The sequence below is a fragment of the Bos grunniens genome, chromosome 16, assembly GCF_055505025.1.
Source record: "Bos grunniens cultivar Pamir isolate PY7600 chromosome 16, Bosgru_T2T1.0, whole genome shotgun sequence".
In the NCBI taxonomy this organism is placed as follows: Eukaryota; Metazoa; Chordata; class Mammalia; order Artiodactyla; family Bovidae; genus Bos; species Bos grunniens.
The window spans coordinates 4,136,950-4,617,358 of record NC_141180.1 but is presented as its reverse complement, the minus strand read 5'-3'; the positions used below and the strand labels follow the sequence as shown (position 1 = coordinate 4,617,358).

The window sequence follows — 480,409 nt, the reverse complement described above, 5'->3', positions numbered from 1 at the left end:
CCTGGAGATCTGAACCGAACATGGATTTCAGTTCGATACCCCTTCACTGCTGAGGGCTCATTCGGTTCAATTACTGAATCTGCAGTAATAGGACTTAAATGTTCTGAATTGAAGAGGGATAAGGATGATCAATTTAATAATTAAGTATCTGAAGCAATTAATGACCAGAATCACTGATTAGAGGAGATTCCAATTATGTCAACTTATTTAGCATTTGGTAGAATGGGAGGCCTTGTCATGGGGGAAAAAAAAAAGGAATAAAGACAATATTGTTTTCAATTAGAAAGTAAAATATGATATTGTCATCTGAATTGGTGAAAGCCACTTTAAATCATTTGAAATGAAACACAAATTAATTCCAGTCCCTCTCTCTTGAAGAAACTAGCCAAACACATCCATGTGATAAAATTACATTTATATGGATTAAATGGAGTTTCATAACTTACATGAACAGTGTGTTGGCCTACCGAATGCATGTCAGTAGATCTCACACCCGCCCTCAAGGGTTACTACTTCAGAGATGCGAGTATGTGTGCTTGGTCGCTTCAGTTGAGTCCAGCTCTTTGCAGCCCCATGGACTGTCGGTCTGTGGGATTCTCCAGGCAAGAATACTGGAGTGGGTTGCCATGCCCTCCTCTGGGGGGTCTTCCCGACACAGGGATGGAATCCACATCGCTTATGTCTCCTGCATTGGCAGGCAGGTTCTTTACCACTAGCGCCACCTGGGAAGCCCAGTCCAGCAATGAGACGACTGTCTCATCTCAGGTTATCTGGGTCTCAGATGAAGACCCAGAAGGGCTGTAAAAATGAACACACTGTTGCCATGCGTAGCTCGTCTTGCTGCCGCTACTGCTGCTGCTGTCGCTTCAGTCGTGTCCGACTCTGTGCAACCCCAGAGATGGCAGCCCACCAGGCTCCCCCATCCCTGGGATTCTCCAGGCAAGAACACTGGAGTGGGTTGCCACTTCCCTCTCCAATGCATGAAAGTGAAAAGTGAAAGTGAAGTCGCTCAGTCGTGTCCGACTCTTAGCGACCCCATGAACTGCAGCCTAGCAGGCTCCTCCGTCCATGGGATTTTCCAGGCAAGAGTACTGGAGTGGGGTGCCATTGCCTTCTCCAATTCATCTTAAAACCTATATAATAAATTTTCTCAGTTTGTTTAATGAGAGCTATTGTTTTAAAGAGGATTATTCTCAGAGGATATTTTTTTGTGTGTCCTTTGACCCAGAAATTAAAATTAGAGATGCTAAAACTAGGTGGAAAATGTTTCAAGATGGTAGATCAATCCTTAGGTCAAAATTCAAGCTAGATCCCAATAGGAATAAATCTGTGTTTAGGAATAAATCTGATCAAAAACAGTCACCTTGCATGAAAACTATTGCAGACAAGAGACTGAACGGACTTTACATTATTGAATCAATTACATAGAAAAGTAAAAACAGATTATTGGGATGCTGTGGGATTTTCCATCACTGTTACAAGTTAGATATACAAAACTCTTCTAAAGTCAGTTTATTTGCTCCCTAAGACCATAATAATTTCTCTTTTCTGCTGTCAGACACCAGTCAGGAGGTGTGGGAGGATGGCCAAGTGTCGATAAGACATCAGCCAGCCAGTTATTTCTCTCTGGAAACAGCTCTTATTAAAAAAAAAAAAAGAATATTTGTGATCATTAACTATTTAAAGCGATAACTGAAGAAGTGCAGCCCTGGATATAAGTATGAACTTTCCGACCAACTGTGTGTTGTAACTTCTGTTTCTCACCAGATTTCTGAGGATTACCTTCACAGTTGGAGGGTATTTTACTTTTCTGGGCCATATTCTCCTGGTGTTTATTAGGAAAAGATTCATCAACTCCAAGCCCTGTGGAGAACCTCTGCAACTCCAAATCCCTACCTTGTTCTTGGTGCAAAGCTGCTTTTTCCCATCTTAAGGAGAAATACCGATCAGTCATCTGGACTCTCCCCTCTTAGGCCGAGATAAACGGCAGCACCCCCGTCTCCCTGGAGGATGTTGTGTTGGAGGGTAGAGGGGGCTGGGGTCCGCGTGGTTCCCCAGGCTGTGCCGCCCTCCCAGGCGTCTCCTCTTGGTCAGGAGTGGTGTAGGGGCTGCAGCCCCTCCTGCAGGGCAGCCCCGACCCCCAGAGGCTGCTGCTGGAGGAGGTGACGGGACGTGCATGGTGGCCCCTCGATGTCCCTGGGCAGCAGCACTGTCCCCTCAGCCTGACCTGGAGCTCACAGGGGACCCTGCCACCCCATGTCCTCCGCAGCAAGGACAGAGTGACTCAGCTGCCGCCGTGCTCAGCAAGTCCCACCTTGTTCGGTTCACTGGAGGGTGAGACCCCCCCGCTGCCACCTTCTGCTGTCTTCACGGTCCTCTGCTCTGTTCCAGAACCCCCTTCCCAAGCACACGTCGCAGCTCCATCCAAGAGCTCTAGCATCATGCTCCACGTGCCCCAAAGGCCCAGCCTCAGGACACAGGGGCGAGAGCCTGGCTGCCTGGGATGCTCTGAGACAGACTCACACACTTGCCTCTGACGGCCTGTATAGTCGTGTGGCTGGTGAAACCGTCTAGCAAGAAGCTGCTGTGGCAGCGTAAGCATCCTTGAAAGAGGTGGCTATTTCTACCCCAGACTGCTGGGTCCCAGTTAACTTTCTCCTATGTCAGCAGAATCGCCTTTTGTAACCTGTGAGAGGACATGTCATCTGACTTTTTTCTTGCTTTGAAAAGTACAAAGGACTTTTCAAATGAATTCCTCTGTTCTGAGCTTAAAATCCATTCCTTGATTTCTTTATTTTCTTGTTTCTTCTTCCACTGAAAATAAGGAGGCAAACTGGATTAGCTGGTGATTCCTGGATCGCCAGTAAATTCCACAACCCTCACCTTCTAAGTATTCATTCAGTGAAGTTAAATATGTAAATGTAATGTTCCCTGGAGGGTGTCTTCCTCCTCTCCCCATAGCCCACGCCATTCTTTCACTGACAGTTTCATGGATGTCAAGACCTCCAAGGTTTTGGTTGTTGTTGTCGCTAAGTTGCGTCCGACTCTTGGTGACCTCGTGGACTGCAGCACACGAGGCCAAGGCTGTTGGCACCCTCCCAGGCCACAGTGAGGCTGCTCATGGTGCATGTTTTCTGAATCATTCAAATGTATCTGGAACATATGAATATGACTTTAAATCCAGTACATGTAATAACACTTCCTCACATTCATTCTAAACAGAATTTAAAAAAAATAAAATAAAATAAACAGAATTATTCACTTTGCTCATTTAATGGAAAAAAAAAAAAAACACCAAATATCTTGCACTTGGTGCCATGTACAACATAATTAACTGACATCAGACAAGGCATCTGAAATCTTAGCTGGGAGAAGACATGGTGGTGGAAGAGAAGATTGCAGAGAACATAACAGAGATTTCTGAAAGGAGACTGTTTTGCTGTCCAGGACAGAAGAGCCTCAGAGCTCCAAAGGAAATGTGCTCATATGTGGGGAGGGGGGAGGTATAATGGACAGAAAAGGGTGGAAGGGGAGAAGCCAATTATATAAATATTGGCTTGGTGACATTTAAAATGTGGCAGGAGGGGAAAGGTTAGCAAAAAAATGTTCATCCTGCAGTCAAGAGCACCCAAGACAAATCACAAAGATGCAACTAAGTAGGATGAAATTCTGACGTTGCTGACCACATCATTTAAAGTATTAATGATATCCAAAAATGAGAACATAACCTACTTTACAATGTGCCAAGGATCAACTATGGCCAGGATTCTATTAAATAATTAAGCACAAATAAGCTTTAAGCTTTAGATGACTTCTAAATTCTTTTCTATTATGCCAACACTTTCAAAGTCATTAAAGAAATGTGTGGAACAATTGTTAGAATAAACCAAATGTCAGTTGCTTTGTATATTATTCAGTACAAATCTGAAAATACACTATAATCCTTACTGTTAACACTTCATTAGTGGACAAAAAATATGTAAAGAAAGAAAATATGCTTAATAAAAATGTCACATTTACCCATCCATTGAAGCAAGAGAGGCTACTAAATAGTTAAAATAGCCTTTAGCTTGTGTATCTTTCCGAAGAACATATAATAATACCCTTCTATACTGTGTGGATCACAATAAACTGTGGGAAATTCTGAAAGAGATGGGAATACCAGACCACCTGACCTGCCTCTTGAGAAATCTGTATGCAGGTCAGGAAGCAACAGTTAGAACTGGACATGGAACAACAGACTGGTTCCAAATAGGAAAAGGAGTTCGTCAAGGCTGTATATTGTCACCCTGCTTATTTAACTTATATGCAGAGTACATCATGAGAAACGCTGGACTGGAAGAAACACAAGCTGGAATCAAGATTGCCAGGAGAAATATCAATAATCCCAGATATGCAGATGACACCACCCTTATGGCAGAAAGTGAAGAGGAACTAAAAAGCCTCTTGATGAAAGTGAAAGTGGAGAGTGAAAAAGTTGGCTTAAAGCTCAACATTCAGAAAACGAAGATCATGGCATCTGGTCCCATCACTTCATGGGAAATAGATGGGGAAACAGTGGAAACAGTGTCAGACTTTATGTTTTGGGGCTCCAAAATCACTGCAGATAGTGACTGCAGCCATGAAATTAAAAGGCGCTTACTCCTTGGAAGGAAAGTTATGACCAACCTAGATAGCATATTCAAAAGCAGAGACATTACTTTGCCAACAAAGGTCTGTCTAGTCAAGGCTATGGTTTTTCCTGTGGTCATGTGTGGATGTGAGAGTTGGACTGTGAAGAAGGCTGAGCGCCAAAGAATTGATGCTTTTGAACTGTGGTGTCGGAGAAGATTCTTGAGAGTCCCTTGGACTGCAAGGAGATCCAACCAGTCCATTCTGAAGGAGATCAGCCCTGGGATTTCTTTGGAGGGAATGATGCTGAAGCTGAAACTCCAGTACTTTGGCCACCTCATGCGAAGAGTTGACTCATTAGAAAAGACTCTCATGCTGGGAGGAATTGGGGGCAGGAGGAGAAGGGGACGACAGAGGATGAGAAGGCTGGATGGCATCACTGACTCGATGGATGTGAGTCTGAGTGAACTCCAGGAGTTGATGATGGACAGGGAGGCCTGGTGTGCTGAGATTCATGGGGTCGCGAAGAGTCGGACACGACTGAGTGACTGAACTGAACTGAACTGATACTGTAATTTGAGAGTTGGAATATAAAGAAAGCTGAGCACTGAAGAATTGATGCTTTTGAACTGTGGTTTTGGAAAAAACTCTTGAGAGCCCCTTGGACTGCAAGGAAATCCAACCAGTCCATCCTATAGGAAACCAGTCCTGAATATTCATTGGAAAGACTGATGTTGAAGCCAAAACTGCAATACTTTGGCCACCTGATGTAAAGAGCTGACTCATTTGAAAAGACCCTGATGCTGGGAAAGATTGAAGGCGGGAGGAGAAGGGGATGACAGAGGATGAGATGGTTGGATGGCATCACCGACTCCATGGACATGAGCTTGAGTAAACTCAGGGGGTTGGTGATAGACAGGGAGGCCTGGTGTGCTGCAATCCATGGGGTCACAGAGTCGGACACTACTGATTGACTGAATTGACCTGTTATTGTTACTGTAATTTGAGAACCTTTACCCAAAATTCATGCAGAAATGACTACAGGATTAACTTCCTCCTGGGCTTTGAGTTTTAGAAAAATGTTCCTGACTACATGCTTCATTCCATCCCACTTCCATCATAACTTCAGAATTAGAGACTTTTGGTTTTATCATTACTAAACTCAACACCAATTCCTTCTATTTTTAGTTTCGCATGCCTGGTACGAATATGTAGTGGATAGCCCATCTCCAAAGAAAGAGATAGTTAATTTATCAGACTCATTTGAGAGTTAACAGAGAGGTATCAGGTCTTTTTCAAATTCTGCCATCTTGATTAGTGAAATTCTTTTCAGTTTCATTCAACACAAAGCTATTAAGCACTGACAGTGAGACAGATGTCATGCTAAGAAGTGGAGATTCAAAGATGAACAAAGCAGGAGGTAGCCATGATAGAGTAGGAAGACCCTGAGCTCATCTTCTCCCATGGGTGCACCAAAATTATAGCTATTTACACAACAGCTGTTGATGAGCATGACCTAAAGACTAGCAGAAGAGATCTCGTACAACTGAAGATATAAAGAAGGAACCACAAGACAAGTAGGAGGGGGCAGAGATGCTGAGTAGTCAAAACCCACATATTCAGGTAGGCTTCCCACAAACTCGGTGACAATCAGAATTGCAGAGCTTCCTCCAAAGGGGCGAGGGGTCTGAGTCCCACATTGGCTGGGAATCCTACACCAAGAAATGAGCCTGCAGAATGTCTGGCTTTGAAGGCAAGCGGGCTTGCATTCAGGAGAGCTGGAGAGCTGTGGACACTACATAATGATCCAGGGGTCAATCCAAGAAGAAGATACAACAATTGCAAGTATACATGCACCCAGCACAGGAGCACCTCAGCTTATCCGCAGATATGAAGAGACATAAAAGGAGAAGCTGACAGTAACACAGTAATAGTGCAGACTTTAACCTCCCACTAACATCCGTGGACAGATCATCCAGATAGATAATAAAGATGTGAAAGTGAAGTTGCTCAGTCGAGTCCGACTCTTTGCAACCCCATGGTCTGTAGCCCACTAGGCTCCTCCATCCATGGGATTTTCCAGGCAAGAATACTGGAATGGGTTACCATTTCCTTCTCCAGGGGATTTTCCTGACCCAGGGATCGAACCCAGGTCTCCCGCACTGCAGGCAGACTCTTTATCTGCAGGAGCCACAACGGAAGCCCCATTAATAAAGATACATTGTACTTAAATAACAGACCAAATGGAAGTGACCCTAGTGGTAAAGAACCCGTCAGCCAACGCAGGATATATGAGATATAGGTTCAATGCCTAGGTTAGGAAGCCCCCCTGAAGGAGGAAATGGCAACCCACTTCAGTATTCTTGCCTGGAGACTCCCAAGGACAGAGGAGCCTGATGGGCTACAGTCCATGGGGTTGCAAAATGTGAGACACGACTGAGCACACACGCAAGTAGAGAGGCATGAGTTACGGCCGGAATTGGGAGAATTGTGCCAGAGAAGGTGAGGAGCAGTTGTGGGTGCAAAAAAGCAGGGGGCAGGGGGAAACTCCCGAGGAAAGTGGGGGTTTTAAGAAACGTTGCAATGAGTTTAGAAACGTAAAGGAGGAACCCCTACTTTGAACTATGGGCCAGTGTGTGCTTTTCAGGACGTCTCCATCCCAGCATCAAACCCCGCCCCCTGCCCGCCCTGCGCAGGTGCGTCTGAGGGGCGGAGCTCGCTCACCTGCGCGTGGGCCCTTTATTTAGGCGATACGAGGCTCGGCTGATGCGCCGTCTCCCCGAAACTCGGCGGGAGTGACTTTGGACCAGGAGAAAGGTAGGAAAGGGGGTCTTTAAACACTCTGGGTACCCCTGGGTAGGTCCTGCGCCTGGTGTGGGGAAGACGGGAGGGCTGAAGGCTGGGCCCGTTTTAAATGCGGGACGTTTATTTGAGGACGGGAGAGGCCTAAAGGGCAGGAAGCTCCTGGATGCGGAGCCCAGGCCCAGGAGCGGCCTCGGGTTTGCAAATATCGTTTCCTGTCGGTCCAGCCCCACGTGTCGCCCTCAGGGCACAGGAGACGCTCAGAGAACACGCCGCCCACCCTGCCCTCGGTCTACAGCGTCCCCCGCCACTCCGGGCGTTTAGGATCGCGGGAAACTGAAGGCGCTTTGAAACTCCCAGGTGGGGCATCGAAGACCATTCGGGAGCCTTAAACATGGGAACAATAAAACAATTCTTAGTTCCTAAATGAAGACTAAGATAATGCAATGGAGTTTTTGTCTTTATATTTAATTTTGATTCTAATTGAAATATCAAACGTCATCCTTCAAAAATAGTCTGGGAACCCCCAATTTGTCAGCACCCTAGGTCTGGGTCTACACTCAGCTGTGGGGTAAAGTTTTTGAGTGGCAGGTGCCATGGGGGTGGAGACATACAAAGGGTAAAGCCTCCGTGCGGAAACACGGGAGCATGGCTGAGCCAGCCCGGGCCAACCCAGGTGGAGGTGGTTGTAATTTCTAAACTAGATCTAATTTCTAGCCTATTTGTTATTTTCTCTCTGGTAGCACAAAAGAGAGACACAAGCTTGTCATAAGCACAAAACTTAAGACAAAGTTTTCCCTGATAAGTCTTCTTGGAAGTATCCACTATGACAGAACATTAAAATATTTCAAATCTATTTGTATTTCTCAACTTATTGCAGGTTATATTTCCAAAGTCCAGAGAACTGATAAAATAATCCTTATTACAGTAAGAAGGGTTTTACCAGAACAACAGTGGTGTGTCACAGACATCTAACACTGCCGTGTACTTTCAGCTCAGCCTCTCAGTCCTGTCCAACTTTTTACCACCCCTGGACTGCAGCACTCCAGGCTTCCCTGTCCATCACCAACTCCTGGAGTTTACTCACATTCATGTCCATCGAGTCAGTGATGCCATACAACCATCTCATCCTCTTTCATCCCCTTCTCTCCTGCCTTCAGTCTTTCCCAGCATTGGGGTCTTTTCCAATGAATCAGTTCTTTGCATCAGGTGGCCAAAATATTGGAGTTTCAGCTTCAGCATCAGTCCTTCCAATGACTATTCAGGACTGATGTCCTTTAGGATGGACTGGCTGTATGTCCTTGCAGTCCAAGGGACTCTCAGAGTCTTCTCCAACACCACAGTTCAAAAGCATCAGTTCTTCAGCACTCAGCTTTCTTTATAGTCCAACTCTCACATCCATACATGACTGCTGGGATCTGTATTTTACAACTGACAAAGAATGGGATTTCCCAAATATCTTCTCAACTGAACCTTGTATTAATTGTGTGATATAACAGAGTTACTACAAGTCTGGCAAATGAGTTAATGAGCCAGGCTCCTTCACATTTTAACAGGGACTTTCTGGAGATGGAATTTCTTTTACTATTTGTGATTAATTTTCTTTATTTTGTATTGGAGGACAGCCAGTGAACAATGCTGTGATAGTCTCAGGTGGACAGCAAGAGCAATCAGTCATACATACGCATATACCCATTCTCTCCCAGACTCCCCTCCCATCCAGGCTGCCACATAACATGGAGCAGAGTTCCCTGTGCTATACAGTAGGTCATTTTAGGTTATCCACTTTAAATATAACATTATGTACCTGAACACCCCAAACTCCCTTGCTATCTCTTCCTCCGTCCTTCCCTCCTGTCTACCACGCGTTCATTCTCTCTTTCTGTTTTGTAAATAAGTTCATTTGTATGTCTTTTCTGATTCCACAAATAAGAGAGATCGTATGTTTCTGCTTCTCTGACTTACTTCACTCACTGTGACAATTTCCAGGTCCATCCATGTCGCTGCACGTGGCATTATTTCATGCTTTTTGACGACTGAGTAATATTCCATTGTGTATATATGCCACATCTTGATTCTTTAGGTTGTTTCCATGTACTGGCTATTGTAAACAGCGCTGCAGTGAACATTGGGGTACGTGTTTTGGGGATGGAATTTCTTGACACCCAAGATCAAAGCATTGTTACAAATCATGATTTTAATTAACTTTTTTCCTGAGGACAAGGGAGACGCCTGGTTGGCAGGATAAAGAACACAGAGTAAAAGGTATCAGTATTCCTTTTCATAGACTCCTCATTGTTTAAGGCCTAGAGTAGCTATTACCTTCTCTGGGAAGCCTGCCTCACTGCCCAAGGAGCTTTCTTTGTTCTTGGACTTTCCTGTAACTCAGATGGTAAAGAATCTGCCTGCAACACAGGAGACCCGGGTTCAATCCCTAGGTGGGGAAGATCCTCTGGAGAAGGAAATGGCAACCCACTCCAGTTTTGTTGCCTGGAGAATGCCCCGGGCAGAGGACCCTGACAGGCTACAATCCGTGGGGTCACAACAAGTTGGACACGACCAAGCAACTAACACTACTACTACTCCCTGCTGCCGGAGGTACTCGATCAAAGCTTGTGTGTTTGTATCCTCCATAGACTATGAGCTCTTTCAGAATTCTTTTATCCTCTTGTACATGAGTAGAGGGCAACCCAGAGCTTATAGCACAAAGTGGATTTCAGTAAATAATACTGACCTATGACTTATATGAGTATGTGAATTGATAGATGATTCATAAGTGGGACCACGTCTGTGGGTTGGTGATGTCTCACCAAATCAGGATTTCTAAATTTAGCAAGGATTAATGAACTGGAGGATTAGGAGGGCTATAAAGTTTTAACTGAGAACCCCTCTTGTCAAGATCAAGTGTAGCTTGACATAAGCACCCTGAAAGCTGCATCTTTTGTAATGCTTCAGAGTCTGAGTAACAATCTTAAGAAATATGCAGAAAATTATTAGACTATTAGACATGTCTAACAGTCCCTAGGAGGATACCTAACAATTCTGTCCTTCCCATAAACTAAGAAATTCATAAGGGATGGAATGCATTCTGATTACTCTTGTAAATGCTTGCAAAAATTCTCAAAGGCAGCAGCTTGTAGGCAAGGCTCCTGGCAACATTCTGGTAATTTCTTAAGTACTCAGTTCTGAAGAAGGCAAATGTGGAGAGCATCTTCTGATGCCGCTGCTAAAACAGTGCTGATAAGCTGCTTGTTAGCACGGACTCCACGTTACATGGAAAAGCTGCAGGCTCTCCTCGCTGATTAGCACGAGAGCTTGTAAAAGGCTTTAATAGTGACACTTGAGACAGATCTCTGTAGCTTCAAACATGTAATCAACAGAGTTCTTTATGGAAACCCAGCTGAAGTTCATACTTCACACCTAGGTACATTAATAACATTAATTTCACTCTGCCTTTATAATCAGAGTCCCACCTACAGACATTTATTTGAAGATGATTGGATGGCATCACCAACTCAATGAACATGAGTTTGAGTAAGCTCCGGGAGTTGGTGATGGCCATGGAAGCCTGGCATGCGCGGTTCTTGGGGTCGCAAAGAGTCATGAATAACTGAACTGAACTGAGGGCCCACATGAGTAGGGAGGTAATAACACTTCTTTTAAAGAAAACTGCTCCATGGAAAAGGTAGAGATTGTGAAGAGTAATAATTTTACCTGAAATGTTAATAATTGCATATCTTTTTCTGAATTCTTACAAAAATTGACATTAAAAAATAAAATTGATTTAAAAAACTAGCAAAATAAGAGCACTTTCAGTGACAAATGGGCAGTTTTCTTTTTTGTTGCTGTTACTGCTAGTTTCCTGAGTGATTCTTCTGTAAGCATCTGGCACAAATGGCATCACATATCTCCTAGGATAGGGGATTTCTTGAAAAAGAAAAACAAGGCATTCAGTGTTTGGGGTTCTCAGTGAAAACCATCACTGTGCAGCTGGGTGTATGCTCCTCCTATACCAGGAGGGGAGGAACTGGGGGTTCAGACAGTTCATATTCATGGTAGACTCTTCAATTCAAGCTGGGGGATAACAGAACCTACCTTTTGGCATTTTCTCTCTTCACAGAAATCATGCAAGGAATATTATTCACAGAACTTGAGAGTATAGAAAATCGTCAAATGTCTTTAAACTTATTATGAGATAATATTAATGAAAATGGGAAAAGCTAGCATTGTAGGTTTTAAAATTCAATATAAAGGATCCCTAATCCTAATATGTCCCCTGGTAGCTCAGACAGTAAAGAGTCTGCTTGCAATGCGGGAGACCCGGGTTTGATTCCTGGGTCAGGAAGATCCCCTGAGGAAGGAAATGGCAACCCACTCCAGTATTCTTGCCTAGAAATTCCCATGGATGGAGGAGCCTGGCAGGCTACATACTATGGTGTTTCAAAGAGCCCAACACTACTTCCCTTTCACTTTCACAATCCTAACAAAGCAACAGACTCAGCTAAAGAACTCTAAACCTATAATATTTGCAGCATCTATATGTAGCTTCCCAAATGAAAGTTGTGTTTACTTAAAGTAGAAAGGAAATCAGCCATGTCTATTTCAGATTTAGGTTCAAGGGTATCCTGTCATAAAAGTGAAATTCCTGGAGGACTGGTGGGTTATGACAACTCTTCCCTTTGACCCTTGGCCAAGGCTAAGCTGGAGGAGGAAATGGCAACCCACTCTAGTATTCTTGCCTGGAAAATCCCATGGTCAGAAGAGCCTGGCAGGCTACAGCTGATGGGGTCACAAAGAGCTGGACACGACTGAGTGACTAAGCGCTCAAGGCTAAGCTAGTCCTGTCTAACCTGTGTTTCTGTCTTCTTCATCCATAGACTTATCTTCAATCTGGAAGGGTGAAGGAAACACGGTTAAGACTGAACTTTACATGTATGCAGATCTCCAGTTTCATATACATTACATTCCAAACCACTTAAAGATCTTAAAATGCTTCATGATGCTATTTCAGTAGCACTTAGAGTAATCTCGAAGAATGAGACGGTCATCAGAAAGCTGGAGCAATGCAATCACTATTTGAATTTTTTTTAAACCTTTTTATTGTTGAAAATTTCAAACATATTTGAAGATAGAATAATATAACAAAATCCCTTAAACGTGTTACACAGTATCAGCAATTGCCCACTCCTGTACTACACCCCGTTGCCTATAATGTAGCTATTGGGTTGGCCAAAAAGTTTATTCAGGTTTTACCATAACCTGTTAGGAAAAACCCAAACAGAGTTTTTGGCTAACCCACCACTATCCTCTATTGCCTAAAATGTATCTACTTCTTCCATCTTGTGAGCTTTTGAAGTGAATCCCAAACATATTATTTTCATCTCTCCATTTCAGTATATGTCTCTGAAAGAAGTTAATAATGTAATGAAAATGTCAATATTCTAGCTAAAAAGTTGAACAATTTAAAAATACTATCAATATCCAGTAAGCATGCAAATTTCCCATTATCCCATAAATGCTATAAATGGATTAATTTTATAGATTATAAGAATTAGAATGCAAATAATCTGTATGTGACAGAGATTTCTTAATTTCTTTTTCCTTTTACATACTTTTTTCAGATTCTTTTCCCTTAAAGGTTATTACAAAATATTGAGTGTAGTTCCTGTGCTGTCCAGTAGGTCCTTGTTGGTTATCTATTTTGTATATAGTTGTGTGTCTAAGCTAATCCAAAACCCTGATTTATCCCACTCCCCTCCTCCTGCTTTACCCTTTGGTAATTATAGGTTTGTTTCTGTGTGGATATATTTGTTATGTAAATAAGCTCATTTGTATCTTTTTTAAGATTCCACATATAAGCAATATCATGATATTTACCTTTCTCTGTATGGATTACTTTACTAAGTATGATAATCTCTAAATCCATCTGCATTACTACAAATACCATTATTTCCTCCTTTTTATGCCTGAATAGTATTCCATTCCATCCTGAGTAGTATTCTATTCCAATGGAATAGTAGTATTCCATTGTATCAGTTCAGTTCAGTTCAGTCGCTCAGTCATGTCCAACTCTTTGTGACCCCAAGAATCGCAGCACGCCAGGCCTCCCTGTCCATCACCAACTCCCAGAGTTCACTCAGACTCACGTCCATCAAGTCAGTGATGCCATCCAGCCATCTCATCCTCTGTCATCCCCTTCTCCTCCTGCCCCCAATCCCTCCCAGCATCAGGGTCTTTTCCAGTGAGTCAACTCTTTGCATGAGGTGGCCAAAGTATTGGAGTTTCAGCTTCAGCATCAGTCCTTCCAATGAACACCCAGGACTGATCTCCTTCAGAATGGACTGGTTGGATCTCCTTGCAGTCCAAGGGACTCTCAAGAGTCTTCTCCAACACCACAGTTCAAAAGCATCAATTCTTCTGCACTCAGCTTTCTTCACAGTCCAACTCTCACATCCATACATGACCACAGGAAAAACCATAGCCTTGACTAGAGAGACCTTTGTTGACAAAGTAATGTCTCTGCTTTTGAATATGCTATCTAGGTTGGTCATAACTTTCCTTCCAAGGAGTAAGTGTCTTTTAATTTCGTGGCCCCAGTCACCATCTGCAGTGATTTTGGAGCCCCCAAAAATAAAGACTGACACTGTTTCCCTATCTATTTCCCATGAAGTGATGGGACTGGATGCTATGATCTTAGTTTTCTGAATGTTGAGCTTTAAGCCAACTTTTTCACTCTCCTCCTTCACTTTCATCAAGAGGCTTTTTAGTTCCTCTTCACTTTCTGCCATAAGGGTGGTGTCATCTGTATATCTGAGGTTATTGATATTTCTCCCGGCAATCTTGATTCCAGCTTGTGCTTCTTCCAGCCCAGTGTTTCTCATGATGTACTCTACATGTAAGTTAAATAAGCAGGGTGACAATATACAGCCTTGACGTACTCCTTTTCCTATTTGGAACCAGTCTGTTGTTCCATGTCCAGTTCTAACTGTTGCTTCCTGACGTGCATATAGGTTTCTCAAGATGCAGGTCAGGTGGTCTGGTATTCCCATCTCTTTCAGAATTTTCCACAGTTTATTGTGATCCACACAGTCAAAGGCTTTGGCATAGTCAATAAAGCAGAAATATATGTTTTTCTGGAACTCTCTTGCTTTTTCTATGATCCAGCAGATGTTGGCAATTTGATCTCTGGTTCCTCTGCCTTTTCTAAAACCAGCTTGAACATCTGGAAGTTCAAGGTTCACGTATTGCTGAAGCCTGGCTTGGAGAATTTTGAGCATTATTTTACTAGCGTGTGAGATGAGTGCAATTGTGCAGTAGTTTGAGCATTCTTTGGCATTGCCTTTCTTTGGGATTGGAATGAAAACTGACCTTTTCCAGTCCTGTGGCCACTGCTGAGTTTTCCAAACTTGCTGGCATATTGAGGGCAGCACTTTCACAGCATCATCTTTCAGGATTTGAAATACCTCAACTGGAATTCCATCACCTCCACTAGCTTTGTTCGTAGTGATGCTTTCTAAGGCCTACTTGACTTCATATTACAGGATGTCTGGCTCTAGGTGAGTGATCACACCATCGTCATTATCTTGGTCGTGAAGATCTTTTCTGTACAGTTCTTCTGTGTATTCTTGCCACCTCTTCTTAATATCCTCTGCTTCTGTCCATACCATTTCTGTCCTTTATCAAGCCCATCTTTGCATGAAATGTTCCCTTAGTATCTCTTATTTTCTTGAAGAGATCTCTAGTCTTTCCCATTCTGTTGTTTTCTTCTATTTCTTTGCATTGACTGCTGAGGAAGGCTTTCTTATCTCTTCATGCCATTCTTTGGAACTCTGCATTCAGATGCTTAAATCTTTCCTTTTCTCCTTTGCTTTTCGGTTCTCTTCATTTCACAGCTATTTTAGTTCCTAGAATATTCTAATGATGATCAATTAACTCTTTTTTGAGTATTATAATAAATTCATGGAAATAAATGTCAGTACAATGCATCTGTTATTTTCATTGGTGTTCAAATTAAATCTTTTTAGCCTCTGGGAAGCTCTTCAATGTGGCTCTTGAGATCTTTTGAAACTACTTGGATCGTCTCGATAGATTCATGGCTGTTTTGTATCACAGCAAGTTTCAGGCATCTTGTAGATTTCTTGCCTGGACCTGGACAACCTTTTTGCTAAAGATGCTAGGGTTCTTCTCCATAGGAAATGGTTGAGAACACAGCTGGGATTGTAAGTCCTACTTGCATATGTCACACCTGGGTTGGTCATTGTTGCCTTTTCAGTAGACAGAAGTAGGTAACACTCCTTGTTTTTTTTTTTTTTTTTAAGAGAAAATATTTCATGCCTTATCTCAAGCTCTCTTTTAATATTCAGATTTTACATTTGCATTGTCTTTCTCCTATGATATCAATCTCAATTTTAAGAACATAGCGGTTTTCATGCCAGTGTCTCTAGTCATTTTTGTTCTTTGAAGCTCATTGTCTGGAGAGCTCCTCAGGAAAGGTTTAAGGGTGTTCACCATGAACCTGTATGCTGTTAACAATGTGTTGGTAACTGGATATAAAATCCTGTCTCACACTTTGTTCCTTAGAGCGTCTTTAAAAGTTACACCATTGTCTTCTGTCATTTCTGCTCTCGGGGGCATTGCCATTGGAAAGTCTAATTGCAATCTGAATTTATTTCTTGCTTACGATTTTTAAGGTCTGGTGATTTTATTAAGTGTTTTCATTGTATTTTTTATTACTGCTTTAATAAAATACCACAAACATAACATAAAGCAACACAAATTTATCATCTTAGTATTCTCTAGGTCAGATGTCCAACATGGGTCTCCCTGGGCTGAAATCAAGGTATCAGCAAAAATGCCTTCTTTTCTGAAGGCTCTGAGAAACACTGTATTTCCTTGACCTTCCAACTTCTAGAGGCCCCCCAGTGCTTTGGGTCAAGGATACTGTCCTTCCTCTTCAAAGCCAGCACCATCTTCAATAATCACATCACTCTCCCACAACAGCCAGGAAAAGTTCTCCTCCATTAAGGATTTGTGTGGTTAGATTGGGGTTTCTCAGGTAACACAGGATAGTCTCATCTCAAGGTCCTTAACTATTTTTTTCCTTTTTTTTAGTTTAGTTTTGATTTTATATTGGAATATAGTTTAGGTACAGTGTTGCATTAGCTTCAGGTGTATAGCAAAGTGATTCAATTATACATACACATATGACCATTCTCTTTTAGACTCTCTTTCCACACAGGTTGTTACAGAGTATGGAGTAGAGGTCTTCCTGCTCCACAGTAGGTCCTTGTTGTTTATCTATTTTATATATAGTAGTGGCTAAATTTTAGTCCCAAGCTCCTAACTTATCACTCCCTTCCCTACATTTCCTTTTGGAACTGTAAGTTTGTTTTCAAAGTCTGTGAGTCTGTTTCTGTTTTATAAATAAATTCATTTGCATCATCTTTTTAGATTTCATATGTCTTAGATTTGTTTGACTGACTTAGTATGACAATCGCTGGGTCCATCCATATCACTGTAAATGGCATTCTTCCCATCTTTTCGTGGCTGAGTAACATTCCATTTCCCATACATACCACATCTTCTGTATCACTCCTCAGTCGATGGGCACTTAGGTTGCTTTCCCTTCTTGGCTGTTGTGTTTACTGCTGCAGTGAGCATTGGATGGCATGTATCTTTTCAAATTTGTTCTCTCCAGATACATGCCCAGTCATGGTGGTTGGTTAGCCGACACAGGTTATGAAAGAATTCAGAGAGATTAGGAAGAGGAGAAGAGAGTTTTCATTCACTTTCTAAAGGAGGAAAGGGGGCAGGTATGTAGAATGGTGTTGGCACCAAAGGGTGAGGGTTTGAGTCTTTTACTGAGTTTCAAAGGGCAAGGTGCAGGAAAAGGGGTGGGTTCACGTCTCTTTGGTCCATGGTGGTATCTGGGCTGGCTGTGTCTCTACAGGATGGAGTTTTTTGGAGAACAGACTTGTAGTCGTCAGTAATTTCTCAGTTCTTAGGTGTCAGAAAGAGACTTGATAGTGGTCCTTGACAGGTGCTACTCTGTTGTGAACAATGTTCAATGGGTTTACATTTCCTCCCTCTGAATATAACTTCTTGAGTGTTACATGGAGCCCAGTTGGCCCATTTTAAAAAACTGGGATGGAAGTCTCTTCTTTCATAACTTCTTCTTGCTGAGCTGCACAGGGCTGTCCCTACCTGGTGGAGGCAGAGGGGCATGTGGGCTGTCTTGGAATTGAATGGTCTGAAAGGTAAGACCCGTGATAGAGGAGCAAGATTTGCTAAGGGCAGTAGACGTTTGAGAAAGAAGGGGAGAAACCAGATAAGACAGGGGCCAAAAAGGAGGAGGCAGAGCATGGCGGTTGTGGAAGAATCTATGATAAACACAGTCCTGGTGCCTGAAGCCAGAGCTGTGGCCATAGTTACTAGGACTGATAGAGGCTCTTGTTTAGTCCAGTATCTGAAAAGATGGGGGAGAAGCACAGGCCCAGTGCAGATGTTCATCTGGAGTAAAGGGAGTACCACAGTGCAGGTTCCAGTCTGGTTAGGAGGCATACAGAGATAACGCTGAGGTCCCACAGAGAAAGTGTAGTCCAGCTGTAGGGAGAATGCAGGCCATAAGAGTCGTGTTAAAGAGGTGGGTTTACCTGTGACCCAGCAATCCCACTACTGGGCATATATCCAGAGGAAACCATAATTGAAAAACGCACATGTACCCCAATGTTCACTGCAGCAGTGTTTACAATAGCTAGGACATGGAAGCAACCTAGATGTCCATCAGCAGCTGAATGGATAAAGAAGTTGTGGTACGTATATACAATGGAATATTACTCATCCCTAAAAAGGGATGCATTTGAGACAGTTCTAATGAGGTGAATGAACCTAGAGCCTGTAATACAGAGTGAAGTAAGTCAGAAACAGATAGCAAATATCATATATTAACACATACATATGGAATCTAGAAAGATGGTGCTGATGAGCCTGTTTGCAGGGTAGCAGTGGAAATGCAGACAGAGAGGAAAGAGTTGTGAACAGTGGGGAAAGGAGAGGGCAGGACGAATTGAGAGAGTCGCATGGAAACATATGCATTACCATCTGTGAAACAGATAGCCAGTGGGAATTTGCTGTATGATGTAGGGAGCTCAAACCTGGTGCTCTGTGACAACCTACAGGGGTAGGATGAGGTGGGCAGAAGGTTCAAGAAAGAGGGGACATATGTATACTTGTGGGTGATTCATGTTGACATATGGCAGAAACCAACACAATACTATAAAGCAATTATCTTCCAGTTAAAAACTTTAAAAAATGAAAGAGGAAGTTTGTATCTGGACCCTCCTAGTAAAGGCATATGTAGCAGCTGGAGCAAGTTCCACCAATGGGTTTAAGCAGGCAGAAGCTTTTGGGAAACTGGAGGTGTCGTTTTCCAGGTGAGAAGCTGTTGTTGAATGTCAAACCCTTGCGCATTTTGTGGAAAGAAAGAGCGGTGTCTGTGACAGGTCCTGGCTTTACCTGTGTAGGATGGGTGCCAGGCGTTTCCTATCCATGAGGCCGGGCGGCAGTCAGTGGAGCTGACAAGAGGACAGATGGCCCCATGAAAGGACCATGTGCTGAGAGAGGACGGGAGTGATTGCCTGATTTGGGAAGGTAAATTTGGTTGTTGGGGAAATTATTTATTTGAATAATGGTTCATTTCTTGGTCTATCCCACTGTCGGAAGGGGTTTAAGTATAGATTTGCTTGCAGTTGGAAGGAGCTACACTTCCAGCTGATAGAGGTCATCATAAGTTGGGATAGACTTCCAGTTGAGCTATTTAAAATCATAAATGATGCTGTGAAAGTGCTTCACTCAATATGCCAGCAAATTTGGAAAACTAGGCAATGGCCACAGGACTGGAAAAAAGTCAGTTTTCATTCCAATCCCAAAGAAAGGAAATGCCAAAGAATGCTCAAACTACCGCACAATTGCACTCATCTCACATGCTAACAAAGTAATGCTCAAAATTCTTCAAGTCAGGCCTCAACAGTACATGAACCATGAACTTCCAGATGTTCAAGCTGGTTTTAGAAAAGGCAGAGGAACCAGAGATCAAATCGCCAACATCCGCTGGATCATTGAAAAAGCAAGTGAGTTCCAGAAAAACATCAACTTCTGCTTTATTGACTACGCCAAAGCCTTTGACTATGTGGATCACAATAAACTGTGGAAAATTCTTCAAGAAATGGGAATACCAGACCACCTGACCTGCCTCCTGAGAAATTTGCATGCAGGTCAAATAGCAACAGTTAGAACTGAATACGGAACAGCAGACTGGCTCCAAATTGGGAAAAGAGCATGTCAAGGCTGTGTATTGTCATCCTGCTTATTTAACTTATATGCAGAGTACATCATGAGAAACACTGGGCTAGATGAAGCACAAGCTGGAATCAAGATTGCTAGGAGAAATATCAATAACCTCAGATATGCAGATGACATCACCCTTATGGTAGAAAGCGAAGAATTAAAGAGCCTCTTGATGAAAGTGAAAGAGGAGAGTGAAAAAGTTGGCTTAAAACTCAACATTCAGAAAACGAAGATCATGGCATCTGGTCTCAATCACTTCATAGCAAATATATGGGGAAACAATGGAAACAGTGAAAGACTAATTTCTTGGGCTCCAAAATCACTGCAGATGGTGACTGCAGCCATGAAATTAAAAGACGTTTGTTCCTTGGAAGTAAAGCTATGACCAAGCTAGACAGCTTATTAAAAAGCAGAGACATTACTTTGTCAACAAAGGTCTATCTAGTCAAAGCTATGGTTTTCCCAGTAGTCATGTATGTATGTGAGAGTTGGACTATAAAGAAAGCTTAGCACCAAAGAATTGATGCTTTTGAACTGTGGTATTGGAGAAGATTCTTGAGAGTCCCTTGGACTGCAAGGTGATCCAACCAGTCCATCCTAAAGGAAATCAGTCCTGAATATTCATTGGAAGGACTGATGCTGAAGCTGAAGCTCCAATCCATTGGCCACCTGATGCAAAGATCTGACTCATTGGAAAACACCCTGATGCTGGGAAAGATTGAAGGTGGGAGGAGAAGGGGACCACAGAGGATGAAATGGTTGGATGGCATCACTGACTCAATGGACATGAGTATGAGTAAGCTCCAGGAGTTGGTATGGGCAGGGAAGCCTGGCATGCTGCAGTCCATGGGGTTGCAAAGAGTCGGACATGACTGAGCGTCTGAACTGAAATGTGGTGAGGCCAGGGGACCGAGCAGGAGTTAATGTTGGCCATAACACAGATGGGAGGCTAAGGAAACCTCCTGGAAGATGGGTCCATGGATGGGGAAGGGTATTTGTAGAAGTGGGTCAGAGAGGTTCTTTAGGACCCATGAGACAGCCTGAGGCCAGAAATACCTGGGGTTTGGGGCCCGAACCAGGCGGCCGTGAGGAGGGACAAGGTTGTGTGTGCCAGAGGCGGTTCTAGGAACCCGAGAGGCCTGTCCTGGCAATATTAGCACATAGCCAATGACTGTGATATTGTGAGCTGCTAGCCTTTTGAAGGAGGGCTGTAGTTCGTTTTATTGTGTGGAAATGGGGTTGACGGGTGGCACTAAAGGAGGGGTGGCTGGTATGAAAGAACGTGGTTAAGTACAAGGTGAGAAAGAAAGCAAGCATTCTGTGTTAGCTGTCTTTGGGGCTGGTCCAGCAAGGGTCTAGGAACTTCATTCCAGGGATGAAAGAAGGGTTATGTTTGTAGTTATAAAATAAAGAATAGAAGGGGGAATAAGAGAGCAAGACGCATGTAAGTCTACCAGGGCATATTCATCTTGAGTTGTGCTCACGGCTCTGGTGATCTCTGGTGATCTCTGGGTTCCAGTAGATCCGTAGGCTGGTGTCAGATGACAGTTGACAGGTGTAGGGAGAGGACTGTGTTGAGGACACAGCAAGGGATCAGTAGATGAGCATCATGACAGGTGGATCCAGGGTGATGTGCTGAGAGCTTGATTGCTGTCGGAGTTGTAATGGACCCTTTCAAGGGCTGGGAGGGGTTTGGTATGTCCAGGCAGGTCCCTTAGTAGAACCTGCTCCCTGGGTTGTAGGATTGTAGATAGGAGCAAGTCCTGAGTTTGGGGTGGGTACCTGTTAACATGGAACCATAAAAGGCTGGGCATTAGTTCTGAGACTGAGATCATATGGTCCTAGAGGGGGAGGTTTCCTGGTAGAAAGGGAGTAAGAATTGCTAGATGTCCTACATGAGTTCAAAGGGACTGAGGTGTAAGGGACCTTCTGAGTAATCTGCAGGCAGCTCTGAGTCAGAGGAGAGACAGAGGAGTTCTAGCCTGCTCTCGGTGTCTCTTAAGGCAGTGGGACCCAACCTTCTTGGCACCAGGGGCTGATTTCTCGGAAGACCGTTTTTCCACGGATTGGGGGTGGGGTGTTGGAGGTTTCAGGATGATTCAAGCACGTTGCTTTTATTGTGCACTTTGAAGCTACTGCTGATCTGACAGGAGGTACTGGTCCGTGCCCTGGAGGTCGGGGACCTCTGTTTTAAGGGACAAATGAGCCTTTTTATTTTTCTTGAAGACTGGGGATGCCAAGCTGCATATGAGTGAGTGAGTGAAGTCGCTCAGTCGTGTCCAACTCTTTGCAACCCCATGGACTGTAGCCCCCCAGGTTCCTCCATCCATGGGATTCTCCAGGCAAGAATACTGGAGTGGGTTGCCATCTCCTTCTTCAGGGGATGTTCCCGACCCAGGGATCGAACCCAGGTCTCCTACATTGCAGGCAGATGCTTTACCGTCTGAACTGAAGGGTTTAGAGGCCGTCAAATGGACATGACCTATAAAGGCAATTTTGATGGCTTTACATAGAAATGACCTCTAATGGAAGAGAACACAAATGGGAACTATTTGAGATACATTTCCATGCAAAATGTAGTTTGCACATAATTCAGCATTTTAAATGAGCACTTTGCAACAGAGACCAAATATCAATCATCTCTTGAGGTTTTCTACTATGTACCAAGCTGCATGTAGTCTGTATTTAATGTCTAAAGCTTGAGACACCTGTTGGGTAATTTGAGAGGTGAAATCTGGGTCATATTTTTGTCCTAAGGGCCCCAGAGCCATCCCTTGTCATTCATGAGAGTATAATATAATACATAGGGCTTATCTACATTTGGGAGGGCTGGGCCGGAGTGGAGGTGAGGGCTGTCTGGAGTATGGTGAAGGCCAACTGCAGAGAGGAGTTCCATTCTAGGGGTTCATTTTTGGGTCCCTGGAGGACCTCATGAAGAGGTTTGTTGTAAGCCCACAGTGGGGGATCCAGATGTGAAAATAACCAGTGAGGCCCAGAAATATCCTAAATTCCTTTTTTCTATGAGGTAGAAGGAGAGAGACCAAAGTTCCTTCTATTTGTCTGGGTTTTTTGGTTTGTTTTTTAATTGGAGGATAGTTGCTTCATAATGTTGTGTTGATTTCTGCTATTCTGTGTTGATTTCTGTGTATCCGTTCTGTACATGTGCATCTCCATTCCTGCCCTGCACATACGTTCACCTGTACCGTTTTTTTGGATTCCATACATATGCATTAATATATATTTATTTTTCTCTTTCTGACTTGCTTCACTCTGTGTAACAGGCTGTAGGTTACTCCAAGCTCAGTTCAACTGACACATTAGTTCATCTTTATGGCTGAGTAGTATTCCACTGTATGTATGTACCACAACTTCTTTATCCATTCATCAGTGGACATATGGGTTGCTTCCATGTCCTGGTGTTGTAAATAGTGCTGCAGTGAACATTGGGGTGCAGGTGTCTTTTTGAATCATGTTTTTCTCAAGGTATAATATCCACTGGAAGAGGACATGGCAACCCACTCCAGTATTCTTGCCTGGAGAATCCCACGGACAGCAGAGTCTGGGGGGATATAGCCCATGGGTCACAAAGAATCAGACATGACTGAAGTGCCTTAGCAGGCACACATGCAAGGTATGTTGAGTAGCAATTGATCCTTGTACTGGGGACAAGAGAAATCCTAGTTATTTAACTATGATCTGACTAATTTGTGTTTTGGAAGGAGAAACTGTGTATCCTGATGAAGCAAAGTAAATGAGGAGGGGCAGTGGTGTTGGTAAGGGAGGTGTTGTGGTCCTGGCTGCAGAGGAAGTCATCAGCATATTGAATAAGGAGTGACTAGATCAGAGGTAGGGCTTGACCACAGAGGCAGGGGCCATCTCTAAATCACTGGGGGAGGGAGGTCCAGGTGAGTTGCTGGGAGCAGTGAGCATCAGGGTCCATCCATGTAAAAGTCAAGTGTGTCTTGGGAATCTCATGAGAGAGGGATAATGGAGAAAGTATCTTTTAGATCCAGAACAGTAAAGAGCTGAGTATTAGGAGGAGAGCTGAGGGTGGTATAGGGATTTGCAGCTGCAAGGGGAGAGGGACCACTGCCTCGTTAACTATGCACAGGGCCTGTGCTCGACAGTCGGTGCCACCTGCCTTCGTAATGGGTAGAAATAGGTGATGTGAGGGGAGCTGGTGGATCCAAGGAGTCCAGCGTTTAGACATTTTTTAGTGAGGGGTTTGCGTCTTCTAAGATCTTCCCATTTTATAGGGCATTGAGAGCAGTGGGGAAAGTGAGAGGGGTCCCTCCTGGGGATAGTGACAGGAGTCAGGGAGAGGTCCTCCGGGGGTGTTAATGTCCCACGCAATTAAGAGAAACTGTGTAAGTATTTCTGGTGGGAGAGGGAAGGGCCGAGCATCAGAGGGAGAGAGTCTTCTCAGATTCCAGGGAAGGAGGCTCTGACTGGAGAGTTACTGGAGTCCCTAGTCGGGTCATAAGGTCCCTGCCTTGGAGGCAGTGGGGCAGTTAGAAGGGTGAGCAAGGAATGTGAGAGGACGTGGTCTCCCAGTGAGCATGGTGAGGCAGAGGTTTGGAGAGCACGTTGAGGTTTGCCTTCTCCTCTGATGATGGTGAGGGAATCAAGGGACCTGAAAATTCAGGAAGAGCATAGTGAGTGACTCCAACATCAATTAGACTGATTTTCTTATCTGCTATGGATAGAGTTATGCGTGGCTTGGCCATGTCAGTCTTATGTCGTAGAGCCAGGTCCAGCGTTGGGACCTGTCAATCTGAAGACTGTAGGAGCCTTTGGGGTGGAGGAGGTCTTTGCAGGAGCGTTCCCTGGTTCCAGAAGGGGGCTTTGTCCCCTTTAATCAAAGAGAGGGTAGTCCCACTTCCACTGCCCTGTTTTACAAAGTGGGCACTGCCCAGGGGGTAGCCTTTTCCTATGGCATTCTTGACTCCAGCGCCCTCCTTGTTTGCAGCTGCAGGAGCAGCCAGTGCTGGGCCCCCATGGCTGTTTCCCTTTTTACGGGTTGGGGGACCTTGGCTGAGTCTTTTTACTGATTTGTTTTTGGCTGTGCTGGCTCTGCACTGCTGTGAGGGCTTTTCTCTAGCTGTGGAGAGCGGGGTGCACTCTCTAGCTGTGGTGTGCAGGCTTCTTATTGCGGTGGCTTCCTGTGTGCAGCGTGGTCTCTAGGGCCCTGGGGCTTCAGGAGTTGCAGCTTTGCAGCTCGCAGGCTGTAGAGCACAGGCTCAATAGCTGTGTTGCACGGACTTAGTTACTCCAAGGCATGTGGGATCTTCCCAGACCAGGGATCGAACCCATGTCCCCTGCATTGGCGGGCAGATTTTTTTTTGTTTGTTTTGACCACTGGACCACCAGGGAAGTCCTCAGCTAAGTTTTATTCTGAAGGGTGTCTCTGATTGTAGAGGCAATCATTTGGAAAGACTGTTTCTGCTCTTGAGACTGTTGTCAGTCTCTTTTCCTCTCGTCTGTGTTCATCTAGTTTATTAAAGACCTTCAGGGTCAGGTTCAGTTCAGTTCAGTCGCTCAGTCACGTCTGACTCTTTGCAACCCCATGGACTGCAGCGGGGAATCTGAGGGCCCTTCTGGAACTTTTGGAGTTTGTAATGGATATGATGGGCTGACTGGGAAATGAAATTCATGGCCACGATTGTTTTACTTTCCTCAGAGGTTGAATCTAAATTGGTGAAAAGATGTGGAGTCTCTGGAAGGTGAGACAGGAAAAGAGTAGGTTCTTCTGAGAAATTGTCCTTCCTTGAGTTCAGCTTGGGAAAGATCAGACATAGAAAAAGGAACATGGACACGAATGATCCCCTTGCAGTCAGCCACTTCACAGACAGGAAACTGGGTGGCTGACTCAAGAGGAGGCCGAAGGGGACATCCTCCGGGTGTGACGGGGGAAGGAGGGGAACTAGGGGCCGGTGGAGGAGAGCTTGCTGGGAAGGAGCAACGTGCGGCGAGAGGACCACCACTTGGGGTGTTGCGTGAGTTGAAAGAAGGCCTGGGCATAAAGAATTTTAGGCGATTTACCAAGGCAGCAACAGTCAAGATTGAGTTGGACAACAGTATTACAGTTGAGAGAGCCAACCTGGGGCTAGACTTCCTGGTCACCCATGTTACGCTGAGGCCAAGCCATGTGGCAGAAAAAGGCCATTTGTTTGGGTTTGAGGTCCTCTAATCTGAGATCTTTCCAGTGTTTGAGGTGGCATCCCAAGAGGATGGGTAGATAGCGGTCCATAATGAAAACTGTGTAACTCAGATTGGGACTTGAATCCCTGAGCCAGGACTCAGCCCCAGTCGAATCCCAGATTGGGACTTTTATTATGAAGAAGAGTAAAGAGCCAATTTTGAGGATGGGGCCTTTCTGGCAATCCTGGTGATCAGAAGGAGCATGGTGGGATTTAGAAGGATTCAATCCAGAGTTAGGCATCCCCAGATCTCAGAGATGAAGCAGTGACAAGAGGGAGATGGACAGGGGGCGTCCCCCAAGGCCAGATTCTGACCCGGATAGTGGGGTTTGCTGCTACCCACATGCAGGCACTGTTCTCCCAAGAAAGACCCGCCCAAGATAATACTTAGAGTTTGATAGATGTCCTGGTGGGCGACGACTAGGAGGACTGAGCTGGAGGTTGAGGTGAAAGAAATTAGTTAGTGAAGATTCCCACTGTGGGCCACCAAAATGTTAGGTGAGCTGGCATGGGTTGTGAAAGATTTCATAGAAATATTAGCAAGAGGAGAAAGAGAAGTTTTATTCACTTTGCAAGAGCAGACAGGGGACAGACACAAAGTGTGGCATTGGCACAGCAGGGTGAGAGTTTGAGTCTTTTATTGAGTTTCAAAGCGCAAGGTGCAGGAAAAGGGGTGGGTTCACGTCTCTTTGGTCCATGGCAGTATCCGGGCTGGCTGTGTCTCTACAGGATGTGGTTTTTTTGGAGAATAGACTTGCCATCTTCAGTGATTTCCCAATTCTTGGGTGTCTGAAAGAGACTTGATAGTGGCCCTTGAGAGGTGCTCTCTGTTCTGAACAATGTTCAGTTCAGTTCAGTTGCTCAGATCAGATCAGATTAGTCGCTCAGTCGTGTCCGACTCTTTGTGACCCCGTGAATCGCAGCACGCCAGGCCTCCCTGTCCATCACCAGCTCCCGGAGTTCACTCAGACTCACATCCATCGAGTCAGTGATGCCATCCAGCCATCTCATCCTCTGTCGTCCCCTTCTCCTCCTGCCCCCAATCCCTCCCAGCATCAGGGTCTTTTCCAATGAATCAACTCTTCTCATGAGATGGCCAAAGCACTGGAGTTTCAGCTTTAGCATCATTCCTTCCAAAGAACACCCAGGACTGATCTCCTTCAGAATGGACTGGTTGGATCTCCTTGCAGTCCAAGGGACTCTCAAGAGTTTTCTCCAACACCACAGTTCAAAAGCATCAATTCTTCAGCGCTCAGCCTTCTTCACAGTCCAACTCTCACATCCATACATGACCACAGGAAAAACCATAGCCTTGACTAGACGAACCTTTGTTGGCAGAGCAATGTCTCTGCTTTTGAATATGCTATCTAGGTTGGTCATAACTTTCTTTCCAAGGAGTAAGCGTCTTTTAATTTCATGGCTGCAGTCACCATCTCCAGTGATTTTTGAGCCCAGAAAAATAAAGTCTGACACTGTTTCTACTGTTTCCCCATCTATTTCCCATGAAGTGGTGGGACCGGATGCCATGATCTTCGTTTTCTGAATGTTGAGCTTTAAGCCAACTTTTTCACTCTCCTCCTTCACTTTCATCAAGAGGCTTTTGAGTTGCTCTTCACTTTCTGCCATAAGGGTGGTGTCATCTGCATATCTGAGGTTACTGATATTTCTCCTGGAAATCTTGATTCCAGCTTGTGTTTCTTCCAGTCCAGCGTTTCTCATAATGTACTCTGCATATAAGTTAAATAAACAGGGTGACAATATACAGCCTTGACGAACTCCTTTTCCTATTTGGAACCAGTCTGTTGTTCCATGTCCAGTTCTAACTGTTGCTTCCTGACCTGCATACAAATTTCTCAAGAGGCAGATCAGGTGGTCTGGTATTCCCATCTCTTTCAGAATTTTCCACAGTTTATTGTGATCCACACAGGCAAAGGCTTTGGCATAGTCAATAAAGCAGAAATAGACGTTTTTCTGGAACTCTTTTGCTTTTTCCATGATCCAGCGGATGTTGGCAATTTGATCTCTGGTTCCTCTGCCTTTTCTAAAACCAGCTTGAACATCAGGAAGTTCACGGTTCACATATTGCTGAAGCCTGGCTTGGAGAATTTTGAGCTTTACTTTACTAGCGTGTGAGATGAGTGCAATTGTGCAGTAGTTTGAGCATTCTTTGGCATTGCCTTTCTTTGGGATTGGAATGAAAACTGACCTTTTCCAGTCCTGTGGCCACTGCTGAGTTTTCCAGATTTGCTGGCATATTGAGTGCAGCACTTTCACAGCATCATCTTTCAGGATTTGGAATAGCTCAACTGGAATTCCATCACCTCCACTAGCTTTGTTCATAGTGATACTTTCTAAGGCCCACTTGACTTCACATTCCAGGATGTCTGGCTCTAGGTCAGTGATCACACCATTGTGATTATCTGGATCGTGAAAATCTTTTTTGTACAGTTCTTCTGTGTATTCTTGCCATCTGTTCTTAATATTTTCTGCTTCTCTTGGGTCCATACCATTTCTGTCCTTTATCCAGCTCATCTTTGCATGAAATGTTCCTTTGGTATCTCTGATTTTCTTGAAGAGATCCCTGGTCTTTCCCATTCTGTTGTTTTCCTCTATTTCTTTGCATTGATCACTGAAGAAGGCTTTCTTATCTCTTCTTGCTATTCTTTGGAACTCTGCATTCAGATGTTAATATCTTTCCTTTTCTCCTTTGCTTTTCGCTTCTCTTCTTTTCACAGCTATTTGTAAGGCCTCCCCAGACAGCCATTTTGCTTTTTTGCATTTCTTTTCCATGGGGATGGTCTTCATCCCTGTCTCCTGTACAATGTCACGAACCTCATTCCATAGTTCATCAGGCACTCTATCTATCAGATCTAGGCCCTTAAATCTATTTCTCACTTCCACTGTATAATCATAAGGGATTTTATTTAGGTCATACCTGAATGGTCTAGTGGTTTTCCTTCCTTTCTTCAATTTAAGTCTGAATTTGGCAATAAGGAGTTCATGGTCTGAGCCACAGTCAGCTCCCGGTCTTGTTTTTGCTGACTGTATAGAGCTTCTCCATCTTTGGCTGCAAAGAATATAATCGATCTGATTTCGGTGTTGACCATCTGGTGATGTCCATGTATAGAGTCTTCTCTTGTGTTGTTGGAAGAGGGTATTTGTTATGACCAGTGCATTTTCTTGGCAAAACTCTATTAGTCTTTGCCCTGCTTCATTCCGTATTCCAAGGCCAAATTTGCCTGTTACTCCAGGTGTTTCCTGACTTCCTACTTTTGCATTCCAGTCCCCTATAACGAAAAGGACATCTTTTTTGGGTGCTAGTTATAAAAGGTCTTGTAGGTCTTCATAGAACCATTCAACTTCAGCTTCTTCAGCATTACTGGTTGGGGCATAGACTTGGATTACTGTGATATTGAATGGTTTGCCTTGGAAACGAACAGAGATCATTCTGTCGTTTTTGAGATTGCATCCAAGTACTGCGTTTCGGACTCTTTTGTTAACGTTGTGTCCAACTCTTTGCAACCCCATGAATCGCAGCACGCCACGCCTCCCTGTCCATCACCACCTCCTGGAGTTCACTCAGACTCACATCCATCGAGTCAGTGATGCCATCCAGCCATCCCATCCTCTGTCGTCCCCTTCTCCTCCTGCCCCCAATCCCTCCCAGCATCAGAGTCTTTTCCAATGAGTCAACTCTTTGCATGAGGTGGCCAAAGTACTGGAGTTTCAGCTTTAGCATTATTTCTTCCAAAGAAATCCCAGGGCTGATCTCCTTCAGAATGGACTGGCTGGATCTCCTTGTAGTCCAAGGGACTCGCAAGAGTCTTCTCCAACACCACAGTTCAAAAGCATCAATTCTTCGGCGCTCAGCCTTCTTCACAGTCCAACTCTCACATCCATACATGACCACAGGAAAAACCATAGCCTTGACTAGACGGACCTTTGTTGGCAAAGTAATGTCTCTGCTTTTGAATATGCTATCTAGGTTGGTCATAACTTTCCTTCCAAGGAGTAAGCATCTTTTAATTTCATGGCTGCAGTCACCATCTCCAGTGATTTCTGAGCCCCAAAAAATAAAGTCTGACACTGTTTCCCCATCTATTTCCCATGAAGTGATGGGACCAGATGCCATGATCTTCGTTTTCTGAATGTTGAGTTTTAAGCCAACTTTTTCACTCTCCTCCTTCACTTTCATCAAGAGGCTTTTTAGTTCCTCTTCACTTTCTGCCATAAGGGTGGTGTCATCTGCATATCTGAGGTTATTGATATTTCTCCCGGCAGTCTTGATTCCAGCATGTGCTTCATCCAGCCCAGCATTTCTCATGATGTACTCTGCATATAAGTTAAATAAACAGGGTGACAATATACAGCCTTGATGTACTCCTTTTCCTATTTGGAACCAGTCTGTTCTTCCATGTCCAGTTCTACAGATGCGTTTATAAGTGGGATTGCAGGTTCAAATGGTAGTTCTAATACTAGGCTTTAAGGACTCCCCATACTGTTCTCCATGATGGTTATAGTAATTTATACTCCCACTCACAGTGTCGGAGGGTTTCCTTTTCTCCACACTCTCTCCAGAACTTATTATTTGCAGGTTTTTTTTTTTTTTTTTTTTGGACAGTGGCCATTCTGATTAGTGTGAGGTATACCTCACAGTAGTTTTGATTTGCATTTCTCTAATAATTAGTAGTGTTGAGCGTTTTCATGTGCTTTTTGGCCATCTGTGTCTTCTTTGGAGAAATGTCTGTCTAGGTCTCCTGCTCATTTTTCAAGTTCAATGTTTTGTGTCTTTGTTGAGTTGTATGAGCTGTTCGTATATTGTGGAGAGAAATCCCTTCTCAGTGGCTTTGTTCCAAATATTTTCTCCAATTCTGTGGATTGTCTTTTCATTTTGTTTATGGTTTCCTTTGCTGTGGAAAAGCTTTTAAGTTTAATTAGGTCCCATTTGTTTATTTTTATTTTCTTTACTCTAGGAGGAGGATCCAAAAAGATACTGCAGCATTCATGTCAAAAAGTGTTCTGTGTTTTCCTATAAGACTTTTATAATATCTGGCCTTATTTTTAGGAATTTAATCCCTTCTGAGTTTACTTTTGATGGTGTTACAGTTCTGATGACTGTGGCTTTGTAGTATAGCCTGAACTCATGGAGTCTAATTCCCCCAGTCCTGTTTTTTCTTTCTCAGAATTGCTTTGGCTATTTGGGTTCTTTTGTTTTTCCATACAAACTAAGAAATTGTTTGTTCTGAACCTGTGAAAAATGCCACTGGTAATTTGATAAGTACTGCATTGACTCTATAGATTGCCTTGGTCAGTATAGTCATTTTGACACTATTGATTCTTCAGGCCAAGAAAATGGTTCATCGTCCATCTGTTTGTGTCCTGTGTGATTTCTTTCACCAGCATTTTCAGAATGCAGAGCTTCCGCCTCCTTGGTGTATGTTAGTTGCCCAGTTGTGTCCAACTCTCTGCAACCCTCTGGATGGTAGCCTGCCAGGCTCCTCTGTCCAAGGGATTCTCCAGACAAGAATACTGAAGTGGGTTGCCATTTCATTCTCCGGGGGATCTTCCCAACCTAGGGATCAAACCCACATCTCCTGCTTGGCAGGTAGATTCTTTACCATTGAGTCACCTGGGAAGGCATAGTAGTATTTCATTGTTATTTTAATTTGAAACTAGTAAATGCTGTCAAACACCTTTTTTATGCATGTTTGCCATCCATCAACTTTGTTGAAATGTCTGTTCAATTCTTATTCCCATTTTTCAATTGGATTTTTTGTTTGTATGTTACTATTGAATTTTAAGAATTTGTATATTTTGAATGCAAGACCTTTATCATATGGATATTTTGCAAATAGTTTCATCCTTTATATGGTTTGTGTTTTTATTCTCTTAAGAATGTCTTGAAGTAGAGCAGAAGTTTTTAAGTTTTAACAAAGTATAAATTACTAATTTTTTAAGGAAAGTGCTTTTGATGTTGATGTTATATGTAAAAACTTATGGCCAAATCCAAAGTCATAAAGATTTTCTCCTGTATTATTTTATAGAAGTTTTACATAATTCTGCTTTACATTTAGGTCTATGATATATTTTTAGTTACTCTTTGTGAAAACTATAAGTTCTGTATCTAGATTTAATTGTTTTTTTCATATATGGATGTCCAGTTGTTTTAACATCACTTCTTAAAAAGGTGATTCTTTATCCATTCTTTATCCATTCACTTGCTTCTCTGTGTTCATATGTCTTCACACTCTGGATTGGCAGCCCCGTGATCTGAGTTCTCTGATGAATCTAAACAGTAATCGCTGATTTTCTGTTTGTTCAGCAATTTTATTTTTGTGTGGGAGTGATGGCTTCTAAGATCTTTCTGTGTTGGAGCTAAAATAAAGCCTTCCCTTATTTATATTTAATTCTGATTTATGTTTTTATTTTCATATCTCCTATAATATTTTAACTTCCTTTAACTGATTTTGAAATATGAGGTTACAGTTTTCACATTATTTTGTAAGCATGCCTTTCTGGCATTTTTTCCTTCTTATTAAGGGTATTATTTTATTTCTTATTGTTCTCTTGAAAGTGTTAATTGCTCAGTCATGTCCAAACCTTTGTGACTCTGTGCGCTGTAGCCTGCCAGGCTCTTCTGTCTATGGGATTCTCCAGGCAAGAATACTGGAGTTGGTAACCATTCCTTGCCCCAGGGGATCGTCCCAACCTGGGAATCAAAGACAGGTCCCCTGCATTGCAGGCAGATTCTTGACCATCTGAGCCACCTTTTCTTTTGCATATAGTGAAACTACTTAGGATTCAACCATGATTATTTGTTTTTGTTTATTCCTGCTTTCTGGGCCCATCACTTCATGGGAAATCAATGGGGAAACAGTGGAAACAGTGTCAGACTTTATTTTGGGGGGCTCCAAAATCACTGCAGATGGTGACTGCAGCCATGAAATTAAAAGACACTTACTCCTTGGAAGAAAAGTTATGACCAACCTAGATAGCATATTGAAAAGCAGAGACATTACTTTGCCAACAAAGGTCCATCTAGTCAAGGCTATGGTTTTTCCAGTGGTCATGTATGGATGTGAGAGTTGGACTGTGAAGAAAGCTGAGTGCAGAAGAATTGATGCTTTTAAACTGTGGTGTTGGAGAAGACTCTTGAGAGTCCCTTGGACTGCAAGGAGATCCAACCAGTCCGTTCTAAAGGAGATCAGCCCTGGGATTTCTTTGGAAGGAATGATGCTAAAGCTGAAACTCCAGTACTTTGGCCACCTCATGCGAAGAGTTGATTCATTGGAAAAGACTCTGATGCTGGGAGGGATTGGGGGTAGGAGGAGAAGGGGACGACAGAGGATGAGATGGCTGGATGGCATCACTGACTCGATGGACGTGAGTCCGAGTGAACTCCAGGAGTTGGTGATGGACAGGGAGGCCTGGTGTGCTGCGATTCATGAGGTCGCAAAGAGTCGGACACGACGGAGCAACTGAACTGAACTGATTCTTGCTTTCTAAACTTTTAAGAAACAGAACAGGTAAGGATAGCTATTCTGACTTTATTACACTAAACTTCTATGTTCCATTCTTTTCATGAACTGTTAAACTTCATATCATACAAATGAATGACCATCTCTGTCATCCCCTTCTCCTTTTGCCTCAGTCTTTCCCAGCATCAGGATCTTTTCTAAGGAGTCTGCTCTTCCCTTCAAGTGGCCAAAGTATTGGAGCTTCAGCATCAGTCTTTCCAATGAATATTCAGGACTGATTTCCTTTAGGATGGACTGGTTTGATCTCCTTGCAGTCTGAGGAATTCTTGAGAGTCTTCTCCAACACCACAGTTCAAAAGTATCCATTCTTCGGTGTTCAACCTTCTTAACGGTCCAACTCTCACATCCATACATGACTACTGGAAAAACCATAGCTTTGATTATATGGACCTTTGTTGGCAATGTAATGTCTCTGCTTTTTAATATGTCGTCTAGGTTTGTGATAGCTTTTCTTCCAAGGACCAAGCAAGCGTCTTTTAATTTCATGGCTGTAGTCACCTTCTTCAGTGATTTTGGAGCCCAAGAAAATAAAGTTTGTCATGGTTTCTATTGTTTCCCCATGTATTTGCCATGAGGTGATGGAACCAGTTGCCATGACCTTAGTTTTTTGAATGTTGAGTTTTCAGCCAACTTTCACTCTCCTCTTTCACCTTCATCAAGGTGCTCTTTAGTTCCTCTTTGCTTTCTGCCATAATGGTGGTGTCATCTGATATCTGAGGTTATTGATATTTTTTCTGGCAATCTTGATTCCAACTTGTGCTTCATCCAGCCCAGCATTTCGCATGACGTACTCTGTATATAAGTTAAATAATCAGGGTGACAATATACAGTCTTGACATACTCCTTTCTCAACTTAGAACCAGTCTGTTGTTCTGTCTGGCTCTAACTGTTGCCTCTTGACCTGCATACAGATTTCTCAGGAGGCAGGTCAGATGGTCTGGTAGTCCCATCTCTTGAAGGATTTTCCCATTTGTTGTGATCCACACACTCAAAGGTTTTAGCATAGCCAATAAAACAGAAGTGTATGTTCTTCTGGAACTCTCTTGCTTCTTCTATGATCCAGCGGATGTTGGCAATTTGATCTCTGGTTCCTCTGCCTTTTCTAAATCCAGCTTGAACATGTGGAAAGTCTCAGTTCATGTACTGTTGAAGCCCAGCTTGGAGAATTTTGAGCATTACTTTGCTAGCATGTGAAATGAGTGCAATTGTGCAGTAGTTTGAACATTCTTTGGCATTACCTTCCTTGGGATTAGAATGAAAACTGACCTTTTCCAGTCCTGTGACCACTGCTGAATTTTCCAGATTTGCTGGCATATTGAGTGCAGCACTTCAACAGCATCCCCCAAAAAAAGGGCTTATGCCAGCATGCCCTGGCTCTCAGGACCACTGTAGTCAGTGCCCCAGACCCTGCAGCAGGCCACTGTCAACCCATCCTTCACCAGAGACTCACAGGAAATGAACGCACGTCCTTCTACTCTGCCCTCTTATACACTAGCTAGTCCCTCCCATCAGGAAGCTTCCACAAGCGTCTTTATCCTTATCCATCAGAGGGCAGACAGAATGAAAACCACAATCACAGCAAACTAACCAAACTGACCACAGGGACCACGGCCTTGTCTAACTCAATGAAACTGTAACCCAGGCCATGTAGGGCCACCCAAGATGGACAGGTCATGGTGGAGAGTTCTGACAAAACATGGTCCACTGGAGAAGGGAATGGCAAACCACTTCAGCATTCTTGCCTTGAGATATGTACATACTCACCTATTTATATGTGTGTGTGTGTGTGTGTATTCTCACACACACACACATACACACACACACACATGCATTCTTTTAAAGATGTTCTTCCATATAGATCATACAGCATATTGAGTAGAATCATCTGTGCTATACAGTAAGTCCTTGTTGATTATTATTATATATATAGTACTGTGCTTATGTTAATCCCCAATTCCTGATTTATCCCTTCCCATCACTTTCCCCTTTGGGAATCGTAAGTTTGTTTTCAAAGTCTGTCATTCTGTTTCTGTTTTGTAAATAAATTGGTTTGTATCATTTTTAGCTTCCACATATAAGCAATATCATAAATATTTGTCTTTATCTGATTTACTTCATAGTATGATCATCTCTGGGTCCATCCATGTTGCTAGAAATCATGTGTGTATATATACACCACATCTTTATTCCTCTGTCTATGGACACTTAGGTCATTTCATGTCATTTTGAATTTTGGTTTTCCCCAGACCGTGCCCAGGAGTGGGATTGCTGGATCATTTGTTGTTGTCATTCTGTTGCTAAGTTGTGGCCAACTCTTTGCTACTCCATGGACTGCAGCTTGCCAGGCTCCCCTGTCCGTTATCTCCTGGAGTTTGCTCAAATTCATCAGTGATACTATCTAACCATCTTATCCTCTGCCATCCCCTTTCCTTTTGCCTTCAATCTTTTCCAGCATTAGGGTCTTTTCCAATAAGTTGGCTCTTCACATCAGGTGGCCAAAGTATTGGAGTTTCAGCTTCAGCATCAGTCCTTCCAATGAATATTTAGGACTAACTTCCTTTAGGATGGACTGGTTGGATCAACTTGCTATCCAAGGGACTCTCAAGAGTCTTCTCCAACACCACAGTTCAGAAGCATCAATTCTTCAGGGCTCAGCCTTCTTTATGATCCAACTCTCATATCCATGCATGACTACTGGAAAAACCACAGCTTTGGCTGTATGAACTTTTGTCAGCAAAGTGGTATCTCTGCTTTTTAAGACACTGTCTAGATTTGTCATAGCTTTCCTTCCAAGGAACAAGTGTCTTTTGTTTCATGGCTGCAGTCACCATCTGCAGTGATTTTGGAACCCAAGAAAATAAAATCTGTCACTGCTTCCACTTTTTCCGCTTCCATTTGTCATGAAGCGATGGGACTGGACGCCATGATCTTAGGTTTTTGACAGTTGAGTTTCAAGCCACCTTTTTCACTCTCCTCTTTCACCTTCACCAAGAGGCTCCTTAGTTCTTTTTTGTGCCATTAGAATGGTGTCATATGCATATCTGAGGTTGTTATTTCTCCTGGCAGTCTTGATTCCAGCTTGATCATATAATAATTTTTTAAAGAATCTCCACTGAAGTTTTATCAATCTACATTCCAACAGTGTAGGAGGGTTCCTTTTCCCCACATCATCTCATGCATTTATTATTTGTAGGCTTTTTGAGAGTGGTCATTTTGAGCAGTGTGAGGAGATATGGCATTGTAGTTTTGATTTGCATTTCTCTAATGTTCAGAGATGTTTAAATGAGAGTGGATACCCTTATCTTGTTCCTGATCTAGAGGAAATGCTTTCAGCTTTTCACATTGAGTAGGAGGTTAGCTTTGGGTTTTGTCATACATAAGGTTTATTATATTGAAGCAGGTTACCACTGTGCTCACTTTATGGAGAGTTATCATAAATGGGTATTGAATTTTGTCAAAACCTTTTTGTGTATTGAGATGATCATGTGGTTTTTATTCTTCAGTTTGTTAATGTGATATATCACACTGATTTATTTGCAGATACTGAGAAATCATTATATCCCTGGAATAAATCCCAGCTGGTCATGGAGTATGATCCTTTTAATGTGTTGTTGGATTAATTTGCTACTGTTTAGTTGAGAATTTTTGCATCTGTGTTCATCAGTGAACTTTACCTTTTTCCATGGTGTCTTTACCTGGTTTTGGTATCAGTGTAATAACCTCTTAGAACGAGTTTGGGAGAATTACTTTTTCTTCAATTTTTTTGAATAGTTTCAGAAGGCTAGGTATTTACTCCTCTCTAAATGTTTGTTAGAATTCCACTGTGAAGACGACTTGTCCTGGACTTCTGTTTGTTGGGACATTTTACATCACACTTTCAATTCCAGTTCTTGTGATTGGTCTGTTCATAGTTTGTATTTCTTCCTGGTTGAGACGTGGACGATTGCACCTTTCTGAGAACTTGTCCATTTTTTCTAGGTTGTTCATTTTGTTGGCATATAATTGTGTGCAGTAGTCTCTTATGATCCTTTTTTTCTTTGTTCTCCTTTTTCATTTATGATTTTATTGATTTCAGCCCTTTCCCTTTTTTATGTGATGTGGCTGGCTAAAGGTTTGTCAATTTTGTTTTCCATTTCAAAGAGCCGGCTTTTGGTTTCATTGATCTTTTCTATTGTTTTCTTCTGCAGTCAGGCCCCACTGGCCTTTAAAGCCAAACGCTCTGAGGGCTCCTTGTCCTGTTGCCAGAACCCCCAGCTGGGGAGCCTGACAGGAGACATGGAACTCTCACTCCGGTGTGAGAGCCTCTGCGATACAGTTATTTTCCAGTTTGTGAGTCACCACAGCGGTTATTGGATGTAATTGTATCGTGAAGGCGTCTATCCTACCTTGGTGTTGTGGCTTCTTTTTTTATCTTTGGATATAAAGTATCTTTTTTAGTAGGTTCCAGTCTTTTTTTGTCAAGGGTTGTCAAGCAGTTTGTTGTGATTTTGATGTTTTCATGCGAGGAGGAGTGCTCACATCCTTCTCTGCCATCTTGTCTCCTGTCCACTATCTCTGCAACATTCAGAGTCATGGCTGCTGCTTTTTGAAATGTAGTACAGTAGCAAGAAGGTTTTATATGAAGCCACCTCTTCAGATTGGCAGATGCAGTGCAGTCAGAGTGATGTTTCTAGACCTGCTCTCTGAGCCAAATTACAGCAGAGCATGATTGGTCAAATCAGGTCTGTTCACAACACAGGTGAGCCAAACTGTTTGCCAGCAGAAGTGTGTGTTTGTTTTTAACTAGGACTTCTATCTCCTTTGACTTATATGCTAAATAATGTTTCCCACCTGAATTCATCTTCTGAAGCCCTAACACCCAAAATGGCTGCACTTAAATATAGGACCTAGAAGAAGGTAGTATCATAACAAACTGTGGAAAATTCTTAAAGAGATGAGAATACCAGACCACCTGACCTGCCTTTTGAAAAAGCTGTATGCAGGTCAGGAAGTAACATTTAGAACTGGACATGGATCAATAGACTGGTTCCAAATAGGGAAAGGAGTACGTTAAGGCTGTATATTGTCACCCTGTTTATTTAACTTATATGCAGAGTACATCATGAGAAATGCTGGGCTGGAGGAAGCACAAGCTGGAATCAAGATTGCTGGGAGAAATATTAATAACCTCAGATATGCAGATGACACCACCCTTATGGCAGAAAGTGAAGAGGAACTCAAAAGCCTCTTGATGAAGGTGAAAGAGGAGAGTGAAAAAGTTGGCTTAAAGCTCAACATTCAGAAAACGAAGATCATGGCATCCGGTCCCATCACTTCATGGCAAATAGATGGGGAAGCAGTGGAAACAGTGTCAGACTATCTTTTTGGGCTCCAAAATCAGTGTAGATGCTGACTGCAACCATGAAATTAAAAGACACTTGCTTCTTAGAAGGAAAGTTATGACCAACCTAGATAGCGTATTAAAAAGCAGAGACATTACTTTGCCAACAAAGGTCTGTTACGTCAAGGCTATGGTTTTTCCAATAATCATGTATGGATGTGAGAGTTGGACTATAAAGAAAGCTGAGTGCCAAAGAATTGATACTTTTGAACTGAGGTGTTGGGGAAGACTCTTGAGAGTCCCTTGGACTGCAAGGAGATCCAACCAGTCCATTCTAAAGGAAATCAGTCCTGAATATTCATTGGAAGGACTGATGCTGAAGCTGAAACTCCAATACTTTGGCCTCCTGATGGGAAGAACTGACTCATTGGAAAAGACCCTGATGCTGGGAAAGATTGAAGGTAGGAGAAGGGGATGACCGAGGATGAGATGGTTGGATGGCATCACTGACTCGGTGGACGTGAGTTTGAGTAAACTCCATGAGTTGGTGATGGACAGGGAGGCCTGATATTCTGCAGTCCATGGGGTTACAAAGAGTCGGACATGCCTGAGTGACTGAATTGAACTGATGGTCAATTAACAATGTTGTGTTAATTTTAGGCATACAGCAAAGTGATTCAGTTATGTGTATACACATGTCCCTTCCTTTTCCCTATTTTCCCAAATAGGTTATTACAGAATATTGAGTAGAGTTTCATGTGCTATATAGTTGATCATTGTTGATTATTTTATATATAGTCGTGTTTATTTTCATCTCAAACTACTAATTTATCCCTCCCCTGCCCATTTTTCCCCTTTGGCAACCATAAGTTTGTTTTCCAAGTCTGTAAGTCTATTTCTGTTTTGTAAATCAGTTCATTTGTATCACTTTTTAGGTTTCAATATTAATAATATATATTTGTCTTTGTCTGTCTGACTTCACTTAGTTGGTAATCTCCAGGTCCATCCATGTTGTTGCAGATGGCATTATTCCATTCTTTATATGGCTGTCATATTCCATTGTGTGTGTTTTTATATGTGTGTGTGTATACATATATATATAGCTATATATATCCTCTCTATTTTTTCACCTATTTGACACTTATTGCTTCTGTGTCTTGGCTTTTGTAAATCCTGCTGCTGTGAATACTAACATGTATAGTGTTGAATTGTTTTTCTCTGGATATATGCCCACGTGTTGGACTGCTGGATCATGTGGTAGCTCTCCTTGTAGTTTTTCAGGAACCCCCATATTGTAATCCATAGTTTGTCCCAATTTATATCCCCACAAACAGTGAAGGGGTGTTCTTTTTTTCTCCAAATCCTCTCCAACATCTAGTATTTGTAGCCTCTGATGGTGGCCATTCTGACTGGTGTCAGATAATACCTCATTGTAGGTTTGATTTGCATGTCTCTGATCATTAGAGATGTTCAACATCTTTTCACATGATTTTTGACTATCCACATGTCTTCTTTAGAGAAATGCCTGTTTAGATATTCTGCATATTTTTTATTTTTTTAATATTGAGTTCCATGAGTTGTTTGTAGGTTTTGGACATTAATCTTTCATCAGTCCCTTCATTGGAAAATATTTTCTCCCATTGTATAGATTTTCTTTTCACTTTGCTTATGGTTTCCTTTGCGTGGAAAAGCTTTTAGGTTTAATTAGTTCCCATTTGTTTATTTTTGGTTTTATTTTTGTCTAAGATGTGGATCCAAAAAGATACTATTGCAATTTATGTCAAAGAGTGTTCTACCTATGTTTACCTCTAAGAGTTTTATAGTATCCAGCCTTATACTTAAGTGGTTAATCCATTTAGTTTATTTTTTTGTATATGACTTTAGAGACTGTAATAATTTCATTCTTTCATATGTAGCTGTCCAGTTTTCCCAGCTCCTTTTATTGACGATACTGTCTTTGCTCCATTGCATATTCTTGCTTCTTTCATCAAAGATTAATTGGCCATAAGTATGTGGGTTTATTTCTGGGCTTCCTATTCCATTCCATTGGCCTGTATTTTTATTTTTGTGCCAGGAACATTCTGTTTTGATGACTGTAGCTTTGCAGTATAGTCCAAAGTCAGGGAACCTGATTCCTGCAGCTGATTTTCTCTCTCAGGATTGCTTTGGCTATTCATGTACTTTGTGTTTCCATAAATTTAGGCAAATTTTGTTCTAGTTCTCTGAAAACTGCTGTTGGTAATTTGATAGAGATTGCATTGAATCTGTAACTTACTTTTGGAAGTACAGTCATTTTGATGATATTGATTCTTCCACTCCAAGAATAAATATCTTTCCATCTGTCTGTGTCATCTTCAGTTTCCTTCATCAGCATCTTACGGTTTTCAGAGTACAAGTTTTTGTCTCCTTAAGCAGGTTCATTCCTAGATATCTTGTTCTTTCTGATGTGATGGTAAATGGAATTGCTTCATTAATTGCTCTTTTTGACCATTTGTTAGTGTAAAAAATGCAAGAAATTTCTGTGTACTAATTTTGTATCCTGAAACATTACCCAATTCATTGATAACATCTAGGAGTTTTCTGATAGCATTGTTAAGATATTCTCTGTATGGTATAATGTCATCTTCAAACAGTGACAGTTTAATTCTTCTTTTCAAATTTGGATTACCTTTATTTCTTTTTCTTCTCTGACTTCTGTGGCTAGGACTTCCAAAACTATTTTGAATAAGTGGTGAGAATGGATGTTTTTGTCTGGTTGCTGATCTTAAAGAAAATGTTTTTAGCTTTTCACTGTTCAATTTAGCTGTGGGTTGTCATATATAGCCTTTATTATGTTTAGGTAGGCTCCGTCTATACCCACTTTCTGGAGAGTTTTTATAATAAATGAGTGTTGAATTTTGTCAAAAGCTTTTTCTGCTTCTATTGAGATGATCATATGTTTTAATTCTTCAATTTGTTAATGTTGTGTACCACATAGATTGATTTGTAGACTGAAGACAGATCCCACTTGATCACAGGGTATGGTCACTTTAATGTTTTGGGGGGGTTAGATTTGCTAACATTTTGTTGAGGATTTTTGCATTTATGTTTATCATGATATTGGCTTGTCATTATCTTTTTGTGTGTGTGGTATCTTTGTCTGATTTTGGTATCAGTGATGGTAGCCTTATAGAATGAGTTCAGAAGTGTTTCTTCCTGTGAAATTTTTGGAAGATTTTGAGAAATATGGGTGTTAATTCTTTTCTAAATGTCTGGATTCACGTCTGAAGGCATCTACTGCTGGACTTTGGTTTGTTGGGATTTTTTAAATCACCTTTTCAGTGCTTGTGATTGGTGTGTTCATATTTTCTGTTTTTCCTAATCAGTCTTGTAAGTTGTGCCTTTCTAATAATTTGTCCATTTCTTTTAGGTTGTCCATTTAATTGACATATAGTTGCTTGTAGTAGGCGCTTATGATTGTTTATATTTCTGTGATGTCAGCTTTAACTTCTTTCATTTCTAATTTTATCAGTTGAGCCTTTTCCTTTTTCTTCTTGATGACTCTGCATTAAAGATTTATTTTCTTTCTTTTCAAAGAACCAGTTTTTAGTTTCACTGATCTTTTCTATTGTTTTCATTTGTCTTTGTTTCACTTATTTCTGTTCTAATCTTTATGATTTCTTTTCTTCTACTAACTTTGGGTTTTGTTTTTCTGTCTCTTGTTGCTTTAGGTGTCAGATCAAGTTGTTTATTGTAGATTTTTCTTCTTTCCTGAGTTAAAATCATGTTGCTGCAAACTTTGCTCTTAGACCTGCTTTTGTGTGTCCCTTAAGATTTGGATTGTCGTGGTTTCACTGTCATTCATCTTTTTTCCTTTTTCTCATTGACCCATTGGTACTCAGTAACATATTGTTTAGCCTCTACATGTTTGTGTTTTTTAGATTTTTTTTTTTTTGTAATTACTTTCTAATCTCAGAGCATTGTGTTTGGGAAAGATGCTTGACATGATTTCAGTTTTCTTAAATTTTACCAGGCTTCATTTATGGCCCAAGATGTCATCTATTCTGGAGAAGCTTCCATATGCACTTGAGAGGAAAGTTTATTCAGCTCTTTCAAATGGAATGTTCTTTAAATATCAATGCAGTCTGCTTGGTCCACTGTGCTATTTAAGGTTCATGTTTCCTTATTGATTTTCTGTCTGGATGATCTTTCTATTGGTACAAGTGTTGTGTTATTAAAGTCCTCCAATACTATTGTGTTACTCTTTCCCCTCTTACTGCTCTTAGCATTTGCCTTACATATTGAGGACCTCCTATGTGGGTGTGTATATATTTACAATGTTTATATCTTCTTCTTGGATCAATCCTGTGGTCATTCAGTTCAGTTCAGTCACTCAGTCGTGTCTGAGTCTTTGCGACCCCATGAATCGCAGCACGCCAGGCCTCCCTGTTCATCACCATCTCCCGGAATTCACTCAAACTTAAGTCCATCAAGTCGCTGATGCCATCCAGCCATCTCATTCTCTGTCATCCCCTTCTCCTCCTGCCCCCAATCCCTCCCAGCATCAGAGTCTTTTCCAATGAGTCAACTCTTATGAGGTGGCCAAAGTACTGGAGTTTCAGCTTTAGCATCATTCATTCCAAAGAACACCCAGGGCTGATCTCCTTTAGAATGGACTGGTTGGATCTCCTTGCAGTTCAAGGGACTCTCAAGAGTCTTCTCCAACACCACAATTCAAAAGCATCAATTCTTTGGCTCTCAGCTTTCTTCACAGTCAAACTCTCACATCCATACATGACCACTGGAAAAACCATAGCCTTGACTAAACGGACCTTTGTTGGCAGAGTAATGTCTCTGCTTTTCAATATGCTGTCTAGGTTGGTCATAACTTTTCTCCCAAGGAGGAAGCATCTTTTAATTTCATGGCTGCATGTAGTGTTATTTTTTGTTTCTTGAAACTGTCTTTATTTTAAAATCTATTTTTCTCATATTATGTTGAAACTTCAGCTTTCTTTTGATTTCCTTTGAAAGGAATACCTTTTTCCATCCCCTCCCCCCAACACCATTTTCAGTTCCTATGTATCCCTAGGCTTGAAGCTGGTCTCTTGTACACAGCATATATGGGGTTCTTGTTTTTGTATCCATCAACCAATATTTGTTTTTTTGGTTGGAGCATTTATACCATTTACATTTAAGGTAATTATGATATGTATGTTCTTACTACTATTTTGTTGTTTAGGATTTGTGATCATAGTTCTTTTCTCTTCCCTTCCTCTTTTGTTCTCTTCTCCTATGATTTGTGGATATCTTTATTGTTGTATTGCTATTGCTTTTTGTGACTGTATCTATTGTAGTTTTTGGTTTGTGGTTGCCACAAATTTTTGATATGGCAGTCTATATATACAAGGTTTTTTTAAGTTGCTGGTCTCTGATTTTCAAATGCATTTCCCATTTGCTGCATTTTACTCTTCTTTTCTCATCATTACTTATTTTGGTATCATATTTGTTTGTTGATAATTTCCTACTGTTACTGTATGTTTCTCTTTACCAGCCTTACAGTTTGTGATTTTCTTGTTTCTGGTTGTGACCTCTTTTTTTTTTTTTTCTTTCCTATAGATGTTCCTTTAGCATTTGTTCTGAAGTTGGTTTGGTGGTGCTGAATTCTCTGATCTTTTGCTTCTCTGTAAAGCTTTTGATTTCTCTGCCAACTCTGAATGAGAGAGCCTTGTGGTATAGGGTATTCTTGTTTTGAGGTTTTTTCCCTTTCTTCACTTTAAATGTATCCTGTGACTCCTTTCTGTCCTGCAGAGTTTCTGCTGAAAAATCAGCTGGTAGCCTGATGGGGACTTGCTTGTATCTTATTTGTTGCTTTTCCTGTGTCACTTTTAATATTTTGTCTTTGTATTTAATTTTTGTTAATTTGATCAGTTTGTCTTAGCATGTTCTTCCTTGGGTTTATCCTGTTGTTGGTATTGCCGTGGGCCCCACTTTAACCGTGGGAATGCTGACAGTAGGCCCTGATGTTTCTCAGGTGTTTTTTTTAAAGATTGGAATATAATTACTTTGCAATATTGTGTTACTTTCTGCTTTACCACGAAGGTCATCAGCTTTATATATACATATATCCTGTCTCTTAAGGATATGTATATATATATCATATATCCCACAGTCTCCCATCGCACCACCCTTGGCCATCACAGTGCACTATGCTGAGCGCCTGAGCTGTAAGGTGGGTTCCCATGAGTGTCTGTTTTAATTCTCCCTCCCACAGCCTCCCATCGCACCGCCCTAGGCCATCACAGCGCACTGTGCTGAGCGCCTGAGCTGTAAGGCAGGTTCCCACGAGCTGCTGTTTTGCACATGGTAGTGATTAGAGGTCAATCGTAATCTCCCAACTTATCCTACCCTCCTCTTCCTCCCCCAACTCCGTGTCCACATGTGCATTCTCTGTGTGTGTCTCTATTCTTGCCCTGCAATGGTTCACAATACCATTTTTCTGTAAATAGCGTCCATATATATGCATTAATATACAATGTTTTTCTCTTTCTGACTTCACTCTGCAAGACAAAAACTGTAAGCTCTTCCACATCACTAAAATGACCCCCCCATTTTTTTAAACAATTGAGTAACATTCCATTATATATATGTATCTTCTTTATCCATTCATTTGCTGATGGACATCTAGGCTGCTTTAATGTCCTGGCTATTGTAAATAGTGTTGCAATGAACATTGGGGTGCATGTGTCTTTTTGAATTACGATATTGTCTGGGTATATGCCCAGGAGTAGGATTACTGGGTCATATTGTGGTTCTAATTTTAGTTTTTTAAGGAATATCCATACTGTTATGCATAGTGGCTATATCAATTTACATTCCCATCAACAGTGTAAGAGGGTTTCCTTTTCTCCACACCCTTGCCAGCATTTATTGTCAGTAGATTTGTTGATGATGGCTGTTCTGACTGGTGTGAGGTTATACCTCACCGTAGTTTTGATTTTCATTTCTCAAATAATTAGTGATGTTGAGCATCTTTTCATGTGCCTCTTGGCCATCTGTATGTTTTCTTTGGAGAAGTGTCCACTTAGGTCTTCTGCTCATTTTTTGATTGGCTTCTTTGTTTTTTTTGATATTGAGTTGCATGAAATGTTTGTATATTTTGGAAATTAATCCTTTGTCAAATGCTTCATTTGCATTTACTTTCTCCCATTCTGAGTGCTGTCCTTTCATCTTGTTTATGGTTTCCTTTGACATGCAAAATTTTTTAAGTTTGATTAGATCTTATTTTATTTTTGTTTGCTTCCCTGGTGGCTCAGATGGTAAAGTGTCTGCCTGCAATGCAAGAGACCCAGGTTCGATCCCTAGATCGGGAAGATCCCCTGGAGAAGGCAATGGCAACCCACTCTAGTACCCTTGCCTGGACAGAGGAGCCTGGTAGGCTACAGTCCATGGGGTTGCAAAGAGTTGGACAAGACTAAGCAAATTCACTTTCTTTCTTAGTTTCATTACACTAGGAGGTGGGATAAAGAAGATCTTACTGTGATTTATGTCAAAGTGTTTTCATGATGTTTTCCTCCAGGATTTTTATAGTGTCAAGTTTTACATTTAGGTCTTTAATCCATTTAGAGTTTATTTTCATATATGGTGTTAGGTAGTGTTCTAATTTCATTCTTTCACATATAGATATCCAGTTTTCCCAGCACCACTTAATGAAGAGACTGTCCTTTCTCCATTGTATATTCTTGTCCCCTTTGTCATACATTAGGTACCATAGTTGTATGGACTTATCTCTTGGATTTGTATCCTGTACTGCTTGTCTATATCTCTGTTTTGGGGCCAATACCATATTGTCTTGATTACTGAGGCTTTGTGGTATAGTCTGAAGTCAGGAAGGTTGATTCCTCCAGCTCCATTTTTCTTTCTCCAGATTGCTTTGGCTATTCAGGTTCTTTTGCGTTTCTAGCCAAATGATAAACTTTTTAGTTTTTGCTTCTGTGAAAAATTACATTGGTAGTTTTATTTGGATTGCATCGAATCTGTAATTGTTTTGGGTAGGTTAGTCATTTTTACAGTATTCTTTCAATCCAAGAACATGGTATATTTATTCCTCTATTTTTTTCATCTTTGATTTCTTTCATCATTGTCTTATAGTTTTCTGAGTACAGGTTTTTGCCTCCTGGGTAGGCTTATTCCTAGGTATTTTATTATTTTTGTTGCAATGGTAAATTGCAACTAGAAATAAGAGAGAGACTGTTTCCTTAATTTCTCTTTTACTCTTGTTGTTAGTGTATGCAGGAGATTTCTGTGCATTAATTTATATCTTACAACCTTACCAAATTCATTGATTAGGTCCAGTAGATTTCTGGTGGCATCTTTAGGATTTTCTATGTGTAGTATCATGCCATCAGCAAATAGTGATGATTTTATTTCTTCTTTTCCAGTTTGTATTTCTTTTTATTCTCTGATTGCCATGGCTAGAACTTCCAAATCTATGTTGGATAAGAGTGGCAAGCGTGGACATCCTTGTCTTGTTGCTGATCTTAAAATAAATGCTTTGCTTTTCATCATTGAGAATGATGTTTGCTGTGGGTTTGTTGTATATGGCCTTTATTATATTGTGGTATGTTCCTTCTCTGCCCACTTTCTGGAGAATTTTTGTCATAAATGGGTGTGGGATTTTGTTAAAAGCTTTTTTGGCATTTATTGAGATGATCATATGGTTTTTGTGTTTCAATTTGTTAATATAGTGTATCACATTGGTTGCTTTGCATATATTGAAGAATCCTTGCATCCCTAGAATAAATCCCACTTAATCGTGGTATATGATCCTTTTAACGTGTTGTTGGATTCTGTTTGCTGGTATTTTGTTGAGCACTTTTGCATCTGTATTATTCAGTGATATTGGTCTGTAATTTTCTATAATTTTCTTTTTTTGTGATATCTTTGTCTGGTTTGGGTATTTGGGTGATGGTGGCCTTATAAATCAAGTTTGGGAGTTTCCTTCCCTCTAATTTTTTGGAAGAGTCTGCAAAGGAGATATGTTAGGTCTTCTATAAATGTTTGATAGAACTTGCCTGTGAAGCCATCAGGTCCTTGACTTTTGTTTGTTGGAAGATTTTTAATTACTCTTTCAATTTCATTACTTGTGATTGGTCTGTTTATATTTTCTATTTCTTATTGGTCCAGTCTTGGAAGGTTGTACCTTTCAATGAATTTGTCCATTTCTTCCAGGTTACCCATTTTATTGGCATATAGTTGCTTTTGCTAGTACCATATGATCCTTTGTGTGTCTTCAGTGTCAGTTGTAATTTCTTCTTTTTTATTTCTAGTTTTATTGATTCAGATTTTCTCCTTTTTTTTCTTGAGTCTGACTTAAGTTTTATCAATTTTATTTTTTCAAAGAACCAACTTTTACTTTTATTGATATTTGCTATTGTTTTCTTTGTTTATATTTTAGTTCTGCTCTTTTATCATTTCTTCCCTTCTGCTAACTGTGGATCCTTTGGTCTTCTTTCTCTGGTTGCATTAGGTGGAAGAGCAGATTGTTTGAGATTTTTCTTATTTCTTAAGGGGAGAATGAGTCACTATAAACTTCACTCTTGGAGCTGCTGCTGCTGCATCCCATGGCTTTTGGGTTGTGCTTTCATTGTCATTTGTTTCTACGTGTTTTGTAAATTTCCTGTTTGATTTCCTCAGTGATCTCTTGGTTATTTAGCAGCATATTATTTAGCCTGCATGTGTTTGTGGGTTTTTTTTTTTTTTAGTTATTTTCCTGTAATTGATTTCTAATCTCATACTGTTGTTGGAAAAGATGCTTGATACAGTTTCAGTTTTATTCAGTTGACTGAGGCTTGAATCATGACCCGAGATGAGCTCTATCCTGAAGGCTGCTCCCTGTGCACGTGAGAAGAAAGTGGATGCCGCTGCTTTCGGGCTGGATGTCTTTTGTATCAATTAAGTCTGCCTGGTCTATTGTGTCATTTAAAGCTTGTGTTTCCTTATTTTCTCTCTTGATGATTTGTCCATTTGTGTAAAGGGAATATTAAAGTCCCCCATTATTTTTGTGTTACTGTTGGTTTCTCTGTTTTTGTCTGTTAGAATTTGCTTTATATATTGAGGTGTTCCTACAGTGGTGCATAAATACAATTGTTATATCTTATTCTTGGATTGATCCCTTGATTATTATGTTGTGACCTTGTCTCTTGTAACGATCTTGATGTTAAACTATTTCATCTGATTTAAGTGCAACTCAAGCTTTATTTTTTTAATTGAACATTTAAACAATTTATTTTTAATCGAAGTTTAATTGCTTTATAATGTTTTAATTTACACTGTATAACTACATGAACTGGCTATACATATATTGAGTGACTAAGCACATACATATATCCACCCGCTCTTGTGCCTTCCTCCCATGCCCCAAATCCCACCCCAGAGCTGTCCAGTTTTTCCAGCACTACTTATTGAAGAGGCTTTCTTTCCTCTATTGTATATTCTTGCCTCCTGTGTCACAGATTAGGTGACCATAGGTGTAGGGGTTTATTCCTGGGCTATCTGCCCTTTACCATTGATCTACATTGCTGTTTTTGTGCCAGTACCATGATGTCTTGATTACTGTAGCTCTTCTCCAGATATGTTTTTCTTTCTCAAGATTGCTTTGGCTACCCTGGGTCTTTAGTGTTTCCATACTAATTGTACAATTTCTGTCCTAATTCTGTGAAGAATGACCTTGATAATTTGATAGGAATCACATCGAATCCATAGCTTGTGTTGGGTAGTGTATTCATTTTCACAATATTGATTCTTCCAATCCAAGAATATGGTATATTACTCCATCTGTTTGTGTCATCTTTGATTTCTTTCATCAGTGTTTATATTTTTATGAATATAGGTCTTTTGCCTCCTTCAGTTCACTCACTTAGTCATGTCCGACTCTTTGTGACCCCATGGACTGCAGCACGCCAGGCTTCCCTGTCCATTACCAACTCCCGGAGTTTACTCAAACTCATGGCCATCAAGTCGGTGTGCCATCCAACCATCTCATCCTCTGTTATCCCCTTCTCCTCCCGCCTTCAGTTTTTCCTAGCATCAGGGTCTTTTCCAATGAGTCAACTCTTCGCATCAGGTGGCCAAATTATTGGAGTCTCAGCTTCAGCATCAATCCTTCCAGTGACTGTTTAGGATTGACCTCCTTTAGGATGGACTGGTTGGATCTCCTTGCAGTCCAAGGGACTCTCAACAGTCTTCTCCAACACCCCAGTTCAAAAGCATCAATTTTTCAGTGCTCAGCTTTCTTTATAGTCCAACTCTCACATCCATACATAACTACTGGAAAAACCATAGCTTTGACTAGACAGACCTTTGTTGGCTAAGTAATGTCTCTGCTTTTAATATGCTGTCTAGGCTGGTCATAGCTTTTCTTCCAAGGAGCAAGCGTCTTTTAATTTCATGGCTGCAGTCACCATCTGCAGTGATTTTGGAGCTCCCCCTCAAAAAAGTCTCTGTTTCCATTGTTTCCCCATCTGTTTGCCATGAAGTGATGGGACTGGATGCCATGATCTTAGTTTTCTGAATGTTGAGTTTTAAGCTAGCTTAAAACTTTGCCTCCTTAGGTAGGCTTATTTCTAGTTATTTTATACTTTTCCTTCCAATGGTAAGTGGGACTGTTTTCCTAATTTGTTTACTTTTTTTATTGTTAGTATAGAAATACAAAAGATTTTCATGCATTAATTTTATATACTGAAATTTTACCAAATTCATTGATTAGGTCCAGTAGATTTCTGGTGGCATCTGTTTTTAAGATTATTGTTTCTTGTGTTTTGGTTTTTTAAAAATAAAGGTCTCCAAAAAAATAGCACTCAGGGTTTTTGGTAAAACTTTATTTCGCTTTTATATATGTATACATATTATATATGTGTGTGTTATATTGTGATATAAAATGTATTTTTTAATCAAAAAAGTTTGCAGTCCACTGTAGTTGATTATATTGGCAAATAAAAGCACAAATTAACCTCAAAAACTTGTTTCTAAAAGAATTTGTGTATTTTGGGCTGTGTTGGGTCTTTGTTGCTGTGCGTGCTTCTCTCTAGCTGTGGCAAGTGGTGGCTACCTTTTTGCTCTGCAGTGGTATCTCTTACTGTGGAGCACGGCTTTAGGGCACACGAGCTCAGCAGCTGCAGCGCACGGGCTGGTATTTGTGGCTCCCAGGCTCTGTCGTATTGTGGAGCACGTGCTTCGTTGCACCACGGCACGTGGGATCCTCCCAGACAAGGGATCAAACCTGTGTCCTGCATTGGCAGGTGGATTCTTTACTCCTGAACCACCAGGGAAGCTCCTCTGGTGGCATCTTGAGGATTTTCTATGTATAGTAACATGTCATTTGCAAACTCTGACAGTTTTGCTTCTTTTTCAGTTTGTTTTTCTTTTATTTATTTTTCTTCCCTGATTGCTGGCCTAGAACTACCAGAACTACATTGAATAAGAGTGGTCAGAATGGACACCCTTGTCTTATTCCTGATATTTGGAGAAATGCTTTCAGTTTTTCACCATTGAGAATGATGTTTGCTGTAGGTTTGTTATATATGGCCTTACTGTATTGAGATGTGTTTCCTCTATGCCCACTTTCTGGACAGTTTTTACCATAAGTGGGTCTGGAATTTTATCAAAAGCTACTTCTGCATCTATTGAGATGATCATATGGCTTTTATTTTTTAATTTATTAACATGGTGTATTGCATTAGTTGATCTGCATATATTGGAGAATCCTTGTATCCCTGGAATAAATTCCATTTGATCACAGTGTATGATCCTTTTAATGTGTTTTGAATTCTGTTTGCTACTCTGTTATGAGGATTTTATTTTCTCATCTGTGTTCATCGGTGATATTGGCCTTTACTTTCTTTATTTTGTCATATCTTTGTGTGGTTTTGGTTTCACTCTACAATGGTGATATCATAGAGTGAATTTACTGTGTCCCTCCCTATACAATTCTTTGAAAGAGCTTTGAGAAGGAAAGGTGTTAGGTCTAACATAAATGTTTGCTAGAATTTGCTTGTCAAGCCATGAGGTCCTGGACTTCTGCTGGAAGATTTTTAATTACTGTTTCAGTTTCATTACTTGTGATTGTAATCTGTTTATATTTTCTAATACTTCCTGTTTCATTTCTTCCAGGTTGTCCATTTCATTGGCATATAAGGCATATAAGGATCTCTTATGATCCTTAGATCTACAGCATCATTTGTGATTTCTCCTTTTTCTAATTTTATTAATTTTAGTCCTATCCAATTTTATTTCGAGTCTGGCTAAAGGTTTATCAATTTTATTTTCTCAAAGAGCCAACTTTTATTGGTATTTTTAACTTTTTCTTCTGTTTCATTCATTTCTGCTCTGATTTTTATGATTTCTTTCCTTTTGTCAATTAATTGAATTCTCATTACCTTACAATGTTGGGCTGGTTTCTGCAGGACAATCAGAATCAGCTTTAGGCATAGAAATAGCCCCTCTGTCTGCAGCCACCCTCTCACGCCCCCACCCAGTCCCATCCTTCTAGGTTGTCGCAGGCCGCAGAGTCGAGCTGTTTCCCACTAGTTCTCTGTTTTAGACACTGCATTGTGTATATGTCAGTGTTGCTCTGTTTGCCTCGCCCTCTTTCCTTCCCCGCTGTGAACACAAGTGCAGTCTCTACATCTGTGTCTCCATTCCTTCCTGCACATAGGCTCAGCAGGACCATTCTTCTAGATCCCATAAACACGTGCGTTCATATACGACGTCTGACTTTCTCTTTCTGACTTCACTGTGTACGACACTTCGGCTTTATTCACATCGCGACAAACGACCCAGCTTTGTTCCTTTTTCTGGCTGAGTCAGATGTGCAGATGACACCACCCTTATGGCAGAAAGTGAAGAGGAACTCAAAAGCCTCTTGATGAAGGTGAGAGAGGAGAGTGAAGAAGTTGGCTTAAAACTCAACATTCAGAAAACAAAGATCATGGCATCCGGTCCCACCACTTCATGGGAAATAGATGGGGAAACAGTGGAAACAGTGTCAGACTTTATTTTTGGGGGGCTCCAAAATCACTGCAGATGGTGACTGCAGCCATGGAATTAAAAGACACTTACTCCTTGGAAGGAAAGTTATGACCAAACATATTCAAAAGCAGAGACATTACTTTGCCAACAAAGGTTCGTCTAGTCAAGGCTATGCTTCTTCCTGTGGTCATGTATGGATGTGAGAGTTGGACTGTGAAGAAGGCTGAGCGCTGAAGAATTGATGCTTTTGAACTGTGGTGTTGGAGAAGACTCTTGCGAGTCCCTTGGACTGCAAGGAGATCCAACCAGTCCATCCTAAAGGAGATCAGCCCTGGGATTTCTTTGGAAGGACTGATGCTAAAGCTAAAACTCCAGTACTTAGGCCACCTCAGGCGAAGAGTTGACTCATTGGAAAAGACTCTGATGCTGGGAGAGATTGGGGGCAGGAGGAGAAGGGGACGACAGAGGATGAGATGGCTGGATGGCATCACTGACTCGCTGGACGTGAGTCTTAATGAACTCTGGGAGTTGGTGATGGACAGGGAGGCCTGGTGTGCTGCGATTCAGGGGGTCGCAAAGAGTCGGACACGACTGAGTGACTGAACTGAACTGAACTGAATATTCCATTGTATATATGTAGCACAACTTCTTTATCCATTCAGTCTGTCCATAGACATTGAGATTGCTTCCGTGTCCTGCCAGTAAATAGAGCTGCAATGAACATTGGGGTACATGGGTCTTCTTGAATTATTGTTTTCTCAGAATATATGTCCAGCCGTGGGATTGCTGAGTAATATCGTAGTTTTATTCCTTGTCTTTTTAAGGAATCTTCATACTGTGCTCCATAGTGGTTGTATCAGTTTATGTTCCCTACAACAGGGAATGTAAACTTTTCTCCACACCCTCTACACATTTATTGTTTGTAGATTTTTTGATGGTGGCCATTCCAACCAGTGTGATGTGATACCTCACTGCAGTTTTGGTTTTTATTTCTCTGCATAATGAGTGATGTGGAACATACTTTCATGTGTTTGGCCATTTGTATGTCGTCTTAGGAGAAATGTCAGTTTAGGTCTTTGCCTTTTTCTTGATTAGGTTGTTTTTCTGATACTGAGCTGCACGAGCTACTTGCGTATTTTGGATACTAATCCTTTTTCAGTTGTTTGCAATTATATTTCCCATTCTGAGGGTTGTCTTTCCATCTTGTTTATAGTTTACTTTGCTGCGCAAAAGCTTTTAAGTTTAATTAGGTCCCATTTGTTTATTTTAGGTTTTGTTTCCATAACTCTAGGAGGTGGGTCAAGGAGGATCTTGTGGTGATTCATGTCAAAGAGTGTTCTATGTTTTCCTCTAAGAGTTTTACAGTTTCTGGACTTTCATTTAGATCTACAACCCATTTTTTTAGTTCATCTTTGTGTATGATGTTAAGAGTATGTTCTAATTTCATTTTTTCACATGTGGTTATCCTGTGTTCCCAGTGCTACTCATTGAAGAGGCTGTCTCTCTTCTCCATTGTCTATTCCTCCTTTGTCAAAGAGTAGGGGCCCATAGGTGTGTGGATTTTGGGGGTGTGCTTTTTTCCTTGTTCCATTGAATGATATTTCTGTTTTTGTTTCACTACCATATTATCTTGATTACTGAAGCTTTGTAGTGTGAAGTCAGAAAAGTTTATTCCTCCAGCTCCATTTTTCTTTCTCAAGATTGCTTTGGCTATTCATGTGTGTGTGTGTGTGTGTGTGATTCTATACAAATTGTAAAAATTTTTTGTTGTAATTTTGTGAAAAATGTCATTAGAATTTGGTAAGAGACTACACTAATCTGTAGATTGTTTGTGGGTAGTTTAGTCATTTTCACAATATTGATTCTTCTGATCCAAGAACATGGTCTCTTTTCTTATTTGTCTCTGACTTCTCTCAGCAGTGCCTCTAGTTTTCTAAATACAGGTCTTTTGTCTCCTCAAGTAGGTTTATTCCCAGGTATTTTATTATTTTTGTTGCAGTGGTAAAGGCATTTTTTTCCTTTTTCTCCTTCTGATTTTTTGTTGTTAGTGTATAGGAAGGCAAGGGATTTCTGTGCTTTAACTTTGCATCCTGCAGCTTTGCAAAATCATTGACGAGCTCTAGTAGTTTTCTGGCAGGATCTATGTACAATATCATGTCATCTGCACAGTGACAGTTTTACTTCTTCTTTTCCAGTCAGGATTCCTCTTTTTTTTTCCTTCTGATTGCTGTGGCTAGGACTCCCAAAACTATGTTGAATAACAGTGGCAAAGAGTGGGCAGCATTGTCTTGTTCTTGATCTTAGAGGAAACGCGTTCGGTTTTTCACCATCGAGAATAATGTTTGCTATGTGTTTGTCGCATATGGCCTCTCTTATGTTGAGGTAGGTTCCCTCTTTGCCTACTCTCTGGAGAGTTCTTTTCATACATAGGTATTGATTTGTATCAAAAGCTTTTTCTGTATCTATGAGATTATATGTTTTTTATTTTTCAATTTGTAAATATGGTGTATCACACTGATAGGCATTTATTGAAGAATCCCTGGGATAAACTCCACTTGATCATGGTGTCTGATTCTTTTAATGTATTAACGTTCGATTCTGTTTGCTGGTATTTTTTTAAATATAAATTTATTTAATTGTAGCTAATTACTTTACAATATTGTGGTGGTTTTGCCATACATTGACATGGATCTGCCACGGCTGTACATGTGTTCCCCATCCTGAACCCCCCTCCCACCTCCCTCCCCATCCCATCCCTCTGGGTCATCCCAGTGCACCAGCCCCGAGCACCCTGTCTCATGTGTCAAACCTGGACTGGTGATCCATTTCACATATGATAATATACATGTTTCAGTGCCATTCTCTCAAATCATCCCACCATTGCCCTCTCCCAGAGAGTCCAAAAGACTGTTCTGTACATCTGTGTCTCTTTTGCTGTCTCACATACAGGGTTATTGTTTCTGTTATAGTTTCTGGTCCATATATATGCATTAGTATACTGTATTGGTGTTTTTCTTTCTGGCTTACTTCACTCTGTGTAATAGGCTCTGGTTTCATCCACCTCATTAGAACTGATTCAAATGTATTCTTTTTAATGGCTGAGTAATACTCTATTGTGTATATGTACCACAGCTTTCTTATCCATTCGTCTGCTGATGGACATCTAGGTTGCTTCCATGTCCTGGCTATTATAAACAGTGCTGTGATGAACATTGGGGTACACGTGTCTCTTTCACATGTTTCCTCAGTGTGTATGCCCAGCAGTGGGATTGCTGGGTCATATGGCAGTTCTATTTCCAGTTTTTTAAGGAATCTCCACAGTCTTCTCCACAGTTGCTGTACTAGTTTGCATTCCCACCAACAGTGGGAGAGGGTTCCCTTTTCTCCACACCCTGTCCAGCATTTATTGCTTGTAGACTTCTGGATAGCAGCCATTCTGACTGGTGTGAGATGGTACCTCATTGTGGTTTGGATTTGCATTTCTCTGATAATGAGTGATGCTGAGCATCTTTTCATGTGTTTGTTAGCCATCTGTATGTCTTCTTTGGAGAAATGTCTGTTTAGTTCTTTGGCCCATTTTTTGATTGTGTTGTTTATTTTTTTGGATTTGAGCTGCAGGAGTTGCTTGTATATTTTTGAGATTAATTCTTTCTCAGTTGCTTTGTTTGCTGCTATTTTCTCCCATTCTGAAGGCTGTTTTTTCACCTTGCTTATAGTTTCCTTCATTGTGCAAAAGCTTTTAAGTTCAATTAGGTTCCATTTGTTTATTTTTGCTTTTATTTCCAATACTCTGGGAGGTGGGTCTGGGAGGTGGATCATAGAGGATCCTGCTGTGAATTATGTCGGAGGGTGTTTCACCTATGTTTTCCTCTAGGAGTTTTATAGTTTCTGGTCTTACGTTTAGATATATAATCCATTTTATTTTTGTGTATGGTGTTAGAAAGTGCTCTAGTTTCATTCTTTTACAAGTGGGTGACCAGTTTTCCCAGCACCACTTGTTAAAGAGATTGTCTTTTCTCCATTGTATATTCTTGCCTCCTTTGTCAAAGATAAGGTGTCCGTAGGTGCATGGATTTATCTCTGGGCTTTCTGTTCTGTTCCATTAATCTATATTTCTGTCTTTGTGCCAGTACCATACTGTCTTGATGACTGTGGCTTTGTAGTAGAGCCTGAAGTCAGGCAGGTTGATTCCTCTAGTTCCATTCTTCTTTCTCAAGATTGCTTTGGCTATTCGAGGTTTTTTGTATTTCCATACAAATTGTGAAATTATTTGTTCTAGTTCTGTGAAGAATACTGTTGGTAGCTTGATAGGGATTGCATTGAATCTATAGATTGCTTTGGGTAGTATACTCATTTTCACTATTTTGATTCTTCCCATCCATGAACATGGTATATTTCTCCATCTATATGTCTCCTCTTTGATTTCTTTCATCAGTGCTTTATAGTTTTCTATATATATATACGTCTTTTGTTTCTTTAAGTAGATATATTCCTAAGTATTTTATTCTTTTTGTTGCAATGGTGAATGGAATTGTTTGCTTCTCTTTCTGTTTTCTCATTGTTAGTGTATAGGAAAGCAAGGGATTTCTGTGTATTAATTTTACATCCTGCAACTTTACTATATTCATTGATTATCTCTAGTAATTTTCTGGTGGAATCTTTAGGGTTTCTATGTAGAAGATCATGTCATCTGCAGTGGGAGTTTTACTTCTTCTTTTCCAATCTGGATTCCTTTTATTTCTTTTTCTCTCTGATTGCTGTGGGCAAAACTTCCAAAACTATGTTGAATGGTAGTAGTGAGAGTGGGCACCCTTGTCTTGTTCCTGACTTTAGGGGGATTGATTTCAATTTTTCACCATTGAGGATAATGTTTGCTGTGGGTTTGTCATATATAGCTTTTATTATGTTGAGGTATGTTCCTTCTATTCCTGCTTTCTGGAGAGTTATCATAAATGGATGTTGAATTTTGTCAAAGGCTTTCTCTGCATCTATTGAGATAATCATATGGTTTTTATCTTTCAATTTGTTAATGTGGTGTATTACGTTGATGGATTTGCAGATATTGAAGAATCCTTGCATCCCTGGGATAAAGCCACTTAGTCATGATGTATGATCTTTTTAATATGTTGTTGGATTCTGGTTGCTAGAATTTTGTTAAGGATTTTTGCATCTATGTTCATCAGTGATATTGGCCTGTAGTTTTCTTTTTTTGTGGCATCTTTGTCTGGTTTTGGTATTAAGGTGATGGTGGCCTCATAGAATGAGTTTGGAAGTTTACCTTCCTCTGCAATTTTCTGGGAGAGTTTGAGTAGGATAGTTGTTAGCTCTTCTCTAAATTTTTGGTAGAATTCAGCTGTGAAGCCGTCTGGACCGGGGCTTTTGTTTGCTGGAAGATTTTTGATTACAGTTTCAATTTCCGTGCTTGTGATGGGTGTGTTAAGATTTTCTATTTCTTCCTGGTTCAGTTTTGGAAAGTTGTACTTTTCTAAGAATTTGTCTATTTCTTCCAAGTTGTCCTTTTTATTGGCATGTAGTTGCTGATAGTAGTCTCCTATGATCCTTTGAATTTCTGTGTTATCTGTTGTGTTTTCTCCATTTTCATTTCTAATTTTGTTGATTTGATTCTTCTCCCTTTGTTTCTTGATGAGTCTGGCTAATAGTTTGTCAATTTTATTTACCTTCTCAAAGAACCAGCTTTTAGCTTTGTTGATTTTTGCTATGGTCTCTTTTGTTTCTTTTGCATTTATTTCTGCCCTAATTTTTAAGATTTCTTTCCTTCTACTAACTCTGGTATTCTTCATTTCTTCCTTTTCTAGTTGCTTTAGGTGTAGAGTTAGGTTATTTATTTGACTTTTTTTAAAGACTTTTTTTCTTGTTTCTTGAGGTAAGGCCGAATTGCTATGAACTTTCCCCTTAGCACTGCTTTTACAGTGTCCCATAGGTTTTGGGTTGTTGTTTTCATTTTCATTCATTTCTATGCATCTTTTGATTTCTGTTTTGATTTCTCCTGTGATTTGTTGGTTATTCAGCAGCGTGTTGTTCAGCCTCCATATGTTGGAATTTTTAATAGTTTTTCTCCTGTAATTGACATCTAATCTTACTGCATTGTGGTCAGAAAAGATGCTTGGAATTATTTCAATTTTTTTGAATTTACCAAGGCTAGATTTATGGCCCAGGATATGATCTATCCTGGAGAAGGTTCTGTGTGCACTTGAGAAAAAGGTGAAATTCATTGTTTTGCGGTGAAATGTCCTATAGATATCAATTAGGTCTAACTGGACGATTGTATCATTTGAAGTTTGTGTTTCTTTGTTAATTTTCTGTTTAGTTGATCTATCCATAGGTGTGAGTGGGGTATTAAAGTCTCCCACTATTATTGTGTTATTGTTAATTTCCCCTTTCATACTTGTTAGCATTTGTCTTACATATTGCGGTGCTCCTATGTTGGGTGCATACATATTTGTAATTGTTATATCTTCTTCTTGGATTGATCCTTTGATCATTATGTAGTGTCCTTCTTTGTCTCTCTTCACAGCCTTTATTTTAAAGTCTATTTTATCTGATATGAGTTGCTATTCCTGCTTTCTTTTGGTCTCTATTTGCATGGAATACCTTTTCCAGCCCTTCACTTTCAGTCTATATGTGTCCCTTGTTTTCAGGTGGGTCTCTTGTAGACAACATATATAGGTCTTGTTTTTGTATCCATTCTGCAGTCTTTGTCTTTGGGTTGGGGCATTCAACCCATTTACATTTAAGGTAATTTTTGATAAGTATGATCCTGTTGCCATTTACTTTGTTGTTTTGGGTTTGAGTTTATACACCCTTTCTGTGTTTCCTGTCTAGAGAAGATCCTTTAGTATTTGTTGGAGAGCTGGTTTGGTGGTGCCGAATTCTCTCAGCTTTTGTTAGTCTGTAAAGCTTTTGATTTCTCCTTCATATTTGAATGAGATCCTTGCTGGGTACAGTAATCTGGGTTGTAGGTTTTTCTCTTTCATCACTTCAAGTATGTCCTGCCATTCCCTTCTGGCCTGAAGAGTTTCTATTGAAAGATCAGCTGTTATCCTTATGGGAATCCCCTTATGTGTTATTTGTTGTTTTTCCCTTGTTGCTTTTAATATTTGTTGTGTTTGATCTTTGTTAATTTGATTAATATGTGTCTTGGGGTATTTCACCTTGGGTTTATCCTGTTTGGGACTCCCTGGGTTTCTTGGACTTGGGTGACTATTTCCTTCCCCATTTTAGGGAAGTTTTCAACTATTATTTCCTCAGGTATTTTCTCATGGCCTTTCTTTTTGTCTTCTTCTTCTGGGACTCCTATGACTTGAATGTTGGGGCATTTAACATTGACCCAGAGGTCTCTGAGGTTGTCCTCATTTCTTTTAATTCTTTTTTCTTTTTTCGTCTCTGCTTCATTTATTTCTACCATTCTATCTTCTACCTCACTTATCCTATCTTCTGTTATCTTCTTATCTGTTATTCTACTGGTGGTTCCCTTCAGAGTGTTTTTTATCTCATTTATTCATTATTAATTATATATTGACTTTTTTATTTCTTCTGGGTCCTTGTTAGACATTTCTTGCATATTCTCAATCCTTGTCTCCAGGCTATTTATCTGTGATTCCATTTTGATTTCAAGATTTTGGATCATTTTCACTATCATTATTCTGAACTCTTTATCAGGTAGATTCCCTATCTCTTCCTCTTTGGTTTGGTTTGGTGGGCATTTATCCTGTTCCTTTACCTGCTGAGTATTTCTGTGCCTTTTCATCTTGTTTATATTGCTGAGTTTGGGCTGGCCTTTCCATATTCTGGCAGTTTGTCTTTCCTCTTTATTGTGGAGGTTCCTCGCTGTGGGTGGGGTTGGATGGGTGCCTTGTCAAGGTTTCCTGGTTAGGGAAGCTTGTGTCGGTGTTCTGGTGGGTGGAGCTGGATTTCTTCTCTCTGGAGTGCAATGAAGTGTCCAGTAGTGAGTTCTGAGATGTCAGTGGGTTTGGTGTGACTTTGGGCAACCTGTATATTGAAGCTCAGGGCTATGTTCTGTGTTGCTGGAGAATTTGCGTGGTATGTCTTGCTCTGGAACTTGTTGGCTCTTCGGTGGTGCTTGGTTTCAGTGTAGGTATAGAGGCTTTTGATGAGGTCTTATCAATTAATGTTCCCTGGAGTCAGGAGTTCTCTGGTGTTCTCAGGTTTTGGACTTAAGCCACCTGCCTCTGGTTTTCAGTCTTATTCTTACAGTAGCCTCAAAACTTCTCCATCATTTCTGAGTGTTCCAGGACTCAGACACACACCTTCTTGTTTCTTTCTCCTGAGTTCATCACCTGCCCTTTTGCCACAATGTTTGCTGGTATTTTGTTGTGGATTTTTGCATCTATGTTCATCTGTGAATTGGTCCATAATTTTTAAAATTTTGTGTGGCCTCCTAGAATGAATTTGGGAGTTTTCTTCCCTCTGCTAGTTTTTGAAATTGTTTGAGAAGGATAGGTGTTAGGTCTTCTATAAATGTTTGATAGAATTTGCCTGTGAAGCCATTTGGCCCTGGACTTTTGCATGTTGGAAGATTTTTTAATCAGTTTTGATTTCAGTACATGTGATAGGCCTACTCATGTTTTCTGCTGCTTCTTGGTTCAGTTTTGGAGGATTGTACTGTTCTAAGAAATGGTCCATTTCTTCCAGGTTGTCCATTTTATTGGCATATAGTTGCTCATAGTAGTCTGTTATGATCCTTTGTGTGTCTGTTACGTTCTTTTTCACTTCTAATTTATTGATTTGAGTCTTCTCCCTTTTTTTCTTGATTTGTCTCACTAAAGTGTTATCAATTTTATCTTCTCTAAATACCAGCTTTTACTTTTATTGATTTTTGCCATTGTTTAATTTCTTTTTCATTTATTTTGCTCTGATCTTTATCTGTCACTGCTTCCACTTTCCCTCATCTATTTGCCATGAAGTGATGGGACTTGATGTCATGATCTTAGTTTTTTGAATGTTGAGTGTCAAGCCAGTTTTTTCACTCTCCTCCTTCACACTCACCAAGAGGCTCTTTAGTTCCTCTTTATTGTCTGTCATTAGGGTGGTTTCATCTGTGTATCTGAGGTTGTTGATATTTTTCCTGGCAACCTTGATATCAGTATTTTAATTTTCAACAGATTTACCTAAAGCATATATGAGTGTAAGCAAAGAAACTTGAAAATCCTTTCATAATCTTGAAATCAAAATGCCCAGGAACCTTTCATTCACCTTACAGATATGGTTAAAAAATCAGTATTAATCCTCCACAACAACCTCCAAGAATAGTGTTCCTTCATTTTCATACAGTATGTTCTTTTCCTGTATGTGTATGGTCACCACACTGTTAAATATAGTTATTATTGATGAGAAATCATTTTAATTTGCTGTAGTTTTTTTTTTTTTTAAGACAAGTTTCAAGCGTCAATCAATCATCCTTTTCTTAGAAATTCAAATAGTTTTCTAACAGTTTTCCATTAAGCTTATCCCTAATGGAGGAAGTCTGTAATATAAAACAGAGAACTTCTTCCTAACATCTGTTTCACAAATTGAGATTTTTGCCTAGTGGGTTGTATCCAATTCAGACATTTATCAAATCTCTGAAAACTCAGCTCAATTAAAATTATTTAAGTTTATATTTTGGAGGAAACTGGATAAAATACCAAGTGAATACCATCAATGTATTTTGATATCTCAGTCTGAGTCCTCAAATTAGAAACTGCAATTATAAAAAGTAATTTGTAAATTTGAAAAACATTGTTGCTGTGATGTTTAAATGGTGTTACTATGAACAAACACCATGAATATGGAACAGTCATCATTTTTTAAAGTAGGTTTGATTTTAAAGTTAGAATACTAAAGAGTAAGAAGTTTGTCTTGAAGGCTGGTTCTTGAACATGAGCAAAAATGTTGAAGTAGTAGATAAACATGTGGAGATTCCGACAAGGACATTTAGGTGTTCTCAAAACCCCTGCATGTCAGTAACGGGCTCCACGGTAAAAAAAACCCCCATGGTGTGGCTTCCCTTGTCCTCAGCATCACTCCACCAGCAGGTGTTCCCTGAGTTACCATGCATAGACAGGCGGGGCTCATCCATTGCCCACAGAGGTGTGAACAAAACCAAGGGAAGGAAGGGGAGAAAGGGAGGGAAAGCAGCCACAGAGAACACGTGTGCACACAACGAAGATGCGTGGAGATTGAATTAATCCAGCTGGGGAGGCAGAGGGGCAATTAATTAATATAATACCATCTTCCAAAAAGGTATCGGGTACTCAACTTCCCCAGTGCACTTTGTCAAGAAGCCTTAATATTCACAGGAGAGAATGTGTGTTAGGCACGCCACCTTAATTTCCATCCTGTGTTCCTGCCTCGCAGCGTGAAGCTGGATCCCTGTCAGGCTCCCATCCCAGCCAGGCCGCCTGTTGCTATGCGACACGGAGGGCACCACTTGCCTCCTCAGTTCCTCAGTTTCTTCCTGTCTACAAAGGACTGATCACAGCATCTACTCCAGAAACCCTAGGAGCACCATCTAGGTTTATTTTTTCCATCCTTTTGTAAACTGCATTGCTGGTTCTACTGAAGAGGTAGGTTCAAGAGCCACGGGATTCTATAAAATGTAAGATGTTTCTAGTTCTGGCTTATGGTTTTATGTTCTAAACACCCATCCGTTCAAATGAAATCAGACACTTAGGCATATTTTCTCTCTCTCAAATTGCAGCTGTCCTTTGGGACCACAGGGACTGACGGCAAGGGTTGGTCTTAGGATCACCCTGTCTCTTGCCAGATCCAAGGATTCTCAAGTCCCTCATGTAAAATGATGTGGTTAGTCCCGTATAACCTATGCACATCCCCCGTGTACTTTAAATAGTCTCTAGATTTCCTGAAAGACCTGATTCAGTGTAAGTGCCATGTAAACGGTTGCCAGTGGGAGAAACATTTAAGTTTTGCTTTTTGGAACTTTCTTGAATTAGTATTTTCAGTCTGGGTTGGTTGGACCTGTGGGGACGCATGGATACAGAGGGCTGACTGTATGTGGCAGCTGCAATGTACACAAAGGTTTCTTGACATTATACATTCATTCTAAGGACAGACGTCTATTTTAAATAGAGGAATATTCAGGGAAATCAGGTGACAGGACCACACCAATGGCAGAACTTGGGGAAGGTCTTAATTCACCCAGAAACCTTCCATAGTACACTATTTAATTTTTACCCTATTAATACTGTATTTTCCATAAATGTGTAAAGTTTTGTGTGTTCTATAATTCATTGTCACTTCTAGGCAAGGAGATTCTCACTCACAGCAAAATAATACTCCAAAAAGAACACTCTCGTTTTCACACAAGGAAAATCCAGCCAGGTTTCTATGTCTGCATCTGTAAAATTAAAATTGCATCATTTTTCTCAAGACACTGAGAAAGGTACTGAGATCAACTCTGTGATGGTAGCAGGCACAGTTTTAAAAATTAAAAATCCATCAAAGTTAGCTATATCTTAGGATTTGAAGGATACTCTCTCTCTTCTCAAGGGAAGACCTTTGCTTCTATGCAAAGTTCAGCATATCATTCCCAGAAATTCTGCACCCAAGGGAAACTTTATGCTTAATTCAAGTTTGACTTTTGCTCTAGGTGGGCCCAAGAGCCCCTGGAAATCAGCACACCTTCCCAGGCTGGGGAGCGCTATTGACAACCCTCTATCTCTTATCTATCCATCTGCAGCTTTTCCATGAAGGTCAGTAAGTCCTGGTCTGGCTTGGCTGCTAGCCCTGTTCTGCTGACCTTACTGACACTGACGTACCTCTTCTGTCATTTATGAGCCTCATGAAGTTGGCTGCCCAGACATGAGACACTGGACGCCTCCCTCCCCAGCAGGCCTGCCAGAAGGGCTTAGACCTGAGTTTACACCGCAGCAGTCCTAAGGCTCTGAGATGAAGGGCCAGGGGTCCTTGTGACAGTTCACTGGGAACTCTGATGGGAGAGCTGGCCAGTCATTACAGAAGAGTCACCCCCGGGCGGGTTTGATTATGACCAACTTTATTTTCAACCTGCATTGTTGGGCACTTCATGGTAATGTGTTGTTCATCCAATATTGACTTTTGCATACATTTTTAAATCCCCCAAACAATACTTTTACACACAGCGTCCTCCCGACAGTAGTCAGTGTCAGAGATGATTTATCCTGTAGCCTCAAGGATGCGAGGTCTCGATGATGGGCAGGTGTGTTCAGGTACATCATCACATCTAAACAAGGCTCAAGCGTTTCAGTCCTTCCAGACAGTTATTCGTTTAAAGCAAGAGAAATAAGCTTTGGAAAAGTTCAGTTTTTAACCTCACATGTACCTTTTGTGTAAAAAGCTTCATGCATTTTAAAATGTAGATGTCATGCAGTTCACATTTGTTTGCTCTAAGGACTAAATTGGAACAGATTCAAGAAATCTCATTTTTGGTATATGATTATTCAGTGGTTCTCAGAGTAACCACGTGGAAACTAGACCATCTGAAGGATGGTGACTCGACACACACAGTGAACCCAGGATGCAGAGTCAAATTTTGTCCTGGAAGTTATGTAATATAGCAAAGGGCAGAGGTGTCAACGTACCTCAGCAGGGCTCTCTTCTGAGACATGGAGTAACACAGAGACGAAGAGGCTCAGAGGTTTCTCGTATCAAAGAGGTAATCATTTGTGACTTAGCAATCTTTTATGATAAAAGACTGCTATAGTTGAAATTACTTCATTTAAGTCTGGTTTGAAAAACATAGCTTTCTGGATAGAAAGCGTCTGCTTAAGTTTGCTGTTCAGTTCAGTACCTTATTCTGTTTTTTTGGTATGTTTGCAAGTCACATCCAGAGCTACAGATTTTCCACAGTGCTTTTCTGCCTCATTCAAGTATAATAAAAAGTAGAAATCTATAGAAGCTCTAAGGTTAAACAAACTGTACATTATACAAAAATTAACTTAATTTACAGTCAAAAAGTATTGGCAATGCCCTTTATAAATCTTACCAGAGATGCATCACAAAGAATATTACAGTCGACATAATGGTTCGTCATCACCGTACAAATGCCATCTCAATTTACATGGTACAGAACTGAGCATGTGTGAAACGTACAAATGAAGAATCAGCGTTTTGCACTATATACATTTCTTTCAAAGTAACACTACTGTCAATACTAATCTAAGGTTCAGGATTCTCTTATTGCATATTCATTGTTGCTGAGGCAGTTAGTTATGATACAATAATGCAATATTCATAATTATTTTAAATAAAAACATTTTTCCTGCCAACAGTAAAAAGTTTTTTTTTTCCCCTAAAATCACCTGGAACATTGCTACATACAATTCTACACAAATACTGAAAAACATGACCTTAAGGCATCTGCTTGAAAAGCAGATGTGCATATTTATATGAACTAAATTATGCAAGAAAAAAAATATTGCACAAAATCCTATATTATTTTCAAGATAAAATATGCTTCTTTCTAAATACACATAATTCCCTATCTTGACCAAATCAAAACATTGACTGATTTGCTCAAAAGAACTCTGCCTCTTAAACAAGATTTAAGAAACAGACACTAACGAATTCCTGGGCTAGACAGAGGAAGGACCAGTGCTGACAGTTTGTAAAAGCATCTCCTATAGGAAGAGCTGCTTTGGGGGATTAGGTTTGGGGTTCATTTTACACCCTTTATGTTCTGATCTACAGCTATCCAGCCAGAATCAAGATCTTGTATGTGAAACAAAATGGAATTCACATTAGAAAATTTTTTCGTGAAAATAATCTTTTCCTGAAAATCCAGATATTCTAGAAAAAGGAAGATCTACTAATTATGACAACAGTCACAGTTTTTTTTCCTCTTCACCTTACTTCAGAAACAATGAATTCATTAGCATTCCTGGGTCTCGTCTGTTAGGATACAAGCACAGACTCCACAGCAGCACTGTCACAGACAGCTTTCGAGTGTGTGGGATGCAGGGGAAGTGTTTGCAGAGAATGCTGTTATCAGGGTAAAGAGAACAGAACTCCTTGCCGTCGACAGGCGTCCACATGCTCAGTTCATCCTGAACAGAGTGGAGACTGGTCCCGGGTGGTCCCGAGGGGCCGCGTTCAGCACCAAGCCTCGCTGCCTGGGTACAAGGGAGCAGAGGGTGCTGGACAGCCAGCTGGACGAGAACACCCGGCTTCTCAGAGCCTCTGAATCGTCCTTTAAGAGCAGGTCTCCTAGACAGCAGCGTTCTTGCACGTCGTGTAACAGCAGAGAAAGATGGTACAGTGGTTCTGTACTTAGAGCATGTTTTAGTTTAAGCAGCTTTAAAAGGCTTTTTTTTTTTTTCGTGACAGAATCTTGGCTGAATAATTCCTAAGCAAAATATATTAACATCATTGTTATTATTAACAGAGATTCACAATTCCTTTTCCTTTTAACTAGCTCCTGCACAGCAGGCACTAGGCCAATTCTTTTCTTTCCTTATGTCCACTGTTACTGTACCTTGCCTATGAACAGTACCAAGAGTTGATAAACATTTCTTAAACAAATGAGTTATTTTTAATCAGAGAAATAGTCATGCTATATTTTGGTGCCTTTCTAAAATATGCTAAAGTAGGTAGCCATTAAAATATACCACTTAACGACACTTAATGAACCAAGAGTTCCTAAATTCACACGGGACTCTGCTATCCTCTGAAATACCATGGATGCAGTACCTCTAGGGTAAAAGATAGAGTGGGTTTGGGGAGCATGGTGACTGTCTAGAGGCTGCATAAAGACAGGCCCCAGAACCAAAGGTCGGAGTCGTTTGTACAGTTCTGCATAGGACAGGTGTTGCTCCTTCGGGGGAGAAAAATTCAAACAGCAGGGGAGTTTACACATAATAGAAAATATTGTCTAGTTATAATAGAAAATATGAACATAGGAAAGAGATAAGTTATTTCAGAACTCACCTTAATGTCCCTTCATTCTCCATACAGCCACCGTGATACAGGCAAGTCTAGTCTCAGAGCAGACTTTGAATACTCAAAATGTTAACAGTTTGAAATAGGAATACTTGCTGAGTTTTTGTTTTTAACGTGGACTATCAGAGCTGATTCTGTATGTTAAAATAAGGCACAAGTCCAGCTTAAAATACCTTAACACAAATGTGATTTGTCGGTGGGTGACTGTCCTCACCATACACCGTGGTGAAACACCCGGGGAGGTGACTAAGACAGAAGAACTCACATTTCTGAGGCTCTGAAGCTTAGTGGGTAAGTGGGACTAAAACCCAGATTCTATCAAGGCTACACTCACAGTGATCCCATTCTCCAAATGGAGAATTCTAAAGGAAAAAACGCCTCATTCCAATATTCGTAGTCAAGGACTATTTTACATTCTTTTCAAAAATTATGAAGAATATCTGCCCAGCAGATTGACAACCATAGTTACAGTTTTTCCTTCTCATTTAAAATAGCTCTTCTGATAAATGGACTTTTTTATATACTTAAATAAAATGGAATTTTGTAATGAGTATGTAAAGGCAAAATTTAACAAGAACCTTGAATCTTACTTTTGTGTTAAAAAAAGGATCACAGACTTTTCCCCTTAATACTTAGAGTTCATCCTTAGAAGGAAAACAAGATCTGTCTTCCTTCATATACATGAATGAATAACTGTCCTCCCAAAGTATATCCATTTAGATTTTGGAATCTACTTTAAAAAAGAAAACCTTGGTCATTTTTCTCAAATTATTTAAAGACTGATCTGAATAAGTATCTTAAGAAATATTTTTAACAAAGCCTCTTCCAGGATCTTGACTGAAAATTAAATTCTTATTTCAGTAAATATTCTAGAGCACAGTTTTTGACGGGAGTTCTTGACTGGCTTGTCAAACCTTTCCTAAAATGATAAATTAAGAAAACAATCATGACTGGGGATGCACAGAGTACATGTACTGAACAAGCGAGCAACCAAGGAACCACAACATCACTTGTTTTTTTCCTGATTGCTTCATGACTGGCTAGACTCATAGGAATAATCAATGCAGGAATCCTTCTGAGAACTTCCCAGTGTGACAGTGAATTTGAGGGAGGAGAGACCACGTCCCATGCAGAAGAATTCCAAGTAATGTGTGTGGATACCATGCATCAGACCGGAAGCACAAGCCCCACCCCAGGGAGGCCGTGCGTGGTGTCTCCTCCAGGAGATGGCAGGAGGACCGGAGGGAAGGCGCGGCTTTCCCGGGAGGAGCCCGACCAGCGCTTCCTCAGCCGGCTGACCCCGGCCAGCAGCAACGTTCGCAAGCCCCAGGGGCAGGCTGGGGTGACGGAGACGGCACTCTTCTGTTGTGAGCCCCTCCCCGGGACCCACGGCCCCAGCGCGACCACAGCAAAAACGCTGGACAGGTCCGGGAGCGGCGCGGCCGACAGCAAACCCGACCTGTCCTCCTCGGAACCACCCAGATCGTCAGAGACCAGGAGGGTCTAGAGACGGTCACATCCAAGAGGAGCCTGAGGAGGTATGACAGCCATGGGTAAGGTGGGCCCGGGCGGGATCCCGGGACAGAAACGGGATGTGAGGGGAGAACCAAGGAAATCTGCGTGAAGCACGGCGTAGGAACTGTGAAGACGTACTGCACGGATACAGGACCTTAAACGCCGTGGACGTGCTGAGCGGAGAGACGCGGGGACGCTACCCTGGCTCCGCGTGGGGCCTGCAGATCTACAACTTGCAAAATACAAAGTCAGTCATTTTAGCGGTAAGTCTGAGATGTCATGAAGCATTCTGATAGAGAATTATTAGGGGAAACACAGACAAGAACATTTTTCAACTAGGACACTTTGTTTCATCTGGCTTTCTGGGGTGACTCCTAGTTAGCGAAGGCAAAGAGAGGCTGTGAAGAAATTTAAAGTGTCGTTTGTAAACAGCAGTCATTACTTTCTCATTGTAATTCAGCACTTCATGGATCTCACTCAGTGGCAGGTAAATGTGTATACCTTTATACTTTTTGGAAAACATGGCTGCAGTGTCCACCAGAGAGCTTTTAAACTTTGAAAAAATGAATTCTGTCCTTGATTTGATGAATTGAAAAAGGCATTATTGCTCTGCAGAACACATAACTTATCTTTCAGAATTTACATGGAATCCCATAAATTAGGTTAAGTATGCTTAATATAGGCTTAAGATTAAGGCAATTAGTGGGTCAACAGTTTCAAGCTAGTTCTGATAGGTTTTGATATCTTGGCCAGGTCATGCTCAACCAGCTTAGTACAGTAGCTCCTGGTTATGTGTGCGGGTTAGATGCATACTTAATTTAAATAAGTGGCGTTAAGCACCGAACACTGGGAAATCGGATGTTCAATATATACTTGCAACATACATACATACAAACTCGTACCTGACTGAAGAGCACAAGAGGAGAATTAGCTTTACGTTTAAAAAATCAATGGATCATCGACATAGCATGAGACGAAAGCGCGGACAGTAAGTGTCCCAAATGAAAAACAACTTCAGACAGCAGGAAGAGTCACCTTTCCGACCACTCCTTGTTTACGACACGGGGTGGTGGGCTCCTGAATGTCTCCGTGGAAGGCTGGGTGCCTGCAACAGGCACTTCATTCACTGACTAAGCTTGGTTTCCGCTCGCCCTCCCTCCTGAGATGTGCAGGTCTTGTTGGAAAGCAGACGTGATGTGACACAAGGACACCACCTCCTGAAGCAGCCCAGACCCCTCTGCGGTCTCTGGAGCTTCTTTCCCTTCTTTCTCCCAGGGAACACACGTGGACAGGCGCCGCCCCAGGCCCGGCTCCGGCGGGTCTTCCACAGTCGGGCTTAGCGTTTCCTTCCTCCCCGTAGGGGGCGCTCCAGCGCCCGGAAGGGGGCCCGGCTGCCCTGGCGCCGGGGGCTGGCTCCCTGCGCCGAGGGGTCGCTCGCCTGCCTCCTCCTCCAGGATGAACAGAGGGTCGGTGCCCGCGCTGGAGGACAGCCGCTTCCTGGGCGAGGGAGGCAACTGCCGGCCGAGCAGGGCGCTGTCGTCCTGGCCCCGGTGCCACCCAGCCTGGTCCCCGGAGCCGCTGCACAGCAGGGCCAGGTTGCTCTCGCTGGGTGCGTTGGATTTGTTCTAAGAGGAGAAACGACACATTTAGAAGAAACGGAAGGCACGTTACTTCAGTAATATTCCTTCCCATTCTGAAATCTTTCTCTTGCCAGGCTTGGAACTCGAAGTCCCGCCCCAAGGAGACGCAGCCGCGACGGTGGGTTCGGAACACCGCCCAGGGCCCAGGGCTCCAAAGACAGGCACGGCGTGAGACGGGCACGTGCAACTGTCGCCTGCAGAGTTCAGCCCGCATGGTGAGTGTCGGCGAGGATGTGGAGAAGAGGGTGGGAGTGTACACTGATGCAGCCACTTTGGACATCGGCATGGACGGGCCTCAAGAAATTAAAAACAGAACTATGACGTGCTGCAGCAAGACGCAGTACCGCTACTTCGGGTGTGTGTCCACGTGTTCACTGCAGCACTGTTCACAGTATAGGGAAGCTGCGGGAACAGCTAAATGTCACTCACAGGTGAATGGATAAAGAAAATGTGCTGTGATTATCACTCACCTTTTTAAAAAAGGGGAAATCCTGCCATTTGGGATAATATGGATGCTGCTAGTGGCTCAGATAGTAAAGAATTCTCCTTCACAATGCAGGAGACCCGGGTATGATCCCTGGGTCAGGAAGATCCCCTGGAGAAGGGAATGGCCACCCACTCCAGTATTCCTGCCTGGAGAATCCCACAGACAGAGGAGCCTGGTGGGCTATAGCCCATGGGGTCACAAAGAGTTGGACATGACTGAGTGACGGGCCCTGCACTAAGTGAAGTAAGTCAGGACACAAATACTGCATGATCTCACTTCTCTGGGGAATCCAGTCAAGCTCGTATGTGTAGAGAGCAGAATGGGAGGGGTGGTCCCCAGGTGGGGAGGGGAGGTGCAGGAAGGCCAGGGCTCAGTCACGAGGGTGGCGAAGCTCAGGGACCTAGCATGCGGACCGAACTGGAAAGAAGGCAGGTCTCAACTACTTTGGCTTCAAAGAAGAGGAAAGAAAAGTGAACTCTGTGAAGTAAGGGAGGCTAATTAGCTTGCCTGTGGCCAGTACTTTGCAGTGTGTGGGCAAACATCAAATCATGCATCTCAGATGTGCACAACCTCTGTCATTACACTACAGAAAAGCTGAGAAACAGAAAGGATTTGCAAAAAAATCCTACCAGATAACTCGGAGAACAAGCCAACTCTTATATAATCAATGCCAAGTTCTGGAATTATTACAGTCAGAACAGGGTAGAAATTACTTCTCTCTCTCTCTGTTGTGTTTTTAAAGAATCCAGTTCAATCTGTTTAAAGTCTTAGGCATTTCTGAAGCAACACAGTGAAACATTACTTGAATTCATACCCTTACTAAAATGTTGTCAACAGCCAAAAAATACAGGAAAAACATGGGAACATTTCACATTTGAAAGTTCCGGAGAAAGACAACTATAAAATTAGGTTGTAGGGAAATAATACTGCTTGACAAAATAATTTGTTAATGATGAGAAACACTAGCATTTGATTGGATTTTTGTTATAGAAATCATGTCTTAATGATTAACTCTTACGATATTTTTGGAGTTTTGACACTTACCTTCACATCGGACAACACAGTGAGGTGAGAAAGTGTTCATTTAATGTTACAGGCTGGAAACGGACTCACCGTGGGCTTGTAGTCTATCTCATCCATTGATCTGAAGAAGTCCAGGCTCTTGGCCACTGCCAGCTTCCCCTGGTCTGAGCTGTGCGTGCTCAGCGTGTCCAGAATCTCACCCAGCAAGTCCATCTCACCCGGGGAAGGAGCCTTTGCTCTTGTTTCAAATGAGTCGTCACTTTCGTAGAAGTAAGCAGAAGCTTCTTCTCCATCTTCAGAGGACAACCTGGAGAAAAACAGGACACGTGCTGAAAACCAACGTGATACTTCTGTGGAGGGACAGTAAAGTGAGTAACTGGTTCATGGCCAAACTCTTTATAGTGACTGCTAAGTCGCTTCAGTTGTGTCCGACTCCATGCAACCCCATAGACGGCAACCCACCAGGCTCCTCCATCCCTGGGATTCTTCAGGCAAGAACACTGGAGTGGGCTGCCATTTCCTTCTGCAGAACTAAAACCTAGCGTGGTCGATTAAATAAATACTTAAAAGTAGGAGGCTGTTCTTCTGTCACCAAAAGAAAACTCCTACAACATTTCAATAAACCTAAAGATCTTATTTTGCAACTTCTCATGGTTGATAGCCAAAATTTTCTCATAGTGATATACACAGCAATTCAAACACTGGAAACCTTGAGTGTGTGCACTGAGAACAAACAGCAGTTTATGGCTCCTTACCCATCTGGAAGCACAAGCAGGGCTTTTCACAGTCTGATTCTGGGGAGTGTGGGGGCGACAGCCTTAGAAATATCAGACTGAACGCCTGGGACTTTCTACATTCTGAGTTCATTTTCAGTACTTTCGGATGGTTTTCCTTTATTTATTCACTTGTTTTGGAGAATACACATTCCTTTATGTAAATAAAGATATACTTAATGGGGGGAAAATTGATTCTATCATCCCCAAATAGCTTACTTAACATTGTTTTAAAAGTTCAACACACAGTACTATTATTTCCCTTATTTTTTATTAGTTTTTACCACTTTCATGAAATTTTCCTCTTCTGATACCTCCCATGGACTGAGGTCCTGCCGCCCCTCCCCCAGATCTGGTTTGTTTCAATTAACTCCTTCCACTGTCCTGATGTTCACCTGCCCCTCCTCTTCAGTCAGAGGGGAGGCGTGGGCTTCTGTTTGCCCTTGAACACTCCCCTGGGTATTTCTGCAGACATCACTGCTTCCAGGTTATTTCAGGCCTATCTTGCTTTCCCATCTCAAGATTCGTCTCCTGTGAACCTCCCACTAGCCCTGGATCCTCCTGCTGAAGATGAGACCGTGGGGAGCAGAACCTTTTCTCCAGACGTGCACGTGGTTTGAAATATCTCTTGCAACCTAGGGCTTCGGCTGAACAGAACATGCAACCCACAACTTACTTGCTGGCTCTCTCGGCGTCCTCCTCATCGTCAGCATCTAGGGCTCCGTCCAGGCTCTTCAGAGGCCTGAGGCGTGACTGCAGAGAGGAGTCGACACACTGGCGTGAGGAGTGAAGATACTTTAAATACTCCCAGAAACTTTAAACAGCATATTGATACTTGATATGGTAAGGAAGGGCTTCCCTGGTGGCTCAGATGGTAAAGTGTGTGCCTGCAATGCAGGAGACCCAGGTTTGATCCCTGGGTCGGGAAGATCCCCTGGAGAAGGGAAAGGCTACCCGGTCCAGTACTCTGGCCTGGAAAATCCCATGGATGGAGGAGCCTGGAGGGCTATAGTCCATGGGGTCGCAAAGAGTCGAACACGACTGAGCGACTTCACTTTTTCTTTCTCATGATAAGGAATACTTCTTAAAGACATACGCATTCAGGGCTTTTGAATATTACCTAGTAACCTGGAGGATACCAGGCAATATTGATCTGAATGCTTTCTTGCACCTCAAACCGATCAACAAAGTCCCTGGGCTGAGTGTATCAACACCTCTGTCCAGTGTGTCAGGGCCTGGTTTAGGAACCCTTGATTTACAGTCGCTCCACCAAGCACTCGGCCTCCACTTTCTATAATAATCAACACCTGAAGCCTTGTTTCTTTTATCCCCTACCCCACTCTCCCTCACACCCAGTATTTTACAGCAATGCTCAATCCCGAGTGTGTGTCTGAGTCTCTCCCTCACGCCCAGTATTCTACAGCAGTGCTCAATCCTGAGTGTGTGTCTCAGTCTCTCGGAGATGGTAAAGACGGAGGTTCTGAGTTTGTGCATCTCTAACTCTTCGGTGAGGTTGGTGCTGTTGGGTCTGGTGGTCACACTCTGAAGAGCAAGGTTTTGAATCAAGTCCAAGGTTTTGAATCAAGTCCAGGAAAACCCATCGTTTCATCTGTAAATACGTCACTATGTATCTTAAAAGATATTTTTTAGCATTACCATAGTTACTAATAATTATTTAATATCTCACATTCCCTTATTACTCCAAATACATTTTAGTGAGTTTATTTGGGCCGGAATCTCAACAAGGTAAGCACCGTATTTGGCTGAGATGCCTCTCGTCTCAGAGGACGACCCCTTCTATCTCCTCTGCCCCCGTGTCTTCTGGGACCTTGACTGTGTCATTGTGCCCTTATTTCCTGTAAGCTGGCAATTGCATCCGGAAGCTTGGCTGCCTTCCATTTCTGAGTCTTCCTCTGTTTCTGGCAGGCATGCCCATGGACATTGGTACGTGTTTCTCAGCACATCATGGCAGGAGGCACACAGTGGCTGACCCGGGTGCCACCAAGACTGACGAGTGGTTTCAAGGGTAGGTGGCCTGGAGCACCCACTACACATGTGACCAGTCTTTTACTTGATGGGTTTAGCATCCAATAGTTATACTTTTCAAAAGCGGCACCTCTATATTTGCTTGCTGGGATTCTATAAAAACTTTGTCCTATTAACTATTTGTCTATTCTGAAATACACCATGCCCTAGGAAAACAGGGTAATCCCTTCTTTCCTCATATGCAACAATGTTTAGTGCTGAGCTCAAGTTGTAACAGTCTGTAAAGGTGAGCCATGAGGGGGTCTTTAAAAATTATCATTTGTACATATTTGGTTTGGCTCCAACCGTCACAGTTATTACTCTTCTTGCTGTTCAGATCTGTCCCATTTTTACACTACGCCATAACCATGCTTTTGAAATAGTGACCTTTTTCAGGTTCATCTTAAAACACCTACAGGTTAGATTACGTGCTGCTGGGCATTCACGTCAGATTAATCCAGAGGTGGGGACAGCGCAAAAGGCTGGCACAGAAAGAAGACTGTCTGCGAGCTGACCGTTGTTGAAGCTGTATGAAAGGTACCTGGCATTCTTATAAGCTTCTCTTTACTTCTGTATGTTTGAATCAGAGAAGGACTACAGAAACAACCACAGTCAACAACATGGTAATAAGTACATACCTATCAATACGCAGTTTAAACATGAACAGCCTAAATGCTCCAATCAAAAGACACAGGGTCATACTGAGTAAAGTCAGTCAGAGAAAGACAAGTATCATGATGTCACTTGTATGCGGAATCTAAAAAAATGGTACCGACAGATTTATTTACAAAACAGAAATAGTCACGTATGTAGAAAACAAACTTATGGTTATAGGGGGTGGGGAAGAGGGCGGAGGGATAAACTGGGAGGCTGGGGATGAAATACACACCACTACACATGAGACAGGTGTAATAAGGACCCACTGTGTAGCACGGGAGCTCTATTCAACCCTCCGTAATTACATGAGACAGGTGTGATAAGGACCCACTGTGTAGCACAGGGAGCTCTATTCAGTCCTCCGTAACGGCCTATACGGGGAAGAATCTAAAGAGTGGACGTGTGTATATGATTCACTGTGCTGTAGAGCAGAAATGATCAACACTGTAAATCAACTATATGCCAATAAAAATTTTAAAAATAAGTAAATAGCATCTGACAATAAAAAATATATATTTATGTACCCAACACTGGAGCACCTAAATATATAAAGCAAATATTAACAGACGTAAAGGGAGAAACTGACAGTGATACAGTAATAGTAGGGAACTTACAACAGTGGACAGATCATACAGACAGAAAATAAGGAAACACACTGGCTTTAACACATTAGACCACGTGGACACACAGAGAACGTTCCACCCCGAAACAGAAGACGCATTCACGTGCACATGAACATCAGACATTCTCTGGACAGATCACATGCTAGGCCACAAAAAATTTCAAATTTAAAAGGACTGAAATACCAAAAATTCTTTCTGAACACACTAGTAGAAAACTGGAAACCAATTACCAGAAGAAAACTGGAAGCAGCAAAACTCATGAAGACAAAGCAACATGCTACTCATCAACCAGTGGGTCAATGAAGAAATGAGAGAAAATGTCAGTAAAGTGCTCGGGAATAGAAAGTGAAAAACATGGTTCCCAAATTGATGGGATGCAGGAAAAGCAGTTCTAAAAGGAAAGTTTATAGCAACACAGACCTACCTCATGAAAAAAAAAATTCATATACACAGTCTATATCTAAAACACCTAGAAAAAAGAAAAAGCCCTTAGTAGAAGGAAGAAACCAATACAGATCAGAGCACAAATGGAGACTATCAAAACAGAAAAGATCAATGAAACTAAGAATTAGTTCTTTGAGAAGCAAACAAAATTGATAAACCTTCAGCCAAAACCATCAAGGAAAAAACGGGCCCAAATCAATAAAATAAGAAATGAAAGAGAAGTTACAACCAATATGAAGACTCATGGGACTAGTACAACGTCTCATATACCAACAAATTGGACAACCGGGAAGAAACAGATAAATTCCTAGATGCAAGCCCTCTTCCCAGTCTAAATGGGGAAAGAGACAGAAAATCTAAACAGACTAATTACTAATAGTGAAACTAAACCAGTAAAAAAAAAAAACTCCCAAAAAACAAAAGTCCTGGACCAGACAGAAGTCTTCACCTATTGGTAGGTGAATTCTACCAAACATTTAGAGAAGAGTTAATAATACCTATCCTCCTCAGAGTACGCAAAAAAAAAAACTACAGAGGCGGGGAATACTTCTAGACTTATTCTAAAAGCCAGCATTACCCTGATATCAAAACAAGACAAAGATATTACAAAGTAGAAACTGAATTCTATTTTTTCAAAATAGAAAATTACAGGCTAATATTCCCGATGAACATAGATGCAGAAATCCTCAACAAAATACCAGTAAACCAAATCCAAGAATACATTAAAAGGATCATATACCATGGTTAAAGGATTTCTTCCAGAGATGCAAGAGTGGTTTAATACCCACAAATCAATCCGTGGGCTGACGAGTGACAGAAAGGAAAGAATGAATAGATAAATACGTCTTAGAACCCCTGCTGGGAATGTGTAGTAAGTTTCTGCAGAATTTTGGTAACTAGCAATGTTATTTGGGACTTGGAGTATCACTTGTGGCTCAGATGGTAAAGAATCTGCCTGCAGTGGGTTTGACCCCTGGGTCAGGAGGATCCCCTCCCTGGAGAAGGGAACTGCTAACCAATCAAGTATTCTTGCCTGGAACATTCCATGACAGAGGAACCCGGAGAGCTATACAGTCCATGGGGTCACAGAGAGTCGGACACGACCGAGTGACTAATTCTTCCACTTTACAAGTTTACGACGTGTGAGTTAAAGAGAAATCTGGGAAATGGCCTGGAAACACAACTATCACTTACAAGATTATTTCTCTGGGAAAAATGTATTTTACCCACTCCCTCCAGAACTCACAACATATGTGTCACAATCCTCTGATTCTAAAGACAAGCTGTTACTATTACACTGACCTCTGTTTACACTTTTATGTCAGCTGTGGGTGTTGCATTTAATTTTTGATTAAAAACAAAACAAAAATCAGAAACTATGAGGGAGCTGGAACTTCATGCTGCTGTTTAACAAATTATCACTGACTATGCAAGAAGATAATAAACATGTAACTTAATATGTACGTTTATAGCATACTTTGCAAAGCACTCTCTTTCACACACTGGGCTAGGTTCTGAGAATATAGAGTTGAATCAGGTTGAGTCTCTTTAGCAGCTCTAACGAACCCCACAGTAAGTCTGGAGGGACACCAGGGAGGCCCCATCACTGCTCAAGGTCACATACCTTATCAAGAACAAGAGCCAGAAAGAGGAACCTGGTCTGCTGCCAGCCCCCTGTTCATCTTCCACAAATTGCTTTCACATTCTCCAATCTGCCTGCGCATACCGCAGATTCTCAGTTACTGTTTTGCTAACTACAGCTTTTTCTCTTCTAATGAAGCTCTCGCTTTCCCACAGTCTAAGTCATTTAAATCCTAAGCATTTCCCAAATACCTCTGAATTTAATTTTACATTTTCTAGCCAGGCCAGGGTTCTATCAATTTCTACATACACAGGGGTGTTATAAACAGTGTAACTTATCACCACGACTTACATAAGTTTTCACAACAGAATGAGAATTAGAATGAGAAACAAAATTGGTTAATATAATGCTTTGCTTTCTATGAGTGTTCAGTTTTGGCTAACCTAAATAAGCTTCTAATTAGCAGCTATCACATAGGTAGATTCAGTAATTCACTAGGAGCGGCAATCTCCATACACGGAATGAAGTTAAGTGTCCAAACCCACAGTGAATGTGTCAACTGCTTGACTACTTCATATCACATAGCTGTTAAAGTCACACACAAAAAAATGAGGAAAATACTTACACTCTGATCAACATTAAGATAGAGGGAAATGAGAGCGTATGTAACAAAAGCACCATCAGCGCCGGAGCTCACATGAACCCAGAGTTTCTCTCCATCACCGTTTCCAGTGGGTTTGGACTTGGGTACGGTGCTTTCAGAATTGTTTGCAGCACCCCAGGGACATAGGGCACAGGCAGAGAGGCCTGGTCCCAGTTTTATAAACGGGAGTCTCTGATGGGGAACTGGCAGGAGGTCAGCCTAGACTGCAGACGGTGCGCTGTGTGCCCTTCAGGGTGTGGACTGCACACAGCCGACTCCAGGACACCTTCATCTGGACTCATGAAGCACAGGTGCAGCATCACTGAAAATGCGCACGGAATTAGACACACAGCAAACTACGACTAGGAAGCGAATACAACCTCACACGCGGAAAAAAGAAAACTAGATACATTTTAGTACGACTGACTACAGTTTTCAAAAACCTGTGTGTTATTTTTCTAACTATAATGATTAATAGATCCCAGTGGAATGGATTTTGCATACTGTAAGTACTCAGAGAAAACTATTCTCTTTCAGGTCTGGATAGGAACTTCACAGTAATGGGTGTCCATTGGGGGAGTTCCCAAGGGCCAATGAACATTTCATCATGAGTTATTACCGAGAACTCCCTGAAATACGTGCCAAGACAGTCATTAAAAAAAAAAAAAAAGTTGCTCAGTCGTGTCCGACTCTGTGACCCCACGGACTTGTAGCCCACCCAGCTCCTCTGTCCGTAGGATTTCCCAGGCAAGAATACTGGAGTGGGTCGCCATTCTCCTCCCCAGGGGATCTCCCGACTTAGGGATTGACCCTGGGTCTCCCGCACTGCAGGGCGATTCTTTACTGCCTGAGTCACCTGAGTCAGTTGTAACAGGGCTTGTAATTGGGAACTAGGAGCTTTTTTTTTAAAAAAAAAAAAAAATTGAAATAGATTGAGAAAGCTATAAGCAGTCAACATAGAGAAAAAGTGAGAAAAAGAAAAATTAAGTTGATTTCTGTCTTTAAAAAACCTGCATAAATATTATTTTCAAGTGTGTGCCAAAGGACGTGACACGGTGCCCACACCTGGAAAACCAGCCCGTGTGCCAGGCAGCCCTCCCCACCCCCCACGCCGGTCACCCTGCATCTGCTCCGTGCCGTTACGGAAGCTGCTGTCCTTTCTGCTCCATAAATTTTTATGAAAAAGGGGAAAGACTTCTTTCCTTTTTGATTGGGGTACTACTAATAATTGCAAGGTTTCTTTAACTTATTGACAAAAGAAAGCAGACTGTAGTCCTGTGTTTTGTTCCTCTTACGTCTGGGGAGCATTACTAGCCTGAAACGACAGTTTCTGCGTGTACACCTGGTTCCCTCTGCTCTGACCCACAAGACATCACCGAGGCCCCACCTCCCAGCGCCTGATGCCTGCTGGTGTCACTGCACGTGGGGCCTTTGCACAGAAGGTGCCCCTGCCTTCCAGCCCCCACTTAATGCTGGTCCCCTTCTCTCAACCCCACTATCTCTGTCAAGACACACCCACTCTCGTGTGTAAATCTGTAACTTAACACCCGCATCTAAACCTCTTTCCTCTTGCCTTGTAGAGCAACAGTCTCTGAACTGCTGACAGAGACATCTTTTAAAAACTACCATATGACCCAGTAATTCCACTACTGGGCATATACCCTGAGAAAACCATGATTCAAACAGACACATGCACCCCGATGTTCACTGCAGCACTATTTACGGTAACAAGGACATGGAAGCAACCTAGATTTCCACTGGCAGACGAATGGATACGGAAGTTGTGGTACATAGATACGATGGAATAGTACTCGGCCATAAAAAAGGAACTAATGCGAGTCAGTCACAAACTGAGGTGGATGAACCGAGAACCTGCTGTGCAGAGTGAAGGCAGAAAAACAATCATCATATATTAACACATCTTTATGGGATCTATAAACAGAAAAATGGTACGGATGAACCCATTTGCAGGGAAGAAATATGGACGGAGATGTAGAGAACGGATTTGTGGACACAGGGGCTTAAGGAAGAGGGTGGGATGAACAGAGAAAGTAGCACCAACATACATACACAACTGCATGTGAAACAGAGCCGCTGGGGACCAGTATGTGACACAGACAGCCCAGCCCGCGCCCCGCGATGACCTAAGGGGGTGCCCTGCAGGCAGGGGATGCACATACAGACACATGCACGGCTGAGTCACGCTGCTGACGGCAGGAACCAGCACGATGCTGTAACGCAGCTATCCTGCAGTGAAAAGAATAAATCAAGGCACACACGCCGCCACCCCCCTCCTCCTCAAAGGAACCCTTCAGTGGCTCCTCACTGCTTCAGGGTAAACCTCCTCTTCCGCACACTTCCAACCATCTCCCCTCCTGGGTGTGCGTGTGTCTGACAGCCTGCTCCCCAAGGGCAGGCCCATCGCTCGTTTCTCTCTCAGCCCCTGACGGCCACGCTGCGTGGGGTCCACACTAGTGTCAGGAAATCTGCAGAAGACTTAGAAAGGAGCTAAAGATGGCGGCGGGTCCTGTCAGCACTATCTGGATGATGCTGAGGAGACCCTGTGTGCGTGTGTTCACCCGATCCTAGCCTACAGGGCTCTGTGTCTTTCACTGTCACTAACGACCCTCCCAGGACTCAACTGCATGGACTGTGCAGCCAAGGCCTTATCTGAAGCCACCGCTGCGGACCATGGGCTGTAGATGTATGGAGCTGATGCCTGTGGACGCCCCTGCCTCCCGGAGACCCGCGCGGTCCCTGCCTCACAGCCTCAAAGGTGCCTTGCCCACTGGACCAGAGGACCTCAAGAGGAATTCACCCCAATCTGTCGCTGTTTCAGGTGAAACGTATTTTTACCGGGGAGAAAGCTTTCTTGGGCTTAGTTTCCTAACCTTCAGGTAGCAAATAAACAGAGACTTTCATTGGCCCAATCTGACACTTCTCATGAAAACTTCCAGAAAGAAGTTAGATTCTGTGGCCTTAGCTGGTCTACACCGAATGACTCTAGGTTCACAAAGCTCTCACGTAAATAATCAGGTTAAATCTAACAAAACAGCCGTCTTTCTGTGATTGAGAATAATCTCTGAGGTCATGATAATCACACGTGGGGAGACTGTCAGGAAAGCTGTTAAAGGATCCTGGAGTGGCCCAGATTGCTGGTGTGCTTTCCCGGGACCGTTATGGGTGCTGTCAGGCGTTTCACGGCGGGCTAGCCAGACGCTCCGGAGGTCTGCAGCGTCCACAGGCTCCGGTTATAACCTCGCGGCTGCCGGAGGCACCTGGCGGAGGCCTGATGGTGGCAGGAATGCCTCCTGTCCACAGAGATGCCCGCCCCGTGGAGCTGCAGTTACTGTGGTGCAGACAGGGGTGGTTCTGGTGTCTGTTAGCACGTATGTCTCAGGACTCCTGACTGTCTATGTCTCTGTTCTATGGACTACCCGACCAGCTTTTTGCATCTTACTGGTTTTCTCATTAGCTAATGAACCAAACACAAGGGAGTTATAATTCGACCCTTTAATAAAAAACTGTTTTTTAAATCAGGCCATTAGTGTCTCCTGGGTAAGTGAATACCTCCATAGTAGGGAGGTAGTTTTGGCTGAGTACTTCAATTAATTTTAAACTGATAAGAAAACAGTTCCATGCAGTTGTTCGGTCGTACCCCACTCTCGCTAAGTTGTGCCTGACTTCTCGTGATAAGAAAACACGTAATGCAGAAATGACGGCACCGTGCTAAGCGGCTGACGTGGGCACCTTCAGCATCTACAAGTGTTACGCTCATTAATTCAGCAAAGCTTAGAGAAACACTCCTTTGGAAGGACACCAGGCACTGGGCTACATGCCAGTATGAGGACGACTGAGAACAGGGCTCCTTGCTCTTGTGGAGACTGTGATCTAGTTAAGGAAATGTGAATTAAATTGAATAAAATAAGCCTACCAGGATGACCACAGGAGCTGGTACTAAATTATGGCTGCAGTGAGGAATCTGACCTCATCAGGGAGACCAAGGGATGGCTTCGCATGAAGAATGTCTGAGTTGAGCTCTGAAAGGTCAGTAGGAATTAAGTAGATAAGAAGAGGAAGTAAAACATACAGAGGCTCTGTGGAGGGCCAACCAGGGCCGACACAATGGACTCGAAGATGCTTATGGTGTCCCAGGGGTCAGAGCCTGGGTCGAGCAGAGGGTTACTGAAGGGCACGCTGGCCTTGCAGTTACCCTGCTGACCACTAGATGGCAGGTGCATACTAAGAAGGTGCAAGGCTGGACGAAGCTAAGTTTCAGGCAGGTCACAGGAAGTAGGGGGATCAGAGGCCCAGCAGGGAGGAGTGGGCGGGGACAGACCCGGCCTTTCAGACCCTGATTATGGAGGGCAGCGGAAAGCCGCTCACTGTTTCCGGGGACGTCCTGAAAGCCGCTCTGTGCTCCATGGAGGCAAGCAGCTACCCCACCTCACTGAAAACACTCTCGGCATCTCTTCATGCCACAAACACCCACTAAGCACCCGCTGCACGCGTGCTACCGTCTTCTGTGCTGCGAGGCACACAAGAGAAGACGATGTTCCTGCCTCTCGAGATTTTTTTAAAAGGATGAACATGCTGAATACTGAATGTAATAAAGCACCTACAAATATCAACACACTCTTCCATGGATATAACTGCTCTCAGCGTTTTGATCACAGATGAAAACTTATTAAGTGCCATTAATACTGATCATTACTCACGTCCAATTGTAACATTCCTAATAAGTAGGTGCTGTCAGCAGACGAACAGTACTAACAACACAGGATTGTGACTACGTCCTTTAAGTAAAGGTAAACTCTGCGATCAACAAGGAGGTCTCAAAGTCCCCCTGAGCTGTACAGACCCATGGTCACCCACCAGTGCCCCGGAGGCTGTGCAAACAAGCAAATAACTGCTGGCATTCGCAGCTGTCATGAGAGCCAGTTCTACACAAGAAAGGGTACATTTCTGGATGCAAAAAGGCATCACAAGGGAACAAAATTAGCAGAATTTCACATCCCTCTGATGCAAAGAATTACAAATAAGATGGGGAACTGGATGTCCCACCTCTTCATTCACAATCCTACTGGTAAGTTCTGAACACATATAATTACAAAATCAAAATTTTCTCACAAGGAAATTTAAAATATAAAGTATATATCCTGTATATGTCAAAACATTTACTTGTATAGAAGGGATGCTTACTAAAAATGTGAAAAAATAGTAAGTTAATGCAAAACAAACAAACAAAAAAAGGTTACCAGTGTGGAATGAAATTTATTAGAGAAGATATCCTATTAGAGAAGCTCAGCCTCTGGTGAGACCTCGAGTGAGACACAGAGAAGGGGCTGGGGAAGACCAGCAGGAAGAGCAGTCGCAGGAGAAGACAGAGGTAGGGGTCAGCTTACAGCTCCAGCAAACCTCATGTCTCATGAGGCCTCGAGAAAGGTGTCTGGCTCAGCTGCAGCAAGACGATGGTTCCCCCAAAGCACGTCAGAGCACACAGCGAGGATCCGACCCTATGCACAGGAGGCTGCTGCCCTGCAGTGACCATTTCCGTCACTAGATGGCGGACAGGTCTAATACTAAGGCAAAACGCTGGGTCAGCTGAAACCCGCAGGGGGCTGAGGGGCTAGGGATAAAAAAGTGATGGAGTCAGACGAGTAGGAAAATACAAGTTTTCAGAGTCTGTAAAATTGAGATGCTTGTAATATATGAGTTTTCTGAAAGCAGGTACTCTTTGTAGTACTGTCCCCATTTTAGAGTTGAAGTGACTGAGGTCCAGAGTGTGACTTGGCTTTTCCCAAGTCGGCAGCACCTCCTGGGCTTACGTATTCTGCAGCCTAAGACAAAAAATTACCTGCGTGAAATACGGGAATAAACTATAAAGAGACAACTATACAGAATTGCAATGGTGATACCTTAAAAATACACGGCAGTCTGCAATTGGAAAAGAGGCTTAAAAACACGCATGTTGTAATTTTTACAGGTGGTAAAAGCAGCACAGAGTTAAGTGACTTACTCATGACTTAACTGTGTTAGATGTGTTATTGATCACGCTTTAAATACCTGCTTTACCACACACTTCGGCAAGCCTTTCCCTACTTTGCGTATCAGGGAACCAAAACCTTAGTGAAGTAACATATCTTGAATAAGATCAGACAATTAGTGACCGAGCTAAGGCGGTGTCCTGGCTCCCTGAACGGTGCTCTTCATTATAATTACGCTAGATAAATCTGTCCTCGGAGACTCAGAAAAAAACAAATGTCTGAGAATTAACCTGAGAAAGACTTTCTTAAAACGGCAAGTCTTAACCTCAATTTAAAAACAGGTAGTAGTTACAAGAGAATCAACAATGCGACTGTCCAGGTAGATGAAATAGCAGGGTGAAGAGATAAAGAGATTTAACACACTTTTCCAAAGATATTTCTGTCAGGGCAAGAAAGTAAACTGGAAGGTTTTAGCAAGATATGTGTTTGGTGATATCCCATGAATTTGGTGATGAAGGGCTTTTTATTATCCGGGTGGTGCTCCTGCCAATGCAGGAGACACTGGCTCAATCCCTGGGTCAGGAAGATCCCTTGGAGAAGGGGATGGTAACCCACTCCAGTGGATTCTTGCCTGCAGAATCCTATGGACAGAGAAGCCTGGCGGGCTACAGTCCATGAGGTTACAGAGTTGGACACGACTGAAGTGACTAAGCACAGCATGTAAAGAGACACAGTGGAACAGAAGTACCAGAATTCTATTACTGAGCAGGTGAGTGTAATGTGAGACTAGCTCAGGAGGAAAGACTCTGGGCCAGATACATCTGCGAGCCTCTCGCCAGCCTCCCAGTCCACAGCCACCCTGCCCTCTCTGCCAGCTTTATCCACTTCGTTCTCTGTCACTCAGCTGTCACCTGATACACACTCTCTCATAAAAGCAGTGTTCTGTGAGTACATTCCTGCCTTACCAAGTTCTGGAGACCAAGAATTGTATCTTCCAATTCATTTTGCTTCTAACTCCACTTCCATTTTGAATGCAAAAAGCAGTGAAAAAGAATGCCAATTCCTACCACAACAATAAGAAAAGGCTGGGTGATATTTGAAGAAAAAAATAAATTCTTTCTTAAACCTATCAGAATGCTGAGTTGTAAGGCAACCAGTAAAATGAATTCCATAAAGTTACAAGCCCCTCCAAGGAGAGATAAGAGACAGGATCTATTTCATCCTTGGCAAAGCGCGTACACGCGTGCGCGCGTGCACACACACACACACACAGAAGGGCAGCTGGCATATAAACGGGAGAAGAAGTATGCTCAAATGTAATAAAGACCACGAGTGGACTAACACGTTCATCTGGAAGAGCTGGGAGTCTCAATGACAAGGGGTGTTTGTGCTCACAAGCTCTTCTCCACAGATAACACCGTGTAATTTCATTTGCCTTATCAGGGAACCTGACCGCCCGATGCTGAGGAGAAAGACTGGGCAAGACCAGAGTGTGAAAGAGCTCCATTGCGGGTGTGGGCCTGCAGGAGACAAGCAGGAAGCCCCACTGAGGATCACTGGCTTACACACAGCAGCAGCCTCAGCCCCAAGGCCAGGGGGGAGGCACAGAAGCACAGGCACGCTGGGGCAGGAGCAGGGCCTGTTAGGAACAGGGTCTCCATGGACGCCAAGCAGAAGTCCACCCCCACGAGCGAGGGGCAGGCAGCGCACAAACTGCCCAGGAACAGTTAGAGAGAAAGGGGGTGTGTCCACCATGGGGAGGAAGGGGGGTTGCTGAGAAGGCCCCACACCCAGGCCCCAGGGGGTGTGACCTGTGAAGACCAAAGCCGGACCAGAGCACAGAAAACCCCTGGGGTTAGGACCACGTGTCTGGTCAGCAACACACACTAACTGCTGAGGGAGGCGTGCAAACATCGAGAGAGACTTGTTCTGTGGCTCAGGAGAGGGACTGCTGACAGCTGAGAGTGAAGGAGGAACACAGAAACCCCTCCAGCACCTCCACAGGAAGTACTCCACGGGAAGGAAGTACTCCACAGGTACTCCACAGGAAGTACCCCACCCACGGCAGCCACTTCAGGGGATGACGTCAACACAAAACCCCGCCCAGCTCAACCTGTGGTGAACCCCACCTCTGACGGATGGCATCACAGCATTTCTGGGTGCGAGTACTATTTAACTTCCTCTACTGCTTTTTCACACAGGGGGCCCATCACTCAACAACCACTACACATAAAAACTGAAAACCAAAAAGAAGGACAATGTGCATAAACGGATGGGGTGACAGCAGAGAGATGGAATCTATGAGAGTTAAGTTGAACAACAGAAATGTAAAAGGTTATATGATATAAAAAATAAAGCATTCTTTGGGCTCACAAGCAATTTGAAACAGGTAAATAAAAATGATCTAAACTGGCATTTCTATACACTAACAATGATCTCTCTGAAAAAAGACAATGCCATTTACAATAGCATCAAAAACAATAAAATACAAAGAAATAAATTTAACCAAGGAAGTGAACGATCTATACAACAAAACCTTTAACACATGGATGAAATAAATTGAGAAAGATGCAAATAAATGGAAATATATCCTGTGTTCATGGACATGAAGAGTCAATATTTCTAAAATATTCATATGACCCAAAGCCATCTATAGGGTCAATGCAATTACTATGAAAATGCCAATGCCATTTTTTATGAAAACTGGAAAAATAATCCTAAAACGTACATGGAACCACAAAAGATGCCACATAACCAAATAGGCCTTAGAAAGAATAAAACTGAGCTAACAAAGCTGGACTTCCTGGTTTCAAACCATATTACAAAGCTATAGTCATCAGAATAGTATGGTATTAGTATGAAGGATACATACATCAATGGAACAGAATCACAAGCCTGGATATAAACTCATGCACTTATGGTCAGGTAACATTTAACAAAGGAGTCAAGAGTACTTAATGGTAGTCTGTATAGTAAGTGGTGCTGGGAAAACTGGATATTCACATGAAAAAGATGAAATTGCCTGAATTTAACCTGGTATCACTCACAGAATGGCTTCCCAGGAGGTGCCAGTGGTAAGGAACCTGCCTGTAAATGCAGGAGACATAAGAGACATGAGTTTGATACCTGAGTCAGGAAGACCTGCTGGAGGAGGGCATGGTAACCCACTCCAGCGTTCTTGCCTGGAAAATCCCATGGACAGAGGAGCCTGGTCGCTACGGTCCCTAGGGTTGCACAGTGTCGGACACGACTGAAGCAACTTGGCACACAGGCACATTCAAAAAATTAACTCAAAATTGGTTAAGGACTTAAATGTAAGATGTGAAACTGTAAGTACTCAGAGAGTAGAAGAAAACATAGGGAAAAAGCCCCCTGTTACTAGTCTTGACAATGATTTTTTTGGATATGACACCAAAAGCACCAGCAAAAAAAGCAGAATCAACAAGTGGAGCTACATCAAGCTAAAATGCTTCTGCACAGCAAAATAAATCATCAACAAAATCAAAGTTTCCCCACTCTCATGGGATGGAAAGAAGTATTTGCAAATCATGTATCTGATAAGGGATTAATATACAGAATATATAAGAAACTCATACAACTCGAACAATAACAATAGCAAAAGTCATAAATATCTGATTAGAAAATGGACAGACGACTTGAATAGACATTTTTCCAAAGAAGACAGACAAATGGCCATGAAGTGCTTTGAGGAGGTGTTGAACATCACCTGTCATCAGGAAAAGGCCAATCATGACCACAGTGAGATGTCATTTCACGCCTGTTAGAAGGACCATCATCAAAGAGAAAGGAGGAAACAAAAGCTGAAGGATGGCGCAGAGAAAAGGGAGCCCTTCCCACTGTTGGTGGGAATGGAAGTCAGCATAGCAATAACAGAAAACAGCACAGAGCTTCCTCTAAAGACTGAAATCAGTCCCCGTGTGAGCAGCAGCCCCACTCCGGGGTATTATCAGAAGGAAGTGAGGTCACTGTCTTGTAGAGATCCCCGTGTTCACCGCAGTGCTATTCAACAGCTGAGATACGGAAACAACTCAAGTGTCCATCGGTGGATGAACAGACAAGAGAAAATGCCGTACTTATGTATGCAGTGGGATACCGTTAGGCCATAGAAAGAACGAAATCCTGCTATTTGTGACAGCGCGGATGAACCTGGAGGGCGTTATGCTAAGTCAGTCCTACAGAGAAAGACAAACACTGCATGACCTCATTTACATGCGGAACCTAAAACAGCTCAACTCTTAGAAAGTAGCCCGCTGGTTACCGGGGCTGGGAACCAGGTGGAGGGGTTGCTGGGGAGCTGTGGTCAAAGGTTACAAACCTGCCCTTACCAGATGAGCAAGTCCAGGGACTTACAGAGCAGAGGGACCACAGTTCGCAGTGCCTCGCTGGGCACCTGAAAGCTGCAAGAGGGATCCTCACTATCACCCCAGTAAGTGAAGGGCAGTTAACGTGAGGCGAGGGACATGTGAACTAACCTTACTGTGGTAAACACGTCCCACCACGCGCGTGTACGAAACTTCAAACGGAAAACACAAACCGAATCACAAAGGGAAAGGGGGGGAGGGATTAACAAACACAAACTAGAGAAGCGCCAAGGGCCGCGGGGGACCCTCAACGGGTCCAAGTCCTGCTCCCCACATGGGCGGCTGCTCGCTGCGCCCGGGGAGGTGCTGCAGTCGCAGGCGGGCCAGGACAGCACCCCCTTGTACTTAGCAAGCATCCAGAGGTGCTGTAAGAACAGGTTCCATCACGGCACTAACTGGAATTTCTGCAGGGGATCTCTGTGGGCGTGAACAGAGGTAGCTTCGTTGTACCGACGCTAAGGCTAAGAGGCTAGAAGAGGGTAGGAAAGTGGCTCAAATTCAAGTGCCACGTGAGAGGCCAGGCCGGTTTCCTGGTCTTCCGGTCTTTCCGGTTTCCCATCCAGGTCTGTAATACTCAAAAACTTGAGATCTTGACACTCCCACATGGGGTGTTCCTGGTCAGCGAGGAGGGTGATGTTAAGGTGTGAACAGGAGGAGTAAACAGGCCGGTGAAGGAGCGTCTGTCAGAGTTGGTCTATGACGGTCATTTACAGGTCATCAACAGAGGCAAGTGACCCAGTCCGAGCACGTGGCGGAGATCAGAAGAAGCACAGGACCTTGGAGGCTGTAAACCAGCCACTGCAGGTACTCAGGTCGCTTTCTGTGGATCTGAATGTGATACACACTCCACGAGGGAGCTGTCCACACTTGGCCCACCCTACAGTACTAACTGCATCCACGGACGCTTACTTTAATTAACATCGTTATTAAGTTGAGGACCACTCTAGAATTAGACCAAAGAAATTGTCGCATTAGATTTCAGAGACAGAATAAATTGAATTCAGAACAGACCCTGGGACAGAAGTCCTTTTACTGATGTCAGCAAGTTCCCTCAGGTGGTTCTGACTTTCTTTAGGAAGTTCAGTTTGGCAAAAGTGTCTCAATATCTTCTAGAAACACAGTGCTTTAGAATTTGCCTCTCCAGGGCTGATCAGAGATGACGTGAAAACCTTTCCAATGGCCTCACCGGCTAAAGGCCCCTCTCTCCCCACCATGGTTACTGGGTGAGGGTCTTGTCCTGAGCTCACATGCAACATGGCTGTGAATAATTAGACCAGCTTTTTAGGACTGTCCAAATACCAAGTAACTTGTTCACTATAAGTATTTTTAAATACATTGTCTCATTATTTTTATCTTCTTTAATATTTCATGAGGCAAATTTTGAGGGAGATTTTGCAACTTTTCCATTCTGAAAGATTATTGATTAGTGTAAAAACAAGAGGTTGTAGAAGACTATTAAAACATTATTCTCAAAGCTAAATAAATAAGTTAATAAATAAATAATCCTTTGATAAATGGCAAACTATTTGCAATTTCACTTTTGCTGACAGGGGTTCAATAGCTCCACATTTTAAAAGGTTTCTTGGCACACAGCGAGTCCACACTATTTTCAATATAACCTAGCATTTGATTGCTTTCACCAGCTGAAGAGAAGATGATGATTCTAGCTAGAACAAGCAGCTAAAAAGTTGGCACTGATTAGCAGAAATATTTCCAACCACCTTAATAAACTATGTTTGTAAAAAGCACATGGTGAAGGAATAATACATCTAATTTATAAAGTAACTGTAGCTGGACTGCACTTCTCAGGTCACCGTACCCACACGTAATAAGCATAAATGTGTGTGTATGTGCGGAGTCACCAAACGGTTTCAGTACTGAGGGCAGCAAGACTCTAAGCAGAAACTGCAATTCTATCTGGGTTTCAAAAGCGTTATTTTACAAATGTCAGAGCCTGACGAAGGCCAAGAGGGATGAGAGTGCGGCACAATCGCCAGGGTTAGACTCGAGCGCTGGAAAGACTGTGAAGAACTTTGAGATAAGGTAGTCCTGTTGTGTAACTCGTTAAGGTATTTATCTACTATGCTAGTATTTTATGTTCTGCACCAGGAAATAGCACCATGTGTAACAGACATAAATCCAGCTCCAATTATAATCAGGTCCCATAATACTCTGAAGCGGCACGTCTATTGACACTCCTGACAGTTTCTCTCTCCTGGGGATGCTACCGGCAGCAGCAGGAACCCCTACAAAGACAAGACTGGCTTTTCTTTTCATGGACACGAACGCTGATCTCTGACCAACCTGAAAAGCAGTTCTTACACACAAAACGGGAAGACAGCCACCATTTCTGTACCGCAGGATGCCTGGCGAAAAAATAACAATCTGTCTGTAAAATTTGGAATAGAGAGCTGTCGTCATTTTCACCAGAAGCCCTTAAAATAATTAAAGATTCACAAGAAAAGAGTTAAAGGCAACAGAGAGATCTTTGAGGTGTGATTACGGATGTGAATTCTAGACTGGTCCTGAAAGTGGAAGTGTTAGTCTCTCAGCGGTGTTCAACTCTTTGTGACCCTATGGACTGTAGCCCCCCAGGATCCTCTATCCATGGAATTCTCTAGGCAAGAATACTGGAATGGGATTTCACTTTCTTCTCCAGGGGATCTTCCTGACCCAGGGGTCAAACCTACGTCTCTTGCATTGGCAGGTGGATTGTTTACCATCTGAGCCACGAGGGAAGCTCAATTTAAATTTAAGATTAAGCTCAAGATAAATTTATGTATCTTTGTTTTTGTCTCAAGACTGTGATAAGTGACACAGCCAATTTTGGCAATAAATCTGAAGAGTAAAATGATAACATTAAAAAGGTACATTTCAACCTAAAAAGATCTCATAGAATACAGGGAACATTGTCACCTAAGTCTTTATAATATACTAGGTATTGTTCATTTTAGAAATGAAGTCCTGGCCAGTTGGTGAAATAAGGAGTTGGTTTTGAATTATTTCTTTGAGAAGATAATGTTCTTGAACAATTTTATGACAATATAAAATTTTCAAGTGTGTATTCGACTGTGTCTCCAAAAGAGAGCGGCAGATCTTACGTCTGTGCAACCATGTTCTTCAAGGAAAGAAAATATCACGTGAACTCACTAGAGGGCACCCTTGTCACCGGTAACTGAGGTTTTGGGGGTGAGGGTGGGGGCACAGATGTGAACTGTAATCAAATTTGACATGTTCAAAATTAATATTATTTCAACAGAAAACAACAGAGAAAAATAGCTTTATTTAAATCAACAATAGGGTACCCAAATTTTCAAACTGAACTTAAAATATCAATTTTATAGATTAGTGACATTGCTATAAACTAGACCAAATAGATGCCACACACACACACACACACACACACACAAGTCGCTCAGTCGTGTCTGACTCTTTGCGACCCCATGGATTGCAGCCCACCAGGCTCCTCGGTCCATGGGATTTTCCAGGCATGAATACTGGAGTGGGTTGCCGTTTCCTTCTCCAGGGATCTTCCTGACCCAGGGATTGAACCCATGTCTCCCGCATTGTAGGCAGACGCTTTACCGTCTGAGCTATCAGGGAAGTCCATGTGAAAGTCTGTGTGAAAGAGTAACTTTTGGACAAAGACTGCTAAGCCATGATTCATGTAGGCAGTACTTCTTATGGGCATCTTTTAGTAGAAACACACTTAAGCTATTTTTAAAAAATATTTTATCATTTGAAACTCTCAGACTTTAATACTTCTCTAATCCTTTCTGATCACTTTAATTCAACATTTTCCTTAATCACAGTAACACAATTCTCAGCACTGAACCAAAGTAAACAGGGTGCTAAACACAAAAAATTAATGGTTTTTCTGGCTTAACATTATTTGGTTAAACTTATTTTTATTTCTTGGTAAGATTTATATTAAGTATTTTTTCCAAATACCTGGCCCTCCTTCACAACCCAGTTCCTCCCCCTTCCCCTGAAGTCACAATTATTCTTCTCATTGTGATTTACAATCTCTTTTTTCTTGCCCAGAAGAAGCAAGAGGCTACCTCCCTCTAAGCCAGTGACTCTGCCATTTCTTTCTTGACAGATAAAGCAAAGCTATTCAGTGGACTGTATTTTCCAAAGATCCCAACAAGTGTGTCACTTTCTGAAATCTATTATGTCACTTGAGCAAGAAACACTGTCCTTAATTGCACTGATTTCATCCCTGGGTTCTACTGAATTTCAATGATGAAAAGTGTGTCATAAACACACTATAAGCCACACCCTACTAGTGTGGATATCCCACCATTCATTAAGCTTAGGAACTAATAAGCAAGAGAATCTAAGTTTTTATTTTTTCCTGTTAATTTCACAGAAACGATTTCATTGGCAGGATTTTAAAACATGAGATTTACTCTGTGTAAAATGTAAACCACCTTGCCTGCTCATATTTAAAACATGCTTACACACGGGGATTTAAATTCCCATTCAACTGAAATGTGGCTTTGAAATGCCTTACCTGTAAGTCTCCACAGGCCAGAAAGGCATATGTAACTTCTAAGCACGTTCTTTAAAGATGAGGTTACATTACTCATCAATTATAAAATGGGCTCACTGCTGCTGTGCTGTATTCCAAATCCACCAGGAAGACTTACAAACCAATAAAAACATAAAGACTCAAAAAGACAGCAATTGCATTTGAAGTGTACCTTATCACCTTATATAACGGGGAAAAAAAAAAACGGAAAATCATGTAGACTGTATATTATGGCATAAACATCTTCCTTATTTCTGCACTCAAAAGAACTTTTTCTATCTTGGACTACTAGTCTGTGAATGTATTTGAAAAACAGAGTAAGTGGCCGCTAATTTAATAGTAGCTGGTCCATTAGGAGGAATTACGACTGTTGAGTGTATTTGTAAACACTGTGTTTGGGTTTAAGTCTTGACTGCATTCCAAGCGTGGGTATTTGTCAACAGTCACACAGCTTACAGTACAAATGCAAAAATAACCTTCCAGTCATGCTTCCTCACGCAGCTCTTACATAATTAACTAGATGGGCTGAAAATAAACCTGAGGGGATTGCCACTCGGCCCAGACGTGAAATAGTTAAGAGTGGAATATGTGCCGGGGTTTTAATGGGGCTGAACAACAGGAAGCCTCGACCTCCACTTTCACCTGATTTTACTGTGCTGGTTTTGCTTGCTCAGGGCCATCCATCTGTTAAGGCTGACACGTCATACGGCGACACTCCTGCTCACTGTTCCCTGGGCCAGTGTTGTGTGTGTGTGTGCGCGTGTGTGCGCACACACCTGTGAGGCACACAGACAACACACATTACGATGACTGGAGAAGTTAAAAAGGGCTAATATTATTAAATATGGAGCAGTATCTTAGGTTCATATAAATTTTGCATATGACTTAATTTCTCATTCTTAGAAATTCCAATGCATTTTTACAAGCCAGCACTTTAAACATAATTGTAGATGACAGACTTGGTCTAGACATTGTTCGCTAAGTCTGCAGTGTTTTGTTCTAAAATGAAGCGCATGAAAGGAGGTGGGGCTGCAGCCGAGAACAGCGCGGCTCCGGCCGTGACTGTGGCCGTATTCTCCCTGGACACGACTGGGCCTGTTCTCGGTAAAACCAGAGGAGGAGGCTCTCCCTGGAGCCCTGTTAGGCTGGGGCTGCTGCCCGAACTGTCATCTGCACACAAAAGGGAAGAGGGCTGGGGTTCATAAATGAGAAGCCTAATTGGGAGAGCACCATGGCTGTACCCTTGACATTTATTTAAGCCTCATCAACAAAACGGGAAATAACCCTACTAATTAGCAGACCAACACACAAATTACTGTTTGCTGGGAGTAGATACAGACTCACAATCCATTTCAAAATTAAGCTAAGTAACAGAAGCTTTAAACAACACACATTTTAGTTTCTGCTCTTTTCTACAGCACACAGATTATAAATTTTGATTTTTTTTTTTACTTTAAAATACATTCTTAGAATTTAAATGACCCAAATCTCATTTTCCTCTTCTGAAAAATGGACAAAGATAAAGTGTTGCAGTTACACAAGTCTGCCTGGAAAACTGCAAACAGGAGGTTCTTCATATAGTCAAGACTGTCTTCTCAAATGGATAAGCAAACAGACGAGGAGTGGATGAGTCAAGTCCACATTCTTTGTATTGATAATCTGACAATAAAATGACACTTAATGTCTTAGGAACTTACAAGCCAAGAGATTTCTTGGTCAAAATAAATAAATAAATAAAAAGCTGTGTATTTTTTTTCCAAATCATGAACTGGGATCTAAGGACATCTCTAGTTAGAATGAAGACAGATAATCTAGGGTCCACCGTGACTGCAGGATTGTTAGTGACTCTGGGAGTCACCGAAGGAGGAGAGAGTCAGATGCACCACTGCTGTAGAAGACCTAAAGCTCGACAAGCGTGTCTGTGTACGAATAGACAGCTGCCGATTGCTCAGTGCCTCCTGTATCAGATACTCTATACACATTGTCTATGATGGCCGCAGCATCCTAGGGAGATAGCGTGTATCATTACTATCATTTCACAAATGCAAAAACTAAGGCTTGGGGCTTCCCAGGTGGCGAAGTGGTGAAAGAATCCACCTGCTAAATCAGGAGATGCAAGAGACACGGGTTGGATCCCTGGGTAGAGAAGATCCCCTGGAGGAGGAAATGGCAACCCACTCCAGTGTTCTTGCCTGGAGAATCCCATGGACAGAGGAGCCTGGTGGACCACAGTCCATGGAGTTGCAGAGTTGTGTCTGGCTCCATGCTACATGCCAGTACCTTTCTCAAAGTTAAGTCTTTCTGGCTGTAAGGTCCATACCCCTGTCAAGAACAGCTCCTCCTCTGTGAGCACCCTCTCCATGCAAAGGCAGGAGAGTCGTGGCCAGGGACTCACACTCCAGAATCAGTCCATCTGCTTTTCCATCCAGAGGACAAGATGTTTGGATGGCATCACCGACTCAATGGACATGAGTCTGTGCAAACTCTGGGAGATAGTGAAGGACAGGGAAGCCTGGCGTGCTGCAGTCCATGGGGCTTCAAGGAGTCAGACAAGACAGCGACTGAACAACAACAGCTCTGCTATTTAATACTGTAGAACTTTGGGCACATTTCTTAACCTCTATGCTCCCAGTTTCTAGATCTGAAAAATCACGGGTAAAAAAACAGTTCTCACTCTCGCTTGGGTTGTTGGGAGTTTTAAACTAATCCTGTCGTACACACAAACACACATACACACTCTGCTAACCAAGGAACCGCCCCTGCTCCTCCTGGTTGCCAAGGCTGCTCGAGCACACTTCAGTATCACTTCAACTCTGTAACAACTCAGGTTTGGGAAACAGTAGTAAAAACATCAAAATTATCTGGATCACCAAATCCCACAGGTCTCTGGAGAACCTTGCTTTCAGGTACCTGAATTCACTACCCAGCCCGTCTTTAGAGAACCTGATCATGTGAGCACTCTAATGAAAGAGGCTGCCAGGCACAGGCCAGGACTAACAGGAGAGAGAGGAGGCACAGCAGGGAGGAGAGAGAATGCTGCAACAGGGCTGTTTCTGCTTGCAGCCTCTCTGTGTCTTTAAGTAGTTCAACTCTCACGTGAAAGCGGAGGCCACAGCCAGGAGGAGGGGGTGTTTCCGAGGGAGGCTCTGATGAGCCTGAGCCCCGCCCATCCATCACGAGGCTGCACTGGACCCTGTCTCTCCAAACGGGGATGCCCGTCTCCCCTGGGTGCGCCCTCTCCACTGTGAGCATCCGGTCCCAGGTCCCCCGATGGCGTGAGCCTGCTCGAAGGCTTTCTAAACCTGTGTGTGCTATGAATCACGGGAGCTGTGGGGTTTTTCCTGTTGTTCATGTCAGAGGCTAAGCACAGGAAGGGGGCTTAGCTCCTTACTACACTTGGTCACTGCAGTGAATCTTATCTAAGTGAATTTTAATTCTTTATTCCACAATTCTTTGTAAGATATTAATTTACTGTTGGAAATAATTAGAATGTAAATGAGATAAATGTTAGTGTCTCTCACATATTTACTTATATCTAGATTCTTTCTTTTACCACATCTAACCATTCTCAGAATTGCTTCTGTATTTAACTGAGAGTCTTAATGTGCTCAGATCCTACTGTTACAACTTGGAGGGCCGGGCGTGAGAGACGTGATGATTTGGGGAATCATCACAGAGTAACAGACACACGATTCTAGCATCAGCTTTCTGTCTCCTCCACAAGATACTGCATCATATTTTGGTTACATCAATGAAGCTGGATGATCTCCAAGAAGTGAACTGAGGAAGCGTCTGCAGCATCAGACCACAAAGAGAAAGCGGCAGACGGGGCCTGCTCCCTCCGGATGTCTGTGCCCAAATGCAAATACTGTACCCTAAGGTCCTTCTGTTTGTGTGCATGGCCCATCTCCTGGGAGAATGGAGGCCATGGCAGCCCATCAGGTAGGCTGACCTTGACCTTAACCAAGCTTCAGGTTTGTGGGACAAAGATCCAGCCTCTAACAATCCCAAAATATAGATGGTTCTTTTTTCTTTCTTTGCAAAGATGACTTTTTGGAAAATAGCATTATAAAGCAATTAGAAATAGCAAAAATCCCTTGAGATACCGTCACAATCCTTAGAACCCCTTCTCCGTTCACAGACACCCTCCCAGCACCCCTGGTAACATGGTCTCCCCGCATCCCATCCCTCAACGGTGAGAGCAGACGGAGCCAAAGACTAATGCCTGCTCTTCATGTGCTGGATTATGTTCTTCAGCAAGAACGTGGACTTGGGAACTGTGGTCCATTTCTCGAAGTTGTGTGAACTGAAGGCCTGCAAGCTCAGTGACGGGGCAGAGAAGCTGAGAAAGCTGATGTACAGAAGGCCCGGTGATCAAACGTGCAGAGCACAGACCAGGTGAGCGGGAGACCGAGACTGCTCTTCAAGGCCTCTCGCGCAGATCCTGCCCGGGGCCCACATACTCCTGCACTTGGCTGTCCTAAGGAACAGGGAGATACTCACGATACAGGGCCTGCTACTGTCTTACTCCACGTGCAGTTGTGTGTGTTTCCTAATGCCATGAGATTAGAGAGAGAATTCAGACCGGGGCTGGATGACAGTCTCAACTAGAGTGTACCATGGTCTGCTTTTACAAATAAGCTGCTGACCACAAGTTGGCTATCATTTCAGAGCACAATTAACTAGCTCAGAGAAGTAAAATTAGTACTGCAAGAAAACATGCATTCTGGCAGCTTTGGGGAAAACATAGTAAGGGTGGAAAGTAACAAGGAAAAAAACTGCCAAAGGGCTCAAAATTTACCTCTTTTGTTAGTGTGTGAATCTAAAACTAAACAATCAAACTTTAATTATAGAAAAATACAATCAAAAGGTGAAATTATAATAAATACTGGGATGCAAGTGGTTAGAAATATAAACAAAAAATTTAGCTGTGAGAGTACATATACAGAGATATGTGTCTACTTGTAAAATGGGACAGATACATACATATACAGTGGCTGCACACATTACCCGAAACACATATTTATCCCCCATAAAGTAAAGATAGTTATTCAGACATTATCAGCATCTGCACAATAAATCTAAATATGCTGGCTTAACAAATTCTTATATACCAAGAAGGAAAATAAGACTATAATTCGTAAAAGAACAAGCCCTACTTCTTTTAATTTTGTTAAAGTCATGTCATGTCATGTCTACCTGAAAACCATAAAATGCCAATTAATGAATACAGATAACTATACTAATGATACTATGATAACGCCATGACTATTCAAGGTAAGTGTGCAATGAATATAAAGCTATTATCCTGTAAAGTTTTCTATAACTTAATATAATTTTCTCTATCAGAAACTGTGTCTCTAGGAATTCAAAGAAAACAAAACCAGAAATCAGTCACATATTTTCTAATTAAATTATCATAAAAATCAGATCAGATCAGTCGCTCAGTCATGTCCGACTCTTTGTGACCCCATGAATCGCAGCACGCCAGGCCTCCCTGTCCATCACCAACTCCCGGAGTTCACTCAGACTCACGTCCATCAAGTCAGTGATGCCATCCAGCCATCTCATCCTCTGTCGTCCCCTTCTCCTCCTGCCCCCAATCCCTCCCAGCATCAGAGTCTTTTCCAATGAGTCAACTCTTCACATCAGGTGGCCAAAGTACTGGAGTTTCAGCTTTAGCATCATTCCTTCCAAAGAACACCCAGGGCTGATCTCCTTCAGAATGGACTGGTTGGATCTCCTTGCAGTCCAAGGGACTCTCAAGAGTCTTCTCCAACACCACAGTTCAAAAGCATCAATTCTTCAGCGCTCAGCCTTCTTCACAGTCCAACTCTCACATCCATACATGACCACAGGAAAAACCATAGCCTGGACTAGACGAACCTTTGTTGGCAAAGTAATGTCTCTGCTTTTGAATATGCTATCTAGGTTGGTCATAACTTTCCTTCCAAGGAGTAAGTGTCTTTTAATTTCATGGCTGCAGTCACCATCACCATCTGCAGTGATTTTGGAGCCCAGAAAAATAAAGTCTGACACTGTTTCCACTGTTTCCCCATCTATTTCCCATGAAGTGGTGGGACCAGATGCCATGATCTTCGTTTTCTGAATGTTGAGCTTTAAGCCAACTTTTTCACTCTCCACTTTCACTTTCATCAAGAGGCTTTTGAGTTCCTCTTCACTGTCTGCCATAAGGGTGGTGTCATCTGCATATCTGAGGTTATTGATATTTCTCCCGGCAATCTTGATTCCAGCTTGTGTTTCTTCCAGTCCAGCATTTCTCATGATGTACTCTGCATATAAGTTAAATAAACAGGGTGACAATATACAGCCTTGATGAACTCCTTTTCCTATTTGGAATCAGTCTGTTGTTCCATGTCCAGTTCTAACTGTTGCTTCCTGACCTGCATACAAATTTCTCAAGAGGCAGATCAGGTGGTCTGGTATTTCCATCTCTTTCAGAATTTTCCACAGTTTATTGTGATCCACACAGTCAAAGGCTTTGGCATAGTCAATAAAGCAGAAATAGATGTTTTTCTGGAACTTTCTTGCTTTTTCCATGATCCAGCAGATGTTGGCAATTTGATCTCTGGTTCCTCTGCCTTTTCTAAAACCAGCTTGAACATCAGGAAGTTCAGGGTTCACATATTGCTGAAGCCTGGCTTGGAGAATTTTGAGCATTACTTTACTAGCGTGTGAGATGAGTGCAACTGTGCGGTAGTTTGAACATTCTTTGGCATTGCCTTTCTTTGGGATTGGAATGAAAACTGACCTTTTCCAGTCCTGTGGCCACTGCTGAGTTTTCCAAATTTGCTGGCATATGCCATGTTAAAAAAAACCCAAAGATTTAAAAATTAAATATGAGAAGTAAAGGTAATTTTCTTAATTTAAAACTGTTATTTAAGATAAGCATCCCTCCAATTTAAGTGTTCTCTTTTTATCATAAAGCATCCTACAGTTAACAAAGATTCCCATATTTTTTTCACAACAAAGTCCAGGATGCCCACATAGTTCCAGGCAGGATAAATCCAATGAACACGCCAAGACACACAGTAATCAAATTTACAAAAATGAAAGACAAAAAAATGTTAAAAGCAACAAGGGAAAAACAACAAATAATATACAAAGGAACTCCCATAAGGTTATCAGCTGATTTTTCAGGAGAAACTCTGCAGGCCAGAAGGGAGTGGCACGATATATTTAAAGTGATGAAAGGGAAGAACCTACAACCAAGAATACTCTACCCAGCAAGGCTCTCATTCAGAGATGATGGAGAAATCAAAGCTCTACAGACAAGCAAAAGGTAAGAGAATCCAGCACCACCAAACCAACTTTGCAACAAATGCTAAAGAACTCTAGGTATAGACTGCTATACCAACACCTCACGGGAACAACAAACCTCAAAATTACAATAGACACACACAGAAAAGTAAAAGCAACCCAAACACAACACTCAAGATGGTGATCAAGCCACAAGAGAAGAGAACAAAAGAGGAAGAGAAGGAAAAAGACCTACAAAAACAAACCTGAAATGCTTAATGACAATCAGATCAGATCAGTCACTCAGAGGTGTCCGACTCTTTGCGACCCCATGAACTGCAGCACGCCAGGCCTCCCTGTCCATCACCAACTCCCGGAGTTCACTCAGACTCACGTCCATCGAGTCAGTGATGCCATCCAGCCATCTCATCCTCTGTCGTCCCCTTCTCCTCCTGCCCCCAATCCCTCCTAGTATCAGAGTCTTTTCCAATGAGTCAACTCTTCGCATGAGGTGGCCAAAGTACTGGAGTTTCAGCTTTAGCATCATTCCTTCCAAAGAACACCCAGGGCTGATCTCCTTCAGAATGGACTGGTTGGATCTCCCTGCAGTCCAAGGGACTCTCAAGAGTCTTCTCCAACACCACAGTTCAAAAGCATCAATTTTTCAGCGCTCAGCCTTCTTCACAGTCCAACTCTCACATCCATACATGACCACAGGAAAAACCGTAGCCTGGACTAGATGAACCTTTGTTGGCAAAGTAATGTCTCTGCTTTTGAATATGCTATCTAGGTTGGTCACAACTTTCCTTCCAAGGAGTAAGTGTCTTTTAATTTCATGGCTGCAGTCACCATCTGCAGTGATTTTGGAGCCCAGAAAAATAAAGTCTGACACTGTTTCCACTGTTTCCCCATCTACTTCCCATGAAGTGGTGGGACCAGATGCCATGATCTTCGTTTTCTGAATGTTGAGCTTTAAGCCAACTTTTTCACTCTCCACTTTCACTTTCATCAAGAGGCTTTTGAGTTCCTCTTCACTTTCTTAATGACAATAGGGAGACACATATCAGTAATTACCTTAACCGTAAATAGACCAAATGGTCCAACCAAAAGACACAGACTGGCTGAACGCATACAAACACAGGACCCGTATATATGCTGTCTACAAGAGACTCACCTCAGACCTAGGGACACATATAGATTGAAAGTGAGGGGATGGAAGAAGGTATTCCATGCAAATGGAAATCAAAAGAAAGCTGTAGTAGCCATTCTCATAGCAGACAAAACAGACTTTAAAATAAAGACTGTTGTAAGGTTCAACAACAACAAAAACACTACATAATGATCAAGGGATCAATTCAGGAAGGAGATAAAACAATTGTAAATATATATGCACCCAACACAGGAGCACCTCAATATATAAGGAAATAGTAACAACCATAAAGGGAGAAACTGACAGTAACAGGAATAACGGGGGACTCTGGCACCCTACTTTCATCAATGGACAGAACATCCAGGCAGGAGATCAACCTTAAATGACCAGTTAGACCAGGTGGTCTAAAGTATAAATAAAAGCATTCCGCCCAAAAGCACGCTCTTCTCAAGCACAGGTGCAACGTTCTCTATGGCTGACCACGTGCTGGGCCACAAGGCGGGCCTTGGGCAAATTAAGAAGATTGAAATCATATCAAGCATGTTTTCTGATCACAACACCATGAGATTAAAAATAAATTACAGGAAAAAGCTATAAAAATCAAACGTGGAGGCTAAACAATATGCTACTAAACAACCAATGGATCACGAAAGAAATCAGAGAAGAATTCAAAAATCTATCGTGTTTTATACACACACACACACACGATCTAAGTGCTCCAACATTAAAGCAGTAAACATTTTGGTTAAGTTTTTAAGCTATCAAAGTTTGAGAACAGACAAACGGGAAGTGAACGTTCTAATGATGGGAGAAGAATTAAGAAAGGGATTGCAAATCCATCATTAATTTATAAGTTTATGAATGTGTTCCAGTTAACAGGGGGAGCCAGAAAAGGCTCCTACCCCTGTGAGAAAATTATTTCATTGAAAGGCTTGTTTCAAGTCACAGAACGAGCATTCACTGCCAATACACTGCAATTGAGCCATACAAATGTATGACAATGTAAGCTTAACACATAAATCATAGAGAAGGCATTTTGTATGTTATAAAAACAGCCCCTTAAAGCAGAGAACTTTTAAGTTTTTCCACAATACCTAGGAAAGTACCTGATACATAATAGTCTGTTGAATGACCGAACAAACAAGTCTTCTTTACAAAGGCTGAGGTTCTAGAGCACAGCCTCGCGGCCCTTCCCCATCCCGAAGACGCAGGGAGCACTGCACTGAGTCTGGGGAGCCAGGGAAGCCACCTGCGCACGGAGGTGGGTGCCCATCCCGCCCGGCCACTCATTGGGCAAGCGATGTGACCATTCAGCAGTTAGCTTCCTCATGTGTAAACTGGTGGCTGTGATAAATGCAGCTTTGCAGCTGCTTCAAGTTCAATGGTTTCTTAACTTTAATCCACTTGTAAACTCCTTTCAAAAGGCAGTTTTCTAAGACCACTTAAAGTATGATGTGGTGTGTACAATTTTTGCTTCTTAAAATCCTACAAAAGCACACTTATGATGCAAAATCAGAGACACACACACACGGCTCTGATCCCGGACACATTCCTACTTTAGGACAGTACGTGAAGTAGCATTAGGTGGAAGCAGACGCTTTAAACTACTAACAGCAAACAAAACATCTAACTTTAGAAAAAGACAGACATACATTATTCCATGTTTTAATTTCTACAGAGTACTCTAGTGGTCAAATCCCCATGTATGAGCTTCACCTTACTTTGTAGTAAAGGAAGCCGTCATTAAGCTGCTCCCACTCCTGGGCAACCGCACGTGGCCCTGTCTCCCCGCACTCACCATGAGGCCACGACCCAGTGACGGGCGGCAGACTGGTTCCTGGACGCTGGGCTCGCAGGCCCTTTGCACCTGCCCAGACTCTGCCTACTCATATTGACCATCATCACAGAATTTCTTACCATATGATAAAAATAAAAAATCAGTGGGTCCAAAATTCTTCCTGAAGAAATCACTGAAATTAACATAATATCAGACTGTGGGAGACAGGAGGTTAGTAAATACTCTCACCTGGGAAAGCTTACGCCTGGCTAGGTTTGCTCCCCTCTCGCTGTGTAACGTGTAAACGGGCGTGTATTGCACGGAACCGGAACAAGTCCCATAGTCGTCCTCATTTTCCTGCACCCGAAGAGATACACGAGTGGTTATTCTAAAGTACTCGTTTCATTACTAAGGTTTTTCAATATAGACAGTATCTGAGACAGATGCAAATAACAAAATTAACACCTGGAGTGTAAGTTTAAACAAGCTCTTTAGGAAGAAAATGCATTTTTATATACTATGAACTAAAAACCTCCAAAATAATCTCTGACTTTTTTGAACAATTTGAATAAAATTTATATGAAGCCCATTCACGCTCCAGTACTACAATGAAAGTTCTAAATAGTTTCTTCTCTCCAGAGGTAGAAATTTAAAACGTAACTGATAAAATCTTCAAAAATATACTATGTAATCAACTCAAACACATATACACATACCTATACCTATTCACATATATGTGACATTCATAGATTCAAATACACCTCCTTTGTACATTAAGAACATGCTTCAATTTAAAATAGCTACTATTGGAAAGATCCGGTAAAGCCCAATGATGACATTCCTGCCTTAATTCTGCACCAGAGATCATCTTTAAAAAAAAAAAAGGTCTCAGCTTGAAGCAAGAATTTCAATTTTGATATCAAGGCAATCAACTTTATGAAGACATACATCCAGTTAAAGCACCTTTGAAGCTCTCACCACCTCTGCGATAAAATATGCAAACGGTAAAGAGATTGTTCGGGGGGTGTGTACAGAATGGCAGATAGCTGCCACGGGGCTTGTTATGAAAAATGCATCCTTGAACAAAGGGCTAAGCACATTTCAAAAGTCATTAAAAACATAAACCCCATGTGATTTGTGCAGGATAAGCTTCACACTAACACAGGAATTGAGGTGGAATGAGACGCTCTGGACGTACCTTGTGTCTAAGCTTGCTCTTCACCTCCTTTATCCCCTGCTTTGCGTGATTCTTGGCCTGGAAAATGACAACACCGGTGTCTGCTCAGAGCAGTTCCATCAAGTTTCAGGAATAAGTGTACAAGATCCCACTGAATGAAAATTACTAACTTGTCATGTTACACAGAAAAAGAAGAACCTATCATCTAAAACTCTGTTTTCAGGGACCCATTCTACCCACTATTACACCTGAATGAGGTGGGGAAAACATCAGTCTGTTTGCACAGGGATCATCCAAAGGCTAGCAGTTAGCCTACTCTGCCTCTGAGGCTATTAAAAACACCAGAGACCATCAGATGGCCATCGCCTAGCCATAACCTGGCCTGACAAATGGGGAAGGAAAAGAGAAAGCATGTCACAGCAGCGGGGTATTTTTGGGCAAACGTTTGGACTTTAAGAAATCCCTGCAATGATGCAGGAGACCCAGGTTTGATCCCTGGGTTGGGAAGATCCCCTGAAGGAAATGGCAACCCACTCCAGCATTCTTGCCTGGGAAATCCCATGGGCAGAGGAGCCTGGTGGGCTGCAATCCATGGAGTCACAAAGCAAGTTTTCCTGAATCCCAATCAGCTCCTAAGAATCTCCTACAGAGACAGAGGCACAGACACAAGTGCCCAAACAGAGGGAGGCCCACAGGGACTTTTTTTGAAGAGAACTAAAAGACTCTGATGCTGGGAGGGATTGGGGGCAGGAGGGGAAGGGGACGACAGAAGATGAGATGGCTGGATGGCATCACCGACTCGATGGACGTGAGTTTGAGTGAACTCCAGGAGTTGGTGATGGACAGGGAGGCCTGGCGTGCTGCAGTTCATGGGGTCACAAAGAGTCAGACACGACTGAGCGACTGAACTGAACTGAACTGAACTGAACTGAATGCCTAATCTAAAATAAACCTGTAGGATGATTTAGTAGGTGGACAGAAGCCAAGGAAAGGACGTCCCAGGCAGCAGGGATGGATTGTGAAGGATGAAGACACAGCAGAGAACGTCCTGCACCCATGGAACGAGAAGGATCTCAGACCTGGAGACACCAGGGCTGGGGGCTTCAGGGAAATAAGCCAGGACGGGAGGGGCCAGGTCTGAAAGGTCTCAGCAATCAGAGCGGAGAGACTTCCAGTTTGTTCATTATTTACTTGCTATGGTAGCTCCTGGTGGTGTTATTATTTTACTATAAGCCATGGGGTATCAATGGGGAGTTTTAACTTTGGAAAGTCAAGGGACCTTTGAGGCAAGAGGACTTGTCATATTTTTAAAAAATTGTTTCTAGTTAAGCCTCAAGTACACAATGAGAATTTAAAGTACGTTGTTATATAAAAGAATCAAATCTTTTAAACTGTCACTTCATTGTGGACTGTTTCAATCTGAGGGCGCAATTTTGCGGATAGCTTTTAAATAAAAAGCATTTTTAAATTATCTGAAAGAAACGCCCTGCCTAGACAATGATACAATTTTAATAATTGAGTTTGCTTTGGTCAATATTAACTCTAAATTTATTTAAAGGAAACCAGAAAATATTCTAGATTTAAGTGCATATCATCTAAGAAAATGTTATAAAATTTTATCAACAGAATTCTTAAACATCAAAAGAGAACTTACAAATTTATATGCTGTTCGTACAGCAGGGCTTGCTTTGGTCATTGCTGTGTTGAATAGTGCACCTCCTTTCTGCAAAGGAAAAACAGAAACATGTTCCTAAAAATTTGGGGCCTGACTGTCCTGAAAACAAAGCATTATTGGTAATAGAGAATTAACAGCTTTTCTCACAGCTTAAAGAAAGACCTACATAATTATGTCATGTTAAATGTTTTCAAGCTTTTATACATGCTATAGTAACTCCATACAAAACGTAAAAATTCTCCTCTATTCTTTTAATTGATGGAACACAATCCTTTCATCTTTGTGGTTTAGGCAGACGTAGGCAATGTGACCAGTATATATATATATGTGTGTGTGTGTGTGTGTGTGTATAAAGCTTAATAAAAAATAAATACAATCAACTGTTTCTGAAATGTTTTAGTGTTCGGCAATAAAGTCTCAATCTGCACAAGAGAGTTATGTTTTAAAAACACCATGTTAACAAAAGCACATTACCAGAAATGATAAAATTCCCATCGAGCCCTACCACTCCATCTAACTTCATCTTTTGGGATATATTATAAGGTGACAGCAAAATCACGATTTTCAAATCAAGCCATTTATCTTGAAAAATAGAAAGACAAAAGCTTTCCATTTAAAAATTTTCTTTATAAATACCAACAAACTATAAGCATAAAAATGTTTAAAGTGTGAGAAAATATAGAAACCTTTAAAATATTGCCCATAAACAGCATATATAAACAGCAGACCTGAACTGAACATTTTTACATATCATTAAAGAGGAAAAAAAAAAAAAAAGAAACTGTGAAGGTTTATTATTACCTTGACTGTATGCACCCATTGCTGGTATGACTTCGAGTTCCCTGGAATACATAAAAATAAGATTTCAGGAATATCTGATCAAAAATAAATCCATAAACCAAACTTCACCAAGAACTAGTGTTTCCAAGATTTTAGCAGGCAAATTTTATTTATCTGCAATGTTGTAAAAGAAGCAATTCATTGTAAGAACTATTAATAATAAATGCTCTAATTCTTAGGAACATAGTAACTAGCATTTTTAAGAACAGATACTTTTTCTTTACTCACATAAGAAGATAATATGTTAAAGTATTCTTTCATTGTACTACTACTTTTAGAGGGGAAAAAAATAACCTTTTGAAATCCAAAATTCCTCAAATGATTTTTCAGTATTTATGGCATTTTGTAAAAGTTTGGCTCTTTTACACAACTAGGGTTATCTTAAAACAATATTTAAAGTACATAAGGAGAGGAAAAAACCAGAAGGAAATTTAGCAATGGAAAGAATCTTGAGGACGAAAAAGATTCTTCTATGGTTGTTAGACATTGGTATTAACTGATAGCAAATTTTACTTTATTGCAATTAACCTGCAGAATACTGCAGACAATACTGTCTAGTTGTAAATCCAAACTGGAAAGGCACTACCCCAGGGAGATATGGCAGCAGCTCCTCATGGCTATTAGAAAGTTCAAATGCAGGCATGACCAGTCCAGTAAAACCAGCAATCATATATATTTGGCTCCAAATATGCTAATTCATTTAATCAATAAGATGATATAAGAAGGCAAAAAAAGGCCACACAACTAGTCTAAAGTTATGTTTGTATCAACTGACTTCAGTCAGATTTCCTCTACCTTCCTGGTTGTTTAAACCTTAAGTATTCCCACGAGAAGAAACAAAGTCCCAAAGGCTACTCAGACTGACCGCCCGGTAGAAAGGAGCCTGAAGCAGACTGTTCTCCCGTGTGTGGTTGTGGCTTCTTAACAAACACGTCCCTCACTGTTGTAACACAGAGGCAGAGGGTCCTTAGGCCGAGTACCTTTCCAGCAGATACCTTTGCATCCCTAACCAGCATCAGGCCAAAAACATCCAGCTCTGGATCCACTCTTGAACTTAACATTTCTCCCTAATTTCAAAGAAATACCAAGAAACAACTCCTATTCTGAAAAATGTCTCTTACTCTCTTCTTTCAGAAAAGGCACGGCACTGCAGCCTTCCTGGAAGAATAAACATGGGGGAAATAATACTTTCCTAGCCTTGTGAAATGATTATAGCAAAACGTATCTATCTAAAATAGACCATATAAAAACAACCTTCAGTGCTTAAAGGGCATGAGTTTCAGATGGTATGCGGCCTTACCAAAAAATTTTTAACCTTTCTCTTGTAAAACGATGAAAAAAAAATCCCAGTTATTCTATTCATTTACATCTCAAGGAGATTCTATCAACAACATAAAATAAACATTATGTCTTTATCCAGATTATTCATACAGGTTTACTTCTCTATTCAAAGTTCTCATCAGTTCATGTACTTTTTACTTCTCTAGGGATGGTATGGGGAGGGAGGAGGGAGGAGGGTTCAGGATGGGGAACACATGTATACCTGTGGCAGATTCATTTTGATATTTGGCAAAACTAATACAATTATGTAAAGTTTAAAAATAAAATTAAATTAAAAAAAAAGAAAGAAATCACATATTTATAATTTGGTTATTATTCGTGGTATTCTGGAAAGTGTTTTATTTCATTTCCCAAAATGAATTTAAGAAAATGGAAAGAAAAACACCAACTACTCTGTGATAACTATTTAGCATCCTGGAACACATGTGACTCCAGAAAACGTATTTTTAAACCTCTGAACCACAAAGAAAATAACCATCATAAAACTTGAGAGTAGTCACAGAAAGGTCAGTGTCTAGAGGAACAGTCGTGAGGAATCAAAGGAGCTCCTCTTCAGCTCTTCATAGGTTGTTAAGTGTTTTTACCTACGTTATGCCTCTTGAGTCGCACCCTTCCACTAAGAAACAGGCAAAGCAGGTGGACGAGAGGGCAGGGGGCTTGGCGGCCAGTGAGTCAGGCCAGCCTGCCCTGGGGAACCGAGCGCTGGGACCGGTCTGTCGCCCAGCAGCTGCGACGTGAGGCGTGAGCCCAGCACGCGGCAGCACCCCGCCGCCGGTCACGGGACAGACGGCCCGCCCAGGGGGACACTGGGGCTCTGAGGTGATACTCTGCCCATGCTCACAGAGACGGCAACTAGGGAAGAATCTTAGTATTTACTCTCAGTTCATCAGTCCCTCAGCTTTCAGGATTGCTAAATAAAATATAAGGTGAATCATACAGAGCTTTCCTCCGCGTCACTTCAGAAGAGGCTACGTTAGAAAGGGCAGGGGGCGGCCGCCTTGAGGGGAAACGGCTGAGAGAGAGAACCACTCAGTAATGACGTGTGATCACGGGGTTCCAGGCAAACAGGAAGTCCCTAAATACACAGCTTAAGGTAACAGAAAAACAGGCGGTACAATTTAGGTAGATTCCTATCAAAAAATATTTTAAAAGGCTAATTGTCTCTCAATTCTAGAGCTTTTAAGACTGAAGACACCTATTTCCATAAAATTTATGAGACAAGCACATTATTCTCTGATAATGTGTGTTTTAAAAGGCTAATTTTCTTCTCAAAAAATAAATGTGAATGCCAGGAAACACACACACACACAAAACCTTAGTCTTTCTTTTAAAGTAACTGGATTGTGGAAATAGTAAGCATGATTGAGGAAATTCTTAACATTGTTCTTGTTAATCAAACAAGTGATTTTCTCACATTCAAGGACAAAATATCTTGGTTTCTCACTTGTGCAAAGTCTTTCTTTTCAAATGTATTTGCTTAATTCCAGTAATCTGTTGTTACTTATCAAAAAATGTAAATTGGTCTAAATTGTTCAGTGAGGCCAGAAAAACGCCACTGAAACTAATGATTACTACCACCCCTTCAGATTCCTTTGGTTGCCAGTCAGTAAAGAAAGAAACAGGATTAAATAAACACAAGACTGACCAGACTCTGCTGGGGAACTAATGAAGAAACAAATGCTATTGATGCGGAGAGTAACCGTACACTCCATATAAAATCAACCTGAAAACGCGTCTACTTTTTAAAGTTTAGAAAACGAGGTATGGATTTTTAGTATCTATTTTTTTCATTTATTAAGTAAAAAAAATAGAGGACCAAACTATTAGGTATAAAACAAAGTGCAGCATACTGTACAGCCAATATCTTACAGTAACTTCGAAAGTGTGAAAGCATTAGTTGCTAAGTCGTGTCTGACTCTTTGTGACCCCAAAGAGTCTTTGGACTGTAGCCCGCCAGGCTCCCCTCTCCATGGAATTCTCCAGGCAAGAATAATGGAGTGGTTGCCATTCCCTTCTCCAGGGGATCTTCCCAAACCTGGGATGGAACCTGGATTCCTTGCATTGTAGGTAGATTCTTTACCGTCTGAACCACCAGGGAAGCCCCGAAAGGGTACAGTGGTGGTTTTTTTTTTTTTTTGGCCAAGCAGCGAAGCTTGTGGGATCTTAGTTCCCAAACTAGGGATGAAGCCCATGACCCTGGCAGTGAAAAGGCAGAGTCCTAACTAGGCTGCCAATGAATTCGTTAATAATAACTTTAAATGGAGTATAATCTATAAAAATACAGAATTACTATGTTATACACCTGAAATGAATACAGCATCGTAAATCAATTTAAAAAATTATGGGGGGAAAAATAAACATGTTCTTGACTCAATATTCCTTAGCTGCTTTTCACAGATTGTTATTTGTGTTGATCTAATGGCTCCTTCGTCCTTTTAACCCCATGACATTCTTCTCTTCACGTATTTCTGAATATCCTCTTTCCTTTCCTCTCAGGAGAAGATGGGTCCCACAAAAGGGACCAGGAGCAACATGCATTTCCTGAACAGTTCTGACCAGGCCGGGGTTCACCGAGACGGAGAACAGTTTTGGAAAACTCCCTGCGTTCATGGCCCTTAACCACAGCTCTAGATTCAACATGAGCGGACGAGGTCTGTGTGGGGCCGGCCTGCTCTGTGTTTCCAGCCAGAGCCACAGTGACGACAGGGCTCCACCATACTCGTATTCACGCTATCAGGAGCACGCACGCAGCACCAAAAACAGCGCGTAAACCGCCACATTAATGGCCCGGGGGGTGGGGGTGGGAATGAGAGGCTTGTCTAAAGTTTCTCAGCTGTTTTTGCTTAGAGAAACATAATGATTCCTTCAACTCCAGTGACTGTTGATTTCTCCTGTAGTGATCTTCCTGAGGGATATATATATATAAAATCTTCAAAGGATAATCAAAAGAGACAGGAATTTTGCTTTTATCCATCAGAGCAGAGAAGCCCTGAGTACTGCTCTTGTTTACTAAAGGCCTTCTAATTAAAACGATCTCTTATCATAAGAAGGCATATATCACAGTTATTAAAGCGAGAGCTTTGAAGCCAGGCAGTCACGTGTGACCTTGGGCAAGTTACCGAGGTGGGTGCCCTCAGTAAAATAAGGATGCTCAGAGTCCCTCCTGGGCGCTGGGAGGGTTAAGTGAGATAATATTTGGAGAGCTCTTAGAAGAGCTTCTGCCGCATACTAATTCAGGAAGCATGAACATTAATCACCATTTCCATTGTAACTAGGAGAGAAATGAAAAAGCTACAAAAGTTTACTTTTTGAAGAACAGTATCTCAGACCTATTCTTTCTCACAAGAGTAGTCCAGATAAAAAATGTTTCAGCTGACTTCTAGGAACTATTTTTTGGACCCTTATATACACATATATCTCATTAGTAAAAACACTGCTAATTTTTATTATTCGTCTATTCAAATCTTAATGATTTTGCTTTATTTTCTTCTAAGATGAATGTCTCTGTCTTTCTAAGATAACAGCTTAAAATTTAACAGTTAGAAAATCACACGATCACCAGGCATAATTTTTTCAATGTACTTTCTTGCTACACCTACTGAAATGCTGCTGTTGATTTTTACTTGCTCAGTCCTGTCTGACTCTTTGTGACCCCATGGACTGTAGCCCGCCAGGCTCCTCTGTCTATGGGATTCTCCAGGCAAGAATACTGGAGTGAGTTGCTATTTTCTTCTCCAGCGTAATCTTCCTGACCCAGAGATCGAACCCAGGTCTCCTGCATTACAAGTAGATTCTTTACCACTAGCCACTGGGAAGCCCCAAACTTACTGAAATGAATGCTTTCTTTTGGATCAGTACTGGCTCCCCAAAAGTAAAAGAAGTGTTCAAAACCTTTTTTAATTTTAAGAAAGAACAACAAAGTGGCTGGCATTAAGTTGTACTGAAAGTGCAGCAGTCTCTAAATCAGCGGCTAACTGGTGATAAATATTCTTCTATTCTTCTTTAAACAGTAGGACCTTTCATGAAAAAATTTGGTGACCCTCCTCCCACCATAAAAGCCACCTATACTCTCCTCTGTTACTGAGGTCTGCAGACCAAGGGTGAAGGCTACAGAATTTACTACACAAAAGGATCTCAGTTCCACCCCATTACTGTCCCACGGTGTCATCCCCAATTCCATACAGGATACCAGCCCCACGGGTCGTAACAATAATGAGATCGCAGTTATATAAATACTCAGGAGCTGCCGCAAGCAATTTGTCCATGAGCTGACAATATTCTGCTTGTCTGAGGTGAAAAGTAAGAAAGCCTTATTTTAACACAAAAGTTCCATTGAGGCTAAATTTTCTGCCGTGAGCTGAGGAAAGCAAGGGGCTTCTGAAGGACTGCACATTCAGCTCACTTGCTAGGTCAAGGAAACTAAGTTTTTCCCCAAGCTGAAAGCGTTCCATGAAACGTAACCCTACTTGCATCAGAGGGAGGTCCACAGCCACTCAGATCACCTGTACCTCTTTCAGTGAAAAGCGATCTCAACAGTTTTTGTATTTTGGGGGTGAAAAAATAAATTTTATTTAATATTAAAGTTAAATTTTGGGAGATTTGTAGACAAGTACTAATTATTCTTTGTCTTTTCACCTTTTATTTCTCAATTGTAACAACTATTTACTTACACACAGACTAAAGATTTCCTTCCCGATGAATTAAACCTATAGAAAACTAGGTCGGGGGGAGCACTATTACCACCCCGTGAAAATGAACACACGGGATTATTCACTTACTTCGTCCCAAATCTAGAACAGCGTCTGGTACATAGGAAACACTCAGCAAATACTGGCTGAAGGAATGAAGAGGACTCTTAAGGTTTCAAGCAAAACTGTCTGCCAGAGTCAGGACTAAGTACTAGATCATCAAGTACAGAGTCAGGACTAGGTGCCAGATCATCAAGTACAGAGTCAGGACTAGGTGCTGGATCATCAAGTACAGAGTCAGGACTAGGTGCTGGATCATCAAGTGCAGAGTCAGGACTAGGTGCCAGATCATCAAGTACAGAGTCAGGACTAGGTACCGGATCAAGTGCAGAGTCAGGACTAGGTGCTGGATCATCAAGTGCAGAGTCAGGACTAGGTACCGGATCAAGTGCAGAGTCAGGACTAGGTGCCAGATCATCAAGTATAGAGTCAGGACTAGGTACTGGATCATCAAGTATAGAGTCAGGACTAAGTGCCGGATCATCAAGTACAGAGTCAGGACTAGGTACCGGATCATCAAGTGCAGAGTCAGGGCTAGGTGACAGATCAAGTGCAGAGTCAGGGCTAGGTGCCAGATCAAGTGCAGAGTCAGGGCTAGGTGCTGGATCATCAAGTGCAGAGTCAGGACTAGGTGCTGGATCATCAAGTGCAGAGTCAGGACTAGGTGCTGGATCATCAAGTGCAGAGTCAGGACTAGGTACCGGATCATCAAGTACAGAGTCAGGGCTAGGTGCCGGATCATCAAGTATAGAGTCAGGACTAAGTATGGGATCATCAAGTACAGAGTCAGGACTAGGTACCGGATCATCAAGTACAGAGTCAGGGCTAGGTGCCGGATCATCAAGTATAGAGTGAGGACTAAGTACGGGATCATCAAGTGCAGAGTCAGGGCTAGGTGCCAGATCAAGTGCAGAGTCAGGGCTAGGTGCCAGATCAAGTGCAGAGTCAGGACTAGGTGCTGGATCATCAAGTGCAGAGTCAGGACAAGGTGCCAGATCAAGTGCAGAGTCAGGACTAGGTGCTAGATCAAGTGCAGAGTCAGGACTAGGTACCAGATCATCAAGTGCAGAGTTAGGGCTAGGTGCTGGATCATCAAGTATAGAGTCAGGGCTAGGTGCTGGATCATCAAGTATAGAGTCAGGACTAGGTGCCGGATTATCAAGTATAGAGTCAGGACTAGGTGCTGGATCATCACGGACCGAGTACCCGTTCCTAAGTCATTCATTTCCTAGATACTACAACACAGTTTCAATTACTGACATTTCAAACAATGTAACTGCTCAATTATATTACAGTTAATTATATTAAATAAAAGTGGGATGTCACTAATGTGTGTCACACATGCAAAATGAGATGCCTCCTCCCACATCTTTAAGTGAGCACTTATCACCCAGACAAGGGTAAGAACGTGGGACAGTAAACTGAAAAGTCTGTTCCTAAATGCTGCAGGGGCCTGCAAAGCAAAAAAAAGAAAAAAGGCAGACTTCTATAAAGACACTCTTACTTAAAAATGCAGCAGCAGTTGTCACGTTCAGACCTGTCTTTCTGGATTATGTTAAAAGCTACTACGTGCACCACAATCTCAATTCCCTAATTCTTACTCAAGTAGTATTGATAGATATCATTAGTATTTCTCTAGCAGAGAAAATTAGTCAGGAGGAACAAACTAACTGCATTTCTGTGACATTTTTTTCCAGTCGTATTAAGAGACTATCCAAGCAAACCACTGCCAGCTCATGAGACCATCTGAATGCCGAGCATAACATATCAGGCAAAGTAAGTCAACACTAGAGTTCTTTATATGATAAACTAATGTACTGAAGGCATCAGATATTTACGAGAAAATGGTAGTTTACAAAGTAGACATATGTGCCATAGGTGCAAAAACCATAGATAATTGTTATTCAGAAAATGGACAGCCACACTGGAACTAGTCTTTACCTCCACAAAAGCCACCGGAAGTGATCTCTTCTTCAAATGCATCAGAGAAACCCTTTCCTGCATTTAGTTTTGCCAGTCGACCATCGATAAACTGAAATTAAAACATGTCAAATATGTTAACTGTCATTTACTTCATAAGATTAGACTTTTACTTACACCAAAAGTACTAGCAGACACTCACGTTACATGTGTATAAACACAGATATACAACAGGAAAACGCAGACCACTGAGACAGCAGGTGGACCATAAAGAGAAGCTGGTTAGACAGACCCCATCAGTAAATAAAACAGTGTGGACACAAAGACCACAGCCCCTGGGAGGGTCTGCACAAGGCTTGCCGCCAGCCCAACTTTGGCCTGGGGGAGCTGAATCCACCCCCAGGCCTCAGTGTTCTCAGTATTTGCTTCAGGACATGGCTGCACACATTAAATTAACACAGGTTTATTATGGTTACGTAAGCATCCAAGAAATGTTAGATGTTACTATTTGAAGTTGATATTAACTTTATCCAGTAAAATAAAACACTCCAGATCTAAACTACTAGTCCTAAAGGGTAAGAGCACCAGATAGGTCTAACCACTTAATAATACAACAAATATAACTTCACAATTCACAGCAAATGTGTTGATCAAATGATCAAAACTGTGGTTACAAATATGAATAAAATTCAAAGTAAATTCCTGTTGACTTACAGGAGGTTAAACAATATTTTTCGGCATTCTGAAAGGAGAGATGGGGGTGGGAACTCGAAGCTACCAAAAGTACCCAGAGATCCTCTTCAAAACACAGCCCACCATCTGCTCTGCCCCGTTTCCACCCTGCTCCTACACACACAGCAAAGCAGAATCCCGGGGTTTCGGAAAATATCCTTAAGGGATAGTCTTGTTGACCGGCTCCAGGCATAAACCAGTGACACGTTTTACACACGCGTGTATCACTGGCACTTGGTTAGTTTTATATTGTTGGTCTGTGGCACCAGACGTGTGTGTTTCTTAGATTATGAAAAATCTTATAAATGTTTTGTGGTTTCCCCACTCATGATGATGGTGAATTGTCTTTAAGGCTCCGTTGCATGAGAGCCAAAGGCTGACATAAGGAAGTCTTGAGTGATGTCTGAAGAACAGACTTGAGACTGAGGATTAACGTTAAGAGGTTCCTCTTCATCTTAAGAGAATTAATTAATCCTGGCCATGATTTTTTCACCCTATAAATTTAAAGTTTAGATAAATAAGAGACCTTGACTTCTAAAACCTTCTCATGGTCTGCCCTGGTTTTCTGGTTAAATGGTTAAAGGACAAAACTAACCGAGAGGAGGGGTGAGGTCGGTGTCATTCCCCGGCAGAAACTGGAGGCCACTAACCACATGTTGGTGGTTAAGATGCTGAGACAGAAATCTCTTACAGACCCAAATTAGGAAAGAATGGCCAATGAACCAACAGGTTCCTGTGCAAAATGACGTTTAACTGCCTTTTTACCGTAGAATGGTTTTGGCCAAAAACGTGGTAAAATGAGTTTAAAGGGACATAACCTAAAAAGACACAGCCATGGCATTTTTGCCAAGAGTATGAGCTGCTCTCATAAAAATGAGAACTGAGAGCAGGGCCCGTAGATGGCCCATTTTAACACCCGCATTATGCTTGGCGCGGAGGAGGTACCGAGACTACAAACGAATGTGAACGTGGAGTCTGGCGTTTGAGAGGTTGCCTCTCACTGCCATCGTTAGCTTTATGATCTCGGGTAGCCTGCCGTCTCTGAGACCGTCTCCCCTTCTGTAAAATGGGAGTAACAACACAGAAACATCTGATGGGGTTTTGTGAGAGTTAGTTACCAAAGGGGAAAGGTGAGGGATAAATCAGGAATTTGGGATTAACAGATACACACTATTATACATAACATAAATAAATAAGGACCTACTGTATAGCACGGGGAACTCTACTCAATATTGTGTAATAACCTATGAGGAAAAAGAATCTGAAAAAGAGTAGATACATGACTGAACTGCTGTGCTGTACCCAGAAACTAACAACGCTGTGTATCAACTATTCTCTTAAAAATGTAAACGATCACATTTAGTGCCCGTGGTGCAGGCAAAGAGTGAACGTTCAATACTCAAATCCACTTTCCCCACCACCTCCACCCTTCCTGTCGCAAACTCCTGCACTTCCTGAGAAGGGACCACGGCCCCTTGGTAGAGGCAGCTTTAACGCCCAACACGTAAGTGGAAATAGATGCTTACCGAGGGACGGAACACACAGAAATGATCCTAAAGGGCACACGCTTCACGTGGTTTAAGAGTTAAATAGCTATAATGTGTGGAATTACTCATTTCATCTTGTGCTAAAAGGCAGTTAACTTACAATCCTGGGTGTCTTTGCTACTACCTACAATAAACAGTTAATTTGAAACTAATGTAGTTTAAAACGCCTGCAGAATTTGACTTACGCACATTTTCAACACAGTATGATAAATCAAACTAAAGTGATCTAATGTGACGGATTTTGAAAAAATAAGGTGAAGCACAATGATAAATTTAAAGTAATACATTACTGACAAGTGGAACAAACTAAGACATCCTTTTAAAGGACTTAATTTGCCTTAAAAGATTAAGACTACAAGACTGTTTAAAAGGTTTTCATTTTTGTGTTTACTGGAAATAATCCATTCATTTTAGTTTGAGTGGAACAGTTCAAGTCTAGAAAGAGATAAATCTCAAAACTATTTACTGATGATGCATTTTTGAGCATGACTAATTACTTTGTGTTACTAAACTAGTGATTTGAGCTAATAGAAATGCACCACTTGGTAAAACGCCCCATGTTATCACTGACTTTGCAAACAATCCTCTCAGTGACTGACACTTATCAACATACACACTTAATGAAAATGTTCTTAAAAGGTTGATTGTGTGCACACACACACCATACACATTACACACACACACATATACACCAACGCAGACCCCCAGGAATAACTGAGAAGAGATATTAAGGGAGAGGAATGCTGAACCTAACAGTTCTCTAAACTCCTTTTTATATTTTTGATTCAATAACAGCTTTTTTTTATTTTCCCAAGTGGGGTTGGTTCATGGTCACACCACTCTTATAACTGGAGCGTTTCATAGTAGGTGAAAACAGTAGCTACTGCTGTAGACAGAGAGGTAATTTTGAACTAAACAGCATTACTTGCAGGAAAAGCAAAGGCTACACAACACATATCGCTTAGCAAATGTATTCAAGACATACATTTTGGAAGAATTAGCTAAGAATGGCAAGTAGTAACAAGTAAAACTGTAAATAACAATGGAGGTACTTCAGATATAAGATAAAATTAGGTTGCAAGGAGGTTTTTAAAAGAGTGCATGAGTATGCTTTAAGATGATGCTTTTTACATAAATCTTAATATTTCGCTTTTTACTCCAAAAGGAAAAATTAAAACTGGAACTAAACATGTGCAACCACCTCCCAAAACTTAAAAACCGTAGCCGGAAATCTCAGAAAAGTTCACAGGCCTAATCCACAGAACTGATTCCAGAATTTAATTATGAAAAACAGATGAGATGTATTTAATAAGAATAAATGCATTCCTTAAAATCAATAACATCATCCCCTCTAAGTCATCAACAATTACAAGAAGTGGATCTGGTTAATCCTTAGGATGTGACCTTAAGATGGTTTAACAGGTTACAAGACAAGTGTAATTAGGCAGCAAAACTGCTTCCTGCTGCCTCTTTTTGATACTGACATCACTAAGGTTTTCTGAAGTGTCTTTATCTTCAGGTAACCATCTGAATAGGAGATCGAGTGAATCCAAAGAAACTACGCGTTGCTGTAAATGCACTTCAGTTTGCACGACTATCTAAGGGAAATGAACATGCACCATCCAACTTCTGAAACACAATCAAGATGAACGCTGTAAGAGTACAATAAAACATGAAGGACACACCTGGATGGCAAGCTTCTTCACAAAAAACGTAACAAATATGTTCTGATCAGATTCACAGGTTAAACTTTAATGGTAGGCCAGTGGACAACTGGGAACGTATCTTTCCTCTGAGAGACGAAGTATGTGTTTCTCTTAATACTTTGATAACTTCACTACTCAGCCCATTTCTGGCATTTAGTCCCCAAATCCAAAACAAGCTGCGCTACTAATCTGTGTTCTAATGACTGCAGTGCTTCAGACATATGTCCCATAAATATTTAATTGCAATCAATCCATCAAATCTCTGAGGATGACAGTGATTAAATTTCAAGATTCTTCTATCATTTTAAGAGAAGTATGTGATTTTTCAGTTAAAAGCTCGTAAGAAGGTTGTCCTGAGGAGAGGAGGCCAAACGAGGGGTGGGGAGCACTGACTTCAGTGCCTAAGTGGCAGTCTGGTCCCTGAAGCAAAGCAGCAGGGGCACACGTGCAACCCAGCACACAGATGTGCACACCCGCAAGAGCTCCTGATGAAAGTGAAAGAGGGCAGCGAAAAGGTGGGCTTAAAACTCAACATTCAGAAAACTGAGATCATGGCATCTGGCCCCATCACTTCATGGCAAATAGATGGGCAAACAATGGAAACAGTGAGAGACTTTATTTTCGGGGGGGCTCCAAAATCACTGCAGATGGTGACTGCAGCCATGAAATTAAAAGATACTTGGTCCTTGGAAGAAAAGCTATGGCCAACCTAGACAGCATATTAAAAGGCAGAGACCATTACTTTGCCAACAAAGGTCCATCTAGTCAAAGCTATGGTTTTTCCAGTAGTCATGTATGGATGTTAGAGTTGGACTGTGAAGAAAGCTGAGTGCTGAAGAACTGATGCTTTTGAACTGTGGTGTTGGAGACTCTTGAGAGACCCTTAGACTACAAGGAGATCCAACCAGTCTGTCCTAAAGGAAATCAGTCCTGAATATTCATTGGAAGGACTGATGCTGAAGTTGAAGCTCCAATACTTTGGCCATCTGATGCAAACAACTGACTCATTTGAAAAGACCCTGATGCTGGGAAAAATTGAAGGGGGAGGAGAAGGGGACGACAGAGGATGAGATGGTTGGATGGCATCACTGACTCTATGGACATGAGTCTGAGCAAGCTCCAGGAGTTGGTGGTGGACAGGGAAGCCTGGCGTGCTGAAGTCCATGGGGTCGCAAAGAGTCAGACATGACTGAGCAGCTGAACTGACTGACACTCCTTCGCCTGAAGAAAAATGTTGTTCAGTTGCTAAGTCCAACTCATTATGACCCCATGGACTGCAGTGCACCAGCCTCCTCCGTCCTCCACTGGCTCCCAGAGTTTGCTTAAATTCATGTCCACTGAGTCGGTGATGCCATCTAACCATCTTATCCTCTGCCATCCCCTTAATGACTATGTCTCAAAAATTTACTTATTAGAAACCCTTTTTGAGCACAAAGATAACGAATAAAGTCTTGAGAGCTAGAGAAAAATAATTTTTAATAAATCAGAAATCTTTAGAAATTTAAGTAAAAATTTAAATACAGTAAAAAAATTTACTTTTAAAACATATTAATTTCTTATGGATCTTTAACATTTCCTTTCTATATAATACTTTGGGGTTAAAAAAAATAAGTTGTCTAATTTAAATATTTCTTCTTACACAGGCTCAGTAAACCTTGACGGGTTAGTGAGAACCACACTGAAGTACTACAATAAATTAAATCATCAGATACTTACAGCCATGTGCTAAATGCCAGGCCTTCAGTTTGCAGCTATATATAAACACAGACTGCAATAAGTAGGAATAAGGCAGGTCAGCTTAAAGCTAAACCAAGAGAATGAAGTATGTAAAGGGACAGAAATAAACTATTATTTTTATTCCATTTCAAGGACTGGGTAATCACATGACTGAAGTGTATTAAATTAGACCACCATGGTACAAGGAATAGAAAAACACTCTGAAGGGTATAAAATTTACCACTCAGTGCAATTTATCATCAGAACCAGTAACTCAATGGAACAACAGTCCTTCTAAAATATATCAACAGACATGAAATAATTTGCAACAGGATTAAGTCCTTTGAACTTCTTGACCACCAGACCATGAACTCATTCATTCATTCAATAAACTTTTAATTGAGTATTTACCATATGTTGGGTTCTCTTTTAGACGTGTGAAGACCAGAAATGAGTGAAACAGACAAAGATTCAAGCCTTCATAAGATTTAAGTATCTAGTGTTGGGGGATGGCGTGGCAGGGCGCAGAGCAGAATGCATGAAATAATAAATGCAATAAGTGACGTAATACGTCAGAAGGGGATGAGTGTGGGAAATAGAACAGAACTGCCAGGGGAGCTCGGGGCTGGGGGCAAGGAGCTTTCAGGTGTGGACAGTGAGGTCCAGGGCAGACGTCACAATGAAGACAACACCTGAGCCGAGGCTAGAAGGCAGGGAGGCAGCGGGCCTGGGGTCAAGCAGGGAAGCGGACCCAGGAAACGGGGCTCCCGGCATCGACACAGGGCAGAGCAGGCTGGCGGGGAGCGAGCACCCGAGAGTCCCGCACAGAGGCCCAGGGATCCAGGGAGGAACTGAGCCGGTGTGAGGCCGGTGCTCTCCTGAATTCACAACCTAACATCTCAACAGCGCTCTGGGCAACCCCTTTCCTCTCCAGCCCACTCGCTCTCCATCTACTCTGCATCTCTGCTCCCCTTAAAGGTCCAACTGCCTCCCCCTCTCTTCAGCTGATGACCCTGCTTCTGAATCCCATTGATTAAGAAAAAGAATCTAAAGCAACTGAAGGAGGCGTTCTGCCTGCCCCAGGCACCAGCTCTCCTCCAGCCGCACGCCGTGTCGGCTCCGCGGAGGCCAGCTCCTCGCCCGGCCCACAGACTCGGGTGCTCCTCCTGACCCCACGTCTTCTCCCACTCTGTCCCTGTCAACGCTCCTCCTTAGGGGACAACTCAGACCAGCTGACTGCACTGCCGTCCCCACACCCTCCTCGCCTGCCCCGTAGTCACAAGGGCTCCCTCACCTCCCCAGCAGCGCTGTGCCCGCTGGGGCGTCCCATCTCCACGTGACCAAGCCCAGAGATCAGGTCCACGTTCTCCCGATTCAACCCGTCACCAGCATCTGACAGAGCCGGGCCCTCCTTCTCTCCTTGGCCCCACAGGTAACTGAACCCTCTCCCGTGTCCGGGGTCGCTCACTCAGCCCTCCTCCTTGGTGGCTGCCCTCTGCTCCTCCCCGGCCTCTGGGCCGCCTGTCGTTCCCATTTATACACTTCCCCTGGCCATCTCACTTGGTCTCCAGTCCAATGACTCTAGACACTACCATCTATCTACACGCTGATGACACCCACACGCATATCTTAGGTCTAATTTTGGCTTCTGCCTCTTTATCCATCTGCCTAAAGCGAAAGAAAGTGTTAGTCATCCAGTCGTTATCTGACTCTTTGCAACCCCATGAACTATAGCCTGCCAGGCTCCTCTGTCCACAGAATTCTCCAGGAAAGAATGATGGAGTGGACTGCCATTCCCTTCTCCAGGGGATCTTCCCGACCCAGGGATCAAACTCAGGTCTCCTGTACTGCAGAATCGTTACTGTCTGAGCCACCAAGGAAGCCCCGGATCAATGTCTTGTTTGGATGTCTAACAGACATTTCAGACTCATCATGTCCAAAACTAAATGCTTATTCTTCCCCCCAAATTTCTCCTCTCCACAGTCTTCCCCATTTCAGAAAAATTAACATACATCCTGCCAGTTTCTTGGTTGAGAAATCATGGATCCATGGATTCTTCACTCCTCTTTCTCTCACACTTCACACTAAATCTTTCAGCGCACCCACTGACTTTATCTTCAGAACAGATCCACATCTGACCTCACATCTTCCATGGACCAGATGCAAACTGCCATCTCTGCTCACCCAAATTACAGCACAGCCTTGGATACCGTTCTTCTGCTTCCTCGTCTGACCACCCTACAGGACACTGCTCAAATGCCACATTCTCCCTGAAATCTACCCAACTAATGAGCTACTTTAGTTGGGCTTCCCTCGTGGCTCAGCTAGTAAAGAATCCGCCTGCAATGCGGGAGACCTGGGTTTGATCCCTGGGTTGGGAAGATCCCCTGGAGAAGGGAAAGGCTACCCACTCCACTATTCTGGCCTGGAGAATTCCATGGATTATACAGTCCATGGGGTTGCAAAGAGTCAGACACGACTGAGCAATTTTCACTTCACTGCAAGCTACTTTAAGCTGCAATCCCACCCTGACCCCTGGTGATCCTCCTTTCCTGTTTCATTTTCTTTTCCACTGTACTCATCATCTCTGAACATGCTACATAATTTAGTTAACTTATTTTCAGTCCCCCTCATACAGAAACACAGAATTCACAACATCAGAAATTCTTTTCTGTCTTGTTCTCTAATGCAACCCGGCACCCAGAACACTTCCTAGGAGAGCAGCCACTCATACACTGTTGAATGAGAAGAGGAATAAAGAACACTTAGACGACTGCTTCTAAAACATAGTGTGGGCATCTTTACGGTGTGTGCATGCTTAGTGGCTCAGTCACGTCCGACCGACTCTTTTGCGACCCCATGGACTCCATGCGTCCCCATGCGACACCAGGCTCCTCTGTCTATGGGCTTTCCCAGACGAGAGTACTAGAGCGGGTTGCCACTCCCTCCTCCAGGGGATCTTCCTGACCCAGGGATTGAAACCACGTCCCCTGCATCTCCTGCACTGGCAGGCAGATTCTTTTACCACTGCGCCTATCGGTAAGCCCCCTTTTTATGGTATTTCATTAACAACGTAAATTTCTGGGTTTTAGTCCAGTGCCCCTAAACCACAAATTTGAAGGTGAGTGTCAAGGACATGCATCTTTAATAGACTTTCCCACTAAATCTGCTGCAGGAGGTCTGGGAACACACTTAGAGAAACAACGTTTAGGATGCTACTCAAAACTCATCAGCAAAGGATGCCGAAAAATGTATTCCTAGTCCTAATAAGTTCCCTCCTGACACACTCCTCCTCTCTACCAATAAGTGTCTGCATTTTCTCTAGGGCAAATGTTACTTTTCCACGTTATAAAATATGTGCTTGATACAGTTACCATCTCCCGTCCGCTCATATGTCAACTATTTCCTAATACTCCAGAACGCTTGACTCTTCAGCACTAGTGATGCATGTGCTGATCTGAGCTAAAGATGACATCCCATAAATAACAAACTATCATGCTTCTTTCAAAAAAGATTAACAGGAAAATGGAGAGATGTATAAGAATGTATTATTTATGTTAAAAGCTTTCTAAAGTCTCCAACTAACATAAAGCAAAATATGTTACTTTTGACTGCTTTTGTCCAATACCTTATTAAGTCAGAGAAACTGGGTCATGGCACAAAATACAGAGCACTGAGGGTCTCAGAGAATGTCCACTTTCACATACTGTAGCATCAAGCGGCTCTAGGTTGGGAATTATAGACACCACTCAATGAAAAACAGAAACACCTGACTCCTACAATTTAAGGATTTTCACAAATGAGCTCCATTATATTCAATTTTTCAAGTTTTTCATCTACCAAAATCATAAAGACATTTTGCTGCCTATTCCTTACAATAAGAATAGGGGTTTTTATTTGGTTTCTTTATTTAACAAAACTAAGTGTCTGCTATACACTAGAACGCCTGCATTGAGTAACGTGAAATGGAGACAGACAGTGCGGGCAGAGGAGACAGGGAGGCGGCCAGCACACGTGACTGTGTTCCTCATTTGCCCCTGGGCAGACAGGGGGTCTTAGCTGCCCTGTGTCTAAGTCCCAGGCTTCCCTGGTGGCTCAGGAGTAAAGGACCCGCCTGCCAACACAGGAGACATAGGCTCAATCCCTGGGTTGGGGGATCCCCTGGAGAAGGAAATGGATACCCACTCCAGTTTTCTTGCCTGGGAAATGCCATGGACAGAGGAGCCTGGTGGGCTAGAGTCCGTGGGGTCACAAAGAGTCAGACACGACTGAGCACATCCAAGTCCTAACTTTACCACATGCTACTGTGGACACTCTCAGCAAGTTATTTCACCTCCCCGTAACTACGGTTTACAAAGTGCAAAATGGCAGTAATAAAGTATGACACGCTGTGGCCACTGCAAAGATGAACCCAGATTAAAGCCTTCAAACAGTACCCAGCGTAAGTCAGTATTCAATGAACGTTATTTTTATTTATTCACAATTACCATCATTCAGTCTCTCACTATTTATTATCTACTGCAACTCAAGTGAGAAGCATAAAGACAAGAAATCATTTTCAGAGACCTAAGAGCAAACTCCTAGAATGGCTACAGTAAGGGTCTTTGGAGATGCAGGAGAGGAAAAGTCAGAGCCGTAAGACCCAGAAGATGAAGGCTTCTGTGTGCCAGGCTAGGGTCTGAGTGGCATCCTAGACACAGTGAGAAAGACTGAAGATTCGCTTTTCAGAAAGAACACTCTCAAAGCAGGCTGGAGGAAGGCTTGAAAGGGGGGCTAAATGAAAGAACACGAACCACTCCCCCAGCGCAAGTCACTGACACCGGAGCTGGAGAGAGGGAAAGAGGGAAGGCCAAAGGATGTTCAGAAAGAAGGATCAACAGAGCACAGTCAAACAACTATGTGAGAAAGACTGGAGACGATGGCGTGAGAAAAGATGGCGCCTAGTTTTCTGGTTTAGGCAACAGGGTAAAACTAACTTACAAACGAAGGGGTGCAGGATGGCTCGTATGTGAAGGTGCATCTATGTGAAAGGGCGTCACATGTGTGCGTGTGGGAGTGTGTGTGTGTATGCCCACACATACCCAAAGATACTATACACACACACACACACCTGCAGTCACAAAGAGTCGGACACAACTGAGCGACTTTCACCACCTGAATAAAGCCGTGTTCAAGACCCCTCATCATAGATAACTAAGGCAGTTAGTCCCTCGTGAGGAATCCCCAGGAGCTGGCACGAGTCAGAGACGTGGGAGTCTGAGTACAGAGACACTGGGGGAACAGACAGAGGAAAGCATAATGAACAAGGGCCCTGAGCAGCTGCCCAGAGAATCAGGAGGGAAAGCGAGAGCATCGTTGTTGCTGTTGTTCAGTTGTGGCCAACTCTTTGCAACCCCATGGACTGCAGCTCACCAGGCCTCCCTGTCCATCACCAACTCCTGGAGCGTATTCAAACTCATGTCCATTGTGTCAGTGATGCCATCCGTTCTCTGTCATCCCCTTCTCCTCCCACCTTCAGTCTTTCCCAGCATCAGGGTCTTTACCAATGAACCAGCTCTTTGTATCAGGTGGCCATAGTATTGGAGCTTCAGCTTCAGTCCTTCAATGAATATTTAGGACTGATTTCCTTTAGGATGGACTGGTTGGATCTCCTTGCAGTCCAAGGGACTCTCAAGAGTCTTCTCCAACACCACAGTTCAAAAGCATCAATCCTTTGCATTCAGTCTTCTTTATGGTCCAACTCACATCCGTACATGGCTACTGGAATAACCGTAGCTTTGACTATATGGACCTGTCAGCAAAGTAATGTCTCTGCCTTTTAATATGCTGTCTAGATTTGTCATGGCTCTTCTTCCATGGAAAGTGCATAGTAAAATGAGCAGAAACTTTAGTTCCAGGAGTCTTAACAAACAATATCCAAGAAAATAATTTCCTTTACTGTGTTAAGTGTAATGTGAGATAAAAGGAAGAGCCCTAAAAATACTGGCTCAAATCTCTGTAAAGCTTTGAGTTAAAGATGGTGCTGCCAGGGCTGTGGATTTAAGAAGCGGTTTCTGGGATTCCTTCCAAATCCATTATCTGAAGAGGAATTTATCCAAATGGAACCGACTCTCATCCATCTAAGCCGTGTTTATTCCCTGGTATCGTGGAATGTTAGGGCCGAAAGGTATCTCAGACCTAGTGACCCTTCAGTCTAACTCACGTTACAGACACAGAAACCAAGGCCTGAAGAGGATGAGAAGTCAGCTGTCAGTGAAAACACGGCCCATTACTGGTGGATCCATAAAGAGTGTGTGTGTATATATATATACATATATATGTATACATATATTATATATTTGCATGTATGTATGTATGTTTTGGGGGCTTCCCTGGTGACTCAGTAAAGAATCCCGCCTTCAGTGCGGGAGATCTGGGTCACATCCCTGGGCTCAGAAAAATGCCCTGGAGAAGGGAATGGCTACCCACCCCAGTATTCTTGCCTGGAGGATTCCATGGACAGAGGAGCCTGGTGGGATACAGTGCTTGGGGTCTCAACAGGTCAGACACAACTGAGCCACGAACACTTGCACTTTCTTTCACTTTCAGGTATGTTTTTATACAACACTTAGATTATAATTTATAGTTAAATTATAAATTAACAGCTTAATGCATAATGATAAAGCCAACTACCAGAACATGCCCTCCCTTACAGAAAAGATCAGAATCCTTTCAGCTTACCCTTCCCTTGTCTTTCTTTACAGCTTTATCACAAAGATGTTTCCCTAAATAGTACGTTATTTAGCTCTTCTCACTACAGAACATCATTACATAAAAGGACTCGTCATATCGACTCTTCCGCGGTGTGCTCCTTTCCCTTAATTCACTCACGTTCAGTCTCACTGCAGTGCGCTCATCTCTCTGCCGTGCAGCAACGTAACCACTTAGTCATCTTAATGCTGACGAACGTGTGAGTTCAGCGCCAGCGTTTTTGCGTTACAAGTAATTTTAGTGAATGACTTTTGCTGCCAAATTTAGAGTGAAATCACTAGGTCAAAAGAAATCTGCATGTTTAAGTTTCAGCGCCAAAGTGCTTTCTCAAACAAGCTGTGCAAACTTTCACTCCTATCAACAGGTGAAACTTGGTCCCTCGCTCCATGTCTTTGCCAAAGTTTGAGATTTTCAGGTTTTTAAAATGGGGCCAATCTGGTGAGTGTGAGGTGATATTCCATTATGTTTTTACTTGCTGTTCTCTGATTATAAACAAGGCTGAGCATCTTCTATGTCTTTATCAGCCATTCAGGGTTTTCAAGTGCATGTGCTTATCCATGTCTTATGCACAATGACATTGTTTTTATTTTTTTTAACTAACATGCAGGTTTGGTTTTTATATTCTGGACTTTAATCTCTTGGGTGGTTCAAAAGAATTGCAAATATGAAGTCTTTTGATGGTCAAAGCTCTTAATTTCAGTGAAGTCAAATTCATTAAGCTATTTTCTTATATCCTATATAACTTGTCTTTATACTCAAAGTAATGAAAGTCAAGTCAGTTTGGTGTGTTACTTTCTAAATCTTTATATATTTTTGGCTCAATTACATATGTGAGGCGTTCCAATGCTAAGAGATAGAACCTTCCTCAGAGAGAAATATTAATGTTTTAATATTAAGTATGATGTTTACTGAAAATCTTTAATCATATATTTTTGCTTTTATCATGAATATTATGAAGTTTTTGCACCTGTTGATCTAATGATCTAATGATTTTAGTCAAAGAGGAGAGTGAAAAAGTTGGCTTAAAACTCAACATCCAAAGAACTAGGATCATGGCATCCGGTCCATGGCAAATAAGATGGGGAAACAATGGAAATAGTGAAAGACTTTATTTTTTTGAGCTCCAAAAGCACTGCAGATGGTGATTGCAGCCATGAAATTAAAAGATGCTTGCTCCTTGGAAGAAAAGCTATGACCAACCTAGATAGCATATTCAAAAGCAGAGACGTTACTTTGCTGACAAAGTTCCATCAAGTCAAAGCTACGGTTTTTCCAGTAGTCATGTACAGATATGAGAGTTAGATCATAAAGAAAGCTGAGTGCTGAAGAACTGATGCTTTTGAACTGTGGTGTTGGAGAACTCCTGAGAGTCCCTTGGACTGCAAGATCAAAGGAGTCAATCCTAAAGGAAACCAGTCCTGAATATTCATTGGAAGGACTGATGCTGAAGCTGAAGCTCCAGTACTTTGGCCACCTGATTTGAAGAACTGACTCACTGGAAAAGACCCTGATGCTGGGAAAGACTGAAGGCAGAAGGAGAAGGGGATGACAGAGGATGAGGTGGTTGGATGGCATCACTGACTCAGTGGACATGAGTCTGAGCAAACTCTGGGAGTTGGTGATGGACACAGAGGCCTGGCATGCTGCAGTCCATGGGGTCGCAAAGAGTCAGGCACAACTGAGCAACTGAACTGAATGATTTTACCCCAGAATCAGTTAATGTAGTGAATTACATCCATAGATTTCCTAATGTCCAACTACCACTTAATTTCCAGAATAAAGGCAATCTGCTCATGAAGCAGTAACCTTTTTAATCCTTATACTAGAATTGGCTAAAAATATTTTAAATTTTACATCTGTAGTCGTAAGTGGGGCTGGCTTATAATGTTTTCTTCTCATGTCATCTTAGATTTTAGAGTGGGAGATTATCTCAGTCTTACAAAAGAAACTGAAGTGTCTCCCTTTTGCCATAATCAAAACAGCAATTTTTTGGAGTCTGAATTGGAACCAATTGATTCTTGAATGTACGGGAGAACCTGCCTGTCTGATACAGTAAATGCTGGTTAAATTTAATTCTTACGTGTGGGTACTGTGTGTGTTCAGTCATGTCCGACTCTTTGTGACCCCACGGACTGCAGTCTGCCAGGCTCCTACATCCATGGGATTTTCCAGGCAAGAATATGGGAGTGGATCGCCATTTCCTTCTCCAGGAGATCTTCCTGACCCAGGGGTTGAGTCCATGGACTCTACTATCTGAGCCACTGGGGAAGCACATTTACCGTTTATTTTGCTCTTCCTTTCTTCTTGCATCTGAGACCTTCCATCTTAGAGCTAAGAAAATTTTCTCCCTGAATTACTTTCTTAAAATTCTTCCTTAAGAATGTCTTTCTCCTGTTGGTGTGGTAGTCAAGGTTCAACTAGAGAAGTAGAACCAGTAAGAGATTAGACAGACACACACACACACACACACATAGGAGGTTTATGGTAAGACCCTGGCTGACATGATTATGAGGGCTGGCTAAGTAGGTTGCACAGGACAGGCAGCCGGGAAGAACAGACACGGCAGGTGGCTCTGCAGGCAGGGGCCAAGCGGCCGCCCACAGACAGAGCTCCCCTCCTGCAGGCAAACCTCAGGCCTGTTTTACAAGCCTTCTGCCCGGTTCCGACAGGCCTACCCAGCTTACGTAGGATAATCTTCCTTACTTAAAGCCAAACGATTACAAGTTTAAACTACATACAAACAAGTATCTTCACAGCAACACTTAGATTTGCTGCTGCTATTGTTCAGACGCTAAGTCTTGTCTAACTCTTTGCGACCCCATGGACCGCAGCACGCTAGGCTCCTCCGTCCAACACTATCTCCGGGAGTTTGCTCGAATTCACGTCCATTGAGTTGTTGATGCTATGTGATTAAATAACAGGGGGGCCACAGCTTTGCCACATGGACACACCATTAAAGGCAACACAGAGTGCAAACTCCGCTTTTGCAGGGAAATGTATTCACAGCTCTATTACAATTAAAAGATATTTTAGTTGACTAGGTATTCTTTCTAAATAATTTTTTTTTTTAATTCTTTTACTTAAAAAAAAAAAAAAGTCCCTCTTCATTGAATATTTTAGAGCTGAATACGCCATGCAGGTATAGATTCCTCCTCGTCTCCTCAGTCTGGGGCTGAGGGACTTCCTGAACAGACGAAGCATGCGTGTCACTGGCTCCAGCACCGTCCTTCCAATGTGGTCTCTCCTCCACGTCCTGTCCGCTCCGTTTATAACTGAGCGTGTGGATTACAGGCCCATCCACTCCACCCTTCGAGTCTCTTACACTTTGTTTCTTTATAGCTCTGTACTAAAATCTGGATAATTTTGCAGATATACCTTCCAGTTCAGCAAATCTCTCTTCCATCAGATCTGACTGGCTATGAAACACATCAATTTCCTTTCATGTGAATTACATGCTTCCTTACCAAGAGTTTATTTGCTATATTCTTAAAACTGTCTTCATATTCTTTAAAGTTTTTCTGTCCTGAACATTTTTAAAGCCTCTTCTACTTATTTGAACATCTTAAGTACAGCTATTTTATATTGTACTTCTGACAATTTCAATATTTGAAATCTTTGCAAATCCATTTCTGACTGCTGTTTCTGGTTCATGATCTGTTTCCCTGTATGTGTGATGACTGTCAACAGTGAACTTTCTCCTTAGGATTGCAGCTGGGAGAATTATCCAATGCCCAGACGAAGGGGGGTGGTTCCTCAAGGAGGGGGTGTACTTGCTGCTGCCAGGGGCCTGAGGACACCTACAGTTAGGATTACCTTACACTTGAGTTTGGTCAGCCCAAACCAGACATTACGAACTCAGGCTTCGGACTCCTGTGCACGTTGGTGCATGGGACTTCTCCACAGAGCTCCTTCCTCGCCTCCCGGTTCCAGAGCTTTGGGGGCACAAGGCCCCAGAAGTGGCTTGAAGAAAGGCACACTTTTATTTCTGGTTTAGCTTTATACCAAGTCTTCCCGGACTTACAAGGGCTGAATCTCCCATTACACTTCTCATCCTGGAGAACAAGCGCTAGGGCTTTGTCTCGTGTGATGCTCACCACAAGGCATTTTGCAAATCCTGTGTTTTAAGTGGTTCCAATACATAACCCTGGTGGCTCAGACGGTAAAGTGTCTGCCTGCAATGTGGGAGATCTGGGTTTGATCCCTGGGTCAGGAAGATGCCCCTGGATTAGGAAATGGCAACCCACTCCAGTATTCTTGCCTGGAAAATTCCATGGACAGAGGAGCCTGGTAGGCTACAATCCATGGGATCGTAAAGAGTCAGACATGACTGAGCGACTTCACACACAAAAAAAGTACAGAAGCAAGCAAGCACCGGATCCTTCCCTGCCGTGTCATCAGGAATAAGAGCCAACTCTAACTCTTATCTTCAAATTATATGCTTCTCTCCTGTGTTCATGTTCTCTCAATTTTGTCAAACAAAGAGAGGACGTGGGTGGTTCCTGACCCAGAACGGGTCACAGACTCACCGTCAGCAACGTGGATCATTTGTACTAAACAGTCTCATATTCGTTCAGAAATATCAGTCGTGTCTTTGAGAATTCATCTATGTTGAGTATTTTTTCTTTAACCAATTGATTCCTGTTTTTGCTTTCCCTTTGCACCCCCACCCCCAACCTTTAGCCACCTGTAATTAGTATACAGAAACCTGCAGACAATTCGGTGAGTTTGGGCAGATATATATAGCCCTGTTACCATCACAACAAGACAGGTATAAACATGTCCAATCACGTAGAAGAGCTTTCCGTGTGTCCCTCTGTGCTCCCGGTTGCTTGTGGTAAGAACGTGAGCAGGAGCCCCACGCCCCTGACACACTCCTCTGACACACTCCTCGGCGTGCCGCCCTGCCCTGTCAGCGCCCCTCAGTGCTGCCGAGCCTGCGCCCGCTCACCTGTACGGCTCCGCGATGCTCTCAACAGAGCCACAGGTCCCTTCAGGGGCACCTTCAAGCATCACTTTCTTACGGTTAGTGAAACAGCATCCATTTCAAGGACGCAGTCTATTTGCGTATGTAAAACTACTAACTGTTCTGTAATTGGTTCCAAGTGACTGTTTTCGTATTTTACCTTCAGCCTCTTTGATAAAATTATACTTTAGTTTTTAACTCATTGTTTTAGTTAAGTGTAATCGCTTTACAATGCTGTGCTGGTTTCTGCTGTACACGGAGTGAACCAGCTGTACGTGTACATATATATCCGCCCCCCTCTGACCTCCTCCCCACAACCCCCGAGGTCATCATGGAGCCCGGTGGGCTCCCGAGCTCGCCAGCGCCTTCTCACTAGCCAGCTGCCTCGCACGCGGCAGTGTTTGTGCGTCAAAGCTGCACTCCCTGTTCGTCCCGCTCCCTCTTCACACCCACAAGTTCATTCTCTACATCAACATAATATAACGCTCCACAGATGTGAGTTTTGTTAACGTAGCTGCTCTCAGGATGAGGCCAACACTAACATTTGTGAGCTTCACAGAGTTGAGCCGGCAGAGAACAGGTGTTAAATCACATAAACTGTGTCAAAGACACAGACGAGTAAAAAGCTATTGAGCAGCAAAGCCAAGGTTGAGCCCAACTCCATCTGGCTCTAAATGTGTGTGTATATATATATACGTGTGTGTGTGTGTATATACATACATATATGCTTTTTGTAGTTACGTTAAAATAAAAAAAAGATGATGTGTGAACTTTATCAAATGATAAGACTAGTTACAGAATCTCACAGTCAAAGGGAAGCAAAATGTTATTCCACCCATTCACTCAGTCCTCGATGTCCACGTAACCTGAGCTCAGAACTCAGATTCGACAATGGGAGGTGTAACTGTCTCCTCCTGAGAAAACCCAGGAAGGGATGGACACTGAGCAAGCGTGCACTGGACACCAGCCCGGGGCTGCCCTGGGCTGTACACGTGGGCACACACACCATCCCTCGGTCCTGCTCTAACCCGGGGAAGGAATCCCGTCTGCACAGGAGCCCTCCAGGGACACAGAGCGCCAAAGGGAACCCACCCCGTCCTTGGACATTCACACAAGACACCTCTGATCCAGAAACCCACCCCACGTGCTTCTCTTTGCTCCTTAAAGAGGTCTACTGGATAAATCTAACGTTTCTTCACATTTTGGAAGGCAGGTAGGTGTTTGGCCCACAGAGCATTTTCCTAACTCAGATCATTTTTTAAAACTACTTCAGAATATAGATAAACAGTATTGGATTTTTCACTATGCTGATTTGATGCTTATTCCGTTACTTGGTCTCTTCCCTCTTAACAGCAAAAAGCATTTCTCCTAGCTTGTCAGTTTCTCAAGGGCATCACTGAGTTTTTACTCATGTCTTCATTCTGGCCCTGTGCACAGCTGATGACACACTCTAAGACTTCATTAAATGTTGAATTCATATAACTAACTTTACACTTAAAATTGCCATGTGGAATAAGAAACTTAAGTGTTAAGAACTTAATTCAAATAATATAAACAGAAACTAAGGCCAGCCTAAATTGAGAGACCTGGCATGATCACACAATAGGATAAAAGAAACACTGCATCTCAAGTTTCTGAATTCTGATGTTAAGATGCTGCTTTTTGCAACGACAATTATATTTTCTGGGCCAGAAATCAAGACACACAAGGAGAACTATAACTTTTTTCGGAATTTTGAATTTGTCATTGTGGAAAGTCTTCTGTCCATGGAATTCTCCAGGCAAGAATACTGAAGTGGGTAGCCACTCCCTTCTCCAGGGGATCTTCCTGACACAGAGATTGAACCCAAGGCTCCTGCATTGCAGGCAGATTCTTTACCATCTGAACCCCTTCCTGGGAAGCCCCTTACAAAGCTTAAAAACTTACATATTTAGGAATCATTTTTTATAAACCGGATTACATTGGGATGGTCCTATAAAAAACGTGGTTTGTTCACCAAGTGGTATCAGTAAAACAGAACTAAGATAAGCCCATCGAAGATGCCTAGTCACACTAGCCACACACTAGTCCTGTCTAGTCGTAACCAGTCACCACTCTTCCTGCTGTGCATGGGCAGTCCTGCTCTCTGAGACCATCAGCTGAGCAGTTTTCCGTGAGGAGGTTTCTAATAGCAAAGTTTAGACACAAGTTTACAGTGACAAAAAGGTGTTACAAGTTTCTGATACACTCAAGTTACAGAACAAAACACAGAGGTGCACTCTTACCTGCTTAAACAGCTGGAGGTTGACTGCGGTTTCCAAGAACTGTTTCATGAGACTTGAACGGTGCTTTACGAAACTCTCCTCGCAGAACGTGATGGGCTCACCCTGGGTAGAAGCAAAGAATGTGGGGATGTCAGAGCAAACCAGTCCATCTGAGGAGGTACCCAGTAGGTCACAAGGGGGTGTAACACACAGATCCAACTTCTAGGAGCTCCAAGTGTTAGAGGAGTCAGGTCCTTACACACACTGGCCAGAGCTGAGGCTGGTAGAGATATTCCTCAACCGATAAACTTCTGCTGTAGCTTCCTAATCAAGAATCCTTTAGGCTCTTAAAAATGCTGACTTTCACTCTCTCAAAATAAGAATAAATTCCCTAAAAACAAAGATTTAATATCAGATTGATTATGAATTAAATTAAAAATAGCACATCTATTTGCAAAAGCCCAACAATTATATTTCATCCTAACTAGAAAACGCGCTTACTATAAAAATTGTTGCATGATTTTTGCCACTTACGGTGTGATCATTAATTTCTTTTTGGTGGTTTAGTTGCTAAGTCATGCCCGACTCTTTGCGACCCCATGGACTGTAGCCTGCTAGGCTCCTCTGTCCATGGGATTCTCCAGGCAAGAACACTGGAGTGGGTAGCCATTCCCTTCTGCAGGGGATCTTCCCCTCCCAGGAACTGAACCTGGGTCTCCTGTAGTCCAGGCGGACTCTTTACCAACTGAATCACCAGGGAAAACCCTGAAAAAATTTTCCTTTTAATTGAAAGGTCTATCAATCACATTCTCTTTGTGATTACAAACACAATTCTGACTGGATACTTTCTAGATTAAGTCCTAGGTAGTCCAACTGCCTAAACTTACTCCATTTGCTAAGTGTTCAGAACTCTGCAAGTCACAAGTCTCAGGCTCCACTAGACGCCTCTCCTCCAAATCATAAGGACTTTAATTCCAAACACAACTTCCACATACTCTGACACATGAGCCCAGAAGGCACCCCTCACTGATGGACCCCTGCCACTCGCTGCTGCCCTCCACAGCCCGTTCACACAGATGAGGAAAAGCGACTGAACTTTATGATCAAAGTGAAAACAGACATTAGGGTCCGTGATTTGGTCCTTACAGTAAGTCCTCCAGCAGTCAACACACTGCAATAAAAAGGAAAAAAGTGAGCTTGTCCATCTACTTTCTTATAGAATTTCAGAAAATATTAATTATCATTTAATTTTAAGGAAGAACTAATGTCTGGATTAAAGGTATCTGTAAGTAAAATTCTGAAAACCGCTTCTTACACAAATAAAATGATGTGACTAGCCATCTGTGTAATTCAGCTGTTACCACTCTGATGGAAGTTAATAACACTCTGGACGCGCCCTGCTCCACACGGCACCTGTTAGTCACAGTCAATGCTATTTACATTTAAGTTTATTAACAGTAAAACAGGACGTCAGTTCCTCAGTCACACCAGCCGCCTCTGAAATGTTCAATGGCCACAGGGGCCAGTGGCTACTGTAACAGACAGGACAGACACAGAACACTCCTTTATCACAGGAAGTCGTCCTGGACAGCACCACTCCAGAGGCAAGAAAACAAAATTCAAGCTGAGAATCACAGAAGACCAATCAATAATCTATTAATAGGTGCCAGCTACCCAGCCATCAGCTGATGATCCATAGTAACACTAACAATATACATTTTCATATTAATTGTTGCCATTCTTAAATACTATAGAATGACTTTTTAAATTGGATTAATTTACATAAATATATTTTGCATAATCAAAAATAAACTATACTTGCCACTATCATAGAACTTACAACCTAATGAGAAAAAAAAAGTAACAAGAAACCCTGTTAAAGATCTGTGGTTTTCGAATCCCTATTATCAGGAATATACCTAGTTATTTGGGGCCCAATAAATCTTTATAAGCAAACAAATGAAATAGCAAGTGAGATAAAGCCTGCTTTGTATGACATATTGTCTTTGCAAAAGCAAATATAAATTTTAAAACTAAACAAAAACCATTGTCTCTAGCGGCATTTCCAACTATATCACTGCTATCACAAAGAAACCAGTACAATTCATAACCTTGGTTTCTATTTGATGGATTTCCCCTCAAACATGTGAGGTTTTATTACCATCTATAATGTCTAAAAGTTTTAACAATGCAGTACAGTCTTCAATTCAAGCACAAAGCTCGACCTCCAGCTGAAAATCTCAGACTTTCGATGTTGCAGGCAGCGTTTCTTCTGATTGGAGGGAGTGGAGGGTGGCCCTGATGTACTCCTTTCCCAGTCTGGAACCAGTCTGTTGTTCCATGTCCAGTTCTAACTGTTGCTTCTTGACCTGCATACAGTTTTCTCAGGAGCCAGGTAAGGTGGTCTGGTATTCCCATCTCTTGAAGAATTTTCCAGTTTGTTGTGATCCACACACACAAAGGTTTCACCATAGTCAATGAAGCAGATGTTTTTCTGGAATTCTCTTGCTTTTTCTATGATCCAACGGATGTTGGCAATTTGATCTCTGGTTCCTCTGCCTTTTCTAAATCCAGCTTGAACATCTGGAAGCTCACGGTTCACGTACTGTTGAAGACTGGTCATCAGCCAACATGAATTACCTGGAAAAACTCTGTCCTCACTAATCTCCTAGCAAATGCTTGCAATCTCTTGGGGAAGCAGCAGGGAGAAAGCTCTGGTTTGCTGTCCACGCATCTTTGAAGACACCAATCATGGCAAAAGCTTCCAATGAACCTTCAACTGGTCAACAGCTTGGTCACTAAGAATCTTCAGTTCAGTTCAGTTCAGTCACTCAGTTGTGTCCGACTCTTCGTGACCCCATGGACTGCAGCACACCAGGCCTCCCTGTCCATCACCAACTCCTGGAGTTTACTCAAACTCATGTCCTTTGGGTTGGTGATGCCATCCAACCGTCTCATCTTAATGATCACCAAAAAGACAAAGTCCTGGCACATCTTAGAGTTTTCTCTCAGAAGAAATAAAAATCAGTCTTGATTAACAGTGCTCTAAAGCTGTATGTGTAAATACACGAGAGTCTCAGCTGCTGGCCGCTTTGGGGTGTACCCTGTGAAACTGACTGTAAGTGACTCCCTGGTGGGAGTGCCTTTCAATCCAGGTTGAGCTGGATGGCATGGTAAGAAGGAACACTCCTTAGGATCTTCTGGTTTATTTACAATCTGACTAGAGATCGGGACTGGGATTGAGCGGTTTTCTCAAACACTGTCTTGTTCCGAGTAAAGTGACTCCATGTCCCGTGCTGGCCCCTCATCTCCCAGTTCACACCTGCAGTGGGAAAGATCTCATGAGGGGCCTTCTGTGACTTCACAGAAGAAGGTGAGCTGGTTTTGAACATGAACGGAAGCTTTATGAATCAGAGGGAAAAAACAGTCCTGAGAGAGGACAGACGTGGCCACAACGTGCCCGGTGTGTCTGGAGAGAAAGCGCCAAAGCGGGGTAAGAAGAGATCAGCTGAGGCCTAGGGGCTGCTGGACACAAGTAACAGGAAGAACCAGAGCGGGAGGAAGGGCCGGCGGCCAGCCTGGAGAAGGCCTGGGCCACATCCCAAGACTTCCTTGGAGACCTCAGGCAACTCAGAGAAGTGTGTATGCAAGGAGGTGATGAGATTGTGCCTGCATCTTAGAATGGAGAGTTTACGGACAAAAGGAAACAATGGGGACAGGCAGATCAATTAACAGTGCAAAATAAATCAGGCAAGGAGAGACGAACTAGGCGGTAGAAAGACACAGTAATGACTCCCATTACCGAACGTTTACAGGACACTAATGACGACTAACAGCAGTAACAGTAGCTAATGAGTGCGCAACGCTTATTGTGTACCAGGCGCTGTCGTAAGACACTTAATACATATTAACTCATGCAAACCTCAAGCTCATTATCATCACACTTTATACACGATCAAACTAAAACATGGGCTTTCCTGGTGGCTCGGCGGTAACGAATCCACTTGCCAATGCAGGAGCTGTGGGCTCAATCCCTGGGTTGGGAAGATCTCCTGGAGAAGGAAATGGATACTCACCTCAGTATTCTTGCCTGGAGAACCCCATGGACAGAGCAGCCCGGTGGGCTACAGTCCATGGGGCTGCAAAGAGCTGGATATGACTGAACAATAACAAAACTTAAAACATAAAGTTTAAGTAACTGGTTCAAGACTGCACAGCAACAGGATTCCCGCTATGCTCTCGGCCTCCAAATTACCCCATTTCTGGGTATCCTAGACTACATGAAATATTTTATGCATTCCATGTCATGGAATCTGTAAAAGTAAAATAAGCTGTGATTATTATTACATTTTACAGATGAAGAAGCAGAGTTTAAGCAGATTCACCCAGGCTGTGAGCGTCTGAAGTCTGCGTGGTTAATGACTGCTGAACATTTCATGGCAAAATAAGAAGGACTTATTTGTTAACTGATAGGTAGTAGTGATTCTCAAAGCTGGTCCAGGGACTCAGATCTTTCCATAGGATCTGTGATATTAAGACTGTTTTCATAACAGTGCTAAAATGTTACCTGCCCTTTTCACTTTAATTTTCTTATGATATTTAACAGAGATTTCCAAAGGCTTCATAATTTATGACAGTGCAACAGACTGAAGGCAGAATCAAATATAAAAATCTAGCCAATTTCTTTTAATCCAGACAGTAAAGAGATTTGGAAAAATGTAAAACAGTACCATTCTTCTAAGTTATTTAGAAATATAGTTATTTTTATGAAAACATGTTTTATGGTTATCTTTAGTAGGTTTGTGTTTTTTTTATTTTCATTTTTTAAATAATTTTTTTAATTTTGTCTGTATTATTTTAAATAAATTAATAAATACTTAGAATACATTCAGTTTTCATTTCTAATAGGGTAAATGGTGATAGATATACTGACATACACAGAAGATCTTTTATGTCCTTTGACAATTTTTAAGTCCCTTGGACTGTAAGGAGATCCAACTAGTCCATCCTAAAGGAAATCAGTCCTGGGTGTTCATTGGAAGGATGTTGAAGCTAAAACTCCAATACTTTGGCCACCTGATGCGAAGAGGTGACTCATTTGAAAAGACCCTGAACCTGGGAAAGATTGAGGGCAGAAGGAGAAGGGGATGACAGAGGATGAGATGGTTAGATGGCATCACCCACTCAATGGACATGGGTTTGGGTGGACTCCGGGAGTTGGTGATGGACAGGGAGGCCTGACGTGCTGCGGTTCATGGGGTTGCAAAGAGTCAGACACGACTGAGCGACTGAACTGAACTGAACTGAACTGAAGTCAGTAAAGACATTTGGAGACAAAAAGTGTAAGGACCACAGGTATACAAGAAAAAGATGAACAATGGTGAAAGACGACTTCTGGATCTCTAGCTTGAGGATGAGAAGATGCTATTGCTTATTAAAGACCCGGAACACAGAACAAAATCCAGATTTAAGAAGAACCTGATAAAATCAGTTCTGGTATATGTCTTAGCTTAGGTTCTGTGCCAAGCCTGAGATGGGGATTCTTGTTTGAGTGGCTTTTTGGCAGAGAGTGCTCAGGAAATAGGTCCCAAGGGGAACAGGAGATGATGGGGGAAAAAATAGGCAAGAATGCGGCTTCAGGCTGAACCTGTGGAAAAGCATGAATCTTGTGGCTGAGGCCACCCCTCCTTGAGGTGAGGAGGCCAGTTTCCTGCAGCCTGGGTCGGTCAGTTGCTGATCTTTTGGGAGTAAGGGTGGAGGAGAAGATGGGGTACCTGGTGAGGCACCACCCATTTAGCCAAGGGCAACTTTCCTCTAGAAAGAACACGAGTCAGTTCAGCCTGGGCTGGGCCTCTAGCACAGGGAAGGGTACAGGGCATGAAGGTCGCCTGGGGATACGTAACACAAGCTAGAAGTTCTAGTTTGAAACATGTCCTGATGTCCAGCAATTATCTGTGTAGATAGAGCTAAGTTTTAAAGTTAAGCCGATCACCCTACTTAGGGACAAAGAATTATGCAACTGAGAAGTACTTATCTATAATACAATTCGTGTTTTTTAATTACATGGTTCATTGACAGAAGAAGTAAGTAAGTACACAGTCTGGTGGAGGCACAGAATAATGAGGTAGAAATACTGAAAGATGGAGAAGAAAGACTCTTCATGGGAAAACTGTGATGTGATGGTAAAGGAGCCGCCTCTCTTGCTCATGGAACAGTGATGAGGCAACAGAAAGGAATGAAAACCGCAATCATGGCACTGGAATGCCACCAGAGGGGCCTGGAAGGAAGCAAGGAATGGCTTGTTGTAGGACAGGACGAAGCTTGTATGACAGAGAAGAGGACCGACTTCCCAGCGAGGAACCACCAGCACTGCCTGTGGTCACGTTAAGCATGTCAGTCAACAAACACATCTGAAGGGTGAACGGACGACAGATGAGGTGTCACAACCAGCAGTAAAAACACCGACGTTCATGCTCGATTTGCCCTTTAAAATGTAAAAAGCAGAGTCGTGATCATGAACAGGACAGGGTCACTCTACATCGCCTGCATGATGACTAATAATAGTTGAGGGCGCCATGCAGCCAGGACGCCAGAAACTTAACTGCAAGTCGCCCGGACCTGATGGTGCTTAAATAGCTCAGACCCGGCCTCAGGGCCTCGGTCTGCTCCAGCCAGAACCCCGATTCACCTCGGATGTCTCAGCTTACCTTCAACAGAGAGAAGCCAATTCTGCAGCTTCTGAATGTCCAGAGGCGAGCGTGTCCCTCTCCCAGCGCTCATCCCCTGCCTTGTGTTAAACATGATTTCATACCTCTTATCTGTGAATTCTCGAGGCTTGAGACTAAATCCTTACACATCTCTGCATTCCCCGTACAGTACTTTCATTCTGTGTGTTCAATAAATACCCATTAGCTACTATTTGAGTTATTTTTATAGGATAATTAAGGCACAGGAAAGATATGGATGAAATGGGGCTGTTTTTCTTACCCTATTATGTTGGGCTTCAGAGAAATTATCATTGTTAAATTAATGTAACATTTTTGCTTAGTTTAAGGAGAGATATGTTTCAAATTCTAGACTGTCCTCCACAGCAGGAAACTTCACAAGAATAAGGAAATAGTTAAGACACAGACCTATACAAAGACACAGATCTTTATGCTTTAAGAATGTGCACGACTTTGTGAAAGTTCATGCTGGGGAAAAAAACGAAGGTGTCAGGAAGAATGATACTGTACAAAAATGTGAAGTAAAATCCAAAGTGTCAACACAGTATTTATTCAGTTCCTTAACACACTTAATGTGTAATGTCACTGTTAGGTAAGATTTATAAACAAACTGAGCAAAAATGTCTGCATAATGATGGTACATTAACATTTTAAAATCTCCGAAAGATTCTGCCACCAGCTCTCTCATGGGAATCTTAAAAATATAGTTAGGTTCTCACAGAAAACAGTAATAAAAGATCTTTCAGGTTATGTGGCATTTTTCATCCAACTGTCCCAACACTTCTATTTATCAGACAGGGGTCCAGATTACTTTAGTTCATCTTTATTTTAAAAAGAATTTCCTTTTTGTCCACTAGCAAGGCTCATGGAAGCCCAGAAAGGCTTGGTGTTTGAAACAAACGACATCATCCTAAATATTCAAAGCAACACATTTAAGTATTATCTCTGTGCTCTTGGGGTAATAAAGCATATGCTTTTGAATATACTGAGCCGTATTTAACTCATTAAACAATTCTTTAGCACTACCTGTTGGTCAAAAATTTGACTTGTTTTTAGTAGGTTGTGATGAAAATTATACAAAGAGGTGCAAATGATGACCCTTTATTTAGTGCCATCATTTAAAACTCTCTCATATTTATAACAATGCTTTTCTCTCGGAGATCAGCAGAGGGTACTCTATTTTAGTTATGTTGAAGGAATATTCCTTACCAAATTTACTACGTCCACTATATCGTGTTTAATGATCAGAGCTAATAAATAGAGCATCAATTACATGCCAGGCACTGTTCCAGTAACATATATGAACTCATCCTCTAAACCACCCACGAAGGATTGTCTTTTTTTTTTTAAACACACGAGGAAACGAAAGCACTAGGAGGTTATCAGCCCAAAGTCATAAAAGTGCTTAGTCACAGGGTGAGGATTCAGACTGTTCCAGAGTCTGTGCCCTCAACACTTTTCTTCCATTTACTTGGCATATTAGTTTGACCTCCCGGTTCTGAATTCTTAAAAGTAGCTACACTTGCTGCTGGCTAAAAAAATCCAAAACCAGCTGAATAGCCATTATTTTACTGAAATCACTTTCCAACAACTTTAAGGAGTTTTATGATTTTCTCTGCAATTAAGGACAGTCTGTGAACCGTGCCAGTGTACCTTTTGGAGAATGTAAACTAGGCTGGAGGAGAAAAGCGACATCATTTTAAGCACTGTCACTCGGACGTTCCAAGGGCTTCATTCATAAAACCAGTTACTCTGGGGCGGCACTCAGCGCGTGCATTTGAAAGTGAGCTTTCAGGTCCTCCGGAGGGCTTTCGCTCACCCCCGCAGCCCGCGGATCCCCAGCGCCACCGCCGAGTGCGGAGAGAAGAGGAAGGAGCGGGTGGAGCGGAGGCAGTCACCCCGGGTGGACCGAGCCACGCGTGTGCTCCCAGGGCAGGAGGAGACAAGCTGCCTCCCCAACTCACACACACTCCGTCAGACGCCACACCGTCTGCACCTCTCAAGAATATTCCTGAGACTCAGTCTTCACATAGACAAATACCAAAAGTCTCCCATGTGTCTTCATTCAGAGGAAATGTTAGATTCAGAAGATGCATCTCAAGGAGTGTACAGCATGCGACAGAGAGGCAGCACGGAATGGAAACGCTCCACACCAGCCGGCGAGCAGGACGGTGGGAAGAGCGGATGCAGACACGGGCCCCTAGCCATCAACTGGGGACCTCAATGATGGTTTTACATCTCCATGAGCATCATTTTTCTGATCTTCAAAATTAAAGGGGTGATATTTGAATGGCTTATAAAGATTAAGTGAAAGAGTTAATATAAAGGGCCCGTCAATGCCTGGTATCCAGCAGGCACTAAATGGTCAGTTGTCTTAATAGCAATTAAAAAATCATTAATGTAAGCAAGAGTCAAAACCATTCATGTAAGTAAGAGTCAATTAATGTAATTGAGAGTCCCTTGGACTGCAAGGAGATCAAACCAGTCAATCCTAAAGGAAAACAGTCCTGAATATTCATTGGAAGGACTGATGCTGAAGCTAAAGCTCCATTACACTGGCCACCTGATGTGAAGAACTGACTCACTGGAAAAGACCATGATGCTGGGAAAGATTGAAGGCGGGAGGAGAAGGGGCCAACAGAGGATGAGATGTTTGGATGGCATCACTGACTCAATGGACCGTGAGTTTGAGCAAGCTCTGGGAGATAGCAAAAGACAGGGAAGCCTGGCATGCTGCAGGCCATGGGGTCACAAAGGTCAGACACAACTGAGCGACTGAACAAAACAACCAAAATATATTTATGATGAAAGTGAAAGTGAGAGTCGCTCAGTCATGTCCAACTCTTTGGGACCCCATAGACTATACAGTCCATGGTATTCTCCAGGCCAGAATACTGGAGTGGGTAGCCTTTCCCTTCTCCAGGGGATCATCCCAACCCAGGGATCGAACCCAGGTCTCCCGCACTGCAGGTGGATTCTTTACCAGCTGAGCCACAAGGGAAGCCCAACAATACCGGAGTGGGTAGCCTATCCCTTCTCTAGCGGATGTTCCCAACCCAGGTATTGAACCGGGGTCTCCTGAATTGCAGGCGGTTTCTTTAGCAACTAAGCTATCCATGATATAACTGTAACTTCTAAACTTGGCTCATTTTTTTTTTTTACATTGCTCAGAAAATATATTGAAGATACATGCCTATTACATAAATGTCAAAAAGACTGCATAAAATTAAAAAACGTGCTTTCAATGATTCAGAATATAGGAGTTTTTGTAAGGATAATACCTAAGACAAAACAAGTGTTTTATATACAACAAATAATTTTCCTTAAAAACTATTTATTTTGAAAATACATAAGAAAAAAATGTCTAAGTACATTCAGCACACTTTAAAAATTAAGTTTTCATTCAAATACTGAGTCAAAGAAATGGGAAGACATGCAGAATGAAAACACTATCCTCCAACTCTCAGACAGAGCCAGCAGTAAAGAGAGCAGGAGAAAGCATCACACACAAAAAGGAAAGACACAGATAATTAACAAATTCACAAAATGCAATCAATAAACAGGAAAGATACTCCCTGACAAAATTAAATATTTTCCCATAGATACTGAGAATCTGGCTTTCACAATGCTTAAAAGAAAAGTCAGAAACCTAGTACCCCTATCTGTTTAATTAAGCTCAAAGAAGGAGAAAAGTACACTACAAAAACTATAATAATTAATGTCAAACATGGGATTTTTTATCATTTTAACCAGCACCTAACAACACTGATAATTTAAATCATGTAAGAAAATTTTCTCTTCAGTCTGCTTTCCTCAAATCTGAAGTCTTTTACAAGTTTAAAAAGGAAAATAAAAAGAAAAATGTAGCTTATAAAGATTAGTATTTAAATGTGGCAAAATTACAGCAAAGTGATACTTTTAACTTTCCTCCTGTAACTGTAAACCTGAAACCAATCTCTTTCCAAAATACGTGATATCCAAAATCAATCACTAAGTTTGTCTTTCAAACTCATTTTTATGTTTCAACTGTTTGATAATTTTAATATGCTCCACTGTAGAACAGATGACTGGTTTCCAGTCTTTTAAAGAAAGAGACCCTGTAACTGTCAATAATCTCTGAAGACTCCCCCATGTGAGTTACATATACTACATACGGTACTATGGGTTCTACATCATGCTTTAAAAAATATACACAAATTTCAAAAAGATCAGCAAGCAAATTAGACCATGTGCATTTTTCTAGAGACAGCAGCTCATCTGCCTATAAATTTACAGACTTCTCTTTGTGACTCAGTAACTCTTCAGAGGTACAAGAGCCACTGGGTGGGAACCAGTCATCTGGAAGTCGGATCAGAAAGCACACAACCCACTCACGTTTGTTCAGTGCTTTTCTAGTGCACACAACACTCAGCCTGAAAGACAGCCAGAGGGGGTATAAGAATTCTCATTCCACAAATAAGATATGGAAGTCGAGAAGGAATAAAGAAATGGGTTGATGTTACACAGCCTAACAGTGGTGGAATTCCTTTTAGATAACAGGTCTTATCGCTAACAATATTTTTAACCCATTTATTCATCTGGTTACAAAAGGCCAATGTAATCATTTTAGTAAAATTAGACTAACATACTTAGCCGGTAATTCAGAGGGGAAAAGAAAAACATTTTAATTTATATCTTTTTGGGCTACTTAGCAATGTGGGTCACAATTCTACATAAAATCATTTTAGGGGTATTAAAAAGGAAACAGCAAAGTGGGCTAAGATATGTTAAACAGAGAAGCCCACTTAGAGAGTGTTATGCTTTAGGAAAACAATAAATTCCTAAATATTGCAAAATGTCCAGGTTCTAACCCATTTAAACCTTCACATTGTACTTGACATTTCTAAACTAGTAAACCCAACTGTCTGGTCAATTTCTTAGTACTCTTAGCAAGACTGGGTAGTCACTCTAAAACGCATTAACACAGTTCATTAGTTAAGACATGAGAATTCCAATTTCAGATAGTAAGCAACAAGGTGCATCTGCAAGAGAATGTGGGAAACACTTAACTAAAGGGTTACTGCCTGAAAGAGCGAAAGCCAAAAGGTCAAGAACCTGGAGAAGGAACACCATGTTTACAGCATATTCCTTTAGATTTCTGAAAACCTTTTATGAAACATTTTAGGGTGGGGGGTATTCAAGGGTTTCATTCCCTGCCCCATTTCAAAGAACCACCCAAGAGCAAATTAAAACAGTGATGAAGGGAAACGCTTACAGGTTTGTATCTCAGAGCATCTCTGTAGGATCCAAACAAAGCCGCCTGTGCCCTGAGGAAGGCCCTGGCTACTCCATCCCCCGTAGCTGTGGACTGCTTCTTCAGTTTATTTTTCAGGGCCGAGACCTGCGTGACAGAGAGGAATCGTTACATTCACACCTCAGAAATTGGTACTGCGAGGGACGAGCCGACCTGCAGGCAGGCCGCAGCGTCCAAGGGTCAGCCCGGCCGCCTCCTCCTCGCCGCCGCTTATTGTCCTGACCGCGGGCAGCACCTGCTGGCCTGTTAACTGAAAGGGAAGCAGGGGCCCGCGGTAACGTGCTAATGCAAATTGGCCTGTGCACTCCTTTTTTATTCCCAAGGCCTCCTGACATAAATAAGCTTTAATTATTTTACAGTAAACTGCTTGTGAGCCACTTTCCTGCAGATGTTTAGCCATTACAACATGTGTCTACTTGTTTGGAGATGGAGCTGGTTGGGGAGTGTTTTGTTTCTGCTATGGAAGGTTACTTGTTCCAGGCCCTCCAGGATCACTGGCTGTTTAATTTTATTTTTGGAAGCCTCACCTGTACATATAATTTTCCAGTCACTTGTTGAGTAGTTTTCAGCATTATTAGATAGAAAGCGGGAAGGGAGTTAAGGTTACTGAGAATCTAAGCATGAGTTGGGAATTCTGTTACGCTCGTTAGACACTGGCTGTCCCATCTGATGTGAATAGTCTTCCATGCCAAGTACTCATGTTACCGTTCATGAACGAACAAACAGGGGCTCGAATGTGTGGACTGACTTGTCCTTAATATTTGGCAACCAAGAGGCGAAACTGAGACCTCAACCCAGTTCTGTCCAGTTTTTCCCACCACCACTTGCAGGATTCGAGTTCAACGTTATTGCCTTATGAACCAGTTATCCCACTAATAATCTTTCTAAATCAAAGGAAGATGTATGATCTAGAAATCTGCATACTTTTAAAAGCCACCTATGTTTGCTACAATTTTCCATACACTTGCATTCTTTAATTTCAGGTCCTGTGTATTAATATTTTGGGGCTTCCCAGGTGGCTCAGTGGTAAAGAACCTGCCTGCCAATGCAGGAGACAGGGGTTCAATCCCTAGGTTGGGAAAAATCCCCTGGAGGAGGATATGGCAACTTGCTTCAGTATTCTAGTCTGGGAAATCCCATGGACAGAGGAGCCTGGTGGGCTACAGCCTGGGTCTCAAGAGTCGGACGTGACTTAGTGAGCAAACCACCAACTCCACAATCACATTGCTGATGTGTACTTATTTTCTAAAGAGGACGTGATATGTCTGTTCCCATGCCTCCAGTTCACCTGACCCACTCCTTCCCACATAAAACCTCACTCTGTACACTTAAAAAGTGCTAGTGGTGCTCGTATACACTCCTCAGCAATGCTCTACCTGGGAACACGAGGTCTCGTAGCTCGTATACATTCCTTAGCAATGCTCTACCTGGGAACACGAGGTCTCGTAGCTCGTATACATTCCTCAGCAATGCTCTACCTGGGAACACGAGGTCTCGTAGCAATCCTGTTTCCTTAGGAAAAAACTGATGGGACGAGTTGGCCTGCTCCCTTACCAGAGCATATTCTCATCCTTACGACAGATACTACCAGATTAACCATGCTGCTCCTCCTTCACATATATGTGCAAGGAGTATTTACATTTCTTTATACAAGCAGTCCTGACTGCTCCTGTGAATGATGATTGTAACTGAAGTGTCAACCTAATTAACAACCAAACTTTGAATAATGCTAATGAGAAATGAACACAGCATCAGAGGCAGGACCAGCTCTACAGGTGATAAACCTTCACAGGAGTGACATTTTCCAGTGTAAAGTCACAGCCACTGTGATGTGATCAAAGACACAGACCCCCACTGGGTCCAATTATAACCACAGTTTTGAAAAAATTACTGAGTTAGGATGCTCATAATCTATGCAGAAAGGCCTTTGCAGTATAGGTCTTTCCCCACAGCTGTGATCTTCTCAATTTATATCCAGGCGCCACAGATCCAGATAAAAGTTTAGAACCTAATTCACTTAGTCCACAAAGTGAATAAACCCAGATTCATTTAAGAAGTTGTTATTATTAAAATCTAACCTCAATAAATGCACATTTTTAGGTAACCCACATATTCAAAAATAAATACAGCTGAAGGATGCAAAAACAGACCTCTGACTTAATGTCCTATATTCTGAAGACAGTTACAGTGTTAAGTTCCAAATGCCTTTTTAAAAGAAAACAATGGGGATGAAATCAACACGTGTATTTCATTAATGCCCCCTAGAAAGGCTTATCATGCAGAGAATAGCATTCTAGTCTTCCGAAGTATTATAAAAATAAAGTTGGGTTATGTTTACTTTACAAAAAAAAATTACACGTCATACCTTGTATCTTTCCAAAAGTGAATTCCTCAAGATGTATTTCCTACAAAACCTGCAGGTGGGGCTTCCCTGGGCGTCCAGTGGTTAAGAATCCACCTGCCAACGCAGGGGACACAGGCTCAATCCCTGATCCGGGAAGATCCCATGTGCCAAGGAGCAACTAAGCCCGTGCAACACCACCAGACAAGCCACCGCCATGAGAAGCCTGCACACCGCAATGAGAGAGGAGCCCCAGCTCCTTGCAACTCGAGAAAGCCCGCACAGCACGAAGACCTAGTGCAGACAAAAATAAACACAAAAATCTTAAAAAAAAAAAAAAAAAAAGACAATCCATAGCTGGTGGGCTGCTGTACGGGTTATAAAGTATATGGTGCAAATGCCTTAAAGAAAAAACAAAGAAAGAAGCCTGAAAGTGACGACTCAGCTCTCCACAAATCAAGAATCTTTGGATGATCATGACACTGTGCCGGCAGAACCTGGAAGCAAGTCAGGCCACTGCTCAGCCTTTACCACCCCAAGTCCTCAACTATGTAAGGGCCAAGCAAGTCTCCCAGGGTTATTAATCACATTGCCACAAACCCTTCCTAAACGAAATAGTAACTATGTAACTTCCAAAATTAGTCAGTGTCAGTTCCTGAATTCCATCAAGAGGTCTATGGGGCTGCTGCTGCTAAGTCGCTTCAGTCCTGTCCGACTCTGTGTGACCCCACAGATGGCAGCCCACCAGGCTCCCCCATCCTTGGGATTCTCCAGGCAAGAACACTGGAGTGGGTTGCCATTTCCTTTTCCAATGCATGAAAGTGAAAAGTGAAAGGGAAGTCGCTCAGTCATGTCTGACTCTTAGCAACCCCATGGACTGCAGCCTACCAGGCTCCTATAGAATATAGCAAAGAAGAAAATACTTGCTCTAGAACTTCAGATAGGGTAGCCACTAGACACAGGAGTACCTGAAATGTGACCAGCCCAAACTGAGAGCTGCGGCTAGTTTAAAAAAAAAAAACAAAAAACATTGGATTTTGAAGACTTAGTATCACAAAAAGAATAAAATACCTCATTAATAATTTTTATTGATTACATGCTGAAACAGTATTTTGAATATACTGGGTTAAATAAAACGTTAAAATTCATTGCAGCTATTTCTTTTTGCTTTTTAGCATGGTTGCTAGAAATTTTTAACTGCCAATGTGGCCTACTTTATGTTTCCACTGTGGACGGTGCTTTTTTACATGAACAGACTATTCGTGTTGAACATACTATTCACACAATTTCATACAGACGTGCGAGACTAAAAAAAACTGCCTTGCAAGAAATATGGTTAAGGTTCTCCTTCGCCTATTTCTACATTATTTGACCTTTACAAACTGCGCATGAAGAGCTCTTCCTTGACCTACTCGAGGTGAGCCTCGACTGTCAGCAGACGGGTGGTGGTCCCAGTTTCTCAGACCAGAGGGGCAATGAGTTAAGTGTTTCTATGTGCACCCGTGAGAGCTCAGAAACAACCTGTAAAAATGAAACGTTTTTTAACAGTCAGCTTCAGATACGAGGATACTACTTTAATATAAAATGACTGTCAACCTAGTTATTTTTCTGTACTGTAAACCATGGGAGTAAGTTATCACCAGTTACCACTGCCCTTTGTAGGGCTAAGTAGCTGTGAGCAAATTTTAATATATATATTTAATTTTAAAAAAGAAAAGGTGATGTATCTTCTGCACTTTTAAAATACCTGGTCTGGGAAATAGCATTTTCTGCTTAATTCCCAAACTTCTAAGTTTAGTTTTGACATAAATGTACATCTCTCCATGATATCCTAAAGCTTATACTCACATGTAACTGAATTCAGCAAAGCACCTGAAACTTTGGTAACACAGCTATTATCACAAAATCCTATCATGGCCTCCTGAAAAAGCATCCACTGTTTTCTCTTTTTATTCTTAAGAAAGTAAGCTGCAATGTTTGATGGCTGAGGATGACTTCAAAACTGATGTTTTACTTTGACATATTTAGTCTGTATATAAATTAAGTCTAATTAGGTATCATACTAGACCCTCCTCCCCCAAAAAATGTGAAAAAACTTCAGAATAAACATAATTTCACTGCTCTTATCAAGTGTTCAAATTCCTTTCCTACAGTGAGCATCCAGGCTTCCGAGCAGCCAGAATTACAGCCTGGGTCTAAGCATAGTCAGAGTTCACTGCAACGTGAATAATATTTCCAATTCTCACCCTTGCCCTCTTAGCACTAAGTGACTATGAGTAAAAGGAGGGAATTACACGAGTAAACACAAAAAAACAGCATAAATTAAGAGTGCAAGCCACATGCACGTGGTCTGAGCGGTGAAACAATGATGCTAACCGGGGATCAGGAAGGGAGGTGACATAGAGGAGCTGAGATTTTTCAAGGAAGTGACAGGTTTCTCTCTTAACTTGACTTTCAGATGTGGCTTCTCAGGAAAAATAAATCAACCACTATAACCCACTAATTTTCATTTCATTTCTTAGGATCACAAAGAGAAACATCAGGGTAAAGAACAGAAGGTAGACACAAACGTTCAGGAATAATATTGGGATAAACCATGTGTCCTGACAGGGCGCTGTGATATCTTTAAGTATCCATATTCCTAATTGAACTCTACTCCAGAAACTATATACATTCAGAAGAGCTAATGCTTCAAAGGATATCTTGCTTTAAAAAAAAGTTACAAAGTTAAAATCTTCTTTATTCTTCCCTGAAACATCTTATGGTCATTGTATGAACCCAAAATTAAATCCCTACACTTTAATCCTTCTAACGTTCAGTTTCTTAGGCAATAAAATGAACCCTTTTGTCTTAATTTTCTAACATGCTTCTATTTAAGGATTAAAACACTAACCTTTAACATTTGTTAAATGAAAAACACATGATACACTGGCAGAGGGCATCGTGACAGTTTCTTTGAATGCTTAAATTACCTATCGGAACCTAAAATATGGTGTCATCTACAACTGCTTTCCCTTCAGAGGGATCGTAAAACGAAGACAACCAAGACCGCTCTTACTCCTTCTCAAGTCCAGCGTCATGCCAGGGTCTCAACAGCAATGTCACTTCCGAGATCCAGGAGGTGAGAAAGTACCCTCGGAGGCCCTCTCGACACTGCACCCTTGTCTTCCATGAGCAGCACACCACGTCACCGAGCCCCAGCCATCTGACCTCCGATATGGATCTCAAATCTGTCCACCTTGCTCCAAATCCCTGCCACTATCAAGTTCAAGCAGCGATCATCTCTCGCCTGGACCACTGCAAATGGTCTCTCAACCCATCTTCCTGCTTCATTCTGCTTCGTCAGACCCAGGGACCTTCAGGACCTAGCGCTGGAGATGGCGTTTTTACAAGCCTATGTGGCCTGCACGATTGTTCCTCTGCTATGGACCTCCAGTAAAGGCCCAGTAAAGCCTGGAGTCCTGAACAAGAACCAGTGACCTCATGCTCTCACTCCTGCTGTATCTCTACCACCTCATCGTGTGTAACTCTAGCTTCTGTGCGTCTCACCACAGCTACACAGGGCTTCTCTCCCTTCCTGAATTTGCCAACAGCAGAACCTCTGCATACGCTTATCCCTCCTCCTCCCACTGTGTGTGGCTTCCTCACACCCACCATTCAGGCCAGTTCTGCACAGACGTACTGACGTCCTCGAGTTGAACCACATAAGGCATATGTGAGTTTACAGGCAGGTAACAGTGGCCTCTTGGCTTGACTACAGCTATTTCACTTGGGCTCTCTTACAGCGGAGGTGCTGTCAGTCCACCAGCATCTCACTGAGCTCTCACTCTCTCTTTGGTAGCAGAAACCCTAAGCTCCGAGGGGCTTAGGATTACCTAAGGATTAGGGGCCTGGACAACCTAGCTGGGTTAGCCAGCCATCTCCCTGCACCACTGTGACCTGGTGTGGCCAGGGCTTGTGTTCAGCTGATGGAACGTGAGCTTCAGGACTGCAGAGTGTACATCTTCTCATCCTCTCCGCTCCCAGTGCGGCATATAGTTGGTGCCTCATCAGTATTTGAATGAGAGAATGAACAAATCAACAACCTGTCCAAGCGCACTTCATCCTAACTTCTCTAGTTGAGTGAACAGAGTGTCTGTGACGGGGCCCAGGATCCAGGGACCAGAATTCACTGAGAAGGCCACCAAGTTGTCATCCCGTCAGCAGGATCTGGGAACCCCTATCATGAGAGTGCTCACAACATCGTGTGCACAAAAAGTCTCTTGAATATGGAAAACTCAAGAACTTAAACACACACACAGAATTTTTCAATTATTTTAAAACCAAAATCAAGGTCTTTACATTAAATACATAAACACACACACACACACAGAGAGGCAGCAAGAAGAAAGAGAAGGGAACTTTTAAGATGACACAGGAGGAGAAAAGGTATTAGGAGAAAGGCTAGCTAATTTAGACGGAAATGAAAAGCCATGAGAAAACCAAGGAAACTCATGAGCACTGAAAAAAATCACTAAAAGTAACAAATTATAAATCAACTTTCAAATGGCAAATGTACAGAGACATGGAGGGAGGGACAGAGCAGGGCTGGACTGATTCTCTGGTGCAGCCAAGAGAAACCAGTGAAGATCTTTTAAATGCCTGAAGCCCAGTTAATTAAGATTTTGCATTTTTAATTTTTGTTTTATTATGCTTTGGTACTGAAAGTTTATTAAAAAATATATACACTGAGAAAACAGTAGGAAAACACAGCAGGATCTGTTCATACTCACAGACCAAAAAAAAAAAAACCTTCGTAAACAGTCTCATCTCTGAAAATAACTATTGAGAAGAAAAGGGAGCCCCCGTGACAGCCGAAGTTGGGGCAGGAGCCCGGTGCCTGCCACCACGCCCTGCTTCTCCAGGGCCAGGAGACACACGGCAGCCCTCGAGCCACAGAGGAAGAGATTAAACCTGCTTCCAGGCTTCTCCCTGTCATTACTGTGGGAGTCAGACGGAAACACCCTTAGAGCGCGTTCTAGGAAGCAACTCTAAACAGGGACTTGAACAGCAACGTCCGCTCCAAAGGGCGGAAGAAACGCAACCTCGGTTCTCTCCCAGGACCGCTGACTGGGTGCCTACACTGCCCGCTGCCCGGGGCTGCGAGGAGGGGCGATGCCCCGGTGCCTGGTCCACTAGCTGGACAGGGGTGTCTCCTGGAGTCTACCCTATTAAACAAAACAACGTCCTCGAGATCACTCTAGAACCCAAGTCAAACTGTTATCTTTCTCATCTGGACACGTGAGAGGTCTGCTGGGGCTTCGGTCACTGCTAAACGCGATAAGGATTACAGCAGAGCACTGGCGAACCTGGAACTAATCGAATATTCTCTGGGGCCTCTTTTTTTTCTTTATAACATATATTATGACAATTTAACATATTAAACCTTCATGTTAGATTAGAGGAAATATCCAGTGAATTAAACATATTTACTGACCTACTTGTACAGTTGGTTAAGAGTTAAATTTATTTATATACTTGCATTTAAACTGACTTTTAAAAATTCTCCAAGAAAGCCAATTCTTTCCCAAACATATTCCCAAATGAATTAACTCACTTGAATTTAGATGATCTAAAAATTTTAGTTAGAGTTTGGGTTTTTTTCCTTTAGTTTTTTAGGCTTGTAGTGATTTTTAGTTAATCGGAGCAATTTGTGTCTTTCCTGTTCACGTCATGGTAAAACCATTAACCTAGTCCTCGGTGTGATACTTGAAAGTCTCAGACGCACCACGCTTTGGAGGACTCTGTTTTATAATAAGGCCTTTTCAACGTTTTAATAATTAAATACGCTTCACACTGAATGTCACCATCCTGTAACACACTGGCCTACGTGAAGGGTGCAACAATGCTTCCGTGCAAACTGCGCTTTCTACACAACCTTGGAACAGAAAACGGAAAATCATTTTCCAATAGCATTACCCAGAACATGAAAATGAGTTTTTAAAACAGTGCTGACAATCCTAATTTAAGTGAAATAAGTCATAATGGTATTTCTTTAACAAGATTAGAATGGAGAGTGGGCTTCTACATCAACAAGAGGTACTCAGTACCCTGTGTACCGCGTTCAAACTAGAGGGACCACGCGCTAGTGTTTGGGCCGTAAAGTCTGAGAACCAACTTGTAAGAAATAAAGCTCCAGCCACACCAGAAACAGTACAGTTCCGTGCCTTCACCCTCTCCTCTAGCACAGAGGTCAGTATTTTGACCTGCCTCAGACTATATTATTTTTCACAATCTAGTAAGTTGAAATTATTTAAAGACAGTTATGCCACACAGGTCAAAATTTGCTTTCCTAAGTAATGAATATTCTAATGCATGTGACTTTTTCAGATGTCAATTCTAAGCAGCTTTCTTCTATAAGAGTTAGTTTATAATTGTTTTAACTAAATATGCACATAAAGACAGATTTCCTATATCTCATTATAATTCGAATTAGCTTAATTTTCCCACAAGTGGGATATCCTATTCATTTTTGAAACAGTAACAATTCTCCTTACTTTTCAAATTCTTACTTTTCAAAAATGTTAAGGATGATAATAATTTAAATGAGTACTAATACTCTAGAAATATTTTAAATTATTATATAATCAAAACTAAATTTGTATAATGTATGTATTTGCAATGAAGGAGGTCTCAATGGTGCATTTTCTTAAATTAAAATGAACTCATTTGAGATTTCAAATGTTATATTTAATACAGACTGGCTTTTTCTGCCCCCACTTAAAAACATATCACAATAACAGTAACTGCAACTAATATTGTTACACAGCCATAAAATTTATTCTTTTATTTCAAAACACTCAAATGACATATGTTTGAAGGTACCTATATCTGGCACAGCCACTAAAAAAAACAAAATGACAATGTATTTGTAGACAAAAACTACAGAAGTATATTTTAATGGGTCGACTGCTTTTAAAAGTTATTCCATGTAATTATCAATATCGTTAAAATCACTCCCAATAAAATTTGTTTTTCTTCTTTTAATGATCCAAATCTATAGTGAAATGATGAAATCGAAAAACAAGTGTTCTTGTCAGAAGACAGGAAGAGGGTTTTTTTTCCCTTTCCCTTAAGGAAAACAAAGGGTTCCTGAAAGCTTTGGCCTGATTTATTCTTCCAATTTTAAATACCTTAAGAGCAGCGGAACTGCTACTGGCATGGTAGTATTTCTAACAGTCAATAAATCTAAAATATTATGTGTGAATATTGGAATGAAGCCATTAAGAAGATTACAGCATGCAACACAGCAGAGGGTCCACAGGAAAAAAGAACTAGTAATTCAGGACAACTGTGACCACTGACCTTTGAACAGCCAAGACCACTGGTCAAGCTGACACGATAATAAAGTGCATATGCATAGAAAGCCGTCCAGCCTCTAAGTATAAGTGTCTGGGTGAACGATTTTTAAAGGCCCCCGTTTGAATATCAGTTAATTTATTAAATTATCAAACAATACCAACAGTAATGTTCTTCAGGCTTCAAGCATATTTTATTAAGCCACAAAACAATTCAGGACTATCATTTGTGACTTGAACACATCTCACTCAAAACATTTACAACTAAAGGAAGTATGATGGGATACTTTATCATATTTCCCCACTGTAAGAAATACTCCTTCCTACTTTGGAAAACCGATGAAAAACCTAAATTTATTAGAGATGGATTAAACAACCACCTGAAATATTTTCAGAAAAGGATTTTAACTTTAGAACATCTCACACTTGCAGTAAATAGTCCTAGCTCCATCTGAGAACTATTTCAGGTTATTCATTCTTCAAATTTGTCTAAGTCTGCAGTCCTTAATTTCAGCCATACAGATACAATAGCTATATCTACATTGTCTTGCAGAGTTCCTTTTTATGAATATTCTTTACTATTTCGGTTATGTTTAATTAACTGTTGCTTATAACTAACCAGTGGGACGATCTCTTCTGTCATTGTACATGTTTAGGTTTTTACATTTTGTGAATATTGTTTAACTTCACATATTTAAATAAATGTTTAAATATCAAACTAATTCTACTAGGAAAGTAGCAGTTCTCAATTTGAACAGAATCACCTATCAAAAAATTACTATTAAAGACTGTTTTCCTCAAAGTAATGATCAGCTACAGCTAGAGCTGACTATAAACATTTTAATATAACACAAGAAAGCTGATTTCTTCTCTTTCTCTTTCTTATTCTTCCTCATTTAAAGGAAAAAAAATCCTCTCTTAGAGAATTAACTGTGGGGACTATATGCACTTAAGGAAAACACTCTTAAAAGCTGGGACTTTATTTTCATAATTATGTCCCTATCTAGTGAAGACTACTTTGATGGATTTCTAAATGAACAACTCTAATCCTTTCTAGCAGCTTCTGCAAAATTTTTATAATGAGGCAATCTAGTTATAATGAGCTAAAAAGATAATATAATTCTTCACTGGCCTAGGTTTGGATTTATTCATACATAGCACACATTTTACTACAGTGAGATAAAGTAGTTAATTTGCTTCAAGGTCAGCAAGTATTTTAGGTTATTTATGGGCATAAATAATCTGATTTTGACTTTAAAGTCACGTTTTTCCTATCAGCAGCCATAAAAGCAATCAAGGCAAGTATTATTGTATTTTTTGAGTTTGAAAAAAAAATAATTAAAAACTCAAACCTAATAATGATTTCAAAGTACTTGCAATATTACTGAAAATAATATTTTGAAGGTTATTTCCAAATTTTAATATAGCTGAATAAATGGATTTTTAAAAGGGAGTTACTTTAAATTAGAATTATGTTACATAGGTATTTTTAAATAGACATTAGAATATATACAGAAGCAGTACAATCTGCATTTGTACCCTGTTCTAAGTAATACAAAGGCCAAAAAAATGCATTTCTGAAAACCACTTAACACAAAATACAGAATATATCCTATTATAAGCTGCAGACACACACATGCACACACACACACACACACACACAAACCTCTGCAAGATCAAAGACCAAAAGAGAGCTGGCACTTAATTTATCAGCCTTTACAGACAAAAGACAGTTTTCGTCATTTCAAAAGGATCAGATGTCTTTTATGACAAACTGGGTTTGCAGTTTAATTTACAAATAGAATCCTAAGTAAGCAGTCTGTGCTCTGCCAGAGCAAATGACAGTGTAGGTTTTCATTCTTGCGGCCCTCAGCAGGAGAGAAAAGATTAAAAATAAAACTGAAATAATTTAGAGAAAACAAATAAATGTTTCAGAAAGTTGAGGGAGATCAAAGCCAGAATTTTCTGACCCCAACTGTACAAGCATTTCTTATTATATTGACCAGTGCCATCAGCTCATTAATTAAAAGGAAAAGCGCTGGCAGGTGGCAGGGAAGCAAAAGCCGATAATTGGCCCCCTTCTTCTTCTTGCCTTCAAAAACTCGCTCATTCTTCTGCAAGACATGCCACCAGGCAGACAGAAATGCCTACTTTGTAATATAATGATTAAGATGAGATGAAGAGACTTGTGCTTAAAGAAACTCTGCCTAATGAATGCATCGAGCTGTTTAATTACGATCCTGCTCTTACAATAAGGAATGTGATGCTCCATTCGACATCTCCTCGACTGCCAAAAGGTAAAAATATTAAATTGAGGCTCTACATTGCTTCCTCTCACACCACATGCACATAGGCAACCCTTTTATTTCAGACAGAAAAAGTGGGAAAGCAACTCCTGGTGATTCAAGGGTCCAGGAGAAAACACACACGTATGTTCACCACAAAACACCCTCCACACTTACCACATCGCTTGGAAGGCTGCTCAAGTCATTAAACGGTGATTCTAAAGTGTTTGTGTCAACATTTAACATAACCACATCCTCCAGTGATTTATTTTTCACTCTCTGTTTAAAAAACACAATTATAAACATACATCTTAGTATAGTTTCCTTCCAAAACTATCATGAGCTTAGACATGTAGAGAAAATTAATTTTAATGCATTGGCCTTAGAAAAAAAGGAAAATTCTACACTATGAAAGAATACAAACAATTTTGCCTTATGCGAAAGTCTATCTACAACCATTCAAAATAGTAAGAGTAAAAAGTACTTAAAATAGAATGTTTACTCACCTAAAAATATTAATTTAGTTAGGAGCAACTAAATGTGATCTAACTACCAAAGAGATATTACAACAAATACAAAATAGGCACACAGCTATAATAAACTGTAAATATTTATATTCTTTAAATTTTACCAATTGAATTTCAATCCTATGATACAGGAACTTGTAGCCAGTTCTAGAGCTATTTTTAGCATAAATCGTACTTCAGGGTTAACATAAAACAATAAATATGACTAAGTAGTAAATCAAGTTTTAAATTAGTAAATATTTCCTCTATTATCTCCGTATCAATTTGGTATAAGTTGATGATGACTTATAAGTGAAAGCTAAATAAGAAAAAATGACAGCAGTAATACAGAATTTGTTGTATTCTTTATCCAATGAAATTAATAAAAAGGATCAAATTTAACAGCCTATCAGATCAACTATGTGACTTGTCATATTTGTTTGAAAGCTTAGTCAAATGGCCAAATGATCCCAATGCATGCACAAATCTATTAAAGTTGTATCCTTAAAGAAACATTTATAATTTATTTTTCCTATCTAAACTAATATGTCTACTTAAATCATATAATTCTATTAGTCTTATTTAAATGATAGCAAATGTTATTCCCTAGTGAAAATAAGTAATATGTACATTAATGAAATATATCCATCAACTCAGAATTCCATAATTGCATAGTTCAACTAGCAATCGACCAATTAATCTCAGTGCAATAGTTTTAAAAGTGACATTCTAGAATAACAGCCATTTTTCAATTTAAACACCCTAAATATTAAATTGGCCAGGACAATCTTTTAAGTTAGCCACGACTGGAATTTCTGCGATCTATTTAGAATTTCAAATATCTGTGTACTGGGCAGAATGCTAAATTTGCTAGGAAAATGAAAGTCTAAAGTAGGGAGTTTTTATGAATTAAGAAAGCCATAATGTCTATGTGGGATATGGATTCTCAAGCGCACACATGATTCTGAAGCCCTGTCTTGTAAAAGACACTATAATTATTCTAAAGTAAGATTCAGAAGATGGCCATTTCTAACAAATTAACAGAGAATCACTTATAATAGTGATATCAGTGCCAAATATTTATGAACTCACTTCCCTTCCATGTGTATATGTATATGTAAAAGAGATTTACATATGTAAATATGTAGTTATCTACAAATCAACTATAGCATAACTATAAAAATAACCTATTCTATGAAGAAAAATATGTGTATATTAATGGCATTTATATGGAAAAAGTATACCTTAAATTTAATTTCCATCTTCAATTCTAAGTTGCCCTTTTAAACAGAAATAGTAAAGATAATCCAGAAACCTGATGCTTTTTTTCAGGGAATGAAGTGAGTTCATCTAAATAGATCCCAAAATGTTTGTAACATCACTAACACTTAACTCTGAATAAAGGAAATTAGTCTTGGTATGAAATGTATACTTTTTTCAAAGTTTCTCTTAGATTAAAAAAGTCTGATAATAGCTGAACATTAAAATTTGTTATAGGGAACAATCGGTAAGAATGGAAAATGTGTTCATTTCAATAAATCAATACACTGAGCCTCTCTAAAGTGAGAACAATTCTACAAGGGGGTGGAGATAGTATGCAATTTAAATGTTTTTTTTTTTTTTAATTCAGATTAATGTATTTTCTCTTTTATTTCCCTCCAAACCTAGCTTTTGCTATTTTCTAAAGAAGAATAAAAGGTCAGATGGCCTGTGAAATGGCATCTCTTCCTCTGTCCCATACTTTTCTGTCTCACAAAATTCATGAACTTATTTTGGTGAGGAAAGAGTAAGAAAGTGTGGAAAGAGAATGTGCTTTTTATCCCTCAAAAATAAAAAGATACTATCAGGACACGGGCTGAAAGTCTTCTTGAGGACAACACAGGATGCTGAGCCACCCAGTCTGCTGGCGTCCCCCGCCCGTCGCCCTCATCCCAGGTGAGGCCAGCACACACCTGCACACAGACGCCAGGAGGGACATGGCGGCGGCCAGCAAACGATGCTGTGAAACTGGGTCGACACTTTGTCTAGAATCATTCAGTGACGTAAGCCCTGCACTGGGAGCTTCTGCGGACTTACTCCTAATCACTAATAGGCCTTAATCTGCCTGGACTTTATCCCTAAAGTCTAGTTTTCAGGGGGAACAAAATGCGCCTAACCATTCATTTCAGAAGCAAACTTAAACATTTTAAAAAGAGATTCCTAGCCAGGTTTTACTTATAACCACATAAAAATAATTTTTAAAAGGTTTAGAAAGTCATTTAGTTCCTATCTTTGAACAATTAGGTTTAAAAGTCTTTGTAAAACTGATAAAAAGTGTTGAAACCTTCTTGATGGAGAGGGAAGAGGATATTTCAACACTTCCCCAAGAAAAAAAAATCAGTCGTATTTGCAGCCAAACAAAATGCGAAAAATTAGCCAGTCCTATTTCACGTGTAAAATGTGTGAATATATTTGTATTTTAATTGTAATTCCACTTAAATAAAATTTAAAAAGCACTAAAGATTAGAATTTTAGCTAAAAATAAACCTGCCTAATAATGCCATATAAGAATGGAATTCTGATACAGGATGTGTGTCTCCCGGTAAAAGACTAAGAAGAAAGTTACTCAATGGTACCCAATTGGTTTGAAGACATTCCCGAAGTTCCTGGTATAGTTTCTCATTCACTATTCAGCCAAATAAACCAAATAAAGCCAAATAAAGACAGCTTAATAAGTTCAGAGTATAAAAGGAGCAGAGATTCCAGCTGATCTAATCGTGGCTTCATGCAGTCTCACTTCATGATAAGAGCCATTTGAAAGGTAGAAAGGACTGCTTGTCCAAGACAATAAGGAGTAAAAAATTCTTAAATTTGTTTCTTTAAAAAGGTAATGATTTTCTCAACGGGTGTCCAATAAACGTGATAAATTTTATGGAATAGTTAAAGCATGTACTACCTGCTGCAGTATTCTGGAAAAGCTTTTTTGTTTTAAAAGTTGATATAGAATCATTATGCAAAATAATAAAACAGGTACAACCACTTCAAATATTTTTCATTTGCATAAATAAATGTATTATAAAAATGATGTGTTCTGTTAGGTATGTTAAATAGATATGTGCACTAACATCAAAATCAAATTCGATGACTTTAAAAAAAAAAAATCATGCCAACCAACCATGGTTAAATTTTTGCAAGAAATCAAACTACATGAATAAAATGCCGGTCATATATTCTACACTCTACTAGCAGATTAAATACCTACTTATTTATGTTTTATCTTAAACAATTTGTTTTCACTACAAGTACCTTGGCCTTTAAGAAGTTTTCTAAAAATAAACAACATACAGAGTTATCACGCTTTGCGATCCAGGCTTCAAAATTAAAAAGAAACTAAACCCACTATAGTTCATTAAGACGTATTCTTTATTAATGGTTAAAGCATACTCTCTCCACAAAAGATGCTCAGGAGTTTTAAAAATAATCCCCAGGATCTTCCTTGATCAGCAAAGTGAGGATTGATACAGCGATGATGACTAATCATTAAACCAAATCTAACTCACTAAGTTTGCTTATCAGAAACTGGGTTAAAGTACAATATGGACAACCAGCCAAAGAAATTTATTGAACAAATCAGCTGGCATAATGATGCCAGGCAACTAACCCAAGACTTTTGTTTACTTTTTAGAAACTAATCTTATAAGATGTCCTCTCTGGAAATCTCACTGATTTCAAGTCTGAGGTGTTTAAAGGTCAAGGTTTTCCATTACAGTGATAACAAATGACAAAAGTCACTCTGAAATGACAGTTAAAAAAACCCCCACATTTTTAAGTCCCAACAGGACTGAAAATTAAAATTTTTGAAAAGCTATATTCTAATTTAAAAGTTCATAATTAGTGTATTAAAACACATTTTGATAAAATTTTGATATAATGGATTATAGTGAAGTTCGCAAAATAAAAATTTGCCCTTTATGATTCATAATTACAAACATTTTTGCTTTAAAAATATAGAAATATATCTTCTGAAAGAGAAATAGATATAAAAGATCTCAAGCATCATCAAGATGGTTTAAAGACTAAGTTTTTAGTATTTAAAACTTAACACATGACTGCAACCAAACAGAAGCTACTTTCAGGGGTCTCAGGCCACTGAAAATAGCCACTGTGCATACTGATTAAATACGATTATTTCAATATCACCGTTTGGAAAACGATCACATACGTATACTCTAAATATGCAGCTAGTTACTTCCTTGTACTATTCAACTGATATTCTCTCAAAACACAACTGTTTTAACTATTACTTTTACGAATTAATTTATCTCATGTCTAAAAGATACTCACCTCTAGGAGGCTGGAGTGTATTCCAATCAGGTACGGCATGGGGGCACTAAATTAAAAATACACACGTATATATTCACAGAGTTCATTAAAACTGAAACAGTGATACAGTAATTCAGAATGCTTTAAAAAATACATTGATAAATGGGGGGTTCTAACATAGCACATGATAGATTGTTAAAATTATTCCATTCAGAAAACTCAAATTTAATCTGAGACCACTAATATATTCCAATTAAGGTTGATGTATATAAAATCACAGAATTATAATTAAATGAAGAGTTAATAATGTTTAAAAAACCTTGTTTTATGTAAGGAGAATATTAGGGTCTCCCATTGTCTAAGATGAATCTTTTCCATATACTTCCTATCAAATATATCTTGAAGAATCATCAAATTTATTCACACGTATTTGTATATTTTTTTATTTAATTAGATTCTTACATGATTTTATTAATATATATTTATGGTTTCACACATACACCAAAATTTTTGAGTCAGTCAGTCATAAAGTGTTTACTGAGACCTACTGTGTGCCAGGTACAGTTTGGGAACCGAAGATGCAAAGATAAATAATCGCCGCCACCGCCACTCTCACTATCCTACTTCTCTGCTATCTTTCTACTCACGTCCTGTGCCTTTTATTTAAACTCCATACATTCTTCTGTATCCCACTTTCAACTGTCATATAAAATTATATTTAGTAATAATATTAAATGAATATAATTTATTTAACCTATAATGATACTAAAGTTATCATTTTAATAAATTTTTTAATTGCTCTAATAAGTTTCAGAGTGATGTTAATTACTTCAACGCAGTATCTGGAGCAGACCCAGGTACCACCACCTGGCACGGGGTGAGGGCACAGTAAACAGAAGAGACAGAGCACGCTCCCTCGTGGGGCTGATATTCTAGCAGAGAATACAGACATTAAATGATGCTCATAATACACAAAGTCAAGACTTACTGGTAATTTCAGAAATATTTCTCATGAAATACAGCGAGGAAATTATTCAACTCGACATTTCAAAATGAACTTATTATTTAGCAAGGAAACATGAAAACGAACAAGTGCCTACAAATGTGACAGAAGATACGCAAGCTAGTAGCTGTTTTAAAATAAAACATTTGGGCATTTCTTTTATATACATCTCTGTGTGATACTTAATGCAAACCTTTTCTGTTAATGGAAACAGATAATATTCTTTTTCTAAGGATCTGCATAATTTTCCAAACATTCCTGTCATTATTAGAACTGAGCTGGCCAAAGTCTGGCATGTCCACTTTGCTACTGAGAACTAGACAAAACTGGCCCCTTGGCAGATCCAGTTTTCAAAGCAACCTCAAGCAGTTCCTAATCTGTTTATGAATGGCTTCCCACTAACATCCACACATCCAGAATTCACAAAAAGTAAGAGCGGTTCAAACTCTTATTTAACTCCTCATTAGTCTGGTCATATCGTCCTAGATTTTAATTCCCAGTTGTCTTTGTCTTCTGTAGCTTTGTTCCTTCTCTTTTTTTTTTTTTTAAACTTCTATGCAATGGGCCATCTGGAATTGATCTGATATTCTGGATATTCCATTTGACTGAAAGTCGAGAACTGTTTATAGGCCTTGATATCCTGAAGATCTAACAGATTTTCTGCCTTCAAAAGGAGAGAGAAGGAATAAATGTGGACTGTTGCACTTTTGTTTAAATAAAAGTAGGCTAGTTGGTTCCCCATCCAAGTTCTCACCACTGGGATTCCTTCTGGGACTCCACAGAAGACAGAAAATGTGTGCCTCTAACTACTCTGGGCTCCTACGACCGGGTTCAGGCAACTTTCACAAAATAGTACAAATTAAAGTTACTGCACAATTTTCCAATTCACCCCAGGTTAGGAAACCTGACCACAAGTTTCATAATATAGGAAGACCATGGAATCTCAGATCTCAAAGCACATTTTAATATAATAAATGTTCATCAAACTATTTAAGCCTTCTAAAAATAATTATTATATCTATGTTACTTATGTTGAGGGGCAGGATACATCAGATTTTAAAAAATCAGTGACAAAAGTAATAGCTAACCAACTGAAGTCCTATCAAATATACCTTAGATAATACTTTTAAAGCTTCATGAAAGCTAATTACCTCTCGAAGCATAAACAATAAACTTACAGAAACTGTTAGGTCAGAATAAAAATCCAATACAGAATTCTACCCATAAAGTAACAGAAACTTTTTTCTGTGGGATTACTGGGTATCTCTATGTAGTTTTATCTAACTTCCGAAAAATCCAAAATACACACGTGTTGGACTGCAAACATTATTAATCTAGAGCACACCTTCCTAAAATAATTATGATGTTTTTCAGAATACACACTAAACTCAATAGTTATTTCATCCTCATGAAACTGGATTGCCTACATCCTAATATTAAGTCAGCCAAATCTCATGAAAGGTAATTTTGCTACCCTAGCTGAAATCTCCTAATTAGATTAAGGCATTAATAAGTCAGGGAAAGATCCTTGGCAACACAGATGTTTTATCATCTATGTGTAAAACTATCCTAGATTTTTCTGTCAATGGAATTATTTTGCAAAGACAGGATACAGAAGGCTCTATTATGACTGCAGCCTCTTTTTGGTAGCAATTAATCTTTACTGAAAAATAAAAAATAATTACTTTGTAGTAGCTTTTTTCTTTTTTAGGTTTTTCTTATGGAGGCCACCCATGGGGTAGACTGTAACAGCAGTACTCTATTAAGCTAGGGTAGTCTAAACAAAATAATTTTCCATTAAAAAAAAAAACTATTCTCTTAGAAGCTAAATCTGTTCTTTTCAAAAAAAAAAAAAGAAGAAGAAGAATCAGATAGACAGAGAACATAAAAACAATGACTCGACCACTATCACCCAAATGAGCAATCACACTGGCACTGGCCTCAGCGCCCCGGGGGCGTTTCAGGGCTCAGAAGGTTAGGGCCATGTGGTAACGTCACTCTAGGCCTCCTACATTAAAGCACTCTTTTCGTGTTCTGTTCTGTGTATCAACACCTACCACGGAAATGTCTAGGTCTACAATAGAGTAACTGTTAAGTAAAAGCACAATGTTATACCAATCTCTAGGATTTAATCATGCTGAATAACTGAACTTTATACCTGTTACACAGAAACTCCCCATTTCCCCGATACTGGTAGAGGAAGGGGAAAACACAGATGGTGTCGTTTCCTACCCTAGCAGACGGTGGGCACTTCTCCTGGGTGCTCCGATCGGGGTTCTTTTACGAGCCTCGGACATAAACCCTATGGCATCACGGTATTCCTCTGGGCTCCCCATATGCACTTGTGCACGAACGTGGGAAGTTCTTCCTGTCTGGGGACCCCAGGGGATGGAAACTGAGTCCTATTCATTATGTCACATACTCACAGCTTGGCGAACGCACATTTACTAAATGTCAGGTCCACAAAGGGATGGATTCATGAAGGATGAGCCGACCAATTAGCAAGCCTCCGTCAGCCGACCAAGATGCGCTATTCACCCACGGTCACAAGATGGCATTGCGGCCCTCCGAGTCTAGCCCATACCAGAGACACACCTCCAAGGGCCAGGACTGCCTCGGGACTGGGCAAGTCCAACCACCTTCAAGAGATGGCGAATACACAACTAGCCCGTCACATCTTCCTAGTGCCATTTTTGGAGTGGGATACAAAAATTTCTTTACTCAAAAAATATGAGATTGAAGGCATGATCTCAAATTTTTCTGCCTTTTGCACACACATCATTATGACGCTAAGATCAGTGGCAAAGATGCAGAAAAAAGAAAACCATTTTCTTAGTTCAGTCTGTGGGATTTTCTGACAAGGAAAGAGAGCTGGAGTCTTAGACAGCTATTTTGGAAAAAGAATGTAGATTACACTGCCCGCTTCCTATGTTAGAAGTGGAGCCCATCACGGTGACCTTAAGGTTTAGGAACTCTCAGATAACTTTTTGCTTCATTACCATGGCTCTGCTCTCTGGACCAGGGAAGTGCCTAGCACGCAGGCTATTAGAACCTGTCCTAAAGGGGCTATTTCAGAGGTCAGAAATGACTAAGACTTAGATACGAAACAAGCTTCCTTCATTTCAGGGGAAGCAGCTGAAAAAGAAGAACATGTGGGCAGAGTTGGAAAGTATCAGTAAGACATCTCTGGAGAGAGTTAGTGGTCATTTCTAAACACAGCATTTCAGGACGTCTTAAACGTGTCATCATTACAGAGAATGGAACTTAAAGGGATGTTACCTCCTAAGATTTCAGAACATTTTCTACAGAAAAATTAAAATAGCACTAATATTATGTATGACAAAATGTAATTTTAAACCTCACAATTAGAAGTGTTAGTTCTTGAACCACTGAGTTCAGTTCAGTCGCTTAGTCGTGTCCGACTCTTTGCAACCCCATGAACCGCAGCACGCCAGGCATTCCTGTCCATCACCAACTCCCGGAGTGTACCCAAACCCATGTCCACTGAGTCGGTAATTGATGCCATCCAACCATCTCATCCTCTGTCGGCCCCTTCTCCTCCTGCCCCCAATCCCTCCCAGCATCAGGGTCTTTTCAAATGAGTCAGCTCTTCACATCAGGTGGCCAAAATATTGGAGTTTCAGCTTCAACATCAGTCCTTCCAATGAACACCCAGGACTGATCTCCTTTAGGATGCACTGGTTGGATCCCCTTGCAGTCCAAGGGATTCTCCATTGGCACAGATTTTTTAAAATCATGTAGCAATGCATTTTCTAATACTTTTGTCAAAATTATTGAAAATAAGTAAGTTTTAATTGCTGAATACTATGTGCAAAGATCTACTGCACATGTTGATGTGAAAGAATCGTGGTTCCTGCCTTCGAGGATGCTGGTCTAGTCTAAGTATTCTGGTGAGAGAAGAAGACTCTAAAGTGAATACAAAGACAGCTATTTCTAGAGCCAGCTGTACTCTCAGACATGTGTCTGGTGCTTTGCAGTATAATTAAACCACATACCTACAGTTTCCTTCCAAACTGTTTCTGCCTCCCAGCACCCAAAGGGCAGGATGGCAGTGGGAAGTCACTGGAAACTTACTTCATGGCATTATCAATACTAGTAACATTACCATGCTGGGGAAGCCCACAGTAGGTGGGTTTAATTGATATGTGGTAAAATATATGTACTGTCATTAAAATCACTTGTTTGGAAGAGGCCTGGTCATAAAAACTTGACAGAAAACTTCACTGTATGAACTTAGATAATTTCAACCCTGAAACATGTCAAGTTGATGTGCTTTTCCATGAAATCAGAAAATAAAATAACTACTTCATTTCTAAAAAAGCTTTTTTTTTTAAATTAACATTGGTTGTGATAAAAACAAATCTATTATGGTCAAAATCATTTCCTTTCTGTGTGTGTGTGCGCACATACATGGATGTTGTTGTTTTAGTCACTCAGTCGTGTCCGACTCTTTTGCAACCCCATGGACGATATAGCCCAGCAGGTTCCTCTGTCCATGGGATTTCCCAGGCAAGAATACTGCAGTGGGTTGCCATTTCCTTCTCTAGGGATCTTCCCGACACAGGGATCAAACCTGCATCTCTTGGTTGGCAGGCAGATTCTTTACCATCTGAGCCACCAGGGAAGCCATGTGCACGTGGATGGTTCAGAGTAAAAAACTTTATCTGACTTCTTAAGAACTGAGCTCTGCCTGCAGAAGATGATCGCCCTAAGTCCTGAGGAAGACCACAGGGCTGCTGCGTGAGGGGCTAATTCTCCGTCAGCCTCCACGGAATAGGACGGGGGCAGTTCTGAAGGCCCAGCGGAATTCAGACTGTGAGATCACCAGCAGGTGTTTCTGATGCCAACAAGTGTTTCAGAATTACTTCCACACATGTCAACACTGCTTTTCACAGTGGCTCAAGGCTGAGGCTTTGACTTCACCACCAGGAACTCAGGGAAACCCTGCATTCGAGGCAAGCCCTCTGCGGGTATCTGTACCAGGCGTGCTACTGGGGGAAGTGTGTGTGGGAAAGCGTGCCTTGGGGTGGAGGGGATGGACATGTGCCCCTACAGAGACAGCCTGGATTCTGAAAGACTCTGCAGACAAATTCTAACTCCTGGGACACAGGCTCTCTGACTGATACTACAACTTCTGCAAAACGTTCCTAACCACAGCTGTTAAGACTGGGTCAGCTTCTATCTGTGCATTTAATTATCTCAATGACCACAGAACAAACTCAAGGAAATCTAAAGAACTTCATGTTTGCCAAGAATAGATTCTTGCTACCTTTGGAAAGAACCACCCTGTCCTTCATAAAACCACCTTTTAATACTTACTGCTGATCTCCATGTCGGATTTGAGAGGTCTCATTCATACACAGACACACGAGTAAGCCCTCCAAGCTTACTTAATCTGCAGATGAGGCGGCGTCTCCCAGTCCTCAAGTCTGGGCCCACGGGAGCCGGCAGAGCCAACTTACCAGCAGTAGTCCAGCAGGTGCGGGGGGAGCACCGGGATGTATATGTGTTGCCAGTACATCGGGTACAGCAGGGCGACCGAGCCGTGCAGACAGGCAGTTAACTAGAAAGTGTAAAAGGAAAACAACAGTGAGTGGCCGCTGACCCTCCACACGGAGAGACACGCTCAAGTTATCAAAGATGGACCATGCTCATAAAGCCATGTATGATCTTGAATCGTATTATTTTGATCAATTCTGCTTGTAAAAAAAAAGTCTCATGTTTCAGAAGCCGTCCTGAAAAATGCATAAACAGCAAAGTAGCTTCTTGGGCATCTTACACGGACGGTTATAGCTTCGTAACATAGACTGTTTGGGGTCAAAACTAAGAACCTAAGTAAACCTGAAACATCAGGCCAGCGTCTTAGCAGGAACTGCGGGAAATTACGGCGTGTGCTGCCGGTGCCCGGCTCCCTGGGATGAATGCGCCGTGATGCGGTCTGGGGGGAGGCGAGGCTGGGGGCTCCGCAGGGATATCATTAGGGCAAATTGCCAAAGAATGAAACGTGAGCCAGGCGGGGGAGCCTGGAAGCTGCGGCAGCGCCGGGGGACCTGGCGTTCGACAGTTGGAGCCGCCGCGACGTGTGAACCGCGGGTGATGGTATCAGGAGACGCTGCTCGCTGACACGGAGAATGTCACCATTGACCAGCGCGCTGCCCGAGCTCGACAGCTGTACCACAGGAAGCCAAGGACATCATAATTTCATATTTAAACTGCTCCTTTCAGATTAACATCGTGCTTCCTAGCTTTATACCACAACAGCTGCAAATACACTGATGCTATTTTAAAGGTAATTGCCATTTTAATTGTTTTGTTTTGGCAAGCAGTTAATTAAATATTTTTTTAATGCTTAACAAAGGGATATTGCTCCCCCCCGCGTCCCGCCCACTGACCCTCATCAGAATTCTTTCCCTGTGACTTCGTTTACATTTTAAATTATATTTGTCTAAGTCTTGAGACCTTTTTTTTTTTTTAGCATTTAAAGCAATATTTAAATCAGCATTCTTCCTCATTTTAAAGTTTTACTATAGTCTGCATTTTCAAGACACTGAATGAATAAAAGTTTTCATTCGACTTGAAAAATGGAATTCAAAAATAAAACTATCTGAAAATGCACCACAAAATTTCTATAAGCCATTATTTGTTTTATCATACAAAGAAATTAAAGTTCATACGGTAGTCAAATTGAAGGGATAAATGTAAACAAAGCAATTCAATCTTAGTAGCAACATTTGTCTATATTTAAGTGCAAAATAGTTCCACTAAATTTTTTAAAAGTCAGTTGCAATAATCTAATCTGAACCAAAAACATAAAAATCTTGATTAAAAATATAGTCATCTTCATCATATGTATTATATTTTTTCTGGTTAAGATTTTGAATTAATTTTTATATAGCAAAAAATGTATTTGTTCCATTTGGAATGTTATCATCACAGGGTTTTAGTACTTTGCATTTACAAGTTTTAATAATTTAAAATATTCCTTCTATAAATATTATTTTTAAAATTTCTTAATTAGCCCACACAATATACCACTAGGAGGCATTCAGCTGCTTCTCTTTAACAATTTCAGACCACACTGACTTCTCTTATATATCTGAACCAGAGGGAAATGAAAATGGGGTTGATCTCAGTGATGTCAATTCTTAGCTTGCTTGTGCTCCCTGGCTGTGAATGAGGCAACTTTAAAAGCTTCAGTGTCACCTGATGGACTAAAAGCACTCACAGAGCTGTGAAAGGCACTTAATTTACTCGATTTCTACATCTGCAGAGAGATGGCTTTTTAAAACAGCTCATTGAAAACTGTTTTTAAAAGGAAAGTATTTTTTCATTGTTGAGAAAATAATTAACTGTGTAACAGGAGGGAAAATGCATTCTCAAAATGAGGAATTATAACAACATTAAGCTAATTTCCTGGGCACACCAGAGCCCAAACCACTGTATTAAATACTACAGACTTTCCCCCTACGCCCTTGATGGTCCTCCCTAAGGGAAGTCATGAATTGCTCGCTAATAACACACAGTATCATCTGATGAATCTGACTGGTTTCTTAAAGGACGATTTCTGCAACAAGAAACAAAGTCACAAACTTTCTGCCAAGGCCAACATTTGGTAGAGGGTCACATCAGCTAATCGAGACCCTCCAGGAAAGAAGGAAGCTCTGCAGAATTGGGCAACCTCCCAGATGCAAGGGATTGGCCACAGGGAGAGTTAAAAATACTGCCCCCCCCCCACCAATCCACAGGTTCTGGCTTAAGCAACCAGGATGAATTATTTAAAGAAATGCAACAAAAGTGTCAGGTTCAGGTGGAACTTTGAGGAATTTGCTCTTGCAAATACTGACTCTGTTAACAAGGAGACATCAAAGTGGAGATTTCCAAAGAAGGCAGAAATGTATCAGAAGATCATCCATGTCCACCCAGCACCTTGTAACAACTATGTGACTTAAGAAAGCAGAGAATATCTGATCACAGCACATGCTTGTGGGTGAGGCAGTAAGTAAAAAAAAAAAAAAAAAAAAACAAGAAAAAATAAATTTACTAGGAAATTAAGAAGTTATATTGTACAAGGTAATAACAATGAACTATATCACAGACGAGTCAGGGCACTGCCGCTGAGGCTGTGTAACTGGCACACCCACAACACAGACACACACACACACACACACCCACAAACAGAACCAGACCCTGGTTTCCTCATCTTTAAGAAATACATGCTATATGATCTGTAAACACGGTCTCAGAGAGATCTAACTTCTTTAATCTTAGGTCAGATCAATCCTAACACTTTATATCTTTAGAAATGGTTAAGAATTGTTTTTTTCCATAAAGATGGTTAACAGAACACTTTACCTAGACAATAATTCAGACCCACCTTCAAAATCTATCTAAAGATAATCTCAGAAAGATTTAATGCACAGTAGGTAACTGTGAAATTGGAAATATTATAATAACTTAGTCACTTAATTCAACAAAGTTTTTGAGTCCCTGCCATGTTCCATCATAAATTTCTACTAAGCAACAGAAACAGACTTCATTTTCTTGGGCTCCAAAATCAGTGCAGACGGTGACTGCAGCCATGAGATTAAAAGATTCTTGCTCCTTGGAAGAAAAGCTGTGACAAACCTAGACAGCATATTAAAAAGCAGAGACATCACTTTGCCAACAAGGGTCCGTCTAGTCAAAGCTATGGTTTTTCCAGTAGTCATGTATGGATGTGAGAGTTGGGGCCATAAAGAAGGCTGAGCACTGAAGAATTGATGTCTTCAAACTGTGGTGCTGGAGAAGACTCTTTGAGAGTCCCTTGGACTGCAAGAAGATCCAACCAGTCCATCCTAAAGGAAATCAACCCTGAATATTCATTGGAAGGACTGATGCTGAAGCTGAAGCTCCAATACTCTGGCCACCTGATACCAAGAGCCGACTCACTGGAAAAGACCCTGATGCTGGGAAAGATCGAAGGTGGGAGAAGAAGCGGACAACAGAGGATGAGATGGTTGGATGGCATCACTGACTCAGTGGACATGAGTTTGAGCAAGCTATGGGAGTTGGCGAAGGACAGGGAGCCTGGGGTGCTGCAGTCCATGGGGTCACAAAGAGGTGGACGCGACTGAGTGACTCAACAGCAAAAACAAAGGGGCAGGGATGCAGAACAAGCCCGTGTCCATGACGCACTTGCATCAGAGCAGAGAGCAAACGGTAAACCAAGCCCGTGTCCATGGCGCTCTCGCATCAGAGCAGAGAACAAACAGTAAACAAGTAAGACATATATTCATGTCTGAGCTGGAGGTAAATTCTGCATAGAAACCTAAAGCAGGGGAAGGGGGAGAGAGTGACAGAAGGGCCATCCTACACAGGAGGTGGGGTACAAACTCTGACACAGCCACACGGGCACCGAGACCCGACTGAACCCTGGGATCCAAGGAGGGTGCGCTCGGGGAGAGGGGCATCCAGGAGTCCTGGGGCAGGGCAGGCTCGGCACCCTCACCAAGTAGTGGGGGGCTGAGCTGATAGGATCAAAAGGCGGAGCAGCAGGGGATAAGGTCAGAGAGGAAGCAGGTCGGAACTGAGGAGACTCCCGGGACCTGGTGAAGACACTAGGTTTCATTCTAGATGAGATCTGTCTGCACCCCTGAACACAGTGCTGACTGTCACAGCAAATCAATTCCCTAGAACATTTCCAGAACTTCGCAGACGGAGGAAAGCAAACGATGTGCTGTAGAGGTTTGCTTTGGAGAATGAAGGCCTGTGAAGAAATGAGATCAAATGATGCAGAGTCTATAAATAAACACCGAACCATACGGTCCACCTGAAACAAGCAAAATATTATAAATCAACTACAAGGCAATTTAAAAAAAAGAAACGAGATCAATAAATAAGCCAAGTAAGAAGGAGGATCTTCTTAATTTTTAGGTTTTACTCTAAGCTTAAAGGGAAAAGATAATCACATTATTTTGATTAGACTTACCTAAGATTCTAGGTAGTTATAGGTTTATAATCAGGTTAGACCCCCCACAGCGCTCTTTTGACATTTGTCAGCTGTTTCTCTACCACCACGGTTCTTCATGAAACCAGGGGATGGGGGGAGAAGAAGATTCAGTGTTTGGGTCAGAAGATATCACTGACATCACATTCTTGAGACTGAAGGAATACACTGCTGTCACTGAGCAAAAAGGAAAGGTACCAAATAAAGAGAAAAAGCTATCAAATAAAGGTTTAAGGAAAAAAAAATCCTATCATCTTTGTTAAATGGCATAGGAATATATAAATCCACATATAATTTCACCAAACATACTCAATATGCCAAACTGATATAGTCCCAACATACTAACACACACACAAAACTCACAGGGATATTTATTTCCTATAGAGTACAACTGTGAAATAAGTATGTATGGAAGCCACGTGAGAGACACAAGACCTGGGGCCTGTGAAATCAGAGAAATCTGACAACAAAGGTTGCTCACAGTGAACTGAGTCACAGTATAAAGGAAACTGGACCCTCCCTTTGTGGCCACAAGTCTAAGGGCAACGCTGTCACCGTTAACAGTGAGGAGTACGTGTTTACGTGATGCAAGCTGGCTCTGCTGCTGCTGTAAGTCGCTTCAGTCGTGTCCGACTCTGCGCGACCCCATAGACAGCAGCCCACCAGGCTCCCCTGTCCCTGGGATTCTCCAGGCAAGAACACTGGAGTGGGTTGCCATTTCCTTCTCCAATGCATGCAAGTGAAAGTGAAAGTGAAGTCGCTCAGTCGTGTCCGACTCTTAGCAACCCCATGGACTGCAGCCCACCAGGCTCCTCCATCCATGGGATTTTCCAGGCCAGAGTACTGGAGTTGGGTGCCGTTGCCTTCTCCAAAGCTGGCTCTGGGCCCGGCATATTCTCAGCACTTGACACACTCAGGTTTAATCCTACAACAACATTATGAAATAGGTACGATTATCATCATGCCCACTTTACAGACCAGGACTCCGCAGCAAAGTTACACCACTGGCCTGCGGTTACACAACTAGCACTGCTGGTAAAGGACCCGCCTGCAATGCAGGAGACCCCGGGTTGATTCCTGGGTCGGGAAGACCTGCTAGAGAAGGGACAGCCTACCCACTCCAGTATTCTTGGGCTTCCGTTGTGGCTCAGCTGGTAAAGAATCTGCCTGCAATGCAGGAGACTTGGCTTTGAACCTTGGGTTGGGAAGATCCCTTGGAGAAGGAAACAGCTACCCACTCCAGTGTTCTGGCCTGGAGAATTAGATGGACTGTATAGTCCATGAGGTCACAAAGAGTCAGACAGGACTGAGCAACTTTCACTTTCACATCACTTCACACAACTAGCAAGTGGCAAAGCCAGGGTACCAATGCCGGCAGGCTCCAGAATACAATAACCGTTATTCTAAGCTGGCTTTTGATATACAAAGATTCAGAATCCCCATCATTATAAGGCTTTGAATAATAAATACTGGCTGAAAACATTTTATACTAATTATATAGCAGAGAAGGAGTCTTTGAACAGACAAACAAGAACAGCTGACCTTTAAATGAAAAATTCAACATCTATGATAGAGGTGCAATGTAAAAAACTTTCCCCAGGCATCAGAGTCTGCAGGAAACCCAACAGAGCAGTCTCTCCAAAATGTCACAGAGGGAGCTGATGAAAATTCTACGAGTCATCACCTCGATCTGCAAGTATACTTAGTTGGAAGTGAAACCCAAGTTCCTTCCCTTTGTGATATGAAATCTCACTTTGCTCTGAAAGTTAAACTAGATATTTATTAGAGGAAATCAGCCCCCTGATACAACTAGGCCATGTTTTAAGTGATTCGGTAAACATACATTTTGAGGAGGGAAAAAAACACATTACCAGATTTCCAAGGAGACGACAGGAAGACGGTCCATTGAGTGTGATGACCGCAACAGAAAACAGCACGATCCTAATTCACACACTTTACAAGTAAAGGTCTCATCCTGACCCGTTGCTGCTCCTGTTACTCGGGGCTCTGTGTCTCTTAGCCAGAGTCTTTTTTTTTTTTTTTTTTCTATAAAAGTCCCTCTGCCTGCAACTAAAGTTCTATAAGAATTATTGAGGGACATATTTATGTTCCCTAGGAATTTATTTATGCATAAAATGCAAGAAATATTGATTAGAGACTTCATTTGATTTTTAAGTGAATCAATATTTAACTCAGAAACCTAAGCGCTATAAACAGTTATGGGTGCACAGAATAAACTGCTGCAGCGATAAATTCCTCATGGAATGAAAAAAATTTTAGTGGAAAGCATAAAGAGACCATCTGTTTAAACGCATTTAATTTACATTCACATTTAAAAGTTTAGGCCAAGAAAGGTAGCAGCCGGCTACCTGAAAACTGCAAGGTTATTCCAACTATGAAACATTCTTAATACAGCAAAACTCTAACACTCCACTTGACAGTTGAAACAGCAATCCTGTAGCATGAAAGAGGACAGTGGTTGGTTGTACCCTTTGGTTTTCAATGCTTTTTTATAATAAGATGTTATCTTACACGTCACTCTTGCCTCCTCCTTTAGGGTGGTGTGTCCTGCTCTTTCACTGCCAAACATTCATCCTGACCTCCCTGCACCCAACTCCCTGGGAAAGCTCTGCTCACCTCGCGGCTGGCCGGCCAAACAGCTCTAACGTTTCTCGCTGGCTTGCTGCTTTCATGTACTCATGCTTTCATTCACTTTACAGGTGGGGGAACCGAAACAAAGTTAAACCAACTGCCCAAGACCACATAACTAGATGTGGGGACATAACACAGGTGTCAGACATCGCCACTGGTGCTGGGGACAGGATGATGAGCCAGAGATGCGAGACCCCTGCCCTCAAGGAGCCTACACGCGAGGGAGTCTCAGCTCTGCGTTTCTGCAGCTGTCACACTGCACAGAAACACCAACGCCGGCCCACCCACTTCCTCCCCTGGGTGACGTTACCACCACTAAGTCTGCCGCTCTCTCTGCTCTCTAGTTCACACTCTTCAGGTCAATTCAGCAGCAGTTTTGCTTTTCCTAGAGGAACCCATCTACTTTTCCACAAAATTCAGGAGCCTGACACTGTAACATAACTCAAACGTACCTGCCTTCTCTCCACACAAGCTTCCAGACCCTGGGTTCCAGACCCTGGAAGTAAGAATGTTCGTGTGAATTATATACAAACTATGCTTTAAAAATGAGGCAGTTATTTAAGAAGTAAACCATACAATTAAAGAATCCTGCAACTGACAATTAGGAAGAAACCTGGAGATCACTCTTGTTCAACTGTTTCATCTGCTACACAATAAATTTCAGGATAAAAGAAAAAATTGGCTTACATGAAATCGTCCAGTGTTTTCAGTTGAGTAATCATGAACTGAAACATAAATCTCTAAATTTAAAAGATAATATTGGTATAATCACACTACTAGCATATTAAGGGACATGGTCCAAACAACCAATAAATAAAAGCTAATTGACTGAACCTATTTTCTAAAACTATTAGGCGTCTCTGAAAATCATAACCTACAAACATCTCCTAACCAGGAACAAAACTGATGGTGAACCACCAGCAACGGAAAGACAGACAACCACAGGTGCAGGGCAGCCCCAAAGGGGCTTCTGAATCTTTACAAGTGGAGCAAAACGACTCTAACCATTCGCAAATTACGTATAATTAAATGAGAATGAAACACTACATATATATATATATATCATATGCTGTATTATTTACATTGTATATAATATTCACATACACACTTAAAGTACATATATGTGTATTTGGCATACACCTCAAACACTTTTAAATGTATACACCTATATATAAACATGGGCTTCTCTGGTGGCTCAGACAGTAAAGCATCTGCCTGCAGTGAAGGAGACCACGGTTAAATTGCTGGGAAGATCTTCAGGAAGATCCCCTGAGGAAGCGAATGGCAACCCACTCTAGTATTCTTGTCTGGAGAATTCTATGGACAGAAGAGCCTGGCAGGCTACAGTCTATGGCGTTGCAAAGAGTCAGACACGACTGAGCAACTAAGCACAAATATGTAAACGTGCACATAAGCATCTACGTGCATGTGTGTGTGCGTGTGTGTGTGTGTGTACTCGCACACACACACTCCACAGAGTCACTACTTACTCATAGCAAATGACAGCAGGCTCGGCCCCACTGCGTCAGACACTAAGGAAATACCTGGTGAGCGTCTGTCCTTTATGTGTCAGCCTAAACTTGCCCCTCTTCTTTATCTGCTTTCAAGCAGGCTATGCACACGACAGACGTCCCCTTATGCGCCACGTTTCTAAACCCCAGCCTCACCTGCCTTTCATGGTCGCTGTTCATTCAGGACCTGGCCAACTCTGGTCAAATCACTGTGACTGCCTTTTCACTGGACGCCTGTCAGTCAGTTTCCCTACTCCAGTTTTCTTTTATTAATATAACGCCATCAGAGTTCCCATCCCCAAAACAAAGCTGGTCACAGCATGTCCCCTATTTGCCTCCCCACAGTCTGCTGGATAAAATCCAAACCCCTTAATTTAGCAAAAGAGATCCTTCACAATCTGGCCACTGCCTGTCTGTCCAGCCAGATTTTGTAGCACGACCTCTCTCACACACACACACACACACACACACACACACACACACACGACAAGTAAATATTTCGAAGACAAAACACCAACTTCCTTCCAAGAACCAGGCATGCTACTGGGATCAGCTTTTAACCTACTGCCCTCTCTCCTACCTTTCCCACATCAGAGTCCTATTCACGCTGCCTAGGCCTTGATTGACATGATATAATTTATTATTTACGACTTAGAATCATAAATAACCTTGAAATTCCCAGTACCTGGCAAATTATAATATTTTATCAATACTAAATGAATAAATACCGCTACACTATTGTTTGGAAAACTCGACCAAAGCCAAAAGTCTCCTACAAAACCAAGTTCCTGGTTTTCTTCTCAGGTGGTTAACTTGCTCCCCTCCTCCCATGACACTATTTATCACCACGGTAAATGGCAGGGAGATGACAGGTCTGGGGAAGCTGTGCCTTCAACGCCTGCCCCCTGCCCCAGATTCCCTCTCTGCTCCTGGCCTGTGCCCTGGGCTCTTGGGGCACCTCTGCTGTCCTGGGTGGGGGCAGAGGCCCCTGAGATGCATTACAGGAAGGTGGATAGATGCTGGGCCCTGGGAGGCCTGCTCCCACAGGGCGACACTGCCAGCGGCTCTGGGTGGGCCACTGGACCTGCTTTGGGAGGTTCGGTGGCAGGAGGATTCTAGGGAGGCATCTCCCTGGCAAGCAGCTGGGCCACGCAGTGTCGTCAGTTAAGGACGTTGCACCTCTTCCGTAGAGGAGGAGGTCTGATCAGGCTCAGGGTCACTGGACGAAGGTTTGGGTGAGGACCTGCCACCTCTGCCAGCACGGCCACAACCGGACTCAGAGAAGCACACCCCTGAGGGCATGGCACTGTATACAGCATGCAAATCATCAGGGTTATCTATCTAACTGCAAACTGACGTGGCAGGCTCAGGGCCGTGGACTCGACTCTTCTCACCCACACTTGGAGCCAAGAAGCCACTGGCCTAACTGGAAGGAGGGCGGCACGCTCAAGACCCAGGTATGTCCACCATGGGGGAACAGCACTCTTGAGGAAAGTAGGGGGCAGCTGTGTTTTACATGATGAAGGACACTCTCTGAATCAGAAAACATTTCACGGTGTTGCTTCTCCCAAAGCCAGAAGACATGGGATCACAGGTCAGGGGTGAGGTGGGGTGGCCCCCACGTTACCACACCTAACACCCTACTTGGGCAAGTTCTCCTTCCTGCCCCAGCTGAGCAGAGCTCTTCTGGTTTGCAGATTGGACCTCAACGGGAGACGTCCACCTGAACCAGACAATGAGATGCCACCTGGCCCTCCAGCCCCTTAATGCTGCTGAACCAGCAGGCTAACTGGGACTAAGCTACTGGCTGGAGCGACTGACCTCAATGATCAAGAATAAATGAGTTTGTTTCTACACAACAAGAGGCAGGAGCCTCCCTTGGCACCATAAACATCCAATGAGTGAAGAAAATACCACTTTCCAACAGAAGAAAGCAGTTTGTCCTACTTAGAACTGCATGAAGGCCCAAAGATAACAAACCAAGTTCCTGTACAGACTGAACGATTCAGTATAGTGACAGACACTCATAAAGCTGAAAGGACACAAGATGATGGATAACTTTCCCACCAACGAATTACAATTTGAGCATAGGTTTAAAAAAAAAAATAAAATCTTCTGGTTGAAGACAGCTGAACACAAGTCTTTTTCTAAAGACTGTGTGGAAATTGCCCTACAACTTGTAAACTTCAGAATTTATGAAGAAACCTTTAACATCATCACTGTCATCATTACTATTTATAATTATTATTATTCAAAGAGACAAGTGTCAAAGGAGCAATAAGACACGTTTCTATCCTGATAATTTCCATGTCAGGTGAACACTGCATATTACATTACATAATTAGTGCAAAGGTTATTTTATAAAGTTTTCTGATAGTCACAATTAAAAGATTAAATTACTGCACACACACCACCACAGTTCTGACCCTTTATGTCCTCGTTTCTGTGAAAAACAGCTCTCATCACCTCAAGGCTTGGAAGATGCAAACACAAGCAGTTTTCCCATCTTAGAAGTTAACTTCCCACAGCGTGTCACACAACTGCCCCGACAGTTCTGCTTGCACACTCTAGCCACATCCGCTGGGTAACGCATGCAAACACAGTGCTCTGAAGAAGAGGATCCAGTCAAGCAGCACACCGAGAGGCAGAGCCACTGTCTGCAGGGTCAGCCGACGTGCCTGGGTGCTGGGGGCTTTGGGAAGAAATAAAAACCTAAAAGCTGGTTCCAGAGTACCTTTCCCTGAGAGGTCGGGGTAATACCTGTTAACTGCACCACTCTGCTGTAGCTTTAAAATCGCTAAGGGGGGAAAACACACTTTGATCATCTGGGATGGGGAGGAGACTGGGTACTCTTTATTCTTGCCCCACTGTTCAGTTCTTGGTCTCCAGAAAGGCTCTCTGTACAGCGGGCTTCAGATGAAATGCGGATACAGGTGCAAGGCCGAGTGCAGACGACGGGAAACCCAGATGGAAGGGTTGGACCCCCTCTGGACTCCCCCTCCATCCAACCTGACCTGTGACGTCTACACTTCGCCAGCCGACTTCCCGGGGATCACAGGATGTCCTTCTGCAGAGGCCTTAATGAGAGCAGGGGCGGAAGTTTACAATGAAACGCCTGGGGGCAACCGTAACAAAGGAGGAGAGGACAGTGACTCAGCGCAATTCGCAATTCGGGCACTCAGGGCGCGCTGTGTGCTCCCGGCGGCCCCCCGGCAGCCCCCCAGGACACAGAGCATGCACTCAGGGCTCTGTGACTAATGCGCTCACAGCCCCCGCGAGGGTGCTACCCACCCACTAAACGCTGGTCGGAGTGGGAGCCGACACGCAGACAGCTGCTCGGAAGGGAGCGTCGCTTGTAGCTGCTTCCGCAGGCCACGAGGACACACTCTAGTTAACACATCACTGACAGGATGACGAGAGGGCTGCTGTCAGAGCCGGGCAGCCCGGTGCGGCAGACAGAACGCACAGCCCCAGCTGACTCGTTAGGGGAAGTCTGGGGAGGCACAGTTGCAGAGCACATGACAAGGCTTCATGCCTGGCTGACTTGAGAGCCGATGACACGGCTTTAAACAGCAATCTCTGCCTACCCCCGGTCACAAAACAGCAATAAGTCAGCGGATACACCCTTGTAATGTCATGATTTATTCCTTTGCTTTGAATACAGGAGACTCGGGGCCGAGGCACTCCGCTCGTCTGCTGTTGGCTTGGGGCTTCAACCTCCAGGGTCTGCCCACGGCGTGTACAAAATCAATGTTCTTGTTCAGGGTTGCCAGGAACCCTTCCGTGTGTACAGGATAACGTGCACGTCAGAAGGATGAACACACAACCGATCACGTCCCAATTCATTCAACTCAAAAACACAGAAAAATACAGCAGTGCGTCCTAACCAGATACATCTTAATATAAAGGAGCAAAGACCTGTGAAAAACTATTAAAACGTCACAATATTCTTGATACTTTTGCTGACATATCTCAAGACTAAACTGTTCATTTAAAGTTTATCACTAAAAAGATAATTTACAAAGCATAATTTTAACTACAAACAATACCTGAAGGAAAGGGTCCTCAAACAGCTCATTATCTGCCAGTGGATCACAGTGAAACCCAGCAAGCTACAGAGTCGACAAACATGACTCTAACACAATTAGGACGGTCAACATGTAAATCCAAAGTTCCCAAAACTATAATAAAATTATGTATGTAAAGATAACTTACTTGTGTTCTTCGAGTAATTAACAATCTGGTCATCAATTTAAAAACAACTGAAAATAGGACAAACACAATTTCTTGCATGAAATAACATTATAGTTTTTATAGTATACACAATCCTGTAAGAATGTAAAAAGCTTCATGGAGAGTAGTCTTTTAACCTCAGTTCATTGGTACATTAAACATTCCTCCCTTGGTTGTTTCAGAGATTTCACCAAACTCTTTCTAAAAAATAGCTTATTTCTAATTTATGTTATGATACTACTCTTTGACCTTAAACATTACTGTGTCTGGAATTTATAGCATGTATGTGTATATGTGTGTGTGTGCATGAAATTTGTTAAGCTAGATTCAATGCAGCTTCCTCCATGTAAGAAGGGTGAGGAGATCATGAAACCAAGCTTGAATTATGTTTCTTTTATCAGTCCTCCTGCCCCAGACGGTGAACCAAAGCAAAGCTGTTAACTGAGAGCTGACACCACCACGTTTTTAGGAACTCTCAGAAACAACTGGTATTAAGTTTACCTAGAATATAAGAAACAACTCCCTAATCAGTTCAGTTCAGTCGCTCAGTCGTGTCTGACTCTTTGCAACCTCATGAATTGCAGCACGCCAGGCCTCCCTGTCCACCACCAATTCCTGGGGTTCACTCAAACTCGTGACCATTGAGTCGGTGATGCCATCCAGCCATCTCATCCTCTGTCACCCGTTCTCCTGCCCCCAATCTCTCCCAGCATCAGAGTCTTTTCCAATGAGTCAACTCTTCACATCAGGTGGCCAAAGTATTGGAGTTTCAGCTTTAGCATCAGTCCTTCCAAAGAACACCCAGGGCTGATCTCCTTTAGAATGGACTGGTTGGATCTCCTTGCAGTCCAAGGGACTCTCAAGAGTCTTCTCCAACACCACAGTTCAAAAGCATCAATTCTTTGGCACTCAGCTTTCTTCACAGTCCAACTCTCACATCCATACATGACCACAGGAAAAACCATAGCCTTGACTAGACAGACCTTTATTGGCAAAGTAATGTCTCTGCTTTTGAATATGCTATCTAGATTGGTCGTAATTTTCCTTCCAAGGAGTAAGCGTCTTTTAATTTCATGGCTGCAATCACCATCTGCAGTGATTTTGGAGCCAAAAAAAAAAAACAAAGTCTGACACTGTTTCCACTGTTTCCCCATCTATTTCCCATAAAGTGATGGGACCAGATGCCATGATCTTCGTTTTCTGAATGTTGAGCTTTAAGCCAACTTTTTCACTCTCCTCTTTCACTTTCATCAAAAGGCTTTTTAGTTCCTCTTCACTTTCTGCCATAAGGGTGGTGTCATCTGCATGTCTGAGGTTATTGATGTTTCTCCCGGCAATCTTGATTCCAGCTTGTGCTTCTTCCAGCCCAGTGTTTCTCATGATGTACTCTGCATATAAGTTAAATAAGCAGGGTGACAATATACAGCCTTGATGTACTCCTTTTCCTATTTGGAACCAGTCTGTTGTTCCATGTTCAGTTCTAACTGTTGCTTCCTGACCTGCATATAGGTTTCTCAAGAGGCAGGTCAGGTGGTCTGGTATTCCCATCTCTTTCAGAATTTTCCACAGTTTATTGTGATCCACACAGTCAGAGGCTTTGGCATAGTCAATAAAGCAGAAATAGATGTTTTTCTGGAACTCTCTTGCTTTTTCCATGATCCAGCAGGTGTTGGCAATTTGATCTCTGGTTCCTCTGCCTTTTCTAAAACCAGCTTGAACATCTGGAAATTCAAGGTTCACGTATTGCTGAAGCCTGGCTTGGAGAATTTTGAGCATTACTTTACTAGCGTGTGAGATGAGTGCAATTGTGCTGTAGTTTGAGCATTCTTTAATACCGAGCCTTTATTAAAATAATTTATTTTTTTAATTCAAACGAAGTAAAAGGGTAGGCACGTTAATTTTTGATCTAAACTACAGATCCAGTGTATTATAAATTTATAGCTAATGGTCATTTAATCTTATGCAGACAAAACTCTAAGCACTTCATACATACATATGTGCGTGTACATACATATGTGTATATATGGCACCCCACTCCAGTACTCTTGCCTGGAAAATCCCATGGATGCAGTAGCCTGGTAGGCTGTAGTACATGGGGTCGCTAAAAGTCAGACTCGACTGAGCGACTTCACTTTCACTTTTCACTTTCCTGCATTGGAGAAGGAAATGGCAACCCACTCCAGTGTTCTTGCCTGGAGAGTCCCAGGGACAGGGGAGCCTGGTGGGCTGCCATCTATGGGGTCGCACAGAGTCGGACACAACTGAAGCGACTTAGCAGCAGCAGTAGCATATATATGTGTGTGTGCATGTACACATATCCATAATCTTTAAAGCAACTGTATGAGATTACAACTAGTACTACTCCCAGGTTGAAAGTCAAAAGCTAAGTGAAAGAGGAGTTACCTAGACATTAAGAAGTATTTATAAATTATAGCAGAAAGAAACACTAGTATTACTTACCAAAAAAAATTTTTTTACACAATATTTACATATATGTAGATTCCTTTTTTTAATTGCAGTATAACTGACTTAAAATATTATACTATATTAGTTTCAGGTGTACAATATAGTGATTTGGGATTTTTATACATTACAATGGGCTTCCCAGATGGCTCAGTGGTAAAGAATCCACCTGCCAATGTAGGAGATGCAAGAGATGCAGCTTTGATTCCTGGACAGGAAGGTCTCCTGGAGGAGGAGATAGCAACCCACTCCAGTAATCTTGCCTGGAGAATCCCATGGACAGAGCCAAGCGGTCTACAGTCCAGGGGGTCATGAAGAGTTGGACATGATACTGAGCACTATATGTTACAAAATGATCTGTACTAGTAAGTCTAATTACCATGTGTCACCAAAGTGGTAACATCACTGAGAACATTCCCTCTGCTGTACATCATATTCCTGTGACTCATTCATTTCGTAACTGGAAGTCGGTGCCTCAATCCCCCTCCATCTATTTCACCCACCCTCCTCCCGCCCCCTCACCTCCGACACCACCTGCTTGTTCTCTGTATCCGTGAGTCTGTTTCTGTTTTGTTATGTATGTTTTGTTTTTTAGATTCAACACATAAGTGAGAGCACAGGGTATTTGCCTTTCTCAGTCTAACTTATTTCACTTAGCATCATACCCTCCAGGTCCACCCATATTATTATAAATGGCAAGGTTTTATTCCTTTCTATGGCTGAGAAATATTCCATTGTGTGCACGTATGTGTGTGTGTATACACACACACACACACACACACACCTCACCTTCTTTATTCATTCATCTCTAACTTGCACTTAAGTTGCTTGCTTATCTTGGCTATTGTGAATAATGCCACAATAAACACAGGAGTGCAGGTATCTTTTTGAGTTAGTGTTTCTGTTTTCTTCAGATAAAAGCCCAGGAGCGTCACTGCTGGACTGCATGGAGGTTCTTCTGGTTTTGGTTTTCTGAGGGACCTCCATTCTGTGTCCCATCAGGTGTACTTCTAACATGTTCCTATACAGACCGCGTTCACTCACACAGCTTACTCCGATGCTGTCTTTGGGCCTCTCACGGGAGAGGTCCCACCTCATGGGACAGCCGCTCTGGACCGCCGGGCACATCACTGGAACCTGCTCTCACTTTCCACACACGCACTTTCCTCCCTTACCCTCCAGTTCTCAGCACCACATGACAGAACAGCTATTCATTCACTCGTGTCTCTATCTGCTACATCTGGCGGATTCAAGCTTCAGGAGTGTTTAGGCTTCACTTTGCTTACTGCTGAAGCCTCAGTGCCTAGATCGTGCCAGACACACAGCAGGCATGTAATAAATGTGCTACATGAATTAACCCTGACAAGAATTGGGTTCCTAGATGTTCAAGACACAGTCTTCTTAATCTTCAGGACAATATCCATATAGAAATATTCTTCATAATTTAAAAAAACCCTGACTTTAAAAGAGTGATGAGGACAAGCTGTGTGGTGTGGCCAAAAATAAATAAATGCAGGAAATATCAGGGTAACCAAAAAAAAAAAAGCTAGTTGAAAAAAAAAACTGATAAGGAGGAAGAGACAAAAAGAATAAATAGGAATTTTTTTACCTCAATGGTTAAGTTACAAACAGCAGAAAAGCAAATATATTATAAAAAGCATCAAAATATTCAGACTGAATTTCTTAGTATCACATTAAGTAAATGCAAATAATTATCTGCACCACAGACTGACACTTATTCTCAACAGAACCATAACCTTTCTCCACAGTCCTTCAAATGCACGTCAGGTGTTTCTCAGTACGTATTGAATATATTTTCAACTCTTTTTGAAAAGTGAGCATATCAGTATTGCATTTCAAAATCTCAAAACTGCTTTTTTGACTCTAGAATAACCTAAAATTAGAACCAGGAGACACAGTTTCACATTGCCCATCTCCAGCTGTCTAGGTGGCCTTGAGGTGGCCATTTAACCCTTCTTTGAAAATACCTTTGTCACTGTTCAGTCTCTAAGTCATGACCAACTCTCTGAGACCCCATGGACTGCAGCACACCAGGCTTCCCTGTCCTTCACCATCTCCCAGAGTTTGCTCAGACTCATGTCCATGGAGTCAGTGATGCTAATCTTTCTCATTGTTATATCCTAAATGGGAGAAGGCAATGGCACTCCACTCCAGTCCTCTTGCCTGGAGAATCCAATGGACCGAGGAGCCTGGTGGGCTGCAGTCCATGGGGTCACTAAGAGGCGGACACGACTGAGAGACTTCACTTTCACTTTTTCACTTTACTGCATTGGAGAAGGAAATGGCAACCCACTCCAGTGTTCTTGCCTGGAGAATCCCAGGGACAGGGGGGCCTTGTGGGCTGCCGTCTATGGGGTTGCACAGAGTTGGACACGACTGAAGTGACTTAGCAGCAAATAGGTATCCTAGAGAGATCCTGAAGCTCCTTCTGCTCTAAGACACTAAAACATTATAAAATAAAGGTTTTATTTGTACTACCAGGAAACAGAACATAAAAATAGTATCTTATTTTTATCAGTTAGCTAAATTTGTAAGGAAGGTAATTCATGGGATATTAAATAATGTTTTTTTAATAAATATATATTACCCACAACTGTAATTCCATTTATATTACATTTTTAAGTCAAAAATTTTAATTTTAATGCTTAAAGCAGGAAAAAAGATTAGGAAATCTAGAAAAATACTTTTGAATATTTTTCTAGGACCCAACAAAACTCCTATTCTCCCTGCCTTTTCCGCAGTAATGAAGACCTTCCAAAAGAACATTTCAGTGAGTGACATAAAACCTGTGATTTGAAAAAAAAAAAAAAATGCTATTTTGACTTTTAAGTTATTATCAGTCTGAAGAGCTTCTCCAAATCAGAACTATTATAGCATCCATTCCCCCACCACGACTTGGCAACAAAGATGAATCCACCCATTACCAGGTTAGGGTAGCCGCTATTATCCCAGCCCCTTGATTTCTTTCAAGTAGCTCCAATGGAAAAAGAGCCTCAAGTGAATAATAAAGATCCCATAATAGCTCTTAAGAATTCTTTATATGGTAGAAGGCACTAAAATGAACTCCAGGGAGTGAAAAAGGAAAAAAGAAAAAAAAAAAAAACAACTCTCATCTTCTGATAAGAAATAATTAACTTGACTTAATGCACCCGCAAACGCCTTCCATAAATCAGACCTTTGTGCTCCGCGGCGGACTAAAGCCGAGAGTCAGGAGTATGCAGATGGCGCCTGCGGAGCATGCGCAGAGCATGGGGCTTGGGGGGCGGTACTCACGGTGCTGAGCTTCCCGGACGTGACGATGATGCGCCTCTCGTGCAGCATGCTGGCGAAGAGCTGCAGCATGTTGTTCACGTCCACGGCCACGAAGTACTCCGTGAGGTTCCTCTGCATGGGCAAAGACAACCGCGTGAGGTGCGGGGACAGCGCCAACAGCCACCGCGGGCTACCCGCGTTCGGAGGATGTTAGTAAAAATTACTCATAAGTAAATGCAGTTCTGGTTCCGCCGCCACGCCAAGCATGGAGCCTTCGGTGCTTATTTGAAACACAGCCCTGTTCTGGGAAAGTGTCCTCCGAGGGTGATCAGGGCATCCCCACTCTCTCTCCCCCTCCCCGGCTCCAGACACGCGTACAGGAAGCCAGTTTCCTGGGCCCCTACCCAGCCTGCTGGGAGTGGAGCCTTGGGAATTTCTTTTCTCAACAAGCACTGTGGGTGCTTCTTACAGGCACCCTGAACTCTGAGAACTGCTGCTCCAGAAAGCACATCTGAGTCTCTCCTTGTGTGCCAACCACTCAGCAAGGGATACCATGGGTTGATAGGATAGATTGGGGTCCCCAGACCCCAGTCATCGACCTGTACCAGCCCATGGCCTGCTGGGAGCAGGGTCAGGTTGCAGGAAGTGGGCAGTAGACAGGCAAGGAGAAGCTTCATCTGTATTGACATACGCTCCCCATCGCTGGCATTACCGCCTGAGCTCTGCCTCCTGCCAGACCAGTGGTGGCATCAGATTCTCCTTGGAGCTTGAACCCCTCGGTGAATGGCACGTGGGAGGGGTCTAGGCTCAGTGCTCCTTATGAGAATATAATGCCCGGTGATCTCATTCTGCATTATGGTGAGCTGTGTCATTATCTCATTCATATATTACAACATAGGAATAATAGAAATAAAGTACCCAGTAAATGTAATGCATTTGACTTATCCTGGAACCATCGTCCCCCTCATGTCATTCATGGGAAAACTGGCTTCCACAGAACTGCTCCTTTGTGCCAAAAGGCTGGGCACTGCCGCTCTAGGCTGGGCACTGCCGCAAGGCAACCACAGATGGTGGCATCGCTCAGCCGCTAAGTCCTGTCCGACCCTTTTGTGATTTCACGGACTGCCGCCCACCAGGCTCCTCTGCCCATGGGGTTTCCCGGCAATGAGACGGGCTTATAAAGCAGACCTCTGGGTCTTTATGAAGGAGGGTCTCGTTTATATTCCATGTCGGGCCAGCTTTATACCACTATAACTAAATAAAAGTGTCAGTTTAATTTGATTCCTTGACATAACACTTAAAATTATCTTCCCCACGTAAGAACAAAATTGGGGTAGCCTATATAAACTTTCACTTTAGATCCTCTTCTTATTTTTAATTTTCTGTACTCAAACAAATGCATCAGAAAGCAACATATAAGAGACGACAATAAACTAAAACTGGAGGAGTAGAGGGATCATGACCCAGAAGACCAAAACCTTTAGTTGAGCAAGAAAACACTAAATCCAACTGTTTCTTCCATTTCTGTGAGGTAGAAACTTTCTCAGGAGAAACTGGCAATCATAGCAGGGCATTAGAACCTGTGACCACCACCAAGTGATGCCGAGTTTGGTGGAGAGACTCATTTCCTGTTTTCTCTATTTGAAGCCTACCTCACCTTCTGTTTCCACTGTTGAAAATGCAAAATAGTTTTATGGCATTCAACATTAACACTGTTCCTGTAATCTCAAAGAAAGATAATTTCTAGATGGGGAATTACTTCCCAATGCAAAAGGCTGCCTTATGTATAGGCCCTTGCTTTTCCTTTTCTGTATTTCCCTAAATAGGACTTTTTAGAAATGAAATATCCTAATGGGGGGGAGGACAGTTAGAGAGTTTGGGATGGCCATGTACAGTCTGCTCTATTTAAAACGGGTAACGAACAAGGATCTACCGTACAGCACATGGAACTGTGCTCAGTGTTATATGGCAGCCTGGATGGCAGCGGGGCTTAGGAGAGAATGGATACATGTATACGGATGGTTGAGTCCCTCTGCTGTTCACCTGAAATGATCATAACCTTGTTAATCGATTACACACCAACATAAAATAAAAAGTTAAATTTTTTTCTCAGTTCCAAAAAAAAAGTTTCTATTCTCAGAGGCACTTTTTCCTTAGAATGGTTCTTTAAGACTTTCAAAGTCATAGCCTTTAAAAAAAAAAGAAAAGTGAAGTCTGCTAAATCAAGCTGCTAGCTTTTTATTAATAAATTTAAGAAAGGTACAAAACCTCAACTTGGGGCTGTTAATGCAAGTCAGGGTCCCTCCCTTCTAGCCTCTAGGTGAGGGGCAGGCATGCAGATATCGAGTCAGTCAGCCTCCAGACACCCAAACAGAGGTCCTGCCCACTGGAGAAGGCGATGGCACCCACTCCAGTGCTCCTGCCTAGAAAATCCCATGGACGGAGGAGCCTGCTAGGCTGCAGTCCATGAGGTCGCTAAGAGTCGGGCACGACTGAGCGACTTCACTTTCACTTTTTACTTTCATGCACTGGAGAGGGAAATGACAACCCACTCAAGTACTCTTGCCTGGAGAATCCCAGGGACGGGGGAGCCTCGTGGGCTGCCGTCTATGGGGTTGCACAGAGGCGGACAGCAGCAGCAGCAGCAGCCCACAGAGGACTTGAGGGCCTGGGAGATGACCTCTGAGTCTGACGGTCTACCTCAGGCTGAATGCAATCTTCTCACAGGAGGCCACTGAGCTCATCTCTACTAAAAACCCCACTGACAGCCTTGCTTCCGTCTCAGGAAGTTTACCGCTGTCTTCTTGTGCTTTGTTCACTCACAACTCAGGTGCTTCTGGAAACCAAACACTCAGTAGGTTCATTTTCGGGAGGACAGCAGAGTTTAGTACATATAAAAATAATAAATATTCCTGAGTTGATGTTTCCTTCACTTCTGATAGAATTATTTATAATGGTTCTTTTTATCTTCCCAAAATGAAGCTGGAAAAAAAGAAACTTACAAAAGGAAACATCTCCTTTTCACACAGTATCCAAAAGTGTACCTGTCAATTCCATTCACCCAGGTAAACTTTTCTGCAGAATTTTAATTTGTAATAACCACTAAAACACTGAAAATATTTCTAGCAGGGATACAATCAGGACTCTAAATAAAATGCAAAATGTGGCAATTTTATAATTTCTGGTAGTATCCTTCAGGCCTTACAAAACATATATTATTACTTCAATTAAAAATCAGGATACTGAGTAGAGAACATCTGAGATTTGAACAGAGCTATATACACAAGGAACCTAAAGACGATGGGGACTATTTCTGTGAAAGTATTTCCCACTGCACACGCTCATTTCCCCATAACCAGGAGACATCCACTGAGACACCTCGTCTGCCTGATCCAGGGAGCTCAGAACCCGAGTACAGACTATCCTACTGATCTATCTCAAATGGCAGAAAGAGGTTTCCTCATATAATCTGTCTTTCCTATAATCGATGTAAAGGAGGTAAAGTAGCAGATACACAAAGAAAAAGAGATGACACCATTATTCTTAATTTTTTCATTTTTTTTCTCACAAACAGTTACAATGTATTCTATTTCTCTACCAAGAAATACTTCAACTGTGAGACCAAAATAAAATTCGTATCAGTAGAATAGAAAACAGAAAACTTACATTCTCGGGGATGGTTGGCAGTCCAGTTACATCAGGGGCAATGAAGCAGGAATGCTGGTCAATGGAAATAAATCACATAAGAAAAGGAGAATTAAAATTTGGTAGCATTATGTATAATTTGAGGTTAAATTTTAAAAATATATCAACTAAATTGAGAAATCAAGGACTGATGCCCAGGATTTGTTGAAATTGAGAGACTCTTATAGCAGGTTTACAGGAGATTTAACAATAAGCTGCTCATATGAAAAGTGTTGATTAAAAATATTTCATTTTAAAATTGAAATAATAATCTTAGAAAAAGTGTATTAAGACCAAAAAAGCATATTACTTATAGAAAGATAGATAATTTTAACACATTTCGTTTAAGGAGCCTGAGGAAAGGCTTGTTTACCCAAGAATATATCAAAATGTATTAAGACTGAGTCATCACAAATTTCTTCTGTACATATCAGCCACTGTGTTATTTAGAAAGCAGCAATAAAAATTTTTAATATTTAAAACTTCTTGAAAGGAATTTCTCACCCCAAAACATGACTTTTATATACCCACTGAACAAATGTTAATTAGCTTTTATAATACTCAAAGCAATACAGCAGTTAGTTCACAGACAGAGTCACACAAAAGGCACAGCGTGCACCCTGACGTTTCACAGAACGTTCCCAGATCTTACCACACAGAATCACAGTACAATTCAATCACCAAAATCGTTCTATTTTCTGTTCATATTAATCTCCAAAATTATTTTGCTATCTCACATAAGGACCTAGTTAATATTATCCTATAATTAAAGACTGAAGGGGGGAAATCATCCTACCAAGACTGAGCACCGTCAAACTCATCAAAGCAAGGCTAGTGGGCACAGTCACAAGGTACGACTTACAGGCGGGAAACAAGGTCCCGGAGCCTCGTGACAAACATGAGGCCACGCCCATGCAGCGAGCCCAGCCGACACCACGCCCCTCACAGGAGGGTGAGCCTGGATCTGGTCTCTAGCAGTCACTTTTCTTGGGACAGATATTTACTGGCACTGTATTTCAGTGCTATGCTTTAAAAGATAGTATAAACAGAAAATATAATCTGAATGATTAAGAAGGAAATTTACCACTTCTCAAAGGACTGGGGTGAATGTTAAAGACAGTGATGGAAGTAATTAATTTTGCAGTGATTTTTCCCAATGATTTTCAGAAGCCAATGTCCTTTGAACTCACCCGTGCTAAGGAGGGCTGCTCTTTCAGAACTTGCTCACTGGCAAAAAATATCTCTTGGTTCTTACAATACGCGAGAGAAAAAAAATGAATATTTTACTTTCAAGGGAGAAATTTACACAACAATTTGCTGTGTATTTGAGAAAAACCCATGTAGCCACATTATCTGTTGAAAATACCTGAAGCGTTTTAAATGCTGATTTGCTAGTTTTATGCTAGAAAAATCATGAAGTACTTTCTTCATTCTCAACTAAGAGTATTCTGTGGGTATTTAATGACTCTGAAATATACTTTCAAAACAAGCAGTTGCATTAGATATTACGCTATGCTAAGTCACTTCAGTCGTGTCCGACTCTGTGCGACCCCAGAGACAGCAGCCCACCAGGCTCCCCCACCCCTGGGATTCTCCAGGCAAGAACACTGGAGTGGGTTGCCATTTCCTTCTCCAATGCATTAAAGTGAAAAGAGAAAGTGAAGTTGCTCAGTCGTGTCCGACTCTTAGCGACCCCATGGACTGCAGCCTACCAGGCTCCTCCGTCCATGGGATTTTCCAGGCAAGAGGACTGGAGTGGGGTGCCATTGCCTTCTCCGACATTAGATATTAACATTTCATAAAATCTCTGTGTGACATTCTAATGGACTGTAATGCAAGTCTTGAAAACTCATGTGATGGAACATTCATGAAAATGAAATTATAAGAAAATCACAGTAGTTTCTCAAGATTTGTCATTTTTTTCTAATAGAAAATATGAAAGAAATTTCTTTTCCATTTGTGAAGGAAGAAAAATTCCTAAGGCCATCAATTTTAACCTGACATCACAAAACTTTTTCATCCGAGTTTTGCCAGTCATTAACAGCACAGAACCAGAGATCAAACTGCCAAAATCCGTTGGATCATTGAAAAAGCAAGAGAGATCCAGAAAAACATCTACTTCTGCTTTATTGACGATACCAAAGCCTTTAACTGTGTGGATAACAACAGACTGTGGAAAATTCTTAAAGAGATGTGAATACCAGAACACCTTACCTGCCTCCTGAGAAACCTGTATGCAGGTCAAGAAGCAACAGTTAGAACCGGACATGGAACAACAGACTGGCTCCAAATCGGGAAGGAGTATGTCATGGCTGTATATTGTCACCCTGCTTATTTAACTTATATGCAGAGTACATCATGTGAAATGCTGGGCTGGATGAAACACAAGCTGGAATCAAGATTGCCGGGAAAAATATCAATGACCTCACATGTGCAAATGACACCACCCTTATGGCAGAAAGCGAAGAAGAACAAAAGAGCCTCTTGATGAAAGTGAAAGAGGAGAGTGAAAAAGTTGGCTTAAAACTCAACATTCAGAAAACGAAGATCATGGCATCCGGTCCCATCACTTCATGGCAAATAGATGAAGAAACAATGGAAACAGTGTCAGACTTTATTTTTTTTGGCTCCAAAATCACTGCAGATGGTGACTGCAGCCATGAAATTAAAAGACACTTGCTCCTTGGAAGAAAAGTTATGACCAACCTAGAAAGCATATTGAAAAACAGAGACATTACTTTGCCAACAAAGGTCTGCTAGTCAAAGCTATGTTTTTTTCAGTAGTCATGTATGGATGTGAGTTGGACTATAAAGAAATCTGAGTGCCAAAGAATTGATATTTTTGAACTGTGGTGTTGGAGAAGACTCTTGAGAGTCCCTTGGACTGCAAGGAGATGCAACCAGTCCATTCTGAAGGAGATCAGCCCTGGGATTTCTTTGGAAGGAATGATGCTAAAGCTGAAACTCCAGTACTTTGGCCACCTCATGCAAAGAGTTGACTCACTGGAAAAGACTGATGCTGCAAGGGACTGGGGGCAGGAGGAGAAGAGGACAACAGAGGATGAGATGGCTGGATGGCATCACCGACTCGATGGACATGAGTCTGAGTGAACTCCAGGAGTTGGTGATGGACAGGGAGGCCTGGCATGCTGCAATTCATGGGGTCACAAAGAGTCGGACAAGACTGAGCGACTGAACTGAACTGAACATTAAAATAGCTTTTCATGGTATATCTAAATACCTCAAAAAAGTTAACTTGCTTGCCTCATATCACACGTTTAGTGACTTTTTTTTTTTTAACCAAAATCTTCTAGTCTTTAGGTATTAAGAAGCCTAGACATCTTTGACTTACACTTATCAATAAAGGTGAAGTTCTTCAATGTCCAATATTTCTGATATGTATTTTTATAAGACATTTACTCTTGAACAAATATGATAATCAAACTTAGAGAATACACTTTCATTTCTCGACTCTCTGTAGTAACTGCCTCTACAATCTTAGCACCTACAGTATATTTATTCACTATTTAAAAAAGTGTTAGAATCACATTATAAATACAACTCTGTCGAAGAAAAACACCGATTTTTAGAAAACCGATTCTTTCTTCTTACTCTTGTGTATTTTTGGTTGTTGTTTCTACCTCCTTCCGACTCACCGTGAACCCGCACTCCACTGGCTTCAATGACAACAAATCTGAGCTCCTCCCTGACTGGTCCCCTCTTCCAGCCCGTCCTCCCTCTGCTCTCTGCCCTGCAGCCCCTCCTCCCTGACTGCTCTCCATCCTCCAGCCCCTCTTCCCTCTGCTCTCTGTCCTCCAGCCCCTCCTCCCTGACTGTGCTCTGCCCTCCAGCCCCTCTTCCCTCTGCTCTCTGCCCTGCAGCCCCTCCTCCCTCTACTCTCCACCCTCCAGCCCGTCCTCCCTGACTGCTCTCCATCCTCCAGCCCCTCCTCCCTCTGCTCTCCATCCTCCAGCCCCTCCTCCCTCTACTCTCCGCCCTCCAGCCCCTCCTCCCTGACGGCTCTCCGCCTTCCAGCCCCTCCTCCCTGACGGCTCCCCTCCTCCAGCCCCTCCTCCCTCTGCTCTCCATCCTCCAGCCCCTCCTCCCTCTGCTCTCCATCCTCCAGCCCCTCCTCCCTGACTGTGTTCTGCCCTCCAGCCCCTCTTCCCTCTGCCCTGCAGCCCCTCCTCTCTGACAGCTCTCCGCCTTCCGGCCCCTCCTCCCTGACTGCTGTCCATGTCCTCCTGCCCTTCCTTCCCTGACTGTGCTCTGCCCTCCAGGCCCTCCTCCCTCTACTCTCTGCCTTTCAGCCCCTCCTCCCTGACTGCTCTCAATCCTTCAGCCCCTCTTCCCTCTGCTCTCCATCCTCCAGCCCCTCCTCCCTCTGCTCTCTGCCCTCCAGCCCCTCCTCTCTGACAGCTCTCCGCCTTCCAGCCCCTCCTCCCTGACTGCTGTCCGTGTCCTCCTGCCCTTCCTCCCTGACTGGGCTCTGCCCTCCAGCCCCTCCTTCCTCTACTCTCCACCTTCCAGCCCCTCCTCCCTGACTGCTCTGCGTCCTCCAGCTCCTCCACCCTGATGGCTTTCCATCCTCCTACCCCTCCTCCCTCTGCTCTCCCTCCTCCCTCTGCTCTCCCTCCTCCAGCCCCTCCTCCCTCTGCTCTCCCTCCTCCAGCCCCTCCTCCCTCTGCTCTCCTCTCCACCCCAGGCCCTCGCCGCTGCTCCGTCCTCTCTGCATCTTGGCCTTTAAATCACCCAGGCCTACAACCATGTCTGCAGACAACTCCCAGATAAGGGTGGAAAATCCAGGGTATCCTTCGCTTTCCAGCCCCCGACTGCTGATCATTTCCACTAGGACACTAAGCAACACATGAGGATGCAGAGGGGCAGAGGCCACCCTGTGTTGCTGGGCGAGGAAACCGCTCACAAAGACGGGTCCTGAGCTAGCTCCAGAGTAAAGCTGGGTGGTCCACACAGAGGCATCAGTAAGAGGGGAACGTCGCTCACAAAGATGGGGCCTGAGCTAGCTCCAAAGTGAGGCAGGTGGTCCACACAGAGGCGTCAGTAAGAAGGAAAGGTCACTCACAAAGATGGGTCCTGAGCTAGCTCCAGAGTGAGGCGGGCGGTCCACACCGAGGCCTCAGTAAGAGGGGAAGGTGTGCCACCAGGAAAGCACATCGTCTACTCAAGAAGATGGATGAACACAACACTGTGACCAGAGTAGAGAATCAATTTAGGGGGAGAAAAGTGAGACATGAAAGTGGAAAGCTGGACGGAGGCTAACAAGTGGGTGGTCCTGAAAGGCCAGGAGTCTGGACAAATTCTACAGAAAACAGGGCAACTATTAAAGGTTGTTGTCAGGGCACTTTATAGCTTAATAGTCGCATGCATGCACGCTCAGTCATCGGACTCTTTTGAGACCATATGGACTACAGCCTGCCAGGCTCCTCCGTCCATGGGATTCTCCAGGCAAGAATACTGGAGTGGGTTGCCACGCCCTCCTCCAGGGGATCTTCCCAACCCAGGGATCGAACCCAAGTCTCTGGCATTGCAGGCAGGTTCTTTACCATATGAGCTACCAGGGAAGCCAAGAACACTGGAGTGGGTTGCCATTTCCTCATCCACGGGATCTTCCCGACCTATGGATCAAACCCAGGCCTCCTGGGTCTCCTGCATTGGCGGGCAGGTTCTTTACCTCTGAGCTACTGGGGAAACCCTTATATAGTTGAAGGAAGTTTAATCTGATAGTCTTTTACAGAAAGGACTAGGAGGAGAAACTGTAGACTACTGACTGTTATTAAGTGTTGAGCAGCCAGACGAGGTGCTGACGCTAGAAACAGGAAGAATGAAATCACTGTTATCAAACAACGTGACACGGGGAAATTTAAGCAAGAAGAAAGTTATTACCAGAGAAAGAATATAAAATGGCTAACAGTGTCCTGATCTTGCAAAAAGAACTCCAAAAGACCTATTAACACTATTATAGACATTTCAGACTGCTTTTTCCTTCCATTTCTCCTGCATCATTATATATTTTTTTAATTAGGATATTTTACTATTACTTTGGAAGAAGCAAAATCAACATAGGTAAATTTTAACATTCTATTTGGTATGCCAAATTGATTAAAACATCTGTATTTCGTGGTTGTTAATTCTCAACACTTACAGAGCCTCCCAAAGGACTAGTGTGATTTTTGTTATACACAGCACAGTTTATTAAAAGTTTCAGTAGTAAATAATCTATACCACCAATGCTTACTGCTTCAACAAACTCACTTTTATTCCCAGTGTTTGGTGATTATACTAAAAGATGTATTGAAGAATGGGAAAAAAGGAGATTTTTCACCCAGAATCTTTGTCATCTAGTTGGTTATGAGGTGTACTCTCAACGCTTACTGTGTACTGTTTTCATTTTACGAGGGCCACTGTACACATGGGGCTTCCCTGGTGGATCAGACGGTAAAGAATCTGCCTGCAATGAAGGAGACCCAGGTTCAATCCCTGGGTTGAGAAGATCCCCCGGAGAAGGGCATGGCAACCCACTCCAGTATTCTTGCCTGAAGAATCCCATGGACAGAGGAACCTGGTGGGCTACACTCATTGTTTGGGGCAGGGAGGGGAGTGGGTTTCCTTATTATGGATAGATTCTACCTGAAAACCAATGTTCCTCACAACCAAAATATTCTCACAGATTTGGTTACGTTTGGCATATAATTTTTAAAAAAATCTATGATTTAACAACTACCAAAATATACCTCTAACAAATCATGTTATGATAGTTAAAGCGTATCAGAGAGCCTCAGTATCTCTAGGTGGTAAAGTCAGCACCGGCAGAAAAGTCTCCCCGGGAGGTGACTCGGCGAGGTTTCTACACCACTGTGGCTCAAAGCATCAAATACGGACTCAGGACTCACCACACTCAAGTTGACAGGGGTGTTTGCCTTCGGTACTGGATGGTTATAGAGAGATCTCAGAGTTTCATTCAAATCGTCTTCCTAGAGTTAAAAAAAAAAATAAAAAAAGTGCATTTTATAAATGAAATACAATTAAGTAAAAACAATTAAAACTGCTTGACAAAATCATTCGTTGCGCCCACTCACGTCAGACACGTTTTACATACAGGCGGACCCTGGAGAAACGGCGGGCGCAGCTCTAGACCACGCTAACAAGCGAATATAGCAATAACATGATCTCGTCAAATTTCTGGCTTCCTAGTGCGTATAAAAGTTGTTTACACTACTCTGTAGTCTATTAAATGTACAATACCATCATGTCTTAAAAAAAAAAAGTCATACCTTAAGTTAAAATACTTTATTGCTAAAAAATGCTAACCACCATCTGAGCCTCCAGCGAGTCATAATCTTTTCCCTGGTAGAGGGTCTGGCCTCGATGTGGACGGTGCTGATGGATCAGGGTGATGGATGCTGAAGGCTGGGGTGGCTGTGCCAATGTCTAAAATACGACCACGTGAAGTTTGCGGCATCAACTGACTCTCCCTTTCATGAACCATCTCTCTGCAGACTGCGGCACTGCTGACGGCATTCACCCACAGTAGACCTTCTTTCAAACCTGGAGCTGATCCTCTCAAACCCTGCTGCTGCTTCATCAATGAAGCTCACGCAATGTTCTGGAGCTGATCCTCTCAAACCCTGCTGCTGCTTCATCAATGAAGCTCACGCAATGTTCTGCACCCCTTGTTGTCATTTCAACAGTCTTCACAGCATCCGGATTCCGTCTCAAAAAGCCACTCTCTTTGCTCATCAATAAGAAGCAACTCATCTGTTAGAGTTTTATTATGAGACTGCAGCAACTCAGACACATCTTCATGCTCCACTTCTAGTTCTCTTGCTATTTCTGCCACATCTGCAGTTACTTCCACCAATGAAGTCCCGAATTCTGCCAACTTAAAGTCATCCAACTGGGCTGGAATTAACTTACTTAAGCTCTAGTGTACACTGGTATTTTGACCTTTCCCCATGAATCAAAAACGTTCTTAATGGTATCTAAAATGGTGAATCCTTTCCAGAGGGTTTTCGATTTACTTTGCCCAGATCCATCAGAGGAATCAATACCTGTGGTAGCTGCAGCCTTCAGAAATGTACTTTTTAAATGTGTGGTGTGCGTGCTCAGTCGCTAAGCTGTGCCACACTCTGTGACCCCTTGGACAGGAGCCTACCAGGCTCCTCTGTCCATGGGACTTTCCAGGGAAGAATACTGGAGTGGAAAAAGGAAAAAAAAAAAAAGGATACTGGAGTGGGTTGCTATTTCCTTCTCCAGGGGATGTTCCCATCCCAGGGATCAAATCAGTGTCTCCTGCATCTCCTGCTATTTTTTAAACAATATGATAATATGACTTAATAACTAATAAATATAATAAAGTTTAAATAATTATAAAAAGTCAAAATTACTCCTTGATCAATGGGCTGAAGAATGAATGGTGTGTTAGCAGGCATGAAAGAAAAAAAAAAAAAACAATATTGTCATCCACATCTATCAAAGCTCTTGGGTGAAGTCCAAGTTTGATGCATGAACCAGAGCACTCAAAGCCAGTGTACTGGGACAACCCAGAGGGACGGGATGGGGAGGGAGTTAGAAGCGGGGTTAGGGACCTGGGGACACATGTACACTCATGGCTGATTCATGTCAATGTATGGCAAAAATCACAATACTATAAAGTAATTAGCCCCCAATTAAAATAAATAATTTTTTTAAAAAGCTCTTGGGTGACTAGGTGCATTGTCAATGAACAGTAATATTTTGAAAGGAATTTTTTTTCTGAGCAGTATGTCTTAACACTGGGTTTAAAATATTGAGTAAACTATGCTGTCAACAGATGTGCTGTTAGTCTCTTTGTAGAGCACAGACTGCATAATTCTTAGGAGATCCCAGGATTTTCAGAGGGTAAATGAACACTGGCTTCAACTTCAAGTCACCAGTTGCACCAGTAGCCCCTGACAAGTGAGTCAGCCTGTCCCCTGAAGCTTTGAAACAAGGCACTGACCTCTTCTCTCTGCTTGTGAAAGTCCTAGATGGCATCCTCCTGTAAAAGACTGTTTCATCTTCATCCACACTGAAAACCTGTTGTTCAGGGCAGCCACCTTCATGAATTATCTCAGCGAGGTCTTCTGGATAACTTGCAGGAACTGCTGCTTTACCTTACACTTTAATGCTATGGAGACAGCCTCCTTCCTTAATCCTCATGAACCGACCTCTGCCAGCTTTGATCTTTCCTTCTGCAGCCTCTTCAGCTCTCTCAACCTCCAGAAATTGGAGAGAGGCAGGGGCTTGCTCTAGATGGGGCTTTGGCTTGAAAGAATGTTGTGACATCTAGTCTGACAGTCTATTTAGACCACCAAGGCTCTCCCCGTATCAGTAATATGTAAGGCTGTTTTGCTTTCTGATTTCTGTGTTCACTTATGTAGTACTTTTAATTTGCTTTAAGCATTTTTCCTTTGCATTTGCAACTTGGATAACTGGTGCAAGAGGAATGCTTGCGTTTTCCATTTTAATTTTAAAATGACAAACTTAATTTTTAAGAAATAGGTACAACTTAAGTAAGATTGGTGTGCTAAGATGCAACTTTGATGAAAGATGCAACATTCTAAACATTTCTCTTCGAGGTAGCCCCTGGTCACTACTCAGCCCATGATAAATGGGTTTATATAAAATGTATAACAAATCTACTTTATGGGATTTGCTTAACAGTAAGACATGGAACAACAGACTGGTTCCACATAGGAAAAGGAGTATGTCAAGGATGTACATTGTCACCCTGCTTATTTAACTTATATGCAGAGTACATCATGAGAAACGCTGGGCTAGAAGAAGCACAAGCTGGAATCAAGATTGCCGGGAGAAATATCAATAACCTCAGATATGAAGATGATACCACCCTTATGGCAGAAAGTGAAAAGGAACCAAAAAGCCTCTTGATGAAAGTAAAAGAGGAGAGTGAAAAAGATGGCTTAAAGCTCAACATTCAGAAAATGAAGATCATAGCATCTGGTCCCATCACTTCATGGGAAATAGATGGGGAAACAGTGGGAACAGTGTCAGACTTTATTTTGGGGGGCTCCAAAATCACTGTAGATGGTGAATGCAGCCTTGAAATTAAAAGATGCTTACTCCTTGGAAGGAAAGTTATGACCAACCTAGATAGCATATTCAAAAGCAGAGACATTACTTTGCCAACAAAGGTCTGTCTAGTCAAGGCTATGGTTTTTCCAATGGCCATGTATGGATGTGAGAGTTGGACTATGAAAAAGGCTGAGTGCCAATGAATTGATGCTTTTGAACTGTGGTGTTGGAGAAGACTCTTGAGAGTCCCTTGGACTGCAAGGAGATCCAACCAGTCCATTCTAAAGGAGATCAGTCCTGGGTGTCCTTTGGAAGGAATGATGCTGAAGCTGAAACTCCAATACTTTGGCCACCTCATGCAAAGAGTTGAGTCATTGGAAAAGACCCTGATGCTGGGAGGAATTGGGGGCAGGAGGAGAAGGGGACGACAGAAGATGAGATGGCTGGATGGCATCATTGACTCGATGGACATGAGTCTCAGTGAACTCCGGGAGTTGGTGATGGACAGGGAGGCCTGGCATGCTGCGATTCATGGGGTCGCAAAGAGTCGGACCTGACTGAGCGACTGAACTGAACTGACTGAATGTACCCTGACGTGCACGCTTCAGTTTTGTGAGCTTCGCATACAAACCCAGTAATAAATGCAGGCAGGACGCTCTGCACACACAGCTCTATCCCTTCTCTCTCTGTTGTGTGTACTCTCAGCCTCTCTTTATTATGGTGGGAGAATACAGTGAAGGCAAAAGCAGGTAATCATTTTAAGGGATATGGATATGAGACACATGGTTTCTCCCAATTTCTCTTCTAACTTGACTATGAAAACTTAATGCAGATCTCTATAAATGTTTGTAAAAGTGTGCACTCAAAACTGCCTATCTGGAATTCTCTCTAGAATGACCTAAAAAGACGGACATTAAAGCATTCATCACTGGACCATCCAGGCAGTGAAATATACCACAGGGTATTCTGGAAGATACTGATGTTGTCTATACAAAATTCTTATAGTTACATGCATTTTTTAAAGTCTAGCATTTTACAGTTCTTGGCAGTTGCTTGATATTGATCAGATAAGGATAATTGATTCTGAAATGTAAATTCCAATCTATTAATAAATAACCTGTGGCACTGGATTAAAAGTGTAAAGAAAAATTATTACACTCGTACATTTATTTCCAGCTACTGAAAGAATACTATGAACTTAAAATATTTTTCCCCTCTAATTAGCAACACAAATGTAGTCCCCCTCATTTCCTCTTCTAAGAAAACCATAGTATTTTCTTTTCTATATTCCAGTATTAGATACAGTCTCGGGGAGCACGTGCCGTATACCAAGTCATCAATGAGTTTCCGAAACTAATCAAAACTTGGACAACTAATGCGAATGATGTTGGTTCCACATGTTTTACTCAAAACACAAAGAGCCAGAGATTATCATGAGACTGAATTCTGGTCTTGAGTTTTCAATGCAGTAGTTGAATATTTCCAGTTATTTCCAGTCATTTTCTTAGGCAGACGAATGACTGAATGGCTGAAACATAAAATTGTTCAAGTGTAAAATTACCTTCTAGTGAATATTTCACAGAATTAAGCACATCAAGGGTAGAGAAGGAAGTATTTACATACATGCACACAAACTCTGGACTTTTGACACACACTAAAACACTACTGCTATTATAATAATAAAATCAGATTGCCAAATTATGAGATTGTTCACCCTAAGAGTAAATCTATTTTCTTAATTTATTAATAATCCATTTTTTGGCATTCAGCAAGGGGTTTTTAATTAATTATTTATTTTACTTTACAATATTGTATTGGTTTTGCCACACACTGACTTGAATCTGCCATGAATGTACATGTGTTCCCCATCCTGAAGCCCCCTCCCACCTCCCTTCTCATCCCATCCCTCTGGGTCATCCCAGTGCACCAGCCCCGAGCACCCTGTATCATGCATCAAACTATGGACTGGCGATTCGTTTCACATATGATATTTTATATGTTTCAATGCCATTCTCCCAGATCATCCCGCCCTCGCCCTCTCCCAGAGTCCAAAAGACTGTTCAACACATCTGTGTCTCTTTTGCTGTCTCGCATACAGGGTAATTCTATTTAGTAAAAAGCATCTGGAGTAGTATTTGCACTGAATTTAGGTCTGTTTTTAAAGATGTTTACGTTGAATCTTAAAAGTTGAGTGTTTTACCAGTAATCACGAGTGAGTGACCTAAACTCCTGAAAGACAACTGTGTGGAGTTACATCCTACGAAATTTAAGTAGCTCCAAAATGCGGGAAGGTCCATCAGGTGTACAAAAGGGGGACCAGACAAGCCAGGGAGGATATCAGATGCCAGATCACGAAGCTTCTATTGTGCTAGTCTGCACACGTTTAAATTTCATTCTGAGAAAAAAGAAGGCGCTGAAAGTATTACAAGCAGGAAAAGGACACTATTGGGTTCAGGAAGATCATTCTCAGAGATAAGAATACGGTGGGCTACAGTCCATGGGGTTGAAGAGGCAGACGCAACTGAATGACGAAACACTTTATTTTATGTTTTAAAAATTATCATCCTACAGATGTTCATTAATTCAAGGCAAACTTCAGTTTCTGTTTTGTGTTTATTTTTTCAAGAAAAAGGATAAAGATATAAAATAAATGTAAGAGCTAAAATTCTTGGAAGGAAAAAAGAGAGCTTCATGACACTGTATTTGAAAATCATTTCTTGACATGACACCAAAAGCAGAGAACAACAAAAGAAAAAAAGAAGATGTTATTCCTCTTTAAAATTAAAAAATTTTGTACAGCAAAGGACACTATCAACAAAGTAAAAAGGCAACCCATGGAATGGGAGAAAATATTTGCAGATGATGTATCTGACAATATCTGAATATATAAAAAGCTCCCACTCCTCAACAGCAATATGAAAATACAGTTAAAAAATGGCAAAGGACTGGAATAAAATTTCAGCAAAGAAGATATTTAATAACCAATAAACACAGGAAACGACTCTATACTGCTAATCTTTAGGGAAATGCACATTTAAACCACATTTATATACTACTTCACACCCATTAGAATGGCAATTATCAAAACAAAACAAAAAATAGGAAGTCTCAGGGAGGGTGTGGAAAACTGGAAACCTGTGTGTTGCTGGTGGGAATGTAAATTTATGAAACCACTGTGGAAAACATTATAGCAGTTCTTCAGAAAATTAAGCATAGAATTACAATACTATTCAGCAATCCTACTTCTGGGTATATACTCAAAAGATCTGAATACACAGACTCAAACAGGTATTTGCACACCCATGTTCATAGCAGCTTTGCTCACAAGAGCCAAAGATGGAAGCAACCCAAGTGTTCATCTGCTGCTGCTGCTGCTGCTAAGTTGCTTCAGTCGTGTCCGACTCTGTGCAACCCCATAGACAGCAGCCCATTAGGCTCCTCTGTCCCTGGGATTCTCCAGGCAAGAATACTGGAGTGGGCTGCCATTTCCTTCTCCAATGCATGAAAGTGAAAAGTCAAAGTGAAGTCGCTCAGTCGTTTCCGACTCTTAGTGACCCCATGGACTGCAGCCCAAGTGTGTGAATAGACTACTACTCAAACTTAAACAGGAAGGGAACTTTGACATATGCCACAATATGGATGGAACTCGAAAACATGAAGTGAAATAAGCCAGTCACAGAAGGATCTGTATTATATCATTCTAGTTATAGGAGGTGGCTATTGTTCAGTCGCTCAGTCATATCCAACTATTTTCGAACCCACGGACTGCAACACTCCAGGCTTCCCTGTCCTTCACTATCTCCTGGAGTTTGCTCAAATTCTTCCATTGAGTCAGTGATGCCATCCAGCCATCTCATCCTCTGTTGTCCCCTTCTCCTGCCTTCAATCTTTTCCCGAATCAGGGTCTTTTCCAGTGAGTAGGCTCTTCGCACCAGGTAGCCAAAGTACTGGAGCTTCAGCGTCAGCATCAGTCCTTCCAATGAATATTCAAGGTTGATCTCCTTTAGGATGGACTGGTTTGATCTCCTTGCAGTCCAAGGGACTTTCAAGGGTTTTCTCCAACGCCACAATTTGAAAGCATCAGTTCTTCGGTGCTCAGCCCTTTACATGGTTCAGCTCTCACATACAGAGAAGTCTAATGGAAAAACCACAGCTTCGACTAGACAGACCTTTGTTGCCAAAGTGATGTCTCTGCGTTTAGTATGCCGTCTAGGTTTATCAGAGCTTTCCTTGCAAACAAGGACCAAGTGTCTTTTAGTTTAATGGGTACAGAGATTCAATTTGAGAAGTAAAAAGGTTATAAAGATGTTGGTATTGACTGCAAAACAATACGAATGCACTTAATGGTACAGAACTGTACACTTAAAGATGGTTAAAATGGTAAATTTCATATTATGTGTATTTTACCACAATTTTTAAAATAGGGAAAAACACAGAGCTTACCAGTTCCTTAGTCAAGTAATCTGCCAGAGTATTTAGAAGCTTGTAATATACTTCAAACCATGGCAGGTAACTGTAAAATAATAATAATAGTAACTTAAAAATATGTCTGTGTATATGTATGTGTATATATATATATATATGCATGTATCATTTAGAATTAAGAAAGAAGACAGCAAAATAAACATCAAATTTATATTATTTCAAACAGGTTGATCCTGGAGGGCAAAAAAGAACAATACCCACATTCTCTTTAATGTTACAGTAAGATTTTACATATAATCCATTTTTAGCTTTCATAAAATAATCAGAATCCAAAATTCCATTATAAAGGTTATTCATTAGACACTTCTATTTTATGTTAGAAACACCTAACATCACTTAGCCCCATTTCATGGTAGGTATGGTCTGAGTGTTCCAGAAGCTGTCATTGAATAAGCATTTACCACTGATATAAGATATAATATAAAATAAAAACTAATTTTAAAAAGCTTTTAAAACAAAGACATAAAGACACAATCATTTCTCTTCAAATATTGCAGAATTGAATATATAAAAAATAGAATTATGTGCTTATTAATTAAATCAATTCCTCAGAAACTGATGTTTATATAAGATGATAAATTTCAAAATAAATATCATTACAAGTAAGCCTATTTTAAAAACTGTTATTACAAATAGCATTTAAGTATCAAAAACACATATAATTTAAAATGCCTTTCAATTCATTTTGCTAGACACAAATATAATTAACTTTACGAAACCATAATGCTAAATCCAAAATCAACTGTACAAAATAAAATCTGTACTCCTTTTCAAATTAAGGTATGTATATTTAAAATCTATCCAAAGGTTTTAATTGTTTATCAAAATGTAAACTTCTCATACATAAGAGTGAATCACAAAACACACCAGTATAGTTAATTATCAATTAACAAATACTCATTTTTTCTTCAAAGAATGACTACAACAGAAAAATTTTCAAGAGAAAACACTGTGATACTTTTAATACACAAATATATACTAACAAGAGTTTTGATAAATTTTTTAAATTTAAAAATCAATGACTAGAGCTTAGGAACACAGCTTTCCTTCCACCTGTTTTCATGTAACGTCTGATTATCTGATGTGACTGTTGATGATGCATTTTAATCAGGAGTTGCCTAAAGCCATGAGAGGAGAACAGTCAGGTCACCCATGGTAACTTTCCTCAGCAGCATGCTGTATCTATCTACATTTGCTCAGTCACGACCAACTCTCTGCAACCCCATGGTCTGTATCCTGCCAGACTCCTCTGTCCCTGGGGATTCTCCAGGCAAGAACACTGAAGTGGGCTGCCATTCCCTTTTCCAGGGGATCTTCCTAACCCAAGGTTCGAACCCGGGTCTCCCGAATTGCAGGCAGATTCTTTACTGTCTGAGCCACCAGGAAAGCCCATGTTGCAGAATGCTATAGAGTTCTTTAAAATGATCATTACAAACAGTTAAATAAAGGTTTGGAAGATGGCTGTCACTATCTACCAACTTCTTGTTAAATCTAATAGTACACTGAATACATCTATTGTTCTACATGCCTTTTGTAAATGACACTGCAATGAGTATGAATGAATGAAAGAGCATAAATTAATGAGGAAAGACAAATGCAACAGAAAGCACCACAGGTGAACACAGGTGAGCAGCCTCATAAAGGTGATAAGCAAACAAAAGTAATCGATTCAGCCGTGAGAGCAAACCGAAACCTGACGTCAACAGAAGGGAGAAGGGCCGCTAGCCAACAGCCCGGCCCCACGGAGCCCAAAACACCGCTCTGGAAATCTCTCAAAGGAAGAAACACCTCCAAGGCCCTGTATCTTCTTGCAGGTGAGACCCACCACCACACATACAATGGTTCTCATTCAGTTTCATGCCTCTATCTTAAATACAAAGTAACAGTCCAACCACCAGATATTTGAGGAAATACAGACGGGAATACAAACATAAAAGGAACTCCAAGTACACAGAGACAATACAGACAGGTGAGAGTTCCAAAACTTGTCATTAATATCCTTAGAAGCTGAATAAACAGCAGGATGCCATTAAACAAAACACAGTCTAAGAAAGGAGAAAGAAGTGAAAAAAGCAGTTTATTAGACAAGAAAGAGTTCTTAGAAATTCAAAATACAAATGCTGAAAAAAATTAAAATCAATAGAAAAGTTAGAAACTACATCAAGAATATCTCCTAAGGACTAGAATAAAGAGACAAACTGATGGAAATAGGAATAAATATTAAAATATCAGCATATCAATCTCAACTGTCATGCAGTTGACTAACAGCAGTTCTTAGAAAGGAGGGGAAAAAATAAATTTCTTTTTAAAAATTACTGGAATATCCCAGAACTTTAGACATGAATCTCCATGTTGAAAGCACCCCCGGGTTAACTATAAAATAAATGAGCCCAACCAGAGAATCACAGTGAAATTTCAGAACAGAGGTAGAAAGCACCTAAGACTTTCCAAAGAGACAAAACAGGTCGCATACAAAGGCGTAGAATCCCAAATGTCCCGGAACGCCTCGCTCAACAGCAGCTCTGGGAAGTCAGCAAACATGCCTCCCAAAGGCAGAGGACATACCCCTTGCAATCTAGAACTCTCTGCCCAGAGAAATTATCAGTCAAGTGTGGAGACAGGCTGAAAGCATTTTCAGTCTTTCTGGGACTCAAAAATTCACCTTCTGCATAATATTTTGGGAGAGCAACAAAATGGAGGATTGAGCAGAAATGAGGAATACGCGGATATACAGACAAGGAATCGGATCCCAGGGAAGAACAGGGAAGTCTAAGGACAGGTGTGCCAACACCTGGAGAACCACAAGTCCAGACGGAAATGGGGGTGAGGGACCGGGGAAGGGTGTGGTGGGGTGGGGGTTACAACAAGCCAACAGCTTCACGCGGGAGCCTGGAAAATCCTGGGTGGAACACGCGACAAAGCTCTGACAGCCTGGGGGAAATCTGACAATCAGAAGTTAGTCAGTTAGCATTGGTAATCCCAATTTGGTAGCTCAGTTGGTAAAGAATCCATCCACCTGCAGTGCAAGAAACCCCGGTTCGATTCCTGGGTCAGGAAGATGCCCTGGAGAAAGGATAGCCTACCCACTCCAGTACTCTGGGGCTTCCTTGGTGGCTCAGCTGGTAAAGAATCTGCCTGCAATGTAGGAGACTTGGGTGTGATCCCCGGGTTGAGAAGATCCCCTGGAGAAGGGAAATGCTACCCACTCCAGTATTCTGACCTGGAGAATTCCAAGGATGGTGTAGTCCACGGGGTTGCAAAGAGTTGCACAGGACTGAGTGGCTTTCACTTTCACTTTTTAACTCTAACGCAGGCTTCCCTGGTGGCTCAGATGGTAAAGAATCTGATGCAATGTAGGAGACTTGGGTTCGATCCCTGGTTTGGGAAGATCCCCTGGAGAAGGACATGACCACCCACTCCAGCATTCTTGTCTGGGGAATTCCATGGACAGAGGAGCCTGGTGGGCTACAGTCCAAGTGGTTGCAGAGAGTCAGACACAACTGAGAGGCTAACACTTTCAAACTCTTAACATTTCAGATGGTTAATCTATTTTCTACCATATCTTTCACTTATAAAAACAAACAAACAAATAAAAACACGACCTTCAAGATTACTGTTTTTAGATTACCAACTCAATACCATGCAAATTACCAATCCTATTCTTTATATTCACTATAATGCAATGAAATAACGTTCATGAGGGATGGTCTGCCAAGAAACAAGGTAGTTCCTAGATACACTAGTTTCTTTCATTTGTAGTTGTTTCATAGTCACATTTCAACTTTCCATGGCCTGAAGAAACTGGTATTTCAAGAAAATTTCAATGTGTTATACAGTTCAGATCTCTATGCTCAGATAAACTGAGACCTAATCTATTCAAGGAACATGCTGGTCCTGTTTTTTTTTTTCCCCTGCTCTTAAGATCTTAAGATAAAGCAAGATGCATTGATTTTAGCTGGTTTGCATAGCCACTTATTAATCCTTAACATTGTTATTTCATCTTACTCACATAACGTGGAACCTTGTTTAAACCTCCTTCCTTGACCACTATAAAAATAAAATATGTAATAAATGTCTAATAATTAAAACTTATTGCAAAGTGAGAGAATCCTTTTTTTCCCTAGACCAAATTTTCTGTTTTTTCTCATCTTTACATTATTACTTCTCATTGGTTATCTTCAACTTTCAATTTCCTTTCAAATTATGAAGGGAACTGGAACCCAATTTTTCATTAAGAAGCTTATACAAGGGCTTCCCTGGTGGCTCAGCAGTAAAGAATCCACCTGCCAGTGCAGGAGGCACGGGCTCAGTCCCTGACCCAGGAAGACCCCACACGCCGTGCAGGAGCTAAACCCAAGTGCCACAGCTGCTGAGCCTGTGCTCTGGAACCCAGGAGCCGCAAGGACTGAGCCCGAGTCCACAGCAACTACTGAAGCCCACGGGCCCCAGAGCCAGGCTCCAGAACAAGAGACGCCACTCCGAGGAGAAGCTCTCACACCACAGCTGGAGAGCAGTCCCCGCTCACCACGACTGGAGAAAAGCCCATGCAGCAATGCAGACCCAGTGCAGCCAAATATAAATAAATAAATAAAATTAGTCTAAAAGAAAGAAGCTTATACAAAAAATATATATATTTATTTGTAAGATTATGGACCTGTTTTTGAAAATGAAACAAAATGAATTAATAATTGATTAATAGTTTACTTTAAAAAATTTAACAGTGCTAGGTATTTGGGAGTTACTATTACGTTTTATTATCTCCAAGAATATTTTCACTGAACTGCATCCTGATGCCAAGCTATGTTTGATCTCTATACGGGGCATGGTGGATTTTGTTCTCGCGTTGATCCAACATTTGACTCTACCATATTCAGATCACTGCTGGACACCAGGATGTTTTATAACCTCCTCTAACATGACTTCATCTATAAATCAGACTGTCGTAATTTAAAAAGACTAGTACAACAAGGCTTCCACCTATGGATATTTCCCACAGTCATCTCTAAGGCTCCATCATGCTTTGTTATTTCTATCTGGACAGTAAGAGTTACTAGTCAGGTCTATGTCCATCTAGAAGTAGAGAGCAGAATCTAAATATGAGCGACTCCTCATATTTATTGGAAGTACAGAAAATATTGATAAAACTTCTTAGGCACTCACTGTGTATAAAAATACACTAGGTACTTGACATGCGTTCTCTCACATAATTCTTATAATAATGCTGTGATGTGTATCTGACTAAACTAAGGTAAGACAACTGCATTCAGGGCCGCAGAGCTACCGAACAGCAAGCCTGAGATTAGCACTCCAACTGAGCAACAGATGATCAAGGCTCTAAAGTCAAGTCTCTTATAAAATTTATTTAACTAATGTCCAGAGCAGTATCTTTCTTTCTGCCTTTTATATTTTATGCAAACGCGCAAATTTCCCAACAGATACACATTTCGATTTGATTCTTTCACTTAACACATCAGTAATTCCTTCCGACTGTAGATTATAGTACTGCTTGTTATGTTCATCACCACAGATAAAAATTTCTGAAAAGAATACGGCCTGCAACATGACACAAGATCTCTCATCAGACAACACACATCTAGCAACATCTCAGTATATTTCCATCCATAAGAAGACTGGCAACTCGTAGCTATCGTCTAGCCAGCATTTTCCTCTCTGTAATTCGTTCCCGAGAGATAACGTGACTCTCTGTACCACAGCACTGCCTGACACACCAGTAAGCCCAGCACCATAAAGAACCGAGTTCAGTCACACACAGCGTGTTCTCCGTGAACACGCAATGGTTCTTAGTGACAACCAGCCCCTTTTAAGAGTACATATCTTTTTTTTTTTTTTTTTTCATGAAAACATCACTTGTATCAAAGTGGACTACTCCGAAAGTCAGTCATGCTGACTCCTAGGATGTCAGGGAAGCAGGGACATTTTCTGTTGCAAATAAACAGTAGCATCTGGAGTGGAGGCTGCAAACTGTCTACAAGCAGACCAATCTAGCCCACGGTCATACTGCTGTTTGGGCAACACTGCGGCTGCTGGACTGAACAAGCCGCCGACTTCTAAAAGAGGCGATTCACTGAAAACCTACATTTTCCTCTCTTACAAATCAAAAGAGCTGGCAGTGCTGGTCAAACTTTTTTTTTTTTTTTTCCACTTTTCAGTAAAAATCTAGAGTTGAGTAACAGTTTATCTTTGGATGTGGTATGTGCCATTTCTATAGATCACCCCTGTTTCCCACTGTCAGCCAAACTTGCTTATCTCATTTTAGTCCCTGACCTGTGTCTACAGGTAACTGAATTCGCCACCCCTGATACAGACAACTGGACAACGTGAAGTCCTGCTCACTTTATATGTGATGACAAAATGGTCCAGGGTACACCAAGGAGTCAGTGAGTCAAATATTTTAACAAGGTTCCACTGCACACTTTAAAAACAAAAAGTGTGCTCAAAAAATGCACACACACACGTGTAATAAACACTATATATTATGTAAGCTAGCCTTGCTCAGATAAGAAATGCTACTCCCATGTTTTTATTTTAGTGGTTTCTTAGATAATTTTCAAATATGTTCAAAGCAATTAATTTTTAACTCATGTATAAACTCCTAATTATCATTAAGTCAGAATAAGTTTTCACTAAATTTTACAGTCCCAAAGATGTTCAAAATCTCTTAACCACCAAACACAAACATCCCAGAAAGCTGTTAAAAATGTATTCAACATATAATGACTAGATAAAATGTTTTACTTGAATTTTATAAAACTGAAAATGTCATTCTTTAGCAAAAGATTCCTGTGACTCTCATAGTCTTGTAAATATACATAAATGTAAAACAGAGACATTAGAACCAAATCATTTTAAAACAGAAAACAGGAGGTTCTTCAAAGGTTAGTTATGAGATTATTTCCTTTTCATGAAGACGTAAGTAAGGCCAGGGACAGATGTCTCAGGAAAACCACAAGTCCACTGAACAGCAAGGAGACTTCCCCCACTTGGGCTCCCACTATCCTATTGAGCTGATAAAACTTTTACATCTAAAAGTCAAAGGTTAAATAAAGGAAAGGAAATGTTTTTTGTCAAGCAGTCAGGTAACTACTAACAGTCTCGGTGATCAGCAGGAACCTAACTCAGAGTAACCAAATAAAACTAAGGAAACTGCCTTTCCGTAGAAAAGCGTCTCATGTCTAGAGGCTGTTTTTCTGTCTGGAAAATTGACACAAAATGTGTAAAATTGAAACATGCTGCTTCTAAGGGACTTGCCTCAAGGAAGAGTGTGAAAGCCTCTGAGTTTGGTATGAGTCAGGGGCGGGGGGACTACAAAGGCACCAAACCCTAGTCTGTCTTCCTCATGAGGGCACTTATTTCATTTTGAACCCATGGCGACAATTTTATAGTTGTAAAATTATGCTAATTAAATTAGAGAAAATATTATTTCTTGCATTTCTACTATCGTACTAAAGCAATGCTAAATACAAACAATGGCACGATTTAAATTAATACTATTTCAGGGTATTTTTGAAAATTTGTTAAAGGAGGACAAATATGCTATAGAAAAAGCTAAAGCACACAAAATTCAAAATTTTATTAACTTTTATATTAAATTAACCTGAATTCTAATATTTTAATAGGTGAATGAAATTTAATTCTAATATTCTAAAAGGTGAATGAAACACATAGAAATTAAGTACACTCACTTCCAAACCTTATAATAGCATAAACCCAGTGGCTTATAAGCCACTTATATGGCTTAAAGCCATATAAGTTTTTTCAGTTTATAAAGGCTTCTATAATATATTCATTCCTTTTACCAGCTGTGAATAAACACCACAGTTTATCAGTTGCATTTGATAGCATGGTGTACAGATTTCTAGTTTAGAATTATAACATAAATTTAAATTACTTTCAAATCTTATAATAGCATCATTCAGAATGCAAAGTAACTTTAAAGCATTATGTGCAAACTTTCTAGATCAGAACTCTAAGGATAGAGTCATTTTTATTAATAATCTATATAAATCACTTAGCAAAATGTTTGATTTATAGTAAACAAACACTAAGCGATGCTGCTGACAGTTTGCTATTATTAGTACTACCATGGCCATCTCTAACTTTGCTATTCAAGAAATCCAACACAGAGCTATTTTTTGCTATCTTAAAGAAAATTTACTACCAATCTGTACTTAATTTTACTTTGTATTAAAAATCTTAAACATGCTTAAGTGTATTCCACTTTCATTATGACTACTCTTGAAGGACCTAAAATATTTTAAACTATTAGATATCAACAAAAACTCAAGACATACAAGTTTTCTTTTAACATTTAGATCATTAAAACATGAACTAAGACATTAGATGGTAAAATAAATGAATAGATTTTTATGAAGATATAGTTGATCACAAAAGTAAACAATTTAAAGTATTTAACAGGATATCATAAAGACAACAGGATAAATTATTAATTTCTGTTAAAGGATCTTCAATCACCGATAATGAAAATGACCTATAAATAATCAATTCATTACCTCACAAGAGAATACCTAAAAATGTCATATGTTTCAACATAAATGCAATATTCTGCACAAAAGACAGCTTCAAGAGCAAGATACTAAAATTTTTCGTATCTGAAAGTCATAACATACTTCAGGTAAAGCCATAAGTAACTGATTTTAAAAACTATAATCCGAAAGGATATCATCTTTGTGCTAAGTCTCAACTTTTAAGAAAAGCCATATAGGTTTTTTCAGTTTATAAAGGCTTCTATATATATTCATTCCTTTTACCAGCTGTGAATAAACACCACAGTTTATCAGCTGCTAGCCAATAGGAAGATATATAAACAACTCTTTAATTATATCAGGAATTGATTTTGGTGGCAGTGAGTTGTAAAACAGATTCAAATATTACAGAGGAATGACATCTACAACTTACTCATAAATGGGTCAGCATAACAATATAATAGAGACATGGAGAACGTGTGTGTGTGTGTGTGTGTGTGTGTGTGTGTGTGTACACATTGAGAGAGCGAGGTGGGGACAGACAGAAGCAGCTTAACAACTGTGAATCTTGGGCACGTGTAGACAAGAGTTCACAGTACTATTCCTGAAACTTACCTGCAAACCTAATTTTTTAATGAAAAGACTTAAAAATACCTAGAGAAAAATTAGAAAGCTCGTACAGCCTCAGTCTTTGTTAGGGCAAACTTGTTTGGGGCAGAGGGTGACAGACCCCTTCCCGGTGTGGCTTTGGAACTTTCAGTATGAAGCACAAAGATAAAGGAGCTCTCCCCACCCACTTCCCAGTCACTCCCAAACCCGCTGCCTAAAACGATGGTTTCAAATTAGAAGATCAGCCTACAGCTGAAGCATAACACGTTTCTGGATAAAACATCAACTTTTCAACACAATTGCTCCAGATTAAAGAGCTGAGCCTAAAAACAGGAACAGGAGCATCCACGCTCTACTACTCATAAAGCAGCTAAGTATTTGCTTCTGAATAAACACTGGGAAAAACTCTCCAACTCAAACACACATTCTGAGTAAATTTATAACTTAACCCTCAAAGAATGACAGGAATGTAGCTGAACAGCAAGTGAACAGAGTAGACATCAATATCACACCAATGTTCTTTTGTGATAATTATTCAATTGAGCCTTATTTCTTTTCCTAGGAGCATTTCTAGAGTCTAGCTTGACCAACACGTGTACTATAACTACAGTATATGACACACCTACATTTCTGAGTCATCAGGGAAGCTAACCTTCAGGACCTGCCCTCCTCAGCACCAGCAGCTCAGACTCAAGTCACAGAGACCTGCTCTCAACAGCCTCCCGAGCGCCGGGCGATGACGGAGGTGATGGGGGCAGGAGAGGCAGGGCTGGTGAAACAGACTCAGGTCGCAGGAGACACCTGCTGCTCAGAGCCAGCTCAGGGCTGCTGGCTCAGCAACACCAGCGCCAGCGAGAGGAATGAGACACGTCAACTTTACGCAAAATTTCACTAAAACGTACAAGGTAAGAAGCATCTTCTAAAATTTTTAAAACACCATGCGGCCAAAGAAAGCGCCTCTGAGCACTTCTGCCCAGAAGCACCAGTCTGCAATCTCTGTCTTAAACCACCAGTTCACCTTCGAGAATCCAAGTCATAGGTCAATAATAGAAAAGAGCACGTGCTAATTTAACCAGACTTTCTGCATGCTATTCAATATGTGAAACATGTGACCTGCTATTTTAAAAATTAACCCCTAAAAAGTATTATTTACAAGAGCCAATGCTAACACAACACTGTAAGTCAACTTAATACTTAAAACATCAATAAAATAATTTTTTTAAAAGAAGCCAATTCTACTCTTACTGGTAAACCTTTAAGCCTAACTGATGCTGTATACAGACAGTAAACAAAATTACTTTTCAGCTTAGCTGGATTTAGAGAAAACAAAAAATACATACAAGCACATTTTTAAGCATCCCAAGCATACAGCAAAGTGCAACAGAGAGACGCAGTTAATCTACGGTGTCCCCAAGAGCATTTTTCATGACACACACTCACCTCAGGATGCATAAGCAGATCTTGCCTCCTGCGGTGAGTCGGCAGAACCCAAACCTCTGTTTGCTCTCAATGTCCGTCAGCACGAAGGCAAAGTGCTGTCCAACCTGATTCCGAGACGCTCTGAAATGCAGCAACGGAACAACATTTCAAGCCTCGTGTGAGAATCGTCTTAAAGAAAAGCAAGAGTTGGGCTATATGGACACGAGCCATTGTTTCCACATTTCAAGTCAGTTGGTTCTCAGAGCTGCAGTGATATTTTAAAACTAAAATGTATTCTTTTTAATGGCTGAGTAATACTCCATTGTGTATATGTACCACAGCTTTCTTATCCATTCATCTGCTGATGGACATCTAGGTTGCTTCCATGTCCTGGCTATTATAAACAGTGCTGCGATGAACATTGGTGTACACGTGTCTCTTTCCCTTCTGGTTTCCTCGGTGTGTATGCCCAGCAGTGGGATTGCTGGATCATAAGGCAGTTCTATTTCCAGTTTCTTAAGGAATCTCCACACTGTTCTCCATAGTGGCTGGACTAGTTTGCATTCCCACCAACAGTGTAAGAGGGTTCCCTTTTCTCCACACCCTCTCCAGAGGGATGGTATGGGGAGGGAGGAAGGAGGAGGGTTCAGGATGGGGAACACATGTATACCTGTGGTGGATTCATTTCGATATTTGGCAAAACTAATACAATATTGTAAAGTTTAAAAATAAAATAAAATTTAAAAAAAATAAAAATAAAATGAGTGTGAAATGTGTAAACTAAATCATGAATCAACACTTAATGAGTTGACCTACTCAATACATGCTAATACATGGCTGGAGAGTCATAAGGTATCTTAACAGTAAGTTTTCACATGCTTCAAGTGTTAAAATGTTAGCTGTGTCTGACTCTGTGACCCCACAGACCATAGCCCATCAGGCTCCTTTGTCCGTGGGATTCTTCAGGCAAGAATACTGGAGTGGGTTGCCATCTCTTCCTCCAGGGGATCTTCCTGACCCAGGGATCGAGCCCAGGTCTCCTGCGCTGCAGGCAGACTCTTGACCAGTGTTTGGTAAATTCCAGCAACACTAGTCATGGCATGCCAGGGAAGTGCCCCGGGGCTGCCCACACAGCAGGGTGTGTCACGTCCAGTCTGCTGGCAACCCAGCCAACTCTCTTGAATTGATTCTTCTGTTGACATTCTCACTCAATAAAGTCCCATACAAATTACTATTGGCATTTCTTTTTAGCATTCTCTTCTAGAGCTACCTATATCCTGGTAATAAGTTTCCAAGTACAAAATAAGAATACAATTCCCATGAACAAAGCTTACTACAAAGAATTTCAGTTAATGTTGACCCAAGTGTCAGACGGTCATCGTATGTGTCAGGCTGCCATGGAAGGTGAGGTCGAAGTCCCTACACTGAATCTTCATTATTTAAAATACACAAATACATTTCCCGTTACTAGCCATGACCTTGCCATTAGACAGCAACAACTGAACATCCGCTTCCTTGATGCAAAATAAAATTTCCAGGACGCCTAAATTTTGGCTTGGAAATGGTGAGCAAATCATGTGCAACGAAATAAGTTACTTTCTCCTACTGTCCCAACACTGCAAATCATTTTCAACTGTCAGGAAATATTGTATTTCAAATGCTGAACGTCTGAAGAACACACTTTTACATGCAAGGTGGTTTTTTTTTAAACAAGCTTCAAAATAATCTACCCTGAGTACAGCCTGAATGTTGCATGCTCAAGGTGAAGCTGTGGGCCCATATTATAGCAGATTGGAAACCATCTCCCTTCATGGAAAAAAAAAAAACAAAATAATACCTGTCTTGTTCATAGATTGACAATGCCAGTAAATTACAGTTCACTCTAAAAAAAATTAAAAAAAACCGCCTCTGGTGTCGAATGTGCCCTCTCGTGCCCAGTGCTCGCAATTTACTGCCATAGCTTTGCTTCCTTTATCTCATCTTTGCTATTAACTTGGAAACTGCAACTTTAGTGGACACCACTGATTCTCCACAAAAGACCTATGCTTATCAGCATCAATGAGTCCATCATTCGAAAGGCTTTATCTTTAACGCTGTACAATTTTAGATTTTTACCCATCTTGACTTTTAGCAAAATATTTTCCTAAGATAAATTTTCTTTTAAAGTTGCCTTACAGCATACTCTTTTAAAAAATAACTGGTGTTAGGGTGTGAAAAATCACATGAAAAACAATAAATGATCTGTTTTATGCTCAAAGAGCTATATATGCTGCAGCATTCCTGCCTCAACCCAGGTAATACTCTATTCATCCAGCATTTGTTCAGTAAAATACAAACATAATGAGATTTTCAAAACTGCTAGGTAAGAGGGTGTCTGTGCAGCCTTTGGTAATATTGCACTATTTCTATAAAGCTATTTGTGGGAGACAACCAGCCATGAGTTTTACAATATCACACAGATGGTCTTTTCAATCAGGGTGAAGTGACACAGAAACTGGGACATATACATCTAATTTTAAAAGACACAATTCTAAGGCTCTGATAAAGGACATATGAATGTTCTTTTTCCTCCGAGTGCTTACAATATGTACCTGAAGAACAAAAGGAAGAAATGGAACCTTGAGACTAATCCCAACTGGCCACAGTGGAGAACAACAGAAGATAGAGTGGTTTAGAAGCCTTCTCCATTTCAAATATTATTTGATTTTGAACCTCTTGTGTTTTTTGTTAGAGGCAGTGAGGAAAAGTACATTTCATTTCATAGAGAAGACACAGGTAATAATTCTACAGTGCTTACTAAGGCAGGCTCCGGTTATCTTAAAAATGACTTATACTGTACCTTTCAACGTCAAAGGGGAAGCAGAACTTTGGCACAGTCTGTAGTACTTCCTGTGAATGCAAATTTTAAAAAAAGCTTTAGAATGTTTGTAAAGATGCAGTTAAAACTTCTTTTGAGACATTTTTAGGGGAAAAAAGTTTTTTTTTTTAAAGAAAAATAGCAGAGGTTCCTAGATTAAAATAATTGATTATTAAAAAGGAATTAAGTGTGTGCTTCGGCAGATTGCGCTGACAATGCCTCGGAAGCCCCTGGAGGGAGAGGCCTGGCCTGAGGGCATTAACACCCCACACGTCCCCGCTGGGACTCCCTTCAACAAGGCCATATGGATTTTACGAGAAGTGCTGCACCATATGGGTAAGCTGCGTCTGTGGCTACTGGTACCGCAGGCCAGCCACGGGGACTTCTGACAGATCCTGGCTCAGAACATAAATGTTGTTTCAATTAAAATGCAGGCAGAGAAAAGGGAATGAGGTTGGCAGCAGAATGAATTACTGAGAGGTGTAACAACTCAACGTGCGCCATAGTAAAATCGTTCGGGGGAAAAAAGGATTTTCTATAGCTAGAGAAACACACTTATAATTTCAACTCTTGGTATATTCAACAGCAGTAACACTAATCTCACACTCTTAACGAAATGTGCATGCAAAAACAAGCCTTTAAGGGTAAAACAACATAGCTTCTATTCTGTGCACTTTAAGAATTTCCTAGTATGAAAAACAATGTTTTAAGCGTATTTTCTAAGCATAGAAAATAATCTTACTGACTTTCGAAATCTGAAGTGATTTTATAGTTACTGTAAAATAATTTTAAAACCTTTTAGAAACCATATACATTAACAAGTATAACAAAATGCACATAATTGTCACATATTTGGTAAAAGATGGAAAAAGATCTGTATTGTTATATAGGAAAAAACAACTTAGAGTTAACTCCTATCATAAAGTTAAACTTCAGAATTGATGATACCATCATACAAGTTTAAAGCCTACTGATCTTATAAGACAAAGCAGAGATATATGACAATGTTTCATATTAAAAAGAAAAAAGAGCCAATATCTTAATACAGTAGTCATCTCTCCAAAAAAGATTACCTTGCCTATCACCTCTTTACAAATAAAATTTGCACTCAGAGAAATCATCAATATATGAATATTAAATTCTATATAGGCACAAACACAGTATTGAGTGCTTTAAAGCAGAACTTCTCACATTCTTTTAATATGTAGACTGATATCAAGTATCAGTTAAAAATAAATCATTGTAATATTCCATTTGCTGTATGATTCAGGGAGCTCAAGCCCAGCTCTGTGACAGCCTAGAGGGGTGGGAGGTGGGAGGGAGGTTCAAGACGAGGAGACATATGTATACCTAGAGCTGATTCGAGTTGCTGTGTGGCAGAAACCAACACAGTACCGTAAAGCAATTATTCTTCAATTAAAAATAAGCGGAAATGTTAAAAAAAATCACTGCAATTATTCCAACGCCAAAACCTAAGAGAGATTCAAGAGTGTTATGAACATATATATTTGAAAGTATGAACACAAATGCCATATTTAGGAAAAAACTGTTTCACTACTGACAATGTTTTCTTAAATGGAACTGAAAGAGCTGCTAAACTCGAAATAATTCAAGTTACTTAAACTGCAAGCAGGTCAGTACAAAAGAGGACAGTTCATCTGAGCATTGATAGACTTTATCTTGTGCTGCAAAAAGTGAAGACTTCTCGTATTTATAACACCTGCCCCTCCACCCAACCCGGCCGCTGCCACAAAGCTGTTCATATCATTTCTGTAACAATAAAGATATATATTCAAAATCCATTGTCGCCTTCCAAATATACTCGAATCAATAATATATTGCACATCGATTTTAAGACTCCAATGAAGAAGAATGTTTCCTGGTTAGCTGCTCAATAGTTCACACTCTCCCCCTGCCCCCCTCCCACAAGCAACACACACACACACACACACACACACACACGCTTCTGCAAAGCAGCCTCAGCTCGCTCCCCAACTGGCAGGAGCAACCCTCAGGGGACAAGTCTTTAAACCTCCGCACTCTTTAAAATTCAACCAGCCAGCAGGTCTATAGACTAGTGTATAAACAGTATAGACAAAAAAATCCCCTCTCAGCTTATGTCAATGACAAAGCAGCTCAGCAGTTGACTGCTCCTCCCCTGACAGTATAAGCCAGGCTTACACAGATCAATGGCCGCCAGTCCCACCTAGCTCCCAGGGCTCGGTTCTTCTCCTTAATTACAGGTGCTGTTCAAACCGAGGTTGGAAGAGAAAAGAAGGGGAGAGGGAGAGCGGGAGGGGGGAATGGAATACATGCAAACAGCATTTTTGAACCCTTTTAACAACGATGTTAAGTGAAAACTGTACTTTTATACTGATGTAGAAGTGCTCATGAACTCTACTATTTCCACCACACAGTGTTCTTCACATGACACAGACATACACACACACGCCCACACACACGCACAGGCATGCACGCACGTGCACACATGCACACCCCTGCATTTCTGGATTGGCATCCTCAGATCACATGACAGGTAATACTCTTCAAAAGTTACGTTTTCTCTATCCATACAGGCTTTGGTTTTTATGAAACACCTGATTTTCTTAAGCAAGAAAAATTATCTGGGTTCTCAAAATCCTCTTAATTCTCTAAAATATTTTTCTACAAAAAGAACACATTGACTAACATGTCAAATGTTAAAAACAGAAGGAACAAAAAGAACAACACAGAATATGCAATTATGAACAGCAAAAAAAGGGGGGGCAATTATACATATGTGTGTGCTCGTGTGCTCAGTTACATATATATGTGTGTGCTCGTGTGCTCAGTTGTGTCTGACTCTGCGACCCCATGGACTGTAGCCCATCAGGCTCCTCCGTCCGCGGAATTTTTCAGGCAAGAATTCTGGAGCGGGTTGCCATTTCCTCCTCCAGGGGATCTTCCTGGCCCAGGGATCAAACCTGTGACACTTTCATCTCCTGCATCGGCAAGCAGATTCTTTACCACCACGCCACCTGGGAAGCCCTGCAGATATATGCAGATGCCCTAAAAACAACACACCTACTACACAAATAAACTGACTGGAAAATAAATGACTGAAAATGTTTACATGGTGTTTTTGGTCTTACAATCCTGTATCTGTACTCAAAAGCATTATGATCAAATTGAGCCCATAAGAGAGAAGAGGGTGAATGACCTGTGTGAACAGTGGCATATTGACTCTTTATCCATGTGGTTACTGTTGAACGATATAAATTCATCAAATAAAAGAGGAAACAAGCGTTTAAGAATCTGCTTTTAAAGGAGAGCTCAAAGATGTAATGGGTACCTCCTGATTAGAGTTCAGTAACTACAAAGGTCTTAGAATTTCCCTGACAAAACTCTAAGAGGCGATGAGATGCGTCATCGTCAGGATCGGTAACCACTCTCCCTCCTCTTCACTGCTCCTGCCCCGGCTCTCCACTGAGATGCTCTCCACCGAGACGTGGCTTCTGAGGTGCGTGCAGCCCTCTCTTCCACACTCACATATTACATCCGGCCTGGCACAGTCTATACCCGTGGATTCAACTGCAACCCCCAAATTCCTTAGCTCGTTAGTTTAGATACTACTGTGAAGTCCAGCACTACACGTCTAACTACTTCCTAGTACCTATTTCCGAGTGTTCTGCCACCTCAAGTTCAGAATGAATAAACTCAAGTCCTTCTTCTGGTTGTATACTCCTTATCAGCCAGAAGGGCAGTACCATCCACCCCTGGTGCCCACACAAGCCCACAGTGACTGTCCAGACCTCTCCCTCTCCCTAACCCCTGCCCCACACATAATCAACCATTAATCAAGTTCTGCTTATTCAGTTTCATTAAACGGCCTTGCTCCAGAGGTTCCCAATGCAAAGGCAGAAAGAATTAGAAGGAAGATAAGAACGTGGAAGAATCACTTGGGAGCATTTTTCTAAACACACCTGACTGCCTCCAGTAAGGGTCCTGACGCTTTAACTTCGTTTGAGTGGCACATGTAACCGAGGGATGAGACGAATGGGACCAGACCAGGGCGCTTGCTGCACCCCAGCAGTCCTTGCCCTCTTGCTGCAAGTGACGAGGCGGAGTTGTTTGGAGACTGGTTCAGCATCTTCCTCGAGGACTCAGGAGTCTCCCAGCCTTCTGCTCTGCTGTCCTGAATCTGTGGCTTTGTCCTTGTCACCTCTCCTGGTGGTCACAAAGTGAGCTGCCAGAGTTCGGCTGACCACATCCAGACACCACAGTGTGCAGTGAACGCTTCCTGGAAGGCGCTTTCTACCCTTCCCAGAAGGCCCACCAGCTGCCTTTCCCATCCCACTCTACCACCTAGAAGAAGGTCATGGCCTCTCCTAGACTAACCTCGGGCAGGGCAACAGTCATCCACGCTCAGCCCAGCCTCAGACTGGTTAGAGGAAAACTTAGAATTCATACCCATCCATTTTCCACTAACCACTGAATATGTAATTAATTATAAAGAAGCTTGAAGTATCAAGTTTTCTTCCCTGAAACTCCTCCCGCAAATTTTAACTAGATAAGAATTAAAGTTATACCAGAGTTCTTGGTGAAAATGTAACACAATATTATGTAAAGTCAGTTTTCAAATATGCAGTTTTCTTCATTTGAACAACACTTTAAGAATCATTTTGTAACAAGGGGGCTCTACTTATCAATTTTAATCTAATTTTTCACAAAGGCCATATATTTCTCAAAAGATGCTTATGTAACTTTGCATGTTATCTCCCAAAATAAATGAGAAGTGATTTAGGATATCATGTATTTGCTCAATCTATCTGTGCTTTACATGGGGGAAAAATAAACTTTTTTTTTTCCTTAAAAGAAACATTCACTGAGCTACTCGGTGACAGGCAGGCTGCGCAGTGCAAAACTGGGATTCCCAGACCACACCCGACCTGCTCTGGGCCCCACAGCACCAGCAGGGGAGCTACAAGATGCCCTCGGTTTTCAAGGAAACACAGCTACACTAACAGGGGGATTAGATTAGGAGGCGTTACACAGTAAATTACAGGCACAGCGTCTTTAAACATCATCTTCTCATCTTCTGATGTTTTCAAGCTGGATACTCTACTTTAAACTTAAGAGTCAAGGAATAACTGTCAGGATTAACTGACATCACTGCGGGATTTCTCGACTTTTTTACTTTTCTGTACAATTTCTGTACAGCAAATATACTCTGCTGTAAAAAGAACTGTACTATCGAAATACAAATTTTGAGGATTTGGGTTTTATGTGTACCAGTCAGGTGACAGAGATCTCTGTAGTCGACATTCGTTTAATCTAACGCCAATGAAAAGGCCTAGATTCAAAGCAGGGCAGAGAGATATTACCATAAATACATATACTTAACGATTAGACAGGTGCTTTACTTGACAAATGAAAGGAATCATATATTTCCCTCATTAATTTAAGATAAAGAATTTAAAAGGCATGAAAGGAAAGTGTATATATGTGTGTGTGTATGTGTGTGTGTGTGTATATAAGCAAATGGGTTTCAGAAGTTTTTTTCTCAAAAATTCCACTACCAACCTTCATTTTCTTATCCCTAGGTTAACACTAACTTTTAATGAATCATTTGAATAACAGTTACCCACTCAGGAAGACCCTCTTTTTACCCCTAATAACCATATACCCTCCCCGCTCCTTTCAGACTAACATATCTGCCCTTTGCTTCACCCACCCTTAGTTTAACAAGTAACATTTTCTAGATCAAAGGAGCTACCCATATAATAAAATAGAGTACTGCCTATAATACTTATTTGCACAATAGAAACTAAGGTACTTAAGAATGAATATCAAACTTCCATTTAAATCAACATCAGAATTAGGTAGAAAAATGTTTCAACTTTTAGAGAGAAACAAGTTTCACACCCGTCAACTGATCTGCTCCCATGACCCCAGACCACAGCTAAATGTGGGGTAGAGGAAACAAAAGGGGATTACTGATTTTCAGAGCGAAGATCCTAGGAACAGCCCCACAGCTGTGTGCAGGCTCACGCCCTCAGGTGGTAAAGCCCAGTGGTCACCGCCTAGTGCCCCAGGGCCGGGGGTGATGTTCAGACCTGCCTGGGCCAGCCCCTGGCCATGCCCTCCAGTCACAGCCGCTAGAAAATGGGCCAAAATTATCACCTATCTCATAGGATTAAGTGAGAATTTTCTAGGGGATTTATATGAGGATTAAGTTAGAAATCCAAGTCCAACGATTAAACAATGTCAGGCACATAAACCATCCCCGCCCAACAACTGTTAACTCTTTTATTAAAGAGCTAGTTGTTTTAACAACTCAAGTGTCACATGAATTCAAATGAAGATACTTACTTACACAACAAATATTTACTGAATAACTGCAGCATTTAAAGTCCTGTGTCCAATAACCTATGCCAAAACATTAACAAACCGAAACATGAAATGATTAAACAATATATTATACTGAATAGTGTGTCTGCCTCCCTGGAAGATGTTTAACACATTAACATAGGTGCCTGTGGATACAGACACAGATTTGAACATCCTCACCTACTTCTGCTGCATCACACACAATAGAAGCAGACTCGTCAGAGCTGGGAAGTCACACCCTGTGCGGGGGTGGGTGGGTGGGCGGAGGCCCGGGCAGGAGGGGATGTGTGCTTAGGTACGCTGGTCCACTCTGCCGCATGGCAGAAACTCACACGTTGGAAAGCAACTCGACTTCCATTTGGAAAAGTCACGCACTGTGCACGCTTGATGAGGTCAGCGTGTACAGGAGCTGTCTTCAGGCTACCATCCTGGCTACTTCTCCGAAGTAAAAATATCTTCAAAGAGTCATGCCAACAGATGTTTTTCACTTAAGGGGGGGTTTACTTTAAAAAAAAAAATTCCTCTTTCAGGTATTTATCTATCAATGCACCTGATGAGGACTACTGCCAACTCTGCACTCGGCACTAAGCCAGCGCGGGGAGGAACGCCCAGCTTCCTGCCCCACCAGTCCCCAGGCCGTCTCCTCTCTGCCAGGCTCCCCTCCAGCCATCCTGGCGAAGCCGCTGGCAAATGTGTCCTCAAATAAACACATCCTCTATGCACCACTGCCCTCCAGTCATGGGTTATGTTTTCCATTTTCTTTGATTTGAGTCAGTCTTTGTACTTAGCCTACCCTTTACTTGGAATTTATGTTTTCCCATTTTGTACACTGCCAGACCCTTGATTCATATTATTTCTCTTCTTCTTCAAACTTGGACCACGTGCAATCTTTGTCATGACACTCATGTAAATATTTTCCATTCACTGGGTAAATCGCACAGTGAAGAACGTATTTTGCTCTTATGGATGACAAATGAGACATGCTATGTCCCAGACAAGTAAATTACTGTTATCTTTTTTTTTTTTTGACCCTGCCTTGAACCTAGTTCAGAATTATGCCTGAACTGCTTGATATTCCCTAGATAGTGAAACTTGTGATAAAACCAAATAATTTGTCTGATGCTTTAATAAACAACAGAATCTTAAGTTTTAGAGCATAAATCAGGGACCCTACACTTTAGGTAGTAACTGTATTCAATACAGTACATTAAGTACTAATTGTTTCTCTATGCCTTGAAGGCCCCTAGAGTCTATGCAGTCACCCAGCAGAAATGAGAATCACGGTGTCATTTAAAAGTCTGGAAATATCTTTCTATCTATTTGAAGGCTTTATCTGAACAAACTAAAATATAATCACACAATTATGAAATATGGACTGCTGAATGAAGATTATTGACTTAGATATAAAATCTAAGAAGGGAAGGGAGTAGCAGAGGATGAGACGGTTGGATGGCATCACCGACTCAATGGACATGAGTTTGAGTAAGCTCCGGAAGATGGTGAAGAACAAGGGAGCCTGGTGCGCTGCAGTCCGTGGGGTCACAGAGTCAGACACGACTTAGCAACCGAACAACAACAGGAAGTCTAATCAGTGCGAAATCACATTTACAAACTCATTGTGAAACACATAAATATTAATATGGTAATGTATGTTTATATATATATTCATTTAGCAAATACTTAATGTGTGAAGAGCAATCAAAGACAATCACAATGTAATGTAAAAAGAGCATGGACGGTAACGGTGAAAAACACCCAGAGTCTAGAAATCAGACATATAAAGCAAATCGAGGAGGGGGCTTCTGGCAGGGAGTGGTCCAAGTCTCGAGGGAAGAGACTGCGTCTAAACAGAGCGAGAAGTTGACCAGATGACCACACGACGAGGGGGCGGTAGAGAGGTAGGCAGGGCAGTTTCCCTGTCGCAGGCAAGACTATCACAGAAAGGTCCAGCAGGGTCTGGAGGTGGAAGCTGCTAAGTCGCTTCAGTTGTGTCCGACTCTGTGCGACCCCATAGATGGCAGCCCACCAGGCTCCCCCGTCCCTGGGATTCTCCAGGCAAGAACACTGGAGTGGCTTGCCATTTCCTTCTCTAATACATGAAAGTGAAAGTCAAAGTGAAATTGCTCAGTCATGTACGACTCTTAGCGACCCCATGGACTGCAGCCCACCAGGCTTCTCCGTCCATGGGAGGTGGAAGGAACACGTACAAAGTCTGAGCGGCTGAGAAGACAACGTGGCCTGAAGAATCGGTAGGGGACAGACGGGATCCCAAGGCCTTTAGACCAACTCAGTTCTGACCTAACGCAAAGAGGAGGGAAGCCACGCTGCTGACCTGCCCAGAACACTTTACAGCCATCTTCTCAGTGGTGATCCCTTTTACTCTCAAAACTGCCCGAGTTATGACTTCTTGTTACAGAAATCAGAACAGTGGTCTCCTGGGGCCACAGGAGTGGGTGGGCTGGCACAGAAGCACCCAGGAAAAGGCAAGATGGAACCTCCTGCACTGACAGGAATGGGCTGCATCTTTACAGGAACGAGGGCCATGCGGGGTCTCACTGCACACCCGAGCGGACACACGTCTGCACTGCACCACATACAGACCATCAGTGAGAAAAGAACAAGGGAGGATCTCAGTCTGGACAACAAATCATGGCCCAGCTGACCTAAGAGAAATAGGGAAGCTACGAAGCAAGGGAGGGACATGCCTGGACTGGAATTTCAGGAAGGTCGCTCTACCATTTGCAGGATGGGTTTTAAAGGACGAGACTGAAGGCGGGATAATCAGTGAGAAGGCCTTTGCGATCATGGCAGGGAGTGGTGGTGGCCTGCAGCTGGACAGCTGCAGGAGGAAGACAGAGAGTGTACAAGATTAAGATGCAAGCAAGAGCAAAGAGCGAAAGGTCCAGGCGGGAGCTGGATAAACTGCCCGGTGCTCCAGAGACAGCATGTGGCCTAGACAGAGACAAACAAGGGGACGGCGCCAATTAAAAGATACAGAAGCAAGGAGAGACGGGATTCTTTCACTGTCCGCCATTATGGACAATTAATACTACTTTCATATTTTCACAGTCCCCTTAACAAGTGACTTGATTATAACATTTCCAAATTATGAAGTCACTGCACTTTCTCATAATCCTCTCTTTATTTTCCTAAGGACTTGTATCAAGATACAGGTTACAGACTGTTCAACCACCTCTGGTATTATAATCACAATATGTCCTCAGGATCCAGAAATCGATGAAGTTAGTAGTGACCCAGAAGGTCCTAGTTGTTACAAAGGACACGATCAATCAGAGGAGATGAATCTCCAAAGTCTCTGATGGCTTATTTGCCTTTGGAGTTCTCTAAGGCCTACCCAGTGCCTGGCCAGCATGCACGCTCTCAAACCAAACTGCTGATCACATATGAAACGACACTTTCAGCACCATCAGAACCAGTCCACCTTGGCAGACAGTTCAAGGAAAGGTGATTTAAGGGTTTGAATGCTTTTTTTCCCCCCGATTACCTACCCAAATAAAGATATGATAAAAATAACGGCTTACTACACTAGGTTCTGACCTAAGCACTTACATGTATTATCTCATTTAAACCTAACAACAATCCATGTTTTATTCTCTTTTATATGTGTGCGTGGGTGGGGGTGGGGGGAGATCAAAGAGACTAAGTAACATGTGCAAAGGCACAAAGCTAGCAAACGTTACTCAGGGTTTGAAATCAGAGGCTAAGCTTCTAACCATCATTCCCCACAGTATGCATTTTTTTCACTTTGTTTTTATGTTGCATCCAACATAAAATCACCAGATGCCTGGTTCCAATGCCTGCTTGGGCCCTATATGGTGGATACTGTCCATACATAGGAAGAATTACACTATACAATTGTACTTCCCTGGTGGCTCAGACAGTAAAGAATCTGCTTGCAATGCAGGAGACCCGGGTTCAATCCTGGGTTGGGAAGATCCCCTGGGGAAGGGAATGGCAACCCACTCTAGTAGTCTTGCCTGGAGAATTCCCATGGACAGAGGAGTCTGGTGGGCTTATGTAAATAGGCTCACAAAGAGTCAGACACGACTGAGCACTAAAACTTTCATTCATGTTTTAATTAGAACCAAAGTTCAACTTGGCGTATGGAACGATAAAGGGGGCGGAGACGTGAGGAAATCATGGGAGGAGAGATGGGATGATACGTCATCACAAACGTGAATCCTGCCTGCCCAAGGTTGTTCTATGCCCTCGAAATGAAGACCTGAGGCAGAAAAGCAACGCTGCCTGTGGCTATGCCTGTTCATTACCACTGAAAATACTAGACTTACAGTAAAAACATACATCTGACTTCTTTCAAATAACAGACTTATAAATAAGGGCCTATGGAGATTCTTTCTCACACAAGAGCAAAATACCAAGGAATTAAATTTAAAGCATATTATTTAAATCTGAAACAACCAATCATCTGATATTTATCAAAACAAGGGGCTTCCCTGGTGGCTTAGGTGGTAAAACATCTGCCTGCAACGCAGGAGACCAATGTCAATCCCTGGGTTGGGAAGATCCCCTGGAGAAGGGCATGGCAACCCACTCCAGTATTCTTGCCTGGAGAATTTCATAGACAGAGGAGCCTGGTGGGGTATATAGTGCATGGGGTTGCAAAGAGTCAGACACAACTGAGCCTCTAACACTATCAGAACAAGGATCACAACAGAGCAAGTAAAGAAGGCTCAAGTAACACAGGCAGGATGAGGTAAGACAAGATTATTAGTAACAGCGGGGCCCAGGGTGGGGAGAGCGTGTAATTATTTCAGGATCAACAGTAGGAACCTACAGGTCGGGCCAAAGCTGTCTCTATGTGGCAACAGGTGAAGACGTGGAAAATGAGGCTCAGGCAGTAAGCATCTCAGGTCACTGATACCATTAGCCATTCTACTTGTGAAGTTTGCCAGACATTTTTATCCCCTTCAATTTAAAGCAGAAACTAAGTGCCTAGTAATTAAAATAAAGCCTTATTCAAATACAGCTAGCAATCAGGACTAAAAATCAAGAACCTAGAAACTGATTTTGTGTGTGTATTTTTAGAGTACCTTAAATTATACAAGATGTTTCTTTTATAAAAAATGTACATGCCCACGATTTTTAATATGTCAAACAACAATTAGATCTGAAGTCCTAAGTGTCTTTTTTTAATGATTTATTTCTTGAAATTCTAAATAGAAACATTGTGAGCTATTATTTTGCAAACTTATTCTGCTCCACCCATTCCAGAACATCCACCTCGTGGGATAAAAATGTAGTTCACACTCCCTGCTGACGTAATCTTTGGCCTCTTGCTGAGATTATAAGAAAAGGTGCCAGTTTTGGTCTTAGTTCTTGTAATGCAGAAGTCTTTCTGTAAGAAATTCAACTGCGAACACTAGTTCTTTTCACACAGAGAAAGTCACCAAACAAGCCTCACCAAATAGCAATGAGTTTTGATCATTCCTAGTCTAGTCCACTTTGCCATAAATGAACTTAAAGAGAAAACACAATTTCCTGAGTCTCTTGTAAGGATTTTACTCAATAAACCAGAAACGGGACACACACACACACACACACACACACACACACACACACACAGCTGGGGCGGGGCATTATTTGATAAACTTTCTCAGTCAAGGATTAGTAATTCTCTTGAATAAATTATCTTATACCTTGTATTTATTCTTTACAATATGTTATTGCATTGGAATGCATGGAAAATAAGGAGTAAACATAAATAACAGGGATGACTTATCTGTAAAATCAGACTAAGATAAATTCTGTAAAATAGATTTGGTCAACTAAGAAGCAGACCTAAAATAGTTCTTTCTTCCTCTCACTGAAAATTTTCTTGCAAGTACAACATACATTCAGCAAGTCTCCATTGCTGCTTTTACTATCGACTCTTCTCAGCTTAAGTCACCAGTGATTGCTAATTTCTACATTTAATCGCTGTTCTCCCAGTCTTCACCGTATCTGACTTCTGCAACGTGATACCTCCCTCATTTAACATGTGCTTATTCAGCATCTACCAGGCATGATGCGTGTGGGATTGAGGGCTGCCAGGACCTGCCCCTTTCTTGACCGAGGAGCTGAGGTTCCTGCTCCCGCGTGTCCTCCTGACACGTCTGCGCCCACTTCACCCGGCGCACCTCCTGTCTTTCCAGGCTGTTTCACGGCGCCTTCTGTGCTGGGATTCCCGGGGTTCTGTCTGCCGTCCTGACCTCTCCCTGGGGAATTGAACCTCACTGTTACACGCCACGGACAAAGCCTGGATTCTCCAGCCAGAAGTGAGGACCAGGACCCAGCTGAGCCACTCAACGGCCGCGTGAAGCCGATCACCATCCTCTCCCGCCCTCCAGCCGGAGGCGTCCAGCCATGAGAAGGCACTCCTGCCGGCAGACCTGGCCCTACACCAGGAACATCCTGCCCCTCGGAACCACGCCCACACGCCCTGTCCCGATGCTTTTGAGCTCTTTCCCAGTCTAACTATCTCCAAACTCTAGAATCAGGCAACGGCTTTTCTTTCATTGTATACAAACACATCAAAAACTAGTTTAAACCACAAGGACCCTGTGTCTGCATTCCCCAAAAATGACCACTAGACTGCATTGTTGTCCCTTCGGATCAAACGGGCTAAGGATAAAGATGAATGTTAGTATCTGCTGCTGCTGCTAAGTCACTTCAGTCATGCCTGACTCTGTGCGACCCCATAGATGGCAGCCCACCAGGCTCCCCCGTCCCTGGGATTCTCCAGGCAAGAACACTGGAGTGGGTTGCCATTTCCTTCTCCAATGCATGAAAGTGAAAAGTGAAAGTGAAGTTGCTCAGTGGTATCCGACCCTCAGCGACCGCATGGACTGCAGCCTTCCAGGCTCCTCCGTCCATGGGATTTTCCAGGCAAGAGTTACTGGAGTGGGGTGCCACTGCCTTCTCCGGAATGTTAGTGTCTAGTACTAGCTTATTCATCGGAAGGACTGATGCTGAAGCTCCAATACTCTGGCCACATGATGTGAAGAGCTGACTCACTGGAAAAGACCCTGAAGCTGGGAGAGGTTTAAGACAAAAGGAGAAGAGGAAAGCAGAGGCTGAGATGGTTAGACAACGACATGGACTCAAGGAACGTGACTCTGAGAGATGGTGAAGGACAGGGAGGCTTGGCTGCTGCAGTCCGTGGGGCTGCAGAGTCGGACACGACTTAGCAACTGAACAGCAACAACCACCAGGACACGCTGCAGTGTTAGCCTTTGTCTAGAAACACACACACGAATAAACTTGTAAGTGTGCATTTGAAGAGCTAAGCTACAAAAGTAACAAAAAAATTCATATTTTAAATATAATATTCACCATCACATTTAGTCAAAATACTTAATATATAATAATCATTCATTTTTCCAATTAGATCTATTTAAATTAGGCCAAACGTTATGAAGTACTACACCTAACATTACGTCTGTAAGATTTAAGAAGTCTAACATATGCAAAGTCTATTAAAATGCACATAATTTATCTCGCTCAACATGAAAATATATCTAATAAATAATACCATTCATCTGGCCTCTTTTAGCTACCCCTTAACATAAAAATGCATTCCTTTTCTCCAAAACACAGCAGCTGGGAATGAAAGGAAAGATTTCAAATGGTCATTTTCACATCATATTCCATCATCTTTTCTTCAGTCTTCCCTAGCTTTCCTTTGAGTCCCGTTCTTTTACAAGGGGTCTCTTTTTAGATCAATCCATATTTCCATAATCCACACTGCTGTTTCCTCCTCTTCTCCCCAGGGTGGACTAACCCCCACATCCAGAACTATGGCTTACAACTGTCATTAAGCCTTATAACAATAACAAGATAACAAAAGAACGGGTGGAGATGAGGCTAGCTGGTACCATATGTTGATAAGTTCAATGTTTTCAGCTAATAAGAGGATATTTTTTAATCTTCAAATTTTTCATTGCGAATTGCCTTCATATCTACTTATTCTCAATTGTATTTCAGGCTTAAATTTTAAACATTAGTAAACAACCTGGCAATATTACTTTAATAGTGCTTATCTATTAATAATGTAATGGGAGAGGAGGGAAAAACAGAAATAACCAAACAAAAAGGTAAGGTGGCAACTTATAGTTAGTTACTGATTCTTACAAACCACAAGTTTCACTCAAGTTACACCTATTCCTAAAAAAGAAATATCCCTGAAAGGCATTCTTATGGAGCATACAATTATTATGATTATTTCAAAGTAACATATTCTATGCAAATTAATATTGACTTAATGTCAATTTGAAAGATTTCAATTTCTTCAAGTAACATGTGAAAACATGCTACTCTTCCTTCCATTCTTTGTTTCACAGTTAACTAATTTTAACTTCTCTTTAAGCTAAAAGATAAAGAAAAATGTGAAATGTAACATTCTGGACTGGTAGAGAGATTTTCGTTCCCCTAGACTTAAATTTAACTTTTTCTCCTGATTTCAGAATTGCTTCGATTCATCAGCCTCTATCACGTCACCTTGAAAAAAAATATTTTTTATAATTATTTCTCTCAAAGATTTAGAACTAAATTCCAAACTGACTATTGTCAAATGTTTAAAGTTCCATAAAAAGTAAGTTCTTGTGAACTACATTTATCTTTTTCACTCTGCATCATCTAGTATTATTTGATTTCTATAGGGTGCTGAGCAATGCCAGACCTTCCAGGATTGGTCTGAATTGTGTGCAGAGTTAGAATATAATAATTTCATGGCTATAAAAATAAGGGTAAAACCCCTCACCCTCCAACAGCTTATGAAAGTAACAACATTCAGCAGAAAAATAAGGTCATTTTTTTAGGGGCTTTCAAATTTTATTATCTAGAATGTATGCAAAAATATTCTTTTCAATAGGAGTTTGCCAGATTACATAGTTCTGTTTTCCAATAAATACCTCTCTGCTCTAAAGCAAAATTTCTAAAAATGTTTTTCCAAATTCGTTTCCCTGTTTGCAGTAACATTTTAAAATTTTAACAGGAGGAAATATAAGAATGCAGGTAAAATAAAAACGTGATCACATTTGACCTTGAGCTTTCTAGTTCTGCATTTACAAAATCTTGCCTTTATGAAGAAAGAGAGAACGGCAAAATGATGATCTTGGATTTACTTTTAAGCACCTTCCCACAAGCTTGCCACCTATGTTTTAATATGATTCTTTTTTTTTTTTGACACAAGAATGTACAAAAAATCTATATAGTGTTACCTACAAAGAAAATTATAAGAAATGATTTATATTTTAGGGTTATTGAGATATATAACTGATAAAATGGAATATGAAACAAACAATGCAGTCATGAGATGATTATAACCACCATTTCCCTGTGTTTAGGATTTAATTTCATTAAAAATTTTAAAAAATCAATCTGTCTCAGAAATATGTGTCCATATACAAGGTACATATTCATAGGGGTAGTGAAATAAAAATTAACCATCACACATCAAAAACTGGCTTAAAACAATTCATTTTTTTTTCCCCATTTGGAAAAACAATCAGTTCAGTTCAGTTCAGTCTCTTAGTCGTGTCCAGACTCTTTGTGACACCATGAATCGCAGCACGCCAGGCTTCCCTGTCCATCACCAACTCCCCGAGTTTATAGTTGGTACAAAATGCAATTAAATATCTTCCTCTGTGCCTGATATAATCGACAGGCAGTTTGAAACGACAGAATCAAATCCAAACAAGCAAAAAAAAAAAAGTCCAATTTAAAAAAATATCTGTAATTATTTAAATATTTATTTTGAAAGTATTTAGATTTAGTAAATTATTTCCAAACAATTTCAATTTTATGACCGATGCAAGGAACAAAGTCATAAAACATCCAGTTATCAATTTATCTCAATTTCAAGTCATGAAAGACTATTTATTCTGACCAAATCCCCTTAAAGTTATCAAAAGAAATACTTTTTTGAAATGATAGACATGTAAAAAGTTTCTCTTAATAACGAACAAGCACTCTTCCTAAAACACACAGACCAAGCACTACATATTGTTAAACATGAAAAGAAAATTGTATATGGTGCTGAGTATATTTGGTTTGGAATCAGCTAACTAGCTAGTTACCTACAACTACAAGAGACTTAGGAAGATGCAGCTGAAGGGTAAGATTTAAAATGTTCTTTCATCACGGTGTAATAGTTTCCTATGACTTTTCACTCAATTAAATTCAAAGTGTTCACTCAGAATTATAATTCAAAGTGTTTTCAATTTGAATTCTACCAAGTTTTCTTAATTTCTCCCAAGATTTGCTTAATTAGTGGTATTTATTATCGTAATTAAAATTAATTATGTAATATGTGCATGTTTCTTGATGCATTTCCAATGCAACTTGCTTATCACCTAGCATGGGAGCAACACTAGTATGTCAATATATATAGATTCTTAATTTTTTTTAACCTTCAATAAAACAGAGAAGCAGAAGCAACACACGAGTCAGGTACTCATCGTGAACAAACAGTGTGGGGCCTACTAAACCCTTCCTCTGGGCCACATCTTTTCAGTCGCAGCTTGATGAATCCCTATTGCATTTGTTGAAAACACCAGTCTGAAATTCTTCTAAATTTAATATCCCACACCCTCGTACAGCTATTCTGCTTAGTAGATGATCTTGCTCCCATTTTAGAAGGTTAAAATAATCTATAATGAGTTTATTCAACTTTCTTTGATTTATTCACCTAGTCATTCAGAACAGCTTTATTCAAACCTTACTATGTATGAGCTTGCTAGATGTAGTGATTCAAGTATAAGGAGTTTCTGCCCCTTCTTCCTTCAAGAAACACCAATTACGGAGCAGGGGAGACAGACTCAAAAGAGAGAGGGAGAAAAGGAATGAATGAAATGTACTTGTAAAATATAAACACAAGAGGCTACAGAGCAGTCCAGACAGCCCGCCCCTGCTATCAGCATCCCTCCTTTCTGCTCATCCTAAACAGGAGGGCACGCCCCACCACGGCCACGTCACACCTGGGGCTCTGACGCCCCGGACAGCCTGCTCTGTACTCCAACTCACGCGATACACTGTGATTAACTAACGTGTCTCCCCGACTGGACTATGAGGTCCTTCTGAGCTGGCAACTTCTTAGACTTATCTTTATTTATCTCATACCAGAAAAAAATAATGCACAGTGCGTGCGCAGGCCGTGTTTGTCCTCCTGCCGTCTCTGCTTAGTCTTGCTACAGAAATTAGTCCTAGCTACCATCTTTGATCTTTCTTTTTCAGGTGGCTTCTGGCTATGCTATTTATAGAAACATGGTCTTCCCTCCTCAAGCTTTTTAATCCTAGAAAATAAAAGTACACTGAATACTGCCACCAGCAGCAAAATCAGTCTAAACCCTCCTTCGTCGCTAACCACTCCCCTCCTCAGCTTGTGTAAATGTGCGACGTCTTCCTTCCCAGGACTTCCACATTTCATTGGCAGTAATTCTCATGATACATATTACACCTGGGTTTCTGTTGCAACCACGCATGCATGCTAAGTCACTTCAGTCATGTCCAAGTCTTTGTGACCCCATGGACTGTGGCCCACCAGGCTCCTCTGACCATGGGATTCTCCAGGCAAGGATACAGGAGTGGGTTTCCATTTCCTCCTCGAGGAGATCTTCCCCACCCCGAGATCGAACCTGTGTCACCTACATGACAGGCAGACTGACTACCCGCAGAGCCATCAAGGAAGCCCACGTGTAATACAAGCTATGCATGTGTGCATGCTAAGTCGTTTCAGCTGTGTCCAACTCTTTGTGATTCCGTGAACTGTAGTTCGCCAGGCTCCTCTGTCCATGGGATTCTCTAGGCAAGAACACTGGAGTGGGTTGCTGTCCCCTCCTCAGGGGATCTTCTGACTCAGGGATTTTACCCTTGTCTCTTACATCCCCTGCACTGGCACTGGCTCCTTACCACTGGCACCACTTGGTGAGCCCCCTGTTGCAGTCATATGGAGAAGCAAATACTGTAGAAACCAACCAGTAACCCGCATCCCCACTTAACAGAGGGAGAGACGGCACTTCAAGGAGCGAAAGTGATTTCCTTCAAGGCATATATTCAAAGCAGAAACACAATATTATCTCACTTTTGGTTCCCAAACCAGTCTTCCTCCCCATGAACAGGACTTCTGGAAGGCAAGGACCACATGTCTTTCTGTTTACAGCCTCATGTTGCCAGACTGGTGCCTTGCCAAAAAAAAAAAAGTATTCTATGAGTAATTTTAAGGCAGCTTTGCTATGCTATGCTAAGTCACTTCAGTCGTGTCCGACTCTGTGTGACCGCATAGACAGTAGCCTACCAGGCTCCCCCGTCTCTGGGATTCTCCAGGCAAGAACACTGTTAGGTACATGCTAACTGCTTAGGTTAAGTAAACTTGTTCAGTATTTGGCAAAATTTTCACCTTTGATATCATAAAAGTAACAACCAAAAACAACTAAAAGGCCTCGTAAAATAAAGCATCACTTTCAACAATATGTCTTCAGTCTCTTACACGCCTATGTTATCTGTTCACTACGGAAAACACACCTAAAATTATCACCAAGATTTCTCATGTCTATGAATCTACATGCATATAATCCAGAAAAGTCTTTTCTTTAATTGAGTTAGTGTGAAATACCTCTGGAGAATACCTCTGGAAAGTGTCAATAAACTACAGATTATAAAGTCTCATAATTTAAACTCCCAAATGTGGACATTTATAGCAGCTTTATTCACAACTGCCAAAACTTGGCAGCAATTAAAATGTCCTTCTGTGGGTAAAAGGATAAACTCCGGTACTTCCAGACAATGGAATATTTTTCAGCACTAAAAAGAAAGAAGCTACCAAGCTATAAAAAGACATGGAGAAGCCTTCAATGCGTATTACTAAGTGAAAGGGGCCAATCTGAGAAGATTATATACTCTGTGAAAAGGCAATAACATAGAGACAGTAATAAAAGCTATGCTTTGTCCAGTAGGCATGTACGCATATGAGAGTTAGACCATAAGGCATGCTGAGCACGGAAGAATTGACGTTTCCAAACTGTGGTGCTGAAGAAGATTCTTGAGAGGCCCTTGAACAGCAAGATCAAACCAGCTAATCCTAAAGGAAATCAACCCTGCATATTCATTGAAAAGACTGATGCTGAAGCTCCAATACTTTGGCCACCTGATGCAGAAAGTCAACTCACTGGAAAAGACCCTGGTGCTGGGAAAGACTGATAAAAGGAGAAAGGGGTGGCAGAGGATTAGATGGTTAGATAGCATCACCGACTCAAGGACACGAATCTGAGCAAACTCTAGGAGACGGTGAAGGACAGAGGAGCCCGGAGTACCGCAGTTCATGGGGCTGCAAAGAGTCAGACACGACTTAGCGACTGATGGAGATAAATGGAGACTGTAAGAAGACGAGTGGTTGCCAGGGCTGGCAATGGCAGGGCAAAATAGCCAGGCAGAGCACAGAGAATTTTTAGGACACTGAAAATACCCATATGTTATTATAATGATGGCTGTGTCATTATACATCTGTCCAAACCCAAAGATGGTACAATAGCAAGCGTGAACCTTAAGGTAAACTCTGGACTCTGGGCCATTATGTGTCAGTGTAGGTTCATTCTTGGTAAATAACGCACCACCTGGTAAAGATACGGATAAAGCCAGAGGCTGTGCAAACGCGGCTGCAGGGGGTAAACGAGACATCACTGCACCTTTCTCTCCATTTTGCTGTGAACCTTAACTGTTCTAAAAGACAGAGTCCTTTACAAAAATGTTAAATAAATTAAAGCAGCTCTACTCTGATTGGCTTATAGAGAGAAATGTGCATAAACTGATTATTCCTCAAAGTCCTATAAAATAAGGAAATTGAACTTCTAATACTTCAAATGTGCCAGACTTCCAGAAAACTTATAGTGAATTCAAATTCACATAATTAAGGAAAATCCTCAGCAAACATCTAGTTTCATCATTTTACTTTAGTAAATATAGCTGCGACTCTGACTTCTGAATGTTAATTAAAACATAAGCACACATTCATTCTATCTCAGTTTGCTTTTCCCAAATGTATACTGGCTTACTGACTAAATTAGCTAACATGGCATACTGCTTAAGGTTATAAAAGATGTAAATATTCAACCAAATTGTATCATTATTCTGGCAAGCTTTATTTCAATAGTAACTATAGTTTGTAATATATATGCTGAAACAATTTCAAAACTCTTGAGGTAACCAAAACATTAAACTGATATTGAGTTAAGTTAATAAATACTAATTATACTATACACTGTATTTAAGGGGCTTCCCAGGTGACTCAGTAGTAAAGAATCCACCTGCCGAAACAGGAGCTGCACAAGACGAGGGCTGGATCCCTGGGTCGGGAAGATCCCCTGGATGAGGAAATGGCAACCCACTCCAGTATCCTTGCCTGGAGAATTTCATGGACGGAGGAGCCTGGTGGGCTATAGTCTATGGGGTTGCAAAGAGTCAGACACAACTGACCGTGAACAAAAATAATGTATTAAAACCCTAGATAACTTCTAAAATACCAAAAACACTGATCGCTAAGCATATTCAAGTCTACATACTTCTCATTTCTGTGTGCTGTAAAAAGGCTACACTTTTGGGTCATGTTAACGAATGTGTTCGCTTTGGCGACTACACAGTGAGGGGGGAGGGAGGTGTGTGGCTACAGAAAGGGACCATGGGACCGAGTCTGGCGGTCTGCTAAGATGCTTGTGCAGGACACCAGGTGCTCAGTTATCCATGCCCCCTCCACCAAGTGCTTTCTTTCTCATTTTCTGTAAAACAGAAGTTACTTGTCCAGGTTAAAAGTTATAATTAATATGAGTGGTTAAGACTTGTTTTAATTAATATGAGTGGTTAAGACTACATGATGAACAACAGTGTCAGATAAATACAACCGTGGATATGTTTTTGTTTCCAAAGAATAGTTTTATCCTAAACAGTGATTCTTGGGCTTTTTAAACTGTTTACCTCTATATTCTTGGGACTTAATGAGGACTGTGATGAGCTAGTGTTTATGTGATAATTGCTGAAATGTAATATATTAGAAATTAAAACTGGTAAATTTTTTAAAAGACACGTGGGTTCATTCGATGACAGCAATCACGGATGCACTGCATGTTAACACACCTAACAGAGATGTGATGGTTATAAAGACGATAATGAAACCAGTTTGACCTTGCAGATCTCTGAGATGCGTCTTAAAGTGTCAGTTTGTTCTTGAATAGGACAGAGCGCAATGAATAAAGCTTAAAATGCTTGCTAATTCCTGACTCTGGAAGGAAGCTATGCAAATTGTTAAAGTTCACTCCGTTTTGATGGGCTTGCTTCCGTGCATTAATGACTCACCCTCCGCCTACACCAGGAAAGGCTCCTCTCGGCTCCACGTGCCTGGGACAGTCAAACTCTGGGTCTCTGCAGAATAATTCTCTGTGTTTGATAAAGACTTTATTATGTCTTCTATTATTCAAGAGTGGGGAGGAGGGTCACAAAAGTTCCTCACTTATGAAAGAGGAACATTCAATCCTCACTCAACATACACATTCAATCATGTCACTGCCTATATTTACTTTTAAATATTTTATTGTCACATAATCAAATGCTTGCTTCTTAGGCACCTCTGAACCCAATCGTAGTCAAATATCCAAATCTTTTAACAACTTTTTAAATTTTGCCTTCCCAAACTCAGATTCTGAATACAGAAAAAAATTAAAAACCTGCAGGATTTGTTTTTTATCTAAAACTATCTGGGGGATTTCCTTGAAGCTCCCTGAAAATCACAAGGATGTATACTCTTATAAAATGAGATGCTAGAAGTAATTTGTCTTGTTTGATATATTATCATAAGGGTGGTTTAACATAATTATTATTATACAAAAAGCCGACCAATCAGAAGAGACCCTTAGCCTGCTCTAGGTTAAATCTGTACATGTAAATTTTATGAGTATGAAATATCTCAGAAAGCACATACTTTATGGGAAGTATCTAGAGACATGCCAACACCCTTGCTCTCTGGAATATGTTTTACTCTCCAGGAAAACAAGGGTCAAATCTCTTATGAAATAGTTCTGCTCAATTCTCCTACACTCGCCAGACTCCCAGCAGTGCTTCTTCGCCTGGTGACACAAGGCAACAATAACGAGTTATTACGAGGTCTAGTTTCAGTTTGTTATTTCGAATGTTCACCTGGATATAATCTTCCTTCTCTGTTTTAAATCCCCTGACTCTTCTAAACCAGTGGTTCCCAGCTAGATATGCACCTAACTTAACGTCGACGTTGTATAAAAATGTGTTTGTCTGAGCCCTCCTCCAGATCCACTACATCTCTTTACGTGATACTCTGAGTATACTCTTGCTATATTATGCCTCAGGATTATTGCATGTCACATTCTCAAGATCTTTCCTCTATAAAAATTCTGTTCACCCATTTTCATAAATCAGACATAACTTGAACTGGCTCCTCAGAAAACAGGCTTACACATTGTTCTTACACACATCCTGTCTAAAGCCTTTTCTTTTGAATGGTTTTATTATCTTCATTTTCATACAACAGAAACAAACAAATTTCCTTTTCCATGTTTTACTTTTACGATGAACCCTCAACAGGCATTTCACACTTGAGCATAATCATCCATAAATTAACCACAGCCCACTAAGTCTCTATCGTCCACAGATGGTTTACTCTTGTTTCTGATACCCTGAAAACTGTTAGAAGCTATAGAATTTGTCTTCAACAAAGGTCAGTCTCGGAGCTTAGTGGCAGTGGTCATCTCAGGTACCTCCAACCACTGACACTTCAAAGAACAGATTCACAGGTGCAGGTTTTTGAACCGACAACGCTCAGGCCATTCCACTGGACTGAGTCAGGCTCTCCAAGACTCTTTTTAGTCAGGAAGCAGAAAGTTTCATGAAACTGCTGTGTCAATATCCAGCAGAACAATAATTTACTGCATTGCACTGAATAAACTAACACAGGAAAATTCACTGTTTGAAATATGTTTGATGCTGTTGCAAAATGTTCTATTTTCTGGACATTTATATGGAAGCCCTTGTCTCCTTCCTAAGTTGTCTGTAACCCACAACCACTCCGTAAACGCTGCTTCTGTGAACAGAAATATAAATTTTAAATTACATCCAGTTCTCACTGATTCCTTCCCTCCCTCAGAAACTCTCACCCGGCCCCTTGGATTTTCATGGCAACACTGTTATCTGCACAAGTTTAACAAAACCCTCTCACTCATCTCATCCAGGATACAACTGGAAACACTGACTGTACAACCAAGGCCATACCTGAAGTACTGTCGAGAAAACGCTCGTTTAACCAGCCACGTCCAGGCACTCTGAAGGAATAAAGGTTGACTATACGTACGGAGGAGCTTCCCTGGGGCTCAGATGGTAGAGAGTCTGCCCGCAATGCAGGAGCGTGGGTGTGTGCTCAGTCATGTCTGACTCTTGGAGACCCCGTGGACTTTATAGCCCGCCAGGCACCTCTGCCCACAGAATTTTCTAGGCAAGAACACTGAAGTGGGTGCCATTTCCCACTCCAGAGGGATCTTCCCAACCCACAGATCGAGCCCACGTCTCTTCTGTCTCCTGCATTGGCAGGCGGATTCTTTACCACTGCACCCCGTGGGAAGCCTGGGGTTCAATCCCTGGGTCGGGAAGATCCCCTGGAGGAGGGCATGGCAACCCACTCCGGTATTCCTGCCTGGAGAATCCCACAAACAAAGGAATCTAGCGGGCTACAGTCTGTGGGGTCCCTAAGAGTGGGACACAACTGAGTGACTTCCACTTTCACTTTTATGATTATACCCTCCATTAAAAATACTCTTTAATACTAGTCTCAGAAACCTCTGGCCTAGTAGAGTAAACAGAAAGTAGGGAGGTGCAGATCCGGTGAGCATCACGGGAAACACAAAATGCTGTGGGAACTCAGAGGAGGTACGTCCAATCCAGGCCAGTGACACAGAGGGCTCCTCAGAAGATACGACCTCTGAGCCGAGACCAGAAACACAGGCGAGGGGAGAGCGAGCAGGAGACGGGCATCTCAGGCCGAAGGACTCTCGTGTGCAAGGAGAGAATGGAGGTGGATGGCTGGGGTCAATGCATAAAGGAAACGAATGTCTGCTATGAAATGCAGACCACTATGGAAACAGAGCCCCTGAGCAAGGGCTCGATCCTGATAAGAGGGCTGGACTTCACCTTGAAGGTGTTAGTGGGGAGAACCGGGTTTAACCAGCCTTCCGGTCAGCAGGCTCTGCAGTCACACTGCTTTAGAATGATGACCCTGCTACTTTCTAGCTGTGTGACTCCTGCCACATCCTTCTGCTTCCTCATCTGTGAAGTGGGAATTACCATAGCCCCTCAGGCTCACAGGGTATTACGAGGACAGGTAAAGCAGTTAGAAAACTGCCCAGCACACTGTAAGCCCCAATGACAGTATGCTGTCACAGCCAGGGATAGAACAGGACGATCAAATAGTTAGCTCAGAAATCCCATTAGGGGACTGCAGTTAGAGAGGAACTTTAGGGGACTTTGGGGGACCCCTGAAAGTTTATGATCACGTAAGAAAGCAGGTTTGCTTAACCACAAAGCCAAGCAGGCTAACTTAAAAACAAAACCATGAAACAGAAGCGTCAGACAAGCTTCGAAACAATAAAACGATGGTGGCAAGAGACCCACATCCTGCCCAGTGCCGAAGTTCAGGAAGCAGTGACCCCAGGACGTGCTTTCTGCACACGTAAAAACTAACTTAGGGAAACGTGACATTTCAAAGGAGAATATATATAATAGGGACAAAAACAGAGGTGAAAAGAAGAGTTAGGAGGATGTGAATTAAGGAAAGGAACTTAGAAGTAGTTGAGACAGATTTACAAGACATAAAAGAGGCACAAGCAATAGGGTTTGGTGACACATTGATTAGAGCAGTTGAGTGGGGGAAACATAGGTCAAAAATTAATATAGAAAGTCCCTGGCTGGGGAAAGAGGATTCAGTGAGAGCTCTCACTGGGATAAGACACCTAAGAACAATTCCTCCACACCAGGGAGCGTGGTAAACAGTGATGCAAAAATGACCGTGCTCAGTCGTGTCCCACCCTTTGTGTCCCTGTGGACTGTGGCCGCCAGGCTCCTCTGTCCACAGGATTTCCCCAGGCGAGAATACTGGAGTGGACTGCCAGTTCCTCCTCCAAGGGATCCTCTGACCCCGGGATGGGACCCACGTCTGCCGTGCCTCTCACACTGCAGGCAGATCTGTTATCACCGAGCAACCCAGAAAGGCAAAGATGACCCTGGAACACAAACAGGAGGAATGCTTCAATATATCGCAGCAGATAAAACATCTAAGCTGCATTATAAAGGAAGTACTTAAGAGAAATGGAAAAGGGCATCTGAAACGTAAGAAACAGCCCACAATCAAACGCTGAACAGGAAACTAAGTGCTGCAAGAGGGAAGAGTTAAAGGTGAGTCAGAAATATGGCCTGGGGTCAGCTCCTCAAAACGCTACTTTTCCTATCTAAAAATTACGTAAATACACCTAGGGATGTCTATGTGTCGGCCATCACTACAAGATTATGGCTCCGTGGTCTTAGACTTCTGCTGGGAGCCGTCCTGAAAGCATCTCTCGTGTTACTGTCAGGAAGCAATATCTGCCACCACAAAATGTGTCTCTTTGGCAGGAGGATTTATTTGGGCTGATTATTTTGTAAGAAATTGAGACTGAGGAAGTGGGCCTTGCTCCCTCCCCTAACCGCCTAAAGGAATTTAGACACAGGGCCTGTTCCCAGAATAGAACTATCACCAGAGATCTCTGTGAACACAGGCCAGGTGAGGGGGTGGGGTGGGGGGTGGGAACTAGCCTAGAGACCAGAGTCACGCTGCGTCCCCGGCTCTCTGCAGGCCCAGCACACATCTGTGCACCAGACACCTGCTTCTCCGTCTCCATGGGAATTGCTTTTCTCCCCTCCGAGTTCACAGACCACTACCCCAGACATCCTCTCCTGTCTTTAGCTGAACATGGTACTGAAGTACATGAAGTACATGAAGCCTGAGAAGGCTTCAGCTCTTCGGGCAAGTTCCCAGTTTTCCTGGGTCTCTCCCACATGTTGCCGTTTAGTTGCTAAGTCATGTCTGACTCTTTTGCGACCCCCTGGACCAAAGACTGCCAGGCTCCTCTGTCCATGGGATTCTCCAGGCAAGAATACTGGAGTGGGGTGCCAGTTCCTCCTCCAGGGGACCTTCAGGCGGGTTCTTTACCACTGAGCCACCAGGGCAGCCCCGCTCCCATGTGGACATGTTATTAAACTTTTGTTTGCTTGTCTCCTGTTCATCTGTTTGATGTCAGTTTAATTCTAAGACCAACCCGAAGAGCCTAGAAGGGCAGAGGAAAAATTTCTTCCTACTTAACACTATAAATCTTCCTGAAGGTCTATAAAGCAGCAAAATTCTCAAACTAGTTATCGAACCATAAAAACAACATTCTACATTAAGCAGTTCTACCTGGTCCTCATCATAACTTAATAAACATTCATGGCCTTACAATATAATAATAAAGCTGCTGGCTCCCGTTCATGGAGTGTTTCCCATGCGCCAGGCACTATGCTTCATAGACTCCATTCTTCTCCTCATTTTGTCAGATCAGTAGAATCAGCCCTATTTTGCAAATGAGGGATTAAGAGAGATAAAAAACTCTTGCCAAAAGCAACACTTCATACTATCTGTAAGTGCAAAGCCATGACTCAAACACAGACCTGAGTCCAGCATGTGTGAGATTTGATTTCTGACCATTCTCTAAAGGTATATTTCGCTCACAAAGACTGAGTCCTCTTACTCAGGAAATACAGACCAACCATGGTCTTACAAGGCCAACGGTACATGAAAACAGCAGACACACAGAAACGTGAGCCATGAAGATGACAGGCAGAAAGTGCGGGGAAAAGTCAAGTACTGTGAAAAATAGCATCAAGCTATTAAGTGTAAATGTGAACAACGGGAATATAAGAGCAATGGAGAGCTCAGCTTGACAGCAGCAAAGAGAGACAAAATTACTCATTTCATCCAGAAGTGGTGAAGGTCTCTGGAATGTAACGGGAGACGATGCTATCACCTGCGGCAGGAAGGGCAGCATCTTTTCTGCATCCATCTTCTCAGCCACGGTCCTCAATGCATTTGCAAGACATAAAACTGACATTGACTAAATCTGTCTGTAAATCCTCTAATTCACTCACACCTTTTCATCTCCTATGGGTGCTCAACTCCATTTTTCCTGAATACCCAAAGTCCCCTCCATTTGCATGGAAGATAATTCAACATTCCTTCAAGAGCCAAAATGCGACTCAGCCTCTCATTACTCTTCTCTACCCCATGCAGCCCAGAACACCTCTGCGTGCAGGCTCCCTGCTTCACGCCTGCAAAAACTTAATAAACAGGAGCCTGAACTAGAGAGAGTGGGGTGACCAGAAGGGGGAGCTCTCAGGCCCTAACAGAGCCCAACAAGAAGACGACCAGCTCCACTTCCCTCCAGCAAGGGCTCAGTCAACGAAAAGCCACAGACTCTTGGTCTCCACAGCCCTCCCCACTTCCTGTCGCTCTTCTATAAAAGACTTCTTCGCCTGCCCTGTGGGACTTGCACGGGGCTCAAGCTGCAGACCTCAAAATGCAACTCTGCGGATCCCAAAGAAACCCACCTTTGCTGGCAGTCGATTTACTTCAGGGTCAACACGTTCTTCCTCTTTTTCATTCCTAACATAACCAACTCTTTCAGATCCTAGTTACTCCTCAGCTAGTCTCCTGCAAAGTCACTTACTTCCTTGCTTCCAGTTTCTCCCACGACCAATCCATACTGAAATCTTTTCCAAATTACTATTCCTAACATACTTGTTTTGTTATATCACACTCTCCTTAAGTTCATTGGAAGGACCACCTCTTTAGCAAGGCCTTTAATTGTTGCCGAGACTCAGCCCAATTTATGTTTGTAGTTTCATCTCCCACTCTTACACAAAATTCTCCACTATAAAAAAACAAAAACAAAAAAACTAAAATCAAATCAATTACATCTCCTCCTGAAGTGTGGTTTGGGTTGTCCCACTGGTTCTTCTATTGCCAAAAGAAGGAAACCAAATCAAAAGTGGTTTATTATTTTCCATATAATAAACAAATGCTTATGATGGATCAAGAGCTCCAGGAGGTAGAACCAAAGGAGTAAATGAATTGCTATTACTTCTGTGGATTAAAAAACACACTGCTTTCCAATTATAAAGATACTAGGGGATAGGGGACTTTATATACTAAATTTTTTTAAAAAGAGCTATAATAAGCAAGTAGGGCTTGGGTCAGCATTCCAAGCAGAAATAATAATATACCTTACTTGTTAATAGAACATGCTTCTGAGTTAGACAAACCTGCCCTCAAGTCTTAGCTCTGCCTCTTCTAAGCAATATGTTATCAGGCCAGTTTCTTACTTAAGTCTCAGTTTCAGGACCGATACTATCTCCTAACAGTACTGGAAGGATGAAGATAAAATCAATTATGCACATAAGCACCTAGCACAGTGCCTAGTACACGGTAAGAGCTAAACAAAGAGCTTTTTTAAAAAGAATTATCTTTACTGAAGCATCGCAGATCCACTGAAAAGGCTGTTTAGGAGGAAGGAGACAATTCATATACGAAACCAGGAAAAGATAAAAGCGACAAGAAACACAGAGTGCTGTGTGCTGTGCTAAGTCGCTTCTGTCGTGTCTGACTCTTTGTGACCCCCCCAGACTGCAGCCCACCAGGCTCCTCTGTCCACAGGATTCTCCAGGCAAGAGTACTGGAGGGAGTTGCCTTGCCCTTCTCCAGGGAATCTTCCCAACCCAGGGATCAAAGCCGTGTCTCTTACGTCTCCTGCGCTGGTGGGCAGGTTCTTGACCACTAGCACCACGGGTCATCTGTAGTATTCAGAATATTCGCCAGAAAGCATATAACAAAACCATTCTTCACAGCCCGTGGCTGGATTCCCACACGAAGTCTGGTTTCTTTAGATATAAAGTGAAGTAGTTAGACAAAATACTACCTAAAGTTCCTTTCAAAAAGTCTACAAGAACTGCTGTGCCCTGAAATCCTGGGGGTTATGAAGGCTCATCAACTTTACGTGGTCAAATGCTTCTGTGTTTCACTAAGTATGTGAGGGCTTATTAATGTCCCCCTGACCTCACAAATGTGGGAAACAAAGCAACAGCTAAGACATTCCTATCACCAGTTTATCAGTCACAAAGAGGAACAGCAACAGTCTGTCTCACTGAAAAATTTACTGCAGCTGAACTCCACAAGCATGCCATCACTTCAGCGAACCCAAAGTGAGGAGCCTCCAGATGCCCTAGGAATTCTCAGGGGCAGTTTTAAGAGTTAGAAATTACAAAGAAATAAAGAATCCGGACAGGAGGTGAGACCAGAGAGAACTAGAAAGACCAAGAGAGAAAGAGAATTTTACAACAGTAAAATGAGTCAGCAAGGCTCTAACCTAACTTCCCGTCATGGTGGTTTAATCGCTGTCGTGTCTGATTCTTGCGACCCCACAGACAACAGCCCGCAGGCTCCTCTGTCCATGGGATTCTCCAGGCAAGAACACTGGAGTGGGTTGCCATTTCCTTCTCCAGGAGATCTTCCCCACCCAGGAATCAAACCCAGGTCTCCTGCATAGCTGAGACAAACCTAGACAGCATATTAAAAAGCAGAGACATTACTTTGCCAACAAAGGTCCATCTAGTCAAAGCTACGGTTTCTCCAGTAGTCATGTATGGATGTGGGAGTTGGACCATGAAGAAAGCTGAGCACCGAAGAATTGATGCTTTTGAACTGTGGTGTTGGAGAAGACTCTTGAGAGTCCCTTGGACTGCAAGGAGATCAAACCAGTCAACCCTAAAGGAAATCAGTTCTAGATATTCATTGGAAGGACTGATGCTGAAGCTAAAACTCCAATACTTTCGGCACCTGATGTGAAGAACTGACTCACGGGAAAAGACCCTGATGCTGGGAAAGACTGAAAACGGGAGGAAAAGGGGACAATAAAGGATGAAATGGTTGGATGGCATCACTGACTCAATGGACATGAGTTTGAGCAAGCTCTGGGAGTTGATGATGGACAGGGAAGCCTGGCGTGCTGCAGTCCATGGGGTCGCAAAGAGTCGGACATGACTGAGCAACTAAACTGAACTCCTACATTAAAGGCAGATCCGAGAGAAGTAACTTCCCATTACTGAGGAACAAACCCAATGGAGCCTCATATGTACAAATCCCGTCTTCACTGTATGGACTTACATACCTAAAATACTTATAAGTCTATTCTTTCTCCAAAAGGCTAAAGACAAATTAAAAGCACATATTCTCTTATTATGTGAAACAACAGTCAATCATCTAACTAATATTTAACATGCTCACTGAACTCACATTTTCAGCGAAATTTCCTAATTTTAGATACGGATTTTCATGTTATAAATTATTCTTCCACATCAAGATCACATGTCAGTATATTTCTGAATGAACTGCTTTAAAATGAAGACTTTTATCAGCTTTCATTTTTGTAAATTATATCTGTGAACTTAACATGCTTAAGCTTGTAGGGTTATAATTTTATAATTTTAACAGTGACAAAACTGTTTCATCCTATTTCTTTGCAGGCAAAAGAAAAAAAAAAGGAATCTGCTCATCAGATTTCCAGAAAGAGTAGTATTTTGTGTAAAAACTTAAATGTGTATGGTTACCCATATAATTCACTTCAAAATTATAAATGTATAATATAAACTATAAGGATTTTTTAATTTACACACATCATGTCGAAATAATTCACAGTTTTGGTCACACTAAATACTTAAGGAACTAGAGAAGATTACACTTAAAATACAAATACAGTAAATTCATTTTGAAGTCTCCTGTTTTAAGAAAATAAAGCTACAAATAAGAATTATTTTAAAATAAGGAAATAATGCCAGTTCAACTCATATATATTAATGATCCCAATATTACTGTAACAAGGACAGAACTGGTCTCTTAGTTACAGCAGCTACTACTTATTACTGTCCTACTTACACAGCTAAGAAAGAGCTAAGTAGCACCCTTCTGTTCTACCGACAGAAGGGTATCCCTCAAAGAACCGCACCATCGGTCTTTCTGATGGGGAAATGCTTAAGTGTTTCTAAATATATTTTCCACAGATACATTAAAAGAGTGTAAAAACACGTGGAAACTGTGAACATTCACTTCCTGTTAGCTTCAAGATGGGCCTCTTCATCACCCATCTCGCTGGCAACTTCCAAACATTTTCCAGATACTCTCCATACATGGCTTTTTACTCTCAGAGCTGACCAAGAGGAAATACTTATAGTGATTCATAGGCAGCAGTAGCTTCAGTACCAGTAGTAGCAGTAACAGCAGTAATAATCATCAATATTCAATTTTAAATGCTTTTTAAAAATGATGTGGTTCCAACCTGGTCTGCAAAGTCCTCTGGGAACTTCCACAACACCTCCGGATCTGTAAACGACAGACAGAGGGCATTACCCGGAGAAAACGACACAGCCACGGCAACAGTCTAGTTCAAACACTCTTAAGATTGTCAGAGCTACTTTTTAAAATAATTAAAATTTTTTTCTTTAAATATTTACAATCAATGAGGTTCAAAATTAAATATTTTGATAGTTTAAGGGTTTTAATGAGCTTTAGAACAGGAATAATAAAATGAATAATCTGGTCAAGCTATTACAAATCAAAAGCAACTCATTTTTGATTTATACACCTTGGACATTAAGATTCTAAAATATAAATTTTCAGATTTAACTCCACTTAATATACTGGTTTTAATTTGAAAAACATATAAATGTGGTAAATATGTAATTAAATACATTATAGCCCACAGAAACTAGACCAAAATACATCACCTTAAATTTCCACTTAAAATCCTAAATAGACATTTTCCCAAAGAGGACATGCCAACAGACACATGAAAAGGTGCTCAACATCGTGAATCCGAGAAATGCAAACTAAAACCACAATGAGACATCACGTCACACCTGTCAGAACGGCAGCACCAAAAACAACAAATGTCGGCGAGGATGTGGAGAAACGGGAATCACCCTACACTACGACAGGACTTAAACTGGTACGGCCACCACGGAAAACAGAACGAAGACTCTGAGAAAACGAAAAGCAGGGCTACCAATGATCCAGCGATTCCACTCCTGGGTACACATCCAAAAAAAAGCCAAAAACACGAACTGGAAAAGATAAATGAACCCCAATGCTCACAGGAGCACTATTCACAATTGCCAGGATATGGAAGTAGCCTAACTATCCATCAACAGACGAGTGGATGAATAAGATGCGGTGTGTACATGTACACACACACACACACACACACACAATGTAATACTACTCAGCCAGAAAAAAGAATGAAATTTTGCCATCTGCAGCAACATGGATGGCCTTGGAGGGTATTGTACTAAGTAAAATAAGTCAGACATAAAAAGACAAATACCGTATGATGTCACTTATATGCGGACTCTAAAAAATGAAACTAATGAATGTAGCAAAAACGAAACAGACTCACAGATGTACAGGACAAATGATGGTTTCCAGTGGGAGAGGCAAAGGGGAGGGGCAAGACAGAGGTGTGGTGCTGAGATACAAACTATTATATCCAAAATGAATACGCTCAAGGATATACCATACAATACGGGGAATATAGCCAGTTGTTTTGTAGTAACTATAAATGGAATGTAACCTTTAAAAACTGTGACTCACTATGCTGAACACCTACAACTTAAATTTCCTGTATATCAACTATACATGTGTGTGTGTTAATTGTTTAGTTGCGTCCAACTCTTTGCAACACCATGGACTATAGCCCTCCAGGCTCCTTCCCCGGTATATCAACTATAATTCAATTTTTTTAAAATGAAAAATAAAGTAAAATAAATAAAATAAAATCTCAATAAAAATGTATAAATACTGTAATAATGTTTGTTTTATACCAAGTTTCACTTTTGAAAGCCCATATATGCAACTCTCTAAGTCAGTTTTTAAAATAATAGAGAAGTTGGTAGGCATACATCATCAAGCTTATTTAAAATACAATTGACGTTCTGGGACATTTTAGAGATATTTTTCTATTATATCCAGTTATTCATATATAAAAATGAGTGTTTCATAAATATTCCCACTGGTTTTTCATTTTCAGTATTTCTTAACAATATTTCTCTTCTACTTAGCATAATAAAAAGAAGCTTTTTTAAGGATCACTAATAAATATTTTGGTTACGTATTTTTTAATTCTGTCAAAAACATATTTCTGACTACTGCAAATGTGTTTTAAAAGGATACTGTACAATGGATAATACTACTTCTGAAAAAGCCTTTGAAAGTCCAATGTAAGTAGCAACCATCACTGATACACAGGATTTGAATTCCACTCCAGGGAAAAGGCTTGTTAGATCAAAGATATCACTTGATGTACCCAGTCAGTGAAAAGTTACGGTTCAATCCCATTATTTTCACTACTATATTGCTTTTAAAAAAGTACAGTCCAATGATGCATAATTTTGAGTTTTAATTCCAAAATGCAATAGATACCTGGTGATATTTTCAGCATGAGCTGGCTTCTCTTGCTGTATTAAGATCAAAAGATTTTTTTCAAATATTTGAACTTTAAAAAAGCATGCTTTCTACAATTAACCTTTTTATTTATTAAGGAATAAAAAAATTACTACATAGGTTAACATAAAAATCACTTAAAAATCTTACATAAGAATGATGCACTACAAATTTATGGAGCTAATATTAAATGATTACACCTTCCTGTAAAACCAAATGTATACTTTTTAAATGATTACGACCTGTTAGTGTCAGTTGCCCAGCCGTGTCTGACTCTTTGCAACCCCATGGACTGTAGCTTGCCAGGCTCCTCAGTCCATGAACTTCTCCAAACAAGAACACTGGAGTCAGTTGCCATTCCCCTCTCCAGGGGGTCCTGCTGACAGAGGATCGAAGCCGCACCTCTTACATTTCCTGCCTTGGCAGGTGGGTTCTTTATCACCAGCGCTACCTGGGAAGCCCACGGCATGTACAGATCCCCTAAAAATACACTCAGATGTTAATGTCCTGTGGAAACTATTCTGGAAAACATTTACATGTGCAAGTGTATGTGTGTGTGTGGGTTTATGTGGCAGTTGTATCAAAAATGGTAGCTATTAGGATTTGAATCTCATAAAAAAGTATATGATGGATTCTTCATGTGATAGTAAACCAAAGTTATTATCTTCATAAATTAACACAATATATGATGGCTCTATTAAAAGTCATCATGCAGAAATGTACAATAGCCCCTTCTTATAAATAACAGAATTAGAGAGTTTCAATGTGAGTATTTTCAATACCCCTTCTATTTCTAGTTACTATTTGATGAGGGTGAAAGAGGAGAGTGAAAAAGCTGGCTTAAAACTCAACATTCAAAAAACTAAGATCATGGCATCCAATCCCATCATTTCATGGCAAATAAAAGGGGAAATGAAGCACAAGCTGGAATCAAGACTGCCAGGAGAAATATCAATAACCTCAGATATGCAGATGACACCACCCTTATGGCAGAAAGTGAAGAACTAAAGAGCCTCTTGATGAAAGTGTAAGAGGAGAGTGAAAAAGTTGTCTTAAAACTCAACATTGACAAAACTAAGATCATGGCATCTGGTCCCCTAACTTCATGTCAAATAGATGGGTAAACAATAGAAACAGTGAAAGACTTTATTTTCCTGGGTTCCAAAATCACTGCAGATAGTGACTGCAATCATGAAATTAAAAGACACTTGCTTCTTGGAAGAAAAGATATGACCAACCTAGACAGCATATTAAAAAGCAGAGACATTACTTTACCAACAAAGGTCCATCTAGTCAAAGCTATGGTTTTTCCAATAGTTATGTATGGGTGTGAGAGCTGGACTATAAAGAAAGCTGAGCGCTGAAGAATTGTTGCTTTTGAACTACGGTGTTGGAGAAGACTCTTGAGAGTCCCCTGGATTGCAAGGAGATCCAACCAGTCCATCCTAAAGGAAATCAGTCCTGAATATTCATTGGAAGGACTGATGCTGAAGCTGAAACTCCAATACTTTGGCCACCTACTGTGAAGAACTGACTCACTGGAAAAGACCCTGATGCTGGGAAAGATTAAAGGTGGGAGGAGAAGGGGACCACAGAGATTGAGATGGTTTGATGGCATCAACGACTCGATGGACATGAGTTTGAGCAAGCTCCGGGAGTTGGTGATAGACAGGGAAGCCGGCTGTGCTGCAGTCCATGGGGTCACAAAGAGTTGGACACAACTGAGCAAGTACACTGAAAAAGGGAAAAAGTAGAAGAAGTGACAAATTTTACTTTCTTGGGCTCTAAAAGCACTGCAAACAGTGCAGCAGATATGAAATTAAAAGATGTTTGCTCCTTGCAAGGAAAGCTGACAGATCTACACAGCATATTAAAAAATAGATATCACTTTGCCAAAAAAAAAAAGTTCATATAGTCAAAGCTATGGTTTTTCCAGCGGTCATTTATTGCCGGGAGCCAGCGTGAGGAACTCTGCCTGTGGCAAAGGTCATGAGGAAGGGGGCTCGACATACGCAAAGACGGGATCGAGCCTCAGGAGTCCCCCTGGAAATTCTCGAGCATCTACCCCCCAAAAACCAAAGTCTGCCTACTTTACTGCTTTGTGCTCTCACCTACACCTCTGACTTTACGGGGGGCTGTCCCCCACCCCCTCTTTTGGAGAAGGAGTTAACTTAGAGCTCCAGTTAACAATAATTCCTCGGCGTGACAGGTGTGTTTCAACCTACAAACTCCTCTGAAGGTTCTCTAGCCTGCCTGACAGGCTTGTCTGGCCACATGTGATTGTTCACAGCCTCCCAACCGAGAGGCACGAGATGCTCTAAACTTTCTAAAAACAGATTCTTTTAAGGAGTTAGGAAATTATTAGTGTAGTATAGTGGGCTGATTAGAAACTGTATTGGTGAAGGGTTTTTCATTTGTTGAGCCAATGTTTGCTGCTAAGTCTCCACATCCCCTGCCCTTATACACATTAATGAATATATAGAAGAAATATTAACCTTTGATATTAATCACGTTAGACCTTAGGCTAAGCAAATTCTTTCCTTAATTAAAACCCACTACACCCTCACCCTATAAGAATGTAACTTTATCTGGTGCCTTCGGAAGGTGGCATCTCTTTTAAGAATAATCACCCCTGGAGAAATAAGTGTTCTGGTTGACTGACCGCTGTCACAAGGAGAGGGTCATAAATTGTTAGCAGGCCACTTGGCCAGAAGATGATGTAGCATCCCTATGACCTTTGTATACATTTATATGAAGCACCTGATTTTGATAAAAGTCAGGACTGCTGACCCCACATGACTTTTGTATTACATCTCTGTGTATAAAAGCAGACCCTGGAAAATAAAGAATGGGATCAGTTCCTAGAAAGACTGGTCTCCCCATGTCGTTCTTTCTCTCACCTTCTGGCTGAATTCCCATCTGGAGCGTGGAGGCTCGTCAAGCCTACTAATTATGCTGGGCTTCTAAGATCTGACCAGGGAGGTCTTAGTGTCTCCTCTCCTTCGGGAGAATGGGAGGATGCCTGCAGCCTACATAGGTGACGCAAATTTCTTGTCTTGAAATTTTATTAGCTTTCCACGTAAACCAAGTTATTCAGCCTCTTTTCTCCACTGAATTTTCCTACTGAGCTATCCTCATTCTATTACTCTTTATATCTCTAATTAATATTTAATTAAAGCTATTGTATCCAGTTTGCCAAAGCCATGCCCGCTTCAAATTCGCCGAATCCTACTGGGGCTGGACCCTGGTAATTTATGGTTGTGAAAGTTGGACGATAAAAAAAACAGAGTGCCAAAGAACTGATGCTTTCAAATTGTGGTGCTGGAGAAGACTCTTGAGAGTCCCTTGGACTGCAAGAGTCAATCCTAAAGGAAATCAGTTCTGAATATTCATTGGAAGGACTGATGCTGAAGCTGAAACTCCAATACTTTGGCCACATGATGCGAAGAACCGACTTAAGAGAAGATCCTGATGCTGGGAAAGATTGAAGGCAAAAGGAGAAGGCGGGGGGCAGAGGATGAGATGGTTGGATAACATCACTGACTCAGAGGACAAGCATTTGAGCAAACTCCTGGAGACAGTGGAGGACAGAGGAGCCTGGCATGCTGCAGTCCGTGGGGTCGCAGAGAGTCGGACACAACTTAGCAACTACACATGACCACCACCATTTGACAGATTCCTTGCACTTAAATCTTCAAGCAAGGACACTCGCCCTGCTGGTCAGCCCGGACCGTCCGCCCTGTCACCTGTGGCTTTTGCCTAAGTATGTTTTCGTCTGTTACTTTTCTTCATCCCCTACTCACTACGTGGCTTTATTCTGTCCCGTCTGTTCTTTCCCAGAAGACAAACAAGCGAACACATGAAACAAGCATCTATCGGTTTAGTCACATAGTGGGAAACAGCCTATTTCTTTTCTCTTCAGTCAGTGAGCATTACACTTCGGCACCCAAAAATGTACTCTAATCGCGCCTGCGCATCTGGAGTGGGTTCACTTAGCTCTCGCCTGTGTGGTTGCTTACGCTGCATCTGACGCATCTTGGCAGCAACACCTCACAAGCACTGCAGGGAAAGAAACAAAGGAGCTCTGAAAGCAGTAATAACCCAAGTTTCAAATGGATGCGCAGAGACTGAAATTTTCTGTTCCCTGAGGATTACTTTCCAGATACGAGATCCGATCTGGCAAAGTTAGGTCCCTTTTATGCTGTCTTTATGGGTGAGAGGATGGGAACGGCTGGCAGAGCCAGCGCTGCCCCTGACGCCCGGGACACTCTGCATCTGTCTTCTTTCCAGGGCCCGCCCGCCACTCAGAGGAGACTCTGCAACTTAGTTTAAAAAGAAACTGTGCCACCAACGATCCGGAAGCCAAGTAAACAGCAAAGGAAGAACACATAACTTGGTTTTCACACAAACATAATTCAACTCTTACTTTAATAAAAGAATGTTACAGTGTAGTAAGAAAAATATACAAATTTTTATTAAATCGGTAAACTTGGAAAAAGAGTGTTTACTGTGTTATTTGTGCATCACCACTGCAAGCATTCCAAACTCCTGAAGACTGAGGCTTTTTCTAATGTAAAGTGAGAAAAATGTAGTAAAATTTTCCTTTACAACCAGACCTTTCACATTTTCTGGCCTGAAACTAAAAACCAAAATTAAAATAACTTAAAATATTGTGATTTGAATACACTATTTTTTTAATGTAGAAAGAATGTTGATTTGTACAAATGAGTAACATTTACTTAATTCTGTGGAATTCGTAGATGAATATTTTAAAACTGTGCATTTATAAACCATGGTTCAGAGACTACATACTTTTGAATAGGCAAAATATATAACATTAGTGTTTTGCTTGATTATACCTTCAGAGTTTATTCATCTACACGGTAAAGTCAGAACTTTACAAATGAGGAAACTGAAGCCAAACAATGAGAAGTGGGTCTTAATTATAAGGCTAGTTGCTGTCAGAGACTAGACCGTCTTTAGTTGACATCTAAGGAGCAGCCACTTTAAATAATTTCCATAATCAGTATATTTCTCTGTCCCATTTAACTTAAGTTTGATTTACTTTGTTCAAAGATCTACGCAATGCTAAAGAAACAGGAGAAACCCCTGCCCTCCAAGGCCCCACAGCATACATGGAGAAGACGTCACAGAGTTGTCTAGGTTTTTGGGCCAACAAGGTATCCTGCAGGAATGCTTGAACTCGAAAATTTAGTGGCTTATCATTTCAAAAACTGTTCCTGACAAAAGAATGGTGATGTCTCTTGAGTATAAATGAGCAGGGATCATTAAAGAAACGTCTCCACCCATGGAGATACAATGTGGACTAAACAAAACTGGTCTCTACGACACATTGAAAAGGAGAGCATCTGGGACTCCCCAGTGGCTCAGCGGGTAAAGAATCCACCTGCCATGTATGAGACGCAGGAGGCACAGCTTCAATCCCTGGGTAGGGAAGATCCCCTGGAGGAGGAAACAGCAACCCACTCCAGTATTCTTGCCTGCAGAATTCCATGGACAGAGGAGCCTGGCAAGCTACAGCCCATGGGATCACAAAGACTTGGACATGACTGAGCACAAGCATAGTCTTGCCTAAACCTATAGCACAATAAAATAAGCCTACAGGATACTACAGGACAGGCAGCACAAGGAAATCCATGCTAATTTAGAAAGTCACTAAACCACTCAGGAGGGAAAAGCACATGCAAAGTAACACTGGAGTTAGACAAGCAAAGGTTGACTTGGGCTATAAAGTGGGCAGAGAACATTCCAGAACGGAGAAACAATATGCACTGAGTCTTCGAGGTTAAAAGAAAGAAAATATTTGGAACTGAAAGAAAAAAAGGAATAATCTGGAATGTAAAGTAGGAGAGAGACCATCAAGGGATGAAGCCACAAGGACAGGGGCCTGACTAGAGCATTTAAAACGCACCCACAGGGGCTCAGCAGTAAAGAATCCGCATGCAATGCAGGTGACTCAGGTCCGACTCCTGGGTCGGGAAGAGCCTCTGAAGATGGAAATGGCAACCCACTCCAGTACTCTTGCCTGGAGAATATCACATGGACAGAGGAGCCTGGAGGGCTACAGTCCCTGGGGTCACAAGGGTAGGACACGACTGAGTGACTAAACCGCTGAAGTATGAGAGGAAGCAACTAAACCAAGGGAGGAGGAACGACAGCAGTGTCTGGAGAATACTGTTAGCGTGTGTTTAAGAAAGTCAAGGGAAGAGAGTATATCCAAAAAATGCTCAAATAAACATGGCAGAACACTGAGCAAGATCATGGCTAAAAAATGGGAACCTGATGTAAAGCATAAGCCACACAGTAAAATGAGCTCTGACGGCAGGACGAGCAGGAGAAGCAGACCAAGAAAAAAACGGACAAGAGGAAAGGGAGGCACGGTGCATGCAGGCAACGCAACGAAGGGGCTGTACGGGGAGGAGAGTGAAGACAGGAGGGCAGAGATGAAGCCGGACAGGAGAACGTGAAGACAGGAGGGCGGAGGTGAAGCCGGACAGGAGAACGTGAAGACAGGAGGGCGGAGGTGAAGCCGGACAGGAGAACGTGAAGACAGGAGGGCGGAGATGAAGCGGGACAGGAGAACGTGAAGACAGGAGGGCGGAGATGAAGCCGGACAGGAGAACGTGAAGACAGGAGGGCGGAGGTGAAGCGGGACAGGTTGGTCCAATGCTGCTTCCTTTACCCTGGCGCAGACCTGAACACGCTTCAGTGAGCGTGGGGATCATCGGGAACGCAGTAGAGGCTCAGAAAAGACAAAAGGTCCCTGAAGAGGCAGCAAGAGGGAGTCCTGATCAAGAAGGGCTTGGACAGAAGCTGAGAACGTTTTCCACCGTGAGGGAAAGGGGAAGAGGAGAGGAGACCTGAGTCCAAGGAGACTTTAGAATCTGGGGTACAAAGATATGAGTTTTTGCGTAGAAAATTGCTGATTATTTTGTGTGGGTAGCAGGAACGAAGCTCTCCGTGAAGAGGGGAAGTTGTTGGAGCCTTGAGGAGGAGGTGTGAAGTAACTGCTCCGGGCACTGCTGGCGGCACGGTTTGCTGGGTGTCCAGCCTAGTGTGTAAGGGCAGCAACGTGGCATTTCCCCCTCACCATCCAAGGGCCAAGGTGCAGGAGATAAACTGGCAGATGCACTCAGAGCTGAGACTCCCGAGCCATGTGTGATGCAGGGAGAGCCCGAACAGAAGACTGGTTAAGATGAGAACTGCTGATCAAATGCTAATTAAAAAAAGGGAAGTGGTTTTATTTTTCTCTGTAAAATTCATGAGCACTAAATGTTATATCAAGTCATGCTAAATGCATTTTAAAAATGCATTCACAGTAGAAAATCTACTGCATACATCTGAAAACTATAGGAGTGAAAAATAAAATAAGTGAATGGGAACATGAATTATGAAATTAGGTGGCTTAAGTCCTGGCCTCATACCTATAAATAACAACACTTTATGTCTGTGATCAGAGGCAGGAGATATTGAAAAATAAAATAATCAATTTCCCTCTTCTCCCGCCTTCCACTCCCCCCCTGTCTCTCTGGGATGATCTGGAAGAACACCCTTACCTGTTTATCCAAGTGTTTCATATACTGGGTTGGCCAAAAAAGTTCATTCAGATTTTTCCATAACATCTTATGGAAACCCCAAACCAATCTTTTGGCCAGTCTAGTATCCTTTTTTCACATATACTATTATGTGTGGGGGGAGAGGGGGGAGAGACAGAAAAGCTTGGAATTAGACAACTACGATTACAATTACAATTCTCCCAGCTTTGCTGAAATATAATTGACCTACAACCCTCTGTCAGCTTAAGGTGTACAATGAGATGATTAGAGAAACATATCTTTACCGCAATAAGCATTAACTAACAGATCCTTTATCTCACACAGTTACTCATGTGCTGTTTTTGTTATCGTTGTCATGGCGGGAAGGTAAAAGCCCTACTCTCATAGCAACTTTCAAAGACCCAATATAGTGCTTGTGGGCGACTCATCACGCTGTTCATCAGCCCCCTGGAACTTACTCATCTCATAACTGAGAGCTCTGCCCTTGGGCCAACATCTCCCGCCATCGCCCTGGCAACCACCAGGGCTCTTTGCAGCAGCTTCTCTTGTTGCAGAGCTTTGGGCTGCAGGCCACAAGGGCTCAGGAGCTGTGCCTCCCTCGGGCTCTTCAAGTCCAGTGATTGCGGACTTCACATACGAGTGAGCTCATAACACTACTTGTCTTTCTCACTAACTTATTTCACGGAGTAAAATGTTCTCAAGGTTCACCTGTGCTGTTGCCAATGGCAAGGCAGCCTTCCATCTTTACAGGGCAGAATAACTACTCCATTGGACTCGTATTACACCACATTCCCTTTAACCAAGGATGGACACTTAGGCTGTTTCCACATCTTTTCTTTCTGATTTTATTTCCTTACGTTTGGCTGTGCCGGGTCTTTGGCGCAGCACTCAGGCTTTCTCCAGTTGTGGCAAGCGGGAGCTCCTCTCTACTTGCAGGGAGCAGGCTTCTTGCTGCAGTGGCCTCTCATTGCAGAGCTTGGGCTAGAGGGCGCAAGGGCTCAGCAGTTGTGGCACGTGGGCTGAGCTGCCCGGCCGCCTGTGGGATCTTCCCGGACCATGTGCCCTGCACTGGCAGGCGGGTTCTTCACCACTGGCCACCAGGGGAGGTCCATGTTTCCGTACCTTGACTGTTGAGACTAATACCATGATAAGCATGAGGGGCAGGTATCTCTGCAAGACAGTGATTTTGTCTTTGCTGGATAAACACCCAGAAGTGGAATTGCTGGACCACATGGTAGTTCTATTTTTAATTTTTGAGGAACCTCCAGATTGTTTTCTGCAGTGGCTACATCTATACGTTCCGACCAGCAGTGAGTCAGGGTTTCCTTTCCTCTACATCCTTGCCAGCGTTTGTCCTCTCTTGTCTTTGTAAAGCCGTTTTAGCAGGTCTGAGATAATATCTCATTAAGGTTTTGATTTGCATTTCCATGATAATTATGACGTTGAGAACCTTTTCATGTACTTGTTGGCTATTGTTATCTTTTCTTTGGAAAAATGTCTAAGTCCTCTGCCCATTTTTTAACTCTATCGTTTGGTTTGTTGCTATTGAATGAGTTGCTAATATTTGTGGTATTAAGTCCTTAGGTATGTGGTTTGCAAACATTTTATCCCATTCCATAGGCCCCCTTTTCAACTTCTTGCTTATCTGCTGTGCAGAGCCCTTCCGTTTCATATAGTCCTACTTGCTTTTTGCTTTTGTTGCTGGTGCTTCTGCTGTCATATACAAAAAAATTATTGCTGAGACTGATGTAAGTGAACTCATCATTACGTTTTCTTCTAGGATTTTTTTTGGACAAAACTGCAAAACTTTATTGAATTTTTTGTTTCAAACTTTAAGTCAATGTTACAGTAGTATATAATTTCATATTTTATGTTTAAGGCTTTAATGCATTTCAAGTTAACTTTTTTGACTTCTGAAAGATAAAAGTCCAGTTTCATCTGCACCTACATTCATCAGCAATACTGGCTTGTAGGTTCCTTTTATTTAGTATTCTCATCTGGCTTTAGTTTCAAGGTAATACCAGTCTTATAAAAATTAGTTAGGGCATGTTCCCTGCTCTTCAATTTTTTGGGAGAATGTAATAAAACCTGGCACTAGTTTCTCCTTCAAATGTTCAGCAGAATTCACCCAAGAAGTCATCTGGTCTTAGGTTTTCTTTGTTGGGAGGTTTTTGATTACTAATTCAACCTCCTTACCTATTACTGGTCTGCTTAGGTTTTCTATTTCTTCAGGATTTTATCTTTCCAAAAGATAAGATTATTATATTTTATTATGTTTTCTCTTTTCTACTGTTTTTCTATTCTCTATTTCCTATTTGTCTGCTCTGATCTTTGTCATCTCCGTCTGGTAACTTTAGGGTTTTGTTGTTCAGTCGCCCCATCATGTGCGACTCTACGGCCCCATGGACTGCAGCACACCTAGGTTCCCTGTCCCTCACCATATGCCCAGGTTCATTTTCACTGGATTGGTGATGCTGTCCAGCCATCTCATCCCCTGACACCCTCTTCTCCCTCTGCCCTTAGTCCTTCCCAGAATCAGGGACTTTTTCAATGAGTCATCTGTTCGCATCCAATGACCAAAATACTGGAGCTTCAGCTTCAGCATCAGTCCTTCCAGAGAATATTCAGGGTTGATCTCCCTTAAGATTGACTGGTTTGATCTCCTTGCTGTCCAAGGGACTTCCAGGAATCGTTTCCAGCACCACAGTTCTAAGGTATCAATTCTTTGGCATTCTGCCTTCTTTAGGGTCCAGCTCTCACAACTACGTGACCACTGGGAAGACCGTAGCCTTGACTATATGGACCTTTGTCAGCAGAGCAGCGTCTCTGCTTTCCAACACGCTGTCTAGGTTCACCATCACTTTCCTGACAAGAAGCAATCGTCTTCCGATTTCATGGCTGCAGTCACTGTCCGTGGTGATTTTGAAGCGCAAGTGATCTGGGGCTTTGTTCTTTTTCTAGTTCCTTGAAGTATAAAAGTCAGGTTGTTCAAGACCTTTCTTTTTCTTAATGTAGGCATTTATTGCCATAAACTGTCCTCTTAGCATCACTTTTGCTGCATCCCATCAGTTTTCTTATTTCCATTTTCATTTGTTTCAATATTTTTTTAAATTTTATTTTATTTTTAAACTTTATATAATTGTATTAGTTTTGCCAAATATCAAAATGAATCCATCACAGGTATACATGTGTTCCCCATCCTGAACCCTCCTCCCTCCTCCCTCCCCATACCATCCCTCTGGGTCGTCCCAGTGCACTAGCCCCAAGCATCCAGTTTCAATATTTTTAAATTTCCCTTTTGATCTAATCTCTGGCCCACTGGTTGTTCAGGAGTGTGTTGTTTAATTTCTACATATTTGTGAATTTCCCACTTTTCCTGTTGTTACTGGTTCATAGTTTCAAACCACTGTGGTTGGTAAAGGTACTTTCAATCTTTAAAATCTGCTGAGACTTGTATTATGACCTAACATGATCTGTTCTGGAGAATGTTCCAGGTATACTTGAGAAAAATGTATATTCTGCTGCTGTTAGAATGTTGTATGTCTGTTAGGTCCATTTGATTCAATAAAAGTATCTTGTAGACAGCATATCAGTTCAGTTCAGTTCAGTCACTCAGTCGTGTCCGACTCTTTGCGACCCCATGAATCGCAGCACACCAGGCCTCCCTGTCCATCACCAACTCCCAGAGTTCACCCAAACTCATGTGCATCAAGTCGGTGATGCCATCCAGCCATCTCATCTTCTGTCGTCCCCTTCTCCTCCTGCCCCCAATCCCTCCCAGCATCAGAGTCTTTTCCAATGAGTCAACTCTTCGTGTGAGGCGGCCAAAGTACTGGAGTTTCAGCTCAGCATCATCCCTTCCAAAGAACACCATAATAGCTGGGTCTTATTTTCTGGTCTATTCAGTGACTATATGGCTTCTGCTTTAAATGTTAAATTCACCAACAGGTTAAACTGTCCAATGGAAAGGCACACAGTGACTGGACAGATAAGAAAACAAGACCCAACTAAATGCTGCCTACATGACACCCACTGCAACTCAGAAAACACACACAGGCTCAAAATGAGCCAATGGAAAAAGATTTTCCATGCAAACAAACGAAAACCAAAAGAGAGCAGAGGGGTGTGTGTGTGTGTGTGTGCGCGCGCGCACGCACATGTGTGTACACACACACATATATATTGGTCAAGACAAAGTCAAAAACTATAACAGGACAAGGTCATTATATAATAACAAGAAGGTCAATTCATCAAGAGATTCTCAAAGTCCTAGGTACACATGCATCCTACACCAGAAGACGTAAATACTCAGGCGGACACAGCTCCCTGGTGTCTGTTCTGTGGTTCCCCTCGTGCTGTCTTCCTTTGCGAGTTCACCGTTTTCCATAGTGCTATACTGTGATTCCCTTTCTTTATCTTGTGTGCATCTACTACAGGTTTTTGTTTTGTGGTTACCCTGAGGTTTACTTGGAAAATCCTAGAGATACAGACAGCAGTTATTTTGAACTCATCACAACTTAACTTTGATCAGATATAAAAACTCTACTCGTCTATTCCTCCCACACATTTTACGTTTTTGATGTCACACTTTACATTTTTATACTGTGTATCTGAAAATTATTGTTGCTATAGCTGTAATACTTTTGTTCTTCACCCTTTATACTAGAGTTGAGTACTTAACAAGACACCATATTGCAGCATCGGAGCATTTTGAATCTGACTGTGTGTTTGGCCTTCGCCTGTGTTGTTTCCGTATGTCTTCATAGTTAGCATCCTTTCAGTTCAGGCTGAAGAAGCCCTTTCAACATTTCTTGTAAGGCAGGCATAGTGCTGATGAACCACCTCAGCTTGTATTTGCTTGGGAACGTCTTTACGTCGCTTATTTCTGAAGGACAACTTTTCTGGGTTTAGTAGTAGCTGACCCTTGAACAATACAGGTTTGCCCTGTGCAGATCCACGTAAGTACATACTAGAGTAACACAATCTGTAGAACTGCAGATACGGAGCGCCAACTGCAGAGTTATATGCAAATTTGTTTCTGCTTGGTGGTGGGAGGTCAGTCCCTCTAACTTGTTCAAGGGTAGTTGTTCAAGGGTCAACCGCATTCTTGGTTGGTGGTCTCTTTCAGCACTTTGAATGTGTCGTTCCTTCCTCTCCTAGCCTACAAGGTCTCTGCTGAAAACTCTAATAGTACTTTCATGAGAAAAATATTCTTTTCTTGCTGTTTTTAAAACTCTGTGACTTTGATTTCAGACCATTATAACATGTCTTAGAGAAAACCATCTCGGCTTGAAATGTTTGGGTGACCTATTAACCTCAAGAACGGGATGCCCAACTCTCTCCCCAGGTTAGGAAAGTTCTTAGCCATTCTCTCTCTAAATATGTTTCCTATTCCCCTTCCCTCTCTTCTCCTGCTGGGACTCCAGTGGCACAGGATGGGTTGCCTTAATGATTTCTCCTAAGACCCACAGGCTTCCATCATTCTTTTTCAATTTACTTTTCACTCCTCTAAGTGGTTAATTTCAGATGATCTGTCTTCACGCTCACAGACTGCTCTGCTTGGTCTACTCTGCTGTCAAAGCCCTCTATTAAACTCTTCAGTTCAGTCACTGTGTCCTTCAGCTCCACAATTTGTTTAGTTTGTCTTTTCTATAGCGGTTGTACTTTCGTTCTTGTGCTGTTTTCCTGATATAACGGAATTGTTTTCCTGTGTCTTCTTATAGCTACCTAAGTGTTGTTAACACCATCATTTTGAATTAATTGTAAGGTGATTCCCTGGAACTCCACTTCTCAGCGGTCAGCTACTGAAGGCTCACTGCACTCCTCTCGTGGGCTCATGCCTCCCTGATCCCTGTAGCCCAGCGCTGGAGTCTGGACACCGAAACAGCAGCCATTACTTCCAGATGTTACAGACCAACTTGGGTAAGGGAAACTTTCATCAGCAGGTGGCGGCGTGCTGCAGCGCTCTGTGAGTCCGTGCCCAGTGGTGCAGGAGGTGGGGTGGCTCCTTGGCTCAGGCCACTGGGGTCAACGGCACCTATGATCACATGGTCCTTGGGAGGTACTGCAGGGGATCCACTGAGGCTGCCAAGGGCTGTGAGGGTCCTCAACCCTGCCTCCAGGTCCAGCGGCTAGAATCCAGGATGAGCAGCAGCAGTGGCCGGTGCCATGGGATGCCCTCGGCTACTGGCCTATGTCATGAGCAGAGGGTGATGAAGGCTGGTAATCAGGGTCCCACCTCCCATACAGGTGCAGGGCTGGAGGGGCCAGCTGCAGTCAGCCCAGGGGGTCAGGGGAGACCCAGGACAGGGGACCCCCCGAGTCAGGCCCATGGCAACCCAAGGGGGCCCTGTTGGTGTGCCCTCTTACGACTGCCATCTTCCCTTGGAAAGAGGGCACTTCACACACTTCCCCACTGCGTGCAGAGCAGTGGGGGCAGTGACAAGCATCAGATCGGGATGTGCGAGTGCAGAGCCAAAGGAGCCAGCCCTGGGCGCTCACACAGCAGCAGGGGCTCAGCCGTGGGGTCAGGCTGGTGTCCTGCCCTTGCATAGCTGCAAAGCCCTGGGCTGGCTGCCCCTGCGGGTCCCAGGCTCCAGCAGGGGAGGCTGGGAGGACAGGAGTTGGCAAAACGGGAGGGACTCAGGTGGCTGGTGTCAGCAAACACAAATATCTGCGGGGTGGAAGCCAGTGAACTCTGCAGGGGTTCCGGACCAGCCGGGGTCACCTGCAGAGCAGGTCATGGGGAACTGCAGCTGCTCCTGCCACATGGCAACTACAGGTGGCTAACCCTCCTTCCTCGTTCCTAACTATCTCTGTGAGTCAAGTTGCTCAGTCGTGTCTGACTCTTTGCAACCCGTGGACTGCAGCCCACCAAGCTCCTCTGTCCCTGGGATTTTCCAGGCAAGAATACTGGAGTGGATTGCCATTTCCTTCTCCAGGGGATCTTCCCGATCCAGGGATCAAATCCAGATCTCCTGCACTGCAGGCAGACTCTTTACCATCTGAGCCACTAGGGAAGCCAGCTGCCTCTGTTAAGTCTTGGCTTTTGCCGGTCTCTGGGTGGCTGAAACGGAAGCAGGACCTGTGCGTGGTGCTCCAGAAGCCTGGGGAATCTGGTCACAATCCCACTGCTCTTTCCCTCCGAGGGGACTCCTCGCTGCAGAGTCCCTTCTGGGTACTGAGCAAGGCTGGCCTGGGGGAAGGGATGACACATGCTAAATGAAGCTGTTCTTCCTTCCCAGCCATGGTTATTCTCAATTCTGTTTCACTGTGTTGCTCAAGTTATCAAGTGGCATCCAGAGTTCTCAGAGCTGTTTTTGTTTGTGAAGAGCTGTCTAATTATTTCTATGTTGTTGGGGGGAGGGGATGGAGGCTGAGACCTCCTGCTCCACCATCTTGCGGACATCACACCCCTAAAATGATAGTTTTCACTACATTAGTCAAAATAGCTTGGCAAAGTCATTAATTACTACAATTTAATACCCAAAAGAAACTGTTTCAAAAGCAACTCACTCCCTCATTTAGGGCCACAGATGACCCTGGTGAAGCCGGAGGTTCAGAAAACCACTAGCCTACATCTCAGAAAAACAGATTTACAGCACTAGTACACATATAATCACTTGTGCCAACAAGGTATTAATAAAAATCTCTAACAATCCACCAAAAAAATACAGTATCATAGACTGCGTAACATTACACACTGCAATAGGACTACCAGCAACAGTAAAAGTAGAACCAAACTCATTGCTGAAAAAAATGTTAACTTCACGCAACATCTTAAGAAAGCATACACAGTTAGGTATTTGTACAAATTAAAGTGAACATATAGATGTTCATTTAAAATTCCAGCATCTCCTTAAAAGCCCAGCTAAGTAGTTCCTAAACTTCAGTGGCAACAAAAACGCCTATATAGCTTGTTAAAACATAAACCCCTGGGTGCCAGTTACATGACTTCTGAGTCTGGCGGTCGAAGGCGGGTCTGAGAGCCGTGTTTCTAACAGGATCCCCAGTGACGCCACTGCTTGTCTGAGGACCACGCTTTGAGAACCAAGAGCACAGACAGGGCATCCCTCACACTGAGGAGCATGATCAACCACATGTTACAGAACTTCGTATTTGTCAGCTGAAAACATTCTTTTAAATGAGGCAATGAAAATTCAAAATTCTCTTTATTACATATACATTTTATCTGGCAACGGGTGTATTTTCAGAGGGCTAGAAAGAAACAACCCAGACAGTAATAGCGGGAAGTAATTTTGACAAGAAAAATATTACCAAGATGTTTTTTAAACATTTCAACATGAATCAGTTCAGTTCAGTTGCTCAGTCGTGTCCGACTCTTTGCGACCCCATGAATAACAGCACGCCAGGCCTCCCTGTCCATCACCAACTCCCAGAGTTCACTCAGACTCATGTCCATCGAGTCAGTGATGCCATCCAGCCATCTTATCCTCTGTCGTCCCCTTCTTCTCCTAGCTCCAATCCCTCCCAGCATCAGAGTCTTCCAATGAGTCAACTCTTCACATGAGGTGGCCAAAGTACTGGAGTTTCAGCTTTAGCATCATTCCTTCCAAAGAACACCCAGGGCTGATCTCCTTTAGAATGGACTGGCTGGATCTCCTTGGAGTCCACGGGACTCTCAAGAGTCTTCTCCAACACCACAGTTCAAAAGCATCAATTCTTTGGCGCTCAGCTTTCTTCACAGTCCAACTCTCGCATCCATACATGACCACAGGAAAAACCATAGCCTTGACTAGACAGACCTTTGTTGGCAAAGTAACGTCTCTGCTTTTCAATATGCTATCTAGGTTGGTCATAACTTTCCTTCCAAGGAGTAAGCGTCTTTTAATTTCATGGCTGCGGTCAACATGAATAGTTACTATCAAAATGGTAGTTCTGGTTCTATACAACAACGGAAATAATTTTATTCCAAAATTAAGTGTTTGATGACATTGGGGCTGTATGATTTAAAGGAACAATGGTGAGGAATTATGGCTACATAAAGATATACTGTCCATCATTTTCTCTATCTCTGTATGCCATATACAACTGTCCATATCTAAATAAGGTATAAATCTTTTTTGAATTAAATAATACCATCTGCATCAACATGGACGGACCTAGGGCCATCCTGCAGGAGGAAATGGGAACCCATTCCAGTATTCCTGCCTGGAAATCCCATGGGCAGAGCAGCCTGGTGGGCTACCATCCGTGGGGTTGCAGAGCCAGACACGACTTACTGACTAAACAAGAGGTTATGATACAAAGTGAAATAAGTCAGACAGAGACAAACACCATATGATATTGCTAACATGTGGAGTCTAAAATATGACGCACGTGAACTGATCTATGAAACAGATTCACACACACAGAGAAGAGACTTGTGGTTGCCAAGAAGGAGGGGGATGAGGGACAGGTGGACTGGGAGTTTGGGACTGGCAGATGTAAACTAGTAACGTAAGGCGGATAAACAACAAGGCCCAGAGAACTATATTCTACATCCCGTGGTAAATCACAATGGAAAAGAATATATATACATATGTATAACTGAATCACTTTGCTGTACAGCAGACAGAAATTAACACAACACTGTAAATCAATTATACTTCAATTAATTTTTTTTTCAAAGATATATGTCTTGGGACTTCCCAGGTGGTCCAACAGTTAGGAATCCACCTGCCAGTGAATGGGAAATGGGTTCAGTCCCTGGTCCGGGAAGATTCCACATGCCATGGGGCAACGAAGCTGATCTACTACGAATATGAACTCCTGAAGCCCGTGAGTCCTAGAACCTGTGCTTCACATCAAGAGAGGCCACTGCAATGAGACGCCTGCACACGCCATCTAAAGGGTGGACCCTGCTCGCTGCAACCAGAGAAAGCTGGTAAACAGGAATGATGACTCCGCACAGCCAAAAGGAAATAGACAAACCCTTAAAAAAAAAAAAAAAAAAAAGATATGTCTTTTTGTATCTTACCACCTAACAGGTCTATGAGAAATTATTATTTTTCTGTGTTTTCTTATAAATGCCAATATCTGTGAAGACAAAAAATAATTTAAGACCTCTGTTATTTTTCCTTTGGAAATTTTCCCTCCAAAAAATTATTATATATGGATAGAATCATAGAGTTTTCTGAATAAGAGAGAACATTAAAGATTCTTTTTTATGGTGAATACTTAGGTTATATTGTCTCAAGTTTGGATGTAGTACCTACTGAAGCCAAAACCAGAATCCAGATATCCTTGTTTCAAATACACATCCTTTCTAAAATTCTCTGTTGCATATAAAAGCACACTACAAAAAAGCCCAATATATTCTACTTCATTGATCTTTAATTTTATTGTTCACTAAGTGGATAGTAGTTCAAGGAATATTCACAAGTTTAGAATTTTTCCTTATTATCTACAGGAAAATAAATATTTTTAGCACACTAAATATTTAAACATTTTTGTAAAATAATGACCTAAACCCTACAGACTTTCTCTGAACAATATTTGGAAAAATGTATGTGAAGAAACCTCAAATAGACTATTAATTACCAACAGATTCAAATCAGTATCTTCTCATCCTAGAACTAAAATAAATCTTCATTTACTCACTTTGAGTTTGACTTACATATACAAAAATGTGAAGAAAGTGAATTATTCTAAGATGTCTTATTTCAAAACCGGTTATAAAAATAGCAGAGATCATACTACTTATTGCTTTACACAATGTCCATATTGAAAATTAAAAGCACACAATTCTGGAAATCTGTCAGTTTGCTGAACCTCTTAAAAATGTATATAAGCAATGGTGTAGAAACATCTAAATGTAATAACTATCCCATTCTGATAATCTTCACCCTGAAGAATCATCTGGATAAACATCTACTACTATGAAATGATTTTGGTGCTTCTGAAACGCAAACCATAGAAGCAATTTAATGAAGAATTCTAGCCTTTATGAATGTTTCTTCCCAGAATGATCTAAAATTAGCATCACAACTCAAAGCAACGAAGCTCTTTCTGCTTATATATAAGCAAATTCTAGCTAAAGTAATGAGAACGGAACTTCAAAGAACCTTAAGAAAATAAAATCCATAGCAGCTGAGATATATCGTTTTGCTACTTCTAGTCCTTTTAAACAAGGCCTATTATAATAAAATGAAAACCCTCATCAATCACCTGATAAGAGTAATTCCAAACTTAACCAAACAGGGCTAATGGGTGAGAATTGAATTGAAAACACCTTGACAAAGAAAGCAATTTCTTTTCTTCGCACTCCTCTGAAGCTGTGGGTGATCATGGTAATCGAACCATCAACAGTGAGGGCCATCTGTCCTGAGGGCCCTTCAGGAGAGTTTTAAAAAATCAACAACAGGAAAAAAAAAAAAAAAAAGAAATGCTGTACCACAGATGTTCAATCCTGATTAATCTATGACAAGGAACTTACAGCTGAGAATCAATGTTTTGACGTTTTTCAGATACCAATCATTAAGAGCCAACACAAAAGTTTTTTATGAGAACGCAGGGGGAGAAAGTTAATAGATTGCTTATAGAAGGATGATCTTTCATATGAAATCTGAAATACCTTTCAGTCAGCCAAGATGTCCGTCATGTCCTAAAGCGACGGCTTTTATTATAATCCCCTTACAGAGAAGAGCAGACAGGAGCCCAGGCTTTAGGTTAGCCCTCAGACGAGCATCTCAAGACTGCTGCTCTTCATACATTCTTTGGACAAGTACATGATTAAGCACAAAGAAGATGTTTATATTCACATGTTTATGTTTCAACTCTTTGAACTAAAAACAGATTTTTAAGAAACAGCATTAACATGGAAACTCAGAAATGTAAAATTAGTTGAACCTCATAAAGTAGTTTTGTTTTATTTATAACATTTAAAATAATTTTCACAGTAAACCAAGAAATAATTTCCAGCACAAGAGCAAACTAAGTCAAAAGCTTTTCCTGTCTGAAATATAGTTTGAAATACAGTAGACTGCCAGCATTTTTGTATATAACCCAGTTTGGGCCATTTGGGAATAAGCCCAAGTCAATGAATAAAACAGAATAACTATTAAAATGACTCAGAGTTCACTACACTGAAAATCTGTAGTTATTAAGCATAACTACAAAAACATTTAAAATTAATTTTAAAATGAAAACTACAACTATAAAACAAGATACTAAAGAACCAAATAAAACCATGCATCTCAGGTTTTTTTCAAAATACTTTCAAGTTAGATTCAAACTAAGTGTAAAAGAAATGTTAATTTAAGGCTCAAATACATGAATTCACTGAGCCTTACTGTACATGCGATTACTCCTTAACTACCTCTGTGCTGCCAGAGTCTAAGAGTCTGTGACTGCAGAAACAGGGCATCCTCACGCACCCCAGAGACACAGCACAGAGGCGAGCACGTCTGCACTCTAGGAGAAACACTCCACCCACGTCCTGCCTCAGATGGGTGTGCAATCTGAATTTACTGTGTGTGCGCTAAGTCACTCGTGTCCGACTCTTTGCGACCACACAGACCGTAGCCCACGAGTCTCCTCTGTCCATGGGATTCTCAAGGCAAGGATACTGGAGTGGGTTGTCATGCCCTCCTCCAGGGGATATTCCCAACCCAGGGATCGAACCTCTGTTTCTGATGTCTCCTACACTGGCAGGCAGGTTCTTTACCACTAGCACCACCTGGGAAGAAAGCCCTTGGAAATGAACAACAGAATTAGAAAACCTCCCCCTAGATGGCTTACGATACTAAAATTATCTGAAACAACATACATAAATAAGGATTTTTTAAAACAAAGAACAAGAGAATTCAAAACATGAGCAAACTAGATTCTTTCTTTTGTTAAAAAAGGCAAATTTTGAAAACAATCAAAACTTTTAAGGACTGAAAAATATGTGTGTGTGTCTGTGTGTGCATGCTCAGTCGTGTCTGACTCTCTGCGACTTCAAGGACTGTAGCCAGGCTCCTGTGTCCGTGAGATTTTCTAGACAAGAATAGTGGAGTGGGTTGCCACTTCCTCCTCCAGTGGGTCTTCCCTGCCCAGGGAGTAGACCTGTGTCTCTTATGTCTCCTGCACTGGCAGGCGTATTCTTTACCATTGAGCCTCTTGGGAAGCCATTAATGAAAAATATGTAATATGAAATTGTAAGTTCAATAGATGAAATAAACCGATCATATACAACTGAAGAGAAAAATAGTGAGATGAATCAGACATAAAATGATATTAAACAAAATGAGGTAGAGAGAAATCTCCCAAAATGAGAAATATAAAGAAAGTTAAGAAAAATGGAGACTAGAAGTAATATATATAAGTCTATTTCAAGTTCTAAAAGTCAGGTCTAACAGACCGGGGTGTATAAAACAAGGGAAGGACAGAGATAGAAGAAATAGTGACTGCGTTCTTTGAAAGCAGTGAATGATGTAAATCCTCAGAACTAGAAATCACAACAAACCAAAAGAATATCTCAAGAAAGACATATTCGGGGGCACTGTAATGAAACTACAGAGTGCAAAAGAACCACCCATATTTAAAAGCACCCTAGAGGAGAAGAGGCAGCTATACCTCTAAACATACACTTATTTTACATGCAGCAAAAGTATGCACAATATATAATAATTACACCTGTGGCAGACCTTCCAAAGACAGCAATGGGATCCAGAAGACAGTACAACAATACATTTTAAACTTTTGAAAAAGTATGTTTGTCCTTTGAGAGCTGCATAAAGAGGAATGTGGGTAAAGATAGAACTGTCTAAAGAGATATTTACCAAATAGGGACACTTGCTAAAGAACTTATAAAGACTGCAGCAGCATCAGGGGAAAAAAAGTTAATTCTCCAAAGGAAAAGTATGAAATGCAAGAAACAGTATATTTCTTGTACCCCATCTATATATACACAACTATATATATATTGAATCACTGTTTGCGACTAATGAAGTCCTGGAAATTATGTATAAGCCCATTAGTGTGGAAATGGTTACTGCATTATTATTCTATGAGATGTTACAGCCCCTTGAAAAAGACTAAAGCCCTGAGAAACATTGTATTTGTTCATATAAGGGGAAAAAGAAATCTCTGAAACACAGTGTTAATGAAAACAAGGAGGCCAGATGAGGCTGGAAAGAGAAGGAGAAGCAAGCAGAACAGGAGGGTCTTAGCAGTCATCCAAAGGAGCCAGGCCTGCACTCTGGAAAAGGCGCACGCTTGGGAGTTTGAGTGGAGGGGTGGCAAGTCCTGGCATGCTTAACGGGGTCACCTGGCTGCTGCACTGAGCATAAGCTCAAAGACCACAGAATAATAAAGCCAGTTACAACCATCCTGCTAACACAAAGTGAACCAAGCCCCTGGAGAAAGAACTTGGATCTTATAAATCACCTAAGAACTCAGATCTTATTATACTACCAATAATGGACACCTGTCATTAAACCCCTGGGGCTGGGATTCAGACACGTACGGACGATTTGTGGTAAAATAAAGGGAAAGGGGTCAGATAAGACCCACTCTCTTGAGACAGACACAGTACAGGGCCTAAGAGTCAGAGGGAAATTCTCCCGACAGATTACAGCAGACACTGGATGCCCGTGACCTGATGGAGGGGCGGTGAGAACTCTGAGAAGCTCCAGCTCCGCAGAGCTCCTTTAGCACAGTCAGGGGCTACCGAGATCCTGGCAGTGAGGTGACAGGGAAGATGCAACAAGCTGTGATGGACGTCATCACGAGGGGAGGTCCAGGCATCAGGAGCAGCCTGGGCGAGGCCGAGGGACATCACGGCCAGCCCCACCCAGGGCCACGAGCACCACCCCAGTGGGAGCACTCCCAGATCCAGAGAAACATCGGCAGCAGCATCGTGGAAAGGACGCAGAGGGGCATCGCGCGCGCAGGCGTGTCATGGGGCAGGTGAGGGAGACCAGCACTTCGCAGCCCCGGAGAGGTGGCTCTGAGGGGTCCGCAAGAGGACTAGAGGAGAAGGGCCTCTTCATAAGGGCACAGAGCCTGGACGGGACCCAGCGAGGGGCACCAAGCTTTCAACATCCGAGTCCAAATACCAATGTGATGCCATCTGTAGCCTCGCGCTAGAGAAGGCTAAGGACTCTGGGGGCGACACCTTCGAAATGTCCACAGGAGAAGTTAAGAAACTTGCTAAAGAAAAGTGTAATGATGAGCACAGAGTGCACAACCTGGACATTATACTCAGTTCTCAATCACGAGAGAGAAACTTTTAGGTTTTCCTCGAAATGAGAGGAGGAGAGATTCGTGAACAGGTCGTTCATCCTGTTTCTAGTTGTGTTAGTTCTGAAGTCTTCCCTGTCAGCGGCTGGGATTACCTTGAACTAATAATGGGCAGGTAGCATTAACCTCCGGGGCCTATGTACGATGGGTAAATACACTGACACTGACAAGAGGAACCCTTCCCGGAAGGGGCGGGAAGCGCTCAGTCCTAACTTGCTTGCAAATAATTGAGCCCGGGAGTAACTGTCACCCATTCTCCTTGGAACATACAATTATCAAGTTATTGGGGATACATTTAAAAGACTTTGCTGAGCATTTCAAGTAGAAAACAGTGAGCTCATTTGGGGACAACCAGACTGGATTAAGCCTCTAAGAAGGCTGCAGGAGCAAACACAAATTTCCAAGAGGAACTTGTCAGTTGAGATCACAGATGAACGTGTGCAGAAGATGCGGTCATTATCACAGATGAAGACAATCACGGCTGCATTGAGATCATGGGTGAGTGGGGTCTCAAGACCCCCGTCTTCTCCCTGGACATCAGGCTCCTTTTTGCTCCACTGAACAGATGCACCTGTTGGTATTCTGCCCGCAGGCACAGTCGGCTCCTCTTCGCCCAGGCTCCCTCCTGAAGTGCCCAATAAACCTAATGGCTGGATGGAAATTCCTCCCAATATGCAACTAAATCTCTCATAAGAGAATTTACATCTTTTTTTTTCCTCTTGCTGAAAAACTGGTGGCATGGAGGAAGAAACCACACATCATCCTCACATAAAATCGTTATTAAAAAAAAAAAAAAAACCTCCAAATAGTTACTGAAATTCTATTTCCCATTCATCATCAAGTCATTTCCTTCACATAAATGCAGTAGTTCTCAACCCTTTCTGCTCATTTAGAAATTACTTAAGAAGACTCTCTTGGCCACATCCCAGACCATATGAGGTGTCTGCTGTGAAATTTCTAGAATGCCCCAAGTTATTCTAACATGCAGCTTGGGCTGCGAATCACTGCCTCTACCTCTCTATAGAGAAAATTTTTTATCCAACCTTTTAAAAAGTTTTCGGTCTTCAACTTTCAAATACTGTTTCAGACATTGGGCTAAAAGTAGAACATAGAGGGCCATATATAAAACATAAGTGTTGCACAGATGCTCACAAGCATCGATAAAGCAAACTTCTGTATCTCGTGCCTGATTTTTCCCAAGATTTCACTACACCAACACCTACACTCTTATCTAAAATGGAATCCCACTCCTCTTTACTAACAGAGTCCAGGCACCAAAGTGTTTTCAAAATCTCAAAATTGGCCTCCATGTCTACATTCCGTCAACGTCCGAGTCACGTCAGCTCCTGCTTTCAAATGCAGCCCTGCCCCATCCCTCCGCTTCCGCATTCACCCTGCTCTAAACCCTGATCTCCTGGCTCTTCCTGCTGCTCAGCTCTTCTCAAACTTCTGCCCCTGAATTCAGCTTCTTGAAGCTTTCTTATTACGCCTCCATTCACAGAAAAATGTTCAGCAGCTCCCCACTGCTTACACTGACAAAACCCAGCTCTTTAAACCATGTAGATATTTTGTGCTGTACATAAAATGTTCATTTTTAACACAAGAAATAACTCCATGTGTTGAGACCAGTCGGCGCAGTGAAATTCTGCTCTTCCTGCCTACCCAAGTGTGTGCCCATCAGACTCCAGTTCAAGTTTCTAGCTCATTCCAGGCCTCCCTCCCGTCCTTCACAGAAATGAAGATATTCCCGATGCCAAGCACTGGCTCATGCTCCAACATACGCTCTACACCTCCCCCTTGAAACCCTGCATTCCTCTTCTCCATCTTCTCGTATTATTCTGGACTGAGGCTGGAGGGCCTTCCCAAAACACTGCAGTCACACAGACTGGCCCACGTCCAGCAACTCGGACCATCTGAGCCCGTTCTTCTGAACAATACTGCTTTACACCATGACTTAACTACTTTATTTGTGTCTCCTCGCTTAAATAAGGCTCCCAAAGGCAGAAATCATGTCTTATATCCTTAATTGTATACTGCATAAAGGGCTTTTTCAGCTTATTATTGAATTCCTCATTCTCTCCATTCAATGAATATATATAATGCATAGAAAATTCTTCCCTATCATAGCAATTCCTTCAGAGTAAACTTTGTGAATTTGATTATTTCGCAAAGTATCCAGCCTACTCTAACATAAGTCTAGTTAACCCTGACTGAAGAGTAATATAATGAATCAACCATCTGAGCCAATGTTTAAATGTGGAATGGAACAAAAAAAAAATTAAAATTTTCGTAAAATCTGAGGAAAAACTCATGGTATAAATATTTATTCATTACACAAGTATATTCCCTCTTTATAGACAGAAAAGTAACAGCGGTTTTCAAGGTCAAATGCCTCCAGGGGATACACAGGTGATGGGATTGAGTGGGCAGGGAACTGGGGTGGGGGCCTGGGGGGAGAGACACAGGTGGAAGGCAGGTTCCCAAGCCCCTTCTCCAGAAGGCAGTTACAGCTCAGCTCCAGCCATGTGGAGTGTGGGCCCAGAGCTGACAGACACTCTTAACTGTTCAGAGACCTCCAAATTTTCAAGAAAAAGAATTATCTGATTTTTGAATTAGGTAAAATGATTGATACGCCAGCAAATCTGGAAAACTCACCAGTGGCCACAGGACTGGAAAAGGTCAGTTTTCATTCCAGTCCCAAAGAAAGGCAATACCAAAGAATGCTCAAACTACCACACAACTGCACTCATCTCACACATTAGCAAAGTAATGCTCAAAATTCTCCAAGCCAGGCTTCAACTGTATGTGAACTGAGAACTTCCAGATGTTCAAGCTGGATTTAGAAAAGGCAGAGGAACCAGAGATCAAATTGCCAACATTTGTTGGATCAAAGAAAAAGCAAGAAAATTACAGAAAAACATCTACTTCTGTTTCATTGACTACGCCAAAGCCTTTGACTATGTGGATCACAACAAAGTATGGAAAATTCTTCAAGAGATGGGAATACCAGACCACCTTATTTGCCTCATGAGAAACCTGTATGCAGGTCAAGAAATAACAGTTAGAACTGGACATGGAACAACGGACTGGTTCCAAACTGGGAAAGGAGTACATCAAGGCTGTATATTGTCACTCTGCTTATTTAACTTATACGCAGAGTTGCTGCTACTGCTAAGTCGCTTCGGTCGCGTCCAACTCTGTGCGACCCCATAGACAGCAGCCCACCAGTCTCCTCTGTCCCTGGGATTCTCCAGGCAAGAATACTAGAGTGGGTTGCCATTTCCTTCTCCATATATGCAGAGTACATCATGTGAAATGCTGGGATGGATGAAGCACAAGCTGGAATCAAGACTACCAGGAGAAATACCAATAACCCAGATATGCAAATGACACCACCCTTATGGCAGAAAGTGAAGAAGAACTAAAGAGCCTCTTGATGAAGCTGAAAGAGAAGAGTGAAAATGCTGGCTTAAAACTCAACATTCCAAAAACTAAGATCATGGCATCCAGTCCCATCATTTCATGGCAAATAGATGGGGAAGCAATGGAAACAGTGACAGACTTTGTTTTTTGGGGCTCCAAAATCACTGCAGATGGTGACTGCAGTCATGAAATTAAAAGAAGTTTGCTCCTTGGAAGAAAAGCTATGACCAATCTAAATAGCATATTAAAAAGCACAGACATTACTTTGCCAACAAAATCTATATACACAAAGCTATGGTTTTTCCTATAGTCATGTATGGATGTGAGAGGTGGGCCATAAAGAAGGCTGAGTGCTTAAGAATTGATGCTTTTGAACTGTGGTGTTGGAGAAGACTCTTGAGAATCCCTTGGACTGCAAGGAGATCAGACCAGTCAATCCTAAAGGAAATCAATCCTGAATATTCACTGGAAGGACTGATGCTGAAGCTCCAATACTTTGGCCACCTAATGTGAAGAGCTGACTCATTAGAAAAGACCCTGATGCTCGGAAAGACTGAAGGCAGGAGGAGAAGGGGACAACAGAGGATGAGAACGTTGGATGCCAACATTAACTCAACAGACACGAGTTTGAGCATGTTCCGGGAGTTGGTAAAGGTCACAGTAGCCTGACATGCTGCAGTCCACGGGGTGGCAAAGAGTCAGACACGACTGACTGAGCAACAACAACAATAAAAATAATTGAACATTTCATAAATACTGTGGAACCAAATACTATGTTTCAGGGATCATTATCTTCTGAACTCTTTATTATGGTGAAAGTGAAAGTCACTCAGTCGTGTCTGACTCTCTGCAAGCCCACGGACTATACAGTCCACTGAATTCTCTAGACCAGAATACTGGAGTGAGTAGTCTTTCCCTTCTCCAGGGGATCTTCCAAACCCAGGCATCAAACCCAGGTCTCCCGCACTGCAGGTGGATTCTTTACCATCTGAGCTACAAGGGAAGCCTAAGAATACTGTGGTGAGTAGCCTCTCTCTTCTCCAGCGGATCTTCCCGACCCCGGAATCAAACGGGTTTATCACAGTATGAGGATTTAAATTAGAAAAGGAAAAAGTTCTTTAAGATTGAGTGTATGTTTAAAGTAAACTAACTCTTTGAAATCTTTGTTCTGGTGGCTTTTCAGCATCAAGATGGTTCTTGTTTAGCTAAGTTCATTCTCAACGCAGAAGGATCCCTCCAGTTTGCTGATTCTAAGGTAACATTTTAAGATAAAATGAAAATTAATAGTATTAACAAACTAGTTTCCTTGAACTTCTTTAAGAACTACACTTTCAAAAAAAAAATAAATACAAGTCAGATACCAGTTGTTTCATCATAATTGGTACATATACACACTATAGAAATTTAACATTTTGAAGAGGTCTGAATTTTATAAGCATGCTATCCAAAGAAAACACAATCTCAAAGTAGAAGCGAGTTCATCACTCTAAAAAGCAGCTTACTAGAGCTCTTAAATGTCGATATCGTCACATGACAACCCTGCAATTCAACATAACAGACAACTGAAATCTCAAAGGACACTCACTCCCCAAGAGTATGACCAATGGCGGGTGCTCCTTCCTTCTGGTAACTGCCCAGGAGCATTCACATCACACTTGCCAGAAATAATGACAAAACCATACCACCAAAGAATCAAAGCAGATTAATAGAGCGAAAAGAGAACTGTGCCATTTGGAACAATGAAGGGAATTACACATTTAGAAAATTAACTGAGAAACTGTACGAGGAAGAAAAGACATAGTGAAAGACAAAACTAAATCTGAAATCCACCATCAAAAATAACTTTATTTGTGTATTTCACCGCCAGGTTCTCCTCTTAAAAACTGAGCAACTGATTCCTCTCTAGGTTATTCTACAGGAAGTACTAAGAAAGCAAAACGATTTTTTTTTTAAGTTGGCGGACTGCTGTTTGAAGGTCAAGGCTTTAGGCAGCACATAATTATACCTTCTGTGAAATTTTAAAGAAGCACAGCACCGCCCTAAGAGGCCAGGTGGCCGAGTTCCGAAGTCAGGCTTCACGCAGAGGTGCCAACCATGAGCGATGTGTGATCTCAAGACACTTCAGGCTCTGGGCCTGGGTAGTGCAGTGAATTATCACTAGTCTACCACCTGGGTGGAGGGAGGGTGGGGCTTCCTGTGTGGTTCAGCTGGTAAAGAATCCACCTGCAATGCAGGAGACCCGGGTTCTATCCCTGGGTGGGGAAGATCCCCTGGAGATGGGAATGGCAACCCACTCCAGTATTCTTGCCTGGAGAATCCCATGGACAGAGAGGAGCCTGGTGGGCTACAGTCCTTGGGGCTGCAAAAAGTCGGACGTGACTGAGTGACTAGCACTTTCCGATTTCACTTCAGCCATTGTGGGATGCTGTTAGGATGAGTGAAGACTACATACGTACATACACACACACAAATGTTGCTTATAAACACAGCTAACACACAGAAGTGCTACAGATCACCAGCAATCACCACTGCAAGGTGAGAGACACAGATGCAGACGTGCTGAATGAAGACAGGGCCTCGGCTGACGACGGGCTACCTACAGCTTCTCTTCATCTAACCTACCTCCCCTCGCCTGGGACCTGCCCAAGCCTGGTTACTTCTTTTAAAACACCATCCATCCATACTGTTTCAAGGAGTAATATTCCTACCAAACATCTCTATGTATAGTCTCATCCACTTATTAATGGAAACAGACCACCACACGCACATTCGCCACCCACTGCTCCCTAACTTGCGTATTTCAGACGTTTCACACACACACACACCCGCCACTCCTCTGCACCTTCCCTTTCCAGCCCCTCCCTGCCTCCTTCACCCACCATCACTAGCCAGCGCGCTCTCTCCCGCTTTTTCAGACCCTCCCTCTTTCCCCATTTTCTTCAGGGTCAAATGGGTAACTGCAGGAAGAAGCAGCTATTGTTACCACTGGAAACTCGAACAACAGAAGGAATGTGAACTGGAGGAAGCAGGACCCCTGGTCAGCTGGGCTTGAGAGTGTGTCCCACATAGCACAAGGCACGCAGCTTCTACCCATACTGACACCCGGCTAGTTTCAGGAAAAAGTTACTCACGTCAGCACGGCCAAGCAAGGGGCCCAGGTGCACAAGATCTGAATTATTATCCGGGATTTGATACCTGACAGAGAAGAGGAGGGGAAGTAAGCAGTCCGTACTGGTCCAGCCCAGAGGGCAAGTGACCCAATGGTTAGGAAAGAAGCTGATTTCTATCAGTTGTAATTGGATTATAGAAAGTTCTCAGCATTGACAAGACTGGGCAACAGGACTGCAGGTAGCTCCTGCCTGTGGCTGTGTGATGAACAGACCACCCAACCTGGTGGGCACCAAACGCCACAGATCACATGGGAGGGAGTCAACATTACAGAGAAGTAACTAAGCCTGCTCCTCTCTGTTGCAGGGACACGTGGTCACATCAGCTGAAGAAGCTGAGGGGTGAAGGCAAGGAAAGAGGATGGACAGGCTCCCGGCCAAGGACAGCAAGAGAACATTCAGGACTGAGCAGCGGTCTGTCGTGTGTGTGCAGGTGCTTCAGTCGGGTCTAATTCTTTGCGACCCTGTGGGCTGTAGCCCACCAGGCTCCTCTGTCAATGGCACTTAATTAGAGAGAAAAAAAAGAAAAATTACGGTTTCACTGTTTCCTGCATTTATTTATGCTGCTGTCTTACAGACGTGAGCTTCAAACAATGACATTTAACACCTACGTTGAAGAAAACCAAGTTGAGGGGCTTCCCTGGACTCAGTGGCTAAGAACCGCCTACCGATGGAGAGACACGGGTTCAATTCCTGATCCGGGAAGATCGCACAGGCCGCGGAGCAGCTAAGCCCGCGGGGCCACAACTCTGGAGCCAGGAGCCGCAAGGAGAGAAACCACGCACAGAGGAGCCCACGCGGGGAAGAGCCCACGCGGCAAGGAGGATCCGGCACTAAGTGGAATTTGCCGGGAAGGGATGGAGACGAAGATGCAGACAAGAGACTTGCGGACACTGAGGGGCGAGGAGAGGGTGGGACGAACAGGGAGGGTAGCCCGGCCGCATGCACACGACCACGTGTGGCACGGACAGCTAGTGCGAGCCGCTGTACACACACGGGGTCTGCCGGTGCTCCGGGACCGCCCAGAGGGCTGGGGCGGGACGGGAGGCTCCAGAGGGAGCGGGTCCACGAACAGCCGGGACCGGCTCGAATGGTCCAGCAGAAACCAACACAGCACTGGGAAGCAGTCATCCTTCAGTCAAAAAACAAATTAAAAAAAAAACAACTTTTTAATTAAGAAAAGAATCTGAAATTGAAAGGCACTTTTGGAAAACACGACTGACTTACGAGAACTCTCGTGTCCACCTGCCCACGGAGGTCGGGAGCGGTTCTCCCCTTCTCCTCCTCCCTCACCCCTTCCCGACACGTCGTCCCCCTTCCTGGCTTTTTCCATCCTCGGGCAGAGGTTAAACTGCTCACCCTTCACCTTCCAGAGCAGGCTTCCCCCTCCCTCGTAACAGGGCCTTCGCCGTGGGCAGCGGGCGGATTAGCCCCTCTCCAGGGAACAAAGGCCCGGCCTTTGTGCCGAGGCCGGGCGCGGAGCCCCGCGGCGGAGCGAGCTGCCCCCACTCGACCCGGGCCCTGGCGGCCGCGGCCCCCCACGGCCCGGCTCCGCTCCGGACTCCCGGCCAACCAGCTCGCGCGGGGAAATCCTGTCAGGCACTCAGCTGAAAACTCACTAAGGTCTCCCGGGGAGAACCTGATGAACATGCCATGTGACCATACGGCAAAACTTTCCATTGTTTAACATGAAGATAAGAGAAAAACTTTTAGAGCTCCATGCTCGAACAATCCTGGTCACCAGCTCACGCACGGGTCAGTGAACGCATTCTACGGAAGTGCCACCCCGCCTCTGTGCACGCTCTTAAAATAATACACAGGCGTATTTATGACATCCTAATCTCCTGCACTTCAAAATCTGCCTAACTAAAGGATACATACGAAATTATAGTACATTATTTTTTCAATTTTTATATTAGCTATCCCTCATTAAAATTACTACTGCATTTACCACTGAAGGAATTGGTCAAAATGCATAAGTCAAAAAGAAAACATAGTGTCATAGTATTTACTTATTTTACAAGTTGTTTTTTTTTTGACGTTGAACAAAGGAGAAAAGTAAAACCACAAGGCATGTACTTGATTAAAATTGAGAAATAGGAAGTTTAATGGAACATGAGCCAAGCCAAACATATAAAAACTATTTGTAAATGTTTTTAAACCTGTAAATATTAAACACCTCAGACAAATTTATATTTGGTCATATCATGGCCATAAAAGAACTCTCTCAAGCATATTAAGCTATGAGTGAGTTCATGAATATTTACAATGGCTGTGGGGAGGATTGAAGCTTCTTAAATGTACATAATCTTGTAATCATATCCATGGTAGCAACTGATTAAACATTATTAATGAAAAAACTATTATATATGATTACAACCACATTAAGTAAGAAGTTCACACTCAAATCTGAAAGGGAACATGCAAAAATGAATATTTTTATGTTACTGGTATGAAAAAGAATAATCTTTTTTACTTGTTTCAAAATTGTCAACAGCATACTACATTAATAATTTAAAAAATGGAAGAAACTACAAAATATTCAGAATAGTTCAAAAGACTACAAGTGGATAGCGACTTAATGAGAGAGGCATACAACCACTGTATACAGCATTCAGAATTCAGGAATAAGTCATTTCTGCTACATATCCCATACAGCAATATAAACTGATTTCCCAAAGTTTAGGAGAAATAAAATGTGCTTTATTAAAAAACAATCTATGGTGCTGATTAGCCTGACAATTTCAAGAGGTCATGGCCAACAAGCTTAACAAAAGGAATACATTTATCCTGGGCGGGGGGAGGGTGCAGGGGTGCAGGGAATCTATGCTTATACATAACAGATGTCTGGCTTGGAGGAATATGTCCTTACACTTTTAAAAGTCATATAAAAAGCTAAGCTTGGCAAAGGAATACATTTAAACTGAACACTCTGGAGCTAAGCACAGAGGCAATGGCTGGCAAGAAATGTTAAGTATTTTGTTCCAAATTATGCAGAAAAAAATGCACAATTTAACACAACGTTTGATAACACAGAAAGATACGAAATACAAAACTCAAGATGGAATGGGTCTGTCGTGTTGACCATTAAATCTCTTTTTCATTTATGAGTTATGCCATGGCAAAATGAAGACAAAATACAAGCAACGGACTGTGACTCTTCAAAATTAACATCATATACGTTGAAGGTCAGCTTTCCGTGGCGCTAGTGGTAAACGACCAGTCAGCTAATGCAACAGACGTCAAAGACGTGGGTGCGATCCCTGGGTTGGGAAGATCCCCTGGAGAAGGGAATGGCAACCCATCCCAGTATTCCTGCCTGGAGAATCCCATGGACAGAGACCCTTCTGGGCTATATAGGGTTGCAAAGAGTTGGATATGATTGGAGCAACTTAGCAGACACACAAGGGCAAGGGCATATTAAGGACACAAGGAAACACCTAAAAATGTTAACAATGGCAATTTCTAGAATATGGCATTCAGTGACTTGTATTTTCTGACACATGCATTTTCATTTTCCAAATTTTCATCAATATGCATATATATACATGTAGTCAACACATGGTATGTTTATTTATAAGTATTAGGCTACTACCAGAATTAATAGAAAAGTGGTTTCATATAGTAGCTTAACTTTGTCCAGAAGAATGCTTCACAAAACAATTTCCTTCAGAAGAATTTCTATATATCTCACTCAGTTCTTCCAACATAAAATCAAATTTGAAAATCCTAAATTAGAATTTCATTCAAGAGTTCCTTTAAAAATTCGATTTTGAAGAGGTTTAGGATTAAATATATTAATATTCCAGCTTTTCAAAAGTAAAGAAAGCACAATGTTAGAAGTTCTTCTGTGAATAAATGAAGAACAGAGGGAGACGAGAAAGATGGGAAATGAAACACCAGAGGCCACCTAAAGAATGAGTGATGTGGTGGTGATGAGCCAAGGTTTTTATTGTAAGAAGAACACAAACACGTGTATTAGAGCTAATCCATGGCACCTCCATAAAGCCTGTTCACAGACTTCAGCGCTTTCCCACGATGCTACCCAGCTGAGCTGATACCCCCATGCACAGGAAGAAGAGTGGAGTCATCCTCACCACCCCTTCCCCGGCATTCCACTACACCCCCCAACACACTCGGCAGCTTATGTGTGGAAATCAGCTGTGTTAGTACCTGCACTGGAGGTGAGGGATGAAGGCCCGCTGGAAGAAGAGAAAACAGGTTTGGACCTATATCGGGCTGTTTTATCCCTCACAAGCTCCTCGGCCTGGGGTGAGCTCCTGAAACCGCAGAAGATGCCAATTCTACTTGGGCACAAACGGCCAACTGCTTGTGGAGCCCTAAACTCTGCCCCACCGCCTGACCATGAAGCCAGAGCCTGCACCTCCCAGCCTCCTGATGGCCAAGGGTCGCCATGTGCTTACTAAGGTTTTACCAGGGAAAGGGATGTAGCAAACCTCCCCTCGCCTTGCCACGCAGAAACCGCCTGGCCTGAGCTGTAACTCCTGCCCATCCTGTGGGCTTGAACCTGGACAGAGTAGTGACCCACCTTTGACTGCAGATGAGAACAGCCTAGGAAACAGCAGCACACGAATCCCTGCACGGCATCACAGAAGAGCATCCTCCAGCCAGGCCACCTGCTTCTGAACTTATTACTTAAGCCTCTACACTTTGAGGTCTTTATTGATTTTTTTTTAAAAAGCAATAAAAATTGACCTTTATTCTTTAAAATAGAGCAGTAACAAAAAATCGACATTTTTGAAAAGAGGAATAACTAATATGGAAAACAATGTTATGGATCATGTTAGAACTCATAAGAGGAAACAAGGACTAGAAACAAATAACAGACAAAAAGATTAATCTGGCATCTAGCATAACTTTGATTCAAAAATGCTTATCTCCAGTATCTGGGACTGTGTTTAGAACAAAGTAGGCATCAATTAATGTTTGCTGAATGAATGAATGAACATATGAACTGCTCTCCATAAGAAAAGGAAAGTTCTTTAATAGGAAATAAGATGGGCAAAATCAAATAGGTACAACAGCTCTTTTTTGAACAGCATCAAAAGCCATGTTGATTCCAAATAGACAAATCTCTTCTTTATCCCAAAGCTGACATAATAAGGAAAATTATTTCTTTTTTGTACTTGCTCAGATTTCAAAATTCAAATTAAATTGTTTCCACAGGTCTGGGTTCTGACTTTTTCCTCTTTGATGACAGTATCAAGTTCGTCCATCCAAACGCCAGAGGGAGAGTGGCTCCGTTTTCCTATGTCCTCTGCATAATACAGCTCAGCAGGTGCAATGCAGGTGATATAAGAGATATGGGCTCCATCCAGGGTCAGGAAGACCCCCAGAGGAGGCACGGCAACCCCCTCCAGTATTCCTGCCTGGAGAATCCCATGGACAGAGGAGCCTGATGGACTACGGTCTATGGGTCACAAAGAGTCAGACATGACCGAGCACCGTATCGCCATCTTGCTGTATAATATACCTGCTTCTAGAGTCTTTCACTGCAGAAGGCTAGTCAGCTCCATAAGAAGTTTTATAAAATACTCTGGATTTTGGCAGGAAGATAAAACTGAAATTTTAAAAAATCCAAGCTGAACATTATCTCCACCCGCTCAGAAGAAAAAAAAAAAAAAACCCAACTCTGAGGCTGTTTCTCATGGGTTTGTGAACACATTTCCTTTTCTGAGAAAATCATCTGGACTTCTTCTCACTTTTGTGTGAGCCATGTGACATTCCATTTTCAGTAGGCATCTAGACTCTTACTCATGTTAAGACATATGATTAGAAAAGACAGGTTGGAATAACTTTTAAACAACCCTCCTGCCAGAGCTCAGCAGCAACAGATGAGGACTTCCACCGAATGTGTTAAGACACTAAGTTACAAGGAGCCAAGTGAAAAAGTGAAAGTCGCTCAGTCGTATCCCACTCTTGGCGATCCCATGGACTATACTGTCCATGGAATTCTCCAGGCCAGAATACTGGAGTGGGTAGCCTATCCCTTCTCCAGGGGAGCTTCCAACACAGGGATCAAACTGAAGTCTCCTGCATCGCAGGTGGATTCTTTACCAGCTGAGCCAGGAGCGAAGCCCAAGAAGACTGGAGTGGGTCATCTATCCCTTCTCCAGAGGATCTTCCTGACCCAGGAATTGAACTGGGGTTATCAGGGAAGCCCTACAAGGAGCCAAAGATACTACCTAATAGAGATTAAATGGCTTGCCTGATTCTTATATGTTTAGTTGAAGGGATGAAAAATCCATCTGTCACAGAGATGCCCCTGAGATGAGAGATACATCGAACACACACACCCCCTACCCTCGCCTGCTTTGTGGACTGGCTCCCCACCAGCTTCAGCTCTCCTGCGCTCAGCACTTTGCTTCTCGCTGCCTTCCTTGTATCTGCTGTTATCCTCAGTCTGAAAACGGCTTCCTCTTTTTTGTTCACCGCTGGGTACACACCCAAGCCTCTATTTTTCTGAATGCCTCTTTGAGACTTATTTAACAAACGAGATTTCTCAATACCACCATTTATGCAACACATCGAAAATTATTGCCACCCCTCTTAATGATCACCCGACTGCCTGATTCCAGGGTCAAAGGCCTGCTATGAACCCAAACCCCGTTTCCTGTCCATGGTTCCATTGCCACTCTCAGCCCGCCCATGCCCCGCTCCCGTGCTCCTGCTGCAGACGCAGGGCCCCGGGGCAGCGCACCCGGCCCCGGCAGCTGGCGGTCAGCAGCGCACTCCTACACCCGCAGCCCTGCCTGCGGAGCGCCCAGGCTGTGGGACCGTGGACCACCACAGCCCTCCTCCTCTAGACAGTGACTTCACACTTTCAGATGCACAGCAGCCACCTGGGAAACTCAAAAACGCACATCCCACTGCTGTCTCCTTTCTCCCACAAAAACGATGCAAAACGTACCCCAGGAACCCGATTTATCGATCAAGCAACCAAGTGGTAGCTCCAAACACACTGACAAACACGATCCCCAGTTCCTCCTAAGCAGCAGTGGACACCCGCCTAGTAACGTTCCGCTGGGAAGCACGACAGAGCTCCGGAGTCCCTCGGAATAAGACACGCACGTGTGCCTGTCCACTACCAAGTATTACAGGAAGCTCTACTCAATCATTTCAGTAAGGCACAGCCCATCATCCTGATCAGTTTCCAGGCCTTTCCTTAGCTAGACAAGAAAGACATTCACAAGATAACAAGAATCTAATTTATTAAAGGTCCAAAACCTCTAGATTCCAAGTATGTAAAACTTGGTAAACTTCAAAATAAGTATTTAGTATTCAGCTTTAAAAAAAAAGAGGCTTGGCTTCATTCCGTCATTCACACATCTCCTTTTAGTCTAGGCAGAGCTGTGTTTACAATCAACTAGCCTTTAAGGAAACGAATAAGGCATTACTTTTCTCATGGCAAAACCCCCAGCGCAGTGCTGAGCCAGCGTCAGCGGGGGCGCAGTGATGCCGGTCATGGGCCTGGAGCACCTGACCCAGCCCACCCGCCTCCAGGAGGCCCTCCTGACCTCCCTGGTTCCCCGTGATGGACGTTCTCTACGCGTGCTCCCCTTCAACTGCTGTTAATTCCTCTGATGCCTGTTTATTACGTTTCCGCTTTTTCTCTAACCCAGCATGGGTAAGCAAGCATGAGTACCCACTGTTGAGGACAGGAGTCCCCAACCTCCAGGATCTAATGCCTGATGACCTGAGGCAGGGCTGATGTAATAAAGTGCACACTAAATGTAACGGACTTGAATCCCCTGAAACCACCACCCTGCCTTCTGGGGAATAACAGTCTTCCGCGAAACCAGTTCCTGGTGCCAGAAAGGTTGAGGACTGCTGGTTTAGGACAACTGGAGAAGGAGCTTCCATGAGAAAGTACTTTGAAGCCATGCTGAGTTTTGAGTTTAAGGTGCTGTTTCTCTCCTTCGGACTTATAAATCTTTCCCTTTCAAAACCAAAAGCGGCAACATTAAATCCGCAAAGGGGTGACCACACAACTCCCTGGTTCCTGTGACCCAGAAAGCCGCCTCCACACCTGCTAAGTCTGACCCCAGGCCAGAGCTGAATGAGCCAAACACAGGTCCTGCACTGGGCCAGTTTCTGTCCCAGGAGAATTCGGACTGAGAAGTGAGAAATACAGAGAGGGAGGTGCTGAAGCACACCCACTGCTTGGGCAGAAAGAGGACCAGCTTCTCAGGACAACCACAGAACCGTACGTCCGAAGACCATTTACCCCACGGTATCTAGTTACGTCTCTTCTCCCCTAACCAGCAGTATGGCCGCACTTCTAAAACCTCTCAACAGGACATCTGCTTCCACCGAGAGAATGCAACAAGGACTGGACTCAGCCCCCACCCAACAAACGTTTCAGACATGGGTCGGGACAGGACAGTGACTCCCGACGGAGGAGCAGACGAGGCAGACCCCGTGACAGCCACCGCTCACTGTCTGCAGAGCTTCCGGCCGTGGGTCACAAGCAGGCAGAGCCCTCGGGTCTTCCTGGGATGAAGAGGTGGGCCTGGGAGGCTGGAGGCCGGGGCGGCACACATCCCCAGAGAAGAGCACGGGAAGAGAAAGTGCCGGGAACGGGCTCTGGAGACCGCAGGCGGCTCACCACCACCAGCGCCCCATCGTGCCCGCCATCCTCTAGGACTGTGATCAGCAGGTGTGAATATGCATGCACACACACACACACACCCCCACACCCCACGCCCGGGGGAAGGACCAGCCACAGGCAGCAGACAGAAGACTCGCGCGGCCAGGAGTAGCTGATGTCCACACCGTCCTGAGGGGAAGAAACGCCTCATCATGAACAGGGCGTGAGGTCCGGTCCCCAGAGGGGAGCGCCGCTCTGAAAGCAGCACCAGTCTGAAGGCCTCCTCTGACAAAGCTTCAAAGCAAGCCTCAAACAGTCCAACTGTTGTCGGATAATTTAACTGGGTCCTAAAATAAACACTTGAATGCATACAGGACACTTAAGAGGAAAGACCAGATGCTGGGTCAGACTGCAAGTCTCAAGAGCTCTAACAGGGTTCAAGGTATATACAACACGTATTCTCTGGCACTACGTTACCAAAACGGAACAGAAAGATGGTTGGAAAACCCCCAAGTAATTAGAACCGACTATTACACTTCTAAGTAACACATGAGTCAAAGGAGAAATCAAAAGGCAAACTAGATATATACTGAATTGAAAATGAAAACTGATAAACTGCTCTTATGACAACTGAGAGCTCTTCTCCAGGAGACACTGTTCAATTAAGAGAATTAAAAAACAAGACACAGACTAGGAGAAAAATCTTGCAAATCCAACAAAGAAGTCATATCCTCTGTGTGTGTATGTACGTGTATATTCCTTTAAAACTCAGCAATAAAAAAAAAAAACCATTCAATTTTTAAAACTATGAAGAAAATATGTGAATAGACCCTTCACCCAAAAAGATAAATAGATGGAAAATAAGCATACGAATTCAGTCTAATAGAAGAAAACTGAGCCTCCAAAACACTTCCACAGATTTCTAAGAAACCAGACCTTTGCTCTGTTTTCATTCCAATTTTCATTTCAGTTTTCATTACAATCCCAAAAAAAGGAAATACCAAAGAATGTTCAAACTACCGCACAATTGCACTCATCTCACATGCTAACAAAGTAATGCTCAAAATTCTCCAACCCAGGCTTCAGCAGTATGTGAACCATGAACTTCCAGATGTTCAAGGTGGATTCAGAAAAGGCAGAGGAACCAGAGATAAAATTGCCAACATCCACTGGATCATAGAGAAAGCAAGAGAGTTCCAGAAAAACATCTACTTCTGCTTTATTGACTATGCCAAAGCCTTTGACTGTGTGGATCACAACAAACTAGAAAATTCTTCAAGAGATGGGAATACCAGACCACCGACCTGCCTCTTGAGAAATCTGTATGTAGGTCAAGAAGCAACAGTTAGAACTGGACATGGAACAACAAACTGGTTCCAAACTGGGAAAGGAGTACGTCAAGGCTGTATATTGCCACTCTGCTTATTTAACTTATATGCAGAATACATCATGCAAAATGCCGGGCCGGATGAAGTACAAGCTGGTATCAAGACTGCCAGGAGAAATATCAATAACCTCAGATATGCAGACGACACCACCCTATGGCAGAAAGTGAAGAGGAACTAAAGAGCCTCTTTAAAAAAGTGAAAGAGGAGAATGAAAAAGTTGGCTTAAAGCTCAACATTCAGAAAACTAAGATCATGGCATCTGGTCCCATCACTTCATGGGAAATAGATGGGGAAACAAGGGAAACAGAGACTTTATTTTTCTGGGCTCCAAAATCACTGCAGATGGTGACTGCAGCCATGAATTTAAAAGACACTTACTCTTTGGAAGGTAAGTTATGACCAATCTAGACAGCATATTAAAAAGCAGAGACACTTTGCCAACAAAGGTCAGTCTAGTCAAAGCTATGGTTTTTCCAGTCATATATGGATGTGAGAGTTGGACTATAAAGAAAGCTGAGTGCCAAAGAATTGATGCTTTTGAACTGTGACATTGGAGATGACTCTTGAGAGTCCCTTGGACTGCAAGGAGATCCAACCAGTCCATCCTAAAGGAAATCAGTCCTGAATGTTCATTGGAAGGACTGATGTTGAAGCTGAAACTCCAATACTTTGGCCACCTGATGCGAAGAACTGACTCTTTGTAAAAGACCCTGATGCTGGGAAAGAGTGAAGGCAGGAGGAGAAGGAGACTACAGTGGATAAGAAGGTTGGATGGCATCACCAACTCGATGGACATGAGTTTGAGCAAGCTCTGAGAGTCGGTGATGGACAGGGAAGCCTGGTGTGCTGCAGTCCATGGGATCACAGAGAGTCAGACATGACTGAGCGACTAACTGAAATGAACTGAGTTTCCTGGTAAATGAGAATGTATAATATGCTATCACAGTGTTCACAGTTCAGCTACCCTGAGGAGTTCTGTGCTATCAAATTTCATTTTATATCAGCTGCTCAAGGAAAAATATGCATACATATATCTGTATATACATACATATACACACACACCCTCCAAGATGGCATTTATCAGGTAAACCAGCATGTCAAATTTAATACCAACTTCATGACTGAAAGAGCTCCTCGTAACTGTCATGTATATGTGGAAATAAGAGGACAAATGCAACATACAGAATCCGTAACACCTTCTTCCAAAGGCCCCTGATTTCTGTTCAGGGAACCATGTGGTTCCAAGGAAGCTGACCTTACTCCCAGTTCCCATAATGAGCTCATCCCAGAAGAAAGAACATAACTGAGTCTACAGATGCTCCTACTAATTTCCAAGGAATCCAACCTTTGCTTCTAAACTGGAACGTGTGACATGAGCAGATACTGTTGACCGTTTCGTTCCATTACTCCAGGGGAATTTTGTGCTACTGAATTTCATTTCATATCAGCAAAGACAATCACTACAGCCATGAACTAGTGTTTGATCTAGGGTTAGGGGCGTAACTTAACCAGGAGTGCCAGAGAAAAGAGCGAGCAATTTTCATGAAGTTAGTTAGTCAAAGTGAGTTTCGCTGAGAAGGAGCAAAAAGTTGAAGGAAAAGGAATCAGCCATGCAGGTGTCCTGGAGAAGAGCGTTAGCGGCAAAGGAGCAGCTAAAGGTTGCAAAGGAGCAGCTGGTACGGCAAGGAGGCCAGTGTGGCTCGAGCTGAGAGAGCAAGAGGAAAGCAACGATGCGGTTAAAAATACAGAACAGGGGGACTTCCCCAGTAGCCCAGGGGTTAGGGCTTTGCCGTCCAGTGCAGGGGGTGTGTGTTCAATCCCTGATGGGGGCGCTGAGATCCCACATGCCTCACTGCCAGAAAAAGAAAACATAAAACAGAAGCAAGTGAAAGTGTGAGCCACTCGGGTGTGTCTGACGCTTTGTGACCCCATGGACTAGAGCCCCCCAGGCTCCTCTGTCCATAGAACTCTCCAGGCAAGAATACTGGAGTGGGCAGCTAGTCCCTTCTCCAGGGGATCTTCCCCACCCAGGGATCCAACCTGAGTCTCCTGCATTACAGCTAGTCTTTACCATCTGAGCCAGAAGCAATATTGTAACAAATTCAATAAAGACCTTAAAAATAGTCCACATCAAAAAAAAAAAAAAAAAATCTTTAAAAAACTACAAAAAGAGGGGATTCAAACCAGATTATATAAGGCCATGGAAGGTCCCTAGAAAGGTTTTTGTTTTGGGCTGAATGATCTGAAAAGGCAGATGGATGGGGAAAAAACAGAACTATAAGCAGGACATCCTTCTATGGCAAAACCATTTCTTGTAAAAGTTGAGGTTTGAGAACTGAAGTTATAAACAAATTTCTATCACTGTATCCAATGTACTATACTATATGTTGTGAAAAGTACCAAAAGTAAGATAAAATCCTTGTCTTTTGTGAGTTGATAATCTAATTGGAGAACTAAATGCACAAATACACTGAAAACAACAGAACGTTTAAACTGCAAGAAGCTCTAGGATAGTCTACAGTTTCTCTTCAATGAAAGCAATTTGAGCCAAGAAAGGGTAAGTGATTTATGCGAGGTTATGTGACTAGTCGGAGAAGGCAATGGCACCCCACTCCAGTACTCTTGCCTGGAAAATCCCATGGATGGAGGAGCCTGGTGGGCTGCAGTCCATGGGGTCGCTAAGAGTCAGACACGACTGAGCGACTTCAATTTCACTTTCATGCATTGGAGAAGGAAAAGGCAACCCACTCCAGTGTTCTTGCCTGGAGAATCTCAGGGACAGGGGAGCCTCGTGGGCTGCCGTCTATGGGGCTGCACAGAGTGGGACACAACTAAAGCGACTTAGCAGCATGTGGCTAGTTACTCGTGCAAGCAGACCTAGAAACGAGGTCTCAACTCCAAGCCCAGCCTAACGCTGGGGCGGAGGGGCAGCTGAAGACTGCATGTGTGAACCACTTCTGCGAAGCAGATGAGCACTGTCACCTTCCCTTGCTGTTGTGATGTCCCACAGGCTGGGCCGGGGACTCCGAGGGAAGGAGCGTAAAGCTGACACCTATGCTGATAAGCAGATCCAATGGATCCAGAGATAAAGAGCCTTCTGTATTTTGATAAGAAAAGCATTCAAAGCTTCTCATATAAAGACTGTATTTTCTTCCTGACAAAGAGGCTCTGTTTCTCTGGAATTTCTAAAGGCTACAGAGAAAAAGGATAAGGCAAGTAAATCATTACCCTATGTGTTGACAGAGCCAGCCTCTCTCAAACTGAGTACAGACACCACTGGCTGGAGGAGAATTAACATCTCATGCCAAAAAATCCTCTCAGTGAAGTGGTGGTACTTCTGAAACGTCCTAAGACTGAGTAACCAATAGAATTCAAGCATGCATTCCAAATCGTCAACACACCTAAGGATATGTTATCCAAATAAGAATATATAGGGGGATTACAATGATTTCATCCTTATTTATAGATACTAATAATGGAAATAACCATTAAATCAGCTTTAAACTATTAACATGATTTTAAGTAGACTCTTAATATTAGAATACTAACATCTACAGTAAAATAAGCCTAATGTGTGAATGTGTCAATAAACAATTCTTAAGGTTTCTTTTAACTTTTTGTTTATTATTTTTATTTGGCTGTGCCAGGTCTCAGAGCATGGGGGAACTAGTTCCCTGACCAGGGATCCAACCCAGGCCCCCCATACTGGGAACGCAGTCTTAGCCAACAGACCAGGGAAGTCCAATTCTTAAGTTTTTACATAATAGTTTGAACGTAATTATCATACAGGAGAAGGAAATGGCAACCCACTCCATTGTTCTTGCCTGGAGAATCCCAAGGACAGGGGAGCCTGGTGGGCTGCCGTCTACGGGGTCGCACAGTTGGACACGACTGAAGCGACTTAGCAGCAGCAGCAATTATCATATTGGCAAAGTAAGTAATTAATGGACGGAAATAACACAAAAGCATACTTTGCCTTTAACAAAGTGTTTGCTATTAACAAAAACCTGTAAGAGCAGTTTTAGGTATTTAGTGCCCACACAATCCCACCAGGTTAAGAACTTAAATTTTAAGTTGCATGATCCCACATAAAAATCAGAGCACATACAACGAACATAAACTGCACACACCCAGAAAATAAACAGATAGTGCGAACTTGGTGACCACACTCAGAAAATAAATAGTGTGAACTTGGTGAGCCAAACTCAGAAAATAAATAGTGCGAACTTGGTGACCACACTCAGAAAATAAATAGTGTGAACTTGGTGAGCCACACTCAGAAAATAAATAGTGCGAACTTGGTGACCACACAGAGCGCACAGCAAGACCTCTGAGCTCCACGTGGAGACCCCATGACAGCCCCACATCCTCCATGCCGCAGCTCTGGAACCTTCCATGTGAGTACACTTCACTGAGGTTCGACTTCCTCACCCATAAAATGAGGAGAGCCGCTGGGCCACCCAACACAGGGAGCTGCCGAGAAATTCCAACGTTAACGCGAGACAGTGTGTGCAAAATTCCCGTACGACCTGTAAATTATCATGCAAATGTAAATGACACAGAGAAATACCAAACATAATACACTGGCACTGGTTCAGGTCTCAGGAAAAGAAGTCCACACACAGCACTTTGAGTTTTACTGATTTCTCTGGAGATTTCCTTTTCTAACGACTCAGCAACAGTTCATACCAAGTTTCCTGTTATGAACTTTAGGCCTCTGTTTACAGAGCGGTAAACAGATGTAAACCTGTCACACAGCACTCTCCTTCTCCACTCTACCCAACAAAAACATCGAGAGAGGGCCTTCCTGCCCCACAGTGCGATGTGCACTTCAGTCTCATCTCTCCGCGTGTTCTTCGACATGAAGAACGTGACCCATCTATTGAGCACCTACTTACTTCAGAGTGTGCGGAAGAAAGAGCAGAAAAGAAAAAATTCTGAGGTTAACGGTCTCGCAGCCTGTTATGTTGATACTATAAAAGGATGAATCCTTTAAAGGGATACAGACGTCCACTTTTGGCCGTGAGGCAGTAACAGGCAAAGACTAGCCGGCCCACCGTAAACAATGCAAAATAAAACTGCTCAGGGATCTGAAACAAACGCTTTCAGATGCTGGCCAACAGACAAAGCAGGACTACGGCCCCGAGAAAAAGAAAACAAATGGAATGGAACAGCCCCGCAAGCTCCCTGGCTTCACACCTGGAGGCATCTGTGAAACCACAGCAGAGAGAGAAGAAGGGCAGGCAGCTGAGGGGAGGAGGGAGGGTGAGCCGGGCTGTGGCCCGCAGGGCAAGGGGCGCCCGCAGAGGGGATCCCCAGGTAGGGGGCCCGCAGCTGGGGACCGGGTACCAACTTCAGACACTCCAAACATGCACGAGGCTCCGCTTAAGTCTCTTGGCGAACTCCAGGATGCACATGGGCCGGGAGGCTGTGAGCAGATGAAGAGAGATTCCCGAGGTCACACAGAGCCCAGATAAGGCCACGCGGAGCGCCAGGAAAACCCCGCTGAGACTCCGGGGGTGGTGGGGGGGTCAAAGGCCAGGGTTCTCATCCATCTTCACTTCTGGAGAGCAGAACCACTGACGAGGCTTCTGTTCCAGACCATCTTTTCCAGAATGTCTGATTAGAGGGCGGGATGGATGCCCTCAAGCGCAGCCAGCTGTGGTCCAGGGGAGAGTCCCTGAGCTTAGGGAACAGAGAGTGGAGAGAGCACACTGTGCCAGCCCCCTGCCCTCCGCTCCTGGAGGGAGGCTCTCTGTCTTCCTTTGCTCTGGTTGGAGACAGTCTCTGTCTTCCAAGGCTGTTTCCTTCAATCCCATTAGTATCATGTTAATAGTTTTAACCTGCTTTTAATGATTACATGACTTATTAATCCGATCTGATCCCTGGGTTGGCAAGATCCCCTGGAGGAGGGACCACCCCTAGACCTCGACCAGCTGCATTTGCAGGCACCCATGCAGGCCCACCCACCCCACCCCTGTGTTAACTGAGGGGCAAGGAAAACTGACGCAGACGTGACCGCCACCTGATGTGCCAGGAGCAGAGGGGTCCTCTGTTCCTCAGCCAGGAAATGGCTGTCATCTGACAGCATCCACAAACCGGGTAAAATCTCAAGACTTCACACACCTCTGGGCATAAACCTGGAGAGCAAAAGATTCTGCTGCTGCTGCTGCTGCTGCTAAGTCGCTTCAGTCGTGTCCGCTTAGTGACCCCATGGACCGCAGCCCACCAGGCTCCTCCGCCCATGGGATTTTCCAGGCAAGAGTACTGGAGTGGGGTGCCATTGCCTTCTCCTAGACCCACCCAAACACAGTCTTAAAAGGAATCTTGAAGAAATCAAGCTGATCCATCAAAAATGTGACTGCCCACAAAAAACAGAACTCAACATTTACTAAAGGAAGGTAATAGGTGTTAAGCTGTCAATAACAGACCACCCACAACATTCAGTGTACAATGAAAAGTAATCAGACATGCAGAGATGCAATAACATGTAAGCCTACAACCAGGTCGGGAGGGGTTGCGTGTAGAACAAAACCCCAAGTGAACCAGACATAGAATTGGCAGAAAGGAATTTTAAGAGAGTGATACGGAAGGCAGACAACCCTGAAAGATGTCTGTGCCCTAATCCCTGGAGCCTGTCATAACGTAGATTCTTCCTCTGTATTCAGTTCAGTTCAGTCACTCAGTCGTGTCTGACTCTTTGCAACCCCATGAATCGCAGCACGACAGGCCTCCCTGTCCATCACCAACTCCCGGAGTTCACCCAAACTCATGTGCATCGAGTCAGTGATGCCATCCAGCCATCTCATCCTCTGTCGTCCCCTTCTCCTCCTGCCCCCAATCCCTCCCAGCATGAGGGTCTTTTCCAGTGAGTCAACTCTTCGCATGAGGTGGCCAAAGTACTGGAGTTTGCCAGCATCCGCTGGATCATGGAAAAAGCAAGAGAGTTCCAGAAAAACATCTATTTCTGCTTTATTGACTATGCCAAAGCCTTTGACTGTGTGGATCACAATAAACTGTGAAAAATTCTGAAAGAAATGGGAATACCAGACCACCTGACCTGCCTCTTGAGAAATCTATATGCAGGTCAGGAAGCAACAGTTAGAACTGGACATGGAACAACAGACTGGTTCCAAATAGGAAAAGGAGTACGTCAAGGCTGTATATTGTCACCCTGTTTATTTAACTTATATGCAGAGTACATCATGAGAAACGCTGGGCTGGAAGAAGCACAAGCTGGAATCAGCATCAGTCCTTCCAATGAACACCCAGGACTGGTCTCCTTTAAGATGGACTGGTTGGAGTCTCCTTGCAGTCCAAGTGACTCTCAAGAGTCTTCTCCAGCACAACAGTTCAAAAGCATCAATTCTTCTGCACTCAGCTTTCTTCACAGTCCAACTCTCACTACCACACAAACTACCACACAATTGCACTCATTTCATAAGCTTGTAATGCTCAAAATTCTCCAAGCCAGGCTTCAGCAATATGTGAACGGTGAACTTCCAGATGTTCAAGAGAAGCAAAAAGCAAAGGAGAAAAGCAAAGATATTCCCATTTGAATGCAGAGTTCCAAAGAATAGCAAGAAGAGATAAGAAAGCCTTCCTCAGCGATCAATGCAAAGAAATAGAGGAAAACAACAGAATGGAAACGACCAGAGATCTCTTCAAGAAAATTAGAGATATCAAGGGGACATTTCATGCAAAGATGGGCTCCATAAAGGACAGAAATGGTATGGACCTTACAGAAGCAGAAGATATTAAGAAGAGGTGGCAAGAATACACAGAAGAACTGTACAAAAAAGATCTTCACGACCAAGATAATCACGATGGTGTGATCACTCATCTAGAGCCAGACATCCTGGAATGTGAAGTCAAGTGGGCCTTAGAAAGCATCACTACGAACAAAGCTAGTAGAGGTGATTGAATTCCAGTTGAGCTATTTCAAATCCTGAAAGATGATGCTGTGAAAGTGCTGCACTCAATATGCCAGCCAATTTGGAAAACTCAGCAATGGCCACAGGACTGGAAAAGGTCAGGTTTCATTCCAATCCCAAAGAAAGGCAATGCCAAAGAATGCTCAAACTACTGCACAATTGCACTCATTTCATACGCTAGTAAAGTAATGCTCAAAATTCTCCAAGCCAGGCTTCAGCAATACGTGAACCGTGAACTTCCAGATGTTCAAGCTGGTTTTACAAAAGGCAGAGGAACCAGAGACCAAATTGCCAGCATCCGCTGGATCATGGAAAAAGCAAGAGAGTTCCAGAAAAACATCTATTTCTGCTTTATTGACTATGCCAAAGCCTTTGTGTGGATCACAATAAACTGTGGAAAATTCTGAAAGAAATGGGAATACCAGACCACCTGACCTGCCTCTTGAGAAATCTATATGCAGGTCAGGAAGCAACAGTTAGAATTGGACATGGAACAACAGACTGGTTCCAAATAGGAAAAGGAGTACGTCAAGGCTGTATATTGTCACCCTGCTTATTTAACTTATATGCAGAGTACATCATGAGAAACGCTGGGCTGGAAGAAGCACAAGCTGGAATCAAGACTGCCGGGACAAATATCAACAACCTCAGATATGCAGATGACACCACCCTTATGGCAGAAAGTGAATAGGAACTAAAAAGCCTCTTTATGAAAGGGAAAGAGGAGAGTGAAAAAGTTGGCTTAAAGCTCAACATTTAGAAAACTAAGATCATGGCATCCGGTCCTCTGTATTAGGTTACCACAAACACAGTGACGAAGCATCACAGGAAGAGCATCCGAGATGATCCAGGTGGTCCCGACGTAACAACAAGAATCCTTAACTATGAAAGAGGGAAGCCCAAGTGTCTGTGTCAGAGTGATGCGAATGGGGTAACGACTGGCCATCTTTGGCCATTGCCGGCTTTGAAGATGAAAGGGGACCATGAACCAAGGGACACAGGCGGCCTCTAGAACCTGAAAAACGCAAGAACACAGGTTATCTCCTAGAACCTCCAGAAAAAAAGCACAGTCCTGCTGACACCTTCACTTTAGCTTAGTGAGACTCATTTCAGATTTCTTACCTCCAGAACTGTAAGATAATAAATCTGTGCTGCTTCAAGTCACTGTGTTTGTGGTAATCTAATATAGAAGCAATGAAAAACTAATAAAAGTTATTAAAAATACATCTAAAAATTTAAAAGAAAGGCTAGATTGAATGAACAGAGGAAGAATCTAAGTGGAAAAATAGATATTACCAAAAAGAACCAAATGTGGAAAATCTAGAACTGAAAAGTAGTAATATTTTTATGATTTTCTTTCTTTTTTAATTGGAGAACAATTGCTTTACAATGCAAAAGTATATTACTTGACACAAAAAAAATTCACTCTAAGGTTTAACAGCTACTGAATACAACAGAATAAAAGCTTAGAAAAACTGAATACAGAATAGTTGAAATAATAAAAACTAAAGCACAGAGAGAAAAAGTACTAAGAGATATAAAACAGCTTCTATGATTGGTGAAACATCTAACATACATGAACTGTAGTCCCAGGGAAAAAACAGTGCATAAGAGGCTGAACAGAAAAACAGTTTGAAAAAAAATAATGGGCAATAGTTTTCTGAATGTGAACACACATACACACGTGTGTGTTTATCTCCAAGGAGTTCAACAAATGCAGAATAAACGCAAAGAAAACCAAACCTAGGTACATGATAATCAAATTTCTGAAAACCATAATAAAAAGAGAAAACCGTAAAAGCAGCCAGAGAGGGAAGAAAGATATACATCATATAGAGGAACAATGATTAAACATTTCTGCTGACATCCCATCAAAAACTTGGCAAGCCAGAAAACAATGGAACAACTTCTTTAAAACGAGGAACGAAGGTTCTATCAAACTAAGATTCTATTTCCAAATGAAATATCCTTCAAAATAATGAACAGATTTTAAGATAAACAAAAGCTAAGGAATTTCTCACCAGCAGATTTGACCTACAATGAATACTAAATAAAAATTTCAAGCTAAAAGAAAATGATACTAGAGAGAAATTCAAAAGTACAGAAAGGAAGGCTGTCAGGGATGATAAACGTGTAAGTAAATACAGAAGACTATTTTTAATACTTTCTAATTTCTTTAATAAGTAATAGTTCAAACAGTAATAAATTATTGTGGGGATAACAACCTATGTAGAAGCAAAGGCACCAAGGGAGGGAGGGAACAAATATAATTTACTGCCAGAAGGTTCTTATAATTTTAATTTATGGTGGACTGTGATCATTGTATAATCAATAAAATTATAAACCAATATAAACAAAGAACCAGTTATAGAACCAATAAAAACAAAGCCAATAGAAGAGAAAGGTATAAAACACTTTCTAAAACCTACTAATATAGAAGAAGATAGGAAGAAAAAACTGGAAACAAATTTTAAAACCTGACAGTACAAGCGTCAAAGTGTTAGTTGCTCGGTTGTGTCTGACTCTTTGCGACCCCCATGGACTGTACCCACCAGGATCTTCTGTCCATGGAATTTTCCAGCAAGAATACTGGAGTAGGTTGCCATTTCTCCTCCCTCCCTAATCCACCAAGGAAGCCCTGGATGGTACAACTAGAAAACAAGTAAGACGACGGTAGATTTAAACCCAAACGTACCAATAATTACAGCGATTACTAATTAAAGGCAGCAATTATTGGACGGGATAGAAAAGTAAAACCCACATATACAGATTTTAAATACAGACAGAGATATGGTTTAGAAAAAAGAACGGAAGAAGAATTCCATCCAAACGCTAATCATGAGAAAGGCAGAGCAGCTCTATTCTTAGACAAAAAGCATTCCCAGAGACTAAGAAATCCCACGCACTAAAAGGGTTAGTTCATAAAGAAGATATACTCAAAAATGTGCATGCATCTCATGAGAGTGTTTCAAAATACATGAAGCAAAAACTTCCCAAACCAAAAGGGGAAAATCAAGAAGTTCAATTAAGTTGGAGATGTTAACACTCCTCTCCCTGTAGCTGAAAAAATAGACCCCAAATCAATAAAGAGATAAAGGATTTGAAAACCAGCATCAGCGCCTTTACTAATCAGCAATTTACAGCAGTACAGCCGACAACTGGACAACACGTACTCTACTTAGCACGTGTGGAATACTCACCAGGACAGAACACATTACGGGCCCTAAAACAAACCTCACGTTTTCAAGTATGGGTCATACACAGAGTAGGTTCTCTGACCTCAGTTAAACCACATTAAAAGGCAACAGGGTCCTTTGCAGAGGCGTGCATGGACCTAGAGACTGTCGTACAGAGTGAAGTCGGTCAGGGAAAAATAAACGTGTTATATTGACGCATACATGTGAAATCTAGAAAAATGGTACAGGTGATCTTTGCAAAGCAAAAACAGAGAACAAACGTATGGATACCAAGGCAGAACTCGGGGGTGGGGAGAAGGAAGAACTGGGAGATGGAGATTGATGTACAAACGCTACTGAGACTGTGTATCAAATAGATAACTGATGAGAACCTGCTGCACAGCACAGGGAGCTCTCCTCAGTGCTCTGCGGTGACCTAAATGGGAAGGAAATCCAAAAAAAGGGGACCTGTGTCTATGTATGGCTGATTCACTTCGCTGTAGAGCAGAAAACACAATAATGCCAAGCAACTGTTCTCCAGTAAAAATCAATTAAAAAAAAAAAAAGGCAGCAGGGTCTGCACTGTGCAGCAGGCTGTGCATCGTGGTCACCAGCGTCTGGGCTTGGACAGGCCACGGGGCCCCCTCAGAGCCCCTGAATGCGGCTGTGCCCACAGGCACAGGTACCCCCCGCCTCCACACCCAAGCGCTGCCTGCAGGCAGCACCGCAGCGGGAACTCACCCGACGCGACCGAGGGCACGCAAGGCGACAGAAACCGTGACGGGCCTCTCCCGGCGTCACACCTGACCTCAGCACAAACCTGTGAGGAGGACAGGACGCTCCTCGTTGTGTAGAGGAGTCCAGTCTAAGGTACAGAATTCAACCTGCAAGTCAAAGCTGACTCCCAAGTCCAAGGGTCAGGGACGATCCCACAGCAGCCTTGAGGTGTTTAAGGCACAAAATCGAACAGAAATGAACAAGGCTGCTTCAGGGTTAGCTGAAGATGGGACTGCAATTTCATTTTTAAATTGTCCAGAAGGGATATAGAGAGCACTAACAATATGATGAAGGCCAAAGTCCATCCCGAACGAATTTACAGTGTAGCTGGGAGGACAATAATGATTATTAAATGCACTAAATGTTTAAAAGGCAATAACAATGACATACCATAAAGAATCCCAAGTATTTAGAAACTAAGCACTACACTTCTAAATAACTCATGGACCAAGAGATGAGAAGAGAAATCAGAAAATATTCCAACTACATAATAATGAAAAGATCAAAACTTGTGGGATATAGCTAAAACAATACTTAAAGGTAAATTTATACACTTATGATTATATTAGGAAAAAGGTTTAAAAAAAAAATCGGTGCTCTGGACTTCCCTGGTGTCCAGTGGCTAAGCCTTGCACTCCCGACGGTGGGGGCCAGGGTGCAATCCCTGGGTGGGCAACCAGATCCCACACAGCACAGCCAAGACTGGTACAGCCAAATAAATAAAGTTTTTAAAAATAAAATTAAAAAGTCAATGCTCTAATTTTCCACATTAAGAAGCTAGATGACACCTGTAACTCAAAGAATACTGCGTATCAACTAAACTTCAATTTTCATTAAAAAAAAAAAAGCAAAGAAATAAACAATAAAAAACCAAAAGTAAGAAGAAGAAACGGAAGAGGAGGAAGGAGCAGGAGGAAGGAGGTGGAAGCGGAAGGCAGAAAGCAGCAGCAGCAGCAGGAGAAGCTGGAAGAAGTGAAATCCAAAATAAGGAGGAAGAAAACAATAGAGAGCAAGAAATCAGTGAGACAGACAGAAAATGAACAAATAGTGGAGAAATGATCAAAACTCTAGCTCCTCCTCTGAAAATACCAATGAAGCTGGTAAACCCCTAGAACTCGAATGATCAAGAAAAACAAGGGAGAATACTCGAGTCACAAACTCTGGGTGAAAACAGGGGCTTACCGTTACAGCTCTACAGAAATTAAAAAGATAATGCTGAAGTTTATACACACCTTTGTACAAACGTATTTTAATATTTGAAGAAAAAAATTCCTCCAACGATGCAATTACCAAAGCTATCCCAAGAACAACCAAGAAATCTGAATAGCCATTTGTATGACAGAGAAATTGAAATCATAATTAAAATCTTTCCTACATAAAAAAATTTCAGAACCAAGCAACATCACTGGTGAATTCTTATCAAACATTTAAGGAAATAATATCAGTAATTCAATTAACTTTATTTTCTCTGTACACTAGCAATAATATAACTGTAATGAAGCTGACCTATATCAGAAACATATGCAAAACACTGATCCTGATTTCTTCCTTGGCTTCCGTAGCTCCTTAGCAAAAATCCAAAAACCAGAAACCATTAAAAATGAAAGAGTAATCTGACTAGAAAGAAATATTTTAACTTCTGAATAAAGATCATAGACAAAATTTTAAAATATAAATGTTACATTGGAAAAATAATACTATTTGATAATTAATGAATACAGATAGAACAAAAGGCTTTATGTTGAAACGTGCAAAAAACAAAAACAAAAAATATATCAATGAAAAAATGCCAGCTTTTCCAATCAATCAAAAAATATATAAAGTAAGATAGACAGAAATGTCTTCAAAAACTTAAGAGGGAAGATATCTCTGGAAAAAGCAAAACTATGGAGGCCATAAAAAGACCACTGGTTGTCAGACGTTGAGGGGAGGAGAGGTGAGCAGAGTTTGACGGATTTAGGACAGTGAAGCACTCTGTGACACTATAAAGGAGGCTATGCATCATTATCCAGTCGTCCAAAACCCACACAACAGACACCACCAAGCGTGACACCTGATGAAATCTATGGACTTTGGGCGACTGATGTGTCCAAGTAAGTTCATCAGTTACAGAAAATGAGCCATTCCGCTGCGGGATGTTGGTAACAGAGAAGGCAGGAGGGGGCCGTAGCAGGGAAATTCTACTCTGTATTTTCCACTCAACTTTGCTATGAACTTGAAAGTGCTCGTAAAAGTAGTCTATTTTTCAAAAAATATACATGTAGAACTTCAAGGATGGAATTGGAAAAAAACTGTGAATTATTTTATGAATGTTTTAATATTGACTGCATATTACAATAATTGTGTTTTAAATATGCTGAGTCACATAAAAGATATTAATATTTTAAAAAAGAGGAGTAATAGGGGCTTCTCCAGTGGTCCAGTGGCTACGATTCTGTGCTGCCAAAGCAGGGGATCCAGGTTCGATCCCTGGTCAGGGAACTAGATCCCACATGCTGCAAGGAAGAGTTCGCTTGCCACAACTCAAGATCCTGAATGTTGCAACTAAGATCAAAGACCCCAAGAGGCACAGCTAAGACCCAGCACAGCCAAATAAACAAACACTAAACCAGGAAAAAAAAAAAAAGGAGTAACACCCAGTACTGTCGAGAACTGCTGTACTCAAACTCTCTCTTGCACTGGTGATAAGAGTATGCTGTATCTTTCTGTACGATAATCCGCCAACATATTTCAAAAGTTAAACAGTGACAGAATTAAACAGAATTCATTTATTCAAAGTAGATAACAAAAGGAACGCAATGAGATGGATGCACAGTAGGCCCATACAACGGAATTCTAGGCAGCTATTAAGTCCAGTGAATTAGACTGCTATTTTCAAACACAGAAAGACATTCATAATAATTCATAATAAACTGTCAAGCTGACAATGCAAACTGTCAGATTACAGGACACTATAGACAGAGGAGCCAGTTTATGAAAAAGTATACATATGCACTATATAGAGATGTATAGTCGATTATTCAACAAAATTTTAATCATGATATTCTGTGAGTAATGAGATGTAGTGATTTTTTTTGTCTCATCATATTATTTTCTCCTTTCACTTGAATTTTTTTTTTTTTTTTTTTTTACCATAGGCCTGGATCTTTTTTCCCAAAACATAAGGGAGGGCATTTATAGTCACAAACATATATGGACAACACATCTGTTGAGCATCAGCAATTGGCTACTCTAACTTCCAATATATTTTGGCAAAGTTCATTGTGTCTAAAGAAACCATTCACTGATTATGTACTTCGGGGCAAGTTCCTCAATTTACTCTACTTTTCTGATATAAGATCAAGGTGGACTGGAAAGAGTGAATTTCAGGGTTAAAGTCTGGTGACTACAGTGTGAGCCCAGCACTGCCAAACTGGGACAAGACTGATAGAAAGTTAAACGAGCAGTTCCCGTGGGACACACTTTCTACACTACTTTCCACTACTGAATGTCAGCAGTTGTAGCAAACTGCAAATCAGGAAACATACAATGGTTCAGGACACCAAAATGATGAAAAGGGAGAAAAATCAGAATTTTTTAAATGGGAAGAAAATCAGTAAGGAGAAATATGTGAATAAATAAATATATAGAGATACCGAGAAAATAAAACAAGCTTAAACTAACAAAAATTTCCATTACAAAAAAAAAACAAAAACTGACAGTTGACTAGACTGCCTGAAAGACAAAATAAGTTTAAGCTATGCCTTGGCCAAACAGAGAATGAAACTTGATCATTATCCACATGTTAAGATCTAAAGTACCTGACATATGAGATCCCTGTAAGTATCCTTTATACTTGTAATGAGTAAGATGAATGTGGTATCCGGCTCCTGCACTTATAAGCAAGCAGTCTCATCACTGACCAGTCTACCTTCATTTAAATCCTACTGAACACAGAGCACCACGCTAGACATATGCAATTCAAAAGGCCGTGCGACATTATTTCTTGCTTTTGAAAAGCTTACCATTTATTCAAGGAAGGAACTGGAGTACCAGCACAAACTTAGATCCAGTGGTAAGAACTGAGACACACAGCAGAAGAACAGAGCTGTGGCCCAAGAATAAGCGTGATGCTGAGTCATCACACCTGAATCTGAGTCACCACACCTGAATCTGAGCTGTGTCAGCTGCAACTTGATGCCACAACACAGACCATGGGAAAGGAGCAGAACTCCCCCTGCCTCTCGTGATGACTGGGCCGGGGAACTGCAAATTATTTAGCTACAAGATACTACTTCACTGAAAATAAAATAGCAACCATTAAATAAGTTGTCATTCCGTGCACCACCTGGTCAGTGCTGGATTCCTGTTGAAACGCTGCCAGAACTGAGAGGGAAAGGAAGTCATCAGGAAATAATAGCTGTCTCTATCTGCTTGACACAGACTTCACCAGTGCAGTAATTAAAACAAGGAGAAAAGGTCCGTGCAGTAAGTTTTATAAAGCCTGGCGAGCTCCCCAACACTGAAAAACCAATAAATTTTAAAAAGAAAATGCTTAGACAAACCAAAGACCAGTGAGCCAGGACTTCTCACTGACTAATTCAGAACAACTCTTCCTCATAGCCTTATTAATAAATGAATCTTCAAATCAGAAGCAATCCCATTCAGAGAGGATATTAACACAGGCACTTCAATAAATTAAACAGAATCAAAACTTCATCATACCCAGCTGTTAATTATTGGCTTCTCAAGAGCTCAATCTTCTCCTGTGAGTAGCAGTTACAGATGGGGCTGGAAGGCGTCCAAAAACCTAACAAATTCGATAAACCTGATGTCATTCTCTCTCACTAGATTGTAAATTCCTGATGGCTGGGCCAGTATCATCTCTGCATTCCTTTTAGCATAAGGGATGACGTTTTATACGTTCAGATGGATAAATGGGTAGACAAACAAGCCGTGAACAAAGAGTTGTATGTCACAGAGATTAAAAGTTTTAACAGAATACTTGGAATGTTTGGGAAACCAACTAGCAGGTTGTTAAAGACAGGTTCTGGGAAAGGGAAATGACCAGGAGTGTGAAGGTGGCTAAAGGGGAACAGAAGAGGTGCTCTCTACAACAAAGCCTCCGCTGTCCAATGTGGGGGAAGCAGGGCACTGAGAAGACCTGAGGCCTGGCGGAAGGGGCGGGGCAAGGACAATGAATTAACTAAGGAAGACAGGCAACAGGGCAAAGCAAGGAGGGACATGAAGAGCAAAGAGAACGCCGAGGAATCTAAATGCAATCAGTGGAGTCTATTACTTTTCAGCACAGAAGATGTGCTTTTTTTCCCTTATCCCACTTGAGGAAATCAACATTGGTTCTCTTACTAAAAATAACATGCTGTGTTCACAAAGGCAGATGAGAACTGGCATTACTAAAAAATTAAATACAGTACCAACTGATTTCCCAAAACACATGGGAAAAAGACAGGGAGAAACATTAAGGGCTGTATTAGCCATTAAGGTAAAAAATAAATAACTGCAAACAATGGAACAACGAAGAAAAAACATGCTGACAAATATTCAGGGCTTGTCCTAGACAAATGCTGAGAAAAATCTTATCTATTTGATGGTCAGATCAGATCAGATCAGTCGCTTAGTCGTGTCCAACTCTTTGCGACCCCATGAATCGCAGCACGCCAGGCCTCCCTGTCCAGCACCAACTCCCGGAGTTCACTCAGACTCACGTCCATCAAGTCAGTGATGCCATCCAGCCATCTCATCCTCTGTCGTCCTCTTCTCCTCCTGCCCCCAATCCCTCCCAGCATCAGAGTCTTTTCCAATGAGTCAACTCTTCGCATGAGGTGGCCAAAGTACTGGAGTTTCAGCTTTAGCATCATTCCTTCCAAAGACATCCCAGGGCTGATCTCCTTGCAGTCCAAGGGACTCTCAAGAGTCTTCTCCAACACCACAGTTCAAAAGCATCAATTCTTCAGTGCTCAGCCTTCTTCACAGTCCAACTCTCACATCCATACATGGTAAGTTAATTTTAATTTCTTATAACATTTCTACAAAATTTTGCAATTTGTAATTTTTCCACATACATTTTCTCATGTGACAACACAAAATGGATTCATTTATTAAACCCATATTACTGATAAGGAAAGAGACATAAAAAATTGATAATCTACCCAAAGTCACAAAGACAGTAGATGATGCAAATCGATTTTTGGGACAAGATTTTCCACATTTTATAATAAACCAATACTATTAATGAAAGGATAATATTTTCGAAGTGTAATTTTAGGGGGAAGTTCAGTTCAGTCGCTCGGTCATGTCCGACTCTTTGCACCCCATGAATCGTAGCACTCCAGGCCTCCCTGTCCATCACCAACTCCCGGAGTCCACCCAAACCCATGTTCATCGAGTCAGTGATGCCATCCAACCATCTCATCCTCTTTCGTTCCCTTCTCCTCCTGCCCCCAATCCCTCCCATCGTCAGGGTCTTTTCAAATGAGTCAGCTCTTCGCATCAGGTAGCCAAAGTATTGGGAGTTTCAGCTACAACATCAGTCCTTCCAATGAACACCCAGGACTGATCTCCTTTAGGATGGACTGGTTGGATCTCCTTGCAGTCCAAGGGACTCTCGAAAATCTCCAACATCACAGTTCAAAGGTATAAATTCTTCGGTGCTCAGCTTTCTTTATAGTCCAACTCTCACATCCATACATGACCACTGGAAAAACCATAGCCTTGACTAGACGGACCTTTGTTGTTAGGGGGAAAGGCCTTTATATATATCATGGTGAAAAGAAACTACATAAAGAGGCAAGGAAAATTTTTTCATTCATTAAATGAAAGAGTTAATCGGTCAGTCGTGCCAACTCTTTGTGACCCCATGTACTACAGCCCACCAGACTCCTCTGTCCATGGAATTCTCCAGGCAAGAATACTGGAGTGGGTTGGCATACCCTTCCTCAGGGGATCTTCCTGACCCAGGGACTGAATCCACGTCTCCTGCATTGCAGACAGATTCTTTACCATCTGAGCCACCAGGAAAGCCTTTATTCATTAAAGCAAGCTTAAATATTTCCACTTTATAGAATTGACAGCATTAATAACAAATGCAAGGAAAAAGTGAAAATAAAAGCCTTCAATAATTTGAATGCATCACTTACAACAACATTAACTTAGAGATGGTAAAGCTATCCTAGTTATTCACAGAAAATCTTCGGGAGAAACTGTCCAGTGGAACCAGCTCTCAATACGGTCACAGGGGGACTGCTCTGCACAGCAGTTAGCCAGAGCCCTGTGTGCCGAAGTAGAAGAATCTGCAAACTAAATAAAATAGAGATAACAACCTGCATGGAATGCACCAGTATGTGTGCAAGGAAACACTTAAATACATTTGCTGGCAAATGCACTCAAATTCTCTGAACAGATGGAAGAGAAACGGCCACCTACTTCTCTAGGAAGGGGTGCTAAGGCACTCTGGATCTGAGGTGGGGAGAGACTCTTTTCTGTATTCCCTTTTATATAATAAAAATTTTTATCATTTGTGTTTTTTTCCGCTATAAAAGACTGTTACTTAAAAACCTTTTTAAATGATTGCCATTAAAACAAACGTGTAACTTGATGACAGGTTTGATACACTAACGTGCATTTAGGGGTGACTGACACTGTCATCGCGAGCTGAGCTTTAAGGATAGATACAAGTAGACTTCACTGACCCGGAACAACTCAGGAGTGAACTGCACTGGTCCATGCGTGCAGTCACTTACACCTGCATCTTTTTCAATACATGTACAACTGGTCCTCCATATTTGCGGATGTGGAATCCAGGGATACAGAGGGTCAGCCATGGACCTGAGCATCCCTAAATTCTGGTATCCGCCATGGGTCCTGGAAGCAGTCCCCTGAGGACACTGAGGAGTCTGTACACAGAAGTAGAAGGAGACAGCACTCTGGAGAGATGGTATACAGACACGGAAGGGAACAGCGCTCCACAGACAGGAAGCGTCTGAGTGCCACCTAAAATGTGTTTGCATGGTAAGCCATGTGGGCTGGAAAGTCAAGCCTAAAACGGTCATCTGAGCCCAGGTCACAGAGGATCCAGAACATGAGGCTTAAAGCTGAGAGCTTATTGTGGAGATCAGGGTCTCCTAAACATGAGAACCTACAGGCCCCAGTTTGAGAAAGACTGCAGTTAACAATGGAGACTGCCAGCTGCTTGGCTGGACAAGATGCCCCACCCACAAGTCACAGGCTCAGATGGCAGCCTGGGCCAGCAAGCAGGAGGCTCCCTCAGCTCCAGTGGCGATGGGAGATAAAAGAGAAGCCTCACTTCTGCAACAGTATCTGACTAGCTCCTCGATCGAAAGGCCAAGCAGATCCTGAATACAGAGTCCAACAAGATGGGGAGAATATTTTGACTAGTCAACTGTGACGGACAGAATAACGAGTCCACCCACTACTTTGTGATCTTAGTCTGCAAGGCCAGAGGCTGGTTATTCCCGGGTGCTTTTCCGGCCACCAGAATAAAGCCGTTAGACATTTAGCTTAGCTTCATTACTTAAGAGAAAAATAGTATGAATATACAGACTATCAGTTGGTGTTGTTAAATCACTAAGTCGTGTCTGACTCTTTGGGACCCCATGGCCTGCAGCATGCCAGGCTTCCCTGTCCTTCACTATATCCTGGAGTTTGTTCAAACTCATGTCCATTGAGTCGGTGATGCCATCCAACTAATTCTGAATTTTATTCATTATACCTTTTAAAAAATTCATTAAAAATAGATGAATATGAAAGTTGTTTATAATATTTACCAAAAGCCATAATTAGAATTACTACCAGAAGTGTATTCTAGGCTGTAGCCTGAAATGCAAAGAAATACACTCATCCCTCATTAATCCTCATATTATCATAGTCATTGTGAAATCACTCTCAGCTCTGGAGTCAAAAGGTTTCACTGATGGACACTATGCCATTATACATTAAATATGTAATATATACACATACTATATACATATCAAACAAAAGCATCTAATTATTATTTCTTATGAATTAAGAAAGGTACATACATTTTGCTTAAACTACAACAAAAATAACCATTGTTTAAAAACATATTGACATATTTGATTCTCTCTCTTGGCCATCACAGCTTTATGGTAGAAAGAGAAAGGTGGTTACTGCTGTCATTTTAAAGACAAAGAAACAGGCTCAGAGGGTTTACCAGTAATACCAAAAAGCTAGAACTCCAAGTTCTTCTAAATCCAATCTAACTTCAGAGTCCTGCCAACCTAGCTAGCATAAAACAGCAGTGAATGAAAACAGTGAATTAAAACAGCAGATTCTCTTCTCACCAAAGAAACCACAGAGATAACACCCCTCCTCTGTGTACTTCTCATGGTTAAGAAGACTGAAAATAAAATGATCCCTCAACCCTGGGAGCCCCACTGACCACTCACCAATGAAAATCTGTTTGCCCAGACATCCATATAAATACTGTCATCTCTGTGTCATGACACGAACAAGGCTGAGAACACTGCTACTGAGAACTCAGGAACATACAGAATGCTCTTAAATAAAATTTGCTCAGAAAATATAAACTCATAAACTTTATGAAACACCTTTAAAAAGAGATTGATATCAATGATTTAACAGAATTCTGCTTCAAAGTTAACTGCAGGACTTAAATCCTGACACAGTGGTTCTCAATCACATGCACAACTCGCCTTTTTTACTGGAGTGTAACTGCTTTACAACGCTGAGTTTCTGCTGCACAGTGAAGGGAATCAGCTAGGTGTACACACGTATCCCCTCCCTCCTGAGCCTCCTTCCTGCCCACTCCCCCATCGCACCCTCTAGGTCATCACCGAGCACCGAGCTGAGCTCCCTGTGCTGTACAGCAGCTCTGCACTGGCTACCTACTTTACACGTGGTACTGTGCACTCCTTCAGCACTCATTCCAGATTCCTTCAGCACTCACTCCAGAAAGTTAAAGAGGCACGCAAATGAGTAAGAGTGACGGCATTACTGGGGTGGCCTTGGATTCACTATAAACCTCAGCCACTCGCACGCTGCAGTGCTTATTATCAGTATACTCAGAACTCATAACCAACTGCACCATGCCCCTACTGATGGCATGTCCACTAAGACCCACACAGTCACATAGTATTACCCTGTCATGTATGGATGTGAGAGTTGGACTGTGAAGAAAGCTGAGCGCCGAACAACTGATGCTTTTCAACTGTGGCGCTGGAGAAGACTCTTGAGAGTCCCTTGGACTGCAAGGAGATCCAACCAGTCCATCCTAAAGGAGATCAGTCCTGGGTATTCATTGGAAGGACTGATGTTGAAGCTGAAACTCCAATACTTTGGCCACCTGATGCGAAGAGCTGATTCACTGGAAAAGACCCTGATGCTGGGAGGGATTGGGGGCAGGAGGAGAAGGGGACAACAGAGGATGAGATGGCTGGATGGCATCACCGACTCAATGGACATGAGTTTGGGTAAACTCCGGGAGTTGGTGATGGACAGGGTGGCCTGGCGTGCTGTGATTCATGGGGTTGCAAAGAGTCAGACACGACTGAGCAACTGAACTGAACTGAATCTCACCTCATCATCAGAAATTCAGAGACATGGGCCCTTAGTTTAGTCCCATTCTAATCAGCTTCTAGTCTGTCAATATTAACTCTCAGAAGTTCAAAATTTTTACACATATATAGAATCCTTACTTTCCTGTTTAAATTAGTGAATGCTAAAAAAAAAAAAAAAAAAACCTGGAAGAAAGGTGTGTAAAGAACAGTCGCATTGTGACTTGCAAGGCCTGCTCAGTGTCTGTGGGTGCCACCAAGCCTTTACAGGACCGCCAGACTCAGTGCTGAATCTGTATTCTCCACCGAACATCATCTTCAGAGTGAAACTAACTCGGCGGCCCAAAACACTCTAGCACCTTCCATCCTCCGGGCACCTGACCCTCGCGCAGTGGGGGCCCGGGAGGCTTCCTCTCACATTCCTTTCTTCCACGCTGATCACACGCATCAAAATAGGAGGGAAGTTCATCACTGACATCTGATTTCTGCTGAAGTGATCACACCTTTTTTCAAAGACTTCACGAACACGATACAGAACCAAGAGTGACTTACAGCCAAAGTTTACAAAGCACTTTCATGCCGTTTTCTATCGGACGCTCATAACAGTTCTTGAGATACAAAGTGCAAACGTCTTATAACTATGAAGAGTGAAATCAACCGACGCTAAACAACTCTACCAAGTTATGAAGGTAATCAACAGCCAAGCCAGGACCAAAAGCATGTTCCACCCTTGTCCCGTGTCTCTCCACTGCATCACGGAGTCTGTGAGGTTTTATTCTGTTCTATCCATAGAAGGATTCCAGACTTTAGGTTTTTAGAAAATCATGTCATCAAACCCATTTACCCCTACTTACCTTGAGACAGAGATTCAACTGGCTACTCACATTCAATCAAAGAGTAAGCGTCAGTTTTATTTAGAGTGTGTATGCTGAGAGTTTCTGAAATCACCTCTCATGATATTCACCACCCGCCCCTCATGCACCATTGATGGAAATGTAAACTGGCGCAGCCAGTCTGGGAAACAGTATGGAGGTGCCTCGAAAAATTAAAGCTCGAACTACCGTAGGAAGAAAACAAAGACACTAATTAGAAAAGTTACACGCGCCTCTGTGTTCACTGCAGCATTATTTACAATAGCCAAGATACAGAAGCAACCCAAGTGCCCATCAACAGATGAAAGTGTTCACAGACAGACACACACACACACACCCCCAACCTGGGCCGCTCAGCCACAAAAAAGAATACTATCTCGTCATCTGTGACAACACGCATGGAGCTAGAGAGTATTACTGCTAAGTGAAAACACTCAGAGAGATAAGTACTGTACGATTTCACCTACAGGTGGGATCTAAAACACAAATGAACACGACAACCTGAGTTACAGAGAACACGTGTAGTGGGGGAGGTGAGTGGTAAGACCCAGGTGGTTAAGGGAGGGAGATTAAGGAGGTACGAACTTCCAGCTACAGTACAAGTGTGTCGTGGGTATGAAATGTACCCATGGGTACCCACAGGTACGTGGGGAACATAGTCAATAACCAGGTAACACCTTTATAGGTGACATTATAACTGATTCATCCTGGTGATGATTCTGAAATATACAGAAATAACAAATCACTACTCTGTGTAACAGAAACTAACATAGTGTTAGAGGTCAATTACACTTCAAAAATAAACAAACTCATTTTTTAAAAAAAGAGAGAGAGAGATCAGACTGTGGTTACCAGAGGGAGTGGGGGAAGAGAGAATGGGATAAAGACGGTCAAAAGGTATAAAACCCCAGTTAAAAACTCAGTCAGTGCTGGGGACGTAACGTACGACGCGATCAAGTCCACTCACACAGCTGCATGTTATAAAGCTGCTGAGAGTAAATCCTGAGAGTTTTCATCACAAGGGAAAAACGTCTTTTTCCTTCTTTAATTTTCACGTATAGGAGCTGACAGCTGTTCACTAAACCTGGGGCAGTCACTTCACGACGTACGTAGTCGTATCACTATGCTGCACAGCCCAAACCCGTACAGTGCTGTGTCTCCATCATATCCCAGCAAAACCGGGAGTAAAAAGAAAACCCTACCCTATATTATGCTATTTTTATTTTCCAATCAAAGAAAGAAAGAAGTAATCTGGTTAAAGAAATACAATAACAATATTCACTCCTCTAAGAGCTTCCCTCATCTCTCCACTAGAAAAAGAAACAGATGCCCAAAGGGCACCCTGCCCTTTGGGGTGGTGCCCAAAAAGATCAAAACTTTTTTCAAACAAAAAGTATTTCATGAAATGATTTTTTTAAACAATAAAAGGAATAAAAACTTTTTAAAAACCAAATAAATCAACACAAAATAATAAAAAAGCAAAGTACGATTAAAAGTAAAATTACAAACTGAAGAATTAACACAGTCCAAAGAATATAAAAATATTAAATGTCTCATAAATGAACGAATAAACACCTAGTACAGCAAAAAGCAAAAGTGAAAGAGGTAAATACAAATTCCAGGATTTAACACCTCCGTGCAGATGGCAGCAGGCGGTAGAGGCAACCCGCAGGCCTCACTGGCCCCAGTTACTAAAGACCCAGAAGCAGGAACAGGGCCTCTGGCCCATCCTCTGGCTGCAGAAGCTTCAACACCCCTGCCTTCTGGGCCGTGGACATCTGCGTGGGAGGAAGACAGCGCTCCAAGACCACGGAGCTCCACCTTACTCATCACCTCCTCCAACGCAGAGACTGAGCAAGAGTACCCGCCGTTCACTCTCCCCAGCCCCAGCTTTTAAATTAAGGGCTGCAACTCAGAATAAGAATCGCTAGGTCCCGTAACAACAGTAAATGAATAATTCTTGTGTTTTGACCAAATTAAATTCAGCCATACCTTAAAAAAGGCAAATTCTAGTTGTACTTCAAATTATATTCTAAAGTAAGTACAAATCATACGTATTTCAGAGCTGACTCCCTGGAAAAGACCCGGATGCTGGCAAAGATTGAGGGCAGGAGGAGAAGGGGGTGACAGAGGATGAGATGGTTGGATGGCATCACCGACTCAATGGACATGAGTTTGAGCAAACGCTGGGAGATGGTGGAAGACAGAAAAGCCTGGTGTGCTGCAGTCCATGGGGTTGTAAAAAGTCAGACGTGACAGTGACTGAACAACAAGTTGTGTAGGTTAAATCTGTCAAACATATTAAGTACAATACAAACCATACATTTCAAAGAATTACAATACCATGAAGATGTAAGCTCTAAACCATGGTAAATGTAACTTGGTCTTGCTGTGATGACTCAGAAGGCATTTCTGGTGTTCAGTGACCTCATTGCCAATACTCTGGCCACCATTTGAAGAAACCACAAGTCAAGTAGTGGTGTTATGATACAAGGTTTAAGGCAGAAAAGTTAACATGAAGGGCATCTCCATCTTCTTCCCATGCTTACCAAACACAAAATGATTACGTCAATTTCAATCATACCTGAGGGAAATAAATCAAAAACTTACCAAGAGATTCTATGAATCCCCAAACTGAGTAAACTCTAAGGAAGTGGATTTTATAATGGCCTTATAAAGAATTCTAGATAGCTACACCAGCCTCAATGACCAATGCAGAACAGTGCCAGGTACAAAGTATTATACCACAGGTCACTCATTTACATCCTCAACTGTCAAGCTATCAAATTATCAATACATATTTACAAATTAAAATGCTGGCTTTCAACTCGTATTCCAGTTTAATGCTTCCACCTTTTGAAATAAACATTGTTATGAAAAAACACAATAGTAACCACTGAAAACTTGGAAACTAGTATTTTCGTATGTGGTTTTTGGCTTAAAATGTCCTGTGTGACATGTCAAAACCTGTACACAGTAAACACAACCAACACATAACCTTGATGAACTTGTGTTGTCCCTCATTTTCAACAAAATTTTCTGCAGATACTTGTCATCAAAATCACACACTGCACAGCAAAACAACACCAAAACTTAGTTCTCATGTCCTCTCTAGTAATAAGAACACAATAAAAAGGGAAAAAGAAATATTTTCTAAAAATAAACTCATTGTTTATATTAAATAGAAAATACCATTTTAATTTATATAAAAGACTAACAATGACCAAGACCTTGAAAAAGATTCCCCAAATATCACATGACTTCCTCTTCCAAATATATCCAAGACACACTGGAATCTCAAAAAAAACAAAACTTCATAATTCTTCCTGAACCACGTCCATGTATTTTTAATGTGCAGACCTTGAGGACATTAACACACTTCTGAACTCACTGTGTTTCATTTTAGCCAATGTTTTCTGCACAAATTCATGCTGTTTCAAATAATTTTTAATTGAAATTAATAAAAAGTCTAAATTTTACCACTACTCAAGGGACAACATTTTAAAGGACTGGTTAATTTTCATTAATGATCATGAACACTAAACATATCTTTATGCTGGTGCAGCTTTGCTACCCAACCAAGACAAAATTATTTCTGAAATGACTAATTTCTGGATGCATACACGCTTGCAGAAGACCATCAGATGTACTAAACTGATAGCTCTATGCTTTATTTTCAGATTCAAATGATAAATAAGAAGGAACTGAAAGAGGAAAAGGCTCCACCTGATCTTTACCAGTTCTGCCTACTAAGACAGAGTTTGTGGTTTATCAACAGTTCTACAAAAAAAAAAAAAAAATTTAAATAAAGCACATATTGCTTGTGAAGGTAAAAAAAAAAATAGCCTTTCAAAGCTCTACACATTAAATTTTTTTAAGATTTAAGAAATATAAAATAGATGTTGGAAATACAGCAGAACCTTTTACTAACTTCACTGTGATAACAGAGTATAACTTAACACGCCACTATTGAACATCATCTGTATGATGACAACTTCCAAAAATCTGCAAGAGATCCAAAGACAGGCTTGTCCTTAAACACCTAAAATCCAGTGTTCACAGAGAGCAACAAAGACCAAGTTCAAGGTGGACTATAACTGCCATGAGGCAAATATCAAAAGGATAATTACTCAGCGACTTCTTTTTATATCTTTTACTTCTGTAGCTTCACTTCCACAAATTTCACCTGCTTGATAAAGTTGTTACATTCTTAAAGAAGATAAGATACTGATAGTAATACCTCTCAATACCTTTCACAGTTTTCATTCTTCTTCTTTAAAAGCCATCTTAGTACCTTAATAATAGTGCTTCAACAGTTGAACAAATAATCACTGAACAGATATTTAGGGTCAGACACTGTTTCAGGCTCTGAGTAAACAAAACTAAGCCCCACAAGCCCCTGCCTAGGCAGTTGACACCATAGCTGAGAGACTGCTTCTTAATCAGCTTCCTTAGTCACAAGTATTTAGACCAAAAGCAATATATTCTTTACTCTTAATTAGTCACAAGATTCTGAATATGAAGTACAACTACCTTTGGAACGAGATAACTGCCTGGAACCCAACTGAGAGCTGATGAGACATGTGGCTGTCTCCCCTCCATCACCTGAGGACACCCCAGGCCCCCCAGTCCCTCTGCACAGCACTCAGGGACCTGCCCTCCCCACACTGGGCGTGGACACTGCAGAGCAGACCACAGCCCTGACACCACCACAGTCCCTGACCTGAAACTGACATCCTGTGAGAATGCCATCTTCTCAACTGCTCTGCCTCTGTGCTCGGCACATAACTGGCACTCAGAAACACGCGCTCAATGAATGAAAGAAGACTGAGAATCTCCTATGACATTCACACTCTTCTTGCCATTTTCGTCTTTTGACTGATCCCTGTTAAAAGATGCTAATGTAGTATCACAACAACTCTGGTCTAGCCTAGCATAGGGGATGTTCTCAACAGGCGGCTTTCTCAAACTGCTGCAGAAAAGGTCAAAGCTATTAGAAAATGCTGATTATTTTAGGGGCAGCACAGCCTAATGGTTCGAGAATCAGAAAAACAGATTCAAGTCGCAGTCCCACCTCTGGGAGCTGTGTGTTACTTAACCTTTCTGAGATTCCATATCCTCATCTTTATGAAAATAACAATCCCCACTTCATGTGGCTGTACTAAAGAGAATATGTAGACTCTTTCCCAGAAAAGGCAATGGCACCCCACTCCAGCACTCTTGCCTGGAAAATTCCACGGACGGAGGAGCCTGGTGGGCTGCAGTCCATGGGGTCGCTAAGAGTCGGACAAGACTGAGCGACTTCACTTTCACTTTTCACTTTCATGCACTGGAGAAGGAAATGGCAACCCACTCCAGTGTTCTTGCCTGGAGAATCCCAGGGATGGGGGAGCCTCATTGGCTGCCGTCTATGGGGTCACACAGAGTTGGACACGACTGAAGCGACTCAGAAGCAGCAACAGCAGCAGACTCTTTCCACAGCTACTGACACACTGTTAAATATTAGTTTTATTTCTACTTCTGTAATACATCTAACTGGAGGCCTAATCAGAGAAAATAAATTGGTAAATTAGGTGCTGTAACCATGCCATCACTTTATTTCATTAACTGGGAAGTTACAAACCAAAAAAAAAAAAAAAGAAGTCTTAATGAAATTCACTCTAAATATACTTACACACATATTAAAGCTGTTAACCACAACCTACAAACGGAGTATCACTATAAACCGGGAAAATGAGAAAACCCAACCGACAGAGGTATACTTGATCCTCAGTTCAGAGATCTTTGCACCACAGCAAGTTTGCATCATTCTAATTAATTCAGGTGTACCCGGCTTTCTTTAAAATTAAAATGCTCCCCTGAGGGCTGTCTATCAGGTGTTCACACCTCACTGTGAATTACTTTCATCAGATAAATACATTAAGTAACACCACCTACTGAAAGCAACTGTGATTTGAGGAATGGTGAGCCAGGTCCGTAGGGCAGGGGAGGGCTGTGCCGGGCTAGCTGGCCAGGGTCTCCGTGCACTCACGGGGCAGCACGACGACGAGGCACACACCTGGAGAGCTCCCAGGGTCAGAAAAGCCATTAAAGTGATGCCCTTTACGGACACTTCCAGGTCCCTGATTCTACGTTCTCTGGTGAAGTGTGCCCAGAGAACCCAGAGCCTGAAACAGTGTCTGACCCCAAGGATCTGTTCAGTGAACATGTGTTCAACTGTTGAAGCACCATTATTAAGGTATTAAGATGGCTTTTAAAGAAAAAGAATGAAAATTGAGAAGGGTACTGAGGTATTACTATTAAAATCTTTTCTTCTTTAAGAATGGAACAACTTTTACCAAGCAGGTGAAATTTGTGGAAGTGAAGCTACATTAGTAAAAGATATAAAAAGAAGTCGCTGAGTAATAATCCTTTTGATTAAAGCTGCAAAATTAAACAACATGTGAATAAATAAAAGCACCTAATGAGACAAGTTACAATCAGAAAACGAGCTCTGCAGCATCCCTATCAGAGTGAGAATCGATAAACGCTGAGCCCTGAAGATGACTCGCTTCCTACCCTCCAGGCAGCTGCGGGGAGGAGGGGGTGATCTCAGAGCCAAACATTCTCAACTACGTTCCAGGTAGAACCGAAGGGTCTGTCTCGGAGGTGCGCCCCTGAAGAGCCACAGGAAACTCTGCCCCTGGTTAGCAGCTATGAGAAAATAAGCGCTGCTTTCTGCTCCAACATGGGGTACGCTGTCGGAGCTCTCACTGAAGATTTGCTCTAATTCATCCTGGTGCGCCTGGGGTGAGAGAAACTCAAGAATTCCTTAACCAACACGAAGCTGGAGCAGAAAAGCATCGTAACCGCATTTTACTCACAGATTTTGTTTTCCCCCCACTTCAGGCAACATGTAAATCTCCTAGACCATCTTATGTATGATTCACCAAAGTTCTACTCTCTAAATGCCAGGGTTTTCTGGGGTTTTCAGCGTGTGTGGAGGGGTATCAATGGGCTTCAAGGCGGCCTCCACAAACACACATACACGGCACATGTTCCAGTAAATCCTGTGATGGGAGGCAGGGGCAGAGTGGATGTAGGGCCTGAATCGGGGCGGGGGGGCCTGAGTACAGGAACCCCAAACAGCCCCGCCCCAGGCAGAGGGTGACAGGTTAGTAATGTCCCCGCAGGGCTACCCTGGTGGCTCAGTGGTGAGGAGTCTGCCTGCTGATGCAGGAGACGGGGGTTCGATCCCTGGTCCAGGAAGATCCCACACGCTGCAGGGCAACTAGGCCCGGGCACCACAATCGCTGAGCTTGTGCTCTGGAGCCTGGGGACCACAACTCCTAAAGTCCGCACACCTGAGACCCGTGCTCCACAAGAGAGAGGCCACCACGGCGAGCGGCCGCCAGAGAGTAGCCCCCGCGCGTCACAACGAGAGGAAGCCCACTCGCAGCAACAGAGACCCAGCGCGGCCAAAAATAACTACATGAATCTAAAAATTAATAACGTCCTCGCTGCTGCCCACCAGCCAGCACACACTGAGGGTCACGTCCACAAGCGCAGCCTCTGTGAACTCACTGGACCAACATTAATCTGACCAACAGTCAGACACTGCGCTCAGACCACTTTCTGTCGTGCATTCTGTAAATGCTAAACACGCCAGCGGCTGCACTACACTGTTCCTTAAGAATACAGTCGCTGGGTCACCGGCTGGTACTCTGAAGAGGTCACTTGGAGCAGGGCAAGCAGACGCTAAGACCTGTCTGCGTGTCTCTGCATTACTATCTTAGAGGTACCTGAAGAACGTGATACAGGCAGAAGCAAAATGTTACGAATCTGTGTAAACAGTATCCCTCAAGGCAAAAACCTATCAAATGCAAAAGGGAGCTCAGCAGGACACAGTCAGGATTCTTTGGCCTACGGTTGTGATTTTAAAAACAGGAGACAGTTAGGACTATTCACATGAGCTGGAGATCAAAGGACGGAGCATCTGATACTGACTGGGCTGGAGAAACTGATAAAAGTGGAAAGTTGGTGGCAAGGTGGGATCTGCTCCTAAGAGAAGTTACTCTCTCTGGCTAAAGAGAATGGCATAAAGAAGACAAGGTCTGCTAAAAGATGCACAGAAAACCACCAATAAATAAAAATGTTAGCGCAAAGATTCACTAAATATGGACATGGAAATCCTAAGAGTGGTGCAGTGTGAATACCACAAGGGCAAGGCTCAGTAAGCATTGTGGAATCACACCTCATTCATTAACTTCCCAGAAGACACTGTATTCCTGCTTAAAAAAAGTACCTGTGCCACACAGTTTATACTCCAGAACTAAAGAGCCTCTTGATGAGAGTGAAAGAGGAGAGGGGAAAACTTGCTTAAAACTCAACATTCAGAAAACTAAGATCATGGCATCTGGTCCCATCACTTCATGGCAAACAGACGGGGAAACAACGGAAACAGACTTTATTTTTCTGGGCTCCAAAATCACTGCAGATGGTGACGGGAGCCATGAAATTAAAAGACGCTTACTCCTTGGAAGGAAAGTTATGACCAGCCTAGATAGCATATTCAAAAGCAGAGACATTACTGTGCCAACAAAGGTCCGTCCAGTCAAGGCTATGGTTTTCCCGGTAGTCATGTATGGATGTGAGAGTTGGACTATAAAGAAAGCTGAGTGCCAAAGAATTGATGCTTTTGAAGTATGGTGTTGGAGAAGACTCTTGAGAGTCCCTTGGACTGCAAGGAGACCCAACCAGTCCATCTTAAAGGAAATCAGTCCTGAATATTCATTGGAAGGACTAATGCTGAAGCTGAAACTCCAATCCTTTGGCCACCTGATGTGAAGAACTGACCCATTTGAAAAGACCCTGATGCTGGGAAAGATTGAAGGCGGGAAGAGAAGGGGACGACAGAGGATGAGATGGTTGGATGGCATCACCAACTCAATGGACATGAGTTTGAGCAAGCTCCAGGAGCTGGAGATGGACAGGGAGGCCTGGTGTGCTGCAGTCCATGGGGTTGCAAAGAGCTGGACACGACTGAGCGATTGAACTAAACTGAACTGACTTCCCTGTGCGAAGCTACTACACATGAGAGCCAACAGGGACACTAGATTTAAATACGTAGTGAGAAGTGAGAAAGTGTTAGTCACTCGGTTGTGTCCAACTCTTTTGCAACCCCATGCACTGCAGCCCGCAGGGCTCCTCCATCCATGGGATTCTCCAGCAAGAATACCGGAGTGGGTTGCCATGCCCTTGCACAGGGCATCTTCCCAACCCAGGGATCGAACCCAGGTCTCCCACATTGCAGGCGGATTCTTAAAATATCTACATGTTATCAAATCTACTAAAAACCAATAGACTGAAATAGAGACTCTGGAGCCAGGCTGCTCTGGGCAAGTTACTTCATCTTTGCCTGCGGGGTTTTTTATCAAGTATGCAGGACTGGCTGTCGGTGACTCAGGCACCACACAAGTAGGGGCTACGGCTCCTGCCCCTGTAGGTGCGGGGGCAAGAGCACAGAACAGAAAGCAGGGGCGTGGGGCCGCTGCCCAAAGGGAAACCCCCGGAGGAGGCGTCTCGCACCCTCCTCCGGCAAGAGCCGCTCTTCAGTTCCCTGAATCTTCCTGGGGAAAGCAGAGGTGACACGCCTCCAGTAAGTTCCGCAGTGAGAACTGCAGGCAGCCCGTTCCTGCTGGCTGAGCCTCCCTGACGGCTGGAAGCGAGAAAAAGACGGTGGACCAGGTATGATGACGGCGGCCAGCTTGGAGGTCTAATGGGAAGAGCACCGAGAGCTAGATGCCAGCACCTGGCTCTTTGGGGGTGGGGCAGAAGCTACCAGAGGCGCTGCCCTGCCCAGAAAGCAGCCACGCGGAGACACCCCGGCCACTGGCCGGACGCCCCCGGCACCCACCCTCCAACACAAGAGAACGCACCAGGGACACACCGACCTGCTCACAGCAGTACTGAACGCCCTGTCACATGTGACGGGTGCTTTCCAAAAACTCATGCAATGCCCTTGAAACAAGTCCAAACAGGTGAGAGGAAGACTGTCCCTCACCAGGGCCAGCCGTTATCAGCTACATCTCAACAATGCCATTTCTTTTTTTTTTTTTTTTTGAGACTATTTATTTATCTGGGCTTCCCTGGTGGCTCAGCAGCAAAGATTCCACCTGCCAATGCAGGAGACAATGGTTTGATCCCTGGGTTGGGAAGATCCCCTGGAGAAGGAAATGGCAGCCCGCTCCAGTACTCTTGCCTGAGAAATCCTATGGACAGAGGGACCTGGTGGGCTACAGTCCACAGGGTCGCAAAGAGTGGGACGTGACTTAGCAACAAAACAACAACAAAAAAGTACGTATTTATTTGTCTTGGTCGTGCCCCAAGACATGTGGGAATCTCAGCCCCCCAACCAGGAATCAAACCCGTGTCCCCTGCACTATCAGCTCAGAGTCTTACCCACAGGAACTGCTAGGGAAGTCCCCTATGATGCCACTTCAAATCTCTACCTACATCCTAGTTACCGAGGATCTGCCTCTGAAGACATTTATGATCTAAATCATTCAGGACAAATAAAGGAAGTTAAAACTTCTCTATTAAAAAGTAAATACGAAACATGCCAAATACCTTAATTATCAATCTTAGCATAAACCAAGTTTACCCTAACCATCGTACTTCCTACTGGATCAAATAGATAGTCATCAAAAAATACACCAATATACTGAGAAACAACAACTCATTCAAAAAATAAACCAATGTTTTAAGAAAAGCAAAGAGCACTTTAATTGATTTCCATTCTCCTCTTCCCTGCTAGTTGTTTAGTGTGTCATTCATGATGATCTTGTCATTCCACCCCTACCCCCACCGATGGCTACTTTAGGATCGGTCAGCCCCAAGCCCACTTGGGCCACTGGGACCCAACGTTCTGGGGATGTGGGGAAAGAAACTACCCCCATTAGGACCATGACAAGGCAGTGTCTGCCATCCCCAGAGTTATAAACAAGAAGCAGGGTTCCTGCCTGTCTGAGAGCCACGCTACCACCACAAGGAACCTAAGTCTCCCAGTGGCTGCACTCCTGTGGGTGGCGAGCCCAGAGGCAGAAAGAGCCGAGGTCTCTGGTGACCTACTTCTAAACTTCCTTTTATGAAATATTAAGTTTCCTTATTATTTAAATTGGTTTCATGTTGTACCCTAAAACATAATTTACACATTTTGTTTTACATGTCCATTAGAACATAAGAATGTCGTCCATGTTCATGTAAATGTTAGCAAAAAAGTGTTCTATTTTAAATAAACTGATGCCCATATGAGACTCATTAAATACATAGCTCTCACTGACAGTTAAATAAAAATATCTGAATAACTTTCTGGAGTAATTTCTGGACATTCTGCCCCTCAATAATTATCAATAAGACAGAAAACTATTTTTAAAACATTTATAAACATCAAACTCTCAATCTGACATAAAACTTTTGTTATTTGGTAGTGTTACTTTTTAGAGCACAAAAAGGGTAACTCTTAGACCCTAAAATATTAGTCAAGTTCACAGTGTTTAAGTCACAATCAAAAAAGAACTGATGCTAATGCTTTTTACATAATTAAGTTTAGCTTTTTAAAAAAAATCTTTAGACTTTGCTGCCAGTGAGCTATTTTAATGGAATACGTGGGTAGGACAGATTAACTGCAACCTACAGAGAAGCCAAACATGTTTATTTTAACCACTTATAATATTTTCAACTTCATCGTGCTACATAAACAGTTAAAATACAAAGATGTTTCCGATGAGCAGTGATTTAAACAACGAAACCAAAAGAGCAAGAAGGTAATAAAAGAAGGGCAGAAGTAGAAGATGCCTACTGAAAAGGCTAGCTCCTAAAAAAACAGATAAAGGCAGAGAGAGGAGGTAAGGAGTAGACCACTCGGGACCCCCCCAACACAGGCATGGAGCTGGTGTTCCACGAGGCAGGCCCATCCTTTCGTCAGGAATCAGCATGCATTCAAAATGGCAGAGAAACCCACGCTGCCCAAAGGAATTTAGCCTGTTCTACAAACACGGCAGGTCAGCATTATTTCACACACCTTAGCTGATGTTATGGTAGATATTGTGAAGACTTATTCCTATCATAAATACACTACAGAATACATTTAAATTGGAGCTGAAAAAAAAAAACAAAAACGTATCCATTGGACTCTTCAAAGAGAACGTATTTGGACCTGGAAAGACCGTAAGCAGACTAATACACACAGGAAAACAAAAGATAACCTCTTCAACCGGAGAAAGCTCACGTACAACCTAGGATCTCTCCTTGCCTGGGGGACAAACCTGACCACAGCTGTGGCTCAAGCAGGCCTGAGTGGGGCAGGCAGGGCCACTGGAGCCAGGAACAGGCCTGCCTTCCTACCTAAAATTAGCCCTGCCCACCTCACCGCAGCTGGGCTGGGCACGTCTATTTTAAGGTGCGCGACTCCAGATTGCTTAGGAGCATGTAATTGCCGGCCAATTTGGGGAGCTGCGAGTGTGGAGAGACTTCCCAGCCAGCCTCAAGGGTGGACAACCAGTCTGGACAAAAGTCTCACACTGAATCATCATGCTATCTGGGGTCTAAGTACACGGGTGGTGAAGTCATCCACGGGAGAGATCCATGAAAGATACAACACAGGGACAGAAGGCAGAGAAGACGAGCAAGAAGAGACAGCGCCTCCTCTCATCCACCAGCCCTCCCCCACCACCCAGCACACACACACACACCCCCCACAAAAGTAGGGAGGAAACCAACAACAGGCATGATCCTGAGGTGTCCTCATCATCTCGGGAGATTATGATGTAGCAACTGACAGCTGAAACCCCTTCCAGGTAACGCCACAGGGCCGTTTACCGCCCTCTGAAAGCCCCTGGCTCCCGGGGTAAAGGCCGCAGAGAGGGCTGCCCAGTCCACATTCCACGTCTGGGGAACTTGAGATGGGAACTGGTATGGCTCCCGCTTGTACCAGTGAGAAAATTTTCACCAGCGTTTTAAACAGGAGCTGAATTTTCAAGAAGGAATGGAAGAATATCCCCGTAAGTAACAATAACGTCATCAACAAAGTTGTGAGTTACACGGCACTGACACACTCCTGAAATTTAAGCTACACAGATAGCATTCCTGATTCCCACCACCTTAGAGCTAAAACTCAGCCTCTATTTTCCGACTGGAACTTGAGACACCAGACACAGAAGGTATATTTAATACAAGTCCTGTCCTGATACCACTGCATTCCACCTGTCTACACCCTAAGCGTTTCTTCTGAACTAGCAAAACACACGTACCTTCATTTTCAGAGGCATGACATTTCACTTTCAATACCAAGTCAAAGGTCCTTTCTGGATTTTCCCTGAAAGAAAAAGAACTTTGTTAGTATTTCTTTCCTATGACAAACTTTATATTCTCTTAATTCTAATAGTTAATCTTGTTCTTGTCTCAATAGATTCCATGTAACGATATGACCAGGCTTCCCAGGTGGCTTTGTGGTCAAGAAGCCACCTGCCAATTCAGGTGAGACCCAGGTTCAATCCTTGGGTCGGGAAGATCCCCCAGATAAGGAAATAGCAACCTACTCCAGTATTCCTGCCTGGGAAATCCCATGGACAGAGGAGCCTGGCGGGCTACAGTCCATGGGGTCACAAATGAGTGGGATGCAACTTAGCGACTAAACAAAAATAAACTACATGATCACAAAGGAGAAGAAATAAAGTGTTTTCCTGGTTCAGCAACTTAAGCGCACTGAGGCTAACAGTTCAGAGACTTCGGGAAAACATTTAACTTCTCAGTCTGCTTTCTCACCTAGAAAGTACCTTGTTAGGGTCACAGAACAACTGTGAGGATTACAAATCACATAATACATGTGGAAGTACTTTATAAAGTATTAAGTGCTATATAAATAGAAAGCATTGCCTTTATCTTATCAAACCAAAATTGAAAAGCCAGAACGTTCCTAACAGGCGCTACCTTTCCCCACCAGCAGAGTTTAATGGCAGGTTCTCTGGCTTTTATCAAAGGACTTGCAATATAGACACAACGGAATGACTGGTTCCAGCTGCCACGTTCTAGAGCACAATGAAACACTCATAATGGTCCTTAAAAGTGGAACTTTGCGTATACTGTCTTGAGACAGAATTACAGTAGGGAAGCACGCTTTAAGTGCCAAACTATACATAGCCTCCGAGGCCAACCCAAAAAGATAACGTCAACTATCTGGGAAAACTGGACTCCTATTTCAATATTGGAGTTGATCACTAAGAACAGTAAGGTTTTGCTTCATTCAGAAGTTATCAACATTCACTAAATGCTCACACATTCAAGGTATACTTTGTTAATTTCAAGAAGTGAATGGAAATCTACTGAGACATCTTGTTTAGAAACACTGTGTTCTTTTTAACACAGTTCTGTTTTAATCTCTTTCTGCCAGAAGATAAAAGATCAAGCAACATCTGACACCACAAACTCCATGTGACCAAAGTGTTAATGTATTTGTTATTTCTGCCACTGGAGTCCTTGGTTGTCTGTGCACTGGCTGTTTTTAATCATGCATTTCCCTCAAGAAACTAACAGCTATGTTGGCTTCTAAGCAAGCGCTCTATTTTTTAAAATTTATTACAAGAATCTAGAAACAGAGAAATTGGCAAGCCATATAAATTACTCTGCAAATTCCTCAGCCGTCCCACTATTAAGTTGCTTCAATGAGAATAATCTGAACTCAGGTGAGCCTCCCTCCTAATCCAGTTAATGTCAAAAGATACACTTTTTTAAGTCCCATACCTAGCACCCTCCCCCAATATATCAAACACTGAAGAAAATTATTTTCCTATTTTCCTAAGTCTTTAGAACCTCTCTTAAGTGTAAATACAAAATACTCTGTAACACTGGGAAATGATAAAGGCTTTTAACGCTAAAAGAAATATATACACGATATTCATGAACTCGGGTAGGTGGGGTGGGGGTTGGTTTAAGAGGGTGTCAAAGGAAGAAAGAAGGAATTTTTTGCAAAGTAAGTTTCCGGAGGAAAATATAAAACTCCTGCCCCTAAGATAACTGAAAGAACACCACCACACTGTTCAGATGGCTTTTTGCTTGCTCAAGGTCCTGAAGAAAAGCCCAAGGGGCACCCAAGGGTGCTGCTGACCACACGGAAAACACGCCCTCCGCGAGCCCCTTCTGCCGGCGCCGGTATTCCACGCCCGGGGCACCTTTCTGCCCTGAGAAGGGGCCGGAGGAGGGAGACCCGGGGCCGCCGGTAAACACCCTGGAAGCGCGCCGGGAAGGCAGTCACGCCCGAGCCGCCTGCCCGCCCGGCGCGCGGCGGGGGGAACCGGCCTCACGTCCGCCTGCCGCCCGGGACCCGCAGCGCCGCGCCGGCGCCCAGGCCTCCGCCCGGGCCGCGCGCCCCCCGCCGCCCGCAGGCCCGCGGCCTAGGCCGCCCAGGGGAGCCGGGGTTGGGGGGCCGGGGTCCGCGGAGGGGCCCCCCGCCCGCACTCACTTGGTCCTGCAGTCCATGGCTACATGTCGCGGGGCGCGCCCGCCCGCCGGCCGCCGCGGGAACGGCTGCGCGCAGCGCGGCGGCCCGGCCCGGCGGAGAGGCCGCGCCCCGCCCCGCGCCTCTGTGACAGCGCGGCCGCCGCCCCCGCCCCCGGCCCGGCCGCCCCGCGCTCCCTGCACCGCCCGCGAACCAGGAAGTGGGCGCGCGGCGCCGGCGCGGGGCCGCCTCACCTGGGCCGCGCGGGCGCAAGCGGGCCTGCCCGAGGGCTCGCTGCGCGCCCGACCGCCAGCTGCTCGCGCGGCCTGGGCGCCGGACGGCCGCGTGCGCCCCGGGCCTGGGCTCCGGGAGGGGACACTCAGGGCCGCCGACCCCCGCCCCGGAAAGCCAAGTACCCGACAGGGCACCCGGACCCCGCGGTGCGCGCCGCGTGCGCCCCCGGAGCCGGCCCAGGCTCGGGGGAGGGGGAGGGGGCTGGGGGATTGCGGTTCAGGGCCGTGCCCCCGGGGGTGGGGGTGCTCAGGGCCGCCCCCGCCCCGCCCCGGAAAGCCAACTACCCGACAGGGCACCTGCACCCCGCGGTGCGCGCCGCCCCGCACGCGCCCCGCGTCCGAGCAACCGTTAACCCTTGGTGTATGTGGAGCGCCGCGTGGCTTTCAGGCTGCACATCCCGATCGCCAGGCGCCGCGCTCGGCCCCTGGCCTCCCTGTCACTGGGCCTGGGTACCTCCTAGGGGATCCAGAGCCGCCCCCTCCTAAGTCAGGAAGGTTCAGAGGTGCACCTGCTCAGGAACCCAGCCCGGCAGCCAAATAACACTGCTCTGCTGCCCCTGCACGTCGTCGGGGACACAGACCTCCCCCCATCACGGCCGCCATGTGGCCAAGGACTCACTTAGGGACCCTTCCATGGAGGGGCAGGCCTTGCGGGTGCAGCCCGAGGGCAGAGGGGCCTGAACTAAGAGCTGCCGCGTGCAGAGCCCTGGGGAGCGCGGGAGCAGCTTGTACGCACCGTCCCAGCCCTTGCGGTCACTCTACGTGACAGGCTCTTTCACCAGCATCTTATGAAGAAGCGGGCCAAGCCATCCCATGGTGATGGCCAAGCCGGACTTAAGACCAGGTCTACCCTGTACCGCCTCTCTCCCTCTTGTGTGGCCTCCTGCGTGGGATCTACCGAGAAGAGAGGTAGAAACAGTCTTACTTAGGATGGACGTGCGAAGGTGGTCAGGGCTAGACGGTTACACAGAGACCTTCCGGAGAAGGCTTCTCCCGTCGTCACCACCCCTGACACATTGCCTCCGTGTTTTTCATCCCAATAGAGGTTGCTTCGGAGCTTCTTCATGCAAAAGGAAAGAGGATGAGAAGAAACCAGATGTGGTATGAATAGAGTGAGTCATGAGACATACAACTCAAAGGAGGAGGCTTGGGAATTAAAGAATTTAGAATCAAGAACCTAAAATTAAACTCAAGTATACCAGCCCTCAAACATTCTGGCCAAAGACGACGGTTACTTGGTGAACAAAGTAACAGTCATGATGCATGGCATAGTCACAGACCTGGTAGTCTAAAATGAGCACAGGACATAATGGGGAAACAGAAAAATTATGTTTTGGCAAATGTGTTGTCATAGCTTGACTTGGGGTGAGACACTTCAGTTTCTCAGTTCCTACATTTGTAAAATGGGAATTATTACTTGTGTATCACATGAACAATATGATGTTCAAGTTTAATAAAAGTGCTACTAATTGTGTGATCTTTTGAGAAATCAAACTGTAGATTTCAGTTTCACAATGAGGCAAAATACACCACATCATCTTTTTTCCCAAATAAAACTCTTTTCTACATAAGAAGTTACTATAGTGCAAAGCCTTGAAAACACATCTATAAATTCGAAAACCACTTCTGCTCCAAGCAGACTTCTCCTTTCATTATAATTAATTCTTCTCCAAAGAAAAGAACCCTACTTGAGGTGCCTACAGGAATTTTACTACTAATACAATTGTTTTCCCCAACCATTTGTTGGGATTTAAGTGACAGTCATCGCTGGGGAAGGAAGATCCCCTGGAGTAGGGCATGGCAACCCACTCCAGTATCTTGCCTGGAGATCCCTGGACAGAGGAGCCTAGCCATGGGGTCGCACGGAGAAGTGACTTAGCCCAAGTGCACACAAATAACAATCATACCCCTGCATATTGTTTTAAATTTACTCTAAGTATATATAAAGAGGAAATACTGCATACCTACACACAAAACAAATCTTTTTTAAACCAGCTTTTAGGCTGACCACGATGCAGAGGTTTATATATCCTGATACTACTGAGGTAAAAGGGATAGAAACACAGATGGACACAATTTGTATGTTTGTTTAAAATTACTGAAAAAAAGATTTTGTATACAGTTATGTTAGTGAGGTTTTATTGAAACCAGTGGTAAGATTTTAGCAGTTTTAGAACTTTTGACACAACTGGTAGAGAACTCTACAAAGGGCAAGCCTTCAAAGTGGTGTTAGATCTTCCTAACATCATATTTCAGCAGTAATATTTCCTACTTGACAACTAATGTGAGCATATTTCTCTCTCAGGACTACAAAGAGAAATATTTCTACTATGGGAGAAATAACCTCAGATATGCAGATACCGCTTTAATGGTAGAAAGTGAAAAGAAACTAAAGAGCCTCTTGATGAAGGTGAAAGAGAAGAGTGAAAAGGCTGGCTTAAAACCCAGCATTCAAAAAACTAAGATCATGGCATCCGGTCCTATCACTTCATGGCAAAGAGATGGGGAAAATGTGGACACGGTGTCAGATTTCATTTTCTTGGGCTCCAAAATCAATGCAGATGATAACTGCAGCCACGAAATTAAAAGACGCCTGCTCCTTGGAAGAATAGTTTTGACAAACCTAGACCAGTGTATTTGGAGAAGGCGATGGCACCCACTCCAGTACTCTTGCCTGGAAAATCCCATGGACGGAGGAGCCTGGTAGGCTGCAGTCCATGGGGTCGCTAAGAGTCGGACACGACTGAGCGACTTCACTTTCACTTTTCACTCTCATGCACTGGAGAAGGAAATGGCAACCCACTCCGGTGTTCTTGCCTGGAGACTCCCAGGGACGGCAGAGCCTGATGGGCTGCCGTCTCTGGGGTCGCACAGAGTCGGACATGACTGAAGCAACTTAGCAGCAGCAGTAGCAACAGACCAGTGTATTAAAAAACAGAGACATCTGCTTATCTACAAAGGTCTGAATATTCAAAGCTATGGTTTTTCCAGTAGTCATGTGTGGATGTGAGAGTTGGACCATAAAAAAAAGTCTGAGTGCTGAAGAATTGATGCTTTCAAACCGTGGTGCTGGAGAAGACTCTTCAGAGTCATTAGGACAGTAAGGAGATCCAACCAGTCAATCCTAAAGGAAACCAACCTTGAATATTCATTGAAAGGACTGATGCTGAAGCTGGAGCTCCAGTACTTTGGCCATCTGTGGAGAAGAACTGACTCATTGGAAAAAACCCTGATGCTGGGAAAGATTGAGGGCAGAAGAGGGCCACAGAGGATGAGATGTTTAGACAGTATCACTGACTTGATGGACATGAGTTTGAGCAAGCTCCGGGAGATAGTGAAGGACAAGGAAGCCTGGCGTGCTGTAGTGCATGGGGTCTCAAACAGTCACAACTGAGCGACTGTAACAACAACAGCAGTCAAAGTACATAACCTATATGTGGTCAAAGAACTTAGTCTATAAGCTAATAATATTACAATGTTTTGAGCTTGTTTTAATTGTGCGTGTTTGTAAAGAATCTATGTTCTTCAGCTCTTGGGTAAGGTGTTCTAGAAACACATCCTTGGGAAATTCTCCGGTGCTCCACTGCTTAGGGCTCTGCACTTTCACTGCCAAGGGCGCAGGTTCACTCCCTGGTCAAGGAACTAAGATCCCACAAACCACATGGTGCAACCAAAGTATAAATAAATAAAAGATATGTGCTTGATCAATTATTATGTTTGTGCTTTTGACATCTTCTATTACCAGATTTGCATACGCTTGATACAATTCAATTAATAAAAGAGATGACTTAAAATCTAATTGATGATGGATTCACCTATCTCAATTTAAAGTTCTTTCAGTTTTTGCTTTATATAGTTTGGGCCTATGTTATTATACACAAGCCACTTTATAATTGTTATTTCTGCCTGATAAACTTACATTATGTTGTAACTTTCTGAAACTCTAGCAATGCTTTTGCCTTAAGTGTCTAAACAGCTTGCTCCTGATGAGATCAGTTCAGTTCAGTAGCTCAGTCGTGTCCAACTCCCTGCGACCCCATGAACCGCAGCACACCAGGCCTCCCTGTCCATGACCAACTCCCGGAGTTTACCCAAACTCATGTTCATTGAGTCGGTGATGCCATCCAACCATCTCATCCTCTGTCGTCCCCTTCTCCTCCTGCCCTCAATCTTTTCCAGCATCAGGGTCTTTTCAAATGAGTCAGCTCTTCACATCAGGTGGCCAAAGTATTAGAATTTCAGCTTCAACATCAGTCCTTCCAATGAACACCCAGGACTGATCTCCTTCAGGATGGACTGGTTGGATCTCCTTGCAGTCCAAGGGACTCTCAAGAGTCTTCTCCAACACCACAGTTCAAAAGCATCAATTCTTCAGTGCTCAGCTTTCTTTATAGTCCAACTCTCACATCCATACGTGACCACTGGAAAAACCATAGCCCTGACTAGACGGACCTTTGTTGGCAAAGTAACGTCTCTGCTTTTTAATATGCTGTCTAGGTTGGTCATAACTTTCCTTTGCCTACTATTAGTATCAATATATCTCCTTCATCCTATTACATCAAAACTTTCTAAGTCATTATGTGCAGATGTATCTAACTAATGTGAATTTTGACTTTCAATCTAGTCTGATAATCACTCTTAGATTGAGCGTTTAGGCCACTGCATGTTTTATAACTGCTGACATATTTGAGTTCATCTCCACCATGGTGTACTTTGCATTCGTCTTCTCCGGGTCTATGTTCTCTTTATCTCATCTTTGTCTTCTTTAGAATTAATTTTTCTTTTATGCTTTCAGTTCTCCCTTGTTCTAGCTTTTGGAAGTTCTGTGGTCTGTTTCTACTCACTTAGTGACTAACCTGGAAATTTTAACAGACAAATTTATGTGATTAAATCCAGAATTTATCAATATATCAATCTTCTCTCAAACAACACACAGACCTTTGAAATACCATCCAAAACTATAACACATTACTGATGTTGTTTTATACTGTCCATGTTTGTTTAAATTTACCCAGAAGTTTACCACTTATTTTGCTCTTCTTTTTTTTTTTTTTTAAATTATTTTTTTAGCCATGCCACATAGTATGTGGGGCTTCCCTTGTGGCTCAGCTGGTTAAGAGTCTGCCTGCAATGCAGGAGACCTGGAGATACCCGTGTTGGGAAGATCCCCCAGAGAAGGGAAAGGCTAACCACTCCAGTATTCTGGCCTGGAGAATTCCATGGACGAAGTCCATGGGAGAAGTCCATGGGGTTGCACAGAGTCAGACATGACTGAACAACTTTCACTTTCACAGTATGTGGAACTTAGTTCCCTGACCAGGGATCCAACCCACACCCTCTTCATTGGAAGCAAGGAATCTTAACCACTGGACTGCCAGGACCCTGCTTCTTTCTTACTTTCAGCTTCTGTCTCCCGCCTAGGACTGCCTTCCTTCTGTCTAAAATACAGGCCACAGGTACTGACCGAGCCTCTCACTTTTTGTTTGGATGAGGAATATATATATTTCGCCCTCATTCCTAAAAGATATCTTCACTGATAAAGAATTCTAAATTGACATTTCTTTCTGTACAATGTCAATATCATTATTCTGTCTTCCAACATCTCCAGTTATAATTTGAATTTTGAAAGTAATCTTGAAGTGTAATCTTTGTCTCTACTTTTAAGATATTTCATTTGTCTTTAGACTTCTAGATTCTCTATGAAGCATTGAGATGAAGACTTTTTTAATCCCTTCTTCTTGGTTACTCTGCATTTCTTGATGCTGGCCTGGTGAATTCCATCAGTTGTGGGAAATTCTGAACATCATCCTTGCTCCTCTTTCCTTCTGGGACTATGACGATACACATATCTCTTTCTACCTTCCATTTCTCCTAATATCTCTGTCGTAGTTTCTTTTTCTTTATCACTGTAGGCTGGATTTTGGATAACTTTATAAATATCTTCCTTTTCATTAATACTTTCTGTGGCTTTGTCTTATCTTCTGTTAAAGTCAGACATTTGGTTTTTTACCTGTATTTTATTTCTAAAGCTCTGTTTGGTTATTTTTAAATCTGCGTTCTCTTAAAATGTGTAACCAACTAAGACCTATGTATAGCACAAGGAACTCTGTTCAGTGTTATGTGGCAGCTGAATGGAAGCGGAGTTTGGGGGAGAATGGATACATGTATGTGTGTGGCTGAGTCCCCAACGCTGTTCACCTAAAACTACCACAGTATTGTTAATTGGCTCTGCTGCTGCTGCTAAGCCGCTTCAGTCGTGTCCGACTCTGTGCGACCCCACAGACGGCAGCCCACCAGGCTCCCCCGTCCCTGGGATTCTCCAGGCAAGAACACTGGAGTGGGTTGTCATTTCCTTCTCCAAGGCATGAAAGTGAAAAGTGAAAGTGAAGTCGCTCAGTCATGTCTGACTCTTAGCGACCCCGTGGACTGCAGCCCACCAGGCTTCTCCATCCATGGGATTTTCCAGGCAAGAGTACTGGAGTGGGTTGCCATGTCCTTCTCCAGTGCATGAAAGTGAAAAGTGAAGAGTGAAAGTGAAGTCGCTCAGTCGTGTCTGACTCTTAGTGACCCCATGGACTGCAGCCCACCAGGCTCCTCCATCCATGGGATTTTCCAGGCAAGAGTACTGGAGTGGGGTGCCATTGCCTTCTCCATAATTGGCTATACCCCAATACAAAATAAAAAGATTAATAAAAGTTTAAAAATCTGCTTTCTCAACTCATGTTTCAAGCCTTTCCCTAATTTCTTAAAATATATTTCAGTTCAGTTCAGTTGCTCAGTCGAGTCCAACTCTTTGAGACCCCATGAACCGAAGCATGCCAGGCCTCCCTGTCCATGACCAACTCCTGGAGTCCACCCAAACTAATGTCCATGGAGTCGGTGATGCCATCCAACCATCTCATCCTCTGTCATCCCCTTACCCTCCTGCCCTCAATCTTTCCCAGCATCAGAGTCTTTTCAAATAAGTCAGCTCTTCACATCAGGTGGTCAAAGTATTGGAGTTTCAGCTTCAACATCAGTCCTTCCAATGAACACCCAGGACTGATCTCCTTGCAGTCCAAGGAAATCTTGCAGTCGAAAATCTTCTCCAACACCACAGTTCAAAAGCATCAATTCTTCGGTGCTCAGCTTTCTTTATAGCTCAACTCACATCCATACATGACCAGTGGAGAAAACATAGCTTGACTAGACGAACCTTTGTTGACAAAGTAATGTCTCTGCTTTTTAATATATTTAACATATTTTAAACTCTATTTCTGATCATTCTAATCTCTGAAGCATTTGTGGGTATGATTCTATATCTGACTTTTTCCTTCTGCCTCTTACTTATGGTCCCTTCTTTGCTTCTATATTTGGTGGCTTCCTTTTGTTCCTTGGAGCTTTAGACATGGAAATGTTGTGAAAGCTGGAAGGAAGTTGAGTTCTCTGGAGGGGGTGTTCATTTATTGCTGGTAGATGTTGAAACTTTTCAGACAACCCTTGTGGAATCTGGCTTTTGGTTATGAATACTCCAGGAGGATTAACTCTGCTCCAGAGTTTGAGACACTCAGTGTTCCTTGAATCCCTTTGAAGTGCCAGGTCCGTTCAATTCAGTTCTTCAGTCGCTCACTCGTGTCCGACTCTTTGCAACCCCACGGACTCCAGCATGGCAGGCCTCCCTGTCCATCACCAACTCCCGGAGTTTACTCAAACTCATGTCCGTTGAATTGGTGATATCATCCAACCATCTCATCCTAATGTCTAGGCTTCCCAGGTATCTCAGTGGTAAAGAATCTTCCTACCAATGCAGGAGACCTGGGTTCAGTCCCTGGGATGGGAAGATCCCCTAGAGAAGGGATGGCAACCCACTCCAGTATTCTTGCCTGGAGAATTTCATGGACAGAAGAGCCTGGGGGGCTACAGTCCATGGGGTCACAGAAGAGTTGGACACACCTAAGTGACTGAACAAGAACAATAATATCTACCTTCCTCAAGTCATACCCAAATAGCCCCTAACTTATACACCCTTACATATTAATGTTATGGAGAAATCAAAGTTCAGGGCATTTAGTGAGACTAGTGTCGTGCTTCAAAATGTATTCAATTCAATTCAGTCGCTCAGTCGTGTCCGACTCTTTGAGAACCCATGGAACTGCAGCACGCCAGGCCTCCCTGTCCATCTCCAACTCCTGGAGTTTACTCAAACTCATGTCCATTTAGTCAGTGATGCCATCCAACCATCTCATTCTCTGTCATCCCCTTATCCTCCTGCCTTCAATCTTTCCCAGCATCAGGGTCTTTTCAAATGAGTCAGTTCTTCGCATCAGGTGGCCAAAGAATTGGAGTTTCAGCTTCAACATCAGTCCTTCCAATGAATATTCAGGACTTATTTCCTTTAGAATGGACTAGTTGGATCTCCTTGCAGTCCAAGGGACTCTCAAGAGTCTTCTCTAATACCACAGTTCAAAAGCATCAGTTCTTTAGCGCTCAGCTTTCTTTATAGTCCAACTCTCACATCCATAGATGACTACTGGAAAAACCATAGCCTTGACTAGACTGACCTTTGTACTCATGAGAGGGTTGTGTCTAAAAGTTCATTTCTAAGTTAACTGTTTGGAACTGAAAACCTTGAAATAAAATGAAGCTCATGGCAAAGTAATGTCTCTGCTTTTGAATATGTTGTCTAGGTCGGTCATAACTTTTCTTCCAAGGAGCAAGCATCTTTTAATTTCATGGCTGCAGTCACCATCTGCAGTGACTCTGGAGCTCCCCCACCCAAAAAAAAAAAATCTGTCACTGTTTCCATTGTATTTGGTTGGCCAAAAATCTCATTTGAGTTTTTCCATAAGATCTTATGGGAAAACCCACAAAACCTTCTTGATAATACTATGATAACCATAAAGGTAATCCCTGGCCTCCTAACCCCCATCCATTTACACAATGTATCCATGCAGACATAGGCCTTAGACATAAATGAAGAGACACTGACAGCAGGAGTACCTGCCCTGACCGCTCCGTCCCCTGTGGAGTGTGGAAAGAGGAACAGTATTGTCAACTCAAGAACCGTATTTCTTAAATAATATCTTAATATTGCCTTGAGTTTAAAACAACTTAGCTAGACTCAAATGGGCCATGAACTTCATTTTATTTCAAGGTTTTCAGTTCTAAACAGTTAACTTAGAAATGAACTTTTAGACACAACCCTCTCATGAGTACATGAGATCCAGTGAGGCGTTCCCTAACATTGCATGCTGCAATGCCTCCGAATATTCTTCCTGGTAAAACTTTATTAATAGTACAGCCACCTTCATTTATTTTGGAAGAAAAATCCTTTATATAAAGTATATAACAAGTCAAATTTCTTGAAGTCTTTAGAAAACTATCTTGAAAATATTTTAGTAGGACCTGCCTTTTAATACCAACTGAGATAGCATTGTTAAAAAGAATATTCTTTAAGCGTGTTATTCCTTTTATACTTAACACCAATATCATGGATTTGAATCTAAAGGTAAAAATCTCTTTCAGAATGATATATGAACTACTTTTAAAATAGAGAGAAAGTAGATGAGATTTGGGAGCAGTATCTCTCCTGAACATATTCTTACCTTGAGTTGTTTTCACATCTCTAGGCCTATAAAGTTAGCATTCTATATTAATTTGAAAGCCAGCTTTGAAAATTATCTTCCAGTTTGGGGACAAAGGGATCAGACCATTCTTAACATCTTTACTAACAAATCTGAACATATCCAAATGCTTATAAAATTCAAATGGGAAAGGATATTTCTTTCTTCTGCTATTAAACTTGTAGTGAAAAAGACTTTTAGTGAAATTCCCAAAAATAATACAGCAAAGAGATTCTCTCCCCCTCACCACCCCATTGCAGGTGATTTGCCCCAAATTAGGAAGTCACACTCTCTTACCTCTGACCACCTTCAGCTAGTTACAGCAAAGAGATTCTCTCCCCCCCGCACCACCCCATTGCAGGTGATTTGCCCCAAATTAGTAAGTCACACTCTCTTACCTCTCTTCCCCCTACCACCACATTTCAGGTGATTTGCCCCAAATTAGGAAGTCACACTCTCTTACCTCTGACCACCTTCAGCTAGTTCAGTTTTACCTTTGTTCTTCAATTCGCCAGACATTGGAAGAGTTTAAACAGTCCTTGCAGTTAAGAAAAAAGAATATTCGGAGCAGAGTTATCAGCGACCAATGGGAACCAGAGAAGACAAGCTTTCTTGGTGACCCTGGCTTGCAAGAAGCGGAGCGGTGTTTGTGTAACCCTGCTCAGTGTGTGGGAAAGACTGCTAACCCCGCCCACCAGACACTCCACGGAAATAGACATCTGCATTGTCGGAGGCTCTGCTCACACCCACCTGATACTCTGCGGAGCCTGAGTGATCACACCCGATGAACAATGACAGTGGAATTTACTGGAAGGAAGCAGAAGAGCAGCTAATGTGATGTTACCAGTGCAACGCGGTCAGTAATCCTTAGAAGCAGCCGTCATCCGGATGCAAACAGAGAAATGATTCCAACAGATTCCTGTATGGCAAGTTCTACTTTGCTAAAACACAGTGACGAGGCAAACATGACATGCACTTAGATCTGAGCGACTCTAGGGAGAAAAAGAGCACTGTGTTTTCTAGGGAAAAAAAGAATACAAGCAAACAGAACTCAGTCAAATATAGCTGAAAAGGTACAGCAGAAGGTCCTTGAAGTGGTACACGGAGATTCTAAACTCCTGAATGTTTGACTATTTTCCACTTCCGTATTGGTGCAAATGAGAAGATACAAATCAACAAGGACTGAGAGGTCTCCTGGTCGTCATCTTATCTCTCTGCTGATTTTTCTGGTGTCACAGATCTGAAACACAGGCAAGTATCTTGGCTTGTAATCTTCCCTGGGAAGGAAGGAGCCATGGATGGAAGCTCCATGAAACTGATCATGGTCTTCCTAGTTCGGTGGGGATTTGCATGCTTTGTAGAGAGGACTCAGTCTTGCCCGCCTTTCCTCATTCACTGTGCACAATTTCATCAGCCTTTTCCTGCACTCTGGAGCTTGCCAGTCAGGATGGTTGAGCAGGGCAGGAATGCAGGAGGGCTCAGGACCGTGACTCAGCCCCACGTCTTCAGCCCCTGCATCCGTGGAGACTGACTGCTCTGTCTGTCGCTGCACAAACATCTCTTGGACCTCCCTCCACTCCCTCTGTGTCGAACTGTGGACAAGGAACCTAGGGCATCAGTCTGTGCGCTGTGAAGGGTAACTGTCCCGTGGTTACTTAACCTCACCATGGTTACTTAAGAAAGCTACGAAGGGACTTCCCTCATGGTCCAGTGGTTAAGAATCAGCCTTCGAATGCAGGGGACACGGGTTCGATCCCTGCTCGGGAAACTAAGATCCCACATGCCTCAGGACGACGAAGCCTGTGAGGCACAACAAAAGATCCTGAATGATGTGACGAAGATCCCACATGCCGCAACCAAGACACAACACAGCCAAGTAAACAAGCAAGTAAACAGTAAAAGACAGGAAAGAGAACTACCGCTTGGCCGCCAGTGATAGCTATTCCGGGATGTCAGAGGCCGCCGATGCCCACCTGACCAATTTCTGTCGCTGATGTTTAACACAAGCATGTTGCTCTTCCCCTTTAAATAAGCAGGTGTGAACTCTTAAGTAGTCCCTGCATGACTTTGTGAGGAGTGGCCTGACCTCAGAATTAGAAGGAAGGCTTTGAATCCAGTGGCCTGTGATTGAGTTAGAAAAAACTCACTCCAGCAAGCAGCTGGCAAGACAACTTCCAGTTTGTGAAAGCGCCCCCCCCCAAAAAAAGTGTCTTAACATCTGAGTCACTCTGTCATTCCATGCACAAAGGCTCCGTGTACACAGCCGACCACGAGCCTCTCCACATTTGCATGTGTCCTTTTCGTACTTGCTGTGATTTTGCCAAGTGCTTTATGATCATGTTTTATTAGCTGGGTCTCTGGATCATCCTGCGAGGTATAGACTAGCAGGTGAAACAGGCACTGTCCATGATGAGACAGGAAGCAAATGCTCGGGGACATTTTATTCCCAGAAGCCCGTGTGGAGTAATACGCTTTTCCCCGCTTGCCGGAGGCACCAGGAAATAGAAGCCAGCCCACAGAACACCAATGAACCATTTTTAAAAGCCATTTTCTTTGTGAAACACATATATTGCTTCTTCCCTCCATTTCCCTCTCTCACTTTCTCTCTTCCTCTCCCTTTCTCTCACTCACTCAACAAAAGTGAGCAAGTCTTCAGCAGGTCTGTACTTCAATTCAAAATTATTATCATATGGCATCTGCTTCTTCTATCTTTACCTATCTAAATTACATGCATTATTTACAATTTTTGAGGACATTCATTTCCTTAAAGGTCCTCTGCACAAGCTGTAGGATAAACAAAACCATTTATATAACAAACTAAAAGAATGTGCTACCAGTCTGCTATATGAAAATAAAAGATTCTAGAAGACTTTTACTCCGTGATTTCACAGATAACAAAAGCTAAGCTGAAACTTTCTTAATGTAATTAGTTCATAGACAAATTGCATCTTTAGGGACAGTCTTGGTCTAAAGAAACTGGATTTTCTGGTTCTCAAAGATGGAAAAGCAAAACTAAAGTATAAGCCTCTATGAACATCCATAAAAACACAAAATAGACATTCTACTATGACTCTAGTTAGTTTACATTATATATTCATTGTGTGAGTCTCCATTCAACACAAAGCTTTTAACCCATGACATTAAAATTACATTTTGGGGGAAATTACGTGGTAGGAATTTTTTATGTGAGGGGAGGGCCTAGAGAAAAAGATAAAGTCAGTGATGACAGCCTCTGTGTAGTTGAGCCACCTGTGATAAGAAAAGGATGCTCGGAAGAGCTACCTGGCTCCTCTCTGCCACATAGGAGTTGCAGTTACCTGACCAGGGCTCAAGCCCAGGCCCCCTTCACAGCGAGCACAGAGCCTTAGCCATGGGAGCACTGGTTATCTCAGATTGGGCTCAGTCACATGGCTCCTGAGCTGATGCTCAAAGCTCATCTTCTATCGAGTACCCACTGGGATTCCTGCTTCTCCAAGCTGCGTCCTCTGGCTCCAGGCCATGCGTCTGCCTGGTGTGTAGTTGCCACGGTCCTTCCAGCTCTTGCCCTCTTCCTTTAAATGAACAAAGTCTTTAAAGATGCCACCCTTTTGTTTTAAGCTGTCTTCACTTTTTCTGAATACCATCACCTCCTCCAGAGGACTCTATGTATCCTGGCTCCCAAACCGACTTAGTTGGAGCTTATGACCCATATTCTCTAGCTGGTTATAAAAGTTAGTCTGCTCTTTGATCATGTAGAGACTACATAGTCCCTGCTCTCATATGGTCTCGTTATTAGAGACCAACAATGAACATGCTGTTGCTCAGTCGCCAAGTCATGTCCAAGTCTTTGTCACGCGTGTGCCGCAGCCTGCCAAGACCCTCTGTCCTCCACTGTCTCCTGGAGTTGCTCAAACTCATGTCCATCAGGTCAGTGATGCCATCCAACCATCCCATCCTCTGTCACCCGCTTCTCCTCCTGCCCTCAATCTTTCCCAGCATCAGGGTCTTTTCCAATGAGTCAGCTCTTCATGTCACGTGGCCCAAGTATTGGAGTTTCATCTTTAGCATCAGTCCTTCCAATGAATATTGGGTTGATTTCCTTTAAGATGGACTGGTTTGATCTCTTTGCAGTCCAAGGGACTCTCAAGAGTCTTCTCCAGCACCACAATTCAAAAGCAGGAATTCTTCGGCACTCAGCCTTCTTTAGGGTTCAAATCTCACATCCTCACATGACTACAGGAAAAACATGGAAGTACATAAATAATAAGATTTCTGATAGCAATTAGTTCTAAGAAGAAAAGAATGGTGACAGTGGTGGTGGATAGACAAGGCAATCCTTAAGGGTGGAGACATCTAAGTTATAGACCGTGGTGGTGTGAAGATCTGGGGTGAGGCTTCCTGACCAGGAGAACAGGCCATGCAGATCCCAGAGATGAGGGCCAACACAGCACATTTAAGGAAAACTAGGGTGGCTGGTGAGTGTAGTAGGAGATAAACAGAGAGGTGGGCAGGGCCAGATTGCAAAGGGGTTCTGCAGGTCATGGTAAAGGCTACAGATTGTATTGTACTTGCAGTGAAGCTACTAAAGGAGAACAAGCGCAGGTAAAAGAAGGGGATAAGGAAGCTGGCCATCAGGCCACTGCTGCAACTGGGGGGAACGACAGTGCTCCGATCCCAGCTGCACTGAGAACGCGGAGTCAGGCTTCAGAGACAGGTTGCTGTGGCTTTTTGACCATTCGGTGAGGGCCAGAAGGGATGTGATGGTATAGGGTGAGGAAGGAACCCCAAATTCTGCTTTGACCAGTAAAAGGCTGAAAACCTGCCAGCCAGCCCAGTGAAAAGATGGCCTAGGCAGCGGTTGCTCAGGAGAACCAGCTTGTACTTGCAACTTACAGACTCGAACTGTCAGCATCGTGATATCCAGGTATGGTAAGCAGACAGAGTTTTGGCAGGTGTTCTTGTCCAGTTCCATCACTTCATGCAAGGGGATACAGGGGAAAAGTGGAAGCAGAAACAGATTTTATTTTCTTGGGCTCCAAAATCACTGCAGATGGTGACTGCAGTCATGAAGTTGAAAGACACTTGCTCCTTGGAAGGAAAGCTCTGACAAACCTAGCCAGTGTATTAAAAAGCAGAGACATCACTTTGCTGACAAAGGTCTGTCTAGTCAAAGCTATGGTTTTTCCAGTAGTCATGTATGGATGTGAGAGTTGGGCTGTAAAGAAAGCTTAGCACTAAAGAAGTGATGCTTTTGAACTGTAGTGTTGGAGAAGACTCTTGAGAGTCCCTTGGACAGCAAGGAGATCAAACCAGTCAATCCTAAAGGAGATCAGTCCTGGGTGTTCATTTGAAGGATTGATGCTGAAGCTGACACTCCATTATTTTGGTCACCTGATGCAAAGAGCTGACTCCCTGGAAAAGAACCTGATGCTGGGAAAGATTGAAGGCAAAAGGAGAAGGGGGTGACAGAGAAAGAGATGGTTAGCATCACTGACTCAGTGGACTCAGAAGGACAGGGAAGCCTGTCCATGGGATTGCAGAGTCGGACACGACTGAGTGACCGAACAGCAATGCCACCATAAATGGAAGTGATTGGCGCGCTTGGAATCCAGCGGCAGGTCATACTCTTCAGACTCTAGTTACCAGCTTCTTCATCTTCTCTGGATTCTCTTCAATGGTTCTCTGCCCCAGATGATGCTACACAAAAGTTATTTTGATGATAAACGACAAAAAGCTTAAAACTATAGTGAGAAAAGCAGCATGTAGTCAAGCAAGGGAAGAGAACGGCGTCCTGCCGTCTCCACGAAGATGTCAGTGGCCCGTGGCTGCCTCACTCTGCAGTGCTGGTCCAGGCGCCCTGTGGAGGAGCCTGGCAGCTTCGCGGGGCTGCGACAGGATCTGTGGAGTCAGAGCCTGCAGGATCAGGGCAGGGGCTATAGAAGTGACCTGCAGGACGAGCCCAGCAGATCCTGAAATCAGGGCTAAACCACTGTGAGCCGAAGGGTAGGAGCCCCTCCGTGGAACAGGTGCCCCTGGTCACAGACAGTTCCTGCCGGACGCCCCGCGCCGATGAGAGCTCAGTCTTTGCTGACTCACTGTGTCCACGTCTGTCCACTCAGACTCAGGCATATGCCAATGAATGTGTCAGGACTCAAGCAGCTTGGGCTGTGATTCTCCGTGTAGTTTGGCAAGCATGGAAGAATCACGTTCAAGCATTAAGTTTACGAACGCAGTGTTAAACGCTACCAAACATTAAGGCGTACATAGATGAGGTCTACGCCATCTATGAAAGAGGGCAGAGACATTTCAATGGCAACTTCGAGCTACCTTTTGGGAGGGAATTCAAAGCATAAAAAGTACAACAACGATGGAATGTCTGAAAGTCTCTCATGACAAGTCTAACCATGCCTGTGTGTTACCACGCCACGCTGTGCAACGGCCCCCTGCAGCCCCGCTCAGCTAAGGCCACCATGTGAAATCAGTTTCAGCCCCCAAACTCAGTTGCTCTGCCATCTGGACAGACACAGCCTGGCCTTCTCAGGCCCTAATTACGGATCTCTCCCCAGTTTCTCAGAGGAGCCAGAAAGTTGAAGAAGACAGACTATGATAAAGAGATGATTGTCATGAGAGAAGCTGGAGTCTGCATTTTGTGACTTTGTGCATGGCTACTTTTAGGGACATTGTCAAGCATACCGCGAGAAGATTTTGACTTTGAGAAATCTGTAGAGAAACCCACAGAAAAACTCTCGTGACACACGCTTTTTAGCTTGTTACTCAGCGGTTCATAGGATTTTTAAATGTTTTCTCGTGCCTTTGTTCTCCTCTTTTCATAAAGAAGTGTAGTGAGGCTCAGTCACAGTCTGATACTGTGCCCAGGGTACTTTTCTGTAATGGTCCCTTTTATACTAAAAAAGTCACAAGGTTTTATGATAAGTTATGTGGTCTCCTTAAGGACAGTTGCCTATTACTTGACCTGAGGAAGGAAAAGAAGGAAAATCATGTGCCACGAGATTTACTGCAGATTTGTGAATGTATTTGTCATCTTCACAGTCGAGTGAGGCCAGATTTTTCTCCCTCTTACAGATTGTGGACTCACTCAGAAAGAAAACTTCTCCATAGTTACGCAAATGGACTTCATACCCAAATCCTTCTGGATCCCAAGCGATTAAAACACAGGATTTTACCAAGTGAAGCACAGTTAGACTAAATAAGCAAGTCAGATTGTGCCAAAGTTTAAGGAGTGAAGTCCCTAAATTCGTAAAACCTAATCAACACTCAATTTCCTACCAGTTTTTGAAAACACAGCGCCCAGCAGCTCAGCTGCTCCCCGTGAGCATCCTTCCTCGCCAATTAAAGTGTTCACAGCACACCTGTTGCAAGCACACACCGTTAACACTCAGATCAGCTCCCAAACAATAGTGCCACCTGTCACTGTCCTGAGGAACCATGCCCATGTGCTAAGTGGCTCAGTCGTATCCGACTCTTTGCAACCGCAGTCCACCAGGCCCCTCTGGCCGGGGGATTCTCCGGGCAAGAATATACTGGAGTGGGTTGCCGTGCCCTCCTCCTGGGGATCTTCCCGACCCAGGGATTGAACCAGCGTCTCTGATGTCTCCTGCATTGGTGGGTGGGTTCTTTATCACCAGCACCACCTGGGAAGTGAGTCCTGAGGCAGCGTTTCTCCTGAAATAACATTGGCCTGGTGCACACAGCCTGGGGCTTGCTGTGACGCTCACACCTCACTTTGGCTTCTGATGCGAAGGTGAGAGGAGGCAGCATCCTCTTGCTTCCATCTTTCTGCCTGTGTGCCTGCTCTGCCGTCGCCCAGCTCACCTGGAAGACGCTTCGTCTCCCTTCCGCCCATCCTTAAACTTCCCACTCGCACCCTTCCTCCTGCAGGGAAACTCTTTCTACTGGTTTTGGGCCACAATAAAGTGGACTTTTGTTTCCATAGCATTTTCAGCCACTTTCCAGCTACTTAACAGCTCTTTGGTTTTTTTAAACATATAATAATTTGAGCAGGTTGCGATTTTGATTTTTTATGATTGCTGCTTTGTGTGTGTGGTGTGTGCCCTCTATCGTACCCACATAATTTGGGGGCCATTTGTATTTATTATTTGCTGATTGAGCAAGACAGCGATGGGATGGTCACCAGGTGAAGAGTGATACACAGCGTATTATTGTTATTCCACAAGTCTTATAACTCTGGATTTCACTGTTTTCAAGATGGGTCCATTTGGAAAGCTTCATGGTTTCCATACAATTCTGATAGACAAAAGACATTTGGCTAAATATATAAAATTACGCTTGAAAGAATAAAAAAAGCTAAAAGAGGAAATGAAAAAATATTTAACATCAGTAGAACTGAATAAGAATTCTCCTGTGAAAAAGTTCAAATGGCTGAGAATGTGAGTACTTAATCAATTATCTTATTGCTCAAGTAATTCGAGGCAGGGGAGGAGAGGAGAGACTCATCACCCAGGCATTGTCTAATGTGAGGTTCTGTGCTGCCTCTCTCTTCTGCTTCTCCTCTCCCCCAAATTTACCAACCTACACCCTATTTCATTCATTCTCTTCAATAACAGCAAATATTTTGGAGTGCTAATTCTCCTAGCTCCTAGGTAGGCGAGTGACCTGCATAGACTGGGGATTTGTTTTTAGGGAACAATTCAGTTTAGTCTGAAAACGCATGTGCTTTCTGCATTTCCACAAAGTCACATTGTCGTGGCCACATTTCCACCAAGTCCCACCATCGCGGCCCAGCCTCCCATCACACCCACAGCGTCCAGCCTGCGGAAACTGGGGTGCAGGACACGAAGCGCGCGGGGATCACTGTCTCTAACCACGGGTTGCCTGAGCTGGTCCGTCAGCTAGGATGCTCCCAGCACACCCGCCACCTGCAGGGTGATGTACCTACGTTCAAAACCCCGTCCACTGTGCGGCTTCCAGGCAACTGCGCCATCAGGTTTTATATTCACAGGTTGGCAGGATGAATACAGTTTCTTGTCCCGTCTGCAGTCGTTACCCATTCAGAAGCCTGGGCACAGCTCTACCCTCATCCCTTACAGGGAACAAGTTCCCCCGTTGCCTGGCCAGGGATCAAGCAAGGGGACCTGTTGTTTGCTTTCGTTCTCCTCTGCTGCAGCAGGGGCCCCAGTAAAGCCTTGCCTGAAAGGAAAAAAAAAAAAAAAAACAAGAAAACAATATATCAGACATCTGGTATATTCCTGTCAGGGTTTCTTAAAAAAAAAACCAAAAATCTAAAAAGCAGCATTTCTATCAGTGCCTGAACTCACAGTTTTCAGGCTGAAAATTACCAATTGTTAAAAACCAAACTTCAGCCCAGTAAATCTGAAGACCTAATTGTCTTTACTGACGATTCATGAAACAGGAAGCCGTCCGTCTGGCCACTAGAAGGGTGCTCCCGGGGCTGTGTGAATGGAAGGTCTTTATAGGAAGGAGGGTGGAGCAAAGGGATTGTCAGGAAAAGAAAGGATGGTTTTTAGTTCAGGACATCTTTTTGAGAGAAAGAAAAGGCAAGGATTTTATCACCCAGATTGACTCTTGCTGGAGGTGGGGAGGGGGTGGCGGAGAAGGCCCAGATTACTTCATCGATGCTGAGATTACATTTCTTGAGAAGATCATCAGAACCTGCAGTTAAGTCCTGTCTCGCTGTCATGGGGGTGTGGAGGGGTAAGTGACTCCATTTGGGGCCTGTCATTTCATAATTAACATAACTTCAAGGCTAACTTTATTTTTCTCCTAAATAATTTGTTTGTTGTCAGAGTTTAATAAATACCAAATATTTTTGTGCAACTTTTTTTTTTTTTACAAATTAATTCCTTAAAAAAAAAACAGCTATAATGTTGAATCATATAAAAAATAATATGAAATAATTTTTAAGGCTTTGGAAATTGATTTAAATAATTAGTGGGTCCGTAAAGATTATACCATGATGGTGTGATCACTCATCTAGAGTCAGACATCCTGGAATGTGAAGTCAAGTGGGCCTTAGAAAGCATCACTACGAACAAAGCTAGTGGAGGTGATGGAATTCCAGTTGAGCTATTCCAAATCCTGAAAGATGATGCTGTGAAAGTGCTTCACTCAACATGCCAGCAAATTTGGAAAACTCAGCAATGGCCACAGGACTGGGAAAGGTTAGTTTTCATTCCAATCCCAAAGAAAGGCAATGCCAAAGAATGCTCAAACTACCACACAATTGCACTCATCTCCCATGCTAGTAAAGTAATGCTCAAAATTCTCCAAGCCAGGCTTCAGCAATACGTGAACCGTGAACTTCCTGATGTTCAAGCTGGTTTTAGAAAAGGCAGAGGAACCAGAGATCAAATTGCCAACATCCGCTGGATCATGGAAAAAGCAAGAGAGTTCCAGAAAAACATCTATTTCTGCTTTATTTACTATGCTAAAGCCTTTGACTGTGTGGATCACAATAAAATGTGGAAAATTCTGAAAGAGATGGGAATACCAGACCACCTGACCTGCCTCTTGAGAAATCTGTATGCAGGTCAGGAAGCAACAGTTAGAACTGGACATGGAACAACAGACTGGTTCCAAATAGGAAAGGGAGTATGTCAAGGCTGTATATTGTCACCCTGTTTATTTAACTTATATGCAGAGTACATTATGAGAAATGCTGGACTGGAAGAAACACAAGCTGGAATCAAGATTGCCAGGAGAAATATCAATAACCTCAGATATGCAGATGACACCACCCTTATGGCAGAAAGTGAAGAGGAACTAAAAAGCCTCTCTTTTTTTTTTTGATAGAAATGTGTTTGTTTATTTGAAATTTAAATTACACTGGTGAACCTCTATTTAATCTAGCCATCCTGCTGCTGCTGCTGCTGCTAAGTCGCTTCAGTCGTGTCCAACTCTGTGCAGCCCCATAGATGACAGCCCATCAGGCTCCCCCATCCCTGGGATTCTCCAGGTGAGAACGTTGGAGTGGGTTGCCATTTTCTTCTCCAGTGCATGAAAGTGAAAAGTGAAACTGAAGTCGCTCAGTCGTGTCTGACTCCTAGCGACCCCATGGACTGTAACCCACCAGGCCCCTTCATCCATGGGATTTTCCAGGCAAGAGTACTGGAGTGGAGTGCCATTGCCTTCTCCATAAAAAGCCTCTTGATGAAAGTGAAAGTGGAGAGTGAAAAAGTTGGCTTAAAGCTCAACATTCAGAAAACGAAGATCATGGCATCCAGTCCCATCACTTCATGGGAAATAAATGGGGAAACAGTGGAAACAGTGTCAGACTTTATTTTGGGGGGCTCCAAAATCACTGCAGATGGTGAGTGCAGCCATGAAATTAAAAGACGCTTACTCCTTGGAAGGAAAGTTATGACCAACCTAGATAGCATATTCAAAAGCAGAGATATTACTTTGCCAACAAAGGTTCGTCTAGTCAAGGCTATGGTTTTTCCTGTGGTCATGTATGGATGTGAGAGTTGGACTGTGAAGAAGGCTGAGCACTGAAGAATTGATGTTTTTGAACTGTGGTGTTGGAGAAGACTCTTGAGAGTCCCTTGGACTGCAAGGAGATCAGCCCTGGGATTTCTTTGGAAGGAATGATGCTAAAGCTGAAACTCCAGTACTTAGGCCACCTCATGCAAAGAGTTGACTCATTGGAAAAGACTCTGATGCTGGGAGGGATTGGGGGCAGGAGGAGAAGGGGATGACAGAGGATGAGATGGCTGGATGGCATCACTGACTTGATGGACGTGAGTCTGAGTGAACTCCGGGAGTTGGTCATGGATAGGGAAGCCTGGTGTGCTGCGATTCATGGGGTCGCAAAGAGTCAGACACGACTGAGTGACTGAACTGAATTGAACTGAAAGATTATACCATTGATTTCATTTCAGCTGCCTGAACCTTTCCAGGATCTTGTGTTACAGTCTCCCATTCTGACCAAGCCTTTGCCTACAGACCAGTTCACAAATACATTTGCATCATCATCATGTTAAAATCCCAGGCTATACAACGTAATTTATGTGGACCCTTGTGGATTCGACCTCTCCCCCAAGAAGACAGTAAGTATAGAAATAGGTGGAAAGACTTCCTCTTTGAACTACGACACAGCCTTGAGAGTAGAGACTTCTTTCTCTTCTCTTGGTCTGGCCACATCAATCCATACAGCGCTCTGCAAAATAATCAGTACTCAACCAAAGCAAACCAAAGCCAGCAAACTAAAGGCATGTCCAGTGAGTTTAGTTTTTCGGTATGAAGGTGTGAAAGAAGAGCCAGCGCTCATTCAGAGACTTCCCTGGTGGTCCAGTGGTTAACACTTTGCCTCACAATGCAGGGGGTACAGGCTCACTCCCTGGGTGGGGAGCTAAGATGTCATGTGCCTCTCAGCCAGAACAGCAAAACATAAAACAGGAGCAGTAGTGTGACAAATTCAGTGAAGACTTCAAAAAAAAAAAAATACACACACATTAAATTCACATATTGGCAACATATCCCTTGGCCACGGACCCAGAAGCAACCAAAAACTCAAGGAAACAAAACCAAGCCCTTACAACCTGTAGTGCTTTAGTCCCAAAGGCAAAGGGCAAATCACTCCAGTTGCTTAAAACTATTCTGTTTCAATGTTATGCATCCTGTTTGGAAGTTCTGGTATGGTCATAGCTGTGCTGCTGTCCAGAATTACAGACCCAGGAGAAGCCAGCAGCATGAGGGGGAAGGCACGGGAGGGTGCAGTAGGGTGAGAGTCCTGCAGAATTGGAGCCTTGACATGAGCAGTCACCTTTGGCCAAAAAAAGCTGGAGGAGACTTTTCAAGAAGGGAGATAGGGAGAAAAACACCCTGGGTTCATTCTCCTTTGTCCCTTGGGTCTCTCGCTGGAGGCTCCCTTAAGTTGGATCCAATGTAAAGCCAGAGCACCCACAAGGTGAGCTGATGTAACATGTCCAAGTCCATCTCCCAGGGCAAGAAATGGAGTGAAGGGTGGAGAAGTGGTCTGGAGGGCGAACAAGATGCTCAGCCCTTTTGTCCATTTTGTGTTTTTACACATTCTAAACTACCTCTTGTCCTTGGGAAGTAGACACATTGTACGGCCTAAATTCTCAACTGAAGGATTCTAACAGGAACGACAGGCTAGCTTAACTTTGTCCTCTTCTTCACCTAGCATAAAGGCAGACCTTGAGAGAAAGACAATGGAGACAAATCTTATCGTTGATATGCTGATCAATGGCTTCCCCAGTGGCTTAGACGGTAATGGATCTGCCTGCAATGCGTGAGACCTGGGTTTGATTCCCTGGAAAAGGCAATGGCAACTCACTCCAGTACTCTTGCCTGGAGAATCCCATGGACAGAGGAGCCTGCTGGCCTACAGTCCATGGGGCTGCAAAAGTGTCAGACACAACTGAGAGACTGAGAACACATACCTATCAATAGTGTTTCTTTAAGCCCTCAGACTGCTTAACCTAACAGCCCTTTCTGCTTAATCTGAATCACCCAAAGAATGTCAGACATCACACGATTCTCTAGTCTAGCCTATATTTTCTCATCTCTAGGCTTTCTGGGATAATGATTTAAAAAATTTATTAAACAGACTTTCAACAGAACAGAGTCTGCAGACCAGAAAGGGGAGCTCTCATGCCCTGTAATGATAACACAGCCCCAACAGGAAGAGGAAAGACCTCCTGGAAGCACTCAGCCAATGAAAACCCAAGAACTCTTTGTTTGCATAACCCTCCCGACTTCCTTTTCCCCTCTGTAAAAGAGTTCTCCTCTTTATTTTTGCTAGGGCCTTGCACATGGCTTGCTGCTGCTGCTGCTAAGTCACTTCAGTCATGTCTGACTCTTAATGACCCCATGGACTGCAGCCTACCAGGCTCCTCCATCCATGGGATTTTCCAGGCAAGAGTACTGGAGTGGGATGCCACTGCCTTCCCAGGCACATGGCTTGCAATGGTTGCAAATTTCAATTCTCTGCTAATCCCAAATAAACCCACATTAGCTGGAGAAATAACTGGCAGTGTATTTTTTTTTTTTCGAGTCAGTTCAGTCACTCAGTCATGTCCGACTTTTTGCGACCCCATGGACTGCAGCACTTCAGGCTTCCCTGTCCTTCACCATCTCCCAGAGCTTGCTCAAACTCATGTCCATCAGGTCGGTGATGCCATCCAACCATCCCATCCTCTGTTGTCCCCTTCTCCTCCTGCCTTCAATCTTTCCCAGCATCAGGGTCTTTTCCAATGAGTCAGTCTTTTGCATCAGGTGGCCAAAGTATTGGAGCTTCAGCATCAGTCCTTCCAGTGAGTATTAGGGACTGATTTCCTTTAGGATGGACTGGTGGTTTAGGTCAACACAATTAACTAAAACTGACTGTATCACCAGGCTGGTCGCTAACTCACAGAGTTCATATCTTTTCAGTACAAGTGACACTCTCTACTGTGCTCTTGTGTGTGCACTCTAGTGTGTGCACTGAGAAAAAAGGACTCCTCTGTGCATGCTCCCTCAGCCTGTCAGGTAAATGCTCCGTCAGAATGTAAGAAAGAATAAAGACATACTCTCCACTACCCCCCAAAAGCCCTCAGCAATGACTGCAAAGAGGAAAAATGGTGCAAACATGCCCACACACACACTTAGGAAAATCCGTGCCAGGATGCAAAAAAAGAGACGTTGGAGTGGAAAAGGGAACTGACACAGCAGTCCAGAAAAGGCTCGAATCTAAGCATGTAGGTCCAAATGATGTAAATCAATTTCCAGGCTAGATTCGTGGAAAGACAAAGGAATTAGAGGGAATGGGTGCCTCTGAAAACAAGGTGAGGCTGAAAAGAGGAGAGATGTTTGAAAGTCTGTTTAAAATGGCATTTAACTCTAATCACCCCCATTCCATGCAACAAAGCAAATATTCTTTCCCAAAGAGAAGATAATATTAATAACTGGACAGCATAGGATCACCAACATTTGCAGGAAGTCTCCAACATGAAAGGCCGAGACAATATAAAAAAAGAAAGAAACAGGAAAAATGGGGGGGAAAAACTTAAGACAGGTAAATATTATTCTCAGACAAGTTATTGAGTCTCTGAAATAAAAACTAGGTACTTTTTTTTTTTTTAACGAACATTTAGAGAATAAGAAAGCTCTTGGAAGTAAACAATAGAGAAAATAAAGTGAAAAAGTAATTGGCTAATTGGCAAAGGAATTGGAAGAAAAAGTTGAGAAAATATCCCTAATTAGTATGAAAGTCAGAAAGAGAAAAAGACAAGAAAACTCCACTATCAGCCAGGAAGTTCAACAACTGAACTAAGGGAGGACAAGGAAACAGATGTTATCAAAGAAACAGGGAGAGAGAGTTTCCTAGAATAAAGGACACGAAATCTGAAACTGAAGGGCCACGCCCAGCTCAGTGAGTAGGAGACTCAGTTTACATTGTCAGGAAGATTCAGAACACCAGGGTTAATGTGAAGACTGTAAATGTGTTCAGGTCTCAAAAACAAGCAGAAAACCAAATCATGTAAATAGGATCCTCCCACCCCTCAAATCGGGAGACAGTGGAAAAATGCCTTCCAAACTCCATGGCGTGAAGTCCCTGGCAGTCCAGTGGTTAGGACTCTGAGCTTTCACTGCTGGGAACCCAGGTTCCACCCCTAGTCAGGGAATTAAGATCCCACAAGCCATGCTGTGTAACCAAAATAACAACTCCATGGAAATGATTCCTTCTCTAACATCTTAAACCCCACCAAACCGTCAGCCAAGGATAAGGAGAGAATTAAGACATTGTCAGAAATGCAAGGTGTTAAAAGTTTACCTCCCATACCTGCCCTTTCAGAAAGCTGCTAGGGAATGTGTCCACAGCGAAAAGAAGTAGTAACAGAGAAAGAGGGAGATATGAAATCCAGGGGCTGAGGGACACGGCACAGGGGGAGAGTACTGAGTAAAAGGAATTCCTAGAATAACAGAGACAGAAACACCAAGATAACAGCATCAGCTGGCAGAGAGAGAAATGAGATTAGAGAGAGCAGAGATCCCCAGGACTGCTGTCTCTAAGAATAATACGACTGATTGAATAGCGAATATTCGTGACCCTGTTCAGAGGAGAATTAGCCGTAATATAACTGGTACAAAAACCAAGGGAATAAAAATAGGAGGCAACAGTTTACATCAAGAGAAAGAAACAGTTCATGAAACAAAATATAGTCATAGAAAATGATGTGACTTCGCTGTGAATAATAGTTACACTGTCATTTTACTGCATGTTGATTTATCTAAAAATGGTAAGACAACCACTGAGGGCAGGTGGAAGGAGGGACAGAGGACAGAGAAGGTATCCACGCAAGACAGAAAAGTCCTTGCCTTCTGCGGCAGGAGTGCTAAGCGCAATTTTTAGAATTAGGTAAATAGACAAGATCAAAGAGCTCGAAAAGAAGGGCTTACGGTAATGGTAGTAAGGAGGCGGGGAGGATGGGGCTGGTACTGCTGTTTTTCATGAGAAAACTAGAAGTACTAGGATTTTGAAATTAAAAGCTTTTCATCAAAGCTTTGTCATGTGCGTGCATGCATGGGTGTGTGTGTGTGTGGCTTTGGAAGTAACCTTTAAGATGTACTGTTGTTCAGTCACTCAGTAATGTCTGGCCAGGCCTCCCTGTCCTTCACCATCTCCAGGAGCTTGCTCAAACTCAAATGCATTGTGTCAGTGATGCCATCCAACCATCTCATCCTCTGTCGTCCCCTTCTCCTCCTGCCCTCAATCTTTCCCAGCATCAGGGTCTTTTCAAATGAGTCAATTCTTTGCATCAGGTGGCCAAAGTATTAGAGTTTCAGCTTCAACATCAGTCCTTCCAATGAACACTCAGGACTGATTTCCTTTAGGATGGACTGGTTGGATCTCCTTGCAGTCCAAGGGACTCTCAAGAATCTTCTCCAACACCACAGTTCAAAAGCATCAATTCTTCAGTGCTCAGCTTTCTTTAGGAAAAGGCAATGGCAACCCACTCTAGTATTCTTGCCTGGAAAATCCCATGGATGGAGGAGCCTGGTAGGCTGCCATCTATGGGGTCACACAGAGTCAGATACGACTGAAGGGACCTAGCAGCAACAGCAGCAGCAGCTTCCTTTATGGTCCAACTCTCACATCCGTACATGATTACTGGAAAAACCATAGCTTTGACTAGACGGACTTTGTGGCAAAGTAATGGCTCTGCTTTTTAATACACTGTCTAAGTTTGTCATAGCTTTTCTTCCAAGGAGTAAGTGTCTTTCAGTTTCATGGCTGCAGTCACCATCTGCAATGATTTTAGAGCCCAAGAAAATAAAATCTGTCACTGTTTACATTTTTTCCCCATCTATTTGCCATGAAGTGGTGGGACCAGATGCCATGATCTTAGTTTTCTGAATGTTGAGTTTCAAGCAAGCTTTTTCACTCTCCTCTTCCATGCACATCAGGAGGCTCTTGCATATACATGTATTCATGCCGCATCTTTTCATCAATTCATCTCTTGACAGACACATAGGTTGTTTTCCATTCCTGGGCTATTAATAATACTTCAATTGTATATTTTGCATTTTAATATAATTAACATGGGGCGACTGGAGAAGGCAATGGCACCCCACTCCAGTACTCTTGCCTGGAAAATCCCATGGATGGAGGAGCCTGGTAGGCTACAGTCCATGGGGTCGCTAAGAGTCGGACACGACTGAGCGACTTCACTTTCACTTTTCACTTTCATGCATTGGAGAAGGAAATGGCAACCCACTCCAGTGTTCTTGCCTGGAGAATCCCAGGGACCGGGGAGCCTGGTGGCTGCCATCTGTGGGATCACACAGAGTTGGACACGACTGAAGTGACTTAGCAGCAGCAGCAGCAACAGGGGGTGAAAACCTCTGCGAAGGCTACTGGGAGTGGAGGATTTTTAATGCAGATTTCATTGAAATCGTAACCTACTTGTATATCTGGTTCACCTTATCTTTGTGGTTCAAAGAACATAAATATTCTAGAGTCTCTCCTCCTGATTTTGTCTTTCTCCCCCAACTTGTGAGCTCGTATATTCCTTTGAATTCACGCATTCTCTTTCTAGTCATCAACCCTCTTACACTGTCCTTCCCATTACTTCTCTTTCTAACCCAAACTACCAGTTCAACAAATGGCATTTTCAGTAGGCTGAGACCTCAGGCTGGGAACCTGGAGCTGGAGTGCAGCAGCGCAGCGCACGGTCACCCCTGACCAGCCCACAGCACAAGTCAAGGCCGTAAACCCAGGAATGGGGGAGACAGGAAAGGGGATTTTTAAATATTGCTCACCGATTAGGCAACGTCGTATTTCAAATATATTTGTTACTTTCCATGAATCCTTCAGCAAAATAAACAAAAAATATATATGCACACGTGCAAGTGTGTGAAAGTGTTAGTCGCTTCAGTAGTGTCTGACTCTTTGAGATCCCCTGGACTGTAGCCTGCCAGGCTCCTCTGTCCGTGGGATTCTCCAGGCAAGAATACTGGAGTGGGTTGCCATGCCCTTCTTCAGGGGATCTTCCTGACCCAGGGGTTGAACCCAGGTCTCCTGCATTGCAGGCAGATTCTTTACCATCTGAACCACCAGAGAAGCCCATAGACATACATATATGCTTATATAATTACCTCCCAATGTATCTCTTTTCTAAATTTTTGTATATAATATTTTCCAATTTGATGGTACATTCTATCTAGAACAACAATACTGCAGTGGCCAAAGTATTAGTCTGCTGTCTACTTCAAGGCAGAGTTTAAGTATTTCCTATCTCATCTGTATAAAAACAATGCAATATTTATAAGTTTTAGAATCTTGCTCTCCGGGTCTTTGCTGCATATGGCTTCAGAGTCCCTGGGGAGGATCTAATTTCCCTGAGGTGGATTTCCACATAAACCCCGGGATCAGATAATCCCCGCCCAGATGCTACCAGGCTGCTGCGCTGGGATTTCGCTTTAACCCTGGGGGCAGTGGCCAGATTCTAATTTGGGGAAATACATATTGGCAATCAAAATTTTCCTGGACTTTCAGCTCATTCTCATGCTTTTCTTTATTTCTGGTCCTAATCCACGCGTTTAATGTTTGTTTTCTGGGTTAAAGAGGGGATACATACTGATGAGAATGGAATGGGACAGAACACAAATGAAAACATTTAGGGAAAGCAGGGAGAGATGGAGTCCCGAGAACACTCTCGCATCTTGTATTTGTCTCTCCTCGTCCTTTTCCTCTGTCTACTTTGTTGACCAAATAATTCTTGTCCAAATTTAGATCAAAAGCAAGTTGAACTAAAATAGAGATCAAGAAGAATAACGAAATGGCAATTTTTACCATCAAAAATTCTCTACATGTTCTGTGTCTATGGATTCCTTTACTCATGTATTTTATTGCATTTACTTGCTTTTTGTTGAAGTATAGTTGACTTAAAATATTATATTAGTTTCAAGTGTGCAACAGAGTGACCTGATATTCTTGTATATTACACATCATATAAACTTATTATAAATCATAGACTATATTTTCTGTGCTATACATCACATCCCTGTGACATTTATTTTGTAACAGGTAGTTGATACATCTTAATCCCTTTCATCTGTCTGTCCCCCTCCCCTGACACCCCTCTGGCACCCACTAGCCCGTTCTCTGTATATGTGAGTCTGTTTTGTGACATTTGCTTGTTTGTTTTTGTACATTCCACATATAAATGAAAGTATGCAGTATTTGCCTTTCTCTGACTTATTTCACTTAGGATAATACCCTTCAGGCCCACCCAGGTTGTCTCAAATGGCAAAATTCCATTCTTTTTATGGCTGAGTAATATTCCTGTGTGTGTGTGTATCCATCGCCCATTCATCTTCTGGTGTGCACGAAGGTGGCTTCCATAGCTTGGCAATTACTACAAGATGCTGTGAACCCTGGAGTAAGCGTACCTTTATGAATTATTCTTGACATTTTCTTCAGATAAATACTCAGGAGCAGACTTGATGGGCTGTATAGCATTTCTAGTTTTTGAGGAATCTCCATACTATTTTTCACAGTGGCTGTACCAATTTACAGTCTTACCAACAGGGAACAGGGCTCCCATTTCTCCACATCCTTGCCAACCCTTACTACTTCTTGTCTCTTTGATGATCTCGACTCTAACAGATGTGCAGTGATATCTCACTGCAGTTTGATTTGCATTCCCTGGTAATCCGTGCTGTTGAGCATCTTTCTCGTCCCTGTTGGCCATTTCCTTGACTTCTTTGTAAAAAGGTCTATTCAGGTCCTCTGCCTATTTTTTAAATCAGATTTTTTTCTATTGAGTTGTATGAGTACATTATATAGTTTGGATATTAACTCTTTCAGATGTTATCTTTGACAAATATCTGCTCCCATTAAGTAAGCTGCCTTTTGTTTCATTGATTTTCTTCACTGTGCAAAAGGTTTTTAGTTTAATGTTACCCTAATTGTTTATTTTTGTTTTTGTTGCCCTTGCCTGAGGAAACAGATCCGAAAAATATTGCTAAGACTGTTGTCAAAGAGTGTATTGCCTAAGCTTTCTTCTAGGAGATTTATGACTTCAGGTGTTAAGTCTTTAAGCCATTTTGAATTAATTTTTGTGTATAGTCTGATATTCCCTGGGTGGGGAAGATCCCCTGGAGGAGGGCATGGCAACCCAATCCAGTTTTCTTGCCTGGAGAATCCCACGGACAGAGGAGCCTGGAGGGTGAGCGTCCATAGGGTCACAGAGTCGGACATGACTGAGCAACTTGGCACAGACACGTGATGTTTCACTCTTTTTACATGTAGCTCTTCACCTTTCCCAACACGATTTATTGAAGAGACTGTATTTTTCCCCGTTGCATACTCTTGCCTTGCCTCTTTTTTCGTACTCGTTGAACGTATGTGCGTGGGTCTCTTTCCGGGCTTTCTAGCCTGTCCGTTGCTCTGTCTGCTTCGGTGCCAGGAACATGCTGCTCTGATTACTGTACGTGTGTGCTCGCTTGTGTCCGACTCTTTGTGGCCATATAGACTGAGCAGGCTCCTCTGTCCGTGGGATCATCCCAGCAAGAACAGTGAAGGGGGTTGCCATCTCCTTCTCCAGGTGGTCTTCCTGACACGGACAGAACCCACATCTTTTGCATCTCCTGCATTGGCAGGCAGATTCTGTACCACTGAGTCACCTGGGCAGTCCTTGCTCACTGTAGCTTCGTATCGTCATCTGAAGTCAAGGAGCCTGATACCTCCAGCTTTGTACTTCTTTCTCAAGATTGCTTTGGCTCTTTGGGGTCTAATGTGGTTTCATATGGATTTTAGGATTATTTGTTCTAGTTCTGTGAAAAATGCCATGGGATTTTTGTGTTTTGATAGGAATGGTACTGAATCTGTAGATGCCGTGGGTAATGTGTTCATTTTAACAATACTGATCCTCCTAATACAAGAACACAGTATATCTTTCGATCTGTTTGTGTCATCTTCAGTTTTTTTCATCAAAGTCTTATAGTTTTCTGACTATGATGTCTTTAACCTCCTTAGGTAAATCTAATCCTGGGTATTTTATTCTTTATGATGCAATGGTAAGTGGGATTGTTTCCTTAATTTCTTTCAAAGTTCATTGTTAGTGTATAGAAATGCAGCAGATTTCTGTACATTAATTTTGTATCCTGCAACTTTACAGAATTTATTGATAAGCTCTAGTAGTTTTCTGATGACATATTTAGGATTTTCTATGAGTAGTATGATGTCATCTGCAAATAGTGACAGTTTTACTTCTTCCTTTCCAATTAGGATTCCTTTTCTTTTTCTCTGCCTGCTATGGCGAACACTTCCAATACTATGTGGAGTAAAAGTGGTGAGAGTGGGAATCTTTGATTTGTGGGTTTGTCATATATGGCCCTTATTATGTTGAGATATGTTCCGTCTTTGCCCACTTTCTGGAGAGTTTTTGTCATAACGAGTATTGCAGTTTGTCAAAAGCTTTTCCTGTGTCTATTGAGATAATTATGTGATTTTTATTCTTCAATTTGTTTATGTGGTTTATCATTGACTGATTTGAAAATATTGAAAAACCCTTGCATCCTTGGGATAAATCCCACTTGATCATGGTGCACGATCCTTTTAATGTATTACTGAACTCAGTTTGCTAATATAATTTTGACCATTTTTACATCCATGCTTATCAGGTACACTGACCTATAGTTTCCTTTTTTGTTAGGGTCTTTGTCTGACTTTGGTAACAGAGTAATGCAGACCTTATAGAGTTTGAAAGTGTTCCCTCCTCTTCAATTTTTTGAAATAGTTTGGGAAGTACAGGTATTAAATCTTCTTTAAATGTTTAGTAGAATTTCCCTTGTGATCATATTAGGCCCACCTGTATAATCCATGATAATTTACCTATCTCAAGAACCTTTAATTTCATCACATCTGCAAAGTCCCTTTTTCTATGTTAGATAACATATTAAACAGATTTCAGGTGTTAGGATATAAAATCCTTAGGGGGAAGGTGTCATTATTCTGCCTAAAACAGGAATATTCATATTCTTAAATAAAATAGAATATATTATTAAAAACTATGGATTTTAAAGCATTTCAACATAGCTTTCTAGAACAATCAGCAAAATCCTAACATAGTTTAAAAAATAGATTATAACATTACACGTGCTCTATGACCCAACGGTTCTGCTCCTAGATATGTATTTAAACATACATGCTATGTTCATCAAAGCTACACTCAGACATTTACAGCAGCGCTATTCATAATAACCCACAACTTTTGTTGTTGTTCAGTTGCTCAGTTGTGTCCAACTCTTTGCGACCCCATGAATCGCAGCACGCTAGGCTTCCCTGTCCTTCACCATCTCCAGGAGCTTGCTCAAACTCATGTCCACTGAGTTGGTGATGCCATCCAACCATCTCATCCTCTGTCATCCCCTTCTCCTCCCACCTTCAATCTTTCCCAGCATCAGGGTCTTTTCTAATGAGTCAGTTCTTCCCATCAGGTAGTCAAAGTACTGGAGCTTCAGCTTCAGCATCAGTCCTTCCAATGAATATTCAGGACTGATTTCCTTTAGGATGGACTGGTTGGATCTCCTTGCTGTCCAAGGGACTCTCAAGAATCTTCTCCAACACCACAGTTCAAAAGCATCAATTCTTCAGTGTTCAGCCTTCTTCATGGTCCAACTCTCACATCCATACATGACTACTGGAAAAACCATAGCCTTGACTAGATGGACCTTTGTTGGCAAAGTAATGTCTCTGCTTTTGAATATGCTGTCTAGGTTTGTCATAGCTTTTCTTTCAAGAAGCAAGCATCTTTTAATTTCATGGCTGCATTCAACATCTGCAGTGATTTTGGAGCCCAAGAAAATAAAGTCTGTCACTGTTTCCACATTTTCCCCATCTATTTGCCATGAAGTAATGGAACCAGATGTCATGATCTTAGTTTTTTGAATGTTGAGTTTTAAGCCAACTTTTTTACTCTCCTCTTTCATCAAGAGGCTGTTTAGTTCTTCACTTTCTGCCATAAGGGTTGTGTCATCTGCATTTCTAAGGTTATTGATATTTCTCCTGGCAATCTTGATTCCAGGTTGTGCTTCATCCAGTCCAGCGTTTCTCATGATGCTCTGCATATAAGTTTGGACTTCCCTGGTGGCTCAGACGGTAAAGCATCTGTCTACAATGTGAGAGACCTGGGTTCAATCCCTGGGTTGGGAAGATTCCCTGGAGAAAGAAATGGCAACTCACTCCAGTACTCTTGCCTGGAAAATCCCATGGACAGAGGAGCTTGGTGCAGGCTGCTATCCAGGGGGTCACAAAGAGTCAGGCACAACTGAGTGACTTCACTTTCTTCTTTCTTTTTCACTCTGCATATAAGTTAAATAAGCAAGATGACAATAAACATTATAGCAAAATGGCAACTCTCATTCACAAGCCCCTGAAAGTGACTTAATGAAGCTCAGATTCCTTACATCACAAAGTAGAAGGAATTCAGCAAGAAGCAAAGTGATATGTAAGAAGTGGATTTACTTAGAGAGCCATATGTTTCACAGATGGAACGCAGTTCATCGCAAAAGTCTCATTCAGGGATGGTGGAGTAGAAAGATGTGCGCTTGTCTTCTTCAGCAAGAACACCAAAATCGCAACTAACAACCATCAACAGGAGAATGTAGGATCCCACCAAAAAAAAAGATACCCCACATCTAAGGGCAAAGGAGAACCCCCAACAAGATGGTAGGAGGGGCGCAATCATGTTTAAAATCAAATCTCAGACCCGCCAGAGATGCTTGGAAGGCGCAAACAGAACCTTGCGTGCACCAGGATCAAAGGAACGGAGCAGTGACCCAAAAAAGAGTGAGCCAGACTTGCCTGTGAGTGTCCAGGAATCTCTGGCAGAGGTGCGGGTCGACAGTGGCCTGCCAAGGGTCAGGGGCACTCACAACAGTCCCGGGAGCCGTGGTGTGCTGGCCTAAGTCCTTTTGAAGGAGATCACCATTACCCCTACCTGAGGCCGAATTACAGGGAGGGAAAACAGCCCCACCCATCAGCAGAAAATTGGATTAAAGATTTACTGAGCATGGCCCTGCCCACCAAATCAAGACCCAGTTTTACCCACAGCCAGTCCCTCCCACCAAGAAGCTTCCACAAGCCTCTTATCCTTCTCCATCAGAGGGCAGATGGAATGAAAACCACAATCACAGAAAACTAACCAAACTGATCACATGGACCACGGCCTTGTCTAACTCAATGAAACTATAAGCCAGGCCGTGTAGGGCCACCCAAGACGGGTGGGTCATAGTGCAGAGTTCTGACAAAACGTGGTCCACTGGAGAAGGGAATGGCAAACCACTTTAGTATTCTTGCCTTGAGAACCCCATGAACAGTATGAAACCCCAAACTAAGAACTACCTAAATTCCCCCTGACACCTGAATGAATAATCAGTCGTATATTCACATATGGCATTATTATCTAGCAATGGGAAAAATATCTAAATCTATGAACAACAATATGGATGAATCTAATAAATACAATGTTGAGAAAAAGAAACCAAACACAGAAATAAAATGTGATGGTGATTCCACTTATACGAAGTTCAAAAACAGGCAAAATTAGTCAGAAGTATGATTAACCTTAATAGGGCATAGTGACTAAGAGGAGACGTGACAGGGAATTTTGAGGTTCTGGCAATATCCTATTTCTTGATCTGGGTGAAATTTGCCTGGATATCTTCACTTCGGACAATCTATCAAGCTATACACTTGCAACTTATGCTTAATTCTGCATGTTCTTTTTATTTTGATAACTTATTTATATAAGTAAAAATTAATATTGTCATTTTTCTTAAAATAGATGAGAATACAAATAGAGATCTCTCTCAGGTTGTAAAAATTAATGCCAAAGGTTATTACCTAAACTTTTTAAATGCTATTTATATGTTCAAATTATATGCACTATACCAAGAGAAATAAGCAAACTAGCTATCATAGTTTAATATTGGTCATAAATAAGGATACAGTTCTGATATTATCTTAAATACAGAGTTTATGAAAATTCTAAGAAATTATTAAGAATTAGCAAATAAAATTTGACAGCAACTTCTCTTGTTCTAATCCAGATATCAACAATTATAATATTAGTATTTCTGTAGTGGAACAGAGCAAAGAGCTTTTACACATTGATATCCAAAGGACTTGATCGGGTTTATTTATTCAGCAAATAGCTACTTATTCTTTTTTCAATCTACTAGGCACTGGGGATAAAATAAAGATAAGCCTTTTAAAAGAAAGTTGAGTCTTTGCCTCAACAAAGGTTATCGTACTATAGATGAGACCAAAAAGTATATGAACAGGTGAAAACTGGGAAGGATAAGAAGCTCTAGCAAGTGGCCAAAGAACACGTCTGAAGCTCAAATGCATTTTGCTGGGTGATATAAGCCAGTCTCAAAGCCTCCATACTGTTTGATTCCATTTATATGACATTCTGGAAAAGGCACAACTATAGAGATGCTAAGAAAGATCAGTGGCTGCCAGAGGCCCCCAGGCGGGGGTCAGCAGGTGAAGCACATGGGGTTTTTTTTAGGCTGCTGAGACTATGGCGATGATGCTGTGATGGTGAATACATGACTGTGTATCTGTCAAAATATAACTTGACAGCAACTAATTGCAATATAAACATATGAACCATCCTCACAGACAGTGCAGCGGGAAAGGTGCTGAGCTAGGCAGCTCTGGGAATAAGTAGATTCTGCAGGATTAAAGTTTGGTAGAATTAGAGGCATATTTAACTGTATTCAGCTGGATAAAAGTTGTTTTCTGCAGGGTGCAGGCTAACAAGTCTGAACTACCTTAAATGTGTGCTGCAGTTGAAGACTGAACGGGGTGCTCTGTTCTCCCTGTTCAAGTGGGAGTTTACCAATAGTCAACAGGTAAGTTCCAGAATGAGCTATGCATTATGGAACAGAGTTGGAGACAAAAATATGAACTTTAAGTTCAGCTTAGTATAGGTACAGTAATTACATAAAGATGTACTGATAGTGATGTGTACACACACATGTTCGTTTGTGCACACGTTTTTCCTTGCCCTGTGAGCTGAGAAGACCTAAAAGCAGCAAGGCTGGAGTGGTAACGAGCACGCTCAGCGTTCAGGCCTTACTTTCTGCTGGCATTCTGCAACAAGAGGAACCAAGACTTCCGGAGAAACGACTGGATTCTAGGACTCGGTGAGGAAGTATGCAAGATGAGCCTGGAGCCTCTTGTGGTACCAGAAAGTAAGAAAGTGCTTCAAAAACCAAACCCGCGATGATAGGGAGATATGAAAGGGATCCAAAACCCAACAGAAAGATCTACCAGTGGCCAAAGCTAGAGCAATTTAAACAGCAAAATAAAGTATAATATTCTACCAAAGTAGAAAATAAGTATCCATGAGTCTCTACCAATATAATAAATGATTGAATAAATCAATGGGGAATCTATTTCAAATGATTTGTGTAACAAAACCGCCTATTTCTTAAGAGTGGTCTGTGCATAGTGACTTTATACCAGAAAGCGCAGTATGGAAGAAGTGAGAAGGAGTAAGTACAGTGGAGAAACACTGCCTCAGCCAGGAGATCAAGGTCAACATCAAAGGTGGTAAGTCATGGTGATAATATATATACACACGCTTCATGGATCATGATGAGAATAGCACTTCACCTCTATGGTTTCTACCCCCAAAACTCATACTCCAGTCTCATCACAAGAAAAGCAGCAGACGAATTGCAACTAGGCATTCTACAAAATATCTGATCAGCACCTTCATAACTGTCAAGGTCATCAGAAACAAGGAAAGTTGGAGAAACTTTGGGTGTTGGAGTCACAGAAAAGAGGAGCCTTCAGAGACATCAATACTAACGGGGTGTCCTTGACTGGATCCTAGAACAGAAAAGGACATTGGCCAAAGAATAAAGATGCTTGCATAAAGTATAGATTTAAGCTGTTACCACTGTATCAGTATTGGAGAGCAGTGGAGAAATAACTCCAGAAAGAATGAAGGGATGGAGCCAAAGCAAAAACAATACCCAGTTGTGGATGTGATGATGGAAGCAAGGTCCAATGATGTAAAGAGCAATATTGCATAGGAACCTGGAATGTTAGGTCCATGAATCAAGGCAAATTGGAAGTGGTCAAACAGGAGATGGCAAGAGTGAACATCGACATTTTAGGAATCAGCAAAATAAAATGGACTGGAATGGGTGAATTTAACTCAGATGACCATTATATCTACTACTGCGGGCAGGAATCCCTTAGAAGAAATGGAGTGGCCATCATAGTCAACAAAAGAGTCCGAAATGCAGTACTTGGATGCAATCTCAAAAATGACAGAATGATCTCTGTTCGTTTCCAAGGCAAAGTATTCAGTATCACAGTAATCCAAGTCTATGCCCCAACCAGTAACGCTGAAGAAGCTGAAGTTGAATGGTTCTATGAAGACTTACAAGACCTTCTAGAACTAACACCCAAAAAAGATGTCCTTTTCATTATAGGGACTGGAATGCAAAAGTAGGAAGTCAAGAAATTCCTGGAGTAACAGGCAAATTTGGCCTTGGAATACAGAATGAAGCAGGGCAAAGGCTAATAGAGTTTTGCCAAGAGAACGCACTGGTTATAGCAAACACCCTGTTCCAACAACACAAAAGAATCTAGACGTGAACATCACCAGATGGTCAATACCAAAATCAGGTTGATTATATTCTTTGCAGCCAAAGATGGAGAAGCTCTGTACAGTCAGCAAAAACAAGACTGGGCTCTGACTGTGGCTCAGATCATGAACTCCTTATTGCCAAATTCAGACCGAAATTGAATAAAGTAGGGAAAACCAATAAACCATTTAGGTATTACCTAAATCAAAACACTTATGATTTTACAGTGGAAGTGAGAAATAGATTTAAGGGATTAGATCTGATAGAGTGCTTGAAGAACTATGGATGGAGGTTTGTGACATTATACAGGAGGCAGGGATCAAGACCATCCCCAAGAAAAAGAAATGCAAAAAGGCCAAATGGTTGTCTGAGGAGACCTTACAAATAGTTGAGAAAAGAAGAGAAGTGAAAGCCAAAGGAGAAAAGGAAAGGTATACTCATTTGAATGCAGAGTTCCAAGGAAAAGCGAGGAAAGATAAGAAAGCCTTCCTCAGTGATCAATGCAAAGAAATGGAGTGAAACAATAGAATGGAGAAGACTAGAGATCTCTTCAAGAAAATTAAAGATACCAAGGGAGCAATTTCACAAAAAAATGGGCTCAATAAACGACAGAAATGGTATGGACCTAATAGAAACAGAAGATATTAAGAAGAGGTGGCAAAAATACACAGAAGAACTATACAAAAAAGATCTTCATGACTCAGATAATCATGATGGTGTGATCACTCACCTAGAGCCAGACATCCTGGAATGTGAAGTCAAATCGACCTTAGGAAGCATCACTATGAACAAAGCTAAGCTCCGGGAGTTGGTGATGGACCTGTCCATCACAGTGGAGGTGATGGAATTCCAACTGAGCTATTTCAAATCCTATAAGATGATGCTGTGAAAATGCTGCATTCAGTATGCCAGCAAATTTGGAAAACTCAGCAGTAGCCACAGGACTGGAAAAGGTCAGTTTTCATTCCAATCTCTAAGGAAAACAATGCCAAGGAATGCTCAAACGACCGCACAATTGCACTCATCTCACAGGCTAGCAAAGTAAAGTTCAAAATTATCCAAGCCAGGCTTCAACAGTACATGAACCATGAACTTCCAGATGTTCAAACTGGTTTTAGAAAAGGCAGAGGAACCAGAGATCAAATTACCAACATCTACTGGATCATAAAAAAAGCAAGAGAATTCCAGAAAAACATCTACTTCTGCTCTATTGACTATGCCAAAACCTCTGACTCTGTGGATCACAATAAACTATGGAAAATTCTGAAAGAGATGGGAATACCAGACCATTTGACCTGCCTCTTGAGAAATCTGTATGTAGGTCAGGAAGCTACAGTTAGAACTGGACATGGAACAACAGACTGGTTCCAAATAGGAAAAGGAGTACATCAAGGCTGTATATTGTCATCCTGCTTATTTAACTTCTATGCAGAGTACATCATGAGAAACACTGGGCTGGAAGAAGCACAAGCTGGAATCAAGATTGCCGGGAGAAATATCAATAACCTCAGATATGCAGATGACACCACCCTTATGGCAGAAAGCGAAGAAGAACTAAAAAGCCTCCTGATGAAAGTGAAAGAGGAGAGTGAAAAATTGCCTTAAAACTCAACATTCAGAAAAATAAGATCATGGCATCTAGTCCCATCACTTCATGGCAAATAGATGGGGAAGCAGTGGAAACAGTGACAGACTTTATTTTTGGGGGCTCCAAAATCACCACAGATGGTGACCGCAGCCATGAAATCAAAAGATGCTTGCTCCTTGGAAGAAAAGTTATGACCAACTGGCAACCCACTCCACTATTCTTGCCTAGAGAATCCTGTGGCCAGAGGAGCCTGGTGGGCTGCTGTCTATGGGGTCACAGAGTTGGACACGACTAAAGCGACTTAGCAGCAGCAGCAGACAGCATATTAAAAAGCAGAGACATTACTTTGCCAAAAAAGGTCCATTTAGTCAAAGCTATGGTTTTTTTCCAGTGGTCATGTATGGATGTGAGAATTGTACTATAAAGAAAGCTGAGTGCCAAAGAATTGATGCTTTTGAACTGTGGTGTTAGAGAAGACTCTTGAGAGTCCCTTGGACTGCAAGGAGATCCAACCAGTCTATCCTAAAGCAAATCAGTCCTAAATATTCACTGGAAGGACTGATGCTGAAGCTAAAACTCCAATCCTTTGGCCACCTGATGGGAAGAACTGACTCATTTGAAAAGACCCTGATGCTGGGAAAGATTGAAGGTGGGAGGAGAAGGGGACAACAGAGGATGAGATGGTTGGGTGGCATCACCGACTCAATGGTCATGAGCTTGAGCAAGCTCTGGGAGTTGGTGATGGACAGGGAGGCCTGGCGTGCTGCAGTCCATGGGGTCGCAAAGAGTCAGATACGACTGAGCGACTGAACTGAACTGAACTGAATATTGGTTCATTAGTTGTGACAAATTACCATACTAATTGTTAGCCATGGGAAGCTAAGTGTGGATGGTACTGGGGACTCTGTATTATCTTTGTAAGTTTTCTGCAAGTCCAGAGCAAATTAAAATTTTATTAAAAAATAAATTGAATATGGGATGGTTCGTCACTTCATGTATGTAAGCTACATAAATGTTGAAAACATGTTTCATTCTAATTTTCTTCTTGAATCTCTTTGGGCACATCTTTGCCAAAGATAAGGGCTAACTAAGCATGTTTTGGATTTGTAGGCTGAACAGCAGTAACCAAAAAGTAAAAAAGACAATTAGCATATAGTTGAATTTTAATGAAAGAACAAAATGATAGAGGAACTCCTATATTAAACTTAAGTCTTTAACTTAAGACATTGCCTGTGCTCAGTGGCTTCAGCTGTGCCCAACTTTTTGCGACCGTGTGGAGGGTGTAGCCTGCCAGGCTCCTCTGTCCATGCGATTCTCCAGGCAAGAATACTAGAATGGCTTGCCATGCCTTCCTCTAGGGGGTTTTCTCGACCTAGGGGTTGAACCGGGGTCTCCTGTGACTCCTGCATTACAAGCAGATTCTTCACCACTGAGCCACCTGGGGAAATTTTTGCTTTAAGTTACTTGGTCACATGGTCTTGCCCAATATCCCCAAAACCCCTCCCCCAAAGCCCAACCCCTTGTAGTCCCAGATCTCATTTCCTCTTCTGTGAGTTTGGAATTTTGTTTTAGATTCCATATGTAAGTGAAACCATAGAGTATTTGTCTTTCTCTGTCTGACTTACTTCATTTGGCATAATGCTTTCAAGGCCCATCTATGTTGTTGTCACAAATGGTAGGATTTTCCTGGGTTTTAAGGCCAACTAACACTCCATTCATTGTATATGTTCAACCCCATCTTTCTCTGTCCTTCCACCAGTGGACACGTGGGTGGTTTCCACGTCATGCCCAGTATGAACTAACTGCTGTAGACATGGGGGTGAGACATGTTTCTGAGTTAGCGTTTTCTTTACCTTTGGGTATATTCTCAGAAGCGGAGTTGCTCGATCAGATGGTAGTTCTATTTTAAATTTTTTGAGGATTCTCCAGTATGTTTTCTATAGTGACTGCACCAATTTACATTTCCACCAACAGTGTACAAGAGGTCTCTTTTCTCCACATCCAGCATTTGTTATCTCTTTATAGTCTTTATTTTCACCCAATTTCCCAATGTGCAAATTTTTTTTTTTTTTTGAATCTTGACTGTACTTTTTATCGCGTTAAGTTATCCCTTCCAGGTTTTGATCTGAATCTTTGATTTCTCAGAATTTGCATTTTCATTCAAAAACAAAGAAACAGTCAAAGAAAAACTTCCCCAGAGTTTTTTTTTTTTCATTGAAATTTCTACAAAAGCCTTATCAGCCAATCCGAAGTAACGGAAGACTCACTCCTTTTAGAATTTCTCCCTGTCAACTTCCTCTTCCCCTCCCTTTCTGTATGTGCTTCTGCTTTCTTCCCATCCCCACTCTTCATTTTTCAGTTCTCATCATACCACTGACCCTTAGAGCTGAAGCCAGCCAGAGCGGGTCAGACAAAGTTATTTCTGACTTTACTTCTGACTTAATGTTTCCCTGAGGAAGTAAATTCCTCCTTTATTCTGCTTTTTTTTCTTGATCTTAAAGGTGGCCACAATAACATATCTTCAATATTTCAAGCCAAAGAAATGCAAAACAGGGCCATTGTGTACAAAGCAGTATTTTTCCTCATAGAGACAGCGTTTATCCTGTGAGCTATTGTGAAGCTTTCTAAGCTGCCTCTGGGGTCTATAATACTCCATTTTCAGTTAGACTGAGAGCAGCAGAGCCCTTGAATGCGACGAGTGGTAGCAGAACAAGGCTCCATTCAGCTATTAGACAGATTCCTTTTATTTTTTTCCACTTCAAAATGTGGTGAATTGCAAAGAATTGAATTACATTCACTTTGATTAAGTTCCTTACAGTGGCACTTGAATTATGGCCTCATGTTCTTTAAAAAAAAAAAAAGCAGTTGTCAAAGGATTTAATTTTAAGTAGGAAACTAAAGCAATGTTCAAAAAAATTATATGAATTCTTTGAGGTTTATTTATACCAAGAAACATATTAAATTTGAGTCCTTTTTTCTCTCTCAAGGTAAAGCATCAGTTCAATTCAGTTCAGTTTCTCAGTCATGTCCGACTCTTTTCAACCCCATGAATCGCAGCACGTCAGGCCTCCCTGTCCGTCACCAACTCCCGGAGTTCACTGAGACCCACGTCCATCCAGTCATTGATGCCGTCCAGCCATCTCATCCTCTGTCGTCCCCTTCTCCTCCCGCCCCCAATCCCTCCCAGCATCAGGGTCTTTTCCAATGAGTCAACTCTTCAAATGAGGTGGCCAAAGTATTGGAGTTTCAGCTTCAACATCAGTCCTTCCAATGAACACCCAGGACTGATCTCCTTTAGGATGGACTGGTTGGATCTCCTTGCCGTCCAAGGGACTCTCAAGAGTCTTCTCCAACACCACAGTTCAAAAGCATCAATTCTTTGGCCCTCAGGTTTATTCACAGTCCAACTCTCACATCCATACATGACCACTGGAAAAGCCATAGCCTTGACTAGACAGACTTTTGTTGGCAAAGTAGTGTTTCTGCTTTTGAATATGCTATCTAGGTTGGTCATTACTTCCCTTCCAAGGAGTAAGCGTCTTTTAATTTCATGGCTGCAATCACCGTCTGCAGTGATTTTGGAGCCCAGAAAAACAAAGTCTGACACTGTTTCCACTGTTTCCCCATCGATTTCCCATGAAGTGATGGGACCAGATGCCATGATCTTAGTTTTCTGAATGTTGAGCTTTAAACCAACTTTTATAGGGATCACATTGAATCTGTAGATTGCATTTGGTAGTATAGTCATTTTCACAATATTGATTCTTCCTATCCAGGAACATGGAATATCTCTCCATCTGTTTATGTGCTCTTTGATTTCTTTCATCAGTGTCTTAAAATTTTCTGTGTATAGTTCTTTTGTCTCCTTAGGTAAGCTTATTCCTAGATATTTAATTCTTTTTGTTGCAATGGTGAATAGGATTGATTTCTTAATTTCTCTTTCTGATATTTCATTGTTAGTATATAGAAATGCAGGTAATTTCTGTGTACTGATTTTGTATCCTGTGACTTTGCTAAATTCACTGATTAGCTCTAGTAATTTTCTAATAGTATCTTTAAGGTTTTCTATGTACAGTGTCATGTCATCAGCAAACAGTAAGAGCTTTACTTCTTTTCCGATCTGGAATTCTTTTATTTGTTTTTCTTCTCAGATTGCTGTAGCTAGGACTTCCAAAACTACGTTGAACAACAGTGGTGTTAATATTCACCACTTCCTTTTTAAAGGTCAGTTGAGAGAATACAAGGATACATGGAGGTGGGACTTTCCTGGTGGTCCAGTGTTTAAGACTGCACCTTCCCATGCAGGGGGTGTGGGTTCAACCCCTGGGTAGGGAGCTAAAAAAATCAAATCATGAAAAACAGAAGTTATATGGTAACAAATTCAACCAAGACTTTAAAAAAGGGAATACATGGATACAGGACTTCCCTGGTGGTCCAGCAGTTAAGAATCCACCTTTCAATGCCGGGGACATGGTTTGATCATTGGTTGGGGAACTAAGATCCCACATGTGGTGGGGCAACTAAACCCAATAAGAGAGCCCTTTCACAGCAACGAAGACCCAGCGTAGCCAAAAACAATTTTAATTAAAAAAAAAAAAAAAAAAACATGGAGGCAAACAACGGAGTCACTGCACTGAAAAATGTGACGTTTGTCTTTTATTCTGTCCAACTGCATAAATTCCAGGTCACAATCAAATTATCTCTAGACTTTTAATGAGGAACCCTAATTTCTGCATCAGAAGTCTCCTATGATTCTTACTCTAGAATAAGCTGAAATTATTCAGGTTCTCTACTGTGCACCACCCCGAAGGATTAAGTCAGCAAAACGCCAAAAGTATTTCACTTCTCCCTTGCCTGTCTTTTCTACTCTGAGGGGTCCTAATTACATGAGGTTCTAGGGGTTCCCTGATGACTCAGCTGGTAAAGAACCTGCCTGCAATGCAGGAGACCCAGGTTCGACCTGGGAAGATAGGTCGGGAAGATCCCTTGAAGAAGGGAATGGCAACTAACTGGCTCCAGTATCCTTGCCTGGAGAATTCCATGGACCCTGGCAGGCTACAGTCCATGGAATCACAAAGAGTTGGACTTGACTGAGTGACTAACACTTTCTCTAGGTTAGGCTCTTTTGCCATAGGAATTCTACCCTTGAAAATGGAAACGTTTAAATGGTAAACATTGGCAGATTCTCAGTTTACTGTGTTTTTCATTTTAAAATGTTTCATAGAAATACATTTACAGTATTCTTTCTTGAAAAGAAACATCAGAGTGAGGAGGAAAAAGTTTAAACTTTCAATAATAAAGAGGCTTCCCTGGTGGCTCAGAGGTTAAAGTGTCTGCCTCCAATTCGGGAGACCTGGGTTCAATCCATGGGTTCGATCCCTGGGTTGGGAAGACCCCCTGGAGAAGGAAATGCAACAAAGTCATATATTGTTTTATAGCACAGACACCTTCAAAGTTATTTAAGAATAAGTACGATTAAAATTTGCCTGCAATTGTGAGTCAGGGATAAACACAGAATAAAATATACTGTAGAGGCGTTTGGGGAAAAAAAAAACAAACCCGCTACGTCATTTTGGGTTGAGATGCTAAAGTATTCTCATCACAGTAACAACCGCCAGAAACCAGGGTCATTTTCCAAGAAATGTATGTTTCATGGACTTTCTGTTCCAGCTGGCATGTTGACTGCACAGTGCTCTGTTCCAAATCTCGGCTCCGGCTCGTTGCGATTCTATCGCATGGTGATTAGGAAGGAAGGCAGTGCTGCCTGGGCGGGAGGAGAAGTCCGTCTCAGCTCTGAAAAGTCCAGCGCTGACCTGCGCTTTTTAGGGCAATGGGGCCACTTAGACAAGCTGATGGACTGCAGAGCTGCCCAGCTTCTGGTTTTTTTTTCCCACAGGAGACAAGACAGGCCCTTTTGCAGTAACCTTTCTCACTCTGCCCACACAAATGGCTCCTTTCCCTCCTCTAAATCATCTTCATGTGGTTTAAGTAAATCTCCTTCCAATGCTCTTCAAGTTCAGCGGCATGTTATAAATTGCATGCTGGCTTTTTGAGTTGTCTAGGCATTGTTTTGAAGATCTTTGGCTATTTTTTGAAAGCAGCAGATTTGTGGTAAAAGCTTGGACAAGTTGTCAATATCGTTTGCCAGGTTTTGAAATTTAACTCTAAAATTTCCATTCTTCTCAGGGGTAGTCTAATGGATGTGCTGTCTCAAGTTCACTCGCTAACCATTTTATTAATTATGACAGTAGCCTCCGGGCACTTCTTAGGTATTTGCAGGAATGGGTTCACACTTCCAATCAGGTTCAGACTTCGCATATGGTCTTTCGAAGCTGAGCATTATGAGCTAAAACGTTCGCCAAGCTTACCTCCCCCTCCTGCAAAAGAGCTTCACTCCTTTGGGGGCCACTGACCTCCTCAACTGGCGAGTTACTTCTGCTTGCAGGCGTCTCCTCGTACAATTTACACAGCTCCTAGCAGGCTCTTTACACCCTAGATGAAGCCGAGGGCCACACCAGGGCCCATGTTCTCCTCCAGCTCAGATTTCTCTCCTTCTATCCTTCTCCTAAGTGGATCCCACTCTGGCTGCCAACTGTGTGATGGCTGTGGACACAGACACACCTGTTCTGTTGCAACTGATGTGACTCCGTTCACATGATTTCACCTCTCACCTTTATCCAGCATCTTCGTCTGTGATATGAGAACCAGAACAGCTTGTTAGGGGCTTCCCTGGTGCCTCAGTGGGTGAGAGTACACCTGCCGATACGGGGGACGCAGGTTCAATCCCTGGTCCGGGAAGATTCCACATGGCACAGAGCCGCGAACCCCGTGAGCCACAGCTACTGAAGCCCGCCGCACGATCGAGCCTGTGTTCTCCAACAAGAGGGGACACCAACGAGAAGCCTGTGCACAGCAACTGGAGAAAGCCTGTGCAGCAATGAAGGCCCAGATAGCTAAAAAGAAATAAGCTATTTTGTAAATTTCTAAAATAAATAATACTAAAATTTTTAATAATAATATATATTTTAAAAAAAAAGAACAGTTAGGATGATGATAGGTGTAACCTAAGCAAAATAATTTTTAGCTCATGTTAAGTAGAAAATAGGTTCATCCCATTCTTTCACTCTCAAATTTACATTACAGTCTGAGTATGGCTAAGCGCGGATACTTGAATAAAATCTCTTCAAGGAATAACGTTAGGTATTTATCTTTCACAACCTACAAAGAGCTGTTCTATACTGGGACATGTGGGGCCTGAGGGAAAATGATAATAAATGGAAAATGGAAATAAATATTCCAATAAGTAAATCAATGATAATAAATGGAAAATGAATGTAAATGGACCTGCTTTCTGAAAACATTCATTCAAATAGTGCTCGGAGCCTGCGGACACGTGGCAGTGAGCTCTTACAGAGAAGAGAGCTCCCTGGTGTCACCTGCCATCCTACTGTGGGAGTGAGGTGGTCAGTCGAGGCCTTGGAGCCACGCTGCCTGCCCGGGTCAGCTCCGGCTCCATCACTGCATAGCCGTGTGCCCTTGGGCAGCAGGAAGGGTCTCTGCGCTTCAGCTTTCTCTTCGGTGAAGTGAGGTCAGTAATGGCAAATGGTACTTTCTTTATGGAGGCATGATGCATTAAAGGAGCGTGTGGCTGTGTGCTGTGTGTGTGTACGTGTGTGCATACAACACGGTCATTGTAGAAAAGCCATAGAAGGAAGTGTTCGCTGCTGTCATCCTTACACCGTGGTGGTGGTAATCACTACTGAACTTATCAGAGCTGGATAGAACGAGCCAGCTGTTGTTATCCTCAGAGGAAATGCAGTGTAGTGGAAAGAGAATCGAGTTTGGATCCAGGTAGACCTGGATTCTGGAAACACTTAGCTCTTTTAAGGTAAGGTCTCCCAGTATGTTTTCAAATATGTGAGATCTACATACATTTTAATGAGATCCTCATACATTTTTGTGAGAGTTAAATTAGATAAGATGCCAATTTGCAAAGTACAGTGACTAGTACGAAGAAGCTCCTCAAAAATGGAGCTGATGAACTTCCCTGATGGTTCAGTGGTTAATATTCCGTGCTCCCAATGCAGGGGTCCTGGGTTCAACCCCTGGTCCGGGAAATAGACACCGCAGGCTGTCACTAAAGACCCCATGTGCCACAACTGAGACCGAGTGCAGTCAAATAAAATAAACAATTTTTTTAAACGGAGCAGATGTTATTTTATTATTTACTTCACGCTCATGCTCAGTGGTGACCGACTCTCTGCAACCCTATGGATGGCAGCCTGCCAGGCTCTTCTGTCCAGGAGATTCTTCAGGCAAGAATACTGGAGTGGGTTGCCATACCTTCCTCCAGGGGACCTTCCTGACCCAGGGATCGAACCCACGTTTCTTATGTCTCCTGCGTTGGCAGGCAGATTCTTTAACACTCAGCAACTGGGGAAATTATTTGCTTAATCTATTGTAAAATGGATTTTATTTTATTTACCAGCAAGAAAGAGAAAACTGTCAACTGCATAATAATGGTCTATCAAGACAAGATATATTCAGATAAATATTCAGATATATTCAGATAAAGATATTTTGGATAAATACAGATGTGGGGGGGAAATGTATGTTAAATAGATGAAAACAATAGCTTTGCTGAGTGAGGGATCAGGAGATAGCTAATCTCTGATGGAGTCTCAGGTCTAGGAAGCATGTGGAGGTGTGCAGAGGGCACCCCTTAGCTTGTCGGGGGTTTCAGGTCCTGAATTAGGTTTCAAGCCTGGGTGTGAGAGTGAACATCATTTCAATCTCCATGGGCTACAGAGAGCTTCTGGGAACTTACAGCTTCACGCAGTTTCCTCCTCCCAGATGCCCGGTGCCAGCTCAGGAATGTCGCCCAGCACCGGGTTCTACACAGACTGAGTCACTGGCCACCATGGCCGCTGACCTTCACCACGCGTCAGAGGGTGTTGGCCAGGAACAAGGGTGGAGGTCAGGAACGAGGCCCTCTGTGCTCTAGGAAAACTGGCAGAACAGGTCTTTCCAATAGATATTTTCAGGATTTTCATTAAAAACAAAAAATTTCTGTGAACCTGGATTCTTGCATGTTCCCATACTTAGGAAAGCATGAAAGCCTTTAACTACGAGGTCTGCTCCTCATGACCAGCAGCAGCCTTCTCCTGTGCTGGGCTGCATGTCTCCCTTTCGCCAGAGTCACAGCTACGCTGGCCTCAGAACAGCCTCTCACAGCGCCCGAGGGCCCGGGTCCCACCTGGTGTCCTAAGGAAGCCGGGGCGTAACCTCAACTCACACGTCTCCTGTTGTGTTTTTTTCTTCCGTCGACACTGGCCATAAGAGTTTCAACAAAATGAAACTGCACTGTCTATGAACTCTTTTTGCGATTGCCTTTTCTCAAGCCTGTCTACTTTAGAACCAGCCCAAACACAGAAACGGCACCCAAGCTTCCTTGGGTGTTTCCCTTGTAACTACAGCTGCACAAGACAGTCATTCCGTGTCGTTTGAGTGAGCACAACAAAAGACGCTTCTTTGTCTTTTCCTGCTTCTAAAACCCTAGAGAATAAACGGAGTTTTGGGGACGTTGCCAGCTGTGTGATAGGTCTACAAGGAAAACAATGAAGAATCCTTTCTGTTTGGAAAAATGAATTCAGAGACTACTGCCCTGACAGGTTACACATAAACCTGGTCCTCTCTCTTTTCCCCCAGCCCCTCTCCTGATTAGCCTTCCTTTGAAGGTTGGCTGAGATGAGCTGGAGTATCTCGTCTAATTCTAATGTGGGCTGTTACAATGTACACACAGAACTAACAACTCTGCAGCGCTGGACTCCAAATATCACTGTCACAGAGATTAGTCTATGCCACTGGCCTCGGCACACACGAACTTCTCTCTGCCATTAGGGACTTGGGGCCAGCTTATTCCAAAGTCTTAGGACACAACTGTTTCCGTTTCCTGCCTCCACACTCATTCTTCACTCGGTATGAATCTAAAGAGCTTTTAAAAATTGTGTCAATTTATTGCCAGATGATGCTGGGACGCCTATTCCTACTCCCATTGCTAATTGTATGGTACTCATCTTCCTGCCTCTCTAGAAAGGAGAGAGCTTCTCTTGTCAGGTTAAGAAAGGGATCTCGGGACAGGAGCACTGCTGGGATTTTTTTTTTTTTTTAATGGTATCATTGCATTTTTTCTCATACTAAACTAATGAAAGAAAGTGAAAGTGTTAGTCGCTCAGTCATGTCCGACTCTTTTTGACCCCACGGTCTGTCCATGGAATTCTCCAGGCAAGAATACTGGAGTGGGCAGCCATTTCCTCCTACAGGGGATCTTCCCAACCCAGGGATCGAACCCAGGTCTCCTGCATTGCAGGCAGATTCTTTACCATCTGAGCCTCCAGGGAAGCCCTTAAACTAATGAGGTCACCACCAATAATATCCCTGTCCACGTGTGTGTGCTAAGTCACTTCAGTCATGTCTGACTCTTTGTGACCCCAGGGACTACAGCCCGCCAGGTTCCTCTGTCCATGGGATTCTCCAGGCAAGAATACGGGAGTGGGTTGCCATGCTCTCCTTCCGGGGATCTTCCCGAACCAGGGATCAAACCCACGTCTCTTACACCTGCTGCAACAGCAGGTGGGTTCTTTACCGTAGCACCACCCGGGAAGCCCAAGAAAGACCGAAAGTCAACCAGAAAAGAATGACTTCTTCCCTTAAGTCTATACAGAGGGTAAGTTTCTAGATGTACTGAAGCCACCACCTGAAACTGAAACAAGAAGTTTCCCAACAAAGTTAATTAGACCAAAACGAACTAAGATAGAACACAATGAGCTGACCAAAACAACCCTACAAAGTGTCTCCTGCCTCGGTCTCATTTGCATGATCCTTGGGAGCAAGGACAATCTTAAGTGTTACTCAATTAGTGGTCTCCAACTCTTTGTGACCCCATGGACTGTAGCCCACCAGGCTCCTCTGTCCATGGGATTTCCCAGGCAAGAATACTGGAGTGGGTTGCCATGCCCTTCTCCAGGGGATCTTCCCAACCCAGGGGTCAAACCCAGGTCTCCTACATTGCAGGCAGATTCTTTACCATCTGAGCCACCAGGAAAGCCCAAGGACACTCTTGCTGGTATTTAAATCTCCTGCTGTTTTAGAACAAAACTTGGCAACTTGCAGTTTCTCAATGAATTATTGAATAGAATTAGCTATCAAGCTCCCAGCCACTGCTACACTCATAGCAAAGAAATATACTTTTTTACATAACTCATATAGAAGTAAAATAAATGAGACTTTCCTGGTGGTTTAGTGGCTAAGACTCTGAGCTCCCTGTGCAGGGGGCCCAGGTTTGATCCCTGGTTGGGGAACTAGATCCCACAGGCCACAACTAAAGATCCCACACGCTGCAACAAAGATCAAAGATCCTACATGCTGCACCTAAGACCTGGAGCAGCCAAATAAAGACACATTGGACAACAGCAATGAGAGAAGGAGGGCAGGTCTGTTGGAGAGCAAAGAAAAATATGGATATGCGAACATTTTCAGCCAATTTCTCATTACCCAAAGACAAGGACTCCCAACAGTTTGGCAAGTCTAAATTCAGGTCCAGAAAAAAATTGTATGCAAGCCATACTATAATACGGTCAGTAATTCCAACAAAAACATAATGGACGTGCATTGTAGAACTGTTTAACTCATAAAGGAACAATCCTTTCCTAAGCCAAAGTCATAAAGCAGGTTGCAGGTGGGTTCCTCAAGGAGAAGCAGACCCTGAAACGAAGTCAGGTGTGCAGAAGTTTCCCTGGGGCATAACACCTTAGAAAGAAAAAGAGCGAAAGTAAGGTTGGGCAGAGGACTGTCAGACCACAATGCAGATTTGACAGAGTCCCCGCCAGCCTGACGGGAACTCCAGGGCAAAGGCTGCCCCTCTTCGGAGTTCATCACTGAAAGTGGAAATGGCTTGAATTACCACCTTGCTCAGGCATTGGCTGCTGACCTCCCCGGGAACAGTGTGAACTTGGGTCCAAAAGCTGACTGCTGAAGCCTGACAGCCATTTCGATCTGTGGTGTTAGGGGAGACTCTTGAGAGTCCCTTGGGCTGCAAGGAGTCCAACCAGTCAATCCTAAAGGAAATCAACCCTGAATATTCATTGGAAGGACTGGTGCTGTAGCTGAACTCCAATACTTGAGCCACTTGATTCCAAGAGCTGACTCACTGGAAAATACCCTGATGCTGGGAAAGATTGAAGGCAAGAGGAGAAGGGAACAACAGAGGATGAGATGGTTGGACGGAATCACCGATTCAGTGTACATGAGTTTGAGCAAACTCTGGGAGATAGTGAAGGGTAGAGGAGCCTGGCATGCTGCAGTCCATGGGGTCGCAAAGAGTCAGACACAACTGTGTGACTGAACAATGACAATAAGACCTTCCTTCAAAATGTATCTGAGAGGGGCCTGGTCTGTTGGCCACAAAGATGTCCTCTAATGTTTCCTTTCGAAAGAAAAACTGCTGGGTTTTGAGATCTTTAATCCACAAACAATTTTATTTTATTGTGATGCAAATTAGGCCTCTAAATTTTGCCATCATTCACTGGACAGTCTACCACCTTCCAAGGAATTGTACCGTGACCATCGAATGTGACTTTGGATATGTTACTGGATAATAGTGCTTGAAAGACTGAAAGATGATTTTCTCACTTTGGGGGCCATTCATAATGTAAGGACTGTAGCAGACACAGTATGTTTTTAAAATGAATCTGTGTGATTAACATTTCCACTTACTTTCTTGAGTCTAGACCATCAACAAAACACTAAATTAAGTCCTGATTTGTAGTAGGCTCCAATTTCTGTGATGTGAAGACTCCCACCACGACTGACTGCAAGCTACCAGCATGGTGCCACTCAGCGCAGAGCTGGGAAGAGATAAGCAGTATCACACTGTTACATAGTATTTCCTCCAAACAGATAAAGCAGATGTAAATAACCCAAGAGAACAGATAGTGGTAGTATGTACATAAAGAGCATAGTAAATTACAGAAAAATAATCAGTGAGTGATGAACTTTGGGTATTTATTACCTTTGTTTTTAACATAATTTACTTGCAAGTTTATGTAATTTAATTTTTAATAATGTCTGTGTTTAAAATTCAGTTCACAAAAATTTTGAAAATGTAACAATAGGCTCTCTTAAGCCAGCCCAAGCCAGCTCCACTATAAACCAGAAAATTCCCTTTCCAGTATCAAGCCCAGAGGAAGTAGAGTGCATGCACACAAGGACTCAGGTACAAGAGTATTTGCTGCACTGCTGTTCATAATAGGGGGAAGTGAAATTGGCATATCTGTCCACGATCAGACAAACTGATAAATAAACGAGAGTCCATTCATACAATGCAATACTGAATTGTGGTTAAAAATAAATGAATTAGGTCCTCGTGTTTTAACATAGATACATCCCCAAAGAAGCTGCAAATACATTCATGCCATGTGATACCAATTGTGTAAAAATTTAAAGCACACGTATTTTAAAACTTGTTTATAGGGATAAATGATACTTATAAAGAAGATGATGCTCTGAGCATTAATCATAAATGAAAGAAAAGCCAACATTATGTGCCCCTGATAGGAGTACACAAGACACCAGTGACCTATTCTGGCTATAAAAGAGAATTTCTATCTGCTTAAACTTCTAGATCCAACTCCCAATTTACAAAAAACAAAGGTGTGCAGTGTGGGTTTCTTCACCAAATAAATTGCAAGGAAGACAATAGACACGGGGGTAAGAAATCTACAGACTGTAAGAGACTTAGCAGACGTCAATCAATCGAAGTGAATGGACATCACTTTGGTTCTGATTCAAATGAATAGACTACTTGCATTATAGAAAAAAAAACAAGAAAATTTGAATACTGAACGGATATCTGAGGATTTAAGGAATTACTGTTATTTAGATGAGACGATGATATTGTGGACATATTTAAATATTCTTTATCTTTTAGATATTAATTTTTTAAATGCATGTATGAAGTGATATGATCGCTACAACTTGCTTCCAAATAATCTGAGGCAGCTGGGAGAAATGGGTAGAGGTTTAGGTGAAACCTAAATTTTTATATAAATTTTAACCTAAATTTTCATATAAATTTTTTTAGAGGAGGAAGAGGAGGAAGAAAAAATATGTTAAGTAGGTGGTTTACTATCTATTATATCTAAATGGGTGTCATTTTATTTTCTTTATATTTTAGTAAGTTTGAAATACAACTATCACAATAATGTAAATAAACTATACTTCAATTTAAAAAAATTAAAAATGAACACATGCTGCTAAATTCTATTTGCTAATTCAAAAGAAATATAACTTGAATTTTTAAAAGATTCAAATCTGTATAAAATAACACAAACACAAAATTTACTCCGTCTTTATTTTAAATACCACAATCCAACTTCTGTTCAAGGACAGAGATAAGTTATCAGCCGTGAGGCTGGGGCTTCCCACAGCCCGGTGCTCCGACGTGCCAGACACTCTGATTTACCTCCCCGCAGACTCCCCGGGCCCTCCTCAGAGAGTGCCCCCACCGCCTGGTGCCAGGAGCCAGAGGTGAGCTCTTCTCGGCCCCTTCAGCGAACGAGCCCGAGTCCCATCGCTGCTCAGTGTGCGGGACTGGACTGTCGCCCCTCGTTCAATTTCCTTTCCAGTTGTTTACACTTTGCTCCCTGGTGAAAGTGGAAGTTACGAGATTAGCTCATCCAAGGCAGCGTGTGATCCCTAGAGTACAGCACGCCCTGTTCTTGCGGATGTGAAGAGGGTATTTCGTGTTCTAGCGCATTCGCGGTGTTATCAGGCCACTTAGGTGTCGCTGAACAGGTTCAAAGTCCTGAGAGTGACTTAAACATTCCCCATGCAGTGTGCGCCCTCCCCAAAGCTCGTGTGCATGTCTACATACCCGTGTCACGCACACACACACACACACTCATATTCATTAGTCCATATTAAAGACTAAGATACTCTACTCTCCTGGCGGCCATTAAAAAACGGGATGGGGAAAGTTAGGCATCTTCAAAAGTAAAGAAATTGAAAAGAAAACAATATTGGTCAGACGCAGAGAACAGTTGCTACATTCTTCCAAAAACATCATGCTTAATGTTTTTTAATGTACATTTTTTTCTTTCTGAATTTAGAATCTTCAGTGCGTTCTTAGCTCTAGTTTTCCAGCAAACCAGCATTACCATTAAACCACAGATACACAGAGGTTCTAAATACATCTCCACTGTTAACACTTTGTTTACGTAAACAGCCAAAAGGCACACATACCACGAGGTCAGCCTCTGCAGTAAACGACTGGGAAAGGCAAGATGGTGTTACTGCGAGTGTGGACTTTGAGACCTGCGTGCTCATATTCAAATTCCAGCCTTATCACAACTAGCTGATTAACCGTAGGAAAGCTACTAAACCTTCCTGAGTCTGTTTCCCTTCTTTAAAATACAGGTAATAAAAGAACTTCTTAAGTATGTTGTGTAAAAATTACTTACACAATATCTGTAAATATCTGTAATATCTGTAAAGCACCTAGAACAACGCTTGGGATACAATGAGGCTACAGAAGCTACTAGCACTTAAGCTAATAAACTGCATTAGCTGCCGTCACTTAATCCGCCAAACAACTAGCACCATCTTACAGACGAGGTTCAAGGTTGCAAGGTTTGTGGTAGCAGAACGAGGGCTTGGATCCCATTCTGTCCAAGTATATCTCCTTTCCACATCACAGCCTGTCTTTCCTGTGTCAATGAGATACAAGATTCTATGTCAAGAAATCCATGTTTAGAACAGGATGTGAAATTTAACCTAAAGCGTATATGACTTTAGGATATTTAAGAAAAAGGGAATTGAAAATGATGTAATTGTCCAATTCCTATTTTGAGAGATTCCAGAGATTGAGACAGATATAGAAGAGAGTCTAATTAGAATATCAGATGATTAACGTTTTTTAAAAATGTATTTATTTTTAATTGGAGGATAATTGCTTTACAATGTTGTGTGGGTTTCTGCCGTACATCAACATCAGTCAGCCATAGGCACGCATATGTCCCCTCCCTCTTGTAGCTCACTCTCATCTCCCACCGGATCCCACCCCTCTAACTTTTCACAGAGCACCAGATTTGAGCAAATCCCCAGCGGCTATCTAGTTTACATATGGTGATGTATGTGTTGCCATCCTAGGCCCTCAATCATCCCACCCTCTCCTTCCCCTGCTGGGCCCCAAGTCTGTTCGCTATATCTGCATCTCTACTACCACCCTGCATAGAGATTATCACTGCCATCTTTCTAGATTCCATGTACATGCATTAATATACAAAATTTGTTCTTCTTTTTCTGACTTCACTCTGTAAAATAGGCTCTAGGTTCATCCACCTCATTAGAACTGACTTAAATGCATTCGTTTTTTATGGCTGAGTAATATACCATTGTATATATGTAACACAACTTCTTTTCCATCCTCAGTCAATGGACATCTAGGTTACTTCCATGTCCTAGCTATTTTAAATAATGCTGTCATGAACACTGGGGTATTCATTTTGATTAAACACTGGGATTAACATTTTGATATAAATGTTTGGAATATTTAAACTACTTCACGTTGTATTGGTTTAATTAGTTAAGCCACAGTATCTCAGATACTAACAATAAATATTAATGGTTCTAGGATTGAAGATGAAACACTTAAGAGTCATAATAACTTCTTTGAAATCACCATGAGGAGGGCGATGTGAAAGAAGTAGCACCTTTGAAATCAAAAGAGAAACATATCAAAGCCATCCGTAAACTTAAGAGTAATGACAAACGCGTAGTTTTACACACTACCACGGGTTGAACTGTGTCGTCCAGAAAGACCTGCTGAAGCGCTAGCCCTGGATTCCTATGAATGTCATCTTATTCGGAAATAGGGTCTTTGTAGATGTTATCAACATAAGACTAACTTTCTTCTGAGACTCAGATAGACACAGAGGAAAATTCCTTGCGATGACAGGAGGCAGAATTTATAGTAATACTTCTACCAGCCAAGGAACACCGAGGGCTAGGACAGAGGCCTGGGACAGACAACCCTGAAACCTGCAGAAGAAGCCAAGCTGCTGACACCTGGATTTGGGCCCTTCTAACCTCCAGAGCTGTGCAAAGACAATCTTCTGTTGCTTTAAGCCACCCAGTTCGTGCTAGTGTGTGAGGCCCCCCGGGACACGGGTGCACACACAGAGGTTAGCTCGACTACGACATCAACAAATGTGCAATGATTTAACAGAAACATTCTGTCCTGACGATACCCTTCTTTGACACATTATTTTCAGCTGTTCTCACTTGCAGTATGCCAGAACAGTGTCAAACACACAGATGCACACACATTCATAAAACTATACTCAAATATCCAAGAAATGACAGAAAGTATGATTTGGTATATAACATATTAAACAGATACCACTTATCAACTATGTAAAGAATTATGTGAGAGGAATCACAGACACAATATTAAAAAAAAAATCTGCTAGCAAAATATACAATTACTTAAGGATGACTTCCCCCTTGAACCAGTTTTACAAGATATAATTGATATGCATGGGTACATGCTAAGTCACTTCAGTTTTGTCCGACTCTGTAAGACGCTATGGACTATAGCTGCCATGCTCCTCTGACCATGGAATTCTCCAGGCAAGAATAGTGCAGTGGGTTTCCATGCCCTCCTCTAGGGGATCTTCCTGACCCAGGGATCGAACCTGCATCTCTTATGTCTCCTGCATCGGCAGGTGGGTTCTTTACCACTAGCGCCACCTCAGAAGCCCATATAATTGACATGCATCACTGTGTAAGTTAAAGGAGGCAATGGCACCCCACTCCAGTACTCTTGCCTGGAAAATCCCATGGGCGGAGGAGCCTGGTGGGCTGCAGTCCATGGGGTCGAGAAGAGTCCGACACGACTGAGTGACTTCACTTTCCCTTTTCACTTTCATGCATTGGAGAAGGAAATGGCAACCCACTCCAGTGTTTTTGCCTGGAGAATCCCAGGGACGGGGGAGCCTGGTGGGCTACTGTCTCTGGGGTCGCACAGAGTCGGACACGACTAAAGCGACTTAGCAGCAGCAGCATAATGGTTTGACTCACGTATATTGCAGGGTGATCACCACTATAAGTTTAGTTAGCACCCATAAGCTCATGTAGATACAATAAAAAGAAAAAAACAAAAAAGAAAAAAAAAATTCTTTCTGATAAGAATGCTCAGGATTTACTCTCTCAACAACGTCCCTGTATCAGACAGCAGTGTTGAGTCCAGCCATCGTGCTGTGCGTTGAATCCATGGTACTTATTCACCTTAGAGCTGGAGCTTTGTCCTTTTGACTACCTTCCTTCAACTCCCACTCCCCCCACCTCCTACCCCTAGCAACCACAAATCTGATCTCTTTTTCTATAAGTTTGGATTTATTTTTTAGATTCCATATACAAATGAGGTCATATAGTATTTTTCTTTCTCTGACTTATTTCACTTAGCATAATGCCATCAAGTTCCACCCAAATTGTCACAAACAGAAGGATTTTTTTTCCATTTTCTTCCTTCTTTTTTATGGTTGACAAATATCCCATTATATATAGAATTTATATATATATATATAAAACATCTTTATTTCCTCACCTGTTGACGGACACAGGTTGCTTCCGTGTCTTGGTTACTGTCAATAATGCTACACTGAACGTGGTGGTACAGATATCTTTTGAAATAGTGATTGTATTTTCTTTGGAAAAATGCCCAGAAGTGGGATTTCTGGATCATATGGTAGCTCTATTTTTAATTTTTTGAGGAAGTTCCATACTATTTTCCATAGTGGCTGTACCAGTTTACAGTCCCATCAACAGTGCACAAGCTTCCTTTTTATCCACATCCTGGCCACTATTTGCTATCTTTTCGATAAAAGTGACTCTAACAGATTGGAGATGATATCTCTTTAGTTGCCTATTGATGAGCCAGTGATAGAATACACCTAAGATGTTCAAAAAAGAAACAGAAAATATAAAAACAAAAGGCAGAAATGTAAACAAGTAGCTCAGGGATTCAAATCCAGTTGTAAGTGTGGAGTCGCCGGGGTCATGAACTCTAAAGGACAGCAGAATAGAAGCCTAAAATCTCTACTACCTTTATTTCAGTATCCCAATCTCATGCAAAAGCAGGTACGTGTGAATCTCCTGTGCAGTTGAAGTCATCATTAATGATATCAGGCATATTCTGTTAAAAAATAACATGAAGAGAACTTTCTTGGGGGGCCAACGGTTAAGAATCTTCCAATGCAGGGAACGTGAGTTTGATCCCTGGTCCAGGAAGATCCCACATGCCGAGGGGCCACCAAGCCCAGGTGCCACGACTGAGTCTGCGCTCCCGAGCCCGCGAGCTGCAAATACTGGGCCCTCGAGGGCCCCCAGCTTCTGCTCCACAACAAGGAGTAGACCCCGCTCACCGCAGCTAGAGAAATGCAGCAATGAGGACCCAGCACCACCCAAAAAATAAACAAAAATTAATTAAGAAGAATTACTAAAAAAAAAAATGAAGAAAACATTAGCCAACGGTCTTTGTGAAAACACAGTGAAAAGCTGAAAATGTGTAAACTCTCTTTCATTAAAAGAAACTAAGCAATGTGAAGCAGATTAGAAGTATAGGATTAATTGTGAAAAAAATTCTCATTTAACATTTGCATACAATTAATTTCTTACATTTTACAGGAGTTGTATCAGACTCACTTAGTGAATGTTTATACATACATATAAAAGGAGTACTCTTCTAAACTTCTAAGACCTTCCCTATAGCTCAAATGGTAAAGAGTTTGCCTGCAATGCAGAAGACGGGTTGATCCCTGGATCGGGAAGATCCTCTGGAGGAGGGCATGACAACCCACTCCAGTATTCTTGCCTGAAGAATCCCACAGACAGAGGAGACTGGCGGGCTACAGTCCGTGGGGTCACAAAGAGTCGGACATGACTGAGCAACTAACATTACACTATCCTTCTAAGTAACACTGATTTTACAAACCACTGATAGTCTTCTGTCTGTTGGGTCCTCCTGGAAGCAGAGGCTGACATGGTGTTAGGAGAGACAACGGTCTATCTGCTCTTAATGAAAAATAAATATCTGCTGAACTGGGTAGGGAAAGCCTTCAGACCGTGATGCTGACCTGACCCCTGTGAAAGGGACGAGGGAGAAGAAAGGAAATTTGGCAGGAGAACCTCACACCAGGACACAGATCTGACACATCCTTGGCCAAACCAATGGGAAGCTTAGGGGTACTGCTTGGTTAGAGGAGCCCCGGGCAGGCAGAACTGGCCTCTAACCACTTAGTGCTGAGCTACTAGCAAGAGACTCCCCGGGGACAGCATGGTCTCAGGCCAGTGGCGGGGGTGCCTCCTGAAGGCGCTACAGCTGGACGCTGATGGTTAACAGCACTGCTTTTACCTGAATTGCCTTTTTCTCAAAGGCAGACTGAGTGTGGCTGCTACATATTCAAAAATTACAGGTCTCCTGGAGTCTTGATCCCACCACTCTCCCCTTCCTGAATCCCCTTTCCAGACTCATGCAAAGATTCCCAGTCATCATGTTCTCTCTCTCACACCTTACATGAACAGCATTCTAAATACCAACGTGGAGTATTATATTTTGCTGTTGCTGTTCTGTCGCTAAGCTGTGTCCGACTCTTCATGACCCCACAGACTGCAGTACACCAGGCTTCCCTGTCTTCTAGTATCTCCCTGAGTTTGCTCAGATTCATGTTCATTGAGTCAGTGATGCCATCAAATCATCTCATCCTCTGCCATCCCCTTCTCCTCCTGCCCTCAATCTTTCTTAGCACCAGGGTTTTATTCAACGAGCAGACTTTGCATCAGATGGCCCAAGAAGTGGAGCTTCAGTCCTTCCAATGAATATTCAGGGTTTATTTCCTTTGGAATTGACTGGTTTGATCTCTCCTTGCAGTCCAAGGGACTCTCAAGGGTCTTCTCCAACATCACAGTTCAAAAACATCAGCTCTTTGGCGCTCAGGCTTCTTTATGATCCAGCTCTCACATCTGCACATGACTACTGGAAAAACCATAGCTTTGGCTGCATCGACCTATGTCAGCAAAGTGATGTCTTTGCTTTTTAATACACTGTCTAAGTTTGTCATAGCTTTCCTTCTGAGGGCTTTCCGGGTGGCTCAGATGGTAAAGAATCTTCCTGCAACACAGGAGATCCGGGTTCGATCCCTGGGTCAGGAAGATCCCCTGGAGAAGGAAATGGAAACCCACCTCAATATTCTTGCCTGAAAAATTCCATGGACAGAGGAGCCTGACAGGCTACAGAAGATGGAGTCACGAAGAGTCAGACACCACTGAGCAACTAAAACTTCTTTCTTTTTCCTTTGGATGAGCAAGCATCTTTTAATTTCATGACTGTAGTCACTGTCCACTGTGATTTTGGAACCCAAGAAAAGCCAGTCTGTCACTGCTTCTACTTTTTCCCCTTCTGTCTGTCATAAAGTGATGGGACTGGCTGTGGTGACCTTAGCTTTTTTTAATGTTCAATTTTAAGCCAGCTTTTTCACTCTCTTCTTTCACCCTCATCAAGAGGCTCTTTAGTTCCTTTTCGCTTTCTACCATTAGAGTGGTATCATCTCTATATCTGAGGTTATTGATATTTCTTCCAGCACTCTTGATTGCAGCTTGCTATTCATCCAGCCAAGTTATTTCGCATGACGATAAGTTAAATAAACAGGGTGACCAGATATACAGCCTTGACGTACTCCTTTCCCAATTTTGAGCCAGTCAGATTTTCCATGTCTAGTTCTAGCTATTGCTTCTTGACCCCCACACAGGTTTCTCAGGAGGCAGGTGAGGTGGTCTGGTATTCCTACCTCTTTAAGAATTTTCCAGTTTGTTGTGATCCACATGGTCAAAGGCTTCAGCATAGTTGGTGAAGCGGAAGTAGCTGTTTTTCTGAAACTTCTTTGCTCAAATCCACATCCTCTATGGAGCCTTTACCAACTTCTCCTTGCAAATCTGTCAGTCTCTTCTCTAACAGCCATAAACACTGCAATATCACTATTACTGTACATCGAAATCTGAGTATTTAGATGTTTCTCTCTCTAAGTAAATGAGTAAGCTGTTTAGGAACAGCTTAGAATGTTTAGGAACGGATCAGAACGCTGTTTGTGTACGACTTTCTCATCTTTGAATCCCTGGTAAGTGTTCAAGAAACACTTGTTAAGTCGCTGCGGCCGTGATGGGTATAGTGACACGCCTCCTACTAGTGACAGAGCCCATGTATTTTGCACTTTTGTAAAAGCCTCGCGTTCTAATGCTTGTTTAGTCTTTGCAATGACTCAATACTGTGTCTGGGGCTTCCCTGGTAGCTCAGCTGGTGAAGAATTTACCTGCAATGCAAGAGATCCCAGTTCAATTCCTGACTCGGGAAGATTCCCTGGAGAAGGAATAGGCTACCCACTCCAGTATTCTTAGGCTTCTCTGGTGGCTCAGACGCTAAAGAATCCGCCTGCATTGAGGGAGACCTGGGTTTGATCCCAGGCTTGGGAAGAGTCCTTGGAGAGGGGAATGGCTACCAACTTCAGTATTCTGGCCTGGAGAATTCCATGAGGCTGTATAGTCCATGGGGTTGCAAAGAGTCAGACAAGATTAAGCGACTTTCACTTTCACTTTCAATATTGTGTCTGTCCGGAGAGTCACTGAATCTGTGAGTTTGTACACATAGTGTTTGATTAACCCAGATTTTCAACCCATATCCTTTATGTTCACAAATGTCACAAGTTCAAGACAGATTAGTCAGTCTCTCAGCTCATACATACTTTTTCTAAGAAAAATTATGAACACTCATTTTATAAGTGGCATGATTTACATTTTGGCATTAGCTGAAAGGCAGTTGTGTTTCCACCTAAAGCTGCTGTGAATATATTTGTAAGTGAATATAATTTGCATATTAAATTTGCATTTTTATGATCAGGGGTTGTAATGGAAAACAAGGGAATTAGAAATGGAAAAAATGAAAGATTATTTATTATTCAATAATCCAAGTATCTAGTAAGAAGTCCTAACAAAGCACAGTAGTAACACTAGATAACAAAATATTAGCAGATTAAAGTGTACCCCCATAAAAAACAGTACAGGGAAATGACTATATTCATCTTTCACAGGGGGGAAACCCATTTTGTTGTAAGAAATTGCTTTATGTTAAAGTTCTAGATAAATAACAACCAGATTTTTGTTATTGAACATGTAAACAAATGACCTCTGCCCTAAAACTACAGTTTTTTTAACTGATAATTAAATTTCGTTATCTGTTTGACGTAACTTTAACTCTTTAATTACATGTTAAAAAATAAATCAGAAAATAAATAAAACCAAAAAAGATAATTTACATAGTATGAGAATTACATTTTTATACACAGCCATTCACACTCTTCGCAACCCCATGGACTATACAGTCCATGGAATTCTCCAGACCAGAATACTAGAGTGGGTAGCCTTTCCCTTCTCCAGGGGGTCTTCCCATCCCAGGGATCAAACCCAGGTCACCTGCATTGAAGGTGGATTCTTTACCAGCTGAGCCACGAGGGAAGCCCACACACACAGCCATTCATAACAGTCTCTCAGAGTCACACAGGAACATAAAAGTGACCTAGATTGTGTTTATTTTCTATATGTTAAATTATTATTAATTTGTAGCAAATGTGATTTACTCTGAAAAGTACAAATTAATGAACACATATATCAGAGGAAAACAATCAAGAAATAAAAACTTTATCCAACTGTGACAATTTCTATTACATTTAGCTATTTTATATCATATATAAAAGTTTTCATTAATTCGTGGCTCCAATTATAGCAACTGCTACAGATGTGCCTTTTTTTCCCGGGACAAGCTGACATCACTGGCACATGTATGCAGCTCCCGACGTGGGAGATATTTCTCCTCTGCTGACAACCAGGGAACACAGAAGGAGTTTAGTTTCACCTGGCAGGACAGTGGGATACCTGCGCTGCCTGCCCCAGAGTGGTGGCAACTGTGGATCTGGGCCACTACCGAGTCCACAGAGACACCTGCTGTCTCATTAGAGTGTAGGAATTCCTGCCGGCCTGCTACACTGATGACAATCTGCAAGTGCGGAATACCTTGTCATCCCAAAACACAAACAGCAAAGAAACTGTCAAAAACTGAGGTCACGTCAGTAGGACTCAGGCCATTGAGGACCCCGGCCATGGGAAGTGTCACATGGGAAGATTAATAGCTAGAATGTCTTGAAACACAGCAAATACATTTAATCCCATGTGTTTGGAGTGATACTAAACAAACAAACCCCCTAAACCTATTTGGTTACTCTTAGATAACGTTAGGGAACAATTCATTGTTGTGAAACCTTGTAGGTAAAAGAATAAACATTTTTTCTGCTTTCTCTGTATGAACTGTAACACGGTAGCTGAAATGACAGAAGAGAAGAATTTTCTATCTATAAAAACATCTCAGCAAATAAATAAAGGAATGCCTTGATCAGAATATCACTATTTTGCAGCTTCTAGTAAATTAATGGGGGCTGCCATAGAGGCTCAGTAATAAGGAATCTGCCCGCCAAGCAGCAGACATGGGGTTTGATCCGCCTGCCAAGTGGCAGACACGGCATCGGGAAGATCCCCTAGAGGAGGACATGACAACCCATTCCAATATTCTTGCCTGGGAGACCTCATGGATAGAGGAGCCTGGCGGACTACCATCCATGGGGTTGCAAAAGAGCCGTACACGACAGCAACTAACCAACAGCAACAATAAATTAATGAAGCTAGATATTCAGCATTAACAGCTCCTAACATCACAAAAAGGAAACAATCAATCATTTGTGCCCTCTAAGAGAACACAACAGTCCCTTAAGGTGCCTTGGCAAGAAAAAAAGTCTCATCTATACCTGATCAAGTCTTTAGGTCCAATTTCCAATCCATAAGGAGTACAAACAACCCTGTTTCTTCAGCGAATACATTTCAAAGGGAAATAAATATACTGAGGAAGACCTATGGACCAAAAACTGTAAGAAAAGAAAATATACCATTTAAGAGACAATTAGAAATTCAGTGATACCATCGTTATTAAGAAAATATCCCTCTTCTTTTAGATGTAAACATAGTATTGTGGTTATATTTGGAGGAGTTCATATCCTTTACAGACTTGAGAGCTAAAATATTTATGGTATTTGTCATTTAGTAGAAAATAATGTGGTTGAAGGAGCAGATGTTCTATAAATGAAACAATGGTTGCCATGGGGACACAAGTGTGGAAGCTGGGTGATGGGTGCGTGGAGATTCATTACACTTTCTCTCTGCACATTTGCGTTTGTTTCAAATGTTCCGCAAGGAAAATTTTAAGGTAATAAGAAAGGACAAGAATAGAACTCTGAGAAGAAAATTACTGTAAAATGATAGCAATTCTAACAAAGACGTCAGCCAAGGCTCAAATCCTTCAGAAATAAAGAGGGAAATTTATTCAACTGCATAGTTCACACAATGCATTAAAAACTTTAAATATATACCGTTTTAGGAACAAAAATTTCCAAAGATTTATCTGCACAAGTGTTTAATAATAGCTAATTGTCACTACATGAGAAAACATTTGCCTTGGTCCCTTTAACAAATTAATAGATTTTATTCTTTTTGTTTGCCCTTGTCCACATAAAGTCAAAGGATTTGACTTTTCTTTTAGAGCACTTGGCATTATTCCCTACCAAAAGATGACATGATGTCATATATATATGATCAATAAATATATGATTGTTTTGGCATTCTCTCTGAACAACATGACCTCAGGAAATTCCATTTCACTGTAGATGGCAGAACTTCTCTATCAGAGGATGGAGAGTGAGGGACTCTATTCTTCTGCTTCAGAAGAAATTTTTTAGTACAGACTTAGCGTTTGAAATAAGGGAAAAACAGTAAGTTGCTGTTTTGTACACTTTTGGTCTGGTAAAATACTTGACTTGTAAGTATGTCCCCATTTTCACAAAATACTCTTGTTTTGTTAGAAGGAGCAGAGGATAGAAAAGGACAAGGAAGAAAGTGAAGGGGAAAAGAAGAATAAAAAATTTTACAAAACAGGAGAGGAAGGCAGAGTAGGAGTATTTTTCTCAAGAAATTTTCACTGTGCCAAAAGTAGGTATGTTTTTGTAACTATTAAGTTCTTCATTAACTAAACCACTTTCCTTTTAGTTTCTCCCATTCCATAAGAAATGTGTAAAACATGCATTAACATATATGGAAAACACTGATTCCCTCTTAGCCTCAGGCCCGAGGTGGTCAATGTCATCAGTCTGGCATGTGACTATCCTCACCTCTCCTCTTATATGTAAAGACATTCAAAGGGCACTTGGAATTTTTTGTTCATTTGCTGTTCCAAATATTAGGTAATAGTGTATGCTGGAACTTGCTTTCCTCATCTAATACATCATGGACATCTCAAGTCCATAGAAATCTAAGTCATTCTTTTAAACAGTCACATAATATTCCAAGGCAAAAATGTACTGCACTGAACTATAGCCCTGTTGCTAGACAATGAGGCTGGATCCATTTTTCAGCCACCATAATCAATGCCAAAGTAAAGATTCTTTAGTGTGGCCTTAAAAAACGATGTGTCTATTTCTACAGAAAAGCTATTCAAAAATGGAATTCGTATGTTAACGAGAATATGTATTTTAGAATATAACAGACATTGCTAGCTTTCTTTTGAAAAATGTTTGCAATTTATACTCCCACTAACAATGTATTACAGTGTCCATTTTTTCATTTAGGTCTTACGAACAATCAATGTTATGATCCTTTTTAATTTCTGCCATCAAGTAAGAAAGATTCAAATTATCAAAAGAATTATTCCTTACTGTTTTCCCTGAATTGAATTCATAGTCTATCTGTTGAGGTCTCTGACATCTGCAGGAGGTTTGCCCCATGGGGTCAGCCTAGAGACTGGACGGAAGCAGTGATATTCTTTGCCCTACTCTGTGGCCATAGATTGCCTACAGGAGATTGTCCCATTGGAATTGTACTACCGGGAAAAAGCATGATATACAGACTAACACCGCCATTGTCATATATGAAAGACACCTTGCCATTCAGTGGAAACAAAGTGGTAGAAACAGAAAGCCTCGGGGGTTAAAGATGCTATCCAATGTTTAGCTCTTATCTATAAAACTCCTGCCAATTTATTATCATGCCTCTGCTTAATTTCCTCTAGTGATGGGGAGGCTACAAAAGCAGATGGCCATTCCTTAGTAACAAAGCTAACTTTAATGGAACGTTTACTCTGTACCAGACACAATTGACAGTGCCTGGCAGGAAGCATCTCATTTAATCCCTACAAAAGCCCTCTGGGGGAGGCATTACTATTATACCTATTTCACCGGATAAACCAAGGCACACATCACAGGGACAGCAATGGCTGTCATTGATTTGAAGTCCACGGGAAGCCGTCTCTTAATCTCTGCACCGTACTGCCTCCCAGAGGCAGTTTGTAAAACTCCAAATGCCACCCCTTTTCTTTACAGACCTAAACATTTCTTCCAGTGGTTGTTTCACTGTTCTAAGCCTGCTCCTCTTATTTCCACATATTCTCCTGAAGTCTTTCACATGTGAAAATACTGCAGTACTTGAAAGTATCTATTAGGTTCTTCATTAGTGTTTAGCTCTAGAAACCAGAGAGTGTTTAAAGGAAGCTTGAGAAAGATTAGCTCACAGAACTCACCCTATAGCAAGACTGAGAAAAGAGTAGTATCCATATCTCATACTTACTACAAACCCCAATCCAAGTCAACTATGAGGCTTTATTGGAAAGGGGGCTAAAAATTTCCAGAGGAGGGACCACGTATCCAGCATTAAAACACAAAACAGTAATGGGAAAAATTAACACAATACCATTATATTCTTGAAGTCTCAGTCAAATCCATCAGTGAAACACACACGCCTAAAAAGGCTCCCATAGAATACCTCACATACCTAAGGATTAAGTCTCTTGTTTTTTCCAACCTCTTTAAATTTATTCAGACTTGCTTTGTGGCCTGGCATGTGATCCATCCTGAAGAATGCTGCGTGTGCCCCTGAAACCAGTGTGTATTCTGCTGCTTTGGGATGGAATGCGTTATACAGATGTAGGATTCAGTCTTTTCAGAATACAATAATTGAGAGTATGGCATAAGAGAGCAGTTTAACAATGTTTCAGTCATAGGAATTCAAAGATAACGGAAAGTACAACAATAAAATTAACATTCATTAAAATCACAAAAATTTTCACATTTATCACAAGAGAATGGATTCAGTGGAAATTTAAATAGAAAAAAAATCAGATGGCACAGTAGATGTAAAATATGCCTGTGATGAGTATCTAGTATGTCAATCGAAGGCTGAGAAAGGATATACTAATGTACAGTCTTTCTCTCTCTAATCACATTTCTTCCACTGATAAAACATCTAGGATTTAGGTGTATTTTTCATTTATCTCGTATATCAGAGGATTAACTTTTTCTTAAGTTTTTCTCTATTTTTTGCACTTTCAGAAAGTGGAGTAGTTAATCTCTTGAAATCCAGGCCATATTAACATTACAGTTTTTTTTTCCTCCTAAATTATTTGCACACATGTGATGTCAAGAGTTCATGGAGCTTTATTCCTAACAATTCTGCTACATTTTCTCACTGCTTGTTTCTCAATGCATTTATCATCACTTCTTTAAACTCAAGAAACCAACCTATGTATTGTTGGCTTGTACTGAAATAATTCTGAGACCAACACTAAAAACTCCACACAAACAGTGCAAAAATGACTTCATTAGGTGATTATGAATTTTTTGTTATTCTATTTTTATTTGCAAATTATAAGTGACTTTATGTAAACATTTATGTAACATTTAGATAAGCACATATAAAATGTGGCTGTATATTTTTAAGTAGTTGATATTAAGATAGTTACTAAATCTAACTGAATATTCCTGTTATTGGTTTGCTTTGAACTAGACTATTAATCATTAATTGTATCAAATTGAAGTTTCAGACAGAAGATTCCTAACACTTTAGATATCTTTGAAAATTCAGCTTCCTAAATTTATATGAGGTGGATGGGCTATTTAAAAATGTGGACTTTACCTTAAAGAAATTTAGTAAACATATTTTTAACTTCTGAACCACTGTATTACAAGTTAATATATAACAAGTGTTGTTCACTAAGTCATGTTCAACTCTTTGCAACCCCATGGACTATATAGCCCACCAGACTCCTCTGTGCATGGGGTTTCCCAGGCAAGTGTACTGGAGTGGGTTGCCATTTCCTTCCCCAGGGGAATCTTCCTGACCCAGGTATCAAACCCATGTCTCCTGCATTAGCAGGCAGATTCTTTATCACTGAGACACCTGTGAAGCCATATAACAATTGCTGTACATATTTATTTGAATTTTCTATTGAATTTTTCTATATTTTCTAGAATATAGAAAGTATTGGTTAGCTTGGGGTAAAAAATTTGTTTGTTTGTTTTTGACATGCACATACATACCTAGCTGGGGATGGAATGTACAAATGGATTTGTTCCAGAGGTTGGAACAAAGGCCAGTTTTTTAGGTTATTAAGGGAAACTAATGTGCTCAATATAAGTATTTTTAAATTAAAATGTGACAGATATTAATTCCTTTTTCATAGGCAGTTCCCCCACCAAAAGAGGAGTGAGCATTTTTAAAAACTGAGATATAATTTACATGTAACACTGTATTGGTTTATATATAACACTGTATTGGTTTTGATCTAAAACAATAATTTATGTTTACACTGCAACATGATTACCAAAATAACTTTATTTAACATCCATCACCACAAATTGTTATACATTTTTTTCTTGTCAAGAGAACTTTTAAGATCTACTCTCTTAACAATTTTCAAGGATACAACATAGCATTATTAACTATAGTCACCATGCTGTATGTTACATTCCCGAGACTAATTTATCTTATAAGTGAAAGTTTGTGCTTTCTGACCGTGCTCATCCATTTCATCACGACTGCTAACCCCCTTCTCTGGCAACTACCAGTATGTTCTCTGTATCCATCAATATAAGATCAGCTAGCTTGTTCGCTTGCTTTTCAATTCCACGTGTAAGTAAGATCATACAGTATTTGTCTTTCTCTGTCTGACATATTTTACTTAGCATAATGCTTTCAAAGTCCGTACACATTATTGCAGATGGCAGGATTTTCTTCTTTTATGCCTGAATATTATTACATGGGCTTCCCTGATAGCTCAGTTGATAAAGAATCCACCTGCAATGTAGGAGACCCTTGTTTGATTCCTGGGCTGGGAAGATCCCCTGCAGAAGGGATAGGCTACCCACTTCAGAATTGTTGGGCTTCCCTTGTGGCTCAGCTGGTAAAGAATCCGCCTGCAATGTGGGACACCTGGGTTCGAACCCTGGGTTGGGAAGATCCCCTAGAGAAAGGAAAGGCGACCCACTCCAGTATTCTGGAGGATTCCATGGACTGTAGTCCATGGGGTCACAAAGAGTCAGACACGATATTATTCCATAGTATCAATATGCGTGTATACAAGGGCTTGTGTGTGTACATATGTCCATAAAACATTTTCTTTATCCATTCATTCATGAGTGAACACAGGAATAATGATGCAATGAACACTGGGGTTCAGACACCTTTTCAAGATAGTGGTATTTATTTCTTTGGACAAATACCCAGAAATGAAACAGCTGGATCATATATTTTGCCCTATGCTATTTCCACAACGTTGTGAATTTCCCTGCTTCCTTTCTGTTACTGATTTCTAATTTAATCACGTTGTAGAAAAAAAAAGTTACTCTGATCTTTTTGATATCTATCTTTTAAATGTCATAAGACCTAATTTGTGATCTAACATATGGTCTATGATGGAAAATAGACCCGTGTACACTCGACAAGAATGTGTATTCTGCTGTCATTGAGTAGAGTATGAAGTTTGTTAGACCTAATGGTTTATTGTGGTAAGTCCTCTCTTTCCTTACTGTTTTCTATCTAGTTCTTTTTTTTAATCTAGGAAGGAGTATTACGTCTCCAACCACTACTGTAGTTCTATTTCTCCCTTCAATTCTGTCCATTTTTGCTTTGTGTATTTTGATGATATTTTATCAGGAGTGTTGCTGTTTTGTCACTATGCTTTGTCTGACTCTTTTGCCGCCCCGTGGACTGTAGCCACCAGGCTCCTCTGCCCATGCCATTTCCCAGGCAAGAACACTGGAGTGAGTTGCTATTTCCATCTCCAGGAGATCTTTGCCCAAGGAGAAAACCTGTGTCTCTTGCACTTCATGCACTGCAGGCGGATTCTTTACCATGAGCCACCAGGGAAGCTGCAGTAACATTAGGTACTGTCTACTATAAGAAGACATGGTGCTGCTTTATTTATATACTAAAGGCATTTTTTAGTATTCTCTCTGAACAACATGAACTTAGGTGTGTAGATGTTTACAACTGTTTATTTTGTATTGAACACTTATTAATATATAATTAATGTATGATTAATTTATAATGTCCCTTATTTATTATAAATATTTTGAATTAGAGTCTGTATTGTCTGATATTGGTATTATATCCCTGTTCTCCTTGGGTTACTATTTGCATGGGAAATCTTTTTCAGTCTTTTCACTTTCAACCTATTTGTGTCTTTGGATTTAAAGTGAATTTCCTCTGGATAATGTATAGTCAGATCACTTGTTTAATCCATTCTGCCAAGTTCTCTCTTGATTGTGGCTTAATCCATCTGTATTTAAAATGATTACTGATAAAGAGAGAACTCTTGTCATTTTGCTATTTAGTTTCTCTATGCCTTATAGTTTGTTTGTTTGTTTGTTTTTTTTTTGGTCTCTTATTTTCTGCATTACTGTCTTCTCTTGTGTTTAGTTGATTTTTTTTTTGCAGTGAGTTGTTTGATTCTATTATCATTTCCTTTTGTGCACTATGCACATTCTCAGTTTTTGTTTATTTGGGAATGTTTTACCTTCTTTCTCACTTTTGGGGGGCAGTTATTTTTTTAATTAATTTATTTTAATTGGAGGCTAATTACTTTACAATATTGTAGTGGTTTTTGCCATACACTGACATGAATCAGCCATGGGTGTACATGTGTCCCCCATCCTGAACCCCCCACCTACCTCCAGCCCCATCCCATCCCTTAGGGTCATCCCAGAGCACCAGCCCTGAGCATCCTGTCTCATTCATCGAATCTGGACTGGCAATCTATTTCACATATGATAATATACATGTTTCAATGCTATTCTCTCAAATCATCCAACCCTTGCCTTCTCCCACAGAGTCCAAAAGACTGTTCTTTACATCTGTGTCTCTTTTGTTGTCTCGCATACAGGGTCATCATTACCATCTTTCTAAATTCCATATATATGCGTTAATATACTGTATTGGTATTTTTCTTTCTGACTTACTTCACTCTGCATAATAGGCTCCAGTTTCATCCACCTCATTAGAACTGATTCAAATGCATTCTTTGGGGGTCAGTTTTTTACAGGTATAGGACTCTTGGTTGACTGTTTATTTTTTCTCTTAATAATACTTTGAATATATCAACCTACAGCTTTTTGACCTCCAAAGCCTCTGGTGAGAAATCAGTTGATGAGCCCTGAGGATCCTTCATATGTGACAAATTGCTTCTCTCTCACTGCTTTCAAAATTGTCTTTCAACAGAGTTTATTTATAATGTGTCTTGGTGGTGGGTCTCTTTGAGTTCATTCCACTTGGGATTCATTAAGCTTCTTAAGTATTTATACTCATGTATTTCATCACATTTGGGAAGTTTTCTGCCCTTATTTCTTTAAACAGTCTCTCTTCTCCTTCTGGTACTCCCACAGTGCACATGTTGGTCTGTCTGATGGTATCACACAGGTGCCTTAGGCTCTGTTCACCAATCTTTTTTCTTTCTGTTCCTCAGACTCAACGATTTCCAGAGTGCTACTGTCGAGGTTGCAGGTTTTTCTGCCTGTGCAAACCTGCTTTTGAATCCTTCTAGTGAATTTTTTCATTTCAGTTATGCAATTTTCAGCCCCAGAATTTCTTTCAGTTTTTTAGATTTTCTACGTCTTTCTTGACAAAGTGTATATTTTCTGTATTCATAATTAATTCAACAAATATTTATAAAAAAACTTACATATACAAGTGAAGAGGAAAAACTGCTTACTTTCAAAATACTACATTCTACACGAGGTTACTTACTGACAACAATTAAACAAATACATAAAACCATTCAGGTATTAACAATTGTGATGAAGAAAACAAAGCATTGTAGAATAATAGAAAATGTGATGGGGAGTCCCTTCTAGAGAGAAGGCTTAGTAGAGACCTCGCCTGTGTGGTTGGACTTGTGAAGGTCTCGGGTAACAGCATTTCAAGCCTAGAGGACAATAAAGGCAACCTTCTGAATCACGGCCTGTTTGAGGAAGAACCAGAGGACCAGCCTGTATCGCCAGAAGTAAGGGAGAGGAAGAGGGGCCGGAGAGCTTGGCTGGTTCCAGGCCGCTGGATCATGGGAATATATTGCAAATGGAGCCTTCCTTTTTCTGGGTCATTTTAGGGGTTTTTTTTGTTCTTTTTAAAAAATCTTTTATTGAGGTATATTTGATGTACAATTAGTTTTAGCTGTACAACATGGTGATTCAAAATTTTTATCGCTTATACTCCATTTGTAGTTATTATAAAGTATCGGCTATGTTCCCTGTGCTGGACAATACACCCTTGCAGCTCACTTATTTTATACGTAGTAGTTTGCACCTCTTACTAACCTGCTCCTATCTTGCCTTTTCACCCTGCAACCAAAAGATCTAGGTTTTAATCTATGTAACAAAACCCTTTCTTGGAATGCCAAGAAAAAAAAAAACACACTCTATCTACAAGGATAAATCATAAGCTCTAGGGATTGAAAGACACAAAGAGGAACAATTCCAGAATTCTCATTTGAAAAGACTCTTAGTTGTTGACAATATTTGGGGTAGAAGAATCCCATTTTCCTGAAACAACCCAATTAAGCCGTGTGTCTATCCTGTTACAACACAACCTCTCTTTTACTTGCCAAGTAGGAATGCTGGAAAGAAGTCCAAGGTGCGTTTGGTCATGAGTGACATGGGGCAAGTCCTCTAATCTCCTTAAAGTTCAGCTCTTCATCTGCCTCTGTGCTGTAGCAAAATGACATGAACCTTAAGATATTTTGTGAGCATGTAAGTGTATTAGTTCAGGTTGCCTCTAGAAGCAGCTGCCAAGACAGGCTTAGACATGAAGGAGATTAACTGGAGGAAGGGAGATAGGCTGGTTTGACCCGATGGAAGGAGAGAGAGAGAAGTAAGGAGGCGTGGGTGGGAAGAGTACCAAATGGCAGCTCAATTTCAAAAGAAGCTCTTCCAGGAGGCCAGGCAGAGGACAGACTGTCCTGGAGCCAAAGTCATCTGCCGAAGGATCCCTTGCTTTGCTGGATGGACCTGCCTTCACGTCCCCTTTGTGCCCAGTCATCAGTTAGGAGACACTCGTGGGAAACGCAGTGTCTGTGAAACGCAGGCGTGCGTGCGGGGAGCCGCGTTTGGGGCCATCAGTCGTGGCTGCTCTTTACAGGAGGATCCAAGCAGCACATTTCCATGACTGCAACAATCCACCACCCTCTCACCTCATAGTTTATTGCTCCCAGCAATTCAGGGAACAGCCAGCTATTTTGTGGTTCCCGGGGCCTCCTCTTCCTGAGAAGAGGGGACAGTGAGATCAGTGATAGCTCCCATTACTGTCCCTGGTTGGCCTCTGGGCACAGCTGGTGGCTCCCAGTTCACCTTCCACTCTCCATTCTAGTGGGCCTCTGGTTAGGACGCCATTCCCACACTGAAAGGACCCCTTTCAGTGTGAACTGGGTCCCTGGGTTGGATGTTGTTGTATAGGATTCCATGGCAACGGATCAGGCATTTTGTAGCCTCCTGGATTATGGGGATGGCTGAGGCTTGGAGGCCCACAAGGGAAGCTCATACATAGCATAGGCATCTATCCCTGTGAGGATAAACCCCTGACCCTTCCAGCATGGAAGGAGCTGAGAGTGGTGACCTGCCACCAGGAGGCTGGTGGGTCTCCTTGGATAGTGCAACATCAGAAGTTCCTGTCAGTGTGTGCTGCTCACAAGTTGGACAGAGGCAGCAGTACCTAGGTCAGTCTTCTAAATGGGGTCTAACCTGTTGATACTATAGGCACACTCTCTGTCAACATGATCATTTAATTTATGGGCCCATCACACTGACTCCATTGTTAGAACTCCAAAACCCCAGAGGCTCTGTTGTGATCCTTGCCATTGGCACCCATGACGTTTTCCCCATGACTGATGCCCCTAACACCATACAGTGTGCCGGGTTGTATGGCCCAGGGATTGGGCTGCTTGTGTGGTAGCCTACACCTGTTTTGGAACTCTTTAATGCTCTGTGAAAGCATTAGTCCCTTAGCCATGTCTGACTCTTTGCAATCCCATGAACAGTAGCCCACCAGACTCCTCTGTCCATGGAATTCCCCAGGCAAGAATACTGGAGTGCATTGCCAGTTCCTTCTCCAGGGGATCTTCCCAACCCAGGGATCAAACCTGGGTCTCCAGCACTGCAGGCAGATTCTTTACTGTTTGAACCACCAGGGCAGCCCTTTGTGCTTTGGGCCCGTTCAAAACTAGCAAACTTCCATGTTGCCTGACATATCACCTGGACAGGTGTTCTTTGATGTGATGCGTGTTGCCTCTGGAACCCAGTGATTGCACTTCCTGTTCTGTGGTAGGAAATGCAAGGTGTGGCGACTTGTGTCTTATTTAGGAATGGGTATCCCAACACCCTCCTGACTGCTGGACTCCTGAGAACATCACTGAAGAGGCAGGTCCCTGAATCAGCAGAGGATTTGAGTTTTACCTCTTGGAGTGCATGTGTCTTAACAAGGACTCCAGAGCGCTGGCCATCTCTTGCTCATCCTATCCAATCAGCATAATCAATGTAATGGGTCATAATGATTTCTATGGATGTTCAGGCAGTTCATATCTCTTTGAACTATATTATGATGGAGGATGGACAAGTTAACAGAACCTTGATGCAAAATTGCAGATGAATATCACTTGTCCATCCCATGTGAATTCAAACTGATTCTGGTCTTCTTTTCTAGGTAAAAATTTTTTAAAAGAACATGATAGTAAATATACAGGTTTTGCAGGCCATACGGTCTCTGTCGCAACTATTCAACTCTGCTGTTGTTGTGTGAAAGTAGATAATATGTAAATGAGTAAATGTGGCTGTGTTCCAATAAAACTTTATTTACAAAACAGACAGCTGACCAGGTTTGATCCACAGGCTGTAGTTTTTTTCATTCCTGCTCCTTTCTATCCAGAATGAAAAGGAGCGCACTCACCAGTTCAGTTGACACATATCATTTACCTGAGACCTGATTCAAAGGCTCTAGTCTTGACGCCACATCTGGCCAGCAGCACAGCTGAGGCTTGTCAAGTTCATAGTCGTCCACCATCACTCTCCAGTTTCTTCAGGGGCCAGCTTGGTAACATGACATGGAAAGTTACCCCTGCATCTTTAGGCCTTTAATGGTGACACTAACCTCTGCTATGACCCTTGAGATGCAATAATATTTTTGGCTGTTTTGGTGGAGAGGGGTTTGTTGCAGAGTTTCCCACTTGGCCTTCATCACTGCAACAGCTGTCTCTCACTCTATAGGCTTAGAAGCTTACATCAGGGTTACTCCAATTGCCAAGGATATTAATACTGGTGATACATGCAGGGTTTGGAGAAAGGACTGTTGGCTGGATCTTCAGATTCTCTGTCTCCACAGAGAACCTGACCCACTGTGACTTTGCCAGGACTCCACCTGTCACCTAGCTCCTGCAATTCCTCACTCTCACAGAAACATGATGATTGTGTTAGTACAGGTCCTCCAAGAAGCAGAAACCAAGATGGTATTAAACATGCAGAAATTATATGTCCAATAGACATATAAAAAAGATGCTCAACATCACTAATCATCAGAGAAATGCAAATCAAAACCACAATAAGATATCACCTCACACCTCTCAGAACGGCTATCATCCAAAAAACAAGAAATAATGACTGTTGGTGAGGATGTGGAAAAGGGAACCCTCATGCACTGTTGTTGGGAATGTAATTTGGTGCAGACACTACGGAAGTACAGAGGTCTCTCAAAATATTAAAAATAGAATTTCCTATAATTCCACTTCTAGATATTTACCCAAAGAATACAAAAACACGAGTGTGAAATGATATATGCTTCCCTATGTTCACCGCAGTGTTATTCACAAAAACCAAGATACGGATGCAACAGTGTCAACAGTTCAGTTCAGTTCAGTCGCTCAGTCGTGTCCGACTCTTTGTGACCCCATGAACCACAGTACGCCAGGCCTCCCAGTCCATCACCAACTCCCAGAGTCCACCCAAACCCATGTCCACTGAGTCGGTGAGGCCATAACAGGTGAATGGATAAAAGTTTATATACATATATACATAAAGTTTATACATATTTATACACAATGGAATTATAACTCAGTCATTAAAAAATGAAATCGTGCCATTTCGACAACATGAGTCGATTTAGAGGGTACTACAGTAAGTGAAACAAGACAGAAAGAGAAAGAAAAATACTGCGTGATCTCATGTATGCGTGGAAACTACAAAGAAAACAAAACACAATGAAAACAAACTCTCTCATAGAGAACGAAAGGGCAGGTGCCAGAAGGAAGGGGGTAGGGAGGTGGAAAAGGCGAAGGCGACCGAGCGGCACAAACCTCCAATTATATACTAAATAAGTCACAGGGATGTAATTAGTGTGCAGCGTAAGGAATATGCTCACAAATACTGTAACAACTTTGCATAGGGACAGATGGTCACTTGACTTTTTGTGGTGACCATTTCATAATGTATGCAAACATCAAATCATGTGCTGCACCGGAAACTAACACTATAGTGTGTGTTAACTACATTTCAAAGTACATGAGAGAGAAATAAATTATTATTTTAAGTCACTGGGGGTGTGAGCGAGGACTTCTGGAAACTTAATATCCATCATTTGAAGAGTTCCCACAATTAAATAACAAAGAACAGACTATCCAATTTAAAAATAGGTAGATTGAGTAGACATTTCTTTAAAGAAAATGTGCAAGTGGCCAGTAAGGCCCTGAAAAGATGCTCAGCATCACTAATCACTATGGAAATGCAAAGCAAGACCACAACGACATACCATTTCACACTCACTAGCATGGATAACCCCACTCCAGCACTCTTGCCTGGAAAATCCCATGGACGGAGGAGCCTGGTAGGCTGCAGTCCATGGGGTCGCTAAGTGGTGGACACGACTGAGCGACTTCACTTTCACTTTTCCCTTTCATGCATTGGAGAAGGAAATGGCAACCCGCTCCAGTGTTCTTGCCTGGAGAATCCCAGGGATGGGGGAGCCTGGTGGGCTGCCGTCTATGGGGTCGCACAGAGTCAGACACGACTGAAGTGACTTAGCAGCAGCATGGATAATATAAAGATAAATAAAAAATTAAAAGTGATGATGAAGATGTGGAAAAACTAGAAAACTTGTGCACTGCTGGTGGGAATGTAAGATAGTGCAGCCACTGTAGAAAACAGTATAGTGATACCTTAAAAAAAATTAAAATTGAATTACCACATGATCCAGCAATTTCACTTCTGGGTGTAAACTCAAAAGCATCAAAAGCAAGTTCTCAAAGAGATATTTGTACATCTATGTTTATAGAAGTGTTATTCACAATAGCCAAAAGGCAGCCCAAATATCCATCAACAAATGAATGTGGTGCATACATACAACAGGGTATTATTATTCAGCCTTAAAGTGTTAGTTGCTCAGTTGTGTCCCACTCTTTGTGACCCCATGAACTGTAGCCCAGCAGGCTTCTCTGTCCAAGGAATTCTCCAGGCAAGGATACTGGAGTTGGTTACCACTCCCTTCTCCAGGGGATCTTCCTGACCCAGAGGATCTTCCTGACCGAGGGATCAAACTCGGGTCTGCTGCATTGCAGGAAGATGTTTTCACCATCTGAGGCACCAGGAAAGCTCCAAAAGGAGGGAAATTCTTTCAGATGCTATAACATAGGCAAATCTTGAAGACATTATTGGTTAAGTGAAATCAGACAGCCACTTAAGGACAAATACTGTCTGATTCCACTTTGATGGGATACTTGTAGCAGTCAGATTCAGAGGCACAGAAAGAACGGCAGTCCCAGGGGCCGGGGAGCCGGGGCGTGGGTATGGAGCTCGGGAAGACGGAAAACGTTCTGGAGATAAAGGGCAGTGAGGGCTGCACAGGTGAAGGCAGTTGCGGCCTCTTTAAGATTTGTGCTTTTAGTGAATTCCCTGGCAGCCCAGCGGTTAGGACTCTGCCCTGTCACCGCCAAGGTCCGGGTATGATCCCTGGTTAGGGAACTAAGATCCCACACGCCTTGCTGCACGGCCAAAACAAACAACAAGACACTGTGCCCTTTTATATAGGTTAAAAAACTGTGAATTTTATGTGCATGTAAAGTGCAGGCGGCTGCGACGGGCATGCTAAAGCGTGGCCGAGAAGACCTACCCCAGGTCCGAGGTCAGGGGCAGAAGCCGGGAGGACCTCATGCCCGAAGGGCGGCGGCCAAGAGGAGTTACCCGACGTCCGAGGTCAGGGGCAGCGGCCGAGAGTACCAGACTGCGACGGGGCGCAGGAACGGCCGAGAGGAGCTACCCCGCGTCTGAGGTCGGGGGGGCGGCCAAGAGGAGTTACCCCGCGTCCGAGGTCAGGGGCGGCGGCCGTGAGGACCAACCCCACGTCCAAGCAGCCATGGCTGCGCGGGTGCAGGAGGGCCTAGAGAAGCTATCCCACGTTGAAGGTCAGGAAGGGCGGCAGTGAGGAGATACCCCTGGTCCAAGGTAAGGAGCATTGGCTGCGCTTTGCTGGAGCAGCCTTGAAGAGATACCCCATGCCCAAGGTAAGAGAAATCCAAATAAGACGGTAGTTGTTGCAAGAGGGCATCAGAGGGCAAACACACTGAAACCATACTCACAGAAAACTAGTCAATCTAATCACACTAGGACCACAGCCTTGTCTGACTCAATGAAACTAAGCCATGCCCATGGGGCAACCCAAGATGGGCAGTTCATGGTGGAGAGATCTGACAGAATGTGGTCCACTGGAGAAGGGAATGGCAAACCACTTCAGTACTCTTGCCTTGGAAACCCCATGAACAGTATGAAAAGGCAAAATGATAGGATACTGAAAGAGGAACTCCCCAGGTCAGTAGGTGCCCAATATGCTACTGGAGATCAGTGGAGAAATAACTCCAGAAAGAATGAAGGGATGGAGCCAAAGCAAAAACAATACCCAGCCGTGGATGTGACTGGTGATAGAAGCAAGGTCTGATGCTGTAAAGAGCAATATTGCATAGGAACCTGGAATGTCAGGTCCATGAATCAAGGCAAATTGGAAGTGGTCAAACAAGAGATGGCAAGAGTGAATGTCGACATTCTAGGAATCAGCGAACTGAAATGGACTGGAATGGGTGAATTTAACTCAGATGACCATTATATCTACTACTGCGGGCAGGAATCCCTCAGAAGAAATGGAGTGGCCATCATGGTCAACAAAAGAGCCCGAAATTCAGTACTTGGATGCAGTCTCAAAAACGACAGAATGATCTCTGTTTGTTTCCAGGGCAAACCATTCAATATCAAGTAATCCAAGTCTATGCCCCAACCAGTAACGCTCAAGAAGCTGAAGTTGAACGGTTCTATGAAGACCTACAAGACCTTTTAGAACTAACACCCAAAAAAGATGTCCTTTTCATTATAGGGGACTGGAATGCAAAAGTAGGAAGTCAAGAAACACCTGGAGTAACAGGCAAATTTGGCCTTGGAATACAGAATGAAGCAGGGCAAAGACTAATAGAGTTTTGCCAAGAAAATGCACTGGTCATAACAAACACCCTCTTCCAACAACACAAGAGAAGACTATATACATGGACATCACCAGATGGTCAACACCGAAATCAGATTGATTATATTCTTTGCAGCCAAAGATGGAGAAGCTCTATACAGTCAGCAAAAACAAGACCAGGAGCTGACTGTGGCTCAGACCATGAACTCCTTATTGCCAAATTCAGACTTAAATTAAGAAAGTAGGGAAAACCACTAGACCATTCAGATATGACCTAAATCAAATCCCTTATGATTATACAGTGGAAGTGAGAAATAGATTTAAGGGCCTAGATCTGATAGATAGAGTGCCTGATGAACTATGGAATGAGGTTTGTGACATTGTACAGGAGACAGGGATCAAGACCACCCCCATGGAAAAGAAATGCAAAAAAGCAAAATGGCTGTCTGAGGAGGCCTTACAAATAGCTGTGAAAAGAAGAGAAGCGAAAAGCAAAGGAGAAAAGGAACGATATAAACATCTGAATGCAGAGTTCCAAAGAATAGCAAGGAGAGATAAGAAAGCCTTCTTCAGTGATCAATGCAAAGAAATAGAGGAAAACAACAGAATGGGAAAGACTAGAGATCTCTTCAAGAAAATCAGAGATACCAAAGGAACATTTCATGCAAAGATGGGCTCGATAAAGGACAGAAATGGTATGGACCTAACAGAAGCAGAAGATATTCAGAAGAGGTGGCAAGAATACACAGAAGAACGATACAAAAAAGATCTTCACGACCCAGATAATCACGATGGTGTGATCACTCATCTAGAGCCAGACATCCTGGAATGTGAAGTCAAGTGAGCCTTAGAAAGCATCACTATGAACAAAGCCAGTGGAGGTGATGGAATTCCAGTTGAGCTATTTCAAATCCTGAAAGATGATGCTATGAAAATGCTGCTCTCAATATGCCAGCAAATTTGGAAAACTCAGCAGCGGCCACAGGACTGGAAAAGGTCAGTTTTCATTCGAATCCCAAAGAGAGGTAATACCAAAGAATGCTCAAACTACCGCACAATTGCACTCATCTCACACGCTAGTAAAGCAATGCTCAAAATTCTCCAAGCCAGGCTTCAGCAATATGTGAACTGTGAACTTCCAGATCTTCAAGCTGGTTTTAGAAAAGGCAGAGGAACCAGAGATCAAATTGCCAACATCCGCTGGATCATGGAAAAAGCAAGAGAGTTCCAGAAAAGCATCTATTTCTGCTTTATTGACTATGCCAAAGCCTTTGACTGTGTGGATCACAATAAACTGTGGAATATTCTGAAAGAGATGGCAATACCAGACCACGTGATCTGCCTCTTGAGAAATTTGTATGCAGGTCAGGAAGCAACAGTTAGAACTGGACATGGAACAACAGACTGGTTCCAAATAGGAAAAGGAGTTCATCAAGGCTGTATATTGTCACCCTGTTTATTTAACTTATATGCAGATTACATCATGAGAAATGCTGGACTGGAAGAAACACAAGCTGGAATCAAGATTGCCGGGAGAAATATCAATAACCTCAGATATGCAGATGACACCACCCTTATGGCAGAAAGTGAAGAGGAACTAAAGAGCCTCTTGATGAAAGTGAAAGTGGAGAGTGAAAAAGTTGGCTTAAAGCTCAACATTCAGAAAAGGAAGATCATGGCATCGGGTCTCATCACTTCATGGGAAATAGATGAGGAAACAGTGGAAACAGTGTCAGACTTTATTTTTTTGGGCTCCAAAATCACTGCAGATGGTGACTGCAGCCATGAAATTAAAAGATGCTTATTCCTTGGAAGGAAAGTTATGACCAACCTAGATAGCATATTGAAAAGCAGAGACATTACTTTGCCAACAAAGGTCCGTCTAATCAAGGCTATGGTTTTTCCTGTGGTCATGTATGGATGTGAGAGTTGGACTGAGAAGAAGGCTGAGCGCCGAAGAATTGATGCTTTTGAACTGTGGTGTTGGAGAAGACTGTTGAGAGTCCCTTGGACTGCAAGGAGATCCAACCAGTCCATTCTGAAGGAGATCAGCCCTGGGATTTCTTTGGAAGGAATGATGCTAAAGCTGAAACTCCAGTACTTTGGCCACCTCATGCGAAGAGTTGACTCATTGGAAAAGACTCTGATGCTGGGAGGGATTGGGGGCAAAAGGAGAAGGGGACGACAGAGGATGAGATGGCTGGATGGCATCACTGACTCGATGGACTTGAGTCTGAGTGAACTCCGGGAGTTGGTGATGGACAGGGAGGCCTGGCGTGCTGCGATTCATGGGGTCACAAAGAGTCAGACACGACTGAGCGACTAATCTGATCTGATCTGACTTTAAAACAATTTAAAAATTAGTGTTTGAAATGATACATTTTACGTTGTGCATCTTTTAAATTAAAATACACATTTTGAAAAATGCAAGCAATTTATTTTGGGAGAAAGCTTGTGAGAAGAAATGGAGAGGGAGCCAGGAGAGGCTGGGGGGACCTTGAGACCACAAGGTAGCAATGACCCCGCAAAGGCGAGCTGGCAGGCAGGCGGGGGAAGCGTCTGTTGGCTCTGCAGTCTTAAGCCGAGTCAGCCAGGCTGCCTGGGGACCCTCACCCCTCAAGGGGCCTCTCAGAGGAAGTGCGCACCCCCCGGCATTAGGTCTGCCCTGCCTGGCTTAATCAGGGCTGGAAGGAGCCCGGGAAGCCCCAGGGGGAAGACGGGGATGTGTGTCGAGTGCGGCAACCGCAGCTGCAGGCTGGTCCTCGCTCCAGACGTGACCAGTAATGACCCTTCAGATCCAAGTACGAAAGTCAGCTCAGACCCTGCATCTCACAGACCCTCACACCCCTGGGAGCTGGTCTCTGCCCAGGGCACTCTCACTCAAGGGAACGGCCCTCGGAGGGAGGGACAAGGCCGTCACCACCATACAGACTTGTCACAGGGCTGCGCGCGTCCTCCAAGGACCCCGGCACCTGCTCCAGGCAATGAGTCCAGATCCCCAGACCGGCTCAGGCCCAAGAACTGAGCAGCAGAGTGAACACGGTATTGGGGTGACCCTGCTGATTCCCTCTTGCCATTTTTTTTTTTTTTTAAAAGGTTTGGACATGTTCCCAGGTGGCGCTAGTGGTAAAGAACCTGCCTGCCAATGCAGGAGACATAAGAGACGTGGGTTCGATCCCTGGGTGGAGAAGATCCCCTGGAGGAGGGCATGGCAACCCACTCCAGTATCCTTGCCTGGAGAATCCCATGGACAGAGGAGCCTGGGGGGCTACAGTCCACGGGGTCACAGAGTCGGACAGGACTGGAGTGACTTAGCACACACGCAGGGAGCGGTCTGGGGCTGTCTGGCCTCCGGGTGCTCCGCCGGTTAGTATCGCTACAAGTTCCCACCGTCCACTGCCTGCTGGCCGCCCTCCGGCCTGGCTGACATCCTGGGCGCCGTGCCCTCGCCCCCTGCCCTCGCTGCTTCAGCGCCAGCACCCCCACGTTCCCTCTCACCCGGGGATTTCAGCCGCGCTGTGTCAGGACCGCCCACCCCTTCCCGGCCCCTGAAAAGTGCTAGGGACCCTCTCCCCAGGGCGCTCCAACGACCCCCAACAAGGATGCCCTCTGTGTCATCCCCCTGAAACCCTCTCTCCTCCAGGGTTTTCTGGCCTCACAAAATATATCCATTCCAGCGCGGTCTGTCGCAAAGAAACAAAGTGAAGTCGCTCAGTAGTGTTCGGCTCTTTGCGACCCCATGGACTGTAGCCTACCAGGTTCCACCGTCCATGGGATTTCCAGGCAGGAATACTGGAGTAGCCTGTTCACAATTCCGGCGAAATAAAAATATACTTGGAGGAATAAAATCTAACCTTTTCTATCCTCAGGGCTTAGTCTAGTTTCACCGGCTTTCGGGGTCTGCAGGGCAGAGGAATTGCAAGGTGGCCAGTCAGACCGGAGTCCCTGGGGCAAATGGGCTGCTTTCCCGCCTCAGCCTAGGACCGCGCGGGCGGCCGCATCCCCGTTTAGGGCCGCGTGCAGAGGCATCTCAGCTTAGTGCCGGTGCCGATGCGTCTCAGTTTGAGGCCGTGTGCAGAGACTCTGCACCCTGTACCCGGCTCTGCGCTCTGGAGCCTCAGCAGCCCAGCTGCCCCGCCCGGCGAGAACCTCGCCCCCTCCCCGCCCTCCAGGAGGCTCTAAAAGCAGCCCCGCCCACCTGCCTAGGGAGAGCGTCTGCTCCAGAGCTTGAGCTTGCGCCTCTCCGCTCTCCCACCCAAGAGGGAAAATTTCCTTTGTTCCTGCACCCAACTTGGTCTCATTCTATTGGTTGGAGCCACGTCAGGCAGGAGAACCGTTGTTGGGGACCAGCTCAGAAGTGTTGATAACACATTCACGTCCCTTAGCATCTTTATTCCCTCTTCCAGGCCATCTTGAGCATTTATTCTGTTCTGCAACTTTTTTTTTTTTCCCCAGGCCTTTAAAGGCAATCCTCGCTGTGAGTTTGTCTCACCCTAGGGTTCTTGAATGGTATGAAATGCCAAGAAGGGTCCTTCAAGTCACAGATTCTTATTTCTTTGGTCTTATTTCTAGCCATGAAGATCCCATCCCAAGGATACTCACCTGGTTCCTGCTGGTCTGTCCTGTTAAGGATTCTTGCACTTTTTGGTGGGCCCTTTCCTTCCTCACTTGTCAGGCTGTCCTCAGCTGAGTTATGCTGAAATTATCAACCTGGCCGCCAAGGAAGAAGGCAGGGGCAGCTCCTGGGGGGACAAGGGGACCAGGCCTCAAAGGCACCTTTCAGCACGAGGGATCTGCCAGCTCTTACTGGAGAAGGACGGGCTACCTCTGTATGCTGCCAGAGTCCAGGCTGCTCTGCAGAGCGCCAGGGGCTCATGTGTAGATACCACCACTGGGTGTTTCAAGCTCCAGCTTTTCCCAGCCAGACCTGCCTGGGAGGAGCGCCCCAGTGGATTCCATTAGACTACAGCTCTTCCGCTGCAGGAGATGAGGACCGCTTTGTAAGCTCCCCACAGTCCCTCTGCGTCTCACACCGCTCTCACACCCAGCCTTCAACCCGCTCTTCATGGCCCTCAGTCTCTCTCTCCTTCTGCGGGTCATCAGTTCAGCTTAGCTCTACTGCCTGTGGGTGTTTCCCTCCTACCTTTCAAATTCCTGCATGCGTACACCTGCAAGGGCACCCCCTCCACTGGGAGGTTTCCTAGGTTGCTGGTGGAGCCTGTAGCAATTAGGCCACCACCTTGCAGTAAGGACTGTTTGTACCCCACCCACCTCCCCGTCTTGTGCTTCCTGGAGACTTGAGCAGCACATTTTTGTGGTCCCTGTATTAAGTAAGCAAGGAGAGTTCTTCTATAGATATGTATAGAAATAAATGGTAGCTAAAATAATTACTAACACTCTCACTTAAGTTCTCTCTAATAACTCAGTTCTCTAATCTATCAAACAGGAGTAATTTATCATCTATCATATCTAATTCATAAATTTTTGGAGACTCAAATATAACGCTTCATTTAAGGGTGCAATTAAACATTTGAAGGGGCTTCCCTGGTGGCTCAGTTGTAAAGAAACCACCTGCCAAGTAGAAGACACAGGTTCAATCCTTGGGTCAGGAAGATCCCCTGGAGAGGGAAATGGCAACCCACTCCATTCTCCAGTATTCTTGCCTGGAGAATCCCATGGACAGAGGAGTCTGGCGGGCTGCAGTTCACAGAGTTGCAAAGAGTCGGACACAAGTTTGCAACTGAGCCCATATGCCCACAAACATCTGAAAGATAAAAAGCAGTACTAGTGAAGGTCTTTATAACTAAGCACAGCTCTTACTTTTTCCCTTTACCCGAGGAGAACAATGTTGATGTTGTATTGGGTTGACCAGACAGTTTCTTTGGTTTTTTCCCATCAGTTCAGTTCAATTCAGTTGCTTAGTTGTGTCCGACTCTTCTCGACCCCATGAATCGCAGCACGCCAGGCCTCCCTGTCCATCACCAACTCCCGGAGTTCACTCAGACTCACGTCCATCGAGTCAGTGATTCCATCCAGCCATCTTATCCTCTGTCATCCCCTTCTCCTCCTGCCCCCAATCCCTCCCAGCATCAGAGTCTTTTCCAATGAGTCAACTCTTCACATGAGGTGGCCAAAGGACTGGAGTTTCAGCTTTAGCATCATTCCTTCCAAAGAAATCCCAGGGCTGATCTCCTTCAGAATGGACTAGTTGGATCTCCTTGCAGTCCAAGGGACTCTCAAGAGTCTTCTCCAACACCACAGTTCAAAAGCATCAATTCTTCAGTGCTCAGCTTTCTTCACAGTCCAACTCTCACATCCATACATGACCACTGGAAAAACCATAGCCTTGACTAGACAGACCTTTGTTGGCAAAGTAATGTCTCTGCTTTTCAATATGCTATCTAGGTTGGTCATAACTTTCCTTCCAAGGAGTAAGTGTCTTTTAATTTCATGGCTGCAGTCACCATCTGCAGTGATTTTGGAGCTCAAAAAAATAAAGTCTGACACTGTTTCCACTGTTTCCCCATCTATTTCCCATGAAGTGATGGGACCGGATGCCATGATCTTTGTTTTCTGAATGTTGAGCTTTAAGCCAACTTTTTCACTCTCCATATAACGTCTTACAAAAAACCCAAATGAACTATTTGGCCAACTCAATATAAGGCAATACCAAGCCTAGTACCTTAAGCAATTGAACCTGAAATATCAGTTTAAGTCAGGGAGCTGAGTATGTACTTACCAAATATTCTGAAGACACATTCAAAATGTATCTTATTGAAGACTTCAAATTAAAAAAAATAAAACTAATGAGATTACTTTAAAGAGTTTGCCTCTGTCACAGTAAATTTAAAAGCATTGATAATAAATGGTAAGATCCTTTACTTATACAGGTACAAGTGAATATGGCTAAAAATGATATTTAACATGTGTGTTAATGTGGCAATCTGAAGGCACATAATAAGGCAGTGCTTTTCAAATTATTTCCCCAAAATATCCCTAACTTAAAAGGAGTATAAACTCAAATATGCAAAGAGAGATTGGCTGGGGAAAATAGTTTCATTGAATATATGTCATGATCAAGTGCTATGAGACGGCAGTGTATACATGTCAGTTGAAACAGCTGTAACAGCCAGCAGTAAGGTTCTCATCTAATTTCTTTGTCTATTCTTATGATCACAAAGGCAATATCAGAAAACACAGATAATCAAAAGAACAATATAATGAATCTACACAATCTCACTCACCTTGAAAGATGTCAGTGGATAACTTCAGGCGTTGTTCTGTGCATATATATTCATATGTGTATGTGTCTGTGTTATTTTAAAATGGGATCAGACTGGAACTTCCCTGCCAGTCCAGTGGCTAAGACTCCATGATTCCAATGCACAAGGCATGAGTTCTATCCCTGGCCAGGGTACAAAAATCCCACATGCAGCAGGACTTGACCTAAAAGACGGGGTGAGACTATCTATACTCTTTAAAAACCTGCCATAATTTCAGTGATCTACTCATTATTAGACAGTTGGGGCATTCCGTCTGCTTCTCTGTTGTCATAGACATAGGTTCTCCTCTACTTTTCATAATAACATCAGTGAGCAAGAATAACTGGTCCAACAAACCAGAAAACAAGTTAAAGCATAAGAATCTTTTAAAATAAAAAAAAAAACCACACACCAAACCTGGCTTTAAAAATGTTTAAGAACACAGTTGCTGGTTGCATCTTGCCAGTTCTTTGAACACCGGTGATGGTGGAACACTGGTTTTCAGCTAATCCAATACCACTGGCGGTTTTGTAAGATGAGGAGGGGACCCCAGGGTCACAGGGCTCGGACGGAAGACCATGTGCAAAGGCAGCAGGGCGAGAGTCGTCTGCAAGCCGAGCGGAGAGGTCTCAGCAGGAACCAAACCTGACAAGACCTTGATCTGGATTTCCAGCCTTCAGACTGCGAGAAGGCACATTTCTGTCGGTTAAGCTATCTAGACTTGGCGTTTTGCTATGGCTGCCCTGGCAGATTAACGTTAGTGGGAAGTAAAGCTTTAACCTCCACCTTGTGTGTGTGCACACCTCTCTTTACAGATTTTCTGGGGCGTCCAGTTGGAGACAGTTAGGAAGCCCGCCTTCTCTCACTCCTAGCAGGCAGATTTTATACTCCAGCTGTTCACCAAGGACAGGGCTCTGACACAGGTGAAGTGCAGCTCTAACTATGGGAGTAGCTCTTTGAGGGCCTCACCTCTAGGATCTTGGCTCAGATGACTCATCGGGCACAGGCCAAAGATTCCACCAGCCACTAAAACTCAAGTACCAAGCCTGACCAACTCTGCAGCACAGCAGCAGTGCCGGAGACAAATTACAGCCCTGATGGTTAGCTCGGTTTTCAGCTTTTGATACCTAGATTCTCCCTAACTTTTCAGGTTTAACTGTGTATTTTAAAATATGGTTTTATTTTTCCATTTAGGCATTTTGTAAGGGATATTTTTAAGGCTATCTACCATGCCATATATCTGGAAACTGAGGTCCTCCACGTCTTGTTATAAGAGTAAAAAAACCTTTCCTAGGGGCCTTCCTACAGAATTTCCCTGTGTCTCGTTGGTAGGAGCCTTCGTATTAACCAATCAATTCAAGAAGAATGGGATTTCGAAGACTGACGGAAACTGGTCAGAGTTTATCTCAGGGCTGCATGGGGGAGTGATGGACAATGAGACGGATCTGGGGGATAGGGAGGGAACAACTGTTGTGGAGACAACGTAGTATGCCTGCAACGTCGTGGACACTGGGTCAGTCGGCGTGACTAGCACAGAATGTTTGATGTAGAGAGTAACAGGACATACAAGCAGAAAGGTATTTCAGGGGCCCAAGCGTGGGAGCACCAAAAATGCCTAGCTAATGAGTTCACAATTTAACTTACGTGTAAGATGGTGACACTGAGGAATTTTGAACCAGAAGATAACAATTAAAACGGTGTGTTAGTACTGCTATTTTGACAGCAGTGTTAAGAGTGAGATAGAGGAGGAACAGAGTATAGGCAATAATTATAACTTAGGAGTCTTTTGCAATAACTGAGGCAGAAATGACAACAACCCACACCAGGTAAGATTTCAATGGGAAGTCAAAGGAAGGGAAAGACATTCGGAGAGAAGAATGAACAAAATGTGACTGAATTGGATAGAGGGTAAGTTGTGAAGTGGGAGGCAGAGCTTTAGTCTCCTTAAATATACATGACAGTGTGAAAAAGACTGAAAAGTCAGAGTTTCAGTTCCAGCTCTGCCATTTCCCAGCTGGTAACTTCGGACAAATCCCTCAGAAATCTTTGGTCCTCTGTTGTACCACTTGTAAAAATTTGCTATGATTATATAGTTTGTATCTTAAAATGTCGTGAGATTTAAATGAAGAGTTTCTAAATGTACACAGAAAACTATGGAAGATTACAGATGTTTATTGGGGCAGCTCCACCACATAGGAGGATTTACATTGGGTATTACAACAGCAGCTAGTAGATACGACACGACTCTTTAAGGCTATGGCTCCGTGTTGGGAGAAGGACCTGTGATTATTCATGTCTGAAGGAGCTGTGGAGAGGGAAGGGGCTGAGGGTGAATCAGAGATGGCAAGGGCGGGTCCGGATCCATTTCCATCCGGGTGAGGAGATGTGGCCGGTGGATGCGGTCACTTCCAGGCCAAGGTGGTTAAAGCACCTTTTGGTGGGTTCAGAGGCTATCAGTTGACAGTAGTGGTGCAGGGACTTCCCTGGTGGCCCAGTGGCTAAGACTCTGCTCCCAGCGCGGGGTCCTGGTTTCAATCCCTGGTCGGGGAACCAGATCCCACATGCTCCAACTAAAAGTTGCTGCATGCCACAACTAAGACCCAGAGCAACCAAATAAAAACAATTTTGAATAAATAAAAAGACTGGGTGCCAAAGGAGACCGAATTCCTGCTCTACTTCAAGGTGGGCTGACCAGGAGGGCTGACTGACGGAAAACATCTCCAGTGGGTTTTGCACGAGTAAGCAAACTTTCACGCTAGAAACTCGTTCGGATCTCGTTGGTGCTCATTACAGCAGTTACCTTGCTGTGACTGAAACACGGGGGTTGAGAAAGTGTTTCAGTGAACCCCTGATGACACAAGTTACCCCAGTACACCCACTGACTTAAGCCAACAACCATTTTACCCGTCATGACTCCATGAGCCGCAAACTGGGCCAGCTCAGTTGAGCAGCTCTTTTTCTCTTCTCCTCAGAAGTCACTCCTGAGTCCGTGTGCATCTGAGACTGACTGAGGATGGGCTCAGGTGACCTTATTCACATGTTGGGTGGTGGGAGCAGCTGTCAGCAAGGGTGCCTCAGTTTTCCTCAAGGCTTCTGCTGAAGTCTAGTGTGGGCTTGTTGATTACAGCATGGTCTGGTGACTCCAACTATGTCTGAAAGGCGTCAGTTTTACAAACCAGCCGTCACGCAGAGCAAGAGATCACATTTTATGTGCACATGAACAGGTTGAAGGAGGAAAAGCCATTTCAGGTGGAGCCTGAATGATGCAGAAATGTTTTATCAGGCTGAAAATGACAGTGATTTACTGACAGCGTGGGGGACTGGAGGCCGAAGTCCAGGAGGGCTGCTGCCACGCCTCGGGGAGTCTTGGGGAGGCCCTTTCTTGCCTCGCGAAGCTCCCTGGGCTCCAGGCTGCTTCCCACCAGGCGCAGCCCCCATGGTGGCGTCCCCACATCCTCTGTATTTCAGTTTTAAGGACACTTGCCACTTGATTCACACCCCCGCCTCGGACAATCCAGGACGATCCCCTCATCTCAAAATCCTTAGCTTAATTACATCTGAAAGGGCCCTTTTCCCCTGTCAAAGGTAACATTAACAGACAGGTTCCCGAGATGAGAGCACAGACATGCATTTTAGGGGGACCACCATTACCCCACCACAGGCCTAAAAAGCAATTAAAATGAAGGGACTGTGAAACTGGATTAAAAAAAACAAAACAACTAGGGACTTCCCTGCTGGTCCAGTGGTTAAGGACCTGCCTTCCAAGACAGGGGGTGCGGGTTCAATCCCCGATCGAGGAGTAAGATCCCACAGGCCGCGGGGCAACAAGCCTGCGCCACAACTCGAGAGAAGCCTGAGTGTCACAAGTGAGACCCAAGGAGGCCTAAATAGATACTTCTTAAAAATAAAAAGTGGAGAAGGAAACGGCAACCCACTCCAGTATTCTTGCCTTGGAGAATCCCACGGACAGAGGAGCCTGGGAGGCTATAGTCCATGGGGTCACAAGAGTCAGACGCAACTTAGAGACTAAATCACCAGAGAAAGACTACCCTCAATTTGGCAGCAAGTGACAACTGTCCTTAAGATTTCTTTTTTTTTCCCCTGATAGAAAAAGGAAACACTTGGAAAATGAAAATAATAAATTTTCTATTCAAATGTAAAAAAATAAAAATAAAAAATAAAAGACCCAATTATATGATCCTAAAAGAAACACACTTTTACTGTAAAGACAAATAAAAAGGAAAGTGAAGTCACTCAGTCGTGTCCGACTCTTTGCGACCGCATGGACTGTAGCCCATCAGGTTCCTCCATCCATGGGATTTTCCAGGCAAGAATACTGGAGGGGGTTGCCGTTTCCTTCTCCAGGAGATCTTCCCACCCAGGAATTGAACCCTGGTCTCCCACATTGTAGGCAGATGCTTTACCATCTGAGCCACCAGGGAAGCCCCCCAAAATAAAAGGATACGAAGAGCTTATACCATGACAACACATCCTAAGAAAGCTGGAGTGCTTATATGAATATCAAACAAAGCGGATTTCAGAACAAAGAAAAATATCAGAAGAAGGACGTTATATAAAGGTAAGGGGGTCATACAAGGGCACATAACAATCCAGTATATTTATGCCCCTAACAACAGAACTTCAAAGTCCATGAAGGAAAAGCTGAAAAAGTCGCAAGCGTAGACACATCCAAAGCTATTTTCAACAATGCTATCAAAACATGTCATCAAGAGATGCTGTCAGACAGAGCAGTGGGTGGCGATGATGCCCTTACACAATCATACAAATACAACCATTCATATCAAGTGTCCAGTTTAGCTGCACGCAGAATATCCGTGTTCCACAGGGTCCCACAGAGGCATCGATTTCACACTTGGAGTAAATGTGAACGGCGTGTGTGCTGTGCTGATCGCGGAGGCTCGTCCCTCCCGTCCACCACGGGGAGGATACTGCCACGGATCGTACTCGGCAGACGAGTCAGACACGTCAATGTCACGGGTATTTGACCTGAAGCTCAGGGTGCCTTTCAGTGTGGTCATGGAACAGTGGACATGCTTTCTCCCTCAGGCAGTGGTGAGTGCAGAGAACACGGCTCTGATTTGTACGTGCTGCTGATGACCTTAACCAACATCTCTGTGCTGGTGTGTGGGAAATCCTACAAATCAAGGCTGGCCGTGTCATTTTAAAAGCGCAATTCTAATCCATTTATTGTAATAAGGTACAAATGGAATCACGTTCTTGCTAGATCTTCAGCAATGTTCTTTCTGGGAAATACACTGCTGGTACTGAACATCCTGAAGAGTAGGTTTCATTTTGAATCCCTGCATGACAAAGGGGCTAGAGGTAATTGGTCTGGATATTTTATATGACAGTGATTGTGTGCATGTAGTTTATAATTGGAATGATTGTTCAGGGCTAACAAGGCTGCGCTTTACTGTCAACATACACTGACTTCATTTGAAACGCAGCCCATACACGGCACCTACCATTAGTTCAGTGACTGCTCAGGGGGAGCCTACTGACTGGATTGCCAAATAAAATCACAGTTACCTCGTTGTTATGGTAGGATATTGTCTCTCAGAACAACAGGCTGAGATCGACTGACGTGTGGATGTAACCAATGCTGATCCTTAACCATAAGATATTAGGGGAAAGTGCATTTGTATCATTTCTTTACTGTGTGACTCAGGTGTGGGATTTTGTCACTATTTGTTCATCTGTTCACTTCAACAAGCATTTTTTTTTTTTTTAGCATTTTCTATGTAATTGTGCTGGTAGAGATAAAAAAGATGATTAAGACAATCTTTTTCCCTTGAAGACCTCACGAGTTGCCAATAAAAAAGCCCTCATAAACACAAGGCCAAAAAGTAAGAAAGTGCAAATATAGAGACACGTTTTGGATACTGTGGAGTGCTGAGGTGGTCTGCCCAGCTCAGGCTGCAGAGGAGGCAATGAGCAAGGTGAGCAGTCAGACAGGGCTTCACAGAGGAGGGGTCGTAGGGGCGGAGGCTTCAAGCACAGGTATAACATCACCACTCCCAGGAGATGAAGGGTATTTTTGTCAGAATAAATATCATGGGCAATGTATAAACAATCCATCTACAGCCATTTAGCAGAGGGCCCTGATACAGAATAAGTCCTTGTTACTTGTTCTGTTCCAGCTGTCACCCTGGGGAAAGAAATGGTAACAAACTGAACTAGAACAAAGAGAGGCAAAGGAAGACAACTTTGAGACACAAAGAAGTAAAACGGGTAAGACTTGGTGATCACCTGGATGCAGGGATGTGGGAAGAAAATCTGGGGGAAAAAAAATTCTCTGAATTAGCTGTGCCTTTAAAAGCAGCGACGGGACTTCCCTAATGGTCCAGTGGTTAAGAATCCACCTTGGAATACAGGGGACTTGGGTTCAATCACTGATCAAGGAACTGAGATCCCACATGCCTCGGGGCAACTAAGCCTGTGGGCCACAAGGAAAGATCTCCAATGAAGCAACTAGCACTCTCTGCAATTAGATGAATATATATATATATAAATATATTTTAAAGAGGAAATAAATGGCGAAGTAGTATTTGGAAGGGAATGATCACAAAGTCCATTCTGAGCTCAGGGGTATTTATATCTGTACCACAGGTGGGTGGAGAGTAGATGGATGTGTGGACCTCACAAGCATGAACCAGAGATCTGGGAGTCGTGAGCGTGCAAGAAACATTAAAAACATAAACACAGATAAAATTGCGTGAGGGCAGAGTGTGCAGTGGGAGAGGCTGAGGGCTGCTGAAGAAGTAGGTGATCAGCGCTTTCAAAGCAGTCAGCCAAGCACTGGACGCATGGCCCACATTTAACCCTCAGGTCGTGCCTGCTCCTCACCCTAGTGGTGGGCAAAGCTACTGGCCTACTGCTCGGCAGAGGATGATGGAGAGGGTGGAAGAGGACCCGCAACAGCTAGATCGCTTCCTGTCAGGCAGCACATCCACAGCTCCTCCAGGAGACAGAAACGAGGGATGGAGGGGAGCCGAGGGCCCGGGAGCTCGGGGCAGGCGGCACCGGTGGGTGGGCGCTAGGGAAGACAGCCTAGGTGCGCTGGGCTCGCAAACAGAAACGGCTGTAATTCCCCCAAGAATTTTCTAAGACCAGCTCAGTGAGACAAAGGGTACTGCCGGATGTCCCATGGAAGGAAACAAAGATTCCCTGTGGGTGACCTCAGGGGCGTGTAACCTTTGCTCTCAATCATGAGGATTGAGAGTGAAATGCGCTGTACACGGAGCCATGGTGTGACACGCCACAACACGCCATTCCGCGATCTGAAAAGCATCAGATACACAAATCGCGTGCAAACAACTGCGCCATCAGGCAGTGTCTGCACAGGACCTCTGCGGGTGGCTCTCGGACCCCAGCACCCACTGGCCCACTCCTAGGGCAATACATTCATAGTTACTGAAAAGGTAACACGGGTGACATTTCAAAGTCAACCCCAGGCAGCTTTTCTGGGGCTTAGTTCAGTTTGATAATGTGTGCATCTGAGCCGTCAGTAAAACGGCCCAATGTAACTCAATAAAGACAAGTTAACATGACCTCAGAGTTAGCATCTTTATCATCTAGTTTTTATGGTATTTATTTGCAATCATTAATTTCTCAAATTTGCATTGTTATGTAAAAATGTTAATTTTAGAATTTCATATGAAGTGCCCATCTACTAGTTAAGGATTGTAGATTTCTGAAGGAAAAATCCATGGATTCATTCACCCACTGGAAAAGACTTCATTCACTGAGTGTCACAGTACGAGTGTGCTCAGTCGCATCTGACTGTGCGACCCCCTGGGCTGCAGGCTTCTCTGTCCATGGGATTTCCCAGACAAGAACACTGGAGTTGGCGGCCTTCTCCGGGGCATCTTCCCAACCCTGGATCAAACCCGCGTCTCCTGGGGCTCCTGAATGGGCAGGCAGATTCTCCAGCACTAAGCCACCAGGGAAGCCCAAGTGTCATAGAACAACAAAGTGTGAGATGGGCTGTGGAGACACAAAGATGAGAAGAGCGTGCTCCCCACCATCCTCCCTACTGTCTTGTTTATGATCTGTTGGGAAAACAATGCCCCCAAATTATTACATATAAAAAGCTAAAATGGAGCAAATAATTGTGGGCAATCAAAGGAAAGATGTCCAGAGGGGAACCAGAGACCCGTGAAAAATGTTTTAAATGATAAACAATTAATACTAGGGAATTCCCTGTAGATCCAGAGGTTAGGGCTCCATGAATCCACTGCAGGGGGCAGGAGTTCAATCCCTGGTCCAGGAATTAAGATCCTGCCCAGTGCAGCCAAAAACACAACATGCTAAATGCTAAAAGGACTGGCGAGCTAGAGGAGTTCGCTTTGCCTTTGCAAGTCACGCTGGTGGACGTCGGTTAACTGTATCCCCACCATCGGTACAGAACTGTTCCCAGGCAGTGCCCTGGGCAGGCCCCAGTTGTCTTCAGCACAACCCATACTCATGAAGATTGGTTCATGGACGGACACACAATAAAAAGATGGCTGTTAGGACTTCTGGGGCCAAAAAGGCTTCTTCTCCCCCAGGAGCTCTACAAGACTCTCTTTCAGAGGGACAAGGAAGAGAAACCTAGGAGCCTTTTACCCCATCTTTCACCCACAGGAAGCAGCCTTCAGCAGTAAGGAAGAAACTCAGTCTGAGCCATGGCCAAGGCCCTGCACCTGGGCCAAGTGCCTATCCCTTCTACTGTAACAAGTAAAGCCACCCGACCCACGGCCTGCGGCCTAGAAGCCTCATGTAGCTACTGAAAAAAATGGATACAAATGAAACAGGGAAACAGCTGTCTCTGAAACACCTTCTTCCTCCTCCTCCAAATAACAAGCATGTTCAATGTCAACACAAACATCGAAGACGACAAGAAGGAGTACAGAATGTATGTCACATCATGGAACATGCAGAGGTGGTACAAAACCCTTCCTAGAGCCAACCTGGGTGTAAGTGCATTCTAAAGAAAGCGGGGACTAAGGTGCCGTTCTAGGGTGGAACGCTGTGCACCCCACTTTCACACAGTTCTGTCTGCTTTAGCACAGAGAATCTAAGAGGAAATTAACACATGCTAGAATAAGGTAGCGGAGAAGGTGATGGCACCCCACTCCAGTACTCCTGCCTGGAAAATCCCATGGACCGAGGAGCCTGGTAGGTTGCAGTCCTTGGGGTTGCTAAGGGTCGGAGACGACTGAGCAACTTCACTTTCACTTTCATGCATTGGAGAAGGAAATGGCAACCCACTCCAGTGTTCTTGCCTGGAGAATCCCAGGGATGGGGGAGCCTGGTGGGCTGCCATCTATGGGGTCGCACAGAGTTGGACACGACTGAAGCGGCTTAGCAGCAGCAACAGCAGAATAAGGTAGGCAACAAGATCCAAGGAGGCTCTTTCAAACAAGAGATGCAGTGAATGAAAGTTACTTGACGTGCCTTGACACTCCCAAATGTGAAGATGAGACAAAAACTGAAAGGGGTAGATGAACGATACTCTAATTAAATGATCAAATCTGGAAACTATTATTTATACTAAGATACTTCATCAACTGTTAATTACATAGGTTTCCAGCTCTGGTAAGATTTCGGTTCAGTTGCTCAGTCGTGTTCAACTCTTTGCAACCCTGTGGCCTGCAGCACACCATGCTTCCCTGTCCCTCACCAACCCCCAGAGCTTGCTCAAACTCATGTCCATCAAATCGGTGACGCCATCCAACCATCTCATCGTCCTGCCTTCAATCTTTCCCAGCATCAGGGACTTTTCAAATGAGTCAGTTCTTCACATCAGGTGGCCAAAGCACTGGAGCTTCAGCTTCAGTCCTTCCAATGAATATTCAGGACTGATTTCCTTTAGGATGGACTGGATGGATCTCCTTGCTGTCCAAGGGACTCTCAAGAGTCTTCTCCAACACCACAGTTCAAAAGCATCAATTCTTTGGCACTCAGCTTTCTTTATAGTCCCACTCCCACATCCACACATGATTACTGGGAAAAAGCCATAGCTTCGATTAGATGGACCTTTGTTGGCAAAGTAATGTCTCTGCTTTTTAATATGCCATCTAGGTTGGTCATAGCTTTTCTTCCAAGGAGCAAGTGTCTTTTAATTTCACCGTTGCAGTCACCATCTGCAGTGATTTTGGAGCCCCCAAAAATAAAGTCTCACTGTTTCCATTGTTTCCCCATCTATTTGACATGAACTGATGGGATCAGATGCCATGATCTTAGTTTTTTGAGATTTAAAGATATGTATCTAAAAGAATGCACACACTGATAACACCTGAGTGCAAAACAGCTTCTGGGGCCTAAATGCCCAAAGGCTTTTAACTGACAGACGATTTTTAAACCTGGCAATGGAGGATATAATCTAAGGTTCTGGTTAACTCAGTGATTTCCTTTACCCAGTAATCTGAACACTATTTTTATATCCCTTTTTGCATTTAAGGTTTTTAAATTTTAAACTAATTGAAAGTGAAAGTGAAGTCATTCAGTCATGTCCAACTGTTTGGGACCCCATGGACTGTAGCCTATCAGGCTCCTCCATCCATGGAGAGTACTGGAGTGGGTTGCCATTTCCTTCTCCAGGGGATCTTCCTGACCCAGGGATCAAACCCAGGTCTCCCACATTGCAGCCAGATGATATGCCATCTGAGCCACCTGTGGGTTCACCAGAAGTTGTAAAAATAGCACAGCAGGTTCCCTTCACCCAGTTTCCCCAACTGGTTACATTTTCTGTATTTGTAACAGAGTACCAAGGCTAGGAATGGGACTTCGGAACAAAGTACTCTAGTTCTACCTCTAAGCACAGCTGTAGACTTCTGACAGGATCAGAACACAGAATTGCTACTACTACCATTCACAAACATCTCCCTCACTCACACCCCTTTATATTCACACCTGCCCCCTCATTCAGTATAGCAAATGTTTCACAAAACCAGTATTCACTCTTTGTAGATGACTATTTTCTATCATGAATGTGGTAATAGTCTATTTCATTTCTGTAAAATTCGGTCTCTATCCTTTGAATTAATGTTACAAACTATTAACTGGTCCTCATCCTCAATTTTAAAAACAATGTAATCCATAAGAACTTCCAGACTCACTTCCTTTGAGAATGTGGTTTGGCAAAAAACACAAACACACAGCTGATTCACAGTCAATTCCCTTTATAACCACAGTTGCCCTTTCCAGTTTTACTGAGGGTCCCTCCTCGGCCCCCCAGGTTTTAAACTTTTCTCAGACCACTAAGCATTCTCCAGAACCTGATTTATTATGCCAGCACAAAGGAAGCAGATTTACAAAAGAAGATCCCAATTTATTAATTACTATGAGATTTACAACGGACCAATAGGGTCATTTCAATCAGCGCCGACTAAGAATACAAATATAATGCCAGGGTTGCAAGGTAAATGCAGATGTCAAAAAGGAGTGGTGATGGTCTGCCTTCATCTTTGTGTACCACTCTACAATCTGCTCTTATCCTCAGGGGTCAACTGCTGCTCTCAGTTCTTCAAAAAGTGAAGAACACTTACAAAACAGTTTACTCTTCAAGCCTGAAACACAGGCTGAGGGGAGGAGGCAGGAGTACTGTTAATTCTAACGCCTGACATTACCTCCTGAGATGCGTGCTAATTTTCTCAAAGTCAGTTTTTTGGGGAGAAGCGGGATAACTTTCATCTTTCAGACAGGAAATATAATCTTAAGTTTCGATTTTGCAAATTACTTAGCAACCTGAAACCGCCGCCTCTTCCTGCTTTTGGTCTTCAGGTTAGTCTGGGTCAGAGAGCCAGGCGCGCGAGGGCTCCCCTCCCAGCACACAGCACCTGCAAATACTCAAGCCTTTCCTGGATGAGCCCAAGCTCATAAACGAACCTGGGCCACTCGGATCACTTTCTGGCACTTTATCAGTTGTAGCGATTATGCTGAAAAGATCCCAAGGCCAGTTTGACAGGAGAAAAAGAATGTCCACGTGTCCTGTCAGAAGACCAATGGGAAACTTGGAGCGGAGGTCCTGAGGCTGGAGAAGGCACGATCTCCGGTCCCCGCGTCCTGCGGGAGTCTTCTCAGCCGCCCGAATCCACCTCATCTCCGGGCAGGGCCGCAGGGCCGGCGGACGGCCCGGGGTCCGGTCCTCAGGGCGCGGGCGGGGTCCGCAGGGGTCAAGCTCGGGGTTGGGAAGGGTGAGGAGGTCCCTCAGTCTGCGGTCAGGGGTGCGGGCCGGGGTCCAGAACCGGAGGGCGGGCTCCGGAGGCTCGAGGCCGGGGTGGGAAGGGGAGTCGGGGCCCTTCCCCGAGGGTCGAGGCGCGGGGGTGGCGGCTGGGTCCGACAGCCCGAGCTCCGCCAGGCCCCGCGCGCGCAGCCCGGCCCACCCCCCGCCCCCCGCCCCCGCGCCCCGCCTCCTCAGGAGGCGGCCATGGCGGCCTGGCGGGTCCCGGCGTCCGCGCTCAGGAGGACGCAGCCCGCCGCCGCGCCGCCAGAGCGGCCGCCCCGTGACGGAACAGCGTTCCGACGGCGACGCGGCGTCCCCCTCTGCTCCGTTGCGCGGGAAGACGGCGGTGGCCCCGGGCCTGACTCGCGGGGCGGGCCGGAGGAAGCGACCAAGCGCCCGGCGAGCCAAGAGTTAACGGCGGCGGAGCGGAGGATCGCGGAGCTACACGCGGCTGCTTGCGCAGTGAGGCCCCGCCCCGCCCGCGGCCCCGGCCCCGCCTTGCCCCGCCCCGCCTTGCCCCTCCCGCGGCCCCTGCCGGAGGGCCGTGCGCTTGCGCGGTGAGGCCCCGCCTCCCGAGACGCCTAAGCCCCGCCCCTCCCGGGCCTCCGTCCAGGGGCCTTGAGCCCCCGCCGCGAGGCCCCGCCCCCCGGGCGTCCCGTCCCGCCGCCCGGGGTGTCTGTGCGCATGCGCGTCCCCGCACCAGGTGGCTAGAGGCCGGCATAGGCGTGTTTCTGGCCTCTGGTCCCGCGGTTGGGTCCCGTTCTGAACTTTTCTCCTGAAAACTAGCCACAGTTCCCTATTCTCAGCGAAGAATTAACATGTATCTATCTTGAGTATGGGGTTTCCCTGATGGCTCAGTATGAGTGCAGCTCCCTTCTAATCTGTGTCGGAACTAAACTCCATGGGGTCCATCATCACGCTGTGTGTGTGTGTGTGTGTGTGTGTGTGTGTGTGTGTGTTGGAGGGGTGTGAAGCATTGATGTAGGAGGTAGAGGATATGAGAAGTCACAGGAAAATATGTGTGTTTTTATCCGCAGTATCAGTTTAACACCAATGATTTCAAAGATGAACTTTTTTTAAAATTTAATTTTTGCTACCATCCTTTCGTCCTTTGCACCTCTCAGAGCACAGTTACCTAAGGAAACTATAATCAGGAGTCTACATTCTTCGTAATCTTGAGCTGCTTCGTAATCTTGAGCTGTTTTCTCTGGTTCGGGGTTTGGCAACACTAAAATCAAAAGTTGTCTCCTCCCATCATGCTTTCTAATATCTTAGACTACATAAGTTGAGAGTCCCTTGGACTGCAAGGAGATCCAACCAGTCCATTCTGAAGGAGATCAGCCCTGGGATTTCTTTGGAAGGAATGATGTGTAAAGCTGAAACTCCAGTACTTTGGCCACCTCATGTGAAGAGTTGATTCATTGGAAAAGACTCTGATGCTGGGAGGGATTGGGGGCAGGAGAAGAAGGGACGACAGAGAATGAGATAGCTGGATGGCATCACTGACTCGATGGACGTGAGTCTCAGTGAACTCCAGGAGTTGGTGATGGACAGGGAGGCCCGGCACGCTGCGATTCATGGGGTCGAAAAGAGTCGGACACGACTGAGCGACTGATCTGATCTGATCTGATTTATATTTGCATCATCTTTAAAGAGCAAGTGAGTTCTATGATAAAGATACAAAAAGGGATATGAAAGCAGCCTGTGATAACACTGCAGGTGATCAGTCCTTCACGGTCTGATGTTAACCAGGTCTGAGCTGGAGCCAAGAGAGCAGAGAAGGAAAACTTGCAGGTTGCCTGAAGTGGACTTTTTTGCTGGCAGTTAGTAGGCCCTGAGATCCACTCCCTGATTCATTCCAGTGTTGAAACTTCTGCACAGAGACTCTTTAGGAAATGACTGGCAGCTTTTATTGTTCTTGTTTATACTCTTTTTAAAATAACATGTGTAATTTGTTCCCATACTTCACCATATGGGCTTCCCTGGTGGCTCAAGATGGTAAACAATCCGCCTGCCGTGCGGGAGACCTGGGTTCTATCCCTGGGTCAGGAAGAACCCCTGCAGGAGGGCATGGCAACCCATTCCAGTATTCTTGCCTGAAGAACCCCATGGACAAAGGAGCCTGGTGGGCTATAATCCATGGGGCCGCAAAAAGTCAGACACGACCGAGCAACTAAGCACATTTCACCATATAAATGTGTAAATAGAAGCAAAAAGTGTCATTCTCTATAGAGCAAACACCAGTGGCCTGGAAAGATGGGCTCCATCAGCCTGGGAAAGAAACATTTTCTAACTCAGGAAATCCATCAGTGTCAGCATTGCGGGTTAAATGACTGTCCCAGAGCCTATAAGTAAAGCTGATAACAAGCTTGTTGTTCTTATTCAACAAATCAGAGCCCCCTGCCCCGGTCCTTCTCCCACACCTGCAGGCAGGCAGCTCTCTTACCTTTGCTGATCTGCCTCCCTGGACATCTCGCTCTCGGTCAGCATTCCTGCCCCACCTTTGTCTGTTGCCACCATTACCTAAGGCTCATTCACTAAGGATAAATTCAGTTTGTGCAGGCAGCCAACGAGCTCAGAGTTTCCCCATCAACAGGGAAAGCAAGAGAGCTGCCCATACCCAGAAGCAGTCTGTAAAGCTCCCAGGCTCCAGGCAATTTGCTCTCAGAAGACCCCCAGCTATGAAAAGCAGAGAGATGTCTGCGGACAGAGTTACCAGTGTTTTTTCGCTTTTCTTCCAAGTCTTCCAACACCGACTTTGTATTAATAAAGAAGTGAGGTCTTGACAGTGGGTGTTTAGTGCCTCTGGTCTCATGTAATCTGCTTCTGTGACCCCAAAGGATTTTGGAGGCCCCTTAGACTGGCCTTGGGACTCAACTGTGGGATTTCTGCTGCCCTTGTTGCCTTGGAGGAGGCCTAGACTTGAACTCTAATTGTCCTTTTGCTCCACACTTTATTCATGAGCTATAGCTGATTAAAAGCCGAACTAGAACAAAATATCCAGCCATTAAGGAAGACACTCTGAAGAAGCAGTTTGTGGCACACACGAAAATGTAAGTCAGAAGACATTTCAGTGTCACATGTAATTTAATGGAAAGGCTCTATGCAAGAGTGGTGCACTTACTGCATGGTAAAAGGGTTACAGAAAAAGTCCAGGAGAAAGTTTCTCCCCTTCAAAATCCCAAGGCTAGTTAAAAAGAATGAAATAGTGCCGTTTGCAGCCACATGGACGGACCAAGAAATTGTCATACTGACTGAAGTAAGTCAGACAGAGAAGGAGAAATATAGTTTGAAAGTGAAAGTGGGGCTTCCCTGGTAGCCCGGCTGGTAAAGAATCGACCTGCAGTGTAGGAGATCTGGGTTTGATCCCTGGGTTGGGATGATCCCCTGGAGAAGGGAATGGCTACCAATTCCAGTATTCTGGCCTGGAGAATTCCATGGACTATATAGTCCATGGGGTGACAAACAGTTGGACATGACACCCCTTTTATGTGGAATCTAAAAAGAAATGATACAAATGAACTTATTTACAAGACAGAAACAGACCCCACAGACTTAGAGAATGGGTCTCTGGTTGCCAAAGGGAACAGATAGCTGGGGAGTCTGGGATCAACATGGCCACACTGCTGTGTCTAAAACAGATAACCATCCAGGATCTACCGTACAGCACAGAGAACCCTTCTCAATGTTATGTGGCGGCCTGGATGGGAGGAGAGTCTGGGGGAGATCAGATACACGTGGGCTTCCCGGGTGGTGCTAGTGGTAAAGGACCCACCTACCAATGCAGGAGACAGAAGAGACGTGGGTTCAGTTCCTGGGCTGGGAAGATCCCCTGGAGGAGGGATGGTAACCCACTCCAGTATTTTTGCCTGGGGAGTCCCATGGATAGAGGATCCTACTCGGTTGTAAAGAGTAGGACATGACTGAGAATGCGTGCATCAGTTCAGTTCAGTTCAGTCGCTCAGTTGCGTCCAACTCTTTCCGACCCCATGAATCGCAGCACGCCAGGCCTCCCTGTCCATCACCAACTCCCAGAGTTCACTCAAACTCACATCCATCAAGTCAGTGATGCCATGCAGCCATCTCATCCTCTGTCGTCCCCTTCTCCTCCTGCCCTCAATCCCTCCCAGCATCAGAGTCTTTTCCAATGAGTCAGCTCTTTGCATGAGGTGGCCAAAGTGCTGGAGTTTCAGCTTTAGCATCATTCCTTCCAAAGAACACCCAGGGCTGATCTTTGTATGTATGGCTGAGCCCCTTTGCTGTCCACCTGAAACTATTACAACGTTGTTTTTCTGTTTTTAAGTATTTATTTGTTTGGCTGTGCTGGGTCTTGCAGCAGACAGGATCTTTTGGTGTAGAATTTGAATTCTTATTTGCATTAAGTGGGATCTAGCTTCCCGACCAGGGATCAAACCCAGGCCCCCTGCAATGGGAGCTCGGAGTCCCAGCCACTGGACCATCAAGGAAGTCCCCCTATCACAACATTGTTAATCAGTTGTGAAAGTGAAAGTCACTCAGTCGAGTCCGGCTCTTTTATACTCCAATGCAAAATTAAAAGTTAAAAAATAAATCTCAAGGGTAAATAATGTCAGCCACGTAGTCCACATCCATAAAAGAGGTTGCATCGTTTACTTTGTCTTCACACATGTACCTGGGACAGCTTTTTAAAACCATGATTGAATAAGTAGAGGATGCATCCTTGACATCTGAAGGGCTGTAGTAAAAGCTGCTTTTGATCAAACTCATGAAGCAGTGAGTGTTAATATGCTAAAACAATACTTTCATTTTGCTTAAAAACGGTAATAAAAACACTCTAAAAAAAGAAAACAGTGCAAAGTGTGCAGGGGAGTAGACATCATGAAGGTAAGGAAAAGTGTTCAATAATAGCGAAGGCCGCACTTTTTCTAGAAGGACCGTTGGTTTTGATTAGCACCTTTTCTGTAAGTTTAAATCATTATCCGCATATTTTAAGCACTGAAATTGCAACTGCAACTTCTGAGTGAAAGTTCATTTTCAGCCTCTTAAGCTCTTAAAGTCATTAAATCACCTGTTATTAAACTTGTTACCTAGAAACTGAATGAAAAATACCTGCTCGGTGGCTGCATCGTTATTGGGTATAGAGGCGTTCTTGTTTTTCCATCAACTTCTCGTTTTTCTCAAACTATATTTTCTCCTCATGTCACATAAAGTTGGACTGTGTATTATGTCGGAATGCATGCGGGCCTTAATTGCAAGTGCCACGAAAATTGCTGGGAAGAAGTTTAATATTGTTTGAAGAAAAATGTTGCAGTATTTTATGGGTAGGAATTATGGTGAGGAGATACGATGAATTTTGAGATGAATGAATTGTTTGATTTCATTACTCTTCAGGCTGGCCAGCTAAACTACGTGGACCCAGCTACCGGCTACGTGGTGTTCACCCAGCTGGCCCACTTGCAGAGAGGCCAGTGCTGCGGCTCAGCCTGTAGACACGTGAGTACCAGCTCCGATCGCAGTACAGCAGCAGCTTTCGGTGCTTCTGTGACTTCATAAATACCTATTATTTGAAAACAAGTCCAATAAAAATGCTAAATAGACCTGTGGTGCACTTTCACAAGCTTCCCTAGTCTAGGACAGTGAAAGTCCTAAGGATCAACAGAGGACCTTTAAAGTTAATGGAATTTTGTAACATTTCACCGTGAGCATCGGTTCCTTGAAATGCCGTGATGGGAAATTCATGGGAGTTCTTTTATTGTGAGGAAACTTTTCACGAGGTTTCAAATAAGCTGTGTTCACTAGGCGAGTTCAAAGACAGCAGGAAAAGACATCCAGAATATTGCAGACTAGATCCCAGGAAGCATTTATTTTTCATTTTTAGCTGAATCGATAGATACTTGCCCAACATTGGCAGGTAGGTTTTTGTTAAAGGTAATGATTTTCCTTCTCCCTTGCTCCCTTTCTTTCTTCCTTCCCTCCTCCTCCCCTTCTTCCGTCTGTATTATGATTATTACTTCCCCTCCCTTCCTCCTTCTCTCCTGCCTCCTGTTCTTTCTGTAGCTATTTTCTACTCTGTCTTTAAAATAACCATGAAACTCACCACCCCACACTTATGCTGTACATTTCCTAAAACGCATATTTCAGCGACCCTAAATCCCTGTGCTCACCGATTAAGATGTGCTAAATATGTAGCCCTTCCCCATTTTGAGCAAAAAATAAGTGTGAATGGGTCCTTCACTGTAGCCTTTTTTCGAGTAGGTCCCTTTCACAGGAAGGGACACTGTTAGGCAGTTGAGATTATAAACAGATAACCTCTGCTTATAGACCACTTGGAATGTTTGGGGGGAAGAAGTGGTCATTTGCTTTAACTGACCCACTTTATATCAAGGAACCAACACTAAAATCCTTGTATTAGCCAGTATTGATAAATTAAGCCTTCACTTTTATGGATGTTCCTACCTGTGCCATTAGCTGTTTCTAATCAAATGCCTAAGAGCTTTGCCTGAATTGAGGACTTGGAGGATATTTTTTAAGGGTGAGTTTTTGATGGTAAAATTCTTCAAGTTGGAAGGATGCATTTAGGAAGTGATTCTTGGACCCTAATTAAGACCATTTGCCAGACGTTGCCACCATCCTCCTCTGAGTCTGTAGGCCGTAGATCAAATAACCTATAGAACATTATCAGCAGTCTCTCTTTTTCACCATGAGATATGCATTTTTCCAAGATGACTGTTAAATAATTCAACAATAACTTGTTTTCTTTTTTTTGCAGTGTCCATATGGTCAAATCAATGTTAAAGATCCATCCAAAAAGAAGCAGTTCAATTCATATTTTTATGTGTGACAACAATTTTATCTCTGTTCTCCATCTAATTGAGCCTTATTAAAAATAAATAAATAAAATTTTAATCCAGAATGGCTTTCTGGGCTATTAGTACTTAAGCACGGGATTCATCTTAAAGAACATCTTAAAAGAACATCAACAAAATGAAAAAGTTAGCAAATATTTGTGTTTCTGAAGTGGCACATTGATAGTTATTTTGCTTTCTTTTTGCTTCATTATCAGACAATGTTGAAAAAAGAAAATAATGACTCTTCCATTAAATAAATACCAGCAATCAGGTCACATCAGTAGCTCTTGATTTTTTTTTCTTTTTTTATAGCCCCACTTCTCCTACTGTTTTTCTTGTCAGTGCTAGCAACCCAGGGAGGTTGCTACCAGATAGAAGAGTCTGACTCCATCCTTCCTTTCATTTACATCTTGAGTGATGAGGAGGTTGATGTAACACTGCATTGGGCAGCATATGAGTGCCCAATAAGTGCTATTCCGCAGCAAGAAGCACGCTCATGTTCCATCTGTTCCCCTAATAAAAACTTTAAATCATTCCGATTTGGGGATCAGGCCACTGAAGACGCCTCGCCTGAACCATTCTTTTTCCTCTCTCCCACATTTTACCCCTCTACCTCTGATGGCGCTCTGCAGGCTGATCTGTCTTAGGGTGTTTATTAGCTTTATTAGCCCATTTCATTCCACTTCTGTGAAGACCCTGGACTTCAGCCTCCAACCCGGCTTCTGGGACCCCCCGGGACCACCCTCTCCATACCTCTCTGCTTCCCTGGGCAGGGGAAGCTAATGGGTGAGATGGCAGGCTGGCTTTACCTAGAGCTGACCCTCAGCTTTTACTCCCAGCAGAATCTGAAAGGTTCTCCAACATCTCCGAGGTCTACCTTAATCTCTGCCTGTGGCCCCAATGAAGGTTTTTTCCCCCAAAGATTTCTACAAATCTTAAGCAACAAAAATGTCTGATACCTTCTCCCATATTCGATTCAAAACAAAAGCCCTTCTAAACTTTAAAAGGAATGGAAAAAAAAAAAAAAAAAACACCATTCTCTAATATGACATGACTTCCAGTATTCATTTTATGTCAAATATTAAATTGTTTCCCAAAACTTTGGCAGTTTTGGTGCCCCTGTGTTTCTGATGCTCTAACTGAGGTGCCCTGAACAACCCTGTCCCATGGGCCTGGTGGGGTCTTAGCATCCTCCTTGGGTGTAAAGAGTAGTGTCTGTGGCCTGGTGTTGCCCTCTTCAGGAGCTCTTTGGAGGAGAAGCAGAGAACAGATCAGCATTGTGACAGAGCAGGCAGTCTTTCCAGAAAGGTCTGTGGACTCCTGGCAGCCAATTTCTTTTCCATTCTCAGGTCAAGGAGCAGTGGCTAGCTCCAGGTTTCCGGGCAGATTTGAAGATTACCAAAGCCATCTTCTGGGTGGGGGCTGGAGGGGGCTTTCTTTAGCAGTCCCAAGAGTTAAAAAGAGAAGGAAACAGAGTCTAAAAGACTTTTTTTTTTTTTTTTTTTCCTGGAGAAACGAGAGGAAGAGGAAAGCAAGTTCACTTTGAGTTCTGCCCCGCCCAGCCTTGTTTAGACAGTGTTCGAGAAAGCTGCTTGGAAGATGGGAAGAAGGTCCGGATGCTGCCTCCTGGCCGCGCGCCTGTCCCTCCTTCCAGCTCACTTCCTGCAGCGGGGACCTGGCCCAAAGTAGGATGCCCATCGCGGGAGGACCCTTATCGGGATTCTGTGACTCTTCCTGCCATAACTTCTAAGCGTTCCCCACAATCACAGCCAAGGAGCCGCTGCTGGGGTGGGGTTGGGGTGGGCTGCGGGCGGGGAGAGGGGGCGCTCTGACTCTTTTCTTGCCTCTAGAGCTCGCCGCGAATCAAGGTCATCAAGGTCTGAAGTTCGCCGCCGCGGTTCTGGGGGAGATGCTGGTGAAGCCCCCTGGGAGGGCTGGCAGCGGCGGGTGCTCCCACATTAAACACAATACGGCCACATAAATGGGCCTCGCCGCGAGAGCTTCCAGCTATATTGTATTCGCACATTGTAAAGTAAAAAGTCAGGTTTCTTATTGGGTGTGTGTGTACAAACACATGTGGATGCCTGAGAAATAGACTTCCCGGTTTAAATCAACTCTGGGGCTACTTCTGGAGGCTCCTGCCGCTCCGAGGCGGGCACCATAAATCAAGAGAGATTGATTTCTAGATGGTTTCTAATACGGAAAAACCCGGGGGAAGCAGGGGTTCTCGTGCGGGGTTTAGCAGAGTGGAGGGTGGGGAAAGCTTCCTGCCAGGCGTCCGGTCCCCTCTCCCGGGAAGGCCCGGCCCTGGGCTGTTCGCCCAGCAGGTGGATTGCTAGCACACTCCCCACTCTTCAAAAGCCACACCGACCCCATGGATTTTGCAGAGCCAGGAAGGGAGGGGCTTTTATTCCACCACCCCCCACAATCCCGTGCAACTTGGGGCTCCCACACCGGTCTCGTTGTGTTTGGACCAGAAGGGGCCCGAGAAAGAGGGGTGCTCCCCGGGCGCAGCGGGGGTCTTTGTCCCTCGCGGTGCGCGGTGTCCTAAGGCGACCTCGGGAGTGTCCGGCCCGCCGGGTTCCACCGCCGGAAGCCAGCGGGGGGTCTCCGAACAAGTCTGGAGAAGGGGGCCCACGACCTGGCGAATGGCCATGGGCATGTCGCCTTTCCTGAGCTCTCTGAAGCCTCGCGGCCCCCCCTGCCAAAGGAACGCCCCCCGCCCCCCGCGCCTCCACTGCGTGGGAATACCTGCCTTTTTATCTTCTCTACATTCGAGCAAGGGCCTGAGTTGTGAAGGGGACGTCTGCCCGTGATGGAGGATTAAAACTCGCTGCTATTGGTAGTCTTCACTACCCTTCAACAATTAAAAGGTACTTCTGGATGCCAAAACTATGCCCTCCTCAGGAAAAAAAAAAAAAAGAAAGTCGGTTAAGTTTGTATTGGGGTGGGGTGGATGGTTGGTGCGCGCCCCTGGAAAAGCTTGATTCCCGAGAAAAGGTCGTGGGAGAACTCGCAACTGTCTCTTGCCGGAGGCCGGTGGTCACCGGCACGAGCAGCCCACCCAGCCCGGCGGGGTGCATTTTGCCAAGGGATGCAGGGCGGGGGGGACTGGAAGATTCCTGGCAATCGCATCTTCCCATCCGAAATCTCTCCCGAAGCGTGGGCTTCCGGGCACGCGCGCCTCTGCCTGCCTCTGTGTGTGTGTGCGTAAAATGCATTTTTAAAAACCAAATAACCTAAAACGGTTAGTGACCCCAAACAGGTTAAATAAAGCCCGCTGCTTTGGACACCGACGAGCGGGAGGACCTGAACGTTTTCGGGTCGGGGTCGCCGTCCATCCAATTCGATGGCCTCGCCAGGGAGCGGGAGAACGGACCCCGGGAGGCTGGGGAAACGAGCGGAGATGGGGGCGTTCTCCGGGGAGAAAGAGCTAAGGAGGACGGGTTGGGAAGGGGAAACGGGAGTGGGTGGGAGGTAAGGGAAACTTAGATCAACTGAAAGGACTGGTTGGTTGGTGGGACCGGCTGGGGCAGCCCCAAGGGTCTAGGAGAAAGAACTCCACCCGGGGGCTCCGAGCTGCACTCCGGGACTTGGGGCGGAAAGGCTAAGCCAGAGGGCTTTGATTCGCGGCTGCCGCTGGATCCTTTGCCAGCCCTCAAGTGTGTGGCGGAGCCGGCGGGGAGGGAGAGAAGAGGTGGGTGCACCCTTGTGCCAAGCTCCACGTGCCCCCATCCCGGGCAGTGGTCGCCGGCGGCTCGCGGGCGCGCAGAGGCCCCAGTGCCCTGCACGCTGGACCCACGCGCGGGGGCCGGGGAGGGGTAGGTGGGCAGGGCGGCAGCGCCGCCGGGACCGCATCCGGGGACAGCGGACCTCGCCGCTCGCACCCCTTCCCCATCCGCGCAGCCACCTCCGGGTGATCCCCACCCCCACCTCTGAGAGCGAGGGGAGCTCGGGTTGGGAGACTGGGTAAATAATTGGCCAGGGGCCAGGTTTCTCGGTTCTCCATCCGTTTCCTCGCGGCCTGTGTCCGGGGTTGCTGGGGGCGACGCAGCCACTCGGGAAGCCGAGACCGACCAGGTACCCTGGCACCCGCCGTGTCCCGAGCATCGGAGTCTGTGCCGGAAAACGCTCGTCTCCCGGGGTCTGAGTCGGTTTTCTCCGGATGGATCGCCGTCCCCGCCTCCTAGCCGGAGCCGGGCTGCAGGGATACCTGGGGCCGGCGCGCTGATCCGCTGGAGAAGGCCACCCTCGGGCGCAGAGCGCACCGCGCAGGGCTGGGTTGCGGGCACCTGTCCCCGGAGCGCCGAGAGGAAAGGAGGGGGTGCGGCGGGCGGGCAATCCGTGGCTCAGCCCCCGGCGCCCCTCCAGGCGCTCCCGCCCGCTCGCCGTCTATGCGGGCACCAGCTGGCAGCGGCAGCATCTCTGAGGTGCCAGCATCTCTGGGAAGGCCAAGGAGGGCCTGGGGCTCGGGCGGCGAGAGGGGGGCAGGGCGCGCCGCGGGACGCCAGTCCTTGGGGGGCTCCCGGCTTTATGAGGGTCCCTCCCGGCCGTCTCCTCCATTAACACCTCCCCTGATTGCTGAGAGGCTGGGAGGGCTGGACGCAGCCTCAGAGGCTGTCGCCCGGCCCTGGCCCGCGCCGGTGCCCTCTGCCCACCCCTTCTCCTCCTCCTCCCGATCTGGAAGTATAAATAGAAATAAAAGACAGGTGGAGCGAGCTGCGGGTCAGAGGTGAGGGATTCGGGTCAATTCCGACCGAGAGGGAGAGGAGAAGGGAAGAGACACAGAAAGACCCACCCACCAACCACCTGATTATTTGGATTCACAGAGGCCCCCTTGGCGAGATTCTGGGGACTGGCTCGCACTTCTGGCCGCCGCCGCCCTTCTTCTTCTCCCCGGACTGGCTTCTTGGAGGGAACGTCTGGACCTCAAGGTAAGATCTCGATTGGGGTTGTCTGATCCGAGCAGTTTTCCGCCTTCGGTGTGCTCCCGACTTCCGGGCGCCCAGGAGCGCCCCGAGCATCTACCGGAGGCGGCCCGGCTTCCCCGAAGGCCGCTCGGTCCCCGAGGCCTCGGCGGGAGAAGCGGTTGGGACGCGCCTCCCGGGTGGAGGAGGCGCGCGGGGTCCCGGGCCGCACCTTGGAGCTGACGCGCCGGTTCTCTGCGGTGCAGCCACCATCGCGGCGTGAGCCACCCCAGCTCGCAGAATGCTGAACGGCACCACTCTGGAGGCAGGTGAGTTACCCGCCACGCTCTCTCTCGTGCCCTGTTCCCTAGGCCGGAGCATTTGTCTCGTGGGTGTGTAAGTGGGTGTGCACACGCGTGTACCCGCCTTCATCGGGTGGGAGGAAGAGGGGTCGTGCTTGCCCTGGAGATCGTACCGCGATCAGTAGGCTCTAAAATACGCGGTCTCGTTCAGAGTCCGCTGACATTAGTCCTGAAAGGCGCCTTTCCCTCGTCCGGCCTTGCTCTCCGAGGCCTGAGATTCTCGGGGTGCAGGCGCGGGGGCCCGGAGGTCGCCCAGCCACTGCGCTGCGAGTTGTCGGGGCGCCAGGGATGCGCTCCGGTCCTCGGCATAGCTGCTGGGGGCGTCTCCTCACGGGGATGGATGGGAGGGATGAGGCGGGTGGGGAGGAGGCGCCATGAAGATGCCGCGTCTCCTCCGGAAACTGCCTTCACCCCCCATTTTTGGTTCAATCTGACTCCCGCGCAGCGGTTTCTGTGGGCAATCTCCGCAGACGCGGAGTGGGGGCTGGGGGAGACGGCCCCCTTTATTCCGGTGGCGGTGGCGGGCCCGCCGCGCGGCAAATCCCAGGTGAAAGGGCTTCAGATTTCAGAAGCGGTCTTCGCCACCGGGCGGCGGGCCCTTAGAGAAGAAACCGGGGTCGGGTGGGGAGCCTTGCGGGGAGAAGGGGGCGCGTAGGCGCAGCGCTCACCCGAGGGCAGAGCCCCGCGCGCGCCGCGGGCCGGGGAGCCCTCCGGGCGGAGGTGCCCGGCGGGGCCTGCCGCGGGGCTCCCTCTCCGCGCGGTAGAGCTCGCGCGGCCTGGAGCCGCTCAGCCCACTCCCACCCGGGCTGGCTGCCCTCCTCGGAGGACTGACATCGAGGTGCGCGGCTCCAGGCTTGGCTCTGCCGCCTCGGTGTACCCACAGTTGCCCTTAGCCCGAGGATGGAGACAGGCTGGAGAGCCTCAGGACCATCCCCTCGCCCCCCCGCCGGGCGGAGGCCCCGCGACGTGCAGGGCTGGGTGCTCGGGTCCCAGCCCCAGGACGGCGCTGACTCCCCTGGCCCTGGGGTGCTCAGGGCAATGCCGGAAGCTGGACGCCTCTTCGAGAGCTGCACCTTTCAGACCAAGGAGGACCCTCCATCAGCTTAATAGGGTCAGGAGGAAAGGTGACCTCTGCCCTTTTAAGGGCAAACTCGGGGCAGAGCGTCTTGACCTCCAAAATTCAGGTCTAAAGCGACCTCGTTTGTGCTCACAATCGAGGCTTCTTCTCTCGACCCTGAAGCCTCTGTCAGCCCATGGGTGAAGCGGTGCTTTCCCTTTGCTTCTCTCTCTCTCTCCTGGAGAGGTACCCGGCTGCGGCCCTCGAGGAGATTCCGGGACCTCGACCCTCGAGCCCAACTCCCGTGCCCGCAGTCGCTGCCGTCCGCTTTCCTCAAAGCCGCCACAGGGGCTGGCGGAGCAAAGAGGGCAGAGTGGATGAAGTGTGCTCCGTCGGACGGAGGGCAGCCCCTAGCCAGGGTTCTGCCGCCTTGCTCCAAAGAGAGCTTTGAGTTTAGACGGGAGACTGGAGGAGTCACTGTGGGCCGCGGACGGCGGCGGTCCCTGCACCAGTCCCAACCAGAGGTGCGGGGACTTAGACCCGGGAACTGAGTGAGCAGCACCCCAGCGTGTAGAGAGCACCCCAGGGCCGCTCCGCGCCCCAGCACCTCCTCTTGAGAGATGAAAGAAGGCAGAGATCCTCTCCTGGAAGTGCTTACTGTCCCTTGAGAGTGCTGGGGAGTGGGGGGTGGGGAGTGGGCCAACTCCCCGAGGCTGCAAGACAAAAAGGTTAGGACGTCCCAGGCCACAGCCCTTTTTCTGGAGCCGGGAGAGGAGGCAGGGCTGGGCCCACCGGGAGCGATTTCTGATAGCCACAGGACTAAGGAGGACCTCCCAAACTCCAGCAGCCCCCCTGCCCCACCCCGAGGTCTGGGCAAACTTCCTGCATTGGCAGAGAAGGAAGAAGGCAAGCAGTTGGCATCTTTATGGGAAGTTAGCAAATCCCACCCGGCACAGGAACTTATAACCCCAGGTTTATGAGAAAAAGCGGAGACAGCGGGCTCCAACCCGGAAGCTGATGGCAGGAGGTCCCCCGCCCTGCCTGTACCCGACTGTCAAGGAGCAAATCTGTGTATGCAGGAGAGGGATGAGGGAAGCAAGGACTGGAGGGCTCAGGGACCGGAGGGCTCAGGACCTTCCGTGCCTGCTTCCCTGGAGACGCTTCACAAAGTTCTGGCCTGTCCTTGGAGTTGTTGGTAAACCCTCACTTAATGAAGTCTCCAAAATTTCATCCCCAGCAAGAAGGCAGTGGTGTTCTCCGGCTCTTTGTTTATTTTTGTTGAGCAGGACCCAGATGCAGCAAGAGCCAAACCCAAACCCAGTTCCCAACCTCCACCTGGGGGTGAGGGGTGGGGGTTGTTAGCCCAGAAACTGGACAAAGCGAGTCCCTGGATTGAGGTCCCGGGTTCACTTTCCCTTGGAGCCTCCTTGGTTAAAGGATGTCCTTCTCAGAGACCCCTCCTCTTTCCTCTCCTCCTCCTCTCCCTCCCCCCTCCTCCCCCTTCCCTTCCCCCGTCCTCGTCCTCCCCCTCCCTGGGCCCATTTCTCTCTTGTGGAAAGGCAGTCTGCCCCTTTGTGAGAGGACCTGCCGTCTCTGAAAGAGGTGTTGCCCGCAGCCCCTACGCTGGTGCACGTGGGTTTGAAAAGTTCATTGATTTCCATCCAAAGGGGCTAATTACATTACTTACAGTAAATAGCAGCCCTGCTGTCCAGTAGGGCTGCCAGAGTAGGAGGGGGGTGGTGGGGAAGGTCTCCAGTTTAGTTCACTTGATTGGCTTCATTTTGTCTGTGTGTGTGTGTGTGTGTGTGTGTGTGTGTGTGTGAAATTGTGTTTTATGAGCTGTATTCTGGCACCCGGAGGACCGTAACAGCGTCCAGTCTGCAAATAACATTTTTTTTTTTTTTTTTGACCCTGAGAAAAGAACAAGGGGGAAGCCGGCGAGTCTTGGGTTTCATGGCAGAGGCGATTCCAGCAGCTTCAGAAGGCGATGCTTTGGGACAGGAAGTCGAATCGGCACCGTTCTCGTCTTCCTTCCTTTCTCCTCCCTCCCCCCTTCTTTCCTCCCCCTTTCCATCTTTCGAGATTTGGCCCCCGTTCCCGGTCGGGCTCCTCCGGGAGGGACGCGAGTCTGCCACCAGAGGACCCCTCGGGTGTCCCGAACCTGCCGGGAGAAGCGCGCGATCCCCGCAAAGCCGACGGGGCGCGGTGGGGGAACGGGCAGCCTGGGGGAGACCCGTGGAGGCCCGCCGGGTCTTCCCGCTCTCGGCTGGGAGCTGAGTCGGTTCCTGCCGCCGCTCCCCGCGTCGGGCCCTCCGGGGCTTCTGGCATTTTGCATGAATCGACAATATCCGAGTATTGTGGCCACTTTTTAACGGGGCCGAGGAGGGGCCGCGGCTCGCGGGAACAATCCCGCCTCTTGTGAGGCGCGGGGGCTGCCGCTCTGCCCGTCAGCTCTCACCTCGCCCTCCTCCATGGCGAGGAGCCCCTTCGCATCCTCCTCACCGCGCGGGGCGCCCACGTTTACAGGTCCCCAGTCCAGCCGGGGCAGCGGGGCGCGCCCGGTCCCGGGATGTGGGGGGCGGCGCTAAGCTTGCGCGAGCCCCTGCCTCGCTGCCCACATGGACAGGTTTCCTCCGGGACGCGGGACTCGCCATCGGTTTCTCTCCCAGCCTGAACCGGCAACCCCCGGGGCCACGCTGCAGTTGCGCACACATCTCCAAGCCCACGCCCTGTCCCCTACACTGATTGTTCCAAGAATTTTTTTTTTTTTTTTGCCATAAGTAAACTCCCAAAACAGAGGCTCTCTTAGTTCCCGTTCACTTTGGGGCTTGCTTCAGCCCCAGGTGGGGTCGGGAGGCCGTGGGGAGGTGAAGCAAGCCTGCTTTTAAAAAGTGAGTTGAGGAAGTCAGGGGTGGGGGAGGAGAGGAATGCCTGCCCAACATTTATTTATTTGGGGTCCCCTCGAGCTGGGGACCGCAAAGTCCACAAGAAGGAGACGTGAAGTTTGGGGCTAGGATTCTGCATTTCTTGAGTCGGGGTCTGATCTTGAACTTGGACCAAACAGGCCGACTCTCTGCCTTCTGCACCAGGGCGGGGACAATAAGGGTTCCTTTTTCACTTTAAAACGTGATTGCTGGGAACTCCTGGAAGGATGTGTGTGTGTGTGTGTGTGTGTGTGTGTGTTGGGGGGAAGTAAATGCCCCCTCCTCCTGCCTCCCCCTTACGCCACCCCCCCCCCCCCCAGTGTTTGTCCCCGCTTCCCCATCACCAGGGGGTTGAGAGGAGTATGACAGGTCTTTGTTGTCTGAATAAAAATCCGTGGCGGCTCCGGGAGAGAACTCCTCCTACTAAATTATCAAAAATGGGCTGGCTTTAGTCTCTTAACAAATTGGACACCGCTCCGGCGGCAGGAGCAGTCCCCAACCCAACCTACAGGCGCTGGGAACTTGCAAGCAGCCAGGGACCACTGAAAATAGCACTTCTTTTTCTTTCTTTGTGTTCAAAATTATTTTCTTTCTCCACCAGGTTTTGTTCCCCCCTCCCCCGCCCCGCAGTTGTTCCCCGTTAGTAACTCGAGCTCTGAGAGGTCAGATACGTCTGCTTCGCCTCCGCTCCCCCCTTCCCGTGTTTGTTTGTTTTCTGCGCATCTCCTTCAGGGAGTCGCCGGGGCTGGGGTCCCCCCTGCTTCTTCTTTTCCGAGCAGACCCATTTCCACCGCGGCTGCCTCTTTTCTTCTTCCCCCTCTCCCTCTGTCCCCGAGCGTCTCGGCGCTCTCCCATCGCCCCGCCTCTGCGCTCCCCGCTTCTTCTTCTCGGATGAGCTGAGAGCCCCCGGGGCGAGTGTATATGGAAATAGTGGGGTGCCGAGCAGAAGACAGCTCGTGTCCTTTCCGCCCCCCAGCCATGCTCTTCCACGGGATCTCCGGAGGCCACATCCAAGGCATCATGGAAGAGATGGAGCGCAGATCCAAGAGCGAGGCCCGCCTGGCCAAAGGCGCCCAGCTCAACGGCCGCGACGCGGTAAGGAAGGGCCGGCGGCCGCGGGAGCCGGGAGCCCGCGCGCGCTCCGGGGGAGCCGAGTGGAGCCGCCGAGGCGCCCGGGCGAGGGTGGCGGTTCGTAGGCGCGTCCGCTGCGATCGGCGGGTGGGTTATCTTCTGTTCGCCTGGCTTCTACAGGGTAAGAAAGGGCCCCTTTCTGATTTAGCTACACTCCTGAGAGCCCGAGCTCGCTCGTCTCCGCCGCAGCTGGTCCGGGGGAAGCAGGGCTAGTCGGGCACGAGAGGATGGCGACGTCCTCTCCGGCGGCGCAGACGCCGGTTTCCCAGCCCGCTGGACTCCCGGGCGCCTCCCCGGCGAGGGTCGGCGGCCCGAGGGCGAGCGGGTGCGGGCCACGGGCTGCGGCGCGCGGCCGAGCGTCCGGGCCGAGCTGAAGCTCCGGGTTTCCAGTCCCTGGGTCTGGAGACCGGCCGTTCGGGGTGCACTAGAATGCGTCCTCCGGACGCTCAGGACGCGGAACGCGCAAAGGCCGCGATGGTCGGGGGATCTCTGGCGGCCCGGCTCGGTCAGCTCCCGGGCCTGGCGCGAGTAGCTTGATCCGGAGGAGCGGGGCGCCGAGCCCAAGCGCGAGAACTTTCTAACCCTTCCACGCTGTGGTCGACCACGCTGTGTCGATTAGGCACGTAGGGTAGAAGTCAGGCCCGCTTCGTAAAGAAAACTAATGAACAATTTCTGTGCTCGCCTTTTCCATTTACGAGCCGGAGGGGGAAAACGACAGAAGTCTCCGCAGAGTTCCAGCCAAACTGAACTGTGTAGATCCTCGGGCGTCACACCGGGAATCGCAGCTCAAACTAAGCCGGTGGACAGACTGCCTGGGGCCGGTCAGCACCAAGTAGCCGAGCTGGTGGATGTTTCTACATTTGCAAAATAATTTCAGTGCGGGGGGTGGGGGGAGCTGGTCTGAGTAAAGGGCGAAACTCTACTTTTCCAGGCCTGCCAGGGTTTCATGGGGGAAAGTCCAACCCATTTCTGCTAGTTCTGAGGGAAATTTCCCGCAGTTAACCACCCACCTTTTGTGGCTATCCCGTTTAAAAACAAAAAGCGGTAATGCAAACCCGAATTTCACCGCGGGGTTGCGCTTAAGGCGAGGGGTCCCCTTCCTCGCCGGGTCGTGGGGACACAGGCGGAAAACTTAAGGCCGGCATTGGAAAGATTTTCAGTACAAAGATCTCCGAGGTATGTTTATGTCAGGGAATGGGGGCCTGTGTAGAGGTGATGGGATAACGGACCTTCCCGGGAACAGATATGGTGCTCCCTTAGTAGGAGAAGGACCAATAACCCCAGCAAGATCTGCCAAATATACCTCGATGGAAACAACATCCACCACATTATGAGCAGGAGTATTAAACGCTCTCCCTTCTCTTTTACTTTCAACGTCGCTTGTAGAGAAATGTAATAGTGTTTGTTGAAAACCAGTATGTGCTTGTTCAGATCTCCCTTTCATCCTCCAACAGCAATTTCTGTTTCATTTCGGGCGAGTCGAAAGCCACACTTTTTAAGTTTTAATTATTTGAGTTCGGAAACCTCCACTATCTATACAGTCCATGCCCTTCTAGCCCTTGTGGAAAAGGTTCGAGGTGATCGGCGGGTCTTTAGGTTGAGTCCAGGTTCAGACGGACGCGGCAGAAAGAGTACGAGCGGCAGAAGGAAAAACTGCAAACGTTTCCCGGATGCCTGCCTTCGCGGAGGCGCCCCTGACACGGTGGCGCTCGCGGAGCCCGCCCGCGCGCAGGGGGGGCCGAGTCTAGGGGGTCCTCGAGTCGGGAAGGCCGGGGGCTGGCTCAGCGCCGGGGACCCGCGTGGGGCGGCCCCGCGCGCTCCTCACCGCGTGCGCGCTTCCTTGCAGGGCATGCCACCGCTGAGCCCGGAGAAGCCCGCCCTGTGCGCTGGCTGCGGGGGCAAGATCGCCGACAGGTACTACCTGCTGGCCGTGGACAAGCAGTGGCACCTGAGGTGCCTGAAGTGCTGTGAATGTAAGCTGGCGCTCGAGTCCGAGCTCACCTGCTTCGCCAAGGACGGCAGCATTTACTGCAAGGAGGATTACTACAGGTATTCCCACCCCATCCCTTCCCCGCCTGGCAGTGCCACCAGCCCGAGCCCCTGGGTCCCTTCCCGGCTCCCCCCTGCCCAGGGAAGCCCCCCGCGCGCGCCTTCAAACTGCAGAGTGATCACTCCCGCCAGACGCGGGGGGAGGACACCCCGGGAGGGGGGCACCCCAGGTCTAGAGCTAGGTCTAGACTCTCCCGCTCAGGCGACCCCCGGAGCACCGCTGAGGGAACTGGGCACGTCCTCGGAGGGTCAGTGAACGTGTCCGCATCTACCGAGGCTAAAGCGGGTTTGGTTTGTGTTTTCCGTTTGCTACGTACGAACTCAGCCAGGCCGGTGCCTTGGAACTGAGCCGGCGGCCGGAGCAGCAGCAGTAGCTGCTGGCTGTCGGGTTTTCGCGAGGGTGGCGGGAAAATCACCTAAATGACCATGAAAAGGAATAAATAACTGTTGTTGCCAAAACGCAGGCCACTCAGTTCGGAGATGCCCTGACCGCGGGCTGGAACCTGCCCGCCAGACTCCCCAGACGCCGGACAGTGAACTGGCCGCAGCGCGTTCACTGATTCTGCTGGGTGTTTCTTGGCTTGGGGACCGCAGCGATGGGCAGGCGATCCGGCTCGTTCTAGGCCGGGGCGAGAACAGTGGTTAAAAAAGAATTAGCTCGCCTCTGCAGAACTGTCTTTTCTTTTTCTCCCCCTGGGCTGTGTCTGAATGTCTTCATGCACACTCACACTTTCATAAATAACAACACCCTTCCTGTGAATGCCTTGTGATCGAGGAGACGGTTTCACTTGGCATGGCAATTTAATATTCTTAATATACTGTTGTGAGTTAGCCAGGGCACGGTTTGTTTTGGTTTTTGCTTTTTAAAATTTTTACAGGGAAGAAAACTGAGGATCAGTTCCTCGATTCTTCTTATTTTAATGTAAGGGTTCTTTGTCATATTCATCAGAGCAGGTCAATCAGCAGATAAAATGAATGTATATCCAAGAGGGCGTGGGTCCTCCCCTCCCAGTCCCCTCCCAGATCTTCATCTTGGGCCGCTTCTGACCAAGCCCCCAGATGCCGCGGTGAGAGGTGGCCCTGCCTTGGCCTCCGCTAGCTCTCTGACGCCACTGTTTCCTTCCAGAAGGTTCTCTGTGCAGAGATGTGCCCGCTGCCACCTCGGCATCTCCGCCTCCGAGATGGTCATGCGCGCCCGAGACTCTGTCTACCACCTGAGCTGTTTCACCTGCTCCACGTGCAACAAGACCCTGACCACGGGCGACCATTTTGGCATGAAGGACAGCCTGGTGTACTGCCGCGCCCACTTCGAGACCCTCTTGCAAGGAGAGTATCCGCCGCAGCTGAGCTACACCGAGCTGGCGGCCAAGAGCGGCGGCTTGGCCCTGCCTTACTTCAATGGCACGGGCACCGTGCAGAAGGGGCGGCCCCGGAAACGGAAGAGCCCAGCGCTGGGGGTGGATATCGTCAATTACAACTCAGGTGGGCGCCCACCCGCTCCTGGCCGCCCCTGCCGCCCTAGCCCCGGGTCTGCCCAGAGGAGAATTCCATCTGGCTTCTCCCCTACCCCTCCTTGGTTGCAAGACGGCTCTTTCCTTAGCATGGCCCTTTTCTCGCCACAGCTCTCGGTCACTCAGAAAGAAGCTGGAGGATGGAGTGAGAGAAAGAGGGAGGAGAGAGAAGGGGACGGGGGAGGCGAGAGGGAGAAAGGGAGAGAGAGACACCTTTATTTCGTTTGTGGCCAGAAATACATTCACAACAGTGGGGCTGCAGCGACTTCCCCCAAACAGGCAGGGCCCAACCCTTGTTGCCCATTAGTTAATGAGCCCATTAGTTTCTGGCTCCCAGTTGGAGCGAAACAGCCCCAGGGCAATTCCTGTGTGGAGGCCAAGTTATAGATCCTGGAGGAGGTTTCCCTGAATACTAAAAAAGAAAAAAAAAAAATCTTCAGAGCCCAGTCCCAGTGTGTCTAGAGGGGACAGAGGCTGTGGTCACCAGCCCAGAGTTAATCAGGGAAACAGTTGGCATGAGTGTTGAAAAACCAAATCCCTCATGTTGGCGCAGAGTGGCTGGAGGGGCGGGAGTCACTCTCCAGAGTCCATGGGAGCTGGCCTGCCCCTTCCCTGGGTCAGGGGACCGTCCAGCCAGCTCACTGCCCCTGTGATAAACCCTCCAGACACTCAGACCGTCCTTCCTCCCCACCCCCCAGCTTTCTCTCTTAATTAAAAACAAAATAAGGCAACAGGCCAGAAAGCCCTTTTCTTCCTTGCTTGGGGGGGGGGCGGGGCACACCCATCACTCATCAGTCTCACTACCAGTACCCCTTTGGCAGCCTGTCCCCCCACTCGCCAGCCCCCAGGTGAGGATGGTGACAGGCCCCCAGGACCACAGTCTGCCTCTAAGCAGGATGGAACCTCTTCCTGTGAGTCCCAGCCCCCTGTAAAAGAGGTTACAGAAAACCCTGGAGCTCACTCAGGGGCGTCCTCAGGACTGGTTTGTTCTTGTTCAGTCGCTAAGTCCTGTCTGACTGTTTGCAGCCCCATGGACTGCAGCCCGCCAAGCTCCTCTGTCCTTCACCATCTCCTGGAGTTTGCTCAAACTCATGCCCTTTGAGTCAGCAATGCCGTCGGACCATCTCATCCTCTGTCGCTCCGTTCAGCCGTTCTGACTTTCGGTGCCCTGGCCCAGCCCCACTGGACGTCTTAGCAGGAGACTCAGGCTTGGGGAGTCCTTTCTGTTGGAAAGGACCTTGGGGACCTCACGGTGGCCACCCTGCTCTGTTACCAGGTGCACCCAGATGCCAGTCGAAGGGTGGGCATCCCAGAGCGTGGATCTTGCCTGTTTTTCTCTTCCAGTCCCCACATACCTGGTGTGGTACGTGAGTTGCTGTGGCTCAGTAGTAAAGGGATGCTGTTCCCCCTCATAAGTGACTCGCCCAGGGACACTCAGCCAGTGTGAGCAAGCAGAAATGGGTCCTGCTCCGAAGGGGAAATCTGCCCAGCTCTCCCCTCAGCTCCCTCCTGGCTCTGATTTCACAGATGAGGCATAGCGGGGGTGTCCCCGAGAAGGTGGGGACCTTTATCCCAGGGGTTCAACCCCAGGTCACTGGAGGAGGAGGGCCCACTGCTGGCTGCAAACCTCGCCTAGATGGGTCAGTGTCCTGCAGCGGGTGCATCCCTGGGTTTTGCCAACCCCCTGTCGGGGGTCAGGGCCTCCTGCTGCCCCTCTGCGCCTCGGCCAGCAGGCTGATTCGGGGCCACAATGCCCAGTGTGGTTACTCGGGCTCCTTTGATGCGTGGTCCCAGGGGCGGCCAAGCAGGGCACCGATTGTTCTTTATTAATAGAAGATGACATCGGAATCTCTAGCCACTCACCAAGGCCCTAATGCCCTAATTAGAGAGAGAGAGAGAGAGAGAGAGAGAAATAGAGAGAGTGGGAGAGAGACTAGCCGGGTCTGCAGAGAGCAGGAAGCCCCCGGCTCCCAGAAGGTCCAGAAGTGTGGGGAGGAGCTTTCTAGCCAAAGGCGGCAAGCCTGGTTTCTTCGATTGTTTGTTTAACCTAATTAGCTTCGTTTGATTTCGCCTTGATCTTACTTTACATTAGAAAGATGCGGGGAGCTTTAAGGACAATAAAACTGTTTCTCCTGCTTCTCTGAGGAGCACCAGAGAGTACAGATTTATTTCTTAAAAAGAATGAGAATCTCTTTCCTCTTCGACCATTCCACTTCCATTTCCAATTCGGCCATTAGTTTGCAAATTAAGGCGCTGCAAGGTTCTGGAGAGAGCTGATGCTTCTGTTCATTAAGGAGGGACAGGTTGCGGAGGCCTTCGGAACAGAGCCAGTGTGCATCACAGAGCCAGTAACTCTTAATTAACGTCCACCGCATCCCTTTGGGACTTTCCCTAGAGACACGAGCAAACAGCATACAGTAAGGATCTGGGTGAAATAATCTAGAGAAACTGGGTTAAAGATGCCTGACCAGAAATCAGCTTACCACTAAAAAAAAGTTTATGAAGCCAGTGCCCATTTGTTATTACAAGGAAACGCTTCAGTGAATTAAAACCATATTAAAAGCGCAGAAAATAAAATGGACCCACAGTTTTAGCGCCTTATTTTATCTTTCTTTGAAGCCATCTCTGCTTAAATGTAAACTAGTCTCAGAAAAGAGTGACATTGCTACTAAACAGATCTGATTCCTACACTGATAATATTTTCAAACACATGTACACAAAATATGTTTGTGACTCAGAATTCCAGAGATGTGAAGCTAGGCAAAGATCCGTAAATGTTTGACATAAGGCAAGTGCCTTTCTTTGAGACTGTTCCTAATATCTCTTTGTGTAGATAGCAGATGGAGATTTTAGAGCCACAGGAAATCTATTTGGGATGCTGGTTTGAAATGAAACCCTCCGGGGTGAGAAGAAGATTTAGTCTAGGGCCAATAGCTCTGGTTTGGGTAATTTAGCATTAATCGAGAGACTAGATTTTTGCCACTTCTTGAAATCTCCCCTCCTTAGGTTCTTTCTTGGCTTCCAAACTTCCAAAGCTCCCTGAAGTTGTTAAATTAGCCTGGCACTGACCCCTAGTGGTCTCTCTGGGATCAGTTCTCAGAGGGTTGCATTCCTTCAGAATAGAAACTCACTTCCGAATAGGTGACCATTTCCTAAGTGATCAGAGAATAAAATAGTTAGATCTTCTTATTAATTTTATAGTGCCAGATGTGTGTACTCACAGGTGTATATTTAAGACAGTTTTAAGAGAGTTATCATTTCATCTCATGATTCAGTGGGCAGGGAGGGGGTACCCCTGTAGTTTTAAAAGTAGACTGGGGAAGCACAGCTACCTGCAAGTTTACATAAGGCATTTGTAGTTAAATCTAAGTAGTTTAGGCTAATGCACTGAGTTACTCTGTAGATGACACAGACTGCGCTATTAAGTGGCATAATATCATAACTGATCCCACAGTTGTCTGTTTATATGAATACCATCTTAATCAAGAGCTAACTTAATCTTTTTGCACACTGAATTGTATTTTGTTTGAAAACAAGTCCCGTAGCAGTGTTTAATACACTGAAATTCTCTACTGAGTTTTAAATCAGCCATAATGGATACAGAATGCATATTCAGAGAAGTTGTGTTTTATCATACCTGTCTATAATTGTGTGTGTGAAAAAAATGTCTATAATTATTTTTCATTAATTCATTTTAGAGACTAATGAGTAATACAATTTGGTTAGGAGTCAAACTCATTTCTAAGAAATAGTAACTTGTGGGTAAGGGCATTATTTAAGTACCAAGTTAAGTCTTCTGCCCCAGTGTAATATTCCATTTAATAAGCTGTTCAGGAAGAGTTACACATCACTCACCTAGGATAGGATTGAAATCTTACCTGAAGAAGCCTCTAATGACTAAGGTGTGCCTCTTTGACTGTTTTGGTGTGGCTACATTCATAATCTAGTTGTGAAATATAGCTCAGTTTACTGAGATAAGTATGGTTTTATAGTAGGTCATAAGATGCTGTTTCATCCATTTGGGGATACAAAAGGGCAATTCTGTAGAATATTTGAACTTGACATCTCTCCCCAGGGGTGCAATAGGATAAAATGTAAAGCATATTCTATCCTCTCTGTATTTCTGGTTACCTGGTGCCCTTTCAGTGGGGTTTAAGGAGTCTCTGTTCAACCTTTGGCTGTGTATATCATCTCAAGTTGATCTGACTTTGCATGAATAGTCATTGATGATTTTATGGATGAACAAATATTCAAAATCTTGATGTGAAGCTCGTTGAATCCCTGGCCCCGTGTTGGACATCGAGGGTCCGATGGCGAGCATGATAGTGTCTTTCTTGCCAGGAACTTGCCTGCCCTCTTCACGGGTCTCATGGAAATGTGAACAAAGGAGTCATTAGTTCACGCCTACTCTCATGACATTGGGGAGAATTTCTTAAGTGGATTTTGTGATGCAGGTGACTCTTGTTGGGTCTCTGGGTGTATACCGATTCACTGAAAGCGTTTTTTTAAAAAGTACTTCTCGCCAAAGCATTGGAGAAGGGAATAGCAACCCACTCCAGTATTCTTGTCTGGAAAAACCCATGGAAAGAGGAGCCTGACAGGCTACAGTCCATGGGGTCACAGAGAGTCGGACACGACTGATCACGCACGCGTGCAACCAGAGCATCGCAGGCATATAATATTTTATCAAGCAGAACGGAACAACTAATCATAAGAGACGCCTCACATTCTTCAAGATTCTGGTTTCTCCCACAGGCATGTGATCACGTTGATTTTAGATATTCTATTACAGTGCATTAAAATGCTGGATGGTCAGATATACATCAGATAAACAACTGAAATAAGGTGTAAAGGAAAAAAAAATTGCCATGCCCTTTAAATTTTGAAAGTTGGCTGAATCAGTAAACATTTAACAAAGTGTTTCCTTGTAATCATATTTATTATGCAAAGCTAGGAGGTTATCGGAAATGACCTTTTAAATGCGCATCTTTACATCCTGGGGATGAAGACTTTCAGGCTGGTTTCAAAGGCTGGGTTGTTTTGCCCTCAGTGTGGAGGGGGCTGTGTAGTACGGGTAATGGTGTCACTCCCCTCCTCCTGGCCTGCCAGCCAGGGGCACAGCTCACACTCTGGCTCTCACAGGACCAGAGCAAAAAGGGCTACCATCCGAATGGGACATCAGGGTCTCTGAGCTGGGCGTTGTGAGGAGAGATTCTGGCATGAACCAAGTGAATACAGACCTGGGCTCCTTCTCTTTCAGAAATATCTATTCCAGTGACTCCAAGGGAAAACTCTCTTCATCCTGGTTAGCCCCATGTGAACCAGTTACCGCTAAAAGTCCTCAAAAGTAATATTCTTCTGGTTATGTAAGAATCTTGCAGGCTTTTATTTTGTAACCTCTCCCCCTCTTCTTTTTAACTTTTTCTGAAAACATTCTAGGATGTGCAGAAAAGGCTAAAAATTGGAACTTAGATTTCTTCCTTCATTGGGAAGGGGGTGGGGAGATGGCTCTGTAAAACTTTTAGACTTGAGAGAGCTGAAATTACTGGCTTGCATATCCCTCCTGTCTTCACAGAATACACCTCGTTTCACAAACACAGACGAAAGGAAGAATCTCTGAAAGCCGTGTGTGTGGAGGGCCAGCGTGCTCATACACATCACAGAGTAGAAGGTCTTTTGTGTTTTTTTTTTTTCCTTTTCGCTCTTGGAGAAGATTTCTCTCACTCCCACACTTAGACCTTACTCGTCTTCTCAAGTCTTTCTAGCAACCATTAAGCCAAAGAGATTAGATTTATCTAATAATTTATCTAACTGTATTAGATGTATCTAGTACTTTTCTACTGCGTAAACTTGGGGTGGGTCCACGCTTAACAGCCTAGTTTGGCGGACTTGGGCCGATTAGCCTCCTTCTTTTGTCTGGATCCTGCTCATAATTGGGTCGACAGCTTTCTCCACCGTTGCTGTCCCATCGCGGCAGGAGCATGCCACCGGCCATCTTTTCAGCTAAAGCAGACCCTTGCACTGAGCCCTTGTTTTCGTCCACTGTGGCTGCCACAGGTTGTAACGAGAACGAGGCCGACCACTTGGACCGGGATCAGCAGCCTTACCCGCCCTCGCAGAAGACCAAGCGCATGCGCACCTCCTTCAAGCATCACCAGCTGCGGACCATGAAATCCTACTTCGCCATCAACCACAACCCGGACGCCAAGGACCTCAAGCAACTTGCTCAGAAAACGGGCCTGACCAAAAGAGTTTTGCAGGTAAGAAGTGTCCATTGTTGGCTGTGCCTACGACTTCCCCTTGCAGTGAAAGTAATTCTCTTCCCTGTTTGATTTCCTGAACTGCTTCTCATTAGTTTACCTTACTTACCGCCCTAGAGAGTGTACCAAGCTTTTGCAGGGGCTTCCCGGAGACTGCCCAGAGAGCGAGAGAGAGAGAGACCCAGGGTCTCCTAAAATGCAGCCACATCCTTCCTACAGATGGGGAGACAGGCCCACAAAGCCAGCTCAGCTTGCCCCACTGCTCTGCAAACGCAGGTGGTGCTATCTGCACAAGCTGTGGCTTTGGAGACCTCTGTCCACGTCAGGGTCAGTGCGCACACACCTGGGGAGACCTGCTGCTACCCCCTTGCTTCAGCACACTCTTGGCGGCCTCACTCCCCGGTTCCAAGCTTCCAAATTCACGTGGATCCTTTTAGTCAGCTCCTGAAAAGCCACAAGCATGGTTAGCTGTCTCTGCAACCAATCAGAGCGAGTATTTTCCCATTTTAACCAACCGCATTTGACCACTGCATACTGCAGTGAGACCTGCTGGCCCAGTGCCTTGCTAGGCTCATCATGGTAAGAATGTCTAACCAGAGACCGATAGTGGGTGGCTGGGGGTCGCCTCTGATGCTCTCACCCTCAGTGACAGACAGCAGGCGTTTTAAATTCCACGCACCCGTTTCCGGTTGCTTGGAGTCTGGCCCTGGAGGTTTTTCCTGTGCACGGAGTACTTGGCATGTGTCAGACTCAAGAACAGCCAGAAATCTGTTTCAATGATGTTCATTTCATGCGAGTGATTCTAACTTGGTGAAACATCCGCTGACCTCGCCTGTCCTCTTTCTGGAAAGACAACCTTTGAGGGATGAGGGTGTATTTCCACCCCCACCCCCTTGATCGCTCTGCCTTCATTTCCCCAGGGTATCTCCACTTAACCATCTGTGCCCCCAAGCGGCACTCGTTAATGCTGGGGGTGGGGGCCCCTGTGCAGCTAACAGGGTATCTGTAGTTTTAACTGGGATTACTCTGTTGTCAAAGAAAGCAGAAAGAAAAAAAACAAAAACAAAAAAACAAAGTGGGGGTGGAAGGCCCTTCTCCCCCAAGGAAAAGAAACATTTAAAAAGAGAAACGTATATCCAAAACAGAATTAAAAAAGAGAAAGGGAAAGAAAAAAGAAAAAAGGAAGTATAAAAATAAACATCGGTAAAGAAATCCATTGGGATTGGTTTGCAGGTTTGGTTCCAAAACGCACGAGCCAAATTCAGAAGGAACCTTTTGCGGCAGGAGAATGGGGGTGTTGATAAAGCCGATGGCACGTCGCTTCCGGCCCCGCCCTCGGCAGACAGCGGCGCGCTCAGTCCACCGGGCACTGCGACCACTTTAACAGACCTGACCAATCCCTCTATCACTGTAGAGACAGCCGTGACCTCTAACATGGACAGCCACGAGTCCGCGAGCCCCTCGCAAACTACCTTAACGAACCTTTTCTAACATTGGGTTTGGGGTTTTTTTTTTTTTTTTTTAATTCTTCTTCTTCTTTTTATTATTATTCTAATGATTATTTTATTATTTACAAAACGATATTTTTTTCCCTCACCCCCAAGATACTTGGCAAGTAACAATGACAGCTTGGTTTGTAGTGTCTTGCAGCCACTTGGCAAATGAGTTTACAGTATCGTCTCCTTTACAAAGTGTATTATTATTATTATTATTTGTTACAAAGTGTATTTGGATTTAAAAAAGATTAATTAGATCGTTCAGTCGGTAAGGGGAATTTTGGAATCATTCTAATAAGTGCCTCTTAAAATTGTATGTTACTTATTTCCAGAATCTCAAAGGAAAAAAAAAAAAAAAAACCCAACAAAGAGTGGTATTGTGATGGGCAAAGAATCATATTCCCAGTTACATGATTAGGCTAATAAGAAATCAGATAATTGATTAAAATTATTTTTTAATCTTGCAACTGTTACCTGTACTTGTGAAAGTTTGGAAACGTCACATTGTCTTTTTAAAAAATTTTAAAATGCAAAAAATGTTTTAATCATTCCTTTTTCTTACAAATGAGGAATATGGTTAAAGAAACAGTAGCTAATCTAAATATTAAAGATGAATTACATGGGAAAATCTAACCAGGAACGTGACTTTTATTTTCTCTTAGGGGTACAGTCCCAACAAAACTTTCGTATTAGTTAGTTATTGCTTTTCAACGTTTGAAAAATACTTAAACCTCCTGTGTATCCATGAAAATTCCAAACAGAATTTGAAATTTTATACATTTGACCTTCTCAAGCTGATGATAGGTATGAAACCATTCTTTCTAAATTATTTTTCCCCAGGGAAAATGGAAATAAGCAAAATATAATTTTTTAAGAAGTTAAAAAAATCAGTATAATTTAATCGATAGCTCTTAATTGGCTTTAGCTGTACCATGATATTGTATCTGGCATTCTATACAAATAAAGTTAAAACAAAAAACTTAGTAAGTAATATTAACAATGAAAATTCTTTGGTTTTGTTTTGCTTCATTTTACTTTGGCACAGGTTGATGTATTTGTCAGAAAAAAAATTTTTTTCTGACGTTAGAGATTTGAAGTTCTTAGTTTAAAGATAAACTCAGAAGCCTTGTGGATGCTAATCTGAATATATTTCCTAGTTTACAGTAGCATTTTTTTTCTTTTAATTTAAGCTAAAATCTTAATGGTCTGGGCAGTGGTGAATGTTCATCTATATGCTTCTGTTGTAGTTAAATATCAATTAGATTGTGGATTTCCTAAAAAAAATAAAAATAAAAAAGAAGTCAAGATACATGTCTTGCTTTAGTGGATTGTTAAGAATAACTTTGCACATATTCTCCACTTTTCGGACCCCTTAAATCTCCTCTGGCGTTCGAAGTGGTTATTTAATAGATTTTAAAGGTGTCCTTCTGGTTGTATAAATGTGTGGTTACATATTGACAGTTCACTGCCCACATTAAAGTGCATTATTGTAACTTTTGCTCAGGGTCTTTAGAAAATTAGCACAGAAAGTAGCTTATTTTTTAAAAAAAAGATGATGGAAGATAAGTTAACACTGTAACAGAAGAAGGTGTTTGCCATTATATATTTAGCAAGTGTGGTTATCATCTTATATGGAGCTTAAATCTTGACTTTTCATATTTCTATTACATTTTGGGCATTTACCACTAACCAGACCAAACAACCTTGGTAAGGCTGAGATCTTATGAATACACTTTTACAGGTAAAATATTGATACTTATAAATTTTGTTCTTTGACAGAACAATATATGGTACTATAGATCTACTTTATTAAGTAGACTAATTATAACTCAGTTCTCCTACGTGCCTTATGAGATAACTTGGAAGTAAGTTTGTGAAAAATCAGGATATATGTGTTGTTTGTTAAATTAACTGTTTTAAGCCCTTTTGACACCTCACTAGTTTTGTACTGTTTTACCTCTTATTTCTGAAACTCTTTTTATGGTGTATCCTGTTAGAGGGGACAGACATGTCATAGAAAGCAGTTGTGCACTCTTTCCAATATAGTTGATAAATTCAATAACCTTATATATTGAGCTTCGTGTTTATAGTACAGTAAGTGGTCTAGCACAATTGTCCATGTTTCTTTGTTTATTGAGAAATGCATTGTATAGAAACTATTTCCCTTAAATATTTATGGACCAAACAGTTGTGATATATCCTATTAAATTTGTGTGAATAAACCATTTTGAATCTAAGGACTTTTATTTCCCATCAGATTTATTTAAGGTTTAACTGTACTAGTGTGTTTTTGATATCTATTTGTAAGGCTATTAAAATGGTAATACAAAATTTTTTAATATACAGACATACAAATAGTTTTGAGATTTCCAAACTTACGATTCATTTTAAGTTACCATTGCATGTGCAATGCAATTCAGCTTAGAATTACCTTTAAATATATTTTCCTACAATAAAAGTAATGCCCCATGGATTTGACTCAGCCTGATTTTTAGAATTAAAAAAAATAGATAATTAGCAGAAAAAGTAATTGCATGAAAAGAAACCTTAAATATGATTAAGTTTCATGTTAGGTCTATTGAGCACAAATGGATATTTGTAAATCTAAATAGAAATTGAAGACCCCTAAAAGCCAAGTTGCTCTGGAGTTAATAAATTGTCACTATGATTTTTTTCAGGGAGAACAAATCTTGGGGCATTACAGCCAAACATCCCGACGTTTGAAAATTCCCTAAAGTATTAAAAGAAGGGGAAAAGTTTGATCGGAAATCCACTGCAGTGAAGACAAAGACAATATTAGGTTATGATAATCATACATTAAAAGATCTATTGAGCCAAAAAAAGAGAGAGAGAGACAGAGAGAGAGAAAGAGAGAGAGAGAGAGAGACCAAGAGACTTAAATGTCATTTACTGAATGTTAACAAAACTTCTGTTCTTTATGATGTCTAACACAAATGGAGGCTTAAAATTATATGATTTTAAACAAAGTGAGACAAACCGTGTATAAACCAGAGCAGCCAGGCAGTAATATGCCCACCCCATAGCTGAAGAAAATTATTCTTGGAAAAAAACAATCCCACACATTTGTCAAGCACAGTACTTGTAAAATAAAGTCCAAAAGCATTCATTTCACCTGCTTGCTAATGTGTTTTAGTCCTATCTGTTAATGACATTTTCCAACTGTAAATTCAAAGAAAAGCTATCACTCATTTAAGAGGCTAGGGATCAGACCCCAGTAATTTTAGCATTATTGTTCATTCCTTCCTTCTGAAACAGAAATCTCTGCATGCACTGTCCCATCTGTCACTTCTAGTGTGCATCTCTGTATGATGACTTCTCTTTGCTGTTTCTTGTATGATAAATAGCTTTCATTAATAAACATCTTATTCGATGGAAACATAGTTAACTTTATGTTAAACACACACTTTTGGAATTAATTTTGAACACTGTCTTCAGAGGCAGCACGACCCATTTCCAACTTGTTGTACTTAGGAAAAATTCCAAGTGATATAAGGAGGTTAAGTTCTGGTAATCTAGGATAAAATTATTTACTTGGTTTTGGACTTTTCATGACTTTTTATTTGTTGTATTCAATTGACACATAGACTAAAAGTATCTTTTTTTTAAAAAAAAAAACCCAAATTACAACATAAATAAACCTCAATATACTGTCATGTAAAATTTCAGCAGCTTTTTTAGATGATTAGGATAAAATTTATAGATCCTCTGTAAGTTTACATGTTTGCTATGCAATGAGCAAATTTATTGAAAGTACACAAAAATATTCTGAGCTGTGATGAGATCCTGTCTTCGCATGGTTCAGATTACATATGATATTACAAACAAAAGAGCAAGTGGAAAGAAAAACAAATATTTAGGAATGAGGGTTTTTAATGGTTAAAGGGAATATTTGAAGATAGAATTTTTTAACGACGCATATTTAGCTGTATATCCAAAGCGTATGTTAAACAAATTAACATATACCTTTCCAGAAATTTTTTCATTATGATGAAATTTTTATTATATACAAATGAACCCTATGTAAATAATGTAACTTTTATGAATGATAGACATTAAATATTTCATTTACATGTATTCTCAGAATTTTGAATGTTTTCTTAAATGCTTTCACTTCCTGAATACTAAATACGAAAAAAAAATTTAAAAAGAGAGAGCAACTTACTAGTAAAAAAAAAAAAGACAAGCAGTGCACCGTGACAAGTAGACTATTTTGCGTGATGATGAAACATGTTCCTTTGGTCAGTAACTTGAATGTTTATGCCTCATTGAAACCTCATCCACAGCTAGAGTAACTTAAACAGATTTTCCGATACATTTCCAGCCAGTTTATTCCAATCCTTGTCCTCCCACTTTCCTTCTTTCCCGTGCTGTCACCCATGGCAGTTTCGTTTAGAAATATTTTGGAACCTCGCCTGGTTTTACAGACCTTTAAATATTTGTCTGGAATGTGAAATGCGGGAAGAGACCACAGAGGGAAAGAACAGAGCTGAAATTAGGCGTCTGAAAAAAAAATAATGCAAATTTGAAACAGGCGCATTTTTAAAGAGGAAAAGAAAGGAGCGTTAATTACGCGAGTGGGAAGAGAAAGAAGAACAGGATGCCGAATCCGAAGGGCCATGGTGCTTTCCCGTGATGGACAGCGGGCTCTGAGTCTGCAGGACTGCGCCCTCACTCGTGTGGGAGAGAAGGACGTGGACCTCTTAGCCGGGGGCAGGGCACTACGGTTTTGTAGCTTCTACCTCCCAGATGTCTGGGTTGGCTGAATTCTTGCAAATTGATCTTGGGCAAAAAAAAAAAAAAAAAAAAACCTTCGCTGAGAGTCAGCAGCTGTCGACTTAGGTGAGTTACCACCTTCAGGCTGACTTGCAGAGTGGGTGGGTTCTTTTTTTTTTTTTTTAATATATACCTCAAATAAGGACATGACTCCACAGTAAAGGACCCAGAGCAAACACTTTTAAAAACCTTGGTGATGTTTCATCACGTACAAAATAGATAACTTTATTTAATAAACCCTGTGGAATCCACTGCATGCTATTTTATAACAATCTTTGGACGCATAGCATTTTAAAAGCCACACAGAAATAGCATCTTGTTTCTGTTGCAGTGTGCCTGCCACAGCATCATGGGGAGAAGTGTCACAAGTGGGAAACTCTGATGAACAAGAAATATATATATAATCTGTGTGTGTATAACTGAATCACTTTGGTGTACAGCAGAAATTAACACTGTAAATCAACTATACTTCAATAAAAATTGTTAAAAGAAGTGGGAAATTCGGGAATGGAAATTTGGAGTCATGTCATCCTAGGCTCTTATGAGAATCCTAGGAATAAGATTGTTATAAAAATAAATGTAAAGAACTAATTTTGTATGCAGTTTTGCTATTTAATTTTCAACTGTTATAAACAAAGCTAGCTTTACTTGTAGAGAGTTGTGTACCAAGGGATCCAAAATATTTTATGGTCTCTAGACACCAGGGTTAAATGAGGACAGTAGGACTTAGTCCAAATTGCAGAAATGGCATTGTGTTTGCTTTGAAACCATACAGCTATATATAGCTATATAGATAAACTCTGCATTGGCCTTTTGGATCTATTTTATACATTTAGTAATTGGGAACCAACTCTGAATACTCAAATAAATAAAACCCTTCTGATATAAAGCCACAGTCCTTTGCTTTATAGTCAATCTCAAAATTAGGGAGTTATTTTCTTTACAGTGCAACACTGATTTAAAAATATTTTTATAACACTTATTTTGCCCATGTAATTTTTTTCAGGATAATACTACCATCTACCATATTCTCAAAATACATTATAACTCTTAAGTTAACATATTATTTTGAATGCCTTCTGGAAGGATTTCCATCTCACTTTATCTGTTTCTATAGCCAGAAAATAAAAAAGTTTGGAACTGTGCATGGTACTTAAGGGAAAGCCTGTGAATAAATATGATGTAAGTAGCAATATAGTCACCACAACTAAATTTCTTTTTAACTCTGTTTCAAAATAGATATTTTTAATCTAACATCACTCTTCACTCCCAATATTCCTTTTTGAATATTAATATAGTAAACTCTCCTGTATCATGCATCACATTAATGAGTTTTTCTTCCCTTGGGTTATTAACTTTTGCTTCTTTGCACTACTTTTATCTTACGCTGAAATGATAAAAAGCAGGCGAGAATAAAGATCCAGGTATTAGCCATATGTAGAAAGTTCCTGGTGTGTATCTCTGTGAATTTTTCCTCATCCATTAGAATTTTCAAGAATGATATTTTTTCCCTTTGGAACATCATGTTTACATCTTGCATGATCTTATAAATTAATCTGAAGAGTTAACTGGATACCTTTTATGGTTATTTGAAAATAAAATTTGCTACAGATATGCTCCAGTCTCCATTGCCTCCTATTATGCATGAATGTATTAATTTTCTCTGTACTTTCCCATTGAACCAGAAAATATTAACCTCGAAGGACATTTAAATTGTTATTTATGATAAATATACAAAGATGAAGGAATCCAAAGGTAAGGTTGCCTTTCCTTAATCATTCCCTTTCTGCTTCCTTTCTTTTTCAGAAGCAACAAAAATCATGAAGGGATATCTGCCTTAACTTTGACATTCAAGGGTTTTGACAGCTTGCATCACTTAAAATTATATTTATTATTCAGTAAACTTTAATTCTGTGGAATAAGTGCCCTTTATGAAATGTGATTTTTGAAAAGCGCTAAGACATTTCACCATCTCAAGCAGCTGAAACTGTTTGAATTCTACAAACTGTTTTTTTTTTTTTCCCCAGAAAAAAAGTATAGTGGAAATTATTTTAAATGTAATATTTGTAGCATTTTACCAGCTTGACCTGGATGCTGTACAGGAATTTTAAAGAGCTATAAAAAACGTCCAGAATGTTATGATGTAAATAATTAAGTGATGATATTTTACTGTAATATAAATGGAGAGAGTTTATTTTAGATACAGTTACACAGGCGTTTTGTCATTTCAGTGCAGGTCTGAGTTACTCTTGGCTGTTTTAAAGACAGGGAGATCTATTTCCGAGGGCTCTAAGAGAATTCTGGATTCAATTTTCCTCGAGCATCGTGAGCCTGTGTGTGCATGTTGTGCGTTTCCTTCCTAACACCCATGAAAAGACATACATTTTTAAGAAAAAAGGTTTATCTGTTTTAAACCAATTTTTAATTAAAAGCAAAACAAAAAGGCAAAATAACGGCAACTTTTCTTAAGTTGGAAATGTTGTGAAAGGTCCATTTTTTGTCGTCCTCACATGAAGCCTCGCTCCTGACAGCTCCATGTGGATGCTGCTGCTCTTTCTGGATTCTCTGCAAGTTACTGTCTTCCCTGAGTGTGGCCGTAACTTCACTTTTTATTGGGATTACATTGCTGGGTTGGACTTTTCTATTCAACACACTGTGACCAAGGCTTATATTTCAACACAAACAAAACAAAAAAAGGCCATTTTTGTTGGAGTGTATAGTTTAACTTGCTGCCTCTATTAAAAGGGGCATGTTAGAAAGGAAAAATTCAGAAAAGATATTTTGGTCCAAGCTGAGCTGTGTTCGTGCGTTAAGGTGGCTGGAGCTCAAAGCATTCGTTAGGGATCGTGAGGATCGCTAGTAGCACATGAGCACACAGGCTGGTGTGCTAAATATGCACATTATGTAACAAGGCAGCTAGATGCTGAGGCTTACCCAGAGGGATTTCACCATGGAGGCAACTCCCATAGCCCGAACTGGTGATGTTTAGTTGCCAAGTCGTGTCTGACTCTTTGTGATACCACAGACTGTAGCCCACCAGGCTCCTCTGTCCATGGGATTTCCCAGGCAAGAATCCTGGAGTGGGTTGCCACTTCCTTCTCCAGGGGATCTTCCCAACTCAGGGATCCATCCTGTGTCTCCTGCATTGACAGACAGGTTCTTTACACTGAACCACCAGGGAAGCCTCACAGCCTAAACACCTAACTGTTAAGTGTTAGATTAGGAAACATTTGGTATTAACTCTGGCGTTCTGCTTTTCTAGAGTACCTTGCATTGAAACATTTCACCAATAAAAATGATCACCATGGGCTTTGCTTTGGTTTTAGTTTTGCCTTGGATATGTGTAAACTCATGGAATCCCTGTGTAGATTGGAAAGAACCTTAGTAAATTGGTTGAAATCCTATCCACGCCCGTCTCTTTTCCTTTTGCAGTGGAAATAGGAAACACCAAGACAGATGTGTTTTGTCTCTAGTTCAGAGGCTGTTGTGGGCTTCCCTCAGGAAAACATGGATAGCCAGAGTTCCAATTTAACCTCTGCAGGCATGTGTGCTCAGTCGCTAAGTTGTGTCCAACACTTTGTGACGCCCCCCATGGACTGCAGACCACCAGGCTTCTCTGTCCCTGGGAGTTCCCAGGCAAGGATCCTGGAGTAGGTTGCCATTTCCTTCAGGGGATCTTCCCGACCCAGGGATTGAACCCATGTCTCCTGCATCTCCTGCGTTAGCAGGCAGATTCTCTACCACTGAGCCACCTGGGGAGCCCTTAACTTCTGCAGATTTACTTTTTTTTTTTTAAAGCAATGCCGAAACCAAGTCTGTGAAGCAGTACATCCGCTACTGATACAGCTTATTTAAAGCTGCCTCTTTGTGAGTGCTATGTAGGTTCCATTTAGAAAGATGAGAACAGAAGACCGGGGTTATCACTGCCCGGAATTTTCTATGACTGTCTACAGCTTCCATTCAGCTTATCCACTGCTCACCTGTGTCCCTGTAAAATTCTCTTTCATCTCGCAACTCTTCCCATCCCAACTCTGAAAGCATTTTCCTTCAAGTTAGCAGTTCTTTTTTTTTTTTTTTGTATATAAAAATCTTGACATTCAAAGAAGATACTTTGGTTTTAACTGGTTAAATTTCCCCTGCATTCACATTGGCTTTGGTGCCAGATTCTATACCCCTGAAGACTTGCTCTTCTTTAACTTGACCACCAAGCACCAGGACCTCGCCTCAGGCAGCCCACCTGCCCTGCCAGCTCACGGCCGTCCGCTCACCGTCCAGCTGGGGGCCTGCTCTGGCTGGCTGTGTGTGCCGCCCTGAAAACAGCATCTTTCTTAGCGTTTGCTCTCTTCTAGTGATGACTCCAAATACATTTCTTGGGAATCTTCCCCTGACGGTTTTGTCAGTGGAGATGCAGCAGGAACAAAATTGAACATATTTTTTCCTCTGCTGCACACTTTATTTCTAGGCTTGGTTATTTCTGCTCACAATTTTACTCTTCCCCCATTTCCCAGACTGGGAATTACCCAGTTATCAGTTTTTCTCCATTGCCTTCTCTTTTACAAAAATAATCATTTTGTATCATTCTGTTACCAAATCTTACTGATGCTATCTTTATCTTATATCTCTAATCAGCCCTCTTGATTCACCTTTTATTATTCTTTTGGCCACGACTCCATCCCTGTACTCCCTGGAACTTGTGGGGAACACACTAGAACTATCTTGTGGGAAGGTATTCTCTGCAGAAGCCATGAGTTGTTCCAGATATTGTTTGCTTTTCCCATCTCTGCACTCTGACCCCCTATTACAGTAGACCCAATGGTCAGCAATTTTAAAAAGATTTTATTTAAACTGGAAGATTTTATTTTTGGGGGGCTCCAAAATCACTGCAGGTGGTGACTGCTGTCATGAAATCAAAAGACACTTGCTCCTTGGAAGAAAAGCTGTGACAAACCTAGTCAGTGTATTAAAAAGTAGAGACATCACTTTGCTGCCAAAGGTCCATATAGTCAAAGCTATGGTTTTCCCAGAAGTCACGTACAGATGTGAGTGTTGAACCATAACGAAGGCAAAGTGCCCAAGAATTGATGCCTTCGAACTGTGATGCTGGAGAAGACTCTTGAGAGTCCCTCGGACGGCAAGGAGATCAAACCAATCAATCCTAAAGGAAATTAACCCTCAATATGCATTGGAAGGACTGATGCTGAAGCTCCAATACTTTGGCCACCTGAGGCAAGGAGCTGACTCATTGAAAAAGACCCTGATGATCAGAAAGATTGAGTGCAGGAGAGGGGACAACAGAGGATGAGATGGTTGGCTAGCATCGCTGACTCAATGGACATGAGTTTGAGCAAACTCTGGGAGTTGGTGATGGACAGGGAGGCCTGGTGTGCTGCAGTCCATGGAGTTGCAAAGAGTCAGACATGACTGAGTAAGTGAACGACAACCAATATTTAATTATATGACATAGGGGCCTTCCCTGGTGGCACAGACGATAAAGAATCTGCCTACAATGCAGAAAACCTGGGTTGGATGCCTGGGTTGGGAAGATCCCCTGGATAAGGAAATGGCAACCCACTCCAGTGTTCTTGCCTGAAGAATTCCATGGACAGAGGAGCCTGGTGGGCTACTGTCCATGGGGTTGCAAAGAGTCAGACACGACTGAGTGACTTTTACTCATATGACATAACTTTATCACTAACGTAGACGCCTATGATCTAGAAGATAATGACTCTTCTTTGTGGGGATTTAAAAAGAGCCTGGGTGGGACTTCCCTGGTGATCCAGTGGCTAAGACTCCACATTTCCACTGCTGGAAGGCAGGGGACACAGGTTCAGTCCCTGATCTGTGAACTATATCCTGCATGTGGTGTGGGTCAGCCAATAAATAAGTAAATAGGTAATAAAAGAAGTATGGCTGTCACGCATTTGAATGGCTGGAGGAGGGCTTTCACGGCCATGGATAAATAGAAGAGAATATACCTCTTCTCAAATAATTACTCTGATGTGGCAAAGATGTTAAATGTTAACTTCAGGTCAAAACAAATGGTATACACAACAGAAGAAATGCGTGCTGCTTGAAATGCAAAATCTATCTCACATAAAATTTTGGCTTCTAGGCGGCTGTGCCCTCAGCCCTTAGGGACACTGGTGGGGGATTCTGAGAAGCTGTGGGGTTGATGGTCCCCAAGATTCTTTCTGGTTCCAATCACATGTGACAGATTTGCAAAGAAGCAGCATGGTGAATAGGCAGGCCCACCCAAGGTCACATTCTACCTCTTGCACAGGGTTCTAGTCCAAGCTCTTAAGCTCTTATTTGCTAACTTTCCTCATCTACAATCACAGCTCTGTGAGGTTCCCCGCTGCCCCCCCACCCAGTCTCTCTCCACTTAAAATCTTTTCTATCTGTTACAAGGGCAATCTTTCCAAACATTATCTTTCAGCTGTACCTTCTTTCTAGGAAACTAATGAGTTCCCAGTATAGATATGATTAAGTATAAATCCCTCTCTGAAACAGCCAAGCTTCCCCATACTAAGAATTTGTCTTACTTTTCACTTTTTTCCCCCAACATGAACCCTTCACTGTCTGTAGCACAGGCTGTATTCTGTCATGTTTTTGCCCACAGTCCCTTCTTTAATTATAAAACATTTCTCATTACTTCTTATCTGCCTACATCTTATAAATTCTTTTTTTTTTTCCCTTGTCCTTTGGGCATATATAATACTAATCAAGAAAAAATTTCAGAAGAAAGAAAATCACCTACCGACCTATGGTGACTCAGATGGTAAGGAATCTGCCTGCGATGCAGAAGACCTGGGTTTGACCCCCGTGTTGGGAAGATCCCCTGGAGGAGGGCATGGCAACCCACTCCAGTGCTCTTGCCTGGGGTGCTCCATCCACAGAGGAGCCTGGCTACAGTCCCCCACAGCTACAGTCCCTGGCGTCACAGTGGTTTGGACACAACTGAGTGACTAACGCTGTCACCAGCCTCAAACAATCACATAACATCTCTCTCTATATTTTCCAAGTTCTTTTCCAGTTTCGATATTTTGTTAAATCTCATCACATGGTAAGCTGGGGCATGAAAAGCATTCAATAAATGGCAATTTATTTGAACCTCAGAATGATCATTTCTTTGTTATTCTAATTCTATCCCCATGAAAATTGCCTTCATTAATGCTTGTGATAAGCCAAGTCTTCCTTCCAGATCCCCCATAACTCTCACTGCCCATATCCTCAACATGAGTATTTTTGTCTTGAAGCATGTGTTACTTCCTCTTTCTCAAACATTATGTTCTTCTTAAGAAGGTGGATGGTGTCTTATATGTCTATTGCCTTTGCATTCTTTTTGTGTAGTCCCTCAGTCGTCTGACTCTTTGTGACCCCAAGGACTTCAGTGCACCAGGCCTCCCTGTCCTTCACTGTCTCTGGGAATTTAGTCAAACACATGTCCATGGAGTCGGTGAGGCCATCCGACCATCTCATCCTCTGTCATCCCCTTCTCTTCCCACCTTCAATCATTTCCAGCATCAGGGTCTTTTCAAATGAAGTCAGCTCTTTGCATTAGGTGGCCAAAGTATTGGAGTTTCAACCTCAGTATCAGTCCTTCCAATGAATATTCAGGACTGATTTCCTTTAGGATGGACTAGTTGGATCTCCATGCAGTCCAAGGGACTCTCAAGAGTCTTCTCCAACACCACAGTTCAGAAGCATCAATTCCTTGGCACTCTGCCTTCTTTATGGTCCAATTCTCACATCTGTACCTGACTACTGGAAAAACCATAGCTTTGACTATATAGACCTTTGTCAACAAAGTGATGTCTCTGCTTTTTAATATGCTGTCTAGGTTTGTCATAGCTCTTCTTACTTGGCATAGGTGCTAGGAAAATAGTAGCTGTTCAATAAGCATTTTAACTACTAAGTTGAGAAGCGATACTTCTCTCATGGATCAGTGGATAGAATTGGCTGAAGAAGACAGTGACCTGAATTCTAAGCTTTCATTCTGGAGAATTACTGCTGGCACTTAGAATTCTCCAAGATGTCAGGCAGGGAAAAGGCAACAGATACTTTTCTAGCAGGTCTTATCTGAGTCTTACTTTCCTTCTCTGAGACCAGTAAATGCTTCTTGGAGTTAACCTCTCCAGGATGGAGGGCATACAACACCAATGGTCACTGTAGATTTCTCATAAGGAGAGAATCCCAGAGACCAGTCTTGGCATCCTCATGGGTAACACAGGAGCTCCTGGCCTTGAATCTTTGGGTTACATCTCTGCAGTAGTTCTTTCCATTTTGTTAAGCCCACCGGGGTCCTCTGTCCATGGGATTCTCCAGGCAAGGATACTGGAGTGGGTTGCCCTTCCTTTCTCCAGGGGTCTTTCCAACCCAGGGATCGAACTCAGGTTTCCTGCATTTCAGGCAGATTCTTTACCATCTGAGCCACCAGGGAAGCCCCAGTCTGAACATCAAAAGACTATTGTTAATGAAAGGAAGACAGCTATCCCAAGTTAAGGAATTTGGTGCTTTTCCGTGAATGGGAAGATGCAAGAGTCTGGGCCCACTGACTCATTCCTTTCAGAAGCCCCTCAGCTCTCCTTGGCCAGGATTGGCTTTGTTCTCATCCTGAGCTCCCTTGGGGCTCACGGAAGGCAGTGGCTGCAGCCTGATGGCTGGTCCTCTCGGTCCTGAGTGCCCCAGGGCTCACCAGCTCACTGTCCATGGCGGCTGCAATCTCTGTTGACTGCAAAACCCTTGTTTACTGATATGGCAGGAAATATTCCATTTCTTAGTAGCAGCGAGACTTAATGACCATCCCATGAACACTGAAGTAAGAGGTTGTGAAGCATTTCTTTCTTTTCTGTTTTGAGACAGGTGAACTTTTCAAGTACGATCAGATTTGCAGATGTTTCAGGTCAGTCGCTCTCAAATTCATCTTTTACAGAGAGCCTTGCTTGGGGAATTTTTTACAGAACTGAATACATGAAACAGATGAAAACAGACTGTGCTGGTGGAGAAAATAAGGGGTGTGGGAGGCCGTGGCCCCTCCGACCTGCGCTGTGGGCCTGGGGTCTTCAGATGCCTATTCTAAAACAGCAAGGTTTTGGAACCAGTCCAGCAGTCCTGTTAAAAGGTTTTGGTAAAAACGTGGAGGAGCACTCAGGTGAACCTCTGGTGGCCATCGTTGGGAGCGGGAGAATGTAAAAGTGGTGAACGGAGCTGGGACCTGGGTGAACTGCTCCAGCGGTCTCGATCTTGGTCTTATCATAGATGTAAAGAGAAGCTGCCCTAAACCATTGTTTCTAAAAGTCAGCTGACCCTCCACTTCACCTGGAGGGTTGGCTAGAAGGGGTTCTTGCCCCGCCCCTACTCCCTGGAAGAGTTCTAAAATCTGTTGTTTCATAATTGTGCTCCAGGTGGCCGGGTGAGTTTGGGAAAACACTGGCTTCGGTCTTTTCTGCCACAGCTTCCAACATCAAACTTTTTCAGGATTCCACTCGCTTCCTCTATTTCTTCCACAGGTCACTTTGCGACAGGGATGTTTCTTTAGATTGGTAAGAGTCTAGCAACTCTGAAAAAGCAGGAATTTAAACCCAGGGGAGTAATGACAATTATATAAAAATGTTTCACCCCCAGAAAACATGTACAAATAGCAGTCAGGAATCTTTGAGAAAATAGCAAAGATTTTGTGCTCTGAGTTCAGTAAGCTAGTAAAGTGTTTCTCAATATCTTGTGGGGGTGAAAAGTGTACTGATTACAAGGTATGTATTTCTGCATCACCCAAGGTTTGTCAGTCTGGGAGCACAGAGGCCTCGCATGACTTCAGTCACCCCAGTCTCAGTGTGAGCCACTTCGTGCTCCTCTCCACTCGTCCCTGGGGGTGTCTCAGACACGCTCGTGTGCCCGCCTGGCAGGTCCATGAAGGAGGTGCCCTCACGTCCCCCTCCCCAGCCCTGGTTTCCCCAGGTATCTTCCAAACAAGAGCATCCTTCTGAGAATTGGACATTTGCTCCCAAGATGCTGTTTCTCAAGACTCCTAAGGAAGGTGCACGCCTCTGCTGACCCCTAGCTGCTCTGTCTCCTGGGGTGGGGGCAGGGCTGTGGTCTGAGTCCTTCGTCAACTTCTGCTTGGGGACCTCCTGCCCCTAGACCTTGCTGCCTGCCCCTGGGACTGATGAAGGGAGGGAGATCATTTCAACATCTTCCCCATGCAACCCTCAGATGTCCTCACCCAATCCTCCTTCCCCCTCCACCCCCAAACAGAAGTCCTCAGACAACCAACTCCTGCAGATACACTCATCTTAGGTCTGTCTGTTTCGCCAGACCTGATTTAGCATATCTGAATCACCATGTGGGCTCAAGGTTGGACGGAGCTGCACGGGTTGGGAATTGGTTTGAAAACTCAATCCCAGAGAGCGTCAATTAATGAATTAATACCCTTGAGGGAGGTGCCTGGGTCTTGTTCACGGACTCTGTTGTCTTCAGCATTTTTTTTTTTTTTTTTTTGTCTTCAGCGTTTTTATTACTGAGTTAGGACAGAGCTGTCAAGCTGGTCACATCTGCAGATGGTGCGAAGCTGGGAGGGATAGAAAAATACAATGGATGGCAAAGGCAGAACGGAAAAGATGCCAAGAGGCTGGGAGGCTGATGGGAACCTAAGAGAGAAAATTTAGGAGGAAGAACATGGAGACCCCTAACTCCACCTGCACAAATTTAAAGTGTTGTAGAGATCACTGCATGTATTTTACCACGAAATGCTTTCAAAACACAAGATATTACCAGAATTCTCATGTAAGAGAGTGAATCTGTTCTGGTTGAGGCTTGAGTGGAGGACCTGGAGACCCTGTACTCCTCCTCACCTCTCTCCATGGCTTCTGAAGAGGTTTTATAAAACATGATTTGAAAGCCCTTGGCTCTGGGGTGGTGGAGAGAGTGAGAGGAGAGATGGGGGAGGATGGTGCAGGGCTCTGAAAACAGCTGGATCAGTTTCAGTTCAAGGTAGATTCACTAGGAGCTCACAGTGTGAGATAGTCATTCCTGCAAACACATGATTTTATCTGAGGATGGGTTAGTGGACCCAGAGTACTAAGACTAGGAACACGTGTCTTCTGGACAAACCATACTGGGATATGATGTTTTCACACTATTGTGATCATCTGGGAACTATAACTTAGCATCTTACTATTTTAGGAACATTCTGTCTCTGTTGGAAACTTGGCCAAGAAGGTCACATATGGTTGCACAGGCTGTGTGCGGAGCAAGTCCAAGGACACCATTTTCAAAGACAATATTGATTATAGAAGGTTGTTCCTCTTCATTTTTTCTCATTTTTTCCTTCAGTTTTCTTGTCTTTCGGAACTCCAAGCTGCCTTCTTTTAAGGTCAAACATACACCAAAGCATATAGCTAGAAAATAATATAAATTTTTTAAAAAGATATTTGCTTCTCCAGGATTTAAAGAATTACAGTAGCACCAGAGTGTGTTGTTTTCTTGTCGGGGTGTGTGACGAGAGTAACACACAAGGCAATACAAACAGTCCGTACAATTAAGGTTTCCAGTGTTCTTTCCACAATCCGCAGTGGACTGTGACTTCCTCAAGCTAGAGGGTGGCTTCAGGGTTATCATGCGACTCAGCTCGACCTCCTTCCACACTCAGTCTCCTCTGCATCCTCTTCTTAAAAACAGTGATCTGGACGGGGTGATCTCCGTGCTGGTTTCCACTTCAGTGCTTCACAATTCTATGGTCATTCCTCATCGATGAAAGCTCGTCATTTAGAGATGGAGCTGATGACACCTAACACACGGGTTGCCATGTCACGTCCAACCCTGTGACTCCATGGACTGCAGCACGCCAGGCTTCGCTGGTCCTTCACTGGCTCCTGGAGTTTGCTCAGATTCATGTGCATTGAGTCAGTGATGCTAGCTAACCGTCTCATCCTCTGTTGCCCTCTTCTCTTGCCTTCAATCTTTTCCAGCATCCTAACTCATTACGTGTGTGCTAAGTTGCTTCAGTCATTGTCTGCGACAATGGACTCTAGCCCGCCAGGCTCCTCTGTCCTTGGGGATTCTCCAGGCAAGAATATTGGAGTGGGTTGCCATGCCCTCCTCCAGGGGGTCTTCCCAACCCAGGGATCAAACGCAGGTCTCTTATGTCTCCTGCATTGGTAGGTGGGTGGGTTCTTTACTACTAGCGCCCCCTGGGAGGCCCCAACACATTATATTATCATTAAATCTATCCGTTTCACTCAGAGTCAAGCAACCTCCCTGGAGGAGATTCCAAAACAATGGTTCTCAAAGTATGGTGCCGGGAACACTGTCGGGTAGGGGCTCCTTAGATGCTTCCAGGGTTTCTGCAAGGTCAAAACTCTTTGCATAATTATACTAAGATGTAACTTGCCATTTCAACTCTGACTCTCTCATGAGTGTACAGAGTGTGAGAAGTCTGTGGTAAGGTTTTCAGATCCCATGTTGCAACTAACCTTTAAGAAGCTACCATTGTCAAGTTCGGGGGTGGGATCAAAGGAGGCTATCTAAAATGATCTGAAAGGCTAATAGCCCTCTCTTTCCCACTTACATTTCCTAACCAGCTCAAACGTTCTTCACATACTGCAACCAAAACAACATGTTGTAACAGATTGAAAACAGAAGCACAAGTGAGACTCAGTTTTAATTTCTAATATAACAATATTTATTATCTAATAAATATTGATATAAGCCTGCTAAAAGCAAGGATCTTAGGAGTCCTTCATCAATATTGAGTGTGACCGGATTGAGTGTGACAGGATCTTTTCCAATGAGTTGTCTCTTCATGTCAGGTGGTCAAAGAATGGGAGCCTCAGCTTCAGCATCAGTCCTTCCAAGGAATATTCAGAGTTGATTTCCTTTAGGATAGACTCATTTGATCTTCTTGCTGTCCAAGGGACTCTTAAGAGTCTTCTCCAGCACTGTAATTCAAAAGCATCAGTTAAGTGCTCAGTCTTCTTTATGGTCCAGCTCTCACATCCTTACATGACGACTGGAAAAACCATAGCTTTGACTATATGGACCTCTGTTGGCAAAGTGATGTCTCGGCTTTTTAATATGCTGTCTAGGTTTGTGATGGTTTTCCTTCTGTACTGTAATAGGTTTATAATACTTTCACACAAAAATACATAAGAAACAAACACAAAAAATAAATACTTTTAATCTTACAGTACAATATCCTGAAAAGTACAGTATTAAGTACAGAGGCTGGCACACAGGGCCTGGCATTGAGTGAACAGGCAAGAAGAGTTTCTGACCAGAGGAGGAGAGGAGATGGGAGATGGTAGAGCTGAAGGATCATCAATGATAGGAAATGGAGAGCGAGCTGCAATTTCTTTGAAATTTTGCAACTGGAAGGTTTGTGTGTTGGGAACTTAGTGTACTCATAAGAACCTCATTAGTTGGATATTTCTCTCTCTCCCTCTTTTTCTCTGTCTCCCTCTCAAAAATAAGCCTTCTGCTTGGGTATTCACAGTGCAGGAATCAAAGGAAAGTGGTAGGAGACCTGTGTAGACAAGCAACTCATATTTCTGTACTTTGGTGTAACTTCCTCATGAATTTTCAGATGGCCCCTGGCCTGTTGAGTTTCCCATCTCTCCCCCTCCCACTTAAAAGCAAACCTTTTC

The 480,409-nt window shown here is 43.0% G+C and overlaps 3 protein-coding genes and 3 long non-coding RNA genes across 45 annotated transcripts; 5 read left to right on the top strand and 1 right to left on the bottom strand.

Annotated features, from left to right (window-relative positions):
* Window positions 1-7,307: 7,307 nt before the first annotated feature.
* LOC147356065 (uncharacterized) lies at window positions 7,308-73,404 on the top strand. 2 transcript variants are annotated; one of them, XR_015143012.1, is made up of 6 exons: window positions 7,308-7,428; window positions 7,641-7,773; window positions 63,198-63,406; window positions 71,005-71,145; window positions 71,490-71,660; window positions 72,514-73,404. It is a non-coding gene; the product is annotated as an uncharacterized LOC147356065 (long non-coding RNA). The 2 variants fall into 2 exon arrangements; XR_015143013.1 differs by lacking the exons at window positions 7,641-7,773; window positions 71,490-71,660 and having other exon boundaries at window positions 7,316-7,428.
* DENND1B (DENN domain containing 1B) lies at window positions 64,838-343,938 on the bottom strand. Of its 35 annotated transcripts, XM_086343206.1 has the most exons (24): window positions 333,403-333,472; window positions 331,196-331,260; window positions 284,560-284,623; window positions 253,042-253,085; window positions 221,180-221,229; window positions 218,362-218,481; window positions 207,767-207,836; window positions 200,161-200,241; window positions 194,440-194,499; window positions 193,232-193,285; window positions 189,587-189,697; window positions 170,911-171,011; window positions 164,446-164,491; window positions 159,794-159,895; window positions 147,615-147,740; window positions 135,657-135,758; window positions 116,000-116,090; window positions 107,931-107,971; window positions 107,109-107,177; window positions 105,476-105,532; window positions 104,527-104,634; window positions 73,890-73,987; window positions 72,531-72,747; window positions 70,145-70,915 (listed from the first exon to the last, which is right to left on the bottom strand). In XM_086343206.1, exons 11-24 carry the CDS (start codon window positions 189,653-189,655, stop codon window positions 70,421-70,423), a joined length of 1,722 nt encoding a protein of 573 aa, XP_086199332.1. In that variant the 5' UTR covers window positions 189,656-189,697; window positions 193,232-193,285; window positions 194,440-194,499; window positions 200,161-200,241; window positions 207,767-207,836; window positions 218,362-218,481; window positions 221,180-221,229; window positions 253,042-253,085; window positions 284,560-284,623; window positions 331,196-331,260; window positions 333,403-333,472; the 3' UTR covers window positions 70,145-70,420. The 35 variants fall into 35 exon arrangements, 30 of the variants coding, with proteins under 30 accessions (XP_086199312.1, XP_086199333.1, XP_086199314.1 ...); XM_086343186.1 differs by lacking the exons at window positions 284,560-284,623; window positions 333,403-333,472 and adding an exon at window positions 343,737-343,938 and having other exon boundaries at window positions 64,838-70,915; window positions 73,890-73,966; XM_086343207.1 differs by lacking the exon at window positions 194,440-194,499 and having other exon boundaries at window positions 64,838-70,915; window positions 73,890-73,966.
* Window positions 73,925-76,379, top strand: LOC147356064 (uncharacterized). Its single transcript, XR_015143014.1, has 3 exons — window positions 73,925-74,056; window positions 75,140-75,239; window positions 75,657-76,379. It is a non-coding gene; the product is annotated as an uncharacterized LOC147356064 (long non-coding RNA).
* An 89,267-nt stretch (window positions 343,939-433,205) lies between the features above and the next one.
* C16H1orf53 (chromosome 16 C1orf53 homolog) lies at window positions 433,206-440,346 on the top strand. 2 transcript variants are annotated; one of them, XR_015143003.1, is made up of 4 exons: window positions 433,517-433,916; window positions 436,425-436,507; window positions 438,825-438,926; window positions 440,203-440,346. XR_015143003.1 is itself a non-coding variant. In XM_086343183.1 (3 exons), exons 1-3 carry the CDS (start codon window positions 433,659-433,661, stop codon window positions 440,272-440,274), a joined length of 432 nt encoding a protein of 143 aa, XP_086199309.1. In that variant the 5' UTR covers window positions 433,206-433,658; the 3' UTR covers window positions 440,275-440,346. The 2 variants fall into 2 exon arrangements, 1 of the variants encoding a protein (XP_086199309.1); XM_086343183.1 differs by lacking the exon at window positions 436,425-436,507 and having other exon boundaries at window positions 433,206-433,916.
* A 2,355-nt stretch (window positions 440,347-442,701) lies between these two features.
* LOC147356061 (uncharacterized) lies at window positions 442,702-445,554 on the top strand. The gene is made up of 3 exons (XR_015143004.1): window positions 442,702-443,154; window positions 445,111-445,215; window positions 445,455-445,554. It is a non-coding gene; the product is annotated as an uncharacterized LOC147356061 (long non-coding RNA).
* Window positions 445,555-449,364: 3,810 nt separating this feature from the next.
* LHX9 (LIM homeobox 9) lies at window positions 449,365-468,388 on the top strand. Of its 4 annotated transcripts, none has more exons than XM_086343182.1 (5): window positions 449,365-450,626; window positions 452,509-452,711; window positions 453,838-454,193; window positions 460,280-460,482; window positions 464,657-468,388. In XM_086343182.1, exons 1-5 carry the CDS (start codon window positions 450,453-450,455, stop codon window positions 464,711-464,713), a joined length of 993 nt encoding a protein of 330 aa, XP_086199308.1. In that variant the 5' UTR covers window positions 449,365-450,452; the 3' UTR covers window positions 464,714-468,388. The 4 variants fall into 4 exon arrangements, with proteins under 4 accessions (XP_086199308.1, XP_086199307.1, XP_086199306.1 ...); XM_086343181.1 differs by having other exon boundaries at window positions 449,782-450,626; window positions 453,841-454,193; XM_086343180.1 differs by lacking the exon at window positions 464,657-468,388 and adding an exon at window positions 461,716-464,215 and having other exon boundaries at window positions 449,782-450,626; window positions 453,841-454,193.
* The last annotated feature ends 12,021 nt before the right edge of the window (window positions 468,389-480,409 follow it).

Bases quoted from the DNA above. Each gene is read 5' to 3' on its own strand.
- DENND1B (XM_086343185.1), bottom strand. From the start codon at position 343,792: ATGTCTGGCGAATTGAAGAACAAAGGTAAAACTGAACTAGCTGAAGGT. The intron at 194,500-200,160 runs GTGAGTCCTGAG...GCGTATTGTAAG, and splicing joins CCCCTGTCAACTTGAGTGTG to AACCAAGAGATATTTTTTGC. The intron at 70,916-72,530 runs GTGAGTCCGTTT...TTCTCCTCTTAG, and splicing joins AGATAGACTACAAGCCCACG to AACAAATCCAACGCACCCAG.
- C16H1orf53 (XM_086343183.1), top strand. From the start codon at position 433,659: ATGGCGGCCTGGCGGGTCCCGGCGTCCGCGCTCAGGAGGACGCAGCCC. The intron at 433,917-438,824 runs GTGAGGCCCCGC...ATTACTCTTCAG, and splicing joins TACACGCGGCTGCTTGCGCA to GCTGGCCAGCTAAACTACGT. The intron at 438,927-440,202 runs GTGAGTACCAGC...TTTTTTTTGCAG, and splicing joins GCGGCTCAGCCTGTAGACAC to TGTCCATATGGTCAAATCAA.
- LHX9 (XM_086343179.1), top strand. From the start codon at position 450,453: ATGGAAATAGTGGGGTGCCGAGCAGAAGACAGCTCGTGTCCTTTCCGC. The intron at 454,194-460,279 runs GTGGGCGCCCAC...TGGCTGCCACAG, and splicing joins TATCGTCAATTACAACTCAG to GTTGTAACGAGAACGAGGCC. The intron at 460,483-461,715 runs GTAAGAAGTGTC...ATTGGTTTGCAG, and splicing joins TGACCAAAAGAGTTTTGCAG to GTTTGGTTCCAAAACGCACG.